We start from the raw sequence: 557,545 nt of genomic DNA, 5'->3' as shown, positions 1-557,545 counted from the left end.
CCTCTGTGATCTCTCTCACTTTCAATCTCTATCAAATAAATAAATAAAATCTTAAAAAAAAAAGAATAGTGCCTAGATACACTTGACATGTGCTCAATAACTATTTGTTGAATAAATGAATAAAGGATGTTTCAAATTCCATGGTCTTAATTTTCTTCCCTCACAGCTTTTTTTATAACAAGAACCATCATTTATTAAACATTAACTCTATCCTTTGACACTGTATGGATACTATAATTTAACCTTTTGAACATCCCCTGTGAGACAGGAACAATTATGATTCCCTAATATAGGTAAGTTTAGAAAGGTTAAGTAACTTGCCCAAAAGCAGACATGCAGATGGGATTCATTCTAGATTATTGGACTATAGAGTAATCTGTATCTCTAATTTCTTCTCTCATCCCCTCCTGCTTTTACAATTAAATTCTACTGTATTTGAACTGCCTCTCTATTTCATGTCAAAATGCAAACACTTGTGGGAATGGGTAACATTAAACTGTTTTCAATCATTTACTTTTTATGCTGAGTGTCAACAAAAAAAATAGGGTTGGGTAGAAATAGACTTTAGAGCTCTGAGTACCTAAGACGAGAAATCTTAGAACCAGGATGGCAGATATAACTAATGAGATATTGCCTCATTTTGCCAAAGGTCACTTCCCCTTGTAATCATTCCACATTCAGAGTTCTCTTAATCCTTAAAGCTGAGATATTTTCCTTTTGCAATTTAGCATCTCTAAGACAGCACTCTCTGAGGGATTGTGGTTTGACAATATCTCCCTCGTGTGTAAAAGAATTCAATCAGGTGCAAGATGGGAAATTGACAGAGGTTTTATGTAGTGTATGTTTTTTGGGAGGAGGATTGTTTTTTGTTTTGTTTTACTTTACTCCAGAGTAATTTCTTCTTATTTAGTGAGAGTCCAGAAAAAGGTACTGGCTGATTGGATTTGAATATCACCTGTGCAGTCATAACTCTCAGTAGTTCTTTGTAGGATAGAACACAGCCAGCATGTCACTGTTACATCAGCAGATAGGACACAGATGTTTAGCAAAATGAAAGTACAAAAATTACAAGATACCATATAAGTAGGGAGGAAAACTGCTTCCACGTTGCAATTTAAGAAGTACCACAGGCTACTTGTTTAAAACTATCAGCCTTAAGTCTTAGTTGAGATTCCCCCATTAGTGTTATTTCACTTCTAGGAAGAGACTGTCTCCAGAAACCTTTCTTGCTTGAGAAGGCAGAAAGGGCACATTAAGCTTGGATTAGCTGGGAGTTGCCATAGTAACTAGAGGCAAGGCCCTAGGGGGAATGAAACACTGGGCAGGTAAGTTTTGATGAGAAGGAAAAGGGACAGAGTGAGTGGTTACACAGGTGGCACCATAATTGGTAGTCCTGGGCAGCCATGGGGCAGTCATCTATAAAACAAAAACTTACTACTCATTTTAATGAGGTACAATCTTAAATTTCTCCATCACAAAGTTGCCTGTTGCTTACCTTGAAATGATTAGCTTTCACTTTAACAATGCATTTTTTTTTAATTCTTAGCCCTCCTCACTCTCTAGTCCATTTCTAAAACAAATTTAATTTTCCCAAACAACAACAACCAAAAAAATTAGGATCTACCTCCAGTAAAGACAATTGGCCAGATACCAAGATCTTTCTTATTATGTTCCCAGATATTTATCTGGGTTAATAGATTATAGGAGGGAATAGATTGTAGTTCATATGAAAAAGTAAATCTCATAAAAAGTCCTTATCTTTCAAATGAAGGTTTCAAATGCAAAAATAAATCTTATAAACATAACATCTTAGAGCAGGGAGGAATCTTAAAGGTCTTCCAATTCCATCTCCTCCTCTTGTAGAAAAGAGTGCTGAGAGTCAAAGAGGTTAATTATGTCCTCTAACCACCTAATCACTCTGTCATTTCTAATTATTGCTAAGAAAAAAAACACAGGAATTCCCAGTGCCCTCCATTTGTGTGCACCGAAAAATCAGTTTGCATATCAGCAGAAAATGTCAGCATCAAGACCAAGGATGCTCAATTTGTTCATAATAAAAGCAATAAGGGCTGATATGTTTTGAGTACTTAGAATATGCTGAGTATGGGACTAAATGCTTTACAATCTGTTTCTCATTTGACCTCTAAATAGTCCTATAAAATATATTTACCCCATCTTACAGATGAGAACATCAGAGAAATCAAAGAGAAACTAGGTAACTGGTTCACAGTCAAATAACTAGTAAAGGATAGATTCAAGCCATTGCTCTTTAGCATAATACTAAACCATTTCTTCCAGCTATTTCCATGTCTCACTTTTCCTGTAAGAATCAGAGATCAATAATCAACTATATTTATGAGTTTAATGCCTCCCTCTGAGAGCTAGTTCATCCCCAAGGAAAGTCATCCAATTCCAGCCAACTAACCATATTCCTAAGAATCTACTTTTTAAAAAATAACTCTTTCTGATTATAAATGTAAATCATATTCAATATGTGAAATTTAAAAACAAGACAAGGAAAAATGAGAAAATTAAAATCTTCTGTAATTATACCAAGAATCACATGCAAAGAAATCTATTTTTTTCTTTCATTTTAAAGACCACTTTGTTTTTTGCAAAAAATCAGCAATAAGTCTCTAGTATTTTCTACATGTGTTATTTTTCATGTAGTGAATGATCACTAGCAAAGATTTCTTTAATTCATCAATTTAATCAGCTAGGATCTATTGCTTGAATGTTTGTCTTGTGTCAGATGTTTAGCTAGTTGCTAGAACTTACTGATGGTGGAAGACAGGCCCAGTCCCAGCCTCATGGAACCTCATGGAAAGCTGTTTCTCTGAAGGGAGTTTTCAATGTATTTCACCTTAATTAAGCTAAAAAAAAAATACCAATGCTTTTATCCAAATGTCTAACTGAAGAAATTCCTTCCCTCAATGTGATAAATGGAGAACTAATATAGACAGGTCTCATAGCCTAGTAACTGACACAGAGCAATAAAAAATTACTTTAAATTGCAAATCTTATAGTACTTTTATCATGGGAAACATAGTTCACAGGCAGGCTGGGATTTTAGGCATTTCCCACCTCAAACATTTTTCCTATCCTGGATGTTAAATTGGCAGCCTTATATGTACAGGGATTAGGAATGGGTCCTTGTACTCGGGATTCCTTTAACATGGACAATATTTGCCATTAGTCAAACACTGTTGAAGTTGATTGAAATGTGTGACTAAAATTCACCCTAAATGTCACATGATTGGAACTTCTTTCCTAAGAACAGGTATTTATTGGAATGATGCCACCAGATACCTAACAGTTGTAGGCATGGAGAGAACACTTCATAAATTAGGCAGGGGTTCTGCCTTAGTTCCTTATTTCTGCTGTTAAAAAATGTCATAATAGATTATATCTGAGAGAGCCTGGGAAGATGGTGGAGTAGGAGGACCTAAGATCAACTTGTCCTATATTTACAACTAGATATCTCTCACGTCCAAGTAAATAAACCAGAGAGCAATCCAAGGATTGGCAGAACAAACTCCACAACTAAATATAGAGAAGAAGCTGCATCGGAGAGGTTAGGAAGGGCAGAAATAGTGGTCAGGAGCTGCCTACAGGTTGGTGGGAGCTGCAGACATAGAGTGGAAACACCAGGGAGCCCACATGAGGAAAAAGAATCCCCATAACATCGGCTCTTAAAAACCAGATGAGCTAAATTCCATGGGTTTGTATAACCACCAGGACCAGGAGCCTGGAGCTTTAAAAATTCAGCTGACTTAGCACTGGGTGACCTGGGAGAGCCAATGATAGCCAGGTCTCTGCCCTTAAAGAGCCTGAGGAGAAGTAACACAGAAGCAACAGTTTCCACAATGGAAGGAAGACCTGTTTATACTGATTTCAGAACATATTGGGGATACTTCTCCAGGAACAAAGGAGCTGGCAGATGCCTCTTTACTTCCTTACCTCACATCATAAACACAGAGCCACCTGTAAAAGGCAGCCCTGCACAGACAGACACTGGCTACTTAACTTGCTAGCAGTCCTAACCTGCCCACAAGTTCTCCTGAGGACTCACCTACTCTAAGCCTGTTGGCCTCACCCCAAGGCTCAGGGCAAATTTTGTTAATGTTGTGTACACCTCACCCCACCACTGCCTCTATGTGTACCATACATCAGGGGATCTGGCCTAGGACTAATAGCTCAGTGCAAACTTTGCTAATACCACACACACACCCAGCCACCACATGCACAGACATCCCCCACCCTAGCCATCCCACTGTGCCCAGCCATTGCACACACAGTTGCCACAAGTCATGCCCAGCCACTGCAAGCACAGACACTGCATGCCCCTGGCCATCCACAACTGCCACACACAGTATTCCACCACAGGTTGCCACCACACTTCAAGGGATCGAGCTTAGGACTAGTGACTCAGAGAAAACTTTGCTAACATTTCCACCTTGCCCGCAAAGCCTTCCAGTGATGGAAAATATACTGGTTTGTGGGTGTAGTGAGAATTCTTTCTTTTTATTCCTTCTTTGAATTAATGGACATCAAATTTATCCATAGGTAGAGGTGCCTGGGTGGCTCAGTCAGCTTAGTGTCTGACTTTGACCCAGCTCCTGGTCTCAGGGACCTGAGATCCAGCCCTGCAATGGGCTCCCTGCTCAGGGAAGAGCCTGTTTCTCCCTCTCCCTCTGTCCGCTCCCTCCCGCCACTCATGCTCTTACTCTCTCTGTCTCTCTCAAATAAATAAATAAATAAAATCTTAAAAAAAAAAACTGTCACTGAGCGGGTGACAGTCCCTCAGAGCCAGCCTATGTAGTTCTCACTAACATCACAGAGTGTAACAGCACAGCCAACAACAGGCAGAAAGTCAGTGCAAATGGATTGAAAGGAAGAGCAAATCAGATACCATAGCAAGATGCAAGCAGCACACACACAGGATATTTCTCTGAAGTGCTAGGTTCTGGTTAACAGGAGACACTGTACTGCAGGGCACCACAGGACCTCTCCTGCATAAAGCCACTATTTTCAAGAGCAAAAAATGTGGCTCTTTTCCTAATATACACAACTAGATATAGAGAGGTAAACAAAATGAGGAGACAGAGAAATATGTCCCAAATGGAAGAACAGACAAAATCAACAGGAAATCTAAGCAATATGCTTAATACAGAATTTAAAGTAATGATCATAAAGATACTCACTGGACTTCAGAAAAAGACAAGAGTGGAGGACATAAGTGATGTCCTTGACAAAGAGATAAAAAAAAATAGCATATCAGAGATGGAGAACTCAATAAATGAAATTAAAAATACAATAAATGGAATAAATAGGCTGTATTGCTGTAGGCTACAGTAAGCAGAGGAGTGTAACATTGACGTGGAAGATAGAGTAATGGAAAACAATCAGGTTGAATAAGTAAGAGACAAATACTGCATAATGAGAATAAACTTAGGGAACTCATTGACTCCATCAATAATAACATTCACATTCTAGGAATCCCAGAGGGAGAAGAGAAAGGAAAGTGGAGTGCATAGGGGGCAAAAAATGTGTTTAAAGAAGTAAGAGCTGAAAAATTCCCAAATGGAGGAGGAGAACAGAGATCCAGATTCAGGAGACATAGGATCCCCCAACAAATTCAACCCAAAGTGGTCTATCCACACCAAGACATATAGTAATTAAAATGGTAAAACGTAGTGATAAAGAAAGAATTTTAAAGGTTTCAAGAGAAAAGAAGACAGTTACATACAAATGAAAGCACATAAAAGGTGAGCAGCTGATTTTTCAGCAAAAAGTTCATCATGATGTATTCAAAGTGTTTAAAGGGAAGAATCTGCAGCCAAGAATACTTTATTTAGCAAGGCTATCATTTAGAATAGGAGAGATAAAGAATTTCCCAGAGAAGCAGAAGTTAAAGAAGTTTGTGACCACTAAACCAGCCCTATAAGAAATCTTTAGGGGGACTCTGTGAGTGGAAAAAAAGCCATAAGTGAGAGTAAGAAAAATAGGAAGCACAAGAGCAAAAAAAAAAAAAAAAGAATATATGTGTAAAAATCAGTCAAGAGAAGCACAGAATAAAAGGATGCAAAATATAATACCAAATATCTGAAAATAGAGGGGAGAATAGTAAAAAATAAGTTCAAAATTAAGTGACTGACAGTTTAATATAGACTGTTATATACAGATGTTATATATAAACTGAATGGTAACCACAAAACAAAAAACAGTAATAGATATGCAAAAAATAAATAGTAAGGAATCCAAGTATAACATTAAAGAAAAACAGCAAAGGGAGCAAAAGGAAAAGAGAGAGAAGAAAGAATCAGAGAAAAACCACAAAACCAGTTAAAAAATTGGCAATAAATATATATTTATCAATAATTACTTTGTATGTAACTGGACTAAATGCTCCAATCAAAAGACACAGGGCGACAGAATGGATAAAAAAAAAAGACCCATCCATATGCTGCCTACAAGGGATTCATTTTAGACCTAAAGACATCGCAGATTGAAAGAGGTGATACAGAAAGATTTATCATGCAAATCAATGTCAAAAGAAAGCCAGAGTAGCAATACTTACATCAGACAAATTAAACTTAAAAGAAAGTCTATAAAAAGTGGCAAAGAAGGACACTATATAATCATAAAAGGGACAATCCAACAAGAAGATATAACATTTTTAAATATTTATGCACCCAGCATGGGAGCACCCAAATACATAAAACAGTTATTAATAAAGGAACTAATCCATATTAATACAATAATAGTAGATTTTAGCACCCTTCTTACATTGATGGGCAGATGATCCAAACAAAATAAATAAGGAAACAGTAGCTTTGAATAACACATTGGAGTAGGTAGATTTAACAGATATAATCAGAGCATTCCATCCTAACACAGCAGAATACACATTCTTTTCAAGTGCACATGGAACATTCTCTACAATACATCACATATTAGACCACAAAACAAGCCTCAACAAATTCAAAGACACTGAAGTCATACCATGCATCTTTTCCGACATAACACTATGATATTAGAAGTCAATCACAAGAAAAAAATATGGAAAGACTGCAAATATATGGAGTTTAAGTAATATACTACTAAGTAATGACCAGGTCAAGCAAGAAATCAAAAAATAGATAGAAACAAATGAAAATAAAAACACAATGGTCCAAAACTTTTGGGATGCAGTTTTAAATGTATAGCAATATAGGCCTACCATCCTTTAGAAGCATGAAAAATTCAAATAAAGAACTTAGCTTTACCCCTAAAGGAGCTAGAAAAAGAAGAACAAAAAAATTTGCCAAACCAGCAGCAGGAAGGAAATAATAAATATTAGAGCAGAAATAAATGAAATAGGAACTAAAAACAAACAATAGAATGATCAGTGAAACCAGAAGCTGGTTCTTTGGAAAGATCAGCAAAATTGATAATCTGCTAAACAGATTCACCAGAGAGAGGAAAAGAAAGAAAGAAAGAAAGAAAGAAAGAAAGAAAGAAAGAAAGAAAGAAAGAAGAAAGAAAGAAAGAAAGAAAGAAAGAAAGAAAGAAAGAAAGAAAGAAAGAAAGAAAGGAAAGAAAGAAGAAAGAAAGAAAGAAAGAAAGAAAGAAAGAAAGAAAGAAAGAAAGAAGGAAGAAAGAAGGAAGGAAGGAAGGAAGGAAGGACGTGCAAGGAAGGCAGTGCAGTCCGTCCCTTCCGTTAAAGGACAGAAACGAACGAAAGAAAGAAAGAAAGAAAGAAAGAGAAAGGACTCAAAATTATAAATGAAAGGGGAGAAATAATAACTGACACCACAAAAATACAAACAACTGTAAGAGAATATTATGAAAAACTATATGCCAACAAATTAGACATACTAAAAGAAATGGACAAATTCCTAGAAACATAATCTGACAAAACTGAAGCAGGAAGAAATGGAAAATTTGAATGGATGATTACCAGCAAGGAGATTGAGTCAGTAATCAAAAAATTCCCAACAAACAAAACTCCAGGACCAGATGCCTTCACAGGCAAATTCTACCAAATATTTAAAGAGGAGTTAATACTTATTTCATTCATACTTATTTCATTCAAAAAATTTCAAAATAGAAGAAAAATTTCCAAATTCATTCTGTGAGGTTAGTTACCCTGATACCAAAATCAAATAAAGACACCACCAAAAAAAAAAAAAAAAAAAAAAAAAAAAAAAAGAAGAAAGAAAGAATTATAGGCCAATATTTCTTTTCTGATAAAATAGATGCAGAAAAAGTATTTGATGAAGTACAACACCTATTCATGATAAAAGCCTTCAACAAGTAGTTGTAGGGGGAACATAACTTAATGTAATAAAGGCCATATATCAAAAACTCACAGTGAACATCATATTCCACAGGGGAAAACCAAGAGCGTTCTCCCTAAGATCAGGAACAAGACAAGGATGTCCATGCACCACTTTTATTCAACATAGTACTGGAAGTCCTAACCACAGCAATTAGACAACAAAAAGAAATAAAAGACATCCAAATCAGTAAGGAAGAAGTAAAACTTTCACTATTTGCAGATGACATGATACCATATGGAAAACCTGAAAGACTCCACCAAGAAAGTACTAGAACTGATAAATGAATTCAGTAAAGTCATAGGGTACAAAATCAATGTGCAGAAATATGTTGCATTTCTATACACTAATAATGACAAATGGAAAGAAAAATTAAGAGAATAATCCCATTTATAATTGCACCAAAAACAAGATACCTAGGAATAAACCTATCCAAAGAGGTAAAGGATCTGTACTCTGAAAACTATAAGTGATGAAGGAAAATGAAGACAACACAAAGAAATAGAAAGACATTCCATGCTCGTGGATTGGAAGAACAAATATTGTTAAAATATCTATACTACCCAAAGCAATCTACAAATTTAATACAATCCCCATCAAAATATCAACGGCATTTTTCTCAGAACTAGAACCAACAAAAAAGCCCAAAATTTATATGGAACCAGAAAAACCCTTGACATCCAAAGCAATTTTGAAAAAGAAAGTCAAAGCTGGAGGTATCACAATTCCAGACTTTAAGTTATATTACAAAGCCATAATAATCAAAACAATATGGTTGGCATAAAAATAGACACATTGATCAATGGAACAGAATGGAAAATCCAGAAATGAACCCACAACTATATGGTCAATGAATCTTAAATAAAGCAGGAAAGGGGAATCCCTGGGTGGCTCAGCAGTTTAGTGCCTGCCTTCGGCCCAGGGCGTGATCCTGGAGACCTGGGATCGAATCCCACGTCGGGTTCCCTGCATGGAGCCTGCTTCTCCCTCTGCCTATGTCTCTGCCTCTCTATCTCTCTCTCTCTTGTGTGTGTGTCTCTCATGAATAAATAAATAAAAACTTAAAAAAAAAAGCAGGAAATAATATCCAGTAGGAAAAAGACAGTCTCTTCAACAAATGGTGTTGAGAAAACTTACCAGCTACGTACAAGAGAAGACAACTCAACCATTTTTCTTACACCATACACAAAAATAAACTTTCAAATGGATTAAAGACCAAAATATGAGACCTGAACCATAAAAATCCTAGGAGGGTACACGCAGTAATATCTCTGACATTGGCTATAGATACTTTTTTCCAGATATGTCTCCTGAGGCAAGAGAAAAGAAAACAAAACTAAATTATTGGGACTACATCAAAATAAAAAGGTTCTGTACAGTAAAGGAAACAATCAACAAAACAAAAAGGCAACATATGGAATGGGAAAAGATATTTGCAAATGACACATCTGATAAAGGGTTGGTATCCAAAATATTTAAAGAACTCATACAACTCAATACCAAAAAAATCTCCAAATAATTCGATTAAAAATGGGCAGAAGACATGAACAGACATTTCTCCAAAGACATCCAGGACAACAGACACATGAAAAGATTCTCAACATCGCTCATCATCAGGGAAATGCCAATCAAAACTACAATGAGATATCACCTCACAACTGTCAGGATATCAAAAATCAAAAACTCAAGAAACAAGTGTGGATGAGGATGTAGAAAAAAGAAGCCCTCATGCACTGTTGGTGGGAATCCATGGTGGTGCAGCCATGCTGAAAAAACAATATGGATTCCTCAAAAAGTTAAAAGTAGAACTACCCTATGATCCAATAATCACATTATTTTGTATTTACTACCCCCAAAAATACTAAAACACTAATTCAAACACCCCTATGTTTATAGAAGCATTATTTACAATGGCCAAATTATAGAAGCAGCCCAAACAGACTGTTAACGATAGAGTCTGATGGTTGCCAGAAGGGATGTGGGTAGGAGGATGGGTTAAAGAGGTGATGGGGATTAAGGAGTACACTTTTGATGAGCACTGAGTAGATGTAAGGAATTGTTGAATCACTACATTGTACAGTTAAAACTAATAAACCACTATATATTAACTATACTTGAATTAAAATAAAACAATAAAAATAAATAGATTGCATTATATCTTTTTTAAAAATTGCATCAAGTTTAGTACCTTATAACAACACATACTATTCTCTTACAGCTTTGGAGGTCAGAAGTGTAAAGTGGGTCTGCTGAACTATGTTCCTACTGGAGGCTGTGGGGGAGAATATCTCATTACCTTTGCCAGCTTCTAGAGGCTACCCACATCCCTTGACCCATGGTCCCAGGTTACTCTAACATCTTCTTCCAGTATCACACCTCCTTCATTAACTGTGGTTTTCCCATTGCCCTCTTATTAGGACCCTTGGGATTACATTGGACCCACTTAGATAATCCAAGATAATTTCACCATTTTAAGAACCTTAAATTAATGACCTCTGTGAAGTTCCTTTTAGCATGTACAGGGAGTGGGGATTAGGAGCTGGTTGTCTTTAGGAGGTCCATTATTTGGCTTATCTATCATACGTTCTAGAGATAAACTTAAGTATTTCACATTTTTGTCAAGTGGGACTGTCTGCAAAAAAGATTTAAGTCCCTCTCACATTCTTTTCCTTCGTTTCTCTCCTCAGTCCCCCCTTCTGCCCTTCCACTCATCTCTGTATTCAAGGACTGAGTCATCCTCTCTGGGCATTTCCTTCCTCCCACAGGCAGCAAGACATTGGAGGCAGAGTTTTGTTCTAGCTACTCTTTCTTATTTATTGCACCATAACTCTTACTAGTGTTTGAGAAGCCCAAGGACCCGATGCATATTTGGATTTCTGCTCAAAACTACCTATATCAGATCTTTAAAAGTAGACTTATTCAGTGAATATTTATTTTAGCCATATGGCAAATTTCTGGTTGCTTAATTTTGGGAATATGAACCCAAGTACTGGGATCTGTTTCATTTTCAGAGGATGAACTTAAGAACAAAGGTGTGTAGGCATTTTAGTCACTGAGGCAAGGCCGTAGAAGAGCATTTCTATGCAACGTGAATCAACTTGGCCAATTCCATAGGACCTAGAGGACTTAGGGGAAAAAATAGCATTGCTGACCTATTTTGCCTTTCCTTTTAGGCTGAAATCTTCTTAGCAGAAGACGATAAAGCAAAAATTATTATATTGAGGTTATTACATTGATGTCAGTGGTGACAGTGTCCCTACAGAAGGAAAAGCATCCCAAAGCAGAGATGATAAACAGGAGGTACATGTAGTACCCATAGCATCCGGCATCCAAACAGACATTACTAATCAGTCAGGCAGTTTCCTCTGTAGAGCCTGGATCTGGCCTTAAAATACTTCCTGTCTGAATGCTTCAGCCAACCACTGCCACTCAACTAGAGCTGGCAAGCAAATGGAATTCTATCTTATGTCCCTGCATTAGAGAGTCAATGCCATCCTCTGTCCAGGCATTAAGGAAAAACCCTCCTCCTGCAATCCAGCAATAAAACACTCTGAAGCCTAGAAAACCACTTGAGTTCAATTTCTGGAGATGGCAAAATCCTGGGAAAGACTGGTTCAGAAGTGAAGCAGATGCCTCCACCTCCCTATTTTCTGTTTGGAGACTTTGGATAGGGATCTTGTTATATCTCATTCTTCAGTTCCTCCAGTAGGGATCCTATATAAGTGCTTCTTCCCTTTCCCTTCCAATGGGACTTCTGTCCTTTGAGTTCCTGCACAAAATGTATGGCCCTGCCCCCAATTTCTGCTTTTCCTTCCTTAGTTATGTGGCTCTCTTCCTCTTTCATCAAACCAGAATCCTGTTGCCCCCAAGAGCATTGTCCCCAGGGAGTACTTGGCAGTACTGTCAAATTCTTCAAAGGCATGGAGGGGAGAGAAACACAGGCTCATCCTTCCCTGTCTTTTTCCACTCACAATAAGCAGCCTTAGAGGTTATCAAACCCCCTGCCGTGCTTTGACAGTTATTCATCCATTAAAGCCTCTGATTGCCTGGCATAATTTAGATTGTACTAATACTTGGTGAACATGGGTCCTCAACTGTTTGCAGGCGCTAGCTTGTTTTTACACCAAGGCTCCCTAGGGAAGAGGAGAAACCCAGCTCATTCAAACAGCTCAGGTGAGTCAGCCACAGCTGAGCCTGGGAGGAGGGGGGAACCCAGCAAGTGCTGCTGTGCGCTTGCTTTTTATTAAGAGAAAATTATTTACACAGATGACACCCCAAAATTTTCTCCAGGATCACAGGAAGATTTTTTGCTTTGGACGAGGGCCATCTGGAGCCTGCAAAATCCTGGAAGAACCTCAATCAAAAGAGCAGATCTCTTCAATCTCCGGATTTCATTTCAATGCCTTTCTCTGCCCCAAGCAATAATCAAGCTGCGCGCTCTGCAGCGAAGCTCAGTCTTGCAGCCTCGCGTCTCAGTCGCTGCTTTGGGAGGAGGCTTTTCAGCTTGGATACGAGCAGACCGATTGCCTTCCTCGCAAGGTTCCCGCGCGGGGACGCCCACCTGAGGCCGGCTCTGGGGCTGCTGGTGCGGCAGCCTCGTGGGGCAGCGCCCGGATTCCCGGGGGCGCTGCAGGCGGTGCGCGGGGACTCGGCTCCCGGGCCGCCGCCGCTGCCCAGTGCCCTGCGCTGGCCCAGGCGGAGAAAGCAGCCCGCAGCCGCCGAGCGAAGAGCGCCTACGTGGAGGAGGCTGCGAACCTCCAGCAGAGGAGGTTAAGGGGATGCTTCGAGGGCTCTCCAAGCTGGGTGATCTGTGACTCGGCAGGGATCAACGGCAGAGACCTCTTGGGTGGGAGTCTAGAAGCCCAGGCCCTGCGCTGACACAGTTAACACGTCAGTAACGCTTCCGGGCTACCTAGTCCTCATTTAGAAGATCCTGGGTGCTAGATCTTTATTTTTAAAATTAACTGTCATTTTTGTTTTAAGAACGGTTTGAAAAAATAAAAAGCACAAAGGAATATAATTATGTACAAACCTTCCAGCCAAAAGAGATCATTGTTAACATTTTGCCATGTTTGTTTCAAGATCTGTTTTTAAAATATAAATGAAGCAAAGCTAGATGAGATGGACACCCCTCTTAGTCCCTTCCTTCTGGCACCCTAGCCTTATCTCCTCCCCCAGTGGCAACTACCTGAAAGAAACTAAAGCAAGTCCTTCTAATCCCCTTGAAGATTTTTACCCAAACATAAACAATAGAGAGAATATACAATATTGGGAGTGCATTTTATAACTTGTATCCTGCACTTCTGTTATGTGTCTTGGGTTTTTCTCCCACTACATCCTGTGATATTTTGTTCTGTGTAGAGATCTAGTTCATTCATCTTAACATTGTTTGGCATTGGGTTAGGTGATTTGTAAGCCCTTGCTTGGTCTTAACACCAAGCCAGTGGTTCTTAAGCTGCACATTAGAATGGCCTGAGTCACTTTTAAAATGCAAATGCCCAGGCACTATTCTCAGAGAGTCTAAGGTCATCAGTCTAGAGATGGGCCTGGTCATTTACCTTGAGATTCTGTGATGCCAGGAATAGTGTTGGGTGACTTCTATGCCTCTCCTGATAGATTAAAAGCAATTTTACATCTTTAAAGAATTATACCAAACAAAATGATTTTGCTAGTGAAACTCCCTGAAATCTGCTGATAGCTGTGTCTGAGGGATGGCAAGAGTCTCTCTCCCTTCATCTTACTGCTAAAAAATAAAATAAATAAAGAATAAATGGTGTTTATAGGCTCTAGCAATGGACAGGGTGGCCTTCACCTTTGTTCCCTGGCAGAAATGGAGATGTTCCCTTTGAGAGGACTAACTGGGAAAGGACCCATCAGGTAACAGAGAAAACCTGACAGTGAAGTGTGTAAAGAATCGCTCTCTCTTTTCATCATGCTGCAGGATGACAAGGAGGAAACCCCTGCTAGGTAATTCTGCAGAAAGTCTTCCAGACAACCACTCCTCTCCCTTCCCCAATTTCTATTTTTGCCAGGCTCAGCCTCCACACAGGAAGGTATTTATTAAACTGCCACTTGTACCTTCACTTGAGAGAGCAATCATGGAAACCTGGCCCTACCCTCTAAGGACAGTCTATGGACAGAATGCAGGCACTAAGATGACCTTGATGGTATTTTATAACTTGGTTCTTTCCCTTTTTGCCATTCTTTATGTCAGCCAAAGGAAATTATCTGGAAAGAATGACCCAGTAAGGTACAGTTCAAATTTCTGTCCTTGTATAATACAATGAACAAATATTTACCTAGTGCTTATTAGGTGCCAGCCACAATGCTAGATAATGGGGATCCCATGGCCCAATAATCACACTTTTCCTCCAGTTTGGGATATAGGCCATGAACAACTAAACAGTATGTATAATTTATGCCACAGAGAGGGAAACACAGAATGTTTTGGAAAAGCAAAGGCCAGAGAGAAATCAACTTGGTCTTGGAGTCTCAGGAGTATTTCCTAGAGCAAATCCTATGATACACAGCATCATCTGGAAGGCTTGTTAAAATGCAAACTACTGACCCTTACCCTAGAGCTTCTGATTTGCATTTCTAAGGTGTTCGGATGCTGCTGATGCTGCTGATCTGGAGAGCACCCTTTGAGAACCACAGTCCTAAAGTAGCTAAAGCTATTCAGACCAGCATCATGGGCCTCACCTGGGAACTTGTTAGAAATGTGGAAGTTCAAGTCTCACCCCAGATGGACTGAGTCAGAATCTACATAAAAATCTTTAGTTGACACCTATGCACATTCAAGTGTGAGAAACACCTCTCTAAACTGCTAGCTCCCCAATTTGGCTGCACATTGGAATCATCTGGGTAATTTTTTTTTTTTTTAATGCTGGTGGCTGGCTTCCATCCTGAGATGCTGGTTTGATTGGCATAGAGTATGAAAAGCTCCTGCGGGTGATAAAGATGATTCTAATATACAGCAAATTTTGAGAAACAGTGGCCTAAGCTAAATGTAGCCTGAGTAGGAGTTAGCCCTACAATGAAAGGCAGGAAGAATGTTATAGAAAATAGAATGTGCAACGGCTCAGTGGCAGAGAGAAAAAGTAGGTTCAGTGAATGGAAAGGAGTTTGGTGAGCTCAGAATATGGTGGTAGAGGAGAGACAAACTTTGACATAAGAGGGCTACAGAGGCCAGTGGTGGAAGACTCCAGAACCTGTCCAGGGTGTTTGGGTTTTCTTTCAAGGGCAGACACACTCAGATTTGCATTATAACAGTGATCAGTCTGTTGGCTGTGTGAGAACAATGTGCCTTGTGTGAAGGCTGGGATTTCTTTGATTATAAAGAAACATATATTGTGGCTCTTACCAGAATGTATTCCTGTCAGGAAACATTACTTTTTAAACTGAAGATGGAGGCAAAAGGATAGGGGCAGGGACAAAGAAAACCAATACTGATACGTAGCAGAATATGTTACCCCAATATATGCTACTTTGGCATGAGGATTATTTTGAGCAATTGAGAAACAACAGATACAAGAAAAGCTCTCGAACCTCTCCCTATTTGCCTAAAAACAGGACATAAATGTGTAGAAGTGTCCCCTCCTTCCCTCTCTACCAAGAACAGAAACTAATCAACAGAAACTACTCTAGGGATCCCTGGGTGGCGCAGCGGTTTAGCACCTGCCTTTGGCCCAGGGCGCGATCCTGGAGACCCGGAATCGAATCCCACGTCGGGCTCCTGGTACATGGAGCCTGTTTCTCCCTCTGCCTGTGTCTCTGCCTCTCTCTCTCTCACTGTGTGCCTATCATAAATAAATAAATAAAAAAAAAAAACAGAGACTACTCTAGACTCTAATCAGCCCAGAGACAGCACCAAAGGAAACTATACAACAAACCTTACAGAAACTAGCCCTAATTCACCATTAGTCTCCCCGTATATTTGCCTTCTCACAATTTGCCACCCCTGGAAGCACAAAGCCCTATTTCTCTGTCTTTCCCCTTCTCTAAAGATGTCACATCCCTCTATTAAGATGTTTCATAAGGCTAAGTACTATGGCTTATCCCGAGTATGCCTTGTGTAAGCATGATCTTTCTGTTTGTTTTCTCTTCCTAAAATGTGTTTTGTCAGTCTAACTTAGAGGGTCCTGGCCAGAAAAGCTAAAATGGGTAAAGGAGAAAGATTTTTTTTCCATCCCCTACAGTATCAACCAATGTAGAAGACTTCATTTTGACGCTTTGGCTTCCATCATTCAGTTTAACCAATATTTGCCTGAGCGCTGTGTACCAAGCCTCATGCTGGTGCAGTGGGAACAGAATGCAGATGTCTGATGCTCTCTCTTTGCAAAGAATCACAAGGTGGGAATTTCAAATAAGCAAGTGATTTTTCCAAAGAGCATTAGTTTTAGTCTGGTTGAAGATTTGACAGTGCTGTTAAATGGGAGGATTCTGTGCCATCCAACTCCACTTAAGCCCTCAGCTAACTCATCAAATGGCCCCATTCATACTGCAGCTGCAGGATTCCTGAGGTCATGCCAGTGGGCACCAGGAATGCAAACGAGGGCTCAGTCTTGGCTTCTGACACCCTGTGAGCTTTGAGGAAGAACAAGGAGGCATTTGTTAGGGGAAAGCCCACAAAGACACCACAGGAGAGGGCATTGAATGCCCCAAGGGATTCCAGGCCAAATGCAAAAAGCTGGTGTAATCTCTGCCACCACAGTTTGTCTGACCTCACCAGCTCACTGGCTGTAGAAGCAGCTGATGGTCCTGCGACCAAAACTATTCTCCTGAGCCATCATTTCCTCAATAAGAGAAATGAGAAACTGAAATTGACTACCATTGTACATTCTCTCTAGTTTGTTGTATGTAGAAATGTCTAATTCCTCTGTATAATTCTTATTGTGGACTCTGTTTAGCTATTCAACGTATCCTTTTTCAGGACAAAAAAATTAAAAAATCGTAGTCTCAGAAGAAACAAGGTCAACATAGTCTAAGATATGGGATACCTCTAGCAACATTCTGGGCTACTACCTAAACTTCACCATCCCCCCTAATATGTATTAGACATGCATAATGTTTCCATTACCTAAAATTTTAATATTTTTCGTATCTTTTTATCTGCTTGAAAATGCCTATTTCCCAAGGCTTCTGAACAGATTGAGTTGGCAGTTCAAATGATCTGCCAAATGATCAACACTTGATCTTATTTGTATTCTGAGATTGTCAAGCATAAACTGGGTTTGCAAGGAGGCAAACACAATTGGTTGATGGAGCTCTTGCCATAAATGTCACAGGGGAAAAAGCACACGTGCGTGGTCTGTGCTCAGATGGCATCCCGTGGAAGGCAAAGGCAAGGCAGCTTTAAGTCACCGTGCAAATTATGACACTGTGTGTCAGGATGTCAGAGGGGTGAGAAAATGAAGATTTGAATTTATAAGGTAAATATATGAAAAGAAAAGGACATACCAGGTTTGGGACAAATTTACTACAAAGATCTATTTCAGAAAAAAATTTGTTCAGAAAATATAGGCACCAAATTTTGGTACTCTTGGCTCAAAAGGCAATGAGAGAAAAACATTTTTCTATTTGGCAAGGCACATGGCAGGTGAAAAGTGGGGATGGCAGATGAAGTTTACGCCCAAGGAATTAGCAAGATAGTCAAGGAGGCCACAGGAAAGTTTTGAGGCACCAGGCACCAGAAAAAATACTGTAAGAAAGACTTAAATGGTTGCCTGATAATGAGAAAAGTTGTTGCTCTCCTGAACTACATCTGTTCATAGGTTAGTAGCAGCAGTGGGAAGAAGTTATCTCTATGATGTGTTATGGACAGTGTAAAATCATATCTCACAGTATTTCCATAAAGATGATGATTCTTAGAAAACTTAGAGGCACAGGTGGTTCTATTAGCAAGTGAGCAAGAAGTGACCAGAGCATGGATCTTACAAATACTTAGGAGTTCTCCATATCTGGCTTCACATTCCTACCACAGTGTCAGAGGGGCTAACAATGCATTGAATTTACAAAGTGCTTTCACTTTATTAAGCACCTCCACATGGTTTTCTACATTTGGACCTTACCACTCTGTAAGGCATGGACAGGAACATTTTTAATCTGTGTTTTATAGATGAGGACATTGAAGCTAAAAGACATTGACCCCTGCCCAAGGTCATAGAGCTAGGATTTAAGTTTTATCTTCCAATTCCTCTTTCTATTGTGCTGCTGGGCAAATAGACAGGACATGGTGGCTAGCTAGAAAAGGGTGGCACTAGGAGTGCCTTTTAGACCCCCTCCGCATGATGACATTTATGACATTTAACATTACATATCTAGAGACTTTCTGAGAAAAACACATCAGGCCAAGAAGGAGAAAATTTAGAAGATGTATGTTTCATATGAAAGCAACATTTATTTTGGCTAAAAGAAGCAGGAGATCAGGCACGCATGGGGAATTTCAACAGACACATAGGGTCCAGGATTGTGTGTGTATATGAAACAAATGGCCAAAAAAACAGATCCTAGACTGTGGATTATTTTACAGAAAGGATTATATCCAATGGGTCCCACCTAAGGCTCAAAGTCCAATACATAATTTAGTCAAGAGTAATCGGAGGATTGTATTTTACTGTTTCTTCTCAGAGGAATTGATTTTTCTGAAAGTATCCATGTCAGCAAACTAAGGAATTCCTGAGGATGCAACTAAACTCTTGTTTCTTTTTTTTTTTTTAAGATTTTATATATTTATTTATTTATTTATTTATTTATGAGAGAGCTACAATGCAGGGGGAGCTGCAGAGGGAGAGGCAGAAGCAGGCTCCCCACTGAGCAAGGAACCCCAAACTGGGCTTGATCCCAGGACCCAGGATCATGACCTGAGTCAAAGGCAGATGCTTAACCAACTAAGCCACCCAGGTACCCCTACACTGTCATTTCTTTTTTTTTTTTTAATATTTTATTTATTTATTCATGAGAGACACAGAAGGAGAGGCAGAGACACAGGCAGAGGGAGAAGCAGGCTCCACACAGGGAGACCGACATGGGACTTGATCCCAGGTCTCCAGGACCACGCCCCGGGATGAAGGCGGAGAGCCAAACAGCTGAGCCACCGGGGCTCCCCCTACACTGTCATTTTTTATTCTCCTTGTTTCTCCTGCTTGCTTTACTACACACAGTGGAGGAAACTGGACCTCACTGGTAATTAGGGAAAGTGGGTTCAGACACAGCTCTAGCAGGTCTGTGTCACAACTCCTGTGTGACCTTTAGTCTCTTTGGATTTGGTTCAATTCCATGAAAACTGAGAAAGACTTCTTAAAGTAAGTCCCTCCTAGTTCTAACATTTTGTCAGCTTTGGTGGAACAACAGATAGAAAATGGCTCTTTTGGTTCATCTAATATCTGACCTTTCAAAGTCATCTTGTCAATAACTGCGCCCCCATTTTATCCAGACAGGGGTGCCTGGGCAGATGCAGAGAAAACACCATGTCCTCCACACTTCTGTTGGGGAAGTGCCTCACTCTTCATTTCTACTTCGTTAGAAGCTGCCCAGTGCTGCTTCTTCCCCATCTCCTCAGCATTTTAGTGACAATAACTGATATAAGTTCATCATTTTTCAGGTAAGAAGTGAAGCCTCTTAGGCACTTTTTTGGAATCTTACCTTGGACTTCTTGAAGACCATGACTTGGGATTAATAATATGGGCTATATCAGAGATTATTTTTTACTACTATTACTATTTTATGTATTGGATTGCTAACAGTTCACTTTTTATATAAATTACAGTAGATACAATTGTATTTTGTGGGTGGAAGAAGAAGGAAAGTGAAGTTTAATTAATGCACTAAGAATTCTACATAACTTGAGATGGCACGTGGTTGTGTGTAAAACATGAGAAAGAAGGTCATTTTCATGTCTCTTCCAGAGAAAAAACTGTTTCTCAATGAATGATATCATCCATACTTACTTTTAAAGGTTCAAGCCAGGAAGAAAAGAAGAGTGATATGGAGAAGAGGGCATTTTGACACACCAGTGAGTCAGGCTGACCCTAAGCAAGATGATTCTAGTTAAAATGGGTTTGAAGCCATATGGCTGAGCTACTGACAGGTCTCTATTTTTACCATCTCTAGCATATTTTCTACCTAGGAGTGGGGGCATAGCTGAGTTGATAAAATAAGTAGCCTTGTGAATTTTATGTGTGAGTATATACAAAACTACAATAATATGACTGCATCTAGAACACAAATATTTATGAATGCTAATAAAACTGTCTAAGACTCTGGGCTCATATCCTCAAATAAATCCTCATTATATTTATAGTACCCTACAGTTAAACATATGGTTAGATCAAGCAAGGACATAGGTAAAAATAAATGGCTGTCCATTGTATTCTGCCATTCTGTATTCTGCCAAATGTATCTAGGTCCTGAAAATAAATAGCTCTTGATTTTTTCACTGGGTGGTTTAAGAATATCACTATACTATGAGCTAAATGAGAAATTTCCAGTAGCCCCAAAGCATCCCTGATTTCTCACACACAAAATTTGCATTATGTAAATGTGCTTAGCTCCACATGAAGGCAGTGAGAAAAGGAATCGTTGACTTTGGATTTTGCATGCTTTAAAGCAAATGTCTAGGCACACAAAACTCACTATTATGGGCATTTAAGACAGAACTGGGGGAGGGAGCAGTATATGAATTAGTCACTTGAGTTCACAGATTCAATTTTGTCTACGTTTTTCATGGGAACTCCAAGGCTCACAGTGGATCACAAATGTAACTTTCCTTTTAAAATTAAGTGATAGCCAGTCTTCAGCCTGTAATTCTTTAAAATCTAATACATGTCTTAGTTTTACAGCCAGAAAATCCATAATGACATGTTACTTGTTCCCTCTGCTGCGTAAAAACACTCCAAGAACTAATTCACAGTGTCATTTGCTAAGCGGCTGTGTTATTCAAGGGCTGAGATTTTCAGAGAAAAACAATTGCTTAATTGATACAGAGACATGATGAGTAAGGGGCTAACAGTTTAATGAAGGGTGGCACAGGCCTCTTCAGCCACGGTGTTGCAAATACTTGCAGTGAAAGTGGCACTCCCCCTGTCTGGCACACAGGTAGCTATGATTAGTGTTAAGGAAAATAAGGCCAATGGTACCAGACATGATAGTGGTTGTTACATCCCTTTGACAAGCTAATTGCTGCCCTATTGGGTGCTGGCTACGAGGGATAGATTAGTAGATCCCAGAAATGCAATGAATATTCTTTTGATGTAAACTGATCCACACCAGTTTTGATTTTCAGACCTCCAACTTCCTCTCCTCCCCTATCTCACAGTCAAAATAAGCCTGTTCTCTTTTTTTACTGTTGGACCAAACCACCAAGCTAACTAAGCTGATCAAACTGCCTTTGCCAACATCATGGGGAAATCAAGAATTCTGTGAGACCGGTTTACTCCTTTTCATGGCCTAGAGGGCCCACTGAAATCTAGCATCCTCATCTCGTAATGTGCTCTGTCTGGTTCTATGCCACAGTTATTCTGGCATCTTTTAGCTCCTGGAATGTTCTTCACCTTCTCTTGTCTATGAATCTTCATATATGCTGTTCTTCCTGGACCACTCCTTGCCTTGACTAAATTTCTTGTTAAACCAAACTTAAATTACTCTCAGATATCCAGTACTTCACTGAGGAAGTTATTCTTGATACCCTTTTCCCTATAGCACTTGTCTTTACTATGTAGTTCTCTGTAGACTTTCACCACAATGACAATTACTTGTTCAATGGCATGTGTGTCCCTCTGGAGGATAAGCTTCCTAAGTACTGGAACTGTATTTTTTATGCTTATTTCTGTATCCTTGGCACTTATCCCAGGCCCTGTAACACAGTGGATTCAACAAATAGTTGTTGAATAAATTCATAAATGAGAGTAAGAGAAGAAATACATGATTTACTCCAATGGATCTATTGCTTTTCAAAGCATAGCTTGAAAGGATGGCAATTGTGCAAGTGTGGAGCCCTCGTCAGGTTTAATGGAAACAGACAATCTTTGGCTAGGAGTCCTAGTCCTTTGCCTAGGAACTTTCTAGATTAAGAACGATTTTTTTAATGATTATTATACTCTACCTACCTTGATAAGCTCCATCACCATGGAGACTACCAATATCACAGTACCTATGTATTTCAGACAATAATGCAAGTCTGCCATCTACTGGTGATATGGGGTAGTACTGTGAATCCTAGGACAAGACATTTTGATTTTCTCTGGAATTTCCTGGATTGTGAAAGCTGGAAGGGCTTAGATTCCAACACACCCAAACATTTCATTTTTCCAAAGGGAAAGCCATTTCCCATGATGTGTATATGATCACCCAGGGCTATATAGGCAGTTAGTGGAAGGGCTAAACTCTAACCTAGGCTTCCTGACAAAATCAGGCGCTTTTTTGTTCTTAATCATAATTCTGGATGGTAACAATTACATCTGGTCAACAATGTATACTTCTTCCAAAAGAAAATGGAACAAATGAGACATGTTCCAGGTTATACACCAGGAATATCTCAGCCGCTTGTATAAAGCTCCTCACATTCCAGAAAGCAAAAAATTCTCATTTTCTACTTTCTGTCCAAGAATTTCCTGGATCTGAAGATAGCTGTATGGGATTGTGTGGGAAAGACTAGACTTACAAAACTTGGAATTTCACACCAAAAATTTAGGCAAAGGCATGGTGCAGGATGTGTTTTGCATGCCATTGTATTGCCTGCCATCAGCAAGACTCCGAGGGATTAGAAACACACCAGAAGTTTGTGTTCCAAGACACTGTGATCTTTAATGGAAAAACTGACAAACCATAACTGAAAGAACTAGGAACTGCCATTCTAATCATAATAGACAGGATTGGTGTGAAACCTTCCAGAAAGGCCTCCTTTGTGTACCTGGCAAAATTGGCTACAGAAGCACTAGGTTTTCCAATATATACACATTTTTATTTTTTAGTAACCCCATGGGACTAGATTTAACCATAGTCATCTTTTATTAAAGTGTGGTTTTCATGGAAACATGCTTCTTAACATTCCTGGGATCAGTGCAGAGTCATAACCAACCAAACATCCCAGTACCTGCCAGAAGAGTTTTGCCTTTCCCTAACAATTCTCAGAACTGAGCACTTCAGGGGCTGGACTTCTGAAACAAAAGAAAAAAGATGTGGCTGTTTAAAAGTTCTCACTGGATATTTCAGAAAATTTCCCTGGCTCTGAATGTACTTTTTAAAATCTTCTTTACTCAAGATAGTACCACCAGCAATGAACATGTTCAGGCTGGTCATTTTGTTCCATTAAGTTGGAAAAGTAACACCTTTACTTCATACTCTTAGAACAAACCTGATAAGGAAAATAGCACAGTGTTCTGAATGGGTTAAGGAATAATTGAGGTACTATTTTGGTCCATTCATGGTTGAGACTAAAAAAAAATCTTCCCTTCGGGGAAAGAAAACACCAAGGGAAATTTCAATATTCACTTCATTAGTCCTCCCTTGTAACAGTCTCTCCTCCAGTCTCAAGTATTAATGTGGGGAACAATGCTCATCCTACTCCATCCCTCTACATAACCTGAAATGTTCTTAGTTAGAATCTGAATTCCTGTGCACCCTTTCCATCTCAACACAGTGCCCACCAACAAGGGAAATGGCACTGTCCTGATGACACAATTATAGAGCACTGCATTGAGGTACTGGAGACCTTTGCTCCTCAGAGAAGTAAAGGAGAATGTGACCCAGAATTTCAGTGTATGAGTTATGTGAAGACCAATAGGTACACATGCGTGCCCAATGCAGGTGAAGGTTCTGATGACTTAACCATTACTACCACTCCAGAGTTCTTAGATTCTCTGGACTCCAAATTATCAGAATTTCCTGATAGCCTAGAGTCACTGTTCAATGCAAGTGACAATTCTTCCCTTGCAAGACCTGTAAAGAACATAACAGCTCTCATCCCCTCCACCATACCTTCTCTGATCCATATTAAGGAGATGCAAGCAATGAGAACTCCTGGTTCTGACAGAAGTACAGCCCTCCCATCATTGCACACCTGGCTCATTTTAAAATCATTTAAGGCATGCCTAAATAAGTCAGGCATAATATTTTGGGTAAATATGAAAATTCTCAAATGTATGGTGTTTTTTTTTTTTTCAGCATGAAAATACCACTACTGTCATACCCCACTTATAGGGCCAGGAAGGGGGAATTAAAGCCAGTTAATAATATTTTTGAGCCTGGTGCCTCTGGGTATTGCTGCAAGGCTATTTTGGACTCTTTGATCTTGACTGATGACTATGAAATAATTGAGTCAAGAAGAGATGAAAATGAATTTTGAGTAAATGTAGTTATAGTAGAAGTTGGTAGTTCAGTTATTTCTGTTAAACCAGCTCTTTGAATGCATTTGACCACCCTCACTTATCTGGGTCCTCCTTGCTCCTCTCCCTTCCCTATTTTACCGATTTTCAGCATTTTGTTACTTCCACCACTTTCTTATCAATTTCTTTAATTACTTTCCTCAATTCCTTTCATTATATCTACTTGACTCTTCTCAGTGAACCCAACTATCTTCAAACCTTTCTGAGTATCATTGCAGAAAATACAGCACGGCAGGCTGTTTTCATTATGTGTTCATGGTCAGCATCCTCAATGGGACATAAAACACTGCCAAGCAATACTACTGAAGTTTATATCTGTTCTTCTTCCTATTCTCCACAGTGAGAATTCCATACTTTCTCCACTGTCCTCAATTCTCTGACTTCCTTACATCCCGCAATCCTCAAAGCAGGTGGCATCAACTCCTTCTTCACAGAGAAGATAAAGATCCTCAGAGGAGACACCCTTCCACTTCCACTACCACATTTACAAAACTATGTGCTTATGTAGCCATTCTTCCAGCATGCCTCCTCCTGCCACTATAGAAGAGGGCCCTTATTTTTTTATCTCAAATTTATTTAAATTCTACTTAGTTAACATATAGGGTAAAATTGGTTTCAGGTATAGAATTTAGTGATTCATCATTTATATGTAACTCCCAGTGCTCATTAAGAAAGTGCTCTACTTAATACCCAGCACCCATTTAGCCCAACCCCTGCCCACTTCCCTCTATCAACCCTGTTTGTTCTCTATTGTTAAGAGTGTCATATGGTTTGCTTCACTCTCTCCCCCTCTCTCCTTGTCCCCTTTCCCTTATGTTCATCTGTTTTGTTTCTTAAATTCCATATATGAATGAAATCATATGGTATTTGTCTTTCTCTGACTTATTTCACTTAGTATGGTACACTCTAGCTCCATCCATGTCATTGCAAATGGCAAGATTTCATTCTTTTTGATAAAGGGCCTTATTTCTAAGGCTTATCCCTCCACCAGTCCCCTACCAAGGCAAGGACCTTGTTTTATAAATTATCTCCTCTCAGGGAGAAGAAATGGGTGGGAAATATCAGAAAGAGAGACAGAACATGAGAGACTCCTAACACTGGGAAACGAACTAGGGGTGGTGGAAGGGGAAGAGGGCGGGGGGAGGGGGTGACTGGGTGGCGGGCACTGAGGGGAGCACTTGACGGGATAAGAACTGGGTCTTATTCTGTATGTTGGCAAATTGAACACCAATAAAAATAAATTTATTATTAAAAAAAATTATCCCCTCTCTCTTCTATCTTGCTGTCCACTGGGTCTTTACCATCAACTTTTAAACACGTTCATCACTTAAACTTGAAAAAACCCTATTTGCCTTTCTCCATTTCACAGAAGAGAAAATGGGATTTTTGTGGAGATTAAAGAGAAAGGGACAGAATAAGGTCCAAATTCAGGACATGACAGCCATGAAAACAATGCCTTTCCTTATGGTACCATACTATGATCTAAGCCACTTCACTTGCCTACATATTAGGACATTTTCATCCATGGGCTGTGTAGATCTATTTTAGGCATCTTCAGTAGAGGATTGGATTGATTTCCTGACTAGCCAATCTACTGATCAATGCTCCAACACTGTGACTTCCCCAAAAGCCCCAAATGATAAAGGGAAATAGTTGGATAGTACTTTAGTTGCTCTCCATCTGTAAAGTATAACTGATAATACATTTTCTTCCCACCTTCTAGTATCTTTACTCCTACTCCTTGCCTCCATTTATCATCAGCAGTGTAATATAGATGGTAAATCTCACTCCTATGGAAGGTTTTCAATTGCTGAGGGGGAAGGTGCTATATAAATGCTCAATATAGCCATCTTTTTTTGGAAGCTAACTCCTGCTTACGTTGACAGAAAACTGTGATGTTGATGGAGCTGGGTACATTTTCTTTAGAAGGGGAAAAAATAGACCAAGGAGGAAGAAAATTAGGTAAGCATCTGGAGGAAAGACTCAGAGAAGACCCAAGTAAAAATGTGGCCAAGCAATTAAATCAACATCCACTGTTATAGCTATTTATGTCTGCTCTTTGTTAGTCTTAGACCTAGGAGGAAGCAAGAAGGCGTGTAGAGTGTGGGATATTATTTAAAGGAAGGAGAACTAGAAGTGGAGAGGAAGTGAGGGGAATGTAAGTCTTTAAAAAGAACAAGATAAAAAAAAGAAACATTCTTCAACAAAACTAATCTCTCCTTGTCAAAAATAAAAAGGTGATGTGGGGCATAGAAAGAGACTGTATGTCAATGTTTGGTCCTTGAATTTTACTTTTCTACTAAAGATAGTAAAGCCTGTAAAATATAGGCCTAAGTTGAAAAACAAAACAAAACAAAAGGACTAAAATGCAAAAAATATTTTGCTTTTAACAAAGGGAAAATTGGAAAGCCTGAGATAAAATTAAATTTGAAACTAAATTGATGTAAAGTTTAAAGCTTAAAGTAGAAAGAAGTGGTGTTGGGGTCAAAACCTGGATTTTCAGCTAAGTACCTATGTGATGTTTGTCAAGTTATACTTAACCTATTCGAGGTTTTCCTACTTCATATTACGGAGATTGATTAGATCAGTTAGTCTCAAACTGTGACTTATGCTCCATTAAGAGAGATATTAGTGAGGAAGATTGATTGAGCATGGGAACAGTATGGAAAGGGGGAAACTTGAGAAATACTGGACTTTCTCAGAGATTTCTTCTATAAGATATGGAATAATTTCATCACTATAAATGTATACAATTAAGCCAGTTGAAAGCAATATATGTGAAATCTGTCACATTTTTTCTGTCACATCTTTTTTATGTGCACTTAAACTAAAAATTTAATATAAAATAATGATGGCAATAGCTAGCAGAAACAAAGGCTTATAGAATCTGTAGAAAGTCAGAGTCCCTTTTATCTTGGTGTGTGTCTTAAGATAAACAGTATAAAGAGATAACAAATAGCTTTTTAATTACTGTTGTATAGGGGTTAAAGTTGCCTGGTGTCATGGGTACCATTGAGGGTAATGAATACCAATCATTCTTTAATCACTCTCTTTTTCAATGAGCCACAGAGACTAGAAACCAGCTTCTGCCCCCAAATAGCAGAGCACTGGCAAGGGAGTCAGTCCAAACTGGAAAAGAGAAATCAGAACTTCCTTCCAACTTATGACAGGCACATAAGGTTTTCCATCCATGATATGGTCCTTGCCTACCTTGTCAGAGTAGGTGTCTGTGGTGGGAGAGTAATTACCCCGACCCTACCCAAAGTCCCACACCCTAATCCCTAGAACCTATGAAAACGTTACCTCGCATGGCAAAAGGGATTTTGCAGATCTGATTAAGATAACAGATACTAAAGTAAGAATATTATCCTGGATTATCCATGTAGGCCCATTTTAATCCCACAAATTACTAAAAGTGAGGAACCTTTCCAGCCTTGGTCAGAGAAAGAGATGTGGGGAAAAAACAGAGTCACAAGATGCTAGCTATATTGCTGGCTTTCAAGATCAAAGAAGGGAGCCACTAGCCAAGGAATGTGGGCGGCCTCTAGAAGTTGGACAACACAGGGAAACAGTTCTCCCAGAGCCTCCAGAAAGGAACGCAGACCTGCCACACCCTGATTTCAGCCCAGGGAGACCCCTGTCAGACTTCTGACCCTCAGAACTGTAAGATAATAAATTCATGTGGTTTTAAGCCACTAAATTTGTGGGACTATGTTATGGCAGGATTAGAAAGCTAATGCACTGCCCAACCTGTGAACCCCAACTGGTGAACAAGAAGCCAAAATTATCAAAATGACCAAACAAAATATTTTAGTACAGCATTTTTCTATCAGAAAATGCAAATGGGTTCCATAAACCTATCTTTCTCAGGTCAACAAAATGTTTACAGGCAGTCAGACTACTTTGGTGCAAAGCTTAGTGCCAGCCACCCAAAAAGAAGCCAAGCATTTCCTAATGTCAATTACACACAATATTCTTGACATTTTCAGTTGGCTTATTGAATTCATCTTTGGGAGGAAGAGAAAATGATGTCAAACAGAAGGCATTTATGGAGATACTAGCAAGAACTCAGCAGCATCTCACTAGAAAGTTTTGATATGTGACAAGTAGAATGTCATCCAAAATAACCCCAGACAAAAACACAACAAAAGTCTGGCCAACGCCAATTAATCAAGGGAAAAATCACTGGGAGCATTCAAGGTCTTTGGCCCTACTTCTAACCTTACTTCTGGGACTTTGAAAGTGTTTGTTTGAAACTAACCCCTTTGAATGGCTGTTGAATCTACCCAATTTTCTGAAGACAAGATATTCTTCAATGCTTTGTTAAACTCAAAGAACAAAATTTATTAAGCAACAAACTTGGTTTTCTTTTAACATTGCATCAACTGCACGGATTGGTTGTTTTGATTTCCTATCAATATAACTTAAGTGACACAAATGGCCAGTATTTTCCTTTCTTGGTATTTTCCCTGGGGTTTTCTAACTTTGTTTATTTATGAAAACAAAAGTGACTATAATCTGTTCTTTCCTGGGTAGTCATGATGTAAAATATCACCCACTTGAGGGCTTCTCTGACTTTAGAAGGCTTCATTGTTCTCCTTTGTGATTTTGCTCCACATGACCAGAGGCTTATATCAACAATGTAATAACTTAATTATATGCTACCTTGTTTTGTCCTCTAATGGTTATTTGTCTGGTCTCTCCAGTACATTTAGTTATACCACTGTGACTTCAGGATAAAGTGCAAATATTCAGCTCCAATTTGGGGCACTTAATGCCTGTGAAACGATCTGGCTCTGGAATTTCCTTTTTTAGTTATAGGAATGTCCAGATTTTCTATTTATTTTTTTCAAAAAATTTGTATATTTTATCCAAATTTTGAAATTTGTCAGCACAAAGTTGTCATAATATTCTTTTATTGTTTGTAAATGTCTGTAGAGTCTGTATGGATAACCCCTTTTTATTTCTGATATCTGTAATTTGTGTTTTCTCTTGATCAGTCTTGCTAGGGACTTAACAATCTTATTAATCTTTCTTCCAAAGAAAGAGCTTTTAACTCTGTTGGTTCTTTCCATAGTGTATATGTTTGTTATTTAATTGATTGCATATCTATTGTATATGAGCTTATTATCTATCTTTTCCTTATTTCTTTTCTCAAAGCTTTTTATTTATTTATTCATGAGAGACACAGAGAGAGAGTCACAGACAGAGGCAGAGGGAGAAGCAGGCTCCATGCAGAGAGCCTGACGTGGGGTTCGATCCTGGGTCTCCAGGATCGCACCCTGGGCTGAAGGGTGCTCTAAACCGCTGACCACCCGGGCTACCCTCTTTTCTCTTTCTTTAAGCTTTGTTTCTCCTTGTGTTTGTTCCTGAAATATCTGCTTAGATGACTGATTTTTCAGCCTGTCTTTTTCTCTAAGATTAACACTTAAAGCTGCACTTTTTTTTTTTTTTTTTTGCCCTGGTCAGCTACATCCTTACATTTTATATTTCATATTTTCATTCTTATTTGACTAAAAATATTTTCTATTTTAGATTGTAATTTCTTCTTTGACCCATGGGTCTTTAGAAGTATATTACTTAATCTCTTAAATTTGGGGATCTTTTTTGTTGTTTTTCTGTTTTTGATCTCAAGCTTAATCCCATTCTTATCAGAGTATATAGTATTAAATTTTCATTCCTTTACATTTTAAATTTTTCTTTATGACTGAACATATATCTGTTTTGGCAAATATCATGTATGTCTTTGAAAGGAATTCTTTTTTTGTAGTTTTGTGATATATTGTTCTATGTAGGCCAATTAATTCAAGTTTATTAATATGCTGTTCAGATTGTCTATTTTCTTATTGGTTGTTTTTTCCCCCTTTTCATTTTAATTTTTTTTGTCAGTTTGTTCTATTTTATCACTAAGACTATTTAGTTAGTTAAAGTTTCCAACTATGATTTTGGATTTGTTCATTTCTTTTTTTATTTGTTGATTTTTGCTTTATATAATGTATGCCCATCTTCTAGTGATAAAATATCTTTTTATGTCTAGTAATACTATTTCCTTAAAATATACTTTGACTTATATTGGAATATTTATATCAACTTTCTTTTCGGTATTGTTATATGATATGCTTTTTCTATATTTTTACTCTTTGTTTAAGTTTGCACCTTGTAAAGAACACATAGCTGGATTTTGTTTGTTTTGATATATACTCTATCAAAACTTTTTCTGTTAATTACAGGGGTTAGTTCATTTACATTCAATATAATTACTAACAAATTTGAGGTCAAACCTACTATCTGGTTATTTTCTATTGTTACATCTATTTTTGTTATTTTTATATTTTCTTGCCTTCTTTTGACTCAATCAAGCATATTTAAAACTATTTCTCGGGACACCTGGGTGGCTTAGCAGTTAAACTTCTGCCTTCGACCCAGGGCGTGATCCTGTGGTCCTGGGATTGAGTCCCACATCAGGCTCCCTGCATGGAGCCTGCTTCTCTCTCTGCCTGTATCTCTGCCTCTCTCTCTCTCTCTCTCTCTGTCTCTCATGAATAAATAAATAAACTCTTAAAAAAATAAAATAAAACTATTTCTCTATTTTCTCCTTCAACAGTGGTTTTGGTGATTATCATAGACATTTCAAGATGTGTATTTAATTGATGACAGTCTTCCATAGTTTTTTACTGCTTCCCAGACAGTGCAATCTTAAACACTTCAACTCTCTTGAAGAGAGAGTTGCCTTCTATTTCATTGTTCTCATGTATTAAAACTCTGTATATATTTTAAACCATAAAAGATTTTGTAATTATTTTTCTCAGTCATCAATATTTATTTAGCTTTCCTCACTATCTCCCCACCCACAGTGATCTTCATTCTTTCCTGAATTATTTTTTTTTCCATTTGAGATCATATTTTCCTTAAAGTTTTCCTTTTAGTAGTTCTTTTAGTACAGATCTTTTAGAGATAAATTATCTCATTTTTATTTGTCTAAATCTGTCTTTATGTTGCTTTATTTTATAAAGACATCTTCACTATATATACAAGTTTAAATTGACAATTATTTTCTTCCAATACTTTAAAGATATCAATCATCGTACTGGATTCTGGCATTCAACATTTCTGTTGAAAAGTCAACTTTTAATCTTATTTTGAAGGAGGATGTCTCATTGTTACTATAAAGATTTTTCTTTTTGTACTTTGCTTTTGTCAGTTTGAATAATATGTCTAGATTGATCTTGTATTAATCTTGTTTGGGCTTTATAGTACTTCTTGACTCTGTAAGTTTGATGTTTTCCAACTTATGGAAAATTTCTGGCCAATATTCTCTCAAATGAGTTGTTTATATTTCCTTTTATCTCTTCTTTTCCTGGTACTTCAATTAAATATGGTAATCATTTTAACCATCTATCATACATTTCTCACACTCATTCTGTATCTTCAATCCTTTTCTTCTTTGCGTGTTTAGACTTGGATTTCTTTTTCTTTTACCCTGTATTCCTGTTTAATGATTCATTCTTATTCCCTGCTTAACCTTTTGAATTCATAATATTTAATACTGTGTTTTTAAGTTTAGAATTTCCATTTGACTCTATTCTTTTTTATAGATACTGGTTTTCTGGCAAAACTCTCCAACTTTTTAACTCTCCAACTTTTAAAAAAATATTGATCATATGAATCACATTTATTTTAAAATTCCCTATATTATAACTCTAACATCTGGCCTATCCCTATTATTTGCTTTCTCTTTTGCTTTTTGATCTGGTCTTACTTCTTGGCACTCCTAGGAATTTTTCTTTGAATGTCAAACATTGTAAATGCACAATCTACAGGATCTCTGGATGAAGTAATCATTCTTCCTTAAGGATTTAATTTTTTCTGACAGGTGGATAGAGTATATGAAGATGAATTTCATCCAATCAAGGATAGGTTTAAAGCTTTATTACAACTAGTTTGTGGCATAATAAATGACTTCAAATTCTTTGACACTCCTCCCATTGAGTTGAGGAGTTTCATTCTTCTTCTCTTACAACTAGGTGGGCTGTGGGATTGCTTTGATCCAAAATATAGTAGAAGTGATTCCGTACCATTTTGGGGCTCAGGTCTTAAAAGACTACTAGCTCTACTTCCTATATCCTAAAATGCCCACTCTAAGGGAAACCATTCACCACATAAGAAATCTAGCAACCCTAAGACTTCCATGCATAAGGAGGCTCAAACCAGTCATGTGGAGAGGACTCTTATAGGGGTAAATATTCAACCACTCTCCCCAGCTACTCCAGACCTCCCACCCAGGCTGCTTTAGTGATGCAGCTTTCAAATGAATTCAGCCTCAAATGCTATCTGGCTGCACATGAAAGACACTAAGCAAGAGCCAACCAAGTGAATCTGTCAACCTCTAGAACCATGAGAGATAATAAATTATTGTCTTGAACCTCTAAATTTGGAGATGATTTGTAAAACAGAATAGGTATTGGGAATACTGTGTATTTCAGCATTGCTTTTAATGCTGTGGCTCAGCTCTAACCTTTAGTGTGGTTCCCTTGTAGTCTTAATCAAATGCTCAGATGAATTTCCCAGAGTTTCTCTATCTTATTGAGCCCTGAACCCCAACTTCTGTTTACTCAGTGTTAGATGACTCAAAAATCTGTGCTCAGCTTCTGAATTCCACTATTTTCATCAGAGAGTTGGTTTACTGTATCTCATGTGAGCACAGCTAGGAGTTTGTAGAAGCCTTAGGAAATTTCACACAGAATTTCAGACTCATTCCTCTAAGATTCTCTTCTTTCTAGGGCTTTGGGTCTTCAGTTCCTTGCTAACTTGGCAGCCTCAAGGTCCAACATGTTTCCTTGGCCTAGTGAGAATATAAAAATCCCAGCATTCCTCTACCTGCTAAGCGTCTATTCTCCAATTTGCAAATTGGAAAATTTCCCAAGAAGAGATATAGAAATAAATGTGGGCTCTCCCCAGCTCACCTCATTTTTCTCAGAGTTCTTGGCCCTTCAACTCTTGGCTGATTTGGCTACTCCCTGGTGTCTTCAAACTATTGTTTTATCCAGCTTTTACAGTTTGTCTTGGAAGGAGAGCCAGTTTGATGCAAGTCATTCTATCATGCCAGAAACAGAAGTCCTAAAGTTCAGGGAACCTTCCTGATGCAGTGCTTCTGACCAGCATACATTCACTCTTAGTAGTCTTAGATGTTCTTTAATCTTTTCTTCAAATCCTTTATGGGCTCAACTTCTGACTCTACCTGCTTGCTTCTACACCCCTCCAACATATTCACAACTTCCAGACCACAGAGATACAAACTTAGCTGCTAGTTCTGGTGAACTTTCAGCCATGATAGGGTGAAAGGAGACACTTGCTTATCACATTTCACTGTTCCTTCTTTTGCTGATACATCCTATGATGCTTTCTTCCTTGCTAGCCACCACACCACACTGCTGAGCTATTCTGAATCCAAATATCATAACTTTCATGCACTTAGTGCAGCAAGAAATTGTGTTCCAAGAATTATTCAGAAAAGTCTTAATTTATCATCATCATCTGCTTACTGAAAATATGTGGAGACTGCAAATAGATTTTTTTGGAAGTGACTCAGAATAAGGTCTCCTTTTGACCTCATTGATCAGGAAGGAGCTGAGCCTGCTTTGGCAATGAGAACAGAATATCACAACATATGATTTTTTTTTATTCTAGCCTTTTCAATTTGGGCAGACACAAATATCCCCATTCTGTGACTTATAGAATGCAGAAGCTCAAAAGATGAGGCAACAAACTATACTCAATTCCACAAGTGGTTAAAAGGGGAAAAGTACTCTGAAACTCTCTTGCTTGCCAAAAAAAAAAAAAAAGAAAAAAAGAAAAAGAAAAAGAAAAAGAAAAAAATCCAGTATGTTCTATTTTAAGGGACTTTCAGTTGACACCTTGCACCTGACACATTGCTTTGCCTTTAGTTTCCAATTCCAATTTAAAAGATGTTTTCCCACCACAATAATACTTAGGTATTAAGTTATGCTTTCTTCTATAAATTTATAAATTTACTCAGCAATACAGTTACCATGTATTCAGTTATCCTGATTATGTTTAAAACTTATCATGCAGTGTCCATTACATAAAATGGATGGTTTGGAAAATGTTACAAGGATAATTATATTTAATTTGCTATGTTGCTCCCAACATTGAGAGATAGGTAGAGAGTAAACAAAAAGAAATAGAGCAAATGAGAGAGGGGTGAGAATGACGACAATTATAGGGCTAAAAGAGAAAAAAAAGTTGGCAGTACTTAGAAATAAGTACATCCTCAAATTTTTAAAAATTCTCCTACTTTTCTAGATTCCTTGCATATTAATTCCTCACTACTAACCAATTATGTTTTTCCTTTAGTTGACCAAAATGTGTTTGCCTAGGTTCTATGCATGCTTGTTTCCATTATCTGTCTTTACCCCAAGGCCATATCTTTCTGACATACTTTTTATTTGATCTTTTACTGACTTGAGAGACTAGAGATGAAAAACATTTAAATTTTCCAGACTTCACATTTTGCAACCTGATCAACTTTTTTCTTTTTCTTTTTTCTTTCTTTTTCATCAGGCAGCAACTAATTGATACTTCCAACATTGCGCCTAGAGACGTTCTCAGCCAAATCCAAAAGTTTGTCAGGGATATGTTCCTTTCTCCAAGACACAACAGGCAATTTGCTAGTCACTTCCTTACTATATAATTCAGGTTGCTGTTCTACCAGCCTCCTCTCAAAATTTCCTCACAATTTTTCTAGGATGAGCTTAAAATCTGCCCATCATTTTTTTAGCCTCCACTTACCACTTGGATAGAAAGCCAATGCTACATACTTCAGCATTTCATTATGGGCATCAATTTCTGTATCTCCTGGTAATTGCTGTGCAATATATCATTCCCAAATTTAGCAGCTTAAAACAATAATGTTGTTTCTCATGAATTTCCAGGTTGACTAGGCAGTTTTGCTAATTTGGGCTGGTCTTGACAGTTCTCTTCTGGGCTTCCTCATGCATCTGTGGTCAGCTGGTGGTTTGCCAAGGGCTACATATTTTGAGGGTTGCCTCAGCTATTCTGATGTGCTTCCTTGCCCACTAGCGGTGCATCCCAGCCCCTTCTCGTGGGAGACTCAGGGCTCAAAGATACCAGGAGTTACAAAAGTCAAGACTGAAAGGGGGCATGCCATCATTTAAACCACTTAATACTGGGCACAGAAAGTCACAAGTCCAGACCATGCTCGAGGAGTCAGGGAAAATAGATATCACCGCTTGGTGGGGTTGCAAAGTTATGTGGCAAAGTGCATGGATGTAGAGGGGTGTAAGATTGGGGGTATTTTTTACAGTCAATCTACCATGAGCTATGTTAGCAGTCAGCACAAGGTGAGTAAGGAAATATAAATCAAGAGCACTGCATGCAAGAAAGACTTCAAGACAAAGTGGTATCTAATTTTTATAGGAAGAACAGAAGTTAGGTGAATAGAAGAGAGAAAGCATCCCAAGTACAGAAACTAGCATGTGCAAAGACTTTAAGCTGAGAGAAATCATAGTAGGTTCTAGGAATAGGGGAACACAGTATTTTCTTGAGATGGAATTCCCTCTCCCATCCTGTCCTCAGGCTTGTCTTATTTGCTTAGAGAAATTACAAACCCTCTTCTAGGAAACCTTTTTAAATTCATTCCTACCCTTTTTGGATATATCACTGTATTCTCCTGTGGCCTTGACACTGGAGTCAGAATTACTGAGTTTAAATCCTATTCCACCTTTCTGTGACTTGGTAAAGTAAAAAGATGCTATCGCCATTTTTACAGATTTACATTTACAGATATCTGGAAAATGGTAATAACAATTTATAGGGCTTTTTAAAATTTATTAAATTTAATTTATTAAAATAATGGATATGAAGTGCTTAGAGTGCTTAACTAGCCACTTTAGCATTCTTCATATGCAAAACAGAAATAAGGGGATTCCCTTGACTGGTCCCCAAGTTGTTAAGTATTCTCTCCACCACCACTCCCAGCTTCCTACATGCCAATACCTGGCCCTTAGTAATCTCTCTGTAAATATCATTGGCTTTTAGGGATGCCTGAGTGGCTCAGTGGTTGAGTGGCTGCCTTCACCTCAGAGTGTGATCCTGGAGTCCCCAGATTGAGTCCCACATCAGGCCACCAGCAGGGAGCCTGCTTCTCTCTCTGCCTATGTCTCTGCCTCTCTGTGTCTCTCATAACTAAATAAATAAAATCTTTAAAAAAATGTGTATATATATATATATATCATTGGCCTCTAAAATTTTTTATTAATATTGTTATTACTATAGCAAAGTGCCAGTTTGCAATTCTGAATGGAACTTGTTCTGTACGTTACTTTTATGTGTTTCCTTTTAGACAAACAGCCCCAGACACTGAGCTGGATGAAGTTATAGTTGCCTGGGATGGAGGTGAGGGAGGAGCAGAGAGTGTCAGTGGCTACAAAGTGTGAACCAAGGCAAATCCAGGAACTCTTCTGTGCAGAGAATTGGGACTGGGGTCAAAGTGTGACTATCAAGAGGCCTATATGAGATGCATCAAAGCAGGAGCTAATGCAGAGCTAATGCTCCAAGGCAGAGCAAGTGGGTATAAGAAAAAAATAGCAGGCAAGGCCTAAAGAGATCCCTTCCCTAGCTGTAGGACAGTCTCAAGGACTTTTTGTAGGTGAAGCTTGACTTAAGCCACTCTCTCAATTAAAATCCCTTTGAAGCAGGAGAGAAGGGCTGAAGAGGAGTTCCATTCCCAAGGACCAATTATTTAATCAATCATTACCACATAGTGAAACCTCCATAAAATCCCCCAAATGATGGAGTCTGGAGAGCGTCTATTAGGGTAAACAGTTAGGTTCTAATAGGTTACATTGAGGAGACAGAGAAAGTCATGTCTAACTATCAGGAAAGTCAGGCTTGTCCTGGCAGCACTCCACAAGAAGCCAGATTAAACCAGACAAGAAGCCTTTGACCAAATTAAGGGGGAAAGGCACAAAACCTTGCTTCCAAGAAATCTCTCCAAGTAATGAATATTCTACTCCAGAGTTAACAACTGTCGATAAAAGATAGAACACAAACCCCAGGGCATGTAGCTATCTCTCTCTTGAGCTAGCCCACTCTCATTCTGAGACTGTACTTTTGCTTTACTAAATTTCCCTGCTTTTGTCACTCATTTGCTGTGCTGTGTCTGTCCTTGAATTCTTTCTCATGGTGAGACTAAGAACTTTCAGCAACATTTTTGGGATAGGCTTGGTCAAGGCCCCAGGGCCTGGGGTCTCCCCAGTTAACCTGGCAATAATTCCAAATTGATGAACATCAGGCTGTCAAGATCATACACCCCAATTCCACAGAGACAGAGGCTTTGAGGACCTTTTTGGATCTCCCCCTATGTACCTGCCCATCTGGCTGTTGATTTTTATCCTTTATAATAAAGTGGATAGAATTTTCATTCCAGCAAATTATCAAACCTAAAGAGGATGTTGTGGGAATCCTCAGATTTGTAGCCAAGTCAGACATAACTGTAGATAGCCTGGGCACCTCATTGTAACTGACATCTGAAGTAGGAGGCAAACTTGTGAGACTGAACCCTTAGTCTATATGGTCTCATGCCAACTCCCAGAGTTAATGTCAGAACTGAATAGAAATATTAGACACCCAGCATGTGTCTGAGACCTAGATAATCAGAAATATTCATTAATTCACTCATTTATCCATGATGAACAAACAACCCTTTACTCAGGCTTTCAGTCTGGGACTCTTAAGTGAGTCCTCTTCCCCACTCTTAGTCTCTAAGATGGCTGCCTAAAACCCTCAGTGTCAGAAGATCTCAAACTTCTGTCTGCTAAAAAGTTAACTTTATCATCTCTTCCCCAAAATGTCTCTATGTCAAGCCCTGGTCACCTCACAGACTTCCATGTTTCTCACCATAAACCAAAGGGAGAAACCTTTTCCTACCTAATTAGAGAAGTTACGGAGATCAGATCTCTTCAAGACTTCACAATGAAATTCCACAACTCTGCAGATTTGGTGCTATAAACCATCTTCCTTCCCTTTCATCCTCCTACAGAAAAGACTGGGACTCTTTCTTTAATCCACTGACCACAAACATGGAAGCAACTCTAGAAACAATGAATCAACCCCAAGTGTAACAAAAAGATATTGCCCAAATAACCAGTTCCTAAGGCCTACAATCCTAGCCAACATTTTAAATTTTCTTAATAAGTGAGTTAGTGACTATAAATCCACCATCTGCCATTTAATTTCCTTGTTGGAAATATGGAATCTTCAACCAATATTTTAGGCCTTCTCTGACAGATCGAGATTATTAGAGTATTATAGACAAGCTTATGTCCAATTACAAAAGAATGGTAAAATAAATTATAGTGCCTAACGGTAGATTATACAAACATTAAATTTATGTTTGTGAAAAAATTTAACAGCATTGGGCAATCTAAGAATAGGTTTTTTTTTTTTTAAAAAAAGCAGTATACAAAACAGTGCATAAAATATGATGCCAAAAATGAGGTGTACACACACCTGCAGAAAACAGGCCAAAAACACATGCATTAAAATGTTAACAATAGGGATGCCGGGTGGCTCAACGGTTAAGAGTCTGCCTTTGGTTCAGGATGTGATTCTGGAGTCCCAGGATAGAGTACCAAGATCAAGTCCCACATCGGGCTCCCCGCAGGGAGCCTGCTTCTCCCTCTGCCTATGTCTCTGCCTCTCTCTCTCTCTCTCTCTCTCTTTCTGTCTCTCTGAATAAGTAAATAAAATCTTTTTTAAATAAAATGTTAACATTTTATTTTAACTTTCTTTCACAATGTGTATTTTCCAAATTTTTTCTCTGTCAACATCTGCTAACTTCCTCCTAACATGAGTTAATATTTTTCTTTGGGAACTACCAAGCAAAATGCAAATGCCAAAAATTTGGCTGCAACAGTTCATAAATTTACTCATTAAATTGCTCCCTATCAGAATAACAGCAAGCGGCCCATTCTTTTCATAATGAGTTTTTTCATTTTTCTCTAAGATGGGCACAATCTTAAATTTATCTTAATCAATTTTCTCAAATTAAGCTGCAGCAAGACCTACTTTCGTCTGGCTTGTTACAAGTGTTATCTCTAATGAGAAATACAATTTAACAAATGCAAAGGATGGGATGCCTGAGCTCCCAAAACTCACAATAGGATTTTCTAGAATCACACTCCCGTGTCCTCCATTAGAAATCAGCCAATAGGTTCGTGCATGACAACGAGCCTCACCCTCCCAGAAAAGGCATCAGACAGCTTTTCAACACATTTAATTTTTCTTCTATTATCCAAGGCCATAATGCCATTCCCAGTTGCACTTCAAAGCTAAAGGCAAATGAAGTAAAAAAGAAAATGCATTTGATGGAGAAAGTATTGGGGGGGGAGGGGTAGATATAAGGTTCTTCACTACAGAAAAGGCTAAAATCTAGGGAAAAAGCAAAAGGCAACATAGTACTGTGGGGATAACTAAATTGCCTTCACATTTCCCCTTGCTGGTTTCATAATAATTGTTACATACATATGAGAAAGTAAACTGTTTTTTAATACCACCTTTCTGAAAGCCAGAATATTTTCACATTTAGTCAGGACCATAAGATACAAAAACAGAAAAAAAAATGTTCTTTCCTTTTTGATTCTGATAATTCAGAAAATGGGGTGGGAGGAAGGATGGAAACTGAAACAGCTCCACTTCAGGACCACACATCAAAGTTTCCATCAATGCTTCAAGGGAGAGATCCCCATGACCACCCAGGGGTCCATTGTCACATCCTTGCTGCAAAATGCAATTACATAAGGTACTTCATGCTTCAAAGAGCCTGGCGTTTACCAAATGAATTGCATTTGTGGCCAGAATATTAATGATTGTTATCATACTTGGCCCATAAAAATTCTCCAGTGAATCATTTCACAAAAGTTGTCATTCTTTTAAAAGGGCAGAGAGATTCATTTTCAAAGCTAGATTTTCTCCCCTTATATTTTACCAAGCTCTATTTTGCCTCAGAATATCTGCGTCAGTGAAGTTCAATGGCTGTGCTAGTTCTCAGTTACAGGACACACGTAAATACATAAAATTCTCAGAGATGATCTTCTTCCTCAGGACTTTAAAAGTGTTAAAGTGTTCTCCAGCTGCATTAGAATCATGGAAAGGTACTTACTTACAAACACAGGTTTGGGAAATTCACCTCAATGTTAACTACACACAATCTGTAAGATGGGAAATCAAGAATCTACATTTTTTAAAACCCCTCCCCTAGGCGATTTTCATGGCTACTAAAATTTGAATGTTACCACTCTAATTGAAAATTGTCCTTAGAAACAAACTCATGAGCAAATCACCAAAATCAATATTAGAAGAATTAGTTTACTGCAACTCATCCACCATCAGTGCATTTGCCTCAAGGTTTATCCTGAATGAAAAGAGGGTGTTCAATTTGCTGCTGGAGAGGTGCTGAAAGGTATATTAATTTCACCATTTTATGAGTCATATGGACAGGTTCAGATACATTTTAATAATCTTTCAAAGTAAATGTCAATATTTTAGATTCTATATTTTGCTTTTCAAAAGATGTGCCTGCCTGAAATCTAAAGTCACATTTAAATCTACAGGTGCCAAGAAAGAATAGAATAAACAGAAGCGACAGAAGGACAAGCGAAATATCAGCTCAGCTGCCTGTCGGCTGCCAATATACACACCAGAAAGCCACCCCAGGCAAATTCAAGGGAATATGAATGAGTGAGTCTGGAGTTTAGATTCATGTTTCAGAGCCAACTCTAATCTAGGACAGAAGGAGAGTTATGTTTCTCAGAAAAGTGAGAGAGGATGCCATAGAAAAGAGGCTTCTAAACTTAGTTATAAGTTTAAATAACCTGGAAAGCTTAAAAAAATTTAGTTGTTTGTTGCCGAATTGGTGAATTTTGTGAATTATTTATATTTTCTGGATACAAGATCTTTGTCAGAAATGTGATTTTTCAAATATTTTTTTTTCCAATCTCAAGCTTATCTTTTCGCGTATTTAACAGTGCCTTTCACAGACCAAAACTTTTCAGATTGGATAATATCCCACTTATATAGGTTTTCTTTATTGGATCTTGTTATAATATAATATCTCAAGATTCTTTGCCTAACCTGAAGTCACAGATATTTTTACCTACATTTTCCTCTAGAAGTTTTAGTTTTATGTTTTGTATTTATGTCTATAAAACATTTGAGTTAGTTTTTGTGTTAGGTAAGAGATATGATTTTGAATTTTTTCTGTTTTTGCCTATGGGTGTATATGTATATAACATATATGTTATATATGTTATATATGTCTTTAACTTCAAATTTTCTCGTCTTTTTTTTTCAACTGATATTGATATAGTTACATGTGTGCTCTATTTGTTTGACTGGCATTTATCTTACTTGATATTCTCTGAACTTCTCGAATCTGAGGTTTGTTATCTGTCATTAATTTTGAAAAATTGTGAACTATTATTTCTTAAATATTGCTTCTGTGCATTTTTCTCTTTTCTCCTGGCAATTCCAGTAATGCATATAAACAATTTCATATTATCCTATGGTTTTTGGATGCTCTAGTTTGTGTTTTCTTCCTGCACTTATTACTCTTTTGTTTCAGTTTGAGTAATTTTCATTGACATATCTTCAAGTTTACTGATTCTTTCCTTGGTTGTGCTGAGACTACTATTGAGTCTATAGAAGACAGTCTTCATCTCTGTTGTTGTGATTTTTTGTTTTTCACTATCATTCCCATTTTGATTCTTTCTAATAGTTTCCATGCCTTATGAAATTACCCATATAACATTACACATTGTCCAAGTTTTCCACTGAGTCTTTTCTATAGAAACCATAGTTATTTTCAATTCTCCAGTTAGACAATTCCAACATCTCTATAATAACCACATCTAATTCTCTGATTGTTTTGCCTCTTGGGAGTGTGTGTGTGTGTGTGTGTGTGTGTGCACACGTGTGTTTGATTTATGTAGAACATTAGGGGTAAATAGGTTTTGACCCTAGAAAAGGGCATACCTTTCCTTCTGCTAGGCCTTTAGTATGGGAGCTCATATTAATCAAAGCATCATTTTGGGTTTGAGATTTCTTGTTCCTTTTTCACTTTGAGTGCCTGCTAGGCTCAAATTCTAGTGATAACAGTTTAGATGGGGAGCTGGTTGGCCAGTGGCTGTGCTCCACCCTCAGCTTTAGGTTTTCCCTTTATACCGTACTACATAGAGGGGCTTCTCTCTTTGCCATACTCCACTGTCTTTTACTATATGCTTCATAGCTTTGTGGGGAAGCAGGACAGAGGTGGCACTCTCTGATTTTCTGTTTAAACTTCAGTGTTGAATACTTACTGTTTCCTTGGATTTGAGAGTATAACTTTTAAAAACCTCTTGCCTATCTTCCAGCCATAGTTCTGGATCCAGCATAGGTTCTTCCTCCTCCCTCAGGGGTGAAGGTAGTTTTTCTGTTTCCCTCCTCCAACTGCAAGGAGTTTTTATTTCTACCCTGGGGGCAGCAGTTTTCGTTGTCCTCCCAGCCCTGCATAGTAAGGCTTTGTTCCACGAAGGAGAAACATCTGGGTAGTTTTGTGCCCCTTCAACAGCAGCTGCTCTTCTCCCCCTGGTCTACGCCCTGAAGGACTCTTCTCAGGACTTTCCCTAGTCTTCCCAGTGAGTACTTGTCATTAGTAGAGATTCATAGAGAATATGAACTCCTCCCTTCTCCCATATCTGTGGATTTCAGTCTTCCAACTCTTTTTCTGGCCCACATTTACTTTTGCCAATCCATCAACTCTTCTAGCTAACTCATCTACTTCTTACTGGTGTCTGGCTACCAATACCCTGGTAAGCAAGCTCTTACACCTCAGTCCATATTTCAGATTAGTTTTCAACCCTACAATCTTAGCACTCGGAAGGGTTCAAGGAACTTCTGAGTTTACAAATTGTCCAGCTTTTTTGTTCTTATTGTAAGGGGGAAGTAATATTCTTTATATTCTCTAGACTCCCAAGCCCATCATTTCACTTTTGACTTTTCTGAAATGTTATTGAATTAACTGTTTTACTCATAAAAAGCATATAGTTGGGTTTTGTGTATTTAATCCAATTATTCTTCCTTATTCACATGAAGTATTAATCCAATTACATTTAATGTAATTACTGATCTAATGGATTTTATAGCTATAATTTTTCCATGTGTTTCTCACATTTCATATTTCTTTTGTTCTTCATTTCTGTCCTTTTCAATACTCACTTTTTTATCATTATAGTTTCCCCCTTTTAAATAGTAGATATGTACTAAAACATTATTTTCTTAGAGATTATGGCATCCCCAAATAATTATTACCTTCCCAATGCAACTTTGGAACATTTTTACTACTTTAAAACCCCCATTATCAAATTTTTCATTATTGTTCCCATGCATTTAGTTTTAATTTTACTTAGCACTATATCAACATTAAAATTAATTTACAAAGTCAATGTTCATTTCTATTTCCTGAATATTTACTCTTTTTGGTATTTTCCATTTTCTCTTCCATTTCCATGTTTTTGACTGTGTTCATTTTCTTTATTTTAGAAAATCCACTTAAAAAAATAAATATCTTTAAAAAATATAGTCATACTAACAATATGCATTTGTCTGAAAATATCTTCATGTCCATTTTGAAGAATATTTTTGCTAGGTATGTAATTTCAGATTGGTAGTTAAATATCTTTCAGCACTTGAGAGACCTTTTCCCATATGCTTCTCTTTTTTGTTGTTTCTGTTCAGAAATTGGCTATTCAGCTTGTCAATCCTTGACAAGGATTTGTCTTTTAAGTTCTAGTAATTGTTAAAAATTTCTCTTTACCTTTGTTTTTCAGGAATTTGATGATGATGTGTCTAGGTTTCTTTTTTAAATCCTCTTGGACATTTGCTAACTTTTTATTTTTTTATTTTTTGTTTCAAATTTTCATTTAAATTCTAGTTAGTTAATATGTAGTGTAATATTGGCTTCAGGAGTAGAATTTAGTGATTCATCAATGCTCATCATAACAAGTGCCCTCCTTAATACCCACCATCCATTTAGCCCACTCCCCACCAGCATCCCTCCATTAATGCTAAACTTTTTAAACCTGTGACCTGATGATGTTTATCAGTTTAGGGGTATTTATGGGTAAAACATTTATGAATATTGCTATTATTATACTCTTTCTTTCCCCTGTTCTGGAAGTTCAATTACATGTAAATTAGACTCTATTTTATTCACTGATTTGAGGTTCTTCTCTGTCTAATCAAGTATTAAATTCACCCATTCAGTTCTTAACTTTTGTTATTATATTTTATAATTACATAATATCCACTAGATTTAATTTTTAAAATTATAATACTCTGATGAAAATGATCTATCCTGTCATCTATTTTATCTGCTTTTTCTCTCTTTTCTCTTGAACATATTAATCATAGTTAATTTATATTCTCATCTGCTAACTACAATATCTGATCTTCTTCTATTGTCTGATTTCTTATAGTTTTTTTTTAGATTATCTTCATCTAGAGGTAATATGTGGTATTACCTCTTCACATATCTTATACTTTGTCTTGTGTGCCACAAAGTATGTATGAAAGAACCATAGTGTCCCCAGAAAATGTTAGCCCACCATAGAGTGCTGTTTCCCTTCCTATTTTAGATAATGTAAAAGACCACTCACCTGAATCCATTTAGGGATTGAAATGGGTCCTCCTTAGATCTGTTTTGCTAAAAATCAGTCTACTCCTGTTTTGCCAGTATTTGTAGGATGTGGTCCTCTAGGGTTTTATTTTCTAAGAGCCTGTTGAGTTTTTTGTCTTCTTGACTCTATAAGACTTCAGTAGTTCACCTATTCAGAGTTTTTCAGTTTAGCTCTTTAGCCTGCTAACATAGCTTCAAATTTGTCAAATGCTTGAGGAGAAAACCAGTAGGGTGTTTGAGGCATTTCAATTCACTACCCCTGCACAAATGCCAAAATCTCTACCAGTCTCCCCTAACAGCAGCCTGTGCCAAGGCCAAACCTGGGTTTTTAGCCTCTTCTGTGCTCTGCCCATCCCTCTCCCTCCCCCGAGAGATATCTCCAGGTAAAAAGAGGATATAGATCTTCAGTGTCAATCCACTACTTACTCTGAGGATTTCATCTGTAGCCTATTTTAATTTCAAGATTGCCCTGGTTGATCATTGTCTCTTAAGCACTGCAAGAAATTTCATTCTACCTATCAGGGTTTTTCTTTTTTTTTTCTTGGCTCCTAATTCCTATGCAACTTCAGATTTCAGCAAATATCTTTTGCAAAAAGCTTAACCAAATAGTTGGAGCTTCTGAAATCTCCAATTTTAAAAGACTGGTTTCTCTATCTTCTAGTATCAGTCTTATGTCTGGGTCAAGCACCATTTATTTGGTGTAAGCCTACACCAAAAACTGACAATTGTTCCAGGGAAAAACTGGTAGCTAATTGTCTATTTATCTGTAAATTATTCTCCCTATCTCTGGAATTGTAGTCCAAATAATTCCTTAGATTTCTGCATCTCTCTGATATATTTTTTTTAAGATTTTATTTATTTATTCATGAGAGACACAAAGAGAGAGGCAGAGACACATGCAGAAGGAGAAGCAGTCTCCATGCAGGCAGCCCGACATGGGATTTGGTCCCGGGTCTCCAGGATCATGCCCTGGGCCAAAGGCAGCACTAAACTGCTGAGCCACCAGGGCTGCCCTCTCTGATAGTTTTTTAAATATATATATTTTTTTATTCCTTATCTTGCTTTTTATGGTTGTCCACAGGAGCATACCTTACTACATTCTTTCATAACCACCCATGAACATTACATCCTGTTTGGAAACAGAAGACACCTTACGCATTCTTTAGAACATATTACTGATTAGCCCTTTAGAAAAGCAGTCATAAATGAGAATCTCCATAAGATTCATCTTCATTTATACATTTATTTTCTTACCTCTCAACAAATATCTTTACTTGTAAACTGCTTATATATCTTTACCCAATATTAAGCTGAATATGATTTTTATGTTCTATATGATATATATTTCATTCTTAAAAAAGATTTTATTTATTTATTCATGAGAGATACACACAGAGAGAGAGGGAGGCAGAGACACAGGCAGAGGGAGAAGCAGGCTTCATGTAGGGAGCCCAACAGGTCTCCAGGATCATGCCCTGGGTGGAAGGCAGCACTAAACTGCTGAACCACCCAGGCTGCCCTATTTATGTATATTTCTATCCTTATGTCAATACCACATTGTATTAATGCTTAATATTTTTGAAATGAAGGTTAAAATGTCTATAAATTAAATGAGTTTTACATACTTTGAAATCAATGGTTTACTGAGTTACAAAATCTTAATGCTTAAGGATTTAAATGACTAAAGTAACATCTTAAAATCATTTAAAACTCTGATAATCTATAAACAAATGATAATGAAACAGGCTTTTAAGATAAACTATATGATCATATAAAATTGCAGAGAACTCTGAAGAAATAAAGTTATTGAAACTGAAAAGAGGGGAAACTATGGATGACTTACCAGAATTGGGCATATTAGTTGCACCAGAGACCATTGAGGAAACTTTTTAAAATATCAATACCTGATCCCCACCCAAAGATATGAATTATTTTGAAATGGAGCCAGGTTTGAGAACCACATAACAATCAAATGGGGATCCCTGGGTGGCGCAGCGGTTTGGCGCCTGCCTTTGGCCCAGGGCACGATCCTGGAGACCCGGGATCGAATCCCACGTCGGGCTCCCGGTGCATGGAGCCTGCTTCTCCGTCTGCCTCTCAATCTCGCTCTCTCTCTCTCTCTCTCTCTCTCTCTGACTATCATAAATAAATAAAGATTAAAAAAATCAAATGGATAATTTGGAAATAAATTATCAGACATGTTTAATCATTATGGAAAGAACTAAGAAAACAAGTATACAATTCAGAGGCAAGAACTACAATGTAAAACATTTTGGCATGACCTAAATATCAGAGAAATACACGATTATTTTTAATAATTAATCCCTGTAGAATGGCACACACTTACACAGACAGATATTTTATGTCAAGAGGTCTGACTTCTACCCGATAGACTAGAAGTCAGTATGTATATACAACTACCGTTTTTTATTTTTTTATTTTTTTTTATTTTTTTAAAGATTTTATTTATTGATTGATGAAAGACAGAGAGAGAGAGAGGCAGAGGCAGAGACACAGGCAGAGGGAAAAGCAGGCTCCATGCAGGGAGCCCGGCGCGGGACTCGATCCTGGGTCTCCAGGATCAGGCCCTGGGCTGCAGGCGTCACTAAACCGCTGAGCCATCTGGGCTGCCCACAAATACCGTTTTTTAAATAACTCAGTTTGAGTTCCCCCAGAAGCTGATCCTTAGACAATGACTCAGTGCAATTATTTTATTTGGAAACCACAGTAGGGGGGTAGAGAAATGATAAAGGAAAAGAGAATGCAGCCAATATGGGATGCATTATCAAGCTAGCTACTACCGTGATTGGCTAGAGCTTGATCCCGTGGAGAAACTCTGAGAAGGGTGCAAAATGCAAGCCTCAGAACTATCCTGAGAGGTGGGTAATTGAAATATTTATGCATCAACACCTGAGAGTCACAATTTGAGGGATTAAGGTGCGAGTGTTACTTCTGTTCTTTCAAGGCTTCAGAAATAGGCTTCAGTCAAAGAGTGCCATTCATTAGCAGCTGGAAGTCCACCAGAGTATACACAACTGGTAAGTCTGAAGGAAAAGGATGAGGCACAGACAGATTATTTCAATGTGCTAGGGGACTTTGGGATTCCATTTAATACGTTATTTACGGTCTTTACAAAGACTGCAATGAAGATTTTTCTTATCTTCACTTTAAAAAGAGAGAGACCAAGGTACATCTGATAAATAATGGTTGCATGCCTCTTACATACCAGGCACTGTTCTAGATTTTTGGCATAGAGCGGCGAAAAAAAGAGAATAGAAATGTGCACATGTGCAGTTCATACTGGAGTGGAGGAGAATGGCAACCATATAAACTAATACAGCTTTAGATATAGATAAGATCTAAGAAGGAAAATAAAGAAAACAAAGGGAATTGAGAATGACAGGGGTACTTTTTTTAGGTAACTAGTTTAGGGAAGCCTGCTCTTAAGAGATAAAATTAAGAGAAATGGGGACACCTGGGTGGCTCAGCAGTTTGGCAGGGCCCAGGGCGCGATCCTGGAGACCCGGGATCGAGTCCCGCGTCAGGCTCCCTGCATGGAGCCTGCTTCTCCCTCTGCCTGTGTCTCTGCTCTCTCTGGGTGTCTCTCATGAATAAATAAATAAAATTTTTAAAAAAAGAAGTGAATGCAGTGAAGGAGCCAGTGAGTAAATTATTCCAAGCACAGCAAGTCCACAGCCCCAAGGTGGATCTGTGCTTGGTGTGTAGAAAGAACAAGGGGGCTTCCTTCCCCTGCGGTCGTCCAGGCTGGGGGCGCCGGCGTGGGGAGCGAACGGAAGGCCGCTAGGGAGGCGGGCTGTGGGGTTGCCCGCGCGGCGGCGCCGACTTCCGCTTCCGGCTGCAACCCAGCGGGAACGTGCGGCCATTGACTGGAGGAGAGAGCCGCGTAACGTTTGAGAAGATGGCGAAATACGTCGGCGAGAATCTTCAGCGGCTGTCGACAGGCCGGACGGCACCTCCTGTTTCAGGCTGCACAACGACCGGGTGTACTACGTGAGCGAGAAGATGCTGAAGTTGGCCGCCAACATCTCTGGGGACAAGCCGGTGTCGCTGGGGACCTGCTTCAGGAAATTCACCAAGAGTCACAGATTCCGGTTACACATCACAGCTCTGGATTACCCCGCACCCTGTGCCAAGTATGGAGTGTGGATAAAGCCTGGAGCAGAGCAGTCTTTCCTGTATGGGAACCATGTGTTGAAATCGGGACTGGGTCGAATCACTGAAAATACTTGCCAGTACCAGGGAGTGGTGGTGTACTCCATGGCAGACGTCCCTTTGGGTTTTGGGGTGGCAGCAAAGTCTACACAAGGCTGCGGGAAAGTAGACCCCGTGGTGATTGTGGTATTTCATCAAGCAGATATTGGGGAATGTGTGCGGCATGAAGAGACATTGACCTAGAACGAAATCATCGCGAGGACTTGCGGCTGTGTGGAAGGGCCTAGCTTTGTTTCCTGTGTCTGGGTAGGCTCCATCATCATGTTGAATTTTGTCAACACTGTGACTTCTTCAGGGATTTCTTAGTTTAATATTTGCACTATTACGGACGATGCAGGTTGGATTCTTATGCGGAAATGGCTCAAAAATGGTGTTTCAGATCTTTGTGACTAAAAAGAATACTGTGTTTTATATTTGAATCGGAGGGCTTCTTGTTTTGAGTAACAGGTTCTAAGTCATTCGAACTGAGGCCAAGAATAGCTAGCTGATTGTTATCTGTGATAACAGTATTTTCCAAACTCATGAGAAGACCACAATAGATTTTCTTCATTATTTTTTAACGCCATGAAAGTTAGATATTAAAAAAAAAAAAAAAAAGAAAGTTAGATATTGCCATATTAGAATGGTAGGTCACATGTGAGATTTTACAAATGAAATTTGGATAAAGTAATATTTTTTTCTGCTAATTTTCTATGTAGTAGATGCTGTGTGGTGTGCAAGAAAACCCTGGATTCAAACCCCAGTTCTGACACCTACCAGCTGTATGACTTTGGGGGCATCATTATACTTTGATAAGCTTATTTTTTTTTCCTCTACTTCCAAAAACAGCTTTAACCATCTACCTAAGAATGTTTTTTAGAATTAGAAATCATGTTTGTAAAGCACTTAGCCCAGTGCCTGCCTCATGCTATGTGTTAAATGGAAAGAATTATTTTTATATTGCATATACTGGGTATTTCTATTACTAAAGATAGGATCTCATGAGTATAGTTTGGTTATATATCTTGGTTCTTACTCTTTTTCTTAGATGGTATGGCCCCAGGCTAATGTTATTTTCAATACCTTGATTTCTTAAGATGTGACTTCCCTTACAAACCTTTACTTACCTGACTGGACTAGACAGAAAGTGTTAATCAGACACTGAAATAATTCAGCTCCTCTATCCTTGCCCATGCCTGCCAAAATTATTTTTGAAATTATTAAAATGTTTTTTAAAAATTGAAAATTCCGCTAAGTTTTAAGAAACTTCCTGTGTTTAAAACATTTCTTTAAATATGTTGCTTTTTTCCCTGCTTATTTTAAATTCCAAAGGTGACATCTCTAAAAATAAAATTTTCAAATACAAAGAAAAAAAAGAAAAGAACAAGGAAGTGAGTGTGGCTAGAGCAGCAGTGAAGGGGAAAGGAGATTCATCAGGAATAATAAGGTGAGATAGGCCGTCATGAGAACTACATATTTAACATAGATTTAAACCTAAGTATGACAGGTAAGAGTAGAAGAGGGAAAACAAGTTAGGTAATTCAGGAACAAGGATGTTGTTAAATGACTCTTGTAAGAAAATAGAATTATTAATTTTTCAACCTGCAATTCAAATAAATTTGTCTTCCTTCCAAGCTGATAAACTTTTATGCTGCCTCTCCTTTATAGCATAATATTTTATTTCTCCAGAACTCTTTATGAATGTGTGCAATTGGTGATGTCTTTTTGCCAAACCAAAACAAGAGAAATCCCCCCAAATTGATAAATTAAAAAGAAATTCTGTTGACAGCCTGAATTTAATAAGCTTATGGCTGCCTTATTTTTTTAAACCCTGGGAAGTATAAACATTTTAAAATTGCAGCACTAATACTTCACTAGTATCTTTGACTGCCAACCCTCAGCATTATCTTGTGAGACTCCCAGCCTCACTGAAATCTCAAATTGCTGCTTTTCTGCCTGCTGTGTGCTGTGAGTTGAAAAGAACCCAGAGTCGTTTGTTTCCTACACAAGCCTGAGATATTTCATGAATTCTCATTTATTTCAGGGATGCTTTCTTTCCCTTGTGGGAGACTCTTAAGTCTCAAAGGTCAACAGAAAGCCTTGGAATACGGAGCCTTTTTCATCTTGCTAACAGCAGGGAAAGAGCAGAAAGAAAGAACCTAACAGTACGAAGACATAAAGAATAAAAGAAATGGCAACGTGATTTCATTTATGCTTTTCAGGCAAAGAGAGAAAACAAGACTAACTCTAGCACAGTAATAATTACTAGTTAGCATTCTGGAACCTTGCTGGGTTTGTCATGCTACAGGAATATTGATGAGTCTGACTCCGGGGACTTTGGTCTAACAGTGTGACAGGATCATGACTCTTCACAAACTGCAGATTGGCCTTTACAGGCTCTCTGAGTCAGTACTCACCAACCCTAGCCCTCCCAAAGCTCCATTCTGGTATTAGTATTAGAAAGGTGGCCATTTCATCCTCTTCTCTTTTTCTCTCAGAGATGCAATCATCTTATTTTGTTGCCTATATCGATAGTAAATCCCTCTGCCATGAGCAAAACACTCGAAGGACACTGGTGGGTGGATCCTGGATAAGAATTCACTAGGTAAATATGTGGTTTACCCTTTGGAATCCTATGGTAGACAAAGATAAAAGGGGCGGGCAGTGGAGTGGAGTTGGACTGCCTGCCAAGAATCCCAGCTCCTTCACTTACTAGTTATATGGGGAAATTGCTCAACCTTCAATGCCTCAGTTTCCTTATCTGAAAAATGGGGATGTTAATAATCATATTTGTCTTAGGATTTTAGTGAGTTAAAACAGAAAATTCTTGGAATGACTCTACTCATGATAATGCAGATTCACACATAACTTAAATCACTCTGCCTTTGCCCAGTCCCTGTGCCCAGAATTTTACCAGTTATATATCCCAGGACTGGAGTGAAGAAATACAGGTCATCCCATTAGGTGATTCCTGGAATTACTCATGCTGTTCTGGAAGTCTCAGCCAGGATTTCAGGAACAGAATCATTGCTTCCCGACGGCACCAATCCATAGCCAGAACAAGGGTGGATTATAATTGTCCTGTGGAATCCCCAGCCAACTAATAATAATTTTTTTAATAATGCTTCTCTGGCATGCTGAATTATTTGGGCCTCACTAACTGCACGAAGAGGAAGTCTGAAGTATAAATAAAGCACTTAGGACCCAGAATGGCATTACTATGTAACTATTGGTTATTATTGTTGGGCAAAAGAAACCATGTTGAGGCTCACAAAGTCTACATGCCCACCTCACCGCAACAATAAAAGAGAAACAGCCAAATAAACTATTCTGTATTTTAATACTGAAAAGGGGATCCTGGAGCTATAAAAAGAAAGCAAGAGATAACCACATAAATTTATACATTTTAACTAGCTGTGTGGGGTGAAGAGAGAAGTAATTGGTATTAGAAGTTGTATAAAGCTTGTATCTTAACTGAGTTGTACATCTTGTAAAAAATGAATTTTTAAAATGATAGTGCTGGGCGTCTGGGTGGCTCAGTCAGTAAAGCCTTGGGCTCAGGTCATAACCTCAGGGTCTTGGGATTGAGCTCTGCATCAAGGCCTGCATGGACTTCCTGCTTAGTGGAGAGTCTACTCCTTCCTCTTCTCTGACCCTCCTCCCAGCTTAACTCTCTCTTTCTGCCTCAAATAAATAAATAAAATATTTAAAAATAAATAAAAATAAAGTAAAATGATAGTGCCTATATCTTATTCACCTCCTCTGGGCTCAGTACAATAACTAGAATACCTCCATGGGTAGTAGTAGAATTGTCTTTTTTTTTTTTTTTCTGTAGTTATTTTTATCATATTCTTGTGGATAAGATTTGTAGCATTAGTCCCCATAACTTGCCATCAGGGAAATACAAATGAAAACCACAATGAGATACCACCTCATACCAGTGAAAATGGTGAAAATTAACAAGACAGGAAACAACAAATGTTGAAGAGGATGTGGAGAAAGGGGAACCCTCTTGCACTGTTGGTGGGAATGTGAACTGGTGCAGCCACTCTGGAAAACTGTGTGGAGGTTCCTCAAAGAGTTAAAAATAGAACTACCCAATGACCCAGCAATTGCACTGCTGGGGATTTACCCCAAAGATACAAATGCAGTGAAACAGCAGGACCCCTCACCCCAATGTTTATAGAGCAATGTCCACAATAGCCAAACTGTGGAAGGAGCCTCGGTATCCATCGAAAGATGAATGGATAAAGAAGATGTGGTCTCTATATATAATGGAATATTACTCAGCCATTAGAAAAAACAAATACCCACCATTTGCTTCAACGTGGATAGAACTGGAGGGTATTATGCAGAGTGAAGTAAGTCAATCGGAGAAGGACAAACATTATATGGTCTCATTCATTTGGAATATAAAAAATAGTGAAAAGGAATAAAGGTGAAAGGAGAGAAAATGAGTGGGAAATATCAGAGAGGGTGACAGAACATGAGAGACTCCTAACTCTGGGAAACGAACAAGGGGTAGTGGAAAGGAGGGGGTTGGGGTGACTGGGTGATGGGCACTGAGGGGGGCACTTGACGGGATGAGCACTGGGTGTTATGCTATATGTTGGCAAATTGAGCTCCAATAAAAAAATATACAAAAAAAAAAAAAAAAGATTTGTAGCATTAGGTATTTAAGAAGTGAGCAGGAATTGGATGAGGGCAGAGGAATATCACAGAGAAGTGCCTGCTAGTCTCCCAAGCAATCTTTCTACTTAGATGCAAGGATCTCATGTCTTCAACCTGATGTCCTTATATGTAAAAGAGAGTGTTATGACATGCAATGTAGGTTACATAACCCAGTGTTTGGTACTCAAAAGATAATCACTTGCCTTCTTCAGATCTCTAAATCAAAATGAAGCATCACTGGCACAGATAAGCTAGAGCCTCTGTATACATAGAATGAATTATAATCCCAGCAAGGTCAGGTAAGAGGTGGGATCAAAGTGTCCTCTTTCCAAAGCAAAGATCGATTTCTGTGAGTATAAGAAGCACTTAATATACTCAGTGAGGCCTGAGTGACATGAATAGTGTAGTTTCATCAAAGATAAGGAGGTCTTTGCCCATTGGAACTCAGGTTTCTTACTTTGTACTGGTTTAGGGTAAATAATTAGTATTTTCTGGCATTTGTTGGATGATTGGTCTTCTAAATCAAAACTGTGTTTTTCATTTTTCAATCCTCATTACCATAAGCCAATATCAAGTAATTTTTCATCCTGACTTTTCCTGTCATTCATGGTAGCAACATTTTCATTAGTTATGTATCACCAACCACACACACATTTGCTTGTGCATTTAAATATTTTTAAGCATAAATTTGTCTTATATATTCACATCCAATCTTGTAGCTCCGGGTATACCGTCCAAATCTCAAAAAATAGCAATTCAGCTTGAAAATTCAGGTATTTATAGAAAGAGAAAACTAGTTCATTAGTGGGCAGAATAGAAGTTAGCTAAAAAAAATAAAGAGCTTTGTTTCCAGTGAAATCTTCAACACTTAGCCTAAAGTATTTTAATTTATGAAAGTTTAAATTGGTATTTCCGAAGCTTTTGATATTCAGCCCCAAATATAGACCACAGATTTTAGTTATATATGTAATTTTAGTTTTTATATATAAATATATACATCAGATTTTAAATTAAAGTAAGTTTATTTAAAACACTTTCTGAAAAAATTTTCTAAGAAGAAATATATTTTATTAACTTTGTTTTAATGATAAAACATTTATTAATAACTTTATAGTATAGAGGAAGATACTATTAGCAAAGTTTCAACAAAGTATCTTGGGTATACATGCATGTAAACACTGAAATGACATAGTTTAAAAGCATGAACTTTAGAGACAGGACCAGAATTCAAATTTTGGCTCTGCCACTTACTTAATTTGGATAAGTTGCTTATCTTTGTACCTCAGTCTCTTTGTTGATGAAATGAATAAAATAGTGTACCTGCTGCATAGCATTGTTATGAAGACTAAATTCAACAAAGTGGAAAAATTCCAGGCATAAAACAAGTACTTGAAAAAATCACCTATTACTAAGAAGCACAATGAAAATTTCACCTAATTTCAGTTAATTCAATAGTCTCAAACTGCATTCCATCATACTTATTTTAGTTCAGTAAAATCAAATTTAGCCATAATTTGAGCTTAAGTTCCTCTTGGCTTTCTAGTTAGATTTAACCAAAACATATATGAAAAGATGCCCAACCTTACCAATATTTGAGGAACCTGAAATAGCACAACTCCCTTTTCACCTTTCAGATCAGTAAATGTAGAAGGAACACTAATATCTCATTGTAGACTTGGGAAGCACTGTGAGGAAAAGAGTCCTATTGTTGCCAGGAATCTAAATTGGCACAGATTTTTCTGGAAGGCAATTTGGCAGTATACATCCCAAATCTTAAAATATATATTCCCTTTGATCCAGAAATTCAACATGCAGAAATTAATCCTAAGGAATCATCAGACAAATGGGCAAAGATGAATAAAACAGAACGGTTACTGCAGTGTTTATTTATAATAGCTTCAAATTAGAAGCTACTTAAATATGAGTGTAAGTTAATGATATTGGGCCATGTTCATAAAACAGAATTCAATGAGATCATTCATGAAGTTGACAGTGTTGATATAGAAACACAATCAAGTGAAAATTGCATTATTACAGTATGATTCACTTTTATAATATGCATGAATGTGTGCATGTGCACAGAAAATGTCTGAAGACTTTTTGATGAATACATCAAAATATTACCAGTTGTTATCAGTGAATAATAGAATTACAAGTGATTTATTTTAGTTTTCAGTAAACTATGGACATTTTACAAAAAATATATTGATCATGGAAAGGCCTGTGAAATTGGTTAGTAAAAATGTAATTCAGAGAAACCCCAAAATCTACAGAAAAACATCATGGTGTTAAGATATTAGATAATAGAGAAGTATTCAAAAATATGGTTTTATGGGTACTTTAGCTTTTTTGTTCCTCTACTGAAATGATCTTCAGTATGAGCAGCAAAACCTGACAGAATTTCAATCAAGGAGTCTCTTTGGGCCTGTACTTGATATAGAATTGTGGCTTTTTATTTTGTGTTCCCTATACTACCCACACCCTCAAGGCAGTTAATGGTCCTTCAATCTGGCTGCTAGGTATAATTCAGAATTCATTGAATCGTTGATGTCATTGACCTGGACCAAGTGTGACTTAGGGTTAATAGGACTAAAAGTCAAAATGAAAAGAAGTTCTCTGGTATACAAGAAAGGCAATCATAGAAGAGCTATTCCAGAACAGTGGAGTTAATGAAAAGCTATCTGTATTCTGTCAGTAACACCAAAATTCTAAAGATCTATATATTTAAACAATCCTAAATAATGGCCAAAGTTGAGGTAGGAGAAAATTTTACAAAAGGAGATTGACAGCCCAAAATCAATGATCCAAACACTATGCTTGGTTAAGAAGAGTGTGAGGGGGTAGACAAGTGTTTAGATAAAAGAACACTTTAGTTTTGGTAAAGTAAAAAATATTTAACTTCTGAAGATTAGTTAATAGAGGGCCATAAAAAGATTTTTTTAACTGAGAGCATAAGAATTAAAAAGCCTATTATGAGTTTTTTTGTCAACTGATGAGTTATTGAACACTACATCTGAAACTAATAATGTACTATATGTTAGCTAATTGAATTTAAATTTTTAAAAAAGAGTTTTTGTAACTAGACTATTGTAAAAAGGAGGGGCGACAAAAAAAACACACATATTTTATTGTATATTGTTTATAAACATTATATATTCAAATTATGGTAGCCAAGGAGGCCTTATTCAAAATGTTCCAATGGAAATTTATCTGACCCACTGATATTTGCTAAGACCACATTAGAATGTGCCAAGATGAATGTTTTAACAGAATCACACCCAGTGATGTCTATGTGTGTGAAGCAACTGAGTGTATTGAAAAGAGAAACATTCGGGAATTAAAGGAGAAGATAAAGGCAGGCATAATCCATTAACCCAGGAGTTAAGAACTCAGAGTTCTTCCATCTCTGGGAATGAATCTCAGATCTTAGTCTCTCATTTATCATTATAAATAAAAAACATGAACTATTGATGTCTACAGGTCTTTACCACTGTCGTATTTCCTTATTCTCTGCCTCTGTGGACTGCCTTTTTTTTTTTTTTTTTTTTGAGGTAGCAAACTACAAAATAGCAAATTTTAGTCAGAAATTACAGAAATAGGCCATTCATTAAAATGCATTTCCCTTCAGAAGACCACTAGGATCTCACATAAATGTGACATAGGAGATTTTAAGTAAACAAAATGCAAGTGACCAAGGAGCTAGAAAGAACACTGTCACCTATCCTTTGAAAAAAAATCTATTCCAGAGAGTAATAACTATTTTAAAAAGCAGTTATAGCTTTAGACCACAGAGACTACCTGTTTCAGGTGATCAGTAGTTTTAAATGGTTGAGATTAGAGAATATGCCAATTTATGCCTACTAATCATATTTCTTCAAATCATGTCCCAACTTTTCTCTTTTTAATCAGTAAACAATAAAGGGCTACATTTTAATTTTTTCTTAAGATATGCTTGAGCATAGAAATGTACACTTTGGTGTCTGTCACTTACCTTTCAGCCCTGGAATAATGTGAAAAAAGAAATCTATTCTACCCTACAAAAACAGAATCTTCCACCAGATATCTCTTAACTAAACTCCATGAATATTGCCTGAGCAAAACTAGCCATTGGAGGATAACCCTTCTAATTATAACCTTAATACATAATGACAAACACATAGAGACACATGAGAAAAAATATCAGGGACTTGAGAGACCCATGTCAGACATGACTCTCTTTCCCTCTTTCTTTACCTCCCTCTCCTCTTCCCTCCTTCCCTGCCTTCCCTACTTTCCTTCTTTCCTTTTGTCCTTTAAGCAAAAGCTGCTATTAAGTTTCAGAATATTTTTAAAAGAATATTTTTATTCACAAAGTATATATTCTACAGAACATGCAAGCTAGGGAATTGATTTAATAGGGCATATGATTTTAACATATGATAAGGAATCAATTTGGCTGATTAAATAATTTCTAAATATTGTTTTAGACATTGGCCATTCTAAATTTCAATAAGCCCTTTACTGCTTTACCCCAGAAAAGTTTAGTGAAAATACACAGAAAGAATAGTGAGCTCAAAAAGAGCTTACTGCAGTTGCAAAGTGATGATCATTATTAATAGGAATGTACCCAGCCAATGAGAAGGATCTGGTGAAGCAGGTCAAAGATGGATACTAAGTGCCATTTCCTTCACATTTTTATACATGAGCTGCAATAAACTGAATACACAGAGAAAATACATTAATTTTATCCTCAAATGATATAGACTAAGCATCATCATAAGAGCCACAATGATTTATCTTGGTGACTAGAGGTGCCTGAAAAAAATTATGTAGTGATAAGGGTAAATTACTGAGTTAGAAACAGCACATGATGTGTTCTAATGTTAAAAAATTTTCAGTGACTCCTCATTTTTACCTTAGCACATCCTCCACTGCTCTTCAACATATAGTCTACCAGAGTTTCTGGTGGAATCTATTTCCTCTTTGGCCATAAGCTTACAGTCCCAAAATTGCATGTAGGCCTTCAATCTAGTTGATCTCTCACACTCTACCTCTTTCCCACCACCACCCCAACTCCATCCATTCTGCCCAGTATCCTCTTTTAAATCCAACCTAAATCCCACTTCCTCCTGGAAGCCTTCATGGCCATTTCAACCTGCATTGTTTCCCACAGTCTCTGAACTACAAAACACTTAATATGCTCTCATCTTGTTCTCTTGCTATTTCTGCTGTGAGTCTAGTCTCACCAACTATAGTCTCCAACAACAGAGTTTGTCTTCAAAAGTAGAGATTAAAAATTACATGTTTATTTTTGACTGAATTGAGTGGACTGCACAATGAGCATGTGGATTGATTGTTGCCAGGTAACTTTAATAATAAACTATAAATATTTTACCTTTTTCATGTCATCAACATATCTGAGATTTTTTGGCATATTAATGGTCAATTTTCACAATCATCTAATGAACAAACCCTTATTGAGCCCCTTCTAGGTTCCAGGCACTGTGTTGTTTGACTGAGATACAGAGTTAACATGACTCAATCTCATAACTTAATAGATAACAAGCCTGGACTTTTATCAGAATATCATTGTGTAGTTTATGAAACAATTTGACATGTTTTATTCTAATTTAAAATTGGCAGTAATTCTTCATCATTGACATTGAATGGAGCAGGCTAGAGGTATGCTAATCAGTCTCCAGAAACCACCCCCATCAACTCCATTGCTCTCAGGAGACCTACTGTACACAGCATCTCATACATTCAGCCATGACCTGCAGAAGAGCGTCATAACTAAGCTTTTTGTTACCACTGTCCCTTTTTCATTGGCATATTTCTGATGTCATTGATAAATAGTCTTATGGGCTCTCCCATAGAACATAGTAGGCTGATGCATGATGCATTCTTTTGAATTACATGGCGTATCCAATCTAGCATGTCCAGTTTACTTAGTTTTTTCACACCTTATCCATTACTATGGTAGGTATGGCATTTTTAACTAGGGTTGTCTTCTTCCAAGATGCTAAGAGTGACCCTCAAAGAAAACATTAGCATTATCTCCTAAGGTACTTTCCAGGGTGTTAAGTCTATGTTATTCAAAAGTGCCTCCATATAAACTCCCCCTTATCTGCCTCTATGTTCTTTCCTGATTGATCTAGTAGACTTAGGATCCAGTCCCATGGATGTTCTCCCAGTGCCTGCCGGCACATGTTGGAAGGACTTGCAGCTCCTCACACTATAGCCACTTTCCTCTCATCAGTCCCAGCACTTCCAGAGCTGGGCCCTGGTTATTGACCTGGTGGCCAAGAAGGAAAATGAAGCAAGGCAAAGGATTCAAGCAAATGGATAGAATGGAAACTTAACAAGAGAGGATTGGAACACTTTTTTTTTTTTTTTTTCAGGCCCAGAGAGTTAAGGAGAATCTGGGGATTCAGGACTTTTGGAATAATCAACGCAGATTTCCTCTTGCCATGTCTCAGGATTCCATTCCTTTAAACATATCCCTGTCCTTGGCATTGAAAACTTGCCAAACTTGAGAACTCAGCCTCTTCTACAGTTCTGCTACTTTTAACCTGATTCTCAGCTTTCTGGAGATTAGAGTATCTTTATATACTGCAAAGGAGAAACTCTGGGTTTCACATTCACTTATTAATTGGGTTTCATTAATTGGTGATTAAACATTCTCAGTGTTCATTATCTTCTCCAATGTATTGATTGCCTCCAGCTATAGTCATCCAATTCCATGGTCATTATAATTACTATTACTCCCTCGTTCTGGTTATCTAATACGGCATTTAAAAAACACCCCCAAAATTACTGCTGTAAAACAACAACAGTTTTACTGTATTTACAGATTCTACAGGACAGGAATTTGGACATGGCACCATAGGGAGGAATTATTTTTCTCTGCTTCATGAAGTTTGATATATAAGCTGGGAAGCTTCAAATTCCTTGGAGTTACTCAAAGGGCTGAAAACTGTTTATTTGAAGGAGTTATTCCTAACTAGGGGTGATTTTTGTCCCCAGGAATGCAGAAATGACAGAGACATGTTTATTTGTTACAACCAGGGGGAAGGGAGCACTACCGGTATCTATTAGGTAGAAGCCAGAAATACTGCTAAACATCCTACAATGTACAGGACAGTCCCCCACAAGGAAGAATTATCTGGTTCCAAATGCAAATGGTACTGGGGTTGAGATGTCAACTGGGGTTGGCTTTTTTACATGGTGTCAGAGAGTTTGAAGAATAAACAAAGCTGTCACTGAACTGTAAACTTTAAATAATTTAAATGGTAAAAAAAAAAAGTAAAATACAATAAAAATCTATTGTTTAAGGGTGCATGGGTGGCTCAGTCAGTTAAGCGTCTGCCTTTGGCTCAGGTTGTGATCCCAGAGTTCTGGGATAAAGCCCTGCATCAAGCTCCCTGTTCAGCAGGGAGTCTGCTTCTCCCTCTCCTTCTGCCCCTCTCCTGCTTGTGCTCTCTCTCCCTCTCTCTCAAATAAATAAATAGTTTCTTTAAAAATCTATTGTTTTTAAAAAAAGTAAACAAGACTAGAAAAAACTGCATAGTCTTCTTTACATATTCTCATAAATTACATAGGATTACTTTCACCAAAATCTACTAGTAGTAGTCAAAGCAGTCACAAGTTCATTCAAATTCAAAAATAGTAGACATGGTTCCTACTTATTCAGAGGAAGCATGTAAAATAATAGTTATCATTGCTCTCCATCCGGGAGGTTATCCAACTCCAAAATCTCATTTTAGAGTCTGCTTGTTAGGATAACTCCTGGTCCCAATTGTCCTAGACCAGGGTTCCCAGTAAACAGTGAAATTCTGAGATTGTCTTGTGAAAGATTCTTTGAGGAATGCTTTCAGGAAAAACACCTACGAGGATGTAAGGTAAGAAGAACTGGGCAGAGGGAGAGTCAAACTGTGATACAATTGCAATGTCCTCAGTGAGACCACAGGATGCTCTACAGACAAGATGGTCCTTTAGAGATGCCTGTATTAGAGGCAAGAGGTTCAGGCTTCCGTATCTCTGCATCATCCTGTTATAAATACAAGCTGCTCCCTTGGAGGAGCTGCGAACTTGGGCAAAGTAGTATCAGCAGCCTGAGGGCAAATCCCCAAATTGGGACATAGTCCTGAGCCTTCAGCATCTAGCACTCCTGCCAGCTAGAGAAAAATAGCTAAAGGGTGATCTGGTTGGTACATTACCTACAGGTCTTTTTATACTTTACGAAAGAAGGCTTTTGTGATGCACATTTAATTTACTAAGGAATAAAATTGACATTTACCTCTAGTGCTTGCCCTATAATTGCCATTTGGTTTACTTTCAAGTCCAATATGTTTGAGATGTAGCCCTTAAGCTATCATGTAATGGTTCATCTCTGTAGGAATACAAGTTACTTCCAACAGCTTATGGCATGCATGCAAATAATTCTAGTTGCAGACCACATGATTCAAATATTTTAAGCAATCTGTTGGAAAAAAATTTTCTTTGTTTTCCTGTTCTGTGAGGAATAGTTGACCTCTGCCCACATCATATTTCATTCTTCACCTCTGAAACAGAGTACAAATTTCTGCAGTTCACTAGAGCTCAGCTCAGAAAATAATTGTGTGGGTTGTTTGTTATATTCCTCTCAACACAGGAGGAAACAAAATTGATGGTGAAATTCCCAAACTGTCTATTATCGTTAATTAACCCTTAACCCTTATCAAGGTAAACTTAACCTGTAGTTGAATTTTTTTTTTTTTTTTAAGAATTCCTTCAGGGAGACTTCTCCATGAAAAATGCAACCCAATGGACAAGGTTTATTAAACTCTTACAGATTTTTGTATTAGAAATAATAGTACTAGTGGTAAAACCACCACTAAAATTCAAGTAGCGGTAGGTAAAAGGAAGTCAAAACAAAGGCAACTAAATGCCTCTCAGCAGCAGAGGCAGAACTGGCAAGAGGTAAATGAAGTGCTTTGGGTACAAAACTTAAGGAGGCATCCACTCTTAGGTTCTGATTCTGCCCTTGCATAACCCTGAGAATGAGTGCCTCCCGAAATTCTGCATCCAGGGTTCTCTTGCCTCACCCTAATCCCAGCTCTGCTCAGAGTACATCTGAACCAGAATCCGATATGAAGTAGGTGGAGACCAGGCTTATATCCACATGGGGTGTGCATTTAACAGTTCACACTAAATGTCTGTCATTCTTAAAATCATCTTTTTTTGTGGTTTTTCACTCAAAAATCACCCACTTTGTACCATGGCTTCTAGTTAACCTGGTTGTACTAGTTTGATCAGGGCTTAGCAGTTATCTGTGGTCTGTGGCTTTTGAGGTGGTCTGCCTTGAAACCTCTGTCCAGCAGGGGCATTTCATAACAAATGGTAATAGTTCACATCAGTCTAATCATCTCTGGGACCATTTCTATGGGATTTACAGTTGAGAGTAAGCAAAGAACAAGCAAGTAGGATATCTCAGAGAAAGGAGGTAGCAGGTAGAGGGAAATAGTGAAAAAGAGTCAAGAAGAAGTTGGTAGTAGACTAGGAGAAAGCAGTCCATGGAAAGTAGCAGAGAGTTAACTCTAGAGCATCAAATACTGTTTGAGTCATAATTAGTATTCTATTTTAGAAATCAGAGTTGTGTTTAGATTGTGGCACTGGTTTCAGACTCCTGTGGCCATTGACTCTTAAATTGTGATGCTGACACCCTTGTTTTGGTTAAAATATGACTGTTCAATACTGAAATGTTTCTCATTTTTCTTTTCTTTTTCCTTTAACAAACCGCTATTAATAGAAATAGGATGCATTTGAGGGGTACAATCCCAGGGGCTCTCAAGAAGTGTTTTGTCCTAAAATATCTTCTCCAGCTGCTAACCATAGTTTCTAAAGACCCCATGACAAATCATTCATTCGTTTGGGTCCAAGCTTGGTAAATCCCTGGGAAAATGCAAGAACACCTGGATGGAGAACATTTTGAATTGCTGCCAAACAACCTTTTATTTAGTTTTATTTGCTAGTGATACTCATAAGAATGAGATGTACAAAACAAAAGGATTACCTGATGGGGGAGGGAAGGAAAACTCTCCTAGATTACATCTGTCCTATGAACTTTGGCCTCAACAACATCAGGGCTGGTCTACCTGCAAGTCTTGTTTCTACCTAGCTTGCATTATTTGGCTTTAAATACATTTCCTCTTCTAATTGTTGACAACTTCACTTACAAAATAAGATGTTAAAGTGACTGTTGACCAAACTAAAACTGGGTTCCCACTCCGATGTCCTGATATATGCCAAGAATGCAAGAGTCAGAGCCAAACAGACCTGAGTTCAAATCCTGGTTCTGCTCTTTATATCCTGGGTAGGATAATAGGTTAATTTTGCTTCCTGAGGCATGTACTCAATTTTTAAATGATGATAATAAGATCCATTTTGTAGGGCTATTTTGAGGATTCTAAAGAATATAGGTAAAGCACCTGGCACTAATATAGTAGGTATCCAATAAAAAATACCTACCCAGTCATAGCTATTGAACATGATTATTTTCAGCATCATGGTAAGTAACATAAAATTTTTGTTTTAAGTTGGAACTTCCCTGCCAAATGCTCAAAGCCTAATCAATCTTAATTTTTTCTATTTCCCATTACAGTCAGACTTATGTTTTTCTATTCTACACACACAAGGCCCCTGTGGAGAGGGGGGCGGATCTTTTATAATCTCTACTTTGCAGATGAAGAAACTAAGGGCCAGACAGTTTAAATAACTTGCTAAGGTCACATAGTAAGTAATGAAATTATGCCTAAATTTTAAACCTTCTGATTTCAAAGCTCATGAGTTTTCTAAAGTGGTTCTTAACCCCCACTGTTTATTTGAAATATAAAAATACATCCATAACAGTGCTCCACCCCAGACCAAATCAGAATGGCATTGGCCTGAGCATTGCAGGATTTTTTTTTTAAACTCCCAGGTTACTCTTACACTGAACTAGGCCGGGTCCAGTGAAAGGCCTGACTTTGCTTTGAATCATTCCTCAACAAAATTAGGTCATCTTATCTCCTTTCCAGAACTCTTGTTATGTTCATTAACAATTCTAATTAGCATTTTATTCTAGAAACCAGAGAATATAAATTCTGGAAGAAACTTCATATCCTTAATTCCTCTAGTTCCAAAACTTGGGTCTGAGGACTTGTAATTTTCAGGATTACTCTAAAGAGAGAGAGAGAGAGAGAGAGAGATTGAGAGAGAAATAAGGACAACTTAGCAGATGCAAGTTAATTTTCTTTTGGAAGGAATAGCCATTGTTTTAAAATTTGTTTCTGTTAAATGACCTTTCTTTTCTGAAATAATGGTGATAGTTTTTTTGCTAATATTCTTATTTAGAAACATAAAAATTTGACTATCCTTTAATGCATACTGAATTAGTTTTGGAGAGTTTACTGGCCTGTAAAATCCAGAATTTCTGGGAGCCACTTATTTTTCCCAATTTTATCATCTTACAGGTGAGGCAATTGAGGCTCAGAGAGAAGCTACTCTAATCCAGGTTCTACTTACTATAATGCCCAAATGCTTTGAAATATATATTTTTTAGTTATCTATTTTTTCTAACAAAGTACAGTTCAATTGTGCCTTTTAATACACATGTGACTCTGATCAATAACCTAGGGGAAAGAAACAGGATTGGAAAAAAGAAAGTAGAAGTACAGGGGATCCCTAGGTGGCGCAGCGGTTTAGCGCCTGTCTTTGGCCAAGGGCGTGATCCTGGAGACCCCGGATCAAGTCCCACATTGGGCTCCCGGTGCATGGAGCCTGCTTCTCCCTCTGCCTGTGTCTCTGCCTCTCTCTCTCTGTGACTATCATAAATAAATAAATAAAAATTTAAAAAAAAAACTGATTTTTAAAAAAAAAAGAAGTACATAAAGAGCTATAATCCAAGGAGTCCAGAATAGGGATATAATGGATTTGAAAATAAACCAAACAGAACTACTAGAACTATAAAATACAATAACTCAAATGAAGAATTCAGTGCAATAGCAGATTAGTCACATCTGAAGAGAGAGTTAGACAACTGGAAGACTGACCAGAAAAAAATAACCAAGTAATTTGAAGTAGACAAAAAGATTCAAAATACAGAAGAAAGAGTGAAATACATAGAGCATAAAATTCTCTATAGAAGGTTTATAGTGAAAGAAACAAATATAATGGAGCACAGGCAAAATTTAAATATAATTTTCAGGGAATTTTTCCAGAACTATTGAAAGACATCAAGCCATAGCTTCAAAAAGCCAAACAAATTTTAAAAACAAAGCAAAACATAAAACACCTAAAGCCATTACACTGAAAATTAAAAATGGTATCATAACATCAGCCAGAAATAAGGAGAATATCTTCAAAATAGTGACAATTAGCAATGACTTTTCAATAGCAATAATAAAGCCAAAAGACAGTGGGTAGATATATTCAATATGCTAAATGAAAATAATAGGCAACCCAGAATATTACATCCAGAAAAAAATCCTTCAGAAATAAAGGCAATAGGAAAAAACATTTTCAGACAAGGAAAAACTACAAAAAAACAAACAAATTATCAGAGTTTCTAACTTTTTCTTGTCCCTTGGCCCCTTTGACAATCTGGTGAGACTTATGAATGCTCTCGCAGAATAAAAAATAATAATAAAATAAAATAAGTAAAGTCACAAAGGAAGCATATATTAGTCACAGTCTAAATATCTAAAAAAATCAAATTCATGATATAATGATGTATGTTTATATATCATAACAAGATCTAAATAACAAAGTATTCACAATAATTCCTCAGTAGTTAAGTACAGTAATTTCTAAGTAGGAAAAGTTTGTACAAGGTTATGTCCTTGACTTTAGTCAGAAAGCTAACTATGCTAAGTTCTCTCAGGCAGCAAGAAAGTGGAAGAAGGCATTAGCGTGAAACCAATGTCTCACTAAGACACCTCCAAGAAGCAAAGACTGAGGTAAACCATATTGTAAAATGGATGGCATAGACCCTTTATAATGAGAATAATAATGAACAATCAATCACTTACTATATAAAAAGAATGTGTGGGGTTACGCAAATGTATACATCTATATTTTTTTATTTTTTATTTTTTTACATCTATATTTTTAAACTTACCAGAGAAATGACATCTTTCAACATTTTTTTTCAAAGTATATATGCAACCAAGCCAAGCTTTAAATAAATACTCTCTGCTTCATTCCATCTCATTTAAAGAAAACAAGACTCTGCCTTTGATTTGCCAATGCTTTTTTTTTGCTTTGAGTAGGAATGAATCTTCCCAAAGCAGTTAGCTTCCACAGCTAAGGATTTCTTTTTCAAGCTATTATTAATTCTACTTCCAAGAAAGCAAGTGTTGGTATTCTTGTTCAGATTGTACAGGGGAAGAAGATAGATTGTTGTGGCAAAGAGACGTCCATTACTTAAAGAATTCCCTTAAACAGAGTATCCTTAATGTACTGTGGTAATTTATCTGTGAGCTTTATTTAGCCATGAGGTACTTCTTCCTATAACATTAATAATGTATAAACATTAACAGGAAGAATTGATGCTTGGGTGGGGACTTGATTATCTTAAATAATTTGAAAAGCTTTTAAAGCTTTGAAGTGTTGAGTTTACTATTTTGCCAAGAACAAAACTTGGAATACCATCTGCTTGTGATTAAGGCTGGAGCTTCTGCTCTTGCTCAAATGATGGGACCAATGTGACTGTCACTTGTGAATGCATGTTTCAGAGCTGGCACTCTCCCGATATTCCCTAAGAAGTAGCTCAACTTCTTCCTCTCCTGGTGGAACTTAAAAGAGCAAAACAATCAACCTCTCAATTTTACTGTCCCAAATCTGCACTGTGCATCATTTCTCTCTAGAAATGTTCTATCCAGGTGGCAAAAGATCAACACTAGAAACAGAAATATTGTGCCTTGTTTCCTTTCTTCCTTTATATTCCCATCCAACCTTCAAAGCATTTTAGCAAAGATTCCTGTAAATCCAATACTGAATGTCCAAATTATACCTTCCAAAGTATTTTTGTGCCAGGAAACACAATAAAAATCAAATTGGCTCTGAATGATTCAAGAAGGAACCTTAACTGTAATACTATTTTTGTGGCTTCTGATAGCTCCAAATTGGAAAACTGTGCCATGACCCTTACAGCAAAGGTGCAGACTTCTTCCTGGAGCTTCATTAACCCAGGGAGGCCTGCCAGGCAAAGACAAGAATTAATCTTAAGCCCAGACTTTCAAAGAAATTCTGAGTTGTTTCAGATCAACCTACCAAATCCCTTTAATGGGAGTAACAGCATCATTTCTTAATTTCTTACTTTTGAGATTTGGATTTATTGTGAAGTGCATAGATTCTATCAATTGATGTGTTTTCCATTTCACTTTAGCTTGGAAAAATGCACAGCCAATCTGGATGTATATACCCAGAGATTTACCATGAATTTATGCTAAAATATTTTGGTGCATTTCGGAATGTCCTCTTCTCTTCTGTGAGAAGATATATAAAAACTATTTTGTTTACCTATCTGTTCTGTTCTGTCAATGTGCCCTTCTAGACAGCAATGGCACAAGACAGGACCAATGTAGTAATACTACTGCAGATTATCTACACTGAGGCTAACCAAAAGTAGTGGAAGGATTATAAAAAGGTCTGCCACAAGGAGTTTCCTGAATGGGCAGCCCCAGTGTTGTCCTTGTTATTTGACAGTGAGTTCCTTGTCTTGTCCTCAACCTTTTACTTTTTCCTGCTGTGTGACCTTACCCCAAGTTAGTGCTAGCTAAATAAGGCACCTGTTGCTCCACAGCTAATTATCATTTACGTCATTTGTGTGTTACGAGTTGCCCATAACCAAGAAAGTTGGGGGTGGCATTTGTTCCTTCAGCCAAGTGTTGCCTCCATCTGGTCAGGCTGTGACAGGATTCTCTGTCATGAGCCTCACTCTTGTGGCAGCAAGTTCAGCAGAATCCTTTTCCATTATCCTTATGTCATCAGTTTCTGCACAATGACTCAGGAACTATTCTGTTTTCTCTATATTTATCAATTAACTTATTTTATTTTTTCTAACAAATCTTGATACCATTTCCTCCTCCAATAGATTACACTTCCAATCAATCTGGTGCATTCAACATATTTCAAAATCAGAAGAAAAATATGTACAAACATACAGACTCACAGGCAAACACACACCTGTTCTTGGATCACTGCCAATGAATGTGTGTGCTCTGCAGAAGAAAGGAAAAGCTCTTGATGGAATATTTATTCTCTGGGCTTTTTCCCTTAAAGAAAGGATAGATTGCTATGCCAGTGAGACATTTGCAATAATGGGACATAATCCAAAACAAAATACTTGGAGAAATTAGACTACTGTTTCTGGACCTCCTCTTCTTTTAATCTATACTCTTATTCTTTTGATAATTTTATTAATTCTCCCATTTTTAATACTATCTATATAATGAGGATTTTTATATTTGTTTATGCAATCTGAAACACTCCTCTGGATTCCAGACCCATAAAGTCACTTGCTTGCTTAACATCTATACCTGGAGATCAATTAGGAGTCATAATGTGAGCACATCTATGGAAATTTTCTCTTAACAAACTTATCTTTGTTCTACTCCCAACCCTCTCCATTTCAGTTACTGGCAACTCCTTTCTACCAGTTTCTCATGCCAAAATCTTGGATTCATCCTTTATATCTCTCTTTCATCATTGCACAACTAATTGGTGATCAAATCCCGTGGGCTCTTTCAAAGTATATCCGGAGTCCAAACAATTCTTTAATCTCTTTAACTGCTTGCTACTAACCTGGTCCAAGTCACCGTTATCCCTTTCCTGGGTTATTTCCATTGGCTCTCACCCTGTATCTTTCCCTTTGTCAGCCATAGTGTATTCTCAGCATGTCTGCTAGTCTGGGTGAGCCTCTGAAAACTGAAGAGTAAACCTGATTAGCATCTTTCAGTGGTTTTCCACCTCACTTGGAGGGAAACCCAAAGCCTCTCCATGGCTTAAAAAGGTCTAGTTGATCTCTGAGTTCATCTTTTCTACTCTCTTGTTCTTGCTAAATCCATTCTAGCCGCACTATACTCCTCTTTTGGGATTTGAACTTGCTGTTTCCTCTTCTGGGAAGTTTTCTCACCAGATATCCATCCATATAGCTGGCTCCCTTATCTCCTTTACTAGATAAAGGAGAAGGGAGAGAGAACTAATATAAGAAAGAGAAGTGAGGAAAACATTGTATGCTTATTTAACACAATAAATAAGGCAGCTATATTATCTACGAGATAATGTCTAGGAGATATATCATTGTCTAAGTGATAGGAAAAAACAAAGAAACAAAAGCAGCTTAGAGGAAAAAATGCAGTGAACTCTAAGAGAATGAAAAAAAAACAGAATGCAGATATTTTATCTCCAAGCCGCTGAAGGGTCCCCATGACATAATTTCAGTAGTTCCATTCTTCATTAAATTGAAGAAATTCACCGAGGAGGGATTTTCATTGTTTTAACTACACAACCTTTTATTAGGTTGGAACTATGGACAATCAAACAGAAAAACATGATCCCAAAGATAAGCCAGAAAACAGTGATTCAAAAGGTTAGGCTAAGAACTGGAATATTAAAAAGACTCAGGAGGCTTTAAAATATTTTTCCAAAGAAACATTTAAAAGACAAGAAGAAAGTCCTTTTCTAAATGTAAAAGTGGTGGCCATAGAAATATTGGTTCACAGAGTTCTATTGGCTTAGAAGAAAGTTTTTCCAGAATGAAATCCAAGAGCTTATTCTCTTCCTCCTCATAGATCCTAACTCAGAATATTCTGGAAATGAAGCAGCCCAGAAGAACACCACTTTTATATAAATATTTATCTTAGTAGAGTATCCATAACCAGAACCATTCAAATATGCCTTAAAATTGTTTGAAATTGCAGTCTCTCAAGGTCTTATTTAGTTGTTTATTAATTTTTATAAGGAAAGTGTCGGAGAATGAAAATTTAAATTATCAAAGCTAAAAACTGCTATTTTGAGTGCAGATTATTTATTCTATAGTAAAAATCAGAATTCGTCTTTGGGAATGGCCATTTAAGCAGGTGCTTTTAGTTATCTAGATTTAACACAAGTACCCATTTCTTTTGGAGAACACTACTTCCGACTAGCAATTAGTAAGTAATATAAACTAGATGTGTAATTGTACCTTCACAGATGAAGACTTTTTGTTTTTAATGTAGGCATCCATATCCACAAAAAAAAATATATTGTACTGTTCTTATGAGGAATGCTTGTGTGTAAGGGAGAGAGTGTGTGTTACGTCTAAGGACAGCCCACAAGAAATTGGAAGCTGAGACTGGTTGATGGCAGGATAGATGAGACAGCACATCTGTCCTGTCTTTTATCTTATGCTGGTGGCTGGACCATAAAACAGACTGGATTTTCCAGCAAATCCCACTTCTACCTTCTGAAACCCCTAAAAGTGGCCTACTTCTGACTATAATAACTTTTGTTGTCAAAATATTTTACTTATTTTATTACATGACTTAAGGGCCAGACAACATCTGATAAACAGAGTGGGACATTCCCCTAAAGAAAGTCTGTCTTCTCTGCCAAATCACTTGAGAGAAAATGGGGTAGGCTTCAGCCTAGAAGAGGAAATGGCATTCTCCTCCCTAAGGCTGTGAGATATTGAGCCTGAATATTGGGAATTTCTGATCGAAGGCATTGTTTCTGAGAGGACTTGAGCTTAGCTCTGGAGCCTGCTGGCAAGCCAGTGTCAAGTAAAGAATCCTGTGGATGGGTGTTTATAATGACTCTAGAAAGAGTTACATTATCTATATCGAGTTCTAAGTTTTTTTCCCCTGCATTATAGTTCTCTTCTCAGGTGACAAACAATCAGAGCCAGGTTTTAGAGTATTTAAACATTCCTTGCCAATTCCCAGGAAATACTTGGAAAGTATGGATTCTACCAGGAGGAAAAAAATAATTTCCCAAGTTTCACCTGATAGGAACTTAGAATAAAGTTTGGTTTGTGTAAGGATTCCTCCTGAAGTTGGAGAATTCATGGAATTACATGAAGGTTGCCAAGTTTAGAGTTTTAAAGTCTTATAGTCTGTTTGTATTAGAAGAGGGGCAGTGCTGAGCAATGGTCTCATCTCTGATACAGAATACCACCTCAGGGACAAGATCACTAGAGACAGACCATGGTCACTTTGCACCAAGTTTAGGGATGCTGTTTAAGTGTGCAACCCAAATTCTATTAGTCACAATAGCACCACTAAAACAGTAACAAAACAGTATTTCTCTATTTCCGTCCACTGGTATTTATGCAATGCTAGGCTGCCCCAACCACCTCTGATTGCCTCTTCAAACTTCCTTACAGAAGGCATCACATGTTTATTAACCTAAACTTGAAACTACCATTTAAGTTCTGTTGTCTTTCTGTTCCTGATCATGTCATTGAGGTAAATACTCCTTCTTCTGGTAGAACTTCTTATGTGGCAGCTGCCCCATACTCAACTCCCAGGCTTTTTGTCTCCAGTCCAGATATAAACCTGTTTATTCCATGTTCCAAAGGCCTCCTCAAGTCAAGAAGATTCCTTTCATCCCCAATTGCACACACTGATTTCTTTAAATTTCCTCTTTACTGAAGTACTTTCTTTCCAGAAACTATCCATGACTCTGTAAGAGATGATCCAGAGGACATACTGAGAGTCAGACACTACACTGTACTCAAAATTACCTCTGCCCTCTAAGTCCAACCTATTTTTCTTGGCTTTAACTTGTAAATCCAACTCCCTCTTCCAGTTGGATGAGTATTTCCTTTTGGGAGCCCTAGAAATCAGTCCTCCAAGCCCTCCAGACATGCCCAGACTCTAAGCAAAGTGAGGTTCTAACAGTGCCAAGAGTGAGAGAACTTTGGGTTGGAAGCAAAACATGTAAAACAGCCACCACTCTGATTTCATGTCTCACTGCCTGACTATTAATTTATTTTATTGCATATATCATGTAGCGTTTTCTATAATTTTTTGATGAGAATCTTTAAAAAATCATTAGAAGATGATGCTTTGAGGGAAAGCTGTCCAGAAAGGCAATCTAAATCTGCTTTCCTCTCAAGCTACCCTCTGACTCACACTCATCTGTATCCTCAGGCAAACAGAGCTTGGTTCAAACCCAAAATCTTGTCGTAGGGAACGTAAAAGATTTTTCCTGATCAAGTTTCTCTATTACATTGGACAGTTCACTAAGGGAAGGTGGTAGGTGGCACATCTACCTTTTAACCACTTGACCTCATTGTTTCAGAGACTCTCAGTGTGAATGGGAGCTGGAGTTAAACCAGCATGGTAGTCTTCAAACCTTGAATCTAGATGAGCTAAAGAAAGCATAAGAGGCAGAGAGGCTTGAGGAACATTGGTGAACTTAAACATTTTACTGTCCATTTAAAATAAATTACATGGTGAGTTGTCTAGAAATTGACCTACTATTACATGAATCAATTTGGATATGTCTACATTTATATATGCACAAATAATTTATGCTAAATAAAGTTATGTTTTTTATGGGCAGGGAAATCTAGAGGACAAACTGTGATAATTTCAAAGACTCTTTTGCTGGACCTTGGAACAGAATTATCTGATGGTGGTAGCAGTTGTAGGATTTTGCCAATGAGACCAGAAGTTCCCAGAAGCAAAGGGCTTCTTCATCTCTTGTGAATTTCTGGCAAAACTACATCTGAACCGTGTTTTTGGTTCTGATTAGAAAAGAAGCTAATGATCAGGGTAAAACATTTTCAAAATAGATAACAATATAAAAAAACAAAAATAGCCTATGACTCCAAAATCTAGTGATAAGTATTTATGAATATTTTGGTGTATTTTGTTATAGTATTTTGCATGTTCTTTTATTGATATGTATTTTTAGATATTTTAACATTCCTCAAACAAATGCATCTTATAATTGATGATTCATTGAAATAATTTGAAATATTTTTCTCTTAAAGGTAGGTATATGCATGTAATAATGGTGCCTGTTAAAATTAATAATTACAGATTAGATGGTTACATGAACTTCAGAATATATGAAGTACAGAATTTATGCATGCATTTGTAAATTATATTTAGGAAAATTTTTCATGGTTCTCTCTTATTATTATGCTGTATTCCAAGGGAAACACCAGCAATTGAAACTAATCAAAATCTTTATTCCAGAAATGCAATCACTATTCTCCTTCCTCCCAAGCTACCCTCTGACTCACACTTATCTGTATCCTCAGGCAAACAGAGCTTGGTTCAAACTCAAAATCCTGCCATAGGGAACATAAATGATTTTTCCTGATCAAGTTTCTTTATTACATTGGACAGTTCACTAAAGGAAGGTGGCAGGTGGTATATGTACCCTTTAAACCCTGATCTCAGTGTTCCTCTCAAAGAACACCAAGATATAACCCCAATTTACTTCTTAAAATTCTCTTTTCCAATTTTGCCCTCTCTATTCTCCCTCTACTCCCAGTTTTCCTTGATTCTCCTTGCTTTAGCTTTTATCATTTTTCTTGAAATTATTGCTCTTAAGATTTAAACTGACCATATTTGATGCAATTCCTTTCTGCATTTCAGAAACTCAGCTTTTAAATAGAATTTTCATTACAAGCCTGATCGGAGAGGCGTGGGCGGAAGAGGAAGAAGGAGAGAGACAGGAAGATGGAATGGATAACTATCAAAAAGTCTTCAGCAGATGAGGAGAAGAATCAGTAATTATTATTATTATTGACAAAACAAATACACAGAGATGTATAATAATAGCCTTCTTCTAGGTATAAAAAATATTTAGCTTGATGGAGCTTATCATTTAAAAGTACTAAAAATAAAACAAAACAACAAAAACTCTAAAATAGGGGTGTCTGGGTGGCTCAGTGGTTGAGCATCTGCCTTTGGCTCAAGTCATGATCCTGGGGTCCTGGGATGGATCCTGCATCAGGCTCTCTGTGGGGGGCTTGCTTCTCCCTCTGCCTATGTCTCTGCCTCTCTCTGTGTCTCTCATGAATAAATAAATGAAATCTTTTTTAAAAACTCTATTATCGGGCAGGGGTGTCTGGATGGCTAAGTGGTTTAGCTCTTCCTTCGGCCCAGGGCCTGATCCTGGGGACCCGGGATAAAGTCCCACTACGGGCTCCCTGCATGGAGCCTGCTTCTCCCTCTGCCTGTGTCTCTGCCTCTGTGTGTATGTGTGTGTGTGTGTGTGTGTGTGTGTGTGTCTCATGAATAAATAAATAAAATCTTTTAAAAAATAAAATAAAAATAAAAACTCTATTATAAGGCTTATATTTCCTTTAATTCTTGTTCTGGCACTTGGCCTGTGATTAGGGAATATAAGTTAATAAACAGGTATCCTACCCCAAATAGCCAAAGCAATTTTTAAAAAGAAGAGCAAACCTGGAGATATCCCAATTTCCAACTTCAAATTATATTACAAACCTGTAGTAATCAAGACAATACGGTACTGGCACAAAAACAGACACATAGGTCAATGAAGTAGAATAGAAAACCCCAAAATGAACACGGAACTATAGAATCAACGAAACTTTGACAAAGCAGGAAAGAATATCCAATGGTGAAAAGATAATCTCTTCAATAAACGGTGTTGAGAATACTGATCAGTTGCATGCAAGAGAAGAAAATTGGACCACTATTTTACACCATACACAAGAATAAACTCAAAATGGATTAAAGACCTAAATGTGAGACCTGAAGCCATGAAAATCCTAGAAGAGAGTACAGGCAGTAATGTCTCTGACATTGTCCATTTTTCTAGATATGTCTCCTGAGGCAAGGAAAATAAAAGCAAAAATAAACTATTGGAACTACATTAAAATAAAAAGCTGATGATGATAGCAGTTGTAGGATTTCTGACTTCCTTTGCACAGCAAAGGAAATAGTCAACAAAACTAAAAAGCACGTTATACAAGGGGGAAGATATTGCAAATGACATATCTGATAAAGGGTTAGTATCCAAAATATATAAAGAACTTGCATAACTCAGCACCAAAAAATAATTTTAAAAAACCCCAAATAATCCAATTAAAAATTAGCAGAAGAAATGAACAGACATTTCTCCCAAGAAGATATCCGTATGGCCAACAGATACATGAAAAAAGCTCATCATCACTTATCATTAAGGAAATACAAATCGGTACTACAATGAGATATCACCTCATACCTGTTAGAATGGCTAATATAAAAACACAAGAAACAACAGGTGTTGGAGAGGATGTGGAGAAAAAAGAAGCCCTCATGCACTGTTAGTGGGAATACTCAGTAGTGCAGCCACTCTGGAAAACAGTATGGAAATTCCTCAAAAAGTTAAAAATGGAATTACCCTATGATCCAGTAATCACGCTTCTGGGTATTATCCCCCCAAATACAAAAGCACTAATTCAAAGGGATACATACACCCCTTTTTATAGGAGCATTATTTACAATGGTCAAGATACGAAAGCAGCCCAGTGTCCATCAATAGATGAATGGATAAAGAAGGTATGGTGTATATGTGGTATATGCACCACATCTTCTTTATCCATCCATATGTATATATTATATATTAATATATAGTATTCATATATATGTGAATATTATTCAGCCATAAAAAAGAATGAAATCTTGCCATTTATGATGACATGGATGGAGCTAGGGAGTATAATGCTAAGCAAAATAAGTCAGAGAAATACAAATACCATATGATTTCGTTCATAAGTGGAATTTAAGAAACAAAACAAAGAAAAAGAGAGAGGAAAAAAAACAAAAAACAGATTCTTTAACTGTAGAAAACAAATTGATAGCTACCAGCGGGGAGGTACATGGGGGACGGGCTAAATAGGTGATGGGGATTAAGGAGTGCACTTGTCCTGATGAGCACTGAGTAATGTATAGAATTGTTGAATCACTATATTGTATACCTGAAACTAATATAACACTGTATTAACTATACTGAAAATAAAATAGAAATTTAATGAAATAAAGAATGTTTTAAAATAATAAAAATTTTAAAATAAGCAGATGTTTTCTTAAATATTTTATATAAGAATACATGAGAGTATATTATAGACTTGCTGCTTTCACTTATCCGCACCAGAACAGAACCTGCTCGTTAGTACCTTTGCTATGTGCTACTTTAAAAGACATGATGTTTTGGAGGAGATTTCATCAGACTTGACTTGTGTCTCTTATCTTTTCCTAAATTCTTTCTCAGAGTACCATCTTCAGATACAAAATGAGAGATGAGATTCACAAATGCTAACACAGAGACTTCTGTCCACATTACAGTATAAATGCCTAATACCAGTTCCTTCCAAGGGACGGGTCTTGATGAATGCAGGAATATCCTGGAAAAAGAAAGATCTCCATCTTTTCCTCTAGCAAAAGAAAAGCAAGAGGAAGCAAACAGCCAAATCTATTACTTCATCCTTTCTGTCTGGTCACCCTTGACCTAGATCACAGAGAGTTTACTATAAACTGGCTGATCACCACACCAGGACTTTCTTATTTTAAAATAGAAATTACATTAGTTCCAAAGTTTATACACAAGCCTGAATTTTACATTCAACACAAAGCCAGGGAATCTTCTCCTACATCTATTCCTCAAAGTATAATAATCCTACAAAAAAATCTCCAGACACATTCCTCCTCATCTGCATTCTTCACCTCTGTTTTCTTCAATATTTTATTTACAAAAGAAACAAGAATGAGAGTGGGAGAGAGGAAGAGAAAACTTTAATGTAGATAAACACCAGGCAAGACAGAGCTGAGACATAATCCAAGCAAAAAAGGAATCAGCAGGGTGTAGCCTAATTGCTTTGTACACAACAGCACATTCAGAAATAATAAACTTTAAACACTCTTGAATGTCAAATAACATTCTCTCCAGAACCTCTTTATCCTGCTGATAAAGAGACTGGCAGATGACACCATTTCTAAGGCTAAAAGCAAGAAGGCGAGACAAAGAAGGAAGAAAACACCCAAGTCAAGGTTCATGCTAGATACATTCCCCTGGCAAAGCCAACAGTATTCTCCAACCATTTTAGTGATTGGGCTGGGAAACAGCTTTTCTTATAATATTGTTGTAAGTATCTGTTATAGCTACCAAAATTTAATAGGATTTTATTGTCCATGGGGTTGCATATAAGAAAATAGGGCATTGTCCATTCAAAAATAAAGTGTGAATCTCCCTTTCCTAACTGATATCTGGGAAAGCCTAAAAAAGCACCTGAAACATGGGCTGTGAGGACCTGACAGAAAGATTCATTTAAAAATGGTGGATTTGTCAACTGCTGGCTGGTGTAGATAAGCAGATGAAGTTAAGCAAACTTAAGTAACTTAGGAAAATGTCCCATTAAGGCTCACTGACCTACAGATCTCAGCCAGTTCCCATAAAGGAAAAGTACAAATCCTTTGTCAGAGTTAATTGCAATACGCAATAAGATGCAAGCAAAATGTTTAGGTAAACTCTAGCGAAAATGAAATAAGAAAACACTGATAAACAAAAAGAAGGAAATACCCTGTCCATAATCCCCACCCCACAGTTCTAAACACTATAAACTTTGTATAGATGGATCTATCCATTTTTCCGTCCACAACTCACTGTGGAGTTTTATGTCATATTTTTGTAGTAAACCTGTCATTTGATTGACCATCTGACCTGAAAAGTCACCTTTTTCTCTGCTTGTCACCCCAAAAAGTCCCTTTTTTGCTGCCACTGCTGATAAGACCATTCTTCTCTTCACATTTCCCTCCTTTCTTTAGCTACTCTTATTCAATGATCTCACAGATATTCACAGAGAACATATTGCTAATATAAGCCAGGCACTCTTTACTCCAAAGAACCAAACCCCTGTGGATAATCTGAACCCCTGAACCTGAAGACACAGGCTTCTACCAAAGAGCTACCTGCTGCCCCCCACTCATACTCTGCCTGTGTATCAGCAACAGATCCTCAAATGAACTACCTCCTTACAGACTAAACTGATTCCTAGCATCTCTATAACCAGACTCCACCCACAAGGGCTCTGCCAGTTTCACCTTGTGTCTCAAATTCCCTAGTCACCTTTTTGCAGCTATACCTATAACAGTGTCACCAAAAGACCCGACATTGGAATATCCCAATTGAATATAACATGTAAAATATGAAGTGGAATCTTAGACCAGAATCTCTAACAGATTTTAGAAAGGGTGAACTATTGTACACCATCATAGAAAAAGTCAAGGACATTTAACATTGTTTTAGCTTCTGAACCTGGTGGGAAAGAACTAGAATGAAAGGAGGTCACAAAAACAGAAGGCTGATGAATCAGGTGTGTTTACGTTTTTGTGGCTCTAGTATCAGCAGGGGTTTTATATGCCTGGAAGGTATGTGTGTTCCATTTGCCTGGTTTTTGTTTAGAAAGACAAGAGAAGGGCTTGTATGGGCAGCAAGAGTGACCTTGGGAGTCTGAATATGGGAGATAGCATAGAATGGTAGTGAGAACATCAGGGATCAAGGCCAGCAAGATGACCTTGGGCAAGTGATGCAACTTTCCTAAACCTCCAAGTCCTCAGTTACAAAGCAGAGAGATAATAATAATAATACTCAGGTCATATGTTCCTAGTCACCATTAAATACCACAGCTTAACACAAAGTAAGTACTCAAACAACGTTAGGTGATGATATTATTATGGATGTTAATTGATGAAAATGACAATGTAAAACAAAGGCTGCAGTAGGATTAGAAAACATCCCTTTCAATTCTATAGCTCTCGGATTCCCTGTGACACTCTTTGTGTAGGAACAACTACAACAACCACATTAGTGATCCTTTATGGAGCATTGGCAAGGTGACCAATAGACTAGAGTCTTTATACGTGTGATTTTTTATTTTAGCCCAAACCCTATGGAGCATGCACTATTATCTTTTTTTACAGATGAGAAAACCAAAGTTCAGGAGACCAAATAAAGTGCTAGAGGCTCTATTTCTAACAGGTGGCAGAAGCTGGATCCTAACCTGAGTCCCTCAAACCTCAAAGCCTATACTCTTTCCAATACACTGCTTTTTTGTGTGAAAACAAAAAATGAATCATTCATCCTCAGATGGTTTTCCAGGAGTTGAGTGTCTTTCATCTCATTGATCTACAGCCATTTGTTGAATTCCTTTTGTGACCAATAATAATGTAAAAATGGTACTCATCTACAAATCAGTTGACTGGGGTGGGTCTGCCAGCTATGGACAATGATCACATGAGGCTAGACACTCATCTAATTCACTAAGTAGTCTTAGGGAATCCTACAGCAGACACTTGGATGGTGAAAAAAGTAAGTAATCGTTTTAATACAGTGGGTTTGGCATGGACTGATAACTTTTTAAAAACTCCTATGAAAATGAAAGGACAAAGATCTTCAATGATTTTGAATAGGGAAGGAGTGATACTTGAACTCCTATGTGAGATTGATTTTATTGTCTATTTAGCTGCTGTTTCCTAGGCCTTGTAAGCTGGTGGGAGGTAGTCAAGGTGAAGGATAACAATGATAATGTAACCTATCTTTGACTAAGTTTTCATCAGTTAGAGTCACTAGAAGCTGGAATAGCCACCCTTCCTGTAGCATGGTCCCAAATGCCTCAATGGGCCCCTTGAAAGCCCATTACCTTTGTTTACTGTCAGCCTCAAAGTCACATCTCACCAAAGTGCTGTCAGCCTGATGAGTAAGCCACCAGTTCTAGAAATAATGATCCTTCAGTGTCACGGGTATGGCTACTACTGCCATAGGACTGCTACTCCCTCAGAGTCTAGGACTCCCAGACTGTGGTTTATATATGTTTATAATGGGCTCTTCAAAGGGTTGTTGCCTGTATTCTTTTAATCCACTCTTGAGGCAATTGGAACAAGTTTACTTAGGACCAGGTTGGATTATACTTGAGTGGCACAGCCCAGATCACAACCAAAACTATACTGACAATCTGACCATAAGAGTGTCCTTGGAGAAAACTCTGGTACTTCAAAACAGGTGCCTGATTCAATCAAAATATTCCTTCTGGAGTATTATTCTTAAAGTGTATCTAGCATTGTTCTGGTTAGCTGAGCAGGGTCCTTCTGAGGATCCAAGAACTGATCACTCATTTTTTATGGATAAATAATGAAAAACTCAATGTACATTTTTATGTACATCTTTTACACATTTATGTAAAACTAATTGCTTTTTACCAATAAAACTATTGGCTAATGTGTTAAATGTTTGATATAGAAACTACACAGTTGTTTATTTTTCCTCTAGAATGGAATCATGAGCAAAATAATAAAAAGGCAATTTTCTTCATGTGCCTCACAATAGTCTTTGAGCTTCCTGTTCTGAGATTCCTGGTTGTAGGCAATGACCTAAAAACCTTTTTGAGTTTCGGGATATGTATAGAATTGTGCCAACACAAGATCACTCCCATCTTGGGCTTGGTTTGGTTAGGTAAGGGGTCCCAGACTCAAATGCCTTTTAAGGCTTTATGAGTAATTCAGATGAATGCAGTGTTTAAGGCATATTAAGGAGGGTTGGCATCTGTGGTAACTTATAGTTCACATGTGCTTTTTAAAAGAAAGATGAAGCTTCCACCCAGCTAGAAATCTGGAAATGAGGATGATATAGGCAATATTTTAATTAAATATTAAGTAATGTACTTCTACATAAGCACTTCACAAGCCAACAATTTCTGGGCCAAATAAAGTACATCTATGAGCCGGATGTGGGTTATATAATTTGGGACTCAGTTCTACTCGATGTTTCCCAAGATATGATCCAAGGACAACCTGTATCAATTTCATTTTTTAAACTGGAGATTTACATATCTATTCCAAACCTACTAACTCCAAATCTCTAGAATTAAGACACTGTCATCAGGGATGCCTGGGTGGCTTAGCGGGTGAGTATCTGCCTTCGGCCAAGGGCATGATCCAGGGGTCCCGGGATCAAGTCCCACATAGGGCTCCCTGTATGGAGCCTGCTTCTCTCTTTGCCTATGTCTGCCTCTGTGTGTGTGTGTGTGTGTCTCATGAATAAAAACAAACAACAAAAAACCTGTCATCAGTACTTTTAAGTAAGCACTCATGGTGGAAATGGAAGGAGAGCATGGCCCAACATTGAGGTATTGGATTTTCTGAGACTAAAGATCTGAGAAATAGACATCTGTCCATATCACAAATAACACATTAGGACACCAATGAGCTCTCTAGTCTCTGTTACAGGTATTTCTCTTCCCCTCCTCATCGTCACCTTGATCATTTAACAGATATTTATTGAGTTTCTATTATGTGCCAGATTTTGTCTAGGATTGAGGATGCAGCATTGAATGAAAGACACTAAAACCCCTGCTCTTGTGCAACCTAATTCTAGTGGGGAAAGACAAAGAGTAAAGGAGGTAAAATCTAGCAGATTAGATAGTTAGAAAAATAAATCAAAGAGAGAGGAAAGGAATTGTGCATGGCAAGATTATTAAGAAAAGGGAGGTACAATTTTAGAAGGGAGTTGCAATTTCAGAGAAGGCCTCACTGCCTTAAGCCAAGACCTGGAGGAGAGAAGAGGACAGCCATGTAGAAATCTTGGGGAAGGCCTTTACAGAAAAAACACAGAATAATATTGATCAAATATCAGGGCACTGTGGTCCAGCCAAGCTGACACTTAAAATTAACCATCACAGTATCATCACCATAATAACCATAGTTACAATTTATGAAGTATCTTCTACCCAGGTATAATGCAGATGCCTTAGATGCCTTATTTATTTATTATTAAACTACTTCTCCAAACACCACCAAGGTAGGTATTATTCTCATTGTGTATATGACAGAACTGAGGCTCTCAGAGTTTAAGCAATTTGTCCCTGGTCACATGGAAGGATCCAATCCCATACCCCATCCCATACTCTACCATACTGCCCCTCAAACTACAAGCCTCTTTTTAAAAATTTTTAAAGGTTTTATTTATTTTTTCATGAGAGACACAGAGAGAAAGAGAGGCAGAGACACAGGCAAAGGGAGAAGCAGGCTCCATGCAGGGAGCCCGACATGGGACTCAATCCTGGGTCTCCAGGATCATGCCCTGGGCTGAAGGCGGCACTAAACCGCTGAGCCACCCGGGCTGCCCTACAAGCTTCTTTTTTCTCCAAAAATGTTCTTCCTTCTGCCTGAAAGACTCATCTCCTTCACCTGAATAAGTTTTACCTCTTCATTAAGACTCAGCTCCAGGGTCACCTCCCCCAGGAAGATATCCTTAATTCCTTCTCCTACCTGGATTTTAGAAGTTCCTCCTACCTGGATTTTAGAAGCTCTTCCTCTACTCTCATAAACAATGAGTTTTACACATGTCTACAAAGAGGAAGCATCAAACCACAACTACTGGTTTCTGACTCTTCTTTTCCATGTGGTTGTAAACATCTTAATGGAGGGGAACCCACTTTATCCATCCCTATATTTTCAGTCACATCCTCAGCACCTGGATAAGTGCCTCATAAATGTTTAATGAGTGAATAAACAAATGGTGTGCGTAAAGGAAGAGAAGACAGCAGGGGGCCTGAGAAGGAACATTAAGACAGATTAAGGGGCAACTTAAAAGAGAACAGAGTCACAGAAGACATGATCAAGAAAGGTCTGGGAAATAGTGTTAAATGATGCAGAGATACTGATGAGACTGAATGCTAAAAAGAAGCTATTGGATTTATTGGGGAAAACCAGATGAATTCCATAGAGTACTTAGTGGCTGAGTAATTTGGAAAAAAAATTTATTTGTAGAAATTTTAATGATGTGTGGACTAGCTGAGAAGGCATCAAAAAGAATTTGCAACTGGATCTAGGATTTATAAAAAAGGTAGACTCTGAATAGGTGTGTGTTAGGTGAGTGGGTATAAGGGATTGTAATGATAAGGAAGATCACTTTTTTTTAAGATTTATTTTCAAGAGAGAAGGAATGAGTCAGGGGAGGGAGCTAATGCAGGGAGAAAATCTTCAAGCAGACTCTCCACTGAGTGCAGAGGCTGATGTGGGGCTCGATCTTATGATCCATGAGATCACGACCTGAGCAGAAACCAAGAGTCAGACGCTTAATTGACTGAGCCACCCAAGCACCCCAGAAAGACCACATTTTTAAAGTAAGTAGGGAAACAGCCCAAGACATCAAAGAGTAATTGTGTGCCCAGGTATAGAAGCAAATGAACAACTCAAAACAAAATATTACCTCAGCTGTGTTTCCTAAGCAGCGTTCTTTGTCCCTTCAACAGCTCACTGCCCATCAGCAAATAGAGAAGAGTGGATCTCAACTTTTTAATATTCAGGTCATTCTGGTATATAATTTAGGTGTCAATTCTTTTGATGAAAAGTGCAGTAATAAAGTCACGAGTTTAGACACATTTCAAATGATGAAAATACCAAATCTGATAACGACTCATCTATTTTGCTTCTGTAATTTCCTAGCCAATGCATATGTGACCCAGATGCTAAATTTTTTTTCCTTTGCTTACCTTGGAGCCTGAGAATAACTTTGCAATAGATAACAAATGATAATTTTTCACTGAGAAATAAAATTAAATGGCACACTAGCAGTTGAGGCTAACCATTTCACATTCCTAAACTTCCAATATAAGTGAATCACTATTTGATATCATACTTCTAAAGAAATATGCTGCCTGAAATATATGCTTTAGCTTTTAGCTAAACCGCTGCATTTCTTGAATACTCTAACACAAGCTATTTGAGCCAACTGCTTTTCATAAGAGTAGTGAAAGACATCGGAGGCCTTTGCGCCTTTTACCAAATTACAGGGCAGGGTTCAATCAATGCACAGTGCTAAGTGGGGTCATTTTTGTGGTACTAAGAGAAATTATAGTGCTTTTTTCTTCCAGACCTGGTGTTTCCATGGTAACTGCACAAAAATCACAACAACACAGAGATCATAGCAAATACTGGAGTAGAATTTGTTTACTTCTTACACAGATGGCAATAGAATATTTTTTGTTTGGGGGTTTTATCTTCTATGTAGACAGCCTTCCATGCTACAAATATTTAATGCAAAGCTTGAGTTCAATATGCAAAATAGTGTCTAAATAACCTGCGAGATGTTGTGGTATAACTACCGGGGCCCAGCAGACCTTTGAAAAGAAAGCTGGTTTCCTCTTTTTCAAATCTCAGCCTCTGTTCATCACTTAGGAAAAAACTTTAGGTTGAGCTTCCTTCATGTGTAAATGGGCTGCAAAGGCTCAGAGAATTCTTACCATCCACAGCTGACCTAATAAGAATTAGCATTCTTCCAGAGCACCCTTGTTTTTTGGGGTACCTCTTCAGTCTGATATGAAATATAACTGGTACCCAGTTTGCTAAACTTGCAAATTGATGCCTTCGGGCAAAATAGTTTTCTGCAGACTTGATGAGAAATTTTAAATGCAATTCACATTCCATATTCAACGATGACATGACAAAATACTTAAAAGCCATTTCTAATACACCAGTGACTTACAAAAAAAAAAGACTTACAATTGACCTCATTTGCCCTGCACCCTTCTAAAATCTAAAAAAGATGGAAAATAATGCAGCTGCTTCTCATTATTTCCACTGTGTCTTCAGTTGAGGGCTTGGGAGCCTAGAGTCCCATGCTTTGGGAATTCAAAATCATTAGATTTTTGGATTTTACTCTAGTTTCCACACCTGTGCTCCCAGAACCCACAGGGTAGAATGCTGTCCAAGTAGCCTCACCAATAGGAAGAAACACAGGTGGCCCCTGCTGACATGAAGGGAATATATGCAGAGATCAGTTACCAGGGGCCAAAAGTTAAAAAGAACCCACTACCAATGGTCTCTTCGGCCAAAGAAATCAAGTTCCAACTTAACTTCATCCTATCTTAGGATGTGAGGAAAAATGTGGATGTGAATTAATAGACAGTCTTAAGTTCAAACCCTCACTCTTTCGTTTACTGAGTTTATGCTGAGGTTTTTTTTTTAAGATTTTTTAATTTATTTATTCATGAAGAGACACACAGAGAGGCAGAGACATAGGCAGAGGGAGAAGCAGACTCACTGCAGGGAGCCTGATGCAGGACTCAATCCTAGGACCTCCAGATCATGCCCTGAGCCAAAGGCAGATGCTCAACAACTGAGCCACTCAGGTGCCCTTGCTGAATTTTTACATTAAATATTACTATGTTGAATGTACATTGAATTGTTATCTTGCTGAACATTTTTTGTCACATCTTTAAAATCCCTTTCCCACCAGGGTATTGGAAGGATTGAATGCCATGTGTTAGAAGCATCTGGAAATGTAGCACCTACATCAGATGCTTGATAAGCAGCTAGGCCTATCTGAACCTAAAGTAGATTGTGTGTCCAGGTTTGCTTATTAAGGAAGAAGAAACCACAGTGCCACATCTGATGAAGGCTTTTATAGAATATCAGAATTGGAAAACAGTTCGGTTGTGTTCTAACACTTCTTGATCAATAATGTGTCTCTACTTCATTTCTATCAATTACTACTCATTCCAGCCTCTCAGGTATGAACATTTCCAATAGAAACTGTCACTTCAACAATTGGCCATTTAATTGTGAAAAATGAAAAGGGGAAAAATTAATCATCTTAAGGATCAACTGTGTACCCAGCACTATACAGATACTATTCGTATGACTACTCTGTGAAGTAGCTACTACCCCAATTTCATACACAGGGGCTCAGACAATAAACAATTTCCCAAGCTCTCACAGATTTATGTAAAACTGCAGCAATCTCCAAAAGTGGTATAAGGTAAGACACTGGTCAAGTTTAGTAGAATTGTTCTTACCACTTGCTCAATTCCAACATCTCTATGTTCTTTCTTTTTAATTGAAATATAGTTAATAAATAATGTTAAATTAGTTTCAGTTACACAACAGTGATTCAACAATTGTATACATTATGAAATGCTCATCATAAATGTATTGCAATATTACTGACTACATTTCTTATGCTATACTTTAATCCACATGAAATATATATTTTATAACTGTAAGTTTGTACCTCTTAAATCCCTTTCATTCATTTTCCCACCCCTTCCCTTTGGCAACCAGCAGTTTGTCCTCTATATTTATGACTCTGTTTCTTTCTTTTTTGTTTCTGTTTTGTTTGTTTTCTTAGTTAGTTTTTACTATTTCACATATAAGTGAAATCCTATGGTGTTTGTCTTTCTCTGGCTTGTTTTACTTAGCATAAGTGACAGACCTCTAGGTCCATCCATGTTGTTGCAAATGGCAATATTTTATTCTTTTTTATTGTTAAATTGTATACATATATCATGTCTTCTTTATCCATTCATCTATCAATGGACACCGGTTGCTTCCATATCTTGACTATTATAAATAATGCTGCAATAAACATAGCGGTGAATATATATTTCTGAGTTACTGTTTTCATTTCCTTGGGTAAATACTCAGAAGTGGAATTACTGAATCATTTGGTACTTCTATTTTTCATTCTTTGAGGAACCTTCATACTGATTTCCATAGTAGGTGCACCAATTTATATTCAGTGCAGGAGAACTTCTGTTTCTCCATGTTCTCACCAACACTTGTTATTTCTTGAGGTTTTTTTAGCCATTCTGACAGATGTGAGCTGACTGATATATTATGGCTTTGATTTGTATTTCCCTGACGATTAGTGATGTTGAGCATATTTTCATGTTGACCATCTGTATGTCTTTTTTGGAAGAATGTCTATTCAGGTCTTCTTTCACTTTATAATCAGATTATTTGATTTTTTGGTGTTGGGTTGTATCAGTTCTTTATATATTTTGGATATTCACCCCTTATTGGATATATCATTTGCAAATAATCTTGTCCCATTCAGTAGGTTGTCTTCTCATTTGTTCATGGTTTCCTTCACTGTGCAAAAGCTTTTAGTTTGAGGTAGTCCTAATTGTTTATTTTTGCCTTTATTTCCCTCGCCTGAGGAGACAGATCCAAAAAATTATTCCACAATGTCTATGCTCTTAATGAAGATGGATAGAGGCATATGTTTGATCTTTTTATAACTTAAACCTTCTCTTCAAATATAACACTAATCTCTGCTTTTGCATATAATTAGGTTAGGTCAGAATCCCAGACATGCAATACTAGAAATTCAGAGCTATGCTTTCTATTGATTCTGAAGTGAGAGTTAAATCCATGTCCTTCTCAAAGAATCTGTTGCTTTTTGGAAGATGCTAGGAAAGCTGAAATGGTACTCTTTCCTGTTTGCCCTGGTATTGCCGTGCCTCAAACAGTACCTAAGACAGTAGATATTCAATAAATAATATTGATTTATAAAGTCTACCTCATAAATTCAGAGTAGTATTTAAGCCCGTTGTGATTTAACATAATCTTTTCTTGAATTTTTAAGCATGTGGAATTGTCTTCAACTCAAAAAAGGAGAGAGGATACTTTGAACTAAGAAGCTGAGTTTTAGCTTCATTTAGGAAAGAAATTACCTTCTTCCAGTTTGTCCTGGTTTGAAAGACGCTGACTCAGATACAATGGATTCTCATGTTGTTATTCAGATTTCATCAGTATTTCCATACAGTTAACAAAATCACTTAGCCCTTAGCCCCCCTATATACTCAGTTCCCTGGCCTATAAAGAAAAAATTTTGCTAAGATGGTAAATCATATGTTAAGTGTTCTTATCACAAAATAATAAAAGAGGGCAGGACAAAAATTTGGAGGTGATCGATCTAGATTGTGGTGATGGTTTTATGCATGTTTACTTATCTCCAAACTTGTCACACTGTATGCATGAATTATGTACACTGTTTGTATATCAAAAATATTTTGCTCATAGTGAAAAAAGGAACCTTTTATTAGATATTATTTCAACAATGAAAAAATTTTCCATTATGATCAGAATCTGGGAAGACAAATTCTACAATGCTTAGTTTGAGCTTGATAAATACACACCTTTGTTCCCTTGTTTCACCCTTGAGTTAACTTTTCCATCACTCCAACTCCCTACATCTATCCTACAACCTTAGGAATTTGGAGAATGGGCAGTCTGTGAGCACTTCTATTTGTGGTGAGCCTACCTTTCCTCAATCCTTTTTTTCTCAGCTCAAAACAAGAAAATGAAATGCCCCGGGGAGAATAACAAGTCTCAGATAACTATTTCCTCATTTAACTTTTCTACAATGTTTTCTTTGGAGAGGTCCTAGATCAAATCTTCTCTAGACATTTCTTAGCCCCTTGTCCTTTTCCAACCTCCTGTTAGGGCAGGACTGGTTTCTCTGACATAGGAATGAAAGGCTGACTCCTTGTTCTCATGCAAAATCTGGTTCTTCCTGCCTCACAGTTCACCACTCAATTCCAGCCACGCTCCCACTTCTTTCTTCCTTCCTCTCTCTGATCTACTTTCAGTCTCTCTACTTTCTCTCTACTTTCAGTTTCTCCCCCAGACAACATAAGCCAAGACATCTTCTACCAGGATGGGTTTTTACTTCAGGAATGAAGAAGTGCCCCTACTTCTTTACTGTTATGTAAAGAGGGAAGGTTGTACTTTCTAAAAATAACCTTTGCACCTCAGGAAGTGAAATTAAATAAATCCTTGAAAAACAAAAAGTAGCTTTTTCTCATATTAGGAGTATTTCTACTTTCCTCTGTGGTACAGTACATAAGCACAAAGGTTGGTTAAAGTATTAATGGGGCATTATTAAGCCTTTTTAATTTATAACAGAACTCTTTTCAGGTTTTTTTAGGTATATGTTGCCATTTTACCTCATAAGTAGTGTCTTTGATTCAGGATTAAGATTTTTTTCCCTGATCTCTTGCACCAGCCACTGGAGGACTTAAAGCCAGTTATTCAATAATGCTTTCTATGTGCCAGTGAACATGTGCAGAATGTCCTTGCATTCTGTTTCTCTGGAATCTATTTCAATTGTTGAAATGGGCACTTCCTAACTATCAACACTGTTTCTCACTATAAGCCAGTATGGATTTAATTCTGAATTCTCCTACATTTCCCTAAATTTGCCTCTAAAGCCTACTGAGTGAAAAATAAGAAAAACTAAATATTCGCAGCCCTCAACCTGATAAAGATCACTGGTCTGTGTGGTAGATAGACATTGGTTTCACTTTATCAAGCCTCTTCCACTTCCCACTTCAACAGGATGAGGAATCTTTGGTCAAAATTGAAGACTTCAATTTGATCACATATCCTAGTGACAAAGCTTTCAAAGAGTTGAAACAGTGTCCTCAAATTTGGTTGCAACTAGAATCATCTGGATTATCAGAGCATTATTTTGTTAAGATCATTGTGCCCATCTCTATTTCTTTTGTTTTGTTTTGTTGTATATTTTTTATCGGAGTTCCATTTGCCAGAATATAGCATAACACCCAGTGGTCATCTAATCAATTATCCCTCTCAGTGCCCATCACCCAGTCACCCTATACCCCCGCCCACCACCCCTTCCACTACCCCTTGTTCACTTCCCAGAGTTAGGAGTCTCTCATGTTCTGTCACCCTCTCTGATATTTCCCACTCATTTTCTCTCCTTTCCCCTATAATCCCTTTCACTATTTTTTATATTCCCCAAAAGAATGAGACCATATAATGTTTGTCCTTCGGATTGACTTACTTCACTCAGCATAATACCCTCCAGTTCCATCCATGTTGAAGAAAATGGTGGGTATTTGTTTTTTCTAATGGCTGAGTGATATATATATATATATATATATATATATATATATATAATCTCACATCTTCTTTATCCATTCATCTTTTGATGGACATTGAGGCTCCTTCCACAGATTGGCTATTGTGGACATTGCTGCTATAAACATTGGGGTGCAGGTGTCCTGCTGTTTCACTGCATCTGTATCTTTGGGGTAAATCCCCAGCAGTGCAATCGCTGGGTCATAGATAGCTCTATTTTTAACTCTTTGAGGAACCTCCACACAGTTTTCCAGAGTGGCTGCACCAGTTCACATTCCTACCAACAGTGCAAGGGTTCCCCTTTCTCCACATCCTCTCCAACATTTGTTGTTTCCTGTCTTGTTAATTTTCCCCATTCTCACAGATGTGAGGTGGTTACTCAGTGTGGTTTTGATTTGTATTTCCCTGATGGCCAGTGATGCGGAGCATTTTCTCATGTGCCTCTTGGCCATGTGTATGTCTTCCTCTGTGAAATTTCTGTTCATGTCTTTTGCCCATTTCATGATTGGATTGTTTGTTTCTTTGCTGTTGAGTTTGATAAGTTCTTTATAGATCTTGGATACTAGCCCTTTATCTGATATGTCATTTGCAAATATCTTCTCCCATTCGGTAGGTTGTCTTTTAGTTTTGTTGACTGTTTCTTTTGCTGTGCAGAAGATTTTATCTTGATGAAGTCCCAATAGTTCATTTTTGCTTTTGTTTCTTTTGCCTTTATGGATGTATCTTGCAAGAAGTTGCTGTGGCTAAGTTCAAAAAGGTGTTGTCTGTGTTCTCCTCTAGGATTTTGATGGATTTTTGTCTCACATTTAGATCTTTCATCCATTTTGAGTTTATCTCTATGTATAGTGTAAGAGAATGGTCTAGTTTCATTCTTCTGCACGTGGCTGTCCAATTTTCTCAGCACTAATTAATGAAGAGACTGTCCTTTTTCCAGTGGATAGTCTTTCCTGCTTTGTCAAATATTAGTTGGCCATAGAGTTGAGGGCCCATTTCTGGGTTCACTATTCTGCTCCATTGATCTATGTGTCTGTTTTGTGCCAGTACCATGCTGTCTTGATGATCACAGCTTTGTAGTACAACTTGAAATCCAGCATTGTGATGCCTCCAGCTATGGTTTTCTTTTTCAATATTCCCCTGGCTATTCGGGGTCTTTCCTGATTCCACACAAATCTTAAGATGATTTGTTCCAACTCTCTGAAGAAAGTCCCTGGTATTTTGATAGGGATTGCATTAAATGTGTAAATTGCCCTGGGTAGCATGGACATTTTCAGAATATTAATTCTTCCAATACATGAGCATGGAATATTTTTCCATCGCTTCGTGTCTTCCTCAATTTCTTTCAGAAGGGTTCTGTAGTTTTGAGGGTATAGATCCTTTACCTCTTTGGCTAAGTTTATTCCTAGGTATCTTATTCTTTTGGGTGCTATTGTAAATGGGATTGATTCCTTAATTTCTCTTTCTTCAGTTTCATTGTTAGTGTATAGAAATGCCACTGACTTCTGGGCATTGATTTTGTATCCTGTCACGCTACCAAATTGTTGTATGAGTCTAGCAATTTTGGGGTGGAGGTTCTCCAACCTTTCATTTTTGGAGTACAGTATCATGTCATCTGCAAAGAAGGAGCCTTTGATTTTTTCTTTGCCAATTTGAATGCCTTTTATTTCCTTTTGTTGCCTGGTTGCTGAGGTTAGGACTTCTAGTACTATGTTGATAGCAGTGGTGAGACTGGACATTGCTGTCGTGTTCCTGATCTTAGGAGAAAGACTCCCAGTGTTTCCCCATTGAGAATGATATTTGCTGTGGGCTTTTCATAGATGGTTTTTAAGATGCTGAGGAATGTTCCCTCTATCCCTACACTCTGAAGAGTTTTGATCAGAAATGGATGCTGTATTTTGTCAAATGCTTTCTCTGTATCTATTGAGAGAATTATATTGTTCTTGTTTTTTCTCTTATTGATATGATCTATCACATTGATTGCTTTACGTGTATTTTACCAGCCTTGCATCCCAGGGATAAATCCCACTTGGTCATGGTGAATAATCTTCTTACTGTACTGTTAGATCCTATTAGCTAGTATCTTGTTGAGAATTTTTGCATCTGTGTTCATCAGAGATATTGGTCTATAATTCTCCTTTGTGGGTGGGGTCTTTGTCTGGTTTTGGAATTAAGGAGATGCTGGCCTCATAAAACAAGTTTGGAAGTATTCCATTTCTTTCTATCTTTCAGAACAGCTTTAGTAGAATTAGGTATGGTTTCTTCTTTAAATGTTTGATAGAATTTCCCTGGGAAGAGCTATCTGGCCCTGGACTTTTGTGTCTTGGGAGGTTTTTGATAACTACTTCAATTTCCTCCCTGGTTATTGGCCTGTTCAGGTTTTCTATTTCTTCCTGTTCTGGTTTTGGTAGTTTGTGGTTTTCCAGAAATGCATCCATTTCTTCTAGATTGCCTAATTTATTGGCAAATAGCTGCTCATAATATGTTTTTAAAATCGTTTGTATTTCCTTGATATTGGTTGTGATCTCTCCATTTTCATTCATGATTTTATTAATTTGAGTCTTTTCTCTTTTGTTTTTTATAAGGCTGGCTAATGGTTTATCTATCTTATTAATTCTCTCAAAGAACAAACTCCTGGTTTTGTTGATGTGTTCTTTAATTCTTCTGGTCTCTATTTCATTTTGTTCTGCTCGAATCTTTATTAACTCTCTTCGTCTGCTTGGTGTAGGTTTTATTTGCTGTTCTTTCTCCACTTCCTATAGGTGCAAGGTTAGCTGTGTATTTGTTTTTTTCCCCCAATTTTTTGAGGAATGCTGTATTGCGATGTATTTCCCTCTTAGGACTGCTTTTGTATATCCCAAAATATTTTGAAAGGTTGCATCTTCATTTTCATTAGTTTCCATGACCCTTTTTAATTATTCTCTAATTGCCTGGTTGACCCTTTCATCTTTTAGCAGGATGGTCTTTAACCTCCACGTGTTTTAGTTTCTTCCAAATTTCTTCTTGTGATTGAGTTCTAGTTTCAAAGCATTATGGTCTGAAACTATCCAGGGACAATCCCAATCTTTTGGTATTGGTTGAGACCTGATTTGTGATCCAGTATGTGGTCTATTCTGGAGAAAGTTCCATATGCACTTGAGAAGAATGTGTATTCAGATGCGTTTGATGTAAAGTTCTGTAATTACCTGTGAAATCCATCTTCTCCAGTGTATCATTTAAAGCTCTTGTTTCTTTGGAGATGTTGTGCTTAGAAGATCTGTCATTTGCAGAAAGCACCAGGGGGATGTCTCCCAGTATTAGTGTATTATTATCTAAGTATGTCTTTACTTTGGTTATTAATTGATTGATATACTTGGCAACTTCCACATTAGGGGCATAAATATTCATGATTGTTACGTCCTCTTGTTGAATAGATCCTTAAAGTATGATATAGTGTCCCTCTTCATCTCTTACTACAGTATTTGGGATAAATTTTAATTTATCTGATATGAGGATTGCTACCCCAGCTTTCTTTTGAGGACCATTTGAATGGTAAATGGTTCTCCAACCTTTCATTTTCAGGCTGGAGGTGTCCTTAGGTCTAAAATGAGTCTCTTGTAGACAGCAAACAGATGGGTCTTGCTTTTTTATCCAGTCTGAAACCCTGAGTCTTTTGATGGGATCATTAAGCCCATTCATGTTCAGAGTTACTATTGAAAAATATGAATTTTGTGTTATTGTAATATCTATTCAGTCCCTGTTTCTGTGGATTTTTTTCTTTGAGCTTCTTTCTTTTTCAGAGTCCCCCTTAATATTTCTTGCAGAGCTGGTTTGGTGGTCACATATTCTTTCAGTTTCTGCCTATCTTGAAAGCTCTTTATCCTTCTACTCTGAATAAGAGCCTTGCTGGATAAAGTATTCTTGGCTGCATGATCTTCTCATTTAGTACCCTGAAAATATATATCCTGCCATCCCTTTCTGGCCTGCCAGGTCTCTGTGGAGAGGTCCGCTGTAAATCTAATACTTCTCCCCATATTAGTTAGGGATCTCTTGTCTCTTGCTGCTTTAGGGATTTTCTCTTTATCTTAGGAATTTGCAAGTTTCACTATTAAATGTCGAGGTGTTGAGCGGTTTTTAGGTGGGGCCTCTATCTCCTGTACCTGAATGCCTGTTTCTCTCCCCAAGTTAGGGAAGTTCTCAGCTATGATTTGTTTAAATATGCTTTCTGGCCCTCTGTCCCTGTCAGTGCTCTCCAGAACCCCAATTATACATAGATTTTTCCTTCTGAGGCTGTCATTTACTTCCCTTAACCTTTCCTCATGGTCTTTTCATTGTTTTTCTCTTTTTTCCTCAGCTTCCTTCCTTGCCATCAACTTGTCTTCTATGTCACTCACTCTTTCTTCTACCTCATTAACCATTGTCGTTAGGACTTCTAGTTTGGATTGCATCTCATCTCATTGATTTTTAACTTTGGCCTGATTAGATCTAAATTCTGCAGTCATGAAGTCTCTTTTTTTTTTTTAATTTATTTTTTATTGGTGTTCAATTTACTAACATACAGAATAACCCCCAGTGCCCGTCACCCATTCACTCCCACCCCCCGCCCTCCTCCCCTTCTACCACCCCTAATTCGTTTCCCAGAGTTAGCAGTCTTTACGTTCTGTTCATGAAGTCTCTTGATTCCTTTATGCATTTTTCCAGACCCACCAGTAGCTTTATAATTGTGCTTCTTCATTGGGTTCTGACATTGAATTGTAATCCAAATTCAGTAACTCTGTGGCAGAGAGTACTGTTTCTGATTCTTTCTCTTGTGGTAAGTCCTTCTTTCTAGTCATTTTGCTCAGTGCAGAGTGGCTGTTTGAGCAGGCTGCCTTAAGAATTTCAACCATGACCTAAGTAAATTTCGCCCTATGATTCTGCTGAGGTCAGAGACCAGAAATTGAAAACAAAGATCAGAACCAAATAAAACAAAAGGACCATTAAAGTTAAAAACAAATTTTAAGTAGTAAAAAATAAAAGGCCAGGAATCCTAAAGAAGAAGAGGGGGGAGAAAGAACAGATAAAGAGAAAAAAAGGAGAAAAAAATGGGGGCGGGGGACTGGGAGATGGTGGGGGTGACAAAGTTGTAGTGGAGGGAGAATGCAGTCTACCTGAGGGGTTCTAGAGGGTGATCCTCTTGTTTCTGAGTATATTAAGTTCTATATGTTAAAAGATGCTCAGTCCCAAAATGGGACTGGAAACTGGAGGCTCCACTGCTCCTCCTGTGGTTCTGCCCGATTTCCTTGCTGAGTGCCTTTCTGTCCTTGTTAGAGGCGAGCATGCGAATGTTCTGTAGCACTCCAGTTGTTCTCTCTTTAAATCTCAGGTCGAATTTGTAGGTTTTCAGGATGCTTTGAAATTAATCTAGATAAGTTGGTGGGGCCAGGTGAGTTGAGGCACCTACTCCTCCACCATCTTGCCCTCCCCCTGATCCAGAAGCTCCCCCTCTCTATTTCTGTCCTGAGCACTACTGGCCAATACTTCATCTCCTTCTTTTGTTGTCATTTTGTTGTTTGTTGTTTTATAACATTTTATTTTGGAACTATTTTAGATTCACAGAAAAGCTGCAGAAATAATAGAGTTCTCCTATGCCTCTCACCTAGTTTCAGTTTCCTCTCATAGTATCATCACTCATTATTGTGGTATATTTGTCAAAACTATAAAACCAACATTGGTACATTACTATTAACTAAAATCTAGACTTTATGCAGATTTCATCAGTTTTTCGATTGTATCCCTTTCCCTCCCAGGATCTAATTCAGGACACCAGACTGCGTTGAGATTGTATGTCTCCCAATCTCCTCTGGTCTGTAATTGTTTCTGGCTTTCCTTTCCTTTTGTTTTCCTTTCCTTCTGGCTTTTCTTGACAACCTTAAGGAGTATTTTGTATAATATCCTTCAATTTGGGTATATCTGATATTTTATTATAATTAGACTGGTATTCAGATTTACGGAAAGTGTGCCACAGAGATGAAATGCCTTTTTCACTGCATCAGAGGATCCATGATAGCCACATTATATCACAGGCAATATTAACCTTCATCACTTGGTTAGTGTTTTCCAGATTCCTGTACCATAAAGTTACTATTTTTCCCTTTCACTACTTTATTCTTTGCAAGCAAGTTACAAAGTTTGGCTCATCCTCAGGCAGGTGAGGGAAAAATTAAGCTCTACCTCATGGAAAGAGAAGTATCTAATAAATTATTTGGAACTACTCTGTAAGAAAGATCTCTCTTCCCATTTATTAATTTATTTAATTATATCATATGGATTCCTGAATAATCATTTCATACTTTGGGTTATAATGCAATACTATGTTATTTAGTTTGTTACTCAAATATTTCCAACTTTGGTCACTGAGAGTTCTTTCAAGTTGCTGCCTCTGTCCTTTTGACATGGCTTCATCCTTTTGTTTTTTGAGAACTGCTTTATTTTCTGGTAGTACAATTTGCACCGAGCTTATCTTGTATTTTCCCAGTGATGTCCCCAGAACCAGCCTTTTCTCCAAAGAGACTTTCTTACTTTAATTGAGGAATAGTAATTAGAAAACATGATCTAGGAGCTAGGAAAGGTTAGTCACTGCTTTTGGATTATCCTTGCTTTCAGCAGACAGAGCTAGGTAATATATTTGCATATTACCCTTTGTATCAACACATATCTGTAACAATCTGTGTATGTGTAACTAAGCATGAGTTCACACTGATGTCTCCAACTCTAGTACACAAGCTTTATTCTAGCCTTCACTTCTTGCTTATCTATAATTTCCCTCTCTGACTGACAGAACTGACACAATCCACTATCTATTACTTATTTTTTTATTCCAGTTACAGAAAAAAGTTTCAGGATTATTGATTCATATCCCACCTGGGGAAATTTTCAAATGCCCAATATCCAATACACCTGAGAACAATTATATCTATTTCTGGGGGTGCCTCCCAGGACTTAGAAGTCTTAACATTCCCCAGGTGATTTCAATGTATATAGCCAGGCTGAGAATCATTGGGTTAATTGATCAGCACACATAGGTGGGATCATTTTGCCTTTCTCTCCCTGCTATTTGCTTCCATGTGACTGAAACACGATGGGTTATGGGCTGCTTGAAAGTGGAGGAGGGTACAGGCAGCTCACTATCACTGTTAAGCTTTCCCTCCCTGCATCAGCTTGGCAGGAGGGAATTATTTCTTTGGGGCTTTGTCTCTAAGGCTTCAAATTCTCTGGTGATGGCAGGTGGGCTTGGGATTGGATTTCTGTTCCATCTGTGTGTATGATCTGACTCTGGCAGAGGCAGCAGAAAACAGACAAAGCCTGCCGCATAGCCTGTTTGACTGGCTTTCTGGTTATTTAGGAAGAAAATGCCTACCAACTGTGTCAAGCCTAGATAACTAGTGTTACCATGTTGACGGTGTTTGTGGAGTAATACCACAGAGAGAACTAAAGTGTTACTTTGCCTTCTGTTTGCCTTGTTACGACTTCTGTGTGCATACTTCATACTTATGGAACCTAGGGGAACAGTCATTGTTCAGGGATGAGGTTTGGAGGGGCTCCTGGGTGGCTCAGTGGTTGAGCATCTGTTTTGGCTCAGGTCCTCATCCCAGGGTCCTGGAATCGAGTCCTGCATCAGGTACCTTGCAGGGAGCCTGCTTCTCCCTCTGCCAATGTCTCTGCCTCTCCGTGTGTCTTTTATGAATAAATAAGTGAAATCTAGAAAAAAAAAAAAAAAGGAAGGAGGTTTGGAGATTCCTGAATATCTGAGCCCAAATGGTTTAATTTCTTAGTTAAAAATTGAACATAGGCAGATGTTAATAATATCATTTATGTAATATAAACTATATTTTTAAATTTAAACTAGGTTTAATTTTTAATTAAAATAATACCTAGTTCCTAGATGTGCTTTAAAAAACTTAAACCATGGGCAGCCCCAGTGGCTCAGCGGTTTAGCACTGCCTTCAGCCAGGGCATGACCTGGGATCGAGTCCCACCTCAGGCTCCCTGCTGGAGCCTGCTCCTCCCTCTTCCTGTGTCTCTGCCTCTCTCTCTCTCTCTCTCATGAATAAATAAATAAAATCTTAAAATTTTTTTAATTTATGATAGTCACAGAGAGAGAGGCAGAGACACGGGCAGAGGGAGAAGCAGGCTCCATGCATCGGGAGTCCGATGTGGGACTCGATCCCGGGTCTCCAGGATTGCGCCCTGGGCCAAAGGCAGGCGCCAAACCGCTGCGCCACCCAGGGATCCCAAATGAAGTCTTAAAAAAAAAACCTGAAACCATGCAGAAGAATCTAAAATCCACCTTTTTTTTTTCACCTTGAAATCCATGTCTCCCTCAAGTAGCTGTTTTGAGTAGTTCCTAGTTTTTATATTTTCTGGTGTTGACTATTATAAGCTTAAATAACATATTCAAACTCCTCTGACTTGAATTATCAATAACAAAGAGTTTTTGACTTCCCACTAAGACATGAAATTGAACACATTTATATGTCCAACCACTTCCATCTCTGCAGGCTTATTTTTGTTATATTTTTTTTTCGTAGTCAAGGTTATAATTTATGTTTTATAATCATAACTATATCTCTTGTGCTTCTGTTAACTGTGACATCAGTCTTTCCACTTGCACATCTTGGTTATATTCCGATTGCTAACTTCCTCCAAATGTCATGTGTTCTTTGATTCAGTGTTTTGTTGGTCTTTTTTTTTTATGATTTATTTTTCTTTTTTTAAAATTTTTCATTTTATTATTTTTTAAAGATTTTATTTATTTATTCATGAGAGACAGAGAAAGAGAGAGAGAGGCAGAGACACAGGCAGAGGGAGAAGCAGGCTCCATGGAGGGAGCCCGACATGGGACTCAATCCCAGGTCTCCAGGATCAGGCCCTGAGCTGAAGGCAGCACTAAACTGCTGAGCCACCCGGGCTGCCCTTAAGATTTATTTTTAAGTAATCTCTACACCCAACATGAGCTTGAACTTACAAACCTGAGATCAAGAGTTGCATACTCTGCTGACTGAGCCAGTCAGGTGCCTGGTTTTTTGTTTGTTTTTTAATGGAAGCACTAGGTTTACTATAGATGCCTGGATTGGTTTTGTATACAGTTAAGGTAATTGGTTACAAAGAACAGAAATCAACTTTGGCTAATTTAAGCAGATAGGGAATAAAGAATTCACCAGGAGGATGCAGAGTGATATACAGAATTGGAGACTGAAGATTGCCTCAAAAGGAAAGCTACCAGGCAAGCAGGGGGCCATAGAGAGCAAGAAAGTAATAGGCAGCCTATTTAGGATGCTTCCTGAAAAGACACAACACCAAACATGTTTCTCTTTAAATCACTCCACTCAAGATTCAAATTCCTAGCAACAGAATCTGGACCATACATTTACCTCTTATCAAGGTTGAGAAGAAGAACCCAGGTTTGATAACTCCACCCATAAGGAATGGGGGTACAGGACAGTTCACCAAAGGGAAAAACAAAAGGGGGCAGAAGAAAATTTGGAGACAAATAGAAGTCCAATAATTTTCCCCCTTTTCATTTGTCTAGGTCTGTCTCTTCAACATACCATTAAAAATAGAACTGGCTAGTTGCCTAGAATGTGCTCCCATTCAGCTTTTCTCATGTCTGGTTCTTTTTCTTGCAGCAGATCTTAGTTCATATGTCACCACAGAAAGGCCTGCTCTGACATGCTGTTTGAAGAAGCCTCCACCCACACTAGCTTATATGTTATCCTGGTTATTTTCTTTGCAGTTTACAAAATTTGAATTTCTGGTTTATATAATGGCTTGCTTGCTTATTTTCTGACTTCTAAAACATAAGTACCATGAGGGCAGGCACATATCCATCTCATTTTCTGCTCCATGCCTGGTAGACACTCAACACATGTTTGTGTAATGAAAGAATGACCATTGTGAGCTTTGATTAAGTGAGTGGAACATATCAAAAGATATGGAGAAGAAAGGCAAACCATGGGCCTCAAAATTGCCAAAACAAGGAGCACTTTACTCTGTGGTAGAGCAACTAAAAGTATCTCACTCTTTTTTTTTTTTTAAGATTTGACTTTTTAATTTATTTTAGAAAGAGTGTATGTGCAACCATGTAGGGAAGTGTGGGTAAAGGGAATCTCAAGCAGACTCACACAGAACACAGAGCCTGACACTGAGCTCAATCTCACAACACTGAGATCATGACCTGAGTCAAAACCAAGAGTTGGACACTCAACTTATTGAGCCACCCAAGAGCCCCAAAATATTTCACTCTTGAAAGAATTGACTTTAAAATATATGTAGTTCCTGATAAGTAGGTCCTGAATTGCCGGAAGTTTTGCCTCAAGCCAAAGTATCTACTCTAGAAATTCTCCTCCAGCTGATTGATCAAATTTTTAAAGAAAATAACCCATTGGCTTTAATTTTTTGCTTACTAAACCAATAATGAGGTCTTGTCCCAGAGGCCTTTGCTAGGGATAAGTGAAAGGCTTGTCTAGCATGGCTTTTCATGGTGGGTGTGGTATAGACTGAACATTTGTGTCTCCTCAGAATTCATATGCTGAGACCTATCCCCACTGGGCTGATATCTGAACATGGGGCTTTGGGAAGTGATTATGTCTTGAGAGTAGAACTTATGAATGGGATTAATGCTCTTATTTTTTAAAAAGGCCTCAGAGAGCTCTCTCACCCCTTCTGCCATTAACAAGAAAGTGGGTTCTCACCAGACATTGAATCTGCTGGTGTCTTGATCTTAGACTCCCCAGCCTCTAGAACTGTGTAAAATAAATATTGTTTGAGCCACCCAGTCTGTAGTATTTGTGTTGTAGCAGCCCAAGGACTAAGACAGTGGGTCTGTAAATAATTACCCAGCATTTTCCTGACTTTGAGCTTGGAGCTATAAGGGTACTCCCCTAAGAAAGAGTATTTAGCCTCTCTTTGGGGGAAACTGAGACATCCCTGAATTTTTTCCTTTTCCTTCATGAATCTAATTTCATCTACTTTATATTTTCCAGGATTTCCTCAAAATGTTCTGGTCTACTGCGGTCTTTTTTGTATTCCAGAACTCTTATTATCATATGTGTTTTCAATTTAGTCTCCTGTTTCAGTAGAAATTTGGGGGTGTCTGGGGTAGATGTGTGTGTTCTGGCCACCATTTTGGCAAGATTCCAAAATTATCTTACTATTATTTTCCGTCTCTTAGAAGTATTCCCCTTCCCCCTTTCCATAATTTTAACAGAAATAACAAGTTATTAGCCAAAAGACTGAAGGAGAACATTTTAATATTAGATTGTTCTTAAATATATGATACTATTATATTGAGAAATATTTTTTTCAATAGTAGTAACAAGACTAATTTGCTTTTACTTCCTTTGATTTTAGTGAAATACTCTTTACTATAACTAAAGACTGCCAAAGCTGAGTATCCCTTTTCTTTCAAAATTCTCATAATTGGCATTTTCAACTGCCTAATAATTTGATCATGCTGGTCCTGAGAAAAATGTTAGTTCTTTAAAGAAATCTTAAATCCAAGGAATACTACTTTATCTATAATGTAACTCAGCATAATTTTATATGTACTTTTGTATATTCTTATGCTTGGAAAAAATTCCAAATACCAGATATATTAAGTATGAAAAACAAAACTATGAAATTATTATAAGAAAGTAGTGGAACACATTAATGGACTATAGATAGGAGAAGACATAGCAAGTTCCAAAAGACATACATTTTTAAAAAACATTAAACATTTTATTACATAAAAATATCCAAATCCTATATGACAAAAGCCAAAATAAATGGAAAAAAAAAGCCACAGACTAGGAAAAGGTGTTCGCAGTATATATTAGACATAGGGTTATATATATATATATAAATATATAAAGAATGTATAAAGAATTTTGACCAATTAATAAAGACAAGAAAAACAATGTAGTAGAAAATGGGCAAAGAACATAAATTCAAAGAGGGAGGGATATCTGAATGACAAATATATTTGTCAAAGATAGTTCACTTTCACTGGAAATCAGTTAAATGTTACTTTTAAAAATTTACTTTTTTACCCATTAAATTAGTAAAAGTGGAAAAGTTTGACTACCAAGTATTTGGTCAGATTAAAGGGGAAATTAGTTGTATACTAAGATTAAATTGATTAAATTAAATTGAGATAGTCACTTTGAAGAGTAATTTCGCTCTAAAATGGAAAATTTCCATACAATGTGATCCAGCAATTTCAGTTTTAGCAGCATACCCTTGAACAGTGTTTCGGAAGCTTTGATCAACATCATCTGGCTTATTGTTAAAAGCACAAATTCTTAGATTCTGTCTCAGATGTCCTAGGTACCTTCTGTTCATTCCCCTGAAGGCTCGCCCACTGTATTTTCTGTTCTAGAAAGCTAAATGATATGATGATATAACAGGACTCCATTTCTCCTGGCTTCAGGGTTGGCTTAGTCAAACGGGTAACCTGGCAGGAACTCAGAGTATTGAGGTTCAGGTATTTTATTACCTTCTAAAAGGTCTCTGAAGGCTCTCTTCAGTCCCCTTCAAGGGGTACACCTGACTCTACAGAACATATTTTCTCAAGTCCCAGTAACCTCTCTCATCCTTCAAGTCTGGGTAGTAAAAGCTCAGTTGCTGCTAGCTCCAGATGACTGTACTGTTTTTCTTCACCAAAGCAGGGGTCAGCAAACTACCAGTCTGTTTTGTATAGCCCTCAAGTTCAGAATGGTTTTCACATTTTTAAAGAGTTGTAAGAAAGATGAATACGCAGCAGACTGCATATGACCCACAAAGCTTAAAATATTTACTATTTGGCCCTCTTACAGAAACATTTTCCTATCCATGACCCAGTCTCTTGTAATAAAAATTGTTTTAGCTATCTTGTTTTGAGTTGTTCAGATTTCCAGCTTCTCTTGACTCAGAGAGGACCCTGGGAAGCTATCTTTGTAATAAGTTCCCCCAGGTGATTTTACCTCCAGGAAATTTTGGAAAACTGTCCTAAGTAATTTGAGTAAATATGCTCAAGCAAATATATATATAATGATATTAATTTTACTAGTCTTTATAAAAGTAAAAATAATTAAAAATATCAAAAGTGAATGAAAATAAAATGGCATTTATTTAGAAGGAAAGTATCAACGAACAGTATAGCCAAATGAATAGGTCTCAAATATGTGAAAAAGAAAAATCAGCTTATAGAACCATGTAAAGAAAATACAATGTTTATTTTTAAGATAGTCACACACAGAGAGAGAGAGAGAGGCAGAGACAGGAGCAGGTTCCATGCACCGGGAGCCCGATGTGGGATTCGATCCCGGGTCTCCAGGATCGCGCCCTGGGCCAAAGACAGGCGCTAAACCGCTGCACCACCCAGGGATCCCCGAAAATACAATGTTTAAAATGTATATTGTTTACAGATAAATATGTACACTGGTTACTTCTGAGGGTAAGAAAGGTAACATGGAAAGGGACCAGTATTGGTGGTCAAGGACTAGAGAAAAAACACTATTTTTTTAATAAATTTATTTTTTATTGGTGTTCAATTTGCCAACATACAGAATAAGACCCAGTGCTCATCCCGTCAAGTGCCCACCTCAGTGCCCACCACCCAATCACCCCCACGCCCCGCCCACCTCCCCTTCCACCACCCCTAGTTTGTTTCCCAGAGTTAGGAGTCTTTCATGTTCTGTCTCCCTTTCTGATATTTCCCACTATTGAGAAAAAATACTATTGATTGATTGCTCCCCACTCATCCCCTTTCTTTCTGGTTTGTCTTGTATCTAAGATTCCCCATAAGGCCTAGGTTCTGTCATGCAGAGACCCTCTGCGATTGCAACAGGAAAGTGGGCATTGTGAGATGGTGGTTCTGCCTGGAAAAGTGCATGAAAGTTAAAGCATCAGATTTCTCTGAGGAATTGTGGCATAGTTTTAGCATCCAAGCCCTGACATTGTAGGTGCTGAGTCGGGGGGTGGGGGGGCAACAGTAGTGGTGCTTCTGCTACAGGAGGCCCTTGGTATGATTGATGATTGATCAGATCTTCTAGCTGAACTGGCTGTAGCATCCAAACCTGGTTCTCTTACCTCATCAAGATTCTAGGTACTATCTTTGTTACCTTTTTTAAAAAACTCTATCTGCTTAAACTTTAATTCTGTTGTCTACAAATAAGAATAGTGACTTTTGCTTTATGCTTTATGGACATTGTTTAATTTGTCTAAAAGTGAATATGCTAAAACATTAATCATTAATCATGTGCTATGAAATAGTTTTGTTTAATTGCTCTTTATAATTTTAAATTTTCTTTGATTCTAAATTTTCTTTGATTTTCCTCAAAAAAATCTAATCTCTATAGGTGATATAAATTAGTTCCCTATTAATCTACTGAGTAAACAATTCAGAACTGAAAGCTATTTGTCAACCCAAAACAGAAAATAAGTATTACACTCCCATATTTAAGAAGTGTGCTAAAAAATATCCACTTTCCTGTCTTTTCATCTTTTCCTGTATCAGCTTATTACTAATTTCCCCAAATTAAAACAATCCTAAAGGTGGTCCTCTTTTATTAAGATATAATTTACATATAACATCATATTAGTTTCAGGTATACAACAAAATGATTCTGTATTAGTATATATTGCAAAATGAACATCATAATAAGTCTAGTTAACATTCATCACACACATTTTTTTTCTTATGATGAGAACTTTTAAGATTTACTCTCTTAGCAACTTTCAAATATACAATTAAGTATTATTAACTATAGCCACTATTCTGTATATTATGTCTCCAGGATTTGTTGATTTTATAACTACAAGTTTGCAGCTTTTGACCACATTTACCCATTTTTCCTACCCTCCATCCCCTATCCCTACTTCTGTCAACCCCTAATCTATTCTCTATATCTATGAGTTCATGTTTTGTTTTGGGGTTTTGTTTTGTTTTGTTTTGAAGTTCCACATGTAAATGAGATCATAAAGTATTTGTCTTACTCTATTTGATTCACTTCACTTAGCATAATGTCTTCAAGGTCCATCTATGCTGTTGCAAATGGGAAGGTTTCATTCTTCTTATGGCTAAATAATATTCCATTGTGTACATATACTATATGTTTTAATCTGTACATCCTTCAGTGGACACTTAAGCTGCTCCTAAGTCTTGGCTATTGTAAATAATACTGCAATAAACATGGTAGGAGGGGCTATGTTTTTTCAAGATAATGTTTTCATTTCCTTCAGATAAACTCCCAGAAGTGGAATTGCTGGATTGTATGCTAATTTTTTTTCATTTTTTGAGGAAATTCTACACTGTTTTCTGTAGTGGTTGCACCACTATTATAATTTGTAATCCCAATTATAACTGGTGCAATTTATAATCCCATCAACAGTGCACAAAGATTTCCTTTTTTCATTATCCTCACCAACACTTGTTATCTTTGTGATAATAGCCATTCTGACTGGTGTGAGGTGATATTTCATTGTGATTTTGATTTGCATTTCCCTATTAATTAATTATATTGAGCATCTTTTCATATGCCTATTGGCCATCTGTATGTCTCCATTGGAAAAATGTCTATTCATATATTTTGCCCATTTTTAATCATATTAGGTGGGGTTTACGTAATTATGTTTTGTTTGCTATGGAGTTATATGAGTTTTTATATATTTGGGGTATTAACCCTTTATCAGACAAATAATTTACAAGTATTTTTCTCCCATTTGGTAGGTTGTCTTTTCATTTTCTGATTTTCTTTGCTGTGCAGAAGCTTTTTAGTTTGATATACTCCCATTTGCTTAATTTTGCTTGTGCTGCTTTTGCTTTTGGTGTAGATTCAAAAATTATCACCAGGACTTATCTCAGAGAGCTTATTGCCTATGTTTTCTTCTGGGAACTTATGGTTTCAGGTCTTAACTTCAAATATTTATTCCATTTTAGGTTAATTTTTGTGTATGGTATAAGATATTAGTCCAGGTTCTTTTTTTTTTTTTTTTTTTGCATGTAGCTGTCAATTTTTCCAACACTATATAAATGGCAAGAGTAGGCATTTGGGTGATGTTCCAAATATTAGGGGAAAAACTTTCATCTTTTCCCCATTGAGTAAGAGGTTATCTGTGCGTTTTCCATATATAACCTTCATTATGGAGAGCTACGTTCCCTCTATATACACATTTTGTTGTTTTATCGTAAATGGACATTGAATTTTATCGAATGCTTTTTCTGTATCTATTCAGATGATCATATGATTTTTATTCTTCATTTTGTTAAACTGGTGTATCACACTGATAGTGTTGAACTATCCTTGCATTCCAGCAATGAATCCCATTTGATTGTATTATATGATCCTTTTAATATATTATTAAATTTAGGTTGCTGATATTTTGTTCAGGATTTTGGTATCTATGTTCATCAAGGATATTGGCCTGTAAATTTCCTTTTGTGTGGTGTTCTTGTCTGATTTGATATCAGGGCAATGCTGACCTTGTAAAATGGTTTTGGAAGCATTCCCTCCTCTTCAATTGTCTAACTAAAGGTTTGTCAATTTTGTTTATATTTTCAAAAGAACCAGCTTTTAGTTTGATTTTTCCCCCATCATCTCTTTATTCTCTATTTCATTTATTTCCACTCTAATCTTTGTTATTTCCTTCCTTCTAGTACCTTTGAGTTTGTCCTTTTTTGAGGGTCTATTTCCTATAGATACAAAGGTAGGTTGTATATTTGAGATTTTTATTTCTTTAAGTAGGTCTACATTGCTATGAATTTCTCTCTTAGAAATGCTTTTGCTGCATCCCATAGATTTTGGTATGTCATATTTCTGTTTTCATTTGTCTTTATATATTTTTTTATTTCCTCTGATTTCTTCAGTGACCTATTGGTTTTTAGTATTATGTTTGTTTTTGTATTTTTTCCAGTTTTCTTATTGTAATTGATATCTTGTTACCCATTGTGGTTGTAGAAGATGCTTGATATAATTTCAGTCTTCTTGAAATTATAGAAACTTGTTTAGTGACCCAACATATGAACTATATTGGTAAATGTTCTATTTGCAGTGGAGAAAAATGTGTATTCTGCTCTTTGGTAGAGAATGTTCTGTATATATCTATTAAACCCATCCAGTCCAGTATGTTGTTTAAGGCCCATATAACTTTATTGATTTTCTGTCTGGATGACCTATACATTGCTGTAAGTGAGGTGTTAAAATCCCCTACTATTATTGTATTAATTTGGGTTTTTCCCTTGAGGCCTGTTCATATTTGTTTTATATGTTTTAGTGCTCCTATTTGGGTGCATATGTATTTATAAGTGTTACATCTTCTTACTGGATTAACTAATTATCATTATCATCAAAGAATCCTTTATTATCCTTCATTACAGTCTTTCTTTTAAAGTCTATTTGTCTGCTATTGATGTGGTTTGAACTGGTGAAGTTCAGAGCCAATGGCCAAGAAAGAATTCTTGAGACATCTTTGGTGCAAAAAGATGGTTTTACTAAAAAATGGGGTTGGTACCTGTGGGCAGAAAAAGACTGCTGCCTGAGGTTTGTGAGCAGCAATTGATTATATACTATGGAGTTAGAGGAGGTAAAGATAAGAGAAGTTTTTGAAAGGATTTTCATATGCTAAAGAAGACTCACAGGATACTGTAGGCCTGACTGTTGTCTAGCTGAAGTTGTTTTTCTCTCTGTCGAGGCATTAACATTAAGACAGTTAGGAGTCTTAATGCCTCGACAGAATGGGAGAAGATATTTGCAAATGACCTATCAGATAAAGGACTAGTATCCAAGATCTATAAAGAACTTATTAAACTCAACAGCAAAGAAATAAACAATCTAATCAAGAAAAGGGCAAAAGGCATGAACAGAAATCTCACAGAGGAAGACATATACATGGCCAAGAAGCACATGAGAAAATGCTCCACATCACTTGCCATCAGGGAAATACAAATCAAAACCACAATGAGATACCACCTCACACCAGTGAGAATGGGGAAAATTAACAAGGCAGGAAACCACAAATGTTGGAGAGGATGTGGAGATAGGGGAACCCTCTTACACTGTTGGTGGGATGTAAACTGGTGCAGCCACTCTGGAAAACTGTGTGGAGGTTCCTCAAAGAGTTAAAAATAGATCTGCCCTACGACCCAGCAATTGCATTGCTGGGGATTTACCCCAAAGATACAGATGCAGTGAAACGCCGGGACACCTGCGCCCCGATGTTAATAGCAGCAATGTCCACAATAGCCAATCTGTGGAAGGAGCCTCAGTGTCCATCAAAAGATGAATGGATAAAAAAGATGTGGTCTATGTATACAATGGAATATTACTCAGCCATTAGAAACGACAAATACCCACCATTTGCTTCGACATGGATGGAACTGGAGGGTATTATGCGGAGTGAAATAAGTCAATCGGAGAAGGACAAACATTATATGGTCTCATTCATTTGGGGAATATAAAAAATAGTGAAAGGGAATAAAGGGGAAAGGAGAAAAAATGAGTGGGAAATATCAGAAAGGGAGACAGAACATGAGAGACTCCTAACTCTGGGAAATGAACAAGGGGTGGTGGAAGGAGAGGTGGGCGGGGGGTTGGGGTGACTGGGTGACAGGCACTGAGGGAGGCACTTGAAGGGATGAGCACTAGGTGTTATTCTATACGTTGGCAAATTGAATGCCAATAAAAAATAAATTAAAAAAAAAGTCAGGAGTTTCCTGGAGAAATGTTATACTCTGTCTGCCTCAAGTATTTGTCAATGGGCTGCAGGTTATAAGGACTTCTAATTTTACCTGCATTTCCTTCTGCCTTTATTCCCCACATCACTTAGAGTGTAGCTAAACCAGAGCTCAGAAATAAATCCACACCTATATGGCTAATTGATAAAAGAGGCAAAAGTGTCCTTTCCTCATTGTAAAGTCTTTTTTTTTTTTAATTTTTTTATGATAGTCACAGAGAGAGAGAGAGAGGCATAGACAGAGGCAGAGGGAGAAGCAGGCTCCATGCACCGGGAGCCCGACGTGGGATTCGATTCCGGGTCTCCAGGATCGCGCCCTGAGCCAAAGGCAGGCGCCAAACCGCTGCGCCACCCAGGGATCCCTGTAAAGTCTTTTTAATGAAGGATAGTCTAAAGAAAGGCAGGCAGGGACAAGAGGCCCTCACCCTAAGAGGAAACTACCCTTAAAAGGATTTTTACACCATTCTAGAAGGCACCTTTCACCCTTTCCCACATGATAGGTAGATGAGAAAGACCTGACTGAGTGACAGGCACATAGAGGGTTAATCAGATAAAAACAGCCTGCCAACAAATCCATTAAAACCCCTAGACTTAAAAACTCTAAGAACAACTATCTCGGGTCCCCTCCCTCTTTGGGAGCTTTGTACTGTCCCTCAATAAATTTTGCTTTACTATAGCTCAATAAGCTTTGCTTTGCTGCCCACCACTCTTTATATGGTCTACCTCTTCATTCTCTGAAGCAGCGTGACCAAGAACCATGAGCCCCAAAGGAAAAGAAGTCCTGTAATATTTTCAATAAATGGTGCTGGAAAATTGGACAGCTATAAAAAAGAATGAAGCAAACCACTTTTTCACAGCATACATAAACTCAAAATGGGTTAAAGACCTAGAAGTGAGACCTAAAGCCAAAAATATTAAAGGATAAAATAGGCAGTAATCTCTTAGACATCACCCTTAGTAACATATTTATGGATATGTTTCTTCAGGAAATGAAAACAAAACCAAAACTAAAGTATTGGGACTACACCAAGATAAAAAGCTTTTGTATAGCCAAAACAAAACAAAATTAAAACAGGTAATCTAGGGGATCCCTGGGTGGCTCAGCGGTTTAGCACCTGCCTTTGGCCCAAGACGCGATCCTGGACTCCTGGGATCGAGTCCCACGTCGGGCTCCTGGCCTGGACCTGCTTCTCCCTCCTCCTGTGTCTGCCTCTCTCGCTCTTTCTATGTCTATCATGAATAAATAAATAAATAAATCTCTTTAAAAAAAAACAGGTAATCTAGTGAATGGGAGAAGATATTTGCAAATATATCCAATAACAGGTTAATATCCAAAATATATAAAGAACTGATAAAACTCAATACCAAAACAAAACAATTTAAATGAAAAATGGACAAAGAACCTGAATAAAGATTTTTTCAAAGACATGTGAAAAGATGCTCAGTATCACTCATCGTCAGGGAAATGCAAATCAAAGCCACAATGAGTTGTTGCCTCACACCAGTCAGAATTACTAGTATCAAAAATACAAAAGATAATGTTTTCATGATGTTTCCACCATTGTGGAAAACAGGATGGAGATTCCTCAAAAAAATAGAAATAAGAACCTTGGACTTTTATTAATGGGAGTTTTTCTGTTACTAATTTCATTACTACTAATTAGTATGTTCAAATTTTCAAAAATAAAATCTTAAAAAAAAAAAGTATGTTCAAATTTTCTAATTTTTTCCTGATTCGGGTTTGGAAGATTGGATATTTCTAAGATTTATCCATTTCTTTTAGGTTGTCCAATTTGTTGACATATAATTTTTCATAATTTGTATAATCCTTTGGATTTCTGTGATATTGACTGTTATCTCTCCTTTATTTCTGCTTTATTTATTTGAAACCTCTTTCATTCTTTCCTTGATGTATCTGGCTAAATGTTTACCAATTTTGTTCATTTTTTCAAAGAATTAGTTCTCACTTTCATTGATCTTTTCTATTTACTGTTTATTTCACTTATTTCTACTCTAATCTTTATTATTTCCTTTTTCCTACTAGCTTTGGGATTTGTTTTCTTCTTAGCTCCATTAAGTTTAATGTTAGGTTTATTTGAGATTTTTCTTGTATCTCAAGGAAGGCCTGTATCACTGTTAGCTTCCCTCTTAGAACTGTTTTTGCTACATTCCAAAGATTTTAGACCATTGTGGTTTCATTTTCATTTGTCTCCATGTATTTTTTAAAATTTTCTCTTTGACTTCTTGGTTAACCTATTCATTGTTTAGTAGTGTGTTATTTAGCATCCATGTGTTTGGATTTTTTTCCAGATTTTTTCTTGTAATTGATTTGTAATTCCATACCATTCTAGTAAAAAAAGATGTCTGATATGATTTCAGTCTTTTTAAATTTATTGAGACTTGTTTTGTGATCTAATGTGATCTATCCTGAAGAAAGTTTCATGTGTACTTGAAAATAATGTATATTCAGCTGTTTGGAATGGAATGTTCTGTATATATCTTTGAGGTCCATCTAGTCTAATGTGTCATTCAAAGTTTCCTTGTTGATTTTTCTGTCTGGATGATCTATTTATTATGTAAGTGGGGTGTTAAAGTCTTCTATGATTATTATATTACTAACAATTTCTCCTTTATTTCTGCTAATATTTGCTTTATGTATTTAGGTGTTCCTATATTCAGTGCATAGATATTAACAGTTGTTATATCATCTTATTTTTTTTTAATTTTTATTTATTTATGATAGTCACAGAGAGAAAGAGAGAGAGGCAGAGACATAGGCAGAGGGAGAAGCAGGCTCCATGCACCGGGAGCCCGACGTGGGATTCGATCCCGGGTCTCCAGGATCGCGCCCTGGGCCAAAGGCAGGCGCTAAACCGCTGCGCCACCCAGGGATCCCAAGTTGTTATATCATCTTATTCGATTGATGCCTTCATCATTATGTAGTGCCTTTATTTGTCTCTTGTTAATCTTTGTTTTAAGGTCTATTTTGTCCGAGATAAGTAATACTACCTCAGGTTTTTGTTTGTTTGTTTGTTTCATTTCCCTTTGCATGAGTATATGTTTTTACATTACTTCACTTTTGGTCTGTATGGGTCTTTATTCCAAAGTGAGTCTCTTAAAAGCAGCATATAGTTCTTGTTTGTTGTTGTTTTTATCCATTCAGTCACCCTGTGTCTTTTACTTGGAGCATTTAATCCATTTACTTTTTTTTTTTTTTTTTTTAGAGAGAGATAATGCACACCAGCGAGGAGGAAGGGCAGAGAGAAAAAGAGAAGCTAAGGCAGGCTCCACACCCAGCACAGAGCCCAACTTGGGGCTCAGCCTCACAACCCTGAGATCATGACCTGAGCCAAAATCAAGAGTTGGATACTTAACTGATTGAGCCATCCAAGTGTCCCTAGTCCGTTTACATTTAAAGTAATTATTGATAGGTATGTACTTATTGCCAGTTAATGTTTTCTCGTTGTTTTTGCAGTTCTTTGTTCCTTTCTTATTCTCTTGCTTTTTTACCCAAGATGTTGATGGCTTTCTTTAGTGTCATACTTGGATCCCTTTCTTTTTATTTTTTTGTGTATCTATTATGGGTGTTTGATTTGGGATTATCACTGCACTCATATATAACATTTTATGTATATAACAATCTAAATTAAATTAATGGTTGTTTAAATTAAACACATTCTGAAAGCCTTAAGTTTTTACTACCCCCTCCATATGATGTCATATTTTACATCTTTAATTTTGTATAGATATAATTGTGACTAAATTTTTTAAAGATATAATTGATTTTACCACTTTCATATTTTTATCTCCATATTGGCTTTATAAATGATTAATCTGCTACCTTTACTGTATGTTTGCTTTTACCAGTGAAATTTTTTTTTCATAATGTTCTTTTAGTCATGGCTTTTCTTTCTACTTAAAGAATTTCTAACATTTCTTGTAAGATTGGATTAATGGTAATGAACTCCTTTAACTCTTGCTTGGGAAATTCTTTATCTCTCCTTCTATTCTGAAAAGTAACCTTTCTGCAGGCCTTTTTCCTTTCAGCACTTTGACTAAATTATACCACTCTCTTCAGATCTGCAAAGGTTCTGCTGAAAAATCATCTGATGGCCTAATGAGGTTTTCTTTATATATAACTGTTTTCTCTCTGTGCTTTTAAAATTCCCCCTTTTTATTACTTTTATTTATTTATTTTTTTGAGTGAGAGAGAATGGGGGTGGGATAGGGAGCAGGAAAGGGAGAGAGAGAATCTTAAGCAATTCACACCCAGCACAGAGCCCAGCATGGGGCTTGATCTTACAACCCTGAGATCATGACCTGAGCCAAAATCAAGAGTCAGATGCTTAACAAACTGAGCCACCCAGGTACCTCTATCATTACTTTTTATCATTTTAATTATTATGTGTCTTGGTGTGGAATTCCTTAGGTTTATGTGCTTCAGGACTCTGTGCTTCCTGGATCTGGATGTCTGTTTCTTTCTCCCAGATCAGGGAAGTTTTCAGGTATTATTTCTTCAAATACATTTTCTGCCCTCTTCTCTCTTTTTCTTCTCTTTCTGAGATCTCTATAATGTGAATGTTCATATGCTTGATGATGTTACTGAGTTCCCTTAACCTATTCATTTTTTTTCTTTTTACTGTTCAGCTTGTTTTTTTCCATTACTCTACCTTCCATATCATTGATATATTCTTCTATATCTTCTAATCCTCTGCTTATTGCCTGTATTTTTTATTTCAGCTGTTGAATTATTTAGCTCTGACTTATTCTTCTTTTATATTATCTGTCTCTTATATTATCTGTCTCTTTGTTGAAGTTCTTACTGAGTTCATCCACTCTTTTCTCAAGTCCGATGGGTATCTTTATGACCATTACTTTGAATTATTTATCAGTCATATTGCTTATCTCCATTTCATTTAGCTCTTTCACTGTGATTTTGTCTTGTTCTTTCATTTGGAACATATTCCTCCGCCTCATTTTGTCTAACTCTCTGTGTTTGTTTCTATGTATTAGGAAGGTCAGCTACATTTCATGTACTTAGAAAAAGTGGCCTAATGAAGAAGTCCTATGAGACTGATTACAGTCCCCCCTGTTAACCCAAACAAGGCCCTCTAGGAGCATCCCCTCTAGGAGCTATGTGTGTCCTACTATTGTGGCTAAGGTGTAATTGCCTTCATCCCAGTCAACTGCAATGAACTACTTTGCCTGCGTTAGACACACTCTCTATTGTTTGGTCCCTGCTCTGTTGAAGGGCCTGTTAGAGGCTTCAGGAGGCTTCTTGATAGGCAAACCTGGAAGTCAGACTAGCTGTCTGCAATTAGCTTCTCTGCCACTATTGTGGGAGCACAAAAGGACAGGGCCTACTCATTGAGTGGCCAGCTAAGAGGCATGGTTGATGGACTGCAAGCACACTGGTGTGTGGGGTTATCTGCTCCCCTTTCCCTGAGCAGTAATCACTTCATATTGGTGCTGATACCAGATGGATGGGGCTGCCTGCAGATTGGTGCTGGTACCAGATGGGGCTGCCTGCAGGGTGTACTGGGGCAGGAGACACTTTGAAAGGATACCTGTTGAGGTGGGCCAGTTGTATGGGGTGGCCCTGCAGCAAAACATCAAAGCAAGGCCTGTGGTGCTGGTAAACTAGATGAAGACTGTTAATACTACCCCCGGTAAGCATCCAGCCAGCTAGGCTGGGGGAGGCAAAGAAGTGACACCTCAGCATTTTTGTTCTTGGAGAAATCTAAAGTTCCCTGCCCCTTCAGTACATGGTCTAAGATTAGTCAATAAATCTTTTTGATGTATATACCCTAAGTTCCTTTCAAACTGTTGCTTCTGTGTTGTGTCTCCAGCTGAGTTATTTATTATGTTGGCTCTTAAAAGGTGGGAATTCAGTTTCCTATGGGCTCTTAGCATCCTGCAGTTAAGATTTACTGTTTCTTAAAGCTCCCGAAGTTAAGCCCTACTGGTTTTTAAAGCCAGTTGTTCTGGGGAATTGTCTTCCCAGTGATAGGGGTGCCCAATGCTCACTTTTCATTGCTTGTGATGTCCCTCCCATTCCTGGTTAGTCTTGCTGGGAGGTTTGGTTCCTGACCATGTCTCCACCCATCTATCCTTTTCAATGGGCCCTTCTCTCTATGATTAACTGTGGAAGGTCTATTCTACCAGGTTTCAGGTTGTTTTCAGAGTTAGTTTTACAGATAAAGCTATTATTTCTGTGTGTCCACAGGATCAGGTGGTCTCAGGATTCTCCTACTCTGCCATATTCCTGATTTTCTCCCACATTTTATATTTTTGATGACACACTTTACATCTTTTCTTAAAGTATCCTTTAACTATTATAATTTTAGTTAATTTTACTACTTTTGTCTTCTGACATTCATACTTGCCTTATAAGTGATTGACCCACTACCTTTACTATGTATTTATCTTTTCCAATGAGATTATTACTTTCATATGTTTTCTACCAATTAGTATCTTGTCTTTGCACCTAGTGAAATGCCTTTAACATTTCTTATAAGGCTAATAATGAATTACTTTACCTTTTGCTTATCTGGAAAACTCTTAAACTTTTCTCCAATTTTGAACAGGAATCTAGCTTGTAGAGAATTTCTTGGTTGTTTATTTTTCTTTTCAGCATTCTGAATGTGTGGCATTCCTTTCTGGCCTATAAAGTTTCTAAACAAATCTGCTGATTGCCTTATGGGGTTTCCCTGGTATATAATAAATTTTCTTCTCTAGCTACTTTTAAGATTCTCCCTTTATCTTTAAATTTTAGTATTTTAATTATAATGTGTCTTGGTGTGGTCCTGTATGGGTACATCTTAGGACTCTCTGGAATTCCTGAACCTGGATCTCTGTTTCCCTCCTCAGATTAGGAAATTTTTCAGTCATTGTCTCTTCAAATAATTTTTTCTGGCTTTTCTCTCTATTCTCCCACTATTCAATGTGAGGTCCTTTAAGATATCCTCACTTTTTTTGGGGGGGGGAGGGGTTCACAGATATTCTCACTTTTTAAAAATTCGTTTTCCATTTTGCTTCTCTCTTTGGGTAAGATCTACAGCTTTGTCTCCTAGCTTGATGATTAGTGCTTCTACTTCATTCATTCTGCTATTGAACCTCTGTAGTATATTTTTCAGTTCAGTTATAACTTAGGTTTAGTATTCTTATATTTTATACCTTTTTGTTGTAGTTCTCACTGTGTTCATCTGTTCTCCTTCCACATTTGATAGGGATCCTTGTGACCATTATTAAACTCTTTAGCAGGTAAGTTGCATATCTTCTTTTCATTCATCAAGGTCTTTGGAGATTTGTCTTGTTCTTTGGTTTGGAACATATTCCTCTTTGTATTTGTCTATATTTATTAGGTGAAAATAACTACCTCTCCCAGTCTTGAAGGAGTGGTGTTGTATTGGAGATGAATTGTGGGTCCCGAAGCACAGTCTCCCTGGGCCTCCAGAGCCAGACAATCAAGTGGGTCCCTCATGTGGGCTGCGTGTGCACTCAAGCTCTTGCAGGGCTATGGCTGTGGTGTGGGATAGGTGAGGTACAAGGCACTTGCCCAGGCTGGCTGTGGTGCAGCTGTTGTGTGAGTAGGGTGGGGCCCCATGCACTCACCTGGCCCAGTAGTGGTATAGCTGATACATAGGGTGGGCAGGGCATGGAGCATGCCTACTAGGGCTTTTAGAATATAGTGATGGCACCAAAAGTGGTGTTTGTCAATTACCTCACCAGCAAGTTAAAATGAGGTTGCAAAAATAGCACCTACTATCCCTTGTGTCCCTGTATAATACAGTCACTTCAGGTTCCTGTCTCTCTGGCAACCACTTTTGGATTAGTAAGTGGATCTTCTCTTATGCTCTAAGAACTTTTCAAACTCCTACTTTTGAACTGAATCTCATGGCAAGTGGGTCTATGCACAAGCCTTCTTGCAGTTCTGTAGTTCCCCTGGATTTAATCCCTATTGAATGTCAAAAGTAGGCATTTGGTGGGTTCATTTTTCCAGTGCTAGGCTCAACGATCATGATGATTGATATGAGGCACCATCCCTCCACTCATCAAGGGAAAACCATATTTTGAGACTCACTTCCCAATTGTGGGTCCCAGACCTGGGGTGGGATTCCAGGTGATACAAGTCTCTGCCTCTTCTATTCATTTCAATTTGTCTTTTTTATCTTTGTCGTGGAGATGCTGCTCATCTAGCCCTCAGATCCTTTGCAAAGGATAATTATTCCACTTGTAGTTGTAGATAATTATTCCATTTGTAGTTGTAGATTTGTATCCAGTGGGAAGAGGTGAATCCAGGGTCATTCTACATGAGTATCTTGAACCTCTCTATTTATAAGAGTTCTTTACACATTCTAAATGCTAATCCTCTGTCAAATACATGTTTGCAAATATTTTTCCAAGGATTATGGTTGATTTTACTTCAGTTCTGGTATCTTTTAATACACAGGTTTTTAATTATATTTTAATGTAGTTAAATGTATAAATCCTTTGACATAATTTGTGTTTTCATCTTGTATAAGAAATCTTTCCTCACCATTCCTAAGATCATAAAAATATTACTTTATATTTTCCTCTAAAAATATTCCAAATACCTTCATAATAATCATCATTTTCTGCTTAAGTTAGACAGTGATGGTTCAACTGATACAAAGTTACTTTTAGGCAAGTGCTATGATAGCTTGCCTTTTATTGAAGAATAATCCTTCTCTACTTGGAAAAGTCATCCTCTCAGAACTTCAGGAGGATCCTTCCTGGTGTGAGGAGTGAGGAAGAGGACATACCAGCCAGATCATTCACATTAACACTGACAATCAGAGGGCTAGCATGCACCACAGCTGTATCATCCTCAAGTCTTTATCATTACCAGAGGTCATCAGCCAGGAGGGAAAGTAGTTCATTCCCATGAAGGAGTTCTGGATGAATGAGAAGGAAAGGAATAACACCCAGTCAGTTCAGCTTTCTCAAATCTACCAGACTGCATTTAGGAAGGAAGGAAACAGTCAACAAAACCAAAAGACAACCTACAGGATGGGAGACGATATTTGCAAATGTTTTATCAGATAAAGAGCTAGTATCCAAAATCTCTAAAGAACTTACCAAACTCAACACCCAGAGAACAAATAACCTAGCCAATAAATAGGCAGAAGACATGGGTAGACATTTCTCCAAAGAAGATTTATAAGTGGCCAACAGACACATGAAAAAAATATGCAACATCACTTGGTATCAGGGAAATACAAACCAAAACAATGAGATACCACCTCCCACCAGTCAGAATGGCTAAAATTAACAAGTCAGGAAAGGACAGATGTTGGTGAGGATGCAGAGAAATGGGAACCCTCTTACTCTGCTGGTGGGAATGCAACCTGGTACAGCCACTATGGAAAACACTACAGAGGTTCCTCAAAAAGTTGAAAATAGAACTACCCTACAAACCAGCGATTGCACTATTACATGTCTACCCCAAAGATACAAATGTAGTGATCCAAAGGGGCATCTGCAACCCAATGATTATAGCAGCAATGTCCACAATAGTCAAATGATGGAAAGAGCCCAGATGTCCATCAATAGACAAATGGATAAAGAAGATGTGGCATATATATAAAATGGAATTATTACTCGGCCATCAAAAAATGAAATCTTGCCATTTGCAATGATGTGGTTGGAACTAGAGGGTATTATGCTAAGCAAAATAAGTCAATCACAGAAATAAATTATTTGATTTCACTCATATATGGAATTTAAGAAACAAAACAGAGGATCATATTGGAAGGAGGGAAAAATAAAACAAGGTGAAAAAAAGAGATAAACTATAAGAATCTCTTAATCATAGGAAACAAACTGAGGATTGCTGGAGGGGAGGGTGGAAGAGGGGTTGGAGTAACTGGGTGATGAACATTAAGAAGGCACATGATGTAATGAGCACTGGATGCTATATTAGATGAATCACTGAACTGTACCTGTGAAACTAATAATACACTATATGTTAATTAATTGAATTTAAATTTAAATTTAAAGGATGATTAAACTTTTTTTAGTTTTTAAGAAAAGGAAACCTTTTCGCCAACAATAACAGGTAAGAGCCACTGTTTTCAATGTCTGAACAGGAGCTACTTGAGTTTCCCCAGTCAATATACTTCTGTCATGATTCAACTTGCTGCCCGTTGTATTTCCTGACTGAACTTTTGGAGGTCACGCTTGGCTCTTAATGTCAGTTAGCCAACTGAGTCCTCTTTAAATATAGATAATTAGAAGGAGATATGGAGGACAGACTTCAACAGAAGCAAAAGCAGAGAAGAGCAATTTCTGGAGGTTCTGAAATGTCAGCTGTAACTATTCCTTTAGATTGAGAACTAGGATTCTGTTTTTGAAATGCCTTTTGAAAATTCCTTGCAGAAATACACTCCTTAATCTTTAATTGTCTCATTTGCATTTTCTTCTTGAATAATCATATCACCTTACATTTGCAGCACTTCAAATCTATTAACCCAGGTGATTTTAGTGTTACTATCAGTATTATTGTACGATATTCTTTTGATTACATTATTCTTCAAGAGGAAATTATTTTTTCATTCATGGTTTCCTCCTTCTATTGCTTAAAATAATTAGAATAAGTATCAGTTATATAGTTTAGAAGTACATACATTGGAAAAGGTTATTTTGACTAAAAGAAAAAAATTCCTTTAAATACTCTTCTCTCATAACATTCTGCTAATAATTACAATAGGCTTTATTTCCCAGTGTAATGGAATAAATTGCATTTTGTTTTGTATTTGAGTAGACCATGTACTAGAACAATATTTTAAATAATCACAGACAGTTTGTGGTTTTTGTTTTGAACTTTTCCTGCAGTATGAACTGAAGGATGATGCAACATTTTCTCTAACTGGCCCTTGTATGAAATTCTAACGTTGGACTCAAAATTCTATCCCACTCTAAATTTCTGGTAAGGTTATGTGAGGTTCTCAGACTCAGATAATAGTTAGTTATAGTCACAAACAGCCATTGTAACCTTGGCAAGAAGCTGGTGTTAGAGTACTATGGGCAAAATTGAACCCCAGAGGACAAGGGCTCCCACTCCCCAGCTGCTAGGCACATTCCTCTGAAGCTCAGCAGGATTGAAACTTCAAACCCAATCAGGTCTAGAAGACTGCATAGGGCTTTTAATTTTCCAGGAACAATAGATATTTCCACAAAATAAGGTCCTTCCCTAGGAAAAAGATGGCAATTTGAATGGGAGTTCTTGCAATTCCAGAAATGCTTCTGTTCCTAACACCTTGTCTCCTGAGAAATGCTACACCTCATTTCCTTCTGGCCAGAACAATTTGCCTAGTGACATATTCAGAACCCCACAGAAAGGAGCCAAGGCAGGCCAAGTTGATATTGAAGTTGCCTTAATTCCCTGATAAGCTCTCTCCTTCTCTCTTGCTATATTCTCCTGGCATCCTGAATTCTCATACTATTCCTGACTGCCCAGCCATTTCTTTTGCTATTTATGTAAGTGTGAATTTTCCAAGCAAAAAGTCTTCCTTCATAAAATTTGCTTGCCCTATTCCCTTGATTATAGACTCACTGAGCAGGGCTGAAGATCCTCATCTTCATGTGAGGCACTGTAGAAATGGTATTTATTCGAAAGCACAGAGATCCAGGGTAACCTACTCCAGCTGCAACCCTAGTATCATGAGGGTTGGTGGGGAACATACCAAAAACTAAAATTACAGGCCATGTCTGAATATAGGGTGGAGCAAAAACACTCTAAACAGTGAGCAACTGTTTTCTAAAGAATAGAGGGGTTTATTATTATTATTATTATTATTATTATTATTATTCTATGAGAAACTGAGGAGTTTGTGTTCCTTTATGCGAAAGTTATAGGGTCCCTAAGGCAGAAATAAAGTAGTCTACAGTGGCCAAAACAGAAGAGACAAAGGGCTAAGGGAGACATGGGTCTCTCTCTCACCAGCCTTCATCTATCTGGTTTTTACCGACTGTTCCAGAGTTAGCTTAGTGTGATTGTGTTCCAAAAGCTCTACTTTGTTTTATAACCCCCTGCCTTCAACTAGGATTCAGTGTGCTTCCCTCTGCATGTCTCTGGAATAGATTTTACTATGTGGGCCTGTCATCACCAGTAGATTTCTCTATCTTTCTCACCATAATACAAATGCCACACAAATATGTGTCTTATTTGACCTGTTCTCACAGGGCTTGGCATAAGCATAGCATGCTGTAGGTAATGACAAATGTTCATCCAAATGGTGGGATAAAGAGGCAAGATCTCATATCCATGGAAAAGCCATGTTATTTATTCAGCTTTACATTCATATCAGAGAACCAGATATATGAACTGTTTAAAGTAATGAAAAGATGCAAATGATACCACCTGAACATTATTTACTCTATTAAAAACATAGGAGTATGGCTTGAAAAACTTGACTAGAATCTATGATCTGTTTTTCTGGCCTTCTGATAAAAATGGAAGCTAGTGAAAAGAATGAATGCATGCATATAAGGTAAAGATATTTATATTATTGGCTTTTCTTGTGTCATGACTGGCATGGGGTTCACTGATTCTTTAGAAGTGTCCCAAGATAGCTTTGGAATTTCCATATCACTTTGGTAGTGGCATGGACCCTTCTTGTGGGTCAGAAAGGGTCTCATTGCTTGACCACTTAAAGAGTGAGAGATCAAGCCTAAAAGCTAGGTTCTCCCAAGAAATAAGAGCAAGAGGACACAGCATGATATTGTGTATAAGCTTCCTTGTGTGAGGATCAAAGGGAAGGAGAGCTATGGACAAGCCTTTGTGATCCAGAAAAGGTATTAGAAAAATAACAGGGGAATATAAGACCATGCCACGCAAGCAGAGGATAAAATGGACAGAGCAGCAATGAATACCATCTGTAGATAGACCAAGAGCCCTGGCTGGTGGTTTCCCAGATACTGCATGGAACTGAGCTGGCTCTGGGCAGACAAAGCATTCAATTATGGCTGGTAAGCAATCTTAGGGCTATAACCAAATCCTCTGGGAGCTGGTAAATAATTTCTATGACATTCATGAAAATATGCTTTCTTATGAAGTAAGGCTATATCTTCTTAGGAGCTAAAGGTTCAGAGAAATTTTCTCAGTAGCCCTTGCCATCGAAGTTCTAATGAGACCATGGATGTCAATTTCAATGAAGCATAAAGGTTAGTGCATGCTGCACCATACCAGGAATAATGACAACCCAAGGATCAGCTTTGATAATCCATTAGTGCTTTGTATGTAATTACCAATTAATGTAACTATATAATTCTGGCACCAAAACTATACAATTCTGTGTTAACTTACTATGGATAGAAAAATATCAACATATATTAAGCAAGCAAGGTGCCAGATATTTTGCTGGATATTTTAGCCAGCTTTCTCATTTAGCTCTTATAACAAACCTGAGTTATGTCTTTACAGATGAGGAAGCTGACGCTCTGAGAGGTGAAATTACCTACAACCTCACAGTCAGCAAATAATAAAAGGTATATTTTAGAGCCATGTCTGTTCAATTATTTTTCCTTGCAACATTAATAGTAATAGTAATAATAGTAACAGCAATTGTTTATATAGCACTCACTCTATTCTAAACACATCATATACATTCTTTGAGGTTATGTCTCACCAGCCTTCACCACCCTCACCCCACAAAGATCAACAATTAGATAGCAACCCACATATGAAAGCAGCTCTGGGAGAGCTCTGGAGTTTACTTAAGAAACTTTAGCAACACAGTCAGGAAAAAAAAAAAAAAAAAAAAGAATAACCACACAAGAAGAGAAGGAAGACAGTTTCATTTTGCCTGCATCACTGCATCTCCCAAGATGGCATTACCCAAGGCCAATAAGGAACTCCTTAGCTAGAAGGAGTTCCCCTTTGCTAGGAAAGGAAGATCAGGGTGCGCAACTTGCTTTCCCAGCCTCTCTGGGCACTACATGAAGGCTCCAATTCAGTTTCACCCTACTGAGACTGGCAGAGATGAGATATTATACAGAGCTTGCTAGAGCAAGGAAGAAAAGCAGGATCTACCAATAACAGCCACATGATGGGAGCCATCTTGTAAACAGATATGACCTGCTCAGCAGATGCACCTAGCAGATTTTGCCAGTGAAGAAACTATTGGCCAACACAGCTGATGTGAACTCCCTATACTCTCTTTCACCCTACAGATATTCACATTCATCAATGCCAGCTACGTGAATCCCTCCCTACTCCTTTCCTCCTGCTCCCATTCGGAGCCAAGAACTATGCTAGCAGCCAGTGCAAGCCTCCGTGGCTATAGCCAGCCTAGAACTAGATAGCTGAACCCTAATGTCGTACACATGTTTGAGGCTAGTGCTGCCAGCTATGCACTGCCAAGCTGCTGGCCTGACAACTGTCACTGACCTCTGCTACTGTATGCATACCTGGCAGAAAAGTATACAGCCAAAGGAGAGCATCCTGACAACCAGGATCCCTGCAACTGTTTGTGGGCCCAGATCAGACTCTATTTTCTGTTACTGTCCAGCACCACCATGTTCTTCAATAGCTAGCCCCTCTAGCTGTGTACCTGAATGCCCTAGCCCAACCATTCTCATAAGGCTCCACTGCAGAGAAGATGCCTGAGTTAAGTCTCCCAGACATGCAACAACACTGACAGCCAAAGCCTCTACATCTGCCAATAAGCCCATAGTAGGTGCTGGTCTTTGCTGACTGTCCTTGCCCCCAGGTACAACAATCCCCTGCTACTATATAAGCATCTATAGCTAGCCGCATAGCTAAGTGTGTACACACCACTACCACCAGTCACCACCACTGCATGCTCTGATCTATAGCTAGAACCAGAGCTCCTTGTTCTTCGGTATACTGAGGATCAGAGAAGCTCTTCCAGCCACTGCAGACTCCCTGCAGTCCTCACCAAGGACCACACAGTTATCAATGTTGTGACTCTCACAGACTGAGCCAAAAGGACATCATGCCCCTCTCAGACTCAATGTTGCCACTTGTTACCACATATGGTACCCTGCACCATTAGACCTGATGTCACAGCATGCTCCAGGGTACTCCCACCTGTGGAGGCAAGTTTTCCCTTTCCCAAACCAGTCCATAAAGTCTGGAAGTCTACTTCTTCAAATGTTCAGACACCTATGCCAAGGCTATAAGGATTATGAAGAATCAGGAAAACAGGATTCCACCAAAGGAATACAAAAAATTTTCAGTAATTAGCCCCAAAGAAATGGAAATCTAGGAAGTGCCCTACAAAAAATTAAAAATAATTTTTTTTACAGATCCTCAGAGAACTACTAAAGAAAATAATTTAACAATATCAGGAAAACATTACAATAACACAATAAGAAACTCAACAAAGAGACTTTTTAAAAACATGGAAATTTAGGTGCTGAAGAAAATAATGATTGAATCTGACAATTCAATAGATTCAACAGCAGACTTTGAAGAGTAAGAAAAAAATCAGTGAACTAGAAGAGAGATCAATCGAAATTATCCAATAAGAGGAACAAAAAGAAAAAAAGGATGAAAAGGAACATAGGAAGACTGTGAGACTTGTGTACATTTTTTCTTTTAAGGTGTTACATATCAATGGAGTCCCAGGAGGAAGAGAGAGAGAAAGGAGTAGAAAGCTTATTTAAAGAAAAAAGGTCAAGAACTTCCCACACCTGGGAAGAGATTTGGATTCCAGGTTTGGCAAGCTAATAGATCACCCTAAAATTTCAACTCACAACAATCCTCTCCAAAACACATTATAATAAATCTGTTGAAAATTCGAGACAAAGAATTTTAAAAGCAAAAGAAACTTTCATAAAGGGAACTCCTACAAAGCTCAGCTCAAAGTTATCAGAAAGAAGGAAATAATGAAGATCAGAACAAAAATAAATGAAATAGAAGATAGGAAAATAATAGAAAAAATTAATGAAATTAAATTGATTTTTAAAAGAAAATTTATAAACCATTAACTAGAGACTAAGAAAAACAGAAATTTAGAAATGAAAGAGCAGATATTACAGCTGATGCTACAGAAATACAGAGATCAAAGAGACTACTACAAACAATTATATAACAACAAATTGGAAAACCTAGAAGAAATGGGTAAAATCCTAGAAACCCATAACCTACTAAGAGTGAATAATAAAACATTAGAAACTTGGAGTGGACCAATAATGAGTAAAGAAATTAAATAAGTAATAAAAATCTCCCAACAAAAAACAGTGCAGGGCAAGCTGGCGTCAGTGGTGAATTACACCAAACATTTAAAGAATTAATGTCAATTCTTCCAGAACTTCTGAAAACTTGAAGAGGAGGGAACGTTCCCCAATTAATTTTATGAGACCAATACTACCTTGATTCCAAGCCATACAAAGACACTATAAGAAATCTGTGGACCAATATACTGATGAATACAAATACAGAAATTCTCAACAAAATATTAGCAAACTGAATTCAACAGTACATTAAAAAGGATCATACACCATGAACAAGCAGGGTTTATCCCTGGGATATAAAGATGTTTCAGAATCCCAAAATCAGTGTGATACATCATATTAATAGGATGAAGGGTAACAATCATATGATCACCTCAATAGATGTAGGAAAGTGAATTGACAAAATTCAACATCCTTTCATGATTAAAAAAAAATCAGTGGGTATGGAAGGAATGTATTTTAACAAAGGCCATATATGACAAAACCCATAGCTAACCTCATACTCAGTGGTGAAAGCTTTTCTTCTAAGATCAGAAACAAGACAAGGATGCTCACTCTCACCACTTCTATTCAGCATAGTTTCAGAAGTCCTGGTCAGAGCAATTAGGTAAGAAAAAGAAAAAGCATCTAATCAAGGAGGAAAAATTAGAATTGTTTTTATTTGCAGATGATATGATCTTATATGTAGAAAATCTTTAAAGACTTAACCAGAACAATGTTAGAACTATGAAATCAGTAAAGTTGAACTATTAAAATCAACATACAGAAATTACTTGCATTTCCACACACTAACATCCGACACATCTGAAAATGAAATAAAACAATCTCCATTCATAGGAGCATCAAACCAATAACATATTTAGGAATAAACTAACCAAAGCAGTGCAAGATAGGCAGACTAAAAACCATAGAACTTTAATGAAAGAAATTAAAGAAGATGCAACAGATGGAGAACTATTCTGTGCTCATGGATTGGAAGAATTAATATTATTAAAAATGGCCATACTACTCAAACTATTTATAGATTTAATGCAGTCCTTATCAATTCCAATGGCATTTTTTAAAGAAATAGAAAAAAACTATTGTAAAATTTGTTTAAAAAAAAAACACAAAAAAATCCCTTAAAGAAGGAATCTTGAGAAAGAAAAACAAAGCTGGAGGTATTATACTTCCTGATTTCAAATTATACTACAAAGCTGTAGTAATCAAAATAATAAAACATGGACACATAGACCAATGGAACAGGAGAGCAAGACCAGAAGCGAGCCCTAGCATATATGCTCAACTAATATTTATCCAAAGGGCCATGAATACTCAGGGGAAGAATAGTCTCTTTAATAAAGGGTGCTGAGAATAATGGATAACCACATTCAAAAGAATGAAATTGGACCTCTATCTTACACTATTCAGAAAAATTAACTTGAAATAGATTAAAGACTTAAACATAAGACTTAAAACCAAAAAAACTCTACAAGAAAACAAAGGAAAACCCTCCTTGACATTCATTTTGGCAGTGGTTTTTTGGTTTGTTTGTTTGTTTGTTTGTTTGCAAGGGGGTGTGTGTGACAGTAAAAGCACAAGCAACAAAAGCAAAAATTAGTAAGTGGGACTAAATTAAACTTCTGCATAGCAAAATAAACAATTAATAGATTGAAAAGGGCAATTTGCAGAATGGGAGAAAAACAATTTGCAGATATTAAATATATAATAAGGGGTTAATATTCAAAATATGTAACAAATTCATTCAATAGCAAAAATGCCTATCTGATTTAAAAATGGGTGAAGAACTAAAAAGACATATTTCCAAAGATATACAAATGGTCAATAGGTACATGAAAGATGCTCAACCTCACTAATCATCAAGGAAATGCAAATGAAAAACAATGATATATCACCTTATACCGGTTAGAATGGCTATCAAAAAGGATGAAATCTTACCATTTACATCGACATGGATGGAACTAGAAGGTATTATGCTAAGTGAAGTAAGTCAGAGAAAGATAACTATCATGTGGTTTCATTCATATATAGAAGATAAGAAACAGCACAGAGGATCATAGAGAAAGAGACAAGAAACTTAATGGAAAAAAATCAGAGAGGGAGATAAACCATGAGAGACTCTTAACTCTAGGAAACAAACTGAGGGTTACTGGAAGAAGTGGAGGCGGGGATGGAGGTACCTGGGTGATGGGTATTAAGGAGGGCACATGATGTGATGAGCACTTGGTGTTATATGCAACTGATGAATAACTAAACTCTACATCCGAAACTAATGATGGCTAATTGAATTAAAATTTTAAAAGAAAGGAGATAAGTGTTGGTGAGGATGTGGAGAAAAGGGAACCTTTGTGCACTGTCGGTAGGAATTTAAATTGGTACAGCCAGAAAGGAACACAATATGGAAGCTCCTCAACTTAAATAGAGCTACATATGCTCCAATGATCTGACTTCTGGTGTATATCCAAAGGAAATGAAAACAGAATCTCAAAGAGCTATCTGTATCCTATGTTTACTGCAGCATTATTCACAGCAACTAAGATATAAAAACAACTTCAGTTGTTAAATAATCTGTGGTATTTATATCTATAGGCATAGATATAGATAGATGGTAGATAGATGATAGATAGATAGATGATAGATACAATGAAATAATATAGTCACCCATGAGAAGGAAAGAAATCATGCCATTCTCAACAACATGGATGGACCTTAAAGGACATTATGTTAAGTGAAACAATAATAATGTATGATATCACTTATGTGGAATCTAAAGAAGCCAAACCCCTAGAAACAGAGTAGAGTGATGTTTACCAGGCACTGGGAGTAGGAGAAATGGGCAGATATTAGTTAAATGGTACTACTGTTTTGTGCCAGTCCAAACCTATCAGTTGCCAATGTTGTGGGTGGACTGGCCCTCACGGTTCCTCAGATTGCAAGATGCCCTCTGTAATCATCAGGAAACTTTGGGGGAAAGAAAAAGCTTATTATTCAGGTCCTGGAAAGCACACAGCACACCTAGAGCCCCACAGCAAGGGCACAGGTAGAGAAAGAGTGTGGATCTGGGGTTCTGCTTTTAGATTGAGTGTAGGGGCCTATGGTTTCAAGGACATACTCTTTATTGGTGAATTTAAAACATAGAGTGGGAATTGAAAGTGTGGGAAGAGAGAAAAACAAGCAACCTAAGTGGTCAATTACCAAAATCACTAAAACATGGGAGCCTGGTTGGCAGGTGGGGACATGGCACAGCCTGCTTCTTTATCTAGTCACGTGGCTGGCAATGTGTTTATTTGAGATAGCTGTCTTTGAAGTGGATGTCTCTTTGAAGTGGATTTCTCAGCAATCAAAGCTTAAGTCAGACACTTGTATTACAAAAAAATAAGAAAAAAATGTCAGGGCTTAAACTACAGATACAAATTTCCAGTTAACAAGATGAATAAATTCTAAAGAATCTAATGTACAGCATGGTGATTATAGTTAATAATACTGCATTATATACTTGAAACTTGCTAAGAGTACATCTTAAATGTTCTAAATCCTAAAAGTTCTAACTTAAATGTTCCATGCAACATGATGGAGGTATTAGCTAACATTTGGTGGTAATCATATTGCTATATATAAGTGCATCAAATCAATAAATTGAAAACCTTAAACTTACACAATGTACCAACTTTATTTCAGTAAAACTGGAAAAAAATCAAATTAAAAATTTTAAATTAAGACATTTAATTTATATATGTTAACTCATGTTATTCTCACATGAACTTTATGAAAAGACAGTATTATTGTGAAAAAAGATACTATCCCCATTTTATAGGTAAACTAAGTTTACAGTTTGAGTAACTTGCCCAAGGTCATACTTATTAAAGGGAAAGAATTGGGATTCAAACCCAGGAAGTCTGACTCCAGAATCTATATTCTCAATATATTCTTCTATTCTATTTTCTTTCTTTAAGATTTTATTTTTTCATGAAAGACAGAGAGAGAGAGAGAGAGAGAGGCAGAGCAGAGAGCCCGATTGGGATTCGATCCCAGGACTCCAGGATCATGCCCTGAGCTGAAGGCAGGCACTCAACCGCTGAGCCACCCAGGTGTCCCACTGTTCTATTTTCAAATAGTCTAAAACTAAGTGCTTTTCAGGACTTTGGGCTTTCTAGACAAAGAATATCACAATATCAAAAATAGCATTGATAAGCCCCTAAAGGGAAACATGCCTGACCAGAGTCCTAGGAATGAGAGGTGATAAACCAAGTTAGTGAATGAGAAAGACCCTGAAACTTCTTGCAGTATTATAATTCCATTACCCACTCCCACTGTGAAACCTTACCTCACTGCAACACACACACACACACACACACACACACACACACACACCCCGCTGGAGCTCCAGAGGTTACAGACAGGGACCTGGAGAAGACTCAAAAGATCTTGGGAAATCTGGCCTCCACTGTTGAGGCAGATTCTACTTCCAGCATGAACAGCTGCCCTACTTTAGGACTGCTATACTTGCTTCTTTCCTGCTATGGATCTGAAAGGTGGGGAAAACATACAAAATCTACAAACACCAAGCACACATTTCATAGGGAGAAGAAAAGTTCAGAGCTGATTTGGCTCTCTTATTTTCCAGGGCTGCCTAAAACATATCTCATTATAAATTTAGCCATCTCTAAAAGGCTACTGTAGGAAAATGTGAATCAAGACATTCAGAAGCCAAGAAAAGTAATCAACCACCTTTGTTTGCCAGGGACTGGGGGACTTCTAGGGACACAGGACTTTCAGTGCTAAAACCTGGACAGTTGGTCACATTGCACTCATATTAGGGTCAGCAAGAACCTTTGAGATTTCTCTTCATTCCCATGCATCCCATTCCTGCCACACTGCCACAAAGGTATCCGGTCATGCAAACGTATTTTATTTTGACTCCCATTTCAGCTCTTACTGCTGCAACCCCAGCACCCATCTCCTTAGACTGGCTACTGTATTCACTGACCTGGTCTGTTTAAGTCAGAAGGAATTATTTTCACTAGTTGCTGCCTCACAGAGAGGAGGTAGAGCTTCCTGGCTTGTTAAGAATTTAACCTTACTCCCTTAACTGGTCACCAGGTAAGCAGCTTTTGACCTGGAATAGAGATGTCAAACATGAATAATGATACCATTCAAAAAATTTTCAGTTACAAAGCAGTGCCTAGAACTATCCCAGTGAAGAGTATTGACTGGTTGTTTTACATTGTTTTTTAATCCCTTATATAATTGGCTTCTCAAAAGTATGTCTTATAAGCAGGATCACCCAGGGTTCCCTGGGAAGCTTGAACATGAGGTACCTTAGTACACAAGCATTTAAAGTATGGCCAGTCCCATTTAAAAATCTCCATTATAAGCAAGGCTGAGCATGTGGTGAAAGGCACAATTCCTGTATTTAAGAGATGCTGTAGTCTAAACAGAAAACTGCACATATATGAATACACACCCACACAATCCTGCAAACCCCAAGGATTACAGATGTCAGGAGCTGTTTGTACAGGAACTCATTTCTGACCCACAGGGGAGGAGAAGAGCCAGATGTGAATTCAAGCACCAAAGTCCTTGCCAACTGCAGCTGTTCCCCTCCAACTTGACTCTCTGACTCTGTGTCTCCTACACTTTGAAAGGTATCTGGGTACACTGGGGTTGTCCTATGTGGAAGAATAGCTGACTTAGCCTTCAAAGGTGTGTGCAGCCCCCCATCTTCTCCTCCACTCTGCTTTTAGCCACCCATGGGGTTCAGCCCAAGGGAAATAGCTGCTCTTCTCTCTGGCAGAAGTGCCTGCTAGAGGCCTACAATCTCTGATTAGATCAAAAGATTCCATCTCAGAACAGATGGCCACCACTCACAGTGGACTTCATATCTGGCCAAGATAGGGCATTATCTATCTAATGAGCAATCTAGCAAATGAGGTTGAACATGCAAGCAGCATTCTTCATTTCAACATCCCAGCTGTTGGCTCACAGGCCATGGGCCATCAGTCAGGCTGAGCTGAGCCTTAGTATAAGGTATTGGCATGGACAGAGCCTTTAAGAGACCAAACAGGGAACCAGATGGAGTGAGATAGCATCACGCACTCTTAGATTGTGAAGGCTCAAAATCTCTGATGAACAAAGGGCAGGCTGGCCAACTCCCATCAGGGAGAAGCCATTATAAGAGGAAATGTGAAGGGAATAGCAATTTATATGCTGATGAGAATAGTCTTTGTTCATTTTTATTGTCTATTGAGTGGTTCTCAAATTTTAGCTTTCAGGGGATCGTGCAGAAAGATTTTTAAGCACAGAATATGTCCAGGTACCACCAGAGAATTTGAATATCGAACAAGTTTCCAGGTGGAGATCACAGATTCAGGTACCATACTTTGGGTCTGTAGGAAATAATCCTATATAACAAATACAATTCTATATTTTTATATAATAACAAGTACCCTCTGCAGATCTAGCCCATATAGGAATTGTTGTGTAGTGACATATACTGTCTCCAGATATTTGCTGGAAAAAAGAGGAATGGAAACTCACAAGCAACAGTCAATCAACTACCAAGTATTATTAAGCAACGACTATGTGCAAAACTAGGTATTAAACTCTGTAAAGATTAAAATGAAGTGTCAAATTTGATATGAATCCTAAATGGAAAAAGTCTTTCTGGAAGTTATTTAGTCCTTAGAGTAACTTTAAAGCTGCTAATCTTTCACCAAGCAACATTAAGTCTAGGAATTTATTCCAAGAAAATAAAGATATTAATAAAGACTAAGGAAATGGTCACTGAAGATTCTTTTAAAGTAAAAAGGTAGAACTCTAAATGATCGATAAATACAAATGTAAATGACAGATATATTTCTTTCTCTCTACTACACACAACTTTTCCCATGTTTCTCTAGACCAGTGGTTCTTAAAATGTCTGGAGACATTTTTAATGGTCACAGCTCAGGGAAAAGGTATATAACTGGCATCTAAAAGGTAGAGGCCAGGAGTATATTGCTAAACATTCCACAATGCACAAGATAGCTCTTATAAGAAAAAATCATCCAGACCAAAGAATCAATAGTACTGAATCATGAGAAGCCTCACTTGCCAGGGGATTCTAATAACCACATTAACTATAATGACTGCCATTTGATAGAATTAGGTCCCCTGATTAGTGAAGGATTTTATTTCCCTCTGAATCTCCTACTGTGTCTCAAGGACTGTCTCAAGGGAATGTTCATTTATGGTTGGTGTAGGCTCTCTCCCTTTGCTTCTGTCTATGCTGGGCAGCTCAGAAGTTCCTTGGGAGCAGCACCTCACCCTACATAGCTGTCCATGCCCCCCAGAGGGAGTTGATGGGGCCTAGAATGCTGCCTGATGCCCTAGAGCTGGCTAATGCTGTCCTTCACAGGCTCAACATTGCCTCAAGTGCTACAGAGTCTAGTACCTGGAAACCTTAGCAGTGCTGTTGGCTGGTCTCAGGGAATAGTCTGTGAGAAGTTTCTTTGGCTTCTCCCTGCAGACACTGTCCAGAAGACTCCAATACAAGAGCTGAGAAAAGACTGTGCTGTCCGCTCATATCTTTGACATTTTTTTGAGATTGAACATGCAAGCAGCATTCTTTCACTTAGTAATATGCATTTCAGGTTTCTCCATGTCTATTCATAGCTTGCTAGCTCTTTTTTTTTTTTTTTTTTGTCTTAAAAAATAAGACTGGGATCCCTAGGTGGCTCAGCGGTTTGGCACCTGCCTTTGGCCCAGGGCGCGATCCTGGAGTCCCGGGATCCAGTCCCGCGTCAGGCTCCTGGCATGGAGCCTGCTTCTCCCTCTGCCTGTGTCTCTGTCTCTGTCTCTGTCTCTCTCTCTCCATGTCTATCATGAATAAATACATAAAATCTTTTAAAAAAATGAAGACTTCTAGGATTTATTCTCAATAGCATTCATAAGAACTTTTCTCCTCCTATTGACAAAAATCTGCAAGTAAACATTTGCAAATCCATATACACAGAAGAGTAAATAGTATGAGCTCATATTCTTCACAGCAGCTTGGAGACTTCTCCCCCCACTGCACTCCCCGCCCCTCCCCTCCCCCGGGTAGTTCCCATCCATTTGCCTTTACTTATCCTCCAATATAAGATTCCCTCCACCTCCTTTCTGCCTACCTAAATCTTACTATCTTTTAAGGCCTTGTTGTCTTCTACAGGAAGATTTCAAATGAGCTAGATGCTTTTTGGCTATAAGTGGTGGAATTCTTTGAACAATTACTACTCTTACTACTTCATGAAAAAGAAGTCTAAAGTAGAAAGTTCCAGAGTTGAGCAATTCAATAGCTCAGTGACTCCTCTCCAATTCTCTTGGTTATTGTCTCATGGTCACAAGATGTCTCATGGCTACAGCATATCATCATCATGAAAATATCCAAATCAGGAAGTCAAAGAGTTTCCTTGAATCTCCATTGCTTGTGATATAAAAAAGAATTTTATTAGAAGACTTTCTTTTTTTGTCATAAAGGAAGTTCTTTCCCACAACTCTCCAGCAGATATATCTTTATATTTTATTGGTCACAACTAAGACAGTTATCAAGATTATTGTGATTGGCTTTTGTCATATCATGGATCATTCCTTGGGCCTGGAGGAAGGGCCCATCTTAACACACTGCTGTTCCATTAAAGAAAAGCACAGATGTTTTCACAGAAGGAGACTGGAGCTGATCTTGTAGAATGAAGAGTAGGACCATACCATCTTGGATACTATGCAGAGTAAAACCCAGAATTTATTTGAATTTGATGACAAGAACACATCGAGAGAGAGAGAGAGAGATTTAAGGTCATCAAACTTTCCTTGCTCCTTTCCATTGTTCACCATGCAACTAACTCAGTAAAAGACCCTGTAATGGAGACAGCAAACAGGTTTGAGTCCTAATCTTGGCACTAAGGAATAACCTTTAGCAAGTAACTTATTCTCTCTGAATCTCAATTTCTGTTGCTCCTGGCAATTTATTATTTTACGTACAGAAAATGACACCTTGGAGGAGCTGGAAGCTGAAAACAAGTGTTCTCCATGGGCTTCCCCCACTTCTTTCTCTCCACTTCCTTCACCTTCCCTAGGATGGGAAGCTGTCACAAACCATGGTCATGTCTACTTAGAGTTTCTGAGTCCCAATAGCAGAAGCTGAAGACATAATTAACATTGAAGCACTGAATCCTGGAATTCAGGGACATTGTACAGAGCAGCTGTAAGGGCCTGCCAAGATTAGAAATGTTTGGGATGTCTAAGCCACCTCTACGTTTGAAACATAGAGGTCTTTCCTGTCTTTAGCTCTTTTCCTAATCAAATGGTTTTAAGAGATCATGCCAAGTTTCAATACTTAAAAGCAGCCAAAAGGTTGCTTTCACCAACCTCACATACTCTCTTAAATCTTTAAGTACATTTTTTTTTTTTAGTTTAAATCTCGCTTAAAGTTTCCCTTCCCTAAACCCAAGAAAAGGATTATATTCAAGACATTGGTATCTTTTTCAAAATTTTATTTTTTCAAGTTGTTTTAAGTTCACAAATTGAGAGAAAAGTAGAGAGATTTACTATACACCCTCTGCCCAGACATGTAAATAACTTCCTCCATTATCAGTACCATTCACCAGAATGGTACGTTCATTTACCAAGGATGAACCTGCCTTAACAGTCATAATCACCCAAGGTCCATAGTTTATCTTAAGAATAACTCCTGGTGTACATTCTGTGGGTTTGGATAAATGTAGAACAACAAATATCCATTGTTATATCATGCAAGTATTTTTACCATCTTAAAATTCCTCTGTGCTCTTTTTATTATTCCTCTCCCCTCCTCCCAACCCCTGGCAACTGCTGACTTTTTTTTTATATAGATTTTATTTATTTATTCATGAGAGACACAGAGAGGCAGAGACACAGGCAGAGGGAGAAGCAGGCTCGATGCAGGGAGCCCGACATGGGACTCGATCCTGGATCTCCAGGATCAGGCCCTGGGCCAAAGGCAGCGCTAAACTGCTGCGCCACCCAGCCTGCCCTGACTTTTTTTTTTTTTGTAAAGATTTTATTTATTTACTCATGAGAGACACAGAGGGAGGGGGAGAGAGAGAGAGAGAGAGAGAGAGAGAGAGAGGCAGAGACACAGGCAGACGGAGAAGCAGGCTCCATGCAGGGAGCTGGACACGGGGCTTGATCCCAGAACTCCAGGATCATGCCCTTGGCCAAAGGCAGGCACCAAACCACTGAGCCACCCAGGGGTCCCAACCACTGACCTTTTTATCTTCTTCTTCATTTTGCCTTTTCAAGAAAGTCACATAGTTGGAATCATACAGCATGCAGCCTTTTCAGATTGGCCTCTTTCACTTAGTAATATGCATTTCAGGTTTCTCCATGCCTATTCATAACTTGCTAGCTCTTTTTTTTTTTTTCTTAAAAAATGAAGACTTTTAGGATTTATTCTCAACAGAATTCACATAGATCATACAGCAGTGGCAACTATAGTTATGTTGTACATTATATCCTAAGTACCTATTTATCTTGTAAGTGGAAGTTTCTAACTTTTGACCACTTTCCTCCAATTCCACCTCCCCATATCCCATCCCAGGTCTAGCAGTCACAAATATGATTTCTTTTTCATGATTTTGGTGAGTTTTTTTGTGGATATGTTTTGTTTTGTTTGTTTTAGATTCGCACGCGAGTGAAATCATATAGTATTTGTCTTTCTCTGACTTATTTTAATTAGCATAATGTGCTCAAGGTCCATCCGAGTTGTCTCAAGTTGCAGGATTTCCTTCTCTCACGTGGGTAAATGTTATCCCACTCTGTATGTACAGTATTTATTATATTTTTTATTTATATATACCTACCCATCGGTATATACACCACAACTTCTTTATCCATTCATTCATTAATGGACACTCAGGTTGTTTCCATATCTTGGATATTGTAAATGGTGCTGCTATCACCATGGGTATGCATATATCTTTTCAAATGAGTATTTTTCATTTTCTTTGGATATATTCTCAGAAGTAGAATTTTTGGATGATATGGTAGTTCTATTTTTTAATTGTTTGAAAAGGCTTCATACCTTGTTCTATAATGGCTGCACCATTTTATAATCCCACCAACAATACACAAATGTTCCCTTTCACCCATATCCTTGCCACATTTGTTATCTCTTATCTTTTTTATTATGACCATTCTAACAGGCATGAGGTAGTATCTCATTATGGTTTTGACTTGCATTTCTCTAATGAGTAGTGATATTGAGCATCTTTTTATATACTTATGGGCCATTCATATCATCTTTGGTAAACTGTCTATTCAAGTCCATACTAGTTTTTAAATTAGGCTATTTGAGGTTTTTTGTTTTTTTGCTATTGAGTTGTATAATTTTTAATACATTTTGGACGTGAAAACCTTATCAGATATATGGTTTGCAAATATTTTTTTCCCATTCCAAAGGTTGTCTTTTCACTCTGTTGATTGTTTCTTTTGCTATGTAGAAACTTTTTAGTTTGATATAGTCACACTTGTTTGTGCTTTTGTTCCTTGTGCTTTAGGTATCATATGAAAAAAACTTACTGCCAATACCCATGTTGAAGAGATTTTTTTTCCTATATTTTCTCCTAGAAGTTTCATGGCCTTAAGTATATGTAAGTTTTAAGTTAATTATTGTGAGTGGTAGAAAATAGCAGGCTATTTACATGTGAATACCAAATTGCAGGCATCATTTATGAAAAAGACTATCTTTTCACCATTGAATATCCTTGGCTCCCTCATCAAATATTAGTTGACCATTCATACAGTTGGACTTCAACTTACAAAGGTTTAGCTTACAATTTTTGGACTTTTTGTTGGTGCAAAAGTGATACATATTCCATAGAAACCATACTTTGAATTTTGAATTTTGATTTTTTTTTCCTGGGCTAATGATATGCAGTAAGATATTGTCTTGTGATGCCGGGAAGTGGCCATGAGCTTCAGCTCCCAATAGCCATATGATTATGAGAATAAACATCTGATACACTTAAAATCATTATGTGCTCATATGACATTCTGTTTTTCACTATTGGTACAGTATTCAATAAATTACATGAGATATTCAACACTTTATTGTGAAATAGCCTTTGTGTTAAATGGTTTTGCCCAATTGTAGGTGAACATAAGTGTTCAGAGAATGTTTGAGAGAAATTAGGCTAAGCGGGTTGGGCATATTAAATGCATTTTCGATTTATGATTATTTTCAACTTTCGATGAGTTTGTTGGGATGAATCCCCATCATAAGTTGAGGAAGATCTGAATGCGGGTTTGTTTCTGGGCTCTCAATTCTGTTCCATTGGTCTATTTTTTTCTGTTTCTTGCCAGGACCATACTGTTTTGATTACTATAGCTCTGTAGTATAACTTGAAAATAAGTGTGAAGCATGATGCCTCCTATTTTGCTTTTTCTCAGAAATGCTTTGGCCTTTCAGGATCTTTTGTGCTTCCATATAAATTTTAGAATTGTTTGTGCTACTTCTGTACAAATTACTATTGGAAGCTTGACAGGGATTTCATTAAATCTATTGATGGCTTTTGATAGTATTGACATTTTAACAAGAGTAATTCTTCCAATCCATGAATAGAGGATACCTGTCCATTTATTTGTGTTTTCTTCTATTGTTTTCATCAATATCTTATAGTTTTCAGGGACACCTGGGTGGCTCAATGGTTGAGCATCTTACCTTTGGCTCAGGTCATGATCCTAGGATTGAGTCCCACATCAGGCTCCCCACAGGGAGCCTGCTTCTCCCTCTGTCTGTGTCTCTGCCTCTCTCTGTGTACCTCTTATAAATAAACAAATGAAATTTTAAAAAAATATATCTTATAGTTTTCAGGGTAGAGTTCTTTTACTTCTTTGTTAAATTTATTCCTAAATATTATTGGTTTTTTTATGCTATTGTAAATGGGATTGATTCCTTCATTTATTTAATCAAATAATTCATTGTTAATGTATAGAAATGCTACTGGTTTTTGTTCCTTAATTTTATATCTTGCAACTTTAATGAATTTATTGATTAGATCTAGCAAGTTTTTAAATGAAATCTAGGATTTTCTTTTTTTTTTTAATTTATTTTTTATTGGTGTTCAATTTACTAACATACAGAATAACCCCCAGTGCCCGTCACCCATTCACTCCCACCCCCCGCCCTTCTCCCCTTCTACCACCCCTAGTTCGTTTCCCAGAGTTAGCAGTCTTTACGTTCTGTCTCCCTTTCTGATATTTCCCACACATTTCTTCTCCCTTCCCTTATATTCCCTTTCACTATTATTTATATTCCCCAAGTGAATGAGAACATATAATGTTTGTCCTTCTCCGACTGACTTACTTCACTCAGCATAATACCCTCCAGTTCCATCCACGTTGAAGCAAATGATGGGTATTTGTCATTTCTAATAGCTGAGTAATATTCCATTGTATACATAAACCACATCTTCTTTATCCATTCATCTTTCGTTGGACACCGAGGCTCCTTCCACAGTTTGGCTATCGTGGCCATTGCTGCTATAAACATCGGGGTGCAGGTGTCCTGGCGTTTCATTGCATTTGTATCTTTGGGGTAAATCCCCAACAATGCAATTGCTGGGTCGTAGGGCAGGTCTATTTTCAGACTGGATAAAAAAGCAGGACCCATCTATTTAGGATTTTCTTTATATAAAATTAAGTCATCTACAAATAGAGAATTTTACTTTTGCTTAAATGGTCTGTTCAGATTTTCTACTCCTGATTTAGTGTTTGTAGATTGTATGTTTTAAGTTTTTTTCCCATTTCTTATAGGTTGTCTGGTTTGTTGGTGTATAGTTCTTCATAGTAGCCTCTTATGATTGTTTGTCTTTCTGTGGTATCAGTTGTAATGTCTCCTTTTTTACATGGTTTTGTTGATTTGGTCCTTCTCTTTTTTCCTTGGTTAGTCTAGCCAAACATTTGTCAATTTCGTCTATCTTTTCAAGGAAACAACTCTTAGTTTGGTAGATCTTCTAATTGTTTTCTGTTCTCCATTTCATTTATTTCTCCTTCAATATTTATTTTTTTTCCTTCTTCTATCTATACACTTAATTTGTTCTTTGTTTCTGATTCTAACATAGAGTAAGGTTTTTAATTTGGCATCCTTCTTCTTTATGCATTTACTGCTATGTACTTCCTTCTTAGAATGGCTTTTGCTCATCCCATATGTTTTGGTATGTTCTGTTTCCATTTTTGTTTCTCAGTATACTTTTTTATTTCCCTTTAATTTCTTCTTTGATTCATGTGTTGTTTAATTTCCACAAATTCATGAATTTTCCAGTTTTTCTCTTCTTTTAGATTTCTAGAGTTAAACTATTGTGGTCAGAAAAGATACTTGGTAGGATTTCAATCTTCTTGAATTTTCTAGGACTAGTTTTGTGGCTTAATATATGGTCTATCCTAAAAAATATTCCATTTGTGCTTGAGAAGAATGTTTTTCTTTTGTTGGCTAGAATGTTCTACATATAACTGATAGGATCATTTAGCCTACAGTGTTGTTCAATCCACTGTTTTCTTCTTAATTTTCAGTCTGGATGATCTATTCAATATTGAGTGTTAGGGTATTAAAGTCTCAACTTGGGTAGCCTAGGTGGCTCAGCTGTTTAGCGCCGACTTCCGCCCAGGGCTTGATCCAGGAGACCTGGGATCGAGTCCCATGTCGGGCTTCCTACATGGGGCCTGCTTCTCCCTCTGCTTGTGTCTCTGCCTCTGTGTGTGTGTGTGTGTGTGTGTGTGTGTGTGTCTCATGAATAAATAAATAAAATATTTAAAAAATAAATAAAAAAATAAAGTCAACTATTATTTTATTGCTGTTTATTTCTCCTTTTACCTCTGTTAGTTTTTGTTTTATATATTTAGCTACTCTGATTTGGACACATAAATATTTACAATTGTTTTTATCTTCTACATGAGTTGGCCCCTTTATCATTACATGGTGACCTTCTTTGTATCTTTTTATCATTTTTAGTTGAAAGTTTATTTTGTCTGAAATAAGACTAGCACCCAGGCTTTTTTAAAATCTTCCTTTCTTTCTTCCCTCTCTCCTTTCTTCCTTCCCAGCTTCCCACCTTCCTTCCTTCTTTCTTTCTTTCTTTTTTTTTTTTTTTTTTAGTTTTCAGTTACCATTTTCTTCAAATATCTTTTTATACCCTTTCACTCTCAGATTATGTGTGTATATAAGACTAAAGTGAGTCTCTCATAGGCAGTATATCACTGGATATTGTTTTTTAATCAATTCAACCATTCTGTACCTTTTGGAGAATTGAATATGCTTATGTTTAATGTAATTATTAGTAAGGATTAACAACTGCTATTTTGTTCATTGTTTTCTGATTGTTTTATAGATCCATTATTCCTTGTCTTTTATCCCGCTGTCTTTGTGTATATGTTTTAATATCTTTTGGTACCAGTATGCTTTGACTTCTTTACCACATTCTTTTGTGTAATTGTTATGTTTTTCCCTTATGGGAAAATATTATATTTAATATTATATTAAATATTATGATAATTTCATAAAATATCAGAAAATATAACAACCTATTTTAAGCTATTAAAAACTTTAATTCCTAAACTTTACAGTTTTACTTCTCCTCTCCCTTGCATTTTAGATTATTGAGATTACAATTTACATATTTTTATTGTGTAACCAATAACATTATAGTTATAGATATGTTTGTTTTTTAACCTTTAAACTAGAATTGTAAGTGAATTATGCATCATCATTACCACATTAAACAAAAATCTAACTTTGCATATTTACCATTTTCCATGAGTTCCCTCCTACCTTCTTATGTTTTTATGATGTTAATTAATGTCCTTTTAGTTTCACTCAACAAACTTCCTTTAGAATTTTTTGTAAGGCAGATCTACTGGTGATGAACTCCCTTAGCTTTTGTTTGTTCAGGAAAGTCTTTATCTTTCCTTCACTTCTGAAGGAAAGCTTTACCAGGTATAGAATCTTTGGTGGACGTTTTTTTCTTTCAATATTTTGAATATGCCATCTCATTCTGTCCTAACCTAAACATTTTTGTTAAGAAATCCACTGATCACCTTATGGTTTTCCTTTGTATGTTTTGTGTGCACTTAGAATTCCTTCTTTGGCTTTGGCTTTTGACAATTTAATCATAATGTGACTCTGTGAAGCCTATTTAGGTTCAACTGATTTGAGATTGAACATACTTCCCTTTCTTTCCTCTTCTTCTGGAATCCCCATAATGTAAATGTTGTTTGTTTTCATTGTATTACAAAGGTCCTTTAAACTCTCTTTGCTCTTTTTTATTTTTCTTTTTCTCCTCTGACTGGATCATTACAAATGCCCTTTCAGGTCACTGCTTCTTTTTTCTGCGTGGTCAATTATGTTTCTGTATGTCTCTGTAACTCTTTACTGAATTTCTTAATCATATTTTTCAACTTGAATTTTTATTTATTTTGATGGTTTCTACTTTTTTGTTGAAATTTTTTGTTCATGCATTGTTTCCCTATTTTCATTTAGTTGCATGTTCTTGTAGTTCACTAATCTTTAAGAAAATTATTCTGAATTCTTTGAAAGGCCATAGATCTTCATTTCTTTAAGGTCCGTTATTGGAGTTTTATTTATTTTCTTTAGTTGTTATATTTACCTGATTTTTTTGTGGTTCTTGTTATTTCCCTGGATATCTGGGTATTTGAGTAAGTGGGCTCTTCTTCTAGACATTACAAGTTCTCTTTGGCAGAGACATTACCATTCAACTCAGTTTGGGTTTGGGGGCATATCTGTTGGAAAGAGTCTTTGGCAGGCAGGGCCTGCTATTAAGGTCTATTTTTGGACAAGGCAATTATTTGAGCTTGTGATCAGGGGTTGAGGAGTGTGCTACTGGTTAAGAACAGGTAGGCAGGGCTATTGGCTTTTTCTCTGCCCAAGTAAGTCTGTAAAAAGGACTCTGCAGTTGCCTGGAGACTGTGGTCAGACTTACTAAACAATCCTGACTGGTTACTATACTCGTATTAGGTGAAGCTAGGAATTAGCTTCCTTGTCTTGGCAGGGCAACAGAAGACCCAGAGCCAGCATGAGGGCTTCCTTGGGGGTTAGAATTAAGCAAAAATGTATACTAAATTTCCTGGTCAGATGAGGCCACCAGTTTTGCTCTGCAGATGGAGAAAGCCATGGCTATGCTCTCTGTTCAAGTATCACTATAATGAGAGTTGTTGAAGAGGCTATATAGCTTCCCATGTGTCCTGCTTAGGTTCCCTGGTCAGGTTGTCTGAAGGTTGTATTCAGCAATAAGTGGTGCTATGAATTAGTTTCCGGGCCTTGGTACAGAAGAATAAGGAGCTTTAAAGCCAGTGAGGTTCTATCTGGTCTTAAACCAATCCATGCCGCAAGTTATCTGGCTGACCAGGATCACTGGCTTTGTACTGCATACCATCAGCTCTGCCTGCATGAGTCTTGGCTTAAGCATTGCTATATTACATAGCTTCCAGGTTTTCTCACCAGCCCTTCTGCTCATATGGGGCTAAGAATCATGTTACACAGCAGTACATGGGGCCTTGGCATGGGTAAGCCATGTTCTAGAGCCAGCAAAACCTGTTATTTGAGGACCCAAATAAGGAATACCTGCACCCCACTGAGTCCTTTGTCACTATGCACCAACTTGGTTCTACAGATTGGTTGTTAGAAACTCCTTCCCCTTCTCTGTCATAATCAGATTTTCCCTAATTGAGCTCCCATTGACTCCCTAGCACTCCTTGTAGATGAAACCAGAGTATAGGAGCTCCCATGAAGTGACCCAAAACACTGAGGGGGGTGCTGGAATGCCTCTCCCCCTTTTTCCACTGGAGGAACCATAGGCTCAGGAGAGATCTCTCCACATGGTGATGTGCTGGCCTAGGGGTGGGGCAATGCCATCAGCCTATAGCCATTTCTCTTACCTTTCCAATTCAGTCTGTCTTGATCTTTGTGATGCAGAAGGGGTTTCAGCTTCACCTCCATTGTCTAGTTTTGTCTTATCCATGACTAGTTGTCAGTTCTTTTTGTGAGATAAAGCAAAGTCATGAATGGCCTATGTCACCCCCTTGATGATATTCTTCAGCTTATTTATTTTAGCACTAAATAATATTCCATTGTCTGAATATACCAATTTATCTGAAAAATTTTGAAGTTGTCATGTGATTGATTCAGATTGTTCTATATGTCTCCCTCCAACTCCCAGCTGATCTGTCACTCTGATACAATCAAACTATTAATGACCATCACTGCTTACATTTGTTAATGGCCTCCTCTGGGCCTAACATTCTGCTGAGAGATTTGCATACTTTTATGCTACATGAAACAATAATTCTTTGACTTATATTCTATTTTCATCCCATTTACAAATGAGGAAATAGGCTTAGAGATGGAAATCATGGTAGCCAAGGTCACATACCTAAAGCAGACTTAGCTAGAACCATATCAAATACTATTTGGCCTCAAAGGTGTCTATCTTATTCATTTTTCCATTCCCAGAACATACTGCAGAGCCTGGCATACAGTTGCACCTTAGAAAATAACTTGGCAATGAATGAACACAAATATTGTTCTGGATGAGCCATTGTTCTAATAGAATTAAAGGCCAGGGGTTCTTATGACATGAATTAGAAGAGAATGTCTTTTGTGAAATATCTCAGATATTCATAAATGGAAACTTCATAAATGGAAAAATGGAAAAACTTCATAAATGGAAAAATGGAAGCCAATAGAAGCTAACTGCTAAAGAAGATTAGGGCTATGCAAAGAACTTATATTTCCTGGTGTCTAGAAGCAACCTCTTCTCAGGCCAAAAAAATCCTTATTGCTAAGTGTGTTATTTAGCAGATCTGACTCCCAATACACTCCAGAATTATCTTCAACTGTCAGCTAGTTTCCCAATTGCTCCTACTTATGTTTCATTTTTGTTCTAAGTGCCATTTCCCCCTTTCATTTTGAGGCTATTCTCACTAATCCATATCGGTTTTATCATTTAGTCTTTGACACACATGTCAAGCCAAATATCAGAACAAATGTGCACAAAGCAATTATAGCAGAAGGGTCATGCTGTGAAATGACACTGAGCTGAAGCAGAGCATACTTTTTGCCCATTTCAAGAACAACAAATTCCACATTTGGAAAAAAAAAAAACATAATTGGATCTCATATGTCTTCTATCCTTCCACTTTCTGCCTTAATTTAGTCATCTCTATGACCTTCTCCACTATGCCTGTGTATAAAGTGAAACATATTAAGCAGCAGCAGAAGAGAGATACTGTTCACTTTCATTTCTCTATCTGTAACCTCTCCTCATTTTCCATCAAGTACCCTGGAATTTAATTCATGCTGGCAAATATTTGCTGAACTCTTACTATTCCAGAGTCATTTCCTTAGACACCATCCTAGATGCCAATTAGACAATAGAAAGAATAAAACAAGCCAGAATCTATCCTTTAACTGTATTACAAGGTAACATTTGATCGACCATTTGAGAGAGGAGCAGAGGTACAGGATTTCAAAGGAAGAATGAGATACTTCCACTTAACCATGAAACTGCATGGTGGAGCTGCCATTTAAATTGGATCTGCAGAGATAGATAAGATTTCTACAACCAGAGAGTGTTAGGGAGAACATTCCAGGCTGAGGGAATAGCATGAACAAATCGTTGATGTGGAGAACATGCTCAAAGAAGGTCTAGCTACTTAATTAGCCTGGACAGAGGGTGTATGTCATGTGTCTTCGAAGTTGAGACTGAAAATGGACTGCAGAGGATGTTGAAAATTATAGAAGACTTGATCTTTAGAAGTGGGGAGTGTTGAGGTGGGGACAGTTTTCCTGTCTGTCACCTCATATTTCTAGACAGGCTCACATCTAGTGGAAAAGTGATTGCTTGTTCTTCCCAACAAGAGAAAATTTAATTTTAATTGGTATTGCTTACAGCATTCAACTGATCTGCTTTTCCTAGTGGGCTAGCTGAGCCTCAGAGACAGAATCTAAGCCTCAGACTCTCTCTTATCATTCATTTCTTGTCCCTGCCCAATCTTTGGACCTTCTTTCCACTTCCTCTTCCTACTTCCTGTGTCCATATGAAAAGCACCCAGACCCCAGTTCCTAAGAATGAACTTAGACTGTGCTCCAACCCGGTCTGACTCCAACCTAGACTGGCTCAACCCAAGCATCCAGTGTCAAGGGGGATAGAAAAGATGTCTCATTCTGTGTATTTGTTCAACCATATTCCCAAACTCAGTTTTACATGAGAAACCCTCTTTGGGAAAGGAAACGGGGTTAATAATAGACATGCAACCAGATACTAATAAGAAGCACTTCATTTCCTATTCAGATACTATTCTGTGAGGCCTTCCTTTACTGCTCTTACTTTCCCTTTTGGGTGGACCAAACCATTATCCCAAGAGAAAACTTAATGCACCAGCTTCTGTAACTCCCATTGTTCTTTCTCTACACCAGAAGAGAAGGTGTCTATCGCTACCTTCTATGGTTGCTTCAGGCAGCAATGCTATTAAGTAGACATGGGAAGCAATATGGGTATGCAACTGCACAAAATTTTTAAAGTCTACCCTGATTTCTTTGAACGTAGTAAAAGATAAATAAATGAGGTGACGGGGCAAGATGGCAGAAGAGTAGGGTCCCCAAGTCACCTGTCCCCACCAACTTACCTAGATCACTTTCAAATCATCCTGAAAACCTACAAATTCAACCTGAGATTTAAAGAGAGAGCAGCTGGAATGCTACAGAGAGAAGAGTTTGCACTTCTACCCAGTACAACTCATTTTTAGCCACTCAGCACTGAGCAAAATGACTAGAAAGAAGAGCTCACCACAAAATAAAGAATCAGAAACAGTACTCTCTGCCACAGAGTTACATAATTTGGATTACAATTCGATGTCAGAACCCAATTCAGAAGTACAATTACAAAGCTCCTGGTGGGTCTGGAAAAAAGCATAAAGGAATCAAGAGACTTCATGACTGCAGAATTTAGATCTAATCAGGCCGAAATTAAAAATCAGTTAAATGAGATGCAATCCAAACTGGTAGTCCTAACAATGATGGTTAATGAGGTAGAAAAAAGAGTGAGTGACATAGAAGATAAGTTGATGGCAAGGAAGGAAGCTGAGGAAAAAAGAGAAAAACAATTAAAAGACCATGAGAAAAGGTTAAGGGAAACAAATGATAGCCTCAAAAAGAAAAATCTACATATAATTGGGGTTCCAGAGGTTCACCAAGAGGGAGAGAGGGCCAGAAAGCATATTTGAACAAATCATAGCTGAGAACGTCCCTAATTTGGGGTGGGAAACAGGCATTCAGATCCAGGAGATAGGGAGATCCCCCCTAAAATCAATAAAAACCGCTCAATGTTTCAACATTTAATAGTGAAACTTAAAAAAATATATAGTGAAACTTGCAAATTCCAAAGATAAAGAGAAGATCCTTAAAGCAGCAAGAGACAAGAGATCCCTAACTAATATGGGGAGAAGTATTAGATTTACAGCAGACCTCTCCACAGAGACCTGGCAGGCCAGAAAGGGCAGGCAGAATATATTCAGAGTCCTAAATAAGAAGACCATGCAGCAAAGAATACTTTATCCAGCAAGGCTCTCATTCAGAATAGAAGGAGAGATAAAGAGCTTCCAAGATAGGCAGCAACTGAAAGAATATGTGACCACCAAACCAGCTCTGCAAGAAATATTAAGGGGGACTCTAAAAAAGAAAAGGAAACCCAAAGAAATAATCCACAGAAACAGGGACTGAAAAGTATTAGGATGGAACTATATTCATATCTTTCAATAGTAACTAGAACATGAATGGGCTTAATGATCCCATTAAAAGACGCAGGGTTTCAGACTGGATAAAAAAGCAAGACCCATCTATTTTCTGTCTACAAGAGACTCATTTTAGACCTAAGGACACCTCCAGCCTGAAAATGAAAGGTTGGAGAACCATTTACCATTCAAATGGTCCTCAAAAGAAAGCTGGGGTAGCAACCCTCATATCAGATAAATTAAAGTTTATCCCAAAGACTGTAGTAAGAGATGAAAAGGGACATTATATCATACTTAAAGGATCTATCCAACAAGAGGACCTAACAATCATGAATATTTATGCCTCTAATGTGGGAGTTGCCAAGTATACCGATCAATTAATAACCAAAGTAAAGACATACTTAGATAATAATACACTAATACTGGGAGACTTCCCCCATGGCACTTTCTGCAAATGACAGATCTTCTAAGCACAACATCTCTATTAAAGACCATCCTGCTAAAAGATGAAAGGGTCAACCAGGAAATCAAGGAAGAATTAAAAAGATTCATGGAAGCTAATGATAAGGAAGATACAACCGTTCAAAATCTTTGGGATGCAGCAAAAGCAGTCCTAAGAGGGAAATACATTGCAATACAAGCATTCCTCAAAAAATTGGGGGAAAAAACAAATACACAAGCTAACCTTGCACCTATAGGAAGTGGAGAAAGAACAGCAAATAAAGCCTACACCAAGCAGACGAAGAGAGTTAATAAAGATTCGAGCAGAACAAAATGAAATAGAGACCAGAAGAATTAAAGAACACATCAATAAAACCAGGAGTTTGTTCTTTGAGAGAATTAATAAGATAGATAAACCATTAGCCAGCCTTATAAAAAAACAATAGAGAAAAGACTCAAATTAATAAAATCATGAATGAAAATGGAGATATTACAACCAATATCAAGGAAATACAAACGATTTTAAAAACATATTATGAGCAGCCATATGCCAATAAATTAGGTAATCTAGAAGAAATTGATGCATTTCTGGAAAACCACAAACTACCAAAACCAGAACAGGAAGAAATAGAAAACCTGAACAGGCCAATAACCAGGGAGGAAATTGAAGTAGTTATCAAAAACCTCCCAAGACACAAAAGTCCAGAGCCAGATAGCTCTTCCCAGGGAAATTCTATCAAACACTTAAAGAAGAAACCATACCTATTCTACTAAAGCTGTTCTGAAAGAACACTTCCAAACTCTTTTTATGAGGCCAGCATAACCAAAACCAGACAAAAACCCTACCAAAAGGGAGAATTATAGACCAATATCCCTGATGAACACAGATGCAAAAATTCTCAACAAGATACTAGCTAATAGGATCCAACAGAACATTAAGAAGATTATTCACCATGACCAAGTGGGATTTACCCCCGGGATGCAAGGCTGGTTCAATACTCATAGAACTATCAACGTGATGGATCATACCAACAAGAGAAAAAGCAAGAACGATATAATCCTCTCAATAGATGCAGAGAAAGCATTTGAGAAAATACAGCATCTATTCCTGATCAAAACTCTTCAGAGTGTAGGGATAGAGGGGACATTCCTCAACATCTTAAAAGCCATCTACTAAAAGCCCACAGCAAATATCATTCTCAATGGGGAAGCACTGGGAGCCTTTCCCCTAAGATCAGGAACACTACAGGGATGTCCACTCTCACCACTGTTATTCCACCTAGTACTAGAAGTCCTAACCTCACCAACCAAGCAACAAAAAGAAATAAAAGGCATTCAAATTGGCAAAGAAGAAGTCAAACTCTCTCTCTTTGCAGATGACATGCTACTGTATATAGAAAACTCAAAACACTCCACCCCAAAATTGCTAGAACTCATACAGCAATCTGGCAGTGTGGCAGGATACAAAATCAATGCCCAGAAGTCAGTGGCATTTCTATACACTAACAATGAAACTGAAGAAAGAGAAATTAAGGAATCAAGCTATTTACAACAGCACCCAAAAGCATAAGATACCTAGGAATAAACTTAGCCAAAGAGGTAAAGGATCTATACCCTCAAAACTATAGAACACTTCTGAAAGAAATTGAGGAAGACACAAAGAGATGGAAAAATATTCCATGCTCATGGATTGGAAGAATTAATATTCTGAAAATGTCAATGCTACCCAGGGCAATTGACACATTTAATGCAATCCCTATCAAGATACCAGGGACTTTCTTCAGAGAGTTGGAACAAATCACCTTAAGATTTGTGTGGAATCAGAATAGACCCCGAATAGCCAGGGGAATATTGAAAAAGAAAACCCTATCTGGGGGCATCACAATGCCGGATTTCAAGTTGTACTACAAAGCTGTGATCCTCAAGACAGTGTGGTACTGGCACAAAAACAGACACATAGATCAATGGAACAGAATAGCGAACCCAGAAATGGGCCCTCAATTCTATGGCCAACTAATATTTGACAAAGCAGGAAGGACTATCCACTGGAAAAAGGACAGTCTCATCAATAAATGATGCTGGGAAAATTGGACAGCCACGTGCAGAAGAATGAAACTAGACCATTCTCTTATACCAGAAACAAAGATAAACTCAAAAGGGATGAAAGATCTAAATGTGAGACAAGAATCCATCAAAATCCTAGAGGAGAACACAGACAACAACCTTTGTGAACTTGGCCACAGCAACTTCCTACAAGATACATAAAGAACAGAACATAAAGGCAAGGGAAACAAAAGCAAGAATGAACTATTAGGACCTAATCAAGATAAAAATCTTCTCCACAGCAAAAGAAACAGTCAACAAAACTAAAAGACAACCTACAGAATGGGAGAAGATATTTGCAAATGACATATCAGATAAAGGGCTAGTATCCAAGATCTATAAAGAACTTATCAAACTCAACAGCAAAGAAACAAACAATCCAATCATGAAATGGGCAAAAGACATGAACAGAAATTTCACAGAGGAAGACATAGACATGGCCAAGAAGCACATGAGAAAATGCTCTGCATCACTGACCATCAGGGAAATAAAATGAAAACCACAATGAGAAACCACCTCACGTCTGTGAGAATGGGGAAAATTAACAAAACAGGAAACAAAAATCTTGGAGAGGATGTGGAGAAAGGGGAACCCTCTTGCACTCTTGGTGGGAATGTGAACTGGTGCAGCCACTCTGGAAAACTGTGTGGAGGTTCCTCAAAGAGTTAAAAATAGAGCTACCTTGCACCCCAGCAATTGCACTGCTGGGGATTTACCCCAAAGATACAGATGCAGTGAAACAGCAGGAAACCTGCACCCCAATGTTTATAGCAGCAATGTCCACAATAGCCAAACTGTGGAAGGAGCCTCAGTGTCCAATGAAAGATGAATGGATAAAGATGTGGTCTATGCATACAGTGGAATATTACTCAGCCATTAAAAATGGCAAATACCCACTATTTGCTTCGATGTGGATAGAACCAGAGGGCATTATGCTGAGTGAAGTAAGTCAGTCAGAGGACAAACATTATATGGTCTCATTCATTTGGGGAATATAAAAAATATGAAAGGTAATAAAGGAGAAAGGAGAGAAAATGAGTGGGAAATATCAGTGAGGGAGACAGAACATGAGAGACTCCTAACTCTGGGAAACGAACTAGGGGTGGTGGAAGGGGAGGTGGGCTGGGGGTGGGGGTGACTGGGTGACAAGCACTGAGGCGGGCACTTGACGGGATGAGTACTGGGAGTTATGTTGGCAAATTGAACTCCAATAAAAAAAATACAAAAACAAGATAAATAAATAAATAAATAAATAAATTAACTAACTAACTAGCTAACAGGCTATGAGATATACTCAGGAACACTATGATCAAACAGTCTCCATTTAACTATTCACAGAACTCACATTCTTCCCCTTAACCTCATTCTTCATATCTGTGGGTAAACTGCTCTCAAATCTGCCACTGAACAACACCTTTAAATGACTATTTATTTGCATTTGGGCATTTTTTGTATCATAATGTTGGTAATGTACTGTCAGATATGTCCCATCCTTATGCAGAAGCACCTCTACTCTTAATTTTCATAATGTTCTCACTTTACTTTGTGTTTACACAATTCAAAAATTATGCAGACCTCTCTCCTTATTTCTTTTTCCATAATGTCTTATAATCCTCTACGCATTACTCTGTCTTCACAAACTTCACCCATTGTATTTCTTCTTATTAACTGGCACATTTCCCTTTCCAACTCAGAATTAACATCTGATCGATACCAACCTCTCAACAACCCCTATCTTCCTAAATATCTTAGCTTTCTCCAAGAAGGGCCATTCATGATATCTATTCTTTCTGTCTTTTTCCTCTCCTATACATTGCAAAAGTAATATGGTGCTAATACAGTTGTAAAGACTCCACTATAATTATCTCTCTCTTAAAGCAATTAAAATATAAACTGTCCTAATCCCTCTTCCAAACAGTGACATCTTCTTAAGAAACTTTCTGCCACCTCAAAAGCAGTATTTTTTTTTTTACTTCCATAGCTTCCATTTCTTTATCCCACTGTTCTGAATAATGAACATATTGTCATTGCCCAGAGTATTTTTAATTACTGGGCTTCTAAACTTAAGGTTTCTTGATCCTTGGTTGCCTTGAAGCTCAAAGGTGAACTTTCTTGTTTTCATTTCATTTCAACACCCTCCAGAGTGTGAAGAGAAGAGAGGACTCTCTGGTAGTATTTGTGAGCACTGCAGCCATAAATTTTCCTGTTGACTATTACGAATCTAAGGCTGCTTACAGTCTCAGTGCTTACCAGGGCGTTATGATATGCACACAGGAGATCCAAAGCAGGATCTGGCTTACAAACATTAGTATGACAGCAGACCTAGCAAGAGATCCTCAAACTTCATCCAATGTTTCTACAAAACCATCTCAGATTTGTTTGACCAGAGGTGTATGAGTTGCGGGCCAGTCATGTGTCCAGTAATGTCATTGACCAAAAGATGTATGAGATCCAAGACATCTGTGACAGCAGCTGGACCAAACTGAATAAAAGACTCTTCAAGAATACACCTTGGCAGGATGCCTGGGTGACTCGGCAGTTGTGCATTTGTCTTTGGCTCAGGGTGTGATCTTGGAGTCCTGGGATCGAGTCCCACATCGGACTCCCTGCATGGAGCCTGCTTCTCCCTCTGCTTGTGTCTCTGCCTCTCTCTCTGTGTGTGTCTCTCATGAATGAATAAATAAATAAAATCTTAAAACAAAAAAAAGAATACACCTCGGCCTGAGACGGAAGTCCTTGCTATACAGGTTGGCAACAGTACTGTCTTCTTGATTTTGTACAAAGAATTATATTACAGGCAGATATATGCCAATGTTAGTGAGGGACCCTCCTTGGAGCAGAGGTCTGAATCCTATTAACAATTGTGGCAATCTCTTCAAATACATTCTTTTTTTTCCCCCAGTGGTCCTGCTCTTCTTGATCTACCCAACCTATGGTTCTGGGATAACATCTGATGAATCCATCTATGAGTTTCAGTCCTTTAGTCAGTACCACTGTACGACCAACAAGAAGTCAGAGGAAGAAATTGACTTTCTTTGTTCTAATTTCAAAATCTGGAATGTTCACAGTGTCCTCCACTCCTTGGTAGACAAATCCAACATTAACTGACAATGGAAGGGGTACACAAGTGGAGGTGACTCTGAGGGTGTGGCTGGTGAATATGGACAGCACTCCCTATATAAGAAGCTTGGCTACTTCAGCTTGGTGGGGCTTCTGCCTCTGCACTCCCTGTTGGGATTTTACTACCAGATCATCAAGGTGATGGAGAATATCAAAGTGAACAAGAAGAGCATGTTTTTTGTGTGTGCCCGAGTGCCAGGTCACCACATATTTTAACATCAATTTTGCATTTTTGATAACGTGTCACTACCAGGATGCTATCCGGATCTTTGCCAACATCCTCTTCTATATCCGGATTACCCATGAGCATGTTTCAGGTGACCACATAAAAGTATGAGAGGATTAACAAGTAGAATAAGCAGATGTATGTGCTGCTGACAATCATTCTCACAATGTACTCCATGCAAATTAACGAGAGCATTCACCACCAGCTATGGGAGAAATACAGACCCACAGGTCTATGAGGAACTTTTCAGACACTCCTCCCCAAAATTCCTGTCACCTGTAGTGTGCAACAATGGTAGTGTGCACCCTAAATACACAAGGAAACCTTCTTGAAGCAACTGAAGGTGTTTTCTGATGAAGTGCAGGATCAGGCTCAGCTCTCAACCATCTGATATTCCTCAAGCTCTACACTACCAGGCCTATGCCCAAACTGCTGGCTTCCTGGACCTCATAGAACAGAAGTTCCATGTCAGCTCTTTGTGTTCAAACACAAAATGAAGAACCTGATGTGAACCAGGGACATCTCTACCTTAGATGGCAAATTTCAGTCAGCCTCTGGGGTTCGCTTTTATATTGATAAGGACGTGATCTACATCACGGATACCAAGAGCGCTAGGCCCTATGGTATTTGTTTATCCTCATCCAACAGATACATAAAATTTGAGAAGCTCAGTCAAATGCTAAAGAAGATGGGACAGAGACCCTGAGTACATTCACATTCTTCTTAGGAATCTATTTTGATGTCTTTGTAGGTAGGGCATATTTTTTCACTGTGAAACCCTTACATATGTCAGATATCAGCCATTCATCTGAGTTGAAGTTTACTTGAATTATGGACTGAATGTTTTAAATAGGTCTCAGTAAAGGATCTTTTTTGGAAAAAGAGAGAGAGAGAGAGAGAGAGAGAGAGAGAGAGAAAAGACGGGAAACATATTGCCCTATAACTATACCCTTGCCATGCTCTCTAGCTTGAGCAGCCCTAACATCTACATGCATTGTCACTGTGGTCAAGGAGCCAAGTCTCTGCTGCTGCCATGTCTCCTGCTACTAACCTCAGTCCTGCTAAATCAGCTGGTCCTGATCTTTCAGTATCTTTTGAGCATGTCACAATAGTGTCTTGCTCATTCTCATACTGTATACCATCTGTTTAGGGGGTCACTCATCCCTCCTGAGATATGAAACACCAAAAGACTCTTCTGGAACCATGTATGTACAATCCAGAAGCATATTGGAGTTGATATTAGGGGAGCAAAAATAGCAACAGCATACAGGATGAAGATGAGCTCCTCTTTCTTTCTTTGCCCCCTATCTATAACAGCTGGATCAGAGAGGCAGGAGATCTATATGGCCTCTCAAAAGACTTCCTCCAAGAACCTTTGGTATCTTGTTACAAAGCTGTGGTCAACTTGGGAATATACTACCTTATCTTTGTCATCTTGCCTTCTCTGACTTTTATCTTCACTCCTCCTTACCTGTGAATGTTCTCCCAGTAAAGTGTTAACACAAAAGATTTCCCTGTTTTCTAGGGAATCCAAGCTAAGAAAGGGGCCACAACAACCACTGGAGGTTGAGCACTTTTTTACTTGTATTTTTACAGTATTCTTACTGTAGTCACCAATATATTATGAAGTCCCTTCATGCCACATCCCTAATGATCCTTCCTCTAGGGCTACTCTAATTTACCCTCAGGTTGGACCTTAAATAGGGAGCATAAGCACCCCAAAGGAACCTTTTCCATATATCATCAAGTCTAACCAAGGAGGCATCTATGTTGCATTTTGCAGATAAACCCATCTTGTCCTTCTGCACTGACCTGAAAGCCTTATTCAAGATCATGACTCCAATTACCAGGAGAGCCACAAGAGAGGATTCATTTCCCCCAAAGCAATTCAATAGCAACCTCACATCCCTCATAATTATGTCAGAATTGGGGCACAACTTGACCTAAATCTACACAAGTCTCTATAAAAGTGTCTGGTTTCAGGCATCTTTGATGTGTGTCCAATGTGAATACTGAGGGATCTGTCAACTTCTGTCCTGGCTGAAGTTAACACAATATTTTAGTTTAGATTGTAAAAGTGTAAGGTAAAAAAGTCATATGCTAATAAAAGGTAATTCGGATCACCAACATAGGTTAAAGAACACACAACAAGAACCAAGCATACATTTCATTGTCCTATGAGAACAAGATACCTTGGAATGGAAGAGGGGCAAATGGCACTCCCAGACATCCACATGAATCTCTTACTACACAAGATCATAACCTCAAGTTTGCGATTCGATTACCTGAGATCACTGTGCTGTATCTGTAATAACCAAAATGTGTGAAAAGCAATTTAATAGGTTAAAATGATTGACTATCTTTCATTAAGCCCTAACCATGAGATATAATCTATGATAAGCACTTTACATATCCATTATTTAACTTAATGATGATCATCAATCCTCCACAGAGGACACCTCTTCTGAGGATAGAGCAGGTATCCAGTTCCTTGGTACCATGCAAAGGTTTATGAAAATCAGATTGGCAATCTTTTCTAGAAAGAGCAACAGTTGATGCCTGATATTCCAAAGCATCCTTCATCTCTTTGGATTAAGTCATTATTTCTGGACAGGGTATTAATAGCCACTTTGAGAACTGAAAGCATTTCTTGCAGTTCACATCCAAACAGGAGTTTTTTGCCCTCTCTTCCCCAGGTGACTTTCTTTGGCCTGAAAGCAAAATCAATTTGTTGAGGAAGAGGTTCTAGGTTGAGGAGCCAATGAAAGTAAATCTAGGAAGGAAACTGAAGGCTCCTGGGAGACTAAGGAAAAGCTGAGCACAGAACCTGTCAGTTTTTCCCATAGATAACTTTGTTTCTGTCCTATGACTAAGTATGTAAAAATGTGAATTAACTATAGCATGAGAGAGTTAAGGGGGATATAAAGAACTTCCTCCTTATAGTTGCTACTAGATGGACCCCTAGTAGGAGGGTAAGCTTTTTGTTCACAGATATTTGACCTCTTAGAAACAAATATCCTGAGTCTTTACCAGTTTTGAGTTCACCTTTCTATTCCACATACATTTGCCATTTTCCTTTTGGGTTTTTGTCTGCACTTTTTTTTTGTTGTTGTTCTAGAGAAATACTAAAGAGATTGCTAATGGTTTTACATTATAGCCTCAGGAGGAGTCTTAATTTTAATTCCTTTGGAGGATGTACTACCAGAGAATTATCAAGCAAATGTCTATCTATAAACTGACCACAGAGGAAGGCTGTTCTGCCTCTTTCCACTGTCTCTAATCTCAACATCAAAACATCAATGAGCATTTCATCTGCCAATATAAGTAATCCATCTTCCACTCTGTCCCAGCAACACGTGGAATTATTGTAGCGCTCTCTGGGACGTGAACATCTCAGTCCACTTGTTCAGGTATTGGCAACACAGAAAAGTGTTGGCAACAGGTCTGTTACTTGATATGCCCTCAAGACTCACTATCTCCTTGCTGTCAACTCCTTCACTGACAAAAGAGAATGACCTGTCTCTTGCTTTAGCACAAACTGGTATCAAGGTGCAGATTCTTCAGCACAGTTACAGCAGAGAAAAGAGACTTTCCAGGAGGCCTGGAAACATTTGGGTTACACACACAGATAGACACACACACCCCTTGCACATATAGTAGGTACTCCATCAATAATTTTGAATAAATGAAGAGAATTTGGGATCAGTGATGGAATGAGAAGCTCAAGGAAGACTAAAATATTTTTAACAGAGTTTTTAAAAACCCATAAGGACACTGATGGCTGCCTTCTAGGACAAAACACCATCCTACCTTCCTTGGTAGCCATATTGCCTGGGGTTGAATCCTAGCTTTGTCACCCATGAGGTATATGACTTTGAGCAAATTATTTCATCTGATTCTCAGTTCCCTCATTTGTAAAATGGGGGTAGTGAAAGTAGTAACTTTTAGGGCTACATTAGGGCTAATGTCTGTGAAGCTCTTAAAACCCTGTCATATACTAAATCATCAATGTTATAAACATATTAAATAAAATACATAACTTTAAAAAATCACAAGAAAGAGAAAGGCAACCCCTATCATCTAGAAGCTGGACTAGAACTCACAGCTAAACTTAGTGTTCTCCTGTTGAACATAAACAATTTTACAAAACATCAACATCAGACAAGGCCACTCTGTGACCGATATGGATCAACACAAAAACAAGATCATTCCATAATCATATGTGAACACAGACAAAACATGAACATTATCCAAACTTTTAAATTCCAGATATCCCCCTCTCCCAGATAATATGAATTACTGCCTGTTGTTTCTTTACACATTTCAGTCTTATCCTGTTCTATATCCTCTAAGTAAGATATATTAAGAAACCCAATCAGAATTACCTCTGCATCCAATTCAGAGCAAAATCTCTTTTCCTTCAAAACTCCCCCCAAAATCACCTGCTACTAGCCCAAATCCTAGAAGGCTTTCCTAACACTCACTTACTGAGGCATGTCACAGTTCTCCATGCTGTGGGAAATAAATCCAAGTTGTTAGCTACAAGTGTGTTCCCAGCAAACTCCGTCTTGAGGGCATCAACTACAACCTTTGGTGGAAATTCACTTCAGGAGAGGCAAGGAACGCTGTACGTCAGATTCGGAACCATCATGTCTATGCAAATTACTTTAGTAATTGTTTTTCCAACAGTGTTTGAAGTGTTGCCCTAGAAAGATCACTGTACTGGAGAAAGAGAGAAGAAGAAATCAACACTTATTGAGCACATGCTAATTGAAAGACTGGATGAGATTGTTAATCCAAATTACTTTACTTAATCTTCAGGATAACCCTGGGCCATGGGTATTTGTTAATTATATTTTACAGATGAGGAGGCCGAGTGTCAGAGAAGCCAAATAACTTCTTCAAAGTAATGAAGACCTGATAAGTGGAATAAATCCAACAGTCAAGATTAGTAACAAAGCTAAATTCCATCAGATCTCTAGAATGAGCATAGCAAAATATGTGCACACACTTTCATAACAATGCTAGAGGAATTCAAAGATACATGAGCATGTCCCCTGACCCTAAAGAAGGGATGGGAAAGGAGGGTAGAGGTAGAAGTGGGATGAGGGAGATGTGGCTCATTCTCTGCCTTCTTTTCCCTTCTTATGATAATTACAGACTTTTCTTGATTGGTTAGGAAGTACATGTAGGAACCAGAGCCCTTGCATTGTTTTTCTTGCAAGTCTTCTTTAGGTTCCATAACAATTAGAGAAATCAGAGCATGCGAATCCCTCAAGAAGACTAAATTGCGAGGAAAGCACATGTCCACACTTACTCCCCGTGTCCCTCCCTGACTAAGGGTTTTCAACGCAGTCCAAGGCGCAGTCACTTCTAAGGTTTGCAGTTATAAGCTATGACCCTTGCCTATACAAGATGCTCTCATCAATACTTCTCAGTATTGCCTGGAATGGGCATGATGCACAGAATTCCACCCATCTGCCTGCTCCCAGAGACAGAAAGACATTCTATTTTCAAGTAATTTTCCAATCTTTTGACCACAATTCCCCTCTAAAAACAGTCAATTTGTGACCAGCCAAATCAGCCCACATTGCCCCAGATCTTTTGCAGCTCTGCATAGGAGAATAGTTTCACTTCTGGAGTCAAAGAGCTTGTGCCTAAACCTCTCACTGCTATGTGGCCATCAAAAATTAGGTAACATGTCTCTGCATCAGTAGTACCATCTGTAAAAATGGATGAAAACAGTGCCTGCCTATAATGGAAGGTTTTTGTTGTTCCTACTATCATTTATTCCACCTTTTTCCAATAAAAGCCCTTTTTTCCTTTGGAAATCTACCCCTCCCCACTCAATCCATATGTTTCTTTGAACTGTACCCATCATTAGGCTTCAGGTACCAAAATGTAATCCAAGTCTGGCTAATCAGTCAAAGACTTGGTCAGGGATCATTATGTAATTTAACAAAAGCCATTAAGAATCTACTTCAGAACTTTTGCTAGAATACTATGAAATGTAAATTCTTGCCATAAGCTGTAATGTTAGAGCTGCTAGTAACCATCTTTGGTAGAGCTAATGAATAAAGCTAATGAAAGTAAAACAAAACCAAGAGTTGGAGAAAACAGATTCTTATGAACATCAAATACAGGAATCCAACAATGTCTGAACCATCCTCTGGTCTTTTCAATCATGTAAGCCAATGAATTCTCTTTTTTGTTTAAGCATGTTCAAGATAAGTTTTTGTTACTTGCAACCTGAAAAGTGATAATACATGATCTCTAAGGTTATTATGCAGAGTAAATGAGATAATCTACATAAAGTACCTAACATAGTACATTCATGGTACATGGCAAGAGTTCAAAAAATAGTTGAAAGCTAGCCGGTCCATTTTTAGATCCTGATGAGTGCAAAGCTCTCTGGAAGACACATCCCCCTCTGCAGGCCATGCCTACCATGAAATCCTCAGCACTTAATAAATATCAAAATACCTACATCATCCTTTTTTCCTTTGAGTGGCTTCTGATCTCTGCAACTCAGAATTTAGCTCAGTACTATTTTTCCCGATGCCCTGCCGACTTTTTTTTAAGATTTATTTATTTATTTGAGAGAGAGAGAGCACAAGCAGGGGTGGGTGGGTCAGGAGAGAGAGACTCCCTAAGCAGACTCTCTGCTGAGCATGGAGCCTAACGGGGGCTCAATCCCAGGACCGTGAGATCATGGCCTGAGCTGAAACCAAGAGTTGGGCGCTTAACCAACTCAACTACCCAGTTGCCCCCCAGTGCCCTGCCTACTTGTTAGGCTATTTCATCTGATCCTTCTCCTCTATGTGTCTTATCAATAGGGGCAATGGGCCAAAGGAAGGCCATTCTCCCCATTGCTGTTCCAATGAGAATAATCTTCCAGGTTAGGTGACCTCTCCTCATTCATCTTACCGCACAGTTTAATGTGACAATCACAAAAATGGAACAGAAGTTAGACACATCAAGTGTTTCTGATCATTCATAGGAAGCTGGATCAACCTCAGAGACAGGAACAACTGCATAATTTTTAAGTTGAATGCAAAATGAAACTGCAAGGTCTCTTATCCAAAAATTATTAAGAATTTCAAGACAGCAACAGCAGATCATTAAACCAAGTACAAGGGCCATTGAAGTGTGGGGCCCTGTGCAGCTGTATTGGTCACATGTTCATGAAACTGGCCCTGCCCAGAATTAAGGGATCCAGCAAGGTAGGAAGGATAACAGAAGGCACAATGATTCAAATTCCCATCTCTACAACCTGTTTTTGTATGTTTGGGAACATACTCAGTTCAAAGAGACAGATTTAATAGTGGACTTCAGGTACCAAGACAGTCCAGAAAGAGAAATGTTTTAGGTCCCAGCAGGTATACTCCCATATCTACAATAAGAGCTGCCTTCTCTGTGTTCAGTGCCCAGGGCTCAGTTCTGCTATTGGTCACAACTAACATCTCCCTTCACAGGAAAAAATTTTTGGTCTACACAAAGGAGAGAAAGAATAAGGCTATGGTAGAGAAAATATGTCAAGTCATTATTTCTATGGTAAACTTAGAGACATGGTGGTTTAGACTCTAGCATATAAAAGGAATTTCAGTAGCATGGATTTCAAATTTCAGGAGGATTGAAGGCCAGAGAAGGGCAGAATTTTAATTATGTAATTTTAGGGACATCTGGGTGGCTCAGTGGTTAAGCGTCTGCCTTCAGCCCAGGGTGTGATCCTGGAGACCTGGGATGGAGTCCCACACCAGGCAACCTGCATGGAGCCTGCTTCTCCCTCTGCCTGTGTCTCTGCCTCTCTCTCTCTCTCTCATGAATAAATAAAATATTTTTTTAAATTATGAAATTTTATTTCTTCCAAGTACAGTGTCCAACCTGCTGGTCTTCAAACCACTGCCTTTTACAAATCTTTAGGGAATCTGTTACTGGTTTTGGATTGTTTTATAACTGACATAGACTTAGTAGATGTTAGTAAAGCTTGAGGGAGCTTAAAGTATGTGTTCCTCAGGACTGCCCCATTCAGAGCTTTTATTTACCCCCTTTTATTTATACTCTGAAGAATAGACTTGCCAAACAAAAGCAAATTGCAATTTATCCCCTGCCTGAAGTCTTTAAATAGTATCTAAACGATGGGGTCAGGTTCAAATTTAGAATCATAGACAAGTGTTAAATTGAAAAAGAATATTTCATAGTGGTTTCGTCAAATGGTTCTAATGACTCAGTTTCCAGCCCTGATGCAACAGAACTATGGGGAAAGCTTTTAGGACACTATACATTGCCTTGACCTTCTCCCAGAAATTTTTCAGTCTTTGGAGTGAAGCTGGGGGAATCTGTATTTCTATAAAACTTAATGGTTTAAATTTAATAAATATATAGCCAAAACACAGTAAGTGAAAAAGCCAAGCACAAAGTAGGAATTAATCTTTGTAAGGCATAGGCTGACTTGGGGCTGGGGGCTGGGAATAAGAGTGTCATCATATAAGGCCCTCCTCTCGGGAAGAGGCCCTTGCAAGCAGACTGAACTGTGCCTGTGGGATACACATTTTATCATCATAAAGGAAAATACTGTGTCCAGGCTCTGACCATGGCCCATCATCAAACTTGCCATGGCATCTCCCTCATTCCTCCCATCGAAGGGATAGCCTGTCTTCTCTCTCTCCCCCAACTAACTGGGGAAATCCTGGAAGGCCTGAGCCACCCTTGGAAAGGAAGCCACTTCCTGGAGCCTCATCATCTCAGGAGTCCCTTGTTGGATGGAAGCAGTTCCCACTGCATTGCTAGAGGATCTGGAAGCACGACATATCCAAGGTTCACAGATACAAAGCCAAAGGTTTCATTTTATGTTGTGGCCTGTAGGTCTTACTGTAGCATGTTCCCCCGATTTCCCTCTTTTCCTCTTTAGTATTTTATTTGGTTCCTTTCCCTTCTGTGTGAACAGTTGGTCCTCACAATCCCCAAGCAGCTTGTAGTTGGTTTGTTACTGTCACTCCACATGGTTGCTCCGTTTGGTTCCAGCAGGCACATTGACTTGGACATACTCTTCACATAGCTGTCAACTCGTTTCTCTGGGCTGTAGGCTGGAGTGGCCACTGTTCAGGATTTGGTTTCCCTTTTTTTGCTGCTGAAATTGTATCTTTATCACTGCCTGTTCTGAGTATGGATGATTTCTCTGCTTTAGTAGAATGTTAAAATCAATTTCCAAGAGCATCCTAAAAAGGTAAAGTTCTAACGTCTGCTAATAAAGAATGGCTCTGAACTAAGTGGCCCGGATTAGCCTTGCAAGGGTGAAAATGGCAACGGGCCTGCCTCCAAAATGTTGTAATATTACATGCATGCCCTGCTGGCTCTGCCTTGGAATCCTACAAACCACCATCTCGAGAAGATCAAAGGAAATATTTTCCACTTCTAGAGCATGCCAGATCCTAGAGGTACTGCCACACAAAATAAACTCTCCTCCAAGTGACTGAATATGCTATTTCCTCTCAATTGTGGGAAAGCATAAATAAATGGGACAGCATGAGATGGTGAAACCAAGAGAGGGAAAATTTGATACATTAAACACACGGGAAGCAGCTGTAGTAGCCACAGGGCTAGCGAAAAAAACAGAAATCAAAAGAAAAGCACATTTACATTAAGCACACATGCGACGCACATTTCAATATTTCTCCAAGAGATTTCTACAACTTATATCTTAAAGACACTCGAAAGCACCAAGTTCTTTCTAGGCTAGTGCAGCTGATATAACATGTGATGGCACTTGATACTTCATGTATCTTCTAAAAATACATTTCTAAGCTCTTCTATTATGAAAAATTTGTAATTGAGTACTCCTATAATAGTCTATGGACACGTGTGAATTCAAGAACTGTTTGCTCTCTGTATAAGTACACGAAGTGAGCAGAAGCATCTAGAAACTTTTTAAACAATTCTATACAGACACAACATTTTTATTATATTTTGCAAATGTATTAGTCAAATGAATTCATTTTTTCAAGTGAATTTTTAAAAACTGCTTTTCATCACATATGGTTTGACAAACACTGGCATACCACCCATTTTTACATCACCTAGATTTATTTGTTTTTAACAAACTGGGAGAAATACAGAATAATTCATAGAGGAATGCTGTTTGAAGAGGACATAAAATTATGTACCTAAAGTTTTGCCTTTAAATTTTTTAACTACTTTCTCAGTCTTGTTAACTTGTCATTGCCTTGAAAGTAGTGTGACCAAAAAGTAATGGATCTATTTTGCATATTTCCACTTCCTAAGATATAGATATTCCAAAAAAGCTTGCATTATACTAGGCTTATGAAAATGCAAGGGAGATAAGCATTATCCTTCACATTCCCATTATCCTCTTTTCTAAGTCAATTCTATGTCCTCTAATATTTACAAGTCAGTTTGTTAAAGACTATCTTCATGATATTTTGAGAGCCTGATTTAAAATTCATGACATGATAGATAAGGCTGTAACTTGCCTTAAAGCCACCCTGTCCTCACATTTTATGATGGAAACAGTTAAGTTAGTTTTACGTGTTTTTAAAAGCTTTTAAATATATAAAGAAAATAATAAGATGGGACTTCCCTTGTTCGTCAAGGAATTGAATTCAGCTCTCTGAAACAGAATGTGGTATAACTTTTCATTGCGGAGACTTTTTCAACTTATAGGAAAAATTTATGTAGAAAAACTTCATGTGGCTATTATTAATGTCAGCTTAAGATTCTGGCAAAGAAGGGGAAAAACAAAGGAAGTGTCACCCACCCACATCACCAAACTTAAAAAGCTGGAAAACTTTATCCATAGTTACTTTGTATCAAATTGCATTGCATTCTGGACAAAGAGTCAGTTGTGCCTCAGTGAAAATTTTGTTTGAACATATATTGTTTTCTAGATGTTTTGCTAAAGTCTTTTAATGTCTAATTCCCACAACCTCTTTATTAGGGATTAAGAAGCACTGAACACTGTGAAGGAAGAGTCATTTGTTTTCCCTGGCCTTGGAGGGAAAAATAGGGCCACACACACCAAATTATTGAGCTACTCCTTTTTTCCCTCTTGTAACTCATCCAAATATTCTATTATGAAGCTGAAACATTTCAGTTACTGTAATTTTTTCCTAAAGGTTCTGGTTCCCACACTGAAATTCTGCCTCCAAAGTCAGATTCAGAATCCAATTCCCAAAATCTGTTCCAAAACACATTCGTGGCCTAACCCTCGAGAAAGAGAACTTTAAGCTCCACTTGCCTCCTTTTGGAATGAGTCAAAGTATTTTTAACAGCAACAAAAATGTGAAATCCTCTGATGAAGTGTTTTTGAAGTGTCCTGGCCACATCTGTAAGAATGGTCAAATATTATCTAATTCAGTTCACTTTTTAAAGTGGAAAACAACTAAACTTAGCACAAATACAGGCAAATAACTCCTACTAAAAGAAAAGTGGTATTAAATCCTGTGGTGGTGGTGGTGGTGGTGGGCCCACAAAAAATGAGAGTGGAAGAAATTGAGCAGAACTGAGGGTGAGGATTTAGGTGATCTTATTGGGGATAATGCCATCTGAAAGTAATGAGAAGTCTCTGGGAACATGACAAACACAAAGTATAGGATTACTAGAATTAGCTACTAATTCTAGCTCTTCACACATGTGGAGGTATTAACTGTTCTTTAAATGTTTTGTAGAATTCACCTGTAAAGACTTCTGGTCCTAGATTTTTGTTTAATAGTTGTTACTATTTTAATTACTGATTCTACTTCATTACTAGTAATCAGTCTGTTTAGATTTTCTATTTCTTCCTGATTCCTGGCATACTGTATGTTTCCAGGTATTCATCCATTTCTTCTAGGTTGTCCAGTTTGTCGGTGCATAATTTTGTATAATAGTCACTTATAATCTTTTATATTTCTGTGGTGTCAGTTTTAACTTCTCCGTTTTCATTTCTAATTTTTTGTAACCTCTTTTTTTCTTGATGAATGTGGCTAAAGGTTTATCAATTTCATTTTTCTTTCCAAAGAATCAGACCTTAAGTTTGTTGATCTTTATTATTTTTGTTTAGTCTCTATAAAATTTATTTCTACTTTGATCTTTATTATTCCATTCCTACTAGTAACTTTAGGTTTTGTTTGCTTTTCCTTTTCTGGTTCCTTTAAGTAAAAACTTAAATTGTTAATTTGAGATTTTTCTTGTCTCTTGAGTTAGGCCTATATCACTATAAACTTCCCTCTTAGAACCCCTTTTGCTGTGTCCTATAGATTTTGGAATGTCATATTTTCATTTTCACTAATCTCCAGTTATATTTTTATTTCCTCTTTGATTTATTTATTGACCCATTTGTTGTTTAGTAGCATATTGTTTAGTCTCCATGTGTTTGTGGGTTTTTCCCCCCAGGTTTTTTCTTGTAGTTGTTTTCTAATTTCATAGCATTGTGGTTAGGAAAGAAGCTTGATTTGATTTCAGTCTTCTTAAATTTATCAAGACTTGTTTTGTGGCCTAATGTGATTTACCCTGGAGAATGTTCCATGTGCACTTAAGAATGTGTATTCTGCTGCTTTTGAGTGGAATGTTCTGTATATATATATTAAGTCCATCTGGTCTAACATGTTGTTTAAGACTGATATTTCCATACTGATTTTGTCTGGATGATCTATCCATTGATGTAAGTAGGGTGTTAATATCCCCTACTGTTGGGACACCTGGATGGCTCAGCAGTTAAGCGTCTGCCTTTAGCTCAGGGCATGATCCTGGAGTCCCAGGATTGAATCCCACATCGGGCTCCCTGCATGGAGCCTGCTTTTCCCTCTGCCTGTGTCTCTGCCTCTCTCTCTCTCTCTCTGTCTCTCATGAATAAATAAATAAAATCTTTTTAAAAATCCTCTACTATTATTATATTACTGTCAATTTCTCCCTTTTGGTCTGTTAATATTTACTTTGTATATTTTGGTCCTCCTGTGTTAGATACATATACATTTATATATTCTATATCTTCTTGCTGTGTCAACCCTTTTATCATTATGTGGTGTCTCTATTTGTTTTTTTATTATGGTCCTTGTTTTAAAGTCTGTTTAGTCTGGTAGGAATATAGCTACAACAGTTTCCCTGGATCTCTATTTGCATGGAATATCTTTCTTCATCTCTTCACTGTTAGTCTGTGTGTGTCCTTACTTCTGAAATGAGTCTCTTATAGGCAGTATATATATATATGTTTCTTGAATTTTATCCATTTAGCCACTTTTTGTCTTTTGATTGGCAAATTTAGTCCATTTAAAGTAATTATTGATAGGTATGTACTTATTGTCATTTTGTTGTTTTCTGGCTGCTTTTGTAGTTCTTCTCTGTTTCTTCTTTCTACTTTTCTTTCTCTCATCCCTTGATGACTTTCTTTAGTGTTATGTTTAGAAATTTTTCTCATTTTCTTTTGCATGTGTTTTTTTGTTTTTATTTATTTTTTAAATAATAAATAAATTTTATTTATTTATTTGATTGTGAGAGAGCAAGCATGTACAAGCAGGCGGGGAGAGAGAACCAGGCTCCTACTGAGCAGGGAGCCTGATTTGGGGCTCCAACCCAGGACCCTGGGATCATGACCCAAACCAAAGACAGATGCTTAATCCACTAAGCCACCCAGGTACCCTCTTTCGTATGTTTAATATAAATTTTTGCTTTGTGGTTTGCAAAGTTCACTTGTATCATCCTATGTATATAACAGTCAATTTCAAGTTTATAGTAAATGAAATTTGAATACATTCTAAAACTTTACATTTGTATTCTCCCACCATTTGATGTTTTGATGTCACTGTTTACATTTTTTTATATATGCCTTAACTAATTATTATAGTTTTAGTTAAGTTTACTACTTTTTTTTAAAACGTTTTATGAATTTTCCTTTAATATTCATGGTACATTTGTGATTAATCTATCTTTGCTATATATTATATGATATTATAATACATATATATATATATATATATTTCCTTTTTCAATGAGATTTTCTACTTTCAAATGTTTCCTTATTATTGGTGCTATTACTTTTCAGTCTTAAAGAAGTTACCTTAAAACATGTTTTAAAAATATTTTAGAGAGAGAGAGAGAGAGAGCATGAGAGCTGGTGGTGGGTAGGGACAGAGGGAGAGAGAGAAAATCTTACACAGACCCCCTGCTGAGCATTAAGCCTGATGCAGGACTCAATCTCATGACCCTGAGATCATGACCTGAGCCAAAATTAAGAGTCTGACACTTAACTGACGGAACCATCCAGATGCCCTCCTTAACATTCCTTATAAAGCCAGTTTAATAGTGATAAACTCCTTTCACTTTTGCTTATCTGGAAAACTTTTATCTTTCTCTCAATTGTGAGTGATAATCTTGATGCATAAAATATTCTTTATTTGAAGGTTTTTTTTCCTTTCAGCACTTTGATTATATCATGCCACTCTCTTCTGGCCTGCAAAGACTCATCTTAGAAATCTGCTGATAGCCTTATAGGTTTCCTTTGTATGTAACAACTTGTTTTTCTCTTACTGCTTTTAAGATTCTCTCCTTATCTTTAATTTTTGACAGTTATAATATCTCTTTGGGTAAATCTCTTTTGGAACTCTTGGGGCTTCCTGGATCTGGATGTATGTTTTTTCCCTTCGGTTAGGAAAATTTTAGCCGTTATTTCTTCATGTAAGTTTTCACCTTTATCTCTCTCTTTTTCTGGGACCCCTGTAATGCAAATGTTATTCCACTTGATGTCCTATAGGGCCTTTAAGTTATATTTGTTTTTATTATTATCATTATAATGATTGTTATGACAATATTATCATATGATAATATTATTATTTTAGGTCTTTTTTTCTGCTCTATCTGCATAAATTCCATTGCCCGGTCTGCTAGCTATCTGATCAGTTCTACTTCATTCAGTCTGTTGAACTCCTCTAGTGTATTTTTCAGTTCAGTTATTTTATTCTTCAACTCTGTGACCTCTGTTTGGTATTTTATTTATATTTTTTGTTTCTTGTTAAAGTTCTCACTGTGGTCACCTATTCTCCCAATTTTGGTGAGCATTTTTATAACCATTACTTTGAGCTCTTTATCAGGTACATTACTTATTTCTATAGCACTGAGGTCTTTTTCTGAGGTTTTGTCTTGTTCTTTCATCTGGAACATATTTCTCCATTTTCTCATTTTTGTTTGACTCTGTTTTTGTTTTTATGTATTACATGAAACAGTTAACTCTCTTTGTCTTGAAGGAATGGTGTTGTGTGAGTGAAGCTTCTCATTCAACTTTGCTCTTGGTTGTTTTTTAACTTTTGCGATTGTCTAAACCGTATAATTTATTCTTGATATATCCCTGTGACTGAGGGTATGCCTTGACCTGTCAGTGTCCCAAGGGGCAGAATCTTATTTGGCATCTAGTTTCAGGGTAATTGGATGCCAGACCCTCAAGGCAGCACGTTTAAAGTATGCAAATATATACAGTCCTGGAGACTGCAATAGAAATTCCTGCTGGCCTCTAGACCAGGAGATCAGGAACTGTCTCCTGGGGAATAGTTGCAAAACTCTGGGCCCTAGATTAGTGTATAAACATTCCTGGGAGGTCTTACTGAGCTTTAGTGAGTCCAAGAGTGTACATGGTGTCTACCTGTTTACATTCTCTGGGAGGACCTCCATATCCTCTAGATGTGTGGAAAACCTGAAGTCTGTCCTTCATGCCGAAGCTCCAGGCTGAGTTAATTATCCTTTTCACAGGTAGACTGGGGTTGTGTTTCAGTCTGCTGTGTGTGCTGTGTGTGCAGTGCCTTTGGCAGGGAAGGGTGGCCTACCAAAATCTGTCTTTCTGATTGTCACATTCCTGTGGAGCTCAGGAATGCCAGCTTCCTTGGCCACCAGAGCTAGACAGTGATGGGGCCTCTTTGTGTGGATTTTGCAAATGAACTGACTTTAGCTAAGCAGTTGGAGAGTGTTAGGGGAGGGGCTTGCTGGCTGGCTGCCAAAAGGCAAAGGGAAAATATACTGCACATATCTGTGGGCTTCAAGAATGCAGCAGGAGAGTGCCTTGTCTGTGAACACATGCCAGCTTTAGGCTAGGAGCAGGAGAATGCCATGACCACTCATATTCACCAGCTCAAGCCAGAGAGTGGTGGGAATGTCACAACCACTTGTATTTGCAGACTTTAGCTAGAGAGTGGAAGAATGCCACAACCTTGCCTCCCTGCCCCAGCTGGATGCAAGGAATGCTGCAACTGCCCACTTTTATGCTTTAGCCAAGCAAGAAGATAGTGCCATGACCTCTCACTCCTGCCTATCTTAGCAAGCAGCAGGAGAATTGTGTCTGAATTTGCCAGTTCATGCTAGCAGGATAGGTGAAGAGTGCAAAAATGGCATCCACCAACACCTCTATAATAACTGGGACCTCTGTATCCAGAAAGATATTTACCCCTGCCCCTCCAATGGATGCTTTTAGACTAGCAAATTAATATCCTTCAAATATAGTCTATGAGCTTTTTGAACTACTGGGGGGTTTTGTTTTGTTTTGTTTTTACTGGGTGTCTGGACAAGTGAGACTACACATGATCCTTTTAAAAGGGAATCTCAGTTTCCTATAGCACTTTGGGTTCCTTAGACAACATCCCCATTGGTTTTCTAAGCCATATGTTTTTGGTGGTTGTTTTTTTGATACAGATCCCTGATCCCCCTGCTTCTCTGAGAGAAGCACCAGACTGGTGATATCCCACCCTATTTTGTGTCACCAAACCAGAGGTGGGAATTTTTGGTGACATTGTGTCTCTTCCTCTCCCACCCATTTCAATGTGGTATTTTTATCCTTTGTTATAGAGAAATAGTTCATCTAATTTTCAGTGCTCTTTTGGAATGAAATGAGCTATAGATTTGGTGTGTCTATAGGGAGAGTTGAGTTCAGTTCTTCCTATGCTGACATCTTATGGAAGTCACTTTTTTTTTTTGTCTTTTTGAACATGGCATTTTAATAGACATGATGAGGTGATAGCTCATTGTGGTTTTGATTTGCATTTCTTAATGACTAGAGATGTTGAGCATCTTGCTGCATACCTGTTGGCCATTTATATATCTTTTTTAGAAAAAATATCTATTCAGGCTTCTGCCCTATTTTAATTGGATTCTTTTATGGTGGTGGTGATCTTTGCTCTTGAGTCATACGAGTTCTTTATATGTGTCGAATATTAACCCCTCATCAGTTATATGGTTTACAAATAAGTCTTCCTATTCTGTAGGTTTCTTTTCATTTTGCTTTTGCTATGCAGAAACTTTATCAATGTAGTCCCACTTGCTTATTTTGGGTTTTGCTGCTGTGCTGTGCTGACACTTACAGGTGTCATATCCCCAAAAATCATTGCCAACACTCATGCCAACAAACTTTTTCCCTATGATTCCTTCTGGAAGTTTCATGGTCTTAGGCTGTACATTTAAGTCTGTAGTCTATTTTGAGTTAAGTTTTGTGAGTGGTATAACAAAGGGGTCTAGTTTCATTCTTTTACCATGAATAACTAGTTTTTTAAAGCACTATTTATTAAACAGACTATCTATTCTCTACTGAGTTTTTTTGGTTCCTATAAATATTAGTTGACCATATATGCTTAAGTTTATTTCTGGGCTTTCAGCTCTGTTCCATCGATATATATTTATGTTTTTATCCAGGCCCATGCTGTTTTGATTACTATAGCTTTTAGAGTATAGCTAGAAAACAAAAAGTGTGATGCCTCCCACTATATTCTGTTTTCTCAGAATTGCTTTGGCTTTCGGGGTTTTTTGTTGTTGTTATTCCATTTAAATTTTGTTTTTTCTACTTCTATAAAAAATTCCATTGGAATCTTGCTAAAGATTGCATTGAATCTATAGATGTCTTTTGGTAGTACTGACATTTAACAATATTCTTTCAAGTCATGAACACAGGATACTTTCCTTTTGTGTCTTTGACTTCATCAATGTCCTGTAGTTTCAGAGTAGAAAGTTTTACCTCTTTGGTTAAGTTTTTTCCTAAGTATTTTATTGCTTTTGATACTATTATAAATAAGGTCATTTTCTTTCTTTCTTTTTTTTTTTTTGGTAATTTATTGCATGTATATAGAAACACTACTTGTATTTGTATATGAAATCCATATCCTATTTTACTGCAATCATTGATCAGATCTAAGGTTTAGGTGAAGTCTTTACGATTTTCTAAATATAAATTCACTTCATCTGCAAATACAGTTTTATTTCTTCCTTTCCAATACTGATACTTTTTCTTTTTTCTTCCCTGATTGCCTTGACAAAGATTTCTAGTACTTTGCTGAATAGGACTGATGCAAGTGGGCACCCTAGTCTTGTTCCTGATCCTAGAGGAAAAGCTTTCAAGCTTTCACCATTGAGTATGATGCTAGTTGTAGGCTTATGATAAATGACCTTTATTATTTAGAAGTACATTCCTTCCATATGTAACTTGTTGAATATTTGTCATGAATCAATGTTGAATTTTGTCAAATGCTTTTTCTGCATCTATTTAACTGATTATATGTTTTTTCCTTCATTCAATTAATGTGATGTATCATATTGATTGATTTGCATATTTTGAACTATCCTTGAATCCTAGGTATAAATCACAATCATGGTTAACTGAATCTTCAATTTTGCTGCTTAATTTAGTTTGTAGCATTTTACTGAAAAATTTTGCATGTACATTCATCAGAATGTTGGACTGAATTTTTCTTTTAGGGAGTTTCCTTTTCTGGTTTTGGTAAAATGCTGGCCTTGTAAAATCAGTCTGGGAGTGTTCCCTCCACTTTGATTTTTTTTTTTTTTTTTTTTGGAAAGCTTAAGGATAAGGATTCGCATTAATTCTTTAAATATTTGGTAAAATTCACCAGTGAAGCTGATGGTCCTGGGTTTTTCTTCATTGGGGGATTTTTGACTACTCCTTACTGGTAATTAGTCTCTTCAAATTTTCTATTTCTTCCTGATTCAGTATGGTAGTTTATATATATATCTAAGAACTTTTCCTTTTTTTCTAATGTCCAATTTGCTGGGATATAGTTGTTCATAACAGCCTCTTATAATTGTATTTCTGTAGTGTTTGTTGTAATATCTACTTTTTCATTTATCATTTTGTTGATTTGGGCCTTCTGTTTTTCCTTGGTTAGTGTAGCTAAAGGTTTGTCCATTTGTCTATCTTTTCAAAGACCTCTTTATCTTTTCAATTGTTTTCCTGGTTTCTCTCTTTTATCTCTCCTTTAACTTTTAATATTTCTTTCCTTCTGCTAACAACTATGGGCTCCATTTTTTCTTCACTTTCTAGTTCCTAAAGCATAGAGTTAGGTTTTTTATTTAGGATCTTTCTTCCTTCTTAATGTAGGTGCTTATTACTATGATCTTCTCTCTGAGAACTTCCTTTTGCTGCATAGCATAAATTTTGTATGTTGTGTTTCCATATTTGTTTGTCTCAAGATACTGTTATTTCCCTTTTAATTTCTTGACTCATTGGTTGTTCAAGATGAAATTATTTAATTTCCACAAATTCATGAATTTTCCAGTTTTATTTTATAGTATCAGTGAAGATACTTAGTATGATTTCAATCTTCTTGAATTTGCTAAGACTTGTTTTGTGCCTTGACATATGATCTATCCTAAGAAAAGTTTCCATGTGTGCTTGAGAAGAATATATTCTCTGCTGTCATTAGATAGAATGTTCTGGATATATCTATTAGGTCCTTTTAGTCTATTGTTCAAATAGACGGTTTCTTTATTGATTCTCTGATCTATCCATTATTGAGAGTGGGGTATTAAAGTCTCCAACTATTTTTGTATTGATATTTCTCTTTATAGCTCTGTTAGTTATGCTTTATATATTTAGGTGCCCCTACTCAGGTGCATTAATATTTACAATATAATGACCTTGTCTCTTTTCAGCATTTTAAAGTATATTTTTCTGATATAAATATAGCTGTGTTTACCATTTGCTTGAATTATTTTTCTTTACCATTGCTCTCAGACTATATGTGTATTTAAGGCTAAAGTGAATCTCTTGCAGGCAGAATATCCTTGGATTTTTAAGAATCCATTCAGCCATTCTATGTCTTTTAGTTGGAGAATTTAATCCATTTATATTTAATGAATTATTAATAAGTTAGGACTTACTGCCATTTTATTAATTGTTTTCTGGTTGTTTTATTCTTTTTCATTGTTGTTTCTTACCCTGCTGTTTTTGTTTTATGTGTGTTTGGTGGTGTGTGGTATCAGTATCCTTGGACTCTTTATCACAATCGTTTGTGTAATTATTATAGATATTTCTCTAACATAAGATCTTAAAATGTTAACACTTTTTAAAGACTAGTATAACAATGTTTATAGAATTCCTTAGCACTTTTTACTTATTTTTACACTTCTCCTCTCCTCACATTTTACATTATTGATGTTACAAGTTGCATATTTTATTGCATAAAATAACAAATTTTTGTAATTATGATTTTTACTACTTTTATTCTATAACTACTAAAGTTGTTCGTGAATTATGCACCACCATTACTATAGTACAGAATCCATTACTGTAGTACAGAATCTAACTCTGATAGTATATCTATCATTGCCACTGTAAAATTACACTGCTTTATTATAGTTTTAGGTGTTAATTATTAGCTTTCTATTTCTACTCAAAGACCTCCCATTAGCAGGACTAGTAGTGAGCTCCTTCAGCTTTTATTTGTTCTGGAAAGTTTTTATCTCCCCTTCATTTATTATGGACAGCTTCACCAAGTATAGTATTTTTGGTTGGTAGGTTTTTTTAATTTCAACATTTTGAATATGTTCTCCCATTTTCTAGCCTATTAAGCTTCTCTTAAGAAATCTGCCAATAATCTTATGGTGTTCCCTGTACATAACTTTTTGCTCTTCTTTTAATCTTCATCTTTGACTTTTGACAATGTAATTATAATTTCTCAGTTCAACCCATTTGGAGTCTGGGGCCTCCTGGGTCTGGATGCCTAATTCTCAACTCTCCCTGGAAAAGTTCCAGCTATTTTTTAAAAAGTTTTATGTATGTATGTATGTATGTGAGAGAGAGAGTGCACAAGTAGGCCAAACAGCAGTCAGAGGGAGAGGGAGAAGCAGGCCCCCCACTGAGCAGAGAGGCCAATGTGGGGCTTGTTCCAGGACCCTGAGATCATGACCAGAGAGGAAGGCAGATGCCTAACTAAGCCACCAGCACCTCTATTATTTTTTTAAATATACTTTCCCTTCCTCTTTTTCTCCATCTTCTGGAATTCCCATGTGTTTTTATTGTTATTGTGCTAATATTGGTATTTTGTTCCATAGGTCCTTTAAGCTTTCTTCCTTTTCTTTTTGCTGCTCTGACTTGGTAATTTCAAATGACCTATCTTACAGGTCTCTGATTATTTCTTCTATATAGTGAGTCTCCCTCCCACCTTCCTTTCTTCTTTCTTTTTTTTTTTTTTGAGTCTCCCTTTCAGTCTCTTTATGAATTCTTCAGTTATTTTCAGCTCTAAAGTTTTTTATAATTACTATTTCTTTGTTGAACATCTTATTTTGTTCATGCATTATTTCCCTAATTTTAACTGTTATTCTAGTTCATTAAACTTCTTTAAGAGGGTTATTCTGAATTCTTTGCCTGACAGTTCATTGATTTCCATTTCCTTCAATTAGTTTCAGCTTTCAGTTTCTTTTGTGGTGTCATATTTACCTGATTTTTATCCTTACATTGGTATCTAAGTAAGTTGTCTCCTCTTTCAGACTTCACAGGTTCACTTTGCAGAAATAGTACTTCACCAGTCAGCTAAGTTTGGGTTTCTGGACATGTCTACTGGGGTAACATTCTTGGACAAATGGGGCTTGCTAGTAGGGTCTATTTGGGGGCAAGGTAACTGAGCTCTGTCAGCGTTGGGGTGGTATGAAACTGGCTGAAAAGAGTTGAATAGGACTGCTGATTTAGTTCCCTGCCCAAATAAAAACTGTAAGATGGGCTCCATAGTTGCCTCTGTTCCTGGTCAGGCTTCCCTAATGGTGAGAAGTGATACTAGTAGATGGGGCTGTGAAAAGAGCTTCCCTTCCCTGGCAGGGCAGCAGGATAGGACCCAGGGCCTGCATGGCTTGTTGTTTGGGCACCTGAATCAGTCAAAGTGTACAACGAATATCCTGGTTAGGTGAGGTCACTGATTTTGCTCTAAATGGGGAGAGCCATGGGCAATGCTTTCTGCTCAAGTGCCACACTGTAGACAGGGCTGGTGGATGGGATAAAAAACTGCCCATGAATTCTGATAAGGTTCCCTGGTCAGGCAGGTTGAAGGCTGTATTCAAGAATTGGGGCTGTGAATTTATTTCCCTTCCCTGGGCACAGCAGGAGCAGCAGCTCTAACACCACTAAGGCTCTTGATGTACCACTTGCTGCAAGGCAACTCATTCCCCAAGTTCCCTGGCCAAACAGGGCCACTCTTCTCGGGGCAATCAGAACTTTCCTCTCACTTCAGCTTGCATGTTACTGGATTAACACAGCAACTTCCAGGTGCTCTGTCAGCCCTGCCTGTCATATGGGGCTGGGGCTATGCTCCATAAAGGATGGGGTGGGGTATGACACAGCTCTCCTAGCTGCATATGGGAGGACTAGACTCCAGGGCTGGCAAAACTCATTTGAAAATCCTGCTGTGGTGTGAATGTACCTGGTCAGATTGCAGCACCTATTTGGTTCTGAAGATTTACAAAGCCACTGGTTAGAACTATTGCTTGGGCCTGCAGGTAGAAATGTGGTCTGCTAAGATTTGAGTGCTGCTTGTTGGAAGCCTCTTTCCTCTTCTCCATCATAATCAGATTCCCATGATCCCCATGGAGCAAGATCAGAGTAGGTGCTACCCCTAGGTTCTCTTTTTCCAGTGGAGGAACTATAGACACAGGGGAGACCTTTTGGCATGGTGCTGCACAGGTTGGGGGCATGCCATCAGTATGTGGCTACTTCTCATACCCTTCCAACCCAGTCTGTCTTGGTCTCTGTGGCATGAGGGGCACTTCAGCCTCACCCTCATGTTCTAGGACCTCCGCAGTGGTGCCCTGTCCATGAATAATTATTAGTTGTTCTTGTGGGGGTGGGGAGCAAAGTCAGGAACAACTTATGTCACCATCTAGCATCAGTCTCTATTATACATTCTCAGTATCCTCAGTGGTAGCAAGCTCATGTTCTCTCGAGGTAAACCTGAGTTCTAAATATTGCAAAGTCACGTGGAGTCAAATCTAAGAAGTTATGGGTCAAACAGTATAACTATAAAACTGTGGGTCATGACCCTTTTGGCCACATTCCTTTTGAGAATCTAATCAAACCTACAAAACCTAGAAAACAAAAGGTAGATGAAAGCAATACTGCATTTGAAAACATAGACCCATTTCTATGAGATGAGAACTTTCAACGGCAGTTTTGTGAAAAACTGGGGTTTCTAGACAGCACACAGGAGTTCCTGATGCTATAAGCAGATAGAGGCCTGTGTTGAAGGACAGGGATAGTCCATCCTCTAGTTCCTCATCAGCTCCACCATTTTCCATTTTTAAAAATATTATTTATGTTTTAGAAAGAGTGAGCAGAGGGTAGGGGGAGTGGGAGAGGGATTGAGAAACCTAAGCAGACTTTGTGCATGGAGCACAGAGCCCAGTGCAGGGCTCGATCCCACAACTCTGAGATCATGACCTGAGCTGAAACCAATAGTCAGGCACTCAACCTACTGAGCCACCCAGGAGCCCCATGCTGTTTTCCATTTCTAACATAAGTTTAGTGAGGGCAAGTGTTTATGCTCCATTCACTGATATTCCTAGAACAGGCTCTGGCACATACTAAAGCCTATGTATTTATATAAAAATGAGTGAATGACCGAATAATATTGGGTTCATAGGTAATATTTCAGTTATCAAAAGAACTCTTGCACTACAAATATTTTTAAAGAACCATTGGCACAGGTAATTCAAGTGGAAGTATTTCTGGAGGCATAGTAAGTATAAGCATAGTAAGTGTAAAGTTAAATTTGAGATTTAACAAATCTCAGGATTAGGAATATGTTATTTAATACTATTTGAAAATGAGTTCAGACAGAACCTCAGCACAAGGCACAGTGCGCAGTGTGATGGCACAATGGTCAGTCTCTGAAACAGGAACTTGGGTCAAGAAGCCCAGCATAACTTCAGTAAAGAGTTCCTCTGCTGATGGATGAGGTTGTCAAAGTAGTCATACACTTGATTCTTTATAAAAGAAAGAAAGAACGAGAATAAAACCTGTGATCTTACTCTTTTGGTATATATCTATGGGTGGCCAGAGAAACAATGATTGATTACTGATCCTGAACTCACTGGCTAAAATAAAGTGACTTAGCTTCTGGCGGAAAATGAGGATGACCAATGCAAAACAATAGGACAGACAATACACGCACAATTTCTACTGCAGAGACATCTTCCAATTCTGCTGAAAATAGCAAAAAAAAAAAAAAAAAGTTTTCTTAGAAAACAAATACAGGCACAGGTTTACAGGTTTATGTACAAAGGTTGTTTCCCACCCCCCCAAAAAAGACACATTTCATCTAGTAAGGGCAATACAAAGGGGTTATATAAATTTATTTTTCATATAACAATTGATTAGTTTAGAAAAATTCCCATTTTCAAAGCTTAATTCCATCTCTCATTTTTAAAAAAATCACTAAAAGGACAAAAACCCCCACAAAAAATACAATCTGTATCTGTTCTCTATTTACACATAACCGGTCACTATTAAGGCACAGATTGATTAAAAACTAACATTTATTCAAATAATCCAAATACTTTGTGCATCATATAACACTGACAACACCATTATACTGTAGTGTCATATTCCCTTCATTGTATTAAGAGAAAGTGAGAAAAGTAATTTCCAGTGTTTTTATTTATTTTTAGCCACCCTATTTAATCTAGTTTACTTGGGACAGTTTTCTCCTTGGCATAGATAGTATCAAAGCCCTGTTCATAAAACCTGCATCAACTTAATAGTGTAAATTCATTCCCTCTTGCTCCTGTTGCAACTGCATGGTTGAGAAAGAGCCCTAAATGATTGTTTTGTTTTAAATTTGTAAAGAGCCCTAAATGATTGTTTTGTTTTAAATTTGGAAAGGTCTTATTAAAGGAATAAACTTTACAGCACTGAGTGGAACAGGAAACAAACCTGAATTCTTACCCTGCACTGAATGTGTAGCATGCTGTGTTCATACAGCCATGTAAGGCAGGGAGCCCCATGTGATGGTATGTGTACACCTGACATGCACACAGGAGGAGTCTGCTGTACTTGCAAAAGGAGCAATGTAGTTCTCATACCTAAGCATGTGAGATATAGTTTAGGAATGGGCATCCCCTTAGTGCTGTCATAACTGATATAATTTTATGACAGGCCCATTATCTATGCCTTCTAGGTTACCAATATTATTTTTTAAAATGAAATGTTTTCTGTTTGTAAAATTTCTCTTCAACTCTTTTTCTTACCTTAATGGTAAGACTTAGTCATGGAAAATGTCTGGCAAATCTTTCTGATCCCATATTTGCATGAGAGTCCCCAATTGTTATGTATGCTTATGTAATGCCTTCTGCTGAGAATATGCGACAGTGGTTTATGTCCATGTAGAAAGTCTTGAATACTGAACATAAATAAGTCATTACAGTACAGGTATTTCACAACATTTCCTATGGGAAAGTTTTCCAACAAATTAATACACTTGGAAATAATATTGCTTTGAAGAAAGAGAGGCACTTAGTGATTTTCTTCATGGATTTAAAACCCTTCATAAATCTATAATAAAATGTCCGAAAAGACCTAGGAAACAATGTTGCCTGATTTCTTGGACTTTCACAGTATAAGATAATAACAATGAATCTAGCCACTTAGAAAATAGTCCTTTTTTTTTTTTTTTCTTCCTTTGGAACTCAGCTGTTTTTATAAAACTGTCACCCTGGAAACTTAAATAAAGCCTTTCTGTTCTCAACAAACACAAGTCGACTTCAAGCCGACAGATACGGTTTTTGAAAGTCCTGTGACCATATGGAGCACAGCTAGTGTGTACATGGTAAGGATAGTAATCTATTTCTCCTCTTAATGGCAACAGTGCTGTCTTGTCAGATGATTATTTGTCTTTTTTAAATAAAGTGACAATCTAGGGCTCCAGTTATTGAATGCCGTCCACTCTCTACGATAAATCTCTAGTAGATATCAATTTAATCAGTTATGTACTGTATGCTTATAATATCTAAAAATAAAAGTTTGTTATAAATAAGTGTCCTTTAGTGGCAGTATACTAAAGAATAGCCCTTTGCCTTCAGACAACCATTAAAATTATTTTAGCAATATAGGCAGCAGCTAAATATGATGACTGCAAAGGGTTAATATTGCAAAGTCCATTTGGTCTTTCTTTGCACCTGTTATGTGAAATAGGTTCATTGCTAATTGTTTCTAGGATGTTGACATCAATGAACAGAACTGGTTGAGAACCAAGTGGAGTCACATTTCCCAGTCAGAATATTCTCCACAAAACTAATAATCCAGTACCATTTCAAATAAAAATCTGACAAAAAAGTATGACTAAATCTGATTTGTACCAATACATCAGGTGACATGAAAACTAAGAGAAAGAGAGAGAGAGAAAGATAATTTCCACAGGACAAGAAATTAGAAAGTGTAAAGTGCTGAAAGACCTCAATAATTATTTTAAAGAAGTACCAGAAAATTCCACTTTGATTATTTTTAAAAATCCCCAAATCCCTAAACAAAACAAACAAACAAAAGAGCCTCTATGTTTTCTGGCATCTCAGATGTCAATTAATCCTTCATTTTAAGTAAAAAATCAGTGCATATGTTATTTAGGTAAATAAAAACAGGAAATAAAGCCCTACCCTCAAATTGCAAGTTCTGTCCGATTGCCATTTTAAAAAAAGTCATCCAAATGTGGCATTCTGTGTGATGACATAAGATCATCTTCTCTCTTTTCTTCCTTTTTGGCACAAAGTTCAGGTGTGAATAAGATGCTTTGGTCCTGATACCAGACACCCAGAGTACTGAGGACGGTGTGCAGTGAAGGCTGGTCACAGATCTCCTGTGTCCAACTTGAAAGAGTTGGCAGGTGCATGTCTGGAGGGTAGTGCTACCAGCGGCCACTGACACTAGCAATGTCTGAGTGATACTGACGGGGTAGCCTCCCACTTGCTCCGCCTTCCAGGAAAGAGGTGCGTGCACTTGGTGGTTCAAAAAGCTTTCTTCGATTTTTATTTAGTTCTAGAGAAAGAAAGAGAGAATTGTTAGAAGCTCAATGAAAAAGTTTAATAATCTACAGGACATGGCAGTAGAGCTCAGAAAATGGTGACAGAGAAGGGTTTGGAGAGAAAGTCAAATCTGGTAGCAAAAGGAAAAGTTTTAGTTGCTGGTCAAGACATTTCTGAAATGCTAGAAAGTCTGATATTAAACGGAGTACGTTGGTAGCAAGAGAACCAAGGACAGAAAATCATTTTTATTGCAGTTTGTAGACTATCTGGGAGATAGGTCAATCTCAGAACCCTCTATACTCCGGATATACAAATTAAACAGTTTGAATGATCCCAAATGTCATTTCAGAGGCAAAGGGAGGGGGCCCATCAGAGTTGATGAAAGGTATATGAGAGGATATATTACCAATGACACAGAAAATTATTATAGCTACTGAAGTCATCCATGTCAAACACTGCAGTCATTATATTATTGAAATCAGACATGAAAAGAAGACTCCAAATAGAAACATGAGAATAATGGAGGAGCACGATGAAGTGTTAAACCACAGCCCAATGGCTCCAGTGATTCATGATGCCTCTGCTCCTTGAGTCAGAAAGAGTTATATGAAGAACTGTATCAGTAGGAGTTTCCTTTGAATAAAAAAATCAACTAAGTATAAATAGCAACAGTTTAGGAAATTAATATAACTAAAAACAGCTAATACTTGAATCCAAGTTTTCAGGGAAAAACTAAGATGCTTTATTTTAATTTTGAAGAAACCAGAGTACTGAGAAAAACACAGGTTACTTTGTCTTTTGCCAACCAGAAATTAGCCAGAAAAGTAAAAACTTAATTGTAGCATCCCACCTTGTTTATCACTATGCAACTGCCCCCTTCCCCCACCACATATATTTACAAATCCTCAAACCAAATGATGTAAGTCTTGCTAATGAACTCCTACAAGTAAAAAGAATCATCACATTCTGGAAATTAGGGTTCTGAAAGCCACCAAACCCAAGTATCAAAAAATGGAATTATACAGTTGATGTGCTTAAAGTTGTCTTTTTTTTTTTTTCTTTTTTGGAAGGGAGTGGAGCCAGTGATCCAGCACATGCATTTGCATAGTATTCAGAGCTTTTTCAACCCCACCCACATACAATCCTCTTTCCAATTTATGGCTAACGATGGGCTCAGAACAACAGACTCAAGCTGCAGTGGGTTGGTCACGGTGGCTAAGGACAGCTATATGGCCAGATGTGCACTTATCTCCCAAGTTCTGAAAGATGAACCAACACCCTTAACTTTTCACCCTACTGCCCTCCAGAATGTAAATGTCTGCTCCATAGGGATGATACAAGAGTGGAGACCTCTACCTCTCTCTTTTGTTCACAGTTAGATCTTAGGGGAGAAGAGAAATAACAGTGATTTAGTAGGGCTTATTATAAGACAAGCACTTTACAATTTGTTTTGTCCCATTTAAGTCCTCCTTAAGGAGTAAATGATATTATCATTCTCCATTTTAGATAAGAAAATTGAGTTTTAAAAACAAAGTCCACACAGCTTTAAAATGACAGGCTGACATTCTGCCTGCCTACACAAAGGTCCATGCCCTGGGTCCTGGGCTTCAGTGGTCCATCCATTGAGTAGAGAAGACCAACTGAGGCATCAGGAATACAAATTTGAAAAATCAGTGGTTTCAGGTATGCTAGATAACAGAGCTATACTTCAGATTTTACCAAATTTATTTTTTTAAATAGAAAAACACAGCTTTAAAACTCTGGAGAAGCAAGGAAGAAGGTATCTGTATAAGCAAGATATATTCAGGCATAAATGGCTACCATCAAATTCCTGCAGAAACACTATAACAATGATATTCCTACTAAAAATTGAACACATGTATCTTGTTTAAAAAACAAACACAGAGATTCAGAAATCAAGACAGAATTTAATATATTTAGAGGCAACTGTAGGAGAGTTAAGAATAAATGAATCCCCTTAGGTACACAGTCTGGGAAAGTTTTATCACCTTCTAGTTAGAAGGTTGTCTTTGGCCTCCATTTTCTCATGAGAGAACCCATGAATCAGGAGAACATTCTTGTACTATAGAGAAGGAAAAGGAATGAGCGAGGTGAAACACCAGTCTTCCCTAGAACACGTAACATGTACAATTGAGCACATGAAAAAACTGGGCCACTAAAGACAAACATATTTTTAAAAAAGACATTGAAAACTTTATTCTGAAGAGTCACATCAACTAGATTTTTGAGAGAATAAAATGATCATGAAGGAATTTGTCTATTCCCTAAGATACAATTTCTGAGGTATATATTTCTAAATGTGAAACAGAGATATATATTCTAGAGATTATCAAAGATCAAGTCCTACTGAAGAGATTTTAATGTTTGTTGTTGTTGTCTTTTACATTAAAAGGCAAACTCCCTTCTGATTTTTTTCAAGAAAGCCTAAGAGATAGTTTGGGAAAATACCAACCTTTTTCTTTGAAATTCCAAGGTTCACACAATCCTGGCAGCTCTCAGGATCTTGTTGCGGGTCTGAACAGAGTCACAAACTAAAAGAATAGGTCGGGAAATGTTAGATCTACCTGATGCCGTGGTGGGAAGTCTGTCAACAGGATGCTAAAGATCCTTTTACTTTGTCCCTGTACGTTTAGTTAAGTACTCACTAAGATACTCTGAGAGAAATAAAAGAATTTTTAAAAAATCAGAGATTTGAAAAAAAAGACCATTTTTTCTCTCTGATCCATCTCTTCTAGAGATAAATCTCATCTCCTTCTAGGACATTAAAAGAGATATTTTCTGGCCCAAGATTAAAAACAGAGTAAAACCTTACACTGAAAGCACGATCCTGATCACAAATTAAAAATCTATAAAATTTTAGAAAGGAATTTTGAGCAAACTCTGTATCTAACCAAACTATGTAACCACAAGACAAACATGAGTAAAAGCTGTCCAGCTATCTTGCATCTATTCCTGGAAATGGAATGTTCTGAGACTAGAAATGGATGTCTTTGTTATCAGATGAGTTGAATTGAAAAAAGAAGCTTTTTGAGAAAGGGTTTCTCAATAAAAACTTATTCCTTGCAGAGAAAACAATTTACCAGGTTCAAACAAATACACTCAACAAAGACAAAATCATCCTTAAAATAATCAAATACTTCACACTGTGCAGATCATTCATAAAGTATCTATTCAAAGCCTCTAATTTCCTTTAAAAGCCAGAAGACCTGTGAACCCCATTGAGAGAGGTGGTCTACAGAAGTAGTATGTAACCTCAACAGAACCACACTGAGGATGATTGGAGAAAAAAAATTAGGGAAGATTCAAAACCCCCGTTTCCCACTCTTCTTCCCCAAAACCACCTGGAATACAACACAAATGTGTTCCAGAATAAAGGTCCCAATGATTCAGAGAGATCTGTTTGTTGCTGAAAGCTTTACAGAGTTTGGGTGCACAAAGAAAGAACATAATTTTCATTCTATGGTCATTGACATTCCATGAATCTCTAGTGAATAATTATCAAATTTTAGAACATACACTTTTCTGGTATATATGTGCTGGCCCACAAGCATATGTTACACTATAGGCTTGGTGATTATGTGAGTTAATAAAAATTCAAGTAGTATATTAATTTCTTTTTTAAATTAATAAAAGAATATAGACATATGATAAAGTTAATTTGGGTCTAGGAATAGCACCTTAAGGCTGAGCTTCAGTGCAAACAAGCTAAAAATTATCCTATTAACACAGGTAGTAAAAAAAGAAAGAACAAAAGAGTATACAGCTAATAAAATTCACTGTTAAAACTGTTGGTTGTTTTCACTACTGGTTGTTTTCACCTGATGACAGAGCACATGGAAGGAGAGACCTTAGAAATGTTAGGTAACCTTACATAATCATTTATTCCAACCCACCTTCATGGTTAGGAAGCCAAAACCAAGAGAGGTTTGGAAAGTCACCCAAGGACTAATGACTTGGCAGAGGCAAAGCCCAGATCTCCTTATGTAAATACAGAGCTCTTGCTATCATACCAAGCTGATCTTATGAATGAACAAGAAAAAGCATCTCCCCTGTGGAGTTTCATTAATGCAACCATTTGGGTACACAGGACGGAAGAAGACTTCTCAAACTGATGAATGCAGAACTCCATCCATGGAGGAGCCTAACAGGCTGCTCAATGGCTGAATTTCCACCCTTATTTCAAAGCTGCTCTGCTTATATCTGCTTCGGGTATAAGGTCCATATCTAAGATTTCCTGAGGAGGTTGGAAGGGGGATGCAATCTCCTGCTAAAATGAAGTGGAAAACCACTGCAGTTTTCATTTTATTTGCTGATCTGATTAGTACATCTTGTTTGGAAAGAACTTGCACTGGTTGGGTGTCACTTCTGGCCTCATAAAGGCCAGAAAATCAGTGTTTTGCAAAGGCAAAATTATTTTGCCACCACACCTGACACTTCCTTCTGCTCTTGGTGTCTCTTTTTGAGAAACTGGCACACATATAAAATTGACATTAGTGAACTTTATCAGAATTTCTTCAAAAAATAACCTCATTATCTTGCCTCTCATATCTTCCTCATATTTCTCTATACACCTTTCTGAGGTACATGGTTATGTATCTACAGATTCCTTCACTCACCATCCAGCTTAAGTCCTCTTAAATGGCAGGTACTCAGGAAATACCCCAAGAGCATTTTCTAATACACAGAATATGCAACAGATGCACAAAAAAAGGTGGTCTGGGAGACAGACAACACTATTTTCTTTCATTCTGTAATCACTCAGGATAATAACCCATCTGTGACTCACAAATTCTATTAAAAGTTTGGGAAAAATTTAAAAGCATTAAGACAACACTGCCAGATTCCAGCTATACCAAGGATCATTCTCTTCTCTGGTTATCTCAGTTGGTATACAAGGACACATGCATTTGAAACATGACAGCCAATCAAGAATAATTATTCACTAACCCAATGATCATTGCTGAACACAACCACAAAAAGGAGAAATCAACCTCTACCCCATTCTTATGTTCTGCAAAGGGCAATTTGAGTTAGATCTTTCTGAAGAGATCTATTTTAAAGAACACTGTCAAGGCAGGTTTTCAGGCCATGCCTTGATGAAGGAGTAGTAGGGATGTTTTCAGCATTTGTTAAACTGTTAGTGGAAAATACTCTAGAACCACAACCACAAGGTGCCAGCATAGTAAGCAAGTGGTTGATGGACAGAACCAGCCCCACTGGCTGAGGCCACTGGCAGAGGTTATTCAGAGTTTAATATGTGAGTATAAGCATTTATATTCACCTGAGATTGCAAGCAGCATTTTCCTCCTGGCACCAAAAGTCGTAATTCCCAGCTCCTTCAGATCCTGATCTGTGAGAGTGAGGAATGTCTGAAGATCGATCTATGGGTGAGAAAGTAATTAATAACCAATACAGTAAGTACTTATTTTCTTGTTCACTAAAAGTTCAACTCATTATTACACATATTTCCTTTACTAATTATGTCCTGCTTACTCACAGACAGGAACAGTGGTGTCAGAAATCTAGGGGGACAAGGGCTAAGTAATTATGGCAGTGAGATGAAACTCATGATTTCAGCATAGGACTTAGGCTAAGTCAGTTTTTTACTGCAACTGAGATGAAATATTTAGGTCCCAGCACTGTGGCAGCCAGAGCAAAATGCAAACACAAATTCCACAGTTTTGGGGAACTGATAAAAAGAAGAATACATTACCTGTCCAGATGAGAGAAAATATTTCTTAGCTTTGGATTCTGAATTGGGTAAGTGTAGCTCTATAAAAAGAAACTGAATAATACCATAACTGGTATCTTCCACTGTGTTCTCCTAAGAATGATAGCAGAATTCCTAGAATTAGACCCATGGGTCACTTGGCTCAGCCCGGAAATTATCTCCAACAGTGGCATACAAGAGGTATTTTCAGGGACAATATAATTGCCCTCTCTGGCATCAGCAACAAAGTGTAGGGAAGTAGCTCAAGGATCCCACCCTTCCTTTGAAGACAGCGTGTAAGAACAAAAGATAACACGCTCTGAAGCCAGAGAGATTTGGCTTACTATTCTGCCTCTGCCATTACCAGTGGTGGGTACTTAGAGTTGACAATATGGCACCTTGCAGGGCTCTGATGGGCTTTGAATATGACTGGAGGATTAGGCACTGGGCTCACCAAAGCGGCAAAATAACTGGCAGCTGTGGTTATTAATTATGTATTTAGACATATCATCTGTGCAAGTGGCTGAATAAATCTTCAACTTGCTTAGAATAAACTAAATTTCACAAGGTCACTTAATTGGAAATTCTTGTAAGTCATATCTGAGTATTAGGAAATATCCTCCATGAAAGAAACAGATCCAGATTTATACTTTTCATTCAGATTATATAGAGATTAATTTGAGATTTTCTGTTTTCATTTTGAAGGTATGTCCAGATCTTAGAAAACTTTTTCACTTATCATGTCTAAAAGTATGTTTTTAGAAATTCTATTAAACAGAGATTCTCTATTTCAGGGATCCTCTCTTTTTAAAGGGCAAGAAGCTTAGGGGCCAAATTATCTCCATTACAACTATTCAACTCTGCTATTTTAGCTTGAAAGCAGCCATAAACAACATGTAAATGAACAGGTACTGTCTTTCAGTAAAGCTTTATCTAAAAAATCAGACAGTCCTGCTGACCCCTGCTCTAGTTAATAATATTAGATAAAGGCAGCCTGGTTTCATATTATGTTTTCTTCCTTCTTCGAGTATTTAGGTAAGAAGTACCTTTAATCAATTTATTTCCGTGCTTCTTTAGGTAGGAAATAAATATAGATGAAAACAAATCCAGAATATAATTGAATAACACCTAATCTTTTACTTCAAAACCTTCTTTGTCTAGACAAGTTAAAATACTTCTGTCCTTGTACTTCTCAATCAACTACCCTTGTCTAACCACCAAAACTAAATAGGTAAACACAATTTTTTAATGCATTGATGAGGAAAGTGTTATTCAACTTAGAAAATCCTCATTTAAATGAATACTAATTTAGATTTAGGGAAAAGAAAACAAAATCCAATACACACATGACAACCTTTTTTTGGTGTTAAAAAACAAAAAAATTCACCAATTAAACTTAATTAGTTATTGAACCATGGGTAATACATTAAATTTATGATATAGACTGCATAATAAAAATCTTAGATTCTTTATGATGTATGTGTGCTTGGGAATTACTGACTTAATCAGATGTTCTCTAACATGAACTAAGCTAAACAAGCATGAAACTTAAACCATGTCTGGAATTAAAAAATACATACATTTATTGAAATACTCTAATTTTGTTGCACTGGGTTAGCTGTGCCCTAGTAATGGGACAGCATAAGAGAAAGAATCATTTTTAGGCGCTCTTCTCTTCTGGTCAGTGTGTAATAGGCCATGGCTGATCAGTCTGACCCAAATCCATAGTAGTAATGTTTCAGAAGACATCTCGTTTCCATCTCAGTTCAGGCAAAACCCAAACAGTAAATTAATGAATAAATTAACATAAAAAAGCATATTCTATTTTCTGGAGGAAAAGATTCGGTAACATGACGAGGATAGGGTCAAAACCCACCATAGATATTTGTTTCAGATGCTGTCATTTAAGTGTTACAAATAAAGACAATACAAATTAAAGACTGAAATTATCTTAAATATAGATTTTGTTGCTGACGGAGCCGTGAAACAAAAGTTTTTGTGAATCAATACACTGATTAGGTCTTTTAGCTAAGATTGGTGAAGGTGTGTTTTTGGGAACACAATATTTTATATTTCTGCTATCCTGTGTTACTAGTTGCACTAAATAAATAAGAAATGAGATAATACTTTTCTTAACAGCAAAAATAAGTTATAAGATTTTAATAAATGCTCAGTGAAAGCACAGCCACAGGTCAATGAGTGATTTCATTCTAGAAACCATCATACATGCAACCACAATGAAGATGCCTGGGATAATAAACAAATAGTGACTGACCTCTTGTTGCTGGAAGACATCTGTGTATTTGCCCAGGCCCAGTTTGCTAAAGAGCTCAGGGAGGTCAGAGCCTTTGAAAGAGCTGTTTAAGTTACAGCCATTGCTTCCTGTCAGTGAAGAAATGCAGTCCATGTAATTGCTACTGCTGAGATAGTGCTCCGCTGGAAGGCAAAGGAGAGATAGGCTTGAAGTGTAAATGCCCAGAGACAACATAGTTTAATTAAAAATTTTAATCACTTGAATATTTTAGATTTCATTGTTGGGCTGGACAGAGCAGTTGCTGCAGAAATACAGCAATTCTTTACTGAAACATTGGCTTTTCATTAATGAAACACTGGTTATTGCTTCCAGGGAGGCTCTTGCCATTAAAAAGCTACACTTGGGAGGCAGCAAGTCAGCAACAGTGCCTCTGTAGTTAATAATCATTAATCATCTTCTCCCTAAGCATTCAGAAACATTTGCTCTTTATAATTGATTTGATGTGAATTAAATGAGAAATTGGAAGAAAGATCCCTGGGATACAATAAAGGTATGCAGAGTTACTGTAAGTCTGGGCTCCTTTTGGAAAGCAGGATGGCCCTCTGAATCCACACTTGTGCTTTCCTGTGGTCAAAGGAACTATAGGATATTGCAATATGTAAAATCTCAATTCTGACAAAAATATAATTGGGCAGTCAGTTCGCAAAAAAGAGCACTTCTATAATTAAGAGCAAATATGAAGCGTTAAGAATGGTGCTGGAGTTTCTGAATTTAACTGATGACAGAAACAAATCTGTCTCTTGAGAAAAATTCTAAGACAGCATTGCTGAACTTGCGTTGACTCTGTGGCTGATTTAGTGGGCAAAGATTTCTCCAGATTGTCTATGGTTCAGACCCAATACACGCATTACTAGGTGATGGACTCGTGAGCCATGTCACGTACTTGACCAAATACTCAAACATCTTCCATAGATGCTTGGAGAACCTAGCAGAGCTCTGCAGCCATCCCTACTTCCCTGACCAACAACTGGCTCTGGTCCATGTGGGAATTCTTCCTCTTAGATCGAAGTTGCAGCTTCAGGAAGGATTCCTAGATTGATGAGGGTGGAAGATGCACACCTAGTTAATTAGATACATCTAATCTCCTTTGGTTAACGCATTCTCCAAATCTAAGAATCCTGTTCTGCACTGTTCTGTGTGCCACTGATCACCTTCTCTGGCCATTTTCATCTCCCGACTGAGAGTGTATATACTTTTTGTATCTCAAGTGGAAAAATTTCCTGTTCAAGTTTCTCTTTCTCTTAAAAACAGATGTTTTAGGGACACCTGGCTGGCTCAGTTGGTGGAGCACGTGACTCTTGATCTTGGGGTCATGAGTTCAAGAGGCACAATAGGTATGGAGCCTTCCTAAGTATTTTAAAAAATACATACGAAAAAAATAGAAGTTTTATTTTTTGTGGGGAGAAAGTGTACAGAAAAAGACCCATGAGCAAACCCTGAGGACCTTCCACCACTTAAAGGTAAGGACCTAAAGTCATCAACCTAGTGAGATGCTGGTTTGAGGCTAACACAATGCAGAGTGTGAAGAGCAAACAGGAGTAACCACGGGAGTTGACAACATGAAGGTAACTGGCAGGATGACTGTATTATTTACTGTCCAAATGATATATTTACTTTATTTGAGAATAAAAGAGAGTGTTACTGAGAATCACACTGAAACAACTAGTATGACCAGAGATGTCTGAGGAAAACCAGACAGTGGTGTCTTTGAAAAGGGTTTAAAGAAAAATTATCTAAAACTGTGCTGTTGAATACAGTAACTACTGGCCAAATATAGCACTGAGCACCTGAAATGTGGGTAGTGGGAAATATATTATAAAATCTGTTCATACCATATTCTGAAGATTTGGTACAAAAAAGAATGTAAAATATCTTTTAAAAATGTCTTTATACTGATTACTTGCTTAAATGACAATGTTTTACATATATTGGATTAAGCAAATACATTAGTAGAATGTTAAAAAAAACTAGATGTCAAAATAAAATATTCTTAGTGGTATATATTATGGCACATAATTTCCTTTATATTTTTTTATCTTTTTATATTTTTCTTTGTCTAAGCTATTTGTAGTTTCTATATCCTCTTTTAAACTCCTTATGTTCTTAAAACATCTGACAAAAGCCAAACAACTGTGTTCTTTAATCATTGCTTTTAATTAATGAGTTCCTTTTCTTAACCTTAATCCTGAACTTCAATGCAGCTAAACTGTATAGTCGATTTCAATTATCCAGTGTTAAGTGAAGGGAAAGGAGCTAAAGACAGAAAAAGAGAGGCACAAAACAAGTTTATATTGAGCTACAGAACAGAGATCGTTTGTGATTACTATTGTCAATTCTTGTCTGCTTACCTATTTTATTATACAGCCCAGAAAATATGGGTGCTGTGACAGAAAAACCACTGGACTCATTCTGAGTCTCAATCACATTCATTCAAAGCCAAAACTTCTCTGCTTTAAACTCTTTTCTCTATTTATGCCAATTTGGCTATATCTTGCCAGTTTAAAAAAGTCAGATCTTGCTCTTCACCTTTAGTAGCTATCCACTAGGCAGACTTATTTCTATGTTCCAAGATGCTAATGTGATCAAATCCAGCTCAACTCCTTTATATCCCTTAATTTTCCTCATCATCTGGACCTTTGCATGAGCATGACTCATCCATAATTCGTTCAACAAACATTTACTGAGTGCTACTAAGTGTCAGAATTGTTAGACATTTGGAAGAAATAAATAAGGCACAGCTTAACAGAATGTTCAGACATGGGCACAAACACAGGTAATAAGTCCTTGCTGAATGAATAAATGTTTCCTAGCTTGTGGAGCTCAAATTCTCCACAAGGATAAAAGTATAACTTAGCAGTGAAAGCACAGACAAAATGCAGTGGAAGCAGAGAACTATGCCACCTACTTAACCTGGAAAAGCAGGGAAGGCTTCACAAAGCAGGTGGCGTATAATTATACTAAATACTTGAAGGCAGGGGGTCCAGAGTTTATATTTGAGCATCACCCCAAGTCAAATAGACAAATTCCAGGCTGATTATATCTAAAAGTATGATGAAAAGTCAAAGCTCACTTGATTTATTTTGTTTACGTTTGGGGCTGCCAACAGAAGCTGCAAATTCACTAGGACTCGGGGGTCCTATTCCATTTCGGTCCCTCCAGTTATCAGATTCACTTCCACTTCCCAAGTGTTCACGACTGTTGGACCTTGAGAGGGACATTGATGAGCCCTGTAAACAGTCAAAGCCAGAGGAAGACATATTTAATAAGGTAGGTTTCCTGAGACTTGAGAAGAAAAGAATCTACATTAGACCATCACCAATTACTTCTATTGTTAACCACCGCCATTACCCACACATGCTGACTCTCAGGAAGAGTCTGTGGTACCTGTCTATATGGCCTATGTCCTCCAGCCACCAAGGACACATGGTAATATACACAGTGAAGTCTTTCCCCTTCATTATCAGAGTGCTCAACAGAGTTCTGAGAGCCCCCAGTATAAAAGACTTGCTCCTATAAGGTTTGGAGCAGTGGATACTAAGAGTCCTCTCTATTTTGGGGAACCACAAAGCAAATATTCCATCTGGTATAGCAGAGATTCTCTGCGTTGGGCCACCTACAAAGGACACATGGGAAGAGATGTGGTTAGACCCAATGCTTTCCCAAGAATAGAGCTCCCAGGCTAAGTGAGTCAGAGTGGAGAGAAGGTTGTCATCTCTTCCATGTTACCTTCATCCAAACAATGATAGGATGTTTCCAATTAATTACAAATATCTGGGAAAATTTACCTTTTTAATTCCCCCCTCCCCAATAAAAATTTAAAAGATCTCAACATTTGCACTGAATTTGCATTTATTTATTCAGTCACTGGCACTTTATACTATATCTACAGTATTCAAGTCAGGATTCTCAGATTTTCAAAGTAGCATATTTGTGGGGGAATTCTAAGAGAATCTTTCCCTATTCAATAAACACTAAATCTCACAGCAGCAAAATCACGCCTTCCCCTTTTTACACTTTTTTCTTCAAGTTATCATGAAGCCATACTCCCCAGGTATTCCACTGACTCCCTGTAGCCTTGTAGGATCTTCCTCCCCTTTTCCACTCCAAAAGTCACATTACCCTGGGTTTGGCCCTAGCATTCCTTCTTTCTCTATACTTTCTCATTAAGGAATCTCAGCCTCTTTCAGAGCTTAATGACAAACATGACTTCCAAAATTTTACCTTCATATTTGACTTCCCTATTGAAATTTATAATCACGGAACTGCCAATCTGACACTCTATTTTACTGTCTTGTAGGCATTTAAACTTAAGAGTGCTTGAAATTGAATTGTTGATTACCCATCCCCATCAGCTGCACCCACACACACTCCTCCCCCAGAATTCCTGTATCTCATCCAGTTCCTCAAGCAGAGCTTCTGAGCTGTCCTGTCCCTCCTTCCCCTACCACATCAAATCCATCAACAAATTGTATTGATGTTATTTCTAAACATATCTCAAATCTACCCACATCTCTCCAGCTCCACAACTGTCACCAAGAGTCTCCTTATGAAAATTTTATTCTACTCTTGCCTCCTATGCCACCAATATCCATTTTCCATCAAGTACCTGGGTTGACTTTTTAAAAGCAAATTAGAACAAATGATACCTTCTGTGTAAGGTCTTATAATGCTTTTCCAGTACTTTGCCATGAGCTAAGGTGCTCCCTACCTGATCCTCTGCCTCTCTCTCTCTCTGTCTTCAATACTCTACCACCCTACCCAACTTCTGCTCCATGAACTTACCAGCTGGTTCTGACTTCAGGATGATCATGCCAGGATGATCAAGGCCTATTACCATTTCCCTAGATCTTCACAAGGCTGGCCCTCTCTTGTCATCTAGATCTTAGCTTAAATGTCATCTGCTCATAAAAGCTTGCTATGACAACCTAATCTAAAGCAGTCTCCATTTCATATTTATCAGGGATTTTTATTACTTAATGACTTCTTATTTATTTTTTTGTACCTCTTTGTACCCATCAAAAACAAAGTCCTCTCCATGAAACCAAGAACCTGCATTCAAGCACTGTATCCCTAAAATTGTGTACAGAACACAAAAGGTGCTTAATAAATATCTGTTGAATTATTGAATCTATGAATACTTTCCCTACATCTATGGGATGCCCTTAGCTAACTTTTGGAAAGAAGCAGAGGGAAGGAAGGCTCCTGAGATCAAAGAAATGGTGTTTTTAGTGAAAACCATCTTTAACATTGTATTTCAACCAAGATAAATCCAGTGTGGCAAAGAGAAATAAGAACATGCTCAGAACTGGCAATTAGTCAATGAGATCATTACCCCAATAAAAATTTTAAATATGTGTATATTTAAAATTCTGCATCTAAACTCTTTTTGAGTATAAAAGTACATTCACCTAAGATCTAAGCAGACTTAATGTACACAGCTATATCAGATCTGGCTAAACATGGTGATTTCTAAAAACATCAAGTAAAATACAATCTTGTGATGTCTACCAGTTCATTATCTACTCACTAAAGTATTACAAAATACAGTTCAATTCCAGTTTTGGATTTTTAAGACCTTAAATAATCAGACAACCTTATTACTCTTAGTTGTAAGGAAATTAAAAATCATCTTTGATTCCCAATGCCTATTTTTATTTGCTTCAGAGAATATGTAGCAGAGATGGTGGCAAGCAGAAAAGGAAAATCCCAGACCTTTTGTAGTTCTGTTGATGCAACAGAAATACTGCAGGTCAAAGCAGCCTTTCATTCAACCTTTTGTGTCTCAGTATATGATCAAGGGTCATATTTTCGAGTCTTGGAGAAAACAAAAAATGTCTCAAGCTGCCTGTTTCTTATCTGAAGGAGCTCTTTGGAATAGGCTAATTTTTCAAAGCTGCCCTAAAACTGGAAACAACTGCTCAAGTCTAGCTTCTCAGAAATCTGAATAAAAAGCTCAAAGCATCAACTTCTTGCCTGAAGAAAACTTCCTAGGGCAGGAAATTCCGTGTGCCTTGATCCCTGGCATACTGAGGGAGCAGCCCATGCCCATCAGAACCCACTGACTAAACATGCTTCTTTTCATGGATCAGCATTCCACTTGTCCATTTGGTTTTGTTTTGTTGGAAGAGAATAAGGGAAAAAAATATTTCTTGCCACCTTCTAATTTCAAAATATTAGTGCTATAAGCAGAGATGTGGTCAATCCTTTAATAAAAGGTTTTTAAGTTCTATTTTTCCCCAAGTCCTTCTCTATCCCACCCTGTCCCCATGTCCTAACCCAAAGAAGCAATCCTCAGTGCTCAGTTTTTAATTCTTCTGAGTTATAGCAGAATAAAGGGAAAATCATACATGTGCAGATAGCAACTGCTGCATAATATTAGACCTTACTCTTGTAAAGGACCCTTCCATCCCCTTTCAATGAATTTGGGATGCATGAAGAAAAGTTCAAGTTCCTACGCAACACGGAAAATCTAGAATAACATTACCAAAAAAAGCTTGGTTATATCTTTTCTTCAGTACTGTTGAAGGGGTCATAAATAAAAACAGGTTACATGGTAAAAGCCCATGCCCTGATCTAGCTGGTCCTGCCCTCCCCTCTACCTTCCAGTGTGAACAGGTTGCTAGATGTTACCAGGAGAGTAAAACAGGCTAGCCCATGATAACCAAAGCAAGAAAAGTCACCAGAAGGTATTCAGCCACGGAGTTGGGACCTTGCATATTCCTGCCATTTCCTGCCAGAAACTGGTCTATTCATCCTTGGACAAGTGCTGGAGCAGAAGCATCTTTTAGGTTCTGAAATAATTTCTGATCATCCTCCTAGTGTTACACCCCTTTAGAGCAGTGTTTCTAGAAAGGTATCTGCATCAGAATCATACTAAGCTTTTGCTGAAAGATGTAGGTTCTTGGTTCTTAGTTCTTGCTCCCTATCTGGTAAACGAGATCCTGGAAGAAGTATGTGCATGTCTACCAAGCTCTCCAAAGTAAATTTTGTACCTGTTAAGTTACAGCAACATGGTTCTAGATCATTTGCTTATCACTTTTGCTATGTATCCTCTTGGGTTAACCACGTGAACTGTAAGGAAATTTTGAAAAATAAACTCAAGTCCTTTCTGTGACACTACGGCCATGACCTCAAGTAAGACACTTAACTGATCAGGGCCTCTCTTTCCTCACTGGGAGCTTGTGGCTTCAAATAAGCTTGTGGATGAAAATGCACTATATAAATCACAAAGAAATAAATTATGTGATTTAAGAAAATTGTTTCTAGATCATTATGTGTTTATACAATACTCTGAGGTATTTCTTTGGATATCAAAAAAAAAATATCTGGTTTGAATGTGCAGTAATACTTCCAGCAGTAAGCTTTCATATACATAATCTCAACTTTCAGCCAGTGTGTGGTTTTCTTCAGAGTAAAGTTCTCCATATGAAAGAGCAGTAGCTGCTCAATATTACTGAGAATTTACCATATACCTTGTTACGTACTGGATGCTTTCTTCCATGTCAACCACAAAACAACTCAAATTAGAAAACAGGTTCAGAGAGTAGATGTCACTCATCAAAGCTGTACATCTATCAGGGGTGGCTGTCAGACACCACAGCTCCTTCATTCGACCACTACATTATCAAAACGATCATCATTTCAACCAGTCATACTGCTGGTCTTTGAGAACACAAGTGACTTAGCATTTCTAGAGTAAAATATTTCATCTCAGAAACTACAGAAACAGATCAATGACCTAAACACTCCATTCTGCCAAAGGCAAGGATGAGTGAAACGATGACCACAGGGGCATCAACTAAAAGCCTAAGAATTAGAACAGCAAGTTTTAAGGTCTCTGCCAACAAAAGGAAGGCTTATTTTCTCTGAGAGCTATAATGGCAGAAAGAGCAGTATGCCTCCTAGAGCCTCAAAATTTTTCATAATGTTCCTACATTCTAGCTGCTGACAGTAACTTCAGTCTTTAGATACAGTAGCAACCTGGCAGCCTATAAGTCTGACAATAAAATTCACAAGAGACTGTTCTTTTTAGTATTTTCTTTTACACTTAAAAACAATGGAAAAAATTGATGTTTGCTTTTGCCTTTCATCAACAGTCTAATTTATTGCAAGGAAAATTGCTGGAGAAAAGAAGGTCAATCTACAATTGCTAGTTATTAGACTAACAATTATGAAACCCTTAACCAGTATTTGTTTTTCAGCATACAGTGTTCTAATTGAACACTGTGATTCTTGGATTCATGATTTTTATTCACATTTGGGTTTGCATATTCTCCCCAGAACTGTGTGTGCATGCATGTGCTCTGATTCCACCCCACCTCAGAAAAGGCTTACAGCCAAAATTTGATACTGTCAGATTGAAAAGGCCTTGCTTAGCAAGTCACGTGCAGCATGGCTGAGAAATATGGAACACTGGATCCCTTCCGCATGCAGCAAGGATGCCAGCTTCCCAGTCTTACCCTGAGCAGTGCAGCCAACATCTGGGAAACATAAAATTTTGGAGCTCTTGTTTATGATATTTCCTGCTGTGTTCCTGGCACATCTGAACATGCTAAATTTTTTAACTCGTATCTGAAAACTTATTTTTGTTGAGTATTTGCCTCTTCCCCCCTATGGTGGGCCTGCTAGTGATACCCTTAAATAAAGGAATTCTTTATAGATTTTTATGGAATATTACAGCTGTCCTTTGCTTAATTTCAGCCACACTCTATCATTTGTAACACTCTCCCCCCAACAAAAACACATTTATCCAAATTTTTATCTCTTTAACAGTTGATCAACAACTTTGAGGAAAGTTACATAAAGACCATAATATATTAGATTGCATTAATTTGATTGTAATATGTTTATAGGAACGGAAATTAGAACAAATCACAATTAACTTTTCCTTATGTAAATAAAGAATGGTACCTCTCATTTTCTGAGAGAACAGACAGGAAGAATGGGTAAGGCATGACTCTACGAACCTCAAAAGTGGTTGTCATTGTGGGCTTATAGGACACATGGTTGGCCCTTCTCAGCTCCTTTATAGTTTCAGCTGGCATGGATTTAGAAAACCCCAGGCCACTCCAGGTATTTGTGGGTGTTCTGACTTCTGTCACCACTGGTTTCTTTAACATAGCTTTGGGAAACAGCATATAAAACAAATGTTTGGTATTTTTAAAGTTTTTCTTAAATAAAATATTGGTGAATGTTGTTTCTTTGGTATGAATAAAGAGATTATCACTGAATATTATTTCTTAACATGAAATGCCAAAATGCCTTAAAATATATTCACAAAACACCTTATAACAAAGTAATAGTAAACTGAAAAATGCTACATTATTTCTTAATTGATCTAATGCTAATGTATTCAACAAAACACATTCATTCCCAACTAAATTTCTGCAACTTGAACCTAAATATTCTAGGTTTCTCTTTATGAAGGTCCAATTTCTCAATTCAACATAAATACTAGAAAACCTTTTATGGGTGTTCTAGAAAAAAATCAAAGTATAGATCATTAACATAGCACATACCTTTGGTTGCTAATAGCTTCTTTTGTTCATAGTCAAATGCCTGAAAATAAAACAGAAATTATGTTTATTGCCAGTCTATCCAAATGTCTTCCCAATACCCTGTAATTAGAGAACAAAGGTTTTGACTATAGCCCATGAATCTGCCTGGGACACATGCTAAACTATGCACCATAATGTGACAGTAATGTAGTATAAGTATGATAACTATAAACATGTTTTCAAACTAATTAATTAGAATAAGTTAACTAGTTCTGACATGAAAGTGACAAGAATTAAAAATTTTCCTTCAAAAGGGAAAAAAAAATCCTATTTACTGTGAGTATTTAACACACCAGGACCAATATATGCTAAAGTAGAGTGAATAACTAGTAATAGCCTAAATTTCAAAATAACACATTACTAAAATGCTTTCTGGTTATCTACTGGCCTCTTGGTTCTCCACATCCCCTTCTCACTTAAGTAAAGCATGGCCTGAAATGGGATGATGTTAAGATAACTTATTAAGCCTAATTGGCACAGTCTTTGCTTTTGAAGTGAGATAAATGACAAATGTCTAGCTTTGATCTGTAATGACATTAAGCAATACAGTAAAATTAAACCTAGTTACTTTTTATTGTACCGGACCAGAATGCCACCATTCATTCTTCTGTTCACAGAAAGTAAGTGATTTCAGTGACAGTCAGATCTACCAGGACCAAGGTAGGTCATTTTGAAGAAAGCAGACAGAGCTACATCTCAACTCAAGCCCAGTGTTCTCAGCTCTCCAATTAGGGACTAACTGAGGCTTGATTTAAGAATGTCTCAAAGGCCTACCAGGAGGGCCAAGAACCAACTGGTGAGAGCTCTTTGATTCTTCTAGGAGGAGTATACCATCATATATAGGGTGCACATAAAATTTACAGTCTGAAACAGGGTATTTCTAAGAGTGAAAGGTGCTACAAATAAAAATTAGGCCAGAATTATATAAGTTAATGGTTGATGTAGACAAACTAGGATGTGTGATTAAGATCATGACGGTAAATCAGGAGAGCTAGATTTTTAGATAACACAGTTTGACAATGTTTTTGAAATCCTAGATGTAGGGACACCTGGATGGCTGAGCATCTGGCTTTGGCTCAGGGTATGATCCCAGAGTCCTGGGATCGAGTCCTGCATTGGGATCCCCAAGGGGAGCCTGCTTCTCCCTCTGCCTGTGTCTCTCATGAATAAATAAGTAAAATCTTAAAAAAAAAAAAAAAAAAAAAAGAAATCCTAGGGCTAAAATCATCAGGAATATTTAGCATCTACTTTCAAAAACCTAAAGTTTTACATTAGTTATTTTGAACTATCTGAGTGACACCAAATTTATATCCATTAAGTAGGTAGAAAGATAATTATATTTATCCAAGACTATGTTATGAGGCAGTAATACTTAAAAATAACAGCCTTCTACATTTATCTAAACTTTAAGTAACAGAGGAATAGTATTTCATAAGACATAGTGACATAGACCATTTTATGCCAATTTTAATACAATACTTTAAATAATTTTTCTCACTTAAGCTAACTTCTGCTTTTCATTTTTAATGTTTATGGCAAAACCAATTCCTATATATTTAAATTTAATTTTGACTAGAGTGCAGAAGGAAAACCAAATTTCTATGCTATTGCTAAATACTCACTAATTCTCCATTCCCTAACCCTACCACCCTACATTTGGATGAGTCTCCCATTTCTCATCATTACCTGCATGTTGACATATGATGGGCGTGGGGCCAGGCGAGCTCTTTCAGAATTTTGCTGGGCGGCTGCAGCCCTCTCTGCAGCACGCTCACTTCCGGGAGCCTTCTTGTCAGCCAAAGGGCTTTCTGTGGTACTCAGTTCAGGGTCTGAGAGCAACCTGTCAGTGCTGCTGTGAAACAGTTTGGAATTTAACACTCCATGTTTATATGCCAATGTACTGAACGTTTCCTATGTGCCACACTTACTACATGTTTACCACTGTCAACTATTTACATGCATTATTTCATTTAATCTTCACCACACAGCTCTGAAGTAGGTAGTAGTAGTATTCCCATTTTACAGATAAGGGAAGTACTTTACCCAAGTTATACCTCTGGTAAACAGTAGAAGTGGAATTTTAACCCATGCAAATGACTCTAGCGCTGGAGTTGAAACTATTTCATGATACACTTTCACAAACATTATATGCAGTATGTATGGCATATGTCTATGGTACATATGGAATAGACATACCGTCAAGATTTCCAATTTGCATGTATCAAAGAGATAGCAATGACTCACACATATGCAGTCTAAGCAGAAACAAGTCAATCTGCAGGCATGCAGATGACCCAATTCCTGTGTGTGAAATGCACATGGTATTGCTAACAAACCTACTATGATACAGGTATCAGATAAATAAATATTTTCCAGTACCCGCTCAGGGTGCATGGATGAACATAAAAATGACTCTTAAAAGAGAAAAAAATGATCTGAATTACAAGATTAGTAATGCCCTATACATGCACCTCAAATTCAAATCCAATTGCATGTTAAGCTCAAGTAAAAGAGAAATAAGAAACAGTATTAGTCAAAGAGTTGATCAGATTCATTTATTCTTTTATCATTCACTATCCCATTGTTCCAGGGGAATTCAGAGGAATTTAGAACAGGCTTTTGGAATATAAGAGGAGGAGCAATGAACTTTGTTTGCTTAACAAAAGTTCGCAGTGGCTTCACACAGGACAACAGAACTGGAATTTAAAGGGCCTCTGCAGGCTCACCAGTGTAAAGGCCAGGAGAACAGCATAAGCAAAGGAAAAGAAGCAAGCAATGTGGATGATTGGTGTATTTAAAGCCAGAGCGTAACAAAATCAGACTTTTGTGTTCAAAAAAACTGCTGGAACAAAAATAAAGGACTGTTTGAGCTGCTTAAAGGGTAAGGGGCAAGAGAGACCACTCTAGAGGCTGCAGCTTAATTCAGATGAGAGGTAAGTTCAGAACATATTTAATGATGAAAGGAACAGGCATACCCTTCAAATGCTTCCATACAAGGAACAAGGCAAATTTACTTCCCCAACCTACGTTGAATAATGTTCACTGTGGCTACTAGTACCACGTAAAGGAAAACACAGATTAAAGCAGATCTGTACGAAATGAGAACAAGAATAATTAACTGACCAAAGAGTTTATAAAAGCAAAACAGATTTGGTAAGGACAACAGGAAGTAAAAACAGAAAGGCTATTTTTGTCTGAAGATACTCTCCTTTGTAAGGATATATAAGAAAACTAGTAAGACAGTAGAGGAAACTGGGTGGATGGAGATGGATGGGAGCAAAACTTTCCAACATAGAAGCATTTCACTCACTGTATCACCTTTTTTAAAAAAACTGTGAATAGACTGCTTATTTGAAAAAAATAAATAGAAGAAGAAAATAAAGTAAGGATAACACATTTGTAACTGTGCTACAGAAAGGGAGAGTTATAGTTAATACAATATATGTATTTATACTCACTGTGGTTTGTAATACATAAAATCATGAAGCTGTCAAGTATTTATTACCAAAGTTAGCAATTAACTACTTTGGAACAAGGAAGCCATAGTTTAAGTTAGAAAGTCGGGGCAAAACAAAGGAGAATTCGCAGTGGGAAAATTTCCCCAATAAAACTCAGAAACTAAATACTGCCCTGCTCAAGAGCATTTTCAGAGCAGCAGAGATGGTTTAGAGAATCCAGACATAAACTCAACCACTACAGAGAAGAGAGAGGACTGAAAATTACCAGATGCTCTTCCTTAATACAATTTTTAAAAGGAAAAAGAAAAGATAGTTATAATGAAAAATAAAAAACACTCTTGGAGAAGATCAAACTTACTTGAACCAAAGAATACCAACTACTGAGTTTAAAACAAATCCAGCCTGTTACACATTTTCTTTCAAAGGGTCAAGGACTTTTAAAGATTAAAATACATACTGTAAGTGTGAGTTTTTTGTGCCCTGCAACAGTTCTACTGTCTGCCTCTTGGCACAGGAAACTTTGGAGGGACCCATCATCTGTTTCAAGTCACCAGCATTCCCAGAATGGGAAGGGCTTCGAGGCATGCCTACTTCAACAAAAGCATCGTTACAACCTGCAGAAGGGACAAAGTGAAAATCCAAATGTCACCTTATCATCAACAAACCACCTGCGATGGAAACAGATCAGAACCAAATTCAAAAGAGACCCAGGCATAACAGCTTTCAGCTGCAAAGAAGACTTTAAATTCAGGCTGTCTCAAATTTCATTCAAGATGAAATCTAAGGAGAAGACCCTCACATTTTTAAAAGATTATTAGGGGTGACAGGGTTTTAAAAAAAGAAATATTTGGAAAAAATTGTATGTATACATTTAATAAATTGATGCTTTCCTCTTGCACAATTACATCCACTTTAATTTAGGAAGTGCCAATGTAATGGGAAGTGATTCTTTCTGTGGAAGTGTTTTTAGTTTATCTTTCCCTGTGTTCTTTGGAATTTTATTCAAGATGTCTTTCTGCATACTTGAGGCAGGATGCATCCTAACTGGTTAGCAAAACCAACTTGAAATCACCACACAGACTTTACAACCCCCTTTATCCAAGTAACAGACCAGCATGAAGTTCAGAAGGAAAGTTACCTTCTGTGGGGTTTGATTTGGGAGATGCCTGCTCAGGTCCAGTTGTCTGTCTAGATGGATCACCATGATTCCCACTCAGCACTTTTTCTCCAAGTGATGAGGTGGGTATTGCACCATATTTTATATTTGGAGACTAAAATGATAATAGAAAATAACATACAGATATGGTCACAATTCTAAAATTCACTTCAGGTGAAAGTTTATACACATTATCAGTGGCTTATCTCTTACAAACAGCATAGATCACACTACTCTGGCAAATGACATTACCTGTGCATGTCCATTTAAAGAAGCAGAAATTTTTTTGCCTTCTGTCTGCATAGTGTTGATATGGACATCAACAGGAGTCAAGCCAGGAGGAGGAGATGGAGCTGTGTGCCCATAGGTGGGCACGCCAGACAACAAAATATTAGTTAATGTGGCTTGGGCAGTAGATGGAATCATAAGGTGTGGTATAGCAGAAAAACCTACAACGACATTTCATGGCAGATATTAGACAGGAAAAAACTCAGATTCAACAAATACTACTTTATTATTTTTAGTAAAAACAGAAAACTTCATTTTTGTTGCTACAAATTCAGTAGAGAATTCAATTTTGATACCTCTCGATAAATAGGTTTAACATTACTATAAAAACACAAAATAATGTTTAAATGGAACAAGAATATTTAATCTAAGCTCTTTACTGTACTGATGAGGAAACTAGCTAGATTTACTATGCCCATATGACTACCAAGCACATTTGTCCAACTGGAACTACATTTCTTCATTACCCGGTCAGTGAGTTTCAAGTGTCTTTGCCACTGCTTTCTGCTCATCATACTCTTTCTCTTGATCTGTTTGTCACGTCTGAAGATTATATTCTACTTTTAATGAAAAACACACTGCTTTGTCATGCTTCATTTTAATTTACACACTGGGAAATTTCTGTTTAGCTGCAGTATACTTTGAACCATTATTTTTCCCTAGGGGAAGAGAGCCACTAGTACATTTTATTTAAAAACTGATATCTAACATGTCTTTGATTGTACTTAAATGATACTCACCTGTGGCACTTGAAGTGTTAGCAAGTGGGGGTGCCCATAATGTGGGGCTGGGTGTGCCAGAACTCGGACTTTGCAAAGGACTGACTGAGCTATTAAGAGCATTCAAGAGTGAGTTTGGGCTTGTTGATGTGTTTAGAGATAAGGTGGTAGGCCCCAAAAGACCTGCAATAAATGAATGTCAAGTCAATATGCATAAATTCAAGACTTAAAAATACAGATGGCACCATACTGCCATTTGGAATGCACACTGATATAGTCTGATATTTTCCAAGTACAAAATGAGTGGCAGATTACCTTCCTTCAAATATTCACAGGAAATATTGCATGATACAACTCCAACACAGAAACCAAACTATCTACAAACAGATGCTGAAGAAAATGGAAGACAGGTGTATGCAAACCAGCGAGGTGGTCAGGGTCACTGAGCAATGCCAGCTGTTTTGTATCTATTGCAACTGGCCAGGATGAACACATTTCTGCTCAAGTGGAAACTCATTTTTATTTCTCTGCATAACTCACTTGTTTTCTGTTTCCAAACAAACTGTTTCCAAACCATGTACAATTAGCAGAGAGTAGGGGATTTTTTTTTTCCTACAGTAGAATGACTACATTAGGCCCATTTATGGAGAGGCCGAGCTACCTGGAGCAGTTTTTGTTCATATGTTAAAACAAATGACTTCTCTTTGGTCCATCTCAATGAGAATGAAAACTTTTCTGAGAAACAATTTTTTTTGTTTGTTTTTTGCTTGTTTTAAGGATTTAATGTTTGACTTAAATAATGAAATTTCCCTTCAGGTATTTAAATATATTCTAAAGTAAAATATGAAATTATATATAACTTTCCAGAAATATTTAAAGTATTAAATATTACAAGATAGATACAGATATAAAAACATTTTAAAAATTGAGTAGCTGAATCTTTGCTCACTTTTTTTCTCTCAAGAAAGGAAGAACTTGGCTCCTGCTAAATTATCTCACTGGCACTTCCTAACTAACATGCATGTGTTATGACTGTTCAGATCTCCGGTGGAAGAGACAATTTTGGAAGATTAGGGGCCAAGGGGAAAAGAGACTCTCTTTACTGTAATGATTTCTAGACATGGCTATCTGGAATCTTAATCACATTATAATCATATTATAATTTTTAAAAAAACAAGAAATAGCTGTTAGAAAAAAATTATAGAAGGCTGAGAGTATTTTTTGTCTCAGATCAATACTGAATGAGGCAAAATTATTTTCTAAATTTATTACATTCACTTTTTATATTAAGGCTACTGAAAAATGTGCAAAAAGTAGTGAATCTAGGATAATTACAATATCGCAATGAACTCTAGCCTGTAAATAGGAATCCATAGTGAGGTGGTACATATCACAACCATGAAATGCCTCACCTCACTTTCTCAAAGAACTAAAGCAATGAGGGGATGATGCTCTTTCATCTTCTATTCTTTGCCTTAAATATAAATACAGGTCCATTTGCTCCATTTGCTCCTCTTGGTAGCTGCAGGCTAGATTTCCTTTGGACCTGGACAACACAGTTCTGACCACTGGGAATGGGGGTTCAGCTCATTTTCACCTCCCCCTTCCCTAACCCTCATACAGATTTCCAATTACTTTTTGAAAAGCAAACTGGATAATCTTTACCTCTAGGGATGGATGGCAATATTGCAAATGCAAGAGAGAACAAGCACATAAATTATAGTCAGACTGCTCACTTCATTCTCATGGCATTCTTAATTTAGAAAGCAAACATAGCTACTGAAAATAAAACAGTCGGACCTTGATTATTTATGTCAAATAAAAAGAATCTGGGTAACAAAAGTCTATAGAGTCTAACAAACCTAAAATGGATTGATGTGAGCTTTGTTGCTTTTTCATCTAATCTGAGGGCCTGACAACGGAAAAAAACAGCCTTTAAAATGTAGTCTCAAATGGTAGAAAGAAAGCAAACCAGCTAAGCAATCCCCCAGTGACTGAGAAGCACTATAATAATAAATTTTATACCTAGTCCAGTGAGTCCAAGGCCTGCTGAAGCTAAGATGTCCAGGCTGGGACATGCCAGGCCGGCAGGGCATGATGCTGGGGATGGGCTGGTTGCTATGGTAACCCCACTGCTTTCAAGTCCGAGGAGACATTTCCTTGCTTCATACATATTTAAGGCATTTCGCTCAACACTTTTCACAATCACAGACTATGAAAACACATAATGGAAAAGAAAAAGGTGACATGCAAGCAGTATACAATGAACTGGGGAGTGGGTGAGAAATGAATATGGTAATAAAGATTCCACTCAGGGAATATATTGAAGTGGTTTTAAAAATCAACTAAAAAGTTCTGTTTATTTCTTATATTTACTCCTGTGGTAAAATCATGAAAGGTTAGTTATAACTTACTGAGTGTGCCTTGTGTTCCAGGCACTGAGATGGAAGCTGTATATAAATCTAGATGCTTGTCGGAAACCTTCTGGATGGGCATTATTATTCATATTCAGTGAGGATAAAGGATCTACTCATGGTCACAGCCTAGCTGTGGAGGAGCAGCGAGAGGACTGGACCTCAGGCTGTCTGCCTCTATAGCCCATTCTCTTTGCATCCTCTTGCTTTTACATTAAAGCCTTCTCCCCTTTATCTAATCTTTACAAAACAACTCAAACTTGTCACTATATATAGACTACATAATAACAGTCACTTAGGTTTGACATTTATGGTCTGCTAGTTAACTAAAAGACCTTGAGGTACCACTATTCTTCACCGATGGCATATCAATGGCAAAGCTTATGGTAAAATAAATTTCTAAACAATATATTTTTTTCTCAATGGACTCATCTAGAAAATTGGACGCGTAAACTCAAGAAGGAGAGCCTCCAATGGGCAATAAAGAAAATTTGTGACTGAAAAAGCAGTTAAAGCAGTAGTCAGCATCGGGGCCAGCTAAGCAGAATTAAATGGCCATGGGATGCTACAAGGCTCTAGAATTCTCACTTGCAATCTATCTTCCCCTGACCTGTTCTCATTTCTTACTGAAATCTGGGGGTTCCTCTTGTGCCTAACCCTCCTTATATGCACTGTCTCGCCTGTCTTTATCTTCCAGTCTTGGTATCCACAGTGACGCCAGTCAACTCAAATTAGTTAAGCATGAAGCTTCAAGATACATAAAATTAATGTCCTGTTCTCTAACTTAAAACTCAGTGTATCACGTTTACTTAGAATCAAACCTATCTTTTCCCAAACAGTTGTGCTTTCCATTTTTTAATTTCTATAAAATAATAGGTATCATGGCATATGTATAATGGCATAATATAAATGATTTTATATATGTAAATACATAAAAACACGGTGTTCAGTGTCCAACTTAAGAAAAACAATCATGCCCTCTTCAAAAGAAGATAGGATTCTAAGTGAACGTGATACACTGAGTTTCAACCCTATCTTATCCCATTAAATTTTGACTATACATGGAATTATTGAAATTTTGCCACATCTTAGAGAAGAGGTTCCAAGATAGCTGAACTGGGGACACTTCATTATTTACTTTTGATTATCATTATTAGCTTATTATTTCATTAAAGAAAATGGACATCTATTATTTAAATCTCCAGGCCTAGCAGAGTCGCTCACAAAAAACATGTAAACTAAATATTTTTAAATCACATTGGATACATACACATACACACTTAACACAATGTGTAGCCTTATCAACTCTGATAACTTAATAAAGCTGAAAGTTACCAGGTTGCAAATTAATAAAAACACATATTCTCTTTCTCATACACTTGTAAAAAATAATCATAAAAATGGACTCCAAAACCAAGACATAAAGAAAATGATCAATAATGAATGTTTTTACAAACTTATGTATTAAATAACTAAGTATAATATATAATGACATATATAGAATACTTAATTCCATGTATATGCAAATACACACTTATATGAAAATAAATCTAGAACATAATATGATACGTGGTTCTCTGGGTCCAGATTGTGAACCAACCTTGCTTGGTTGTTTCGGCTTTGGTTTAATACTGATGAAGACATCGAGCTGTTCCATCAACTGAGCAATGAACTGTGGATCAACTTCAATTTCTTCCTTCATATCAAACATCAACACAAGGGGAAGACAGCCCTAAGAAGTGTCACAATAGAAAATATAGGAGGTAAAATATTACTCATTTAAACATCTAGTAATTTAACATGCCTACAAACAACACAAAATTCTATGGACTGGAAGAGTTAACCAAAGTAATAAAGCTAATCCCAAAGCTCGGAGAATTGGGGTGGAAATAATGCTGAGAACACAAACTACTTTTGAATGATAAATTACACATGTCTGAAATTGCCTATTGGATCTGAATTTTTTACCCACGTCCCACCTTGGAAAATTCCTCCATTCTCTGACTTCTGTTGGTGATGCCAGAAACTAGATCTTGAACCACATCAAGGGTACTGATCTTGTGCTTTTGCTCAAAGATTTACCACACAGGTTTTTACTGTGTTCTGAATGAAACCTAAACATGTATCAATCAGCCCTTAAAGATCTCCCCATTTTGGCCCAGCTTTGCTTGTGCAATCATACGCCTGTATGTCCTCACATCTGCCCCTTCCTCAGGCTAGACCAGCCTCCTATTTGTCTTTTTTTTTTTTAATTATTATTTATTCATTTGAGAGACAAGAGAGAAAGAGCACAAGCAGGAGGAGCAGCAGAGTGAGAGAGAGAAGCAGGTTGCCCACAGAGCAGGAAGCCCTATGTGGGGTTCCCTCCCAGGACCCTGGGATCATGACCTGGGCCCCAGCCAGATGCTTAACTGACTGAGCCACCCAGGCACCCCTGACTATTTTTCAAACAGATACTGTAGTTTGCTCTCTACAAAAGGCTTCTTCACCAGCTCAAGTCCTACCTCTCCAGCCTTACCTCTTTCCTGGAGTAAACCGCTACACTGTTTCTTCTCTTAGCTTTCTCACTTTTTAGCTTTGCAGCAGTCAGCACTTGGGTTTTTTCTCTGATGCTTTCTTCCTGGCCCCAAATCTACTAAGTATAGGAATCCCATATCTGTACTGATTCTCAGGATACTCAGTACTAGCCCACTGATTGCTGGGTTCTGTACGTAAGTATCAGAAGTAACAGTCAAATACACTGGGATTAAAATGAAATCACTGTGTTCTATGTTCCTTGTGAATAAAGGTAATTTTTGCATTTAAAATGTAGGTTAAAGCCTTTTCTTTTTAAAGACATTATTTATTTATTTGACAGACATAGTGCACAAACAGGGAAAGCAGGAGAGGGAGAAATAGGTTCTCCACTGAGCACAGAGGCTGATGCATGGCTTGATCCCTGGACCCTGAAATCATGACCTGAGCAGAAGGTAGATGCTTAGCTGACTGAGCCACCCAGGAGCCCCACCTTTTATTTCTTTTAAAGATTTATTTATTTGAAAGAGAGAGAGAGAGAGAGAACGCACACATGCATGAGGGAGGGGAGAGGGGCAGAGAAAGAGAAACTCAAACAGTCTGTGCTAAGTGTGGAGCTGACATAGGGCTTGATTTCATGACCCAGGATCCTGACCTGAGTTGAAATCAAGAGTCAGACATTAAACTGTCTGAGCCACCCAGACACCCCTACGTTAAAGCCTTTTAATTTATTCCTCTCTTCCTCACTTCTTTCAATATTGTGCAATAATGTCTCATTGCACAATTATATTTTTGATAGTTATGATCAAAGTATGAATATGAATTCCTAACTGTACCGAACATCTGAAAAAGTTCACTTAAAATAATACCTAAAGAAAAAAGAAAAAAGAAAGTTATGAAGAGTAATCATAATAACCTTTGGAAACAAATAGGCTACCCAACTAGGTGTATATTAAAAGTATCCTTATAAACTAAGCTTGGCTAAAAAAAATAATTCACAACAAAATAATTATATATTATAATCCTTAATGATAAATTTTTGTCAGAAGAATGGAATCAACAATAAAAATTTGGGTTTTCTGGGGCACCTGGGTGGCTCAGTTGGTTAAGGATGTGACTCTTGATCTTGGGTCAGGTCATGATCTCAGGGTTTTGGGATCCACCCCGTGTTGGACTCTGTGCTGAGCATGGAGCCTGTTTATCATTGTCTTTCTCCCATTCCCTCCGTTCCACCCCTCCCTGCTTGTGCTCCTCTCTATCCTAAAAAACAAAAACTAGATTTTCTGAAACTTTCTCAAAAACAAATTCTGAAAAAAAAAAAAATAAATAAATAAATAAATAAAAACAAAAAAAAAAACAAATTCTGTGAGTTACTAATAGCAAAGATCACATCTGAGGCTTACTATTTCAAATGTCATTAAAGGTCAAGTTCTTGAAGAGAAGACTACAGTGTTTTTTTTTTTAAATAAGAATATTTGTAAGTTCACATTATGTCAATCCATTTTGTTACTATGTATCAAACTACACACTGTTTTTAAATGAATATAGGAAGGACAGAAATACTGCAAATTTTAAATCAGGAGCAGTGTTGAATTACATAACTGCTATTTTCTTCAGTGTATTACGACTCAAATTCATAGCTTAAATCCCATTTATTTAAATTGTATCAGAAATCTGTGAAATGTTCACGTTTCATGCTACTGAAATTTATATTTTTAAGGATAAAAAAAGTATTTTTACTTTTCTGTTTAAACAGAAGACTTTGTCAAATGCAAACCAATACGCATGTCAGATGAAAATAATCAATTACTTCATTGCATCCTCTTCTGTGTTTAGTTTAAGTAAAAAAAAAATACTGCAAAGAAATTACTCACCTATGTAATAAAATTAAGCTTGTGAGGTACTACACACCTTACTCTTACTTTATTTCCTTTTACTATGAAACTTTTTTATTTAACAAAGCTTCCAAAGTATTTTCATAAATACCACAGTAGTAAGGTATGTGCAGCCAGGTATACTGTACCCAAAGAAGTAAATAAAATAAAATGAAACCATAACACTGATTTCAGTAAACCTACCATGAGATATTGCCTTGCAAGACAGACAGACTCAATGGTGCCCTGGAGGTAGACGGTGGATTTCTTTTGTGGATTACTGGGGTCAGGAAAGTGGATCTGAGCACCTGTTCTTTGCATGATATGTTTGATGTTGCTTCCATTTCGACCCATCATAAAGAGATGATGCTGAGCTGCAATATCTAGTTGCGTGCTCACAGGAATAGCTGATGCCAAGCTCCCAGCGAGATGTTCCAACAGTGTGGCAGTTCCTTCCTATGAAGAAAGGGTGGGAAAGGAATAATCCTATTAAATAACTGTCCACATACAAGGAAAGACTCCACTGTACTTCTAATAGCTATGAGGAAATTCAACACATTCTATAAACCAAGACAATACATGGGAAAATTCTGAAAAATTAGTTCAAAATCCTTTAAAAATAAAACTTGCATAATCTTGCATTGTACACTTACAATGTTCATAATTATCTCAATTGCTTACCTTCACAGCACTGGTGTTATTCTGAGACCCTCGTACTATTACAGTAGCACCATACATTCGGGAACGCTGTTTAAATGACACTGAAATGTTGTACGTTTGTGATATGTGCTGAATTGAGGGGGAATTAGGATCAGGAACTGGTTGAAGAATCCCAGCGATTGGTAGCTCAAACATCAGCACCAAAGGAAGCAGCTCCTAAATGAAAGTATGAGAACCCAAAGCAGACAGCTGAATCATTGCACAGAGATGTGCAGAGCTCATTCTTTTCTGAGGATGGAATTCTAAAACATATATTGCTTTTATTACAGACATAAGCTTGGGTAGCCTTTATAAAGTTTCTCAAATGAAAGGAGCCTTTTGTGAAATCTGAGAGTTTTGTAACTTAAACTGTCTGTGGCATTCTTCTTTGGGCCTCTTTTTCATCATTTCAAAATCATCAGAGAAATGGAGTCAGGTACAATCTGGAATATCTCTAAGAAACACTTTTAATAGACTAAAACAACTTCTGTCACTATTTCCTAACTACTGAACATATGACTTGATTATAAATTGATACGTTAAGATATTTTTATTGCTTTATGATGCAAACATTACTGACATTGATTTACAGTATTAAAGTAATACTTACCCGAATTCTAACTCGGGCAGATTCTACTCCTGCTGGTTGTCCTGCTATAGATACCTGCAAAAATAAGAAAATACAGAGTTAGATTTTAATTGAGCCCACATCTGCTTTTCCAGTTATCTACACCCTTGCCACTCAAAATGTCATCCCAGAAAAAAACAGCATTGCCATTATCTGGGAGCTTATTAAAATGAAGAATTTCAGGCACCAACCCAATCCTACTTAATCACAATTTGCATTTTAATGAGTTCCTCAGCTGATTTGTGTCAACTAATTTACATCAACCGCTGGACTGACCTAAAATTTCTCAGTTCCCATAATGCCATCCTGCCCACTTTTTAATTTCTCTTGTTCACTGCATTTTCTACCTGTTGTTTAAACTCTGCATACTGTGTATTAAGTCTGTACTGTACATCAATATACAATGATACTGCTGCAGTAAGTACTCAAAATTATTGAACTACTGCATACATTACCTGCAGCTCTCTCCTGGGATACCCTGAACTTTCCCATAATCTTTCAACTAAAAAATTAATACTGGCATGAGGGTAAGGGTATGGGGCTCCAGGACACTGTTCCTGATGACCATATCCCATGCTATACCAATTGTCAAATATTTTGAATACTGTCCTTGCTTTCTATCTTCCTAATGTGTCACTGTCACCATTAGTCCCCATTCAGAAAAGATTGTTATCTTATTCATCTTTGTAGCTGACAGTTTCTACTACTGTGATTAGATTACAGAGAAAAACCCAAGTAACACAAATAATATAATCTTCAAATACTGAAAGTGCTTTGTATGGACAAGTGAGTTTCATTTGTTTTCAAACACAAGAACTAGAAAATATGCATAAACTAAAGAGAGACAAAATTCAGTCAACATGAGGAAGATGGGCACTCATGCACTGCCTCTTAGAAGGTGATGTGATTTACCCTGGAGAACCACGTGTGTGATGTTACAGACAGAATCCCCACAGTGGACAGTGCTTGGACCAACATAATGCTCTCTGGGCCTTGCCTAAAGGACTTCATTTTATGTTGCCATCACATTTATGTTCCTCCTCTCTCTTCTACAACTACTTAGAGATTAAAAGTTAAGGCCTACCTGTAGGCATCTCTTTAAAAAAGTAGAGCATCTCGGTCTCCATGAAAAGGCTCATACATTCTTTATTTTTGAGTATAGTTGACACATAATGTTACATTAGTTTTAAGTGTATAACCTTAGTGATTTGGCAAATTGAGAAGTTATGCTATGCTCACCATAGCTGTTACAATACCACTAACTATATTCCCTATGCTGGGCCTTTTATCTCCAGTGACTTATTCATTCCACAACTGGAAGCCTGTAGCTCCCCGTCCCCTTCACCCGCTGCTGCCCATCTCCCAAGCACCCTCTCCTTTGGGAACCATCAGTTTGTTTTCTGCATTTGTGGGTCTGCTTCTGCTTTTTGTTTATTCCTTTGTTTCATTTATTTATTTATTTTAGATTCTACATATTAGTAAGATCATATGGTATCTCCATGATTATTTTTTTGCTTTCATCTCCCCCCAAAAAATAAGCATATGAAAAATTATAACTTTACTTTTTTTCGTAACAGTTCATGTGAAAAGACAAAGCACCTGGTTGCTTTTTTCTGCTTGGTTATTCCTGTTGGAATCTGGAAAGTGGATGTGACATCCTGTTTCTTCCATCACTTTTTTAATATTGTTGCCACCTTTGCCAATTACATGGGAATGTTCTGTATGTGAAACATCCATCTTCAAGGTGACTCGATTGCTCTATATGGAAATAATGTATTAATTCTTGATGCATGAAAAAGGAAGAAAAAACTCCTTAGAACTCTTCTCCAAGGGAACAATACTGACAATAAGACTCGGTGGGAAATCTTACAATTTTTTTGGTAAGATCATCTTAATCTATAAATGCATACTTTCTATTTCTCTTCGGCGATAAAAAAGAAATTCTCATTTTAAGATAAATTTGTCAGAAGAAATTAAAAGATACACTCTTTACCAAGATAGCTTTTTGGAAAGCAGCATTTAAATAAAGTCAGGTATAATTACAAATAAATTACTCATTTTTAACAGACATTATTCATAAAACATTTAATTCAAATAACTAAAATCAGATGAAAATAATTACAAGACTGAATATATGTAGGTTAGTAGGACTGTTGAACTGTGACAGAAACAGTAAAAATAAAACCCAAAATTGAATTAAAAAGTCTTTGGGAAAAAAAAGTATTTGTAAGCACTATTTTCACAACTTGCCTATTACTGTAGGTCAAACTTTACACAGCAGACCTGTTATTTTCAGTGGCAGGAAGAGAGCTCCAGCAGTAACATGGCTTACATAAATCAATACAAAGCATACGATTAGTTATAATAAAGCAAATGTAAAATTCTAAGACATAATGAATAATTGTGGTCCTATTAGAATCTGTGTATTTAATTTTGGGAAATTCAGTACTGTAAAATTATAAAGATATGAAACCTTTCCTCATTTATAAAAAATTCTTCAGTCCTCAGAAGGTGAAATTAAAAAGTCAAAATAAAACAAGATGTTAAAGATATTGATGGTTTTTACATAGTCTTATTTCTTAAAATTTAAACATATCCATTAAATACTGTGATTTTTAAACTTAGTTCTTTAGTTGAACATTTAAAACACAGGAAAAATATATTCTTTTTTTGGGAAAAGATTCTAGAATATTTAATAATTGTAAGGTGAATAATTCTTAGGGAAAAAAAAAAAACAAGAGAAAAACAGGAAGAGATCAGAAAACATTTCAGTGAAATACCAGGTGGCAAAATACAGTGGTTAAGAACCAGACAGCCTGGATTTAAATCCCACCTCTCCATTTATTATTGGATTTTGGGCAAATTCCCTAATATCTCTGTGCTGAGTTGGTTATGAGAATTTAACAAATATTTGTAAGATGCTTAGCAAAGTGCCTGCCATATAGTGATTTAGAAATGTTTAATAGAATAAATTCTCACAAATGAGTATATATCTTTACACATCTAAATTTCCCTATTATCTCTCTAACCTAACCTGCAGAGAGAGAAAGAACTTAGAAGATAAAGTATCAAGTTTCATGCCATCACACACAACTATACAGAAGATCATTCTGGCATCATAAAGGCAAATATACTAATTCTTCCTAACTTCATTAATTGCCCTATACTACTCAGGGTCAATGTCTATATCTGAAGATAGCATACATACGTACATATGTGGGTAAATACACACACACACACACACACACACACACACACACACACACTTGAGTATGTATATATAACATTACTCAATTACCCAGCTTGAGAGCTCATTTAAATTTTAAACAGAACTTTACATCCATTGTAGAATCACACATATTTTAAAACCCACCATTACTTTCTTGTGGTTTTTCTTCTCCAAATGGTTCTTTTCATAACAGCATGAAGTAGCCCTTGCAGAGACAATGTTCTGACATCTGAATGTCCTTAACATTCACTTACTTTTGTGTCTAAGACAGACATGATCATTTCCTTGGCCTCCTTAACATCTTCTTTCTTTCCAGAAACCTTAATATGGGGATCTAGAAGAAAATAAAAACAAAGGGCTTATATGAAACCCCCAAACTCTTTGTTTTAAAATTGATATTACAATATAAGAAAAGAGATTCCATAAGAAATTCAGTATTTGATTCATTCTAGGTATGCTAACATTGTAATTAAAACAGGAACATGGAAATCCCCAAGTTGTACATTTTTCTGAATAGCTTTTTTCTTCTGAAAGCTAGCTAAACCATTTAACTGCAAAATAAGTTTATCAAATGTAATTATTTTTTAAACAAGTGAAGAATCTATAAATTCATTTTATTACTTACTACATTCTTGCTACATTCCAAGTCCTGATCTACAGCTTTCAATGCATTAACTCATTTAATCTACCCCACAGCTTTGCAAGGTTGTTTCCAAAGGAAATTAAGGCATAGAGCAGTGTAATAACTTGCCCTAGAAAACCACTCAGAGGCTCATTCATTATAATACAATGTCTTCCACCTCTGGATCCACACTTTTAAAAACATGTGATAACCTAACTCAGAAGGTATCTTTATACATCAAGGTTAACAGAGTAAAATATTATCTTCATTCAGGAATATTTAATATTTATCCAGAATTATTGTTAAATGGCTAATATATGCTACATGTATTAATGATTACTGCCATGGAATGTGATAAAGGAAAACATTAATTCATTTAGCAAGTATTTTCTGAACTTCTACTATATACCAGTCACTATTCTAGGGGTTGGATGATATATCAGTGAAGAAAAAGACCCTTATCCACATGGAGCTTACAATTTTGTACAGGGAAACAAAAATGAATCAGATAAACAAATTACCTAGTGTATTAGAACACAACTTATGAAAAGGAGAACAGATAGAAGGAGGAGTACCAGCTGTGGGATGAAGGTCTGGGCATTAGGCCTCATTGGGAAAACGAGGTCTGAGTAAAAGCTTAAAGGAGCTGAAGCAGTTCGCCAGGCTGGAATCTTTACAGCCAAACTTGGGGTAAGGATGTCGTTTCAGTTCTTTCTTTTGTCAGGTTTCCAAGTCTCCCCAACAAAAGAGTGTTCTATTACCCCACAGGTCAGCCTGAGAGACCAAGACCATTTGGGGGAAGCCAGATGTTCCATAACACTAGCTTAAGTGATAAAGTGGAAAAACAGAGAGAAAAAAAAAAAAAAAAAAAAAGAGAGCATTGTCATCACCATCACTGGTGATGTCAACCTTACTGCCTGCCTACAACACACCATCTTTTCTGCGGAGTCCTTCTTATCCTGAACTACACTTCAGATCAGCAATGGGGTCAGGAACTGTCTGAACACTTTTCACAATTAACAAGCAGGTCCAACTCAGTCCTTCCAAACCATCAACTCTCTAAGATAAGAAAAGAGAATCACCTGGTGGGAATTTTATCAAACTACACATATTTCCCTGATATTGTCACTTACCTATCCCCATCCAACAGTCCATTTGAAAACCCATGCCATGATGAGCATATTATACTCATAAGGTAAAAATAGGCAATTGAAGAGACAGAGGAAGGGAGAGAGGAGGGAGGAAACACTGTCCTAAAGCTCCTGGCTCTTAAGATCAAGGTAGAACAATCAGAGTCAACAACAGAGCACCAGCAGCCTTCAGAGCTCAGGAATGCCTCTAGCCTCCTGGGGAGACATCCCAGCAGCTGTGCTTAATTTGAGTCAGTGCTGTCACCTCCAATCCCCCCGCCCCCATTCTGTCCCGAGATGGTCTCCTGGGAACTGCCCTTGGTCTTAGACTCTTCTCCTTACCCTGTTCTTTAATCCTTCCTCTTATGTTTGTCAAGTCACAGGGGCACTGCGAAGATGAAAGATCTTAAGATTGCTTTAAACCTTCTAAAATGTTTAAGCGTCAGGTATCATAGAGTAAGGGGCCTAAAAGCAGGGCAAAACAGATGTCAAACAACTTCAAGTCAGTATGGCATCATGTTACCACTGCTTGCTCCTTATTGCATCCTAACAGGAACCACTTTTTCTCTTTAAGATTCTCACCAACCTTAATGCACTTATGTAAACACAGTATTTTCTTCAATAATTATTACATCCAGTATAACTCCTCTAGGCAATATTTACATTAAGTCTGTCTACATTCATAATTTTGATCCCAGCTGTCTTCAACTTTGGTTTCAATTACTGTACGCTGGCTTGAACATTAATCTCCACTGAAAATGCTTACTCCTAGGGGATTAGAACCTAGCACTTCTCAAAACATACCTGATTGTACTCAACTGTAGCACTTGCTAGAATATATATTCCTGGGTCTCCAGGATCCAGTAATTGGCATTTTGTTTGTTTCCCAAGTCATTCTTCGATCAAGTATAGGACACAGCAAGTGAAACCACATAAAAAATAGAATTGTAGTGTTTTATGTATCAGTCAAGTACATATAACATAAAATGGTTCTACAGGGAAAAATATATTTTCATACAAAATAAATTAACAGTTAAGTATTGAGTGGTATGCTAATCTGAAAACCTGTTACTTGCATAGGTTGGATAATCACATTAAAATTCCTATGCATCTGTAAAGGGACAAGAAAGCATCAGATTCAATTTATGAAAGAATTTGATTTTCCACCATCTCTGTATCAACTGAATAAAATAAAAAGCAAAAGCCTCAATGGAAAATATATTTTATTTCAAAGTGAAAGAGCACCATCTAGTGACCCAAAAGTATAAATTATCAATGGACGTAGAGATACACAACACAATCACCAACATATAACTCCAGGACCCAAATCAGCACTTGTTTGGAAAATGATTCTTTACATAATCAAGTCTCATTAGTATAGAGAAAAATAATCATGATAAAATTCTGGTTTAGATTGTTAATGTGGCCAATACTAGTATATTCTTCATTTCCTCTATTGCCCTGCTTGAAAGATATCTATGGGATATGAATTCTTACTCCATCCAGGCTGAACTTAATATGCTTATTTCCAATCCTGAAATCCAGTTCTCTACATTCAATTAATGCTCAATGTCACAGCTTAAATGTGTCCTGCAAGGGACTGGGGTTTTATTCAGACCCATTCTGGAAATACTAGATGATGAAAAAAGCCAAAGTACTAGCTTTATTAATGAACATAAAAGAAAAGGGACAGCTATGAAGACTCTTGGAAGATGGCAGAGTCATAGGCAATAAGTGTACTGTGTCTCCCACTGCCTCAAAATAATTGATTTGGTCATGAAAGTTCTGAGATATTTGCTTTAAAAATAATACCACTGCTTTATAATCAATCTTCAAGCTCTCTAAATACAAGGATTTTCTTAATTGGTTTTTTTAACTTGCATGGTGCCAAACAAGTAGTAGATACTCATTAAGCGGTAGGTGAATGAACAGAAGGTGCCCTTATTTTTGGAAATGGCTATACAGAGGGAGGAGATGGAAATCCATGGGAAGAGCCTAAACTTCATATCTAAGGCGACTGATTATATGTCCTATACTTCCCACAACAGTTTTGACCTTAAATATTTTTATCTCAGTACCACTTTAAAAATACAAAGAACTCTCAGATGTCCATCCAGACTTTTGGTTTTTAGACTCATGCCCCATCAATCTGTTCACATCTCTGTAGTGTAATCCTATGGAAGAAAGGAAGACAGAAAGTGATCCAACCTTTAATAAGTTATATGAAGCGATATGGATACAGGTAAGAAATGGGCATTTTATATGTATATACTGCAAAAGAGCTAAACTTTTGAGCAAAAAAAGGTTTTTATGATTTCCATATGGAAATTAATACAGAGTTGATAAGGCAACACTTGTTTTTATAAGAACACATGCTAAAAAACATATTTTCAGTAAAGATATATATTTAAAAGAGTTGGGATGTTTATGTGAGCTTAAGTGAAGTTTAGCTATGGTTTTAAAAGATTATCTCTTGGTACTCTGCTTGTACCCTCTGGTTTCCCATCCTTGGAAATATATTCCCATTCCTGGAAACATGAGTAAAAATTTTTATTGCCTTTTCCTTTTCTCCTCAAACTTAAACCTCCTTTCCATTTCACTCCTATACCAGAGCAAAATCTATACAAAAGACTTATGTCAGCCATTTCACTGTATTTATTATGCTACAGAAAGTAATGTGTTATTGACATATGATGAATTTAAGCCATCACTATTTCACCAATGATCTGTTTATAGCTCCTTTCCTGTCTCCATGACTGAATGCTGTTGCAAAAAGATTCAACACCAAAAATTCAAAGCAATGCTTTCATTCTCAGCATGTTCTCTTGGAGAGAAAAAACAACAGAAAATCGCTTATTTAACTAACCTGACTGCTTCCACCCACAACACTCAAAATAAAAGGCATCATATTAAAATTGCACTTTTATTTATGGGGAAAATTTCCATATCATGGCCTGAAATCAAGATGGCTTTGGTACACTTTATGAATTTATATCAAACTGTCAAAATGGCCTCAAATCCATAAGAAGAGGGCAGTGGACCGAATTTACTTTCTTTTGGCTTGGAGCTTTCTTTTATTTCAAATTCTTCCTTAAAAGTTTTAGCCTTCAAAACTGTCTAAGAAGAAGGACATTGGCTGGGGCTGTAGCTGGGTCTATCTAATACTGTTAGAAGTAGTCAGGGTTGACAGGCAGAGAGATATCTCTAACTTCTCTGAAATTCCCTACAACCACTGGGAATATATCCACAGCTAACAAGTAGTTTCAAAGTACTTTTTGGCAATTTTTTTTTTTTTAATAAGGAAGACTGTGATTGAAAGGTAAGGATTTTATCAAATAGGCAATATAAACCAAGACTCAGAAAAAGCCCTGGACATCTCACTGGGGCTTGGATCACACAGGGAAATGCTATGAAAAGGCAGCAGATACCACACAAAATGTATTACAAGTTTTAATGACTGACTCTGTAGTAGATTCCTTTCACATCATGGGGAAAATACGTAGATTCCACAATTATGATAAATTCTGAATCATAAATAAATCATAAACAAGATCTGTGACCTTGGAAAAGTCACTGAATCTTTGGAGTAGAGTTTCTTCAATGAGGGAGTTTGGTCAGAACATTATTATACTTTCAAATAAACTAAATATCTTTGGTGTGAAGCAGTACTACAACATTCTTAAATAAAAAACTAACCTCATAAACAACTTTATTTTCCAAGTTTCTGGTATTTCATTATAAGAAGCTCACCTAAGACATCACAACCTAAACGTTTCCTCATTTAGAACCTCAAACTGAGGCAGTAAAAACAAACGTGTGAAACAGTGATTTGCCATGATCCACAACTTGCTTCAGAGACAGCAGCTTGGGCTTGCTTTCCTCATTTTGCATACTCCAGGAATTTGCAACTCTGCATCAATATAGATGAAATTCGAAAACAAACAAACAAACAAAAAACTAGATGAAATTCAATATTCTTCTCCACTGGCATTTCCTGAATAATGTGCTTGTAGGCATCGAAAAAATGCAGTGAAAACACCCATATAGAGATAGGAGTCTCCTTAAAACCCTATCTGAGCCAGTCACGGTTCAAAATTAGATACCACTCAATCCATGTGCTACTTTGATCACCATTCCTTTAAGCTGGCAAGTCACTGATGATCAACAAAAGTGAATCTGACTCATGGGTCTTGTGGCCACGGCCCATATTTTTCTGTGAAACAAAAGTTTCCTTCTGATCTCTTGAGAAATACACTTTCCTTTTTAAGCAAAAATGTTATGTACAGGACAAATAACACACCAATATCACATTTTTAGGTGAACATATATACCAGCCAAGAGATAAAGAAAACCTTAACTGATTCATTAAATTTGACTGGAAATTATTTCAAAGGAAATGGAACAGAATGATAGGAAGTCAATACACTTTAGGCTGATTTTGTAGCCAGAAATACAGACTCCAGATTATTTCAAAAATGCTCTTTGATGACAAGAATCCTAATAAACTGAGTTAGAATAAAAAGGTAAAGGGAACATTGGGAGAGTAGGTAGAAGAATCCCAGCAAAATGTTGGTGAACAGCTAAACACATCAGATATTACAGGTAGGATTCAAAAAACACAGACCTAAAAACAAAACAAAACAAAGGACAAATCTCCCTGTTGCAGATATTCCCCAAACCAACTATGTTGCTTTAGCATAAGGCATAAAATAATCCTTATTTATCTTATTTTAAAACAGAAGAAAATCTCCTTCCTAGTTAATTAGAGGGGGAGCGAGAAGAGAGAAATGCAAAGCAAATGAGTTTTAAAATAAAAAACCTAGTTTTCATGAGAAAAAGACGTTTCCATTGGTATCTATGACCACTTTATGCACCATGATGCCCCAGGATAACTTCCTATCAAAACTCCACTTGGCAGAATAAAACTTAATACTCAACAAAGGAAGTGTGTTCTTGACATGACACTGGCATAAATGACATGAACAAATCAAAAGATAAAAGTATGACAAGTTCTTTAAGACCTTTCTCAGTTCAACTATTTGGCAATGATTGGAGATGAGGTGCCCTCACCACTATGATAAGCACTTTCAGGCAGGTTTTTGGTGAATAAAAGGGTGTGTTCACATACTAAGATGGAGCCAATGGACCCTTTATCCACTAGGTAGAAAAGAGCTATTAGCATGAGAAAATGCACAGCCAACTAGAAGATACACAAGAACTTTTATTGAGGAGGAGGGGCAATATGGCTGAAGAGTAGGGTCCCCAAATCACCTGTCCCCACCAAATTACCTAGATAACCTTCAAATCATCCTGAAAATCTACGAATTCGGCCTGAGATTTAAAGAGAGAACAGCTGGAATGCTACAGTGAGAAGAGTTCGCGCTTCTATCAGGTAGGAAGACGGGGAAAAATAAATAAAGACACAAAAGGCCTCCAAGGGGGGAGGGGCCCCGCGGGGAGCCGGGCTGAGGCAGGGGCGAGTGTCCCCAGGACAGGAGAGCCCCGTCCCGGAGGAGCAGGAGCTGCACCAACCTTCCCGGGCGGAAAGGGGCTCGCAGGGAGTTGGAGCAGGACCCCAGGAGGGAGGGGATGCCCTCGGGCTCCCGGGGACACTAACAGACACCAGCGCCCTGGGAGAGTGCGCCGAGCTCCCTAAGGGCTGCGGCGCATTGACCCGGGAGCAGCTCCCAGGGGCTCGGGCGGCGGCTCCGCGAAAGGGGCTGCGGGGCGGGAGCGCAAATCCAACAGCGCAGACCGGGAGCACAGGGCACCGGGAGCACAGGGCGCAGGGACACAGCTCAGGATCCAGCCTCCCCCGGGACAGGCAGAGTCCAGGAGGGCCCAGGACAGCGAGGACGCTGAGCAGATCAGCGGCCCGCCCCGGAGCCTCCAGGCCCCTGCAGACCCAGAGCTCTGTAGTCACTGCGGGGGCTGACTCCAGGGCTCCAGAGCTGGCCGCTGCCACTGCGGTTGTTCCTCCTGTGGCCTCACGGGGTAAACAACCCCCACTGAGCCCTGCAGCAGGCAGGGGCAGAGCAGCTCCCCCAAGTGCTAACACCTGAAAATCAGCACAACAGGCCCCTCCCCCAGAAGACCAGCTAGACGGACAAGTTCCAGGGGAAGTCAAGGGACTTAAAGTATACAGAATCAGAAGATACTCCCCTGTGTTTTGTTTTGCTTTTTGATTTCTGTTTGCTTCCCCCACGCTTTTTTTCCTTTCTTTCTTTTTCTTTTTCTTCTTCTTTTTTTTCTTTTTTTCTTCCTTTTTTCTTTTTCTCTTTTCTTTCCTTCTTTCTCTCCTTTTTCTCCTTTTCCCAATACAACTTGCTTTTGGCCACTCTGCACTGAGCAAAATGACTAGAAGGAAAACCTCACCTCAAAAGAAAGAATCAGAAACAGTCCTCTCTCCCACAGAGTTACAAAATCTGGATTACAATTCAATGTCAGAAAGCCAATTCAGAAGTACTATTATACAGCCACTGGTGGCTCTAGAAAAAAGCATAAAGGACTCAAGAGACTTCATGACTGCAGAATTTAGAGCTAATCAGGCAGAAATTAAAAATCAATTGAATGAGATGCAATCCAAACTAGAAGTCCTAACCACGAGGGTTAATGAGGTGGAAGAACGAGTGAGTGACACAGAAGACAAGTTGATGGCAAAGAGGGAAACTGAGGAAAAAAGAGACAAACAATTAAAAGACCATGAAGATAGATTAAGGGAAATAAACGACAGCCTGAGGAAGAAAAACCTACGTTTAATTGGGGTTCCCGAGGGCGCCGAAAGGGACAGAGGGCCAGAATATGTATTTGAACAAATCATAGCTGAAAACTTTCCTAATCTGGGAAGGGAAACAGGCATTCAGATCCAGGAAATAGAGAGATTCCCCCCCTAAAATCAATAAAAACTGTTCAACACCTCGACATTTAATAGTTAACCTTGCAAATTCCAAAGATAAAGAGAAGATCCTTAAAGCAGCAAGAGACAAGAAATCCCTGACTTTTATGGGGAGGAGTTTTAGGGTAACAGCAGACCTTTCCACAGAGACCTGGCAGGGCAGAAAGGGCTGGCAGGATATACTCAGGGTCCTAAATGAGAAGAACATGCAACCAAGAATACTTTATCCAGCAAGGCTCTCATTCAAAATGGAAGGAGAGATAAAGAGCTTCCAAGACAGGCAGCAACTAAAAGAATATGTGACCTCCAAACCAGCTCTGCAAGAAATTTTAAGGGGGACTCTTAAAATTCCCCTTTAAGAAGAAGTTCAGTGGAACAATCCACAAAAACAAGGACTGAATAGATATCATGATGACACTAAACTCATATCTCTCAATAGTAACTCTGAATGTGAACGGGCTTAATGACCCCATCAAAAGGCGCAGGGTTTCAGACTGAATAAAAAAGCAGGACCCATCTATTTGCTGTCTACAAGAGACACATTTTAGACAGAAGGACACCTACAGCCTGAAAATAAAAGGTTGGAGAACCATTTACCATTCAAATGGTCCTCAAAAGAAAGCAGGGGTAGCCATCCTTATATCAGATAAACTAAAATTTACACCAAAGACTATAGTGAGGGATGAAGAGGGACACTATATCATACTTAAAGGATCTATCCAACAAGAGGACTTATCAATCATCAATATATATGCCGCGGATGTGGGAGCTGCCAAATATATCAAACAATTAATAACCAAAGTGAAGAAATACTTAGATAATAATACACTTATACTTGGTGAGTTCAATCTAGCTCTTTCTATACTCGATAGGTCTTCGAAGCACAACATCTCCAAAGAAACGAGAGCTTTAAATGATACACTGGACCAGATGGATTTCACAGATATCTACAGAACTTTACATCCAAACTGAACTGAATACACATTCTTCTCAAGTGTACATGGAACTTTCTCCAGAATAGACCACATACTGGGTCACAAATCGGGTCTGAACCGATACCATAAGATTGGGATCGTCCCCTGCATATTCTCAGACCATAATGCCTTGAAATTAGAACTAAATACAACAAGAAGTTTTGAAAGACCTCAAACACATGGAGGTTAAGGACCATCCTGCTAAAAGATGAAAGGGTCAACCAGGAAATTAAGGAAGAATTAAAAAGATTCATGGAAACTAATGAGAATGAAGATACAACCGTTCAAAATCTTTGGGATGCAGCAAAAGCAGTCCTGAGGGGGAAATACATCGCAATACAAGCATCCATTCAAAAACTGGAAAGAACTCAAATACAAAAGCTAACCTTACACCTAAAGGAGCTGGAGAAAAAATAGCAAATAGATCCTACACCCAGCAGAAGAAGAGAGTTTATAATAAAGATTCGAGCAGAACTCAACGAAATCGAGACCAGAAGAACTGTGGAACAGATCAACAGAACCAGGAGTTGGTTCTTTGAAAGAATTAATAAGATAGATAAACCGTTAGCCAGCCTTATTAAAAAGAAGAGAGAGAAGACTCAAATTAATAAAATCATGAATGAGAAAGGAGAGATCACTACTAACACCAAGGAAATACAAATGATTTTAAAAACATATTATGAACAGCTATACGCCAATAAATTAGGCAATCTAGAAGAAATGGATGCATTCCTGGAAAGCCACAAACTACCAAAACTGGAACAGGAAGAAATAGAAAACCTTAACAGGCCAATAACCAGGGAGGAAATTGAAGCAGTCATCAAAAACCTCCCAAGACACAAAAGTCCAGGGCCAGATGGCTTCCCAGGGGAATTCTATCAAACGTTTAAAGAAGAAACCATACCTATTCTACTAAATATGTTTGGAAAGATAGAAAGAGATGGAGTACTTACAAATTCGTTCTATGAGGCCAGCATCACCTTAATTCCAAAACCAAAGACCCCACCAAAAAGGAGAATTACAGACCAATATCCCTGATGAACACAGATGCAAAAATTCTCAACAAGATACTAGCCAATAGGATCCAACAGGACATTAAGAAAATTAGTCACCATGACCAAGTGGGATTTAACCCCAGGACACAAGGCTGGTTCAACACTCGTAAAACAATCAATGTGATTCATCATATCAGCAAGAGAAAAACCAAGAACCATATGATCCTCTCATTAGATCCTCTCATTAGATGCAAGCATTTGACAAAATACAGCATCCATTTCTGATCAAAACTCTTCAGAGTGTAGGGATAGAGGGAACATTCCTCAACATCTTAAAAGCCATCTATGAAAAGCCCACAGCAAATATCATTCTCAATGGGGAAGCACTGGGAGCCTTTCCCCTAAGATCAGGACGAAGACAGGGATGTCCACTCTCACCGCTGCAATTCAACATAGTACTGGAAGTCCTAGCCTCAGCAATCAGACAACAAAAAGACATTAAAGGCATTCAAATTTAAAAGAAGAAGTCAAACTCTCCCTCTTCGCTGATGACATGATACTCTACATAGAAAACCCAAAAGCCTCCACCCCAAGATTGCTAGAACTCATACAGCAATTTGGCAGTGTGGCAGGATACAAAATCAATGCCCAGAAGTCAGTGGCATTTCTATACACTAACAATGAGACTGAAGAAAGAGAAATTAAGGAGTCAATCCCATTTACAATTGCACCCAAAAGCATAAGATACCTAGGAATAAACCTAACCAAAGAGGTAAAGGATCTATACCCTCAAAACTATAGAACACTTCTGAAAGAAATTGAGGAAGACACAAAGAGATGGAAAAATATTCATGCTCATGGATTGGCAGAAATAATATTGTGAAAATGTCAATGTTACCCAGGGCAATTTACACGTTTAATGCAATCCCTATCAAAATGCCATGGACTTTCTTCAGAGAGTTAGAACAAATTATTTTAAGATTTGTGTGGAATCAGAAAAGACCCCGAATAGCCAGGGGAATTTTAAAAAAGAAAACCATATCTGGGGGCATCACAATGCCAGACTTCAGGTTGTACTACAAAGCTGTGGTCATCAAGACAGTGTGGTACTGGCACAAAAACAGACACATAGATCAATGGAACAGAATAGAGAACCCAGAAGTGGACCCTGAACTTTATGGTCAACTAATATTCGATAAAGGAGGAAAGACTATCCATTGGAAGAAAGACAGTCTCTTCAATAAATGTGCTGGGAAAATTGGACATCCACATGCAGAAGAATGAAACTAGACCACTCTCTTTCAACATACACAAAGATAAACTCAAAATGGATGAAAGATCTAAATGTGAGACAAGATTCCATCAAAATCCTAGAGGAGAACACAGGCAACACCCTTTTTGAACTCAGCCACAGTAACTTCTTGCAAGATACATCCACGAAGGGAAAAGAAACAAAAGCAAAAATGAACTATTGGGACTTCATCAAGATAAGAAGCTTTTGCACAGCAAAGGATACAGTCAACAAAACTAAAAGACAACCTACAGAATGGGAGAAGATATTTGCAAATGATGTATCGGATAAAGGGCTAGTTTCCAAGATCTATAAAGAACTTATTAAACTCAACACCAAAGAAACAAGCAATCCAATCATGAAATGGGCAAAAGACATGAACAGAAATCTCACAGAGGAAGACATAGACATGGCCAACATGCATATGAGAAAATGCTCTGCATCACTTGCCATCAGGGAAATACAAATCAAAACCACAAGGAGATACCACCTCACACCAGTGAGAATGGGGAAAATTAACAAGGCAGGAAACAACAAATGTTGGAGAGGATGTGGAGAAAAGGGAACCCTCTTACACTGTTGGTGGGAATGTGAACTGGTGCAGCTACTCTGGAAAACTGTGTGGAGGTTCCTCAAAGAGTTAAAAATAGACCTGCCCTACGACCCAGCAATTGCACTGTTGGGGATTTACCCCAAAGATACAGATGCAATGAAATGCTGGGACACCTGCACCCCAATGTTTCTAGCAGCAATGTCCACAATAGCCAAACTGTGGAAGGAGCCTCGGTGTCCATCAAAAGATGAATGGATAAAGAAGATGTGGTCTCTGTATACAATGGAATATTACTCAGCCATTAGAAACGACAAATACCCACCATTTGCTTCAACGTGGATGGAACCGGAGGGTATTATGCTGAGTGAAGTAAGTCAGTCGGAGAAGGACAAACCATATATGTTCTCATTCATGTGGGGAATATAAATAATAGTGAAAGGGAATATAAGGGAAGGGAGAAGAAATGTGTGGGAAATATCAGAAAGGGAGACAGAACATAAAGACTCCTAACTGGGAAACGAACTAGGGGTGGTGGAAGGGGAGGAGGACGTGGGTGGGGGTGAATGGCTGACGGGAACTGAGGGGGTCACTTGACAGGATGAGCACTGGGTGTTATTCTGTATGTTGGTAAATTGAACACCAATAAAAAATAAATTTATTATAAAAAAAGGACCTTTATTGATAGAATGCCAAATCTCCAACATAATCAGCAATAAAAGCATTCAAATATAGTAACAATATGCTCTTTTAATTGTTGTGTTTTTCAACGTTAGAAGGAAATAAGGCATGAGAGAGGGAAGGGGTAAATTGGGCACATGTCTTTTCTCTGTTAAGATCCCTGCTTACTTTATCAATGATGTTTATGTCATTTGAAACAAGTATATGTACTCTGTAAAAACCTAGGAATAATTTCAAAGAACACGAAATGCAAACAAAGTATAAAGCAAAATCAAGGCATAACAGGTAAAATAATAAAAAAAAGATAGATTTAAGAAGTGTGAGAATTAGGAAAGAGTAAACTACTTTATCTCACAAACCACCTTATCTTATGGAGTGTAAGCTAAACTTCAAGCATAACTACAGAGTTGCTGTTCAGAGAGAAAGAGGGCAAGAAAAATCCAAAGTACAAGAGAAATCTAGCTCTGGAACACAGAGTGTGGAAAAAGAAAGTTAAAAACACAAAGCTTAACTCAATTAGTTTCTGAAGCCTTTTGGCATCCAAGCCTTATATTCCAGAGATAAGGACAAGGATTCTGGCAAGGGGAAGGAAAGGAAACTTAAGTGCCAGGAGGAAATCTGGAATAGTCTGAATGATTTGTCTGTAACACTCTACTGAAAGCATCCGCAGTGCTAGGTTACCACAAAGGAGGATGGGAATGTACATATGAGTGAGATACAGACACTCTTGTCACAGTGGGAACAAAGCCCAAGACACAAGGCATGACAGAAACAACACTGCAGGGACCCAGGATGAGGAAGGAGAACCCAAAATGAATGGAACAGGAGTCCCACTCCCATACTCAGTGGTCCATCTGATGAAGGGGGGAGCATTGCAATGGGGATGGAGGCATGTGCCAAGATAAAGCCTCCCCAGGAGACTGTACTGAGATAACAGCAAGTTACGCAACAACTTTGAGGAGCCAGAAGTGACTAATGGTCATTCTCTCTCCAAGGAATACTGATGTTCACAGTGTTCATGGAAGGTCCCAGTGGTATTGCCTGTGGTCTAAACCCAAAGTGCTGTTATCTATGGCCAGGGTAGACTGTTCCTTTTTACAACAGCTGGGACTAATCGTGAAAAATCCTAACACAAAACTGCTGGCTGCTGTTACCAAAAAGCAACCATGCATTTAAGGGTTCACATGCATTAGACAAGGAAAGTACCGTAAATGAAGACTTGACCACATCATACCACATATACAATCTGTTTGTTTTATTTAAAAAAAGAGAAGAAATTTAAAAAACTAGAAATTCTGTTTTTTGAAGATACATGAGGCACAGCTAAGGATGTATGTAAGAAAGAGCAAAACTCTTAGGAATTCAGTTCTAAAGTAACTTGGCAGCTCAAGACTGGCAAAAAAATTCTCCACCTTTCTCATCTTTGTTGTAAGATCTACTGAGAAAGTTTCACAGATTGTACTGAAGAGCAGTTAATTAAGGTTCCATATGACTCCGGGTACTGAAGATTGTGTCAAGCTTGCTCATGATATCAAGTAAGTTAGTAATTTTCACAAAAATTAAAAGTACCTAATGTTAAGTACATGAGCCTTAAATTATCGAGAAAATCTGACAATCCTTTCTTCTTATTCCCACTTTCTACAGACTAGCTGAAAATCTGTTCATAGTTTTTTTTATGCATCACACATAATGAATACAATTGTCATATCTCTTTCACTATAACATTATTCGGTATATTATTTATTTACTTCATATTTTTTTTTGATAACTCTTGAGTAAGTGGGACCCAAGGGTCTTTTTTTCTTTTTTTGGAACCAAGGGTCTTAATCTCTCAGTCCAAAGAGATTTATATCTTCTGGGGCAAAAAATTAAAAATTAAATTATTAAATAACTTCAAAATGGTCCTTTATTTTTCTTAATATCTAAAGTTACCTTGAACCCTAACAATTTCTAAATTACAATTTATCAGACGTTTATCCAAAGGTAATACTCCTTTGCCCCAGCCTACAGCAACTACCATTCTCCTTACTCCCTTTAAGATTCCAAGTACTACGACTCCTGTAAATTAAAAACAAAATTGAACATACACTAACGGACCCACAGAAAACTAGGCAAAAGGCACAGATAAATGATTCAACAGAAAAATGGTCAATAAATATATAAACTTGAATAAACTTCAACCTTACTAAATAATTTTTATTTATAAAACTGGAGGGGAAACTTTAAATTGTAAGGCTAACAAGGGTATAGTTAAGCCAACTAACATACTTTTGATGAAAATAAGACTTGGTGCAAAATGCCTGGAGAGTAATGAAGTACTGGAGACATTCAGAAAGAATCAGGTACTGTCATTTTATTTTAAGGATACACATATATTGAGCAGAATAAAAAGGAAAACAAGCTTAGAAGCAGGGATTACTTCTAAGTAATAAGGTTTCAGGTAATTTTTATTTTATTTTATGCTTTAAGTTCTTCCGTATTTTCTATCATGAAAAAGTATATATTTACAATGTGAAAAAAAAAAAACTCATTAACTTTAAATGAAGATTATCAGTAAAGTCCTGAAATCAAATCACATTCTTATACTTTAAATCTTGTCAAAACTCCTTGTTTTCCAAGCACAGTGTTTTAAGAATTTTCTTGAAAATTTAGACCTTTAAAAATGTTAATGATAGTGACAAGTATTTTCTCAATTTGAAAAATTCCTTCTTTCTCATCTACAGTTCTGTGACAGGCTTTTTGCCATGCAGTTTCTGAACTTTACCTCTATTTGTTGGGCCATTATCCTTGATATTTTATCAACGTGCTTTCTGGCTCTGAAAACAGACTTCCCAAGTGAAAATGGAGCAGGAATATATAATGACAGGGTTAACAGCAGTTGAAAGACATGTTTGGAACAAAGTCCAAATAGTTGGCGAAGGCCATATGTTTATGGCCACCACTAACTATACATGGAATTCTTTTAAACATTTATGGTCACATCTCTTTCTTTCTTCAGCAACTGTTTCCAAAATAAATGGAAACAAGAATAATCCTGGTAATGGGAGTTCAGTGCTCTTTCTTAAAAGAATTCTCCAATGTCCCCACAAGCAAGGACATTTAGAAAAGCATCATTTACATATCATTCTCAGGGTGTGATTAAACCACCCATTAATACAACTAAATAATCTTAAAGGATAGTGCCCCTGTAACAGTTTCACCAGAATTTCTTCGTCTTCTCAGTAGAGAAGTCCAAGAATTGAGAACATACCTGGTTACACTCCATTAGCTGCTGCCCAGGGCCATTCTCCATCCTTGGTCCTGCCCTTCTTTGTGCCTAGAAGCTGAACCAGCATCTCTGGCAGCAGCTGTGCAGTTCCCTAAGCGCAACACCACTGAACACGCCCTTGCCATGGTCCCCCCTTCCATGGGGGTCCCATAATACTCTGTCTTCTCCTTGCCTTACAGCCCATGGGGGTCATGGCTTCTAGCTGTTGCCAGTTTTTGTGCCTCATCACCTGTTGTTAATAACTATTTGCTTGTCCTTTTACTCTGTCCTTCATTAGAGTTTATTTAAATCTTTTGGAGTTAATTCTATTTTCTGTCAAACCAAGACTGCTAACACGTTTTCCACCAATCCCTTTTCTTCTCTTGATGAAAAAACGTACAGAATGTTGGAGGCGGTGAAGTAGAGAAGTTCACATTCCATATTTGTGCTGTCTCCTTTCTTTGTAAAGGCACAAACTTTACAGGGTAGACTCCATGCCTTATATAGGTTAAGATTCCTTAGGTCTCAGCAGATACTTTTTTGAAAATACTGATTTCTTATTGTTCAACACAAGTCAACTTCATAACTATAGCAGAGAACTATGAATGGTTTTCTCCCTCTTCCTCTCTCCTGTTTGTTCCTCTCCCCTCTTTTATCTCCTGACCCCAGAAGCTATTATACAAATGTATTTTTATCACATGGTCATGTGTATTCTGGCACATTAACTGGAAGTATCCTGGCACCTTCAGATATTCGTTGATAAATGTGTTGAAATGTTCATAGGATCTTTGAGAAATATGCGTAGATTCAGCAGCATTTAAAATTTTCTTTAATATTTCCTTGGCTTCCATACAACTTTTTACCTCGAAAGGCACTTGTTTGTATGTTCCACCCATCCCCCCCCCAAAAAAAAAATACCGTTTTGACTATATACATACATTTTTGGTGCCAACCTCAAATCTTTGGAAGTGGGATTTTTGCAAACCATTAAATGATTCTAAAGTCAGAGTTTCTTACTGAAGCAGGGGAGGTCTATGGATCATCTTTGTGGGGCTGGTGAACCTGCCTCTAACTACATTCAAAGACTGTGTACATGCACATTTTTAGTTTTTCTGAATGGATCTACAGATTCTCAAAAAGGCTGAAAGAGTTGAGAAGTCTTCATCTAAGCAGAAGAAATTTTATAAAGACATTAAGAGAGCATATTTTAAAATACTTTAAGGATTCAATTTTGGTTTGGCATTACTGCAAATTGATATTTGTCTTCTATTTAGAAATGTTCAACCATTACATTTTGGGACATAATTTCAGCAGTTATATTTAAAACATAAAAGCTAACTAAAAAGATGTCACCAAATTTGTGTTTATCATCACTTTCTTTCAGTTATTCTAAGAGACACGGGAGAAAGTAGTAACAGAAAGAATGGAAGGTCTGTTAGAGAAACAACTATATCAATTCAAGTCCTTTAAAAAAATCCTACATATTTTTTTAGAGTAAAAATCCTAGAACTTTTATCATTCTGCTACAGAAATAGATCTTTATTCAATAAATGATACAAAATCTTGTTTCGGAACATCCCCTACAGTTATACCAAAGAACTTCAGAGCTGGAATGGAACAAAGTTCTAGTCTTCCTTCCTTTCTTCATCAAGGTTCATGGATTGTTCATCAGAATGGGCCAGGCACATCCCACAAAGTCCAGTCACTGAAGTGAGGACACCTCAGTTCAAGCCATGTAGGTGACCATAGATTTTAAAACCTCTCTACTCCCAGCATGCCTTTCTCCAAATGTCATCTAAGACTGCTGCATTTTTAGTGAGAGAAAGTGTGCCATTTCACAAAAAAGCAAAAGTTAGCTGTTAACCATAATTTCTTAAAACCATCTTTCTCATCATAAACCTTCCATGATTTCCCAACCTTCTAGAACTAAAAGTTCAAATTCTTTGTTGTGGTCTTCGAAGCCCTCCCGATCAGGACTGCACCCAACTGTTCAGCTTTCACTTCTCTTCATTCCCTTCAGACAACTTGCTCTACAGCCAAATCTAAATGCTCCCCGTTGCAACAGAATGTCTTCTTTGCCTGAAGCTATCCAACACTGCACTGTTCCTACTTTTAGCTACATCTGTCCAATCCTCACCACCTTGCAGTTAACACAAATGTCCTATTTCTCGAGGTCCCTCCAGGGCAATGTAAATCTCTGTTGGCTTCTCTTATCACTGCCCAGTCCTCAAACAGAAGACAAGTATCAAGTCAGTCCTCAGTTCCCTATTATGTGTTACCCTATTGTCCACACACCTACTGTTAACTCTGCAGCCTTCTTGATTTATGGTAGCCACCATGTCCAGCTTTTATATCTTTTACTATACCTTCAAATTAGATAATATATGGATTTCCCCAGAGTCACTGATATCTGCTTCTTGATCTTTCTATGCATTTATCCCTTCCTCTTCTGCACTCAAGTGCCCACCCCCCTAGCACAACCACGACTGCCTTCCAACTCTGGCACAGCCATCAACTATGCTCCTGGATCATTTTATCTCCGGGCAATCACCCCCACTTGCCTCAGCTCTTCTTTCTATGAACTGATTTTAAGTGAAGCAACTCTAATTTTCTGTATCCTCAATCTCTGGCATAGGTTATGAAGTTAAAGTAGGTGTCCACACACACAGTTGTGAGAACAACAGTAAGTGGGATAGCTTAAGGGGCTTAGCATAGTGTCCTTATGAGAGTCCTCCATAAAAGTCAGCTATTATTAATGAGTGGTTACCATTCTAGCTCTTCTCTAGATATATTCTTTGTTCTTACTTCTTTTAGAGATGTGCTCTGATTTAGAGTCCAACAGGTCTACATAACCTCTAGATCTCCCTGGATAAAGCTAAGACAGCCCTTGTGACAGCATCACAGACACTCCAGCTGGTGCACACTGACTGAGCAACCAAACCTTCAGAGCCTTCTTACGTCAACTGGTGTTTAGCCCTGCATTTCCCCTCCCTGGACTATCAAGTGCAAACAACTTATCTTCTTTTTAACTATGGTTTTAGTATAACTTATATTAAAATGTCTCAGATTAGCCTTATTCTGTTAGTGTCTTTGTTTTTTTTTTGTTTTTTTTGTTTTTGTTTTTTTTTTTTTAATGGGAAACTCTTACCGGACTATTAGTATGCTCATAGAGACACATGATAAGCCAGAATATGATATTGCTGTTATTTCTGTTTTTTAGCGAAATTTTTTATATGCTATTTGACATTTGATATGTTTTACTTTCCCTCACTTTTTAAGGAGTATTAGGAATGTTCAGCATATCAGCATGGTAACTCCTTGATGAAGATAGGTTTTCTCTGTAGCTTGTGAGAGGAAAATATTTGAAAAGAGAAAAAAAAAGGCAAGAATAAAAATGGAATGTATTTACTTTTTCACTTTGCCATCACTTCAATGTTACTCTCAAAAGAAGGAGAAGGAGAAGGAGAAGGAGAAGAAGAAAAATATTAGGTTAAGGCCACAATAAGAATTCTAAAATCTGAAAAGTTATGTAACTAATTTAGCATAAATCTTTTTTATTTTAGTTTATGTGCTGCCAAAGCAAGCACTAGCATAAATCTATAACATCTCTACAACATGCATTTTCACAGCACAGCATATCAATGATACCTCCATATTAGAAACTACAGTAAAAGTATTTTAAGATTTTTTTTAAGGTTTTTTAAAATTTTTATTTATTAATGATAGTCACACACAGAGAGAGAGAGAGAGAGAGGTAGAGACACAGGCAGAGGGAGAAGCAGGCTCCATGCACTGGGAGCCCGATGTGGGATTTGATCCCGGGTCTCCAGGATCGCACCCTGGGCCAAAGGCAGGCGCTAAACCGCTGCACCACCCAGGGATCACCATTTTAAGGTTTCTAAAAAAAATTAAACCAGGTCATATCTGCTAAATATTATAAAAGATTACTTAGATAATTTTAAGGAGTTTTCATTTTGCAATTTTAATTTAAAATTTAAGAACTGATTTAGATAGCTTTGAATTAACATATAATAAAGACACGTAAACCTGAAACACTTTGTAGGCCAGCTTTCAGACATTTATTCAAAAGTTCACTCAATTCAGTACGCAGGTCCTCAGCCCCAGCTACTTAAATACTTCGTATTTTACTTCCCACATTTAGGAATTGAGGCCCTAATTAGAAACGACAAATACCCACCATTTGCTTCAACATGGATGGAACTGGAGGGTATTATGCTGAGTGAAGTAAGTCAATGGGAGAAGGACAAACAGTGTATGTTCTCATTCATTTGGGGAATATAAATAATAGTGAAAGGGAATATAAGGGAAGGGAGAAGAAATGTGTGGGAAATATCGGAAAGGGAGACAGAACATAAAGACTCCTAACTCTGGGAAAGGAACTAGGGGTGGTGGAAGGGGAGGAGGGCGGGGGGTGGGGGGGAATGGGTGACGGGCACTGAGGGGGGGGGCACTTGATGGGATGAGCACTGGGTGTTATTCTGTATGTAGGTAAATTGAACACCAATAAAAAATAAATTTATTAAAAATTTTTTAAAAAAGGAATTGAGGCCCTAAATACTGAATATCTTGGAATCTTTAGCTCCCTCGCTGTTAAGATATAAACAGGGTATAAGTTAGTGAAGTACAGTGCATGACAGGAGAACGTCCAATTAAATTGCCACGAACATTCACAAAAATGTCTTCCAAATAAAAATAACAATTACTGAATCCTTGAGTTTAGTACTGATCACATGAGCAAAGCTGAGCCAACAGCAGTTCAGAGAATACTAGTTAATATAAAAGAATATACATTTGGGACATGCTACTTATATTTAGAATGGTGTAAAATCTTTCCTTAACAAAATGTGGATAGGAAGGTGGGGTTGCTTTGAAAATGATATGCTTTCATTGTTGAAAATGTATCTTACCAGTCTTGATATTTTTGGGATGATCCAAATTTTACTATGATTTACATCACTAAAGAAATGAAAATATGTATGCTGAGTCAGTGACATTTTCTTGCCCTCACACCCATTTATTCTCCCCACTCCATTTTCAAGGGAACAATAAATCAAAACACTATGCACATGGGGTCATTCTTCTACTGCATTATTCTGGCCAGGCAGTGCCCCTGCCATTGCCCTGGACTCCCACTCCACGGCTCTGTGTCCAAGACCAGGTGTGGCTTTAATCTGATTCGCAGACTGATTTTTCTTGGAATATAACTCAACATGAACCACTTCTGCAACTACCAGACACTAAGTGGTAATATAATTGGAGAGAACTACCGCTATCCTGCCAGAAATGATCCAGACTTTCAAACCAGCAGGAGGCAGTTTTGGAGGTGGAGCTGATGGGGTGACTAAGAACTGTACTGAGTCAAAAGGGAATATTTCTGTGTTGCATCCAATAACACAATGCATAGTCTAATGTTATTATAGACTGGAAAGATTTCATATGCCCTGTGGACTAACTTTATTGTGTGCCTGGAAAAGAAAAAGTACTTGGATTCACTGGCAGATTTCAACAGATCTACCCTTCCCTGTAACACCTGCTTTTATTGATTAAATTTTAACAAGCCTTTTCTCTTAATAGGTTCAGTTCTTAATAGAGTGAGAGGAGAGATACAATTGGTACCAGCTTTTCTGACATGATTATTATTAAGTACAAAAATATCCTTCTAGAGCAGGAGAAAAAGTATTTTCCCCTTCTGGGACCTTATCTTAGAATCCAAAATTTTAGTTGGACAAAAATCAAAATGCTTTGTTTGTGCCCTGATCATTTGAACTGTTGCTTAGATAAGTTTAAGTTTTCACATTTTCGATATTAATGGGATTCTCATGTCCTTGGTAGAGAACATGTTTTAGGATTCACATTGGAGTTTATTATGTGCAGCCTCATTAACATAAATGTCACTAATTTACAACATGAAAGTTTTGAGTTAGGCTAGGAGTTACCTTTTCTTTGGAAATGAAGAAAGTGCCTGATAGTAAATGAATGTAAATAAAAACGTCTGGGCTATTCAAACTCCATAAGGTCCTTTAGAAGCCAAATTTGTACATTTTAAACCACATAGTACCTATAAAATCATAATAACTAACCATGAACTGGTCTCCCTAGGAATGTTAGTCCATAATTTGGTTATGTAATCCAGGGGAGGGAAAGAAAACTTTCTTCTAATAACAGCCTTTGCATTCAGATTTTCCTTAATTGACACATTATAATAATCTTGGATTATTCCAGGTTGGTGATGATTGACTGAAATGTTTGTTCTCATATAATCTTCTGGTTATTGTGAGGCCGAATGTTGAACTTGCCCAAGTTTAGTACTCCATTTTCATTTCCTCGGTGTTCCTCAATTTTATCCCACCGATTTTATGCTTTTATCTACATCAGGCAAAGATTGAAGAAAATTAAAGGCATACAATTTAAAACCAACTCCTTTTCCTGTTTTAAGACGAAAAAAGTGGGAAATGCCCAACCTGGAACAAAAAATGGAAATTACTGACCAACTTCAAAGCTGTATGTTTCTCTTCCCTGAGCCAGGAGTGGGTTTTATGCTTACTCAGAGTTTTTGCCCTTCTGCTGTATCAGCATATATGCATATATCACCTTCTTCACTTTCTATATGCTTTTACAGCCTTAAGCATTTATTTCTTTCCCTTTTAACCACAAGTGAATTCCAGGTCCCTTCCAAGTTAATGGGTGTCTCTTTGCCAATAAGGTGTCCGGAAACGATACAGCATTCCATATAGAGAATTTTCTCTGTAATCATATAAACCAGATTTTTTCCACTTCTGTGGCTCAGTCTAAGGTCTCTGGGTATGTAAAGTGAATTATTATAGATCCTTGATGGAACTGTGCTTCTGGCAATTTTCAGTAATTTCTAGCTCTTTTAGTTTGATCATTTGTCTAATTAAATATTCAAAAGCTGGATGTAGGCAACTGGTTATTATCAGGTATGAGTCCTGGTTCTGCTAATATGAATTCTATTTCCTCACTCATAACATAGTTTTGATAATACTATTTCATAGTAAGTGCTTAGTGAACATTAGCATGTGTTACTGCACCTGTGTCTCCTGAGTGCCCCAAAACAGCACTAACATTAGCTTTGAGTTTTCACTTGGCATTCCTTCCAGTCTCTTTTCCTGCTTCTCTTCCTCTGTTCCTGGGGTACTTCTTTGGCACTCTTATATGTCATTTATGTGAATAATCCATCAACTCATGTAGCTTTATCCAAATGCTGATGTTTTCTAATTCCAATTTCCCACCCTTGGCCTCTCTATAGTTTCAGCCACCCAGTAAACTTCTCTTTATCCTCATAATCTCCAATTTCAACATGGCAGGCCCCAAATCCATTACTGTCCTCTGTCCTCTTGGCAGAAATGGGGATATTCACAGTTTAGACAGGAAACATGTGATCTTGTCTTACTCTAATGCAAACACTGATCTGTGCTCAGAACTAAACCCCTCCTGACTCTCTCCTATGTGAGTAATTCAACTTTAGCAGTACTGGCCAGGGAGACACTGTCCATTATTAGGAATCATCATGCTTTTTTTTTTCCTTTGAAAAATTCCAAAATTAATGGGTTCACTTATATTTGAAAACATTTTCTTCCTCCATGTAACCCTGATTTAACTTGTCATTCGGGATGGTGTCTTGAGAAACGCTCAAGGTTATATTCTCAAAATTTTTAAATCATCTTTGAAGGTTAACCAACCCAAGGTATCAGCTATATTGGCTGGTGCCTAACAAATATTTTTAAAAAGAAAAAAGAAAGGAAAGGAAAAGGAAAAGGATGAGGAAAGGAAAGGAAAGGAAAAAGGAAAGGAAAAGGAACGGAAAGGTTACATATATTCACATATTTTAGGCAATAACTTTTCCCAAAGTCTCCAATATTTTTAAAGTAACTACTATATCTTTTCAGGGTCTATTCATTATTGAAAGACTATTATTTTTATCCTGGTAGAGATGGTCAATATTGTAAAAGTTTGAGGATTTGACAGAACTACATCTAGGTATTAAGAGGAAAATCATGTCACATTAACAATTCGATACTCAATGGCTTCCCTGATCTTTTCCTCATTCACAAAGGTAAAAGATCACAGGATCTTGAAACAAACATAAATACAGCTGTCTGTATGTATCTAAATGTCTTTACATTTAGAACTTATAAAATTCTTTTTTTTTTAAGATTTTATTTATTTATTCAGGAGAGACAGAAGCAGAGACATAAGTAGAGGGAGAGGCAGACTCCTCACGGGGAGCTCCATGCGGGACTCCATCTCAGGACCCCAGGATCATGACCTGAGCTGAAGACAAATGCTCAACCACTGAGACACCCAGGTGCCCCTAGAACCTATAAAATTCTAATACATTCTCTATTCCATTGAGCCTGACGAATCTAAGATTTGCTGTAGCCATGAAGAATGTGCTGAGTGTCTTTTAGGAAGAAATTGCCCAAGTACTATCACATACCTATAAGGCTAATCTGGAAAGAGATTAAAACTCTTTGGTTTTTAAGGTTTCCAAAGTACACCTGCAAGTGTGACCAATGCCTATTAAGTTCCATTTCACAAAAAAAGCTATGTCAATTGCCACATAAAGAAATTTTTGAAAAGAGAACATGCAGAAGCTTAATGTCATGTGTAATTGAAAATGGCCCTTTACAACAACCAATCCACTCATTTGTGGGCCTTTCCTGGACCAAGGCTGACTCAGAACCCAGAGTTTATAAAGAGAAATGCTGGCCACTTTATCATCTATTCCTCTTTTACTATATAATGTAGAAAAAGAAAACAAAGTTAACTGCATTTCTGGCCAGATACTACTATATAATGTATCACGTAAAACCTTATGGATCTTGATTTTGGCACTTGCACTGCATGCCTTTTTTTTTTTTCTTCTGTATTCAGCAAACCTGACAACTACATTCTCTAATATGCCACAGACATCCCCGTCAAGCTTGGCTGCAAATCAAATCTCAATGTCTGACCATATTTCCTCACATCAGTGGCACCTCTCACATTCCTTTGTTTTGTTCTCTTCAAGTTTCCATGATTTTTGTTTTTCTATGTTTGTACATTCATCAGCTTTCACTTCATTGGCCTTGAATTTGATCAGCTCTGTGAGTCTCCCGGCCACAAGTTTCTGTTAGAATGAGAAGGAACTGGCCCATACAAGGTTGGGTGTGTAGCATGTGCAGGCTCTTTCCGATATAAATCAACAACAAAGACGTTTTGGGAAACTAGTATCATGAGGTAAAGTGGTGCCAAGTTAAAATGATTATTTGAAAAGGAGTTTGGTTTCCAACTGAAACCCAGACTCACACCTACAAAACAAAGTTAACTTCTACAATGCGACCTATTTTCATCTGACTTAGGCTCCCATTTCTTGTTTCATAAGAAATTTTTTCCTACAAAAATCATTGTGGAAGTGGTTGCTTTTATTAGTGACTGACAGGAACTTTAAACCCATCAATATTTAAAATGTGTTCATGACAAAGATTATATAGATAGAGGCTTTCAGCTATGGAATGAATAAGTCACAGAAATTAAAGGTACAGCAAGGAGAGTCAATGATAGAGACATAGCAATGTATAGGGACAAATGGCAGCTACACTTGTGGTGAGCAAAGCATAATGAATAAACTTGCCAAATCACTGTTGTACACCTGAAACTAATGTAACATTACATGTCAATAGATACTTAAACACACACACACACACACACACACACACACACACACAACAAAACTGATTATATAGGCAGTTACTCTAGATTCCTGGAAGATGATGGCACATTCCCAAGAATCAAAGATTCCCATGCCAATGCTTGCTTTGCAATCTCTAGAAGAGAAGCCCAAATCACCTCCTTCATTTATTTTTTTCTCTCACACAGACTTAAGGAATCAGCAGCCTGAGCTAATAGTTGTTTCATTCTCAACAACTTTTACCTAGAGGAGCATATCTCCTTTTTCCAGCTGTATTATAATATTGAATTACAAACACTTTTACATTTTCCTAAGCACTTTAACAAAATAAATAAAGACAAACATAATTAACACAAGGGAAATCACAATAAACCATCTGTAAAACTCTATATTGATGGTCACCTCTGACAGTTCCTTTAAAAGGAAATTGATTTAGGCCTCAAGGAGCTTACTGTCTTTCATTGACACATTTCTTAGTGTTTCTCTCTTGTAAATTTTAAATCTTGTCACTGCCCCCTGCCCCTAGGATTGGTATACTTCTTCTTTCAATTAGAAAGGAATGAACTTTCTTCCTGGCACCACCCTCCTCCTCTGTAGACAGCTACTATAAAGATAGAGGACCTCATCTGTATCTCAGCATTATCTAGCTTCACACAAACTCATCATCTTTCCATAAATTTCTTGTCTCTTATTTTACGAAATCTTAAATCATACTCTTAAAGGTATGATTACACATTCTATAAAAGAGAATGAAGAAGTCTTTGTCTGAAAGGAATTAAAATAACCTTTGCTTTTCAGGAAATAATGAAAAGAAGCCTATGTGTTACTTTTCAACCATTTCTTCTGGTACCTCTAAATGTTCGTTTATATCATTCATAGCTAATATAAGAAAATAAGCAAAGGATTACTGAATATCAGTAAGAGAAAACTACACATCATTTGGAAAATATGTATAGTTCCAGTTTCTCTGATTCCTTCCTTTGAATTATTTTATAACTCTTTAAATTTTATATAACTGGGAGCAAAGCAACGTAAGTGTTGCAAACAGACATGCAAATAAATTCTTTCCCTTGGTAGTTCAATTGACCCTCATTTCCGCTTTCATCATTCTCATTAATAACGAGGTAAATAAAATCCTTAACGTGTTCTTTTTTATCTATGCAAGAATCATGATTTTCCTTTTTTTGAAAATCATCCTTCAACACTAAAACAATTTCCAAAACCGTTAATAAAGATAGTTTAAATCCCACTGCTATAGATTCCAAAAAGCCTTTTCTGGTTAACAAAAACTTCCCTGCATTGAATATTAGTTTAAATAAATGGCTTAGAAAATCTATTCTCTGGTGTTTGGTGGTGATGTATTTGTTGTGGTGAGATTTCACCTGCAATGAACATGGGAGCTTCACTGTGGAAGAGAACATAATATATGAGTTCTATAGTTTAATAAAAAGCATAACTATTAGGTATAGATATACACTGAGGAGCTAGGATATAGTAGAAACTGTCATTTGGGACTCAGCAATCTGCTGCATGAATGTAATTTACAGTAATTTAACACCCTTGATGGAATAAGGGTATCTTGAGAAAACCATTCCCATTCTCAGACCTGGCAAGAACCAGGCTCCTTTTCACACCATTCGCTCTTTCCACAATATACAAATTCACAGTGGACTTATTAAAACCAAAAAACAGAGCTGAGAACACATTTGCTTAAAATGTGTCTATGGAAAGCAGCTAACACTACGTCATTTTTCAAATGACCACAACTCCCTCCAAAGTGACCGAAGTTTTCTCACTCCTTTGCCCTTCTTCTTAATGTAATTCTATTTTTAGGATTCACAAAGCAGAAGGTCAACATTGAGTCTCTTTTACACCATAGAAAAAGAGTAAGCAGAAAGTATTGTCTTAAAATAAAAGAACAATTTAGCAGTTGACATTTCTTCCCTACTCTCATTTGTAATTTAATGAAGAATGCCTTATGGTACTATACAAATACATACGGTAAGTACCCAAAGCTGTTCATATCAATTAATTCTTCCAATGTACCAGCAAAGGGCTTAAAATGCCTACATTCCAGATATTTAGCCTGATGTTCTTTATCTAGAAAAGTTTGCAAAGATTTTAGGTTTTACAGATTTTTTTTTTTCATTTTTACTGAAGTATGTTTACAGTTCTTAAAATATTTTAATGACTGATGCTGTTGTCCTTGGAATCTAAAACGGGCTTTCGCCAAGTGGCCAGCTTTAAAAAAAAAAAATCATTGGAATGAATGCTCAATTTTTATTTTCAGTTTCCTTTTTCTGATCACAATTTGCAGAAGAGCAACAGAAATTTTTTTAACAAGAAATAAAAGCTGGTACCATTTGTTCCATTATCTTGGACCTACAAATGAGGAGAAGAGATGGCTGGTAAAATATTTCTGACACTTGACAGTTTATGGTAATGATCTATAGGGTCCAAATGGAACTACTACCTAGTCTGGCAGTTTGGTTACTAGAATTAACCTCATCTTTACCAGATGGGGGATAAGAAGGAATAATGGGCTTCTTTTTTGTCATAGCCCTAGTAGGAAGGGGAGAAAAACTAGACAAACTATGTGCCATGAATTGCTTTGTTACCATCATACTCATGGTACAATATAATTGTCTCTACCAGAGTCCACCAGGAAAGCCATTTTTATTTGGTAGAATGAATAGAATTGTCAGTTTTCGTAGGGGAAGTGGGCATCAGAAATCACCTAGCAGCCATTCAGTACTATAGTGAGAGCTTCTATCTGTGAGTACATGTGGCATACACTCAACACACATTTGGGGACCACAGATTTATGAACAGGTTACATTCTATAGGTGTTTTGTGAGTGACTGCATGAAATACACAATGTTTTTCCCAGATCCCCCCCCCCAAAAAAATCGTTTACATGATGGCTCTGATCCTAGATCTCCCAAAGGCCTAATAATCCATGGAGTGACTAAAAAACTAGATACATATTTTTAAGATAGAGAAAACATATTGCAAGTGCATATCAGCACATTTTGTGTTCTTCATAATAACTTTAGAAACCAAGCACCATTTATAATGTCTGCTGCATGCAGACTCTGAGCTAGGAGTGCAGCTTCTCAGTGTTGCCAACCTCCAAGAACTTCAGACATTTTGCTATGATAGTGAAAAGAGAAGCCTTTGATGTGAAGGCCAGTTGCCCACATCTAATCTGAGTTGGAGGTTTCAGGCTTAAAGACAGACTGCATTGATATTTATGGCATCTCTTGTTCTCACAGGCTTTATTCACAAGCAACCTAAACATACAAATAAATAATTACTGATGGAGAGGCACCTGGGTGGCTCAGTCAGCTAAGACTGCCTTTGGCTCAGGTCAGGCTCTCTCAGCAGGAAGCCTGTTTCTCCCTCTCCTTCCTGTTCCTGCTCTATCTCTGTCTCTCTCTCTCAAATAAATAATAAATAGCCAACCAAAAAGAAAGAATGAGTCACTGATGGAAATTGTATCTTGGTTCCAGTCCTCCCATGTCCTTTACCCTCTGTAACTCAGAATACCTGGAATGACTGATCTGGATGAAGTTCTAGCTCTTCTGATGGGGCAGAAGTTACACAGGTACAGGCAGTTAAGAAAAGGCCTATGCCCTTCTTATTCCTCTTTAAGTACACGATCGCTTGAAGGATCTGAAACACTAGTCAGAGACTCTGAATATATACATCCTCTATAACATCCATTTATTGATCATAAGCTGCTCTTTGGCATAGACTCTGATATTTACTTTTGCATCTTTAATGCATAACATGATGCTCACATAAGGTACTTTACTATTTGTTGTACTTTTGACCTCTCACATCTCAACTAGGGGCACATTTTCCTGTAGAAATAGCAATGTAATAGCTGGGCAGATGAGTTGATAGTACACTTAACGGTAATGTCAAATACTCTTCCTACAGAAGAGTGTAAGAAATGTGCTATGATTTCAAAGAACCCATACTTCTCCACTGAGAAATGTCCACTTACTCATGAGCAAATAAAAATTCACAGAACATAACATACGTGTAGTATCAAGAATTAAAGCAACATGAAAAAAAGCTGGAAATTTTAATGTTAGCACCTAATGAAAATTCTTTACAAATATAAGCATTCCTCACTATCGAAGTCTATGATGTTGCTGAAACCCAACTACAAAGGATATTCTGTTATCTGAATCTATTAGGTCCCTGAGTTTCAGACAGTATCAGTTTTGATAGCATGGTTTGCATGACACAGTACAAAGACTAGTAAGTTATTTCTTTTCTTTTGTTTGTGAGATGGTTCCATTTTTAAAGGCATCTCAATGTTGTTAAAATATTAAATCAGAAATAATTGTTCAAATACAATTTTATACATAAAATTGTCCTCACAAAGGAATTAACTGCTAACTTAATATGCCATTACAGTTACTACGGAGAACCTTCTGGCAAAAAGACTGCTAATAGGTGCTAAACAGTCCTGAAGACCAAGAACCTCTGTGAGAAGGGTTGTGATCACATGGAAAGCCTTTAGGGTGGGACCAGAACAAGATGAAGCAAGCAAACAAGTTCCCTGAGTGTCCTTCCAGGAAGGGAATGAGAGGTGAACTTAACAAACTAGTCCTAAATGTAGGAATAGTTTAAAATCAACAAAACGTTAACGGAAAGCCTGTGGGAGGCGAAGGCCAGTGACTCTAAATATTACCATGCCCCCCACATCCACCCACACACAGAATCACAAAACAGAGAATTTAATTCCACACAGGAATGTTTGTGGTTTCTCAGAGAAGTGGCAATCCAGTCTACTTAGAAAAAGCAAAAAAGCAGCCTTCCCAGCTGGTCCTAAAGGAAGAAAAGCTAGTTTCAAAGATGTGCAAGGGAACAGGGAAAGGTCTCCATCCTGATGACGCTAGAATAGGTCACATGAGAAAGAAGGAACATCTTTCAAAGGGAAACATGCAAAACTTCAAGGCCCAAGGGAAAATGGAATAGGCAGAAACATGACGCTCAAAGGGTAGGACGAGGCAAAGGTACAAAGAAATGTGGGGGAAGCAAATATGGAGGAAGATGAAAAAGCAATGTCAAATTATCTCACGGTGACAACAGAACTGAGGGGTGACTCGTCACCAAGAAGTGGAAAATATCCACACGCTGCCTCTCCAGTAGCTCAACAGCAGGTGTGCACAGTGTAGAGAAGCTTCCATTCAGACTCAGCCACTGCTAGAAAGATTTTCCCAAAACCCAATTTAAATCACTTTCCCAAATGTCACTTAATACAAATGGGGGGAAAAAAGAAGATAACAAATTAATTAATTAATTAATTAAAATAAAAATGCAAGGATGTAATTTTAAAATGCCCTTTCAAACCTGAGGTGTTTCTTCATTTGTCCATTTAGAATTCTGGGGTTTCCATAGACTTTTTGCAATTTCTCTTTAAGATGTTAGATGGAAAATCCCTGACATAGAGAAAGCGGTACAGAGTTGCCAGAGCCTAAGAAATAATTCACCGAATGCACTGAACTATGTGAATGTGAAAACCAACCAAATGTAAACCAAAATCACATGAAGAGTCTCAGCTGTCCACCAAGGAACTAGCTTCTTTCAGTTTTTAAATTTAACAACCCCACTGACTTTGGGACCCTGGTGTATGGAACTATAAGGCTGAACACACTACGAAGGTAATAAGGACTCCATCTATCCCCAAGATGACCAAAAGCAAACATTAGAGCTAGAGAAAGAAAGAGGGTAGACACAAAAATGTGTGCCTTGATAGAGGGGAGAAAAAGAAGAAGAAAGGGGAATCAAACCAAATTTTATAAGGCTAAAATAAGGGTGTCTATTCCCTGCATTTGTACTGGTTTAAATAAGAGTCACCAAACGCAAAACAACTCCTCCATGAAAACAAAAGAAAAATCCTGTGATCTGGACCCAGTTGCTTTTCAAAATCTTCAGAGTCAGGCTTTTACTCACAGTTTCGGTTTACCAAGGAACTTTAAGAGAAAGCAGATGTAACCTAAAATACAATGACTGCAATACATACTGTAATTCGTCTGGTATTGCAAGCAATAAACCTCAGGTCTGTAGGGGACCCATTTGCAATTTTGATCTTCTAAAAGAGAAACAGTTTCACGTTTGGAGTAGTTTCCCAGCTTCCTTTTTTTTTTTTTTTTTTTTTTTTCTGTCCAAGTATTTGGAAGGTAAACAATTTCAGCTTGGAAATCAGAACTCCAGTGGAGTGTTGAGTGTGCACGCATGCGCACACACACGCATGCAGAGGTCTGTCCCTCAAGCCCGTACTGTAAGACGGCCACAGAAAGAACATTTCCCAGCCATGCCGGAGGGGCTCCCCCAGGGGGACCACCCACTCTAGACTCAGAGGAGACATTCCTCAGCTCCTTCCAGCGTGGGACATCAACTGCCTAGAAGTTCCAACCTTTGGCAAGTTATAAAGAAATTAGAATAGAAGTGCAAGAGACTCTGGACTTCTCTCCAAGAGGAAAAGCCCATTTTAAAACAGCTGCAGGCTTTTTTCCCCCTAACAACTTGAGACCAAAAGTGCTTTTACTCCTCTGTGACCGTTTTTTGCAGATCCCCACATTTTTGGTTTCAGGATTATCCAGTTTGTTAATGGAGTTTACTACATTTATTCAGTCTTCCAAGTAGTATTCACCTGAACAAAAAAGTTACTTTCTACTTGAAAGAAAAGAAAATAGGCTCTTGTTGGGTCACTCACTCTGAATTCCCAACACACCACTTTTCAGTCCGATAAGGACCGTGAGGAGACAAGAGCAGAAAACAGCAACATTGTACAGAGCTGTTACAGCTGCAGGTGCGCACTCTGCTCCCATCTGGCAATAAAGTAAAACCAACCCCAACCAAAAGCTTCTAGTGTGGCCAGTCCATTGTGATTTTCACATTGCTGTGGTTAAGGCATTATTGTTGAATCTAGGCTTCCTACGCATCTGATACACTAATTACAAATACCACTGGTTTTTAAATTGGTGATCAATAAAAAAAGAAACCCAACAGTCAAGCCCTATCACATAGTGAGTGTGCAGAGACCCCATCTACTCCTGACCTGTCAGTGTTAAGATAGGAAAGAGAAGAAAAAAAGGAAAAGAAAAAACTAGGCTAGAACAGAATAGAAAAATGGAATAAAAAGATAGATAAGGGCAGAAAAGAAGAAAAAGGTCCTTGCCAACCATATATTAAGATATATTACAATGTCCAAGGCACAAAAGAAACAAATTCCCAGAAAATATGAAGAAGGAGGAGACAAAGCAAGTGAGAGAGAATGTGTGTGTACAACTTTGTTAATGAGAAAAACAACATCACAAATTACTAGGAAAAGATCATCAAGAAACTAGTGCTGAGAAAACTGCCTCCTTTTATGTAAATAAAATTAGATCCCGAACTTACATCACATACAAACCACACTGCAGACCAACACATAAAAAACAAACAGAAAACCCCCTCAACAAACTGAACTATTAGGCTGGTAGGAGACCACCAAAAGCAGTCTAAATTTCTAATAGCAGAGGAAGGAATGATAGGACTATGCAGCTCTTCACCCTCCCCACTTCTTCCTGACTGCTTAAAGTGGCAGCTATCATCCTGCAACCACATATTACAAGCATAAATAAAATAAGCACATTACAGAGAGAATGCAAGCACCTGGGTCCCTGGTCACCAATGTCTTGATCAGTAGAACCAGCTCTGAGCTGATCTCCAGATCTTTTGTGATGTGATTAAAAAGCAACCTCTGCATTTGGAAATTTATGCTGACTGATTCTTCTGTTCTTTGCAGCCATGAGTGGAAGTGCTGGATCTAGTAAATGTTGTGTACTCATGGTAATAAGACAATGTCTATCGCTATATTTCTGGAAATGTCTCCTGATATAAGGGACAGATGTGCTCTTGAAAATAATCAAAACTTATTCTACAATCAACAGTGCCCATAAAATATTTAACAGAGGATCTGACTATCGGAGGAAGAGACTCATGAAAGAGTGGCCTAGCAGCCCAACAAGCTAGGGGCATTAGAGGTAACATGTTCCTTTACTGCCCCTTGCTGAGGCCTGATTCCACTGCTGCTAAGCCAGGGTCTGCTGGTATTCCAGGTGGGATCAAGCTTTGGAAGGACGGGAGATGGTAGGGGAAAGTCTGAATCTTGCATTTGTGTGACAGAATCAGGACCACACTGTCTAACTGGGATCTTTTGCAAGTAGATATTCAAACTCTGCCCCTGGGCACTTCTGGTTTCAGAAAGTTACATAATCAATACACTACAAATGCCAACAAAAACTTTGGTTTATATGTTTTCCTCAACAACTCCACGATAGCCCAAATGCTACACAGTGGACCCATCCATGCGTCAGATAAGCTCTTTCAGACTTTTTTGTACAGTTGAGAAATGCCTTAGATTCAGAACTATATACCAAATTGCTTTTTGTCTTTGCTATTTTCCCTTTACTTGAAGAGGTATTAAAAAGAAAAAATGCACACAAAATTCAATTCTAGGTCTAAAAATAAGCAAAACTGAGAAAGTTTAATTGCTCATGCTAAATCATCATGAGGTATGCTGCAGAGAAGGTTATAACAGCAAGAGTGGCTTGTTTCCATTTTAACATCTTCTTTTTACTTGGTTTCCTGGAAAAAATAAAATGCACCCTGTAGGCATGTTACAAGTACAGTCTTAATTCCCAAATGAATTAGATCACCTAAAAATACTGAGCCTGTGGATTTTTGGTTCCAAACCTACATGTGAATGAATAAGTGCTTCAGACACTTTAAAAATAAAACTGCATCTCACTTGCCTCTTAGAAACAAAATTTGAAATATGATCCAAATAAGGAAAAATAAAACATAAGAATATGCAACATGACTAGCTAAACCCCAATTATATTCTGGGCTATATTATTTCCTGGGCCTTGAATTATTTTTCTCCAGCAGTACTGATCTAATGAAATATTTTGCATCTTAACTGATTAAGTATTGTATCTCATACACACAGAGAGAAAAAGATGAAATAGTTCCTACTAGGCATGTTACTACCTAAATACAAATACATCCCAGGTATTATTAATGTAAGACTTAGTTAAACTTTAAGGAAATCTATGGTTGACATAGTTTCTTTACATCTCTATTTTTATTAAAAATATTACCAGTAATTACCACAAAACTGGCAGCACACTAGGGTGACTTCAGTTAAAATCACCCCAGTGGAGACAGTAAGAAATGGCTGTGATCAATGTTTTCAACTATACCATTTATGCCAGAATCACTTTATTAATAGAGAAATAAGGAGATTTCAGATATGGTGATAAAAAAAATAAGAGCAAAGAACAAACTTGATCATTGGGAGCCTGTGGCCCTTAATGATTTTCCTGAATTAATGATGGTTTCTGGAAACCCACAGCCCTCTACACTGCCATTGCTGATTTGGGTAGGCACATCTTCCATTTCAAACCCCTTCAATCAGCCCTATGATTAATAGTTTATTCTCTAGGGTTGTGTTTCTTCTTCATAAAGTCTCAACACTTTTTTGGAGGAAAAAAATTGGAAAAGCAAAAGACTTTTTCAAGAACATCACAAACATGAAATAGGAATCAGCTGTGTTCAATGAAAATCCTTCATGTAAGAAAATATTTGTGGCTTCAAAAGAGTAAAAACTCCAATTAAAAAGCTGATGCATTAGGGGTGCCTGAGTGGCTCAGTCAGTTAAGCGTCTGACTCTTCATTTTGGTTTGGGTCACGGTCTCAGGGTCCTGGGATTGAGCCCCAAGTCAGGCTCTGTATTCATTGGGGAATCTGCTTGTGGCTTCCCTCTCTCCCTCTGCCTCCTCTCCTATTCATGCTGTCTCTAAAATAAATCTTTAACAACAACAACAAAAAGGCTGGTGCCCTTTGGATTTCTAATACTTAGGTCTTAACAAAACTTTTCATTTGCAAATGAGAACAGCTGGATGGTAATGGTAGCTATGATCTAGCAGTTCAGCTTCAAATATCTTTTACTGAATCCAGTTTACAGGCAGAAGCATAATATCCAGCATGTAGAATTTTTTACCAATTGTATTTTCATTGGTTCTAAGATGCACATTTCAACACCAATGAAGAAGTGATGCATCTTCAAACTGACAGCTATAATAGCTCTTGGTCCTATGACAATCGTTCCAATGCCTGTGCATACATAAACTAGGACATAAAGGTTCATATTTTCACATTTCTTGTGTCAAAACATATTTAAAAGAGCTCTTGTAAGTTTAAAATAATTACAAATGATAATAAAGCACTGGTGTCATAGCTTAAATGGTAGCATTTTTTTTCTTTCTTAGTATTCTATGTTTCTAACATCCAATGGCATTGTAGATTAAGTGTAATAGGGCATGAATATAACCCAGATACGTTATATTTGTCCATGGTTGGTATTTCAAGTTGTCTAACAAACTAAGTATAATAAAGCTTTTCCACTAGCCATCATGGCCCCACACAACAGAATCCCAAACACATTTACTAGGCTTTTCTCTCACTAGCTACTCTTCTTGCTGTCTTGCTGTTGGGAAGAAACTGCTTGAGATGCCTGAAATATCTGTTCCATCCACCTGCATTCAGTATTTTCTCATGTGCTCACTTGGCAAAACCCACTATCCTAACACTGTTCTAGATTTTGAACCTTTATGTATCTTCAAAGTCCATATCAAATACCAACTTATCTGAACAATTGTTCCTAATCTTTGCATCTGAATTTGTTCTCACCCCCTATCCTGTGCAACACTCCAGACACTGTATGTACTTGAGAATTATAAACTGAAGGCTGGATGTTGGAATTCAGCTGGTGAACATAGGTTTTGTTGGTCCATATCATGTTTTATTTTTAACTTAAGCAACATTTTTTAAAAACTCACAAAAATTCAAACTTTTAAGTACTGGGTGCCCAGTTCCTTAGATATTTGAGTTTTGCAGTCCTTGCCTTATCCATCTAAGGGTGTGAAAATCTCTTAATGGTAGAAATTCTTACATATTTTTCTCGACCCATAGCAGGTATTTTATGAACAGAAGTTGAAATGCATATTTACTTTAAAAATTAATGTTAGGCCTTTGGGGGAATGCTCAATAAAAGTCGTATTTAACAAAAATGTCTTGAATTATACTGAATTAAGTGCATAAGTTATTTTATGTAATGGAACACAATGAATTTTTGTCTACTTTATTATGTGAGTTATTTAGTATTTACTTATTTTGCTGTACATTTAGACTCAAGGAAGGAAACAAACCATCAATGAAGGGTTTTTTTTTTTTTTAATTTCTATAGAAACAACACTACATATTGTCATGAGTACATGTTATAGTTTTAGAGTTTTGACCACCAGTGGAATTAATACTTAATACAAAATGGAATTTAACAGAAAACCAATAGCAACTCAGGAAGAGGAACTTAAGAAGCATCTGTCCTTCTCTAAGTTTAGCTCAATTAAACAAATCAGTATTAAGCACTTACTGCACACCTCCATATGGTGGACTTGGGACATGAAAAGGAAGAAATCATGAACAATTATGGCTTCCACCCTTGGAATTTAGTGTAATTCTTCTAAAGAAACCATTAAAATATAAATCTATTAAATGGAAATCAATCCATGTGATCAAAGCAAGTTTAAAAAATCTTTCTTTGGAAGCTCTTCTTCAGTAAATAGCCCTATATATTAAGTGGCCATTATGACCAAACTATTACTTAGTGGGATTTTCCTAGTCTAATTCAAAGAGCTATAATACTTTTTCAGGGAGTTTAAGAATACTGGAGGAACTGGTAGGAACTAGAATCATGTAGGGCAGTGGTTCTTTAAGTGTGGTTCCCAGGCCAGCAGTAGAGCCGACCTCAACTTGCTAGAAGTGAAAATTTTCAGGCCCCACCCAGACTCACTGAATCAGAAACTCAGGGGGTGGGGTAGCAATTTGTTTTAAGAAACCCTCCAGGTGATTCCAATGCACACTCAAATTTGAGAAGCACTGATAGAGAACAACCCTTGACATGTTGCAGAAAAGTTAAAAATCTTTACAAGGCCATTCAGCCAAAAAGAGACATAGCTTTCCTGTTGCCCAGTTACCCTTCTACCATAGCAGAACACAATATAATATACACTGTCACCCTATATCAAAGTATAATTTTCAGCCATGTGTGAAAGCTCAGAGAAAGAATTATTAGCTTGAACTATTTCCTTTCTCCTTTTGCTCCCTCTTAAAAAAATGTGAATCTCAACAGAGATGAAGATACTTAAGAAAATTAATTTATTGCTAAAGACAACACCAGTAGTGTGAATCCCTCTGTACATAATATAGCACACCAGGCACTATATGATATATGTTCATCTCTTTATTATCTGCCTGCTTTTCTAGGCTGTAAGCTCTATAAGGGCAGAAATTTTGTCTTTTTTGTTTACTTCTATATCCTTAAATGCTTAGAACATTGTCTGGCACACAGGAGGCACTCAAAACCACTTAATTGGAGTCCATGAGTAAATTAAATGTGATTTGTACTATCACTTGAGCTCTAGGATATCTCTTCTCCAACTAATACCATAAATTATTAGAGACTCAGGCTTGAATAATTTTTAAACCCACATCACCCAGTATGGTGTGATATACCTTTCCTGTCTAATAGTTGGCAATTTTCATATGTGCAAAAAGCCAGATAGTAGATATCTTAGGCTTTGCAGGACTCTATTTCCACTATTCCACTCTGCCTCTATAGCATGAAAGCAACCATAGATAATATGTAAATAATGGATGTGGCTGTATTCCAATAAAATTTTATATACAAAAACAGGCAGTGGGCCAAATTTGACCTGTGGAATGCAGGATGTCAAAGCAACAGAAGTAACAACTATTACTAGTTTTACATTTTAAAATATGATTAACTTGGACAGATACAAACAAAAGACTGTAAGGAACTTTCAAATACCTATTTTTAGAGAGAGCACATTAATGTTTATGTTATTTAAAATCTATACCATACACCCTAAGAAAATGAAAAAAAAAGTTGTGAAGACTTACTTCTTATATCAATTACTTATTTGCTTACTAGTTTTCTTTAAATTAGTATAAAAGTTCGTTCCTACATCTTTTTGTTTTTTTAAGACAGAACTATAATCAAAGAGGATATGATGGAAACATTGCCTTCTTAATTTTACTGACCTATACAATTCAGGGGCAATGAAGATAGTAGTAAAATGGCCATAGTTTATTAAATCCAAGTTTACTCTGGCACCCCAAGGCTAAAGCTAATCTTCTCCATAGCATAGAAAAAGGTTTTAATAACAAACAGATATATCACTTTATATTTTTCTTTTTAAAAAAAGAATACTTTCTTTGTGATTATAGCCACAGGAAGACAGACCTGGCCCTCCAATCACACTGTGTGGTCCCATGAACCTCTACAGCTGACAAGAGCAAGGATAAATCACGTGGTTCTGTTGTTGGGGAGAATGTCCTTTGGAAATGGAAGGAAAGGAGAGAGCCAAAAGTTGAAAGTGACGCTCTCAACCGCTATTCCATTGCCAGAATCACAGCTATTGTTATTGGCATTCACTTCTTCAAGAGAGAATGAATTATTTCCCTGCTGTTGACATATCAAGTGACTTTAAATTTTTTTTCTTTGGAGTTTTATGAACTCAGAACAGATTTCTCCCTCTACCCCCTTCTTATTAAATGCAATCATTGAGTGTGCTGGTTAATATACATTGCACTAAAAAACAATGTCTTAATATATTCATGGCCCACTTTACAAAAGGAAAGGAATGTCTCCCTCCCCCAACATGTTCTTGCAAATCAATTCACATCAAGGAACAGAACCAGGCTGAGATAGAAACATAGATACAGCCAATGGGCAGCCATCACGTTTCTTTTTAGTTTCTCTGGCTGCAAAACTGGGAACTCATTTACTCATTCATTTTTCCCCCTTCCTAGTAATCACACTTCTGCCAAATTCTAATTAAGGGAGAGGTAGGTGTTTTCTTCTCCCTGTCCTCTTTGGCAGAAGAAATGAGCAAGCAAATCTCTGGAAATGAGTGTTGTCTAGAAGATTTGAGCTGTTCACTTCTCAAACTGTTGACAGGCTCCATAAAATAATTTTTATAAAAACATTTGTAACCTGTGAGACACCTCACAACGCTAACATATTTTATTTCAGAGTTTGAGTCTTTGCCCACTCTAAATCATAATATTTGATGTATTAGTTCACATTCTATAGGTATAAAAGAAAATAGGTTTCAGCAGGAAAATGACCTCTCACTGATAAACAGACTAAATGTCCATATCTTAACTGTATTAAACCTTCAGAGGCAATGAATGACCAAAGGGGAGACCAATTTGGAGGTCTATAAAAATATGACAAAGGAATTATCTACAGTCTCTCTGGCTGCAAAAAATAGCATCAGCACATAATTCTTGCCACTGCTCCCTCTCTTGGGCCCGCTCATCTGCTTGTGGTAACACATCTGCTCTAAAATGGAAGTATGGGAAAATACAAACACCTACCCTACAACACTAGGACAGAAGAGGTAAAAAGGGAAAGGAGACAGAATGATGGCACCTCCAAAGACTTCCACATCCTTACTTCCTAGATCTGGTGAATATGTTAGGTTACAAGGCAAAGGATACTTAAGGCTGAAGATAGAATTAAGGTTGGTAATCAGCTGACCTTCAGATAGGGAAATTATCCTAGATTATGTAAGGGGGCTCAGTATAACCACACATCTTAAGGGGGCTCAGTATAACCACAGAGGTCCTTAAAAGTAGAAGAGGGAGGCAGAATAGTAAAGTCAGAGAGACATGTGACTACAGAAAAGAAAGCTTTTGAGAATACAGAAATGGGGCCATGAGCCAAGGGATGTGGGTGGCCTGTGGGTGCTAGAAAAGGCAAGAAATAAATTTTTGAGCCTCCTAATGGGAACATAGTCCTACTGACACCTTGATTTTAGCCCAGTGAGACTTGTATTGGAATTCTGACCTAGAAAACCATAAGACAATAAATCTGTCTTGTTTTAAGCCAATAAACTCATGGTAATTTGTTATAACAGAAAACACAGTAGATATTTTTTTAAAGATTTATTGATTTTTGAGAGAAAGCTGGTGCATACACAGTGGCGGGGGGGTGGGGAGGGGCAGAGGAAGGAAGGGAGAGAAAGAATCCCAAGCAGACTCCTTGCTGAGCACAGAGCCCAACTCGGGGCTCAATCTCATGGCCCCGAGATCATGACCTGAGCTGTAATCCAGAGTTGGTCACTCAACTGACTGAGCTACTCAGGTGCCCCATACACATTTCTGATCATATTAATTCTTTTTTTTTTTATCATATTAATTCTTATATAATCCTATGAAGTAGGTATCATTATCTTCCCATTTCACAGATATAGACACTGTAACAAGAGAAGTTAACAACTTGTCTAAGATCACACACAGAGCTAACAGGTGGGAGAACCACGATTCAAACCCAGGTAGTCTAGCTTGTGCCTACATCCTTAGCCAGTACTTTGCACTACAAAAGATACAATATTGCAGAGAACACCTTAAAGACAACAATATCCTGTGGTTAGAATGTGAAGTTTTGTGGAGAGTAAACAAAAGATTAAAGATTAAAGATATCATGTGGTTAAAGGAGATCAACTGGTTTGTTATAACATCTAATCAGGAATATGGATGTAGCAGAATAGTGTCAGAAGAGAGGACAAGAGAAATCTAATTAAGGCTTGAATGAAACTATAAAAATAGACCAAAACAAAACAAAACAAAACAAAAAAGAACAAAAACCAACAACCCAAAAAACAAAACACCCTTGTAAGATCTCCTAACACTAGTCAATCTAATTTCTTCCAGGCCATCAATCCTATCCATTTGCTATAATTAACTTCTGTCCCATGGTTCAGTTCCTATAGTTAGCCCTGCTCATCCTCAAGTGTCTTTAACCAACCCCCCAATATCTTGGCCATGACTTTCTGCATCTATTCCTTGAGCCATGGTCCGCAAGTGGATGCTGTACTGAACACCAGACAGAGAGAGAGATTTAGATTTAACAAGGGTGATTCTGTAAAAAATGATTTCTTACTGAAGATAAGGATAAAGATGTCAAATCAGAAGAAGTCCATCTGGAATTGAAGATTTTATGCTTTTTTCTCAATGGCCAATTGGATATAAGAGAAAATTTAATAACAAACAAATACAAGAAAACTAATTCTCAGTTTTAGAAAAAAAAAAAGAGCCCATTAAAATTCAAGTGATACTGGTTAATGAGTAAACAGCTTATTCCTTAGATGGTACCTCCTTCATTATGTCTCAGTATCAGTTTAGTCCTTTGCAAAGCTTTAAAAAGTACATATTACAATGGCCATTGAACTAAGACACTAAAACTTTTTTTTAAAAATTGTATATTTAACAAATGTATGACTCCATAAGGTATTTGCTTGAAAATGAAACTTTTCTTTGACAGAAAAACTGGGGAGGGGGCGGTTATGCCAAAGTATTGAGTTTACTTATTACACCACAAAATAAGCAATATTAAAACAGCAATCTTTAGCTGGGTTTAAGAAATTTAAATTTTTCTATCAGAAAACAGTATTATTCTTTCCAATTGGCAACTGAAATATTTCCTTGTTTTTTAGGTGAACAAAACATCAATGTAAGAATACAATATATCATATCATCACTCAGTTGTTTAACTGTTCACTTATAATTATAATTTGATTAAGCTCTTAAAAATAATTTTGAAATATTCATCCATGTAACACCTTGAATAAGCTAAATTTTTCTGCCTTTGTTTATTAGAGTAGCATTAAGGATCAAAGGCATTCTTGTGGCATGACTGTTTCACAGCAAAGATGATACTCAATACCTGCACTGAGTTTTGTTGTCATGGGGACCATCCTGGGAGAAACCATTTAAATGCCAGAATTTCAAACTCCCTAAAACACTGCCTTCAAGTCTGGCTTCACTTATAACTTGGAAATCAAAACTGTAGCAACCATTTTTATTTTTAAAAATGCATAATCCATCTGCTTCAAAAAAAAAAATAGTATTGACTTCACCCTTTAAAAGGTATTGAATTTCCTTTCCATGAAAAATTGAGGCTAGAGTATAGCAGCCTGGGGGGGATTCTGCTGCCTAGCAGGTAGCCATGGAAACAGAAGCACACATCAGGAGCCTACACTAAAGCTAGCATGATAAGACCATAACTGAGAAGTTTAGCATATGTTTTTTACATCTGCTGTCTCCTTGTTTTATTTCTGTTTGTATTTGAAAAGAAATTCAGCTAACTTCATCTTTTCCTTTAAGCTTATTAGAAAATCACCATCAAAATAGAAAATTTGCCCAAACAATAAAATCAAACGGTATTAGAAATAAAAATTCAAGTGGCAAGAAGGGAAGAAGACCTGGTTCCCAATTAGTTGGAAGCATATGTGCACATTTTATCAGCTCCCATTTCACTTGGCCTAGTAAATTCACTTGTCCACAGAAGGGTGATAGCCAGATCAGTACTGACTAAGACACCTGGAAACTGTATTTTCTTAAGAAATCACACATCACAAAATCCTCCTTAATCTAGTTCCAAACCACCTATTTTTTTTTAAATTTTATTTACTTATTCACGAGAGACACAGAGAGAGGCAGAGACACAGGCAGAGAGAGAAGCAGGCTCCACGCAGGGAGCCTGATGTGGAATTCGATTCTAGGACCCCAGAACCACGCAGGCGTGCCCAACTGCCGAGCCACCCAGGGGTCCCAAAACCACCTTATTTTAAGCCTGTCTCCACCTACCTATTCCATGAACTCTGCATTCCAGCCTCATTTTCCTGCTTACTGTTCCGTACGTTTGCTGTGTGTCCTTCTGACTCCCTCACCATACAAACCACTTGAATGCCCTTTGAGCCCTCATCCAGCAAGAAACAAATGATCTGTAAAACCATGACCAATGCCCACTTAGCAAAAGTGCCTTCTAAACTGGCAAACTGTTTCATTTATACTGCTTACTGACATTTACTGTATGCCTCCCACAGGGTGCAGAGGTCACCTCACTTCTTAACATTGACCATTCTAGGGGAGAGAGGATTAAAGATCTTAATCTAATAGCCAGTTTTCCAGTAACGTGGTGACACTAATAATAATGGAAAGGATGGCAGAAAATTAAGAATATTAATTTCAATCAACTAATATCTAGTAATGTTGAAGTATAAACCTTTAAGCAGACCAAACCAAAGCTGTATGAGATACACTATTAGCAAAAAAGTCTTTTTGAAAATCATATAGACAATCTCATGGCAGAGGTGAACAACTCTTGAGACTACCCCTGAAATACAATTCATTCAAATGGACACTAACTGGTGTCAAGAAATCTTTAAATTACCCCAAAAGGGCTACCAAGTATAATTTACTCTAAAGAAAATTATTGAAGATTTTTCTCCTAAAGTTTTCTACAGACCACTTTCTGGCAAAATGTACACACACAAAATGAAATATGATACTTGGCTATGAAATAATAACTGTGTCTAGAAAACAACAAAAGTCTTCAAAGTGTCTACTTTGGCAGTTCTGGACATCACCTTAGAAACTTTTATTTAAAGACATCATGAAATTGAATACTTAAATTTTAATGGCTCATTTTATAACAAAAAAATGTTACAGTTCTTCAAGTCCAAAAATATACCTTTCATTTTTTTGGTATCCCAATTATTTACTAGACATCTCCACCATGTACTCAAATGCAACAAGTCCAAAGCTGAAATGATTATCCATTCCATTCCCCCCCACATAAAAACAAAACTGCTCCTTCACTCATTTCCTATTTTAGTTAAACATACTGACAACTGTGGTCACTCAAACCAGAAGCCTCTAAGTTAGTCTTGACTTGTTTCCTAGCCTCAAACCTTAAATCCCAACAATTTCAATAGGAGAACTGCATCATTTAAAACAAACAGCATGGATTTAAATATAAAGGGCTTCTTGGGAAGCCTGGGTGGCTCAGCAGTTGAGTAGCTGCCTTCATTCAGCTCAGGGCATGATCCCGGAGTCCCAGGATTGAGTCCTGCATCGGGCTCCTTGCGTGGAGCCTGCTTCTCCCTCTGCCTGTGCCTGTGCCTCTCTTTCTCTGTGTGTATGTGTATCATGAATAAATAAATAAAATCTTTTAAAAATAGACAGGGCTTCTTATGAACTGTAAAATCCTTGAACAAGATACGTAATCTTTAGTCTCAGTTTCCCAGTTTGTAAAGTGAGAATATAATAAGACTTCTCTCAATATGAGTCCTAAAAGAAACTTCTTTAAAATCAAATAAATAGGTTTTGAGATATATTTTAATTATTCTACATTTTTCTCTTGGAATTCACAAAGCATATCAGACTAAGGTTATAAGAAATAACATTATTAGAGCAAAAACTCTTTCTTTACTCTCTTCCAAATTTATTTGACCTCAGTATTCCTTTTTAAATTTTTTTAAATTTTAATTCCAGTGTAGTTTATAGTGTTGTATTAGTTTTGAGTGTACAATATAGTGATTCAACAACTCCATATATTATTCAGTGCTCATCATGAGTGTATTTTTAATCCTTTTCACCTATTCCTTTTTTTTTCCTTTTCACCTATTTCACTCATCCACCCTCTTGTAAGCCCTCTCTCTGTTCTCTATAGTTGAGTCTGATTTTTGGTTTGTCATTTTTTTTCCCGTTTGTTTGCTTGTTTTCTTAAATTCTGCACTAGTGAAATTATAAGTCTGACTGACTTATTTCATTTAGCATTATACTCTCCAGTTCCATCTATGTTGCTTCAAATAGGAAGAGTTCATTCTTTTTATGGCTGATACATATTTCGATGTGTATATACATATACACATCTTCTTTACCTATGCATCAAAACCACAATGAAATATCATCTCATACCTGTGAGAATGGCTAAAATCAAAAGCTCAAGAAATAACAGGTATTGGCAAGGATGTGGAGAAAAAGGAACCCTCTTGCACTGTTGGTGAGGATGCAAACTGGTGCAGCCACTGTGGAAAACAGTATGGAGATTCCTCAAAAAATTAAAAGTAGAACTACCCTATGATCAATAATTGCTACTGGGTATGTACCCAAAGAATACAAAAACACTAATTTGAAAGGATACATGCACTTCTATGTTCATCACAGTATTATTTACAATAGCCAAGATATGGAAGCAAACCAAGTGTCCATTAATATAGTATTCTTTTTCAAGAAATATAGTAACATTTTGTTTTAAAAAATTAGTTGCAGAATACTAACCTATTTAGTGGGGCTGTCATGAGGTTAAGCTCATTATATGTCACATGTATCCCATACATATTAATTGTAATCCTTTCTCTTACAAATCCATCCTATCGCCTGTGTCCCACTTCTGACCTCTTTTGTTCCTACTCCTGTCACCACATTTCATGCCAACACCTTCCAACAACTCATCCATTCTCTCACCTCTTCAGCTCATTCTCCCCCCAGAAAACCTTTATGAAGTGCAAATCTGAGCACTGTCTTTCAGTAAAGAACCCTTCTCAACTTGGCCCCAAAGGCTTTCTCAGTGTCTTCTCATACCTCTCCCATTTAGGGACACTCCTGCCTAGTTCTGGGGGCAGCACTTACATTGCAACATCTTAGGGATGTTAGGCAGCTAATTTCTCTGTTAATGAAATATGTGTGCTTTCAAGGCTCTGTCTTTTCACATGTTACTTTGTTGGTCTGTAAAAGCCACCCCACACCCGTCCCTTTCTCCATCTGGCAAATAATTCATCCTTCAAAGCCAACCCAAATGTCACTTCTATGAGGTCTTCCAATGAGTTAGTCACTCCTTTTGTGGACTCCTGTGGCACTTTGCTCTCAACTCTGTCCTGGAGAGCTATTAAAACTCAGGAACAAAAGTTAAAAGATGTAAACAGTGATTTAGAAATTGTTAATTCCTAAAGAGTTTTTTTCACCCAAATCCTACCCACTACATACTATTCTTGATTTTGCTCATATGCACATGCACACACACATGATTCAGGGAAATACAGGAACAAAAAGCCTCATCATAATCAAATAAATTCAGAAACCATCAGAGTCATTCAAATGAATCAGATCTGATCTCATTTTGAAATACCTGATGGTGTCTTGACAACTTCTAAATGTCAAAGGAGTTTTAGGAACAGCCAAAAAATTTTAAGACTTTCATAAGTTTCCAAAATATAATTTCTAAATTATAACTGTTTTCTTTATACATGTGCAAAATTTTTAGAATTCAATGGGGAAATAAACCTTCATTTCAAAAATTAACTTTGAAATTGGGAAATAAAAACATATGCTATTTCCAGGCACTGGTCATAATAATAATAGCTACCATGCGCTGGGGGCCTAGTGCCAGAACTCCTCAGGGCACTCCCTGCAGATTCCTGCATTTAAATCCTACAGCTACCCAATGAAGGAGAAGTCATTATTCTTATAGACAAGGAATTTGATGAAAAAAGTGAACTCAGCTAGACACTGTTTAGTGAGGACCTAAATCCGGATCTGACTCCCTGGCCGACCTGCATATTCTATAAGCTACAAGAGAGTATCAAAAAGCTAGGCCAATTGGATAACTTCTCTACAGAACAAACAACCAAAGATTTGCTCAGACTGTGAACTTTGAGAGGGTAGCCTTCTTTAACCAGGGGGATTTAATAGGATCTATTCACCTCAGAGTTATATACTAATCTCTTACAGCACTGAAAGAAACTATTGTATTTTTATACAATAAATATAAAAAGGGAGAAAGTAAAGAACTACCTTAAAAGGGATATATGTCTATTTTCTACTTATTTTGACAGACCTATAAACTCAATTTCTGGAAGATTAATTCTAAGGACACAGGAGTCTGTTAAGCTAAAATTTATAATATCTCAAAAAAACAAACAATAGGGGGGAATCTTGCTCTTCATGTAAGAATTGCTGGACAACAACTGAATTTGTAAATAAAGTATAGAAAATATTAATTCAAGGTTTTGTAATCCAGGTTTATTTTCTTTACTTCTTCAATGATCTCAGTGTTTCTCATTCTGCATCAACATAGCAATTTTGATTTACATTTTCCTTGTACTACTCAGCTCCCTTCTCTTTGTCAAGCACTGGATAATGGAAAACAAAGACTCCTATGATTTAATAAGTGCAAGAATGCTGACAATACTGGCTCCATCTTTGGCCTTCCATCTTGTTCTGTTCACCTGATAATCTGGCTTGAGACTAGTGTTCTGCATCCCTTAGAGATTAATATACAGAACTTAAATATGCCAACCAAGGCTGGGATGGGGAATGCTTGTTTTGGCCTCCGATGACTTTGTTAGAGATAACATAGCCTATCCCCTTGCTGACAAACAGGTGGTGCCATGAGAACTAAAAGTTATCAATTAGGTGGATGAAAACCTTCTGAGGTGCAAGTGAGCCCTTTGATCTCACTACAATGAGAACTTCTATGTGTCCTCTAGCTCTATAAAATCTATGGACTAAGGTCTGGACATTGCAGAGAATAAATGCACAGCTGTATTGTCACCTGCCCAATCCCTCCTGTCAGTAAGTTACCCTGAGTAAAACTATACAAACTATACAGAATGGCCTGCTTCCAGTCTCAAAGTGCTTTCTCAGTTTGGGGGATATTCTATTGTCCACCCCCACCTTCTAACAAATCTTCTGGTAACCCAAGAATTCTATACCATAACAAGGACCTTGTATTTAACTATTTTGTAAATACATATTTATTTTCATATGGTCTTGAATAAGAATGGAGGTAATTTTAAGATACATCTGCTTGTTTATACTTCCTAAAGCCACAATAAATCACAGAGATATCCAATGGAAAGATGGCATTGTAGTGTTTGTCAAATCTTATGGAAATTTAGTCAGTCATAAATACTCCAAACCAACCAGTATTTTCACCTCTGTGATGGCTCATTTAATTTATATGGCACTTGATTTTTCATAAAAATAAAAATGCAAGAAAAACACAGCATGCTACACCCGATGGAGTGCTGAATAAAGCAAGAACGAAAAGTAACCACAGAATTCTGCATATTGCTTAGTTTTTTGATGATAGAATATTTGATAAGCAAGAAAAATCTCAAAAAATATTAATACTATTTCCATTTTAGCGAATCAATATCTGTTTACTGAGTGCCTAGTATGTGCCAACATACCACTCCCCCTTAGGGATGCAGTAGGATGGATATGTTACCATCATGCTACTCAGGCTATTCACACAGGAAATAAAGACAGCAAACAAATAATTGAAAATGTGATGGATGCTAAAATGGGAGAGAAATATAGCATGCTTTGGGTTTGCATCACCAGAGTCTAGATTGGTAAGAGCTTTTCTATGGAGAGACCTATAGGATAAGATCTGAAGAATGAACAGGAGTTAAGTAAACAAAGTAGAGGGAAACAGTGAACCTGAGGGATGCCTGGGTGGCTCAGTGATTGAGCACCTGCCTTCAGCCCAGAGCGTGATCCTGGAGTCACCGGATGGAGCCCTGCATCGGGCTCCCTGCATGGAGCCTGCTTCTCTCACTGCCTATGTCTCTGCCTCTCTCTCTCTCTGTTTCTCATGAATAAATAAATGAAATCTTTAAAAAAAATTAGTGAACACGAAGTTTAAGTGAAAGAAATAACAGACAAGCAGGCCCAGAGGTTTTAGGGAGAAGTCAAGTGTGGCTGGAGAAGAGCACAAGTGGTGAGCCAAACAGATCTCCCTATAGGACTGAATGGCTCTTTCCCCCAAGATGCTGGGAGTGCTGCGGGCCAACAACCCTCAACTTTAGAAAGCTACCCTGCCTGCTTGTGTCTCTTTCTAGTGGCATTTAGGGAGTATCCCATGCAGTATAAAATCCTGGCCACTTGGAACAGCTCTGAAGGGCCTCCCAACTCCAAAGCCTCCACTAGGGGAAGGGGAGAATAGCACTAGGACTATCCTGAGCTCGACTTCTCCCTAGAGTTTCTTCTCCACCCTTCCTTCCCAAAGGTGTTGACCTCAAGGGCACTCCTCAAATTCTTACACAAGAAACTCCCTCTCAGAGTCTGTTCTCCAACTCTGGGATCTAATGTGAGCTGGGATGAGATGCTAAAAGGCAGACTGAGAACAACTCAGTTAGGACCCCATCTGGAATTCAGCCCAAGAGTTTATATTTAAATTTTTTTCTCAAGGGTTTAAAATAAAGGTATGACAAGATTATTAATTACAGTATTAGACAAGAGAATACAAAGAGCAATATGAGGCAAAAAAAAAACCTATCACCCACTCCATAGTGGTATATATACTCATAAGCCTTGAGGCCTACTGAGCATTGTAGTGGACATACCTGAAGCCTTTTATGGAAAGGAAATTACCTTGAAATTCTGATGTAATGAGACAATACGTTAGTTTGTGTACTATGCATCCATCCCTGGCTGTCGTACAGGTATTATGATGCTCCTAGGCTTTAGATAGTAAATACTAGAAGTATAAGACAGTATTCATTAAAAAATTCTTATATGGGGATCCCTGGGTGGCGCAGCAGTTTAGCGCCTGCCTTTGACCCAGGGCGCGATCCTGGAGACCCGGGATCGAATCCCACGTCAGGCTCCCGGTGCATGGAGCCTGCTTCTCTCTCTGCCTGTGTCTCTGCCTCTCTCTCTCTGTGTCTATCATGAATAAATAAATAAAATCTTTAAAAAAAATAAAATAAAATAAAAAATTCTTATATGGAATTACATGAGGATAAAACAGATTCCATTCATGTGTCATAGCATGTATTTTCTTGTGAAACACTATGACAGAAAAGAAGAAGATAAAAGAAAAGAAGAACAAAGAAACAAATCCTTAAATAAGACTTTGGAATTTTAATATCTTATGCAATGTAGCAATGTAAAACCCACACCAGAGAAATTTGAAAATTTCTCCCTGTTGCCATCAATTAGTATTGTAAGAACTCCTTTGGAGGCTCAACTTCTTGGCGTACAAGTTACCTAAAATGTGTCAGCAAATAAGCCATAATTCTGCCAAGGATAATTTATTAATATGACCTGTACAAATCCATTTTAAATACAACCTTACCTCTAGCTTCTTGCTACCAAGAAGCAACTTTTTGATTTATTTGCATTTGTTAAATAAAGCCAGCATCTTTTTTTTTTTTTTAAGATTTTTTAATTTATTTATTCAGGAGAGACACACAGAAAGAGAGAGGCAGTGACACAGGCAGAGGGAGAAGCAGGCTCCATGCAGGGAGCCCGACGTGGGACTTGATCCCAGGTCTCCAGGATCATGCCCTGGGCTGAAGGCGGCACTAAACCGCTGAGCCACCCGGGCTGCCCTAAAGCCAGAATCTTAAAAGAAAACAAAGGGCTGTAGCATAATGGATGAACTAGAGTGGAACATAAACAGGGACCCACCATACTGGCTGTGGATGAACAGACTGGAACAGTGGTGGCAGCTGCTCAGGGGCACTGTTTCAGAGCAGCTGCAAGATGGCAGCTAGTGGACTGTCTTCAGCTGCAGGGCCTCGGATGCACCTCAGCTTTTAAGCCCACGTCACATTCTTCCCCAGTAGCTCCCCAGCATAGCAGTGTATCAGGATCTTGTCATTTCTGCTCAAAACAGGAATTTTGTAAAGGCGACTTCTGCTCCAGCGTTCCTGCTGGACCAGCTGAGGTGTTGTAAGATCCATCATAGTCTGAGGGTCTTGGCTCAACCCTATCCTAACCCAACCCCTCTCCCACCATGTTTCCTTTCACAGGAGTCAGATCTGAACTGAGGGCATTCCTCTCAACACAGTGATGAATCAACATTAGTCCTGATGAAATGTGGGCAGTGAGAGAAAGAGAGGTCAAGAACAAATCTTTGTGCAACTGAGATAAGGGATATACAGGTAGGGAGATATTAGGTCCACCCTGAGTCAGGCTAAGAATGAGGTACCTTGGAGAAATCCATTTTTATCCACTGACTTAACTGTACAAAGGGTACAGTTTGGGACAACAGACTGGAATTCTGTGAATTTCTTTCCAGCTTGATAATATTCACTAGTGACTTTTGAGTATTTCACTTCACTATGAATTCCAGTGAGGTGGCTGATGTGGTATATGGGCTTTAAATTCTAAAATACACAGGTTTGGGAATCCCTGGGTGGCTCAGCGGTTTAGCACCTGCCTTTGGCCCAGGGCATGATCCCGGAGTCCCCGGATCGAGTCCCACGTTGGGCTCCCTGCGTGGAGCTTGCTTCTCTCTCTCTCTCTGTCTTTCATGAATATATAAAATAAAAAGAAGGACTTCCTTCACTTAAAAAAAATAAAATAAAAAATAAAATAAAATAAAATAAAATACACAGGTTTGAAGACCAGCACCAATTAGTGGGAGAGTTTCCCAATCATAAATGGGAATGGTAATTCCTATCTGACAGGGTGGCTGTGACCCAGCACACTGGCAGAGATACAACAGGCAATTAAAAAAAAAAGTTTATTTTCTTTTCCTATCTCAATGAACATGCTTGTTAAGCACAAATAATACTAACCCTTCATTAGATAGCCCTAAATGCACATGTAAGGACTGTGCCCTGTAAAGCTTGGCTGGCACCAAAATGCCTTAACAGTGTGTAGCATGTCATAATTGAAGGTGTCTCCACTTATAGAGCAGCTAAGGCAGAGAGGGTAAGTATTTCCAGTAACAAAAGCAAAAAGAAGAAAACACCTCCCCACCAGGGCATCTGAACAGGAGACTACAAGTTCCAAGTAGTATCTACTGCAGTCAGAAATAAAAACAGCCATGAAAAGAACACAGTCTATCACATCATAGATAATACTTACTTAGAAGAAACTCTTACTAAATTTTTTTTCTTTTTCATAGCACAAAGAAACAAAAAAGCAATTTACTTCTGCTTAAGGGTGCAAGTACTATATCCTCATACTATTTTTCACTGTCTACCTTTGTCAGAAAGGCCACTGCAATTTATTTACTAGAGAACTAGAATTTGTATGCAACCATGAGGGAATGAAAATACATTCCATAAGATCTGCTTGACTGATGCGGTTACAGAAACCAAATCTGCTTGCAGATGTGGAAATACACACGGCCAAATGTTTTTGTGCCCTTGCACTACATACCATATACTACCCAGTCTTCCTAAAATATTGATTTAATATTTAGACAAAGAAAACAATTTCTTGATGTGCCAGAAGGTCAAGTAATGCCTGAAGCCACTGCAGACAACTTGGCAGCAAATTCCCTTGAAAAAGTTTTTCCTATGAAAAACGGATCACTTGCCTCTTCACTGAGAATTTTAAAATTCACTTTTCTCAGCTATTATAAAGTTACCACTGATTTCCTGAAAATCCAAACAGTTTTGAAACCACAAAATTATGATGACACAGAAATATTTCCAACTCACTTCAGCATCAAGCTAAATGAAAAATGTTCAGAATTCCCAGAATCATAATCATTCCTCTTTGCCCAGTTCATATATAGAGTAAGGAGAAGCAAAGTATTTATCGAATCCATATGGATACTTGGAAATGTTAGCAATTGTGTTTAAACAAAATAAATTCAACTATGTCAGCATTTCAGGAATTTATAGCCAAAGACCACAGCCAAAGCATGCCAAAAATCTCATTCTAACCAGAGAGCATTTTCAAACTTTTCCAGAATGAACATTTTTATCTTAATGATCATAGACTCTGAAGAGTTTAATTAAACACTGGCACCTGGATGGAAATAGTGACTTAAAAAGTCCCTGCCAGGTTGGCAAGTCAAAAAGAAAGGCTCCTTAATAGTTGCAGATGATGAAGGGCAGTGACAGATGAATAATTAAATATGACCCTGGCTATGTGTTAAAATCTTCCTCATTTTTGTTCAGACCCCTGTGCAGAGTAGCGACAATACTCAAAGACTTTTCCCATTGATGGAAGCATAGCTTCTCCTATCTAAGGCAGACATCAATACAAATCCTCTAAAAAGTAACTACTACTTAAATTTCTGTTTTACAGATGAGGAATCGAGAGATTTACAATGAGCCTACTGCCCACTGTTTCATTGCTGATAATAACTAAGCCACGAACCCAATATATGCAATGCTGGATCAAGATACCAGGCTCCTGACCATTACCTGTACTACAGTAAAAGATCTTTACGGCAAGAAAAAGTCTTTCCCGGACAGTCAAGGCCAGCCAGACACGTATTCCCAAAGCCAGGATGACTGACCCTGCATCAACCTCAGTGGCCCATTAGCCATTTTGACTTATTTAGCTTTAACTGAATCTCAAAAGGTAGGTAAGAGGTCACCAAGAGAATAGCAGTAATAGCTATTTGGGCAACAAGCCACTGCAACAAGCTAGATTGCATGGCATCAGACTGTCCAGTGAGCTGAAGCTATTCCAGGTGAATTTCATTCTACCAACACCACTTCCCATAATATAAATCTCCACCAAAATTTGTTTGCATTTTGTGCCTGGGATTATTATTCTAGTTTGAAGCCTACATGTTTTCTGAGCACGAATCTAAATATACCAGAGTAAGGACACAAGGAAGAGAAGCAGAATAACTGCATGGCAGCAAAAGGAGGTGTTAAGCTCATGGATTCACACATCTACTCATTGATCTAGGCATCAATCACACATGCTCCCATTCATTCACACGTGCTCTCACAAACATTTTGAACATCTACTCTGCACAAAACACTGCTTCAAGGGCTGGTGACTGTTTCACAAAGTCTTATTTTCAGTGATTCATATATTGAGAATTAAGGGTTATGCTTATTTTAGCTACATCATGATTGCCCATCCAATCTCCCTATAGTTTGTTAAGAAGTTCTTAAATGATATTATTCAGATATGCTGCTAAATAAATATAAATCCAGTTTCTAAAGACTATTTTCAGGGGATCTCTGGGTGGCTCAGCGGTTTAGCGCCTGCCTTTGGCCCAGGTCGTGATCCTGGAGTCCCGGGATCGAGTCCCACATCAGGCTCCCGGCATGGAGCCTGCTTCTCCTTCCTCCTGTGTCTCTGCCTCTCTCTCTCTCTTCTCTCTATGTCTATCACAAATAAATAAATAAATCTTAAAAAAAAGACTATATTTTCAGTATGAAAAGGGATCCACTTTTTAATTAAATTTTGCTATGAATCCTTCTTGCAATTCGAAAGTATGAAAGCCATGTTAACTACCTGGTTGCACACTTAACACATTCAGCTTCTTCAAGAAGAGAATGCATAAAATATAGGCAAAATCTGGCATTTTAATTAAGTACATATTTTATTACTATCCCATGGGAAGTTCCATTTTCTCTCAGTAAAATTCAATGGAGTTTTGTAATGAAAAGAATACCAAATTCTATCATCTTTTAAAAGCCAACATTAACATTAGTGAGATACAGTTGTAAAGCTCTGCAAGATTAGCATTTACGCTTGGTTTTTTAAACAACTGCTTACATTTCTCAGCTAGCTGCTTCTCCTTTCCTCCATCTCCCACCCACACACATACTCTTTTCCTCCTAGACTCAACTCTGCCAAATTCTAGGAAGAAAAAGTTTTACTTTACATACCAACAGCCTGAAGATCTGATTTACCCTGGGGTAAACTTGTTGCTTTGTACACAGATGAAAATATATTTACCATCAATTGAGTTATTTAACCTGAAGAAGTAACTGCAGTACATTCCCTGGTACTGTGTATTTTCAAGATGATGCCCCCCGCCAAAAAAAAAAGGTGAGAAGGGGGCCAATTCCAATTGTTCCAAAGAAAACAATCTATTACTTTCATTTCAGTGTATAAGTATTAGACACAGGATGGATGGGGGCTACACACGTGAATATGATATTATCTGCTAAATCAGAAAGTGCTCAGCATATGCATGTGTCGTCTGAGCATACAACAGAGAGGGTCCAGGGCCCTAGTCTAGAAACTGTAAGCATTGTAAATAAGATGAACCAAATGAAGTGGAGAGGTATATCAGTCAGGGAACCTGACATTATGTAACCATATAAAGTTGCCTGAGCCTCTATTTCTGCAGCTGAGGTGAGATGCTCACCCGGCAGAATTGTTATTTCTAAGAGTGAGATAATTTATAAAACACAATCCAATGCTTACTTAGTCCAATCAGTGATAGAAATTATTATTTTTACTTTATTATTAATATTACTGAAACAGGTTAAAAGATTAAACTCATTAATATAGTCTTACCTGGATGAAAATAGACATGCTTGTCATCTGATCTCATTTTACTTCTAATTCATCCCACTGAAGGCTGCAAAGACTGATTTTTCTAAAGTTGGTTAAACTAGAAAATTTTCAGTCTAATGAAAATCTTATTTTGCAAGGACCAGATTCTAATCAATATGAAAAAATACAAATTTTTTATTTTTTTACTTTTTTTTAAAGATTTTATTTATTCATGAGAGAGACACACAGAGAGAGGCAGAGGCACAGGCAGAGGGAGAAGCAGGCTCCATGCAGGGAGCCCGACATGGGACTTGATCTCGGGTCTCCAGGATCAGGCCCTGGGCTGAAGGCAGCACTAAACCACTGAGCCACCCGGGCCGCCCAGAAATTTTTTGAATAATTAAATTTTATAAGTAGAAACAATACTAACACCTACATTAAAGTTGGTCTTGGCATTTCCAATTATAAAGGGCATTTTAAATGCATTGAGTGTGTAAGCATTCCCCACAACATTAAGAAACATCAATAAAAACAGGGACACCTGGGTGACTCAGTGGGCGAAGCATCTGCCTTTGGCTCAGGTCATGATCCCAGAGTCCTGGGATGAGCCCCATGTCGGGCTCCCTGCTCAACTGGGGGTCTGATTGCCCTCTGGCCCTCCCCTGCTCATTCATTCATTCATTCATTCATTCACTCATTCATTCTCTCTCTCTCTCTCTCTCGTGCATGTTCTCTCAAATAAATGAAATATTTAAAAAAATAAAAAAACAGCAATAAAGAACAATAATAAGGCAAGTCTTCAGTAACTTTCAGCATAAAGTGTTTTTTGCTAACTTTTCCCTAAAAACATGTTTCTGGGAAACAAAGAACTTATAGACAATGTTTCCTCAGATGGTGCCACATTTATAGCATTAGGACTAGCCATCCACACTACCAAACCTGAGGCAACCAGGAGGTACCTTGTATCAGACAGGGGCCCATAATCTGAAAGATTCAAGAATCATTCGACTTGTAAAGGCAAGACAAGAAAACACACAAAAACACATGTTACTTAATTCCCAAAGTAACCCCTTTATGCCTTTTTATATGATGTGCTCATACCAGTAGTAAAATATATTTCCACTTTGCTCCTCTTAAAGACTGGCAGATGAAAGAGAAGATAACTTCACAAGCTAGGACCTAGAATCAATGAACTGTACTTCAAAGAAGCCCAAATGGAAACCTGAAACAAAATGAAGGTAGAGAGATAATTTGATGTTTTTAAATGTTTGCTGAATTACACTTGGGCAGAGCCTGGAGTCAGGGGACTGCAGTAGGGTGGGGACTGCCAGAAAGAGCAAAGTCTCAGACAGAAAAGAGCAGGCTATGCAAAATCTCTTGCTGCCCCACATATTTAAGTCTGCCACAAAAGCACATGTCTTGTATGGTCGACTTTTGCAAGAAGAAAATCTAAAAGAAAAGTTTGTGTCCTTGCCTTTAATACCTAATAACAGGCACAGGAAGAAAACAAGTCACACTTAATTTTTTTTAAGATTTATTTATTTTGAAAGAGATAGAAAAAGAGAGAGAGTGTACACATGGGGGGAGAGGCAGAGGGAGAGAGAATCTCAAGCAGATTCCATGCTGAGTGGAGAACCCAACGTGGGGCTCAATCTCATGTCCCCTGAGATCATGATCTGAACCAAAATTAAGAGTTGGATGCTTAACTGATTGAGCCACCTAGGCTCCCCATGCCACACTTTAAAAAAGACAAAAATGACTAGATTAAAGTTTCCCAAAACCCACCCCCACCAAATTGCTATAAAGGACTTCAATTCACACTGCAAATGGGGAGGGATGTAAGCAAACTGCCCTTGTATTTCAAGAAGAGTCAGTATACATCAGCTTACACCTGCATCAGACAGGTTTCTGAGTTCAGATGAGACACTAGGCAGTAAAGAAAGAGACAGTCAGGGCTGGCAATAAGATCCTCAGAAACTCTGATCTACCCTCATCTCTTGAACTACTTTCTCCACAAGGGAGGCTGGATCTCACAATGAGTAATCAGAAGTACAAGAAGAATCAAAAACTTCAAAGTACCTGTCTGCCGCATTAGGACAGAGGCAGCCATGGCTTTGGCAGACATTTCCAAGGACTGCCAGTCTGAAAGCCAAACCCTACACACCTTGGAAGCTGTCAACGGACTCTCTGCCTCTTCAAGCAACCAAATCAGAGGATGAGCATAAATGGCCACTGAGGCAGTGTCAAAAGCCAGGAATAAAATGAAATGCTGAGATTGTAAAGAACACTCTCTGTGACCCTAAGGAATCATGTGCCTAGCTTTGGGTGGCATAGGTCAAAGCTTTTGATGTTCTAGAAATAAAAGGAGACCTACATGTTCACTGGGATGCTATAAGAGAAGCAGCCAGAGACGTCAGAGCAATTCTATTTGTGTATTTGCAAAATCACACACACACACACACACACACAGTTCTTTATCCAATCATTTTATTGAATTTCTATATGAAATATAACTTTTTCCCCTTGTAAGGAGTCATGAGATTACATAATGACTTCAGATTATGTAACTAGGAAGTTATGAAGTTCCTAGATTATGTAACATTTAAGAACCATGGATGCATTTATTTTCTTTCGACCTATGATGTAATCCTCACTGGAAAACATGCATAAGTTATGAGGTGTTTGCACATGTAACATTTTAAAACTGGCTAGCAAAAGCACAGCTCACTGTTACATAAGTCATTCTTCCATACATGAAAGTCAATTACTAAAGGAATATTAGCTTGGCTACTCAGCTTTAAAATCACATAGAATTTAGTAAACTAGAGTCATATTGACACTAACTGTTTCCATCTTGCTTGGTCTTAACTCATTGACAAATTTCTTACTGCTTTTTTAAAGAATCCTATTTAATTTTGCTAAACTATCCTAAAGGTGCCGAGAATTACTAAATTGTAAAACTGCTTATGCGTTAGTAACCCACAAACCCAGCCATGAAATGGACCTTGCTATAATCCCGACCATTCATTTTTTCATTTTTAATACTTCTAACTTGACACTTAACTTCTGTGGCTACAACCTCCTACTAATGCAACTCTTGACTACTCTCAACCCTATAAGTTCTCTAGGTTATTACGATTCTCAGTTCCCTGCCTCCTTCCAGCTTCCCTGCTGGCTTCACATTTCCCCGAGCTATCACACCCCAAGGTGGACCATTTTGCCCTCTCATCACACACCCTAAAATTCTTCATCTCTGCCTTTCTGCCCTACCTATCTTCCACCACAGGTCCCTCTACATTTTCCACGGCTGAGTAGTCAAAGAACTGGAAAAAAGCATATAAGTGTCCTAAACAACCTAACTACAAAGCTATATTATGCAGCCTTAGCTGGATACTAATTTGGTTTGGCAGGTTTTTTTATTCATCTCAATTGCATTTTCCATAAGAAGCTGTTCTAAATCTTCCATGGTTTCAAGTCTTCAAATCATCCCCCTATATTCATAGGAAATGACTTTATCTCCAAATAGACTAATCAAAATAAGGAAATTAACACTCAATTTTTTCCCCTTTACTTTAAATCTATCACAATCATTACTCTCCTCTCTTCCTTCTCACCAAACTCAGGAATATATATTCAAACCAGTTTAATAAATATTTTATTGAGAACATACTATATAAGCCAAGAATTCTACTGAACATGTACCTAGCAGAATCAATAACTTAAGTTTTTAAATCCATGACCATATCTGACAGAGTCTAATGGGGACTAAAGAAACCAGAAATTGAAGTTATTTCATTAAAATGAGCACAGTGTCAGTGGAAAGAGTCACAAAGTGAGGTCAACAGTCCGAAGCTAATTAACCCAGCCCCAACACCTACTGACACCTGTACCTATCCCTGCCAGAGGTAGCTTCATCCTACGCTAGAAAATAGCTCCACCCTATTTTCTCTAGTGTCAAGCTCATCTCTGTATTTTCCCAGCTTAATTCACTTAAGTAACTGTTATCCTTCCAGAAAAGAGAAAAAAATGAAACAGTAAACTCATTTCAAGATTGTGTCAAGTAACCACTCCACCTATTATTTCTTTCTTAGGTAGACACCCCTAAATATCAGTTGCTGTCTGTCCCTTTCTAGATTCTGTTGCTTCTCTCAAAGGTCACTAATGTGACAATGATTTAAACTTTTTTCAATAGAATTAAGTATCTCTAATAGATTTTAGGAGAATAAACCCCAATAAATGCTATTCCTTCCCTTCTAAAGTTTCACATGGAACACAAATCTCAGGAAAGCCAAGGCTTCATTTCTCAGAGAACGTAATGGACAGGACCACCCCTGTGTGGTTTCAGTCAGGCATCATGATGTTCCAAACTCTGAAGAACACAGGTATGATTATTCATGGAAACCAGATGGATACACAGCTTCCTTTAGTTAGAGCAATTTTTGTGCCATTTATCTATAAAACTCCATCAAGGGCTGACTTTCAAAATATTTGGATGCTAATGTGATCATGAGGAAAAATAGGAAAAGAGTAAAATTCTAATGCTTATTACTGTCAAGTAAATATTTCAGAATCCCCACAGAGCACACTTAACAACTATATTGTTAGTAATGGAAATATTTTTCCTAACTTGGCTCAAATCACTAACCATTAATTTTAGAGAGTACAACAAGTGGACAGAAATGATCCTATGGCTGGGTCCTTTCCCCTGAGATCGATAATCAATGCTCCCTAACCAGAGGAATCACAGTATCGCTGCCAATGGCCTGGGATTCCTAAACTACCTGGATGATACCCAGGTGAGGGAGCACAGAGCTCCTGCCCTGCTGACCCACTGACATTCTTTTCCCTATCCTGCCAAAATCATGGGTTCTCAGATTCTTCTCTCTTCTTGCTTCTCCCGTTGGTATATATTTTTCTTTTTGTTGACAACAAACTGATGTGCCTGGAAATGGCTTCAAGTACCTATGCTCCACTTGGGATCATTTTAATACTTTTGCAGATGGTTTGAAGCATTATTTTTTTTTCCACAAAATGAGCCGTGAACTCTAAATCATTTTTGCTGGATTTCTGCACTGACATATAAAATACACCTGGGATGACTGAAGCCATTTTTTCAACGAGACAACAGTGTCGTTAATTAACAACAGAAAGTATACCAACTCCATTTGTCAAAGCATAATGACTATCCCAACCATCCAGGATACCTATCTTAGTTTGAGTTTCCCTGCAAAAGACACTGAGACAAGGACTTGGGTTACTGTGTGTTACCTGAGATAGTTCATTCGGGTGGTGATTCCAAGGAGCACCTGTTAGGGAGTAAGGAAAAATATGACCGAAAAGAAAAGAAAGCCAGTGAAGGGAGTGGGACAGAACAGTCACTGCTGGGAATCAGTCCCCCTGGGTATTCTAAGGAGACATGAATAATAATGTACTTCAGACCTGTCCCACAGACAGAAAGGGAAAATGGATATTTGTTTCTGATCCTAATCCTTCACTGGCTGAAGACTGCCCCAGACTTCACTTGCTAGCACTAGCATTTCTAGGCTGCTCTGAACCAGAAGAGTAAGCTTCCATAGTGCTGAACAAAGTGCTCTGGTAAAGGAGCTCGGGAATCCAGCACTTAACACGGGGAGCTGTCAGTGTGAATGGGAAATGCCCACCACAGGTAAACTCAGGGGTGCACTAAAAGCATATCAACATCATCTGCCATGGCAGCCAACTCCTCGCTTTTGTCAAACCACCATGTTCTGCTGATTCACCTTTTAAGAAGTCTCCTTGATCTCACCATCATCAAATACAATCTACTATACTCATCTTCTAGTCTTTATCCCACCCTACAATAGCTATCAATTATCTTCTGTGACCACCCCATCCCAACCTCCCCACTGTCCGCATCGTGGATGAGGCTCTCTTCTCGTAAAGTCATAGCCTTCACTGACTTGCCCTACCAGTTCCATCTTACTAATCACTAACTCTTCCAACTCTCCCTTTCATCAAACCGCCTGTTTTCTTCCCCCAGCAATGATCCCTCTCAGCTTTGAGCCTTTCCTATACAGAATGCTGCACCCCTGCTGGTCCTTTTGAGATCCACATAGGAACTATCAACTCTTTCTAAAGAGTTTCTTTGGTTGTGGCTTCCACTCTCCTCCTCTTCTGAACTATTCTAGTCCTGATGGCAAATAATGAGGTTAAAAGAAAAACAAAACAAACAAACAAACAAACAAAAACACATTTAAAGTGGTAGGGCAGGAAGCCCTGGCCAAACTCCTGTATCCAAGGGGCAGAAACTGAGATCAGTGCTTCTTTCTTAAGTTCCTCCAACATTCACTAGAGTGCCCACTAGCCAAATCCCACCAGGAACACATTTGTAGTAAATAAAGCAAGCTATCTTTAGCTGTCGCAAGAGGAAAAGTTCACTAAAGGAACTTGGGCATCCTAAGAGGAAATTACAATACGTTTATTATAGAACTTAATATCTGTTCTAAGTGATTCCATGGAGGGCCTAGGAAAGTAGAGGCCAGATTTGGAATAGAAGCTTTCAGGAAGTGGGGGCAATTCATGATCCTAGCAAATTTAACCTGGAAGGCAGAAGACTAAAGCTGACTTGGAGTGATCATTGGTAAAGCAGCAACAATCACTCATGTCAGTCACTAGAGAAGGGTGTTTAATTACTTCTGTGGTTGCAGTTTCCTTGTCTCCATCTTGCTTCATACATACTCAAGGAGTAGCCTTGTATGATTATTTATATTCTGTGAGAAGTATTTATGTTCAACTTGGAACTGCGGGCTAACTGCCTGAGCCATTTTTCACTTTCTCAAAAGTTATTTGAAAGATACCAGAATGACTTAAATCATTGTTGAAGTAATTTCAAATTTATTCTAAACTTAAATGCTAATATAAACTTTAACTTATAATGCATAACTCCACCTTCCTGGCAGGCATCATGCACATGGAAGGGAGTAACACATCTTGGCTTTGGACATAGGTCCATGAGCTCACAGTCCAGAAGGAAAGGCAAATGTCTAGGCTGACATAACACAAGCATGAAAAGTGCCAAAAACTAAGTATGGATAAGGTACTGAGTTATTGCATTAAAGAGTATTAAACTCCAGAGCATTAAACTCCATCTGGATGGAGGGTGGGTGAAGGTTTTCAGGGAGACATGTCATCTGTGATGGATGTAGAATGACTTAGAGTTGATCACCTGGAAAATGAAGGGTGGAGGATGCCCTTCAGCAGCAGACATACCATATATAAAGGTATGAGATGGCCTAGGGCTTGGGAAGCAGAACATACGTCAATGCTGATGAAACAAACTTTACTTAAAACTAAAAAATATTTTGCAATGGAATTTAATGAATTTTCAAACCTAGACTATGTTGTTATTACATTTTGCTGGTATGGAAAGAGAGAGTGTTACATGACCTATGACGTAAAAATCTATTGGGCATTGACCTAAGGAGAAAACCCAAGGGGATTAGGTTAGAATACACATATTTGATGGTGAAAGCAAAGGAAATAGGGACATACGCCACTTGATTTGAAATATTTTTCTCCCTGGTGGCAGAAAGTCCTCTTTCCTTTCTTCTGCCTCACTTTCCTAAATTCACATGTACTTCCAAGCTAAATGATATCAATCAGGACTCCCTGGTGTTGTATGTGATTTGAGAAAGAGCTTGGATCACCCAAAGAAAGGAAAAGGGTACTTCTGAAATACAGCAATGCAAACATGTTTTCTCATGTAAGCTGAGTTTTGAGAAGAGGAAGTAAATTATTCCAAAACATAAATATTCTTAATTATGGATCCTACTCTGGAAATGGTGTAGATAGCATAGAAACAGAATGCAAGTTAACCCAAAGTAATGTATTTAAGTGTCCTTCCCTTGACTATGAAAGACTGGAAAAATTTTCAGAAACTTTTCCTACTAATATACAAAATCCAAAGCCCAAATCATGGAAATAAAGGCAAACAAATTATAACATTATATAAGAGTCACTGAATTTTTAAATTTCTCATCCCTTGCCACATAAAATACACATATACATACATGTGTCTATGTGCATATAAAATTTACATACTGTTAATACTGAAAATCTAATATTAAAGTTTACTTTGTAAATACAATGCCCTAAAAGTTAATGCACTTTTCCACAGTCCTTCAAAAATTAATATATTATCACTATTTAGGACCAATTCATTTATTTCTAGTTTGAAATTGAAATGATCTAAAAATTAATGGTAAAAAAATGAGGGGTTTCGATACTACAATTAAAGAGAAGTATTAGTAATCTTAAACTTCAGAGTAGGAAAGCAATATTTAAAGAAAAAATTTCAAAATAAAAAACTATTTCATTAGAAAAACAGATGAACAACTAACTAGAACAGGGAAAGGATATGAATAAATCAACACAAAGTTAAGAAAAACAATCCACAGAGTAATACAAATAAGTGTTCCATGAACAGATGAAAAATGCTCAGCCTTTCTATTAAGTAAGGACATGCATGAGACACCATATTTTACACTATTTACGATGGCCAAGGATAGGAAAGCACACAGTTGACAAAGATGGAAGGAAGAGTCTTTTCCAGAATCCAGTCCCTTCCTGGTAGGAGTTCAACAGTCATTTTGGAGAACAAGGTGGCAACCATAAAAAATATTAAAGTTGCTCATTACCTGTGGCCTGAGAATTCTACTTGTAAGAATTTTTGCAACAGAAAAGCTTGTAAAAGTAGAAAATACACTTAAGAACCACTGTAGGAAAAAAAAAAAAACACAACCCAATGTCCATCAAAACAGATCTGTTAAAATATATTACTGATATATCTTTACCCACACATATACAATGGCGTTTCTTACATTACTTATGTGCTTTATATGGAAGATGTTCTCTTAATACATTTTAGGAGCAAAAATCCAATTGCAGAAATGTGTATGTGTATAAAATGAACCCAAAAATCCAATTGCAGAAATGTCTATGTGTATAAAATGAACCCATTTTCATAAAGTAATAATAAATCACTATTTGCATAGATCAAAAACCATACAAAAAAACCCCCATACATATGCTGTGTTTTCATTTTATTTTTATTTCATTTTATTTTTATGTCAGGTAGGACTTATTTTGCTTTAAGAGTAATTTCTGGCAACAACATATACAGAGAATGTAACTCCTCATTCTTGAAATCTCTCCCGTATCTTTTGATAAAAATATCTGCTAGTACATTTGTATAAAACAGGTTTGTATAAAAATGTTATAATAAGCTTCAAGCCATGCTTTAGTAGCATAAAAAAGACCATTTGAAGAAATGATGATAAATGCCATTGTGATTTAAGTTATTTTCTTTAGTCAGTGAAAAAATGCCACATGATTAGCTCAGTGATGTTTCCAACTACACCATCATGGTGTTTAAATATGGTCACAAACCTCAGAAACTGTCACAGTTATCACAACTACATATTCCAGAAAAGAGGAATGAGAGACAGAGACAGCAGGAATTGGAGGGTAGCTGGTCCATTTCCTAGCATTGGAACCACAAGACACAACTGGGGACCCTGTTTGAAACACTCACGGAAAAAAACAAGCAGTAGTTAAAGACGTACAAACTACAATTTAAAACTGACAGTCAAGTGGCTTTTAAAATGTGTAGACCTGCCATCCTACCATGTTTATTTTGCACTGGAATTCTGTCCATTCAACCTATTACACTGGACATTCTTCCTTCAGGAGTCACTACTATCCTATCTCTAAGGCTGTAAAAGGAAGCCAGTTACACATACACTGAGTTTCATGAAATGGTCCAAGAAGGATCCAGTGCTATGCACAGAGCAGTCTCCTTATGTCACGCCTGCTCTTCCAGCCTAGTATTTCTCAACCTCACATGCTGACATTTTGCATCAGAGGATTCTTGTTGGGAGGGCTGTCCGGTGCTCTGTAGGATGTTTAGCATCAACCTTGGTTCCACCAACCAGATGCCAATAGCACCACCTCCCAGTAGTGACACCAGAAATATCTCTAGACATTGCTAAATGTATCCTGGGGGAAAAATTATGCTCCCCAAATTAGGTTGGGGAGCCTGGGTGGCTCAGTTGGTTAAGCATCCAACTCTTGATTTCACCTCAGGTGATGATCTCAGGGTTGGCAGATAGAGGCCTAAGGCTGGCTCTACACTCAGGGGTCACCTTGAGATTCTCTTTCTTCCTCTCTGTATCTCCCCCATGCTCTCTGTCTCAGATAAATAAATCTTTAAAAAATAAATAAATAAATAAATAAATAAATAAATAAATAAATAAATAAATAAATAAATAAAAATAAAAACTATGCTAGGGGGGCCTAGGTGGCTCAGTCAGTTAAGTGTCTGCTTTTAGCACAGGTCGTGATCTCAGGGTCCTGGGATGGAGACTGGTGTCGGACTCCCGGCTTATTGGGGAGTCTGCTGCTCCCTCTGCCCCTCCTCTCTGCTTGTGTTCTCGTGCTCTCTCAAATAAGTAAATAAAATCTTTTTTAAAAAATTATGCTACGTTGATAACTACTACTCCCTAAAGTATATAAATTCCAGTAAAACCATTAGTGGGGTTCAAAAGAAGAGAAGAAGAAAGAAATATACTGCAAAAAAAGCATAAAAATGATTAAAATAAACCTAGGTTGAAAGTTTTAAAAAGATGCATTAAAAGAAGCTTACTGGGGCACCTGGGTGGCTCAGTGGTTGAGCATCTGCCTTTGGCTTAGGGCGTGATCCTGGGGTCCTGGGATGGAGTCCTGCATCAGGCTCCCCTGCTGCTCCCTCTGCCTATGTCTCTGTCTCTCTCTCTTTGTGTCTCTCATTAATAAATAAATAATATCTTTTAAAAAAATCAGCAGCAGGTTACTGGATGCAGCATCCAGTATGCTTCTAAATGTGGATAAGGAGTTAGGATTGCCCTTCCTCTTGAAGATAATTAAACATATTCTGAGTTTTCTTAAGTGAATGTGTGGAATATCATTCCTTTAGTGACCAAACACACCTTATTTACCACCTATGTGCATGCTTATGGACTGGAAGGAAATACCTTGATTTTTTTTTTTTAAGATTTATTTATTTGGGAGAGGGGGCAGAGGAAGAGGGCCAACACGGAACTCAATCTCATGACCCTGAGATCATGACTTGAGCCAAAACCAAGAGTCAGATGCTTAACCGACTACACCACCCAGGCACCCCAAATACCTTGATCTTTGAAATCAAAGTTTATATTCTAATTCCATCACTTCAAACTCTATGACCTTGAAGAAGTTGTATCTTCTCTCCATATCACATACTAATGTGTATAATGGAAATGATAATAGCTTTTCATGGGGGTTAGTACAAGGATTAAGAGAGAACAGAAGTAACACTCCTAGCACAATCCTATTATAAGGTAGGCAAATAAATCTTTTCATCCTTCCTCCTCACAGGAGTTAACAGAGGAAAGAACTGCAGGTGGAAGGAGTCCTGGGATGGCACTTTCTTCACTAAAGGAAAGGGACTTAAAAACCTCTGTTCAAGAAACAAGAAGACCAAGAGAGAGCTCTCTCTCAAAAAGAAAGGCAGTGGCCATAGAGGCAGGTGAGTGATGAAGCAGTAAGACTTGGCTCTAGTCACCTTTTGGGAATATCAGCGTGATTCGCTGCTGAACCGTATTTCTTTCATTCTTAATTTCACAAAACTTGATCGGGTTCTTCAGAGATTTTATGGTTCTTTTAAAATTACATACTAAGGAGTTAGTAGGGATCATATAACTTTATCTTTTTCATGTAATATACCTTAAAATGCTGATTAAAATGTTGTGCTCAGAACCTAGGACCTTATTTTGTCAAATATACTTTAAGTTTTAGAGCAGTTTCAGGTGCAGAGCAGAACTCAGTGGAAAGTACAGAGTTTCAATACATGCTCCTTCCCATACACAGGTACCACCTTCACCACTGTCAGTATCACATCAACATCAAAACCTAGTCTAAGGTTTTTTTTTTTTTTAAAGATTTTATTTATTCACATGAGAGAGATAGAATGAGAGAGAGAGAGAGAGAGAGAGAGAGAGAGAGAAGCAGGCTCCATGCAAGGAGCCTCATTTGGGACTCGATCCCGGGTCCCCAGGATCAGGCCGAGCTGAAGGCGGCGCTAAACCATTGAGCCACCCGGGCTGCCCCATAGTCTAAGGGTTTTAACAAATACATAATGACATATATGTACCATTTTAGATGACACAGAAGAAGTTCACTGCTCTAAAAAAATCTGTGCTCTGCCTATTCACCCTTCCTTTCCCCCAAACCTCTAATGATCACTAACCACTAATCTTTGTGTTCTCTCCATAGTTTTGCTTTTTCCAGAATGTCATATAGTTGGAATCATACAGTATGAGCATTGGCTTCTTTCACTTAGTAATACGTATTTAAGGTTTCTCCATGTCTTTTCATGGCTTGATAGTTCATCACGTTAGTGTTGAGTAATATTCCTTTGTCTGGATGGGCCACAGTTTACTCATCCATTCACCTACTGAAGGACATCATGGTTGCTTTCAAGTTTGGTGACTATGAATAAAGCTGCTATAAATACCTGTGTGTACATTTTTGTGTGAACATAATTTTCATTTAGGGAAATACCAAAAGAATGCAACTGCTGGATTGTATAGTAAGAATATGCTTAGTTTTATAAGAAATTGTCAAACTGTCTTCCAAAGTGGCTGTGCCGTTTTGCATTTCTACCTGCAATAAATGAGAGTTCCTGTTGCTCCATACCCTCACCAGCATGGGGTAGTGTTAGCGTTTTAGATTTAGGCCATTCTGATACATTGCATAGTGGTACCACACTGTTTCAATTTGCAATTCTCCAGTAACACACAATGTTGAGTATCTCTTCATATGCTTATTTGCCATGTGTATATCTTCTCTGGTGTGGTGTTTGTTCAGGTCTTTTGGGCGTTTTTTAAATTGGGTTGTTCATTTCCTTACTATTGAATTTTAAGAGTTTTTTTGTATATTCTGGGTAACAGTCTTTTTCAGATCTAGCCTATGCAAATATTCTTTCCCATCTCTAGCATGTCTTCTCACTCTCTTGATGCTTTCACTTTTTCCATTCATTTTCTCACCCCTCTATTCCACTCTAAATTTGTTTTCTAATTAAGTTAATTGAAAATCATTTTTTTTTTAACTGACAGATATGTTTACTTATTTCAGGCTTAGTGGAAAAACTAAAACCATCTTCTGTGGACCTGGTAGAGGAGAAAGAGGACAGACTGGAAGGAATGGCTAGCCTGTAGCAGTTAGATGAACGTATAAGCCAACGCCTGGGGGCTCCAGGAGGGAAGACAGGGGGGCCAGCTTTCCAAGCTCAGGTCCTTAGCTCTGCTAGTATATCAAATAGCATAAATCACCTCACTGTAAGACTGCATGTACACGCGGGTGTCCGTGTGTGAGAGTACACATCGTATTCAGAAAAGGTCTCAAATTTACATGTTTAGCACTGTATACAAATGAAGTCATTCATGTACAAAGAGATGTATAATCAATTTTATATTTAAAATACACACTAATTTTATAAGCTTTTTATTAATTATACTGGGAACTTCAGGAACTAGAAATATCCCAGGTCTCCATCCTCCTCTGAGAGGTCTGGTTCTCTCTAACCAGAGTAACTTTTAGTACCCTGCATACAAGTTATCAAGTTTTTTGGCTGAATTCCTACTCTTGGTTCCCAATTAGCACTCATCATTAACAATATATACAAATATGTTAAATAAAAAATATTTCTCCCCAGAAGAAATCCAATGGCTCCTAAGAAGGTCAAAGAAACTGCTTTCAAAGACTGAAAAGCAGAAAAGCAAGCAAAATTCATAAGACGTTCTGAGATTATTTTCCTCTTAATTTTAGAAGTTTAGTTTAATGACAAATAAAAAAGTCTCTTCCTAAGGAAATAGCACATGAAGATACGAAACACAAAGTTAAAGTTCGGAAACAGGCATATTAAAATGATATACATTTATGTATGGTTTCATGCTTTTCTTAAATCTACCCCCGAAAAAAAAAGAGGTGTTACCTACAAGCGTAAGGCTATGCTAAATATAGCCTACTTTCAAATCACTGTAAGTCCCAAGCACTGAGGCATTATGAAACTGATTATTACTAGTAGTGATTGTAATCAGCTGTACATGGGTGGCTATGGCCACTGAAGGGACGTCACATCTGAGAACACGCTGGTACAAGGAAAAGCGTTAAGAAACATACTGGGTATTGTACTATATGTTGGCAAATTGAATTTAAATAAACTATTAAAAGAAAAAAAAAGAAAGGTACTATCTCACCCAGGTGTATTTGGGGCTCTGAAAATAGACCTGAGTTCAAGCTTGGGGTTGCTACTTACTAAATATAAAACTTGGGCAAGTTATTGTCCTTCAAGCCTTAGTTTGTTTCCTGTAAACTGAAAACATCACCACGTAACTCATAGGTTTCTCTGGTCATTAAAGAAGGTAATGTATGTAAAATATTTAGCATAGTGTGTGGAACCAGCTGGGTCTCAGCAAATAGAGGTATTCAGTAAGACTGGTGATGTGTCAATTATGTAACAAACACTAATTAAAACAGCCACAACAACAACTCTGGAATAGAAGAGGCTGCATCTTATGAAGTTTCATTTACAAGCTTACTAGGGAAGGCAGAGAGCTTCACTCTCTCAGGCATCCCATGAATGACAGAGATGAAGTCATTTCCACTAAGTTTCCTTCCACTACTCAGAACCACTGAAAGGCGCTTTAGCCACACTGGCATCAGTTACAAATCATGTTGTACATTCATTCACTTAAAAGGTCTCCAGGAAAGACATCATTGGTCAGTGTTTTTCATAATAGTAAACGCCACTCCTGCGTGAAGGCCATGATTTTAAATCTTTCTACTACACAACATGCCTCAGTGGTTTATATCTCCATCTGTATCAGTGGTTTCACTATAACCATGATTGAGTTGAGCTGAGGTATCAGAAATCTGCAAATATTTACTGAGTGCCAACTATGCATTGGTTACAGTGCTAAAGACACAGTGATGAACAAAATTTTTACCCTTTGGGGAACTGATTACCTAGAATAGCGTTTTCCAATCTGTCTTTGTCATCATTTTACACCATGACCTAGTAATACTTATACAACATGACCTAGCAATACTTATACACATGTAAATGTGTATACACATGTTTATATACATATGTAAATAGTGACATGTAATATGACAGAAAACAATATTTTTACACTCTAATGTTTTCTTTCCTAATCTAGTTTTTCTTTTTTTTTTACATGCTGGTTACTACAACTAAAATAATTTTCGAGGTACTAATAGGTCACAGCTCACCATCAGAAACTGTGACACAGCTTACTGTGCCATGCCTCTTCTCTGCCCTCTGCACAATACTTGTTACAGGCCTCAAACAGTTCAATGTGAATACCCAACAAAAGTGTAAGTATGTTCAACAAAACATTTTCCTCTGGAAAAAAATAAAGTGAACAGTCTACAGTTTTTCTGAAGCTAAGATTTCCTATTAGATACCACTTGTTTTAATGGAATGCAACCAAAAATAATAAAGCCTCGTTTTAATGACCCTCTTGTTTATTCCGGAGGAAGAGAATGGCCAAAGTTGGTGCCAAATCGCCTCCAAACCCAGGATACATGGAGCAATTCAGCCACACCTTTCATTCCTGATCATCCTGAGGCATCCTGAACTGTCATAAAAGAAACAGTTGCATAGAACAGTTTCTATCACTTAAATTCTGTAAGACAACTCCTTCCCAGAATGAAAGGCAATAAAGCTTCATCAATGCTGACTACATTTATTTGGAATTTGGCATAAAAACTTTAAACAATTTTCACCCACATTCACAACTCTACCAGTCTAAGAAGAAAGAGACTGATGAGCAAATTAAGGGCAAAAGGAAGAATGTAAGAAAAATGTTTACCATATTTAAGAGAACAAACTCTCTAGCATCACACGTGGCACAATTGCACCAGTGTGATAAATTCTCATTACAAATCACTTTTATCTATTTAAGGTGGGTGTGGCACTGTTTGGCCAAACAGTGAAACTTGCTCAAAATGCTATCTGTATTTTAATGAAGCTGCATTTACTTTAAAGTAGGCCATTATTCAGAATAGCATTTTCAAAATTTTAATGAGTGCCTAAGTGATTCTGTTAGTAAGGCTTTACAGTATTAAACATCTTAGTCCTTAAGTACTGTCCTCGTGGATATAAACCTCTGATTTGTCTATTTAAGGTAGAATATTCTAGCATTTTGAATCTAAGAGTTGGAAAGAGTTTTCTTCCACACAAAATAAATATGTTATACAGAAGACTAAACTTTGCTTTATTTTTCTTAATCATGACCCCTGCCCACTAGGATAACACTAGAGTTGGTTATTTAAATGTCCATTATATTGAATCTTAAATTCTTAGTTCTTTCTGGTTCTAATCAGAACTCGATATTCCAATAATTTCAAATACTTGTCAATTTAAAAAAATTATACAGTCCCTGAGCTTTATATGACAAAATATGCCTTTTCCCAAAATGCCATGCTTACTAAATGGAAATATTTTTATTACATCTTTTCACTGTGTTTTACATGGTTAAAGAGGAATGGAGGAGTAGAAAAAGGGGTAGAGAGAAGGACAAGTACCAGGTGGATTTTTTACCCAAAACTGTATTTCACACAAGCATAGAACAATAGTAATCATTCTAAGCTTATTCATACTGACTGCAAAGAAGACAGAAACTTAAAATTAATGAATCTATAAAAGTGCAGTTTTTGGAAACGAAGATGGACATTACCCCAGAGAAGGGTCTGTTGAAGGGCCTGCATCTGTTTTTCTACAGTGATTATCATCCACTGCCTCTGAACACGTCTCCTCTGTAGCTAAGTCATGCTATTTTTATGTCACAGGGGGAGATTTTTGTTTCTGAAACTTGGCTTAACCATAAAAGGAACTTGTATTAAATTAAGTATATATTTCCTAGTCCCACCACAGACCTAATGAACCAGAATCTCCAGAGAAGAATCTGATTTTTTAAGTGATGGCAAATTTAGGTCTTTGGCTTTCTGCCTTTCTGCTGGGCAGCATGCTACCAGTGCTTCAATCAAACCAGCCACACAGCCACTCTGATACAGGGCTGATGGCTTGAAAAATAAAGCACAGGACTAAATTCCAATAGGGAAGAAGGGGACAGACCAGTAACAGCAGCCATAAAAAATGTCTCTCTAGGTTTATAAAATTCAACCAATAGGATCAAAAGTCTAAAGAGTAAAATACAACACAAACCCAGGCCTACATGTCTCTCTAGCATCATCTGAGGATTATCTATATATTCCAAATCTTCATACCACCATGGGATTTCGAATTTAATAACCATCCAAAACATGGCACAAATCCCCAGACACATTTATATTCTTGGTCTCCTGAATAATACTAATTTAGAATGAAGAAGGTTTATTTTTTTTAATTTCTATTTATTTATGATAGTCACAGAGAGAGAGAGACAGAGAGAGGCAGAGACAAGCAGGCTTCATGTACCGGGATCCCGACGTGGGATTCGATCCCGGGTCTCCAGGATTGCGCCCTGGGCCAAAGGCAGGCGCTAAACAGCTGTGCCACCCAGGGATCCCAGAATGAAGAAGGTTTAAAATAAAGACTGTTTTCCATACAACATTCTGAGGTAGAGATCCACATCAAATTAAAGAATTACCTTCTGAAGATCCTTCTGTCATTTTCATTTTATTTCTACTTATTATAAATTATAATCAAACAAATTTCATCTCTGAATTTAACCATTTTAAAATTAATATACGAATACACATATCAGGGATGTTAGCCAAAAACTGATTCAGCAGCTGTGTGTTTAAGTAGTAAGAGCAGCTCAAATAAATTCTGAACCATAAATTCCTCTGAGGAAAACTTGATTTTTTTTCTCCCTTCCTTGGGCTCAGTCTTTCTCTTTTGGCACATTCTGCTCATCATACAATACTGTATACATTCATAGCACTTCATAAATAATAGGAAAATAAAATGATGTCTGTAGACATAGGCCTGGAGGGATCAATTCTTAGGCATAATTCCAAAAGTTGACTTTAACCATGGGCAAATTATGCTAAATGTCCTCAAAATGTACTGCTGAAATATCTTTATTTTCAAAACAAAACGTATATAATCAAAATGTGGTCAATATAGTTGGTCATTGTGAATGGTTAAGTGTGTCAATGACTGGAAACTAAAACATTAACTTCATCTATTTATCTCCCTATTATCTAAAATCTCTAAAGTTGTAACCACATTTTGAATAAAAAATTAATCAATTCCCAGTTTCTTATGATAGTAGGGGGAAAAAACATAGCGTGGGTAGTGCAAGAGAATAAGCCATCCAAAATTATTTGGAATCATTTAAACATTCATGTTTCCTTGCGGGTTTTCTTTGGAGACTGATCAAATTACATTTTTAATAGAATTGTAATGAAGTTCATTTCATTCTTTAAGTAAAACTACCTGACAATAGGGAAAAGAATCCAATTTATGTTCAAGTTCCAATTTATTCAAGTAGTAGGCCAGGGATTTTTAAACTGGCTACAAACAACCAAACAGGTAGATAACCCACTAATAAGTAATTCCTTCTTCAGCATAATAAGTGTAAAACCTCTCAACACACTGAAGATTGAGATTATATCCTATAACCCTTGGCAAGTGCAAGGCATGTACGAAGTTACATAATCACACTTGGAAATTCACATGTCTTCCTATGACTGTTTAGCCCACAGGCTTCCCCTTTCTTGCCACTACAATCAGAAACAAGAAAGTAACAAGAGCAGAGTTTCTGCAGAAATCCCAGTCCATGGAGTCCAGCTCATCCTCACAATAACTGTAAAATAATTTACATTCCATGTGATGAATAACTAATAATGAGATTAAAAGATGGGAATCTGAACTAAACCAAGAAAAGAAGCAGAGAAATCTTTCACTGTTTAGTATTATTTAGCAATAAAAGTCATAGATAGAAGGAGAAGCAAGTATGAAACTAAAGAGCAACAACAAAAAAGCTGGATCACAACAGATAATGTCTGGCTTGCACAAACACTGTTTCTGAACTATTTGATGGTATCTCTCATTATCTCCTAATGACATGTATCTTTTAATGAAGTATACACAACAAAGTTTATTGAGACTAAGGTCATACTTTGAACAACTATCCATAAATATACACTGGCAGGTCACTTAAAAATACTATGTAACCTGGGAAGAAAATAAAGGTGCCCGTATTTGTATTCCTGACCAACCATGCACTGGGTGGGGTGTTCTAGGATAAAGTGAAAGAAAGGCCACACAAGGGAAATGCTCAGCCTAAAAGAGAAATGTACTGGGTTCATTACTGTTTGACAGATGAAAAGAAGAATCATGCAAGAAAGGAAACCTAAGGTTTCCTGTATAGGGAAAAGAAAATAGCTATTAAATTCGTGTGGCACAAAAGAAGAAGCCTAAAGAATAAACACTGGGAGTTTATGTGTTGAAAACATGTTATTACATGTAGAGAGTCACCATGACTCATGGCCATCAAATGAAAAGACATCACTGAAATCGTATTTGCTATGTTGGATAAAAGGCACAATTTTTAATTACGATAAACCTTCCAGAATATTGCTATTTCACAACTATTTGGGGACATACATGATAAGAATAAAGGTTAATTTTCTACCAGCAAACCTCCAGTAATTCCAGTCTCCATTATTAAAGCCACCAATTTCTCCATCTTTCATGATTTTACCTTTCTTGGATTTGGCTCCAATCTTCAGTTTTGATGGCCAAGCAATCTGCGTATTTGTTTCCTCCATGATCTGTAACAAAAATTAAGAGAGAAAAATATTGATTCAATTAAGAACTTGTATTTACAGATAAAATTCTTCTTAAAAAATTTATTTTCAAGTCTTTAGTCTCATGCTGATAAAATGATCTCATTTTGAAACAACGCAAAAAAAAACTTGCTGAAAAGAGAGATTCATTTTTATAAGCCTTTAATCTATTAGAAATATTCAAGTATATTTTGTTACTCCCAGTGTTCCTCTCTGTTATGCTTCAGAGTTTTAACATAGAGACAACAAGACCAAAAGTACATGAACAAGTAATTGACCCCACTTGACGCCAGAACTGTCAGAGATGCTTGTGCTGAATAAAATTCCCCAAGACCATTGCCAACAGATTGCAACACACCAAACATAATCCTTGTAATACAAAACTACGTGGGTTAGGCCATACTAAATGAAGACTTTTTTTTCTGAGAAAAAAATTAATAACTTGCTTTGGGCACATTTGTATTTCATTAAAATCTGATGAAAAATCTCTCTAAACACGACATCATGTCGTAAGGTTGCATTCCCGTCATCCTTTGCCTGGTGCAAAATGGCATCTTTGCCACAGTTCTTTTCCACTTCTACGCGGCTAACGCAGGCCAGGGTGATTAGGACCCAAATGTGCAAAATGGTACAAGAATAAGTGAGGGAAACTACCACCAAGAGCAAAAGCAGTAGATGGTAAGTAAGAAAGAGTAACCAAAAAAAGTTCATCCTTTGTTCTTCTCTACTTTTACCACATGAGTAAGACTAGATTAATGTTTATGTTTGTACCATGAATACAGAATTAACCAAACTGACAGAAAAAACAAAACAAAACAAATTAATAGGTGAATAAAACTAGCACACATTAATCACTTCAGTGAGAGTAGGATAATATATGATTTTTAATATGGATTTAGAGTTAACTAAACAAATTAAAGGTGAAGACAACTAAACAGTGCAATTAATAAAAAGTACCTTCATCCCTTCAGTACTGGCTATGTATTGGGCGTAAGTCTACACAGTTAACACGTAACATGCATCATACTTCACATAATCCCCCTTTTCATAGCATAAAAGAACTTTCAGCAGATGTTTCAAACTGGCAGCTCACAGATGCATTTTGTCTACCCATCATAAGGTTTTTAAAACATGAGCCAACATTTCTAACTCTGGGAATTTCACATAGAAATTAAGATTTCTAGTTCTCTGGAAAACCTGACAGATTTAGCACTTGGATCCCACATTCCCACATGGCAACACTTGGCTGACACTGAGGACCAGATGCCCAGGAGGCTCTGGGCTGCTCCCCAAACCCTCACTAGGTCTCTCACACAGAGGTCAAGAGCCACTTGCTATTATCATCATGTTCGTATTACTCATTTGCCATTTATCATGGTGTTTGCACTGCTGTTTTTCTCAGAGAAATATTTCTCTACACCTGTGTATCTATTAAACATTGAAAAACATAAGTGAGGTCATCCTGTTCTCACTAAGTCAAGGTACTGGCCTGGCCCTACAGGTAGGTGAACTTGTTCATCTCAACCCTGTAACTCCTGGCCTATCTCATGCTACCCTTCTTAATGTATTTAGTTGTCTTCACCACTATATTGTTAACTCTAAATCCACATTTTAAAATAAAATAAATAAACACCATCCTCTTCAGCTTCTTCTGTGCCCCAAGTCCATGCCCAGCAGGGCTCCCTATAGGGCCTTTGTGTCCACACTCACTCGCCCAGCTGCCACAGCCCCTTCTACTCTTGTATGACCCCAACCCTAATTCTTCCCACCTTACTATGTTCATTTCCTTCCCCCTTCTACTCTTGTATGACCCCAACCCTAATTCTTCCCACCTTACTATGTTCATTTCCTTCCTACCCTTTACACAATCCCTTTACACATTTCCTTCTTACCCTTTACAAGAAATTCTCCTATTTCTTTGTCTACTTGTTTGCAAAATAAAAGTAAGCTCTCTACCTTGCACACAGCAAGTATAGGATACCTTTGGGTAAATGAATCTTCATAGCATGCTTATGAAGTAGATTTCTTTATTCCTCAAACAGCTAAGAAGCAGCAGAGTGTGGATAAAAACACCAGACTTCTTGCAAAGACCACACTTTTAACAACCAAACTATTTGGAACATAGGACCTCTTTTTAAAACATGTATATACAAATTTGAAAATATGCTTTAGGATTTGTGCATAACACATGACTTTAACATCCTACAAGTATTTATCAAGAGCCTACCTAGGTACCACAAGTGCTATGAATAAGACACAATTCCTGGTGTCCACAAGTTTACAGTCCAGTCAGAGACACAAAGAAAAAAGCCAACTGTCTGACGGTGGACTGAGTGCTAGCACAAGATCTGTTCATAAAGATGGCTCACAGCCATTGTCTTAAAAGGTCGAGTTAAGGGAGGTGGTTAGTAAAGGTTTTCTAAAATATAATCTTCAAAATCATTCAAGTCCTGAAAGCCAAGAAAAGTAAATTTATGAGTAAGTTCAAAAGTCACTGAATAAGGGCAGGAAGCTCCAACGAGGAGGGACTTCTCATTGGTCACGGTTTTTTTTTTTAAAGTTTTATTTATTCATTCATGAGAGACACAGAGAGGAGAGATATAGGCAGAGGGAGAAGCAGGCTCCATGCAGGGAGCCCAATGTGGGACTCGATCCCAGATCCCGGGATCACACCCTTAGCCGAAGGCAGATGCTCAACCACTACGCCACCCAGGCATCCCTCATTGGTCACATTTATTACCTATAGTTCGAGCTACTATTCATACATGTATCTTCAAAGTGACTAAAAATTGATTCAGAATTTTCCTCTATGTTGGCTAAGGTACCCAAAGAGATAAAATGGAAAAATGAGATTTTACTATAATGCTGCTGGTGGGGAAGTAGTAAGAAAATAATCTGTATACTTTTCCTAAATTAAATAATTTGGCCATTTAATCCAGTAAATAATGTTGGGTGCCATAATTAGAATACTATAAATAGAGAAGCTTCTTTGACAATATATGGTGGCAAGACATAACTTTCTAAAATCTTAATCATTTGCAGAACTTCTTAGAAATCACCCTGCATATATATGGTTTCCCCATATTAAACACGAACAGTTGCTCCATGACAGAAAATAATATGCCACAGAAAACAGCCTCATAGTGGATAAGAGCCATCAAGTCAAAATGCTACTTTACACATACTCTCTTTAAGCCTCCCAACCAGTCCAGGGTCTCCACTGTGTAGTGAAGTGGTGGGACTCAGAAACACTCAATTTCAAACTACCCACATTGACACTATCTGTGGGGAAGGGAGACTATGCCAAGCTTAGTATCCCTAACTCTAAAACCAGAGTTTTACCTTTCAAATTTCATGATCCCCAAAGTTTTATGAGCTACAGTAAATGTCAAACCTTTTAGAGAAAACAAATTACTAGTTACTAGAATCTGACACCCGTAACTGACCTGTTGCCTATGATTAGAAAAAAGTGATTCCGTGATCTGTGGCCAGTCCATGCCAAGCATACAAGTCACTCACTAGGCTGCAATCACCATACAGAGCTCCAACTGGATACCTTCTGAGACATCCCTCTATTTGTTGTTAATCCAGCCATTAAGCACGGGTGGCTCTAGGGTCAAGTACTACCTCTGCCGCTTTCTAGCTATCATGATGGGTAGATTACTTTTGTCAGCTTTTTATCCTCTGTATAATTAATTACAGTACCTACTCATAGAATTGTTGGGAGGTTTTGGTAAGAAAATATGTGGAAGGGAATCCTGGGTAGCGTCTGCCTTTGGCTCAGGGCATGATCCCAGGGTTCTGGGATGGAGTCTTACATCAGGCCTCCTGCATGGAGCCTGCTTCTCCCTCTGCCTATGTCTCTGCCTCTCTCTCTGTGTCTCTCATGAATAAATAAATAAAATCTTAAAAAAACAAAAAACATGGAAAACCCCAAAGAACATGGTCTATAGTGATTGTTAGATAATATTGACCCTTGAGTTAATTACATATTGATTACTTTTGGTCAGGCACTGTCCTGGAAACACCTGATACAACAGGAAATAACATGGTGCCTCCCTCCAGGAGGTCATGGTTTAACAAGAGAGAGGACAGGTTAATCCACCATTATGTACTATGTATCAAGTTTCAGAATGGGGCAGGGTGATAATGAGAGTATAGAGGGAGTCCTAACCCAGACATGGAAAGAAAGGAAAGTTATATCAAGGAAATGCCTATTAATGCTGTGACTAAAGGAAGAGAAACAGCTAGCTGGAGAAAAGGTGGAGAACGTGTCCCATATAGGAGAGGTGTACATGTAGAAAGGTCTAGGAGTCTAGGAGGAGGGAGGGCAGGTACTCCAGACAGTCTAAGGTGCTTCAAGGCTCATTTCACACAACCGGGACAGCAAGTAGGTCTCATGTCTTCTCTACCTGCCTATGGATCTGCATATGGACATGTTCATAGGGACTTGAAGACATGACACAAATCAAAGCCATCCAGCATGTGTGGTTGGTTATCATTCAGCACAAACCAACTCTAAAAACTGGGAAAGTAACTACAAATATGAAGAGGCCATATTTACTTCACTTTTAGAAGTAAAAATTCCCTTAGGAAGTAATCAATGAAACTTTTCAAACCATCACCTCCAATGACTCCAAGCCAGTACCTACAGCAAGGACATTGCACACGAATAGCTGGTTTTAGTCTCAACCAGTTATGGAGCAGTAGAGTGATCAGGAGGAGGAGGAAATACAGTTCTTTGCTGGGAGTACAGGGCAACGTCAGTCCAGGAACCCTAGGACTAAAGCTGCTGAAGTTGATTACTGAAAAGGGAGCTGAAGCATGAGCCCTAGCAGAAGTGGGATGAGGATGCAGATCGTGAGGTGCAGACATAGAACCTAGGGCACTAACTAAGCAAGTCAGAAGCTCTGTATCCAACAAGCTATGTTTAAGAAAATGTCCTAAATGGTCATGAAGACAACAGAAAGGTAACTCAAGGTAAATAGAGGAGCTAGAAAAGGTGAGGTCCAGAGCTGGGCTGAAATCAAAGACTCCACAAAAACCTCTGAGAAGAAAATGACTCTCTTATGTCTAAAACAAAACAAAACAAAAAAACAAACTGAGTTCCAGCTAGGTTTTTTTTTTTTTTAATCTTATTATGGCTGTTTCTACCTTTGCAAAACCAAAGCTCAAAGAACAAACTACTAATTTTGATTAATTTTCTATAAACATTAAATCAGACCTTAACTACTTTAAACACTTATTTTAACCCATTATTCTAGAAGCTGTACATTAATAAAACAGCTATAGGAAGTCAAGAGATAAAGCTGGGATTTCTCCTGAGGCAAAAAAAGGGGGGGAGGGGTGGCTAGAAAGCTTACAGATAGATGAGTTATAGTCTTAAAAAGATGTCCCAAGGCTTCCAGACAACCCTTACTTAAGTGCTTACTCACCTTTGCAGGATCAGCACATCAACAGAGATAATCACGGGCAAACTAGAATAGGAGGTGCTGGCAATCTCTTGGCATCTTCACAAGTTTTATTTAAAACTTGTTTGGATTTTAAGTATTAAAGTGATGTTTTTAAAAATCACAGAACTGGGACCACTAAAGTAGTTAATTTTGAGGATCTCATAATGGATAAAAACACTGACAGCTTTTCAAAAGAATATTATACATTTTCCACAATCCAACCAATTCCTACAAGAAAACTACTTTCCAGAAATCAATGTTATGCCCCAATTCTTAAGCAAGCCAGGATACTGTCCAAATGTGCAATTTGCATTCAAGGAATAATTCAATTAAGTGTCTAAGTGGCTAACTCTGACCAACCCCTCTGCAAAACATAAGATGTGTGAAATTTGAACTGAAAACTGGGAAACATGCTTAAAATGGCTAGTGCTTCCTGGTGAAACAAGGAGTCCAGGTATCATGATGCCAATTAGGTGAAGCAATGCCTCAGTGAGCAAACCACAAAATCTCCAGGAAGAAAATAACTATCTTCTGTCTCAGGGAGAAAAATCCTAAGGTGAGTTCTAGCTAGTTTTTTGGGTGTTGTTTCTTTAATATTATTGTCCTGGTTTCTACCTTCATAAAAATCAAAGCTCAATGTTTACTGAATCATTTTCAATAAACACTAAATGACACCTTAAATATTCTAAAGACTTGGTCTAACTCAGAATTCTGGATGCATATGTTTATGCCACTTCAAATAGGTCAGTTTCGGGCAGCCTGGGTGGCTCAGCAGTTTAGCGCTGCCTTTGGCCCAGGACGTGATCCTGGAGACTCAGGATCAAGTCCCATGTCGGCTCCCTGCATGGAGCCTGTTTCTCCCTCTGCCTGTGTCTCCGCCTCTCTCTCTCTCTCTCTGTGTGTGTGTGTGTGTGATAAATCAATCAATCAATCAATCAATCAAACAAAACCAAATAGGTCAGTTTCAACCTCTGGACATCTTCATTGTCAAGAAAATGTCTTCTCAATTCTACCAATTTCTGCTAGGTCTCTTTAGTTCTTCTATTATAAGCAGCAATCCTATATGTCATGGGAGGGGAGGAGATTTTGGAGTTGGTCATCTAAAGATGAAACTATTTGAAAAATAACTATTTTAAGTTCCCATTGTTAGATTGCTATACCCATTACTTAACATAATAATGGAAATGTAACTTCATTCTTATGCTAATCTCAGATTTGACGGACAGGAAATATTTATAGTAACAAAAGTATCTGAGCCAAGAATATCAATTTTGAAACATATGAAGCAATTAAGATTGTTTATATCAGAATATGTATTTTTGTAGTTCATCTACAGTTAAAAGTTATTTTCTCATAAATAAAAGTCTGATGATGATAGCATACTGTGGATATGTAATACCTTAGGAGCTAATGAGTCATCTTAACTTTTTCATATTTGTATTTTGTAAACAGGCCATAATGTACCCTAATCAAAGAGTAGTAACACTGCTTTTTTATATTAAAAAGATACTTAATAAACATAGAATCCTACGTTCCAGTTTGGTTTGAGTTTCTATGTGGAGTAAAAAAGGAAGAGATGGCAAGGGAGAATAATGCTTACATGTGTTGGAATTTGGAAAATTTTTAATTGGAAAAAAAGTTCTATCAGCTATTGAAAAACATTTCATCACAGATTTACAAGGAATCATTTAAATAATTTCACTTAACCAAAATAACTTGTCAAAATTAGAATAAAACAAATAAAATCCAATCAAATTCTACATGTAGCTTCATCTACAATAAAAAAATTTCTACTTATATTCTTCAATGCTCAAATGATAATGTTTTTCCATCTCCAAACAAATTCCAGATTAGTACACCATGTGGAAAGAGAACATATCTACCAATGTTCACTATACTACAGATTTTGCAAGTTTGCAGCAATTATAGGATAATATCTTACAGATGATGGAAACCCTTGCCAAGCCAACATTTCTACTAACGTGCTTATTTCACCAAATTCTTCAATCCAGACATTAAGTTAAAAATCCACAGGTAAGTAAACAGTATCTCAGATCAACCAACGAGATGTCTATTTATGCTGACTTTACTCGAAATATTTATTCTTGGACCAGGAAAAGAACACTGAACACTCTAACTTGACATTTATACTCTAAACGATTGAAAATTCGTCATTCAAAATGGCTACCAGCTGGGAGCCATCTGCAGCCTGCTTCACAAAAAAAAAAAAAAAAAAACACAGCTCATTTGTGCTCTATCTTCCTTATATCAATAGAGAAATAAGGTCTATCCTCATGGAGAAGGCTGTCTAAAGTTACTTCACGTACTAATGGATTGTGAGTCAATTTGCTGCATTTCACCATGAAGAGAGCTACATGAGAAAAGAGCCAACTAGAAAACTCTGAAAAGTGGAGATGGGAAAGTAGTGAACTTCTCACATGAGGGGGTGTCTAAAAGCTGAGGATGTTTACTTTGCGGAGACATTAGAAGGCTCTGTTGCATTTCATTTTAAATCTAAGAAATGCATCTTACTGATTGAGTTATTCATCATCTCCAGAACAATTCTTCATATTTGTCTAATATTCATATATATTTCCCATGTATTCCACGCAATAATCTTGTATATCAGATATGTTTCACATATTTTGCAGATGAAGAAATGATGATTCAAAGAAGTCAGGCAGCAGATAGGTATGTAGCAAAGTCCAGCTAGTCCTGAAGTCACATGCCTCTGGCAAGAGTAATTTCTGACCCACTTGGCTTATGAAGTAAGTGGAAAGCACCATATACTTATGGGGAGTTCATCTGAAAGCTCAACTAGCAGCAGAGTGGCTGCCCCTCAACACTCTGATTCATTAATGACAGAGTAACCCAGAGACAGCCCCAAATAGTTCAAAATCCAGCGAAGGATCACCACCCTCAGGCACAGACAGAGAATGTCAGAAGCATTTGGTTGTCACAGTGACACAACAGTGGGCCACACTGGCATCCAGTGGCCAGGGCTACAGATGCTGAACTTCCACCAAAGGGCAGGATGAACCCACTCAAGAAGTCCATATAGACAGTCCTGGCTTTGCACAGTTGAAAGATGCACAAATTTTAGTTACCATGCTTAGGTAAACACCACCAATCCCCCAACAAGACAAGTTTACGTTCCAGTTACCAAAGTACATTAATTATGAGTAGTTGCATCAAATACACATTCCACTGCCAGCTCTTCAGTATACTATATATATATATATATATATATATACACACACACATACATATATAACATGCATCTTGATCAGTGACTAATCATGCTGCTTCTTTCAAGGTCTCTTGGGGATTACTCACTGCACATCTGTATTTAGTTCATGGACAGATAGCAAAGCAAGGAATTACAATTCCTGACTTCTTGTCTCCCAGGACCAAAACCAAGTGAGATTTTATAAAAATGGATAATCAAAAGTGGAAACTGGCCAGTCAAGATGAAAGCACAGCAAACAAACAAACAGTGACATTGCTGGAAGTGAAACTTGAGTCAAACATCAGGGTTATAGAATCCATAGGGGAGGATGGGAATGTTGATGCTGCCACTAGTAGGTAGGGGTTGATGATATGAGGCCAGAGGAGACTTACTGAAGAGAAATTCGGGGATGTAAATGATGAAAGTGGTTGTGACAAGGAGAAACTGAAACTGGCAAAACACTTCACATTAAAGACACTCTGGGAGATATTTCACAACCTTGAAAGTACAAAGGATGACATGTTGCAATTTGATCTAGACTTACGGTCATGACAATTCACTGAGGCAGAGAAAATACTCTCTCTCCATATTACAAACTGTGCAATAAAAAAGCCACAGTTCCAACTATTGACGATTTTTTCAAAAGAAATGAAACACATGATTCCTATATTTTTACCATTTAAATACAGTGCATTAAATAGTAGTTTTAATACCTTTTTCATATTCCTATATATCTATCACTGACAGGGAAATTTTTAATGTTTTCACAAAAAGTCTTCGAAGCTGCACATCATTCAATTTCCTCATTGATTACTGAAAGCAGTTTGCAGTTTCATCTTGCCCAGTTATTTTTATGGTCCCACACTGCTGTGCAAGGTGAAGACTCTTTTATGCCCCACTGAGAATCATTGATAGGGAGCTGCAAACCGTTCCACGTGATATGCAGGCTTAACTAATTTATTTCAAAAAGTTCAGTGATCTCCTACTTATTGACCAAAATCTAGTTCAGATGCGCCCCCCCCCCCACTATGAAAACTTTCCCAGCCCTCTCAGTCAGAAGTCACCTGCCTCTCCCCTCCCATTCTGTGTTGTGGTAACATTATAATGCTTATTTATTTGCTCAATTTACCAATCCCACCAATGAGGTGGTCTCCTGATAGCCAACAAACTGTATCTTGTTCACTTTTAAACATTTGAATCTAGCACTTAGGATCTAAGAAGCATCCGTTAAAGTAATTAACAGTGATGAAGGAGATAAACCAAGGAGAAAGAGGCAACAATCACCTAAGACTTTCCAATTACTCGGCACTTGGTGTATCTTAAGTACAGCCGCTCCATCTACACAGTCTCCCATAACTCATTCAAAAAATGGTATCTTGAGGAATCTGCTTATCAGAATAAATGAACTGAGTGATATTCTTTAAATGAACATAAACTCTAAATCACTGACAGAATTTATTCTCCCAAGGTATATGTGCATAATAATGAGAAACTCTTCAACTAAAATGTGTGAAGTGGTGGCGTAAGTATGTGAGTGGCAAGTTGGGACAAGTATAGGCTTTGTAGAGTGGGATGCCAAAGTTCCATCACTAGCTAGCACTAGCTCAGAAGACTATACCTGCCCATTTTTAAAAATGAGCTAGGTTTTTGTGTTCCATCTCCTGATTTCTATGTTACCTATTTTGGTTATAATTGTTAAAAACACTGTGGGTGAAAGAAAGCATGGATCCCACCTTCTGACCTGTACTCCAAATCAAGGAGAGTTTTCATGGGGTATGGATAGGTTATTTGTGATGACCTATAGTGTTAGTGAAGAACCAGTTTCTTGGTTCCCTTGGGACATAAGGATCTATGATTCTATTTCATTCTCCAATTATCACTTTATTATAATTCCTCAGAAGGATTAACCGTATCTCTATCATATCTGCTATCATGGGTAGTTATAAAAAGATTAAATCTGAACTATCAGTTATAACTTGTATATGACTTGAATATAATGGTTTAACAGTATGTAACTTGGGAAAAAATATAATAGTATCGATATCTTAACAAAATCAAGTTATCAAACCTTGATTGTAATTTTCGAGTCTCTGACTTTTCATAGGCCCATTAACCCCGTTACATGAATTCACATTATATGCTTTTTTAAGCAACACATTTTACCACATCCACATTACCTTCCTTGATCTTCTTCAAGCAAATAATCCTACTTAGCTCAGTAAGCCCCAGTGGCACTGATCCTGGTAATGGCAGATCAGCACAATGGCAGATCTGTAGGGGTATCCCTCACATATGAATAAGATAAAATTCTATGCAAGCTGTACTAGATAAGTAGGCAAAGAAGTGAATACTGGATTCAAGAAAAGTTTGCTTCAAAAAAAAAATAATGATGAGGTATGTGCTGGTTATGCTACTATTACAACAAAAGCTTCTCTCTCCTGTTAAATGGACTGCATAAATCAGTAAAGAACTTGGTTCTAAACAAACATTCAGGGACCCAAGGTTTGGGGACCCTTCCATTTTACAGCTGCCCATCTGGAATCCATGGCCTTCTGTCTCCCTTTGGGAGAAAAATAGGAAGAATCCTGCATGGATCTTTTACTACCCTTGGCCTCAAAGAAAAACATACTACTTCCTTCATATTCCATTGGTCAACTACACACATAATTCTGCCAATTCAAAGGGAGGTGGGACATGCTGGTGGGCATTACAGTATTTGTTAGGCATTACTAACTCTGCCAGATGGTTCTTTAAAAGCTTCAACATCAGTTAGTAAAATCTCTCCTTGCTCCTTTCAGGATCCAGACTCAGACATGTAACCTTCTAATCATATCTCCACCATGATATCCCACCATCTCCTTACATGTGTTGAAACTGAACACAATCTTCTATACATAACTAGGCAATATAAGCTGTCTACCCAGGATCCAGGAATCAACCTGGATCTAATAGAATGATGCCACTCCACTGCCAGGGGCTGGTTTAAGAGTAGCCACGTTTAAAGCTTAATGACAAAAAAAAAAAAAAAAAAGCAACTTGATCCCCAAATGGGCAGACTTGAATAGACTTTTCTCCAATGAAGACATACAAATGGCTAATAAGCACGTAAAAAAAAAAAAAAATGCTCATTAGGACAGCTACTATAAAAAAAAAAAAAGCAGAAAGTAAGTGCTAGCAAAGATATGGATAAAGCAGAACCCTTACACATGGCTGGTAGACATGGTACAAGCTGCTGTGGAAAACAGCAATGTGGAACACCAATGGCAGTTCCTTAAAAAATTAAAAATAGGATTAGCACATCATCTACCAATTTCACTTCTGGTTATATACCCAAAATAACTGAAATCAGGGTCACAAAGAGATGTTTATATATCCACATTTATAATCGCACAGTTCATTATGGTTAAAATGTGGAAACACCACAAGTATCCACCAATGGATAAAAAGATAAGCAAAATGTGCTATATATACATAATGTCTTAGAATGGAAGAAATTCTAACATATGTTACAACATTATGCTAAGTAAAATCAGCCAGTCACAAAAATACAAATACTCTATGATTCCATTTATATGAGAAACTTACCTCAAGTTGTCAAAATAATCATAGAGACAAAAAGTGGAATGGTGACTTGTTTTCGGGGCTGCCAGGAGTGGCAATGAGGAGTTACTGTTTAATAGAGTTTCAGTTTTACAAGATGGAAAAAGCTATACAGATGGCTGCTGGTGATGGCTGGTGATTCAACTAATATGAATGTTTTCTGTTATCACTGAACTGGACACTTAAAAATGGTTAAGATGGTAAATTTCATGTATGTGGGTTTTACCACAATTTAAAAAAGAAAGAATAGGCATGTGATCCAATATGGTCCAATATGGGCCAAAGACAAATGAGAAGAGGTTAGTTTGATAGATATTTTTGAGAATGAAGCTTTTTGGCTTTTTCAAGAGGATTTCTATAAAGGTTCTCTCCTTCTAGATGTGAAACAATGCCACATGGAGTCCTGCTGCTATAGAAGAATCAGCTTTGGGATAAGGCCATCAGGGTGGAAGGGAGAGCTGAGCTGGAGAACCTCTGAGTCCTGGAGGACATCACAAAACTTGATGACAGCACTTCTAGTTTTCCCCCTTTCAATTCATGAGCTCTGGTATTTCCCTCCTGTAACTTGTGTCTGCCAGGGCTTATTCACCATCTCTTAAATTGGGCACAAATTTCTTGGCGAATATTAAGGATATCCACAACCAGGCCACAACCCACCTCTGATCTTAGTTTTCCTCAGTCCCCTCTACTTTCAATACCACCACCATCCACTATCTTGCCCAGACCCCATCCCCATCTTTTTTTTCTTTTTTCTTTTTTTTTTTTTTGCTTTCTATAAGCAGTTCTATTATCCCACTGTCTCCTGCACTCAATTTCTACCTGTTATTCATCACAAAGCATAAAAGCAACTTCAAGATCTCAATTCAATATAATCTTTCCCTCCTTCAAGCTGCTATATTGTCTTTCTTATGCCACTTATATTTCTATTTTAAACAGGCTCAAACCCCCTCCGAAGATAAATTATCTTTGAGGACAAAGTCTGTTTTACTTACAGTGAACTTGTCAGGTCTTTCAAGGCCTAATTATTGGTAAAACCAACATGAGCTACCCTCCTGACAAGTCACAAAGAGGATACCTAAACATTTCATTTGCAAGAGAGCTGTAAGTATCTAGAACAATCTACCATCCTCTGAGGGAACCAAAGGTGGAATCACTTATTTTGATAGGATCATATATATTAATCAAGAATCCTTGGCTCCAATGTTGATTGGAGACAGGCGAGGAACAGTTAGGAATGGGCACAATGCATTGTGTAATGTAATGTATTTAAATATACATTAAATATATATAAAATTTATATGAATTAAATATATATTTAATTCAAATATACATTACACAGATGAAAAAATAGACAAAAAGTATTCATTGCCCCCAAACAAGTACATGTTTTCTCATTTTCTTGGAATTCACCGCTATCTCATTCATAGTTCCTCTTGACCTACAGATGTGGTACAAGGATTATTTACTCCACCATGAGAAAACCAACAGTATGACAACAAGGATAAATGGTAACAGACACCAGACTTCCGGGTCAGGGAATTAGAGGGACTGGTAGAGGGTAAGGCAAACAGGAGCACATCAGTAGTTCCAACTAGCATGTGTAGAAGCTGGCCCAAAGTAACCAGACTTTCAGATTTTCTAAGAAAAGCTACCAAACCAGACTGGGATATAAAATCTCCTAATTTTATAATGTTGGCAGCTAAATAATTTATTTCAAAATCACTATTTAGATAAATACAATATGCCCTTAACTAAACATGTGTATACCAAATGTAACCAGCAAGCCATTCACTCGTTTTTTGTTTTCCTGAGATGGGTTAAAGGAGAAATAACAGGAATGTAGTAATACTCAAAAAAAGTGAGTAGATGGTGCTTCTACCAAGATCAGAAAATCCTGTGCCCCAGGCATTTTATAATGAGCTGGACTTTGATCTTAGGAAGAAGGAACAAAAGCTTTATAGGCAAGCATGTCTCTGGGTCTAGAGCATTTGGTGGGGAGGCCCTCGGATAAAGGCTGCTGGGAAGCTGAGTCCAATGAAGCCTAACATAAAGTTATATTGGATCCCCTTGCACATGCCAGAAATTTTAAAACCACTAAATTTTCCTGAATTAATGTTGCAAATTACCACATTTAAGAGGATGCCAGAAAATTAAAGTATTACCCTACTAAATTTGGTACAGTATGATAGAAAGTATCTACTATAAATGTATTTTTCTGCAAAAGTAATTTTAAATCTTTCTGATATAGAAAAAAAGTGTGGAACCCATAAAAAGTTATGAGTAATACTCGAAGAATTTATACATTTCAAAAATGAATTTAATTGATTATGAAAATTTCCAAAGAAGCAACTCAAGAGGCTTAAATGTACTAATGATGTCACAAGGGAGACCTGGAAAGACAAACATGCAGATGTACTAAAATTTCACTAATCTAAAAAAGTGCAAAATTACATTTGGCAAAATTTCAGGCATCGTCATATGATTCTTAGAGTAAAATTTCATAACATTTTTTTCCTTTGTGAATTTGTAGGTTCTTAACGTCTAAGAGGAATCCAACAATAAAAACCCACTAAACTTTCCAAATGGTGGTTTCAAGAAATTAAGATTCTCTCAGTACATCCTCAATTTCTAATACTTATTCACAGCTGATAAAATGGCAATAACTATCCTCTATTATGAAATATGAACCAGTTGGTGAAGTATATTTTTACCACCATGCATTCATTTATATAACAAGATGAGTGTAAGACACTATGCTTAACCAAAGAGCAACAATGATAGTCCAAAAGAGCTGTGGCCAGTACTCTCACAACGCTGATAGTATAGTCAGGAACCAACAACCAAACAACCCTTACTTTAATTACAAGGTACAAGAAGTTTCATGAAAGAAACTTACAAGTTGCAATGATATCACCTAACAGAGATGCCATTATATGAAGCACAATTACATCAACAAGGGCAATGCAAATCATGTCAGGAAAAGGGAGAAAGATTCACTCATTTCTAAATATTTACTGCAAGCCAGATATGTGCCAGTCATTGCATTAAACATTAGGCATAAATAGCGAATAGAATTTAAACAGTCCCTAATCAAAAAAAAAAAAAAAAAAAAAAAAAAACCAATCCCTAATCACACTTATAATCTACTGGGAGAAATGAACAAACACAATGAAATAAATCTGCTGGGAGAAATGAAATAAAGGCAGAGGGAATAAATCATTTTTTAAGTGGGGGAGGGTTTAAAAAAGAACATGATGCCCTGAATCAGAACAATAAGAGGGGTCGCACTTTGTATTAGGTGAGAGGGATCTCTCTGAGGATGTCACTTAAGACCTGAAAGATGCCAAGAAAACATAAAGAAAGTAGCAAGCAGAGTCCCTGAAGCAGGAGGGAACTCATGTTAAAGGAAATGAAAGACAACCAGCAGGTAGAGAAAAGGGCAACAGTGAGGTGGAGAGGGGCACATGGGCCAATTCAGATAAAGCCTAGAGAGCCATGGGTAAGGGGACTGGGTCTCATTCTAACAGCACTAGGAAGGCCGTGAAGGGCTTTAAGCCTTGGAGAAACATGACCCTATTTGTGTTTTACAGATCACATTGGAGGCAGGAAAGAGTACAGAGATGAGCTAAGAGGGCACTGCAATTATCAAGCAAGAGATGATGGAGCATGGAGAAGGGTCAGGATGGTAGAGATAAAGAAAAATGAAGCAAATCATCATATATTAAGTGTGGAACTGCCAAGACTACTGATTGATTTGATTGGGGAGGAGTGAGGAAGAGGAGCTATCAAGTCACCAATCAGGCTTCTGGGTCAAATAACTGGATGGCTAGTGTCATCACTGAGACTGTAAATAAGAAGGAGACCAAATGAGACTAAGAACACAGAAGTTTTAGTTAAGTCACACTTTTTAAAGTCAATAAGCCATTGAAGTGGATTTCCAGCCAAGTGGAAATATCAGGCTAAGGTGATAACCTAGTGATCAGAAGGAAAAAAATTTAATTGGAAATATAAATTTGGGATTGGATGATATTTAAGATCATGGAATCTGAGGCTTTCACCTTTGAAGGACATGAAGAAGAAACAAAGATCCTTCCAATTTAGACATGAAAGTAACCTTGAAAATTTACCAAGTAGAATGTAAGAGAGAGACAGGGTGAATAGGGAATGGGTCTTGTTTCCTGGTCCCAAAGTTTCACTTTGGCTAGGCAAAAAAGTTCTAAACATAGATGGTGGTGATGGTTGTGAGACAATGTGAATATACTTAACGATATTCAAAAATGGTCTAAAAATACTTAAAAATGGTTAAAATTATGAATCTTATCTGTTACTTTACTTTAAAAAACTAAACCTTGAGAAATTCCAACACTTGGACATTGGGTAGAATAGGAGATGTTGAAAACATCAGAGAGGGAATAAGGTTCCAGAATGGTGGTAGGTGATGATAAAGTCATAGAAGACAGAGTAAAAACTCCAGGCTAATCCCCATACAGGAATTCCTCAGGAAAAAAGAAAAGAACTGAAAGCTACTAAGAAATCAAGTCAGATGAAGACTTCAAAGTATTCCTTGGATTTTTAAAACACTGGAATCATGAGTAACCCTAATACAATCACATAAGTAGAAGTGTGAGTGCTGGAGTTGGTTTGAGTTGAGAAGTAGAATATGATTAGACTCTTTGAAGAAATTTTGATTCCAATATGATGCAGAAAAACAAGACAGTAGCTAGAGAGGATATGATGTCAAGGGAGATATGGCAGTTGCAAAGTGCATACCCCAATGTCCCCTTTCTCCCAATTAGAATCCTCAATTTTTAGCTGGGTGCTTGGACACCTAAAATAACTACTCTGACTTCCCTGAAAATAGGTATGGCCAGGAAACTAAGTTCTGCCTAGGGAAATGCTGGGAGTTTCTAGGAAATCTCATGATTCAATGTCTTTTGTCCCTTCTTCCATGCTGCTTAGACTGTGGTGTCTGAAGCTCCAACTTGGATTATGAAGATAAGGGCCATATCCTAAGAGTGGGGAACTGCAAAGGTAGAAGTACTTTGCTTTACTAGGTATCTAGGGAACACTGTCACTACTCCAGACCTATACTCTTTTTTATGAGAAGTAATCTTCCAATTTATTTGTTTGGCTCTAATTTTCTGTTTCCACAGACAATTCTAATCTCAACAAATACAGGCAGCTTTTGTTTTCCTTTAGCATGGAAAACAGTAAGGCACAACTGTGTGGAAATGATAATGATCTAATTAGAGAGCCGACCCACAGCAGAGGAGGACAAGGCCCAAAGTGAGAAGTATGCCAGACATGTAAACCCAGTGTGGCTAGAAAGAGAAGACAAAGGAAGATGTAGGAGTCAAATCACACAGAGACTTGCAAAGTAGAATAAGGATTTTACTTTTTTTATCCTAAGAGCATTGGGAAACTAGACATTTTTTAATAGGTAAGTAATGTGATCTAATGTGTATTTTTTCAACAATCACTGACAACAGTTTGAAGAAAGGAATGGAGTGGGGGTCAAGTGAGGTGGCAAGGAGATGACTTAGGAAGTTGTTTTGACAATCCAGCTCAAAGATGGGGATGGCTTCAAGTAGAATAATGATTACAGACCTATGGCAAAGTGAATAAATGTGAAGATGACAGTACTGGTAGCACTTTATATGTGGTTATGCATGACAGATCAGGGACAGCAAGCAGTCAAGGACGATACTCAAGGTTATGGCTTGAACAACTCTGTGAAAGTTGGTGTCATTCACTGAAATATGGACTTGTGGAAAAGACACACACTTGAGTAAGCTCGATTTTAACACTCTATTTTATAAATTCTTGAGACAACCAAGATGTAAATACCCAGCAAGTAAAAGACTTGTTCTCAGCAGCTTATTTATAATACTGAAAAACAGGAAATAGCCAGGTATCCATAAACAAGGCAACAGATTAATTGCGGTACACAATGTAATACAACTCATCAATCAAAAGGTACCAACTACTGATAATATGCAACAATATGAATCGAACCCAAAAACATTATGCTCAGAGAGAGAAGCCTTATATCATAAAGTACATACTGATGTTCCCATTTAAATAATATTCTAAAACAAACAAAACTAATCTTTAGTGAAAAATTTCAGAAAAGTGGTTGCCACAGTAAGGGGGGATGGTTTGTGGAAGAGGAGGTAGGAGGAAACTGCTTCAAGTCATGGTAATGGTCTATATCTTCATAAGAGTTTGGGTTACAAGGGTGTATGCATTTGTCAAAACACAATGAATACTACATGTACTTATCTACATTTAGCAATGACAAAACACTACAAATATTAAATGCTGACTGTTGGTATGCATGGTGAAGAGCTGAAGTGTGCTGATGTAGGCCTCCTAGTCTGAAATGCAGGAAAAAATGGAATGATGAATAAACAGAAGGATAGATCCATATGTGATAAAGCAAATATAAAGAAGTAATTGTAAAAATTTAATTAGTGGGTATATGGTATTCTCTGCATAATTCTTACAATTTTTTTGTATTTTTTATAATAAAGTGTTAGAAAAGCTTTAAGTTACTAATTTCTTTAAAAGCATTAACTTTGTTGTTGTTGTTTAAAGATTTTATTTATTTATTCATGAGAGACACAGAGAAAGAGGCAGAGACACAGGCAGAGGGAGAGGCAGGCTCCAAGCAGGGAGTCCGATGTGGGACTTGATCCCAGGACCACGGGATCACGCCCTGGGCCGAAGGCAGACGCTCAACCACTGAGCCACCCAGGCGTCCCAAAAGCGTTAACTAAACCTAACTATTTTTTCCCTAGGGATATTGTTTACATCCTTAATTTCCACCATCAAACACAAATTTTTTACTTAAAGAAAATCCCGGGATCCCTGGGTGGCGCAGCGGTTTGGCGCCTGCCTTTGGCCCAGGGCGCGATCCTGGAGACCCGGGATCAAATCCCACGTCGGGCTCCCGGTGCATGGAGCCCGCTTCTCCCTCTGCCTGTGTCTCTGCCTCTCTCTCTCTCTCTCTCTGTGACTATCATGAATAAATAAATAAAATCTTAAAAAAAAAAAAAAAAAAAAAAAAAAAAAAAAAAAAAAAAGAAAATCCCTAGGTATATCTTAGCAAAAAATAGCAACTAAAATTATTAAAATTATTACGGACTTGGTTGAAGTTTAATAAAGTTATATTCAAAAAATAAGATCAAATTGTTCTTTTTCCTGCAAAGAGGCTTATTGAGGGTGATTCAACCAAGGGAGTATTCCAGGAAACTGAGTCCAGAGGAGCTAGGCAGGACTCTTGGGAAGCCTGAGAAGCAAGCAGGAACAAGAATTTAACTGCTGGAGGGCAGAGGGAATTACCTGGGTCTAGTCTGAAACTGTGTAGAAGGGTGGGGTTAAAAACAAGGTTGTTGCCAAGGCTGTGGGGCTGGGATTGGATGGGCATGAAAGCCAGGCTGATTTCTAGAGGCAAAAGAAGCTCCAGATTAGGGTTTATAGGTGGGCATCTGCCAAGGTCTTCCAGAGGTCTTCCATCTTCCATGATGGAAGAGGCCCTAAAGAGCAGATAGAGGTAGAAGAGTACAGTCTCCATTGTGTGGCTGAACTGCACTCACAGGTCCAGCAAGTGCTGCTTTGTGCCTTGTGTTCCTACTGGCCCTTGTTGACACAGGACATCTAGGCACCCTCCTCACAACTCCTCTGGCTCCTTCAGGCTAGGCAGTGGGTAGGAGTGAGACCCAGGCCCTTAGTTCCCTTCTGGGTTGCAGTGAGGCAGCATTTTTTTGTGCAAGTACAATGTAGAGACAAGGTGGCAGCGGGGTTATAGTCAGGTACAGCAGGGAGGTGATGAAAACAGTCCCCAATAAGCTGACCTACACCATCAGAGACAGACACAGGGCAAAGGAAACTCCAATGCAAGGGGTGCCAGTGACTTGGAATAAGTCATTCATCATGAGCAGAAAGACAGTGTACTGCAGTGGATGTACTATCTTGAATGGGGCACGACTCTCACATTCTGCTGGCAGGAAGAAGCTAAAAGCATTGATGACAACCAGAAAGCCACCAGACACCAGAAAGCTCATCACATAGAGGCTGAGTCTGTGCCTCATGGCCACCTGCTAGGATGAAAGAGCTGAAGGTGAGAACACAGTTCTGTTCATCAAAGGGTACACAGAAGAGGTCCAGGTTACATTTGCTGACTCACACTGGCTTTATCGTATCTGATACAACCTTCATAGGTGACATAAGCCATGTGACCTTTAGGTGCCTGATCCACATTCGTGAACTCCTCAGTGAAGATAGCTGGAAGCCAATGGTTCTTAGTTGCCATGCTAGGCTTCCTGTCCTAATATTCCTCTGGATTCCACAGACGAATGAATTATACCAGATCATAAGTCAGCCACAAGAATGATGTCATCAGTTGAAGCTGTGCATCACCCATTTCTAAGATGCCACACAGAGTAATAGTGATGTGGACACGAGTGAAGATACTGTACCTGATGGCTGGATGGAAACTTTTCTGTTAAACACTACTTGGAAGGCATGCTGGTCAAAGCCTAAATGATGGGTAGTAAAGCTATCTCCTCTTCCTTTTTTTTTTTTTTTTTTTTTTTTTTAAAGATTTTATTTATTTATTCATGATAGTCACACAGAGAGAGACAGAGAGGCAGAGACACAGGCAGAGGGAGAAGCAGGCTCCATGCTGGGAGCCCGATGTGGGATTCGATCCCGGGTGTCCAGGATCGCGCCCCGGGCCAAAGGCAGGCGCCAAACCGCTGCGCCACCCAGGGATCCCTATCTCCTCTTCCTTGAAGCAGCCAGTGGAGAATAAGTCCGAGGAGGAACGGAGGAATCCCTCCCCATGCAGCCAACCTCTTTCCATTTTCCTCTTGCTCTTCTCTGGAGACTTAGGGATCTTACAGACACACAGGCCACAGCTTGAGCCCTAGCTCAAACTGTCCTTTTAATTAAAACTTATAAACTGATTTTTCAAAACCAACTACCAATCCAAAGCTCAATATCAACTTGCATTTATTTATTCATTCAGCCAATACTTAGAGTTTATGAAGTGGCAAACATAACTGTAGATACTACATTGGAAGAGAGTTTTCACTTAGTAGCATAAGTATTTTAATTACATATTCATATACACTGCCTGAGATATTTTATTGCTCATTTTCAGCAGATTAAGCTTTTAACATATAGTCTGGAGAATATTCTAAGATAAGTAGCTTTCCTTAATGTACATGCTATCAGTTGGACTTTCACTGTACAAAACTTTTTAAAATCCTTTTAAACTTCAGAAGAAAGGAATATTAATCTCTCAAGTAAACATCTAGACACTATGACTTCTTAAGAGCTCCACTGTTAAAGTAAAGGAAAAGAAAATAACTAAATGAGCCTAAGACTGGTCCCAAGTCCTCCAGGTTTTTTTTTTTTTCAATTAATTCCCGTAGAGTTAATATACAGTATTATCTTAGTTTCAGGTGTACAATATAATAATTCAACAATTCCATATATCACATACATATATCACCTCGTGCTTATCACGACAAATGCGTTCCTTAATCCCCATTATCTATTTTATTTTTTTATTTTTAATACATTTATTTTTATTGGTGTTCAATTTGTCAACATACAGAATACCACCCAGTGCTTATCCTGTCAAGTGCCCCCCTCAGTGCCCGTCACCCATTCACCCCTACCCCCCGTCCACCTCCCCTTCCACCACCCCTAGTTCATTTCCCAGAGTTAGGAGGCTTTCATGTTCTGTCTCCCTTTCTGATATTTCCCATCATCTATTTTACCCATCCTCCAACCTCCCCTCTTGTGACCCAACAGTTTGTTCTCTATAGTTAAGAGTTTGTTTTTTGGTCTTATTTTTTCCTTTACTCATTTATTTTGCTTCTTAAATTCCACATATGAGTGAAATCATGTAACATTTGTCTTTCTCTGACTGACTTATTTCACTTAGCATTATACTCTCTAGCTCCATTCAAAGCCTTGCAAATGGCAATATTTCATTCTTTTTTATGACTAATATTCCTGTGTGTGCGCGTACGTGTGTGTGTGTGTGTGTGTGTGTGTGTATACACCAATCTTCTTTATCCATTTATCTATCAATGGGCACAGGCTACTTCCATAATTTGGCTATTGTAAATAATGCTGCTATAAATGCAGGGGTGCACATATCCTTTTGAATTCTAAGTCCTCAGTTTTTAAATTCTTCACTAGTCTGATCAAGAAAAATACTGAACTAAGTACATCCACAAGTTTTAGAGAGTAAAGATAAAACTTGTTTTCTAAGTTTCTGGGTTTTGGTTTATACATTATTACTAACCTAAAGCAAAATGCTTTCCATAAATGTGCTAAACAAACTCCATGTCGTCAATAAAACCAAGTTTTCCCAAATAAGAGAATTTCGACTTATTCCATCCATTTAAAATGATGCAATCCTTGGAACATGTGTTTGTTAAAAGGGCAAAGGAAGTAGCATAAAGCTTAAATGCAACTAGTGTGATACAGGCTGTTGTGCTAAAGAAAAATTCTGAGTTCTTCAACCAGGAGGATCAGGCATAAAGATGAGATTCAGAACGCTGTAAATTTATCTGGAAAAAAATTGAGTGGAAAGCATAAGCTTTAAACTTCACTGATATTTCCCTTTCTTTATAAGGTTGTTTAGTGAGGATCAAAGCTCACATAAGAACAGTTCACAAAAGAAAGAGCAGAGAAAAGTCTTCAAAAATGCTTTTAGTATAAATTGGTGTATCTGACCCAAGGCAATAATGCACTGACCAAAATCAGAGCATCTAAAGATGATGGAAAACTCCCCTTTTTTTCAAGCTAAAATGATTCAGGGAATCTTCTAAAACAAGTTTTACTTCTAGTCTGCACCCCATGCATTTTGTTAAAAAGTCAAAGACCATAAAGTATTCAATTCTGTGTTTATTGCCAAATTTTTTACTTATTATGTTTACAAAAAAGGTAATTTACAGTAAGCCCAGATGACAAACATTTATTGGGCACCTGGTACACATCAGCACTTCATAAATACAAATATACATGATCTCTACTTCCTTCATATAACCTTACAAAGCAGGCATGACCCTCATCTGACACTTGAAAAGCAAGTCTGGAGAGATTAAAGAATTTGCTTAGGATCACACAGCTGAGTCAGGAGTGGCCTTCAGTTCTGGCTCTGAAATTAACTAGCTGTATGTTCCTATGAGTGTAAGTTGCCTCTCTTGACATTCTATTCCCTCATATGCAACATAAAAAGACTCAACTGAACATTTTAATTACATTAAAAAGTGAGTTTGATCTTTTAGAGACAGATGAGAGATGGTTAGATGTGTGACTTTCCTTCCACCTCTACCCTGTCTTCCTTGCCTTTACCCAATTTCACCGATTCCACAAGAAGGTAGGGGACAGGAGCTGCCCTCCTCTTGCCCAAAAAAAGAGTACTTAAAAGTTTTGTTTTAGGTATTTGGTAACACATCTGATTTTTAAAACAGAAAAATCTTGAACAGAGAAGTTAAAACTACTTCCTAAAATTGAAGTATTAGAGACTTGCCCTTTATGCTATATTTTTTCATAATTACAGTGAACAAATGAGAAATAATTTTATAAATTCACTCAAATACTTGACATGTTAGCTAAAAATAGAGATATAAATAAATTATTACTGTAATCTCAAGTTTGGTAAAGAAACATCACAATAGCCAGTAAGAAACTGTATCTAGACTATATTTAAAAGCCATTCTTAACAAATTGGCTTTTTTTTAAAACTGAAGTAGAGCTGACACATAATGTTATATTAGTTTCAGGTATACGACACAGTGATTCCACAAATAGTGGTTCCATAGTCTATATGTTTATGCTATGCTCAGCACAAGTGTAGCTACCATCTGTCACCATACAACCCTATTAAATAACACCACTTTACAAATTAGCTTTTAAAGGACTAAAAGGCCAAAGAGAATAAGTAATTTTTTCTCTATCTTGTTCATAATCCACAGAGGTACAAAACTCATAGCAATTAATTAGAAAATAAAATTCTAGTTTGGTAAGTAATTATCTGTACCTTCCTTGTAACTGACAAGTTGAACTGAATTGAGAATTGTCCACCCGTCCTAATCGTGAAACTCTCTTACCTACTTCAATACTTAAAAGTCAGAAAAAGTCATCACGTCCAATATATTTGTCAAAATAGTTTAAATATTAAATTGACAAAACAGATTAACGAGGAGCAAATAGCTGAGATATTTTTACTATCTTATCTAAAATTCCTTGCAGGGGAGAACTCAAGGGGGAAAATACAGGGAAAATTCATCAGGTATTTAAGGGAAGAAGATGATGATATTAACATTTGAATGCCTACTATGTGACATGACAGGGAGGCTTTATGTAGATTGCTTTAATCACAGTCTTTTTTTTAAAATCCAGTATAGTTAACAGTGTTATATTAGTTTCAGATATACAATAATCACAGTCTAATTTAGTCCTCAAAAGGGTAGGCATCACTATCCCATTCAACAAGTGAAGAAAGAAACTCAAAAACTAAGTAATTTATGGGGCACTCGGGTGGTTCAGTTGGTTGAGCAGCTGAGTCTTGGTTTCAGCTCAGGTCGTGATCTTGGGGTAATGGGATTGAGCCCCACACTTGGCAGGCACCCTGCTTGAGATTCTCTCTCTCCTTCTCCCTCTGCCACTACTCTCGCTAAAATAAATAAATCTTTTTTAAAAATTGGTAATTTGCCCAAGGTCACACAACTAATAAATGCTGATGTATTTACAGTTCAAATATATTTGAATGTCTACTTAAATGAAAAGTCTAAGCTCTTTATACAACCTCCTCCTACCTTCACTGTGCTTGGTCAAGAATTCAAAAACTAAAAAGTCATATTCAACAACCTATTAAAATACGAGTGTTGGCTGAAGAGGAAAAAAAGACACATGATAATGGTATCAACTGCTACCAGAAGTATGAGAAAATAGCATGCACAAGTTGCACTTCTAGGAACAGGGTAAACTGGATATTCAGATAAAGCTACTTAAGTAAAAAAAAAAAGACACCTTAAAATGCTGAGAAAAGAGTGGGGAAAAATTAGAGAGGAAGACAAACCATAAGAGACTCCTAACTTTGGGAAACAAACAAAGGGTTGCAGAAGGGGAGTTGGTTGGGGGATGGGGTAACTGCATGATGGGCACTAAGGAGGGCACATGATGAGATGAGCATTGGGTGTTATACTATATGTTGGCAAATTGAATTTAAAAAAAAAATTTTAAAATAGAATGAGAAAAATCACAGTAAGATCAAATCCTAAAATCTGAAAAATACTGCAAACATTACAAAATGCAGAAAATAATACAGAAGACTTTTACTTAATAAACTCCCTGACACCTCTGTAATGCTTTTCTTTCACTTTTGGCTGCATATTCTTTGATTATCTCTTCACATAACAACGAATTTGGTATGTATAAAAAAAAGATAATTCAATCTTCCTAAAAAAATGCTGAGTAAGATATAAAAATATTTTGCAAAGAAAATTCCTTAGATCAGAAATGATAAGAAGCAAAGGCTGGAGTCTACATTTGCTATAGAAATGTCTATACCTGCTGGCCTATATCCTGAATTTTAATAAAGCATGTTCAGTGAACAGAAAATAAAGTTCACAACAGAAACACATAAAGCCCTAGAGGTTGAAATAAAAATTCCCAGTTAGTGATCAACAGTGTCTGGCTTTGCCTTGTGGAATGAGGAAAAGGCCTGAGAATTCCTAAATACAAGTCTATATTCATGTACTCTTGGTGACAGAATTTTTTTAAAGTTTAACTTAAAAGTAGTTTTCAAATAAGTTTCATGGATAAAATGCCAATGAACATCAGCTTATACTCAAAAATCACTACAGATACAAGGGAAAAGCCATGAGTGGTGAGTCAGTAGAAACAACAAACTACAAAAAAAGACCACCAAAATAATGCAGATATTACAATACAACAAAGAATATTTATGCTTGGGCACCAGGGTGGCTCAGTGGTTGAGCATCTGCCTTTGGCTCAGGTCCTGATCCTGGGATCGAGTACTACATCGGGCTCCCTGCAGGGAGCCTGCTTCTCCCTCTGACTATGTCTCTGCCCCTCTCTCTCTCTGTGTCTCTCATGAATAAATAAATAAATCTTTTAAAAAATTTATGCTTAAAGATATAAAAGAATTCATCGCAACTATGTTGAAGGAACAAGATACTATCAAAACTCATCATGCAGATTTTAAAAACAGTTATGAGAGGGGCAGGAACACTGAAGCTCAGGCTTACAAGACTTGCCTAACACTGAGGCTGGGGGGAGAAAAAGGGTACCAATGCACTTTTCACCCCACCAAGAACCTTGCACCAAGTACCAAGCAGCAGAGGCCCCCTGCTGGGGGAGAGACACAAACACAGAGAGAGCCCTGGGGCCCTGGTGTACCGTGTGTACTGAACCTGGCATAGATTAGGAACATGGTGAAAACACTCCTGCACTCCAGACCTCCTCCTAAGCTCAATGTAGCCGTTGCTCAACATTGGAGAAGTGTGAAGTTTGTGATGGACTCACAGTAACTATAGCAACAGCAAAATTTAAACCTAGCTCAACTACTGACAATATTGATATAACCCAAACTGCCTATGTTTATAGCCTGAAGGAGAGAAGTGACCATTTATAGGTATTATTACTCAGTCTCTATTGTTCTTTAGCACACAATACTTTATATTCAATCAAAAAATTACTAAACAAAAAAAGGAAAAATTAAGCTAGTGTTAACAGATAACATGGTGAACAGGACCAGACTCCAATGTAGTCCAGATATTATAAATATCATACGGGACATTTAAAATAGTTAAAAATATAATAAGGATCTAATTGAAGAAAAAAAAAAAAAAAGCTCAATGTATGCTAATGGAGGGGAGGGGTATTTACCAGAGAGATGAAAACTGTGTAAAGAGTCAAAGAAAAATGCTTAACATACAGAACAAAGTCATAGAAAAAAGACTAGAAAAAAATACTTACAAATTATATACCCAATAAAGGACCTGCATCCCAAACTCTTACTACTCAGTAAATAACTCAAAACTATTAGCAAACTTTGGAGGACTGAACAAAAGAAACCAGATATGAATGGCCAACAGGCACATAAACTGCTTAACCTGAGTCCTCAAAAAAATGTACAAAACTCCACAATGAAAAACTGCTACATATTCACTAGACTGGCTAACCTTAAAAAGACAGACATCACCAAGTGCTGGAAAGACTGTAAACAAATGGCAATTCTCACATGTCACTGGTAGGAATCCAAAATTATAGAGCCACCTTCCTACAGAGTAAAACATACTCTTCCCATAGAAGCTAGCCAAGTCCATTCCAAGGCATTCACTCAAGAGACCTGCTATGTGGATTTTACAGCACATTCATTTATAATAGCCATAAAATGCAAACAATTCAAATGCTCATCCACTGATGAATGAACAAGAAATACCAGCATATCTATACAATAGACCACTACTCAGAACCAAGCAAAAAACCACTGATATTCTCAACAACCTAGATAAATCTCAAAAGATTTAATCTAAGTTTAAAAAGACATAAAAGACTAAACATTGTGTGACTCTACTTATATGACACTCTGAAACACTGCAAGGAGAGAAACAGATCAGTGACTGTCAGGTACTGGAAGTTGAGGGAAAGGAAACTGTTCTTTTTTTTTTTTCTGTTCTTTTAATAAAAACTAATAAATTTGAATTTTCAAAACCAATACAAATAAAAATATTTCATTTATTTATTCAACAAATATTTACTGAGTGCCTACAAGGTAGCAGGCACTATTACAGACACTGTACAAAACAAGTTTCTTTTAGTTGCACAAGTATGAATTTTCAGAAAAGTGATGGGAACAAACACAGCAAAAATACAAGTTTTCTACATGCTAACGGAATGTTATTAGAACACAATACTCTATCTTCTTACCAGAATGATACAAAATATTCTATATTTTCTCATAATGTTTTATTACATATTTATCAGGGTGAACCATATGAAACTGCAAGGTAATCAACAAAATAATTCTTTCTATATTCCCACAAGGAAGTCAGAGGCAAGCTGTGGAAGTAATCAGTGGTAATGTCACACCTTCTCATTGTAATGCAAAATAATGGCTGAATTTCTAGTCAAAATACCTGGTATTTGGGGAGAAGGAGTGTTTTCTTTTGTTTTTTACTTAAGAACTTTCCTAACATCCAGATTGAAATGTGTTATTCATCTTGTAAACTGAGATGATTGCTACAGAGACTTAACTGACTTCTGGTTTCATATTTCTAATCTAAGAACTAAAGGACAACAAAATTATTCCCATTTTTAGTTAGAAGTCCGAGATCATGTCATTTTAGAAACCCTGTCCTATTACCATCAAGGAAATTTAAAACATTAAAATAAAAATCCAGGTACCAACACCCCACTCATCTCAGAATTAACAAAAATTTGTGTTCTTGATTTCATCTTTCAAAACTCTAACAAATCAAAGTTATATAATTTAATCTTTGGTCAAATGAATAATACCACAAAGCTTCATATTTAAAAATCCAAATTATATCAGATTTTAAATCTGTATAAATTCAATAATACTTAATCCAATTTTTTTTAAGTAAGTGAAATTTTACCCAAAGTACTCAGTTACCCTCCAACTGACATCACATATTTTCCACTATGTAAGAGATTATCTAAGGTAAACTTGTGCCACATAATCTTTGCATAATGAACTTGTGCCAACAAATGAGCAAAACCTGAACATGACATACAAAGGTAACTCTATACCTTAATTTTAATTGTTTAAACCTAAACATTGTCGATAATAGCAACCAACTTAACAATCTTCAGAAAATGAAAAACAGATGAAAAGTCTTAGATCATCATGAATCACACAGCAATGGAATTTAGCTTTAGATCACTCCTAGCATTTTTCTAACTATAATGGGGTTTGGACTTTGATATTTATATCTAGGCTAGTGGCTCCAGACCATTTCTCCCTTCAGATTTCCTGAAGGGGGTATATTTGGGGTAGGGGGTGCCTGAGCTCTTTAAAATGCCATTTCTAAACTCCAGGGAGAAAGAACATGGAACCTCTTGATATTAATGCTTCTGAATTTAGTGAAGAAGCACAGAGAAGCATGAGAGATTTCAGAAGTGACAAGAAAAATTCAAGTTTCATATGTGAGCCCTTTTAATGTCATGAATTTAAAGAAAAGAATCCACTCCTTAAAAGACCTGACAGCACCAGGTTGCCACCAATATACCAGATCATGTCATTTAAAATTCTTTTAAAGATTGATTGATTGATTTATCTGAGAGAAATCACACAGGCATGAGTAGGGGAGAGGCAGAGGGAGAGAATCTTCAAGTAGACTCCCCACTAAGTACAGAGCCTAACATGGGGCTAGATCTCAGGACCCATAAGACTATGACCTGAATCAAAACCATGAGTCAGACGCTTAGCTGACTGAACCACCCAGGTACCCCCTAGATCATGTCATTTTAGAAACCCTGTCCTATTACCATCAAGAAAATTTTAAACATTAAAATAAAAATCCAGGTACCAACACCCCACTCATCTCAGAATTAACAAAAATTTACCTCTATTCCATGTATGAGAAAAATGAACAAATTATAAAAAGAGAAGCAGATAAAAAAGATATATATTTCTTAAATCTCAAATTTTATGTGGAAGGAATATATGGTATAAATTATTTATTTATTTATTTATTTATTTATTTATTTATTTATTTATTTATTTATTTATTGTTTGAAATATTTTAAAATACAATGCATGTTAAATACTGTGACTTTCAACTTGGCAGCACATTAAATCACTTAGGGGAACACTCTTTACCTTCCCTCTCCTCCTTCCTGACATGAATGTGCTAAAGACCAAGGAAGTGGGACCACAATGAGGAGGGGGTACCATGCAGAGGCATCATGTCTGGCAGCTACAGAAAGGGGCTGAGTGAGGGGAGCACAAAGTTGGTGGAATAAGGAGGATTCCTGTATAGTTGGAATATTGGTTACATTAAGCAGAACTAATTAATTGGGCACAAAAGTAATATATTGAGGAGAATGAGAGCTCATTTTAAATTTCTGGAAGAGGTGAAGGCTAGAAAAAGCACGGGGGGTAATGGTTTGAATTTGAAAGAATAAACACATTTTTCTAAAGCTGTATGGGCACAGGTACAGAAACAGACATTGATATACATATGTGTATTATGTATACACATATACATTTCCTAGTTCTGTCGGCTGAGAGGACCTACTAGGAATGACAGCACTGAGACCCAGATCATGACTCTAGTTACCATCCTCTAGTCAAAAGAACAAGGGTCAGGGGAGGGAAGTACAAGATAAGCCTGGAACATCTTGTCCTAGGAAAATGCTCAAAGAATGACAAGAATGTATCAAAAACAAACAAATACAGGAGTCAACCTGGAAGGGTTCCAATCTGGGACAATTGGAGAATCAAAATCATGAGATTATCAAATTATAATCCATTGAGTAAAAGGGGCATCCATAAACCCATACTGATATAATACGTAAATGAATAAATAAATTGATAAATAGCAAAGAAAGCCCTTTCTTATAGAATATCAACTAACAGATGTGGATGGAATAATGAAAATAATTACCATTCAGCAACTATCACAGTAGTCTTAAAACAAAAGCAATCAATGAATGCTAGGACCTGTAGGTGGAGATCTGATGAAGAACAGAATACTGGCATAATATGAGAACATCACCTCACAAAATACTAGTTAAATACAGAGGGGATGAGGGTGACAATGAAGAAAGCCAGAGTTTACCAACTTAAGCAGGTGATCATATTTAACATTATAGTGGTGAAACAGATTGACATGATATGTTTCCCGTGGTGATATGCTGGAAAGAGCATGGCACCACTCCTTCCAGGAAAGCACAACCTGAGTCTGGTTGTTAAAAAACACTGAATGGTCCCAATCGAGGGTTGTACAGAATGAGGAATGGGTTCTACACTGAAGAAGGAGGACAGACATGACAACTAAGTTCAACACATATTCTTTTATATAATTCTGGACCAGGAAGGGAAAAAGAGACACTACTGGGGGCACTTGGTAAAACTGGAATGGAATGTGTGGATTACATGGTGGTTTTGTGTAACGTTGATTTCCTGGTGATAGAAAATTATCCACACTTTCTCATCCTGACTGCTGTCTTTGGTAACAGTACCAACCTCATTTAGGGGTGATGGAGCATCATGTAAGAAAGACTACACAGATCAACAGAAAAGGGAGAAAATTCAGTAAAATGTTAATAATTGGGAATCTGAGTCGTAGGAGTGCGAGAGGTCTTTGCAACATTTTGGGGAGTCCAAAACTATTTTAAAATAAAAACAACTTATTAATAAACAATCACTGGGGAAGAGTGTGCTAAAAATCCCAACACTCAAACTACTTCAATTAAATCTCTGTGGAATGGAAATCAGGTTAATGTTTAATGCACCTGGGAGAATCCATCGAATTTGCACTCTATAATACACAGTAGTTGCTCAATAAATGGTTGATACTGCCACTAAAATTATTTAACATAACTTTACATGTCTATATGCAGAACATAACTCTTCATACTGAAAATTTTTTAAGAAGGCAATCTTGAATGTGATCTATCTTAAGCTGCAAAGATCCACCTACATGTGATGAGGTTGATGATACTGTTACCAGAAACAACACTAAAAAGATTGTAAGTAAAATATTAATAATGATGGGAGGGATCCCTGGGTGGCGCAGCGGTTTAGCGCCTGCCTTTGGCCCAGGGCACAATCCTGGAGACCCGGGATCGAATCCCACATCGGGCTCCCGGTGCATGGAGCCTGCTTCTCCCTCTGCCTGTGTCTCTGCCTCTCTCTCTCTCTCTCTGTGACTGTCATAAATAAAAAAAAATTAAAAAAAAATAATAATAATGATGGGAAAGCAAGTCTTTAATCTCTCAAATGCCTATTAGTACCACAAAACAATTACTGAGTTTGATCTCAAACAAGGATATAAATTATTACATTTACCTGCAGAATCCTCAGAAACTACAAATAAGATATCAATTCAAATAGGAAACAAAATGGGCAAATATAAATGAGCAAATATAACTGCCAAATAGGTTTTTAAGTGGCTCTTTAAAACTTAAATTTTAGTTTGTTTACGTTTTTCCTAAAAAAGAATTCATATAAAACAAATTGGACCTTATTAAAATTGTCTCTGTTCAGAGAATATTCTCTTTGTTCAAGATTTTACGCCTCTTCTAGTTTTTGTTCTCCCCTTTTGTAAATGGTTGAAAATTCATTTCTGTAACAATAAACAGTTGTAAACAGCTAAAAGGCTCCCCAGTGGGGGACCAGTTGAATAATTTAAACTGCATCCATACAATGTAACATGTAATATGCAGCAGGAAAAAAAAACTGAAGGCAATGTTTATATCCAATTGTATAGATTCCCAGATATAGTTAAAGTTAACCATAAAGCAAGTTGCAACTAGAATGTGGGAAAGGGAAAAGAGACTGAAGATGTTTTAACTTTATATGTACACTGTTATACATTTTGAATTCTGAATCCTACAAGCATAGTAACTAAGCAAAAATTTAAATTAAGATACATAAAACAATTTTGCAGCTCTTCCTCGACTTACAGCGGGGTTACAACCCAAGAGACCCATTGTAAGTTGAAAATATCCTAAGTTGAGAATGTATTTAATGCACATAACCTACCAAAATCACAGGTGAGCCTAGCCTACCTTGAACATGCTCAGAATGTTTACATTAGCCTAGAGTTGGCCAAAATCATCTAGCACAAAGCCTATTTTATAATAAAGTGTTGAGCACCTCATATAATTTATTGAACATTGTATTGAAAGTGAAACAGGATGGATGAATGGGTACAGAATGACTGCAAGTGTATCTGCTGTTTACCCTCCCAACTACTTGGCTGATTGGGCACTGCAGCTCACTGCTGTTGCCCAGAATCACAAGAGAGCATTGTGCCACAAAACGCCAGCCTGGGGCAAAGATCCAAATTCAAAATTTGAATATGGTTTCCACTGAATGCATATCACTTTTGCACCACTGAAAGGCAAAAAAAATCTATGTCAAACCATTGTAATTTAGGGACCATTTGTACACTGGAGAAATCTTCCTACACTAAGGTTATTTCAGTGGCTCCAGACTACTCCCCCTCTTCTCCAAAATCACTGTGTATTTTAAGTAGGTGTCCTTACATCACAGGAATGTTCATTCATTCGATGATACTGAGTCCTACCAAGACACAAAAATTACCACAGGGGTACTTTCCTTTAGAACATACAAAAAATACAAAACAGCAATTCCTGCCTTTATGTGCACCTCTATTATAATATAATGAAATGTCTCATGCAAATGAAAACTCCAATGAGGGATAGATAGTGCATGACATAGAGCATATAAAGGATCATTTCTAGTTCCCAGTAATTAGGGATGGTTTTATGAAAAAGATGGCATTTAAGTTGGCCTTTCAAAAATAACACATTAACGGGCAAGAGTTGAGATAGAAAAACATTCAAGATGGATGGAATGACATGATTACATGCATTCAGAGAATAGCTGGCAGCCCATATGGCACCAGCATGTGGTTAGTATAAAGATGCTGAGAAAGAAAAGTTGGAAAGTGAGGCTAGTTGCAAAACGCAGAAGTACTTAATTTTTCAGGCAAACCTCAGGTCCTGGTCAGTGCCTACCTAGCTCATAATAGATGTTCAATAAATATTTAACATTGTAAGTCATGGAGACATTGTCAAGACTGTAAATTGTATGTCCACATGCAATTAACCATCTACAATTTACTGAAGGTTGGAAACAGACCTGACAGTATGTAAAGATGTCATTTATTTTAATTCTTTCAGCTGCTTATGAAAATAAAATTAATAGAGTTGTTCTCAGATCAAGGAACTTAAGGAATAAAAATTCTGTAGGACTAAACTTATTAGAAATTCTATGATTTAAACAATGATGTTTTCTTACTGAGGTCAAAATCTGTACATGCTAAGTATATATTTGCTGGAACAAAGCAAGAGCAATGACACTTGATAAAGGATACACAGTACCCTGATTCAGACAGACCTGCGGACTGTTGAACAGAGGGCAAATGAAGACCAGACTGTCAACTTTCCACGCTGGGCTATTTTGAGTTCAAACATTGCATACTTTGAAGAAATGCTAAACTACATTTTCAAGGGGGAAAAAAAGCCACGCTTCAGAAGAGAAGTTTGATGCTTCTGAAAGGGGCTTTAAATTTCTGCTACTGTCTTTGGTGTGCAGAGCCTTAGTGTGAGTATAATTTATTGAGTATTTATTCCACCAGCAGGGCTCAGTTTCAAAAGGAACTGAAAACAAACCAGACCCATGAAGATGATGCAATATCCCTGGAATTTTGGAGACAACTCCACGAATCCTAAAACTATTTCTGGCTACTTGGCCAAACTCAGGGCAGTGTTTGTGTCTGCCCATCTCAGTGAAAATACATTCTCTTTTGTGAAATATGGCAGCTACTGTTTAGCAGGACAAAACCTCAAAATTCACTCATCTTGACTAAATATATTTCACATTTTAGGTAATAACTTGCCTTTTCAATACAATATTCTCATTCATTTTATTAAAAGTAGTCAATGATTAGGCTCTAAAGGCAATAACTATGCACTACTGTGTAACTTAGTATATTAATCTGTTTTCTGCATGTCTCTTGTATTAGTGGTTAAAATCTTTATTGGCATGGCCAAAATGTTCTAGTATATGCAACAGGCTATCAAGGAACTATGCTCAGCCTCCATGTATACAAATTTCAAATTATGAAGCCTTCCACTAATAGTAAACACTAGAGAAAAGGAAGAACACTAAGCTCCTACTATGCTTATTTTCTTTTACTACACATACAGAATGTTTAAAAGTTCTGTAATCACATAAATAAGTAAAAACAAGCCATATCCTGCCAGACAGTACCAATTGACTAGGAGTTGGTAAACTTTCTGGCAAGCAGTACAATCACACATGCCCATAGGCGTGTGCATACAGCATTACCTTCATTTGCTTTACTATAAATTACATTATACACTCAAGTTTATGAGAAAAACACCTTATTCTCCAAACATTGTGGCATGTGACAGGAGTGAAGGTCTGTGGATTAATATGTTAATTCAGCTACCAGTAAGCGTCTCAAAACTCAGGACTCAAATTTCCATTTATACAAGTATCGATGGTCTCTTTTCAAGGTTCTATTTTAACTACATTTAAAAAATCAGAAAACATTAGAGTTGGCAGAACTGTTATGTTCACTTAATCTAATTCCTTCATTTAATAGATGAGACACCAATTTATAAAAGGGAAAATGGCTTCTCAAAGTAATACAGCTAATTAATGGTTCCCTTGATTCTCAGTACACTTTTTATTCCATCTTTCTTTTCTGAACTGTTAAGTATGAATTTTAAATACACTTTCTGTCGCAATTCATTACTGAATTTGGAATGCCCCTCTGGGTGGTTCCTTACAACTTAATATCAGCTGATTCTACTGAGTAATTAACATGACTTTTCAATTATCTTAATCTCTTTATCTCAAGAAAAACTCATTCTTCCTTTAGTATGCCCACTCTGCCAAACCTAGAACAAGACTGCAAGGTGTGTAGAAAAGCTATAGTCCTTGGGGGATCCCTGGTTGCTCAGTGGTTTAGCACCTGCCCTCGACCCAGGGTGTGATCCTGGAGTCCCGGGATAGAGTCCCACATCGGGCTCTCTGCATGGAGCCTGTTTCTCCCTCTGTCTAGATCTCTGCCTCTCTCTCCCTCTGTCTCTCATGAATAAATAAACAAAATCTTGAGAGGAAAAAAAAAAAAGAAAAGAAAAAACTACAGTCCTGCTCTTCTACTATAAATTTGGGACTATAATTTATTTTCAATCAGAACCAATTTAAGGCAGTAGATTTTTTTAAAAGGCTAAAGCTTTTAAAAACACATGTTATATTTACTTGGCAAAAGCACTCTGAATACAAGTACTTTACCATGAGGACTGGAGGTATATTAAAAAGCACATAGGAAACAAAAGCATCAAATGAAAAACTGAGAGAATCCCAGAAGGATTATTAGGAAAAGAGAATAATAAAGCCAAACGGAAGATTGGAACACTGAATGTCACACATCAGGGCTTGAATGGTCACTATTTTAGGCTGCAAATTTGATTCCTGCCTCCCTGACACAAGGAGAAAAGTACATCTGTACAGGATTCACAATGTCCATGAGCTAAAAAGTAAGCCAGTTTTTTATGGTGGAAGCACAGAGGCTGCTGGTTATAAGATCTGCAGGCAACTTCCCCAGTGGTTCCTCATAAAAGTCCAGTCTGTGATAGAGTGGAAGCCTCCACAATACTGGCATGTGGTGGGACTTTCTGCTCACAGTTTCTCCCAATACAGGCTGATGGCGTAGGGCCAAATAAAAGAGAAAGACAACCCAACTCACTGGGCTGCAGAAATATATGCAAGGAAGACCAAAATTTCCCTTGGAGAACAGTCTGGCTTCATTCCAACCCCAGACAAATGGGTGAATAAGGTCACAAAGCTTAGAGCCTGATGATCATCATTTCAGTCTGGAAAATGTTCAAGGTAGGCATTCCTCATTGCCTACAAAAGTCATTTTTATGTTGGGGATATAGTTAAGAGGGAGCCCAGAAATTTTGTGGTCTCTAGAAAGCATGATTCAAAAAATTCTAACAGAAGTTTTGCCATTAATATTTGTACTTCTTGTAAATTTTCAAAGACTAACTGCAGTTGGTTTCATCTTTTCCTGCTAAGACATCTTTTCATCCTGACTTATTTTTTATTTTTAACAAAGGGAGCTCCAGGTTGACTATAAAAGCTCATTAAAGAGGCTGAGTTTTATTGAAAAATAATTCTAAACCAAGGAGGAATGAACAAATATGATATACTATAAGTAACAGAGTAATAAATAAATCTGGATTAGCAAAATAAGCCATTTCAATAAAACCTGCTCTGGGCTAATAACACAAAACAGCTTGAGATCTCAAATCAGAACCCAACAGCTCCACTCTAACACGGATGGTAGGCATGACCAATGGAAGACAGGGTTGTCCTAGCTAGACTGCAATCCGCATAGTCCAAACAGCTGAAGCCTGATATCACCAACCCACAATGGAATCACTATTCAGTGGAGATAGTAACATGAACCCTACCATTACTATTTTTAACTGTGCTCTCTGGAATCCCTCTTCCTCATGTTTTATCATGAAGGTAAGAGTCCATAAAGATTTGGTCACTTTCAGTATTAGAAACTCAATCTAGTGCAGTGTAACACTCCACTCTGACAATCAATTCAGAGTTAATCTCCCTCTCCATGAGCAGCTAGATTTATAGCTCAGGAAACTCAGAAAGGCATGGGAGGAGGGGGAGAAGACAGAGCAGGGCAGAGAAAGAAGGTAACTCTGGGAAAGGGGGGCTGTTCTTTCCTCCCTTCAAACATCTTCTGAGCTCCAGATCATCTATATTATAGCAGGTGGTCACTAGCATATTTTTTAATGAAACAAAACAGAAAAATAAAATCAGGTTGTATTACATGTGTTACCTCATTAAACTTTTTTCATTTATTTATTTTCAGGATATAAAGTGTATCTATTTCTCATGCTGGTTGCAGTAAAAAAAAACTGAAATCATTTCCTTTCATCTCAGATCCTGGGACAATACAATAAGGTTGTTATAAGTTGGTCTTGGGAGCCAGACTATATGGATCCAAATTCCCAGTACTAAATTTCACCATGCTCTAGTTTCCTGTCTATGTAAAATGAGAACAATAATAGAACTATATCATTTACTTGTTTGGAGGATTAGAAGAGTTAACACATGAAAGTCTATCAAATACACCTGTGGAAATCAGCTATTTGGCAGGGAGAAAGAATGGGGAGGAAAAAAAAAAAAAAGCAAATTCCTCCTTACTTACCTGGGTGCATCAGCAATCCTCTCTCCACTGCCTTCTAGTGCTTCTCTAACACTAACTGGCTACTGACAGCCTCCACAGGGAAGGTCTGCAAGTAGCTCTCCTATGGAGAGTCTGTATGAGTTTTTGAGAGGCATCTGTGAGGGCTCCCACTGTACATTTCCCTGCCACAAAAGAACCAGGGAAATTGGTTCCATGTCTCCTTGCCCTCTGACACCAGCAGAATATCTAATGGTCTCCAGACGCTGGGCTCTACTCACCTAGCAGTCAGGCTTCATGGATGGCATAATGGAGAGTCAGCTCAAGCCCAGCTACTTTCAGTGTTACTGATGTGGCTCACACTAAATGATGGAGGAGTTTCTCCCTAGTTGTCTTGTCCAGTCTCACAAAGGCACCAGGGCACATCAGCAAGACTGTTACTTAAGCAGCTATGCGACCAGGTAATAAAACACTGGTCTCCTCTTTTTGAAGTGTGCCCAATCTTTGAGAGATTTCCTTGCAAAGTCTCTTCTCCCAAGAGATAATCTCCTAACCTCTTAAAAAGACCACTCATTTCCCACCAGCTCAACCTCTCTCAGGATATTCTACCTCTTTCTTCCCACTTCAATTTTATCAGGGAGGGGGTTTGCAGGGAAGTGGGGTGGTTTGTAGTGGTGGCTGTGGGTATCAGAGCAGTTTCTGCCACTCGCTTATAAATGTGAAAAAGTAAGCAGTTGGCAGTTTTTCCAACCTCTCTTCAAAATGCCAGAGCCATAGGACCTTCGATCTGTACCCTAGTTACCAATTACGGGGTAAAAGGAAACGGTCCTACCTACATCCTATGTAGAGGAACTACCAAGAAAAAGAAGAAAAGCAGAAAGGAAAGAGAGAGGCAAGTGATCAGTAGTGATCATAATCAAGAGAGACAGAAGTACCAGTAGCCCTATGCTCAGGCCATGGAAAGGATTTCTGACAATGGAGAGGAATTCTCTACCTTAGTGCTCTAGCACTTAAAGATATAGGGTGTGTGTGTGTGTGTGTGTGTGTGTGAGAGAGAGAGAGAGAGAGAGAGAGAGAGAGAACAGAGAGACTGAACATGGTACTGTTCTCTCCATACCATAACCTTTGAAATCATAGGACATCTTTACAGTAAATAACCTAAGTCATGGCAGGGTAGCTAGCACACAAGAGTGCTGTACACACTACAGAACAAAACTCTGTACAATAGATGCCTTTTGGGACTCGGATTCAAAGGCTTCTCTGGCAAAGGGCAGGAGAAAATAGCATTTCCAATGGGTGAGCACAAAAAAAATTGAAGGATCGGTACAATGTTCGGACACTGACTCCATGAATATTGTGATGAGAGCACAGCTCAGGAAAGGACAGTTGCTGGGAATATTTTTATATATTGTGAGCATCTAAAGCTGACAAGTACCACAAGCTCCTAAAGTAGATGACTTCAGCCATACTCTAATGTAGGAGAAGGTCTCAGTCCTAAGTGCCAATACTGCTCTTAGAAATGGGCTAATGCTCACTGAAAGAGCAAAGTAGTTTGTTTTTAATGCAGTTGAGTGTGTCATGCTTATTTCTGAAAACCTTTTCAAATTAAAATAAGGCATGAAAACACTAGATCAAGTCGAAAAAAGAACTCACTGTGTCTTAAAGCTTCCTGGAAAAAAATACTGTGATTTCTGGAAAATACATTGTTGACTGTAGCGTATCCTCTGAACACTTTACAACACTTAGAAAACCAGTTGATCATGGCATTGCTTTTCAATTTTTCTCTGTAATTCTAGTCAAAGCTAGACACCAAAGGGATCTGAAAAACTTTAACTAGTTTCATATTTACAGAGCTATGCTACTCTCTCATGATTACACACCATACACACGCACACAATTTTTTCTTTTCTTTTCTTTTCTTTTTTGAGAACGCTCTTCTTGAATCCCTTAAGTACACCTTCTGGTAATGGTGAGGATAGTCCTTTTTACCCCATCAACAAGACAAAAAGTAGTTGTGAGCAGCCAAAGGTTTTGTTGACTTGGAAAAATCTTATCTTTCAAAGTGGTGACAAACCAAAAGACATAGATTATGATGAAGATGATGGTTTTTCAGGAGTGTGGAAAATCATCTTGGGAAAAATCACTCCTTCAGTCTTAGATAATATAACCACTATGATTCATTCTTCTGGATTCCAGGTAACTAGTTATAGTATATTAAAACACTTCTTAAATTCATGAGTTACCTTAATTTCTTTCAAATTTCTGAATTAAGCTAAAGCCAAGGATTTGATTCTCTAAAACAGCAAAGAGATTTTGACATTCCTGTTATTTCCTAAAACAATGTAATTTCAATGCTTTATTAGGGATTTCTTTCAGCAAAAATTTGACATCTTCTTTTTCCAATGGTCACCACAGGCAAATATTCAATGTCTTAATATTGTCTTCTAATGAAATGAAACATTTTCATATTTTTATTGGGAAAATGTTTAAGTAATTCCATGATCCCCAAATAGAACGTGAATCTTTATTTATGAACAAGAAAAGTTGATGGCTAGCTAGAAAAAGTAGAATATAGACTAGTTTATAAATGACAAAGCTACATATAGGTATATCTATCATAGGAAGAGAATTAGAAAGATGCTTCCAAAATGTACACACTATCTTTGAGGAGGAATTTGGCTGTTCTTTATTTAGTTTCTGCTATGTACTTTTCTGTACTTTTTTAAATGAATGCATACCATTTTTACAAAATGAAAAAAAAAGCTATTTTTATAAATGGAAAAAAAGCTATTTTTTCCAAATAGAAAATAAACTTATGAAAAGAAACACTTTCTGTTATATTTAAAACTAGCAAGCAAACTCCCTAAAACAGACAGTAGTTAGTATTAATTCAGGAACTTGCAAGAAAGACTATGTCTCTCAAATGCAACCTGTTGCATTTTTCGTAAGAGATCTACTCATGGCCTAAGATAACACTGTTTCTTCCATTATTTCTACTATGAGTTTCCTAAAAGGTTCTATGCAAGAGACATACAGATACCATGCTAGCCCCAGTCAAAATGTTCCAAATATAGAAGGCTAAAGAAAAAGATTTACTAGCAATGAGAGTTTACACATGGAAAAGGAAATCCATCTTTACAATAATCATCACAGCCTCATTTATAAGTAATGATATTCAAACAGATAATACAGACGCCTGCAAGACCCTAAGCCTATTTAGAAGGATGTATGATATGCACACCTCACTAGGAAACATGGTAAAGCTAATTCTGCTAGTGTATTATAAAGAATTTTAGCCTAGATAAATAATAGGTTATTGATTCCCATGACAGATCAATATAAACTTCATATCTTACATTCTTATTATTTTCCCAACTCTGCATCTTTATTCCATTTGGGAAAGCTGAAAGTTGTATTTATCAGCTTTTTGTTCTTAGTATGATTGACACATTTAAAAGGTGCTATCTTATAAACTTTAAGACCTCATAATTAGTCTGCGTTTCTCCTCTGATAGTACATGGCACAGTTCTATTCTTAGGAAAAGTTGGCCTAGAGAAGCAGCGCAAAACAAAAGAAAACAAAGATAAGTAAATGGACACATCTATAGTTAAACAATTATATTTAAAAATTTTGCCCATCTCATTGCTATTCCAGAGTAACATGTATTTCTTTAGTTTCACTGCATTACTCCAAATCCATCTAGAAAAGTTACTTAAGCAAAGGTCTGAGTATAACTGAGTGTGTGAAAATTTTGTACATGTGCCAGAAGAGAAAGATACAAAAGGCCAGCATATACTCAGCAGGAAAATCTAGTAATCAGAAAGGAAAGCACCAAATGAAAAGGCAAGTGCTCCTGGCAAGATGGAGTTGTTTTCTTTATGTAGTTTCCATTCACCTTTGAAGCAGTTCAAATGACCTGGCCCTGGATTTTGGACAGTGTGCCCTTGCTTCAAGTCAGTCAACTGGCCTTCTGGGGAAGAAAATTTAACTTCACTACTGCCTCAGAATGCCAATGGGACTGCTGGCACAATTCTGTATTCCAAGTTCAAGTAATAGAGTTTACTACATTTTGAGCCAGGATCACAAAATTTAAATTGAGAAACCAGCCAGATTAGACACTTGGGTAATGTCCTTTGTGTTTGTTGAAGCCTGCCTAGCAACTCCTGGCAATTTCTGAAAGCACGTTCATGCTGGAAAAATAAATAACTGCCAAAATGCCAATATGGTTCTCACTACATACCTTTTCCCTCTGAAAAACTTATCATCAGCTTCCCTACCTGGACCAAAGGTACCACAAGTTGTGTGTGTTGGGGGGAGGTGCCGAGCGGAACACTGCCTTTCTGTCCATATATGGCAAATGCTTTGCTTAAACACAGATGAAACCTTTGTTATTAGGAGTTGACATTTAAAAGTAATCTTAAAAAATAAAAAATAATAAAATAAAAGTAATCTTGCCTCTGGCTTAAAATACATATGGGCCTGCTAAAGATACTTTTGAACATACACTATACTGTCAAAATAATGGAAGGAGATAATCTCTACATTGTTTTTAATTTAAATTTTTAATCAAGAGGACATGGTAGATATATCAGATTTCAAGTATCTTTACATGGAATGCAATTTTTTCCTTTTTATAAGATTGCCCTTCTTGACATTAGCCAAATGAAATTCAATTATATATTCAAAGCTAAAGAATATTTAAAAGTCAAAATACTGTTCTTATCTAATTCCCATCAATGTAACATGGCTCTGGATGCACAACTCTAAGGAGTCTTAAAGAGAGCCAGCTGTGGAATGCCACAAGCATGTATGCAACACACATGGAGTTGAACAGAAAACAGAGACATCCCAGGCGCTCAGTGGCCAGGGGTCTATTTCTGTGCTCCTTGGGCTAATGCGAGAAAAGGCTGCTCTCTGGACTGAGATTTGGCTCAAAATTGCTCAACTGTCTCCCCTGCACAACGACGTCTTAGTCTCAGGTGATGGAATCAGTCAGTGCAAAGCACACAGGCAGCGACAGCCGTCAAACCTGGCCAAGTCAGCCAAATTCTCTGAGCCAATTTCCTTTCTCTAAAATAAGAAAGAATAAAGCTATAGGGTTTCTGTGAGGATTAGGAGCTCTCTTCTGTAGCAAGTACCTTAGTACAATGTCTGACATATCAGAAGTACTTGGAAAAGGGTAGCTATGTGTTATAAGTGGTGCTATTATTAGAATTATTAGTAATAAAAATTAACAAGCAATAAGAAAAGCTAGATAACCACTTTATCTAACTCCACTGGGAGAAATACTATTCACATAATATTTATATATTCATAGTTGTATAGATCATCCTTGATATTCCTAATTTCTAACCTTTGTAGAATTGCTTCAGCTCACAAGAAGAAAATTTTTCCTATACTAAGACATAACAAGAAAGAATCATATTGCAGCTGGGGTAGCTGCTACTGACAACACATTCCAGCAGACACATGCAGCAGTGCCTCCTTTAGAAAATTCACAGATCTTCCCAGGCTCCTGTAGCAAGTAAGCATGTGATCTGTTACAGACCTTGTGATTCTTATAACAGGTCAGCTTTGGCCATGCGGGATGCTGACATTCTGATGCATTGTATACAAACCTTATTGTCCCTCACATCACATTACTTTCCAACTCATTTTCCCTTCACAACAATTTCCTCTTGCATTTATTTTTCAGTCTGTATGACTAATATAGATCAGTAAGCCACTTCAATTCTGTCTTTGAAACAAGGGATAACATCATGTATCTTTAAGTTTCCCACTCTGCCATTCAGAATCCACACTAAAAATACAAGAATTCAATCTAGTCCAGCCAAACTCAGGTTTGGCAGTAATAAAAGGTTTCTCCAATGGACATATGATGACAGACGACAAGGAAGCAAAGTACTACAGGAAATATCTGGGAAGCTTGACAAAACTGGATGCAAAGGAAGAAGCCAGCAAAGAGCTCTGCAATCAAAGGAGGATGCTTCAAATCTCTGAATGTAGCCCAATGCTCTTGGATGCATGCAGGTGTCCCTTGAGTGACAATATTATCTGTCCCTCAAATGCTCATGCCCCGATGATCTGAGAGTGACACCATCACAAAGCCTTCAAAAGACTGACCAATTATAGAGGTTTCAACTCTCTAGCTTTAAGCTGAGGAAGCCAGCTTGGGCTTCCCTTTAAATTATGATTAGGTGAGAAAGCCAGGAAATAAAATTTCATTCAATGGTGTCCAAGAGAAGAGAGACCTGGTTTACAAGTCCCATTAGTAAATAATTCTTGGGAGACATTAAGGTATAAAGCTGATACAAATAGGGTCAACTTGGGTGGTGCAGTTGGTTGAGTGTCTGATTCTTGGTTTCAGCTCAGGTGGTGATCTCAGAATCCTGGGATCAAGCCCCACAACGAGCTCTGTGCTCAGCAAGTTGTCTGCTTCTCTCCCTCTCACTCTCTCCCCCTCACTTCCTCAGCTCCTGCTCCCCATGCTCTCTCTCTAAATTAAATAAATATTTTTAAAAATAGAATAATATAAATGAATGGTCCATATTTTTAGAAGCAGGGGTATTTTGCTGATTTGTCCAATTAAATGTTGGATTGTTCACTCAACCACATTTTCCTGAACGATCAGTCATTGTACAGAGGACAGTAAGACAGACAAGTGGAACTGAAATGATGACTGTACAGCCCAGACATGAAGGCAAGGCTTCAAGATGTTCTCAAGTCATCAGGAACTCATTACAGAAAAAGTTCCACAAAGTTCCAGGAATAATGCCAGCCTAGAACTCATCTCTCTGACCTCCCCCTCTGCCCTACCAGAGTCACTATGCTCCATCCCGGAGCACAGAACACACTATGTAATAAACATTTCAGGGAAGACAGGCTAAGTTCTCCACCTGACAGTACTCTGCTCCTGCCCACCAGCATCTTGCACAACGTGAGAGACTAAGAAGCGACAGGGAGCAGCTGCCATGCATGTTTATGCACCCTTGAAATGCAGTGCCTATCCCACCCCTCACAAAATGCAGAGACCTCCTTGTACTTCTTTCTAGGCACTCAAGTGTCTACCAACTTCTTAATTCTAAATGCCAGCTGTAAAGTAGCCGTTTACTATTCATTTAAATGTGCAATGCTGGCCTCTAAGAGCCCTGGCTATTCCAGTTTTACTGTAAATTTGCAACAAGACTATTAGGATTTCAAATTTTATCTTTATAGCCATTATTCAATTTTAGATATTTTTCCATGAATTTTTTATAAATCTTGGCCTTCTCAATGTCAAAATATCAATTCAGGTAGGATGCTATTTCACAACAAGAATCTCAAAGTAGGACAAATACGTGAATGTACTTAATGCCACTGAATTGTACACTTAAACATGGTTAAAATGTTACACTACGTGTATTTTACCACACATATACACACACAAAATCCCTTGTGTGAGGTTCTCTCTGTAACCACATTATTAACCATGTGGTCAATTCATTCTTCACTGAAAAGTGTAAAAGCAATTGGTTTCCTAAAATACAAGTGATAACCTTTACTCTATTAGAACTTAAAATTATAATTGATTAGTCTCTGTAAGACTAATCGATATTTGACTAGTGAGGGCATGAAAGAACCATCATAACATTTCCTTTTAGCAACTGTCATTGCTTGAAACTACTCAGAAACTGTTCCTTCAGAGAAAGCAAAAAATCAACCTAGATGGCGCCAAATCATCCCCTAACATCAGAAAGACAAACATCTGCCTCTGGATTTGCAAAAAGACCTAGAAAAATTCCAACATGAAGAAAGGGCAGGACAGCAAAACCACAATCCTAGTGCTGCCCCGATTTAAAAGGCATATAAAACCCTGGTAATGAATAGCAGCGATCACATGACAGAGCTACTCTCCAAATTATTTTCCAGGGGTAAGACTGTTTAGATTTAGCTAAATCTTTCTCTCCCTCCCTTCCCCCCATTTTGGTTACTCTGTAAAAAAAAATTATTTACTAACTGTCTTGACATCATAGGTAATGGAATAATATATCAAATGAGATGCTTCATTATTCCTGCTGAGGTTTAGCTCTAAAGAATGTATTATTGTTTGGAAGAACTGTAAAGGAATTCCAATAAAGACAAATGAAAGAAAATATAATTATATCCTTAATGGGTAGGATTCCTCACATGTGTTGGTCTAAGTGGGAGGGTAAAGAATTGTTTTTGAAAGTTGAAGTAAATATTTAAGAAAGATTCTTGTCTATTCAAGGCAAATTATTAAAATTTAGCTGTCTCCTGAAATTAGTTTTTAAAAAGTGAATTCTTTTCTATTTGATGTGTTCATCATTTAATAAGTCTTTCCTCACTTCTGTACCTGTTCCTTTTACAGATGTATCATATTTTCTTGTATTTTGTCTATATCCTTCAGTAAAATTTCTATTTGTTCTATAATGGCAGAACTTATGTCAGATTGTTCACCATTGTTTTCCTAAGGCCCAACACAGTGCCTGGCACACACAAAAAGGCTCAAAAAAATCTTTTTAATGAGTAAATTCATCATTTCATTCACTTGACCAACAGTTATATATTGAGTAACTTTATCCCACAGCTACAACAACCATCTGAAGACTTAGCACATGTCTACAAACTGCATTCTGGTCTCTGGGATTTAAGAACTCAGAGAAAGGAGAGAAGGGTAGGCTATAATTTCTTTAGAATCTAATGACGTAAAACACTTTAAAATTTTACATATAAAGAAGCCACAATATGGCTTTCTTCAATATGAAGAAAGACTAGATATTGTATTTCATGATAGCCCTACCTGTTACAGGTAAACATAGTACAAACACTTTACAATAACGATTCCTTCTACAAAAACAACACTTATCAGCACTCAAATAGTAAACAAAATCTGCAAGGAATGTTGTCACTGAACAAAGGCCATATCACAGGAGCTTACAATGAAAACTATTATGGATTTTTTTTCACAATCCTTTCTGAGACACTTATATTGCTTAACTTACTATGTATTGCCTCCACTAGAAAGTGAAATACACAATAATGTTTTCTTATGCTTAATGAGAAATTACTATTTCTGTCTAAAATTTAGTTAACAAGAGCTAATTGTGAGGCTAAGGGCAAATCTTGAATTCCTTTTTGTACTTGACTCCATTTCTCATTACCTCCATGGTTTCCAGGATGATTAACCTGGATTAATTTCAACAGTGGGCTTGCTCATCAAAATTGCTTTGAGAGTCGAAGGCCTTCCTGCTGCCCTATCCTACTGGGAAGTTTAGGAAAATAAAAGCCTTGGCAAAACTAAGAGTGCTACATAAACCTCACATGAAGAACAAATAGGCTCTGTGAGCTGCTACTTGAACCCTACTTTGATTTATTGGGAGCACTTACAATATGGATATGGATCTTACTTCCATGCACTAAAAAAACAGTATCAGAGCTTTAGAGACTGGATAGTTCTGGCCATTGCTTAATGAATTAGGGAACCAGGGACCTAGAAAAGATATATGGTAATGAGATTATTGCCCTCTTCTTTCTCTTCATCCAGTGCTCTTTTTACAACAACTAGCTGTTAGTAAACAGGTACATGAGTCTTGGGCCTCCTTACTCATTACCACCAATGCCACAAAACCACTGGGGAGGCTGATGTGACACGCATGGCTCTGGGAGGAAGGAATTTTCAAGTCTAAGAACTCTGAGTGGTTGATGCATATGTGGCAGTGGGACACTGTTCTATACTTTGGAAGCTCTGAGATAAAAAAGAAAATGGGCAGGAGAGTTGGAAAAGAGGAGCCAGAGACAAGAAGAAAGCAAAGAAGGCAAGAGCCCAATAAATCAATTGTTCTTCTTTAACTGTAGCCTGAGTTATTCCAAATTCAGACCCACATTCCCTACTGGATATTTTCTAAGCATTTTTTTCAAATGGTCTTTAAGAAAAACTTGCCATAATTACTTACCATAAAACACAACTGTTATTTTCTGTAATGTTACGGAAATGAATAAAAAAAAACTCCTTATAGGCAATTTTACATGAACCACCTCACTATTTCTAAAATGCAAGGGATTCCTAGTAAGTCACTATTTCCAGCCCTGAATTCTCTCCTGAGCACTCTACGTACATATCCATCTTGACTTGGAGTCAACATTTTTCCCCAGAACAGATGGGAATATAGTCAATGGTGTTGTAAAAGCACTGTATGGGGACAGATGGTAGCTACACTTGCACAGAACATATAGAGTTGTTGGATCACTTTGTTGTCCACCTAAAACTAATGCAACATTGTGTCAACTATATTTCAATTAGAAAACAAATTAATTAAAAAATAAAAATTAAAAAGAAATAGTCATTCCTATTTCCTTACATACATCCCTTTATCTTCCTGTCTTGTCTCATACCTCCCCTAAAGTTCCCAGGTCCTCACCTCACAGGCACTATTTAAGTGGCTTCCCCAGCACCCCAACACTGTTACCTGACCCCCATATGGCCCATTGTACTTGTAACTAATTTAATTGTCAGTTACCACATCCACACCTATATCGATCCCCAAAAAGTACCACTACTCACAGTCAGCAACTAACAGAATCTGCTGTCTTATGTTGTTGTAGAGACCAAAGAGTGCCCTGCATTCCATATTCACTAAAAGCTTTCTCACCAATAATGGTGCATGGCTCCCATTACCCATCCCAGCAGGCCAAAAGGGCTGTAGAAAGAGAAGTTCATAAGTAGTTTTCAAAAGGCTCTCGTGCCGGGATCCCTGGGTGGCGCAGCAGTTTAGCGCCTGCCTTTGGCCCAGGGCGCGATCCTGGAGACCCAGGATCGAGTCCCACGTTGGGCTCCCGGTGCATGGAGCCTGCTTCTCCCTCTGCCTGTGTCTCTGCCTCTCTCTCTCTCTCTGTGCCTATCATAAATAAATTAAAAAAAAAGAAAAAAAAAAGGCTCTCATGCCTCAGAGCAAAGGGCTCTGAGGCCACAGCTGGAAGCAAAGCCCGAGTGCAGAGGGAAGACAATGTACATCATAACCAAAACGACAGATTCTTGTGGCTGAGACATGAAATATTCCTTGAACCACAGAGAGAACTGGTTGCTCCTGAATCAAGAAGTTGCTTGATTTTCTTTTTATCCTCTTCTGCCAAGTAAAACTAAAATATTTTTGCATCCAAAATGAAAGTTCAGCATGCCCTGATAATTCTTTATTTTTCTTTAAATATTTTATTTATTTATTCATGAAAAACAGAGAGAGGAGGCAGAGACACAGGCCGAGGGAGAAGCAGGCCCTATGCAGGGAACCTGATGTGGGACTCGATCCCGGGTCTCCAGGATCAGGCCCTGGGCTGAAGGTGGCCCTAAACCACTGAACCACCTGGGCTGCCCCTAATAATTCTTTATTGATAGCAAATTTCATCCAGCCACAACCTATCATTCCCTGACAATTTTCCACTTCATAAGAAAGGATTAACAGTATTTCTAATAGTGATGAACTATCTTATTGCATGAGAACTTAACACCATCAACACCACCTCAAGAAAAAATTAAAGAGAGAAAAAAAACTCCACTAAAGAAAACATTTTACTATAAAATGCAAAAAATATAAACATGTTTCAATAATAAATAACAAATGGAATCTTTTCTCAACATAAGAATCCATAAAGTAGTCTCCCCAAATAAATATTACGGTCATTCAATTCTAAACTAGGAAGAGTTGCCAACAATATTATAGAACTGTTTGTGCTTTTTCCAAACAATGAAAAACATGAAGTCCTATCCTAAAACCATAAGGCCCTGCAGCCTTCCCATAAGCCCTGACTTGGGAGAGTCTCTCTGAAGAATCAAATAACCTCTCAACCTTTGATCAAAGCTTTTCAATTTCAACTGATCCGAATCTCTTCAATATCAACTGATTTCAACACCAAATCTATGTGGAATTATCCTCATTTTACAAATAGAAGAATGGAGTCTCAAATGACAAATGACTTGCCCAAGGTTTCACAGTTAGTTAATGGGCTGGGATTCAACAATTCTCATGGCTCCTGGCTTAGTGTTCTAATACTGACATCTCTTACTTGTTTCATTTGCTGGTTAGCTTCAAAATAAGGGCATGGCATTGAATCAGGGGAAAGAAGAAGGGATAAAGAGGAAACAGTATGAAGACATACACATTATAATCACCTCTGGAAAAATCAAAGTTTTAAAGACTTAGCTTCCCATATCAGACAAGTGCTCCCTAAGAACCTCCAAAGCATCTTTTTTGTGTGTGTTGGCAGGGTGAGGAATAAGACAGCTTTATCTCTTATTGCTTTGATCTGTTTTAGGTAACAATATTTAATTTACTGTGTTTTTTCCACTAGCAACAAAGATGAGATTTTTACTTTTCCTGAAAGAGCATAGAAATTTTTAAAACATGTGAACTGTCAGTGTAATTTTTTTTAAAAAGGAAAAAGGAAAGAAAAATGGTGAATTGAGTTTCCTCCCCAGCTTCAACAAGTAGATAGTTACAGGACTTGAACAAATCCCTTAAAAATTCTCTAGAACTTTCTGCATTTGTATGCTAAACTAGGAAATCTCTATGGTCCCTTTCAATCCAACAATATCATGATTCTAAGAAGTTACTTAGTCCCAACCATGCACACAGAGCAATAAATGGCCCCAAAATACTAGTTGTGAGAGTTCAGAAACTAGTTGGACCATTAGCATATTAACTCAAAAGTACAGAACAACAAGGTAAGCAAATTAAGTTTTTAATAAAATCCAAAGTAGATGCAACACATAAACAAATGAAAACTGTCAATGTGGGATGGGATAGTCCAGAATATGCCACAAAATGATGAGGCTTTTAGCTATATAACTGAAACGATCAGAGATCAAGATAAGAAAATTACTTTCTAGGTGGGTAGATATTTTTATCCACAGCCATTAGAGTTAAGAATGATCATGGCTTAGGGTTGCCACTGATTGATGCCTAGGGAATGGTTTGAGGAGCAATGGGAGACAAATAAGCAAGAAGGAACCAATGCAATTAACATTCAAAGCCAAAGATAAAACATTTAATTTTATCTTGAAGGCAATGAAGAAATGTTAAAGAAATTCAGAGCACAGATATAAAATGATAATAGTTGTATTTTAGGAAAGAATCATATACTCTGAAATGATTTACACTCTCATTCCTATCATGAGGCTCACTGAGGAAAAATATTTTTTTAAAGCCTCCTTTGTATAACAACCAACACATCCAGCCCCAGCACAAATCTTGGTGATGCTGGTGGTGGTTGTTTTAAAAGAGAGGGGGAGGGGATTTCCAAATGATACATTGTTAAATTCTGTAGACTAGTTTTTCACCAAAAAAGGTTTTTTTTTTCATCAAATGAATATTGTGAAGTGCTGCATATTACAAATTTTCCTAGCAAATTCATGAAATGCAAATAACTACCACATGACAGTCCACAGGCAGTTTGAAGGAAAGAATCTTTTTCACTGTATATGACAGTATTCCTCAAACTTACCTAATCATGGAACTTTTAAATATGATATTTATTAACATAATGCAGAACTAGTGCTTCATAGTACACCCCTTTCAAACTAATACCATGAACATTTAGTTCTAAGAGAATGAGACAGAAATTGAAATCCATTAGCAACTGACACAAACACATGCAAAATATACACAATTTGTTCCCTTTTATCAGCATTAGAGACTAACATGAACTTAAAATTTGTTAGCCCTTGCTCATTCTCCACATCAGTGGTTCCCAGCTTTGGCTACTTAACTGAAGTTATGGGCAGCTTTAAAATATATTACTGGGTGACTGAGTGACAGGCACTGAGGGGGGCACTTGACGTGATGAGCACTGGGTGTTATACTATATGTTGACAAATCAAACTCCAATAAAAAAATATACAATACAATATATTACTAATGCCCTAGCTTCAATTCCAGAACAATTAGATCAGAATCTCTAAGTTTCAGCATCAGTTGTTTTTAAAAGGTCCTTAGGAAAAGACACACCACACCAAGGACACCTAAGAACACTGCTGTGGATTAAGATTTTACCAACAATGAAATGGTTAATTGTAGTGTTTGGGAAATGAGAATGGCTATATGAACTCCAGTTAATTCAGCCAGAATATCTGTCCCTGAAAAATTGAGAATTGCCTCTATTTATTCTATATATGATACTAGATCTCAAATATTCTTGGCTTTCTCTTCTCTGTACTCATTATACTGGTGATTTCACACAAGTACTACAGTATGCTAAATTGGTAGCCAAAGATTTATTTAAGGGTATCTTTAATTTTATACAAATAGAACCAAATTTTCTATTATTTGCCAAATTTGAACCATTGGCCTCAGAAGTTTTAGTCTGATTTCCATAAAACACAGCTAGAAGTAAACTGTAAAGACAAAACTTTCAACTGTCTTTCTGAAAAAGACGTTTTTAAAAAAATATACATGGAAGGTTCAGACTTACTAAACAATGCTATTTATTTTATAGCCATCATTCCAAACTTGGAAATCTTATCATGCAAAATGCAATGAAGGCATTACAGTAGTTGAAAACCCATGTTTCAAAGTATAGGAGAATGCATTTATCATCCAAGTAAAGTGTGGGAAGAAGAAAGTAATAATACATCCCTAAACCCAGCACTTACAAAGAGGTCAAAGATTGCAAAACAAATTATATTGCAAAATGTATGGTTAGCTTCTTAAAATTCATCATATTTCAGGAGATAATAAATACAGACAACAGGATCTCCTAAATTTAATCTGTATTTCAAATCCTATTCATTCTCTCAACTTTTCACTTGAATCTGTGCATAATTAACTTAGATAAAAATATGATATATATCACTTTCAACTCATTTGTTTTCTGAACCATTATGAGAGAGAAACAGTCTCCCCATCCCTTGTTTTACCTTTGCAAAGGCACTTAGTTGGTTCTTTTTGCAAGGAATGCCATTCCACTTTGCCTTAAGGTACTAGTCATGAAATCACAGATTGGGAGAAATCTTAATCTAATCTAATCCCTGCTCTTTGCTAGAAACTTTTCCATAAAATCTTACCTAATCTTACCCAACATGGTAATCATACTCATTTCATATACCCCTCATATCCCTACTCACTTTCTACTCTAGAGTGTGACCTTCTTGAGGACAGAGGCCACAGAGCCACCTTTTCCCTCTATAGTCCTGTATCTGAACAGTGTCTAGCTCCCAGGGAGGACAGTAAGTATCTCATGAGGGGCATCCTATTGTAAAGCCAATCCATAATCATTTACCCTAGCCCCTTCTATAAGCATTTTCTCCCTTTGCTTGAGAACTCTTTGAAAGTAGAAATTATTTCTTCTTTAACAGTCCCATGGACCCTAGAAGAAACTGGAGTTTTTAGATTCACAGATTATGAGGTCTCATCATATTTTTAATGTATGAGAGGGATACTAAAGTATATATGAGGGATACTCAAATGAGAGAAAATACATATCCGTGTTCCAATTAAGTACCGAAATATATTATGTCCTCGATTTTGTGAATACCTCCCTCTCAAGGTACTAGCTAAAAGACAAGAAAGGGCAGCCTGAGTGGCTCAGCGGTTTAGCACCACCTTCGGCCCAGGGTGTGATCCTAGAGACCCGGAACCGAGTCCCAAGTCAGGTTCCCTGCGTAGAGCCTGCTTCTCCCTCTGCCTGTGTCTCTGCCTCTCTTCTCTGTGTGTCTCTCATGAATAAATAAATAAAATCTTTAAAAATGAGTGAATGGATGAATGAATGAATGAATGAATGACAAGGAAAACAGGCTCTCCAAACCTGCAAACCTAGGGAACATGCCACAGAGCTCCTCAAACAGCACCTCCTATTGACTGATGACCATTGTCTTCAAAGATCCCACAGGAAAATTAACAAGAAGTCAATTTAAGAAAACAACTTCAAACTAAGTTAAACGTTTGCTCATTCACAGGGGATTAAGGTTTCCTGGTAACTCCAAAGTAAACAGGCACATGGGAATTGAAGCTGGGGTGGTTTTATTCTCTCAAAAAAGTAACTGATGGTGAACACAAGAAAAAACTAAGAAAGAAATACAGAATCTTCCATATATTTGCCAGTAGTTAGTTTCATCTCTGGCTAAATTCCTTCATTCCTCACCTATCATCACTTTAACCATTAAAAAGCAGAAAATCTGAATGACTGATAATCTAGGGTGACCACAGTACTAAAAGCAGTAAATGCTAAGGAAGGAAACACATACTTACACACTTCTCCTAGCATTTTGATTTCACCAAAGGAAAGAAAAAAGAAAGGTAATAAGATCTATTTTTTCATCACTTAAAGTGTCAAATGGCAACTCTTTCAAGAAGGAATTTATGCCCAAAGAAATTAAAAAAAAAAAACTGCAAAAGAACTAGTTTGCGACAAGCCACAATTGTTAAATGTACAAAATAAGAGAATAACATTCAGAATATTTAATAACTTAATTCAAGGATCATGTTACATAAAGAGGCATAGAGTAACAAAGAGTTCTCCTTAACCACAATTAAGAAAAACAGAAAATGTTTCATGCTGTACTAATCCCTCTGCATGTTGGCTGACTACAAACTTCCCACAAAAGGTATAATATTGACTAAAACAACATTAATGTCAACGGCCAAAAAGAAGAAGGAAATCCCACAACAAAATCTTTTTGGAAAATAAGGACAGCACCAGCTTTTTCCACCTAGGATATTAATAGCACTGACCTTACTATTCCTTGAATAATGCTGGCAACTGACTAGCAAAAAGAAACACACCCTGAATAAGAATACTATTCACATATAGTGTGTGTGTGTGTGTGTATATATATATATAAAGTGTTCATCATACACTAGTATAGTGGTTTTTTTTATGTTTTAAACACACTGTGGTATTGTTGCTATATATATATTCCAATGACAGGTTTTAAGAAAATATCCTTATGTTTCATCTAAAGAGCACTGCTCCTTTAAGGATAAAATTTAATTTGAACCAATGAGGAGTTAAACTACACATAATGCATAAGCTTTTTAAAGAGAAGGCAATTATATAAGTATTCAAGTAATTGGATGCCTTTTATATGTTTTAGTCTGCATCTTGACTACAAGGCCTCATGATTTCTCAACTACACAAGAAAGGGAGAAAGGACTACGAGGATGCCTACAGATCAAACTTTGAGAAGCAACACAAACTGCCAGCTCTCTGTAGGGGCGTAGCTCACTTCTGCTCTGTCTGCTTACCTCTCTCTTTTTTTTTTTTTTTTTTAAAAAAGATTTTTTTTTTTATTGGTGTTCAATTTACTAACATACAGAATAACCCCCAGTGCCCGTCACACATTCACTCCCACCCCCCGCCCTCCTCCCCTTCCAACACCCCTAGTTCGTTTCCCAGAGTTAGCAGTCTTTACGTTCTGTCTCCCTTTCTGATATTTCTCACACATTTCTTCCCCCTTCCCTTATATTCCCTTTCACTATTATTTATATTCCCCAAATGAATGAGAACATATAATGTTTGTCCTTCTCCGACTGGCTTACTTCACTCAGCATAATACCCTCCAGTTCCATCCACGGTACCTCTCTCTTTTGCTCCACGTTCCCTTCTGCGGATGGGCTGCTTCTGCTTACTGACAGCTGCTTCTCCTTATAAGTCCAGCTTTTCCTTGGACAATTCCGTCCCCCTGATTCCTCCCTCACCCCATCCTACATCAAGACCTTTCCCATTCCATTCCCACTACCTCTCAAGGTCTTAGCTTCCCAATCTGTTAGAGATGAGTATCATTCCGTGAGTTTTCGAAGCCCATCACACTGGGCATGGCCGCTGCCTACAGAAAGTTTATCAGCAGCTCTGGTACCCACAGCTAGACCCATTGGCTGTGGCTGGATGAGCTAGGCAACAGAGTGAGGTAGTGCAAAATATAGCTTGTTCCTCTCCTTTTTCGCAGTGGGTCTGTGGGAAGGCAGGCATACAATGAAGCACATATATGTAAAAGTACTATTCAGAGACACAAAGTAAGACTTGAATTACCAAAAGAATAAATTCCAAAATAATCTATCTTGTCTTTAAAACATGCAAAATACTAAGCAAATCAAGAAAAAAGTTGTTCTCTAAAAAAAAAAAGGGGGGGGGGTCCCAAAATTCAAGGAAAGACTGGTTCATGAGATTACAACAAACCATTATTTTAAGTCTTCTAGATAGAATAAGATATCAGAGGTAGAAACTTCAAAACAACCAACCTCAATGCGATTTTGAAACCTGTTACAACAAGATATAAAGGACTACAAAATCCATACCATTTATTTTACCATGTTAATTTGCCTCCATTCTCGTAGTCATCCCTCTCATGCACTATAACAACCTTACTTCAGAGCCCTACTCTTAGCATAACTTGTAGCTTTATAGATAGACATTCTCTTGGAGCAGTGTGAAGAAGAGGCGAGAACGACCCCCAGACCGGCCAAAGCCCGCGTGCTGCTGAATTCCCACGTCCAGCACTTACATCCTGCCGCGGTAACCACCATGCCCAAGAGAAAGGCTGAAGGGGATGCTAAAGGAGATAAAGCCAAGGTGAAGGATAAGCCACAGAGAAGATCTGCAAGGTTATCTGCTAAACCTGCTCCTCCAAAGCCAGAGCCCAAGCCTAAAAAGGCCCCTGCAAGGAAGGGAGAGAAGGTACCCAAAGGGAAAAGAGGGAAAGCTGATGCTGGCAAGGATGAAAATAACCCTGCAGAAAATGGAGAAGCCAAAACAGACCAGGCACAGAAAGCTGAAGGTGCTGGAGATGCCAAGTGAAGTGTGTGCATTTTGATAACTGTGTACTTCTGGTGACTGTACAATTTGAAATACTATTTTTTATCAAGTTTTATAAAAATGCAGAATTTTGTTTTACTTTTTTTTTTTAAGCTATGTTGTTAGCACACGGAAGACTTCATTGTTGTTTTGGGGGAAGGGCATAATAGAATATTTCTGAAGCTAGATTGATAGCAAGGGGAAAAACACCTTTCCCTTCTAGTTTTGAGAAACTTCCTCTCGGCTCCCAGGAGGAGGGATTCCTTGATGTTGACACACATGAGCCACCTTGGTGGCGTGGAAAAACTAAAATTCATTTTTTTTATGTCCTCTTCTCCCTCTCTGCCTTCAACATAGACTTGACTTCCTTAAACCCAGAGACCTATTGGAACCTGACCCCATGAAATGGTTCCCAGTATGTCAGGCAATCTGGACTTTACAGTGCCACCAATCAGATGGTGTCCCTCAAAAGAATTCCTTTTTTAGCTTGTGGATCTTCAGATTGATAATTCTGACATTTTCATTTCACTTCCTGAAAGTCAGGGTCGGCTTGTGAAAAGTTGTCAAATAACATGCTAAATGTGAACTGTCAACCCTCACTCTAAACTTTTCCCTGTTCAGAGCATTACATGAAGACTTCATTGGGTTTTATAGTGGCTTTCTGATTTTGGTAGTCCATTGAAGAAGGGAGTTTGAAAGTTGTTGTATACTGTTAATGACTGTCCGCCCATGTCCTGCCTTAAATACCATGATTGTTTATGAAAAGTATCTTTAATAAAGCTGGATACAGTTTGGAAAAAAAAAAAAAAAAAGATAGACATCCTCTTAACTAAAGAAGCACAGACCACCCAAGAGGGGATGATAATTGATGATTTAAGGAAAATCACTTATGTTTTATTAACAGTAAAAAAAAAAAAAAAAAGAGTCAAACATAGTCATAGAAAAGTACTCTTCAAGTCGGCGGCCACCAGCTAGCCGTCTGCCACCAGCTAGCTGTCTGATCTTGAAAAAATTCAACCCAAGACTATTCAGAGTACTGTCTAGAAGAGAAAAATATCACCATATCCAACTTTAAAATGTACTAATTCTTCTGTGGACCTATTTTAAATCAATAAAGCTTAAACTCTTTACTAAATATCACAGTATTCACTTGAGTCACACTAAATGGCACTAGACAGACCCCATCATTTTATGGACTATAATCCTTCGGCTGAGTCTTTTACCCTATAGGATAACCTTATGGAATCCATAATGAAGAAAGAAAATCACACAGGAATTTTGACTAATGAGTCTCAGAGCCAGGTAAGATCTTTCAGAGACATGCTTTCTATGCTTTGCTATGCTGGTCACAATAATGACCACGTCATCTCCAAGCCAAATGTGAGGTGGAGGGCTTAGAGTGAGAGACAGAGCATGTGAACTGTATCTAAGTGAGTGTGAACTGCCAGTCTGAAATCAAGTATCACCATTTTATGTCATATGCCTAGCAATGAATCAGGGCTAGCCTTCCTTCTTCAGTTGGGTGAAGAATGGCAAGAAATATCAATTCTACATGTCTGTATCATTGCACACAGTGTCTGATGGATATGAAATCTTTATCTACTTTTGAATCACATCCATATCACAGATATTATGGCCTCACTATAATTGTACAGACAAAATACTGTACCCAGATTTTGTTGCCAGATAGAAGATGGGACACTGACCCTGCTCCTGAAAGTGAATAGAATTGTTTGAGAGGTCTGAAAATTAAGTCATATGATAAATCAGAAACTAAGTAACTTTAGTGTGAAGAAGACATGGAATGTTGTAAAAACCATCTTCAAAAATTGTTACACCTCAAAATGGCAAAACAAGGGCAAATGGGGAGAGCCTTTCTAAAAAATTAGCACTATGGACTCACCATATTTTTCTACAGCCCTTCTTTCTTCATCTGTAGAACGACTGTCTTAGATTTATTATAAGATGAGGGGGCACTTAGCATCATGCCTGGTTTGTGGCACAAGTTCCATATACATTGGGTTTTGTCTGTTTCTCTTCTGTGATTTGAAAAATTGCCACAAGAATACTTCCCTGGTTGTTTTAAGGATTGGGGAAAAAAATATAAATTATCTTCTTAAGCTATTTTACTATGATTGATGATGATCATAAGACCAAAGTGTATTGGAAAAAAAAAATCTTCAACTAAAAAAAAAATAAAATAAAATAAAAATAAAAAATTAGCACTAAGACCTCTCAGATTCCTTTCAACAAAATATTATATATGCTATAAACTGACAACAATTTATGCATACATGAGCAACCTCAAACTATTAACCATGATGACCTGCCTTTCTCCATGAGGTGGTAGTGGTTGTTAATCTTGGTTTTATAAGTTTTAGATACCCACTATAGGAAAGTATAGAGAAAGAATACAAATGAAAGAATAATCTCACTTCCAAGACAATCACTGTTATCATTTGGCATAATTCCAACCCCATTCATTTTTCAAGGCATAAATATATGGCAAGAAAATTTGAATCAAGCTGTTTATATACCTTTTGTCCTGATTTTTGCATTTATATGATAATCATTCTCTCAAGTCATTAAATATTTACCAAAAAAGTATTATTTTTAATGCCTACCTAAGAATATAAAGTTTGGAGATAGCATATTTCAAGCATTAAATTAAGCAATTAGGTTACTTTTAATTTAATTTTAATTATTATACATATTACCACAATGAATATCCTTTTACAATGATTTTCAGACACATCTGATGGTGTCCTATGTATATACAAGACTGAATTTGTCTTAGATTTAAAAACAATTTAAATCATATGACAATCAAAGGACATAATTAAATATACATACGTATACAGACTACCAAAGCAAATGCAAGGCCCCTGTGACTAGAACTAATCAAACCTGGGATGCCTGGGTGGCTCAGTGGTTGAGCGTCTGCCTTTGGCTCAGAGCATGATCCTGGAGTTCTGGGATCGAGTCCCACATGGGCTCCCTGTGGGCATTCTGCTTCTCCCTCTGCCTATGTCTCTGTCTTCTCTCTGTGTCTCTCATGAATAAATAAATTAAATCTTTAAAAAAAAAAACAAAGAACTAATCAAACTTTTTTTAGAACTAATCAAACTTAATCCTTCTTCAGAAATAATTAATGCCACTATCTTGAGAAATTGCTTCTAAACACCACAAATACATTTATATTCGCATGCTGTCAGTTTATTTTTTTTAAGATTTTTATTTATCTTAAATAAATAAAAGAGAGAGAGGCAGAAAGAGACACAGGCAGAGGGAGAAGCAGGCTCCCTGCAGGGAGCCCTATGCAGGCTCAATCATGAAATCACACGTTGATCCGAAGGCAGATGCTCAATCACTGAACCACCCAGGGATCCCATGTTATCAGTTTATTAATGTAATTCTTGTTTACCTGTGTAATGTGAAAATTGTTCTGAAATCTTAATATCACCCATAAATAAAGCAGTTTGTATCTCAATATTTTTCAATTAAGAGAAATGCTGACAATTATAGGAATTAAACACTTTAATCCATTCAGGTAGAACATTTTACAATATAATATAAAAGCCTTTTTAAACTCAGATCAATAAATCACTTAAATGGACCTTTCAATTGTCATTCTATCCCAGGTATACTGCATTCCACTAATCCAGAGTCCTACTTAGTGACCCTTCTTTAAAAACCTATTTCAAATCAAATTCCACTTGATTTTCCACATGACTCAATGCTTTGAGTTTGGTTTCAAGAAGAAAGAATATTTTAACTGGAAAAAAACTAAACTTCACCTGATACTGACTTAAAATTATTATTACTTACTTTAAAAAAATCTTAGTAGTAATTAGGGTATTATTGACTACCATCAACATATATTTTACAGGAATCTTAATGACATCCCCTACTCCATGGTTGCAGAGAGAGGAATAAAAGACAAAATGGATTTTCATAAAGTAATTGTGTGAAATGGCTGCCAGAAATAGAGCCAAAATATAATATGATATAGAACTCTACATGTATTTATACAGCATACTACAAACATGGGCCTAAAACCTAGGCTTCTCATGTCAGATAAAGTATCAAAACAGAACTTAGAAGACTAGAAGAATGATGAACATGTTACTTAGATGGCCTTTTTCTTATCTTTTCTCATTCACCCTTATCTGTCAGATAATAAAGAACAAATTATAAGGCATAAAAACAGGATCACGGGGTGCATGGATGGCTCAGTCAGTTGTGTCTGACTCTTGATTTCAGCTCAGGTCATAACCTCAGGGTCCTGGTATGGAGCCCCAAGTCTGCCTCTGCACTCAGCAGTGAGTCTGCTTGAGGAGTCTCTCCTTCTCCCTCCGCCCCTCCCCCATACTTTTTCTTTTCCTCACTCACTCAAATAAATAAATAAATCTCTAAAAAAAAAAAAAAATAAGATCAATTCTTACCTTTAACAACTTTCAAAAACATGACCAGACAACCTATTTCAGGGGGTTGTTCTATTTTTCTAAGTCTTATATATGGTCAGTTATCCCTATTTAGCCAGGAATAGGAAAGAACCATGAGGACAAAGTTTCTCACTGAAACTTACTTTCAGGGCCATACTGTTATAATCAGGAATAAAAAGTCAGCATCTCTGAATGTTAGCTTCAAGACTTAACTGCCCATTAGTGGAGACACCCATTGGTGATTATTCTTGCATAAGATTAAAATCAACACTATAATCTGCATAGCCTTCTCCACACATCTTCAGTACTGTGACACCAAATACTCTTCACTTTATGTACACGTTTTTGTAATGTTTGAATTGTGAACCATGTGAATACATTACTTATTGAAACAAAGATCAAAACTTTAAAATATCCTAATTTTATTTAAATAGAATTTAAAATGTCTAAACATAAATTCTCAGTGTTAGAGAAACTATATCATGGGCTATAGTTAATTGAATTCATTTTTAAATAATTAAAACAAAACTTATCTCTATTACCAGAGGACTATGATCTATTCAACACACACAATGAAAGTGGAAAAATTAAAAGCAATTTTATAATTTCTGCCTTAGCCCTTGCCCTGTAAAAAGATTAAAGAAGTCCTCATCTAAGATCACCTGAAACACTCATTTTGTGGTACAGAGGGAAACAAATACTCTATCCACAACTTTCCCCAGAAGACAACACTTGCTACTTTCCAGGCTTAAAATGACAAAAGTAATCTGTTTGCCTTAAAAGGATGGGTTTGAGGGTACTAAAAATATGCCACATAAGTCACCAAACAGTATCTTATTTATGCTAGTCTTACTGTTAGCTTTTATGGAAATCCATAGTTTATGGGTCAGTTTTCCAAACTGACACATTTTAAGGCTATAAAATGTCCCTATATTAAAAATGTGTCATGTGTACTTTGGGGAGAAATAATGTATATAACCTGATGCAATGGAAAACATGGCTTTCATCAATTATGATGTTGACTGGATTTTGTCTTCTTCAACCACTGGGATTCAGGATTCCTAAATAAAGCACTGTGCTTTGATGAGTCACACTTGTAGCACAATCCCTATACTCATCCCCACCTAATATACTGGAACACATTTTCCCTCCAAGCTGGCCATTTCACAAGAAAAAAAGGGAAAAAAAAAAAAAAGAACTGATTAAAAGGAAACAGGACAGACAGTGAGTAAGCCATGAACAACTGCCCAAAGAACTGTAAAACTCCTGGCAGATCATTTCCATGTGTTTCAATTAAAGTTGCCATAAGAGGTGGACAACGAACTACAGAGAATACTGATAAAGTTGTATACATTCCCTCCCTTTTGTGAGTATTTAGAGCCGAAGAATAAAAAGTACAACTACTGGAGATCTTGCAAAGCATAAAAACACTTGGAATGTATCCAATGCAAACAGTCTGATTTATAATTCCATCAGCCAATCAGAGAATATTTTTAAAAAGCACTCTACATGCATTTTTAATATACACAGAAAAAAATGTGAAGGGTATATAAATAGTTATCCTTCAAAGATGGGATGACAGATTACATTTTTTCCCTTTCTTCTGTTACTTATATATTTGTTCTAGACAATTTAGAAATGACTCATAATAAGGAAAAAAAAACAAATTTAGTACAAATGACTAGGCAGTTAAAATGTATACATTAATACATGATAAATACAGTTTACAGTTTTAGGAAATTTTTCTAATTATAGTAAATTTTTCTACAGAATGATTTCCCCCATTTAGAAGTGTTTATAGGTTGAATTCTGTCCCACAAAAAAAAAAAATTCCTATGTTGAAATCCTAATTCCCAGTACCTCAGAATGCGACCTTATTTGGAAATAGGGTCATTGCTGATGTAATTAGTAAGCTGAGATCACTGGAGTGAGCCCTAATCAGTATGACCAATGTCCTTATAAAAAGAGAAAATTTGGATAGAGACACACACAAGGAGGATGCCTGTGAAGACAAAGGCAGAGTTAGGGAAGACGCTTCTACAAGCCAAGGAACACCAAAGATGGTAAGCAAATCACCAAAAACTCAGAGAGGAATGGAACAGATTCTCCCTCACAGCTCAGAAGGAACCAATCCTGTTGCTACCTTGCTCTTGGACTCCTATCTCCAGAACTGTAAGGTAGCCAATTTCTGTTGCCACCCAGTTCGTGGTACAGTGTTTAGTAGCCCTAACAAACTAACATAAAAGGTTTCAAAGCATACCACAGGAAGACCTTATACTCCGACCACATACATTTTTCGTAACTATCCATCTTTTGGTAGACAATGCTTGCAAAATCAATCCTCCTTCCATATGCTCCTTCTACCACCACCCATGATGACAGGTAAGGCTACATAACTAATTTTTCTCCAATGGAATATGAGAAGTGACATATGCCACATCCAGGCCTGGACCTTAAGACTGGGGCATACTTCCTCCATACTCTTCCTTTTTTTTACCAGCTCACATTTGGACATGTGCTCACCCACATGAAGTAAAGTAGCACAGCTACTTCTTAGAAGAAATCTGGGTCTTTAACTGACAGCATGGGACAGAGCCACCCATCAAGGGGGAATATTCTCCTTATCATGTTACAAGAAAGTAAAAGAAATAACTTTTTTAAGCCACTAAATCATTGGGTTTCTTTGCTAGAACAGGTTAGCCTTTGGTCTAATAGTCTAATAGGGTACCAGGGGAAAAAAAAAAAAAAAAAACATTTCAAATACATTGAATAACACAGTATGCAGAAAACCAGGTAAATATCTGAAACAAGAAATGTGATTCTACAGGAGAAGTTTAAGTGTAAACTAAGCAACTACTATTACAGCTCCAAATCTGAAACAATATATTTGATGACCTTAGTAGTTGTTAAATTACAATTTAAACCCTTTGCGGGAATCTACCAAATCTAATTAGAAATCTAATTCTTAAAGATTTTTTTTTTATTCATAAGGATTTTTAAATTTATCTTCTAATTTTTCATGAAAATAACTAAATTTAGTATAATCATATTGTTATGATTTTATATACATTTTAATGGTACAAAAACAAAGTAACACATATGTCTCACACTCCTCCAATCTCCTCTCTAGAGAAAGCCAGTATGAAGCTGGGAAGGTATCCTTCCAGGCTTAAATGTTATAAAATAACAAAGGTGATCAAATTTTAATTTTAAAGTCAACTCAAGAGAAGTTTAAAAAAAAAAAGAGAGAGAGAAGTTTTAGTTTTTGTGATACCTAGAGTCAAAACCAAAACATATTCTAATAATAAGCATATAAGGGGCACCTGGGTGGCTCAGTGATTGAGTATCTGCCTTTGGCTCAGATTGTGATCCTGGGGTCCTGGGATCAAGTCCTGCATCAGGCTCCCCACAGGGAGTCTGCTTCTCCCTCTGCCTCTCTCTCTTTGTCTCTCTTGAATAAATAAATTTTTTTTTAAAAAAAAAGCATATAAGAGCCTTCACATTTGCCTAACTCTGAGAAAAGAAATTTATTTTTCTCATAGATGCTAATGATCAGCATTGTGGCCTATTTCTTGTTCTTAAATGCTTCCCAAAATGTCATTATGTGAAACTGGAATACGTGTGAAACTAAAAGAAAGTTCCTGGAGAACAATTCAATACTTCTCCATTACTTCATTCTACTGTAGATGAACCATAATGTCTACTCCCGTCTGGTCAAAACACTGAAAATTACTCTTCTGGAATTTGGAATGTTTGCTTTTTATTAAGTCACAGGTTCTTTCCAGGGTGACTATCCAAATCCTGCATGGACACTTATCAGGAAGATACTCTACTAAACTAAAGAAGAAAATTAATAAATAAAAACTACCCCTATTTAGTTATTCAGGGACTTAATTAACCTGTGACCAAGAATGGAATCTATGATTCCAACTCATGGTTTGTTGGACACACACATGTTCCTGGATTCAAACATGTGTTTCTATTTAAACTGTTGGAATGTATATATGGCTCCACAAAGAGCGATAAATATTAGCAAATCTTCTAAGAATGAAGGTCCTTTATGACCACATACACCATGTTTTGATTCAGTTTTTCAAATGTGTCAGTCACACAAAGCTGAACAATCTGCTTTTTACATCTATCCACAAGTTAAAGAACAATGAAATAAAATCCTCCCATGAATTACATCTATCTGTACTTTCACAGCCAACCCAAGGCAGATCTGTGATTTCTGCTATTTGTCTTCTCTTCCTTCATGGTAAGCCTGCCTTAGGTAGAGGCAGGGGATTCTGAAATGCCCATGTAATGAGAAGTTGGATATGAACCATTTACCAGGTAATGCCAAGTAAGGGGCTTCAGGTATAGTACAGAAACTTCAACAGCATGAGCCTAAAGAGAGGTGGAAAACTGTGGTCTGACATGTTCTACTTGGCCAGCATAGCATTTTTAAACTTTTAAAACTTAAGCACCTTTAGGAAAGGCCCTCCATACAAATAAGGTACTTCACATAAACTGCACTTCACAGAAGTTCACCTCAACATGAACTATGAATGCCTCAGATGTCATGTATGCAAATCAAATGTCTGAAGTGTGAGTGCCACAGGAATTCTTCCAATCTGTTTAGCCTTCATATAGTTTGTTTCTTTGCCTAGAATACTCTCCCAACCCACCCAAGCCTACCTCTTCACTTAACTACTACTCATCTTAAGTACTCCAGAAGTCCTTTCTTACCTCCCAAAGCTCCAGTCAAGTGCTTAATCCTCCATGGTTCTGACTCTCCTGCTATTTCTATGACTATATTGTCAGACATCAGGCTAATTCCTTCAGGGCAAGGACTATGCCGTTTAGTCTCTCTAGTGTGAAGAATATAGCAAGTGGTAAATAAATACTTTCAGAATTACTAAACAGCAATACAAATGTCAGCTGAAAATATTTGCTTCCATATTCTTGGAAGAGAATGCAGAAAATGATGAAGTTGACAAAAAAGAAAAAAATGTGGATCACACAGAGCAAGAAAATAAAGAGGCTGTAAACGCCATATCTGGTTACACACAGGTGATTTCCAAAGGCTGAAGACCCACATGGCATTATTTAACCTCATCTATAGCTGCTGCTTTATTTCACTTCAGGACACCTGTATATTTGTTGTTACACATGTTTTTTGGCTCCCAACAACAAAGACACAAATATAATAAATCCAAATAAATAAAGAAGAACATGAACTTGAGTCAATTTTTTTTTAAAGGATAGGCATCTTCCCTTATACAAAACACTTATTTTAAAATAGAGCCGACTAGAAATAATCAATTGCTAATCATAGCTTCTCATACTCATTTTTCAATCAGGTCCACTCCTCTTTCCCTTTACTATATATGACTAACCAGACTGGCTCCAATGAAGTTCAGAACTCTCAGAGGACAGTCAGGGACATAGTCACCAACAATGAGCAAACAGGTCTAAAGGTGCATCTTTCATTGATTATATCTTCCCACTCATGGTCATGCTTACCGGAAATGAGGAAAACTGTAAGGAATTCCACTCCATGTCCAGGTCAGGTATGTAAATGAGTAAAGAAACAACAGGGAGAGCAGTGAAAGAAGTTAATCAGGACAGCATACAGCACTCATTGCCTCTTTGCCTCCAAGCAAAAATGTCTTACAGTTTCCTCAGGAGGAGCCGGAAGTTGAGAATGCTTACCTCCCAAACAGTATCTCACGCTTTCTTTGCCCTGAGCATTTCCAGCTATCTCATCAAAACCTTTTCTCCTTCATATGGGAGGGTAGCTTTTCAGGGGCCTCCAGTGTAGCAACTAAGACACGCTGATTTCTTCTCCTTAATTATCACCAAGACAGGAGTACAAAGCAACTTACCTTCTGAAAAAAGTCTTCCCCACTTTTGCCTTTTCCTTCAGCAGCAGCTGTAAATAAAAATGTATATATTTAAAATAGTTTCTTTTTTCAACCTATGTATTCAAACCTCTCAAGTATTAGGTATGAGAATAAATAAAAAAGTAAGAAAGATGCCATTCTTGCTCTCCCAAAGCTCAGTGCCTGCCTGAACAGGCCTCATCTTTGATGCAAAGTCACTAAAAAAATAGAACACTAATCCAATCAAATATACATCTTTAGATAATTTCACACTTTTTTTTTGTATGAAAGACTCGGGTCTCTCTTTTCACACATAGATGAAATAATCTCATCCTTTCATAATTAAGGAACAACACGAACAAGTGCAACTATCAATATAATCAATGCTCTATCTATAACCAATCCCAGGCATTGATGTTGCCTTCTCAATTGGTGGCTCATCCCACAAAGCCTACACTCTGAGCTATTTGTTCTATGCTTTGCAGACTCTATAATCTACTTAGGTTTCAGCTGGCATCATACCACTTTAATTCACTTAATTCACATAAGAGAGAGACAAAACAACATGAGGATGAAACAGTAATAGTGAAGATCACAGGTAACAATAAAACTTCACAGATTAATTTAAAGGTCATTACATTCGAACAACTGTTTTTTTTTTATTTTTTTTTCTTAAATTTTTATTTATTTGTGATAGTCACAGAGAGAGAGAGAGAATGAGGCAGAGACACAGGCAGAGGGAGAAGCAGGCTCCATGCACCGGGAGCCCGACGTGGGATTCGATCCCGGGTCTCCAGGATCGCGCCCTGGGCCAAAGGCAGGCGCCAAACCGCTGCGCCACCCAGGGATCCCCGAACAACTGTTTTTATATCTAATTGGCAGCCTATAAATATAGGAGAAACCCAAGTCTCTACATTCAAAAATCTTACAACTCCATGAACTTTCTTTTTAATTTGTGGAGAAGAGGAAGCAATTTGACTGAGAGGAGAGAGAGGACACATGGCCAATAGCAAACTGCTTGCCAAGAGCCTCAAATTGCATCTTTTAGATGCAAACACCAGGGGCGCCTGGGGGGCTCAGCTGGTTAGGCACTAGATTCTGGTTCAGGTCATGGTATCAGAGTCGTGAGATCAAGCCCCATGTCGGGTTCTGCACTGAGTGTGAAGCCTGCTTAAGATCCTCTCTCTCCCTCTCCCCATATCCTCCCTCCTGATGCCCACTCTCAACTCATGCTCTAAAAAAATTAAATAAATAAAAAAGGAAAGAAAGAAAGCAAACACCAAACAGGTCTCAAATTCAGGTGCAAGGTGATGAGTGGTTAACTGGAGAAGTCACCCCCCCCCACCCCCGACCAAGACAAGGAAACGTGCTGAGCAAGAACTCCTAGACAATGAAATCTGGAAAACCATAGTACCCCAAACACCTACTGGTTAATACAGTCAAGGAACACTATATATACATGCATATATATGCATGTGTGTGTCCAAGACATTTATTAAAATTATTAAAGACTCTTGTGTGTCAACTATACCTCAATTTTAAATTTTTTTTTAATTTTTATTTATTTATTTATGATAGTCACAGAGAGAGAGAGAGGCAGAGACATAGGCAGAGGGAGAAGCAGGCTCCATGCACCAGGAGCCTGATGTGGGATTCGATCCCGGGTCTCCCGCGCCCTGGGCCAAAGGCAGGCGCCAAACCGCTGCGCCACCCAGGGATCCCTATACCTCAATTTTAAAAAATTATTAATGACCCAAGAAATGTGGCAGGTCATTCTTTTAGGTAGAAGACTCAAAACTAAACTTCTCTCTGCCCTCAAAGAAATAGCAAGTATTGAAATTTCATTTTTTTTCACCAACTTTAATTTCACAGTTAAATATAAGACACCTTCTACAATCTTATAAAATCGTGTATTTTTATCAACATATTTTCATCCAAAACCAGAACAGAACACAGAATACATGTTTCTGTGATTCCCAAAAATGATCTGAGGAAATGTATGAAACAAGAGCTAAAAAGAAACAAAAAATTTAAATTCTAATGGCAGGCTGAACAACAGCCCCTCAAAGATGTTCATGTCCTAATTCCTGGAACCTATACTTTACGTGGCAAAAGGGATTTTTGGTAGGTGTTATTAAGATTCCTGAGACAGGAAGAGAATCCTGAATTACCCAGGTAGGCCCAATGTTCTTATAAGAGAGTAGCAGGAAGGCCAGAATCCAAGAAGGTAATGTGACAATAGAAGCAGAGGGAGAGCAAGACATAGAACAAAGAAAGAAGTCAGAGGAGAAAGATATTAGAGATGCTACACTGCTGGCTTTGAAGATGGACAAAGAGGAGCACAAGGAAAGAACATAAGTGGCCTCTAGAAGCTGGGAAAGGCAAGGAAATGGACTCTCCCCTGGGACCTCTGGAGGGAGCATGGCCCTGCCAACACATGGATATATGCCAATGAAATCCATTTCAGACTTTTGAACTCTGAAACTGCAGAATAAATTTATGTTGTTGTAAACAATTATGCTTGTACTTTGTTACAACAGCAAAAAACAAAACACAAAAAAAATATTAATACATAATCCCAAACCATTTTAACTTCACTTTCTGCAAAAATACTATACCTTCAACAGTATGAGCTTAGCATAGAAACTGAGCAAAGACATGTGAGCATCTGAATCACACATTCCCACAAATAGGTTCCTGGTAGTTAACGCTACAAATTATGATTTTTCACTCTCTAATTTGGAAATATGTCAATATTAAAACTTAAAAAAAAAAAACAAAAAGCAGAGGTGCCTGGGTGGCTCAGTCGGTTAAACACACAGTTCTTAATCTCAGTTCAGGTCTTGCTCTTGGGGTCATGACTTCAGGCTGCACATTGAGCTCCACGCTGGGCATGGAGACTACTAACTAACTAAGTAACTAGCTAACTAACTAGATAGGTAGGTAGGTAGGTAGGTAGGTAGGTAGGTAGCAAATTTGACCCATAAAACAAAGCTCATACTTTCTAAATAAACTGGAAAATATGGATTATTCTAGATAGAGCAGCCACCTAGGCAAGACAAAAGGACAATGCCCAAACCTAATGACATAAAACTAATATCAAGTGCCTTGAAGGCACTTCAACTCAGCCACTTCTTGGGCTTTATCTCTACAGCAAAAAATAGTTTGAAGGGGCCCTGCCTGGAGATAAAAACTGCAGAGCACGGCACAAAGATTTGAAAAAATTCTAGTGACGCTGAGGAAACTCTACTTTGAAAAGAAATTTTAGAAACAAAGATATTTTCAAAGGCCTATCAAGCAAGACAGACCTATCAAGAGCCCTTCCACCTACAGGGAACTTCTTCACAACTTAGAATTCATCATTTTAAATTTCATAATACATTTTATTACAGACATTTCCTTTAGGACACTTATTTTGCTCATGATAAACTCATTATGTCACAACCTTGAAATGTCCCTTCATTCCAAGTCCAGCTAAACAGACTTCACAGAATGGCCTTTTAATCCCTGGATCAATAAAAAAAGGGGGGGGGGTTCCACAGACTCAAATTACAATTAACTATTTTCAGAAAAACATCTAAAATTTAAAAGAAACATGCAACTTTAGCAACCTTAGGAGGTCAAGGGGAAGAGGAGGCAGGGATGCTCTCTGAAACCAAAAATACTCATCCTGAAATTCTTTTGCTGTTTTCATTCCAAGTGTTTATGTATAAGAAGCTCCAAATCTGCCTGGTTTTCCCTCAAATCCTAAGTACTGTACATTCCTCAAGCCCACCAAGTACCCTAGTAAAAGATTCTGACCAGATACGTAGACCACTGCCTCAGATACAAACCATGGTTGGTAATAAAAAATAAAAAATAAAAAAATCATGGTTGGTCCAAGTCATGGGCACTTTATAATAACCATTCCTTATCTCATTCCCAAGTTGCTGGGTCTCCTGCAGGACTTCTACTGACCCCATGCAAGCAAAGCTGTCAAGGCCACAGAAGTCACCACATCAAGCGAGAACAACATAACACCCAAAGTATCTCCAAGCCACCCCATCCCAATGGGGGATCTTCTGTGCTCAAATTTGAGAGCTCGATTCTCAAATACAGTCCAAACTCCTCTGAAGAAATGAGAGATTGTGCAGAGGAGGTTTGTAGAATATTTACTTCTCGATATAAACTTAAGTATTTAATATGTTCATTTTATAGATACAGAAAACAAAAAGAAGTTCACTCTTTCATTCCATGAATATTTAAGTCCTATGGTGATCAATCAAAATTGGCAAGGCTCTGACCTATTCAATTAAAAATCATGGCCTATATATTCACAGCCACCACTAGTAAGATGAAGCCAAAATCAAAATTTAATTTTAGTGACAACTTCCCAAAGATCTTTTCATGGTCACAATCCACCCAAACTAAACTTATTAGAAATTTAATTTAGCTATTCTCATTTAGAACAATGTGCTAAAAAGCTACTCATTTCACTTTTAACCCAACATGACCGCTGGGCAGCTCCTGTCACGCCTAAAGAATAAAGGGTGCTTCTAGAAGATCATCTAAGAGTTGGATTAAAAGAGAGAGAGAGAGAGATGATAACATCTTGACTCAATGGTTGTCTTTTCATTATGGTTGGAGGGGCAAATGTTGCCTGTGAAATGAGCCAAGTCATCCTTATGTTGTGGCCCTCCTTGACCCTTGGAGTCTGACTATATTCTGTGGTATAACAATTACAACTGAGTCTTCACATTCTTATACACCAATAGACTCTCATTTTTTTTTATTCCACAGTAACATGAACACACACACAACAATTTTGCAGGCTTTTTCTGTCTTTATAATATGACTTCTGTCTGATGTTCCAAAATTTAGTCATTTGATTGTAAAAACCCTGGATTATTCTTACCAATGAACACAACTGTCTTTATTTTCACGACATAGAACAGCAGGAATAAATTACTTCAATATTACTGAAACATGGCTTCGTAAGATTGCACAGGTAAAGCATTTCATAATTTAAGCTAAACAATTCATTTTTATGTTTATTGTAATTTCTCCAATGCTTCACCATATTTTGATATTTTTGCTTCACAAGAAATATGGAATGGCAAAATCCATAGCCAATAAAAACAGCAAAAGTTGAAACAGGTGTAAACTATTATATTCCCCCAAACTATAAGGCAAATCTAGTTAATTACTGAATTAAAGGGGGAAAAAAATTTCAATTTTAAATTCTTTGTGGGGCATATGGAAACTTGTTTAAATATCCCTTTCACTCTAAAATGCTTTTCCATTATAACAACTGATGCTTTCTGGAGTCAGATCTAAAAACACAAGGATTATGTATTCATATTTAAAACACAGTACGGACTATCTTTAAATACTCCCTTGATAGGCAGTGGGGTTTTTCCGCAATCCTGTGGAATCTGAGCCAAAACACACACACACACACACACACACACACACAGCCGAATAGAAAAATGAGAAATAATTCTTCAAATCTATAAAGATACAGGCATTTTCCCCTTTTTCTTAACATAACCCAACTGCAGCACATTTGCAACTAAGAAGGCTGCTGTATGTGAAGGTCACCTAAAGATAAATGTGACCATTTAGGTAGCCTAATTCTCTGCAAAAATACTTTACTAAAATTTTAAAACATTCACTTATCAGATCAATTTAATCAATATGCTAAAAGAGCTATGCAAAGTATTTTATTCTGTATATTACTGTCTTCAACAAACTTCCATGACAATTGTGCCAATTTCACTGAAAGAGGAATCACAAAAAGATGTAGAAGATGCAGTTACTATATACTCTGAGACCTTTTTATGTTCATGAATCATATCTAACACTTGAGAGTGGCATTCAAAGTTCTGAGAATTGACTGAATGATTGATGTTAAGTCTATTTTTAAAGTTTCTTCAATTCTCAAAGTCATTCAAATACTCTAGTGAACTGAAAAACACCCAGGTTTAAACATCAGTAGTGAACAGCGGCTTCTGTACGTTGTACATCACAGTAATAAGCGTGAGGATTTTCAGAACTCATCTTTTCTAAAAGTTTGTGTGCTTTCAAAGTCCACAATGAACAAATAAAACTCACCTGCTTTTGAAAATTTAAACAAAGAAAGAAAGCTCATAGAGAAAAATCAAGGAAAAACAGGCAAAATTTTTTTTCTTAAAATAGTGATTGGTAATTTGAGGATGGTTTTCTTCAGTTTAATGCCTTTCCTAAAATAATTTTTTTGTTGTTTTGCAGTTAAAATTCCCCAAGTTCAGGAGAGACTGGAGGAAGATGGTGGTGGGGATCGGTCCCTAGACTTGCCTCATTCCAGAGAAACAACTAGATAACTATCAAATCAATCTAAATACCCCAGGAATTGACCTGAAGACTGTCAGACAGGAGTGCTTAGGTGGTTCAGTCAGTTAAGTGTCTCCTTCAGCTGAGGTCATCATCCCAGGGTTCTAGGATAGAGCCCCACATCAGGCTCCTTGCTCAGATGGGACCCTGTTTCTCTCTCTCCCTCTGCCCCCACTTGTGTTCTCACAAGCTCTGCATTCTCTTAAATAAATAAATAATCTTAAAAAAAAAAAAAAAAAGGACTGTTAGAACAAACTCCACAACTAAAGGTAGAGAAGCAGTAATATCAAATGACTTGTCTAACACACAGAGGCAGGCACGGAGACTTAGACAAAATGAGAAGACATAGGAATTTGTCCCAAACGAAAGAACAAGACAGGGCCACAGCCAGAGATCAAGATTAAACAGATATAACTAACATGCCTGATAAAGAATTTAAAGTAATAATCATAAAGACACTCAATGGACTGAGAAAAGAGTGGAAGACATGAGTGGGATCCTTAATACAGAAATAAGGAATAACAAAGGAGAGATAAAGGGTTCAATAAACAAAACCAGAAACATGCTTGATAGAATAAACAGCAGGCTAGAGAAAGCAGAGGAAGAAATCAATGACCTAGAAGAAGACAGAGTAATGGAAAGTAATCAATCTGAACAAAAGAGAGGAAAGAGGGAAAAAGAATGACACAATGAAAAATATACATAAGAAACTCAGTGACTCCATCAAACCTAATAACATTCTTATTATAGGAGTCCTAGAGAAAACGAGAGCAAAAAGAGGGCAGAAAATTTATTTGAAAAAATAATAGCAGAAAGCTTCCCAAGTCTGGGGAAGGAAACAGATACCCAGATCCAGGAGGCAGGGAGAACACTCAACCAAATTAACAAAAGCAGATCCACACCAAGCAGACCATAAAACCAAACTCAACAAATTCAAAATGACTAAAGTCATATCATGCATCTTTTCTGACCACAAGGCTATGAAAATAGAAGTCAACCATAAGAAAAATATGGAAAGACCACAAATATATGGATGGTAAATAACATGCTACTAACTAATGAATGAGTCAATCAGAAAATAAAAGAAAAAATTTTAAAGTACATGGAGACAAATGAAAATGAAACAATGGTTCAAAACTTCTGGGATGCAGCAAAACTGGTTCTAAAATGGAAGTTTATAGCAATACAGGTCTACTTCAAGAAGCAAGAAAAATCTCAAACAATCCAACCTTACACCTAAACAATCTAGAAAAGAAGAACAAACAAAACCTAAAACCAGCAGAAGAAAAGAAATAAGACTAGAGCAGGTGGGGCACCTGGATGGCTCAGTCGGTTAAGCATCTGCCTTGGGTTCAGGTCATGATCTCGGGGTCCTGGAATTGAGCCTCACATCAGGCTCCTGCTTCTCTGTCTCCCTCTGCCTCTCTCCCTTGTTCATGTTCTTTCTCTCTCTCAAATAAAATCTTAAAAATTAAAAAGGAAGACTAGAGCAGAAATACACAGTATACAAACTTAAAAAACAATAGAAAAGATCAATGAAACTAGGAGCTGATTCTTTGGTAAAAATATCCTTTCCCCCTAAGGTCAGGAACAAGACAGGGATGTCCAACTCTCACTTGATTCAATCTCACTTCTATTCAACATAGTTACTGGGAGTACTAGCCACAGCAACCAGACAACAAAAAGAAACAAAAGGCATCTAAATCAGTAAGGAAGAAGTAAAACTTTCACTATTTGTAAATGACATGAGACTATATATGAAAACCTGAAAGATTCCACCAAAAAAAAACCCCTGCTAGAACTGATAAATGAATTCAGTAAAATCACAGGATACAAAATCAATGTACAGAAATCTGCTACTTTTGTGTACACTAATAATGAAACAGCAGAAAAAGATATTAAAACAATCTCATTTATAATTGCACAAAAGATTTTAAGATACCTAAGATATCTTAATTTTAAGATAAACCTAACCAAAGAGGTGAAAGACCTATACTCTGAAAACTATAGAACACTTATGAGAGAAACTGAAAATGACATAAAGAAAGGAAAGACGTTCTATGCTCATGCACTGGAAGAACAAACATTGTTAAAATGTCTATACTACCCAAAGCAATCCACACATTTAATGCAATCCTTTTCAAAATACCAACAGCATTTTTCATTAAACTAAAACAACCCTAAAATTTGTATGGAACTGCAAAAGATCCCAAACAAAGCAATCTTGAAAAAGAAAAGGAAAGTTGGAGGCATAGCAATTCTGGACTTCAAGATGTATTAAAAAGTTGTAGTAATCAAAAGAGTATGGTACTGGCACAAAAGTAAATACACAGATCAACGGAACAGAACAGAAAACCCAGAAATAAACCCACAACTATATGGTCAATTAATCTCTGAAAAAGCAGAAAAGAATAACCAATGGGAAAAAGACAACCTCTTCAACAAATGGTGCTGGGAAAACCAGACAGCAATATGCAAAAGAATGAAATTGGAGCATTTTTTTATACCACACACAAAAATAAATTCAAAATGGATGAAAGATCTAAATATAAACCATAAAAACCTGGAAGAAAGCATAGGCAGTAATTTCTTTGACATCAGCTGTAGCAACTTTTTTCTAGATAGATCCCCTGAGGCAAGGGGGAAAATAGCAAAAATGAACTACTGGGACTACATCAAAATACAAAGCTTCTTCTGCATAATGAAAGAAATAATCAACAAAACTAAAAGGCAAACTATGGAACAAAAGAACTTATTTGCAAACAACATACCTGATAAAGGGTTAGTATTCAAAATATATAAAAAAAACTTATACAACTCAACACAAAAAAACAAATAATCCAATTTTAAAATGATCAGAACACATGAACAGACATTTCTCCAAGGAAGGCATCCAGATGCTAATAGACACGTGAAAAGATGTTCATCATCACCTATTATCAGGGAAATGCAAACCAAAACTATAATGAGATACCACCTCACACTTGTCAGAATGGTTAAGTTAAAATCAACAACACAAGAAACAGGTGTTAGTGAGGATGTGGAGAAAAAGGAACCTTCTTGCACTCTTAGTGGGAATGCAAACTGATGCAGCCACTCCAGAAAACAATATGGAAGTTCCTCAAAACGTTAAAAATAGAACTACCCTACAATCCAGCAATTGCATTATGGGATATTTACCCAAAGAATATAAACACACTAATTCAAAGGGATACATGCCCCCCAATGCTTATAGCATTATTTATGCTATAAGCAAAATTATGGAAGGAGCCCAGGTGTCCAACAATTGATGAATGGGGTAAAGAAGATGTGGAATATATACACAAGGAAATATTATTCGGTCATTAAAAAGAATGAATTCATTAAAAAGAATGAAATCTTGGCCATTTGCAACAATATGCATGGAACTAGAGTGTATTATGCTAAGTGAAACAAATCAGTCAGAGAAAGACAAATACTATATGATTTCATTCATATGTGGAATTTAAGAAACAAACAAGCAAAGGAGGAAAAAAGAGACAAACCAAGAAAAAGATTCTTAATTACAGAAAACAAACTGATGGTAACTAAAGGGGAGCTGGGTGGGGGAACAGGTTAAATAGGTGATGGGGATTAAAGAGTGCATTTGTGATGAGCACTGGGTATTGTATGAAATTACTGAATCACTATATTGTAGTACAACTGAAACTAATATAATACTGTATGTTAACTAACCGGAATTAAAAACTTACCAAAAAAATCCCCATGTTCAAAAATGAAATAAATTATTTTTTAAGGAGACTATAAGACATGATATATAGAATTATCTCACTTCTGTATATAAAAATGTACAAAGGATAAGTAAAGACAAAGGATAAAGTAAACAAAATATTAACAATCATTATTCGAGTAGTGGAATTACTGGATAATTCATCACTTTCTCCTTTGTATTTTTCAGAATGTGTTTAAATAGCCTGAACTTTTTTTAACTATGAAAAGGAATCAGGTAACATATTTGAAATCCTTCCTGTTTGAGAGTGAACCAAGGTTGGACTGGTTTGTCACAGCATTTTCAGCACACAAGGTATAAAGCAATCTGGCAAAAGTCTGAAGGTCAAATGTGGATATAAGCTACCCAAGGGACAGAATGACTACAGCAATATCAGAGATGAATACTGGACAATGAAATCATACCAAACACAGAATATCATAGGCCTTAATTAATCTAGCACCCTCTAGACTGAAATACTGATTCTGTATAACTCTCATGAAGGAGTTTTAACTTAGGCCTACAGTAGGAAACTTCAGAGCTGAAAACACAAAATCCAATATTTGGAAAACCTCTGTGATTCACATCAAACTATTGCAGCTAGCCCCAAGACAGAAAGACATTCTCTAAAATGCATGAACCAAAAAGAGAAAATTTTATGTATATATTTCTAATTATAGACTGCTTAAAAGAAGGCCACTTCACTGGAAGGTCACATCAAATGAAACATAAAATAAAACAGGTAACACCTTATTAATTTACCACATTCTAAACTGGCTCAATAGCTAAGAGTATGAGAGCAAAGAGATGGATCATCTATAACAATTTGGGCCAAGAGCATGAGCCATTAACTGAACTACAGCAATTCCAAGACATCCTGTGAGACTTTTTTTTAAAAATTACATTTCCCACCAAATTTTCAACCAAACTAACAGGCATGACAAAAATTATGCTGGCAGTAGGGGAGCAGTCCTAATTTTTCTAACAATGGAGACTACTCTGCCTGTTTAAGGTTTATATCTATAAATCCAACAATTAAGTCCTCCGCAGAATTACACTACTCAAACTGCAGATTGCAGGGGATTTTTTTTTTACATGTTGAATCTTCTCAGGGCAATAAAGCTCTGCCATTATTCCAGTGCTGGGGGCAACCTAAGACTGTGGTGGCCCTGCCACACTAGGGCATAGCAGCAGTTCCAAGCAAAGGCCAATGTTCTCTAGTCTACAGGCTTTTAGTTTCAGAAGGCATCTGCTGCTATCAACTGTAGGAAAACAAATATTCACAAAAATCTGAGAACATCTAAATTACATTGTTCATTGCTTCAAACAACTTTTAATTTGAACTCTTCAAGCAACTCTGGCTACGAGTTTACTCAAACTTCAAATTCATTGACCTGACAGTGAAGACTTCCTTGTGGACTGATGACCCTAAACATATATCAGTGTACTCTCAGTCCAACTGATTAACAGAAACTTTGCTTATGTCAAATGTTTAGCTTTTAGGGCCTATTTCTTCTTACATAAGCAATTCCTAAAGCACCATTTAGTCTGGCCTGGGTCATAAACACTATTTGACAACTTTGAGTATTTACATTAGTGGGTTTTTTTTAACACAACACTCCTCTAGCTTTATCAAAAGCTAAAGTATGTTCATGGCCCTTATACAGTTTAATTGAAATATGAATACCTAGTACACCATAGTGAGCTTCTATTGGTCTTTCCAGAGAACTACACTGTCCAAAACAATAGCCACCAACAATTTATGGCTATTGAGCACTTCAAGCGTGGCTAGTCTGAATCCAGATGTATTGTAAAAGTAAAAACCACACTGGATTTCAAAGACTTAGTGCAGAAAAAAGTAAAAATCTTAGTAATGTTTGGATTATATGTTGAAACAATACCATTTTTACATACAGGGTTAAAGAAAAGTACTATTAATATTGATCTCGACTGTTTTCTTTTTCATAAAGTTATAAAATTCTAAGTTACATTTGTGGTTCACATTATATTTCCATTATACAATGCTACTCTAATAACTTACTTAACTGTTACCCAAAGGAGACTGAAAAATATTCAAGTAGAGAGCATAGCGAAAGACTACAAAGCAAAGCAAGGAGCATTTCCAAATAGTGGGCATTAGCAGTTTGAAATCCAGGCTGTACCTGTCTTCACCTCCTGGCAACATTTTGAGGAAGGAAGGAAGGAAGGAAGGAAGGAAGGAAGGAAGGAAGGAAGGAAGGAAGGAAGGAAGGAACGGATGAAGAAGAGGAGGACAGGCCAAGTACAAGGAAGGATTAAAATTAAGGACTTAAGGAAGGAGGAAGGCCTTCCAAAGGAAGGAGTTTCCTCTTCTCCTTCCTTCCGTCCTTCCTAGGAAGGAAGGAGAAGGAGGAAGTCCTCCTTCTTTTCCTTCCTCCTTCCTCTTCCTCTCCTTCCTTCCTTCTTCCTTCCTTCCTTCCTCCTCCTTCCTTCTTTTCCGTCCTTCCCTCTTCGGAGGAGGAGCTTTCTTTCTTTTTGTTTGTTTGGGGGGTGGTGCAGAGGTTAAAGAATTAGAGTAGTTTGAATAAAATATATAACATTAATAACCATTTCCTTAATATCTAGCTTTGGTCCAACCCAAAACCATGAAACTCTTTAAGAGTTTATGTAGATGGTTATTTAATGGAATGAAGTTTATATTTCTTTTGTGTTTGTAATAACATGGCAATGGGGCAAGCCAACTCATTTTAAATCAGAACCAAATGTGTTCCAGGCAGGCTTACAATTCAGATTATGTGCAAAAATCTATGAAAGGGTAGTCTGTTCCACTATTCTCTTCACCAAATGTGTAAGGGGGGATGAGGGCACACAGATATGCTTGCTTTCATCAAGGCTACTCAAATTCTTCTTAAGGCTAAAAGACCCATTTATTGATTCATTTAAACAAAACTTATTTAGCACCTGAGGCATATAAAGAGGCGATAAAAATTGTAGAGTCAGAGAAACTGGGGTTCAACTCTAGGTTTGCCAATTTACTAACAGTGTAATCCTGAGTATGTGATTTAGCCTCCCTATAGCTCTGTTTTCACCTCAAAAATATGTAAATAAGCACTCTATAAGAATTTAATAAATGGAAGCCATCAAATCTTGACCTCAAAGAACTTACAGTCTTAACTGTAAGTTCTAAGGCAGTAATAAAAATGACAAGACTCTAAAAGGTTAAACATCATATAAGAGTCACAGATGAAAGGAACTCAGATAAAAAACATGGTAGGGAGTGTCTGAGCTGATCCCTTACCATGGGAAAGGACCAAGAATGGGAGACAGGGAAAGTGAATTCTGGGCAGAAAGAATGCTGTGAATGTCCACATCGGTTTGTCCACCAGATTTCCCTTTATATGCCTCAAAGCACTTACATAGTATCTGTTCCTACAAGGGGCCACAGGTCAGGACAGAGCAGAGAGAAAGGGGAGCTCTCCAGTGACCGGGGTACAAATACCTGAAGTTGGCTCACACTGATTCTTTACCAGGAGAAGCACCACTCCTCAGAGGAATATTTGGAAATATGTCAGGTGATGATGTTGTCACAGGATGGGGGTTGGGGACAATGGCACAGACATTTACAATGTAGAGCTGGGGCAGTCACAGAGTCTAACTCAATGAAGAACTGCCCCATCCATCATGCCAATATCACTAGTTAAGCATTACTGGTACACTATTTCTTTTAGGAATATCCTTTCTTCATGCAATGATATTCCAAATAATACATATCTATGCCACTTCTTTCTACACTGTCAGTGCTACCAAATGGACACTTGGCATGATCTTTCCAGACTCTTTCAGGTTGTCAATAAATTTAACTAGATCATAAAATTTATTTTTTTTCACTGGACACTTCCAGTAGCTCAAATAAGACAGGTCTGCATAAATAAACATACCAACTGGATAAGAGTTCTCTAATATTCTAGGGAACTGTACCCATACCACTTTGAAGATACACTGGGGGGAAAAGAATGCCCATGAAACAAATCATATTCGTGAGCTCACCCACATATCCCACCAAATCTTAATCTTTGAGGGAGCCCAGGAATCTGCATTCTTGTAACCATATGAGATAATTCTTAGACAAAGTTAAGTCTCAAGCACTATGAGATCACTGGAATCACTGATGACACTGCTGCTTTTTATTTCCAAAAATCTCAGTCAAGTTGGCTTTCTAGACCCCTAGTCAGTTGCCCAAAGACACCCATTGCACATTTCACTTTCACCCCAGAACCACAGAGAAATACAATTACTTTGAAGCAAGTAAAATGTTTAAATATGACAACATAACTAATGTAACATTGTGTGTCAGCTGTACATACATACATACATACATAAATATGACAACATAAATCACTGTAGACTTTAAAATCATGCCTGTGCTCTGGATATGTTGCATAACTCATTACAACCTATAAAAGCTGTTTTTCAGACCTAACTAAAGGATGACAGAAGCAGTAACTGACTCACTTTTTATTATTAAAACTGTTTCCATCCCTTTATAAGCTTGCTCTACTCAGGGCCTGCTGAGCCAAGACTGCCTCATACTGCATCTCATTAGAAGAGGTGTGAAGTGCTAAGACAATCAGCAGATGCCCAGTGGTCCTGAAAGACTTAATTCTCCATACAAGAGGACTAAGTCTGTGATATACAGGTTTAAGGAATGAGTTCTAATATGCAAAAGAAAGGCAGCAAAGGTACTCACTCACAGGGGATCTGACCTACAATCCCAATAGGTCCTGTTCCTTAGCTATCTGCACAATTCAACCTTCTGTACAATGTGGCTTTGCATAATTAAATTACTACAAATCAAGGCATTCTCATTCCAAAGGTCTAGGAAACATTTAAGGGAGCTCTTATTTCTTAAACTCAGCAGTCTGCTGCTGATAAATCACAAGTCTACTTTTATGAAATTAAAGCAAATCCCCTCCTCTCAAGACATTTAGTTTGAAAGGAAGATATATTCTCTGAGGGCTAAAACATCAATTCTCATCTCCAAAAAGAATCATTTGTTTTTGTTAAAGCTGATCAAAATCTAACATCTGATTATAATTTATTCCATTTAAAGTCCTTGGTTGTTAACATGAATTCGTTTTTCATCAGTAGGCAGAACCCACCTTTAAATGTGGTTTTCATCTCAAACAATGCTTGAAGAGTAATTTTAAGGTAATAGTCTTTGGCCCAGGATAAAAGTGTAACAGATACTATTACCTCAATTTCCTTTCATAAAATATGTGTGTATATTTATGATGCAAACACAGTGGTCATATTCTAAGCCATAGCTTTATTCTTATTCCCAGAATTTTAGCTTTGGTTAAAGAATTACATTCTATCTCAATTAAAATAAATAGGCTATAACAGCATAGTGGGCCTGTATGTATTCATTTTTTTAAACAATTCTATCTTCTCAGCTGCTTTTTTGCACTTCATTTACTTTGGAAGTTTAAACTCATTTTAAGTTCAAGAAACTGAAGTGTCTTAGACCTAAGTTATTCGCCACTCTCAAAATACTTAAGTCTTTCTAAAAAGGTAATGAGAGTTGGCGATGCTCTATCAAGGTTCTGAATGTGCAGGCTTGAGGCACCTATCCTGAAATATACAATGTGAAAATCCTCTAGAATACCCTTCTAATTTTGCCAAACAGGTTTAGGTTAATTTCAGAAAGGTTTGAAGAAAAACTCCTGCTCTTTAATGGGTCAGATACAATATGTGAATCCATCCTTTTTAAAATGATGTATTCTGGGGATCCCTGGATGGCTCACCAGTTTAGTGCCTGTCTTCGGCCCAGGGCATGGTCCTGGAGACCCAGGATCAAGTCCCGCATCGGGCTCCGTGCATGGAGCCTGCTTCTCTCTCTGTGTCCCTGCTTCTCTCTCTCTCTCTCTCTCTCTCTCTTTGTCTCTCATGAATAAATAAATAATCTTTAAAAAAAATAAAATGACGTATTCTTTCAGAGAATATAAAGATTTTTATCTCAGCTAAAGGTTTTATATAATTAACATAATTATACCATAATAACTCTGAAAATCAGTAATACCATAAGTACCAATAAGAATGTTGTGACTATACAGTGGTGGAGGTGTAAATTCATGCAAACATTTTAAAAAATAATTTGGTTTATATAAAGAGTAGCTATCATTTCCATGTACTTTCCAATAATTCTATTTCTAGGAGACTAGGTCCCAAGAATATAGCCCAAACTACTGGCACAAACATGTTCATTTTCATATTCATTCTCATAATATTTACAATAAGTAAAAACATGGAAAAAGCAGTATGAGAATCAAAAGAATTTAAATATAGGGACTTATTCAAACATTTCAAGGTTATTTTAAAAGTTAGGTTTGCTGATTTGTAAAAGCTTTGATGTGGTATGAAAATGATTATGATAAACTGTGCAGTTAAAAGAAAGAAGTAGGTCATAAAATTCTATGTGTGATATGATTGTAAGTATTATCCTTTCAATACAACTAAATAAAACTAGGGACATTCATCAAAAGGCCAAAATGTATATATGGTAGGAAGGAGTATTATTAGATTATATCTTATATTATCTTTATTTCCCATATTTTCTTGGGGCATGGCCATAATACTCTGAAAATGAGCCCCCAAAAGTGTAGACACATACATATGTAAAAGTAAAGAGCAAAAGAGCATTTAAGAATTTTTACGCTAAGCCAAATCATTTCTTAAAGTATCTATTTGGGAGAAAATACTCTATGAATCTATGTTTACTCATATATCTAATTAAACTCAGTAAGTTCTGATTTCCAAAGGATATTTTAAGATTAACAAAGTCCAAATGAATGTACAAAATAAAAATAACACTTCTTGCCTAAATTCTTCAATTATCTATCCAAGCTAGAATGCTTGCCTTCTTGTAGGTCCTGCCAAGCTTCTCCCACTATGCTATCTGACAGGCAGCCTCTATCCTCATTCCCTGGCCCTGAATCCACACAAACTTTCCCTGTGTACAATGCAGTCAGCTTAACTGTACCTACTCAATGGTTATAAACAGAACACTACAGCTGCGGGGGGAGGGGGAACTTCCAAATAAGCACCTTTTACAAGCACAATCACAAGCCAACAAAAATGATTTTGAAAAATGGGGTGCTATGTTACATGCTTGTTATAACAGCAAGGGCTGGGAGTCAACTACTCAAAGTAAGTGCTGCTACGTGAACCATGAAAAATCCCCCTCACATACATATGCAGAGGAGAATACAAAGGGAACAGCAAAAAGTTCACTGCCAGCAATTAGGAAAGAATAACTTGAACTTTACGGATGCACCTTAAAGCAATTCTTGAGCAATCTTTGCACAAATAACTTCAAAAATGTAATAAACCACAAAATACAGTGCAGTGCGGTATTCTCTCCCATTCCTCTAATATTAGATCTTGTGAAAGACAACCTAAATTGCACTGGTTAGAACAAGAGTGTTATTTCGTGACTGCAGGTTATGATGAAATATTCCTGTAAGAAAAAAAAAAGTATCCCTATTCCGTCACCCTCCTGTCCCAGAAATGGGTAGAAACCAATCTCATTTTTTTTAAGATTTTATTTCTTTATTCATGAGAGAGACACAGAGAGAGAGAGAGAGAGACAGGCAGAGACAGAAGGAGGGAGAAGCAGGCTCCATGCAGGGAGCCTGATGTGGGATTTGATCCCAGGACTCCAGGATCGTGCCTTGGGCCAAAGGCAGGCGCTAAACCGCTGAGCCACCCGATTCCCCTGGTCTCAATTTTTAAACAGAAATGCTGCTCCTCAAATAAGCAATCAACAAGGATCTGATACTGTGTCCAACCCTTTTCCAAATGGGAATGAGGGAAAGGGAAAGGAAAGGACAAGTAACTACAAAAAATTCAGGGGTACTTGGGTGGCTCAGTCGTTTAAGCATCCAACTCTTGATTTCAGCTCAGGTCTAGATTTCAGGGTGGTGAGTTCAAGCCCTGTGTCAGGCTCCACACTAAGCATGGAGCCTGCTTAAGATTCTCTCTCTCTCCCTCTGTCCTCCACCCAATCTCTTGCTCTTCTCTAAAAAAAAAAAGAAAAGAAAATTCAGAAGTTTTTTTTTTTAATTATTTGAAGGACTTACAGTTAAGAAGAAAATCAACATCATGGTGGACTATTCTCTAAAGGTATTAACTCAGAATCTGTCTCCAAATTCTCCACATCCCCTCCTCACACAACAGGAAAAAAGAAAAACTGACAAGGGCAAAGAATATTATCCCAATTTCAACTGAAACTAATATTCAGCCACACATGTAATATTGCATGCATTTACCATCACAACACCTAAGAAGGACTATATCCAGGCAAGAGCAATGAATATAATGAGATATTTATTAGAGGGTATTTTTCCTTTGGCAAAATTTTCTGTGAAAAATTTCATTCTAGGAAAGAGAAGTTGAAGACATTATAAAATTACACTTAAAATTATAAAGGGTATGAGGAGAGTACAAAGGACTGTAATATTCTGGGAAATATATTCTAGAAAAATAATATCACCCCACACTGAGAAACATTATTAACCTTTACTTTATATGTGGTACATAAACCTATGAAATTCAGAGGCAGAGGCACTCGAAACAGAAATGAGCTCAAGATTTCAGACCAATTCATTCACTCCACGATCCACAGAGGCAGTGTGTTAGGAAAAAGTGGCTATCTATGGGGTCCAAGAGCACCCACCTAAATTCCTGAGAACAGAGCAGTCTTTCTAAAACAACTTCTGAAGCCTAATATTCAGAGCACCTGGGAAAGAGTTTTCCTGCATGTCTTATAACTTTCCCACCAGTGAAGCCACACCCCACACTTTTCACTTTGCACCTGGTAAAATGAATCTGTTTTTCAGTGGCAACCAAGGGAAGATGCCCCAAGTCATGGCCACACTGGACTTGGTCCTTTGTAGCAATTCTTATCGTACAACCCAACAGCACGAAGCAATGTGAAAGAGCGTATGTGTGTGTGGCACCTTCAGAGTACAGGATAGGAAGCAAATGTGGAGCCAAAAAATGCAAAGCCATGTGTGAATCCCCTCACTGAGGAGTATCTGTTTAAATCTTCTAGGAAAGGAACAAATGCCCTAGTAGAAGGGCCAAGTAGTCAGAAAAGGCAAGCCCATTTTAAATGAGAGCGAGCATCTGTGGTCAAAGATCAGTTTCTCTAAAGCAAAAATACTTCCCACTCATTCCTAAACAAGGACATATGGTTATTCTGCCCTTCTGCAACATCTTCTTTTATTTTTGTGGATCATTTGCCAGGCAGCTGTCTTTTTTTTTTTTTTTAATATATAAAGAACCTTTAAGATGACAACAAGGGATTGAGAACAATGGAAAATAATCCTAAAAGGTCAGATAAGTGGAATCACTTTTACTAGAGAAACCTGGAGTACTTTTGGTTAAGCTGTGGGGTTTTACAGTGAAAGACTTTTTTTTAATTCTATTATAATTCCCAAGCTTCTTGCTTTCAAAGAAGAGAGAAGCACACTCACTTCCCAAAGCATCCATCTTTACAAGAAATTCAAGTACTGTACTTCCTCAATGCATACTCCATTTCTTGGCATAACTGTAACTGAAAACACCAAAATTCTTTAAGCAGAAATTTTAAGAAATGCTCTAAAACAGGGAGAGATTTGTTTTTAATAGACTTCCTTATAATGAGTCATTTCATAGATAGAGACCTTTAGGATGATAGCCAGAACCAAAAGACATTTCTTAGCACAAGCAGGCCATTTACATCCCATCCAGTTAGAGATGTCACAGTCCTGCTTCCAGCCAAGGCCAGACTGATCATCACTAGGGCAAGAGATCAGCATTTCATGCTTAGTCAGTAGCTCTGCTGGTTTTGGAAATTCTGTGAATCCATAAAAGATGGATTTCTCCTTGGTTTAAAAAAAAAAAAAAAAAAAAGCCCGAATCCTCTAAGACATGTTTTCTGCTCTATACTCAATTCTCTGACCATAAAATTAACAGGAACAGAATAACATATCACCCATAATCCCATGGACTGATGGCTGCCTATTGTTAATTCCATATGAATAAAGACACCTTTAGGTTTTCTGGAAATAATTACAAATGGGTGGATGGGAACAAAAGCTGTATATGAAGTAGTAACTAGTATTTATTCTGTTAGCTGAACTGAGCAAAGTGACTTAACTTCTCTGTCCCTCATTTTCCTTTTTTTGTGAAATGAGGGTAAAAATAGTTCTTGCCCATGTTTTTTATTGGATTCCCCCAAAGGTTGACTCTGTAATAGGTTCCAGAGTAAAAATAATTTATTTGGAAGTTGATCCCAAGGGTTGCTGCTAGGGAAAGACAGCAAAGAGGAAAGTTTGTACAGATGTCTGAGTGGGATCCCTTTGTGTGATCCCTCAGAGACCATGGAGAGATCGTCAGAGCTGCCCCCTTGAGGGGCTCAGAGGCGGGTATTCATCCACCAATTCCAACACATCACTGTTTGTGGGTAGCATCCGCTGTGAGGGAAGGCCTTGGCTATAGATACTCTTGGACAGGAATCATGGGGGCTAGGGGTGTAACACATAAACTTGTAGCACTGAGAGTCCAGCCTCCCAGAAAACCCTCAGTCCCAAGCAAACCAGGAAAGTTGGTCATCCTATCCAGCGCTTATCAGAGTAATTATTTTGTACATTGAAATGAAGGGCTCAGTTTAAAACGAAACCTTCCCCACTCCCTACTCCTAGACCAACCAGGATTGGAAGGTGCCACCACTGGTGTTGCCTTCTCTTCCCAGAGCCTGTAACTTAATGCTTTGTACTTCACTGAATTGTGATGGTTAGAAACTTCGTGTATAGTTTGTGGAAATCATCCAATTAAACATACTGCTTAAAATGGTGTTGCCGTGACGTCAGAGACAAGCTGGGCCACCTTAGGAATCCTCTCTGCTTCAGTTGCTTGCTTCTGGGTGTGGCATCCTTTGAAGCCCCAGATCAGATGGGGAAGGCATTGGACACACAGAGCAGTCACTCAATGTCCTGACCTCCTGCAGTGTTTGGCATGAGCTCTCCCTTCTGAATGACCATTCCGTGTGGCATGAGGCTCTGAGCCACCCAAACCTGTTAACTTTCCAAAGAGCTAGCCATCTTCCATCCAGTATCATTGTGTCCTAGCCTGTCTGCATTCGTTACTGGTCATATTCTGTACCTGCAATAAATTTTTATACCCTAACAAAAAAAGGAGGGTGGTGGCAAGGGGTGCAGTCAGGGCCAGCTTCTGCTCTGCCACTTGATGTTGTGAGGATCAGATGAGCCCTTGCAGAGCACTTAGCCTGGTATATAGCACTCAGTCAATAATGGATGTTAGCTCTTCTGGTATATTCCAAGCAACTTAAGAATCACGGGATCTGCTCTTAACCCACAGGAAACACACAGGGCCTTATTCCACACTATGCCAGACAGGTATCATGCCCTCTGGAGCCTGGGTCCACTGGAGGATTCAGCTACCCAGCCCCGCCTGCTTAAATAGCTCCAGAATGCCACAAATTACAGCTTCGGATAAAAGAAATGCCTTTCTTACCTGCTCTGTCACTGACACAGAGCAGAGACTCTCAGCTTGAAATTTCAAGTCAGATATAAGAAAACTGAAGATGCTAAAACCAGGAGAAATGGATTTCCTAGTCAACCTCCACATCATCAACAGTCCCTTCCCTCTCCTGCAAAAGGAAGTGATTGATGCACAAGAGGACCCTAAACCATTGAGGCTACAAGTAAACTCATGTCTCCTGGGACCCTTGGCTCCCACCATCTGTGTCAAGAGCCAGCTGCATCTATTCCCACATACATCTGTTAAATTATCCCCCAAAATATCAATGTTTCTCATCAGCCCCTCGTATTCAGAAAAGGCTTTGGCTCTATAACAGAAATAGCAAATATATATTTGTATTTTAAAGGTATAACAAAATATCTATAGTATTTGTTTAACTCCCCAGTTTATCCTAGTTTATTTGGTTTCAATCACATTAGAAAAGTACTTTACATAACCACTTCCGCAGTGCATATGGGATAGCTGGTATGTCTGTTCTAAGATATCTTCTCAAACAATCTATGTGAGACCTTTTCTGAAGATGGCAGAGAAAATACCAAACCCTAGGTCCCTTCCTGACTAGTTATTAATGAATTGGAAAGAACTACTTTCCATGATACACAGAAAATACAAGCCATCCTATCAATTACTGCTAACCTTAAACACACCTCCAGATTACTCAAAAGCCAGGAGCTTAATGAGGATCTGGCTCTTGGTCAGCATGAACTAGAGCTTCTTAGCCACCTAAAATTCATTTATATTAGTCTGACGGTTTATCCTACAAAATAACATTTCCATACACTATAACCTTGAATCAGAACCATACCAAAAATGTTTATGACACACAGGAGTAAAACTGGCAAGTGAAAGTTCAAAACCCACAAGGCAATAAGGAATAATAAATTAACTGCCATCTCTTTCCACTAACTTCACGATATAAGCTTTAAGCAAAACCATAAGCTAATACAAATAAATTGCTAACAAATAGTCTTCTTCATAAGAATTTCAATTTATTTTTGACCTTTACTCAAATTTTTATGAAAATTCCTACATTAGAAAATATGTACCTGTGTATTACTGACTTGAAATTTTGAAAATGAAAACTATTTTTCTTTTTCCTGAAGCTCCTGGGCGCTAGGCTCATGAAACTTTACAACTGGATAGCTGTAATGTACATTTGCTATATTGTCTGAGAAAATTCAATTCTGTTCAATAAGGAAATTCTGCTCAATAACAAAGGAAAACAAATGAATAGATGAAACTCATCAGGTGTGTTTAACATAGATAAGTAATGAGATGTGACAGATAAAGCGTGAACCCAGAAAGGCATGAAAGAACCAAAAGGTACATAAAATTCATGAGGCACTAAATATACAAGAGACACCTAATATTCATAAGGCAATAAATATGCATGAGACACCTGTAACTAAATATTCATGATTCACAAATTATACATGAGCCATGTGGCAATCAATATTCATGAGGTCTTAATTAGGCCACCCGGGGTAATATCCACTCTTTTCCTCTGCACAAACACACAAATAAAACCCATAGCTGTAGAGAGACTAACTGGCAGACCGCTGCGACTCTCCCAGAGAGAACAAGTGGGCAAACCAGACCAGAGAAGACCCTGTTTGCTAGTTAATGATAGTGGCTGATGCCTAACTCCTGAGGTTACCTCAATTCAACGAGCTCATTGATTTATACACATACACCCACACAAATATATGTATATCCAAATGATATACAATGTTTATATGCTTATTGTTGTACATGTGCTTGCATGTGTGTACATAGAGTGTGGTGCATGTTATAGCACACGTGTATTGTGTGTGTGTGCTTAGACCTACTATACACCATATGAGGATAAGACCTATGCAGGTCTTATTGGCATTGTATTCTGGGCACTTAACAATAGTATCTGACACAAAGAAAGGACTTAGCAAATATTTACAGTATTAACTGCTTGTCAATAAGGGGTCACTAAGAACATTCAACTGCCAGATGGGAACTGGATCTTTATTTTTTACCCATCTATCCTCCAATCTATGATAATATCTGAAATGTAGCAGACATACAGTACACATTAAATGGATGGATGGATGAATGGATGGATGAATAAATGGGTTAAGAAATGAAGAATCAACTAAGTAGCGTTCTATTTTTTCTAGTTATAATGGATTTATAATCCTCAGGGAAAACTGTATATGTCAACCTTTTTACTACTAGCATGTAGAAATTATCATTATCCAGTTGTACAAAAATTTAATAAGGTGAGGATATCTATTAAATGATAAAGTTTAACTAGAAGAAAACAAGCAAAATTAGTATTAGCAATACTGTGTATTTTGTGTGTAGCTTATCAATCCCTACCTTTCAGAATAAAAGTTGTGTGTTTATTAATATGTAGTAACAACCCATCTTAACCACTTCTCTGAAAGTACATCATTATCTGTCACATTGGAGAATAATACCTACACTATCTAGAGTTTTTGTAATTAAATGAATTACTGAGTTAATTACTAAGAAAAATTAATCATAGCTGATTTTTTTTAAATTTATTTTTAAAATGGCCAAAAAAAAAAAAATTGGTCTTCATCCTGGATAGGAACAGACCATACAGTCTATCTAATCCTTACTTGTCAATGAAAAACACTCTTCAAAACCAAAGGAAGTCTATGGCCATACCACCCTGAACGTACCCGATCTCGTCTGATCTCGGAAGCTAAGCAGGGTCTGGCCTGGTTAGTACTTGGATGGGAGATCGCCTGGGAATACCGGGTGCTGTAGGCTTTTGGACAGCCCGGGTGGCTCAGCGGTTTAGCACCATTTCAGCCCAGGGCGTGATCCTGGAGACCCAGGATTGAGTCCCATGTCAGGCTCCCTGCATGGAGCCTGCTTCTCCCTCTGCCTGTGTCTGTGCCTCTCTCTCTCTCGTCTGTCTGTCCTCTCTGCTTCAGTTGCTTGCTTCTGGGTGTGGCATCCTTTGAAGCCCCAGATCAGATGGGGAAGGCACTGGACACACAGAGCAGTCACTCAATGTCCTGTCTCTCATGAATAAGTAAATAAAATTTAAAAAAATAAAAATAACAAAACTATAGGAAAAAATAGCAATACTACAATGTTATCACCATTACTCCAATTTTTTAAATATCACAAATTACTGACCTGGGGCACACAGCATTAAGTTAACCAAATCCCACTTTCATACTCTACCTCTGTAACTTCCCATTACCATTTCCTAAGTACAACTGTAAATTAGAGATCTAAAAAGAAATTAATACCTATCATGTGAGGCTGCACAATGACTAGTTTTATTTATTCTAATTTTTATTAATGAAGAACAAAAACACAATCATTAATAAGTTTATAGCCTACTTTGTTAGCCTTTGTCAAACTATTCTGTGCTCGTTTATTTTAAAAAAAAAAAAGTTTTATACCCACTTTGTTAGTCACCATACTAAAACTGAAGCAGCCTAGCTAACAATCCAATTTGCCCAGGAGTTTCCCAGCTTTAGCACTTAACGTTCCATGTCCTCAGAATCCCCCCACTCCTAAATAAACTGGGAACAGCTGGTCACCCTACACTGAGAAATAAAGAGGGACGGCTGGGTGGCTCAGCGATTGATCGTCGGCCTTCAGTTCAGGGTGTAATCCTGAGATCTGGGATCAAGTCCCGCAAGCCTGCTAAGCCTGCTTCTCCCTCTGCCTATGTCTCTGCCTCTCTCTCTGTGTCTCTCATGAATAAATAAAATAAAATCTTTAAAAGAAAAAAAGAAATGAAGAGGGAAAAATAAGTAGGTATGGTCCTTATATTCATGAACTTACTGCCCAAAAATGGAAAAAGAAATTAATTAGCAATCACAAAGAGAAATCATAGAATAGCATCCCAGCAATGATCCTCATATCCTAGAATTTTGACTACAGCCCAGAGCTAAGCACACCACAATCCATGTTCATAGAGTAAGCCAAGGAGCACAGGTATGGGGAAGCCATCTCCTCCTGGAGTTATTAAGAAATACCAGCCTGGCCCTAAGTCCACCACCTATTATCCAACCCAAACTCTAGTCAATAAAAAATGGGACTGACACAGAGGACGGACATCTTTTGAGAAGAATAGAATTCATGGGGGAAGATGTTATTTCTTCCTCTTCCTGCTTTGAAGAAGGTAAAATGAATAGGACTGACCCTTAAATACTGAAATGGAAAAAGTTATAAAATTCAGTTGACTTATCATTAAGGAATATGGTATATCCTGCTTTGTCGCAACGGGTTTGCCGCCAGAACACAGATGTCATGAAAACCACCGCTAAACCTAAACCAAAATGGGAAAGGAAAAGACTCACATCAACATCGTCGTCATAGGACACATAGATTCAGGCAAGTCCACCACTACTGGCCATCTGATCTACAAATGTGGTGGGATCGACAAAAGAACTATCGAAAAATTTGAGAAGGAGGCTGCTGAGATGGGAAAAGGCTCCTTCAAGTATGCCTGGGTCTTGGATAAACTGAAAGCTGAACGTGAACGTGGTATCACCGTTGATATCTCCCTGTGGAAATTCGAGACCAGCAAGTATTATGTGACCATCATTGATGCCCCAGGACACAAAGACTTTATCAAAAACATGATTACAGGCACATCTCAGGCTGACCGTGCTGTCCTGATTGTTGCCACTGGTGTTGGTGAATTTGAAGCAGGTATCTCCAAGAATGGGCAGACCCGGGAGCATGCCCTTCTGGCTTACACACTGGGTGTAAAACAACTAATTGTTGGTGTTAACAAAATGGATTCCACTGAACCACCCTGCTGCCAGAAGAGATACAAGGAAATCGTTAAGGAAGTCAGCACCTACATTAAGAAAATTGGCTACAACCCCGAACACAGTAGCATTTGTGCCAATTTCCGGTTGGAATGGTGATAACATGCTGGAGCCAGGTGTTAACATGCCTTGGTTCAACGGATGGAAAATCACCCATAAAGATAGGAATGCCAGTGGAACCACACTGCTTGAAGCTCTGGATCGCATTCTGCCACCAACTCTGCCACCAACTCGTCCAACTGATAAGCCCTTGCGTCTGCCTCTCCAGGACGTCTACAAAATTGGTGGTATTGGTACTGTCCCCCAGTGGGTCGAGTGGAGACTGGTGTTCTTAAGCCTGGCATGGTGGTCACCTTTGCTCCAGTCAATGTTACAACTGATGTAAAGTCTGTTGAAATGCACCATGAAGCTTTGAGTGAGGCTTTTCCCGGGGGCAATGTGGGCTTCAATGTCAAGAACATATCTGTCAAAGATGTTCGTCGTGGGAACGTGGCTGGTGACAGCAAAAATGACCCACCAATGGAAGCAGCTGGCTTCACAGCTCAGGTGATTATCCTGAACCATCCAGGCCAAATCAGTGCTGAATATGCACCTGTGCTGGATTGTCACACAGCTCACATTGCTTGCAAGTTTGCTGAGCTGAAGGAGAAGATAGATCGTCGTTCTGGAAAAAAAGCTGGAAGATGGTCCCAAGTTCTTGAAATCTGGGGATGCTGCCATTGTTGATATGGTTCCTGGCAAACCTATGTGTGTTGAGAGCTTCTCTGACTATCCTCCTCTGGGCCGTTTTGCTGTTCGTGACATGAGACAGTCGGTTGCCGTGGGTGTCATCAAAGCAGTGGACAAGAAGGCAGCTGGAGCTGGAAAAGTCATCAAGTCTGCCCAGAAAGTTCAGAAGGCTAAATGAGTATTATCCCCCAACACCTGCCACCCCAGTCTTAATCAGTGGTGGAAGAACGGTCTCAGAACTGTTTGTGTCAATTGGCCATTTAACAGTAAAAGACTGGTTAATGATAACAATGCATCATAGAACCTTCAGAAGGAAAGAAGAATGTTTTGTGGACCATTTGGGTTTTTTTGTGCGTGTGTGGCAGTTTTAAGTTATTAGTTTTTTTTTTAATTTTTATTTATTTATGATAGTCACAAAGAAAGAGAGAGAGAGGCAGAGACATAGGCAGAGGGAGAAGCAGGCTCCATGCACCGGGAGCCCAATGTGGGATTCGATCCTGGGTCTCCAGGATCGCGCCCTGGGCCAAAGGCAGGCGCTAAACTGCTGCGCCACCCAGGGATCCAGTTATTAGTTTTTAAAATCAGTTCTTTTTAATGGAAACAACTTGACCAAAAAATCTGTCACAGAATTTTGAGACCCATTAAAACAAAAGTTTAATGAGAAAAAAAAAAAAGAATATGGTGTATCCCAAGTCACAGAAAAGGGCACTTCAACATAGCCCAATAAAGAACAATTACTGAAAAAGCACGTGTGTGTGAGCACATGTGTATGGTTATGAATAGGAAAGTTTCACCTTCACATTCAGAGCAGAGATGCTCAGCTGCTCCATAAAACCATTATCAACTGGGGTCCTTTTGCAGGCCAACTAGCAAAAGGAAGGTCTCTCTGAAGAAGTGTATTGATCAAAACATGAAGAATGAGTATAAGTACAGACAGCAAAGGGTGGGGAAATGAGAGGACTCCTTGGCAGAAGGAGAGCCCATACAAAGCCCCTGAGACAGCGTGGCAACTAGAAGAAAGGCAAAGATAAGCTATAAGGGGTAGAACCCTGAGGCCCCACCAGGGATTTTTTTTTTTTATCCATAAGCTTTTAGGAAAAGAAGTGACACTAGTATATGTGCATTTTTAAAAGATCATTGTAGCTAATGTATGGAAAACAACTGAAGGAGGTTAAAAGAACATATGTTGTGCACCTTTTTAAAAAATCACATTGTACCACCTAAATAAATGCAATTTTTATGTCTGAATAATACTGCAGTAAAGCTAAAAAAAAAAAAAAAAGAAGAAGAAGAAGAAGAAGAATATCCTAGGAGACCAATTAGGAAGCTCCTATGGCCCCCATATCCTAATCCCTGAGACCCTTCAGTATGTTAGGTTATATGGTGAGGGAGAATAAGCCTGGCAAATGAAATTAAGATTCCTAACAGCTAACCTTAAAATAAAGTGATTATTCTAGATTCTTGAGTGGCTCCAATATCATCACAAGTGTCCTCAAAGATGGAAGAGTCAGAGAAAGATTTCAAGAGGCTTTAAAGATGGAAGAAGAGGCCACAAGTCAAGAAATAGCAGGTGCACTCCAGAAGCTAGAAAAGCAAGTAAATGGATTCTCCCCTAAGCTCTTAGAAGGAAACACAGCCCTGCCCACACCCTGATTTTAGCTCACTGAGATCCCTTTGGACTTCTGACCTCCAAAATTGTAAGATAATAAATTTGTGTTGTTTTAAGCCTCTTTGTGGTGATTTATTACCACAGGAAACAAATACAAGTGGCCTTTGAGATATCTAAGTGGATGGCAATTGAGTAGGAATATAGAACATCATCTAAGACAGGGAATATAAACTGGAAAGAAAGGGGCCCCAGAGGTTGGCAATCAAATCTATTACCTTGGCAGTCAAAAATATTTTTACGTTTTTGCAGTGAAATACCATTTTGCATTTGTCAGGTTAACAAAGGTCACAAAGTCAGACTCTGTGATCCTAGTGAGAATGTAGAAAACTAGGCAATCTCTGTCCTTTCTGTAATATAAAATGAAGAGTTTATGGACAGCAATTTTGTAATATTTGAAATCAATATGCATATAGCCTAAATAGATTGAAAACAGAAATGTCCACTAATAGAGCATTACCCAAATAATACTAGTCTACCCAACCAGACCCTGAAAACAATTAAGTACACTTCAAGATATTAGGTGAAAAATAAAAAGCTAGGTCAAATGTGTAAAGAACACTATATTTTTTGTCTGCAAATAAAACAGGATATACAAACATTTGTTTATATATGCACAGATGACTTCTGGGAGAAATATCACATAAACCAGATAAAAGTAGTTACCTCAAAAGGGGCGGGGGAGTAATTTAATGATTAAAGGAATGTAAGTAAAACAGTTATAATTTTTAATGTATATATTTTTTGTCTTTTGAAATCTGGCATATGTATATACTACACATTCAAAGCAAATAGATACACTTTTTTCATTTCTCCCAAATGGTGTGGGAGGAGCCCTCAGCACTTTCCCCTCCTTTTTTGCTTCTAAATACAGTATGGTCAACAGCCAAAATCCATCATTTGATGTCAAAACCTGAATATTTCCACCTCATATCCATTTGCTTCTCCCTCCCAAAATGGAACCAAATATCTGCTTGTGTTTGTTTTGTGTTTACTTTTTTTTCTTTTTTTAAGAACCACAAAACAGGCACATGAAAGGTTGAAATGCCCTCTTTAAAAAACTTGGGAGTATTTTTATTATATTCTTTCAAAGACCATATCCATCTACATCTGTGGATTAAGAAAAATAAAACACTTAAAAACAGTACTAAGCACGTATATGTATGGTTATAAAGATGTTGATCATGATTAACTTAATATCATAATAAACTAATAAATATTTTAAATATAAATGTTATCATTACCACTTAATTTTGGGGGGCTCTTTAGTACTATTTAGAAAAGCACTATTAAAAATAGTTCACTTAACACTTAAAAAGATGCTCCAACACATAAACCTCCACAATTAGGCTACATTATCTGAGACTTCATACCATTCTTATAACAAGACTAAACAGATATTCTTATTAGTTCCTTAACTGAGTATATAGACAGTAGAAAGATTTTTACTGCTTTCAAAACCCCAGGAAATAAAGCTGCCATTTAAAGGAAAACAAGTCTTAGATATTTCTAGCAACCATTTGCATGTAAGCACCTTCAAAATTTGAAAATCACCTCTCTCCTCCTGATTAAAACTTTTCCTAAAATCTTACAGTTGTCACATAATAAACTTTTCTGTCCTTCAGTCCCATCAGTAAGACATTGTAAACAGACTTATCTAACACAAAATTCCTCTGATACTGTCTACTACTAGCTCTGTTATACACTGAGTTTCATTTCTCTTGTTTGTACTCCATTGGTAACTGAGGTTTTCAAATTTCATGGAAATGTTGCTTGATATTGGGAAGGGGAAGCTGGTGGCAAGAAGAGACCAAAACTGCAAAGCGTAAGACAAAGGGAAAAATAAAGTCACTTCTCACACAGCCATGCAACTAAACTGGTTCCATGGAGTGCTCAGAATGACTAATAGTGTATACATCCTATTATTCAAAATAACGGCTAATCCAAAAAGCTGTTCTTTTATACTTTGGAAAACATCCAGGGCTTTCTTTGCCCTGTAGATTTGCCTTTCTAAGCATATCTTCTGTGAGCTAAATTAGCCTGATTCCCTCTGAAAACACAACTCAACCAACTGGGCAGAGTCAGCCAAAAGCCAACTCGAGAAGGAAGAAGGGGCAGTTCTTTACACTTCACAACTGGCTCAGAAGATGAGAAGAAAAAAAATCCCATTACCTCAAAAATCAGGAAGGATTAAAATGAGCACTCCCCAGCCTCTTTCCTGAAAGAAGGGAGATAATAACCGGGTAGTGATAAGATGACAGCCAGCAAGGGCCCTGAACTTCTCTGTCCAGGGATAAACTGTACAATTAGAAAACACCATCCCACACCAGGCCAGGCTCTACAATATGACCACATGTTTAGTAAGGTTATGACCTTAAGGTGTTCAGGAGCTTGCCACCAATGCACAAACTACTTCTTTAGTAGGGAAAATTCTTTTACTTTGGCTGCAAGACCACCTCAGCACTAGCAGGAACTAAAGAGCAAGCAGCATAACCTGAGAAAAAAGACAAAAGTGCCTCTTCCCCAGGATGGGATGGACCATTCCCATGCAGACACCCACTGAGCTTTGGTTTCAAACAAGCTGTAAGTAAAGTCCTGATAAGGCCAGAGGCCAGACTGAGCCAGGGCAGCAGGGTTAAAGTGTGAACTCACCAGGAATTAAGACCTTAGGCCCCAAGAGGAGCATGACGGGACTTCCATGTGGTTGACCATCAGTGGTACCATGTGGGGGGAGCTCTGGGCTCTTCATCAGTCCAAACTGTCATGAGGAATCAACTCATAAGAAATCTGGTATCATGAGGATTTCAAAATCGCCACTTCCTGACCATTCAATGTCTTAAAGGGCACTGCCAAGATAAGCTTCTCCTTATTCACAAGTAAAGAGAGAAAGCTAGCTTTCACGAATGAGCAGAGAGAATTTTGCATGTGTGCAAGTCAAGGGAGGTTAACTCCCGTGCACCCAGGTGGGAGGACAGCATGGCTCAGACATGGATTCTTGAGCTGTTTTCTGATGCGGGGGGCGGGGGGGGGGGGGGGGGGAGACACGACACAGCAACCAGATTCCTTGCCTCTCTGGAAATTATGCCAGAAGCTATTTATCTCCAATGCTTTTGAATCTCCATTTACCACACATTTAGGGAAAAGTGGTATCTGGAAAAGTTGCTCTCAAACACTACAAGGTTTTCAGCCATCAGGAGACAATCATTTCCACTGTGCTTACTAAGGAAGGAATGTGGGCTATTATTTTAGGAACATATTCAACAACCAGAGTCAAAAAAAAAAAAAAAAACTTTTCTGCATCACTCTTTATTAAGAAAAATAGATTAACTGGAACAATGCATTCCCCTAAGTTTTCTATCAATTAAGGAGGTGACTAAAATACAATGTAGGCCTAGACCAGGGGCTGTATGACTTTAATGGGGAACAGAGAAGCAGGCTGCACAACATACTAAGAGATAAATAAGCAATCAGAAGAGACTGACGTAAGTCTAGGAACAAAAAAATAGTAACTTGAAAATACTCATACTCAAAAAGAAAATAATAAAGAGAAAAAGATGATCAAAAGCAAAAATATCAAAGTTGGAATGTTTCTGAAAATGTCAGGATTGACATTTTCCTTATTGTTCAGGAAAAGAAGGATAATTAGGGATTTGAGACCACAAATCAATGGTCCTCATCATTTGAGAAAATTTTAATTGCCCTTATTCCCATCCATGTCTTCACACCCTCTATAGGGTAATAAGTATTTTTTTGCCCTAGGACCAAATATAAAAGTTTTTGCTACCATTTAGGTAGAAAAGTCAAAGACAGCCACAGTGAAATCTCCTTTTCGTCTTCTATTAAGGAATAATAATTAAAAATTTAAGTAGGAAACATTCCATGTGTATGGAGTAAGAGAGTGCTAAATGTGATTTTTTTTTAAAGCAAAAACACAGCTTACTCTAGCTGAAATACTTGCCAGTTCAGAAATATTTTTTCCACTTGGAATAAAATAATACTTCAAATAATCATTTGGAGTGATTCCTTCTGTGCTTCCAACATTGTTATTGCAAAGAGTTTAGGGTTTAAGAGCATATTTTAAATTAAATAACTATGGTTTCAAATTCAGGTACGTATATTTTTAAAACTCAAAGCAGCTTCAGAAAGACTGCAGAGAACTAGCAGAGATCCAGAAAGTACTGCAATGTAGCCAAAAACCTTTGGATAAATAACATCTGGCATTAGAGGTTTGCTATACTTGAGTTTCTCAACTTCCTCTCTGGAGAAATTTAAGTCCCTTTTGGCCTCTCTCTGATTTCCTTAAAAATGTTTCTGGAAACAGATACTTCACCATCTTCCATCTTCTTTATCTGGAGAACTACGGTAAGAAATGGTAGGAAACTATACTGCAGCAAGTAAGTAAGTAGGGGACATGCTACAGCCCCCATATGGCCCCCTTTTAGTCTTGCCAGTCTTTCAAATCTGCAGCAGATCTGGAAAAAGCAAGAGGCTTTGGCATTTCACTGATGTTCCGCTCCAGCCTCACTATGGACTAGCAGTATGCCCCTGAAGAAATATTTTACCTCCAACTGAGCCTCACTGTGCTCCTGTCCTTCTTCCTGGGTCTGTTGTGAGAAGTGAGGTTATAGGAAAAGGAACTAGCCTCTGACTGGCACATGGTAGGCACCCAATAAATGGTAAGTGCCCAGAGAAACTGACGGTGATAACCACAAGTCCTGCTGACCTTTGGACAGGATGGAAACCAACCTCTTCTGTTGTAAAGTGGCTCACAGTCTACTAGAACGTCCTCTACCCCGGCAGATCTGCTTTTTTGTTTTCCCTCTCCTTCTCAGCTGCTACCCCTTCCAGTCAGCTGTAGCTCTGATCCTCCCCCCGACGCATAAGTCTTCAGTGAAATGACTTGTAAAGACCCCATAAAGAAAAGACTAAGCAACCACTCATTCTTTCCTTATCCCCAAGCCATCTGGGATAACCTTCTCTTTCTCTCTAACATGTTATTTTATCCCTCTCAAACAAATAAACCAGAGCTCATCATCGTGTTAAGAAAATAATGTTCAGGACAATGTTATTTGAACTTACATTTGAATGTATTTTTCTAATAGTAATGACCTTTTCTAATATTATACTTTGAATATACATACCTTACTTTTGTAACATAGTTTCCAATGTACAACACTATTTAAATATTATTTAAGAAATCAGAGAAGAATAAAGAAGTATTCCCTAGTTTAAACTGAAGTTGAAGATAGGAGGCAGGAAGTAAAATGGCTAAAAATTCCAGGTCTGAATTACATGAGAAGGCACACTGGCTATAATGACATCGGTGCTACTCAAAGTGTGGTCTGCTGCCAGTGTGAACTGTGTGTCCCCAGAGAGCAAGAAGATAATATAGAATAATTCAGATAATAGAAAAATTGAGGGGAAGCATCTAGAAACTTTTATAGTAACTTTAAAGAGTAGCCATAAGTATATGGAATAAAATTTTAAAAATTGCGGCTTGTCTTTGTTATTTTTCTAGTAATTTTTATTTTTCTAATCCATTTTCACTGAATATTAAAGGGAAAGTACACTGAACAGTGAGCATCTGTCAATGGCAAAATTTCAAAACACAGATCCTACACAATAGATCTGTTCCTGAAAGACTTGGGGAAAAGTCTCGTTTTGACCTTCAGAGAGAACAAAAGTTTGTAGAGAATATAAGTAATTCAGGACTAGCGATACTCCACCAAATCTACTCTCTTTTCTAAGGTGTAAAATACAATCCACATAAGGTGAGAAAATAAAAACAACTGCCCTCAAATACCCTATTTCGTAAGTTTGAAATATCACCTCCAAAGCTGTAATTCTTTGCAAAGAACTAATTTCATATCATGAAGGTGCATCAGTAATGACATATCCCCTCCCTGAATTCTCAGCTTCAGGTGGTACAAGCTACAGCAAAGACATACACTGGAAAAAAACCAATCACATAAGCAGAACCATCAAAAGAAAACTGGCTGCCCCTAATCATGAGGAACTTGCATAGTACTCAAGGGTAAGCCTGCTTGGTATCTCAAGTTCTTCTCAATGGCAGAATGGAGATAACACTTACTCCTCAGGACTAGCTAAAGGACCAAAGCAAATAATGGGTGGTAGCGCAGTTTCTCAAACTAGGGAGCAGTGGTTTTCAGAGTGCCATCCAGGACCCCTGGTGTTCTCGGATACCTCTCAGGAGAATTTGCAGGATCAGACTGGTTTTCATGATGCTACACCCTTTGTCATTTTCAGTCTCATTTCATCATGAGTGTACACTGGAGTTTCCCAGACACCACATGCAGGGTGACAGTGCAAAAGACTGCCTGCAGCAGAAAGGCACAAGGTTCCACTGTCTTCTAGACCACCAGATTCTGAAGAGATGTATAAAAATAGAAAAATAGAGTTGTTTGTCTCATTGAATTTGTTTTGGAAAATATAGAATTTTTATTAAAAAAATAATTTTCATTAACTAGCAATGGGTTTAGTGTTATATTTAAATATGTGACTATATTAAAATTTTTCTATTTTAATTTCTAATAAGTCAATATCAATAGCTATACCCTACATAAATGAAATATCTTTGGATGTCCTTAATAACTTTTAAAATGGCAAAGGGTCAGGAAGCCAAAATGTTTGGAATTGTTGCTGAAGCAAAAAGAGCAGTGCACACTTTCATATGCTACCAGTAAATATAACTAAGTTTGTATTTGTTAATATGTATTACTTTAGAATGCATTTATATTTACTTAAAGAAGTTTGTTAGACTGTCTTCTCCATTTTTATCTCACTTCCAAGTTGCCAATGCCCAGGAAAAAACACTGAAAGGGCCTGTTCTTCTCTGGCAACCATGTGTCCCAGGTTTCCAGGCCAGTCTGAACATCAAATGTGTTTCCAATTTTTCCCATCAACCACAAAAATGCTCTTTATATTTCAACATTTTTGTGTCCAAATGCATCTCCCAATCTGGTTCTTACATACAAGAATAATCACAAAACATCTTTCTATTATGTTGTCTGTAATTATATCTAAAATACTTCAGCACAGTTCACGTGACAAATGCCTGTTGGTTGATTCTGATCCACACCCCAGAATGGTTGGTTACTCCAGCTGAGAACATACCCCAGGAGTATTAGCAGCTGAAAGCCTCTACTCAGGCCACACTGCAGCAGTTAGTGATGAGTCTGAATTTTTCTTTAACTTTCTTAAGTACCAGAGGTTTTGTTAATTAGCAAAATGAACATGGGTCAAATAGTAACATTTAAAAAATGTCGACTAGAAATACTGTAGGGTACTCCTGCTCCTGAGTAAACAGGGCATATGAACTGAGAAAGTCCAATGACCCAAGCCCTTTTAATTGGCAGCCTAGGCACAATATTTCCACTCTGAGGGAAGACCAGAAGATAATCATGCAACTTCCCTTCTGTCCTGAGTCAATGTTTCCTACAAGAACTGTAGGAGCACTAAAAGGAGGAAGCTCAGACCTCACTGAGCTTATGAAATAAACATACTGGGCCTTGCTCATTGATAAGGATTGCACATAAGGCAAGATTCCATGTGCAATCTGTCTTAGTAGTTACAGACAACCCAGTAATAAGGCTGTTTGGGATGAAATCTACACCCTCACCTATGTTATTAGGCTATGGGTAACTATCACAAACATTATAAACCATCGAATTAGTTTCAGAACATTAGCAAAATGTCTTTCAGACCATCTAAGCCTCAAAAATGCTCATTCCTTCTTCACCAGGACTATCATTTAACTGCTAAGAACTCCTAGGATGGCTCAAAAGCTCTAAGATTCTGCCTTACAAAGCCAGTATCTTCAGTAACAACAAAGGTCAAATTTTATCTTCCACTGAATGAAATACAGAACCTAATTATCAGCCTTTTCTGAGGAATCTAACTACTTCTTCTTCCAAGAAAAGTAGTTAAGAGTTAAGGGAAAGAATATTCAATGAATTCTCTAACATGCCAACACTGAGATATACCCTCATTAAAATATTTTTAAGTGACCCAGTGCCACAGAAGACAATTCAGCTCAAGACATCATTCACAACCATTGAGACAGCCCTACGTCCCAAAAGGGAAAAGTTTGCAGCTTCCAAAATTCAGGGTGTTGTACCATCATTTTGTTTGGGGTAAAAACCTCAGATGGCATAGAATCCATAGTCAAATATGAATTAGCAACTTTGGCTTCCTCCCATAAATACTGATGAAAAAACTATCAATAGTAAGCACCAAATCTTCTCTCTCATCTCCTAAGTAACCAAAATAAGCAAGGCATCTATAATAATGAAATACCAAATAACCAAAAATCAGGCTACCAAAAAAAACTAATGACAACGAAAAATATTCACCATATTTCATATTCCACCAAGAAGTCAGAGTGCACACCAGCTACGCACAACATGGTGCTCCTTCTCTGGCTGGCTATTTGTCTCACTTCCTAATACCAGAGATAATCCCTGTTGATATTTTTGTCCCACTAAGATTTTTCCTCCACATACTTAAATACAGATATATGTGCATATATATATATAGACACAGATGTACAGATAGGAATAGAGATATGAGAGATGTTTAAGGGAGACTTCTACATTTTTCAGTTCTATGCATATATTAAGAATTATAACAATATTTTTAATGAAATTTGTTCAAAGCAACAATGTTTTGCATTAGATTAATAATGGAATCCCCAGGGAAATAATATATTCTTAGCTTCCAGGTAACCTCAGTAAGTCTGGGCTCCAACATGACCATCTAGAAAAAGAATGCACCATTTGACCATACCCATTTAACAAGTATTTAACCAAGCATCTTCCATTAGGTGGCTACTTTGATAGGCCCAGTGGAATAACAAAGGTTCTTCCCAACAAAATCATGCAAGTCTCTGAATTCTCATTACTCCATTCACAATGGCCAAACTGAATTTGGTTAGAGTGTCTTTCTAAAAACTTGCAGCCTAGACAGCAGAAATAAGAAAACTGAGAAGTCAGATTTACAATTCAAATTGTTCAATGTCTAGGATGCACTGGATACATAGCAATAACAGATGAAGATAAAGTAAACAAGAAATTAGTGAAATGGATACCTCCACCAGGTACTGAAAAGGACCAAAGTCAAGCAGACATTTCTACATAAGAACAAAAAATGAAGATCAGCAGCACTACCTTTACAAACCCAAAACAAAAATGATGTTATGAAACATTTCAATAAGGTAGGTAATTAAGATACTATTTTATGTAATGTATAAAAGCATCTGGAAAAATCTGACCAAAACTACACTTGCTACCCATTTGTTTTTCTTTAGGCTGTTTCAACGCTAAATTAGCAGTTGGCTTAGTAATTCCAGGTTAAATGGGTTCAGGTCTGGGAGATACACACACACAGTTCTGGTTTAAGTTAAATATCCTATTTACACATAGCTTTCCTAACCTTTAAGTTTCCAAACTGTATTTGCACAAATTAAGCACAAATTCCAAGTTCCGCTGGCTCAAATATATTATGGCTAGAAAGTTAAGGGAAAGATAAACATACAAAGCCAAAGTAAGAAGCAGTTCTAAAAGTTGAAAAGAAGCCTACAAAGATGGGATCAATTGAAATAAGTAAGTCTGCATCTGTTCCGAATAGCTCTACCTCATCCTCTTTCAACACCAGAGTCATAGCTCCAGTCATGTTGGCTGCTCCTGCCTTTGCAACCAACCTATCAAGCTCAAAGAGTTCACCATGAGGGTTGGCCAACTTGGAGAACCTTTAAGTCTATGAGGGCCAAACCTAGAAGAGCAGCAAGCCAGGAAAAGCACATGTGGGCATCACGCTACAGCATGCATTTCAATGCTACAAGGCAAGATGGAAGATAACCTTAGCCAAAGATAATTTCTCTAACCCTGACATCAGAACTAGACATTGTTTCTATTGTTTTTAAGTAAATTTTCCTATGAACATGTTCTGAGCTTCCCTCAACCAAGAAATACTTAGACATTCATCTTACTATTGCTCTCCAGCTAGGCAGTCATGCTTCTTCCTTACTGCCTACTTACTGCAGCTTCACCTTAAGTTATAATTCCCAAAGCTGCAAGTTTGAAGGAAATTCCTAAAGACAAATATTTCCACTAAAAGGTTCTCAACATTCCATTTCAACTGCAGTATAGAGCCCTCAAGACATTAAAATATGACAGGGACACATATTCCTTGTGGTGAGGGGAACAGCAACAAAAAATAAATGCAACACTGTATAATTAAAAGGTTTGACACTGGAGAACCCCCAAGGAAACTCTGTGCAGACAGACACCAGTTACACCATCCCCAAATGAATGTTATTGGCCATATCAACATGAAACTTACTTATGATGTTCTTCTTTCTCTTAGTGTAACTTGAAAACACACCCAAATAGTACTTGCACAGCACTTCTACCAAACCTATCCACATTCATTTCCCTACCAGCGCTATTTGGAGAAGAAAAAAAAAAAATTAAAGCCCAAACTGAAAATTCTTTTTTTTTAATTTTTTTTTTATTTATTTATGATAGGCACACAGTGAGAGAGAGAGAGGCAGAGACATAGGCAGAGGGAGAAGCAGGCTCCATGCACCGGGAGCCCGATGTGGGATTCGATCCCGGGTCTCCAGGATCGCGCCCTGGGCCAAAGGCAGGCGCCAAACCGCTGCGCCACCCAGGGATCCCCCAGACTGAAAATTCTTAAGCATAACCTAAGAAGTGAAGCCTCTTGATTTGTCTTTCTGCAAAACCTCTTAAGAACACAAAATGTAAAGTAAGGGAACCTGTGCAGTCTCTGCACTTCACTGCCTGGGAGCCAACAGCCCCAGCAGCTTTGGGGAAAAGTCCTTAGAAAGGCCTTGGTATTTTCATGTAGTTCTTACAAAGGCTGTTCATATTTGATTCTTATCTTCTCTTCTGATAATTCACTGAGAAGAGAGAAAGCAGGGGAGATGGGAAGAAGACGACTTTGCACCAGGAGTAGGAAAAAGGACCTCTTCATAGGTCCAAGATAAACATCAAACACAAAGACCCATCCTTACCTAAAAAAACCCTGGCTGGATTTTTTAGGATTGAGAAACCTCCTGCCTCCTTGGAGTGGATGTGGTGTGCTGATGTGGGCGATCTGTGCACAAGTTTCTCCTCTCTGTTTTTACTGGCCAGCAACCTTTCTTCCTTTCCTTTCATCCTTGCCAGAAGGATTTCTCAGTTTAAACTTTGGGGTGAAGAGATAACCCACTAGAACATTTTAAAAAGTGCTACATAATACAGAATTAGCTTTAGAAGGCCTTGGGGCAAATCTGACCTGGGTTCAGTGTGTGATGCTCTCAAGGAGAACTCCTTCTTGAAGGAACAAACCAAATGTTGCTTATAAAAAGGCATTTCCAAGTCATATATTTTCCATCAAAGACCTGAAGTACTGTTTGACACCTGCCAGTCTGGCAGTCTGATCTGGCCTCCTGAAAGAACCAGGGATAGTCACTGGGGATCCTGAGTAGAATTAAAAAATAAAAATAAAAAAAAAAAAGAGGAATAACCCACATATAGAGCACTTAATTCCAGGGAACTCACTAGAGGCTTTTGTGTCTTGTCAGCTAGTCCTTACAGAAATTCTCCTAGAGACAGACACTATTTAGCAGCACTCATTGTGCAGGTGAGGAAATCAAGGTAAAGACACAGGTAAATACCTAAACTTATGTGGCCAGAAAGTTGTTGGGATTAGAATGCCACTAGCTGCAAAATCCCCATTCTGGTAGAGAAAATTTTCTTTCTTTTTTTCCCCTCAGATTCCATCCCTGCAGGATTTTGATCACATATCTTAGTATTCTCCAAACAGACCATGCCCTTTCCAAATTCCAACCCTTGTATGTGAAAGTTCTTCCACCTGAATATCCTTAAGAAGCCTTCTTCAGAATCAGATGATTTTCTCTCCTCTCCTGTGAGCCTTCACCACCTCTCTGGGATCAGGGGATCCCCAGAGACCAGGTACTTCAGAAATGCTATTTTAAGTAATCTACTTAACTATAAGCAATTCATTAAAAAAAAAAAAAGCAATTCATTTAAATCTCAGCTTTAAATTGCAAGTGGCTATCTTAACTCTTAATTGGCTATGCAACTCTGGTCACAGTATTCAGCAAGAGCTTTAAAAAAATCAAATAAAACTTTTAAAAGATCAACCACATTTTGAAGCATCAAAGTCAAATAAACCAATTATGAGGTGAAAGTGAAAATATATAAATATATATTTTCGAAGGGATGACAAATCATTTTTCTTCCTCTTCACAGCTCTCCCAAAGGGAGGAAAGAGTTCAAATCATTTTTAAAAGTTTATGGTAAAGGCTGATTCATGAGATATGCACTAAAACCTCAGCTTTGGGGGACTTCTAGGGAATGTGTCATCGTAGAAAAGTAGTTTATACCCTTACACAAAATAACAGCAACATTTAAGGTAACCATTAAGAATGTACAATGTTCTAGAAACATGTTAAACACTTTTTCTACGTTTTTCATAAGGTGCAAGACATACGGTCTAATCCAGGACATCATCATGGACATTAATTACAATGCCATGCAGCCTCCAGAGATATGAGCATCAGTAGCCTCAGACTACTATCAGTTTTTACACCTTTATATGATTTTCCCTGCAAGTTTTCAATTGTACTTCATACTGATGATGTCAGTTGCTGGCCCAAGTATCACCTCTCCAAGCTTCTAAGACTGCTTGTAGTTGGTTATGGACCTAAATTCCAGATATACAAACTCATTGAAACTAAATGACAGAAGAATACACACAAATTGCAAGTAAGTACCTTTTCCACAAATACACAGATAAGACAGGGTTACGGGCCAAAAAGACAAGTTGATGGCTGCCAGTAAGAATGGCCATGCCCACTGACACCATCTGCCCATCAATCACTTCTCACAGAAGTCAAAATCTCACAGACCATAGATGGTGGCTACAGACACAGAACTTCTCACTTAAATAATTCAATTGACTTATGGAATAGGAGAATGTGATGAGAGTTATCTTTCCAGATAAAGATATTCTTAGTGATTATGCACCACTGGCAATGGAAAGTAAGTTCTGTTCTTGATGCCCGTAGCCACTTCTTGATTAAGACTTGAGAAAATTCAGTGTTAAAAAGAGTTTCTCCCTTGAAAAATGTGTTTTACTTTTTGTGCTACTAGAGTGTTGTAAAACACATAAGCATCTTTCAAAGAGAATTTATCTTTGATTTGATGTCATTTTTTTCTATCATACATTCTACATTTTTCAAATTTCCTGCATGAATAATATTACTCTAATATTCACAAAAATACAACACTACAAAAAGATGGTCAAGTTGTTGATGCTAACGATTTGTATCCCTTTCCTCTCATATATAGCAAACGAGGCTGGGTTCCTGTGGCCAAATGTTAAAGGAATTTGAGCAAGTCTCTAGACAAAACTTACCCTTAGTTTTTGCATCCTTAAAACGGGAGGGAGTAGGGAATGGGAGAAGATATTTGCAAATAACATAGCTGATAAAGGGTTAGTAACCAAAGTATATAAAGAACTTATGAAACTCAACACCCAAAAACTGAATAATCCAATTAAAAATGGGCAGAAGACACAAACAGACATCTCTCCAAAGAAGACATCCAGATGGCCAACAGACACATAAGATGCTCATCATCACTCACCACCAGGGAAATGCAAATCAAAACTACAATGAGATATCACCTCACACCTGTCAGAATGGCTGAAATCAACAACACAAGAAACACCAGGTATTGGTAAGAATGTGGAGAAAAAGGAACCCTCTTGGACTGTTGGTGGGAATGCACACTGGTGCAGCCAGGAAAACAGTATGGAGGTTCCTCAAAAAGTTAAAAATAGAACTACTCTACAATTCAGCAATTGCACTACTACATATTTACCCAAAGTTACAAAACTACTGATTTAAAGGGATATGTACATCTCAATGTTTATTTATAGCAGCACTGTCAATAAGAACCAAATTTTGGAAACAGCCCAACTGTCCATCAACTATGGGATGGATAAAGAAAATACAGTGTGTATATATAAATATATATATATATATATATATATATGCGCGCGCACACACACAAAAACAGGAATATTACTCAGCCATAAAAAAGAATGAAGTCTTGCCATTTGCAATGATGTGGACAGAGCTAGAGAGTATTATGCTAAGTAAAGTCAGAGAAAAATCAATGCCATATGATTTCACTCATATGTGGAATTTAAGAATCAAAACAAATGAACATGGGGTAGAAAAAACCAAGAGGCAATCCAGGAAACAGACTCTTAACTATAGAGAACAAACTGATGGTTACCAGAGGGAAGCTGAGGGGCGGGGGGGGGGGGGGGGGGGGGGGGGTTGGCGGTTAAATACGTGATGGGGATTAAGGCATGCACTTTTTGTGATGGGTACTGGGTGACATATTGAAGTGATCAATCACCATGTTGTACACCTGAAACTAATATTACACTGTATGTTAACTGAAATTTTTAAATCTCAAAGAGAAAAAAATGGGAATAGTTTAATGGGATAATAGTGGGGAGAGACTTCATATAGTTGTGATCATTGAATAAAATATGTAAAACTTTGCTCTATTCACTGGTACAGAAGAAGCATTCAATCAAGTATAATTCTTATTAAAGAGCAGAATAGAATAGCTACCAAATTCCAGCTCTGGCTTCTTGAAGCTTGCCTATCTGTCCTTCTTTCTTCTTTTCATTCAAAAATAGTTGATATTGTCAATTTCATAAGATTTGACTTTGCTGGGATGCCTGGATGGCTCAAAGATTTGGCACCTGCCTTTGGCCCACAGTGTGATCCTGGAGACCCGGGATCGAGACCCACATCAGGCTCTCTGCATGGAGCCTGCCTCTCTCCCTCTGTCTCTCTCTCTATCTCTCATGAGTAAATAAATAAAATCTTTAAAAAAAAAAAAAAAAGTTTTGACTTTGCCTCATACAAAAGCATTTTTTAATTAAACAGGGAAATCACATCCCTGAGCACAGCTGAACTTTAATTCATTAACAGATATCTATTACTAATTCCCCTAAATTTAGGAAGGTTTATTTTTTTTAAAACCCACTATTTCCCATTTTTATTCTTGTGAATTTTGACAATGTCCAGACTGTAAGTTTACAAAGTCAAGAGTTAAGGTCAGTATTCATTTATTTATTCACCTATTCTTTTTATTATACCTTTAGTTGACATGTATTATATCCTGTATTAGATTTAAAAATCTACAGTTTTACCCTCCAAACATCTCACTGCTTTGGGGGTATATTAGTTTCCTAGTGCTACTATAACAAATTATCATAAACTCAGAGGCTTAAAACAACACAAATTTTCTGTTTAGTGTCCTGGACTTCAGAAATCATAAATGAGTCTTACAGGCTAAAATAATGTTTGGCAGGTCTATGTTCCTTCTGGTCTTTTCCAATTACTGGAGGGGTCATACACATTCCTTGGCTTGTGGCCTCTTCCTCCATCTTCAAAGCTGTAACATCCCATCTTCTGCCTCTGTCCTCCAACTCCTCTCTTACTATGGCCTTTCTTCTTATAAGGACCCTAATGATTACACTGGGCCTACTGGATAATCCAAAACAATTTCCCAAACTGCAGATCCTTAATGTAATCATATATGCAAAGTCCCTTTGCCATGTAACATATTCACAGTTTTGCAAATTAGGATACAGACATCTTGGGGGGGGGGGGGGTGGGAGGAGCATTAATCAGCCTTCCACAGGAGACTGATTGAAATAAAACCACAAATTTAAGCAAGAATTCCACTCTTTAAAGTTCTCTCTCTGAATCTCATTATCTTTTAACAAAGTTCCTAAAAAGTTCAGTTACCTGCTAAACCAAGTCACAGCACCAGTGAACTGCAAAGTAAAAGAATAGAGGACAGGTTAGGGTCATAACTTTAGGAGACAGATTAACATCAGAACAGGAAACAAAAATAAAATGACAAGACACCCTACAGTATAAAATAGTTATCTTAAAATACCAAGAAAGTGGTGTATTCAAAAAAAAAAAAAAACAGAGAAGTATATAAAGAATTTTAGAAGCACCTAAAATAAAAATTTTAAATGTTTTACAATATGAATGATTTTTCAAGTACCTGAGCATATGAATATAGTCACAGAAAAAAGTATAAAGACTATAAAGATAAAACCAAAGATTAACAGTGATATTAATAAAGAGTATTTCCAAATATTTAAAATAGAGGTACTTTTGTTTTTTTCTTACCCTTTCTAGTTTTTTCTATAATAAACAAGCATTATCTTGAGAATCAGGAAAATGCATGCTGAAATATAATTTTTAATAATATGGTAGTTAAAAGTATAGGCCTCAGTTCTCTGAAATATTCAATTAAATCAAAATATCCCTTTCTGCAATAAGACCATATTAGTTTATTAACTATTCCTATTTTATAAATTAAAGATCTGCTCTGTAATATTACCAGGCAACATTCTGATTATTAATTGATCTTAGAGAAGGTAAAAACATCAGTAAAATACTGATGTCTCAGTATCTTAATCACTGACCATTTATAAATGAAAAATGCATTTTAATATGGTTATAATCAGACTTATGCACACATATATATGTGTATATATGCACAATTCAATAGTTACATGCATGTAAATCACTAAGTCAATTGATAGATATGGACCAAACGAGAACAATGCTGGTAAGCTGATCATTAGTGTATTCAAACCCTCAAAAGATATAGTACCCTATCTTTATATACTCACTGAACTTTCATTTGTATATGCATCTTCCATTCAGAAATGGGGAATACTGAACAAACGATACATTTACTCATGCATTTCTTATTCATCTTGTTTTATGACAAAAAAAAAGGAGGGAGAGAAAGAAGAAACAAGGAGAAGAAAAATGAAAGAGGAAGAAGACAGAAGACACTTCTATGGACCAGCCTAACACTGCAATCCCTTGTTTTTAAAATACCACCTTCCCCTTCTGTTTCTAGATTAGTCAAAAAAGCTAGCACAGACTTCTCAAGGACTTTCAGAATATTAATCAATTTTAGAGCCTAAAGCAGAGGGATCTACTTAATATGACAAAGGGTTCCCAGTTATTTTGTTTTTCCATTACAATTCTGCAACCTCCCAGGGTAGGCAGTGAGTGGTGGGGGGACAGTAGTGTCCAGCTGCTATGAAGATGAGGGGTGGTCTGTTTTCTCATTCAGGGGCTTGCCCTTTTTCCTAAGCCCTCAAGGGACAGACTGCACAGAGGCAAGAGCAGGTTGGCCCACTTAAATGACCAGCTCCCCTGCAGACAGGATAAAAAGAGGCTCTGCTCAGCATCTGTTCAAAGTTTCAAACTCTTGCAATCCTTGACTACAAGCCTTTGGAGATGAGAGCCTAGGTCTGCCTTGTTCAATGTCCCTAAGCACATGGATGCACAAACATGAAATAATGATCCAATGACTGATTGCTATAAATCCTTCACATGTACCTACCTCCTGAATGCCATTTATTAAGCATAAAGAGCCCATAAAATCCTGAACGTAAAATGCATCAATTTGCAAATTATATCACCTTCTACATCAAAGACACAAATAGAATATTCACATTATACCAAGAAGATCTGGGTTATGATAAGTTTCTACAATAGCTAGGTGAGATGAAGCAAAAATTGTACATAGGTAAATATAATAATCAAAAAAAGAAGATGGTATCTGAAGTGACTGGTACCCAAACTCTTAAGTAATTTTTTCTTTCCTATTCTCTTTTTAAAATAGTAAAGACAAAACTGTACATAAAATTACATCATTTTATGGATATTCTTTAATTATTCCTTTTTAGGGATAAATTACATTTCATAGATTTTTTTCCTAAACAGACAAAAACATTCATATGCACATTTACTAAAATCATATACCATGGTTTTTAAAGCCCCTTTTAAATAAAGGAGCGGGCTTCCTACTGACTAGTTCAGGACTGTAACTGACAGCCTAGTTACTGCTCCCCTGGATGGAACTATGGGCTCGAGGACAATGCGGACAAGGGACACTAGAACAGCCAGTAGCTGCCTCTGCCTGTGTCCAAGGGAAACAGGAGGAGACAGCATAATGCTGTGGGTGGTACGAAGTTAGCCCTCTGTTAGCCAAATGACTTGAGAGGCAGTTTACTGTGACCTCACTGAAGATCACGTCCCTCATCTATAACGTGGGAGACTGCTGCACGTCCCACAGTGCTTCAGAGATGATCCATATAAAATGCCTGCTGCCTGCAAAGTCAAGGAGAGCCCCACTGATTCAGACACGTCAATCAGCACTTCTGGCCTCGCTCGGGGAGTCAAAACCATTTTCTCATTTATGGACTTGATTTAGAGCCATGGCAAATAAACAATAACTGAGAGCAAAGCACTTTGTGAAAGACTTTGCTTCAAAACCATTTAATTTTTCAAATAGCCCACAAAGAGAAAGAGAAAAGGAAGACTAAAAACGACCCTAAATCACTATGCTAGGCCTAGATATGTAATAAAAATAAAGCTAAAACAAAAGAATTTTTAATTGAAATCAGCTTAAAATATGTCATCAGCTTTCACTCACCTCAAACTTTGATCACATAGTTATCACAAAACACAGACCTTTTATTTTTTTTCACTTGAAAACCAAAAGAAAAAGCTGTACATAATAAAATGTAGCACAGGGTTCTACTAGTAATTAAATGCATGCTTCCAAATGCAATGTGTTTCTTATAGCAAACAGGAAAAATGTGGGCAATTTTTTCAAGAAATTTCAATAACCTCACTGCATCACTAAAAATTTTATCAATTATAAAATGCAATCCAAAGAAAACTGACACCAAAGTTTAAAATACTCCATTGTTTCTGAACTTAAAATTTAATTTATTCCAGGAAACAGATATATCAACACATCTAATGGCTGCATTTCAATATTAAAACATACACACATACACAAATGTTAGTATACTACCATTTTTTCAGTTTTGCAGGCCACTTAGAACTCAAAGTTTAATATATTTCATCATTATAATTGAACTCTAAATAAAGATTTTTACTGTATTATATAGGCCTTCAGATAAATTATCACAAATCATCACAAATATACACAAAGATTATTTTTCAGGTCCCAAGTAAAACTAAAAGTCTGGGCATTTTACTAAACAAACTGAGGATGAAATTACCTGAGTTGAAGGCAGACACTTAACCAACTGAGCCACCCAGGTGCCTCCACCCCGTAGTACTTTTTTTTTTATCATTGTGATTCATTTTAGGTAGTCTCTATTACTATGACTTCAACTTATCTCTTTTTTTTAGAAAGCTTAATGTGCTTTTAATCCTAGACATTGTAGTTTTGGTTTGTTTTTTAAGATTTTAATTTATTTATTCATAAGAGACACAGAGAGAGGCAGAGACAGGCAGAAGGAGAAGCAGGCTCCCTGCAGGGAGCCTGATGTGGGACTTGATCCTAGGACCCCAGGATCACACCCAAGGCAAAGGCAGATGCTCAACCACTGGGCCACTCAGATCCTCACAGACACTGTAGTTTTTATCTTTCAGTTCAGTTAGGATCTTTTAAATATCTTTAAATTTTCAAATTTTCTTTGTGCTTTTTTTTTTTTTTTTTAAATCACATAGTAACCTTTTTTAATGTTCTTGTCTGCTAATTCTAATATATGACAGTTCTGGGTTGGCTCTACTTTAATGATTTATGTCCTTATTATAGACTGTCTTTTCCTGTTTTAAAAAAGGTTTTATTTATTTTAGAGAGAGAGAATGAGCGGTGAAGAGAGGTAGGAGAGAGAGAGAGAGACAAAGAGAGAGAAGCAGACTGACTCCCTGCTGAGCAGGAAGCCTGCCAAGTGGCTCCATCCCAGGACCTGGAGATTATGACCTGAGCTGAAAGCAGCTGCTTAACCGACTGAGTCACTCAGATGCCCCTATTTTCCTGGTTCCTTACATGCCTAGTAAATTTTTTACATGCCAGACATTGTGATTTTTACCTTGTTGAATGCCGAATTATTTTTTAAAGATTTATTCATTTCATGAGAGACACAGAGAGGCAGAAAGACAGGTAGAGGGAGAAACAGGCTCCCTGCAGGCAGCCCAATGTGGGACTCAATCCCAGAACTCTGAGATCTAGCCCTGAGACAAAGGCAGACACTCAACTGCTGAGCCACCCAGGCATCCCTGAATGTTGGATATTTCTGTATTCTTGAGCTTCGTTACTGGAATATAGTTAAGTCACTCAGAAAGGATTTGACCCTTTCATGTCTTGTTTTTAAGCTCTCTTAGGGCCAGATTACCATTTAGTCTAAGACTAGTTTTACCTTCTATTGAGGCAAAATCCTTTTTAAATAATCTAGAGGCCCGGGTGGCTCAGCGGTTCAGCGCCACCTTCAGCCCAGGGCCTGATCCTGGAGTCCTGGGATTGAGTCCCATGTCAGGCTCCCTGCATGGAGCCTGCTTCTCCCTCTGCCTGTGTCTCTGCCTCTCTGTCTCTCATGAATAAATAAATAAAATCTTTTCAAAAAATACAAGAGTCATTATAAACATCTTAAACAACAGGCATTTTTATTGTGTTGTTCAGTTTTCGAATTCCCTACTTTTTTTTGTTTTGTGACACAATCCTAAATAGCAGTAATTTTGGAAGTACAAAGAAAGGGCAAGAATCAGACAAAATGCTGGTTTGTTTGCTGGGACAACATACATAAGAAGTATTTTCTGTTTCAGACCCATAAAATATGGATATTTGATACGGCTAAAATGAAGGACCTAATTTTTTAAATGTAATATTGTTAGTTTAATTATCTGATTTTTAAAGTTCTTACATGAATTATGTATGGATTTTTTGCTTCCCAGCTTTGGTAGAATTATATTTAGTTATGGTATGAATGCCATGTATACCTCTTTTTCTATAATGCATATTACTATCATATTACTGTATTTCTTCATAAGCTTAATTCAGTTACATTTGTTTCTTTCTTCGCTTTGTGTCTGATCAAGAACATAACAGAATATGTAAACTCTGAATTATTTTCAGTTTGTATGTTTGTTCAGATTTTGTGATAGAAACTTGGAAGTCTCTTACCAAAGTAAAAAGAACTAGTAAGTAACTACTACATGGGGGGAGGGGAGAGTAAAATTATTATTTTAGTTTGTATTGATTAGGTAAATGATAATTACTTTGGGGAAAAGTGCCTTTTTGAGATTTTTGCTTGAATTGCCATCAGGTAGTGCAAAGTCCTGAAACTTGGTATAATGCATTTTTTCTTTTCACTTTTTTCTTTTCTCTCTCCCTCTCTCTTTTAGGTTGTAGGGGCTTTTTATTTTTTAAATTTTTATTCCTTTAGGTTTTTATTTAAATTCCAGTTAGTTAACAGAGTGTAATATTAGTTTCAGGTGTACAATATAGTGAGATTCAACAATTCTATACATTACCCAGTGTTCAACACAAGCGCACTCCTTAATCCCCCATCACCTATTTCACCCATTCCCGCACCCACCTCCCCTCTGGCAGCCCTCTGTTCTCTATAGTTGAGTCTGTTTTTTGATTTGCTGTTCCCCAGCCCCTTTCTTCACTTGTTTTGTTTCTTAAATTCCACATATGAGTGAAATCATATAGTAATTGTTTTTCTCTGGCTCTTTCACTCAGCATTATACTCTAGCCCCATCCATGTTATTGCAAATGGCAAGATTTCATTCTTTTTATGGCTGAGTAAACTTCCCTTGCATATATATTACACATCATCTTTAACCATTCACCAATCGATGGAGACTTCGGCGGCTTCTGGATATTGGCTATTATAAATAATGCTGGTGTATGCTTCGGGGTGTGTATCCCTTTGAACTAGTGTTTTTGCATTCTTTAGGTAAATACCTAGTAGTGCAATTGCTGGATTGTAGGGTAGTTCCATACTGTTTTCCACAGTGGATGCTCCAGTTTGCATTCCCACCAACAGTCCAAGAGGTTTCCTTTTTCTCCACATCCTTGCCAACATCTGGTGTTTCTTGTGTTGTTGATTTTAGCCATTCTGACAGGTGTGAGGTGATATCTCATTGTAGTTTTAATTTGCATTTCCCCTGCTGGAGAGTAAGGATGAGCATCTTCTCATGTGTCTGTTGACCATCTGGATGTCATCTTTAGAGATGTCTGTTTGTGTCTTCTGTCCATTTTTTAATTGGATTATTCAGTTTTGGGGTGTTGAGTTTTATAAGTTCTTTACATACTTTGGTTAAAACCCATACACCATTCACAAATATCTTTTGTTGAGTCATTTGTCTTTGAGTTTTGTTGATTCTTTCCTTTGCTGAAAGAAGCTTTTTATTTTGATGTAGTCCAGACAGTTTATTATTGCTTTTGTTTCCCTTGCCTCAGGGGACTTATCTAGAAAAAAAGTCACTATAGCCAGTGTCAAAGAAGTTATTACCTGTGTTCTCCTGTGGGATTTTAATGGCTTCATGTCTCACATTTAGGGTTTCAATTCATTTTGAATTTATTTTTGTGTATAGTTTAAGAAAGCAATGCACTTTCTTGATTCCTGTTGAGACAACATAATGGATGTCAGGACTCTGTTTTATAGCTAAAGAGAATGGAGGCCACTGGACTTTTTTTCAAGTGGTGGCTTTAGGACATGAATATCATACTAAAAGTTGCAATGTGTGATGCTAGACATGTCACCACCTATTTGATTGAAGCAATTGCTGCAGCATTGCTTTTGTATAGTGTCAGGACAGGAGTGACCACCCAGGTAGTAGTATTTTATAACTAACTATAGTTATAACTGCCAATAATCCTGGCAAGAATCCTAGAAACACCAGTATAAATAGGCCAATTTTCTCATCTGAGAAAATTGAAAAAGGAAGCTGAGATCTAGGTAATGAGGTTCTCTGTATGTGAAGTTAATTTTCATTGAGTAGATCAGTTTTTCATCTCTTACGGTAATGATTAGCAACTCTTGTTAAGGGAAGTTTCAGTGAGTGCTTGAAAAATGTGGGTCAGTGAGGTCTCTCATGTGAAACTCAACATTGGCCTGGCATCTCTGGAACTCAAACAATGGCCAAATGGGTCTGGCCTCTGTTAAAAAGAGTTTTAATCATTAAATGGAAATGGATAAAATTAGTGAACAAATACAGTGACTTCAAAGCCCTGGTTTGTTTTTTAAATAGCTCCTGACTTTAGCTGGAGAAGAATCAAGTAAAATATTTCACCACTGGAGTTATCATTAAAGAGAATCAGTTCAGTAAATGGTGCTAGTTTCTCTAAACATGATGATCTACATTGAGGATCAAAACTGTCGTTCCCAGTTAGGTAGTATTTGGATAGAGAACTAATAATAAATTGAGTGTTTTAAAAAATTTCTTCCATTTATTTAATTATGGTAATTTAGATACTTTATAAATGATAGAATGAGAAAGTCTATTTGTAAGTCTGTGGAACTTCTATATAGATGTGTTGAGGGGTGGTTAATATTATGACAAACTACTACCTTGGAATGAAAGTTATACCTCCTAGGTTGTGTTCAAAATGTATCTCTTATTGCTGAATGGAAAGTCTTGGTTCTAATTTTAGTGGTATGAATGTATGTATGCCAGGTAGAAAAAAATTAATTGTACTCATTTGCAGCTTCTCATATTCTGAAATTGCATTACTAGATCTAAAATAAATATTGTAACAGGTCAATGTGGTGATGCATTGAAGCATTTCATGTAAGGAAAGAATGTTAGAGTTACTGGAATACTTGATGGGCCATAAATTCACTTAGCATAAAACTTTGCAACTTGGTTGATAGTATGAAGGGCAAAAGAAACTTTATCAAGAAATATGACTTACAGAATATTGACATAGAGTTAAGTTAGCATAATTTCAATCCCTCTAGTGCCAAATTTTGTCCTTAAAATTAAGAGTAATTTGATTGATAGGGCACTAACACAGGAAGTTGTTGTTGTTTCTTTCCCATATCATTTTTCTGACTGCTTTTGAATTTTTTTTAAAAACAGCATTTGCAATATTACAATTATGTAGATAGTATTTGCAGAATCAAGGAGTATACTTGGAATGGTTAAGAGGAAAACAAATTATTAAATTTTCAGGTCAAAGGAGACTATCCAGGCATCAAAGTCCAAAGGAGTCCCACTTTAACTTTTTTCATGTTTCTTTCTTCTCAGTTATACTCAGCTTCTGTTTTTTAAATTATGTATTTTCTTGCATGATTATTAGTTTTTGTTAGTGGAGAGTCTTTTTGAGTAATTTCTTCATATGAGGTACCTGATAGGAAGAGTAGCCTCCCAAAGATATCCCTGTCCTCATTCCTGGAACATGGTAATGTTACACAGTAAAAGGGACTTTACAGATGTGATTAAATTAAGGATTAGGAGACCATGCTAGGTAATTATTTTTTCTCTGAAGAATCTTCTTTAATATTTGTTATACTTTAACATTTTTTATAAAGATTTTATTTATTTATTCATGAGAGACACACAGAGAGAGGCAGTTATAGGCAGAAAGAGAAGCAGGCTCCTCACAGGGAGCCTGATTGGAACTTGATCCCAGATCCGGGGATAACACCCTGAGCCGAAGGCAGACACTCAACTGCTGAGCCACCCAGGTGTCCCATCCTTTAACATTCCTATTTTGCTTTTATTTTTGAAAGAAATTTTCACTAATTCTAGGTTGACAGTCTTTCTCTTTCATCATTTTAAAGATGTTCCACTGTCTTCTGGCTTGTGTTATTTTTAATGAGAAATTGGTCATCATCTGTAAACTAAATTTGCTCTGTAAACAATGTGTATTTTTTCTCTAGCTGTTCTTAGAGATATTTTCTTTAATGCTGGTTTAAACACTGCGATGATGATATATGTATCAGTGTTTTATTCATGTTTCTTTTTTTTTTAATTTTTATTTATTTATGATAGTCACAAAGAGAGAGAGAGAGAGAGAGAGAGAGAGGCAGAGACATAGGCAGAGGGAGAAGCAGGCTCCATGCACCAGGAGCCTGATGTGGGATTCGATCCCGGGTCTCCAGGATCGCGCCCTGGGCCAAAGGCAGGCGCCAAACCGCTGTGCCACCCAGGGATCCCTTATTCATGTTTCTTATACTTAGAGTTCATTAAGCTTTTTGAATTTATGGATTTATAGTTTTCATCAGAATTGAAATTTTCAACCATTAGTTAATTATTTTTTCTGTTCCCTTTCCTTTGGTGATTTGATTTATATGTGTATTAGTTTGCTTGAAGTAGTTCCACAGCTCACTGATGCTCTGTCCATTTTTCCCCAGTAGATTTTCTTTTTAATTTTATTTTTGAAAGACACACACACACACACACACAGTGAGTGAGAGAGAGAGAGAGAGAGAGAGAGAGAGAGAGAAATCACAGAGTAAGAGGGAGAAGCAGACTCCTCAGTGAGCAGAGAGCCTGAGGCAGGGCTTGGTCCCAGGATCCTGAGATCTTGAAGTTACGAACAAAATGGCAGTCTTAAGAATGTTGCTTGGAGATGATTAAGACCTCACAGACTGGAGACATCTTCTCCCAGCCAAGACAGAGAAGCAGGCACCAGATTTATGTACACCCTTGACAAATTATTTTGAACAAATTTTAAAACACTGGACACTGAGCAACAAAGGATAGTGAGAGACAGGAAACAAACAAGGTAACCATACAATTGAAACAGCTTATTGCCTGGACAGAATTTTCAGACTATAGCACAAAAAGCCTGGAGCCAGAAAGAGCCTGATGGTCTTCCCTGATCTGAGGGAGATGAGTCTGGGAGTACAAGGAGACCAAGATGTTGAGAGTTTGCAAGGCAGAGTACAAGAGAGGAGAAAGCTATGAAGGTGAAGAACTCTGAAGACATGCTGGGGTTCTCCCTCCAGTATTGCCTGATCAACCCATGTGTGTAAGGAAACTAGCTAAGAACCACCTGAAAGGATTAGAGGGAATAATTTTCAAAGCTCACACAGGATGGGAAATGGTTCTTCCTGTTCCCTTTAGTCATAATTAACAGGATATCAGGTTGGTTGATTGATTGATTATTTATTTATTTATTTATTTATTTATAGATTTTATTTATCCATTAAAGTGAGAGAGAGAGAGAGGTGCAGAGACATAACTACAGAATTGAGTGAATCAATGAAGTTCAACTTTACAGGTTTAAAACTTTCCCATTTTTACCTCACTTTTGTGTGCAATAAGACAGGAAAAGACTGGATTTAGAGCTAGACCTATATTCTGCTCTGACCTATATTCAGAAAGGATAAGCCATCCTCTCTGCAATGCAGCATTCCTCAACCATGGAATTAGTGGGACACCTACAAATCTTTAGAGTTCCTTCTGACTCAAATAAGGGATTAGCAACTCTGATTAATCAAATCCTGCCTTCCACTTGCCACCCAGTAAGAAATCTGTCCATTTAAAATGTCAAAAAACTATAATTCATTTTAATATTAGCTACTTTTTAAATACAAATAAAAATTAAAATTATTTTAAAAATAAAGCTCTCCTTCTACACTATCCAATAAAGTCCAAATGCAAATATAAATTATTCAGCATTTTTAATTGTATAGGTCACCATTCCCCTCAAATACTATAGGTAACCCGGAAGCTAAAACCATTATCACATGAGTGAACTCCCTCTCATTCAGACCCAGTAGATGGATATGCTCAAATTTCTCACAAGTTTTGAACTTTACTGGCAAAACTTCTAAAAAGCTAACTTGAAAATGAAACAAGAAGTTTTGGCATACAAAAAGTGTTAAAATCCTGATGTTCTTTAAAGAAAGCTAAAAACTGGGAGCCCCGTCTTCCTCATAATATTTGTTTTGATATATTTATATGTTTTCAGAACATTAATTTCTGAAATTACAGTGTTATTTGCCCTAGAAATCTGTTTGTATTAGTTTCCTATTGCTGCTATGACAAACTACCACAAACTTAAAGGTGTAAAACAATACAAATTTATTATCCTATAGTTTTTGAGGTCAGAAACCCAAAATGGGTTTTACTGGGCTAACATCAAGATGTTGGCAGGCCTGCATTCCTTCTAGAAGCTCCAGTGTAGAACAAGTTTCCTTGCCTTTCCAGCTTTAGAGGCCACCCACATTCCTTAGCTCAGGGCCCCTTCCACCTTTAAAGCCAACAAGGGTCAGGAGAGTTTTTTTTAACCTTGTATCCCTCTAACTCTAACTCTCTTGCCTCCCTCTCTCACTTATCACCCTATGATTACACTGAGCTCACCTGGATCATCTCCCTATTTTAAGGTCAGCTGATCAACAAATTTAATTCCATCTGCAAACTTAAGCAGCTCCCCCCACCCTCCTGCCAATGTATTATATTCACAGGTTTTGGGGATTAGGAGGTGGGTAACTTTAGCAGGCCATTACTCCACCTACCACAAAATCTGTTATATATTTATTGAGAGTGCCTACTAATGGAGTACAGAGATGGACAAGCTGTATGGAAGGAAGTCAATTTAATGGGGATGACAAAAAATATAATAAATAATAAAAATATAATAAATATATAAAACTACAATGCAGAGGAAAATATATAGAGATAAACATAGGGATACTTAGCAACAAAAGGCAGATGTACAGATGATTTCTTTTTATTTTTTTAGCAATCTCTACACCCAACATGGGGCCCAAACTCATAACCCCAAGATCAAGAGTCACACACTCTACTGAACCAGCCAGGCACCCTTTTTTTTAAATAACTAAAAATACTGTCTGAAGGGGGGCCCCTGGGTGGCTCAGTTGGATGAGCGTCTGACTTTTGCTTTTGGCTCAGGTTGTGATCTAAAGGTTGTGAGAGCCCCAAATCAAGCTCTGTGCTCAGCAGGGAGCCTGCTTGAGAGTCTCCCTTCCCCCCGCTCATGTGCACATGCGTGCACTCTCAAAATAAACAAATCTTTTTAAAAACACTGTCTGAAGCCACACACTGTTAAAGATAATAATTCAACATATGAATACCATCCTGAGGAAAAGCACTTGGTATGATAAGCTACAAGGAATGAGACATCATAGTTTGCCAATCACAATTTTAGAGACTATTGGGATTTTAGGAGATCATCTAGTCACTGAAACTAAAGACCCAGAGAAAGTATTACTTTTCTAAGATAACTCATCTAGGTATTTTCGGAAATAAACCTTTAACCCAATTTCTTGATTTCTGGTGAAAAAAATACATATGAGATAGCATGAAAAACAAATTAAAGTTCAGTACAGTGTGTTTAAGAAAAAAGAGTAACATGCAATCACACTTTGAAACTATTACCTGCAGATTTCTCCAATTTTAAATAATGCTTAGCTATTTGGCAAATTCACCTTTGTGCAATTCCATATTGCTCAAGGATGTTACAAATATAAGACACTGTATTTCATTCATCTGGTTCACATTATATCATTGAGATCTTATATGCCAGGTAAGTCCTAAAAGAAAGGGCCACATTAGTGAACAACAACGAAAATCCTGCTCTTACAGATCTTCAATTCTAGCGAAGGATCGTGGAACATATGAAAAACAAATAAGTATGGACATCATATATCAGGAAGAGCTTATATTTACTATCACAGGGATATGAAGGAAGACTAGAGATGTTCATTCTCCATGACTCTTGCAAGCAACCATGATGCAGAATGTTAAGAGTTTATGATGGATGAAGGAGATTAAATAGCTAATGCCTCAGGAAACCCAAACATATAAGCACTGTTGTAAAATTCAATGAGAACTCTTTTCTCAACTCCTAACTAAAAGTTAATACCAATTAAAGTCAAACTCAGTCAAGACAGTGAAGTTGGCAAAAACAAAACAAAAAAAAAAAAAAAAAACGGAAAGCCCAGAAAGAACCCCACACAAATATAGGTAAATGATTTTTTAAAAAGACACAAAGGTGAGTCAACGCAAAAAGGATTGTGTTTTCAACAAATAGTGCTATTACTGGATATCCATACAACGAAAAAAAAAAAAAGAACCTAGACTTAGACCTTACACCCTAAAAATACTTAGCACAAAATGGATCATAGACCTACATGTAAAATGTAATAAAACTATAAAATTTCCAGAAGAAAACATAGAAAAAAATCTATATGACATTGGACTTTTAATACCAAAACACTATCTACCAATATAATACCAAAAGCACTATCTACAAAAGAATACAGATGTTGGACTTGAAAAAAATTTTATTTAAATTCAATTAGCCAACATATAGTAAGTACATCATTAGTCTCAGATGTAGTTAAACAACTTATCAATTGTATAGAACACCCAGTGCTCATCACATCATGTGCCCTCCTTAATGCCCAATCATCTCATCATCCCCCTTTCCCCTCCAGCAACCCTCAGTTTGTTTCTATAATTAAGCATCTCTTATGGTTTGTCTCCTCTCTGATGACTTCCATTCAGTTTTCTCTCCCTTCTCCTATAATCTTCTGTGCTGTTTCCTATATTCCACATGAGTGAAACCATATAATCGTTTTTCTCTAATTGACTTATTTCACTCAGCATAATACCCTCCAGTTCCATCCATATCGATGCAAATGGTAATATCTGTAAAATTTAAAACTTTACTGTAAGACATTATTAAGAGAACAGAGACAAAGACTGAAAGAAAATAATTGCAAAATACATATCTAATAAAGGAGTTGTACCTAAAATATACAATGAATTTCTAAAACTCAACAATAAGAAAATATCCTGTAAAAAGGGGCAAAAATTCTGAACAAACACTTCACCAAAGATCTATTACATAGATGGTAAATAAACATACAAAAAAATGCTCAACAGGGAGCAATTGTAAATGGGATGGACTCTTTTTTTTTTTCTCTTTCTTCAGTCTCATTGTTAGTGTATAGAAATGCCACTGATTTCTGGGCATTGATTTTGTATCCTGCCACGCTACCAAATTGCTGTATGAGTTCTAGCAATCTTGGGGTGGAGGCTTTTGGGTTTTCTATGTAGAGTATCATGTCATCAGCGAAGAGGGAGAGTTTGACTTCTTTGCCCATTTGAATGCCTTTAATGTCTTTTTGTTGTCTGATTGCTGAGGCTAGGACTTCCAGTACTATGTTGAATAGCAGTGGTGAGAGTGGACATCTGTCTTGTTCCTGATCTTAGGGGAAAGGCTCCCAGTGCTTCCCCATTGAGTATGATATTTGCTGTGGGCTTTTCATAGATGGCTTTTAAGATGTTGAGGAATGTTCCCTCTATCCCTACACTCTGAAGAGTTTTGATCAGAAATGGATGCTGTATATTGTCAAATGCTTGCATCTAATGAGAGGATCTAATGAGAGGATCATATGGTTCTTGGTTTTTCTCTTGCTGATATGATGAATCACATTGATTGTTTTACGAGTGTTGAACCAGCCTTGTGTCCCAGGGATAAATCCTACTTGGTCATGGTGAATAATTTTCTTAATGTACTGTTGGATCATATTGGCTAGTATCTTGTTGAGAATTTTTGCATCCATGTTCATCAGGGATATTGGTCTTTAATTCTCCTTTTTGGTGGGGTCTTTGTCTGGTTTTGGAATTAAAGGTGATGCTGGCCTCATAGAACGAATTTGGAAGTACTCCATCTTTATCTTTCCAAAGTAAATTAAAACCAGAAGATACCACTACACATCTATTAGAATGGCTAAAATCCAAAACACAGACAATACCAAATGTTGACAAAAATGTATAGCAATAGAACTCTTCATTAATTTCTGGTGGGAAGGCAAAGGTACAGCCACTTTGGAATACAGTTTGGCACACTGGTAAATAGCCTTATTCCACAATTCAGCAATTGTGTTCATAATTCACTTGAAAATTTATGTCCACACAAACACCTGCATGAGAATATTTATAGAAGCTTCACTCATAATGGCTGAAACACGGTAATAATCTCAATAAGTGAATGTATAAACAAATTGTAGTCTTGCATATGATAGAATACTATTCTAGGGGGAAAGGGTAGTGACCTATATAAAGCCATGCAAAAAACAGGATGAGCAGGATGCCTGGGTGGGGCTCAGCAGTTGAGAGTCTGCCTTCAGCCCAGGGCATGATCCTGGAATCCCAGGATCGAGTCCCACATTGGGCTCCCTACATGAAGCCTGCTTCTCCCTCTGCCTGTGTCTCTGCCTCCCTCTCTCTCTCTCTCTCTCTCTCTCTGTGTCTCCCATGAATAAATAGAATCTTTTAAAAAACGATGATTCTCAGATGCAACAGCTAAGAAGTCAGTCTGAATAAGCTACATGCTTACTATACCATTACTTTATGTGACACTGAAAAAGGCAAAAACTATGGCCAGAGGGTTGGGAAGAGGTAAGGGTTGAACAAATAAAAGTATGTGGAATTTTTAGGATAGTGAAACTATTCTGTAAAATAGAATAATGACGGATACATGACATGTGCATCTGTCAAAACCTATGAAACTTTCACAGCAAATCTTAATGTATTTACATTTTAAATTATTTGAAAGGTTGAAGAATTTCAGGATGGAGGATCCCTGGGTGGCGCAGTGGTTTGGCGCCTGCCTTTGGCCCAGGGCGTGATCCTGGAGACCCGGGATCGAATCCCACGTCAGGCTCCCGGTGCATGGAGCCTGCTTCTCCCTCTGCCTGTGTCTCTGCCAATCTCTCTCTCTCTCTCTCTCTCTCTCTCTCTGTGTGACTATCATAAATAAATAGAAATTAAAAAAAAAAAAAAGAATTCCAGGATGGAATACAGACTGTGACAAAGGAATCTAACAAATGTACAAAATAAACTCACTGACGAGCAAAGGAGAAAGGTGTTAACCTAAGTATCCTTAGAAATAAGTGTAATAGGGATCCCTGGGTGGCGCAGCGGTTTGGCGCCTGCCTTTGGCCCAGGGCGTGATCCTGGAGACTCTGGATCGAATCCCACGTTGGGCTCCCGGTGCATGGAGCCTGCTTCTCCCTCTGCCTGTGTCTCTGCCTCTCTCTCTCTCTATCATAAATAAAAATTAAAAAAATAAAAGACAACCTTTAAAAAAAAAGAAAGAAAGAAGTGTAATATATAAGACTAAAAGCAAAAGAACTGCACATAAGCTCTGTTGGTAAAAATTATTTCACACAGGGTATTAGGAAACAATTATAAAACCACTACATGCTATATGCTAAAGTTGAACAATTTTTCTCACTGTTGGAATGGGGATTTACAAAGAAGTAAGAGGATAAAGTTCTAATGATCCAAGTAGGGATATATTAGGGTTGGAGGGAATTTAGGTTAATATAGATACAGACAGATAGGTGTAGAAACATTTATAAATATGTGTATACACTGGGTTACCATGCAGGATATAGCTCCTTGCTCTATCACTTTAAAGGGCCTACGAGCAACACATTTCAGCGGCCCTGAGTATACCAGATCTTGGTTTCTACTACCATTCCCCAATGAAAGAAACCAGCATTTGGAGCACCTGGGTGCCCCAGTGAGTTGAGTGGCCAACTCTTTACTTTCAGCTCAGGTCATGATCTCAAGGTCCTGGGATTGAGCCCCGCGTTGGGCTCCATGCTCAGCGGGGAGCCTGCTTCAGGATTCTCTCTCTCTCTCTCTCTCTCTCTGTCTCTTTTGTCCCTCCCTCTGGCTTGCACACACACACATGCATATATGCTCTCCCTCAAACAAATAAATCTTTTTAAAAGGGTGAGGGGATGCCTGCATGGCTCAGTCTGCCTTCTGCTCAGGTTATGATTCCAGGGTCCTGGGATCAAGCCCCACATTGGGGTCCCTGCTTCTCCTTCTCCCTCTGCTGCTTGCTCCCTCTGCTCTCTCTTTCTCTCTCTCTCTCTCTCTCTCTCTGTCAAATAAATAAAATCTTTTAAAAAGAAAGAAACAAACCAGCACACTTTGGAGAAATAGAGAAATGGCTGATTCCAGAACTGGGACAGGGAACATAAAGGATTAGCATGAGTATCTTGCATTGCTACAAAGCACAAAAGTGTTCAGGGTGGGAGTGGGGGGGCTTGGGAGGAGGGGGATGCCTGGGTGGCGCCCATCATTGTGCCCGCATCAAAGTGACACAGGAGTCAATGAAAGAGCTCCCAATGCCCAAAGCCAGTATAATCTGAGCAATAAAATAAAGAATTATTACATTATGACACAAAGTATAAAATGAATATCCATGGTCCATACTAATATAAATAAATGACTGAATATAAAAAGAAAAAGGGGGGGGTGCCGGGGTGGCTCAGCTGGTTAAGCACCTGCCTTCTGCTCAGGTCAGAGTCCTAGGATCAAGCCTAGGGAGCTCTATTTCTCAGAAGGGAGCCTATTTCTCCCTCTCCCTTTCCCTCTACCTGCCTCTCTCCCTGCTTATGCTATCCAATAAATAAATGAAATCTTTAAAAAACAAAAAAGAAAGAAAAAGAAAAGGGAGAGAAGAGAGCAATCCCCTACACAGGATTCCATTATATGGCGTAGGTTCTCTCCTCTCACTCAGAGAGGTGCAGCATAACTCCTTACTCAAGTGTGGACTACACAAAATGGCTTCCTCTAAAGAGTCCAGTATGCAAAAGCAAAATTTTAAAAATAACATCCCAGTGCAGAAACCAGACAAACATGTAATCAGTCAGGTAATCGGTCATCAGACACAACATACCTCTGATATGTTGTGAGGAGAACAGTACTTCACCTCTCTAATCATCACACCCCGCCCCCAATACATGACCCCAGTTGAACTGTGAGAAGAACATCAGACAATGCCAACTGGGGAACATTCTACAAAATACCTAACCACTACTCCTCAAAACTGAAAAGCTCCAAAAACAAGGGAAGTCTGAGAAACGGTCAGCCCATAAAAGCCTAAAGAAACATGACAAGTAATGTAATACGATATCCTGATTGGGGTCCTAGAACAGCAAAAGGACAGTAGGTAAAAACTAGGAAATCTGAATAAAATATGGACTTTGGGTCATAATAATGCATCATTAATGGTTCATTAACTCTGCAAATATAGCATACTAATGTCAGATATTAATAACAAGAAGAAACTGGGTGTGGGACATATGGGAACTCTGTACTACTTGCAACTACTCTGTAAATCAGAACTACTCTAAACTAAAATATTTTTTAAAAATTCTACTAGGCTAAATTACAAATTCTTACCAGTGAAGAAAATAATCCTCCATTATTTTCGCCAAATTTAAGTTAGCACATCTGAAAGTCTGATTCATTCCTTAAACATTAAATATAAAAGCTGATACATTTATAAGGCAAGAGGCCAATGTTACCATTTTTTAAGTCTATTAATTTTTTAAAAATACAAACATCCTCTGGATTGCAAAACTGATACTTCAATATCGATTTTTTCTTAAGCATCTGAAACTGCTGATAAGAGAACAAAATAAATTACAGCAGTTAAGAGTTCATGTTAGGTCAATTACAACAATAAAGGGCTCACTTTAGATAACATGTCAACCATGGATATCATTTGAACCCGGATTTTTCCTGCAACTACAAGAGCCATTCAATTCTAAAAGCCCCAGAGCTGACGCCTACAGTACTGGTCACCATGCTGTCCCAGTGGAGGCAATGTTCTCTGAGTCTCACCTGCTACCTGGAGGAGTAATAATCTGGCTTCATATACTCTACACTGGAAGCCGAAAACATATACTCTACACTGGTATTTAATTTGGTCATAGTTTTCTTATCTGAACTTCTTACCCATAATAAAAACTGAGAGACTGCATATAAAAATATAAATTTCTACCTTTTCATTGGAACAACAGGCAGATCTGGCCATACTTTGTTTGTATTCCCACAGGCAACACATGATGTAGCAGAGCAGAGGTGAAACAGCCTCTCCAGCATGACTTAACCACCACCGCTTCCCTATTTTAAGCAGTCCAGTCCACTTCACTTATTACTTACTTACAGTTAGGAATAGAAAGTGAGCTCCATAAAGAAGCTTCTAGGGAGAATACAACTAGTTACATGATTAGGTGGGTTTGTTTTGTTAGGTGGTGTATACTAGTTTGGACAGCAGCAAAATTTCTTGAAACATGAAAAAAATCCTGGAACTGTCATTAGAAGGCTAACTTCATACAGTGCCTCACATATCCAAGCAATGTTTATCTAACTAATAGGTAAAGAATATGAACCAATGTTATATGGAGCACCCACTTATCTAGACATTCTCTATGTCCATTATACATCTCTAATAAGTGTTAGAAAAAATCTGAAGTCAACCTAGTTCAAGCTAGTCACATCTATTTGATCCAAGAGGCAGGATGGTAAGCAAATCTAAGATTCCGAAAAACAGCAGAACAAGTAATGTCAAATCTTATACTTTTATATCTAATAAATGAGTCACAAGATATCCAAACAATTCATAGCCATGGTAGTATGTATTCTAAGATAAGTCAGAAATTTTCTTCTTTTATTTTACTTAAGTTTTTATTTTAATTCCAGTTAACATACTAAAACAATCCTAAAAATTGTATGGAACCACAAAACACCCCGAATAGCCAAAGCCACCTTAACAAAAAAAAAAAAAAAAAAAAGCAAAGCTGGAGGCACCACAATTCTGGACTTCAAGATATATTACAAAGCTGCAGTAATCAAAACAGTATGTTACCGACACAAAAATATACACAGAGATCAATGGAACAGAACAGAAAATCCAGAAATGGACCCACAACTATACAGTCAATTAATCTTTGACAAAGCAGAAAAGAATATCCAATGGGAAAAAGATAACCTCTTCAACAAATGATGTTGGGAAAATGGGACAGCAATAAGCAAAAGAATGAAATTGGACCACTTTCCTACCCCATACATTAAAAAAAAAAAAAAAAATCCTCAAAAGGGATTAAAGACCTAAACGTGAGACACAAAACTATTAAAATCCCAAAATTCCACAGGAAAACACAGGTAATAATTTCTTTAACACTGGCTATAGCAACTTTTTTCTAGACAAGTCCCCTGAGGCAAGGGAAACAAAAGCAAAAATAAACTATTTGGACTACATTAAAATAGCATCAGCACAGCAAAGGAAACAATCAACAAAACTCAAAGACAAACTATTCAATGGGAAAAGATATTTGTAAATGATATACCTGATAAAGGGTTAGTAACCAAAGTATATAAAAAACTTATAAAACTCAGCACCCAAAACTCGAATAACCCAATTAAAAAACGAGCAGAAGACACAAACAGACAACTCTCCAAAGACATCCAGATGGCCAACAGACACATGAAAATGTTCATCATCACTCACCATCAGGGAAATGCAAATAAAAACTACAATATCTCCTCACACCTGTCAGAATGGTTAAAATCAACAACAAGAAACAATAGGTGTTGGCGAGGATGTGGAGAAAAAAGGAATTCTCTTGCACTGTCGGCAGGAATGCACACTGGTGCAGCCAGGAAAACAGTATGGAGATTCCTCAAAAAGTTAAAAATAGAACTACTCTACAATCCAGCAATTGCACTACTACATATGTACCCAAAGATACAAAAATACTGATTTAAAGGGACATATACATATCAATGTTTATAGCAGCATTATTTATAATAGCTAACATATGGAAGCAGCTCAAGTGTCCATCGATTGATGAATGGTTAAAGATGCGGAATATACATGCAAGGGAGTATTACTCAGTCATAAAGAAGAATGAAATCTTGCCATTTGCAATGACATGGATAGAGCTAGAGAGTATAATGCTGAATGAAATAAGTTGGGTCAGAAAAAGACAAATGCCATATGATTTCACTCATATGTGGAACTGTAGAAACAAAACAAACAAGCAAAGAGAAAGAGAGAGAGAAACAAGGAAACAGATTCTTAACTACAGAGAACAAACTAATGGTTACCAGAGAGATAGATGATGGGAAAGGGAGGTAAAATTAGTGATGGGGATTAAGGAGTATACTTGTCATGATGCTATATAGGTGCTGTATGGAACTGCTGAATCACTATATTATACATCTGAAACTAATATAATACTATATGTTAACCAACTTGAATTAAAATAAAAACTTTAACAAACAAAAAACTGTACCATTATGGTTATATGGTTATGTGGGGTTATAATGTTAAGTAGATGTAACACACATGTTAACCATATCATAAAGGATGAAGGAAGGTGGTAAATGAATCTGTATGGTTGCAAGGACTTTCCTTCCACATAAAGTAATATAATAACAATTCTAAACAGATTGTGACAAGGAGGATGTATAGTATACTATGGCAACCATTTAAAAAAATTTTTAAAGTTATTGCTAAAAAGCTATGAGATAAGTTAGGTAGAAATTTTATAAATTATCTATTAACCCAAATTAAGACTGGACAGAAAAAAGCAAAGAACATGCCATTCCATATTTGTCCAAACTCACAGAATGTGTAACACCAGGAGTGAACCCTAATGTAGACTACATACTTTGGGAAGCTGTGATGTGTTAATACAGATTCAGTAACTTGAACCAATGTATCATTCTGGCGGGAAATGCTGATAATATTATGTATGGGGACAGGAAATATATGAGAAATTTCTCTGCCTTCTGCTCAACTGTGCTATAAAACTAAAACTGCTCTAAAACATAAAAATCTGGGGTGCATCAGTGGCTCATCCAGTTAAGCACCTGCCATCAGCTCAGGTCATGATCTCAGGGTCCTGGAACTGAGCCTAGTGTGGGGCTCCCTGCTCAGCAGGGAGTCTACTTCTCCCTTTGCCCCTCTCCCTGCTCATGCTCTCTCTCTCTCATTTGCTTTCTCTTTCTCAAGTAAATAAAATCTTTTTTAAAAATAATAAAATTCAATCGAAATTAAAATAAGATAAAAATAAAAAGATGAGACAAAAACACATAAAGTTATAGATATAAATCCAACTATATCAATAATTACATTAAATATTTGTAAAACTAAACAGTCCAGTTAGAAGGCAAAGATTATCAGAGTGGAAAGGATAAATTATGGTATGTTCATACCACAGAAAACATTCATCAATGAAAACTATACTTATATACAATATGGATGGATTTCAATTTTGAGGGAGAAAAGCCAGACCTAACAAGTTCTATATGGTATAATTACATAAAGTTTAAAAGAAGGTATAACCTAAGGTATATAGAGATTCAAATACATAAGTGGTAAGCTACACAGCAAACTCAGACAAATATTACTATAGAAATGAGGAGAGCTGTGACCTTCAAAGGTGAGGGATGGGCATGAAGAGAGTGCTTTTAGGGTGCAACAGTATTTTCTTTCTTGACCTTAGTGGTGTAAATAATTCATCATTCATTTCCGCTACTTTGTTATATCTGGGTTATACTTCACAATTTAAAATGTTAAAAACAAAAAATAGAAAATTACTCTGAACTGACTCAATTATTTCATCACTAAAAACTGTGGGTTTGAAAATGTTAGAATGGAAATAGTTACAATAGAAACACAAAAAGCATATGTTTTTGAAAAGGGCATTCATAGTGATAACACACAGACTAATTCTATCCCAAAAATTAACTGTTACAAATTCTCAAATTCAAGAACACAATAAAACATATAATGTCACTTGATTAGTTGTTTTCTAAATATAAAATTCACTGTTTGGAATAGATAACAAAATTTTACCAATATATGCATCATATTTTCCAAAAAGGTTTGGGTTCTTCATCCCAGACAACTGAAGCAGCAGGATTTAAAGAATGTCAGCTTTGTATAATACAGTTTCTTTTGTTCTTTTAATTAAAAATTACTGTGAAAATCATTGGTCAAGCCAGTTTAACAGACTTCACTATCTTAGCCTACAAAATTCAAGTAGCTGTAGAACTTTTTTTAAGATTTTATTTATGTATTCATGAGAGACACAGAGAGAGAGGCAGAGACACAGGCAGAGGGAGAAGCAGGCTCCATGCAGGGAGTCCGACGTGGGACTCGATCCCGGCTCTCCAGGATCACGCCCTGGGCGGAAGGTGGCGCTAAACCACTGAGCCACCTGGGCTGCCTGGTATAGAACTTTTTCATCCAAAAATTAACCTCTCCCAACCTCCAACAGCGACAACAAAAATACCTAACATTTAAGATAGCTTTCTTCTTCTCAATCACTATATCTAATTTTTCCGAAAGGTTTGGGGAACCCTGATGTGTTCCTGCATTGGACAGGCGTAGTAACCTCAGGTGTGGGTTTATTCAGATATGTGGCACAGGATACCTGGGTTTTGCCAGGGAATATAAAGGCAGATAGCTGAGAGAATGCTGCTTCTTCCAGTTTTCCAAGTATTGAATTCTCCACTCGCTCATGACAACATGAGCCCAATAAAAAGACACTAACAGCTGGGGCAGTAGGAAAGTTGATCATTTGAAGATATCTATTTCTAATCTCCAGAAAATTTTATTCTAATATGTGTAATTTTGAGGGTTTTGTTTTGGGATTTGGTTTTGATTTTTCTGTTTTTGTTGTTTGATGATGTATGAGAGTAAATTTGTTTCTGATTCTGCCTCTCTAAACTATTAGGTCTCTGGTGGACTCTGGCACTGCTACAAATTGCACAAACTCATACACTCCTGAATAAGAAAAGATCTAATTTATATTCCTGCAAAGTAGGGTCAGAAGTCCTGGATTCACTTTCCAAATCTAACTGCTTCATGATCATGGACAACTTTAATTTCTTGAGTGTGCTTATGAGATACTAAGTAAAAAATGTTAAACTGTTTTAAGATTACATGCTTCAGCTAAATGAGTAAATTCTGATTTGTACTACAGAGAAATACATCACATTCATTTCTTAATACTTCCATATGCTAAGTAATCACACACTGGGTGGCTTAAACACCAGAAATTTTCCGTCCCCAGTTCTAGAGATTAGAAGTCCAAAATTAATGTGCTGTTAGGTTGGTTTCTTCTGAGAGGTATGAGGGATGGCCAGGTTCTCCTCATAGCTCTTCACAATATCGTCCCTCTAATCTGTGTGTGTCCAAATTTCTCCTTTTTTCATAGTACACCAGTTACACTGGATTAGGGTCTACCCTAATGACTTCACTTTAATTTGATTACCTATATAAAGGCCCTATTTCTAAACAAGGTCACTCTCTAAGATAGCAGGGGTTAGAATTCCAACATGAATTTTGAGTGGACACAATTCAATTCATAACATATAAACACATACATATGTGTTTGTTGCATGTTATGTATATACATTATGTATATAACTAGAAACATTATCAATTAAGAAAATATTGCACTAAATGTTTTTCAGACTTCTGAATGTGTATTTGTAACACAGTGTAACACATTTCTATTTCTTTTCTTTCTGGATGCATAATACAGATTACACATACAAATCAATGCTTTGTTGCTAAACAGAAATTTCAAGCCAAGAACCCTGAAACAAACACTGAAAATAGGGCATATTTTCCAATGGAGATAAAGATTATAGTGTAACCAATGTTACAATTATGTGCAAGCCAGCAACAACTTAACTTAGTAGCGGAGCCAAACCATGCTATTCCACTTTAAAAATATAGGAACTTGAGAAAGTGATATTCTTACAATTGTTAACTATGGAAGACAAGAACATTTATTTTAAACTTCAAGTCACACAAATCCATATTGTATGTTTATTTTTTAAAAGAAATATCTATCCAGCACATTTGGGATTTGAGAGCTTGAAAATAACTGAATCTTTTTTCCTGTATGACCATGTTAATACCAAATGTAAATGCTATTACAAGGTTCCAGTTACTGCAGGACTCTGCCTTCATACCGATTTATTTTCATGCATTTCTCAGAAGGAAATACTCATGGTTCAGGTTTCAATGGAGGAGTGCTTTCACCCTTATGAAATACAGAAAGTTCTCTTCTTTTTAAACTATTAACAAAAGATAAAGAATTACTATGATTTTTCAAGTGCCTTTTGCTTTCTCTTTTCCAACTTTTAAAGTTTTTAAAAGATCGTGACTGTTCATAAAGGTTTACCTAAGGCAAAAATCTGTCTTATCGGGTAAAAAAGTAAGAGGACAACATACAGGGTTTTTTTTTTCCTTTTTTGGTTTTTATTTTAGTCAAAAATATGTAACATTTACTATCTTAACCATTTTTAAGTGAACAGTACAATAGTGTTAACTATATGCACATTGCTGTGCAACAGATCTCTAGAAGTTTTTCATCTCCAAAATGGAAACTGTAACAACTGAGCAGACTCCTCTTTTCTACTCCTCCAGCCCCTGGCACCACCATTTTACTTTCTGTTTCTGAGAGTTTTTACTATTTTAGATACCTCATATATGTGTAATCAGGTAGTATTTGTCCTTCTGTGACTAGCTTATTTTACTTTTCTCTTAGCAATAATGTTCTCAAGGTTCATTCATGTTGTAGCATGTTGTATCATGTAACAAGATTTTCTTCTTCTTAAGGCAACGTAAGATTCCATTGTGTGTGTACGTGCACACACGTTTTCTTTCTCCATTTATCGACTGATGGACTTTAGGTTGTTCCCATCTCTTGGCTACTGTGGATAATGCTCCATTGAACATGAGTGTGCAGTTATCTCTTTGAATGGATGTTTTCAATTCTTTTGGATATCTATTGAGAAGTAGGGTTGCTAGATCATATATAACTCCATTTTTAATTTGTCAAGGAAGCATCATACTATCTTCCATAGCAGCTGCACCATTTTACATTCCCACCAACAGTGCACAAGGGTTCCAATTTCTCCGTATACTTGCCTACACTTATTTTCTGTTTTTTTGTTTTTTGTTTTTTTGTTTTTGTTTTTTTGAATAATGGCCATCCTAACGCCTGGGAGGTGATATCTCATTGTGGTTTTAAAAACTTGCATTTCTTAATGATTACTTGATGTTGAGCATCTTTTTATGTTTGTTGGTCATTTGTGCATCCTCTTTGGAGCAATGGCTATTCAAAACCTTTATCAATTTTTTGATAATTTTGTGTTTTGTTCTGAGTTGTAGGAATTCTATAATATGGATATTAATCCTTTATCAGATACATAGTTTCCAAATATTTTCTCCATTCTGTTGGTAGCCTTTTCATTCTGTTGATTGTTTCCTTTGCTGCACAGAAGTTTTTAAGTTTAATATCATACCTTTTGTCTATTACTGCTTGTTGTATCTACGCTTTTGGTGTTATATCCAAAAATAACTGCCAAATCCGGCGACACAAAGCCCATCCTTTAGGTTTTCTTCCAGGAGTTTTACAGTTTCAGGTCTTACATTTAGGTCTTTGAACCATTTTAGTTAATGTTTGTATATGGTGTAAAGTAAGGGTCCATTCTTTTGCCTGCAGACCTCCAGTTTTCCTAACACTGCTTGCTGAAGAGACTATCCTTTCCTATCATGTGGCCTTACCACCTTTGTCAAATATCTTCTGACTAAATAAGGGAAAGATTATTTCTGGGTTCTCTGTTGTGTTCTTTTGGTCAGTATGTCTGTCTCTGTGCCATACTGTTTGATTACTGTAGTTTTATAATATGTTTTGAAGTCAGAAAGTGTGAGGCCTCCAACTTTGTCTTTCTCAAGACTGACTTTACTATTTGGGGCACTTTAAGATTCCATAAGAGTTTTAAAATTTTTTTCTATTTCTGCAAAACATGAGATTAAGATTTTTATAGCATTTGCAGCAAATCACCTGAGGTGGCAGGGCATTTTAACAATACTAAACCTTTCAACTACATATATGTCTTTCCATTTATTTGCATCTTCTTTAATTTCTTTCAGCAATATTTTGTAATTCTCAATATGCAAACCTTTTACCTCCTCAGTTAAGTTTATTTCCTAAGTATTTTATCTTTTTGATGCTATTATATTTGGGATTATTTTCTTATTTTCAGATTGGTCCTTGTATAGAAATGCAATTTACTTTTGTGTCTTCATTCTGTATCCTACAACCTTGCTAAATTAGTTTACTCTAAGTTTTTGTGTGTATGGCATCTTTAGGGTTTTCTACATACAAGATCATGCCACCAGCAAACAGAAATAATTTTACCTCGTCTTTTTCCATGTGGATGCCTTACTTCTTTTTCCCTGCTTGATTGTTCTGACTAGGACTTTTGGTACTTTACTGAATAGAAGTGGTTAGAATGGGCATCCTGACTTGGAGGAAAAGCTTTCAGTTTTTCACCACTGAGTGATATCAGCTGTGGCTTTTCATATTTGCTCTTCCTTACATTGAGGTAATCTCCTTCTATTCTTAGTTTATTGAATGTTTTTATCATGAAAGGATGATGAATACTGTCAAATGCTTTTTACTACCCACTTGAGATCATGTGGGTTTTGTCCTGTAATTCTGTTCATGTGGTAAATTATACTGATTGATTCTCACATGTTAAACCATTTCTGCATTCCAGAAATAATCTCACTTGGACATGATGTAGAATCCTTTTTTTTTTTTTTTTAATTTTTATTTATTTATGATAGTCACACAGAGAGAGAGAGAGAGGCAGAGACTTAGGCAGAGGGAGAAGCAGGCTCCATGCACCGGGAGCCCGACGTGGGATTCGATCCCGGGTCTCCAGGATCACGCCCTGGGCCAAAGGCAGGCGCTAAACCGCTGCGCCACCCAGGGATCCCTGTAGAATCCTTTTAATGTGCTGTTGAATTTAGTTTCCTAATATTTTGAGGATCTTTGCATCAATGTTCATTAGGGATATTAATCTGTAGTTTTCTTACAGTATCTTTGACTTTGACATCAGGGGGTCCCACAGCATGAGTTTGGAAGTGTTCCCTCCTCCTCATATTTTAGGAAGAGTTGGAAAAGAACTGGATTCAATTCTTCTTTAAATGTTTGGTATCATTCTCCAGGGAAGCCATCTGGTTCTGAGATTTTCATTATTGGAAGATTACTGCTGATTCAATCTCCGTAACAATTCTAGCTCTGTCCAGATTTTTTATCTCTTCATGATTCAGTCTTGGTAGGTCATATATTTTTCTAAATTTAACCAATTCTTCCAGGCTATCCAATTTGTTGGCATATAATTGTTCACAGTTGTCCTGTATGATCTTTTTTATTTCTGTGGCATCATTTGTAATATCTCCACTTTAATGATTGATTTTTGTTATTTGAGTCTCATTTTATTCGTAGACCAGCAAAGAACTTTTCAATTTCATTAATCTTTCCAAAGAACCAACTCTTAATGTCATTGGTTTTTCTACTGTTGTTTTTCTATTCTCTATATCATTGATTTCCCCTACCAATGTTTACTATTTCCTTCCTTCTGCTAAACTTGGGTTTAGCTCCTTTCTCCTTTTTCTAGTTCTAAGTTGTTAGACTATCACTTTGAAATTTGTTCTTTTTTTAATATAGGCATTTACCAATATAACCTTCCCTCTCAGTACTACTGCTTTTGCTGCATCCCACATTTTATCTTTTGTCTTCATTTTCACTTGTCTCAAGATATTTTCTAAATTCCCCTGTGTTTTCTCCTTTGACCTACTGACTGTTCAGGAGTGTGTGTTTTTGTTTGTTTGTTTTACATATTAGTGAATTTTCCAGTTTTCCTTTGCTATTGATCTTTAGTTTCATTCCACTGTGGTCAAAAGAGATAGCCACTATGATCTTAATCTTCTTAAATTTAAGAATAGTTTTATGGCCTAACATGTGATCCTAGAGAATATTCAACGTACACTTAAGAAAAAATGTGCACTCTGCTGTTGTTGAGTGGAGTGTTCCAACTAGTCTATCAGGTTGTTCAAGTCCTGTTCCCTTGCTAGCTTTCTGTCTGGTTCTCCTATCCCCTTACTGAAAGTGAGGTGTTGAAATATCCCACTATTACTATGTTACTGTCTATTTCTCCCTTCACTTCTGTCAATGTAATGTTTACTTCACACAACTAGGCACTCTGCTATTAGGTGCATACAACTGTTACATCTTCTTAGTAAACTGAGCCTTTCATCATTAGATAGTCACCTTCTTTGTGTCTTGTAGCAGTTTTTAACTTAAAGTTTATTTTGTCTGGTATAAGTATCACCCCTGCTCTCTTTCGGTTTCTATTCACTATGACATATCTTTGCTCTTTCTTTCACCTTCAGCCTGGGTACTCTTTATACCTAAAGTGAGTCTCTTATAAACAATACAGAGTTGCCCATTTTTTAAATCCATTCAGCCACTCTACATCTTTTGACTGGGGAAGTTTACTCTGTTTATACTTAAAATAATTGCTGATAGGGAAGGACTTACTTTTTTAATTTTGTTAATTGATTTTTATATATCTTACAGATATTTTATCCCTCTTTTCCTCTCCTGCTGCCTTCGTGTTTCATTGATCTTTTTTTATAGGGACATGTCCTATAGGTATTTTCTTTACTGAAGATCTTTATATTTATATATGCTTTGTGTTGCTATCTAGTGTCCTTTCATTTCAACTTAAAGGACTTCATTTAACAATTCTTATTAGGCACATCTAGTTGTGATGAACTTCCTCAGCATTTATTTATCCAGGATGATCTATATTTCTCCTTCACTTCTGAAAGACAGTTTTGCCAGATATAGCATTCTTGTTTGACAGTTTTTTTTTTTTCTTTTAGCACTTTGTGTATATTATCCCACTCCCTCTGGCCTATAATGTTTCTGCTGAGAAATCTGCAGATACTCATAAGGGAGCATCCTTGTATATAAGCTGTTTTTTTCTGGCTGCTCTCAAGATTGTCCTGACTTTTAAGAGTTTGATTATAATGTCTTTTTTAATTTAAATTCAATTAATTAACAGTGTATTATTAGTTTCAGAAGTAGAATTCAGCGATTCATCAGTTGCATATAACATCCAGTGCTCATTATATCAAGTGCCCTCTTTAATGCCCATCACCCAGTTACCCCATCCCCCCACCCACCACCCCTCCAACAACCCTCAGTTTGTTTCCTATAATTAAGAATCTCTTATGGTTTGTCTCCCTCTCTGATTGCATCTTGTTTTATTTTTTCCTCTCTTCCCCTATGATCCTCTATTTTGCTGCTTAATTCCACATATGAGTGAAATCATATGATAATTGTCTTTCTCTAATTAATTTATTTTGCTTAGCATAATAACCTCTAGTTCAATCCACATCATTGCAAATGGTAAGATTTCAATTTTTTGATGGCTGGGTAATATCCCATTAGATAGATAGATACATACATACATACATACATACATATATACATACATACACACACACACACACCAGATCTTTTTTTTTTTTTTTGCCCCCTTCTCCCTATGAGGCTTGTCTTATTATTTTTTTAAAGATTTATTTATTCATTTATGATAGACATAGAGAGAGAAAGAGAGGCAGAGACACAGGAGGAGGGAGAAGCAGGTTCCATGCCAGGAGCCCGACATGGGACTCGATCCCAGGACCCCAGGATCGCGCCCTGGGCCAAAGGCAGGCGCTAAACCACTGAGCCACCCAGGGATTCCCACACCAGATCTTCTTAATCCATTCATCAGTCGATGGCTCTTTCCATAGTTTGGTTATTATGGACATTGCTGTTATAAACACTAGGGTGCAATTGCCCCTTTGGATCACTACATTTTATCTTTTGGGTAAACTAGTAATGCAATTACTGGGTTGTAAGGTAGCTCTATTTTTAACTTCTTGAGGAACCTCCATAATATTTTTCACACTGGCTGTACCAGCTTACATTCCCACCAACAATGAGAGCATTCCCCTTTCTCTGCATCCTCACCAACATCTGTCATTTCCTGACTTGTTAATTTTCGCCATTCTGACTGGTGTGAAGTGGTATCTCATTGTGGTTTTGACTTGTATTTCCTTGATGCTAAATGATGATGAGCATTCTTTCATGTATTTGTTGGCCATTTGTATGTCTTCTTTTGAGAAATGTCTGTTCATGTCTTCTGCCATTTCTTGACTGGATTTTTTCATTTTTTGGGTGTTGAGTTTGATAAGTTTTTTACAGATTTTGGGTACTAGCCCTTTATCTGATAAGTCATTTGCAAATATCTTCTCCCATTCTGTTGGTTGTCTTTTTGTTTTGCCAACTGTTTACTTTGCTGTGCAAAAGCTTTTTATCTCAATGAAGTTGCAATACTTCATTTTTTACTTTTATTTCTCTTGCCTTTGAAGATATATCTAGCAAGAAGTTGCTGCAGCCAAGGTAGAAGAAGTTGCTGCCTGTGTTCTCCTCCAGGATTTTGTTCAATTCCTATATCACAGTTAGGTCTTTCATCCATTTTATTTTTGTGTATGATGTAAGAGAATGGTCTAGTTTCAATCTTCTGCATGTGGCTGTCCAATTTTCCCAACAGCATTTGTTGAAGAGACTATCTTTTTTCCATTGGATATTCTTTCCTGCTTTGTCAAAGATTAGTTGACCATAAGTTGAGAATCCATTTTTGGGTTTTCTATAATGTGTCTCAGTGTGGACTTCTTCAGATTCGTCTTAGTTGGAATATTTTAAGTTTCTTGAATTTGAATGTTCATTTCCTTCCTTATTTGGGAAGTTTTCTGTCATTGTGTCTTCAGAGAAACTCATCTCTCTTCTTCTCTTCAGAGACTCCCATATTGTATAAATTGGTCCATTTGACAGTGTCCCATCTGTCCCTTAGGCTTTTTTCAGATTTCTTCATTTGTTTTTCCTTTCATTCCTTTGATTTGATCATTTCAAATGAACTGTCTTCAAGTTCACTGATTCTTTCTTCTGTTTTATCAAGTCTGCTGTTGATCCCCTCTACTGAATTTCTCAATTAAACTATTGAAGCACACTGAGTTTAAGACAATTATTTTTAAATCTTTGTCAGGTAATTCATAGATCTCCATTTCTTTACGCTCAGTTGCTGAAGATTTATTTTGTTTTTGTTTTTGTTTTTATTTTTATTGAGCCACATTTCCCCACTTTTTTTATGTGCCTTGTTATTTGCCATATTTTTTGTTGTGATTTTTGCATTTTAAAAAAGCAGCCACCTCCCCCAAATTTTATAGACTGGCTTTGTATATTGGAAGACTACTATCAGTCAGCCTGGCTAGAGATTTTGGGGGCCTCTCAAACATTTTACAAGGACACATGTTCTCTGGGCTAATGTAATTTTCCAATTTGAGAGATTTTCCAGTTTCTTTTTCATGAGGCATTAGTCTCTTTCTCCCTCTGTTGTTTGTCTACAGTACTGCAGTTTCTCTAGCAGGATCATAAGCTGCTGAGCTCTCTTTCGTTTTAAGATGCCTCAGGCATCCAAAGTATACCAGTTCCTCATCAGCACTCCAAGTCAAGCAACAAAATATAAACCAACCCCTCAAGTAGTCACCCACTCCAAGAAAACACTGGATATTTGTTCCACTATTCTCTTTCCCTTCCAAGGGACAAGCAGCATATTGGGCTTTTCCTTTTAATCACTAGCTTTACTAGCCTGCAAGAGAGACTGATATGAATAAAATGAAACTATCTTTCTGACCCATTTCATTGCAGCTATTCTTGCCTCTGAGTAGGCCTGGGCAGGGTCATAATGGCTTTTTGGACTGAATACTAAGTCAGTGTTTCTACAGGGGAGTGAGTTCTGGAGTTTTCTATTCTACCATGTTTCTGACCACAGACCAGTCTATTTCTATATTCTCACATTATTAAAAACTCAACAGAAACATACACAACAGCAGTCACCAAAAATTTACAGTAAAGACTACTCTTTGGTTTAAAATAAAAGGTACTGACCTTCACTTCTATCTCCCACTTTCTAAATTTTTTTTTGCATTTAAAATACATACAGCTTTTGTATTGTACAGACCATATTATACATTATCTCACCTCCATTACACTTCATCTCTTCCACTCTCTTTCCAAGCTAAAAGTAATGACTGTGTGCAGGTGTCAACTCATTCTTTGTTAAGAGACCTCATCTCAAGCTTATACCAGCCAGACTTCTCACTTCCTGCTATGGGAGCTGGTTGGATGCATGCAGGCTCAAGAGGTGTCACACATATGTAACCCAGAAGTGCAGAAAAGGCAAACCTCATAGGTCAACCCCCAATCCTCTCGAAAGATGTATACAAGCTTATAGACAAGTACTTCTCCTTTTAGTGCCTTAGATGAATGATTTAGGGATGTAGACTCTGAGACTACTAAACGTAGTCACCCTTAGAAGTAACCAAGTTAATAACGCATCACTGTATTGGCTTTGGCTTTTTCTTCCCCATTTGACTCTCCTAGCCTCTTCTTGAGAGGATTTCCCAAATAAGCTAGCTGTTGCAAGCCCTAATCTTAAGGGACAGAGGTAGGCAACCCCAGGCTAAGAACCACATTATTTAAGCAGGACCTTACTCCATGGGATCTCCCTTTCTTTTCTGTTATTGTGTATAGGAGGGTTTCCTCTCTTCTACTAGACTGTATTCCTCTTTTTTTAAAAAAAAAAAAAAGATTTTATTTATTTATTCATGAGAGATACAGAGACACAGGCAGAGGGAGAAGCAGGCCCCATGCAGGGAGCCCGACGTGGGACTCGATCCCAGGTCTCCAGGATCACACCCCAGGCCAAAGGCGGCGCCAAACCACTAAGCCACCAGGGCTGCCCCTAGACTGTATTCCTCTTATAGGTAAAAAGCTTTATTCATTTGTGAAGTCCCTTAACATCACCTCATGATTCTTTTTAAACACAGCAATTGCCCATTGGGTTTTTCAGATGGCCTCACTACTTCTAATGATTTATAATAAAACAATTTTCACAAGCTTTAAAGCTAATCATTTATGCAGAACTTCCTTCAAATTCAAATATACTTTTATATTTTGTTGCTCAAGCCTAGATGTTTTGATGTAGTCAAATACACTTTCCATAGATAATGTATCTCAGATGTCCATTCACTGACAGCAAATATATTTTTGAAGGCAATCTTTCTGTTTTGGTGACAGTATGACTGCCAGCAATGTTTTACTAAATTATAGACCCCTGTAACAAAAATAATAAAAACCCTATAGATTTATGCTAATCTTGGGTTTCCTTTACCAATGTAAAAAATAAATGAAGAAAAACAATCCCCTGGATTAAAATAAGCATTTCTTTATATGAGTCGTCCTGTAATACTCATGCTAAACACTTTTCTGGCTTTTTAAATTAGACCATTATAATCAAGCAATTTAAAAGACAGCCATTTCTTACCAAAATATTGATTTTTGCTTAAATGGTACTTCAAAAGCTCAGAATATGATAAAGGGACCAATTCAAAAAATATATAATACAAGCTTTAATGGTCCTCTAAAGATAAATAGTGTGTTAGAGCTCAATAATGAAGAAGGAATTAAAATAATTCTGAAAATACTTTAAATTTGGACATATTTTTTAATTGAGATTTTACTCTAATGAACATTATTACATTTCCCTACCATGATTCTGTAGTGTTTTATATGACATGTTTATTTTTTATTTTTTTTTTTTTGTTTTGTTTATGATAGTCACACACACACACAGAGAGAGAGAGAGAGAGAGAGAGGCAGAGACACAGGCAGAGGGAGAAGCAGGATCCATGCACCGGGAGCCCGACGTGGGATTCGATCCGGGGTCTCCAGGATCACGCCCTGGGCCAAAGGCAGGCGCCAAACCGCTGCGCCACCCAGGGATCCCTATATGACATGTTTAAATCTTGGCACATGAAGCTTGAAAACTGGACATGTTACAGAAGAAGGAAAATGTAACAAAAAGATGCTACATGGGGAAGCACATGATCTCCTTTGTTCATCTAAATCAGTTAAGTCAACACCAACAAGTTTCAACTATGGTTAGCACTGCCATCCTGGTCAGTAGAAAATCTTAAATTAGGGAACCTAGCCCACAGGACACTGAAAACTGCCAAGACATCAACAGAGCTCACAGTCAGCTGTCTTATGAATACTTGCTCCTCCAAACCAGGATACTCCAACTGTCTTCATTCCACCCTCTTCCCCCACTGGTTGTGAAGGCTCATGTGTATAGTACTCATAAAGGCAAATTCCTACCCAAACGACTTATGTATGTAAACTCAGTGAGCTTCTATCACCACATGCCAAACACTATTGGGTTTTTATTGTATTCTATGCAAAATACTCGGAACACTAAAACTGGAAAGGATTTTAGGGAAATCTAATCCAAAACCCTGAGAAGTTAAATGACTTGTAAAATGTCAATGGCAAGACTGGATAATGAACTCAAATCACCTGACTCCTGGTTACCCACTCTTCTGAGAGGAATGGTTTACTTTCTTCTAACTAAAAATATGTCGGTGACTATCCTAGTACAATGAGCAATTAACATAAAAGAACAGTTATTTCAAAAAAGATTAGCTCTTATCTGAAATGCTTTAAAATCATATTTAAACAAGTATCTGGAGATGTATTCTTGTAAGAAAGAGATAATGCAGTATCTACATCTAAATAAATAACTATACTTACCTTGACAAATTTCAATGTATAAAACTAATTCAGATCAGAAACAGAGACAAATTACTCAGCATTAACCTCACTTGAATTATTTTCCATATCCTCAATTCAAATCTCTGCACTAATATATCACTAATAGTACAACATTCTACATAGCTCCTGGACTAAAAGTAAAGAAAGACCACCTTGCATGTGGACAATTACTATGCCTTATTTATGTAAGGCAGAACTGGGATATATCTTAAGGCTAAGTACATGCCCTACCTTTAAAGTTCCATTCCAGGAGGTCAATGTCAAGTCCATAGCCCAAAATGAGCAGTTTTTAGTCCAATTCCACCATGGGTCATTTATTCATGGGTCATAAACACTGCACTGGACTAGGTGCTGAAGAGGAATAAGAGATGAATTTGAAACATACAGATCATGTACAGAGAATCAACTGTGAGCCAACTTTACACAAATTATCATGTAATCTTCACTGCAGCCCTGGGAGAGAGATGTTATTATCTCTGTTTCGTGAAGAAAACAGAAAAGTTAACCAAAGCTAGTACAAGGCAGAGCTTTGGAATATGTGCAATCTCACCAAGAATTCTAACCCAACTGTGCACCTACTACCACATTCCTCTGCGTTTCAGCAGGGAACTAGGGGAAACACTACCCTATTCTGGAGGACAGGTTAGCATCTTAGATCGAGATTTGGTGTATCTCTATACTGCATAAGAGTTTCAACTCTGCAACAACCCTAAGAAGAAAACTAGTGTCTAGTCCCACGAAGAATTCCAAAAAGAAACTGATGCCCCAAGTTTAAAGGGTTTTTTAGCTTCCCTATCTGTAAAACACAGATCTCAACAGCAGCCTGTATCTCTGCCCCTCTCTCTCTCTCTGTCTCTCATGAATAAATAAAATCTTAAAAAAAAGGAAATACAAAAACATTTAATATATTAAATTAAAATACTAAATACAAAGTAGTAGTTAATACTATAGCATGAACTACATAAACTATGCAAATAGTCAAAACTATTATGTATGTCAAAACTACATTTCAAGGCAGAAAAATGAAAATAGCTTCAGTATACTGGGGTTACTGATGACTGTTTTTATTCTTAAAAGTTCCCTTCACACTGCCTTTTAAATTTCTGTAACAACAAATGTGTCCTTTTAAATTATTTCATAATATATTGAATAGATATCTATTACAACTAATTTAATGGGAATCTGTAGGAAAATTAAATTTATTCTGAGCCTGCTGTGCCATAATAAAAACAATATATCCTCCCGCAGGAATATATCCTCCCACAGGTTTAGGCTCTTCCCAGGTCCCATACAACAAGCCACTCTAAACAACGCTGTGCCAGTTATAAATTATGCTCCTAGACTAAAATGCTTCAAGATGGTTTAACATGGAGAAAGTATAAGCTTCAAAAGTAAAGAAAATTAAAGAAAGAAAAGGATCTGAATCTTCTTAATTTTAGCCATCATTATCTAACCACATAGCAACACTTCTCAAAGTGTAGTAGCCCTAGATCACCTACATTGGATTCACATGAGATTCTTTTCAAAATGCAGATTCCAACCACTACTGAAATTATCAAACCAACACAATCAGTATCTCCAACACAAGTCCAGAGTTTCTGTACAATCTTCTCAGGTAATTTTAATGCACACAGACTTTAAGAATCTGACATGTTAATCAGGTAAAATAAACACCATTCAAAATTTTTAGTGAAAGAAACATATAGAACTCTAAATCTGGATAGGTAATTCAATTACATCCTAATTTCTCACACTTACTAGCCCAAACAAGCCAGGTTGTAAGATCAAAGGCAAAAGGAGCAGACATCCTGCAAATCTGTTGTCTCTTCTGCCTAACCTATGAAACTTTCGAAAATAATTTTGCAAACTTTATCAAGAGTCTTAAAATATCCATGCCCTTTGCCCCCAAAATTTCACTAGTAAGAATTTTTCATAAGAGAATATTCAGGATGCAAGCCATGCTTTTAGGCAAGAGTGTTTGGGACAGCAATATTAATATTCACCATCTACCATTTTTTGAGTATATGCACTGCATCTGGCACTGCATCTGGCTTATACACAGTATTTCTAATCCTCAATACTTTTATCCTCACTGCAGAGATAAAAAGACTGAGGCTCAGAGAAGTTATTTACTTACCCAAGCACGAGTTATCAACCTGCCCAAGATCTGAATCCCAGTCAGTTTGAGTAAAAACCCTAGGCTCTTTCCCCTCCTGGGAAAAGTTTTATCATAAATGCTTATGTCATAAGGTTTAAGCAAAGTATGATATGTCAAGGGGATAGTTTATATTCATTTTAAACCATGCTCAGGAACATCTGGGTGGCTCAGTGGTTGAGCGTCTGCCTTTGGCTCAGGTCGTAATCCTGGGGTCCTGGGAGGAAGTCCCGCATCAGACTACCCACAGAAGCCTGCTTCTCCCTCTGCCTATGTCTCTGCCTCTCTCTGTGTCTCTCATGAGTAAGTATATAAAATCTTTTAAAAAATAATAATAAAATAAAACCATGCTGTTCAAAAATCTTTAATGAGATGGAAAATCCTCATGACACAATGGTAAGTGAAAAACTGGGTGTGATCCCAGTTTAGAATGTAAGGAACACAAGACACGAAACCAAATCTATCTTGGTTTTGATTGCATCCCCAAAGCCTAACACTAACACTGTACCTGTGATACAGTAGGAACTCAAAATCTGTCGTAAAAATAAATTATATGTGCGTATATTGTTTAAAGACCCGGAAATAATTCCCAAAAATCCTACAAGTGGTTCTTGCTAGATTCCCAAAACACTTACAGTGATTATTGCTAGATTAGGGATGACTTTTGGGTCTTCTATTTTACATCTGTTTCAAGTATTCTATATAAGTTCATATTACCAGGGCACCTAGGTCGCTCAGTGCTTAAGCATCTGCCTTCAGCTCAGGACGTGATCCCAGGGTCCTGGGATCAAGTCCCACATAGGCTCCCCTCAGAGAGCCCGCTTCTCCCTCTGCTTATGTCTCTACCTCTCTCTGTCTGTCTCTCATGAATAAATAAATAAAATCTTTAAAAAATAAGTTCATATTACCTTCATAATAAGAAAAATAACTTCAATGGCTAATTTTCAAATCCTATGTTTGAGCATCTTCCTATAGAAGAGATGCAATTAAGCTTCAGATAAACTCAATATATACACTAATGTGTGGTTTATCTTATTTAATGTAACAGAGAAACTACTTTATAGCTAGAAAGTGAGCATTACGTTTGTATATGCCAGCATCATAAATGCCAGTGGGATTTAATACTTATTACAGGGATCCCTGGGTGGCGCAGCGGTTTAGCGCCTGCCTTTGGCCCAGGGCGCGATCCTGGAGACCCGGGATCGAATCTCACGTCGGGCTCCCTGCATGGAGCCTGCTTCTCCCTCTGCCTGTGTCTCTGCCTCTCTGTCTCTCTCTGTGTGTGTGACTATCATAAATAAATTAAAATAATAATAATACTTATTACAAATAATGTTTTCATCACCTATAGTTATTAGTAGCTTAGTAGGTAGGAAATGGATTTATAAATATGTAACATCCACAAAATGTTTAGGTTATTCTTCAAAATTTTGAGCAGAAAACAATGTTTATTCTCCTCTTTTCCCCTCCCCTGACCGAAGATGCACCTCCAGGCACAGACAGCTAGTTTCTATAACAATGAGGCCAAAAGCCACAGACTGGGAATGGCAGAGGTGAGGAAGGTAGTCACTGGGCTCCTTGATGCCCCTGGGGCAACTATTCAGGGGTGGACCCCTGAGCTCCAGATTTTGTATTAGGTGAGGAAAATAAACTCCTGGCTGGTTTAAGCCACTCTGTTCGGTTTTCTGTTAGTCACAGCCAAATATATACCTGCCTATTAAAATCAGCCATATGACAAACCTTTCTGTTTTAACTTATCAATGATCAACTCCACCAACACCGCACAAGTCTTCGCAAAGATCAGACTTACTGAGAGAACATGCATGTACTGAGAGTGCTTACTCGATGTCCCGAGGACAGGGACATAATGCCCGTCTCATGCTACCCTTATAGGGCCCTGCTGAAGTGACACTAAGACCCCGATCCAGCCAATTCTGACGGCAGAACCTGGGCTTCATACTGCCAAGCTACACAATTTTCAATGCACTTTTTCATTGTTTATAACATGATCTTATCCTTCAATTCTGCTTTCACACTCAACTACCATTGTCCCAATGGATTCTCTGACAGGAGAAAGACTTCTCAAAAATAAATCATCCCTTCCACTAAACAAAATGGATTGACATGTAGTTGTTTTAAAAGTAAGCATTTGGGCAGCCCAGGTGGCTCAGGAGGTTAGCGCCGCCTTCAGCCCAGGGTGTGATCCTGGAGACCCTGGATCGAGTCCCACATCGGGCTCCCTGCATGGAGCCTGCTTCTCACTCTGCCTGTGTCTGTGCCTCTGTGTCTCTCATGAATAAATAAATAAAATCTAAATAAATAAATAAATAAATAAATAAATAAAATAAAAGCAAGCATTTGCTCTCTAGTGTTCCAAAATCTTTATCCGTCACATGGCACAGGGCTGCTGCTACATTAACATCCACAAAGTGCCATGTGCCTGGCACTGGGCTACACATTTCACATGCATCATCTCATTCAGTGCTCACAACATCCAAGACAGGACTACTGTCCCCATTTTACAAGTGAACAAATACAACATGTAAGCCTGTGCACAGATTTTGAAAAAAGTCTCTTTCTAGACACCAATGAATGACAAGTTCAAAGCAACATAAAACTAGAAAGGAGACTGATTTTGCTGCTAGTCTTTAGTAAAAATGTCAGAAGTAATTTATTTAGGACCCTTTAAAGAATGAAAAATACTCCAGGCAAGGACAACTAGACAACTAACAAAGGTGTAAAGCCCTTTCAGTCTGAGCAAAATCTAGAATTGCATACTCATCTCTAATATAGCTTTATTCAGTATATACTCAACCACCTTTACAAGAAGCTAATATACTCATCACACTATGAGCTGCCAGTAAGGCCAAGAATATTTAGATAGCTATGAATATTTACTTATCGTAAGACCATTTAATTCATTTTCCAATACACTTGATTTTCATTTGCAATATAAGAATGTGCATTTTATGAACTATGATTTATAATGACTATAGTTATTATTCATTTATTCAGCAATAATAAATGAGCTTCAGGAAGCTATAAGGCCAGCACTGTGATGCTTACCTACATCTTTTTCTCTTAATCATCACAAGCAGTCAAGATGCAAGAACTATTATACCCCTTTTTATTTTATGTATTTATTTATTGGGGATGGGGGGCAGAGGGAGAGAAAATCTCAAGCAGGCTCTATACCTTGCACGGAGCCCAATGCGGGGCTCAATCTCACAATCCTGATATCATGACCTGAGCCAAAATCAATTGGATGCTTAAGTCACTGAACTACCCAGATGCCCTAAAACCCCCTTTCAGAAAGAGGGCCACAGGTGAAGAATTTTCCCCGGTTCCCTATTAGAAGGTAGCATTAAGATTTGAATCCATATCTGGCCCAGAGCCCTGTGCTTTTAACCACTAAGCTTCATCAAGTTATTTGATTTATTCCTGTTGTATTAGCCTTAGTCCAACATTAGCTATAAAACTATACTCAGCTTAGCTCTTATCTTCACTTTCAGTACACCTCAATTTCCAGACACTTTGCTTCACATTTTTCCCATAAATCATCTAAAAAATAAGACCATCGTCCCTAAAGATTCACTTCACTTGCTAAATTGGAAGAGATAACATACTTGTTACTCTTACTTTTAATCAATGATGTGTTGATAACCTTAGTGGCTGCTTCTTCTACTCAAGTAAGCAGAAGTAAGTGATCCCCACTGTGCCTATTATTGTAAAAATGCAACATGGTTTTTAAAGTCTTTCACAGCAATATCCTAAAAGCCCACCAGATGTCAACCTCAGTTCGTAAAAACAGGCCATTTCCCACCTTGTAACTCTTCTTTCTATGATGACACAAGGGATTGGGAATTTGGAAAATGCCTTTGCTTCTACATGTATGCAGGAATTTTTTTGTATGATTTTTAACTTAAGAAGAAAAGTATAACAGTAAGATGTAAAACAACCAGAGAGAGAGAGAGAGAGAGAGAGAGACAGAAATATACATATTCCATGTTTGCCTCTTGGGTCCCTACCAAACACCAAGACTATTTCTGACTCTTCTGACTTATTTATTTCCTACTTTCTCCCAGACTTTTTCTATACTATTCTCCTCCCTCTCTCTACATACCATAACTCATATTTGACTTAAATGAATCAATACTATTATCTCACACAAGGCATGAAATCTAAATTTTGAAAATCAGTATTAAATTAATTAAAAACAATTTTTCTTTATTATTAAACAGTGCTGTCCATGGTGTCCATTCCAGGCTGACCATAAACCTCAATAAACTTGAAAATAATTCCCATTTTTAAAACCAGTAACTAACCAAAGTGGTAATCTTCATTTAGACTCAAACAAAAATGGCAGATACTCTGCAAGGCTGTTCCAAAGTGGTTAGCACTCTCTCTCTCTCTCACACACACACACACACACACACACACACAAAGGAAAGAAAGAAAAGAAAGAAAAGAAAAACTAACAATTTTTTCCCTACATTTTCAGTCTGGTGTTTTTATGCATAGAAATTCTTTTGGGATTCATTGATCATCCAAGAATGGTATTTCATTTCTTTGATCAGTGCCCTACTGCCCATATTTTAACCTCACTGAATTTTTGGTCCATTGCATAGAAGAAATTCTCTACTAATAAAAATACAACCCATTAAAGATTAACTCGCCCCCAGGACAGTCTCTCTAGAAACAAATTCCAAGCATTATAATCACTAATTTGCACTATGTAGGCTTCAGGACAGATAATCTTATTTATTCTGCTTTAAACTGGAAATCTGCACATATTTTAAGGCAATTATGAAAAGAAAAATGGCAAACCAGATTCACATAATCAGAAATCCAACTAGACAAATACTTTACCTACTTGACACTTTGCAAATGAAAAGTTTTACACCCAAGATTATCTAACAATGTTAGAATACTTGCAAACCTCCTTAGTCTCTATTTTACTTTCCCAATATGAGATTGCAAAAGTTTTTGTTTCTCCAAATTTAAAGTATACCCTATACGTCAGAAATTATAGTAGGCACAGGAAATCTTTTGAATCCATGCTGTAATATTTATTATTAACAACAATAAAAGCATATAATAGACATTAAGCTCTTATTGTCAAACAGCATAGCATAGCTTATCAGGAATTATCTCTTAATTCTTCCAAAACCCCAAGAGAAATACAATTATCATTTGCTAATACTAATACTAATCAACTATTAGTATTAGAGAAATACTAATCCACCATTTAGAGACAGGCAGAGTGAGACTGAGAGCCCAGGAACTGTCCCAACATCTGTGGGACGTGAATCTAGGTTTGATTCCAGTGCCCACTCTTGCTATAATCACCTGGTTTAAAACAATGAGACCCAGAATTACATTTGGTTCAGAAAACTTGTCTCATTCCTTCAAACATAGTTGTTTTACATAATTGACACTAGGAAGCACACATCACAAAATGTCTTAGTACACTATGCACCATTCTATTGTCAAATGAGTTCAAAATTTACCTTCTCAGAAGGCATAATTCATTTATTGGTGATTTCTGGAAAGTTAATCAAAGCACTATGTTCAATCATTAAAGAATTCTTTGGGGCTGAAATGTAAATATTTCATTATACGTAGATTGTTGAAGAAACGTTAACTGTTAGGACTTCCTGTGAAACAAAACTTTTTCACTGCAGCAATTTCAAACCACCTCATGTCAGAGTAGCATACCTTCAAATTTAAAAAATACACCACCCATATTTCATTTTATTCTAAACAAAAATCAATTAATTGAAAAAATAAATCCACTTCCAAAACTCAAGTTATACAGGAGGGCTGCCTAGAAACTAAATGCTTATCACTATCTGTATGTGCATAGATGGAACAGGTAAGGAAGACATAGTATTATTAGAAGATCCACCCTTTACATTATCCCAAACTCATGTGGGAAACAATCTCACAGTATTTTTCTGAATAAACTTAATATTTTATTTAGAATCAGAAACTAGGCAAAAAGAACCATGGAACAAATGAAACTAAAATGGATTATTGAAATACAACTTTAATTTCCAAAACCACTCTAATTTCTAAATCCACTATACAATATTCTTATTTGAACAATTTACCACAGAAGTAACTCTCTTAGAAAATTATATAATTTAAGGGTGGAAAAAAAAAAAGAGACACGATAAGCCCTAGGGATGTTTATCAATAAAAATAAGCAACAAGGCAGATGAGTTTGTAGCTCATCCAAAAAACGCCAGCCAAACACTCCTGCTATTTGTTTCTACCAAGTTATTGTCTTGGAAAACATGTTGTTCTCTCTTAAAATAACCTGCTACATTGTCTTTCAAAGCCACTGCATTTCCACGGAGGGCTAAATAGCTCCCATGTTGTGATGCACTGACTGATAAAGTCAAAGTTAGTTGACTTTTTGAGGCATCAAGCCACAAAAGAAAGTTGGAAAGCTCCAAACTTCTCTTGATAATGAGGACGCTACCTACTGAATGAATCCACCATACATCCTGAGTCAAATTAATGTCTGGTCCTCTACAGTATTTTAAGAATGACAGTCGTTCAAACTACCGCTATTTTCCTAGATGAGGGAAATGACCAGACTGGTGGCTTACAGATAAACTAGTAATTAACATTTTTAAGGAAGGCCAAAATGACCTTGGACATTTGAGCGTTCACTCTGAAAACTCCCATCCCCCCATTATAAAACTCAGAACTTGTCTCCAGTCCTAAAGCTGTTGTGCCTGGGAAAGTCCCAGAGAAACGAGGGAATTAAAAAACAAAACAAAACAAAACACACACACACACACACACACAATTGTGTAAGACAGAAACTCACAGCACAGGAAGATTTTTATGATCTGTGACTCAAGATGTGTTACAAGCCTATCAGGAGATGAACACACAGGTCCTCCAACCCAGCAGCACGACCCCGACACAGTCCCCACGCTCTGGCTGCTACCCCCATCCAGGCCCCTCTCCCTCGCGGCGGGGGGGTGGGGACACTCCTATCTTAAGCCCTGACATCTGCAGTGTTTCCCAACAGCTAGACAAGGCCCCTCGGCCGGAGGAAGTGGACACTGACCAGAGGAGACACAGGGACACAGCTAGAATTCAAGGCTCTGAGGGAGTGGGGAGAGAGTCACTGTCACGCACACCCCGTGCGGACTCAGCGGGTCCCGGGGCGAAGCCGGGGTGTCCGGAGTAAGGCGGCAGCTCCAAGGTAGCCGGGAACACAGCCGGGGCGCGCCGGCGCAAACTCGGCCTTTGGCTTTTCTGAAGCGGGTCAAGTCAGGGGCCCAAGGTTCCCGGCCCTGAGACCCGCGAGGCGCGTGAGGGCGGAGAGTCCCGCGGCCTCGCGGGGGAGCGGGCCGGGGAGCCCAAGCCGGCCGTGGGCTGGAGCGGGGCGCGGGGCGCGGGGCCGGGAGGTCCGGGAAGGAGAGGGGACTCCGGCCGGGAGCCCGAGAACGCGGGGGATGCCTACCTTGTAACATGGCCTCAAGTTTCTTCCTGTCCACGCGGAAGCGCTCCTCGCTCCACTCGGGGCTGTGCAGGGGCGCCCCGGCGACCAGGTCGTCCTCGGAGCCCGGCATGGGCGAGTCAGTACTGCGTTCGCTGTTGGAGCCCGGGTCCGACTGCGCCGCCAGGTAGCCGGGCTCGCCCTGGGCGGCCATGGTGGGCGCGCGGCGCTCGGGCTCCGGCTCCGGCTCCGGCTCCGACCGCGGCCGCCGCTCCGCCTGCGCCGCCGCCTCCGCTCGCCGGCCGGGCGCGACTGGCTCCCCGCGCCGCGGCGCTAGCTCGTCCCCGGGCCGCCGCCGACGCCGCCGCCGCCGCCGCCACGGAGCCCCTGGCGCATCCCAGCCCCGCGAGCCGCCCGCCGCCCCGAGTCCCGGCCGCGATCCCGGGCCGGGGACTGCGCCTCCCCCGGCCAGCAACGCCCGCGCGGAATGAGCGCGCCGCGCCGCCAGCGCCTCCATCCGCAGGGCCCCGGCGCCCCCTCCCCGCCCGCCGCCCCGGCCGCCGCGCGCTCATTGGCCCCGCCGGCCCACGGGGAGCCGCGGCGGGCGGGCCGCCCCCGGCGCTCGGACACCCTCGCGCGCGCACACTCACCACGTACGCACCACGAAGCTTGCCCCCCGCGCGTGGTTTCGCGGCTCCTCAAACGCACTCGGCGGGTTTAAGCACAGCGCCCCGGGACGCACACAGATGCACACGCAGCCCCCCTCGGTACAGAGGCTCACTACGCCGAACTCGCAGCCTCGGTCGGCCGCTCGAGCTGGAGACAGGAGGAGGGAGAAGGGAGGTGACTAGCGGAAGAAACAATGTCCGTCCCCTGCAGCATCGCGGTGGTCGCTGCTTTCGCCCAGTTCATTCCCAGCTCACTCCTCTTTCCACAGCGAAGTGGTCAAGCTGCCCAAGAAATGCACAAGAGGCTTACTCTTCATTGTGAGGGAAGATTTTTTTTTTCTTGAATGAGGTGTGGAGGGAGTCATTTTCCATGTGATTCTAAAGGAATGGATTCAGCTGATTTTAAAGAGGCGGCGGGGTGGGGGGTGGGGGGTGGGGGGAGAGAAAAGACCCCTGAGATGGAAATGGTGGTTAGCTGAATCCATTTGGCAGCTGGGCAGCCTGTCTTGTCAGGGACCGAGGGCTCTTCTCTGTTTTCAAGGTCAGCCTCATAGATGAGGACCAGCAAATGACCATATGATTGATCCTAACTGCCCAGGCCAGGCCACCCATTGCCACTTGTAAACTTGGACTTGAAGCAGCAGGGAAAAAGAAAGTTGCTTGCACCAGTAATGCCCTCAGAACTCTACATTGCATTCACACTGATTCATCCCGGTTTGTTTTGTGACCAAAAGAAAAAAAAAAAAAAATCTCATTTTAGGGGGGTGGGGGTTGAATGAGAAAGCTGTTACTGTGCCACAGAGGGAGGCTTACTGGCTTACGCAAGGGGCAAGCTATACTTAGGGTCAACAGAAACTCGTATAGGTTCAGTTGCCTGATTAACAAGAATTGACTGTGCTGTGTACTGTGGTGTGCTGACAGATGACGTAACTAAGACTCTGGGAAGTCAAGTGACATGACTAAGGTCACATAGCATCAGAAAATGGAGTCAAGAATCAAACCCAGGTCCATGTACCTGACACATAATTTCCACAAAACCCCTACCTTATTAAGCAGAAAAGTTTCCTGCTCAGAGAAAAACTGGGAGCAGATATACAGTCTAACTGCTTAATTGACTACCATGTGTCCCTTCTGTGAACTTATTGTACAAAGCACTAACTTAAACACCAAAACGGGTCATCAAGGAGCCTTCCATTAGGGATGCTTACCATCTTTTTCTGTCAAGAAATATTTGAGGGGACCCTGGTATATGCAGGAGACTGTGTTAGGCCCAAAGAAGAGTTATCAAAAACAAGTAGCATCCTTAAGCTCCTGGAGCTGACATTCTAATGAGAAAGATAGAATGTTGATCTAAATACATTAATCATTCAGAAAAATATAAAATTGCACCTATATTAAGCATTACAAATAAGAGACTCAAGATAGGGGAAAATCTGTAATGGAGTAATTGGATTCAATCAGAGATGTCAGTGGAAGAGTCTCAAGGAAAGTGACTCGGGCTGAACAGAAGTTTGAGCAGAATTTAACGGGGCAAGAAAGAGGAGAGTGGGCCTTCCCTACAAATGACTATTTGATCATTCTATCATCCCTGAAGGTAGATATTGTGATTATCCTTATTTTTCAGTTGAGGAAACTGAGGCATAGGAGGCAAAATAAATAATCCAAGTTTACACAACTAAGTAAATTATAAAATCAGGATTTGAACCCAGGAAGTCTCCCTTGAAAATTAGACTTCAAGTGCTCTGTGCTTAGCCGCTAAGCTATATTGGCTCTTAATAGTATCAGCATAAGCAAAGATCCCATGGCTGGAGGAAACAATGTACGTTCCTCCATCGGAAGACCTAAAAGAAAAGTCAGCAAAGCTGGTACAAGAAAGCAAGGAATGAGATGGTGCTAGCTGAGAGAAGAGAGGTAAAGAGTATGTAAGCCCTGTAGGACAAGTTAGGAGTTTTTGTCTTTATCCTTAGAACAGAAAGAAGCTATATAGAGGCTTTAAGTAAAGGATAATGTACTTAGATTTGCATTTTAAAAGATGACTATGGAAAAATAAATAAATAAATAAATAAAATAAAAGATGACTATGGCTATAGTATGGGGAGTAGATTGTGGGACAAGGGTAGAAGTAGACCAATTAAGAGACTATCCAGGAAGTTTAGATATTAGCTATTGGTTGCTTACCTAGAGTGGTGAAGATTGAGAAATGTGAGAGGACTTGAAAAATATTGTGATTGCAAATGTTATCAACTAGATTGGTGATGGATTGGATATGGGGTGATGGAGAGATAAATGTGAGGAATGACTCTAGAGTTCCGGCTAACATAACTAGAGAAAAATAGGTACCATTAACTAAAATAGAAACACTGGAAGAGGATTGACTTCACTAGAAGAAAGATGAATTTGAATTGGGCATACTGAGTTTCAGGTGCCATTGAGACCCCAAGAAGATATGTCATATAAGCAATTGGACATATGGGTCCAGAGTTCAGAAAAGAGATTTTGACTGACTGGAGACAAAAATGTGTTATTTGTTTATAGACAATAATTAGCCATATACAAGGAGTAAAACTGTATAGGGAAAGAGAAGAGAATTAGAAGGGGGAACCAAGGAAAGAGCCTTTCACAAATTCTAACATTTAGTGATCAAGAAGATGACAATGGAAAGGAGATATAAGGGATAATAAGAGAGGAAGGAAAAACAAAACAAAGTTTTGTCTTATAAGCCCAGGAAAAGACTACTTCTAAAAAAGGAAGTGTGATGATCTTTGTATTGTAGGGAGGTCAAAATTTTTTGATGGAGGTCACTGGGACCTAAGCAAGAAAATCAGAATGAAATGGTGATAGAGTGAATATAGCTAATGAAGTGAGGAGTAAAGACAACTCTTTGGAAAAGGTTTGGCTGAAAAGAGAAGGAGAGAGAAAAGAGAAGGAGAGAGAAGGATAATGTAGGTAGAAGAAGGGCTGTTTGTTGCTTATTGGGTTGGTTGGCTGGTAAGTTGAATGACTAATTTAATAGGTGAGGTTTGAGAATTGAAAAAACCACTAAGAATGATCCATTTGACAAAAATTGAAAATACGAGAAAAGAAAAAAAAAAGAGGAGGAATCGATATTATAAAGACTTTGCAAGCATAAATAGAATAGACTCCAAGACACAAGTAGAAGCAAAACTGAAGATGAACAGGTAGGTATAAATGTGGGTCCGTTTGCAGGTTTCATTTCTAGAACTCAAGGGAATTGTTACCTGATGGCTTTTATTTTACCAAGAGTAAAAGTCAAAATCACCTGCTGAGGATGTGGGGGAAGGAGAGCTGCGATTAGAGGCTTGAGGAAACTAGAGATTTTCATGTTAGTTTGTTTACAGAGTTTTTTTTTTTAATTTTTATTTATTTATGATAGTCACACAGAGAGAGAGAGAGAGGCAGAGACACAGGCAGAGGGAGAAGCAGGCTCCATGCACCGGGAGCCCGATGTGGGATTCGATCCCGGGTCTCCAGGATCGCGCCCTGGGCCAAAGGCAGGCGCCAAACCGCTGCGCCACCCAGGGATCCCCAGTTTTTTTTTTAAAGATTTTATTTATTTATTCCTGAGAGACACAGAGAGAAAGAGAGAGAGAGGCAGAGACATAGGCAGAGGGAACTGAGCCTGATATGGGACTGAGCCTGATATGGGACTCCATCCAGGATCAGGCCCTGGGCTGAAGGCTACGCTAAACCGCCGAGCCACCAGCTGCCCTGTATACAGAGTTTTAAAATAGCTTTTTGCTTCTGTAAGAAAATGAATTGGTACTGTTGAGAGTCCAGTTGATGTTGGTAGTCACAAATGTATAATAGGATCTTCCTGCTTCTCCTAACTGTATCCACCAGTGCTAAGCTTCTTGTGTGCAAGTTCAGAGAAAACATAGGAGCCAAATGGATGAAACACCAGGAGCTAAAAAGCAATGGATCAGTGACTGATGGAAAATAATTTCCAAGGTAGAAGTTTATAATCACAAAAATATCAGTCATACATGACAAATTCATTCTTAGGTATGAGATCTCTCAAAAGAGATTATTTTCCTTATATTGTTTCTGAGTAAGCTACTGAAGATTGTGTGTCACCAAAGCAAGAGAGTAAATCAAGATGAAGAGAAAAACATGGAACATGGGGAACCAGAGATCCAGCACAGGATAGAGGCAAAGGGGGTCCTCAGGATAATAGTGAAAGGAGAGCTCAAATTGGAGTAGGTCATAAATCTCAGGGTTGAGATTTCTTCTAGATTAAATAGAATGTTTGAATAATATGAACATATTCACAGGAACAGTGGGGGCTTTGAGGAGGGCAGTGGTGAAAAAGTGCTTTAGGAGAACATCAATAGGTAATGATAAGCTTTTGAAAATTAAGAAGTGGCAATACAAGCATGTCATCTGGAGACATGGAAATAAAAATAGAATCAAACTAAAAATGTTGGAAGTGGTTGCCTGTGGAAAATAGGAAATGGGAGGAAGGCATATGGTACTTCTGGTTTTTATACAAGTCTACAAGTCTTCTAGAACAATTTGATTCTTTAAACCATATGGATGTATGGCTTTAAATTTAGAAAATCTAATCAAGTAGCATATGCTTATAATACTATGATTGAAATGATAAATAAATAGCAGAATCTTGAATTTACAACTTCTGAGTCCTATGCTCTTTCTACAAAAACTGAACCAGAGTTAGAATAGTCTTTTTGTTTTTTAACAGAGTTAGATAGTCTTTTTGTTTTTATAGAGCATGTTTGTTTTGTTTGTCTTACTCAAAGTATAAGAATAGATCAGATGCCAGATAATCAATTGTGTAGATTTTTTTCTAATGGAGTAATGCAATCAAGAAAAAAAAAATCACTGGAAAATTTTATATAAAATCTTCAAGTTCACAAATTATGAAAACCCATAAGAGATTTTTTAAAGGAGCATTATCTTACATTTACCTTAGAAATTCATGTCTAACTTATTAGTGCTCATCTAATGAAAAAAACTTATGAGACATTTTATTTTTTAATTTTATTTATTTATTTGACAGAAAGACAGGGAGAGTGTATGTACACAAGCAGGGGGGAGCATCAGAGGGAAGGGAAGAAGCAGGATCCCCACTGAGCAGGGAATCCAATGTGGGGTTTCATCCCAGAACCCTGAGATCATGACCTAAGCTGAAGGCAGATGCTTAACCAACTGAACCACTCAGGCACCCCTTCAGGAATTTTTTTTTTCTTTTTTAAAGATTTTATTTACTTATTCATGAGAGATACAGAGAAAGGCAGAGACAGGAGAAGCAGGCTCTATGCAAGGAGCCCAATATGGGACTCGATCCTGGGACCCCAGGATCATGTCCTGAGCCAAAAGCAGACACTCCACCGCTGAGCACCCAGGCATCCCATTTCAGGAAACATTTTAAAGTAAAATGAATTTGGTGTTATGTTCTAGGTGCTCTTAATTAGTTTCCCTGGACTAGTTTCTTCTAAAGCAAAATATGAAACTATTGATCTTGAACTCCTATATTTTTGTAAGAGTTTCAGAAATTTATGTTAAAACTACTTTCCTATTTTAATTTAAAACCTTGACATTTCAGTGATTCTTGAATAATTTCAACGTATGGCCAGATACTACTCAATTAAATGAGCAGGCTCCTATTTAGCAATCCCCCCTCATTCTCTTTTTACATTTCACACTCCAACAATACTGAAGGATTTGTAATTCCTGACCTGTCCTGCTCTCCCATCTAGAGCTCTGTGTTTGCAATCAGTATTCCTCTGGCCTGGAACACTGTCTCACATTCTGTTGCCTTGGCCTTCACATACACCCTACTACTAGGCTGATCTGGGTTTTCTTAACTTTTGTTTCCAGTAAATGTTGTGCTTATTCCACTTAAAGCAATTATGTTCGCATTTACTATCTTTATTTTCTTCATCATTTATCACCATCATCATCATGGATCTAATGTCTGAGGCAGAAAATGTGTCTTTTCATTATTGTGTCCCAGGGAGCACTCAGAAATATAGGTTGATAAGCTCTTAACCATGCACCTAAAAATACATGACTAGAAGTTATTTTGTGATACACTTTAGATGATTATGCAACCAAAGAGTAATGAAGACAAGCATAAAAAGATAAGTCCAACTCTATTGCTAGAATTAAAGGTAGCAAACATTCTTTTCTCAATTTGCAGCTGAAGAAATGGATGCCTGGAGAATTGAGACAAACTGATTGGAATGCCACATCCTATGACAAGAAACAGAATCATTGATATTAAATCTGAAAAATTATCAGGTCCAGTCCCTTTACTTTGCAGATAAATTAATTGAAACCCAAAAACTCAAAGAAAAATAAAGTTCTGCAAATATATGCTTAAATTTTATGAAAAAGCTGATTTTCAGTAAAGCATCATCCACAAATTTACTTCATCTTAAATTATTTTCATTTGAACTTTCCACTGAAACCTTTTGGCTGAAAACTTACATAGCCAGTTATGGTACAATATATTTTACAGATTAGTTTGCACTTAAGTGAACATTCTAAAATCATATAAATCTCCTTGCAACGTCAAGCTAAAAGAGTGGCAGAGTACTAGATATTCTATTTTAATATTTCAATGCTTTTAGAATTGGTTCTAGAAGAAACTTATTTGAAATAAACATAAATGATGTAATAAAGGAAGATGTGCATACCATGTATAATGCCAATATTTTTTTCAGATTGATTAATAATGCCTATCGCTTATTGAGTATTTATGATTTGCTGAACATTGTGAACTAGCTCATTTGGTTCTCACCACAATCCTATGAGGCTGATTCAACTATTATCTCCACTTTAAAGAAGATAAGAACTAAGGCCTTAAAGGATAACATGCTTGGAGAGCCTCAGTGGGATGTGGTTGTGATCCAAAGACAGAGACATCTGATGGAGGTAATTTTTTTAATTTAATTAATTAATGTATTTATTAATTTATTCATTTGACAGAGAGTGAGAGCATAAGCAGGGGGTAGGCGCAGAGGGAGAGGAAGAAGCAGACCCCTGCTGATCAGGGAGCCCAATGCAGGACTTGGTCCCAGGACACTGACATCAATGACCTAAGTGAAGGCAGCTGCTTAACTGACTGAGCCACCCAGGTGCCCCCAGAGATGATGTTCTTAATCATTACATGGAGCTTTCTCCTCAATCTGGGACTAACTGATAATATGTAGGTAAATATAAAATACTAGAAGTAGAAAGAACCTAATGCTCATTTGGTAGTTTTCACATTTAAAACAATAAAAACCATCTTTCAAAAAACTCTACTGCAGAAATCCCTAACAGAAAACTAACAGCAGAATTGTTCAAGTTGAGGAAGGACAGGATTCTCACCAGCTCAAACTTTTTCTTCCATAATCTCAGGGTTCCTAAGGCTCAGAAGACTACTGATCTCATTATATCTCTCTGTCTCTCTCCCCCAGAACACACACATTTATACCTAGGAACAAATGAAGCATATAGATCCAAAGTGACTTGCCTAAGTTCCACAACTCAAAGCATCAAGTCATGTTCAGGCTTTTATTGCTTCCCCACCAAAAGAGGAGGGGTTTGGTGTTTTCCAGAAGTCAAGAGCAGAGTATATCTAGTTGCCAGAAGGCATCCTAGTATTCTTTTACTATTTCGATAATATAGGCTTCTGATTAAAAATATTCTGAAAAGTAAAAATCTTTCACTGAGGTTTTAATACTACCCCAATGGTGAAAAATAATAAAGAAAACATGGGTTATTGAAATGAGAATAGACTGAATTGAAATGGAAGAAGAAAGTTAAGTAGCAGGTAGAATAGAAGGAAATGAACTTTCCCAGCCAGGCATTTACCTGCATTCTAACATTGCCCAACTCTCAACTTCACCGAAATGAAAAAAAAGAAAAAAGAAAAAGAAAGCTGGCAGTACTATGTTGATACTACCACCCATGGAGATATTTAAGCCCCAGCCTCCCAGCTCCTGCAGTTGTCCAAGTTCCAAGGCACATGTTAATTGTGCTTTTGATCTATGAGACCAGTGTTTTACCCTGTCATCCAGGATACCTGGACTAACACTCACCTGTAAATTTATTCCCATGACCCCCTGGGACTGGGGAAAATGGAGTATTTTGCAAAAGACAATAGAATAAGCATGTGTAAAATTGTATCTTCCTGCATTTTTTTTCTGATGGGCTGAAAGTCTGCCGGCAGTGTGACTTTTAGATCCAGCCAGAAATGAAGCCTATGAAGCCGTAAAAGCATCCAACCTCAGGGATGTGAGAACTGGCTCTGCTTCTAACACTACATTCAGTTACAAGGTAAATTCCACCAATGCCACTTATATGCTCATCATCAAAGGAGAAGAAAAAGAGTCCAGAAATGAAGGCCAATGGCACATTGTAAGTGACCCTTCCTGGGCAGCTTCTGTGGCAAGAAGGGCTCATAGTGGGAAATGACTGGGACATCAAAGGAAGGGCCAGGCTGCTAAATGTGCAGAGATGTCAATGGGAAAATACATGGCACACACTCCACCACACCCTCAACCTCCTCTCATGGCTGACATTACTGGTTGAACACAGCAGCCTCCTTCCACTCCAGCTCAGGAAATGCTTCTCAATGAGCAGTATAAAGAGCCAAGACAAATCATTTGGAGTTGGCTCTCAATATGAAATTTCATTGCTATGTTGGATTCAGTGCTGTGGTTAAGGGATTGGAAGATGGATAGTCATTCAGTTGGATACGGGCTATTGATCCCTCTTTCAGGGGATGTGAGCCTAAGAGCAAAGGAAATAAATATCCTACTCATTATTTGTCAGTTGTTCCCTAGGGGATCCCTGTGTTTTTGTACAGCAAAAATGAAGAAGAATCATATTGAATCCACTCCACATTCAGAATGTGGTAGTGAGCTATGACCTTGTAGAACTATCAGTATGTACCTGCTTATAGGACTTTAAGAGACTTGGGCTCTACTCCTCATTATTTCACTAATTCTATAGCTTTAAGCAAGTCTCTTAATTTTTCTGGGCCTAATTTCTTCATCCGTAAAATCTGGGAACAGATTAATTTGGATTATACAAATTTTCAGGTTCCTTCTAACTCTAAATTTCCATGACTTAAAGAAAGTACTCACTTATTACTCAGTTCAGGAACTGACAATTTCTAGATAGAAAAATTTTTTTCAAAGAAGAATAATAGAATCAAAGAACTGGAAGATTGTCAAATTCAATTGGTAGAAATAATAGTTCATAAAGGTATAGGTTAATCAAAGTCAGTGTCAATACAGGTGAAGAATACAGACATTGAAATCAGATCTCTTGAGTTCCAAGCCATCAGGGACACTTATCACTTTTATGGCCTGTGTATTAGTTACCTCTTGCTGTGTAACAAGTTACTCCAAAGTTAACAGTTTAAGACAATAAACATTATCTGTGGATTTCTGTGCATCAGGAATCCAAATATAGATGATCTGGGTGCCTCTGGCTCAAAATCTCTCACAGTACTACAATCAGGGTGTCAGCTGCATTTGTGGTCTCTTTCAAAGACTCACTTGAGAGATGATCCTCTTCCAAGTCATTCACATGGCTGCTAGCCGGATCCAGTTCCTCAAGGGCTATTGGCAAAGGACCTCAGTTCTTTGCTGGCTATTGGCTGAGGGTCTCCCTCAATTCCTTCCACATGAGCCTCTCCTAGGGCAACACAGGACATGACAGCTGGCTTCTATCAGAATGAACAAGCAAGGAAGCAAGAGAGTGCCCAAACCATAATCTTTTTGTGGGCTAATCTCAGATGTGACATACCATCACATTTTCCACACTCTATTCATTAGAAGCAAGTCACTTGGTCCAGCCCACATATGAGGGGAAGGGATTATACAAGGACACAATTATCAAAAGGGAGAGATCATTAGTGACATTTTAGAAGCTGCCTACCCCAACCTTGGACCAACAATTTTAACTTTTTACACCTGTAATTCTTTATTTAAAATGGACATAAAGTAGCTACATCCAAAGATTATTGTAAAGATTATGAATATGTTAAAAAGCATTTCATTCATTTACCACCTGGAATGTAGTTAACACTCAACAAATGATGGATATTATTTTTTAATTGTTTTATGTATAACTAGAGAAATTGAGAAACCTCCTTGAGTAGAGAAAACATACTCATATACCTGAAAAAGATAAATAAATGAAAATTGAGGTAAGTGTATGTTCTGAAACTCTCTGAATCCTTCCCCTCCAAAAACACTCCAGACATAACAAGTTAGCAAAATCAAAACTCCACCAAGAATGGACACAAAAAAAAGTAGATGACTACATATTCCCACAAGCCTCAGAAGAGAGGCAAGTGGAGACAGTATCAGAAGAACTTCAAAACTGTCATCAAGTACTCCTTAGAAAGCACAAAAAGCTAATCTGAAAGTAGCTGAGATGAGGTGGGAGCCCTGCAGGATCCAATGTGTAGGTCAGGGCAGAGGGATAGCTGGTGCTTAACCAGTCCCGACCCTGTGAACTCTCAAACTAAAAAAACCAAAGCTCTCTCCTAAGTCAAATTCCTATATTGAGTAGAAACTCCCAGATATAGGATTGGATTAAGTAGGATAGAAAAATAGTGGCCAAGGAAAAAGAAGGTCAGGATATAAGTAAAAAGGAAATGGTGGAGGCAAACCTTAGAAGTATGGGGTCATATATTTTTATCTCTGCTAAGGAAATCCACCTGCACTTAAAAGGAAGCAACAGAAATGGATTGAGGTTGAATTATGGGGGGGGAAAAAGGAAAGAAGTCAAATAATGTAGAAGATAACTAGAGATTATGAAAACAGGCCAGAAAGACATGCACTCCAACTTAAAATTTTAGTACAAGCAAAAATAATTGTTTTAAATAATAGAAGCTGTAAAAGAAGAAATAACCCAGAATTTTTTTATTTTTAATAATTTATTTAAATTCAATTTGCCAACATATAGTATAACACCCAGTGTTCATCCCATCAAGTGTCCTCCTCAGTGCCTGTCACCCAATCACCCCATCCCCCCACCCTCTTCTCCTTCTGCAACCCTTTGTTTGTTTCCCAGAGTTAGGAGTCTCTCATGGTTTGTCTTCTCTCTAATTTTTCCCCACTCAGTCTCCCTCCTTTCCCTTATAATCCTTTTCACTATTTCTTATATTCCACATATGAGTGAAACCATATGATAATTGTCTTTCTCCGATTGACTTACTTCACTCAGCATAATATCCTCCAGTTTCATCCACATCGAAGCAAATGGTAGGTATTTGTCTTTTCTGATGGCTGAGTAATATTCCATTTTGTATATAGACCACATCTTCTTTATCTATTCATCTGTTAGAGGACATTGTTGGCTATTGTGGACATTGCTGTTATGAACATTGTAACACAGAATTTGAAAAAACTTTACTATGAAGGCCAAAGAGGAGATTTGAAAAAGAGAATAAACTCAGGAGAGAATTAAACAAGTTTAAATTAAGTAGTCAACATTACATTAGAAGAAACTAAGGTGCAATCAAATATGGTGAAAAATACCTGAAAAGATACGGAAATTAGAAGGATAAAAATATTTTACGGCAAAAATAAATTTTTAGAAATATTTTTAAAAGGGATTTTAGAGAAAGTGAGAGAGATAGAGTATAAGGAGGGGGACTTCTATATAAAAGGAATCTCTGAAGGAGAAAATCAAAACAATGGGACAGAACAAACACCAAAAACTGTAATTTAAGAAAACTTTTATGAAATTAAGGATAACATAAATCATATTTCAAGGAAATTTCTTGAACTTAAAAAAATCAACCTAGAATAGCCAACTCAGAAATATATTCTGGAAAAAAGTATTAGATTTTAAGTGAAAAGAAAAAATTCTTTGAACTACCAGACACAAAGAACAAATCATTTATAAGGAAAAAATATAATTGCCATTGGTCTTTCCAACAACAATGGAATAATATCTTTAAAGTATTCAAGAAGAGAAAAATTAAGACGTTCCAGGAAAAAAAAATAGAGAAACTTCTACATCAGGGATTTTATATCCAGCTAACTTTGTTTATTAGTATAAAAAGATTACAGATAAACTGTTATGAATATACTTAGGAAATAGTGATTGCTCCCATGAACCCTTCTTACAGGATCTTCTAAAGAATCTACTTAATCTTTCATCACACAAAATGATTTGAAATATCCAACATAAGGACTGAACATTAAGTGGAGCTGTGGAGCTAAGCCTAAATGATGCTAGTTATAAAGGGGATACTGTACTATGTAATGTCTGTACATACTGACAATGTAGATACAGTACAATCAATAGAATGGGGGAAGAATCAAGGAGAGTGTATGAAAAATAGAAAAACCTGAAGAAAAAAAAAAGAAAGAAAAAGAAAGGGAACAAACCACTAATCAGATCATACACAATCATCACTCTCATGTTTGCAGGTATTAGTTAGGAAAGTCATCTTTCTTTAGCAGAAATCACTGATAAAAATATCTCTAAAAATTGCTCTAAGCCTCCTACCCTCCAATAACTCCGTATTCTACACTATGAAAAAGAAATTTTAGGGGTGCCTGGGTGGCTCACTCTGTTAGGCATCTGCCTTTGGCTCAGGTCATAATCTCAGGGTTCTGGGATGAGCCTGCAACAGGCTTTCTGCTCCACAGGGAGCCTGCTTCTCCCTCTCCCTCAGCCACTCCTCCTACTTGTGCTGTCTCTCTCTCTCTGTCAAATAAATATATAAAATCTTTAAAAAAAAAAGAAAAGAAAAGAAAAGAAAAGAAATTTTAGATATAAAAAATTTCAAAAGGAAGAAATTTCTGTGGTCTTACTTCAAGGATAGTCCAAGGCCATCTATATTAGAACTACTTGGCATGCTTATTAAAAAATGCAAATTTGTGAAACTTTCCCTAAACCAGCTGAATCTGAATCTCACAGTGGGAGATGGAGGAGGGAGAGTGCTTGAAAATCTACACATTAACATGTTTTCCAAAAGTCATAGAAGTTATTTGAAAAATCACTGTTCTAAAATCTTACTCCAGCAAAACATAATCTCTGTGTACAGGTATAATCCCCGCCTCTAAAGACACATCTGGTTAGCTGGAGTTCAAATTGCGATGGAATGTAGTCAGTACCTGCAATATGTCTTTCACTGAAGTAATAAGGTATGCAATTATATATTCCTTTTTTTAATAAAAAGAGAAATTAAACCCTTTGATGATACTTTTCCTCTTAAAAATCACTAGGAAAACTCCCAGACCTATCCTTTAATCCATGCTCAAATACACTGTTCAAAAATCCAAACTACCCAAACCCCATGTATTTGTGACTAAATTCCTCCCTCAAATATGCTTCACTTGCTGCCATATTTTTACTCCAAGCTAAATTCTACCATCAATTGTACACCTCAATATTCTCTGATTATAGCACATACTTTGTGAAGACAAATGGAGTCTGTAATTCTTATATTAAAAATGCTTTTGTACAATATCATTTGCATTTTATAAGGCTTCAAAGACAAAATGGCTAAAGTAACATTCAAAGGGAACGTGATTAGCTAGATAAAAATGAAATATGGTGTATTACAAAAGTTCAAGGTCAGACATACAAAAGCTTAGCCTATCTTTGGCTAATTTTTTCAATGCCAACAAATGTAATTCAGAAATTTCACAAATGAACAATTGAAAAAATTTGCTCTTCTTGGCAAAGATTTTTATATTTCTGAATTCTTTCTTCTTCTTTTTGGCCCTGATACCACTGTGGTTTTGTTCTTACTCTTTCCCTGGTACAGTATTTCTGACATTTCCACATACAATATCTGATCCACAAAGTAAAAAGAAGGATCAATGGAGGCTATTTACCTATGGTCACTACTTGATGGAAATATTCTCAAAAAATTACTTTCTCACTGTACACTTTCCTAAACACCCCCATCCCAAAGACAGAATTGACCACTCTTCTAATGTCCTCATGGCATCATCTATCTGATTGTATCAGGGTATCTCTGATAAATCAGTTGCAGCATAGCATACATACCCATCTTCCTCTATTAGATCACAAGTCCCTTAAGTGCAGGTAGATAAAGATATCTTTATATCCCCACCATTTATATCCCCAGTGTAGGCACACTGAAAGCATTAAATAAAGTGAGTGAATTAATGTTTTCCTTTCCAGTAAAACTGAATAAAAAGTAAAAAGGATAAAATAACCAAGAATTCTGCTTAAGCACAAAGTAACCAATAGGATTTCTTTCTTGCCTTATTTCTCAAGGGGCTGGCTGTTTTCGTGTACTTTTTTAAATATATATTTTATTTATTTATTTTAGATAGAGAGAGTGTATGCACCTGTGGCCAAGCAGGGTGAGGGGCAGAGGAAGAGAGAGTGGGAGAGAAGCTCAAGCTGAGTGGGGAGCCCAGAATGGGGCTGGATCCCACAACCCTAAGATCATAACCAGAGCAGAAATCAAGAGTCCAGCACTCAACCGAATGAGTCACCCAACCACCCCTGTTTTCATGAACTTTAAAAGGAGAGCTGCTTCAAGAAAGGAATTAAATAACACAAGTAGGAAAAAAATAATAGTTTTTTGGTATACAGTGCCTATTTACACTTTATGGCCATTTACTACCAGCTTACTGGTTTTAAATATGTGTGGTAGAATGCAGACTTGGGTTAAATCTTCAAATTCTTAAAATAATGCAAATTATCTCCCAATTTATTTTAAAATAATAAATTGAGGGGCTCCTGGGTGGCTCAGTTAAACATCTGCCTTCAGTTCATGTCATGATCACAGGGCTCTGGATGGAGCCCCACATTGGGCTCTGTGTTCAGCAGGGAGTCTGCTTCTTCCCCTACCTCTCCCCTGGCTCATGCTCTCTCCCCTTCTCTCTCTTTGTCAAATAAATAAATAAATTCTTTAAAATATAGGGGTGCCTGGGTGGTTTGGTGATTGAGCATCTGCCTTTAGTTCAGGTCATGATCCCAGGGTCCTGGGATCGAGTCCCACATCAGGCTCCCTGTGGAGAGCCTGCTTCTCTCTCTGCTTATATCTCCGCCTCTCTGTGTCCCTCATGAATAAATAAATAAAATATTTTTTTAAAAATTCTTTAAAAAATAAAAAAATAATTGATATATGAATTTATTCACTAAGTTTTTCTATCAAAAATGTTCTTAAAATAATTTTGGAAACTACTACTATTGGGGTTTATTGACAAATCAATTAGATTTACTTACCAAGCATAGATTAATAGAGAACTCTATTACCATGAATTTATGTTTACTTACTTAGACAACTTTGTTTCATAGGCTTCTTTGCTTCTGGTTATAAGTAACTCATAACCAGAGAAACAGGAATGTCCAGATCTACTTTAGTACCCTGTAACTACAAAATGGGAGTCACATTTATATCCAAGCACTTTCTGTGCTGGATTAACCTATTATCTCTCAGCTACAAACCTACCTTTTTCTATTCTACTCCAGGAAGCTGCCTCTGCAAATGCCATTCATTCTCTTTTTTAGAGAGTGTTTTCTGTTATATTCTGCAAATGGAAGCAATAGAGGGAGATGAGAAGCCTGGAGAAAGAAGAGAAGACTCCTTCCCTAGTGCCCCTTATTCCTATCATTGCTACCCCCAGCAATGCTCTTTTGCCCCAACAGCAAAGTATAGTACTAGTTTTGAGTTTCTTACATCACTGCTGGAACCAGCTTCATACTCAGATTTACCACCAGCAAATACTGGCATCCCTTCTGTGGAAGTCTCATTCCCAGCCTCTCAGGGACCTTCCAAGCTGGCAGGTTTTGCTAATTTTAACTCTTCTCTCAGTTCCCCTAGCCACAGGGCTCACAGTTGCTACCTGCAAGTATTTACTTGCTTTACTTTAATGTTCCCTTTTTGCTTAAATCTGATACTGTTAATCAATCTTCTTTATTAAATACTCTGTTAAAAATAACTAGTGTGTTTTTTGTTTTCTTGACTGGGCTCTGATGTTTTGTTTAATTGCAGTTGTGAATGTATATTTCATACATAAGGAATCAAGGATATCTGGTCCCCCTTCAGCAGATTGTGATATAAATGGGGGTCATACTTATAAATAAGTGCTTCCTCATCTGCTAAGGATGTTTACAAGCCTTATTTGGATGTTTACAGTAAGTTACAGAGCCATTAATATTTCTTGACTTGCTGGGTCCTTTACATAAATACGAAATATCAAAATTCCACAACAGTGGCATGGAAACACATCTATGCTATATACTGCTAGTTTAAAAAAACAGCTTTAGGAATCACATTTATGAGATTATGTTATAAATATATGCTATGGGGAGCTTGTGAAGATGGCAGAGTAGAAGGACTCTAAGTTCACCCTGTCCAACATTTAAAACTAGATATTGCTCACATCTGAGTAAATAAACCAGAGATCAATTGAACACTGGCAGAACAAATTCCACAACTAAATGCAGAGAAGACAAAAACAAAAGAAAAATGATGTATGTCTTCATGAAGTATAAATACAAATATGCTTCATTAAGTATAAAATGAAGTAATAAAAAATAAGTCAAGAGAAGCACAAAATAAAAGGATGTAAAATATGATACATGAAATATCTGAAATATGAAGGGAAAAGGAGTAAAAATGAGTTCAAAATTAAGTGACCATCAGCTTAATATAGACTGTTATCTGTGCAGAAGATGGTATATATAAACCAAATGGTAACCACAAATCAAGAAACAGTAATAGATATGAAAAAAAAAAAACAGAGTAAAGAATCCAAGTATATCACAAAAGAAAACTAACAAATTATGGAAAAGAGAAAAAAAGAAAGCATCAAAGAAAAACTACAAAAACACCACAAAACAAGTAACAAAATGGCAATAACTACATATCTATCAAAAATTGAATGTAAATGGGCTAACTGCTCCATTCAAAAGGCATAGGGTGACAGAGTGGATAAAAACAAAACAAAAAACAAAAAAACAGGATGCATCTATATGCTCCCTACAAGAGACTCATGCCAGACCTAAAGACTCTTGCAGATTGAAAGTGAGGGGATGGACAAACATTTATCATGTAAATGTATGTCAAAAGAAAGCTAGGGTAGCAATACTTATTTTGGACAAAATAGACTTTATAACAAAGTGTGTTAAAAGGATATGGAAAGACACTATATAATAGTAAAGGAGACAATCCAACAAAAAGATATAACAATTGTATTTACTCACCTAGCATGGAAGCACCCAAATACATAAAACATTTAGTAACAAATATAAAGGGACTATTTGATAGTAAGCAATAATAGTAGGGGACTTTAACACTCACATTAATAATCATCTAAATAGAAAATCAACAAGGATAAAATGGCTTTGAATGACACACTGGACCAGATGGACTTAACAGATACATTCAGAACATTCCATCCTAAAACATAAGAATACATATTCTTTTCAAGTGCACGTGGAACATTCTCCAGAATAGATCACATAGTAAGCCACAAAACATGCCTCAACAAATTCAATGAGATCAAAGTCACACCAGGCACCTTTTCTGACCATAACCCTATGAAACTAGAAGTCAACCACAAGAAAAAATCTGGAAGAACCACAAATGCATTCAGGTTAAATAACATGCTACCAAGCAATGAATGAGTCAACCAAGAAATCTAAGAAAAAAGTAAGTGGAAACAAATGAAAAAGAAAATATAATAGCTCAAAACCTTTGGGACACAGCAAAAGTAGTTCTAAGAGGGAAGTTTATACCAATATAGGCTTACCTCAAGAAGCAAGAAAAATCTTGAATCAACAACCTAACCTTACACCTAAAGGAGCTAGATAAAGAAAAACAAACAAAACCCAAAACCAGCAGAAGGGGGGAAATAATAAAAATTAGAACAGAAATAAATTACATACAAACTAAAGAAATAATAGAACAGATCATTGAAACCAGGAGATGGTTCTTTGAAAAGATCAAGGAACTAGATAAACCTCTAGCCAGACTCATCAAAGGAAAGAGGAAGGATCCAAATAAATCACAAATGAAAGAGGACAAATAATAACCAATACCACAGAAATACAAACTGTAAGAGAATATTATGAATAACTATATGCCAACAAATTGGATAACCTAAAAGAAATGCATAAATACCTGGAAACATATAACCTACCAAAACTGAAATAAGAAAAAGTAGAAAGTTTGAACAGACTGACTACCAACAAGGAGACTAAACCAGTAATCAAAAACTCCCAACAAACAAAAGTTCAGAGCCAGATGGCTTCACAGACAAATCTGCCAAACATTTAAAGAAGAGTTAATACCTATTCTTCACAAACTATTCCAAAAAACAGAAGAAGAAGGAAAACTTCCAAGTTTATTTCATGAGGGTATCACCCTGATACCAAACCAGATAAAGACACCACAAAAAAAAGAGAATTACAGGTCAATATCCCTGATTAACATAAATGCAAGAATCTTCAACAAAATACTAGCAAACCAAATCCAACAATACATTAAAAAATTATTCACTACAGTCAAGTAGAATTAGTCCCCAGCATGCAAATGTGGCTCAATACTTGCAAATCAATCATGATGCATTACATCCATAAGAGAAAGGATAAAAATCATATGATCTTTTCAATAGATGCAGAAAAGGCATTTGATAAAGTACAACACCCACTGATGATAAAAACCCTCAACAAAGTAGGTTTAGAGGTAGCATACCTCAACATAATAAAGGCCATATATCAAAAAATCCCACAGTGAAAATTTTACTCAAGTAGGGAAAATTGAGAGGGCAGCCTGGGTGGCTCAGGGTGTGATCCTGGAGACCCAGGATTGAGTCCGCATCGGGCTCCCTGCATGAAGCCTGCTTCTCCCTCTGCCTGTGTCTCTGCCTCTCTTTCTCTCTGTGTTTCTCATGAATAAATAAATAAAATCTTAAAAAAAAGAGAGAGAGAGAAAATGGAGAGCTTTCCCCCTAAGGTCAGAAACAAGACAAGGATGTCCACTCTTACCACTTTTATTCAACATATTACTGGAAGTCCTAGCCACAGCAATCCAACAACAAAAAAGAAATAAAAACATCCAAATTGTAAGAAAGAAGAAAAATTTTCACTATGTTCGGATGACATGATGCTATATATAGAAAACCCAAAAGACTCCCTGAGAAAACTACTAGAACTGATAAGTGAATTCATGAAAGTCACAGGATACAAAGTCAGTGTACAGAAATCTATTGCATTTCTGTACAGTAATAGGGAAGCAGCAGAAAGAGAAATTAAGAAAAGAGCCCTAAAAAAAAAAAAAAGAAAAGAAAAGAGCCCTATTTATGATTACACCAAAAATAATAAGGTACCTAGAGAATAAACCTAAACAAAGAGGTGAAAGATCTGTACCCTGAAAACTATTAAACATTGATGAAAGAAATTGAAGATGACACAAAGAAATGGAAAAACATTCCATGCTCATGCATTCAAAGAACAAATAGTGTTAAGATGTCTATATTCCTCAAAGCAATCTACACATTTAATGCAATCCCTATGAAAACACCAACAGCATTTTTCACAGAATGAGAGCAAACCATCCTAAAATTTTTCTGGAACCACAAAAGATCCTGAGTAGTCAAAGCAATCTTGAAAAAGAAAAGGAAAGTGGGAGACATCACAATTCTGGACTTCAAGTCATGCTACAGAGCTGCACTAATCAGAATAGTATGGGATTGGCACAAAAACAGACACACAGAATAGAAAACTCAGAAATAAACTCACAACTATATGATTAATTATCTTCATACAAAACAGGAGAGAGTATTCAGTAAGAAAAAGACTCTCTTTAACAAATTGTATTGGGTAAACTCAGCTACATAAAAAAGGATGAAACTGGACCACTTTTTTTAAAAATAAAGTTTGGATCCATCCATAAATCTCATAAAACTGAAAATAAAAGATATTGCTGTCTTAAAATCAGCTAAATTCATTTGTCTAGGAAGCTGTTTACCAAATGCATGATTTCTGGTCTGGTTCACCCATTTTTCTGTTTTTGGCATCTGCGGACCCTTTATTGTCTACCACATAATTACAACCATTGCTAGCCCGCCAATACATATTTTGTGTGCCAAGTGAAAATAGATACCTTGCTTTGTGTCACAAATGTAACATGGTTTTTTGTTACATTTAAGAGATTTTATCCAAAATTTCCATCTTTTATTTTCTTAGGATTGATACGTTGTTAATCACTAACTTTAAGGTTTTAAAATTTGAGTCATTGTGTACATTTGAAATTCATTTCCTATTGCCTTATGATGGCAAAATAAAGATATTTATAAGTATGCTCCGACTTTAAGACAAACTTTCACTTGGAAATTAAAATTTGCAGAAAGTAAATTGGAGGGAGTAGTTACTCTAATTCAAAAGAGATGTTGATATATCATAAACTTGTTGACAGAGAAGAGAAAGAGGTGTTGTAGATTGCAAAATTGGAAGAGGACAGAAACACTTAAACCTTAAGTTTCCCATGTCTGTAGACAGGTAAATAGTTATCTGAAATTCTAAGTCTACAAAAAGGCAGTATAACCATTTTCCACTTATTAAAAAATAAGAAAGTCCAAGATGGTGGAGGAGTAGGAGAACTTAGTTTCATCTGGCCCCCAAAATTCAGCTAGATAGCTACCAAATCATTCTGATTGCCTGTGAACTCAACTGGAGATCTAAGAAAAGAATAGCTACAAGTTTACAAATAGAAAAGCAACTACTTTCTGCAAATCTGACAATATAGAAAAACTCACCTCAAAAAGGAGAACAAGAGTATTGACTGCCAAGGACCTAATCAGTATGGACATAAGTAAGGTCTAGAGTTCAGAATAATGACTAAACATACTAGCTGGGCTTGATAAAAGCATAGAAGACTCAAGAGAATCCCTTTCTGGAAAAATAAAAGAACTAAAATCTAATCAACTGGAAAACAAAAAGGCTATTAATGAACTACAATTTAAAAATGGAGGCTCTAACTGCTAGGATAAGTGAGGCAGAAGAGAGGATTCGTGATTTAGAAGACAAAATGTTGGAGAATAAAAAAGTTGAGAAAAAGAAAGATAAACAACTACTGGATCAGGAGGGGAGAATTCAAGAGATAAGTGAAACCATAAAGCAAAACAATACTAGACAAATTGGGATCCCAGGATAAGCGGAAAGAGAGAGAAGAAAGTATATTGGAGCAAATTATAGCAGACAATGCACCTAATCTGGGGAAGGAAACAGGCATCCAAGTCCAGGAGGCACAGAGAATCCCTCTCAAAATCAATAAAAATATGTCACCATCCCAACACATATTAGTGAAACTTGTAAATCTCAGAGATAAAGAGTAAATCCTTGGAAGCAGCTCAGGACAAAATGTCTGTAATCTGGGGGAGGAGCAAGATGCCGGAAGAGCAGGGTCCCCAAATCACCTGTCTCCACCAAATTACCTAGAAAACCTTCAAATTATCCTGAAAATCTATCAATTCGGCCTGAGATTTAAAGAGAGACCAGCTGGAATGCAACAGTGAGAAGAGTTCCCGCTTCTATCAAGGTAGGAAGACGGGGGGAAAAAGAAATAAAGAAACAAAGGCCTCCAAGGGGGAGGGGCCCCGCGAGGAGCCGGGCTGAGGCCGGGGCGAGTGTCCCCAGGACAGGAGAGCCCCGTCCCGGAGACGCAGGAGCTGCACCGACCTTCCCGGGCGGAAAGGGCTCGCGGGGAGTTGGAGCAGGACCCAGGAGGGCGGGGATGCCCTCGGGTTCCCTGGGACAGTAACAAAGCAACTGCGCCCCAGGAGAGTGCGCCGAGCTCCCTAAGGGCTGCAGCGCGCACGGCGGGACCCGGCGGGACCCGGAGCAGCCAGGAGGGGCTCGGGCAGAGGAAGAGGCTCCGTGCAGAGGGGCATGCGCGGTTCCAGGAGCAGCTCGGGGGGGCTCGGGCGGCGGCTCCGCGGAGGGGGCTGTGGGCCGGGAGCGCGAATCCACCAGCGCAGGCTCCGGAGCACAGGGCGCCGGGACACAGCCCAGGATCCGGCCTCCCCCGGGACAGGCAGAGGCCGGGAGGGCCCAGGACAGCGAGGACGCTCCTGCCCCAGCTGAGCAGATCAGCGGCCCCGCCCGGAGCCTCCAGGCCCTGCAGACGGAGTTCCTGCCGGAGCTGAATCCAGGTTTCCAGAGCTGGCCCCGCCACTGGGGCTGTTCCTCCTGCGGCCTCACGGGGTAAACAACCCCTAAACAACCCCCACTGAGCCCTGCACCAGGCAGGGGCACAGCAGCTCCCCCAACTGCTAACACCTGAAAATCAGCACAACAGGCCCCTCCCCCAGAAGACCAGCTAGACTGACTGACAACTTCCAGGAGAAGCCAAGGGACTTAAAGTACACAGAATCAGAGATACTGCCCCGTGGTTCTTTTTTTTTTTTTTTTTGCTTTTTTATTTGTTTCCTTCCCCCACCCCCTTTTTTTCTCCTTTCTTTTTCTTTCTCTTTTTCTTCTTTTTTTTTCTTTTTTTTCTTCCCTTTTTTTTCTCTTTCTCTTTTCTTTCCTTCTTTCTCTCCTCTCTTTTTCTCCTTTTCCCAATACAACTTGCTTTTGGCCAGTCTGCACTGAGCAAAATGACTAGAAGGAAAACCTCACCTCAAAAGAAAGAATCAGAAACAGTCCTCTCTCCCACAGAGTTACAAAATCTGGATTACAATTCAATGTCAGAAAGCCAATTCAGAAGCACTATTATACAGCTACTGGTGGCTCTAGAAAAAAGTATAAAGGACTCAAGAGACTTCATGACTGCAGTATTTAGAGCTAATCAGGCAGAAATTAAAAATCAATTGAATGAGATGCAATCCAAACTAGAAGTCCTAACGACGAGGGTTAACGAGGTGGAAGAACGAGTGAGTGACATAGAAGACAAGTTGATAGCAAAGAGGGAAACTGAGGAAAAAAGAGACAAACAATTAAAAGACCATGAAGATAGAGTAAGGGAAATAAATGACAGCCTGAGAAAGAAAAACCTACGTTTAATTGGGGTTCCCGAGAGCGCCGAAAGGGACAGAGGGCCAGAATATGTATTTGAACAAATTCTAGCTGCAAACTTTCCTAATCTGGGAAGGGAAACAGGCATTCAGATCCAGGAAATAGAGAGATCCCCCCCTAAAACCAATAAAAACCGTTCAACACCTCGACATTTAATAGTGAAGCTTGCAAATTCCAAAGATAAAGAGAAGATCCTTAAAGCAGCAAGAGACAAGAAATCCCTGACTTTTATGGGGAGGAGTATTAGGGTAACAGCAGACCTCTCCACAGAGACCTGGCAGGCCAGAAAGGGCTGGCAGGATATATTCAGGGTCCTAAATGAGAAGAACATGCAACCAAGAATACTTTATCCAGCAAGGCTCTCATTCAAAATGGAAGGAGAGATAAAGAGCTTCCAAGACAGGCAGCAACTAAAAGAATATGTGACCTCCAAACCAGCTCTGCAAGAAATTATAAGGAGGACTCTTAAAATTCCCCTTTAAGAAGAAGTTCAGTGGAACAGTCCACAAAAACAAGGACTGAATAGATATCATGATGACACTAAACTCATATCTCTCAATAGTAACTCTGAATGTGAACGGGCTTAATGACCCCATCAAAAGGCGCAGGGTTTCAGACTGGATAAAAAAGCAGGACCCATCTATTTGCTGTCTACAAGAGACTCATTTTAGACAGAAGGACACCTACAGCCTGAAAATAAAAGGTTGGAGAACCATTTACCATTCAAATGGTCCTCAAAAGAAAGCAGGGGTAGCCATCCTTATATCAGATAAACTAAAATTTACCCCAAAGACTGTAGTGAGAGATGAAGAGGGACACTATATCATACTTAAAGGATCTATTCAACAAGAGGACTTAACAATCCTCAATATATATGCCCCGAATGTGGGAGCTGCCAAATATATAAATCAATTATTAACCAAAGTGAAGAAATACTTAGATAATAATACACTTATACTTGGTGACTTCAATCTAGCTCTTTCTATACTCGATAGGTCTTCTAAGCACAACATCTCCAAAGAAACGAGAGCTTTAAATGATACACTGGACCAGATGGATTTCACAGATATCTACAGAACTTTACATCCAAACTCAACTGAATACACATTCTTCTCAAGCGCACATGGAACTTTCTCCAGAATAGACCACATATTGGGTCACAAATCGGGTCTGAACCGATACCAAAAGATTGGGATTGTCCCCTGCATATTCTCAGACCATAATGCCTTGAAATTAGAACTAAATCACAACAAGAAGTTTGGAAGGACCTCAAACACGTGGAGGTTGAGGACCATCCTGCTAAAAGATAAAAGGGTCAACCAGGAAATTAAGGAAGAATTAAAAAGATTCATGGAAACTAATGAGAATGAAGATACAACCGTTCAAAATCTTTGGGATGCAGCAAAAGCAGTCCTAAGGGGGAAATACATTGCAATACAAGCATCCATTCAAAAACTGGAAAGAACTCAAATACAAAAGCTAACCTTACACATAAAGGAGCTAGAGAAAAAACAGCAAATAGATCCTACACCCAAGAGAAGAAGGGAGTTAATAAAGATTCGAGCAGAACTCAACGAAATCGAGACCAGAAGAACTGTGGAACAGATCAACAGAACCAGGAGTTGGTTCTTTGAAAGAATTAATAAGATAGATAAACCATTAGCCAGCCTTATTAAAAAGAAGAGAGAGAAGACTCAAATTAATAAAATCATGAATGAGAAAGGAGAGATCACTACCAACACCAAGGAAATACAAACGATTTTAAAAACATATTATGAACAGCTATATGCTAATAAATTAGGCAATCTAGAAGAAATGGACGCATTCCTGGAAAGCCACAAACTACCAAAACTGGAACAGGAAGAAATAGAAAACCTGAACAGGCCAATAACCAGGGAGGAAATTGAAGCAGTCATCAAAAACCTCCCAAGACACAAGAGTCCAGGGCCAGATGGCTTCCCAGGGGAATTTTATCAAACGTTTAAAGAAGAAACCATACCTATTCTCCTAAAGCTGTTTGGAAAGATAGAAAGAGATGGAGTACTTCCAAATTCATTCTATGAGGCCAGCATCACCTTAATTCCAAAACCAGACAAAGACCCCACCAAAAAGGAGAATTACAGACCAATATCCCTGATGAACATGGATGCAAAAATTCTCAACAAGATACTGGCCAATAGGATCCAACAGGACATTAAGAAAATTATTCACCATGATCAAGTAGGATTTATCCCTGGGACACAAGGCTGGTTCAACACCCGTAAAACAATCAATGTGATTCATCATATCAGCAAGAGAAAAACCAAGAACCATATGATCCTCTCATTGGATGCAGAGAAAGCATTTGACAAAATACAGCATCCATTCCTGATCAAAACTCTTCAGAGTGTAGGGATAGAGGGAACATTCCTCGACATCTTAAAAGCCATCTACGAAAAGCCCACAGCAAATATCATTCTCAATGGGGAAGCACTGGGAGCCTTTCCCCTAAGATCAGGAACAAGACAGGGATGTCCACTCTCACCACTGCTGTTCAACATAGTACTGGAAGTCCTAGCCTCAGCAATCAGACAACAAAAAGACATTAAAGGCATTCAAATGGGCAAAGAAGAAGTCAAACTCTCCCTCTTCACCGATGACATGATACTCTACATAGAAAACCCAAAAGTCTCCACCCCAAGATTGCTAGAACTCATACAGCAATTCGGTAGCGTGGCAGGATACAAAATCAATGCCCAGAAGTCAGTGGCATTTCTATACACTAACAATGAGACTGAAGAAAGAGAAATTAAGGAGTCAATCCCATTTACAATTGCACCCAAAAGCATAAGATACCTAGGAATAAACCTCACCAAAGATGTAAAGGATCTATACCCTCAAAACTATAGAACACTTCTGAAAGAAATTGAGGAAGACACAAAGAGATGGAAAAATATTCCATGCTCATGGATTGGCAGAATTAATATTGTGAAAATGTCAATGTTACCCAGGGCAATATACACGTTTAATGCAATCCCTATCAAAATACCATGGACTTTCTTCAGAGAGTTAGAACAAATTATTTTAAGATTTGTGTGGAATCAGAAAAGACCCCGAATAGCCAGGGGAATTTTAAAAAAGAAAACCATATCTGGGGGCATCACAATGCCAGATTTCAGGTTGTACTACAAAGCTGTGGTCATCAAGACAGTGTGGTACTGGCACAAAAACAGACACATAGATCAGTGGAACAGAATAGAGAATCCAGAAGTGGACCCTGAACTTTATGGGCAACTAATATTCGATAAAGGAGGAAAGACTATCCATTGGAAGAAAGACAGTCTCTTCAATAAATGGTGCTGGGAAAATTGGACATCCACATGCAGAAGAATGAAACTAGACCACTCTCTTTCACCATACACAAAGATAAACTCAAAATGGATGAAAGATCTAAATGTGAGACAAGATTCCATCAAAATCCTAGAGAAGAACACAGGCAACACCCTTTTTGAACTCGGCCATAGTAACTTCTTGCAAGATACATCCACGAAGGCAAAAGAAACAAAAGCAAAAATGAACTATTGGGACTTCATCAAGATAAGAAGCTTTTGCACAGCAAAGGATACAGTCAACAAAACTCAAAGACAACCTACAGAATGGGAGAAGATATTTGCAAATGACATATCAGATAAAGGGCTAGTTTCCAAGATCTATAAAGAACTTATTAAACTCAACACCAAAGAAACAAACAATCCAATCATGAAATGGGCAAAAGACATGAACAGAAATCTCACAGAGGAAGACATAGACATGGCCAACATTCATATGAGAAAATGCTCTGCATCACTTGCCATCAGGGAAATACAAATCAAAACCACAATGAGATACCACCTCACACCAGTGAGAATGGGGAAAATTAACAAGGCAGGAAACAACAAATGTTGGAGAGGATGCGGAGAAAAGGGAACCCTCATACACTGTTGGTGGGAATGTGAACTGGTGCAGCCACTCTGGAAAACTGTGTGGAGGTTCCTCAAATAGTTAAAAATATACCTGCCCTACGACCCAGCAATTGCACTGTTGGGGATTTACCCCAAAGATACAAATGCAATGAAACGCCGGGACACCTGCACCCCGATGTTTATAGCAGCAATGGCCACGATAGCCAAACTGTAGAAGGAGCCTCGGTGTCCAACGAAAGATGAATGGATAAAGAAGATGTGGTTTATGTATACAATGGAATATTACTCAGCTATTAGAAATGACAAATACCCACCATTTGCTTCAACGTGGATGGAACTGGAGGGTATTATGCTGAGTGAAGTAAGTCAGTCGGAGAAGGACAAACATTATATGTTCTCATTCATTTGGGGAATATAAATAATAGTGAAAGGGAATATAAGGGAAGGGAGAAGAAATGTGTGGGAAATATCAGAAAGGGAGACAGAACGTAAAGACTGCTAACTCTGGGAAATGAACTAGGGGTGGTAGAAGGGGAAGAGGGCGGGGGGTGGGAGTGAATGGGTGACGGGCACTGGGGGTTATTCTGTATGTTAGTAAATTGAACACCAATAAAAAATAAATTTAAAAAAATGTCTGTAATCTACAAGGTTAGGCATATCCTTCTGGCAGCCCAGAAAGGACTGGCACGATATATTCAGGGTGCTAAATGAGAAACGTATGCAGCCAAGAATACTTTATTCAGTTATGATGTCATTCAAAACAGAAGGAGAGATAAAAAGTTTCCAGGAGAAAAAGAAACTAAAAAAATTTGTGATCACCAAACCAGGCCTACAAAAGATATTAAAAGGGATACTTTAAGGGAAGAGAGAGCCCAAAAGTAACATAGGTCAGAAAGAAACAGAGACAAAATAGAGGAGCAGTGACTTTCCAGGTAATATAATGGCACTAAATTCATATCTTTCAATAGTTACCCTGAATGTAAATGAGCTAAATACTCCAATTAAAAGACACAGGGTATCAGATTGGATAAAAAAGCAAGACCCATCAGTATGCTGTCTGCAAACAGATCCATATTAGAACCAAAGACACCTCCAGATTGAAAGTAAGGGGGGGGTGAAGAACCATCTATCATGCTAATGGACATCAAAAGAACGTTGGGTAGCAATCCTTATTTCATACAAATTAGCATTTAAACCAAATACAGTAATAAGAGATGAGGAAGGACACTATATCATAATTAAAGAGTCTATCCAACAAGAAGACCTGACAATTGTAAATATCTATGTCCCTAACATGGGAGCAGCCAACTGTATAAGCCAATTAATATCAAAATTAAAGAAACACATTGATAAAAATACAATAATAGAAGGGAACTTTAACATCCCATCACTGCAATGGACAGATTATCTAAGCATAAGATCAAAAAGGAAACAAGGGCTTTGAATGACACACTTGACCAGATAGACTTCACAGATATATTCAAACATTTCATCCTAAAGCAACAAGATACACATTCTTCTTGAGTGCACATGCAACATTTTCCAGAATAGATCACATCCTGTGTCAAAAATCAGGTCTCAACTGGTACCAAAAGATTAGGATAATCCCTTGCATATTTTCAGGCCACAATGCTTTGAAACTGGAACTCAGTAACAAGAGGAAATCTGGAAAAAAAAAAAAAACTTAAATACATGGTAGCTAAAGAGTATCCTACTAAAGAATGAAACCAGGAAATTAAAGAAGAGTTTTAAAAATTCACAGAAACAAATGAAAATGGAAAACACTACTGTTCAAAGCCTTTGTGATACAACAAAAGCTGCTCTAAGAGGGAGTAATATAGCAAAACAAGCCTTTCTCCAGAAACAAGACAGGTCTCAAATACACAAGCTAACCTTATACCTAAAGGCATTGGGAAAGAACAGCAAATAAAGCCTAAACCAAATAGGAGAAGAGAAATAATAAAGATTAGAGCAGAAATCAATGAAATAGAAACCAAAAACCAGTAGAACAGATCAACAAAACTAAGAGTTTGTTCTTTGAAAGAACTAATAAAATTGGTAAACCCCTGGCCACACTTAAAATGAAAAGAGAAAGAACCCAAATAAAAATATCATGAATGAAGGAGGAGAGATCACAACCACTACTGAAGAAACACAATTATAAGAACATATTATGAGCAACTACATGCCGACAAACTAGGCAATCTGAAAGAAATGGATGCATTCCTAGGGATATACAAATTACCAAGGCTGAAACAAGAACAAATAGAACACCTGAACAGATCCATAACCAGCAAAGAAATTGAAGCAGTAATCAAAAATCTACCAACAAACAAGAGTCCAGGGCCAGATGGCATACCAGAGGAATTTTATGGTTAGGCATTTATTTTATTTTATTTTATTTGGTTAGGCATTTAAAGAAGAATTAATACCTATTCTTCTGAAGATGTTTCAAAAATAGAAATGGAAGGAAAATTTCCCACCTCATTCTATGAGGCCAGCATTACCTTGATCCCAAAACCAGACAAAGACTCCATCAAAAAGGAGAATTACAGACCAATATCCCTGATGAACATGGATGCAAAAATTCTTACCAAAGGACTAGCCAATAGGATCCAATAATACATTAAAAGGATTATTCACCATGACCAAGTGGGATTTATTCCTGGGCTGCAAGGATGGTTCAATATCCACAAATTAATCAATGTGATACACCACATTAATAAAGGAAAAGACAAGAACCATATGATCCCCTCATTAGATGCAGAAAAAGTATTTGACAAAATACAGCATCCTTTCTTGATTAAAACTCTTCACAGTGTAGGGATAGAGAGAACATATATCAATAGCATAAAAGCCATATGCAAAAAAAACACAAAAAGTATCATTCTTTATGTGGAAAAACTGAGAATTTTTCTCCTAAGGTCAGGAACATGGCAGGGATGTCCACTATCACCACCTTTGTTCAACATGGTACTAGAAATCTTAGCCTCAGCAATCAGACAACAAAAAGAAATAAAAGGCATCTGAATCAGCAAAGAAGTCAAACTCTCACTCTTTGCAGATGACATGATGCTCTATATGGAAAACTCAGAAGACTCCACCCCAAACTTGCTAGAATTCATACAGGAATTCAGCAAAGTTGCAGGATATAAAATCAATACACAGAATTCAGTTGCATTTCTATACACTAACAATGAGACTGAAGGAAGAGACATCAAGGAATTGATCCCATTTAAAATTGCACCAAAACTCATAAGATTCCTAGAAATAAACCTAACCAAAAAGGTAAAGGATCTATACCCTGAAAACTATAGTACACTACTGAAAGAAATTGAGGAAGACACAAACAAATGGAAAAGTATTCCATGCTCATGGTCAGAAGAACAAATATCCTTAAAATGTCTACACTATCTAGAGCAATCTATACATTCAATACAATCCCTATCAAAATACCATCAACATTTTTCCCACAGCTGGAGCAAACAATCCTGAAATTTATATGGAACCAGAAAAGATCCCAATAGTCAAAGGAATTTTGAAAAAGAAAACCAAAGCTAGAGACATCATAATTCCAGACTTCAAGCTGTATTACAGAGCTGTAATCATCAAGACCATATGATACTGGCACAAAAACAGACACATAGACCAATGGAACAGAATAGAAAACCCAGAAATGGATCTCAACTCTATGATCAACTAATCTTCAACAAAGCAGGAAAGAATATCCAATGGAAAAAAGTCTCTCCAACGTGCTGGGAAAATTGGACAGCCACATGCAGAGGAAAGAAACTGGACCACTTTCTTACACCATACACAAAAATAAACTCAAAATGAATAAAAGACCTAAATGTGATGCAAGATTCCATCAAAATCCTAGAAGAGAACACAGGCAACAACCTTTGTGGTCTTGGCTACAGCAATTTCTTTCTAGTCACACCTCCAAAAGCAAGGGAAATAAAAGCAAAATGAACAATTGGGACTTCATCAAGATAAAAAGCTTTTGCACAACAAAGGAAACAGTTGACAAAACTAAAAGGCAACCTACAGAATGAGAGAAGGTATTTGCAATGACACATTAGATAAAGAGCTAGTATCCAAAACCTATAAAGAACTTATCAAACTCAACACTGAAAGAACAAATAATCCAATAGAGAAATGGGCAGAAGACATGAACAGACATTTCTCAAAAGAAGACATACATTTGGCCAACAGACACATGAAAAAATGTTCACCATCACTTGGCATCAGGGAAATACAAATAAAAAGTGCAATGAGATACCACCATACATGTCAGAATGGCTAAAATTAACAAGTCAGGAAACAATAGATGTTGGCAAGGATGTGTTGAAAAGGGAACCCTCTCACACTGTTGGTGGGAATGCAAGCTGGTACAGCCACTCTGGAAAACAGTATGAAGGTTCCCCAAAAAGTTGAAAATAGAGCTACCCTATGACCCAGCAATTGCACTACTGGGTAGTTACCCCAAGGATACAAATAGTGATCTGAAGGGGTAGCTGTACCTTAATGTTTATAGCATCAATGTCCACAATAGCCAAACTATGGAAAGAGCCCAGATGGCCATCAACAGATGAATGGATAAAGAAGATGTGAATGGATAAAGAAGATGTGATATTTATATATAAATGTTTATTTATATATGTTTATATATTTAAATATATGTTATATATATATAGTATTACTCAGGCATCAGAAAGAATGAAATCTTGCCATTTGCAATGACATAGATGGAATTAGAAGATATAAGTGAAGTAAGTCAATCAGAAAAAGACAATTATCATATATGTTACTCGTATGTGGAATTTAAGAAATAAAACAGAGGGGATCCCTGGGTGGCGCAGCGGTTTGGCGCCTGCCTTTGGCCCAGGGCGCGATCCTGGAGACCCGGGATTGAATCCCACGTCGGGCTCCTGGTGCATGGAGCCTGCTTCTCCCTCTGCCTGTGTCTCTGCCTCTCTCTCTCTCACTGTGTGCCTATCATAAATGAATAAAAATTTAAAAAAAAAAAAAAAAAGAAATAAAACAGAGGATTATAGGGGAAGAGAGGAAAAAATAAAACAAGATGCAATTAGAGAGGGAGACAAACCGTAAGAGACTCTTAATCTTAGGAAATAAACTGAGGGTCCCTGGAGGGGAGGGAGGTAGAGAATGGGGTAACTAGGTGATGGGCATTAAGGAGGGCATGTGATGTAATGAGCACTGGGTACTATATAGGACTGATGAATCATTTATCTCTATCTCTTAAACCAATAATACAAAATATGTTAATTAAATTTAATTTAAAAATAATCCATAGCATAAATTTTAGGAACATATATAATTAGAAATCAACATTCAACTATTGTGGAACTCTGTCCTTCCTTTATTAACACACTGATCAAATTGACTATCTGCTTTGTTCAAGACACTTTGCAAAATATCACCAATGATAATCACGGACTGGTGGCTTAGCCAGCCTTAAAATGAAAAGTCAGGAATCTATTAGCATCATACAAAAGAAATGTATTAAGCCATTCAAAGGTCTCTGTGGCATCAGTGATTTGCATGCTTTTTAGTTCTTAGGCAAAGCTAACACTGGAGATGGTGGGGAACAGATGGGCCCAGGAGCCAACAGACTCTACTGTTCATACATGAGTCATCTTTTGTTTTTCCATAAACAGATCAAATGTCAGAAGAATATCTCCAAATGTGTGGTCTAGTGAGAATCATGGAATTTTTACTATGCATATTGAAAGCTTATACCCAGAAACTCTCCCACTTTCAAATGGTCTAATCTATTTACAGTTTGAAAGGGAGAACTTGCACCAACTACAAGGAAAAACTTGAAATCACTGAAATAAAAAAAGATGCTATTGAGTTTGAAAATAATAATTTGAAAATCTAACTGATTGCTAGTATTGCAGTGTGTATTTCTTTATTAAATGGTATATATAACTATCTTCAAGTCGTTTTAGTGTAATTAACAGAGAACATTTGATAGCTTACAATGTGCCACACATTGTTCTATGTGCTTTGTTAATTGCCTGATTTATTACTCACAACAACTTTTGATATAGGTTATTTATCTTGATCCTCTTATAAATTAGAAACCTGAAATACAGAAAGAAGCAGCAATTTAACCAACCACACACAGCTAATAAGCATCAAAGCTGACTCACTATATAATTCAGTCTCAATAATTAGTTTGAATGCTGTTTTTCCAGTCCCTGTATGTTTTAAAGGTTAACAAAATTTTTTAAAACTTGATTCAAGTTTTCTTTCTGAAATTTTAACAAATTTTATCTGTTAGTTTTCCAATTGATGAGTTTCTACATATAGGCCTTATCTTATGTGTACTTCTCAGATAGCTTGAAAAGTTTACTCTTCTAAGCAAGTACAAATGAAGCTATTTTTAGGACTGATTTGAGAAGACTTTTTTTTCATAAGCTACTCTTTGAACACATTGTGGAATTCTCAAAATAGAACAAAAATATTAAAGCTCAAACTCATTTGGGTAACAGAAGCTAGAAGTATGCATAATAGAGAATGGTTTAACTTTTCCTCTTTGTACACCTCAAAAACATCTGAAAAGATTTAACCTTCTCCAAAAATGCTCACGTTTGGGCGGAAACCAAGAAAGAACTTCAGTTCCAAAAGAAGCATTCTTTTATTAAAATTCTGAGTAAATTAGACAAGGCAATTGCCTGAAATTTTGTTGCATACAATGCTACATTTTGTGCCCATACGTGCTCTAGTGCTGACTTCCTGCTCAGTCAGCGCTGATAGTTATTATTCTATAAAATAAATGTTTGCTTCTCAGGACTATAAATCCTGAGACCACCTCGGAATCTTTAATGGACTTCATTTCTTACAACAAAGAGGAATACAGCCTTTTTCTTTTGGTGCAGAACTTAAGAGGTGGTGTAAAAAAAGATATTGGAATCTTTCCCCACCTTCTAACCCAGGCCCATATCTAGTGCCAAGTTTATTATGAACTCCATGGGAAGCAATTGATTTTCTGTCAATAATATCTGTGGTATTTCCTTGGTTTTAAAATCTCACCAGTTTAATAGTAGTTTTTAGCTGTGGGGGGAGGAAGAAGGAGAAACACTACAACATAAATCATCAAATGAACACTGATGGTGAGACATGACTAGATATCAGATGCATTAAGTTTTTTTTAAAAATGTCTTAGAATTGAAGAGATTTGAATATTTGTTGAATTGAATTAAAATAAAATAAAACCCCTCCAAAGTAGAAGATATAAAGTCCCAATTTTCTCTTAAGTTATATCAAAGATGGCAACCATTGCTGCCACAGCTTTTTCTAAGAGAATCTACTTCCATGCCTAGCTACTACTGCATCCATTTCTAAATCACAATTCTTTGGATGATGGTTGGACATTTGACACAATATGGGCCAATCAGATTTTTATATCCCAGGAATTTGAAATTGGACGCAGATGGACTGGCTCAGTTAACTGGAGAAATCAAGTTTCAAAGACATTAAAATCTGAATCAGAGTCCAGCTCATGGCCAGAGTGATCATCCGTAAGTCAACATTATGGGAGAGCAGAGATAATCAGTGTGCAGAGAAAAGCACAACAATGCAGACTATGCTGCCTTTGAAAAGTGGTAATTCCCAGGTTTTCACTTTCATTGTCTATATGACTCACTGTTTTTAATTTGTTACCCTTTGCCAGTTTTAGTCCTAAAATCATCTTTTCTTCTAAAATAACTTGACTGGGCTTTTTTTAAAAAAACAAAACAGTCCCATTTTTCATTTTCAAGCCGTGATTTGTTGCCTTCCTGGCAGCCACAATGCATACAGATGATACCTACTACAACATTATCCAGCAAGAGCCAAACAACTAAGCAAGTTTAATGACTTGCCTAAGGTTTTATCATTTAAGCCAGAACTGGATCTTAAGCCAGGTTTTCTTTATCACCTAACAAAATGAAATCTGCTCCAAATCTGGTCCTTTCTGTATACCTCTGACCAAAAGCTGCTTTCACTTGGAAATAAATACTGTTTCCAAATTATTTTCCCAAAGTTTATAGGTACACGTTTTCTTACCAAAATAATATTTTAATATTGGCTGAATTTCAAGATTAGGCCTATTTTACCTATTGTGAATTTGAAACTCATTTTGTTTATTAAGAACATTGTGCAATACAATACTGTAGTATTGGTAGTTATAAACAAAACAGTAAATTGAGTAAGAATTCTTATGTATTTTGAATGTTTGATTTGAAGAAGAATAGATTTTATTGGAGGCTTTATGCTGATTCCTAAGAGTAGGTCTGGGGTTTTTCAAAGGCACTTTAGAATTTCAGGAAATCAACTCTTCTCCATTATGCCTAATTACACCTTAAAAGTTAATACTGCCAGAAAACAAACAAAAAACAGATTCAATATGCCCCAAACTGTTATCAATGGTTGCCTCTTATAGTTGAGGTTATATGAGATTCTCTCTTTCTCCTTAATACATTTTTAAACCACTAAGCACTACTTTTATAATCTGAATAAATGCAATAAAAGTAGAAAAATATTGAAGCTTCTTCTTCCTGGATATTGTTGTTTTACCACAATGTTCTGTCCTTATTATTTATGGTCCAAGTCATTTTTAAGTTTGCTACTAAGAGTGTACTTTATTATGCAGAGGTGGAGAGAAAGAGAGAATGTTAAAGGGATTTTGAGCTATGTGAGAGAATTATCTGAGGTGGAAATATCTGAACTGTAATTTGACTGGGGTATCATCATCAGGAGAAAGGAAGGAGGTACTTATTTAAAAAGGAAGTTTCTGTTTTCGAAGGCCTAGAACAGTGGAGTTAAATGAGAGTGACCTTCAGGAAGATATGAGGTAGAATCGGTGTACACATGACTGGGATTGGCATCAAGTAGGCATTTAGTACCGGAAGAAATGCCTATGTAAACAATAGGATCAGCCTTAACTGAAGATGGAAGTAGGAGAGAAAGTGGATATGAAGACACTTCTCTGCACTTCTCCAAAAGCATACACCATGAAATGACTGAAGACTGTATGCATTGGGGTGCCTACGTGGCTCAGTTGGTTGAGAGTTTACCTTTGGCTTAGGTCATGATCCCAGGGTCCTGGGATTAAATCTCACAAAGGGCTCCTGCTAAGGGGGAGTCTGCTTCTTCCTCTCCCTCTGCCCCTATTCATGCTCTCTCTCTCAAATAAATAAAAACTTTGGGACGTCTGGGTGGTTCAATGGTTGAGCATCTGCCTTTGGCTCAGGGCATGATCCCGGAGTTCCAGGATCGAGTCTCACATTGGGCTTCCCACAGGGAGCCTGTTTATCCCTCTGCCTACGTCTCTGCCTCTCTCTGTGTGTCGCTCATGAATAAATAAGTAAAATCTTAGAAAAAATAAATAAGATCTTAAAAAAATACTTTTCTATGCATTATTACATGTAATCTACTCAAAAACCCTAAGTGTGGTGAGCAAATTATGGTTCAAGATTCCCCAAACCACATGGCTAAAATGGTGGAGTAACTGAATAAGAGATTCTGAGGGTATTATTCAGGTATGTTCCAACTTGATCTGAGGATGATCAGAATATCACTTAATTGGAGAAAAAAATGGTGGGGAAAAGAGGATACAACATCAATGGTAATGAGGGGGCTAAAAAAGAGGCGGTCCAATTTTAGAGCCTTCAGAAGGGACAAAAGTAGCCATTCTGTCTCATTCAGGCCCCTCAAACCCAAGCCTATACTTATATAACAAATACAACTCTGACTCATCCCAACAAGTGTAGAGAGAGAACATAGGACAATAGTCATCTCTTCTGTGACCAAGAAGGCAAGAGGCACCCTCATCATTCAAAGGGATAACTAAATTCACTATCTTTTTTTGTTATTAAACAAAATCTTTATTAATCTATTTCTCTGGATACCATATTGGCTTTTTTCTTCATAATTATACTAGTAGAAACAGAGGTTATCTTTCCTTCCTCGCCTTACATTTATTCATCTACTGAATGCAATCTGCCTTCTCTGTTCTCTGATGCAACCAAATCTGCTTGTGTTCAGGTCAACATTGACTCCAAATTTTAAAAACCAAATGGAAACTTTTCAATCAGTATCTTACCTAACCCTTCTGAAACATGAACTACTGCATCCTTTTGTTGTTTTGTCTTGTTTTTTTCAACAAGCATATTCTTTTACTTGAAGTACTTCAATATGGTCTTATAGTCTGCTTGTGAAATGAGACCTGACACCAACTCCCTGCAGAACTCTCTGGTGGGGAAATGTGGTTTGGGCAGGGGACTGGACTGGTCTTCTGGGGAAGGGGCCCTGCCATACTGGGACTGAAACAAGCTTGATGGAGAAAGGTGGTACCATCAGAGCACAGAGGGGTGGGGCTTGGTGTAAGCTAGTTAGGGAGCCAGTGTCCGGCTGAGCTGCTTCCCTCACTTGGCTCAATGTTTATGCTAAGGGGCAGAGGAGGGAAATGGTGTTAGCCAGCTCCCCTGTTCTGAAAGACATCTCTATGAACACTGCCTCCCAGGGACGGTCTACAAGATGAGCAAATAACTTCCCCACTATGTGCCCCAGGCATTCTGCAGATCACTGTTTCCACTCTGTCTACACCCAAGGTTGTTTGCCTACCTTCTCTCCAGGAGTAGGACAGTGCCCTCTGGGCTATATTCCAGCCAAGTCCACTGACCTTTAAAACTCCAGGCTTTAAGCCCCATTGGTTGCAAGGATTCCCAAAATTCAGCCTCTCTCATTTTCCAAGCCAATGGCTCTGGGGAAATGTTCTTGTGCTTTCCCCTGTGTGCTCTTCTCTCTCCATCTCTCTCTCTCTCTCTCTCTCTCTCTCTCTTTCTCCACAAGCACAAGCCCCTCCCCTCAGCAGCACCTGCAATTCATTTCTGCCCTAAACCACATCTCCACACTTCCTACCTTCTTCAGTGTGGCCTCTTCTCTCCCTTTAGTTGTGGAGTTTGTTCAGTCAGCCTTCGGGCTGATTTCTGGGGTATATAGGATGACTTGATAGTTATCTAGTTATGTTCATGGGTCCTCCTACTCTGCTGCCATCCCTGATGCCTCTAAATTCACTATCCTATCATGCTTCACAGCCATTTAAAGGGAAGAAGGAGGAAGGAAGGAAGGAAGGAAGGAAGGAAGGAAGGAAGGAAGGAAGGAAGGAAGGAAGGAAGGAAGACGGAAGTATGTACAGTCAAAAAAACTGAACCACACTATTACTGATTGCCCTAGGCCATGATCAGTGTCTCTATACTCCACTTTCCTTCTCCTGTGGATTAAGTTACCAAGGGGCACTTTTTTACAGGGCACAGCTCTCATCACTCTTAGACTTTCCGGCTCCAAACACATCCCATTTCTGGGGCTCCCAACACACTGAATTAGTAAATTATTTGTGTGAAGTAATGAACACATAGATGTGCTCTGAAGTCTCACTCAGACCACTGCTCCCCAAATACACATAATGGTGACAAAGTAACATAATACATGAGGCCCATTTCTTCATCAGTAGAATGAAGATATTGGGTTCAGTGATTGCTAAGATTATTTCTCAAAAAAATGTTAATAAATGAAAAGTAAGTGAATAACTTATTTATCCATTCATTCACCCTATGTCTTTTGATTGGAACATTCAGTTCATTTACATTTAAAGTAATTATTGGTAGGTATGAACTTATCACCATTTTATTACTTGTTACTGTTTTTGTAGTTCTCATTCTTTTCCTTTTTCTTATTCACTCCCTTTGTGGTTTGATGGCCTTCTTTAGTGTTATGCTTGGATTCCTTTCTCTTTTTTGTGTATCCATTATGGATTTTTGATTTGTGGTTACCATTAGGTTCATAAATAACAACTTACAGCAGTTTATATTGAGTTGATGATTGCTTAAGTTTGAACACAGTCTAAAAGCACTACATTTTTACCACCACTTTATATATACAATGTCATATTTTAAAACATAGATATAATTGTTTTTACCCTCTTGTATTTTAACCTCCCTACTGTTTTGTTGTTTTAGATTTTACTTGAGATAGAGAAAGATCACAAGCAGAGGGGAAAGGTAGAGGGAGAAGCAGACTCACTGCCAGCACGGAGCTCTTTGCAGAATTTGATCCCAGGACCCTGAAAGCATGACCTGAGCCAAAGGCAGATGCTTATCTGACTGAGCCACCCAGGCAACCCCTACTGGTTTTATATGTGATTAATCTCCTACCTTTATTATATATTTGTTTTTACTTGTAAAATTTATTCCTTTCATAATTTTCTTACTTCTAGTTATGGTCTTTTCTTTCCACTCCAAGAATTCCCTTTAATGTTTCTTATAAGACTGGTTTAGTGGAGATGAACTCCTTTACTTTTGTTTGTTTGGGAAATGCTGTATCTCTCCTTCTATTCTGAATGATATCCTTGCCAGATAGGGTTATTCTTGGCTGAAGACTTTTCCTTTCAGCATTTTGAATGAATCATACCATTCTCTCTTGCCCTGCAAAAATTCTGCTGAAAAATCAGCTTATAGCCTTAAGGGGTTTCCCTAATAGGTAACTGTTTTCTTTTCTCTTGCTGCTTTTAAAATTCTCTTTATCACTACTTTTTACTATTTGATTATTATGTGTCTTGGTATCGACTTCAGTTAATTTCATTAGGGGTTTTTGTGATTCCTGGTTTTAGATATCTGTTTCCTTCCTCAGATTAGGGAATTTTTCAGCTATTATTCTTCAAATAAGTTTTCTGCCTGCTTCTCTCTCTCTCTTCTTCTGAGATTTCTATAATGCAGATGATGTTGATGGTGTTGCTGAGTTCCCTTAATCCATTCTCATTTTTTATTATTCTTTTTTCTTTTTGCTGTTCAGATTGGTTGCTTTCCATTAGCCTATCTTCCAGATCACTGATTCATTCTTCTGCATCCTCTAAACTGCTGGTGATTCCTTCTAGCGTATTTATAATTTCAGTTATTGAATTATTCATCTCTGACTGTTTTTAAAAATATTTTGTATCTCTTTATTGCAGGTCTCACTGAGATTGTCCACTCTTTTCTTAAGTTCAGTATCTTTATGACGATTAGTTTGAATTATACACATACTGCTTATCTCTGTTTCCTTTAGCTCTTTTGTTGTGATTTTGTCTTGTTCTTTCATTTGGAACATATTCCTCTATCTCCTCATTTTGTCTAACTGTCTGTGTTTGTTTCTGGTATTGGGAAGGTCAGCTACATTTTCTGATGTTGAAAAGTAGTGACCTACCGAAGTCCTGTGGTACCCTATAGCACAATGCCCCCTCTTCACCAGAACAAGTTGCTTCAGGAGTGTATTCTATATGGGCTGTGTGCACCCTAGTACATGCACCCTACTGTGCACCCAGGTTTGCCTTCAGTCCAGTTGTCTGCAATGGCCCACTTCGCCTACAGTGGGCACACTGAGCAGAGATTGCTCCCTGCACTTTTGAGGGGCATGTCTGAGGCCATTCTGGACTCACAGTTGGGTAGTGGCAGCCATCAGGCTAACTTTCTGCACAGTCTGTCTGCTGCAGTTCTGTGCACATCAAACTGCAGGGCACTCTCCCTGCCCTGCCCCCTAAATGGTTTTCATTGGTCAACAGAGCCTACAGTCAGATTAGGCATTTGCCCTCAGTCCATCTGCTGGAGCTGCAGTTACCCCAAAATTGCAGGGTACTCTCTTATGCTGCCACCTGAAAGGCTCAGGAGGACTGGTATATGTGGTTATCTCCTCATTTCCCTAGGGCTGTATCTCAGCAAGGTTGTGTGTTATGCTGGCTCATTAAGAGGGGGGACTCTATTTCCTATCATTCTCTAGCTCTCCCAGAGCTAAGTGCACTGATTTTTAAATTACCTGGAGTTAAACCCCACTAGTTTTAAAAACACACACAGTTAAGCCCAACTGTTTTTCAAAACTGAATGATATGGGGGTTTGTCTTCCCAGTGAGGTCCTCCATGCCTGGGATACCTGGTGTGGGCTCTGCTCTTTTCATTTCTCTATGCTTGTGGTGTCACCCTGTTTATGATTAGTCTCACTAGGAGTTTCATTCCTAACCATGTCTCTGCCCCCCTTGCCCTTTTTTGATGTGGCTTCCTCTCTGCAAAGAAATGTGGAAAGTCTGTTCTTCCAGGCTTTGGGTCATTTTCAGGGTTAGTTGTACAAACGTAGCTGTTACCTTGGTGTTCCCAGGGGAAGAGGTGAGCTCAGGATCCTCCTATCACCATTTTTACCACAATTCATCCATATGCTGCTTATAAGAGACTCAATTCAGACGTAAAGACACATGCAGATTGAAAGTGAAGGGATGGAAAAACATTTACCATGCAAATGTAAGTGAAAAGAAAGCTGAGTAGAAATACTTATATTGGGAAAAATGATTTTAAAACAAAGACTGTAGCAAGAGACAAAGAAGTACACCATATAATGATAAAGGGAACAATCCAACAAGAGGATGTAACAATTGTAAATTATCTATGCGCCCCACGTAAGAGTACCTAAATAGATTTTTTTAATTGACAAAAATAAAAGGAGAAATTGGAGCACCTGGGTGGCTCAGTGGTTGAGCACCTGCCTTTGGCTCAAGGCGTGATCCTGGGTCCAGGGATCGAGCTCCACATGGGGCTCCCTGCAGGGAGCCTGCTTCTTCTCCCTCTTCCTGTGTGTCTGCCCCTCTCTGTGTCTCTCTCATGAATAAATAAATAAAATCTTTTTTTTTTAAAGGAGAAATTGGCAGAAATACAATAATAATATGGGACTTTTTTTTTTTTTTTGGTTGATTGAAGATTTTATTTAGGTAGTCATGAGACGCACGCGCATATGCGCACACATGCACGGACGCACACAGAGGCTGAGACACAGGCAGAGGGAGAAGCAGACTCCATCCACGCAGGGAGCCCGCTGAGGCACTCGATCCCAGGACCCCGGGATCATGCCCTGGGCCAAAGGCAGGCGCTCAACCGCTGAGCTACCCCGGCCTCCCTACCTGGAGGCACTTTGATAGAGTAGCAGCAGCAGCAAAGAAACACGCACCGCCGCTCCCCCCACCCCCCACCCCCCCCAAGTGAAAGAAGGTCCTGCTGACTCCCCTCCTTTTCCTCTGAGAAGAGAAGCACACCCCCTCTCCTGCCCCTGGAAGGTGCCTTTGGGGGGAGCGCCGGGAGGGGAGTGAATGGGACTTTAACACCCTACTTACATTAATGGATAAATAATTCAGACAGAAATCAACAAGGAAACAGTGGCTTGAATGACACATGAAACCAGATAAACCTAACAGATATATAAAGGACATAATAAAGGCCAGATATGAAAAATCCACAGCTAATATCAAAGTCAATGGTGAAAAACCGAGCTTTTTCCTAAAATCAAGGCAAGACAAGAATGTCCACTCCCACTGTTATTATTCAACATGGTACTAAAGCCCTCACTGCAGCAATCAGACAAGAAAAAGAAATAAAAGGCATCCAAATTGGTAAAGAAGAAGTAAAACTTACACTATGTACAGATGACATGATACTATACATAGAAAACCCTAAAGACTCCCCCCCCAAAAAACTACTAGAAATGATAAATGAATTCAGGAAAGTCACAGGGTACAAAATTAATATACATAAATCTCTTGAATTTCTATACACTCATAATGAAGCAGCAGAAAGAGAAATTAAGAAAATAATTCCATTTACAATTGCACCAGAAATGATAATATACCTAGAAATAAACTTAACCAAGAAGGTAAAAGACCCAAATGCTGAAAACTATAAAATACTATGAAAAACACTGAAGCTGACACAAACAAATGAAAAAATATTCCGTGCTCACAAATTGGAAGAAACAATATTCTTAAAATATCTCTACTACCCAAAGTAATCTATAGATTTAATGCAATCCCTATCAAAATACAAAGCAATTTTCACGGAACTAGAACAAATAATCTTAAAATTTGTATGTGACCACAAAAGACATCAAATAGTCAAAGGAGTCTTGAAAATAACAAACCTGGAGATATCACAATCCTTAATTTCAAGATATACTACAAAGGTACAGCAATGAAAGCATTATGGTACTGGCACTAAAATAGACACATAGATCAATAAAACAGAAAAGAAAGCCCAGAAATAAACTCATGCTTATATGGGCCAACTAATCTATGATAAGGGAGGCAAGAATATCCAATGGGAAAAAGACTTCTCAACAAACGGTGTTAGAATAACTGAACAGCTGAATACAAAAGAATGAAACTGGACAGCTTTCTTACACCATACACAAAAATAAACTCAAAATGAATTAAGCACCTAAATGTGAGACATGAAACCATGAAACTCTTAGAAAAAACCATAGGGAGTATTTCTTCTATATCAGTCATAGAAACATTTTTCTATGTATGTCTCTTTAGGCAAGGGAAACAAAAGCAAAAATAAACTAGTAGGACTATACCAACATAAAAAGCTTTTGCGTGGGGAAGGAAACCAACAGAAAAGCAACCTACAGAATGAGAGAAGATATTTGCAAATGTATATCCCATAAAAGGTTAATATTCAAAATACATAAAGAACTTATACAGGGGCATCTGGGTGGCTCAGTTGTTAAGCATCTCACTATTGGTTTCCACTGAGGTTGTAATCTTAGGGTTATGAGATTGAGCCTTGCATTGGTGTCTGCACCAAGAATCCATCTGCTTCAGATTCTCTCTCCCTCTGCCCCTCCTGCTCATTCTCTCTCTCTCTCTCTCTCTCCCCCCCAAATAAATAAATAAATCCCTAAAGAAAAAAAAAAAGACCTTACACAACTCAATACCAAAAAACCCCAAATAATCCAACTTAAAAATGGGGAGATGATCTCAATAGATATTTTTCCAAAGAAGACATATAGATGGTCAATAGACACATGAAAAGATGCTCAACACTAATCATTCTGGAAAGTGCAAACCAAAACCATGACAAGGTATCACCTTACACCTTCCAGAATGACTAGAACAAAAACAAGAAATAATAAGTATTGCAAGAAATGATAAGTGTTGATGAGGATGTATAAAAAAAGAAACTCTCAAAAAAAAAAAAGAAACTTTCATGCACTGTTATAGAAATACATATTAGTGTAGCCGCTATGGAAAATGGTATGGAGGTTTTTCAAAAAATTAAAAATTGAAATACCATATGATCAGTAATTCTGCTAATATGTATTTATCCAAAGAAAATGAAAACACTAATTTGAAAAAATGCATGCACCCCTCCTGTTTATTGAAGCATTATTCACAATAGCCAAGATATGGAAACAATCAAAGTGTCCATCTGTAGATGAATGGATAAAGAAAACACATACAAACACACACACACACACACACACACACACTGGAATATTAGTCAGCCATAAAAAAAGAATAAGATCTTGACTTTTGTGATAATGGGGGTGGACCTAAAGGGCATTATGCTATATAAAATAAGTCAGACAGAGAAAGACAAATGCCATGTGATTCTACTCATACGCAGAATTTGGGAAACAAAACAAATGAACAAACAAAGGAAAAAAGAGATGAACAACAACAACAAAAACCAGACTCCTAAGTACTGAGAACAAATATAGGGGAGATGGGTGGGGGTGGGAGTGGGGTGAAACAGACAAAGGAGATTAAGAGGTACAAAATTCCAGCTACAAAATAAATAAGTCATGGAGATGAGAAGCATAGGGAATATAGTCAGCAAGATTATCATAATGTTTTTTGATGACAGATGGTAGCTACATTTATTTGATAAGCAGTGTGTAATGTACAGAACCATTGAATCATTATGTTGCACACCATTATGTTTTACTATAATACTCTATGTTAATTATACTTCAAAATACTTATCTACCTACATACATACGATTTCCAGGACCTAGGGGAATAAAGGTTATTGCTTAATAATTACAGAGTTCTGTTTGAAGTGAGGAAAAGTTTTGGGAATAAATAGTGGGGATGGTTGCACAATATTGTGAAAACAAAATTAATGCAATTTAATTATACATTTAAAAATGGTCCAAAAATCTAAGATAATAACAATCACTAAAGTAATAAAATAAGTAGTCAATGCATTCTTTCAGACATTTCTTGGATGAGACAGTTTCATTTTCTCTCTCTCTCTCACACACAGACAAGGTTGAAGATACTATAGATTTTAATATGCACAATTTCTTTATCTACCTGTAATGAGGGGAAAAAAATGCTACCAACTAAAGCATAATACCCAATGACTGTAAGATGCATCTCAGTTTCAGAGATGTTCAACTACAAAACAATATGAGTCATGGAATCAATGAAATGCAGTGTGTATGTGTACTTGTGCATGCAAGTATGCACACTGTATGTGTGCATATATAGGGGAATGTTTGAATTGTTGGAAGACTCTCATTTCTTGCATTATTGGCCTTTACTATAACATTGTTATACCATTATATCAAATGGTGCTAAGATCATTTTCATTTCTCCCTATAATACCTCCCACTTTCCATGGATTATTCTTCATATCCTCACTCCAGGCTTCCTGAAGTCTTAACCTTCCACCTGGTTCCCAAACATCTCCATAACTTCTTAGAAGTAACTCGTATTCCAAACCATGATAATTTTGACTTTTCTAGCTCCCCTGTCCCTTTTAAAATAGTTCAGTCTTATATTCCATTCTGTTAGGTCTTGCTAAATGATTAGAATAAAATTTGTGAAGTAATTAGAGCTAGTGTTTTCATGGTGGGCAATAAATTTTTCAGATGTTATATTTTCATCTTAATGTAGGCCTTTCTTACCAAAAGAAACCCAATATGCATTTATTAAAGAATAAGGATGGTGGTATATAAAGAGGAAGAGTTTTGTTCCCTTAAAATTATACCACTTCAAAAATGTAAAATCTGGGTGACCAAGGGACTAACAAAAGTCTGAAGAGAAACTTCATTTTCCTTTGTCTCCTACAGAAATGCAAAGGCAAAGTCTCAGAAATAAGCAGCTTCTTTGACCCCCATACTTGCGTTAAAGGATCATCTTTTTCCATCTCCTCTGCATTGCCATCATCATCATCATCATCATCATCATCATCCATCATCATTATCACCCTCTTGCTTACATCTTTGATTTGGTTCCTAAAAATAAAACCTCAGAATGAAAGTAATTCCTTTCTCCAAGATCTGAATAGCAACTCAGTGCTTACACTGAATAATAATCTTATTTCATGTTGTATCCAAATTTTGGAAGATAAAAGACCAGCTCAAATATACTGCACTTAGTTCATGGCAGAGCTGAAACAAAATGTCCTGACTTGGGACCTGTGGGTGGCTCAATGGTTAAGCATCTGCCTTCAGTTCAGAGAGTGATCCTGGGGTCCTGGGATCAAGTCCTGCATTGGGCTTCCTTCAGGGAGTCTGCTTCTCCCTCTGCCTATGTCTCTGCCTCTCTCTGTGTGTCTCTCATGAACAAATAAAAAAAAAAATCTTAAAAAAAAAGAATATCCTGACTCATGGTCTAAGGCTCTTCCCCAGGTACCCACTGGAAATTATGAAACTCCTGCAACCTTCCTTGCTTCTCAATCCTAAATTTCAGAGGACATAGATTACCAGTTGGTGGTATCTTCCTGTTCATATGACTCATTTGTCCATGTCCCCCCCACCCCCACCCAACTGCTTGAAACTCAGGCCTCAAGCTATCCAGCAGCAGTACAGTTATCCTACCTGAGGATGGCTGGGAGACTTGACAATCTGCTTCTACCTCCATCACATTTGAAGGAAGGAGAGGGTGGAGAACAGAGAGCTGAGAAACCACTGGAGAAAGGGGTCATGCTGGAGGAAGACAAAAAGGCAGAAGCCAACCGGGAAAAGAAAATGGTATGGAGGACAGGCAGTAGAGAGACAGAAAGAATGATTCTGAAAAAAAAAAAAAAAAAAAAAGCCAAAGAATTAGGAAAATTGTTATATCATCCAGTAAAAGGTGCAGTGATTATCAAGATTTTCTGCATCTAGCCAGAGAAAAAAATTTAAGTCTCACAAAACTGCCATCTCCCTCTCTGGAACAAATAATCTCTCATGATTTACCACAATATTTGACATCTAAGTTACTGAGGCTTGTTTTCTGCTTTTTATTTCTCCTTATGTTTTACAGAAGAATACACCAGAAAGAGCATACCAATTACAAAATCCCAGACTCCTAGAATTACAATGATAACTGAATAGTTCTAGAAAGATCCTATTTAAGAGTCATCTTATTTAACATATGCATTTTTCAGTTAGAGAAACTGAGACACAGAATTACAAATTTGCCCGTAACTATTTATATACTTTATTTTATTATTTTTAAAAATATTTTATTTACTTACTCATGAGAGACACAGAGAGAGAGAGGCAGAGACATAGGCAGAGGGAGAAGCAGGCTCCACACAGGGAGCCGGATGTGGGACTCCAACTCTCCAGGATCAGGCCCTGGACTGAAGGTGGCACTAAACCGCTGAGCCACCCGGACTGCCCTATTTATATACTTTAAATCATTAAAATATGACTCTGTAGACCAGGGATTGGCAAACTGTTTCTATTAAGGGCCAACTAGTAAATATTTTTGGCATTGAGGATCATATAATCTCTGTCACACTTACTCAATTCTGCCATTATACAGCAAATGCAGCCATAGACAACATATATACAAACAGATATGGCTATATTCCAATAAAGCTTTATTTACAAAAACAGAGTGTGGATGAGGCTTGACTAGTAGACTGTAGTTTATTGATACCTGATCTGGACCTAGTTGTTTATTAAATACCATGTGAACATCCCAGGAAATCATATGAATGGCAGGCATAAATTAAATTAGGAATGACAGTTAACAATGGCTGCCAATTATGGAGCACTTCCTGTGATTTTCCTCATTAAATTGTTCCACCAGTCCTGTGTGATGAATACTATCATGCTCTCCTTTTTTTTTTTTTTCAGATAAGGAAGCAAAAACACATGCAAGTCAAATAATTTGCCAATGGTTATACAGGGAGAAGGTGGTAGTGTCAGTATTTGAACCCAGGTCCTGTCTCACTTCAAGACTCAGTGCTTAACAATTAAGGGATACAGTTACTTGGGAGACAGAACAGAAAGTCACATCTAGTTTCTCACAAAGAATTGAATGTTTTCATGTTATTCTGAAGGAAATTTCCAATAGTTTAAATATTTTAATAGTGCATTCATATCAACAACTTGGATGATGCATGAGTCAGTCTCTCTCTCTCCCCTCACCTCCCCTTTAAACATTCATTTTGTTACCTTTTTCACATGATCTGTCTGTCAGGCTCTCTAGCACACACACTAAGATTTAAGGAAGGATATTAGATGGAACCACCCACCTCAGACACTGGGATGCAAAGGGTCTCTAACAGTGAGAGGAATTCAAGCCTGAAGGGGAAAAAAGGGCAGCTCTTGATGATTATCCTAAATTGTTGAAGCCAAACCAGGGAAGACTTGAGGAAATGACTCACTGGACCCAGGAGAAAGGAAAACAGCCGAGTGATGGCAGGAGAAAATGAGGATAATATAGCCTTACTGTTAAAGTGAGGGTTAGAAGTCCACAGAGACCCAGAAAGGAAACACTGAAATGGCTGAGTTACATTCCTGAAACTAACATGCAATATTGTTTTATCAGGCTTTCAGCTGTTTGGGCCAAGAATGAGGCAGGAACAGATTTCTTCTTAACAGAGATATCATCTCATGTTCTTTACTGTCCCCAGATTTTCTCCTCTGCTACAGCCCTAAGGAGAAATTACAGCCATCTCTGTTCCTTCTATTCTTGAATCACAAATCTAGCTCTTCCTGACTCAGAAGCTGAGATTGGTGTGAAAAACAGATGCATTATACTGCAGCCATAAAAAATCTCCTAACATCGGGACAACTGGGTGGCTCAGTGCTTGAACATCTGCCTTTGGCTCAGGGCATAATCCTGAGGTTCTGAGATTGAGTCTTGCATCAGGCTCCCCAAAGGGAGCCTGCTTCTCCCTCTGCCTATGTTTCTGCTTCTCTCTGTGTGTCTCTCATGAATAAATAAATAAAATCTTCAAAAAAAAATCTCCTAACATCTGTACTGAGCCCATGAAAGGACTTCAAGCCATCCACATTCCAGGTCTTAAAAAAAAAAGCCTGATAGAAACAGTTGGAGAATGTTTTAAGCATGAATACAGTTAGCGTTTACTCAGTAGGTCACTAGAAACAGAAACAAAACTATGAGGTAAGTAAACTTTATCCTTGGTCTTTTCCGACCCATCTATCAAATTGTCACTGAATTAACATTCTTATTCATTAATCAAGACTCTGATCATGCCACTCCTGTGCTCACAAGCCTGCAAAATTAACACACCATATTGGCAATGGTGCTGTAAAATACACACTTTCATTTTTTAAATAAAATACACATTTTCATATGTTGGTGGTGGAAGTGTAATGTAAACTGGTACAATCTCTAAGAAGAACATTTTTGCAGTGTCTACCAAAATTAAAAATGCATATATCTCTGACCTAGGAATTTATCCTATAACTGTACTGGAACTGTATGAAATGGGATATGTAGATTATTTTTTACAATATTATTAATAAGAATAACAGATAAATACTTTTCAAAAGAAATTATATGTGATAGCCATGGAAGTGTGCCCCGCAGATCTTCCAAGAGATCCTGTTGCAGATGACATGATACTCTATCCAGAAAACCCAAAAGATTCCACCCAAAAACTGCTAGAACTGATACAAGAATTCAGCAAAGTCACAGGATATAAAATCAATGCTCAGAAATCAGTTGCAGGGATCCCTGGGTGGCGCAGTGGTTTGGCGCCTGCCTTTGGCCCAGGGCGAGATCCTGGAGACCTGGGATCGAATCCCACATCGGGCTCCCGGTGCATGGAGCCTGCTTCTCCCTCTGCCTCTCTCTCTCTCTCTATCATAAATAAATAAAAATTTTTAAAAATTATTAAAAAAAAAGAAATCAGTTGCATTTCTATACACTGAGACCGAAGAAAGAAAAATCAAGGAATTGATCCCACTTACAATTGCACCCCAAACCACAAAATACCTAGGAATAACCTAAGGAATAGGTATAAACCTATTCAAAGGAATAAACCTAAGCAAAGAGGTAAAGGATCTGTACTCTGAAAAGTATAGAACATTTATTTAAAAAATTGAGGATGACATAAAGAAATGGAAAAACAATCCGTGCTCATGGATTGGAAGAACAAATATCTTTAAAATGTCTATGCTACTTAGAGCAATCTACACATTCAGTGCAATTTCTGTCAAAATACCATCAACATTTTTCACAGAGCTGGAACAAACAATCCTAAAATTTGTGTGGAACCAGAAAAGACCCTGAATAGCCAAAGGAATGTTGAAAAAGAAAACCAAAGTTGGTGGCATCACAATTCTGGACTTCAAGCTATATTATAAAGATGTTATCATCAAGACCGTATGGTACTGGCATAAAAACAGACACACTGATCAATGGAACAGAATAGAGAACCCAGAAATGGATACACAACTTTATGGTCAACTAATCTTTGACAAAGCAGGAAGCAATATCTAATGGAAAAAAGTCTCTTCAACAAGCGGTGTTGGGAAAATTGGACAGCCACATGCAGAAGAATGAAACTAGACCATTTCCTCATGCCATACACAAAAATAGACTCAACATGGATGAAAGACTTAAATGTAAGACAGGAATCCATCAAAATCCTAAAGAACACAGGCAGCCACCTCTTTGAATTCAGATGCAGCAAAAAGCAGGAGAAACAAAAGCAAAAATGAACTATTGGGACTTCATCAAGATAAAAAGCTTTTGCACAGCAAAGGAGAGTCAACAAAATGAAAAGACAATCAAAAGAATGGGAGAAGATATTTGCAAATGTCTCATCAAATAAGGAGCTGTGAACTGGTATAGGTACTATGGAAAACAATATGGAGTTTCCTCAAAAAGTTAAAAATAAAGCTACCCTACAATCCAGCAATTGTACTACTAGGTATTTATCCAAAGGATACAAACATAGTAATTTGAAGGGGTATATTCACCCCAGTGATGTCCACTGAGGGATGAATGGATAAAGAAATGTGATATATATGTATATATATATATATTCCAATGTATGTATATATATACACACAATGTATATTCCATTGTATGTGTGTATATATATATACATACATTTCTGTATTGTAATATACATTTATGTATTATATATATGTATGTATATGTATAAATATACATACAATGGAATATACATACAATGGAATATATATACACAATGGAATATTACTCAGCCATCAAAAAGAATGCAATCTTGCCAATTGTAGTGACATGGATGGAACTAGAGGGAATTATGCTAAGCAAAATAAGTCAGATAAACAGATGAATTGGTGGAATTTAAGAAACAAAACAGATGAACAAAAGAGAAGGGAAGGAAAAATAAAATAAGATGAAAACAGAGAGGAAGGCAAATCATAAGAGACTCTTAATTCTAGGAAACAAACTGAGGGTTGTTGGAGTGGAGATGGGTGGAAGGAAGAGGTAAATGGTTGATGGGCATTAAGGAGAGCACTTGAAGTAATGAGCACTGAGTGTTGTATGCAACTGATGAATCACTAAATTCTACCTCTGAAACTAATAATACAACATATGTTAATTAAATTGACTTGAATTTATTTTATTTTTTTAGAATAACAAAAAATACTTTACTAAAACATAAGACTTACAGAAGTTTCCAGACAAACCATACAAAATGGTTACAAGCTTTTTCTTGAAGGAGGGATTCTACATTCAACAGCAAAGTCACAATGTTATTAGTGAGGGCTGTATTCTTTATTTTGGCTCAAACAATCAGGCCTCCATCTACAGTGTCTAAATAAAGTTAGACTTGGTTAGAGAGCATATTCCAAAAAACTGCTTATTTTAACCAAAGCAATTGGGTCGCCATAAAATAAAACTACCTCTACCCTAAAAAAGAAAAAGAAAGAAGAAAGAAAGAAAGAAAGAAAGAAAGAAAGAAAGAAAGAAAGAAAGAAGAAAGAAAGAGAAAGAAAGAAAGAAAGAAAGAAAGAAAGAAAGAAAGAAAGAAAGAAAGAAAGAAAGGAAGAAAAACATCCACACCCCTGTAGCTAACCCTGACAACTATCTTCATTCATAGTGCTTTATCCTTAAACCATAATGGGAGAAATGAATAAAGCAGAAGGCAGCCACTGCTTTTAAATGTTTCACAACAATCCAGATGGTACTTCTAGCCTCTGCTCATGCTTTACAACAGTGAATCAGGATAAGACATAGATTTGCTAATGTGCATTTAATCACCAAAAGACTGAAGATGTCTGGACTTTTATCCTATAATGTTTCTAAGACTGTGTCCATTAAATGCAAACAAAAATGAAGAAGTCTTGGCAGAACAGAAGTGATGCACACTTGATTAGATCGATTTTAAATATTATTCATGGCATATAGCCTAGTCCATACTTTAGCTGTTTCTAGGGCTTGGGCTTCGTTGGTCTTACACTGCTCTGCTAAATCACTTGCTGATGGATAATCTGGATTGGGAGCATTTACCAAAGCCTGGATTGAGAGCAGAACTGTGTGGATCTGCAGTGCTGGGGACCACTTATCTTTCAAAATATCTAAACATATTCTTTCCAACTTGTCTACATTAGGATGACAAATTTTTGGTCATGAAATATACTTTAGGGGCTGCCATCGGGTGTTCTTCTGGAAGGAATAGTTCAAGTTTAAAAGTCCCTCCCTCAAAAGGGAAGTCCTGGGGACCAGCAAAGACCACATGAAAATAACAGGCCTTGCTCTCATCTGGTTCTGCTTTAATGCAGGAACTGGTTCTGCTAGCAAACACTGGGTTTCCTTGATAATCCTGTGGGGCAGCCCGGCTATCCTGTCAGATTCGAAGTTTGGCCTCTGGTCTTGACTCTCAATTAAATTGAATTTAATTTTTTTAAAAAAGAGTTCCTACTGCAACAAGCATATCTGATGGACAGCTAATACACTTTTGGATCCAATAAAATCTTCATGTCATGTCACATTTCCTCTGGGCTTCTTCCAGCCAACGAATGAGCAAAATGGAGTTATTAGAATCAGGTCATTTCAGTAGACAGAAGAGTTCTCTAATAGCCTTGGCTCAGGAGATCTTCATTGGCCTGGCCAAGCATTTCTCAGAACTATTCTACAATATGAGTCTCTTCTGACCCATTCCTTTCTTTCTTTCTTTCTCTTCTTTCATGAGTGTCAGAATTTCTCCTCTCCTCATTTTATCTTTCATGGGCATTTCCCCCCAATAAATCTGTTGCACTTTTAATCCTGTGTTGGTGTTTCCTTCTTGTAGAACTCAAACTGACATTCCACTGAAGTCAGAAGACAATGTAATGACATCTCTAAAGTGGTGACAGAAAAAAACCAGCCTAACTAGAATTGCCAGTGAAAATATTTCCTTTCAACAAAAATAAAGAGACTACTTTGCCAGCAACACACCATTGAAATAAATACTAAAAGGAATTCCTTAGGCAGATGGGAAATTTCCTTGGCTAGAAATAGAAAATTGAAGGAAAAGAAAAGCACTGGGAAAAAAGCACTGAAAAAGCACATGTGGATAAATATAAAAGAATACTATTTAAAGCAACAATGACTACAATGTCTTTTAAAATTTAGAACATATACATTAAAATACATGATAACAATAGCACAAAAGGTAGGACAGGGAAAATGAAATCAAGTTATAAGGTTCTTACATTTTCCAGGAAATGCACTGGTAAGGTAGACTATAACCAATGTACCATGGATGCGTATTGAAATCCCTAGGGCAATGGCTCTCAATTGGGAGTATTTTTCCCACCAAGAAGTATCTGGCAAATAAACACATGACACAGAGACAGATTAAGAGAAAGAAGAAGGGAGATTTGTCAATATGTGAAGACATTTTTGATTGTCACACTGTAGGAGAAGTGTCAAAAGCATCCTTAGCTGAGAAATGCTAGCTAAAAGACAGAGATTATCAGAAAAAAGACAGATTGTCAGATTGTCAAAACTAACAACAACAACAAAAGTTTTTTTAAATGATCCAAGTATATTCTGTCTCTAAGAAACTTACTTTAAATGTAATGATATGGGCAGGTTAAAAGTGAAAGAATAGAAAAGGAGATTCTATGCAAACTCAATCCAAAGAAGGCTGAAGTAGCTGTATTAATATCAAATGAAGAAAACTGCAGAGTAAAATAAGTCACCAGAGATGACGAGGGGCATCACATAATGATAAAATGTACATTTCACTAAGAAGACATAATACTCCTAAATATATTTGCACCTTTAATAGAGCTTCAAAATGCATGAAGCAAAACTGATGGAATTAAAGACAAAAATGAGCAAATCAACAACTATATCTGGAGACTTTAACTTTTCTCTCTCAGTAGTGGACAGAACTAATGGAAAATCAGCAAAGTTATAGATGAACTGAACAACTCCATCAACTAAATGGATCTCACTGAAATTTTTAGAACATTTCACCACCAACAGCAAAATGCATATTCTTTTCAAGTGCATGTGGCATATTCATCAAGATGCAAACCTTAACAATTTAAAACAATTAAAATCATGCAAAGTATATTCTCTCAGTATAATAGAATTAAAATGTAAATAATAATAGAAAGATAATAGGAAATCTCCAAACACTTGGAAATTAAACAGCACCCTTCTATATGAATCCATGCATCAAAGAGCTCTCAGAAAAATTAGAAAATATTTTAAACTGAACAAAAATAAAGCACAACATAGCAAAATTTTCATGATGATTAAAGCAGTGCTTCAAGGGAAATTTTGGCTTCAAATGCTTACAGAAAGGACATTAAACTAGAAAACGGAGAAGAAAATAAACTCAACATAAGCAGAATGAAAGAAATCATAAACATAAAAGCAGAAGTCCATAAAATTGAAAATAGACAAGCCAAAAAACAATAGAGAAAGTCAAAACAATCAAAGTCTTGTTATGTAAAAAGATCAAGAAAATACAAATTAACCTGTAGCAAAACTGACCAAAAGAAGAAAGAAGACAAAAATTACTATAAGGAATGAAAGAGAAAATATTCTATATATTCTATATTCAGAGACCCTATAGAGAGTAAAAGGATAAAGGGATACTTTGAGCAACTCTACACACAAAAATTTGACAGTGTAGAAGAAACGGACCATTTCCTGAAAAAACACAAATATCAAAACTAATCTATAATAATATACAGATAATATTAATAGTCCAAAACTATTTTTCAACTTGAATTGATAGTTTAAAATCTTCTGAAAAAAATTTACCCAGCATTTCTTTTGGTTTACAGTGGGAAGATTTCAGGTTATTTAGCTCACTGTATTACTAGCCATGTAACTCTCTTAAGTTTTTTTAAGCCAGTATGAACTGAGTTTTTTGTTAAAGACAGACTTCTTAAACATCATATTTCCATGAAATTTGAAATAATATTGTACTTGCAAGGTGTACAAACACAATACTGAGATGACCCAGAGCAGTAATTATAGAAATACTGGCAGTAGTAGCATTATGGAGTAGTGGCAACAGTAGTCCAATAATAGTAATTATGACTAAGAGATACTAAGCACTTACCTGTGGCACTCTGCAAAAAACTTTGCATTTACAATGATACCACAGTGTTGTAGAAGAGGAAACAGAAGTATAAACATTAAGTAAAAGAATATAAACATGGTGAAATGGAGTATTAAGTGGGACTTTCTGTAGAATAATTTTCTTCTCAGTCTACCATCTTGTTTATAATCTTCCTGCTCTGGGATAGAAGAGAACTAAAGGAATTATCATTTTTTTCTACCTATACAAAAATGCATTAAATGACATGCACTTGGTCTTGAGGAGAGTGCCTCTAGCCCTGAGAGAAGCAAGTCCTGGCAGCACGAATATCCTGCAAAGAAAGTAAGCCAGCTTTGTGCTTCTCCAGCCAGGATTTGCTTTTTTCACCAATTAGACCATATTGCCATCAACTCTACTTGCTGAAGGCTCCCAGTGCCTGCTGAAACACACACACGTACAGTGAATGAATGTAGAGTGGCTAAGAGAGCTCCCAGATTAATTAACAGAAAGAATATCTCAATGGGATGGTCAGTCTCTGAGCTGCTATAATAGTGATCTTCAAAAAATATGCAAATTCATCTTGTTTACTTATTGAAAAAAAGACGCTGAAAGGGCTGTTATGCAGTGTTAAGCAACAAGTCCATAAACTCTTGCTAACTTCAAGTTACTACTTTTCATTAACCTGAAAATTGAAAGAAAAAATTACATGCAAGTAAACAGAAAAAACAAACAGATGAGCACCACTTATTTCTATATTTTCTCCATTCTGATGAGGCAATGATCCAAGAAACCACATTCTTGCCCTTACAACTCAGCTGCCAACATGAATGTGATTCTTTAGCTATGAGAAAACGTCTTTGAAGGGTACAGGTTAGTTAATATTGGAAATTCTTGTATACTTTGGGAGATAACACTATTTGCCCTGATAAGGGCCAGTACTTTTTTTACCTTGATAAGGATGGGTATTTTTTCTTCCTTTTTATCTGGACTTGTCAAAAATCAATCATGTCACCCTGTATTTTTCCTTTTTCTCCCTCTTGCCCTTGCCCATTTGGGGGTTAATGCCAGTAACATGTTTTCCTGATATAGTAGTGAATATAATCCAGTATTCATGTCCCCTATATTAAATAAAATCTTGAAACCTAGAAGTTCTTTCTTATTTAGGAACAATAAATAAAAGTTACAATTTGTAGAAGCTACAAAGCAACGATATACTGCCTGTGACAATGAAAGTGTTCAGCTTTAGGATTTTAAATCTCTTCCTACAAATGAATTCACTGGCGTTAAGGTTTACACTTCAAGTGTAAAGATGGTGGATACAAAGAAGAGAGGGAAGGAGAAAGAAAGGAAGGAAAGGAGGAAGGTAAAAGGATGGAAGGAAAGAAAAGGAGATTGGTGGGTGGATAGGAAAAAGAGAGAGGCAATCCCTGGGGCTCAGCGGTTTAGCGCCTGCCTTCGGCTCAGGGTGTGATCCTGAAGTCCCAGGATCGAGTCCCACATCGGGCTCCCTGTGTGGAGCCTGCTTCTCCCTCTGCCTGTGTCCCTGCCTCTCTCTCTGTCTCTCATTAATGAATAAATAAAATCTTAAAAAAAAAAAAAAAAAAAAAAACAGAGAGAGAGAAGGAAAAGGGAAGAGGAAATCCAAGTTGGATTTCAGGTCCCTAGGATGAAAGTCAACCTTGAATGGCAAAAAGAAAATACAGCCAACCCTTGAATTTCCAGCTACCTTTTGGTTACTATTTGGAGAGCATTGCTGACATGTAAATTCGCTCTCAGTAAAAAGGCTCTATCCTGTGAATCCAGTGAGCTTTATGCCTGGGATATAGAGAATTCTCAGTAAATATTTGGTAAATAAATAATTGAATGAATAAACATACAAGTTTACTTTTGTACGTTAGTAAAAATGAAGCTTATATGTTTAGTGAGTTGTCTAAAATCATAAAGAAAATCTTAAGTACCTAAAATATATTAGATGGAAATGTAAGAAAGATTACCAATTGGGACCTAAGAGATGTGGATTCTGGTTCAGGGTTTGTTTTGTCATTTCACCTCTTTGGGTCTCTAGATTGCAGAAGGCAGGGATTCAGCTATACTGTTTTCTGCTCTACCTTCAATGCCTAGCACAGTATCTAGTACATACTAGATGCTTTACTTATTTTTTTCAAGCTTTGATTGTATTTTATTGTCAGTGCTTGAGATAAAGCAGTTTTTAATGGAAGAATAAGAAAGTACGTGGAACTAGTACAAGGAACCCATAGACACTCTGAAGAGCTTTAAAGGACTCAATAAACAGTTAAATACTTAACATTTCTTCATCGGTAGAATTTGGTTTCCCCATATAAAAAAAAAATTAAGATGTTGGTACCAAGGCTTTCTACGTGCTTCTTACGATTCCATGTCACTGTGAGAAGGATATCTGTTCCCAGTCCTTGTTTCATCCCCCACTTCCCAACTTTTACTGCTCAAGTTGTAAAGGAAGGCAAATACAGGTGGGTGAGGTTCCAACACCCTTTCTCCAGGGTTATACCATCATCCTTCCAAGCTTTTATTTTCACAAGAAAAAAACCACAAAAATGCAATTTTAATTGAAAACAGTGCATCAATTACTTCATTGTCTATTTTGTAAAATGAGTTCCAGAATCACCACAGACCTCCCAATCTCCCAACCTCAGCAGTGAAAGATTCCCCAAACTTTCACATTAGGTGGTTCTAGTCATTCATCCCTAGAGAGGAAGCAAAGTGATATTCTTTCTCCATGTCTTCTGGGGGTGCTCAACAGCAATAAACTGGCTGGAATAAAACAGCAACAACAATGCTTCATGAATCACAGGATGGTTACTTGAGAGAGACTAATTCTCCCACACTCTTACAGGAAGCCCTTCCTCCTCTTTTCATGGTACTGCCCTAGTGAGAAAAACATTAGCAAATCTTGAAGTACAGGCAAGAGAATCCATAGAATTGTCAGTACAGCCTTCCCATTTGTCCAGAGAGGGAGAGGGACCCACCTGCCCAGAAGATGCATGTTTATCCTTTTTGGAGGACTCCTTTCCTGAGGAGGGACGGTCCTGCCAGTAGCTCACTCTCAGTGACTGTAGGGTAATGTGCAGTATTCTGAGGAGGGTCCTAGTCAGGGAAGTAAGAAACCCAATTTGACTTCTGACATACTATATGCTTTGAAAAAGTTACTTTCCTCTCTGAGAATCAAATTCCTCAATTTTTAAAACTTATTTGTCCTTTTAAGTCATTACAAAATTCCTTTTTCAAAACTGCTTTTCTAAATTCTAAAAATAATACATAATATCATTGAATTCTTTTAAACACAGATAAGTTAAAGGAAAAAATAACAATTATTCATAATCCAACCACCCAATGATATTCACTGTCAACATTTTTGTGTATACCTTTTGGTGACACCACTTAGGACTTTAGCATCACTCAATGTTTATTTCCCAGTAAGGGTTATCTTTTTTAAAGATTTTATTTATTTACTTGAGAGAGACTGAGAGCAAGCACAGAGTGAGAGGGAGAGAATACAGAGAGAGGAGAAGCTAGCTCTCCGCAGAGCTTGATTCCAGGATCCTGAGATCACAATCCAAGCAAAGATGTTTAACTTACTGAGCCACCCAGATGCCCCTGAGTGTTACCCTTTTTAATGTCTTCCTGAGGCTTCACTTGTGCCAACAATGCTGTTCATATACTAGGAAATTAGAGAATCCCCCTCAGAAAGTAAGTCAATTATAGACTGTGACAGTCTTTTGAATGCCCTTGATGGTAAGCCCTTTGAGGCTAGTTGTGAATATTGGAGTAATCATTTGAAAACAAATCTGCATGATGAGAAGCATCAAGCTGGGTACCTGTTTTTGATGTTTGTTATTATCATTACCATAAAGTTTAAAGACTCTTTTTCATCTTTCTCTAGAGTTTCCAAAACTTTTGATGCTTCAAGGAGAGGGATACATTTGACTATTTTAGAGCAACATTTCCCAAGATGTATTCTATGGCATTACAGATGCTGGAGATTCTCCCTTGGATAAGAGTTGTGTGGTCAAAAGAGTTTAGCAAAAACTACATATTTTATTCCATTAAAGACTCACAGTACACACTTAATATATTAAAGGCTGAGATTTCTTTGCTAATAAACCTCTTTAATTTTCATTAACTGTATTTACTAAACTTATTTAAGTTCAAAACACTTGCTTGGGAATTTCACATTAGTTTTTCCATCAATCTGTCATGACAGATCATATAGTCTGTAGGGCAAGCACACAGAGTTCTATGGACACATAAGTTTAACCTATTTGAACCTCAGTCTCCTCCTTTGCAACATAAAGATCCTGCCTGGACAGAGGAAACTATTTTTGGCATTAAGGCAGTCTAGATTCCAGAGAAGCCATCCCAGTATAGAATATCTAAATTTTTTTCTAGGATATAAAATGCATCTTTTAAAATACATGGCTGAACCAGCGGGAAAAAAGAGAAAATAATAAAAAAGTACAAATCCAAAGAAGAATGGAAGCACTAGAGGCTCATCGTCTTTAGTAGCTAACAATTTGGGTTTAATGGTCTATGTTCAAGTGGCAAAAGACAATCTTGAGATTGATGCAATGTGGAAGGTTTCTACTATACAAATTCAGGAGCCCCTCACAGATAATGAGGGCAGCAGATGAAATAGGGGAAAACAATAAAGGAATAGGTGGTGGGAACACTATGCTGTTTCACCCTTGGTAAAGTTCCATATGGAGCAGAATAAGAGAGAAAAAAAACTCCCCTAATAATTCCTAACTCATAGCAAGCCTCACACAGGTTTGGAGTTAGAATTCATACTATCCAAGCACCCTCAGGTTAATGGTGCCATAAAACATTAGACGAAGCAAAAGCTGGGGTGTCTGGGTGGCTCAGAGGTTGAGCCATCTGCCTTTGGCTCAGGGCATGATCCCGGACCATGATTGAGTCCCACATCAGGCTTCCTGCGGGGAGCCTGCTTCTCCCTCTGTCTATGTCTCTGCCTTTCTCTGTGTGTCTCTCATTAATAAATAAATAAAATCTTTTTTAAAAAAGCAAAAGCCAATTCTCTCTTAAATTAAACTGACTTAAAGGCAGACCTCAAAGATGTCCCAGAGAAAATTTTAAGCTCCCTAAGCATATTTGGAAATAAATCATCAACATCATGATGTGAATGATCAGCAGAGTCAGTCCTACAACTGACAGCAGATGATGGAATTACCAGATACCAAATACAAAATAAATGCAAAGAGCTTTACAGAAGTATTTAAAGTTATCGACATTGTTAAGCCAAGATGGGGAAAAGAACAAATAAAATATCTAAAGATAAAAATTAATAATCAAAAATGAACCTAAAAAGGAAGTTTAAACACTGGTCTAGACACAGATGAAGGGAAAATTAGTGATCTGGAAAATAGATCCAAAAAAAAAAAAAGAAAATTACACAGACTGAAGCACTTTATTTGAAGGAGAAACCAACAAACCCACAACTATAGTGAGAGATTTTAATGTATATTTCTTAGTAATTGGTAAAGAAGCAAATGAAAAGTTGGTAAAGCTATAAAAGATTTTACTGCATAATCCAACAGTTTGGATGCCTGGGAAGGATAGCATCAACAGCTGCCAGTCATTCAGCCCTTAGTGTGAATGAGCCCTTCTCTGTTTTTTTTTTTTTTTAAGGTTTTAATTAATTAATTTATGATAGTCACACAGAGAGAGAGAGAGAGGCAGAGACATAGGCAGAGGGAGAAGCAGGCTCCATGCACCGGGAGCCGACATGGGATTCGATTCCGGGTCTCCAGGATCGCGCCCTGGGCCAAAGGCAGGCGCCAAACCGCTGCGCCACCCAGGGATCCCTGGTTTTTCTGATAGCTAGCTTAACATGACTCTGAGGGAAGGAGATTTTATTTTTTTTTATTTTTATTTTTTTATTGATTTATGATAGTCACAGAGAGAGAGAGAGAGAGAGACAGAGAGACAGAGAGGCAGAGACACATGCAGAGGGAGAAGCAGGCTCCATGCACCGGGAGCCCGATATGGGATTCAATCCCGGGTCTCCAGGATCGCGCCCTGGGCCAAAGGCAGGCGCCAAACCGCTGCGCCACCCAGGGATCCCTGGTTTTTCTGATAGCTAGCTTAACATGACTCTGAGGGAAGGAGATTTTTTTTTTTTAATTTTTTTTATTGATTTATGATAGTCACAGAGAGAGAGAGAGAGAGAGAGGCAGAGACACATGCAGAGGGAGAAGCAGGCTCCATGCACCGGGAGTCCGATATGGGATTCAATCCCGGGTCTCCAGGATCGCGCCCTGGGCCAAAGGCAGGCGCCAAACCGCTGCGCCACCCAGGGATCCCGGAAGGAGATTTTAAACCTATGTCAAGCCACATTTCCTTTTTTTTAAAAAAAAAAAAAGATTTTATTTACTTACTTGAGAGAAAGAATGAGCAGTGGGGAGGGGCAGAGAGAGGGAGAGAGAGAGAAGCAGACTCCTGCCTGAGCAGGAAGCCTAATGCAGGACTCAATCTCAGGACACAGAGATCATGACCTGAGTTGAAGGCAGATATGTAATAGACTGAGCCACCCTGGCACCCCTCAAGTCTCACTTCCTTTAAGAAGTCTTCCCAAAAAACTCTCCTGTAATTAAGTAGACTTCAGTAGGATGTTTTTGTGATTTCTTGCTCTTAATGTTTGTCATTTTACATAATTCTAGTTCTTTTTTCTTTTATTTTTGTTTGGCTTTCAATGAAATACATGCACATGATTTTTAAAAATTGCAAAATTTGCAAAAATACATACAAAATACATATAGGGATCCCATCCCCCCCAAAAAAAGAAAATTAAAATGACCTAGAGATAAGCATTGTTAGTGTTTTATTATATTATCAAGAGTTTTTTATGTATATCATCTCATTCATTTACTGTTTAACATCTATCACATGCCTCACACTGCATTCAGGCAGCAGTAGTGAAAAGTAAAGTCCCTATTCGCATGACACATTTTTCCCTATACTTTCATATATATGAAATATACATACTTTTAACTTAAAAATAAATGAAGAGGAAAAAAACAAATGATATACTTAGGAATTATTCTTATTATTCATGTATCTCTTATTTTCTCAGTGAGGAACCAGATAGCTGTAATCATGGTATTCTTCATATTACCAGGCAGAATATTTTTTCATAGAAGACACTTAACAAAGTATGCTAGATCCAAACATTGAGAGGGTCTAAGGGAGCAGGGAAAAGGCAAGAGGCAATTGTGATCATGGGTCTCATCTTTAGGCAGGTCCTATTGTATTACAAACAAGTTATTGGGGGGTGAAGTGGGGGGCGAGAAACACTGATTTGTAGGGTTTGCTAATTTCCATGGTATAAATACTCCCACATGGCCAATTTCAAGTTTTCATGTTCTAGAAAACATACTCATTACTGACCCTCAAGAGCTAGTACAAACCAGCTCCAGAACAAAATTGCCTGGTTCTGATAGAACCCTTACATCCTTCTTCCTCCTGGTTCTGGTGGTGCCATGGAGAATGGAACCCTTTCTCAGGAGGAAGAGGAAAGAGAAGGCTGGGATGCCAGAAATCAACCTCACCAAATCCTCCTTTTGTTCTAATCCAGTTTCTTTTGTGGAATTCTGTTCTGCTATCTGGATAATCAGTGGCTTTGCCTAGAACAAATGACTATTATACACCTACTACATGATGTTGTATGGGATACAGAAAACACAAAGGTGTGATCCCTACTCTCCACCAGTTCACCATAGTGGGCTAGAAGACCAGAAAAATTGCTAAGTGATTATTTAAAAATTGGCAGAGAAAATAAACTCACTCAGAGGTATGATTATTTACAGAAGTTCCGATGCAATATAATGAGGACTTTCGTGTAAGACATGTGATATGAGAGAATCAAAGCCCTTATTCTGTATTTGCAGTTTCTGTGGTCCTTTGTGATTTTTTTTTTTTTGTGTTGTTTTGTTTTTTTTGCAGTTTCTGCAGTCTTAAGCAAGTAATTAGTAACTCTATGTACTTACCTTATAGATTGTTATGAGACCTGGCACACGGTAAGTACTCAACAAATACTAGAATTAATAAGAATTAATAACAGCACTGCTATCAATAGTACTTGTAATACCACATGAACAAAGACAACAAAACAGAGAAGACTGGGGCTATTTCGTGGACTAGCCAGTAACTTGGTTTTTATTAAAATCTGTGGTTAATGAAAGTTTGAAAAATTATTATAGGAGAGCATTGAGAATTAGACTGTTTGCTTGGTTTTATAAATGACAAAGAACCAATAGAAATCTAGTGACATGGTCTGAGCTGCATTTTGGGAAGATTAAGCTTGAATTATTGCTACTTTCCCAAACAGGATTGGTAGCTTTTGCTGATATCTGAATAGATTAAGGCAATGTTGAGCGTGGCCACAGGACCTACGCAGTCAAGAGTTTGTCTTCAGGGATCTCCCTGTGGCCTCATCCCTGGGAATGATTTGCCTTCAAAGCAGGCAGCATGTATTTTCCTGAAGCTATGCCAAGTCCTTTTTCCCTTTCTTACTTCGCTATTTTTTGGCTCATAGAGTCGCTAAATATAAGCAACCTTTAAAAAGATCCCCAACCAATGCATTCCAAGGAGTATAAAAGCTATCTAGGAATTGAAGGGACATACTAAAGTTCATCAAGATAAACCTGCTTCCATGTCACAGTCTATAATATTTTTGTCCAAGTTTTGGGGGTAACCAGGTCCTAACAATAACTTTTCACATTTCTTATTATCTTATGTAAGAGGCAATACTTTTCTCAAGTTTGTTGACCTATGAAGGAAAAAAGCTGTTGGAGAAGTTTGTTGCAAAACTGGAAACAAAATGTATCTCAAATAGTTTACAAAGGCTATGAATCAGGGGTTGGGAGGTGGCCCAAAATTCCTGCTTCCTGTTGAAAGCACATTCAGCTCAGTGGGACGCGTTTGTCTGGTTGTGATATGTAAATGATCTCCATTGTGTATTTATGCTCGAAATTTTCACTGATTCCTGTTATTTCAGACCACATACACCCACACAACTATGATTACTTGGAATCCTTGACTGGAATACATCAAGAGTAATCGGGCTGGTATGCCATCTTTTGTTGATAATTAGAAACTTTTGGATGTAACACAAGAAGTTAACAGATTTCCCTGAACCTAGCCATATGTTTGAACAGTTACAGCAACAAATTTTTTTGCATATTCCTAGCTGGAACTCAAGAAGAACTTTTTGACTACTGCACAGGTCTAACCCTAATGGTCTCCAAAATACTATTTCATAAACAGAAACAAGATCCTTGCCTGATAAATTATTCAGACCTGGTTAAGACACCATGTTGCACAAAATCTATTCAAAGGGCCTTTCTTTTTTATTTTATTAAACTACAGTCAGGCCTCAGGGAAAAGATAAAGGTTTCCATTGCAAGGCAAATTAAACACCCCCATGTAATTTATCATGTGTTGTGATTTAAACTGGAAGACTCAATAGAATGTTAAAGATTTTCTGCATCTGATTATAAAAGTGAAAGAAGAAATACACATGGAGTTGATTGTGCTTTGGATGATTTGGGGAAACCAAGAAGACTCTATTTTTTTTTTTTTAATTTATCTGACAGAGCACAAGCAGGGGGAGTGGCAGGCAGAGGGAGATGGAGAAGCAGGCCCACCGCAGAGCAGGGGGCTTGAGGCAGAACTCCATCCCAGGATCCTAACCTGAGCTGAAGGCAGGCACTTAACTGAGCCACCTATGCACACCAAGGAGACTCTATTTTTTAATATACCACATATCCAGGCCCTAAATACTAATGAAAGAGAGATTTCTCTAGAAAAATCTACCAGATCAAAGCTAGTCACCCAAAATGAGGAGGCAAATTCGATTCACAGGATAAAAAACAAAAATTTAACTAAATAGTAAAAATAAACACAATAAAGGTTTTAAAATACACCAATAATGTTTTTATCAGAGAAAGCAAATTTATGTAAAGAAAACATGGCATAGGAATCATTCAGATAATATGAAATAACAGCATTATCAATATCAGATGAGGTCAAAAAAAGCCAAGATGGTGAAAACTTTAGATGGACTTCGAGTAGGTCTGTAACTTAGAGAAAGGGAAAGACTGTGGTTAATCTAAAGAGCTTGGGAAGGGGAAGATGGTGGAGTGGGAGGTAGGCTTGTCTACTTCCATGTATACAACTAGATAACTGTTATATCATCATAAATACCCCAGAAATCTATCTGAAGTCTGGCAGAACAAACCCCACAACTAAAGGTAGAGAAGAGGCCACATTAAAGAAGGTAGAAAGTATGGAGATGTGGCTTAGAAGAGAAAACAAATGATGGCTGTTGTGGTGGGGGTGGAGCCAAGATCGTGAAGAAGGACAAGAGACAGACTAATAGAGGGAAACACACAGGGAAACAAAGCCCAATAATAACTGGCTTGGAAAGTAAGAGGGGCCAGATTTCATGAGTTCTTGCAACCAGTGGGGCTTCAAGCCTGGAATTTTATTTTATTTTTATTTTATTTATTTATTCATGATAGAGAGAAAGAGAAAGAGAGAGAGAGAGAGAGAGGCAGAGGGAGAAGCAGGCTCCATGCAGGGAGCCTGATGTGGGACTCGATCCCGGGACTCCAGGATCACACCCTGGACCAAAGGCATGTGCTAAGCCGCTGAGCCACCCAGGGATCTGGAATTTTAAAAGCCAACCTGCTTGGCTCTGGGAGAGCTTGGAGGACATTAGGTTGCTCCCGGAGAAAAAGAAGGGCAAACAGCCTGATGACATACTGTATGGAAACAGTGATCTGAAGAGTGCCTGGGGCACACATTGGGGAGGTTAGATGCTTATCTCAAGAGTTTTTCCCAGAGGCAGCATTCATAGAGAGACCCCTCTGGGTACAAAGGAACTGGCAAGCACTATTTCTTTCCCTGATCTCCCCTGCACAGGGCCACCTGTGGTTCCTGTGGTTGCTGTAACACAGGAACCACTGTGATGCCTATATTTGCTACCTAACTGGCTTACACCAAGTCCCACTCCCCATGCTGCAGAAGGACTGCTCTTTCCAGTCATGTTTCCCTCAATCTCAGTGCAGCAGATCCCTACCCCCAGAAGACTGGCCCAAATCCCCGCCAATACCATGTCTCCCAACCCAAAAGTTTTGCAAGGCCTTAGTTCCAATGGCAGTGGCAACAGGTCTTATTTCACAGGCAGACCAAAGAATGCTTAGTTAAAATGTGCCATTTTCATGCCAGGGACCAAACACATACATAAGTAAAGAGAGCCTCTGCAGATGAACTGGCCTGAAAGATAAAGCAGCCAGGACACAAAAGCACAGTACACATTGGAGACACTCCCAGAAGCATCAGGAACTGAGGAACAAGAGACACTACACTGAAGGGTGCTATAGTTCCTCTTCTTCATAAAGTCATTACCCTCAAGAACAGGAGATGTAGCAGATTTTTCTCACACATAGAAACAGGCACAAAGACTTAGACAAAATGAGAAGACAAAGGAATTTCTCCCAAATGAAAATCATGACAAGACCACAGTGAAATAGATATAAGTAACATGCCTGATGGAGAATTTAAAGCAATGATCATAAGGATAGTCACTGGAATGGAGAAAAGAGTGGAGGACATCAGTGAGACCATTAACACAAAGATAAGGAATAACATAGGAGAGTCTTAATAAACAAAATGAGAAACATTCTTGATAGAATGTATCAACAGCAGGTGGGAGGAAGCAGAGGAACAAATTGATGACCTAGAAGACAGAGTAATGGAAAGTAATCAAGCTGAACAAAAGAAAGAAAAAGGGATTATGCAAAATGAGAATCAACTTAGAGAACTCAGTGACTCCATCAAATATAATAACGTTTATATTTTAGGAGTCTCAGAAGGAGAAGAGAGAAAAGGGGACAAAAATTTATTTGTAGAAATAATAGCTGAATACTTCCCTAATCTGGGGGAAGAAACAGATACCCAGATTCAGGAGGCATAGAGAACCTCCAATGAAAATCAACAAAAGCAGATCCACACCAAGATATATTGTAATCAAAATGGCAAAATATAGTGATAAAGGAAAAATATTAAAAACAGCAAAACAAAAGAAGACAATTTATATACAAAGGAAACCCCATAAGGCTATCAGGAATTTTTCAGCAGAAACTTTCCAAGACAGAAAAGAATAGCATGATACAATAAAAGTGTTGAATGGAAAAACCTGCAGCCAAGAATACTCTATCCAGCAAGGCTATCATTCAGAATAGAAGGAGAAATAAAGAGTTCCTTAGACAAACAAGAACTAAAGGAATTTGTGACCACTAAACCAGCCCTGCAAGAAATATGAAAGGGGACTCTGAGTGGAAAGGAAAGACTAAAAGTGACAATATGAAGGTAGGAAACACAAAAGCAGTAAATAGAATATTTCTATTTAAAAAATCAGTCAAGGGGCAGCCCCAGTGGCTCAGCAGTTTAGCGCAACTTCAGTCCAGGGCCTGATCCTGGTGACCCGGGATTGAGTCCCATGTCAGGCTCCCTGCATGGAGCCTGCTTCTCCCTCTGCCTATGTCTCTCTCTCTCTCTCTGTGTCTCTCATGAATAAATAAATAAAATCTTTTTTAAAAATCAGTCAAGTAACTCACAAAATAAAAGATGCAAAATGTGACACCATATACATAAAATGTGGGGGGAGAAGAATAACAAATGGATTCAAAATTAAATAGCTAATAACTTCACATTGACAGCTACATACAGAAGATGTTATATACAAACCTAATGGTAACCCTAAATAAAAAATCACTAATAAATATACAAAGAATAAAGAGAAAGAAATCCAAATATATCACTAACAAAAAACCAGCAAACCATGAAAGAAAGACAAGAAGGAATCAGAGAAAATCTCCAGAAACAACCACAAAACAGTTAACAAAATGGCAATAAATATGACCTTGCCTGCACCCATCCCAAGCCAGCAGTTCTCTACTTACCCCACACACAGTGAGACAAACCATGCACCAGTGCTGACAGAGTGGACATGGGCAGAGCAATGTTGTCCAGGCTTGGACTGAGGCTGCTGCTTCTAGTGCTGTTCCTACTCATACAGATTTACTCAAATCAATCAACTGTTGTAACACTTTCAAGTAACTTCTTCCCAGAATACCTCAACTGCCCCCAAATCCAGCTAATGTCACTACCAGAGCAACTGGTTGTGCTCTGCAGCCAGTAGCCAGCCTCTTCATGATCTCATTCTTCCTTCTACACCTCTACTTTAAGATGTTCAGTTCAAGAAATACATATGCTTTCCCACCTTCTAAACCTAATCTAAATGGTGTCTAGACATACAATGTGACAAGGAAAAGAATAGGTCTTCATTGAATCTGTTAACTCTATACTATATTGACACTTGAGGATCCCTGGGTGGCTCAGCGGTTTAGTGCCTGCCTTCAGCCCAGGGCATAATCCTGGAGTCCCAGGATCCAGTCCCGCATCAGGCTCCCTGCATGGAGCCTGTTTCTCCTTCTGCCTGTGTCTCTGCCTCTCTCTCTCTCCCTCTCTCTCTCCGTGTCTCTCATGAATAAATAAAATAATAAATTAAAAATATAAATAAATAAATAAATAAATAAATAAATAACTATATTGACACAGAAATTGTTGAGGATCCCAAATTTGACTGGTTTGAAGAATATGTGAAGGGTTTGACTGGATGATGAATCTCTATTAAATCTATTGGAGTTTCACATACAATATGAAGAGACAACATCCAAGACAGTCAAAGATGATTTCTATAAACACGGCTTAACAAGTATGAACATGTAAAATTCTGCCTTGAAAATAAGAATAGGTTTTATCTTGCCTAAATCTAAAGGATGAACTCTTTTCTCTGAGTCTTTGGATTTGACATTGCATTTGATTTTTTATATAGTAACTGACATATGCCAGAGCAACAATGGATTGGACTCTATCTCAGATTGAAGCATATTGATCAAATTTTGCTTTTACACTTATCACCAATTCCTATTCAGCAACAGTGCCAGATTCACTTAGCTAAACTGATCCCAAAGAGTAGAAGTACATTGATCTCAACTAATTTCAAAAGGCATTTTATTTCTGCTTATTTTGAATACTTTTTACTATTTAAAAAACGACCTGTTTTGAAGGTACAATTGACACATCTTGAAATAAAAAAGGCAAAATATGTGCAGGAGCCAGAATTGTAAAACAAGTATTGGGGAAGTGAAGACTGGAAGCTTACTTACATTATATTCAGAAAAACTTTATACTCTTTTTGTAAATACTTTTTTTAAAAACTCTGAATCAGAATAGCCACATTTGGAACACTTTCTGTTAGTCAATAATTTTAGGTAGTTAGAACCTAGTCCTAAGCCTAAAGTGGGCTTGATTCTGGAAAGTAACTCTTTTCACAATGCACAGAATGCTTTTTAAATGCAACTCTAAGGTCCTTTGTTTGCATGGTCACATGTTGATGCTTAGATGTTCTAATATCTAATATGGCCACAGAAGTCTTGATAATTAAAGCTACTTTTTCCCATCTTTAGGAACCTATACCTGAACAACCATATCCAACAGATCTCAAGGCTACTCTGTGTCATACCTGAATGCTGTATATCTATTTTGGATTGTATATTATATTCCTATATTTCTGGTCGATTCATAGTAACTTCTCATGTTATGGAATTGATTTGCATGGAACTCAGATTATAATGAAGAAGGAAAAGCTGAGGGCATCTGGGTGGCTCAGTTGGTTAAGCATCTGCCTTGGGCTCAGGTTGTGATCACAGGGTCCAGGGACTGAACCCCACATCAGGATCTCTGCTCAATGGGAAGTCTGCTTCCCCTTCTCCCTTTGCCCCCTCTCCCGCTTGTGCTCTCTCTCACACACACACTCTCTCTCTCAAATAAATAAATAAAATCTTTAAAAAAAAGAGAAAAACCTAAAAGAGCAAGAAAAAAGACAATAAATACATATATATCAATAATTACCTTGAATGCAAATGGCCTAAATGCTCTAATCAAAAGACATAGGTTGACAAAAAGGATAAAATAAACAAAACCTATTTTGTTTATAAATAGGTTTTGTTAACCTATACGCTGCCTACAGGAGACACATTTTAGACCTGAAGACACTTGCAGATTGAAATTGAGGGAATGGACAAAGATTTATCATGCAAATGGATGTCAAAGCTGGGGTAGCAATTGTTACACCAGACAAAATAGACTTTAAAACAAAGACTGTAATAAGAAACAAAGAAGGGCACTATATAATAATAAAGGAGACTATCCAACAAAAAGATAACCTAACATGGGAGCACCCAAATACATAAAACCGTTAATAACAAACATAAAGGAAGTAATTGATATCTATACAATAATAGTACGGGACCTTAATACCCCACTTACATCAATAGACACATCATACAAATAAAATTAACATGGGAAAAAAAGGCTTTGAATGACGACACACTGGACTAGATGGATTTAACAGATATATTCAGAACATTCCATCCTAAAACAACAGAATACACATTTCTTTTCAAGTGCACATGGAACGTTTTCCAGAATAGATCATGTAATAGGCCACAAAACAGATTTTAAAAGATTGAAGTCATACCTGGCATCTTCTCTGAATACAATCCTATGAAACTAGAAGTCAACTACAAAAAAAAAAAATCTGGAAAGACCACAAATACATGCAGGTTAAATAACATGCTGCTAAACAATGAACAGGTCAACCAAGAAATCTAAGAAGAAATTAAAAAGTAAGTGGAAACAAATGAAAAATACAATGGCTCAAAACCTTTAGGACCACAGCAAAAATAGTCCTAAGAGAGAAGTTTATAGCAATACAGGTCTACCCCAAGAAGCAAGAAAAATCTTGAATCAACAACCGAACCTTACATCTAAAGGAGCTAGAAAAAGAAGAACAAACAAAACCTAAAACCAGCAGAACAGAGGAAATAATAAAGATGAAAGCAGAAATAAATGATATACAAACTAAAGAAACAATAGAATAGATCAATGAAACCAGGAGATGGTTCTTTGAAAAGATCAACAAAATTGATAAACTTCTAGCCAGACTCATCAAAAAGAGAGAGAGAGAGTGAGAGAAAGAGAGAATGAAAGGACTCAAATAAATAACAAATGATAGAGGAGAAATAATAACCAACACCACAGAAATACAAACAACTATAAGAGAATATTATGAATAACTATACACCAACAAGTTGGACAACCTAAAAGAAATGCATAAATACCTAGAAACATATAGCCTATGAGAACTGAAACAGATGAAGAAGAAAATTTGAACAGGCTGATTACCAACAAGGAGACTAAATGAGTAATCAAAAACTACCAACAAACAGAAGTCCAGGGCCAGATGGCTTTACAGATAAATTCTACCAAACACTTAAAGAATAGAAACCTATTCTTCTCAAACTATTCTAAAAAAAAAAAAAAGAAAAAAAGAAGAAAGAAAGAAAGAAAGAAAGAAAGAAAGAAAGAAAGAAGAAAGAAAGAAAGAAAGAAAGAAAGAAAGAAAGAAAGAAAGAAGAAGAAAGAAAGAAAGAAAGAAAGAAAGAAAGAAAGAAAGAAGAAAGAGAAAGAAAGAAAGAAAGAAAGAAAGAAAGAAAGAAAGAAGAAAGAAGAAAGAAAGAAAGAAAGAAAGAAAGAAAGAAAGAAAGAAAGAAAAGGAAAGAAGACTTCCAAATCCATTCTATCAGGCCAGCATCACCCTGATATCCAAACCCTATAAAAGACACCACAAAAAAAGAGAACTATAGCTCAATATCCCTGATGAACATAAATGCAAAAATCCCCAACAAAATACTATCAAACCAAATCCAATAATAGATTTTAAAAAATCATTCACCATGAGCAAGTGAGATTTATTCCCAGGATGCAAGAGTGGTTCAATATCTGCAAATCAATCAACATAATACATAACTTCATAAGAGAAAGGATAGAAACCATATGATCATTTCAATATACCCAGGAAAAACATTTGATAACGTATAACATCCATTCATGATAAAAACCCTCAACAAAGTAGATTTAGAGGGAACATATCTGAACATACTAAAGGCCATATATCAAAACCTGCAGCTAACATCATACTCAATGGGGGAAAAACTAAGAGCTTTCCCCCTAAGGTCAGGAACAACACAAGGATGTCCATTCTCACCATTTTTATTCAACAAGAATAGTACTGGAAATCTTAGCCATGGCAATCAGACAAGAAAAAGAAACAAAAGGTATCCAATTCAGTATGGAAGAAGCAAAACTTTCATTATTTGCTGGTAAGATGGCACTATACATAGAAAACCTGAAATACTCCATCCAAAAATAAAATACTAGAACTGATAAATGAATTTGGTATAGTCACAGGATACAAAATCAACATATAGAAATCTGTTGCATTTCTGTACATCAAGAATGAAGCAGCAGAAAGAGAAATTAAGAAAAATATCCTATTTACAATTGCACCATAAGGATTAAGATACATAGGAATAAACCTAACCAAAGAGGTAAAAGATCTGTACTCTGAAAACTATAAACATTGATGAAAGAAATTGAAGACAACACAAAGAAATGGAAACACATTCCATGCTCATGGACTGGAAGAACAAATATTGTTAAAATGTCTATACTCCCCAAAGTAATCTACATATTTAATGCAATCCCTATCAATACCAACAGCATTTTCCACAGAACTGGAACAAACAATCCTAAAATTTGCCTGGAGCTACAAAAGACCCTGAATAGCCAAAGCAATTTGAAAAAGAAAATAAAAGCTGAAAACATCATAATTCCAGACCTCAAGTTACATTACAAAGCTGTAGTAAACAAAACACTTCGGTACTAGCACAGAAATAGAAATATAATAGTCAATGGAACAAAACAGAAAACTCAGAAATAAATCCACAACTGTATGGTCAATTAATCTTCAACAAAGGAGGAAGGAATATTCAATGGGTAAAAGGCAGTCTCTTCATCAAATAGTGTTGGGAAAACTGGAAAGCTACATGCAAAAGAAAGAAACTGGATTACTTTCTTACATCATGCACAAAAATAAATTCAAAACGAATTAAATACCAGTATGTGAGACCTACAACCATAAAAAACCTACAAAAGAGCACAGACAGTAATCTCTGAAAACAGTTTGCAGCTCTCTGAAAACAAACAGCTACAGTAGCAACATCTTTCTAGATATGTCTCCTAAGGCAAAGGAAACAAAAACTAAACTAAATTATTGGGACTACATCAAAATAAAAGTTTCTTTTTTTAAATTTTTATTTATTTATGATAGTCACAGAGAGAGAGAGAGAGAGAGAGAGAGGCAGAGACACAGGCAGAGGGAGAAGCAGGCTCCATGCACCGGGAGCTCGACGTGGGATTCGATCCCGGGTCTCCAGGATCTCGCCCTGGGCCAAAGGCAGGTGCTAAACCGCTGCGCCACCCAGGGATCCCAAAATAAAAGTTTCTATAGAGGAAAGAAAACAATTGACAAAACTAAAAGGCAACCTACTGAATGGAAGAAAATATTTGCAAATGACATATCTGAGAAAGGGTAGGTATTCAAAATAAATAAAGGACTTAACAAACTCAACACTCAAAAACCTAATAATCCAATTATAAAATGGGCAGAAAACATAAGCAGATGTTCTCCAAAGAAGACATACAGATGACTAATAGAAAAATGAAGATACTCATCATCATTTATTATCAGGAAAATGCAAATCAAAACCACAGTGAGATATTACCTCACACCTGTCAGAATGGCTAAAATCACAACACAAGAAACAGCAAGTGTTGGCAAGGATGTAGAGAAAAAGGAACCCTGGTACAAGTTGATGGGAATGCAAACTGGTGCGGGCACTATGAAAAACAATATGGAGGTTCCTCCAAAAGTTAAAAATAGAACTACCCTACACCCAGCAATCACACTACTGGGTAATAACCCAAATAATATAAAAATACTAATTCAAAGGAATACATGCACCACTATGTTTATAGCAGTACTATTTACAATAGCAAAGATATGGAAGCAGCCCAATTATCCATCAATAGATAAATAGGTAAAGAAGATGTGGCATATATACACAATATATACACAGCCATAAAAGAGAATGAAACCTTGCCATTTGTAATTACATGTATGGAGCTAGATAGTATAATGCTAAGTGAAATATGTCAGTCAAAGACAAAATCCATATGATATCACTTATACATGTAACTTAAGAAACAAAACAAACAAGCAAAGGAAAAAAAAACAGAGTGAGATGGAAAATAAGAAATAGACATCTAACTCTAGTGAACAACATGATGGTTACCAGAGGGGATGTGGGGTGGCAGGATGGATGAAATAGGTTACAGGGATTAAGGAGTAACTTATGATAAGTACCTGGTGATTATAATAAAAATTTTAATGAACGAATGGATACATAGATAGATAGATAGATAGATAGATAGATAGATAGATAGATGGCTTGAGACTGAGAGCCAAGAGATAACATTTTCAAATCTTGCTTTGCCACCAGCAGGCTGTGTGATGTTGGGTTACTCACTTATTTCTTCTGAACGTCAGTTGCCTTTTCTATAAAATGAGGCTGGGGAATACTGCCTTTATTCTTTCTACCCATGCTAAAATCTAGCTTCTTGTACTATATCCCTTTCTTTTCATTACTGATGTTATCTCAGATGAAATAAATGTTTTAAAGAAAATCAAGAATGTATCCTTAATAAGACTTTATATTGAAGCTCTCTGCGAACAAACAGCTTCAATTATCCTGCCATTTATTCATTCTTTCATTCATTCAACAAAAACTGATTTCAAATCCAAGTGCCTATTGTGAACCAGATACTATAGTACCCTATAGAGTCTTCCCATATAAAGTATAAAAGTGAAAAGAACAGATTTCCTGCCCTCATTGAGTTTATAGTCTGGTAGTGGAGACAGACACATACTTTTAATAAAAGGTAGAAGTACGATAAAGGAGGAAAGACTATCCATTGGAAGAAAGACAGTCTCTTCAATAAATGGTGCTGGGAAAATTGGACATCCACATGCAGAAGAATGAAACTAGACCACTCTCTTTCACCATACACAAAGATAAACTCAAAATGGATGAAAGATCTAAATGTGAGACAAGATTCCATCAAAATCCTAGAGAAGAACAGAGGCAACACCCTTTTTGAACTCGGCCATAGTAACTTCTTGCAAGATACATCCACGAAGGCAAAAGAAACAAAAGCAAAAATGAACTATTGGGACTTCATCAAGATAAGAAGCTTTTGCACAGCAAAGGATACAGTCAACAAAACTCAAAGACAACAACAACTCCTACGAATGGGAGAAGATATTTGCAAATGACATATCAGATAAAGGGCTAGTTTCCAAGATCTATAAAGAACTTATTAAACTCAACACCAAAGAAACAAACAATCCAATCATGAAATGGGCAAAAGACTTGAACAGAAATCTCACAGAGGAAGACATAGACATGGCCAACATGCATATGAGAAAATGCTCTGCATCACTTGCCATCAGGGAAATACAAATCAAAACCACAATGAGATACCACCTCACACCAGTGAGAATGGGGAAAATTAACAAGGCAGGAAACAACAAATGTTGGAGAGGATGCGGAGAAAAGGGAACCCTCATACACTGTTGGTGGGAATGTGAACTGGTGCAGCCACTCTGGAAAACTGTGTGGAGGTTCCTCAAACAGTTAAAAATATACCTGCCCTACGACCCAGCAATTGCACTGTTGGGGATTTACCCCAAAGATACAAATGCAATGAAACGCCGGGACACCTGCACCCCGATGTTTCTAGCAGCAATGGCCACGATAGCCAAACTGTGGAAGGAGCCTCGGTGTCCATCGAAAGATGAATGGATAAAGAAGATGTGGTTTATGTATACAATGGAATATTACTCAGCTATTAGAAATGACAAATACCCACCATTTGCTTCAACGTGGATGGAACTGGAGGGTATTATGCTGAGTGAAGTAAGTCAGTCGGAGAAGGACAAACATTATATGTTCTCATTCATTTGGGGAATATAAATAATAGTGAAAGGGAATATAAGAGAAGGGAGAAGAAATGTGTGGGAAATATCAGAAAGGGAGACAGAACGTAAAGACTGCTAACTCTGGGAAACGAACTAGGGGTGGTAGAAGGGGAGGAGGGCGGGGGGTGGGAGTGAATGGGTGACGGGCACTGGGGGTTATTCTGTATGTTAGTAAATTGAACACCAATAAAAAATAAATTAAAAAAATAAATAATAAATAAAATAAATAAATAAATAAAAATAAAAATAAAAGGTAGAAGTAGGGTGCCTGGGTGGCTCAGTCAGTGAAGCACCTGCCTTCAGCTCAGGTCTTGATCCCAGGGTCCTGGGATTGAGGCTTGTATCCAGCAACCTGCTCAGTGGGAAGTCCACTTCTCCTTCTCCCTCCACCTCTCTCCCAGTTTGTGCTCTCTCTCTCTCTCTCTCTCTCTCTCGTGCGCACGCACATGGGCACTCACTCTCATGAATGAATGAATGAATGAATGAATGAATAAATAAATAAATAAATAAAATCTTTTTTTTTGACAAAAAAGGTAGAAGTAAATGATAAAAGTAAGCACAGCAAACTTTGGGAGGATAGGGAAAGGATATCCCCTCTTCATATGGGTAAGGCTTCCTAAAGGAGGAGACAGATGAGCTAAAGAATGAGTAGGAGTTTGTTATTCTAGGTAGAAAAGAAAGACTCTCAAAGTACAGAAGAGTAGAAGTGGAAAGAATTATAAGCTATAATTCTTATAGTAGCTAGAATATAAAGCACAAAGTAAGGAACAATAGTGTAAGTAAACAGAGCATAAACGGTGGGAATCTTGGTGTACCTTGTAAAGGACCTATTTTATCCCATTGATAAATGCGTTTCAAAGAAGCCTAGGACCCAAATGTACCAGAATTACCTGAGACTCCCATTAAAAAAAATCCGAGTTTTGGTTTTGACCTAAATCTCCTAATTCAGAAATCTTTGGGATGAGGCCTGAGGGATCTATATATAAAAGAAATATCTAAGTATTTCAGATGCAACCTAATATTTGAGAATAATTTGTATTAGATGTTTTCATATCCACAATTTTTACTTGATTTCCACCATGATACTATTAGTTACAGGAGTTTGCATTCAAAGAAAGAAGACATTCCCTAGGATTGCTGATGAGAACAAGATTGATATTATGTGCTCAATAAACACTTGGATTGATGGATAGAGGACTATCTCAGGAATAGAGAATAAACTGAGAATAAACCCAAATGTGCCAGAAATAGGTTCCAAAATGGGTATTTAATTTCTATAACAAAGCAGGATATCCAGGTGAATACTAAAGTATAAGATCAGATATAATAAATCTAATTTAAACCCTTTCTAAAATCTCAGTTTCTATTCTGTAAAATGCGAATAATAACATCTGACAGTATAATGTCAGATGCTACCCTCCTTGCAAACTAATAGGTTAGCTTGCTACAGTTTCATGAATGTCGGAAGATATAAAATTCCTTGTTCAGAGACAAAGGACAGTTTATGACTTATGGCAACAGCAGTAGCCAGAGGGCCAGCATTCCTGTGCTGACTGTCCAAGGCCCATTTCCAATACAGGGGTGCAAAGAGGGTTGTGTTACAAAAGGGAATCCTGAGCTTAAGAAACCTGACAGAAGACATTATCTCTATTTTCCATGCTGTTTGCCATACAAGCATTCTTCAAAAATTAGTCTGGAACAAAGGGGAGCCAGTGCCTCACTCATAAGATGTGCAGAAATGTAATAGGTTGACAGAGAATTGTCTCCTATAATATATATCTCAAAGGCTCATATAAAAATGTAATGAAATAAAGAATATAAATTACATAACAAAGTGTTTAGGACACAAAAATAGATCAGTAAAAGTGATTGCTATTATTACTGTTATAGTAATTGTCATTTTGGTTTTTGTTGCTGTTTAACATCACTCAAATTAAAGATGGCTTATGGTTTACCTATCAATCAGCCTACAACTTACCTTGCCAAGAAGAGAATTGATCCAGAAGGTTGGAGTTTAGTGCATCCTGCAGGTGTGGTTAAATGGCCATGACTGGGGAGAAAAATGTGAAAAAGTAGAGTGGCCATTAGGGATGTGGCCCTTGGAAGCCTTACTGGGAACCACATGGTCAGTCTTCTGCAATCTGTGGTAACAGGATAAGCATGAAATTGCTGACTGTTGTCAGAGGCTTCAGTCTTTGCTATTTTGTTTCCTTCTCTACCCAAACAAAATCTGAAATTTCCTAACACAGCAACCCTCTACCTGGAATGCCTTCCCTTCCCCTGTCCACCATCTGTTTTCTGGAAGGCAGAATATAGTGGAAATAACCAAAAAAATCCTGGATTTAAATCTAAGCTTTAAAAATTACCAAAAAGTCTTTTTTTAAAAATAGAAAACAGAGTAAGTAATATTTAAACCTTTTGAGTGCCCAGAATAAGCTTTAAGCAAAGTGATGAGTTTTGACATAGGCCTTCAGTCTCTTTGAGGTCCAGCCCCTGGGAGGCACTACCCAGGAGATGGTTGACCTAGATCTGCCTTCAAGGTCCAGAATATAGGTTTTACTGCTTCTTTAACTTCTCAGACCACTTGGAATTTGTAGTTCTTGTATAGCTTCTTCATAGGACTTGATCCTTCACATTAAAATACCTAGTGGTACTTTTAAGTAGCTTAGTAGTCTGCTAGAAATTTCAACCTACCCCAGAAGCAGAAGGCCAGCTACTCAGTTATGGACTGGGCTATTTATAATTTAATACATTATTTATCACAATGTATTTCAGAACTTATTCCTGGACATGTAAGTCATTTCTCAATGGAAATGGTTCTTTCTTCTTGCTCCTCTTGATTCGTCATGAGATATTTACTTGCTATTCCTTTGCAAACCATAGGGTCTGTGCCTCTGGTGGAGTATAACATTTTAGAATGGCCACTAGGCTTGGAGTCAGTCTTGGTTCATGACCCAGTTTTATTACTTCCTAGTTCTCCAGGAGGCAGCATCTAAGGGGATGAACTTACCTGCATCCAGATGGTTTTGAATCCTAGCTACTCACTAGTCAGACTTCTGGTAGTCAGACCACATAGCCTTTCTGAGGCTCATTTTTCCCATTTGTAAAATAGGAATGATAATACTTACCTGGTAGAGCTTTCTGAGTAGTTAATGAGGTATTATGCCTACCCAGTGCTCAACTCATAATAGCAGCCACCCAACAAGTCAACAAGTATGACATCTACTCCAGCCATCAAGGATCTCATCTCCTCTAAACTTATATCATGCAATGTTCCTGACAGGAATGGAATACTCACATGCCTGTGGGGCCCAGCACAGCATTTAGTCAATGAGTATGAGAAAAAGAATACTGCAATTTTCAGGATACAAGCCCATTGAATGTTGGCCTAACATTGGGAAGAAAATAGTGAATGCTGAGGACTGTGGCAAGCTGAGGAGTGTGTATGTCATCTGACACGCTCACCTCTCCAGTTAATAGTTACCCCACATGAGGATAAACCCATACTAACAGATCTGTTTTTTCAAAAGAAGTCAGATATCTGGATTTTTAGGTAAATGTTCTCAATTTTTAATTACTGAATCACTAAAAAACAAACATACACAAACAAACTTGGAATTCAAAATATTTCTATAAGCTGAGTCAAACCCACCAACTAGCAGATTCTGTTTAATCACATTCACTGAGTATAATTTAAGGCCTGAGCTTAAATTACTCCTTAACTTTCAGTGCTCAGGTTTTGTCTCCAATTATATCTTGTTAAGCTACTTCAGTAAGATATGTGAGAGCAGGATTGGTGTCTTGCTCAGGAAATAGCCACAATTGGTAAACTCTTTTTTGGGTTTTATCCTTTAAGCCCTTGAAATGGCTTGTTTCTCTCCAGAAGAACTTGTTGACTTCTTTGTGCCACGATAAAGGAATACAACAGCTGGCTGCCTCTGGGAGGTTGAAAATAAACAGGTTCAGAAGCTCTGAGGATAGCAAATGGATGTTGTAGGTGGAGAAACAGCCCAAAATAAATACAGCTGTTAAGGCGGAAAATTCTATTTACTTTGGCCCTTTTGAGGTCTATACTGGGGGAGGGTGAGTAGCAAATCCTGAGACTTTTCATATACTGATGACAGAGACCCCACTCAAGGGCTGGTCTCTAGTGCAAAGCACATTTATATTAGTCATTCAGTATATATTTGATGATTAACAGGTTGACTAGACATCTCAAGTGATGGAGGACATTTTAACTAAATGAAAATGATGAGTTAAAGGTCTCTGCACTGGAGGGCCTATATTAATGTCTTTTCTGGTTTGGAATATCATTCACAAAGCACATTCTGTACCATGAGCTTTTGTTTGCCACATAGACATAACAAAGAAGACACTAGCTTAAGATACAGAAAATGTAGGCTCTAGTCTTAGCTTGCTAACTAGCTGTATGACCTTTGCAAATTGTTGCAATATTCTGGGACCCAGCTTCTTCCATTATAAAGTGAAGGATTCAGAGAAAAGATCAAGAGTGGGAGCAGTTGAAAGGATATGGGATGAGGAAACAGAAGTTCCACATTCACATCCTGGTTATGATCATTCATTTCTATAAAAACTTGGATGAGAATGAACATAAACTCTGAATCTATCTCTACCTCTACAAACAGGACAAATTGGAGTCGTCTTCTCATGTTGTAACCATGAGAGAGTAGAATTTACATGAAAGTTACTTAAATGGATATACAAGTATAGACATTGGTATCAGAATCAGCTTTGAACCCTTACCCCACCATTCCATGGAAAGGTGACAAGACTTTTAGCATTATTTTCCTAATTCACAAAATGCACATAATAGTATCTACTTCATTGAGTTGTTGTAATCATTAAGTGAAGTAATATAAGGAAACCATAAAATGCCATAAATAGTAATTATTATTGTTGGTAAAAGACAAATGGCATTGATGTAAGATCTCCATTGCATTATTCCATGGTGTTAATTAGCTAAATCAAAAACCAAACATCTTTTTTTACACTTTGATTTTTTTTTTTAATTTATTTATTCATGATAGTCACACGGAGAGAGAGAGAGAGGCAGAGACACAGGCAGAGGGAGAAGCAGGCTCCAAGCACCGGGAGCCCGACGTGGGATTCGATCCCGGGTCTCCAGGATCGCGCCCTGGGCCAAAGGCAGGCGCCAAACCGCTGCGCCACCCAGGGATCCCTACACTTTGATTTCAACCAAAATTATTTAAGTCCTTTTACAAAAAAAAAAAAAAAAAAAAAAAAAGCTTTAAACAACAAAACAGAAAGAGTGATTCAGTTTAAGGTGATCACGAACCTAGTTGCTTCCTGAAACCAGGAGAGAATAAAACGCCAAGACATTCAAACATTCTGGCTCAAACTTAGCTTGCCCTGCAAAGGCCTGTTGCAGTGAGGTAAAAGTATTGGGAAAGTTTCCTTCGGAAAGAAAAGATCACAGTCCCTTTTTCAGAAAGCAGCTTGTGGAAATATTTGGGTGCACAGTGGTCCAGGAAGCAAAAGCAAAAATCCCAGACATTGTTGCAGATTGTTTTCTCAGGGCAACATTCCAGACTTTTCTAAAATCCAGATCTCAGGAGTAACTCTTTATCTAAATAGCTCTCCAGATCTTGCCAATATCACAAGGTACACTTGAAATCAAAGTGCATCCAGATGGTAAGAAATGAGTTGAAACTCTCCTCATATGACAAGTGAATTAATCATTCATTCCATTGATTTACTGATTCAAAACACAACTATTACTAGCCTAATAATAGGCACTATGTTGGATGCTACAACCATAAACTAGACAAAGTCCCTTCAGTAATGATCTGAAATACAAAGATATACAGAAAACTCTAAGGGCTTTGTAATGTCAGGGCATTAGTGAGTAAACACGGAGATAAAACAATATTAAATGTATCTCCTTTACCACAGATAACTTACTGCTGACAATCTATCTTCCACAAAAGGGAGATACCAATCATATATATAAACATGTTCATGGAGCATTATTCATAGTACCAATATAAACATCTGATGAATTGAATAATGGTTAAAAAGTTGGGGTGCATGAAAAAAGTGGAATGCACATTAGGAAGGATATAATTATGAATATCAGCAAGATGAAACTCATTTATTCATGTGAGATGATAGGAAATAATACAAAATTATGATGCATCAAACACATTTAACATGGGGGTATAATTACATCTATGAAAAATACACATATTTTCTGAATAAAGTCTGAGAGAATATAAAATTTTTGTAATTTTATAAAATTAATGAAATTTTATTTTTTATTTGTATTTAAACTCAATTAATTAATATATAGTGAGTGTATTATTAGTTTCAGAGATAGAGTTTAGTGATTCATTAGTTGTGTATGCCACTCAGTGCTCATTACATCAAGTAAAGTGCATACCCAGTTACTCCATCCCCCATCTACCTCCCCTCCAGCAATTCTGTTTTCTAGAGCCAAGTGTCTCATGGTTAGTCTCCCTCTCTGATTTTATCTTGTTTTCTTTTTCCCCTCCTTTCCCCTATGATCCTGTTTTGTTTCTTAAATTCCACATATGAGTGAAATCATACAGTATTTGTCTTTCTCTGATTGACTTATTTGGCTAAGCATAATGCCCTCTAGTTCTACCCACATCATTGCAAATGGTAAGATTTCATTTTTTGATGGTTGAGTAATATTCTGTTATATATATAAATCACATCTTCTTTGTCTGCCGATGAACATCTGAGTTCTTTCCATATCTTTGCTATTATGGACATTGCTGCTATAAACATATTTATATAAATATAAATATGGAAGGTGCAGGTGTTCCTTCAGATTAATATGTTTGTATCTTTGGGGTAAATACCTGGAAGTGCAATTGCTGGGTCATAAATTGCTCTATTTTTAACTTCTTGAGGAACCTTTATACCGTTTTCCAGAGTGGCTGTACGAGCTTGCATCCCCACCAACAGAGTAAGAGGGTTTCCCTTTCTCCACATCCTCGCCAGCATCTATTGTCTCCTGACTTGTTAGTTTCAGCTATTCTGACAGATTTGATTTGTATTTTCCTATTGCCAAGTGATGGTGAGCATTTTTTCATGTGTCTGTTGGCCATTTATATGTCTTTTTTGGAGAAATGTCTGTTAATGTCTTCTGCCCATTTCTTTTTCTGGATTTTTTGGGGGTTGGGTGTTGAGTTTGATAAGTTCTTTATAGATTTTGGATACTTATAAGGAATTTGCATTATCTTCTTCCATTCTGTAGGTTGTCTTTTATTTTGTTGACTGTTTCCTTTGCTGTGCAAAAGCTTTTTATGTTGATGAAGCCCCAATCATTCATTTTTGCTTTTGTTTCCCTTGCCTTTGAAGAGGTGTCTAGAAGAAGATGCTGTGGCTGAGGTTAAAGAGGTTACTGCCTATGTTCTCCTCTAGGCTTTTGATGGATTCTTGTCTCACATTTAGGTCTTTCATCCATTTTGAGTTTATCTTTGTGTATGGTGTAAGAAAGTGGTCCAGTTTCATTCTTCTGCATGTGGCTGTCCAATTTTCCCAACAGCATTTGTTGAAGAGACTGCCTTTTTTCCATTTCCAATATTCCATAGGATATTCTTTCCTGCTTTGTTGAAGAATAGTTCACCATACAGTTGAGGATCCATTTCTGTTCCATTGATCTAAATGTCTATTTTTGTGCCAGTACCATACTATCTTGATGATTACAATTTTGTAATATAGCTTGAAGTCCAGAAATATGATGCTGCAAGCTTTGGTTTCCTTTTCAACATTCCTTTGGCTATTTGAGGTCTTTTCTGGTTCCATACAAATTTTAGGATTGTTTGTTCTGGCTCTGTGAAAAATATTGATGGTATTTTTAAAAAGATTTTATTTATTCATGAGAGACACACATAGAGAGGCAGAAACATAGGCAGAGGGAAAAGAAGGCTCCCCGTGGGGAGCCTGATGTGGGACTTGATCCAAGCAACCCAGGATTATGACCTGAGCTGAAGGCAGACGCTCAACCACTGGGCCACTCAGGTGTCCTGATGGCATCTTGACAGAAATTGCACTGAACGTATAGATTGCTCTAAGTAGCATAGACATTTTAAGGATATTTGTTCTTCCATCCATGAGCATGGATTGCTTTTCCACTTCTTTATGTCATCCTCAATTTTTTTTATTAAGTGTTCTATACTTTTCAGAGTACAGATCCTTTATCTCTTTGGTTAGGTTTATTCCTGGGTATTTTGTGGGTTTTCATGCAATTGTAAATGGGATCAATTCTCTGATTTTTCTTTCTTCAGTCTCAGTGTATAGAAATGCAACTGACTTCTGTGCATTGATTTTATATCCTTGCCACTCCTTGCAACTTCCTGTATCAGTTCTAGCAATTTTTTGGTGGAGTCTTTTGGATTTTCAATGTACAGTATTGCATCATCTGCAAAGAGTAAAGGTTTTACCTCTTCTTTGCTGATTTAGATGCTTTTTATTTCTGTTATCAGATTGCTGAGGCTAGGATTTCTAGTACATGTTGAATAACAGTGGTAAGAGTGAACATTCTGTCACGTTCCTGACCTCAAGGGGAAGTTCTCAGGTTTTCCGCATTGAGAATGATATTCACTGTGGGCTTTTCATATACAGCTTTTATGATATTGAGGTATATTCCCTCTATCCCTACATTGCTGAGACTTTAAACAAGAAAGAATGCTGTACTTTGTCAAATGCCTTTTATGCATCCATTGAGAGCATCATATAGTTCTTGTCCTTTCTTCTATTAATATAGTGTAACACACTGATTGATTTGTGGATGTTGAACCATCCTTGCAGCCCAGGAATAAATCCCACATGGTCATGGTGAATAATCCTTTTAATGTACTGTTGGATCCTATTGGTTAGTATCCTGTTGAGAATCTTTGCATTCATGTTCATTGGAGATACTGGTCTGTAGTTCTTCTTTTTCGTGGCTCTTTGTCTGGTTTTGGGATCAAGGTAATGCCTTCATATAATGAGTTTGGAAAATTTCCTTCCATTTCTATTTTTTGAAACACCTTCAGAAGAATAGAATTCTTCTTTAAATATTTGGTAGAATTCCCCTGGGAGGCCATCTGGCCCTGGACTCTTGTTTGTTTGGTAGATTTTTGATTACTGCTTCAATTTCTTTGCCCGTTATGAGTCTGTTCAGGTTTTGTATTTCTTCCTGTTTCACTTTTGGTAATTTATTATGTCTCTTGGAATGCATCCATTTCTTCCAGAATGCTTAATTTGTCAGCATATAGTTATTCATAATGTGTTTTTATAATTGTATTTCTTCGGTATTGGTTGTAATCTCTTTCATTTATAATTTTATTTATTTAGCTCCTTTCTCTTTTCTTTTGGGGTTTATTGATCTTATTTATCTTTCAAAGAACCAGCTTCTTGTTTCATTGATCTGTTCTACTGGGGGTTTTTTGTTTCTATTTTGTGATTTCTGCTCTAATCTTCATTATTTCTCTTCTCAGGCCGAATTTAGGTTTTATTTGCTGTTCTTTCTCCAATGTCTTTAGGTGTAAGTTTAGATTGTGTATTTGAGATTTCTTGTTTCTTGAGGAGGGCTTCTATTGCTATATATTTCCATCTTAGAACCACCTTTGCTTTATCCCAAAGGTTTTGAACAGTTATGTTTCCATTTTCATTTGTTTCCATGAATTTTTTAAATTCTTCTTTAATTTCCTGGTTGAATCATTCATTTATTAGTAGGATGCTCCTTAACTTCTATGTATTTGTGTTCCTTCCAAATTTTCTCTTGTGATTGAGTTCAGGTTTTAAGGCATTGTGGTCTGAAAATATGCAGGGAATTACCCCAATCTTTTGGTACCAGTTGAGACCTGATTTGTGACCCAGTGTGTAACCTACACTGGAGAATGTTCCATGCACACTCAAGAAGAATGTGTATTCTGTTGCTTTAGGATGTAATGCTCTGCACATATTGATGAAGTCTATCTGGTCCAGAGTGTCATTCAAAGCCCTTGTTTCCTTGTAAATCTTCTGCTTAGATGATCTGTTCATTGCTGTGAGTGAGGTGTTAAAGTCCTACTATTATTGTGTTTTTATCAATATTTTTCTTTAATTTAATTTTATCAATATTTTTCTTTAATTTTGTTATTAATTGATGTATATAATTGGTTGCTCCTGTGTTAGAGGCATAAATATTTACAACTGTTAGATCTTCTTGTTGGATAGACTGTTTTATTGTAATACAGGATTCTTCTTCATTTCTTATTACAGTCTTTGGTTTAAAATCTAATTTGTCTGATCTAAGAATTCCTACTCCAGCTTTCTTTTGATGTCCATTAGCATAACAAATGGTCCTCCACACCCTCACTTTCAATCTGGAGGTGTCTTTGGGTCTAAAATGAATCTTTTGTGGACAGCATATTGATAGATCTTGGTTTTTTATCCAATCTGATACCCTGTGTCTTTTTATTAGAGCATTTAGTCCATTTACATTCAGAGTAACTACTGAAAAGTATTAATTTAGTGCCATTGTATTACTTGTAAAGTCACTGTTTCTGTATATTGTCTCTGTTTCTTTCTGGTCTGTGTTAATTTTCGGCTCTCTCTCCACTTAAAGGATCCCCTTTAATATTTCTTACAGGGCTGGTTTAGTGATCACAGATTCTTTTAGTGACTTTGTCCTAGAAGCTCTATCTTTCCTTCTATTCTGAATGACATCCTATCTGAATAAAGTATATTTACCTGCATATTTTTCATTTAGTATCCTGAATATATCATGCCAGTCCTTTCTGGCCTGCCAGGTCTCTGTGGGCAGGTCTGCTGCCAACCTTATGTTTCTACCTTTGTAGGTGCCTGGGTGGCTCAGTTGGTTAAGCATCTGCCTTTGGCTCAGGTCATGATCAAGGGGCCTGGGATCAAGCCCTCTATCAGGTTCTCTGCTAAGTGGGAGCCTGCTCCTCTGTCTCTCCCCTGCTCCTGCTCTTTTTTCTTTCTGTATCTCTCTCTCTCTCTCTCTCTCTCAAATAAATTTTTAAAAATCCTTAAAATGGAAATTCTAGAATGAAAAAATACATCTGAAATTTTAAAATAAGAGATTTTTCTCAGGAATAGATGAAATTACAAATAATCAGAATAAAGAGCCTAGAAGCAAACCCATGAAAGTGTAGCTACTTGATATATAACTGAACTGACATTGAAGATTGGTGGGTAAAAAAATATTCAGCAATTTATGTGGGATAAATAGATATTCATACCAAAAAAAAAAAAAAAAGGATACTTTCTCATACCACACATGACATCAATTCTAGACTGATTAAGGACTTAAATGTAAAAGGCAAAACTTTAAAAATTTTAGAGGATAATTTAGTAGAAAATGTTTATGATTTTGGGCAGGCAAGGAATTCTTAAGAAACAAAAAGTACTAAAGGCAAAATTATAACCTGACAAATTTGAAAATATTTTAAAAATTTTAAAGCTAGATACAACAGTGTACAAAGTACATTAACATTTTTATAGGAAAAAAGAGAAAATAAGGACATATATATAGTTATGTTGAAAAAGAAGCAGAGGAAAGATAACCAATGACAGATGAAAATGATTATCTAGATAGATAGATAGATAGATAGATAGATAGGAGTAGAGTGGTTAGGAACTAGGTTGAGAGTGAAGATATAGGAATCTATTTATGTTTGTGTAAATATATATGTTAACAATTAGTAATTAATAATATATTTCATTATATATTGTTAATAATATGCAGTAAATGTATATATTCACCTGTAAACATGTAAATATTGCAGATATTTTTAAGTTAAATAAAAATGGCTTTTTAAAACCCAAACTCTAAAATTGAATACAAACAGAAACATATGACTCTACCTATAAGTCAAATTGATAGAGCACATAACCATACAGGGAAAATAATTAGTTCAAGTAAATTTTAAACAGAATTCCCTGACTGTTTACCCTTAGTATGATACAGCATGAGGATAAAAACAAATTATTCTTAAAAAATAAATTTAAAAAATTTAAAGATAAATTTTGAGTTCTATTTAGTTCTATTTTGAATAAGGGTATGGGTGATATTGCTCTAAAGCTGTTTTATGTGCAGTGTAGAATACAGCAAATGAGTAAATATTGTTTGTGGCATTGCTTGGGAAGCAGGGTTTTCACTATGGAAAAAGAGACACACCAAAATGGAATGGGAGAAGATAAGAAATAACCCTGTGATATTGGATCTGAATTAGAAGTATCAGCAAGAATTCAGGATTTGGGTTTTTTTTAAGGAATTTCCCAGGAGCTAGAAACAATGAGGCCCCAGTAACAGTGAATACACCTAGGACTCATAGGTTATATTCTAAATCCCATTCTCAATGAAAAGGAACAGAACTACTTGAAGACATGGCTGATACTGAATCTAGAACAAGAATTGTAAAGAATAAACCTGAATCACATGGTGCCAGAAAGCAAGTGTGTGCTTAAAGACTAGTGAATTCATGTTGTTAATAGCAACAGAGTTCTTTTCCAAATGAAAAATTATATGCGGCACTAATATGTGAAGGGAACAAAAGCAAAACTGGGTAAGGAGCTCAGATCCCTGGTCATTTACTCTCCATTTTATTTCCCATCATCATTCAGTGGCAGCCTCTGAGACCCATATTTGGAGAACCATTGGTCTATTGAAAAGAGCCTGGGTTTAAATGTCCGGAGACCTGGATTCTAACCCAAATTTGGCCAAACACTAGCCACATAGTCTTGAGTAAATATTTAGTGTCTCTGGGCTGTATTTACTTAAATATAAAGCAGGACTAAAGCGACTAATTTACCTATTTCACACTTGTTGTGATGGTCAAAGAAGATAATTCTGAAAATTCTTTGAAGGGTTAAATAAAATGGTTCTGCACTAGTGTAATTTATTACACCCCAGGGGGCATTTAGACAAATTCTCCTATACCATTTAGCAGCTGTCATTCTTAGCTGTTGCCAAATGGCAGTGTAGCAGTAACAGATTTTTAATACATATCAAGGGAAAATAGAGGTTCCTCTCTAGCCTTCCTTTCATCACAGATTTACTAGTCATGTATTGTGTCAGGCAACTGAAAGCACAAATACAAAAATGAAAGACTAAGATCTCCAGAGGTTCACTGTCTAATAAAAGACACATAGTATAAATAAAATACTTGAATGCAGTATGGGCACAACGCTGGAAACACTTATATTACATTTGCAACCAGAAGACAATGCAATTAGCAGTACTAGGATTCAGAGCAGAGAGCAGTGGCAGGGGACAAACACTGCACAGAAGTGGCAGGGGACAAACACTGCACAGAAGTGAAGGTGCCAAGACAGTAAATCAGCTGGCAAAAATTAATGAGCACTAATTTAGAAGTAAATATGGCAGACTAAAATCATGCACTTACCTTTAGTCACCCTTGACACTTCACTAAAGTGGCAATGTGCACCTGGCAGTATAGCGAAAGGATGAATCAAGATGGGTTTAAACCAGCAAATCAAGGGAAGTTTAATAGCTAAAAAAATTGTTCAATGTAATTTGTCATATTAAGAAGTTAACGAAGAAATTCATACAATCAGTTCAATAGATGCAGAAAAACATTTGATAAAATTCAACTTTCTTTTGTGATTAAAAAGAAAAAGTTAGCAAACTTAAAATATAAGTGATCTTTCTTATCTAAAAAATAATAAATAAAAATAAATCTTAACCTACAAGCAAACATAACTTTTAATGCAGAGACACTGAAAATTATTCTTCTGATATAAGGAACAAAATAAGGATGTCACTGTTCCACTTGTCAACATTGTCCTAGGGGTCCTAGCCAAAACTATAAAGCAAAATGAAATAATATACAAGGGTTAAACACAAATGTAAGTGTCATTATTAGCAAGTGATATGATTGTGTTCCTAGAAATACAAAAATAATCTAGTGACAAATAATTCAGTTTAGCAAGGTTGTTAGGTGCAACATCAATATAAAATTTGTTATTTCTATATATCAGCAGCAAACATGTAAAAAAAGTTAAAATAATATGTCATTTCTATGTCATCAAAAATATTAAATAACACAGGAATAATTATAACCCAAAATTTGTAAGGCTCATATGGCAAAAGATTGCAAAACTTTGATAAAGAAAACTAAAGGAGACCTAAACAAATAAAGAGACTATGTGCATTAATTAGGGGACTCAATATTATTAAGAGAACAGTTCTCCACAAACATATCTAGAATTCCAATGCAACTGAATAAAAATATCAATAGGTTTGGAGGAATACTAACAAGCCAATTCTAAAATATATATAAAATAACAAAAAACCTAGAATACAAAAACAATTAATTATAGTATGAATATTGGCTCTATCAAAAATAAAATATAACACTTAAAAGAAGTTAGTGGTGCAAGTATAGTAGACAAATTGAATAGAATATATGTGCTCCAGAAACGGACTTTCACATATATGAATACTTGACTTATGACAAAGGTAGTGGTATAGAGTAGTTAGATATGGATGGACTTTTCAACACATGATGGCAGGAACACTGAGTATCATTTTGGGGAAAAATGATATTGGAACATTTCAACTATGCAATGAAATAAAAATCAATTCCACTTAGCTCATGGTACTAAGTAGTAAAGACAAAACAATAGGTAATATAGAAGAATATAGTAGATAATATAGGAGAATATTTTTAGTACTTCAGGGCAAGGATATATATTTATAGAAATATATAGGAGATATTATAGGAGAAAATATAGGAGAATATTTTCAGAAATTCAGTGTAAGGAAATAATCCCCCCAAAAACACACAAAAGTATAAGGTCAATATTAAGAAAAATATTAATAAATTTGACAAAAATTAAATACTTCTGCTTATGAAAATATACCACTAAAAGAAACAATGACTCTCCAGGAGTAATGAGTGCCCCTAGTATCTAGATTGTAATCTCTTTATACTATTTCTCCAAAAAGAGAACCAAAGCACCTTTTAGACTTTTAGAAATGGCAATTCCAAATCTGTAACTTAAAATGTACAGGATGAGGGGTGCCTGGATGGCTCAGTTGGTTAATTGTCTGCCTTCAGCTCAGGTCATGATCCCAGGGTATCTGGGATCAAGCTCTGTGTCAAAGGCTCCTTGCTCAGCAGGGGGCTTGCTTCTACCCCTCCCTCTGCCTGCTCCTCCCCCTGCTTGATGCTCTCTTTCTGACAAATAAATAAAAATTTTTTTAATGTGCAGGATGAAGCAGAGACATCTGGTCCAGTCTTAAAGCAAGAAAGCTATCAATGGCTACTAGTATAATACTGAAAGAACACAGGAGCCAATTAGCAGAGGCTCATTCTGGCCAAAGATGGGGCAACTTAAAAATAATGGCCCCAATGAATTGAAGGATATCAAATTATACAAATCCATAATGATATTCCCAAAATGAAAACCCTTTGATTCAAAAGTTGCTAGAGAATGAAATCCTTACCTAAAAATTATAAATAAAAGGAAAGAATAGAGTTTTTATATTGCTTTCCCTGTATGCTGTACTGTAGGCCAACAAAATTAGTGACCAAAGAAATTTTTTCTTTATAAATTAATCACAGGTAGTAAATGCAAGAATGATAGTATTAGAAAATCACCAGTTCACAACTCCTAATGAAATAATTCAACTAGGCAACATTAATGGTTCAGAAATATTAAGTGAAAGGTTGAAGGAGAACTTTTTAATGGATCAATCATGTAGACACTATCTCAACTCAAATCTAAACATGACTAAGAGTAGGAAAACCAGGCCTTTTATGCTCCCAGACATGACGGATAGGAACTATATGGCATTACACCTATGTACTAGCAACAAAGATTTGGAAATTAACGTTAAAAAGGACTACTACTTATAACAGCAACAAAAATATAAAAACTTATGATGACCTTGGGTTAAACAAAGATTTCTTAGATTTCAAAGATTTCTTAGATATGTCAAAAATACAATTCATAACTAATTCATAAATTGGTCTTTAATAAAATTCAAGCTTTTGCTCTTTAAAAAGTGCCATTTTTCTTTAAATGGAGGAATGAAAATTAAAGAATGAGAATGAAAAGGCAAGTCACATACTGGGAAAAATCTTTGTAAAGCACATATTTGATAAAGGCCTTGCATCCAAAGTATCCTTTGAATGCTCAAAACTCAACTATAAGAGAAAAAAGCAAGACATTAAAAATTAGGAAAAGATTTAATCAGATACTTCACCAAAGAAGACATAAAGAGGGCACATGAAAATAAGCTCAATTATCATTGGTCAATAGGGAATGCAAATTAAAAGCTCAATGAGGCTCTACTACATACCTACTAAAATAGCTACAATTTAAAAGATGACTTTATGAGTATCGATGGGGGTATAGAAAACCTGAAACTTCATACACTGCTGGTAGGATTGTAAAGTGGCAAACCATTTTGACAAAGATTTTGGCAGTTTCCTTAAAAGTTAAACATATACTGCTCCAGCCAACGTGTTATACTGGTGGCAGAGTGGTGGATTACACTGTGCCTGGCAAAACAGAGCCTGAGGCCATGAGTAGATACATCAGCCCAGTGAACCTGGCTGCTTTCCCCCATCTGACCATGCTGCTATTGGACATTGGCATGTTTTTCACCACTTGGTCCTTTTTTTATGAGGTTACCTGCACCACACTTGGGATATCTACAAAGAGCTCCTTATCATCTTGGTAGCGTGGCTTTTCATGGACTTTGGAGTCCTCTTCCTGCTGCCCTGGGTTAGCATCTACATATGAATTCCCAAGGGTTGCAATCAAGTGGTATACCTGAATCCCTGGTTTTATAAATCTTTTTTTTTTTTTTTTTTTTTTTTTTTTACTATTGCTGGAAGTGTCCCACCTGCTGTGTACAATAAAGGCAGATGTGTAACCAAAACAACAAAAAAGTTAAATATATACCTATAATTTTATCCAGCCATGTAATTCCTAGGTATTTACCCAAAAGAAAGGAAGATAACATGCTCTCATTAAGACTTGCACAGGAATTTTTATAGCAGCTTTATTTTTAATAGCCAAAAAGTGGAAACAAATCAAATGTCCATCAGCAGATGGATAGACAAATTGTGGTATAGCCATACAATAGAATACTGGTCGGCAATAACAGGAAAGGAACTAGTGATATAACAGCATGAATAAATCTTATATTACTTATGCTGAATGAAAGAGTACACACTGTGTAATTTCAATTACATAAAATTCTAGAAAATTCAAACTAATTTGTAGAGATACATAGAACATCAGTGGTTGCTTAGGGAGGAGTAAGATGGAGAGATTACTAATGATCATAAGGCTGGTCACAGGACCATTGCATGGTGTCAGAGCACCAGTGAAATGATGAGAGCATAAAAATGGAGGAGGAGCTAGCAGCAATGATAGGATATTGATTGCATAAAAGGAATCCATCAATTAGGTAAATCTGTTAAGGATAAGGGGAATCAGTTTCCTAACTGTTGGGAGAAAGGGAGTAAAAGCATGGAAAGAAGGAAAACTAGGATGAACCCTGCAGTACTGAAATAAAATTAAAGTTAATGAGAATTCAGTTTTTAATGCATAGATTGATAGAGAGGTAAATCTGAATGTAAATGTGTACTGTTATATGTGAATATTATATATGTATATGATAAATATGCATATATACACACACGTGTATATAAATATACTCATACATATACATAGATTCTCTAGCTATGTCCACTAAGAGGGCATGGGAGCAGTGATACCTTCAAAAGGAATGAGCGCACCTATTAGCCAGATCTCGTTCTCTAAATATCCACTAAATGGAATCTTAAAATTAAATTTCTTTTGGAGCGATAGTTCCAAGATAGGGGTAAGAAAAGTATAAGATGATCCTGGAATATTCTTTATTCCTGTGCTAGAAAATAAGGAAAGGCTTAAAGAATGATGGCGATATGTCAAAAGAACAAAAATCATCTTGAGGGAACTACCACTGGTCACATCTAGGATGACTTGAGCATCACAATAAATAATAGATTAAAGCTCTATAATCCTTTGAATAAAATTGGAAACCATGGCTCAAAATTAACTTAAATTTAAAAATTAATAAACTGAAAGTTTTGTGAGATATTTAAACAAAGTACTTCAATATCTTCAAAGAATCTTCCCACAAAATATCTATTAATTATGAAAGACAAAAGAGTAAATTTGCAGCTAAAAGCCTAGCAAACTTAACTACCTTAACCAAGTGATCAAAATAAACATCAGTAATAGAACAAATAGAAATTATGTGCCACCTAGTAGGATCCAATGAAAAGAACATAACATCACTGTTATAATTTTCTTGCCAGAGATACATAAAGTAAATCTAATCAATGGTAAATATCGAATAAGCTCAAATGAAGGGACATTCTACAAAATAACTGACCTATAATCTATAAAAGTTTCATGGTCAGGAAAGCCAAGGAAAATTGGACAAACTATTTTGGATTGAATTGAAAGAGACTAAAGAGAAAAGACTGTGGTGTAGTGATTCTGAACTGGAACTTTTTGAACTTTGGAATTGCAATTTAGGATTAGCTATAAAAGACATTATTAGGACATTTTGAAAAACTTGAATGGAATCTAAAGATTAGATGGTATGGTAGCAATGCTAATTTCCTGCTTTTAATGGTTATATAGAGTTTATACAACAGAATGTTCTTGTTTATAAGAAATACATACCAAACTATATATAGCCAGATATGTTCAGGTCAGATGCTGTCAAATGAATTTGCTGCCAACAAAAAATTTTGTTTTGTTTTGGTTTTGGTCTTCTGAGCTTTCTGAATTTTGGGATTGCAAATTAGGGATTGTGGATGTGTATTAACTTAAAAAAAAGTGCAGAAAAGGAATAGAAATCGTATTCTACACAGTTCAGCTGTGAAAAGCATTTATATAGCAATAATGACAAACACAATGAATATTATTCAACTGGGAACAATGGTATAACCGTATTGAGAAGGTTGTGCTGAGAGTACACATTAATAATATAACTTTCACTTCCTAAAGATTGGTAATTTGTATGTATGTAAAGAGAACTAAATATCTGTCCTACATAGACTGCTTAAAACTGAAAAATCAAAAGGCAGCAATATAGGCATTATTTAGCAACATGGAGTTAAATACCAAGACATCTAGGGACCCCTGAGTGGCTCACAGTGGTTGAGCATCAGCCCTCAGCTCAGAGAGTGATTCCAGGGTCCTGGAACCAAGTACTGCATTGGGCTCCCTGCAGGGAGCTTACTTCTTCCTCTGCCTATGTCTCTGCCTCTCCCTCCCTCTCTCTCTCTCTCTCATGAATAAATAAATAAAATCTTAATAAGTAAATAAATACCAAGACATTCTTTAAAAAAGGTAAAAATGACTGCTTCCTGGCTTTAGAAAATGGGACTCTTTAAATTATGTGAAAGAAATAAGGTTTTGTTAAGTAATTGTTAAATACCTAGTATGTGCAGAGTACTGTACCTAAGTAAGTTAAAAAAACCATTCTCAAAGTAGTCTGTCTGGGGTCAGTCAGCCATGTATCCATAAATAAAATGACAAGGATTACGAGAGTAGTCTTTGGAGATTTAGTCAACAGGAGTTTGGAAGAGGGCAGAGAAGGGTTACTGGAGGGAGTGTGCTTGAGCTGAGATTTAAAAATGAATAGAATCAATACTTGTGCTCATGCTGACAAAAGGGCTTCCACTTTGGTCTGGGATTTGGATATCTGAAATGAAGACGTGGGGAAATGATATTGGTGATAGGGTCTTCTATGGGGGCGGGGGGTGGAAACCATTAAATATAAGCCAAAGGGAAGTCAAAGAACCACAACAAAAGTATACCTTTCTAACACTAATTCCAGAAATAGGTGGTTTCCACTTCATTCTACTAGGGCAGTGGTTCTCAGTTGAGGGCTACTTTGTTGCCCAGAGTATATCTGACAGTATCTAGAGAAGTTTTTCACTGGAGAAGAGCTATTGGCATCAAGTGGATAAAGGCCAAGGATGCTGCCAGACATCCTACAATGCTCAAGAGAGTGGCCACAACAGAGAATTATCCCATGCAAAATGCCTGTAGTGCTGAGATTGAGTAACCCTGTCCTAGATCATTCAATCCCCTATCCCATGCAGTGGTGGCCTTAGGAAGAGTGGAACAGAAATTGGCACATATGTTATACCTTTAAAAATTCCAGGAAAACACCCTGAGCACAATTGTCTCCAGACACTGATTACTGGTACTCTAAAGTTTACAATTAAAAGAATTCCTTTAGGTTAAAACATTGCATATCCAGAAGTCCCAATTAAAAGGAAGAAGTGACCCACGAAAGCAGCTGTATCAAATGAGTTTCTTCTTAACACTAAATCTAATAAATTGGAAGGAGATACCAAGAATACTATGTTAAAAAGGATTCTGAAGACTTGTCTGGGTTCTCTACAGAAAAAGACCATCGTATACTTATGATATGTAAACAGACACAGGAGAATGAGTAATGACTTGTCCTACATATTTGCATTTAACATCTTTTATTGAATTCAATTGCCAGGTCTATTTTTCAGCATTGTAGGAAGTCACTGGATTAATAAAAGTAATTTTTGATTGTAGGATTGAAGATGAGTGTGGTAGATAGACTAAGGACCCCATGTCCATGCCCTAATCCCCAGAATTTGCAAATATATTATGTTACACAGCAAGACAGAGTGAAGAACGAAGATAGAATTAAGATTGCTAATTGGCTGACCTCAATATAGGAAATCATCCTGGATTATTCCGGTGGCCCCAATGTGATCACAAGGATGAAAAGTGAAAGTAAGAGTCATAGTGAAATGTGATGACAAAACAAAAGTCAGAGATATATGATATGAGAAAGGCTCAACTGGCCATTACTGGCTTTGATGATAGAAGGAGACCACAGGCTTGAGGGAAGCTTCTAGTGACCAGAAAAGGCAAGAAAATGGATTCTCCCCTAGAGCCTCCAAGAAAGAATGTAGCCCTGCTGACACCTTGATTTTAGCCCCAAAGACACCATTTCAGACTTCTGACCTTCAGGGCTGTCCAATAATAAATTTGTTCTGTTTTAAGCCCTACAATTGTGGTAATTTGTTGGAAACAATAGTAAACTAATGTAGTAGGGAAGCATTTGTAGGAAAATATATGAACTAATGCAGTGAGGAAGCATTAAATTTGGGGGATATTATCATTTAGCAATATTGAGCCAAGTAGGGAGACCAAAGTAGGGCCCCAGTGTGGTGAACTTTGGACCTCTGGAGGGCAGCAGCAAAGTTCGGGGACTGGCAGATAGGAGTGATGGACCCCTGAGGGAAAGGGTCCTGAGAGAAAAGTCTATGACAAAGTTGACTTACTTGTGATCCTAAACACAAAACCTGGAGTTGGGTCCCCAGGGAAAGATTAGAGTAGAGCAGGTTTTCCTTGTGGAGTCTGGCAGAAAGATCCCTGAAGGAGGAGTAGAGACTTGCTCGAAGAGCCCAAAGGAACCAGTCATTTATTGTTCCCATCAGGTACTCTAGTATTCTTAACGTGAGTCTGGCCAGCATCTTACCTGAATTAACATGAGAGACAGCCTTCCCAAATAGCTCATGAGTTGCAAATCTGGGACATTTTTGAGGTTTTGACTCAAAGCTATTCTTGCAATCCTTGAATAATCGCCATGTCCACTCAAAGCAATGCATGTTTTATTTGTGTAGAAACTCTTAGCCAGAGTTCTTTATTACTCTGTTATATGATTGATTACCTTAAACCACACTAGCAGTAGAGTAAAGCACCAAAAACAGAAAAATCTGCTTACGCAGTCTTTGGATCCGAAAACCAAGTGGAAACATTAATACCTTAAAGCTGAAAGTAGTTACTGGATAAAACTCCTAAGGAACCTTGAACAACCTATTGAACCAAAACAACATCCTGTCCCACAAATGCTTTCAATTCATGTTGTGAAATAAAACAGACATCATGTTTTTACCCTTAGAACATAAAACATGGCATTGAGCTTCCAGTGCTATGAAAGAGCTATACAATTTCAGAAAGTAGGATAAGTCTCCAGTTCTTTGGAAAATAATTATGGCTTCATGTTTGTTTTTTTCAGTTTGAACTTATTGCCAGATAATTATTTCAAAATGAATCTCTTTCCCAATCCTCTGGAAAAGAATGCTTGGTATGTTTTGATTGGTCAGTGTGCCATCATGCATTTTATGAGCTTTTGTTTAATCTGATGCTAATGTATTCTTTTCGAAGGAGAAAGACAATGCCCAGAGGTGATAGTAGTAACACCTGAAGCTCTCAACACATATTTACTTGGTTTAATATGCCAGAGAAAGGAAAGCAACTCTGTCTTCTTTTTTTTAAAATCATATTCTTCTATAAAGCCTTCCCTAACTAGCTTGAAAACACCATGTACTTCTGCATCATAATTCTTAGTGTACACAATTCAATGTCTGAATGAGTAATAACCTACTCAATGTATTACCTGTTATATTGTAAGCTCCAAGAGGGCAACGACCATGTTGGTCTTATTCCATGTCCTACTCTTAGTGCCTAATACTGTGCTTGCTACACAACAATTTTATTTAAACGTATTTTGTGTTAATAAATAAATGAACAGGAGATCACATCCTTCACTAAGAGCAGAGAAGTTTAATCCCAAGACATCTAGGTGCTTTCAAAACAGCTCTTTCTAGACACGTATAAATTACATGGAAATTTTCTAAATATACTATTTGTTGAGAAACATTCCTTTATTTGTTCTGCCACACTATGAAAACACTCTTATCTGGCTATCTCTTTACCATGTTTACATTTAGGATGCATTTAGAATTTTTTCTTCTTTAACCTTTTGTTATATTTATGTCTTATCAAATCATACTGTGTATATGTGTTTACTTTGCATGCTTACACTCCCTCTCTGGCTGTTCTAGTTTTTGGATGCTCCAAGTAAAGCACCTTAGCTGTCTTCCTACTTCAGGTTCAGCATTGAATACTAGCATTGGCCCATCCCAGTGCCTAGATAAGCAGAGATCAGATGCTCTGATTTTAATAGAGAAACGAGATCCAATTGGGAGTAGATATGAAATAGCAAGAAAATGGCCAAATTTGACCTTTAAATTCTGTTCTCTCCCTTATAGTTTTCTTCTTCCAAATAACCATAAGAAAGTAGATAAATTTCCAAGGGGATGGCTTATTGACTTATGTTCTCAGGACCCCAAGGGAAAAAAGTATCAGCAGGTGAGATATCATCGTAGGAGGGGAAAATAAGAGTAAGCAGAATTTTACCTATGCTCAAAGTTATTTCTCATCTTGTACATTTCAACTTTTTCTTTCCTCCAATCTTCAAAATTGTGGATTTTGGTAACTCTGCCATCCTTGCCTCTATTGCAACAACAACAACAAAAGTGTTTTGCCATTTTTTCCAAACTGGAAAATAGTCCACTAAAAAATGTGCAAGTGGCACCAAAAGCATTAAAGTGTAAGAGTTCACAACTTTACCCTCTGTGACTGTATTCCTACTTCCAGGGCTTCTATGAAACCAATCAGGACAATGGATAGAAGGATCTGAACATTGGAAGATAATAGACAGCCTGAGGATATACATTTTTTTAATCTTAAAAGGAGAAAAAAACATTTACTTTGTTAGGGGAGGAAAATAAAGTGAGGGGTAGGGGAGACCAGAGCTCTGAGTGTACACAGATTTGAGAAATAGATTTTTGGTGAGCTGAGAGAGTCTTTGAAAAGAACTTTAGAGTGGGTAGGGATGGATGAGAGATGAAGTAATTATAAGGAATTCTCCTAGGTATTATTTTGTCGTTCTTTGAGAGTCTTGGTAAATACTTGAATTACCCTCGGATTAGTCTCAATTGTCAAACTAGTATTTATTTGAATGTAATGCATCATACAAACTGGATCAAATGGTCCCATGTTTAAATGGGCTCTTTCCCCCTTGTTCCCTTCCTTTATGTCCAACTATAGGGAAACCAATATAAGTGAAACCCAACCAATCAGAATTTTCTTAGCTAATTAAACTTTTATTTTCCCAGAGGATTCATAAGAAACAAATAAATGAAAGAAAGTTATCTCATATGAGAAATTCTGTTGGAGGGCCACCTGGGTGGCTTAGCAGTTGAGCATCTGCCTTCAGCTCAGGGTGTGATCCTGGAGTCCCAGGATCAAGTCCCACATCGGGCTCCCTGCATGGAGCCTGCTTCTCCCTTCGCCTCTCTCTCTGTGTGTCTCATGAATAAATAAATGAAATCTATTTAAAAAAAGAAAAAGAAATTCTGTTGGAACACACAAACAAAACTGTTGGAGAATATATGCATTTCAGTGTTTAATCCTTTCTACATCTACAACTTTATCAACATGAGCACTCAACTAAAGTTTGGAATGATGACCCTAGGATACTGTTAAAACCTCACTTTTTGTACATACTAAAGAAAGAAAAATAATGAAAAGAGATTGTGGTATAAGACTCAATCCCTTTTAGACCTGGGTTAAGGGCAGTTAATGCTTATTATTATTATTATTATTATTATTATTATTACTGCATATCTGTTTGGCTACTTAAAGACATAGCATGCAATTCAAAAAGAGATCAGTGACTTGTGGTCACACGGAGAGAAAGAAACCTCACTTTAACACACCAACCATCTTTGTTCTGTTTCTTTTCTTCAAAGGATAGGACTTTATGAGCAGCACCTGAAAGAAATACACTGGAACCTCTCTATACTCTGAGGAAATTCTAAACCACTAAAGGGCAAAGCCAGTAAACTTTTCTCTTTCCCACTGGAAACTTTTCCCTAAAATGACCAATTTCTATCAGTTTTGTTTATGCTTCCTGAACCAGGACAAATAGTCAATGGCTCACACCCGCACAGCATTTATAGGCATTACTGTGGCCAGTTTTTTGGCCTCCTTTCATTTCTGTTGAGAAGAAAGCCTTGAATTCCAACCTCTGTTTATGGCTTTCATCCCAGGCCACACAACTGGCAAAACTCTGAGTCCTCAAACCTCCCAAAAACATGCCTAGCAATCTGAAACAGGTACCACTGATTATTTTAGCTGTAGAGGCCTTGTGTTTCATTTGCCATTGTTACTTAAACAATTCTTTAGACATGACTTTCAAACCCTCATTTGATCTTTTTTCCATTGACATATTTACCCCAATTCTCTCCTCCTCTTCTCAAGCTTTGGCTCTTGACATCTTTGCTAGCACTGATATCAACACAACGGTTGTGTTTATGTCTCCCCCCACTGCCAGGCTCACTGATGTGGTGAGTGGAGCTCTGAGAAGTGGAGCCGAGGGGCCTGAGTCATCAGTCAGCATCTCCTGTCTCCCCGGGTCTGACCAAAATGACAGAGGTTCCTCTCACTCAAGTGTCACTGGGAGACCACAGCCGAAAGGAGGTAGAGGACATCTCCCACTGGAATCTAACCACTTTAAGAAAGGATACATTTTTGGCACAGCAGTGGAGAGATGTTAGTATAGAAATCTCAGTTCAGCTTCCACTTTCCATTGTTTTTTAGGCCACAGCTTAAACGTGACCCTTTCTAAATGGGTAAACCATTTTGGAAAGCAACTAAAGCTAAACATATACATATACATATTCTATAACCCAGCATTTCTACTTCTGACTGCATATATATAGGAATATATATAACATGTTCACACTATATATTCATGTTATACACCATATATTCAATATATATATTATATATGCTATAGGTAATATAAATCCATTCATGTGTCCACCAGAAGACATATATGAGAATGTTCATAGCAACACTATTTATAATAGCTGAGGACAGAAACTATCTAAGTACCCATCAACAGTTTAATGGATAAATTGTGGTGTATTTGCACAAGAGAATACTATAAAAGAATAAGAATTTTATGAACTATATATACAATATGGATGATTACCACCAAACATAATATTAAACAAAAGAAAGCAGATTGAAAAATAGTAAATACTGTATAGTTTATTTTTTAGAAGATTTTATTTATTTATTCATTAGAGAGGAAGAGACATAGGCAGAGGGAGAAGCAGGCTCTCCATGAGGAGCCCAATGTGGGACTCAATTCCAGGACCCCAGGATCACCACCTTAGCCAAAGGCAGATGCTCAACCACTAAGCCACCCAGGTGCCCCGAATGGTTTCATTTATATAAAGCTAAAAAGTAGGTAAAGTTAATATATACCCATAAAAGTCAGGATAGAGGTTACCAGTGACAGCTATAACTAGAAAGGCGCCAAGAGGGGTGTTTCTGTGACACTAGTAATTTTAAATTTATTACCTAGGTGCTATTTACCCCAATTCTCTCCCCCTCTTCTCAAGCTTTGGCTCTTGACATCTTTGCTAGCACTGATATCAACACAATGGTTGTGTTTATGTCTCCCCCCACTGACAGGCTCGCTGATGTGGTGAGTGGAGCTCTGAGAAGTGGTGCCGAGGGGCCTGCGTCGTCAGTTCAGAAGGAGTTATCAACTTTTTTCTTTGCATATTATACATCAATTAAAAGCTTTTGAAAAAGTCATCTTCCCAGGGCTCCTGGGTGGCTCAGTGGTTGAGTGTCTGCCTTTGGCTCAGGTCATGATCCTGGGGTCCTGGGATCGAGTCCTTCATCAAGCTCCCCATGGAGAGCCTGTTTCTCCCTCTGCTTGTGTCTCTGCCTCTCTCTGTGTGTCTCTCATGAATAAATAAATAAATAAAATCTTTAAAAAATTAAAACATAAAAAAGTCTTCTCCTCATACATGGTATGGCATGGATGAACCTTGAAGATATGCTAAGTTAAATAAGCTAGCTATTGAAGGACAAATACTATATGATTCCACTTATATGAGGCACCCAGAATAGGCAAATTCACAGAAACAGAAAGTAGAATAGCAGTTACCAGGGACTGAAGAGAAGAAATGGGGAGTTGTTTTTTTAATGGTATAGAGTTTTATCTGTGATGAAAAAGCTCTGTAAGGATAGACAGCTTATGTGTGTTGTTCAGCTCTATCTCCCAGCTCTTACACTAATGTTTAACATAGTAGGTTTTCAATAAATGTTTAATAAATCAACAGACTCTGGGTGATCTGAAGCAAATTATGAAACAGTCTTTAAATATTTTATTTTTCATTTTTCTATAAATTTTATTATTTAAATATTTATTAAGCACTTATGTACATATTGGGAGGATTTAAATGTGAAACGAGGCCTCATGTTCCTACAGAAATGAAGGTAGCTGTTGGAAGTAACAATGCATTCTCAGTCTAGCTATCTCTCAGATAAAGGCTAGATCATAATAGCGCATAGATTTCAATTCAATGTGACAGATCAGATTGTTTAGCATTAGCTGCTTCTAGAGTTTGTTGAAAAGGATTCTGAGGCTGTATATGCACTCAGTGGAAAAAGAAAAGTCACAAAAAATTAGTGATGTCTACTATGAGATCTTAGAAAGGAAATGATGGCATTGATATCATGGATTTCGCCATCTTTGGGCTTGTTGATCTCTTTCAAGGGGGTTATGTCTGTCAATCAGGGATTATATTGAACCTGAACTAAAAAATTACTTCTTTTTCTTAAGATTTTATTTTTTTATTTATGAGAGACACACAGAGAATGACAGAGACATAGGCAGAGAGAGAATCAGGTTCCCCACAGGGAGCCCAATGGGGGATTTGATCCCAGGACCCTGGGATCACCACCTGCACCAAAGGCAGACACTCAACCGCTGAGTCACCAGGTGCCCCCTAACAAATGACTTCTATGGAAGTCATTTTCCAACCTGGGAGTCTGAATCTAAAAATGAGTCGAGTCAGATTTGGAAGTTATGGTTAGGGAGCACCTGATTCATAGTTCCTTAGAGTCCTATATAGTATAGCATCTGACCAGGGAACCCACTAAAGGTAGGGGAGAGAGAAGGTATGGAAGTGGCTCAAGACCATGAGATCCACTGGTCATACTACCCAGCAGCTGCCAAACTGTTAACATAATGAAATGACTGATGAAGTACTAACTCATAGACAGTGCTCCGCAAGGACAGGGTACTATCCTCCAGGTTGCAGTACACACACTGAAGCAGAGTACTGTATAGGATGCTCTGTACCCAATAGGAAAAATTCATGGGTCCAAGAACCAAAGGGTGGAAGCAGGAGTGGCCCCACTTAACATCACTTGCAATGATGTTAGGGGACTTTATGCTTTAGTCCCCACAACTCTGGGCTGGGCAGGATTAAAAGTCCTGGTTCAAAAAGGGACATAGCAAGGTTTCCATTGATCTATCAGGCCACTTTGAACTCCTTACATCTAGGAACAAAAAGCAAGAACAGGATTCACTGCCTTAAATAGGTTAGGGGTTAGTAGGAGGCAGAGTTGCTGTGATACAATTGTGATAGAGAAACATGTGTGGTATTCCAGTGATCCACTAGGGACACTTCCCAGTTACTCCCTTGTCCAATTATAACTGTGAGTGAACAAGAGTGGCCATCCTAACCTGAGAAGAATATGGTTCCTTAGGGCTCAGTCTCCTTAGGAATTAACTTTTGGGAAAAACCAACAGACAAGCCACTGAGGCCAGAGAAATAGTAGCTGAGGAAAAGGGGAATTTAGAATGGACACTAGAGAAGGACAGACAATGAATATCAGTTGGAGCCTATAACATCCCCATTAGGAAAAGAGTCTCATTAGAACCCTAGGGGAGCTGCTGCCCAGAAGTATGAGGGGACTGTGGCAGCCATGGATGTTTACCACTCAGAACCTCCCTTCAAGAAAGAACTTGCCAGCAGCCTCAGCTGTTAATGCTTTCAGGATCTACCTTAACTTCTAAGCTAAAGCCATATTCTTCTAAGGCATTCCCCAGCCAATAACAGCATAGCAGAGACACTACTGCCCAGCCATCAATGCATACTCTAATACACAATCTTTGCTTTAAAGCTCACCACCAGGTTGGCTGATGTTTTCAGATCTGAGGATCTTCTCACCCAAAACTGCTTTCTCCTCCTTTCCCTTCACAGGTGTCAGAGCTACATCATAGTCTGAAGGCTCTCCCTGCTGAATCCCACTCTTTTCCCCTTTTGCCTTTTACAGATACTACCTCCCAATAAACCTCTTGCATTCTCAACTTTGTCTCAGGGTCTGCTTACTCTGGAACCCAACTGACATAAATGGTTTCAAGTATGAACTCCAAATTTAACACCACAAGGGCAACCACTGCAAATTGCAAGCTTTTGTTCAGGGGAAGGAAAGCTTATTTATAAGCATCAAAAACTCTATATGGTGAACTCCAGGTATTTATTTATTTATTGTAAACAATTCTTTTGAGAAATGCAGGAAAGGCCAGACAGAAATAAAATCATTGTTGAAATCTACTAAATAGTTACTGTGTGCCAAACACTTGACGTGCAATTTTCCATCTGTTCCTCACAATGCCTTAAGAAGTGTATAGTATTTTTATTATTCCCTTTTACAAATGAAAGCAGATAGAGATTAGTTTGATTGCCCAGTGACATAAAATCAGTAAATTAAAGAATCAGAATTTGCACCAAGGAAAGCCCAAGCTACTATCTCCTATACCATTTCAGTTATCCAGAGTTGATTTATACTGTTTATAACTGAAGAATCCTAACAGGAACATTGGTCTAGGGGGGAATTGTAAGGTATAGACCATAAGAGAATTGTGCACCCATAGAAACAAATTTAGCCCCATCTAAAAGTATCATCTATGCTTCTGAGCAAAATAGCCTCAATATCTATTCCTAAAAAGATTGCTTACTTTCTTTGCTGGTACGAATTTGCTAATTCCTGCAATGTTTTCAGAAATTTATTTTGAAATGTCCAGTTTTGCACATGACCACAAGGAAATATGGGATATGGTCCTAGTCCCTAGTCTGCTGACAGTAGATGCCGCATGAGAGGGATTATTAGCTTCCTCCTGGAAGAGAGCTCTCAGGGTAGCAAAAAGAATAGTTTCTATGGAGGAGGAAGAGAGAATGGCTTCCTTATGCAATGAAATTTCAATGGTGGTGTTTTGCTATTGCTGCTGCTGCTGTTGTTTTTCAAGAGGGATCGAATGCTTGGAAATGTCTGATTCCTTCTCCAATTCTTATAGTACTCTCAGGCCTGTATCTCTAAGAGTTAGGGATTCTTACAGCATGCTGGTCATAAAAAGTTAAGGAATTTCATCTTTTGTCTCCCTAAACATCAAGCTGTGAGGTTGATCTTCTATATAGTAGGTGGGATTTGCAGTCTTTGTCAATTATCTTATATAAAAAATATAAGCATTTATTATTAAAGAGTCCACTTACCAGAGACTATTTAATACATCAACAATGAGTAATAATGTCATTAAGAGTGGCTGATATACTGGGAATTCATGTAAAGGGCTCTTAGAGTTTAAATACCACAAAAGAAGATATTGAAAAGCATGAATAAATATCTTGTTTAGGATCTATGCTATGAGGTCAAATGCATTTAGATATTTCTCATGCTAGTGTGTGAATAGTGTCAGGGAACACATCCAAGCTATGCCTCATCCAAAAGAAAGGTATGTAGAATAGCTGAGGAAATTGGCAAGCATCCTTAGATCTGTGGATTCCCAAGCTAGTTATATCAGAATCCATCAGCCATGTGTCTCCGGAGGACAGGGAAGCTACGATACACTAATGTTAATGTGGTTAGCTCCTGATAACCCTTTCTAAAGACTCTCACAGTCATCTATGTAAATTCTTATTGAATGAATTGTGCCTTTGAGCTTAATTGCCACCATGCAATCCAAGAGATCACCACTTCATATCTGTTATGTCAGCGGCAGCAGTAGAATCACAGTAACTTACTTTGGAAGTAGGGCAAGGCACATAGGAAGAAGTAATTTGTTATTCCTAGATTTCATGCTAGTATTTCAGTTCAGTTCACCTGATGGCTACGAAGATCACAGAGATATGGACCATGGTCTGGGCTTGAGCTGGAGCTTTTGCCTACCTCTAGTCGATTCCGGGATCAGTTTTAGAAAATAGAAACCAGTTTTGCTATTTTAAGCAGAAAGGGATGTAAGAAATGCAGATAATTGGGTGCATAGAAAGTATTTGAAAATATAGGGAAACAAATTTGAGGCAGGGTCTCCAGGAATGGCTCCCAGAAGACAGAACTAACCTGCCAAGGAACCAGCTACTCTGTCCTCATCCAAAAGGCTGAGAATCAGGAAATTGCCCTGGAACTCAGCCTAAACAGCAATCCGGGAATCTCAATGCCCCCGCTGCTGTAGCTGTTATCTTTGAAGTCACACTGCTCTTGCTTGATTGGCATCAGCAAAAACTGCATGTCCAGCATCCCATGCCTTGAGCCCCACAGAGCTAGT

At 37.5% G+C, this 557,545-nt stretch overlaps 1 protein-coding gene, 2 non-coding genes and 5 pseudogenes across 7 annotated transcripts; 5 read left to right on the top strand and 3 right to left on the bottom strand.

Annotated features, from left to right (window-relative positions):
• The first annotated feature begins 36,057 nt into the window (after nucleotides 1-36,057).
• LOC608637 lies at nucleotides 36,058-50,262 on the top strand. Its single transcript, XR_005357685.1, has 2 exons — nucleotides 36,058-36,084; nucleotides 49,261-50,262. It is a non-coding gene; the product is annotated as a 60S ribosome subunit biogenesis protein NIP7 homolog (KD93)-like (transcript).
• A 102,408-nt stretch (nucleotides 50,263-152,670) lies between these two features.
• On the top strand, nucleotides 152,671-154,329 carry LOC100685134 (annotated as a pseudogene).
• A 23,855-nt stretch (nucleotides 154,330-178,184) lies between these two features.
• BICC1 (BicC family RNA binding protein 1) lies at nucleotides 178,185-449,099 on the bottom strand. 5 transcript variants are annotated; one of them, XM_038533967.1, is made up of 21 exons: nucleotides 448,866-449,099; nucleotides 358,998-359,044; nucleotides 291,518-291,587; nucleotides 215,711-215,790; nucleotides 213,827-213,985; nucleotides 212,210-212,263; nucleotides 211,582-211,776; nucleotides 211,105-211,356; nucleotides 208,113-208,244; nucleotides 206,124-206,310; nucleotides 204,120-204,281; nucleotides 203,344-203,540; nucleotides 203,074-203,206; nucleotides 202,393-202,549; nucleotides 200,164-200,326; nucleotides 198,439-198,478; nucleotides 197,887-198,041; nucleotides 191,991-192,147; nucleotides 188,882-189,042; nucleotides 186,178-186,277; nucleotides 178,185-180,888 (listed from the first exon to the last, which is right to left on the bottom strand). In XM_038533967.1, exons 1-21 carry the CDS (start codon nucleotides 449,053-449,055, stop codon nucleotides 180,758-180,760), a joined length of 2,922 nt encoding a protein of 973 aa, XP_038389895.1. In that variant the 5' UTR covers nucleotides 449,056-449,099; the 3' UTR covers nucleotides 178,185-180,757. The 5 variants fall into 5 exon arrangements, with proteins under 5 accessions (XP_038389895.1, XP_038389894.1, XP_038389898.1 ...); XM_038533966.1 differs by having other exon boundaries at nucleotides 200,164-200,329; nucleotides 448,866-449,055; XM_038533968.1 differs by lacking the exon at nucleotides 178,185-180,888 and adding an exon at nucleotides 183,356-183,427 and having other exon boundaries at nucleotides 200,164-200,329; nucleotides 448,866-449,098.
• Nucleotides 307,682-313,679, bottom strand: LOC111095414 (annotated as a pseudogene).
• LOC100682948 lies at nucleotides 348,408-348,840 on the top strand (annotated as a pseudogene).
• LOC119871743 lies at nucleotides 383,330-383,448 on the top strand. Its single transcript, XR_005358798.1, has one exon. It is a non-coding gene; the product is annotated as a 5S ribosomal RNA (ribosomal RNA).
• A 52,799-nt stretch (nucleotides 449,100-501,898) lies between the features above and the next one.
• On the bottom strand, nucleotides 501,899-516,162 carry LOC100685052 (annotated as a pseudogene).
• Nucleotides 516,163-542,740: 26,578 nt separating this feature from the next.
• On the top strand, nucleotides 542,741-542,961 carry LOC100686782 (annotated as a pseudogene).
• The last annotated feature ends 14,584 nt before the right edge of the window (nucleotides 542,962-557,545 follow it).

The sequence above is a fragment of the Canis lupus genome, chromosome 4, assembly GCF_011100685.1.
Source record: "Canis lupus familiaris isolate Mischka breed German Shepherd chromosome 4, alternate assembly UU_Cfam_GSD_1.0, whole genome shotgun sequence".
NCBI classification, from domain to species: Eukaryota; Metazoa; Chordata; class Mammalia; order Carnivora; family Canidae; genus Canis; species Canis lupus.
This window is presented reverse-complemented; position numbering and strand designations above follow the sequence as displayed.

Bases quoted from the DNA above. Each gene is read 5' to 3' on its own strand.
- BICC1 (XM_038533966.1), bottom strand. From the start codon at position 449,055: ATGGCCGCCCAGGGCGAGCCCGGCTACCTGGCGGCGCAGTCGGACCCG. The intron at 215,791-291,517 runs GTAAAATCATGA...ATTTTCTTCTAG, and splicing joins TGGAGCCAAATCCAAGAAAG to ATCCCCATATTAAGGTTTCT. The intron at 189,043-191,990 runs GTGAGCTTTGAC...TTTGCCTTCCAG, and splicing joins ACGTAAACAAAATAAATCAA to CGGAGCACTATCTCAGCAGT.